The sequence below is a fragment of the Rattus rattus genome, chromosome 6 (genome assembly GCF_011064425.1).
Source record: "Rattus rattus isolate New Zealand chromosome 6, Rrattus_CSIRO_v1, whole genome shotgun sequence".
NCBI lineage: Eukaryota > Metazoa > Chordata > Mammalia > Rodentia > Muridae > Rattus > Rattus rattus.
Genome location: NC_046159.1, coordinates 86,629,700 through 87,105,087, shown reverse-complemented (window position 1 = coordinate 87,105,087; position 475,388 = coordinate 86,629,700). Strand labels below are relative to the sequence as shown.

The 475,388-nt window shown below is 45.3% G+C and overlaps 2 protein-coding genes and 2 pseudogenes across 2 annotated transcripts; all 4 read left to right on the top strand.

The window, feature by feature from the left end:
- The first annotated feature begins 32,542 nt into the window (after positions 1-32,542).
- LOC116904371 lies at positions 32,543-33,032 on the top strand (annotated as a pseudogene).
- A 25,518-nt stretch (positions 33,033-58,550) lies between these two features.
- Chn2 (chimerin 2) lies at positions 58,551-319,130 on the top strand. Its single transcript, XM_032906467.1, has 13 exons — positions 58,551-59,253; positions 196,668-196,706; positions 213,740-213,795; positions 236,025-236,056; positions 239,040-239,153; positions 240,892-241,177; positions 289,875-289,952; positions 304,403-304,487; positions 308,201-308,374; positions 311,136-311,213; positions 313,776-313,913; positions 315,577-315,682; positions 317,420-319,130. The coding sequence occupies exons 1-13, from the start codon at positions 59,205-59,207 to the stop codon at positions 317,589-317,591; spliced, it is 1,407 nt and encodes a 468-aa protein (XP_032762358.1). The 5' UTR covers positions 58,551-59,204; the 3' UTR covers positions 317,592-319,130.
- A 23,604-nt stretch (positions 319,131-342,734) lies between these two features.
- Prr15 (proline rich 15) lies at positions 342,735-345,939 on the top strand. The gene is made up of 2 exons (XM_032906465.1): positions 342,735-343,206; positions 344,833-345,939. Exon 2 carries the CDS (start codon positions 344,981-344,983, stop codon positions 345,359-345,361), a length of 381 nt encoding a protein of 126 aa, XP_032762356.1. The 5' UTR covers positions 342,735-343,206; positions 344,833-344,980; the 3' UTR covers positions 345,362-345,939.
- Positions 345,940-359,636: 13,697 nt separating this feature from the next.
- On the top strand, positions 359,637-360,300 carry LOC116904370 (annotated as a pseudogene).
- Positions 360,301-475,388: the final 115,088 nt, after the last annotated feature.

Genomic DNA, 475,388 nt, shown 5'->3' with positions numbered 1-475,388 from the left:
TATCTTGTGTTCACAGGCTTCGGTTCTGGCACAAGACACTGCAACTGATCTCTCTGATGAATTTAGCTACCACTATCTCTGCCACCATACCCTTGTACTTGCAAGACTGGGACACAGACTAGAATGGTGTGTCGGGTAAAGAATGGGCAGGGTCAGGGGAAGGAGACAGCAGCACAATCACGGCAAACCGCAGAGCTTCACCTTGGGCTCTCGGGGAAATGAGGGAGGCAGGGAAGACTGGGAAATAAAGTCAGCATGCCTCCAGCGTCTCTGAGCGCTTTGAAATAGACATCGTTCATGATCAAAGGCGCCATCACGCCCTGAGAGCAGTGACGGCGCCAACTGATAACCACCGTTCATGTACAAACGTCGCTAATTGTTTTATCCTTTGTTTCTAACCCTCATCAGGTGGGATCATTCTATTTTGTAGCAGAGCAACTGACTCTTGGAGAATTCCTTGCCTGGATTCACACAAACCATACGTAACTGAGCAAAGAATCCAGGGGTCAGAGCTGGGAACATGACACCCCCAAATATGACAGCCAGGCATGCAGTGCAAGCTGGCCCTTCCACCATCCCCTCCAAAGACCTGGGCTTGAAAGCATAACCTGTTTTTCCTTCTCTGAATGTGGCTGTAAGACTGGCTTTCCAGAGGGTGCTGGCCTTTCCCAGGAGGAAGAAGTGAAGAACCTGAGGCCCTGCTGAACCATTTGCTACCGTAGACTAGTATTCCATTCTTCCTATTGGTGTGTCCAAAATTCAGTTTCCCCTTCGCCTTTGCTTTCCTGGGTCACTTAAAACTTAAATTAAATAAAAGTATTACGCTTTTCATTTGTTAATTCTTTTTCCCCTTTGCTTTAAGAGTCTCAGCTGTAACTTTGGCAATGGGTAAGAGAATATTTTCTTCCCTTCAAAGGCCAGTCCTAACTAGGTTACAAAGCACATCCCATGCCCCTGTACTAGCTCTTCCCTACGTGTCTATTTCTTGTTCAGTTAAGACCAAAAATACCACATAACCCATCTCCTAGAATTGAATGACTATGTGTCTGAGAAATTCTGCTTAAATATATAATTTAAGCCCATAAGTTAGCAATATTTGAACAAGGGAATCCTATCTTGTACGACAGGTATGAATAACCCCGTGGAGCATACTTTGTGATTTTATTCCTCCAACGAACCTTTCTAAGAAACATCTGTGTCCTCCCTGGGCCTTGCCCTCTGAACCCTGAGGAAGGAAAGCATTTGGCTAATTGCAGCCAGGAAGGAGATTTCTGTGGAAATGACCAAGCAATGAGAAGTCACCAGCCCCGAGCGAAGTACGAGGGCCCTGAAGGGCAAACAAGCTTGGCGATTGGTAAGAACAGAGGGAACAAACTTGATAGCACAGAAAGAAGTGGGAGAGAGGGGTGGAGCCTCTTGGAGGCACATGGGTTAACGGTGAGAAACTGCTATGGGGCTTCAAGCCAGAGAGCAACAGGGTGAAGCGCGGTGTGAAATGATCACTCCAGCTGTTCTCTAGCGGTGGACTATAGCGTAATAAGAACAGAATCGGTACACTGATTAGAGGAGGCTACAGTGGCTCGGAAGTGATGAAAGAGGGTGTTCCAGGGAGTTGCGGCCGAGCTATTAAGGAACGGCCAGCTGTATTTTGAAGGCGCATCCACCTGTGTCTGCCAATAGGCCTGGCGGCCTCAAGAAAGAAAAACATGGAGGACAGCTGTTTCAGTCCATTCTCAGTTGCTACAGCAAAGCACCCAGGGCTGAGGAACCTGCAAAGAATAGAAATTGATTTGATGGCTCCTCTCGAGAGTCCAGGAGCGTGGTGGCAACATCTGCTTGGCATCTGGCAGGCCTGCTGCATCATCACTCTGTGGAAGCCATCTTGAGAGGCAGAGCAAGCAGACCAGCAGGGGTCTCTCTTCTTGTAAAGCGACCACTGCTATCATGACCTCAGTCAATACCAACTCCCTCCCAGACGTCACACTTCCAAAAACCATTCTCACGAATTTCAGGATTACGTTTCTAACACAGGAACTTCTGAGAGACACGCTCAAGCCACAGGACCTTCACCCAGAGTGACTGCTTCAATTTTTAAAGACTAAGTTGTCTCTTATGCACGCTTACCCACGTAGACACACAGGTTGAAGCTCTAACTCCCACAATGTTGACCCAGGACCTTATTTGGGAAAAAGTGGCTTTGCAGATATAATTGGTTACATTAGGGCGTGGGTTGGGGCAGAATTTGTAACACAAAATGTGTATATTTAGAAGGAAGAAGAGGAAATACACGAAGGAGAGTGACCTGCAGGGAAAGAGAGACTCAGAATACAGCCACCTAAGAAATGGGGACAGGAGCAGTGCAGCCAGAAGCCAGAGGATCATCTGGTCTGGCCAGAATAGGCAAGTAGGGTCTCTTCCCTAGAGATTTCAGATGGGACCCCCAGAGCTGCCTCTGTGCTGCAGCCTCCAGAGGTCAGTAAGAAGGCCCACCAGATGCTCCTAGCAAGAAAGTGTTGATAGCAAGTCCCTATTGTCTCCAGTGAATGTGTGTGCGAGGGGGGGAGGGGCTGGGAGGGGGATCCTACCCCAGTCCTAGGAAGTTAGTACACAGGTAGTGGAAACTCTACTGGAGGCGTGGCTAGAGAAAGTAAGAAAGTACAACCACCCCCCCCCCAAATTCTTTAACTCACCTTGAGGCATATACAGGAAAACTCTAAGTGGTCAGCAAGAAATGAAAAGAGGGAATAAGAGATTAACTTCTTAAGTAAGGTCTGATGAGCATGGGAAGCAATATCTAAGTCTGAGCCAAAAAAAAGGGGGGGGGCTTCACAAAGTTGGCCTCACTGAGAGCTTTAAGGCTGAAGAGTCTGAGTGGTATTCAAGGTGAAGACTAGGAGAAAGCTCACAGACTGGCTTGTCCGGTTCTCAAACCCTTGAATCACCCTCAGTATTGCCCTGTCAGCGGTTTCTGAAAGCAAACACTGTTTTCACTCTTACTCTGCGTTCTGACTTCTGTCCACACTATCTTGCTAAAATCACCAATGAACTCATTTCCAAATTAAAAAGAAAAAAATCATTCTTCCCAGCCAACTTTGCCGTGTTCACACCGCCTTGCCTATAGCTTTACTAGCCTTTGCCTCATTATTGAGTCTGAGCTTTTATGGCTCCCCTCCATCCCCCCACCGTCACAGCTTCCTCCACCCCTGGGGTTCCCAGGAGCCCACCCTTTTGCTCACATGATTATCTCACTCCACGCACCCTCTCCTGGCTAGTCATCGTTTGAACTAGCACTTTCTGTTGATGGACTTCTCTGACACCTCTGACTCACCTCTCCGGCTGCCTGCTGAATTTCTCACCTGAAGTCCCCACAGTGTTTTAAACTCCACGTATCAAAATGGAAGCCAGTCCTGTTAAACCACAGCGAGCAGAGTCCATCTGTTTGTGTTCCTCCAAGATCCTCCCTGGAGGGAGAGTAAAGACTTCTTCAGAAAGGCACACATTCTCTGGCACTGGAAAACGAGAGACAGCAGGAAAGGAGGTAGCTCAAGCCTGTGGGACGGAGCGTAACAGTCTGCCAAGGAAGAGAACGAAGTGTCCATGAGAAACACACTACCTCAGACTACAGAGCTGCACCAAGGCTCAAAGCGCTCAAGAGCGTGGGCACTGAAGCAGGCGTAGGTGCCAACAAAAGCAGGGAGAGTCTGTCCAAAAGTTCCTCTTGAGAACAGTTAGCAGACATACTAGATACTAAACAGTGTGGAAGGGGCACCTGCCCAGAGCTAAGAGAAAGTCTGCACACTGGTATTCTCCATAGCCCTGGAGAATTCAGCATTGTGGGACTTGGTAGGCATCTAGGTCACATCTACCTTCTCCCCACACAGGAAGCTGAAGGATTCCTTTCCACAGAGCTAGGTCTTCTTGTAGAAAGAACTTGTGTGCAGTCTCAAAGGGGACACCGGTCACATGTCTGGGACTCCTCCTGTCAACTTAGTAAATGCAGATCTCCTAGTGCTCAGAGCTTCTAAGTAATAAAGTAGTTGTTATACTTAGAGACTTCAAAGAACCACAGGAAAGAATCAAAACAGAAGAAAATCCAAAAGGTGAAACAAATTATCTAACTAAACCTTCATAAGAAACAATGCATGGAGTGGAATAATGCTATATAAATATTACGTAATGTTTATTATATATTTACTGTATTACCATATGTAAATACTCTTAGAGAGATAAGACACTACATTCAGGAAACAACAATGCTAAACTACATTTGGAACAATGGAAAGAGGCCATTTTGAACTAAGCAAATTACATGAAACTTACAAGACAGGGACTGTAACTGTACGTTACCCTTGGCCACGAGCCATGGTCATGCAATAGAGTAAATGCTGGATATTGACTTAGGAAAAAGAAATTAGTAACCATCTTCATGGGGCTCAGAATAAGACACCCAGGAGATACAATGTGCAACGTGCTAACTGCTCACTTTGTGGACTAAGAAAAGCAGAAAGCAGCCAACCTGGGGAAGAAGGAGGCTGATGGCTCAGTGACCAGAGACCAGAGAGGGTGTTGAGAGGGTGAATAGGAGCACAGCACAACCATATACATGCATGAAAGTATCAGATGCAACCCATTATTTGTAAGTTGCCTAAGGAAAAGTCATAAAAAAAAAATCACAACTTTAAAGCAAAAGGGCCCTTAGGCAACAAAGAGATGAAATGGGACAGAACAAGAAAAGAGGGAAGAGGAGGCCTCCGAGTTAGGGGAAAGAAGGGGAGCATGAGAAGGCCACTAAGACTTTTTTAAAGAAAATATTACGGGCTTTCGCCCACACATAGGCATATGATGGTGACAAACATTACTGGTAATTAGGAATTCCTGTTCCTAATACTGCATCATCCTCGTCCTTCCACTTCTCCTTCCTTTATTTTCAGCCATGGTTGGAAACGCACTGTGCTGTCTGTCAAGTTCCCATACTAGAAACTCCGCTTTCATTCCCACGACTTCCCTGTGCCTCCTGCTCCTCCTATGTGGGGTTCCATGGTGCCCTTTCCACTTTACTATGTGTCACATAACAAGAGAGAGCAGAGGCAAGAGAGTGGGGAAAGAGCAAGGCAGAATGCATGGAAGCCAGTGGAAGGCTTGTGTGGAGTCCCGAAATACCGGAAGGACTCAGACTTTGCCTCTAAGTGCTGCGGGGCTTGGTGCTTTGAAGATTGGGGCAGACCACAGTGACAGGATGGACTTGAATTTTGAAGTTAATAAACCGACTTCAGCAGAATGAGGATGATGGGGACTTAGGCCAGGGCAGGGAAGCAGTCATGGGCGGTAACAGGGCGACTGGAAACCGTGGGAAGACAAAGCTGGCAGAACCTTTCCAGTGCTGTACAGATCACAGCTACAGAAGGGGAGGGGCCGCTGAGGAGACGCCTACTCTCTGACTTAGCAGGGGATTGGCTGATCTCTGAACAACTGAACATTCGGTTCTCTCTGGACTTTTGGCTGCTCCGTTGGTAAATTTCAATGGTTGGATGAATTGTATGGGTCCCAGAATCCCAGATCGAAATTTCAGGGTTCTGGCCACCACGCATGAGGCTAGAACTGCAGGTTCTGAGCCTCAGGGGTGGCTCACTCCAGCCACATTGATAAGAGGAAAACTCGAATCACCATTCTTCCCTGTGTATCAGTGAGAGACTGGTTACTCAGGAAACGCTATTTTGTAGTACGGTTTTGAGTGTGGATTAACATAACAACAAAACCCCATCTACAAATTCCCAACCAGTGCCTTCCAGCTAATTGTTGGTTCAGCTGAGTTTAGATGTAGCTGCCCAGAGGGCCACTCTCCTCCAAGGCAAGTTAATTCTGTGAACGCCTCAATACGCAGAAAGGGAGAGAAGACAAAACACGTCATTTTCAGTGGTATCTGCTGCCTGATGATAATATTATTTGTCAAGAAACCCAGGCAGGGATGTTTCTCATTTTCAGGATTAGCTAGAGCTTCCACCTGCCCTTGCCGGGCTGAAACCCGTATCACAGGGTCCAGGCGGCTTCAAAGGCAGTTTCGTCTTCATTAACTTCCTACACTTCTTGCCCCTTAGCTTAGAAGCTTGGGGGCTGTTCTACTAGCTTCAACTGTCCCTGTAACATAGCTACTCTCCCTCAGCACAAAGCAGTCACCTGTCCCTTCAAGCCCCACCACACTTTTCCATGCAAATACCTTAGAAGAGCATTCCGATTTTTAGCAATGCTATGTATAGCCTTAGACTATGGAGTCAGACACTGTCAAAGCTTAAAAGTAGCACGAGAAAGACACAGCCCTTGTCCTCAAAGAGCACACATACTAGATTGGGGAAGTATGTGCAGGGAAGTCCGTGACTCCAGATGGTCTGTAAGTGAACTCCTTAGTGAGGTTCAAGGGCTGTGCTCTGTGACCATGAAAAGAAATACTTCCCTCATTAAGTTCTCAATGGAGCGTAACCCATTTACAATGTAAATCTTGCTGCTCAGTGTACAAGAAGGTACCTGTAACTTCAGCAAAGGTAGGGTTATGGCTACCTGGCTACCAAATGACTAGGGGTGATTTTGCTATGGGCACATATCCTACTTTATTCTCTCCCTCTCTCCCCCCTCCCCTTCTCCCCTTCTCCCCCTCTCTCCCTCTCTCCCTCTCCCCTTCTCCCCCTCTCCCTCTCTTCCTCTCTCCCCTCTCCCCTCTCTCCTTCTCCTCCCTCTCCTTTTTCCCTCCTTCTCCCCTCTCTCCTTCTCCCCTACCTTTCCCTCTCCCTCTCTCCCTCTACCCCTCCTTCTCCCTCTCTCCCTCCCCTTCCCCCTTCCCCTGTCCCTCCCCTTCCCCCGCTCCCCCTCTCTCTCTGAACTTACTACAGAGGAAAAGAAGAACAGATACAATGTAAACACTGCCCTTGGATACAGCAGAGAGGGCAGAGAAGGCCAAACCTTAGCAATGGAAACAGCAGAAAGGTTGTTCCCCATTTCACGCTTATGAGAAACCAGCAGGTTGACAGTGTGATCTCATGGAGAATTAAGGAAACAACTGCCAAGCTAAAGGAAGTGGGAAGCTTCGAGACCACACCACTTCCAGAGACTGGCACTTAGAAGAGGAATGGCCTCTGCCCAGGGTTCAGACCGATTAGTAAAACAAGAACATACAAAAGGAGGAGCACCTGCTTAAGAGCTGTGTAACTCCTCAGCCTCCCAAGATGGAGCAGCCTCAGCTCCCACCAGCAAGAGTTGAGCTCCCATGCCCAGCTGCCCTGGGTAATGGGATTCAGTGCACGTCCTTCAAATTTTACGTCTGTCGTTTTAAAACCGTGCACTTGCAGACACAGTGCTCACATCCTGTGGAGGCTCGCTCTGCCTTTCATTACAGTAGGGGATGAAGACTACATAGAGAAGTCTGTAAAGTACTAAAGAGAGTAACAAGACAGTACCTGCCCTCCTCTTCTACTAGACAATTTGGAACAACAGGCCCTTGGCCAAGACAAACAAAACAGAAACAAACAAACAAAAATGGGGCTGAAGCATAAGGCAGGTTCAAGGAGCTGAGTATTTACCCAGCAAACAGGGAATGTACTCACGTATTAAAGCGGGGCAGAGGAGGGGACTTCGGTTGCCAAATATGTAGATAAAGAGTTGGTGTCCATACATCTGATTGAGTGTCACAGCAGAGTTTGAGTTTGGAAAACAGTCACCATCTTTAGGTTGCCATGGTTCCAGAGAGAACAGGCATAGCTTTGTGACTGGACACACAAGCTCCGTCTGGAGCCTCACCCACTGCCCTAGCACGGAGGAGTCCAGAAAGCATCAGCTGTAAGTTCTTGAAGGAATTGAGCTGCAACTCTGACAGAACAGTCTCTGGATTGGCCTGAATGAACTCTGTGCTTTGATCTAAGAAGTCGATGCATTTCCCCCAAGGCCTTGTCCTTCCTTCTCTCCCTCTGTGCATTCACTCTCAAGCGTCCCTTCAACGCTGTCGCTAGATCACATTTGTGCAGTCTTACCACTGCTGTGGAAATCTCAGGATACCAACTCTGTTCCCAACCCTCACTCACCAAACAGTTCCTGACAACCATAGACCCAAGGACTCAATGACACTGTGCTATGACTGCAGATCCCAGGCTCCAATGCCAAGAATCTTCATGGTAAATCAGTCACCAAATCCTACCCTCCTTCTTCCTCGCTGTATAATCCAGACTGTGCACAGTACCATACAACACTTACTTGTCCAGGACATTTGAGAAGCCTCTAACCCCATCTCTCTGGCTTCAGCTCCTCTCTACCCCAGTGTAGCCCACACTGATATTGGAGTGAACTACGAAAAACACAAGGCATTTTCTTTCCAAAATCTTCATCAAGAACTCATGACTGCAAGCGGTTATATGGCACAAACATTTCAGGCATGAAATTCAGTGTCCTTCAAATATGACTCCAAGATAACTTTCCTGACCGAAGTCACCTGACCCCTTCACAAACCTTTTTGCTCTAGGCTAAATCAAAAGCTTTTCCCCTTCCCTGACTTACCCTGTGTTTTGTTATTTTGCTTCATTTCATTTTCGTTTCTATACCTTTGGAGAGCACAGCTTGATGCGAATAGTGGGGGAATCCCCAGAGCAGGCTGAGGGCCAACAGAATGAGAGCTTTCACACTTAAACGTTTTATCAATATTTGAACATTTTTATACTCAGACATTAGAAAATTAAATATTAAACGTTACTTGATTTAATGGATAAATGAGCAAATTAACCCTGGGGGATTGGGGTAACCATTTGGGTTATGACAAGAGCGCTTTTGAAAGATGGATGAATGGTGGAACATGAAGCTTCAGTAAAGGAGGAGGTAGCCCCAAAAGTTCTAATCCAATATCCATAGCAGCAACCAAGCCTGAGCCATGTAAAGACGGCTTATAGCTAAAATCAGGCCACGGGTTGAGGGGAGAGTACCAACCTAATTCAAAAGACAAATTGCTAAGTGTTGGGATTTTGGAACTAATATATCTGATGACTTGGTTGCTTCTCTCCCATTGCTAACACCTCATCTTGTTCTGAGTCAGGGCAATGAAAGAGAAATGTGTTTTCCTGTTTAATATGTACTGCAGTGTCTCCCGGGGAGAGCAATATCAGTGCCTGTTTTTCTCCAGCCATGTTTAGGAGTCCCGGTTTCATCCAAAGAGTTGCTGATCACGGATGGCCCTTTGAATCTGAGTCACTCCTACCTAAATCTTTGACCTTGAAAGCAGAGCATAAAGGGTTAAACTCTGTCCCTGGTTTTAACATCAAAAGATATGGTTCTTAGCTCCCTGACCAGTTTAAGCATCCACCCAAATCAACATCGATCTGAGGGGCCAGTGCTGGGGTCAAGCCCAGAGGCACGGGCGTGCTGTGCAAGTGTCTGACTACTAACATCCCAAGCCCTGCTTTTAGTGTGAATGCTAACGAGTTCTTGTACTAGAAACATCTTTCTGTATATGAAAAATGTGCCCTTGGAACTTATTTCAAACATTCACAGTTCAGTGCATGAAACGCCACATAAAAAAACTGTTAGGCATGTTGACCTCAATAGTCAGGTTTACTTTGTGTTAGGCTTTAGAGATGTACTATTCGGAAAAGGCTCACATGTTGAAGATTTGGTCCCGAGCTGCTGGGTCCAATCAGGAAGAGGTGAGTGGATCATAGAAACTCTCTTATTTAATCAGTGGATAGATTCATTGATGGACTATTTATTTATTTATTTTTTATTTATTCGTTTATTTATTTACATCTGAAATGCTGCCCTCCTCCTGGTTCCCCTTCGCAGAAGTTCTTCCCCCCATTCACCTAGGAGAGGGCAGCTCCCCCTCCCTGGTATCCCCTACCCTGGTGCATCGAGTCTCTGCAGGATTATGTGAATCCTCTTCCACGGCCAGACAAGGCAGCTAGCTCTTTGCTACATCTGTGCCAGGAAGCCTTGGACCAGACCGTGTGTGCTCTTTGGTTGGTGGCTCAGTCTCTGGGAACTCCCAGGGGTCAAGATTAGTTGACACTGTTGGCCTTGCTGTGGGGTTGCCATCTCCTTGAGGGCCTTCAATTTGTCCCCTAACCATTCCATAGGGGTTACCGACCTCCATCCAATGTTTGCCTATGGGTATCTGCATCTGTCTCAGTCAGCTGCTGGATAGAGCCTCTCCAGAGGGCTGCCATGCTGGGCTAATGTCTGCAAACGCAACATAGCATCATTAATAGTGTGAGGGATTGGTGCCTGCCCATGGGGTGGGCCTGAAAATGGACCAGTCACTGGTTGGCCGTTCCTTCAGTCTCTGCTCCATCTTTGTCCCTGCATCCCTTTTAGACAGGACCAATTTGGGGTCAAAAGTTTTGTGGGTGGGTTGGTGTCATATCTCTCCACTGGGGGTCCTGTCTCATGGATGGATTGTTAATAAACATTGTTTGGAGGTGACAAACCTTTTACAGGCAAGGTCTAGTTGAAGGGAAGGTGTGCTATTAGGGGATATTTCTTTTTATATGTCCCAATCTTTCTGTGCTCTCTCCTCTGTCCTTTCTCTTCCTTCCCTCATTCCTCCCTCTCTCTCCCCTGTCTGCTTACTCTCTTCTCCTGCCCATCATAAGATGAGCAGTTCCACTATGTTCTTATCATCACCGTGAATGAAAGCCTGTCTCGTCTCGTGTCAGCCTCCTGTGGACTCAAGCCACGGAAACTGTGAGACAAAGTGATAACGCTGTAAGGGAGGCTAGACTCACTGTCGTGGCAACATTGCCAGCTGACTTACCAGTCACCTCCTTTAAATGAGCCAGGCTTTCCTTGAAGAATCATTAGCTACTTCTGCTTACCCTGAGTACTTGATGCTAATAAGAGGTGGTAATCTTACGCTGTTGGGCAAGAGTAATGGCTTTTCTCACTGTCTTGCTCTGTGAATTTCAGGGTGGTTTTTCCTCTAGAGTGCTTATGCTTCCCCAAAGACAAATTTGTTTAAAAATATCTGGTCATGCTATTTGCTGCTTGTTTAGATTTTTTGCTGGAGAATGAACTGGTAGAAAGTCAGCAAGCGCTCCTGCACTCTCTCGAGTCATTCGAATCTCATTTATATCTTAGGCTGTGGAATGAGACTGCTAGAATCCCTCTATACATTAGTCTATAAACGGATTTATTTTATTATGCCGCACATGTAAGGAGAAATGGATGGATAAACTTCCTGCTAAGAATGCTGACATCACATTAGACAGGGTCCCACTGTGCCCATGCTGGCCTAGAGTACACACAGACGAGATCCAGTCTACTAAAATGTCTTTGCAACTGCAGACTTCATACGTCAACAAAAGTCAGCACAGTGCATTTTCCCAAAGGTGTTCCAATATGCATTTTGAACAATTCTCTTAAAAGATATTTTTTAATTAATAAAATTTCTTCTTGTGGGAATTCTCTGTTCTCATTTATCTCACACCAGAACAAACAAAGAAAGCTACATATTTACACAGAAGGGAGAAGACCTTACTGCTTTCAAAGAACAGTGTCCTTTCTAATGTGACCAGTGGTGGGTTCTAGAAGAGTAGAGCTCAGGGACTTTCCCCAGACCCCTGGTAGCTTCGGGGGGAGGAGAAGGCCGGAGCCAGCATGCACACAGGGGACCTCAATCAACACAGACAGAATTGGATGCATTGTTGACTCTGTCCCACCACTCACTTCAACATCAATCATTTATAAGTCATAAGGAAAATTACCTCTCACTGAAAGCCACACTCTGGGCTTGGTCAGCGTGTCCTAGAGTTATTTCCATTCCTGTATTTAAAAGAAAGCATGCCCATTACCACCACCGTTCAGACGGGAGAAAGAACTTCAACAATTTACCCAAAGTCACAGGCTAAGAGCAGAGGCCAGGCCTAGGATTGAAATCCACACATAAGACTCCCCCTCCCGCCACATAGCCTACCCAGAGCTCAGTGACACCAAGGGACCAATAAGAAATCACTGGTCAGGCAGCAGTTTCCACCTGCCCTGGTTCCCTCCTGAACCCACATTTCACAGACATGAACAGCCACTCAGGTGTGTTTGCTTTCCCTTCCCTAAGGAAAATGTCCAAGGCACTTTTTGTCTCCCTTGTTCTCCAGCACCCACAAAACCAACACAGTCCTTCAGAGACGCAGATGGAGAAGGGAGGACACTGTGCTTGATTTCCTTGGCTCAGAGAGGACCCAGGACTCCAGGCTCCTGGCCTAGACTCAGATGCCTTCTAGTTTGGAAGAGACTCCAGCTGTGTCAGGGACCCTCTGGAGCTGCTGCTGATTTGACATCCCCACTCCAGCTTGAAAACCTGGGCCTCCCTCCCAGAACCCCTAGGGCTTTGTCTCCGGAGCGATTCCAGGAACCGTCACACCTGCAGGAAAGACGCAGACACACAGCATTGCCTGTTCATTGTGCACAGACCCAAGCTGGCTTGACCCAGTGGGGAATCACAAGTCTGGCAGGAGTAAAACTGCCGGTCCAGAACACGTTGTCAAAAGCCACCTCTTAAGTGCTTCTCAGATCTGACTGACCCAGACCTGTGGGACAAAGATATGTCCCCACCGAGGTCCTGAAACCTGCGGAAGCACTGGAGCACTCTCCGTGGGGAGAATAAGGACCAGAGAGCCCCACGATGGAATCTTAACAACTAATAGGGAAACTTCGGGGCAGAAACCGGAGCAGAGACTGGGCTGGCCCCTGCCCCAGGATGACATGAACCCTGAAGTTTCCATGAGAGAGGAGGCTCCTGGCGACTTTTGCTCCTTGTTTGTTTTGTTTTCTCTTCCCCTTTCCCAGAGCTGCTGTCCTAGAATTCCAACCCCGCATTTTGAAACTACTTCCCTGCTCCAATCCCTGCAAGCTCAGGGGTCACCTGAGAAAACCCAACAGCAGTTCACTCCCTCTGCCTGACAAGCAACACACATTCCTTGATCCTACAGGGCAATCGTTTTTATGATTGCTCTTTAAAACATAAAATATGATCCTATCATTTTCCCTTCCTCTCTCTGATCCCTCCCCTCTATTTCCCACTCAAATGCATGGCATCTTATTTTTTAATTGTTGTTCCATTTATATATGTGTTCTCTCGATAGAGATAGATAGATAGATATAGATATAGAGATAGATAGGAAGATAGAGATAGATAGATAGATAGATAGATAGATAGATAGATAGATAGATAGATATAGAGATAGTAGATAGGAAGATAGAGATAGATAGATAGATAGATAGATAGATAGATAGATAGATAGATAGATAGATAGATAGATAGATGAATAGATATATAGATGATAGGGACACACACACACACACACACACACACACACACACACACAGACAATTGGTTACCCAATAACAAGTGGTCAGTCCTGAGATCATATGCATAGAGGCAACACCATGTGGATTAAGCAATCATTTTAATAGCAATCAAGTACCAACCTGGAGCCAAAGACTCTTGCATTGCTACTGTAAATGCCTCACTCTGTCACTGGGGAATTAGACTTAGGTTAAGTAACCATTCAAGGTTACGTTGCATGCAAGTGAGCTGAGCGTATATGATTAAAAGACATCAGATGGTGGGCTGTGAGCCAAAGGACAGGAGGAAGAGGCTAGGTTTAAACTGTCAAGGATGCACAGTAGTAGGCAGCAAACGGTCTTGGGGGAGATCTTCACTCTCAGCCCTAGCAACACCAATCTGAACACAAATGAGAAGCACTGGGAACCTTCCCTCCCAGTCCTGTCTCCCGCTGGCCTCTGCTGCCCACCCAGTCAGACGACTGGCAGAGCTGCAGCCCAGCTCAACCCTCCAGACAAGGAAAAAAAATCAATCCTTGCTATTTTAAGTCACTTTCAATTTAAGGCAGTTTATTGTGCAACTAAAACTAACTGAAGCTCTAGTTTTGTGGCCTGGAACAAATTGTTTCATGTCACTGAGTCTTAGTTTTTCCAGAGAGCCTCCCTGTTGTGTCATCGCGGGGAGTAGGAGAAAACCCCGGTACAGATTGTGGAGGCTCCAGACTGCAGACTTCGTTTCCTGTCACCTCATGGAGGTTTTTCCTACCCACTCAACTCTTCACAGAGAAAAATTTATTAGTGGGGGTGGGGGGAGTGATTCTTTAAAACCATATTCAGTGCCTTGAATGTTTATGGCACCCATGGTGAGCCTAAATACAAGCCTATAATCAGATGCCCAGATGCACAGACATTGCCAAGTTATGAAGCCACTAGATGCCGTAGATTCTGCCTTCCCACCTTGACGTTCTCATTAGGATGTATCATTAGGATGTATCATTATACAAAAGGCGGGCTTGAAATCCAGGTCCTGCTTTTCAATGTGGCAATCTAGAAAGGTGCTTTCCTTTCCCTGCTCCAAAGCTACTACCTTTCCTCAGGAAAACCTCTAGACCTTAGGTTGAGACTCAGACTAGCAACACTGAAACAGCTGCCAATAGACACCTCTTGGGTTTAGGAACATCATGGCAAGAACCAACATTGTCTACCCTTGGGGATTACTCACCTAGATACAGAGTGGCTGTTTGCATGTGGACCCTAGATAGACCCTTGCTGCGTTTGTAGAAAGAATTTACAATCCTGGATTGAGCAACAGTGGGCTTAAGAGCATGGTGTTCCATCGTGCATTCCCATGGACTCCTACCTGCACTGGAGGGAGTACCAGAGTCCAGTGCCAACGTGGAGAGGGTTCTACCATGCAGCCTTGAGCAAGGACCTCTTGGGTTTAAATGCAAAAAAAGCTGCTAGCCAAAATATACCTTTGACCAAAATGAAGCCAATCAAATGAAAGCCAAACTGTATTTTGCAGTAAACACAGACTGGACCACACCTAAGCATTCATATTTACAAGCATGCTGCACCAAAAACCCTACTACAGTTCTCAGAGAGATAAGTATTGCAACATTTGAAAGTTTAAAGGCAATTTCACAATCGTTTCTTTTTTCTTTTTTTTTTTATGTTGAGTAAAACATTGTTTCTATTGAAAAATTCCTGTTTCTGAAAAGAAGATTTTATTCCCTTGATATAATTGTCCTCTAGGGGTCCTACTGCTGCATAGGCTCACCCTTTCAATTTTCTTCTGAACTCTGTCTTGTTCAACTCAGCTGTTCTGGCACAAACGTCTTTCCAAGCTGACTGATTCAATCTGACTTTTCTCAGCTTCCTACTGAATTGCTCTTCTTGGCCTCGAATTAACTCTGGCAGTCTGTTCTAATCTTCTGGTTCCTTCTCACTCTCTGGCCTGTCTGTCTCCATCTGTGTCTAACTTGTTCTTTCTGCAACCTGTCTCTGTAAAACTGTCTCTATAAAAACTGCCTCTGAACTGCCGGGAACTGAACTGCCACAGACTTCAGTCCACTGCAGTGCCTCTGACACAACCAAACTGACTGACAAGAACCCAGAAATCTGCATTATCTGTCTCCTGAGTTCTGGGATTAAAGGTGTGTATCACATTGCCTGGACTTAAGCTTTTCTTTACCTGAAACTTGTTCTATACCATGCTGTCCTTGAACTCAGACATCTGCTTGTCTCTGTGTCCTCGGATTAAGGCGTGTCTGCATTCCAGCCAGAGTAGTCATGTTGTTGGATTAAAATTCTTCTACATGTTCCTCTGTGTTAACGTACATTTGCTAAAAGAAAACAAAGTGACAATAATACTTATTAAGATATGATCATATAGTATAATGGTGTTTCATCCAACAATCTCATAAAATCCTTATGTAGCTAAAAATGCATATCCCCCAGTAACAATCCTACTGCACTGCCAGTAAGAAGTATAGTGCCTGTAATTATGTGCAATTCACAGTACCTCGTACTGATGTTACTGCTTTATGGTATTGGCTTATGGTTTAAATATATCACACAATGTAATTATTTCAGAGTGTACTCATTCTGCTAGGGAAAATTTTGATTCTTGAATAGTATGCATGCTTTGCTGGTGTCGACCTTACACATGCAGGGCTCTCTGCAACCCTTGATTGCATCATTTCCCCTCCCGTCTGATTTTATTTTATGTTTTAGTCACTGTAGCTTCCCTGATAATGTTGCCAGAAAAGGGCTCATTTAGCCTAAAAATAAAATGTAAAGTAATCAAGAAGTACAAAACTGAAATAACAGGGCTAGTCATTGATTGCCGTTAGCTGTGTTCTATCCTTCTACTGCTGCAGGCCCAAAGGATAAAGTAAGAGACATTGTTAAAGGATTCATGTTATTGGGTATAAAATGATTGAAAAAAGGGGTTGGGAGTCAGGGGTCAGTGCTGAGCAAGCACAAGGGCCTGAGTTTGATCCTTGGCACCCAAGTAAAAAGCTGGGCACAACAGCGTGCACCTATAATCACAGTGCTGGTGTTGGGGTGATTCCTGGTGAGCTAATGTGCCCAAACCAAATTAGTGAACTTCAGGTTCAATGAGATAACCTGTCTCAAAAATAGGGTGAAGAATGATTGAGGGGAGATACCTACCATAAAGCTCTGGTCTGCGTACACTCATACACACACACACACACACACACACACACACACACACGTGCACACACTGACAAATGCTCATAGAAGGTATAATGACATGGGTTGGAGATCTGGTGCAAGGACAGGATCCCTCTAAACACCAAGACAATTATGCTCAAAGCAAAAACATTTTTTTGTAAAATTAAAAGAACAGTGGATCCATCAGTGATTTATCTATGTGGTTTAAATAACTCAAGACATGTTTCATTTCATAATGTGAAAACGAGTGGTGAGTCCTTTGAGAATTTGGGGCGGTCTTGGTCATAAACGAAGTCAATTTCCATAGCAGGTCTTCCATAGAATAAAAATTCTCTAATCTGGAAATATATGTCTGAAAGAACTTTCATTCATAAAGTGGGTAACTCAGGGCCAGGGTCCAAGGCTCTCATAGACAGGAACACTATCTAACTTGGGCCAGTGATAAGGTTTGGGCACAGTAGAGATACCTGAGCCTCTGAGCCCTTGAGAAGTCCATGAGAACTGAGTGTGGCAGCATCCATCTTTATGCCTAGTGTTCTGGAGTCAGAGAGATTCTCCTCTGTGAGTTCAAGGCCATCCTGGTCTGAATATCAAGTTCTAGGCCAGGCATGGATCCATAGTAAGACCCTGTCTCAAAAAGGAAGAAGGAGGAAGTTGGGGGGAGGAAGGGAAACAGCAGATGAAACAGAAGCAACAGAAGATGACAAATGACAATTGTGATGACATGGCCTGTAGCATACAGGAGGAAGAGAAGGCCCAGAGGACATAGCTCCTAATGTTGGGCGTCCTGCTCAACTCTCCTGCTGATAAGACAGAGCCACACTGTTTGGAAAATAGACTACTTTTTCCAGATATGCACAGTTAATACAATTTCTCTCAATTTCACCGTTCAGTGGGCTAAGAGCCATAGAGAAGCCAGAAGAAGGCAGCATGCTATGTGTCTACACCTCTTTTCTTCCTGAGTGTGTATGCGACTGTTGCCATCATCAGCTGCCATCAGAACCTAGTAATGACTTTCCAGGGAGATTCTAGGCCTATTCCTCCGGGTGCACTGTCTAGATTCTTTTACTGGGTAACTATGATGTTCTCTGCCTCTGTAGCAAGCAAGATGGCCAGGTTAGACTAATAACAACTCTCTCTCTCTCTCTCTCTCTCTCTCTCTCTCTCTCTCTCTCTCTCTCTGTGATATGGTGTGGGTGGTGTGTGTATGTGTGTCTGTGCATGCGTGCATGCGTATATAGACTGAATTTCTTATATCCCAGGCAGGCTGGCCTTGAACTTGCTATACATCTGAGGAGAGCCTTGAACTTCTGATGCTGATGCTTCTCCCTACTGAGCACTGATATTACTGAGGTGGTGTAGCAACATGCCCAGTTTTATGTGGTGCTGGGAATCAGACTCAGGCTTTGTGCCTGCCAGGCAAACATTCTACCACTTAGCTGAGCTATGTCCCTAGCCAATGTGTCCGGGTTTTTATTATAAGTAACTTGAGAAGAAAAAAATTACAAAAAGCTTATAAAATAATGTTGCCCAAAGGAAATATTTTTCATAGCTGCAAATGTGCATTTTATACAATACTTTAAAAAGTTTTTGTAAAAGTTTAAATTTTATAAATAGTTATATTCAGTTAATACTATAATGTAAGAGACTATAATCACACCATGATTATAAGGTGGTGCTGTGTGCAGAAATGACTCAGGTCTTCCTCTGCACCCTACTCCCAACTCATAGGTTCACCCAGAGCAGCTCTGTTCATGGTAAACAATTACATAGACATAGCATCTTTTATTTTTATATGCTATGTTTACTGTATATTTTCAGTATTTGGATGCGTTTAATGCCCCATATGTTTAGCATAGCAGAATTGCCCACAGTATTCCATATAACAGTGTTCTATATAGTTTTTAGCTCAGGAGCCACAAATTATAGCCTAGGCTGTATCATAAGCCTGCTTATGCAGTAGGCTGGACCACCTAACTTTATGCAAATATATTCTGTGTCATTTGTATGGTGGCAAAATAGCTTGATGACAGTTCTCAGAATGTGCTGACGGGATTAAGTGATGCATAACTGTAATTAAAACTCAGTGACTGTCTGAGTTAGAGTTTCTATTGCTGTGAAAAGACACCATGACCATGTGACTCATACATAGGAAAACATTTAATTGAGGTTAGCTTACAGGTCAAGGGTTTACTTCCGTCATCACTGCAGGAAGCAAGGTGCTGTGGAAGCAGGCATAGTGCTAGAGCTGGAGCTGAGAGTTCTACATCCTCATCTATAAGCAGCAGAAATGGAAAGTTACACTGGGCCTGGCAGAGCATCTGAAACCTCAAAGCTCACCCCAGTGACACACTTCCTCCAACAAGGCCATGCCTTCTCTGAGGCCACACCTCCTAATAATGCCACTCCCTAGAGCCTATGAAGGCCATTTTTTTTTTATCTTTATTAACTTGAGTATTTCTTATTTACATTTCGATTGTTGTTCCCCTTCCCGGTTTCCGGGTCAACATCCCCTAACCCCTTCCCCTCCCCTTCTATTTCGACTTCCCCTCCCCATCCCCCCCCCATTTCCACCCTCCCCCCAACAATCACGGTTACTGGGGGTTCAGTCTTGGCAGGACCCAGGGCTTCCCCCTCCACCGGGGCCCCTTCTAGGGTATTCCTTGCTACCTATGAGGTTGGAGCCCAGGTCAGTCCATGTATAGTCTTTGGGTAGTGGCTTAGTCCCTGGAAGCTCTGGTTGCTTGGCATTGTTGTTCATATGGGGTCCTGAGCCCTTCAAGCTCTTCCAGTTCTTTCTCTGATTCCTTCAGTGGGGGTCCTGTTCTCAGTTCAGTGCTTTGCTGCTGGCATTCGCCTCTGTATTTGCTGTATTCTGGCTGTGTCTCTCAGGAGAGATGTACATCCGGCTCCTGTCGGCCTGCACTTTTTTGCTTCATCCATCTTGTCTAATTGGGTGGCTGTATATGTATGGGCCACATGTGGGGCAGGCTCTGAATGGGTATTCCTTCTGCCTCTGTTCTAAACTTTGCCTCCCTATTCCCCCCCAAGGGTATTCTTGTTCCCCTTTTAAAGAAGGAGTAAAGCATTCGCATTTTGGTCATCCTTCTTGAGTTTCATGTGTTCTGTGCATCTAAGGTAATTCAAGCATTTGGGCTAATACCCACTTATCAGTGAGTGCATACCATGTGTGTTTTTCTGTGATTGGGTTACCTCACTCAGGATGATATTTTCCAATTCCATCCATTTGCCTATGAATTTCATAAAGGCATTGTTTTTGATAGCTGAGTAATATTCCATTGTGTAGATGTACCACATTATCTGAGGAATATGGATATTCTTCTGTTGAAGGGCATCTGGGTTGTTTCCAGCTTCTGGATATTATAAATAAGGCTGCTATGAACATAATGGAGCATGTGTCTTTGTTATGTGTTGGGGCATCTTTTGGGTATATGCCCAGGAGAGGTATAGCTGGATCCTCAGGCAGTTCAATGTTCAATTTTCTGAGGAACCTCCAGACTGATTTCAGAATGGTTGTACCAGTCTGCAATCCCACCAACAATGGAGGAGGTTCCCTATGAGGGCCTTTTAATTCAAACCATTACAAAAATGTAAAGTGGCAAAAAAGAAAGAAAATTTCCAATGATAGTTGAAGTGGAAACTTCTGGTTTCCTTGGAAATTCAGTTAGGTCATATGATGTTTTGCTGAAGCAGACACAGGTGAGAGGATGTTTTACTGACACAGACACAGGTGAGAGGATGTTTTACTGCTGCAGACACATGAGGGGATGTGTGATGTTTAGAGAGAATAAATAAAACCCTACAGACAGCGTGAAGACGCATCAGTTCGCCTTGCCCTGCTTTGCTAGCCTTTGCTGACTAGGCTCTGGCATCAGTTGGCCTTGTACTGTGTCTTTGATTGTCATGACTTCATAGGAAGAAAATAAACCAAAGATCTCATTCCTGTGGTTTCTTGCTGCTTCCATGGACTGGTGTCTGCCAATTGAGCTGCCTCTGTTGATTCAGCTGTGGTGTTTGTCCCATAGACGGGACTGCTGCTGCTGCTGATTCTCCTTTGGTGGTTTGCTAGTGGACTGGACTGCTGATATCCTGAAAACAAAGATCAGAATTGCCCCCAAAGAACTATTTTCAAACAGGTCCACATCCCCCTTTTCCCTATTAACCTTTCCCCCACTAACTCTGGTGGGTGGTGGGTGGGGTGGGGTGGTGGGTGGTGGGGTGGGTGGTGGGTGGTGGGTGGTGGGGTGGGTGGTGGGTGTGGTGGGTGGTGGGTGGTGGGTGGTGGGTGGTGGGTGGTGGGTGGTGGGGTGGGTGGTGGGTAGAGGTTTAATAAGTATTAAAGAACCCTTATTAAAATAGATTTTTGTTTTGTTTTTAAAGAAAAAAATCTAAGCCTCCAGACAGCTTTGTCAGCTTGAAGGGTTCAGACTTCTAAGTTTAATGCTAAAACCTCTACTTAAAACTGTGCTTGAGACATGCTCTATTTGATTATATTTTAGTTTGTTGTATGTCAGGTTCTATGCTAAACACTTTCTAAAAGTGAGGAAAGAAATGGTTTTCCCCAACAGTCTCTAAGGAATTTGCAATTTAGTTAAGGGTAAGGGTGAAGGAAACACAAAAATTGCACTTTCGATGAGACATGATATGATTTGTTCTCTAATTGGGATTAATGAAGATGCGCTGTTACCAGAATGCAGAGAGTTAGGGCCTTTCTGAAGAAAAGGAATGTCATCAGAGGTGGCACGAAGCTAGGCAGTGGGACATGAGGAGCATTGGGAGGAGGAGATGGCAGCAAAGAAATGACTTGTCATCAGTAATTGTGTCAGGGTTTGCTACCCGCCCATGGGATGGATCCCAAATTGGACCGATCACTGGATGACCTTTCCTTCAGTTTCTGCTCCGTTTTTGTACCTGCATTTCTCTATTAAAAGATCAGCAAAGTCCTGTTCTCTCGGATACCAGTCGGTAAAGGACCTCCTTTGCTATTTCCAGTTTCCAGTGGCCCCGGCTTATGGAGACCTTACTCAGATATCGCTCATCTTTGCGGGAACTTCTGCCGGTATCTTCACAGCATCCTCTCTGTGTGTATCTGCCTCTGCATCTTGGTCTTCCCTTCTTAGAAAGGCTCCAGTCATAACATGAGCCCATTTTCACTTGCTTGATTCTGCAAAACTCTTGTCGACTGCTCTTTCTGAGGTACTGAAGACCAGACCAGCACATACTTCTCGTGGGACACAATTCAGCCCACAGTGAAAGGAAAGAAACACCAGTGTAAATCATGTCTTAAGGACTTTGTGTGCAAGTGTTGCTGTTTTTACTGGTTTGGGCAGCAGCTACAAATTGCAAAGTTAGTGTCTCCAAATGACACAGATATATTCTTTTACAATGCTGAGGTCAGAAATCAGAATGGCTTGGTTGTTAGAATCGCTGTGGTACTTCTAGGGGCTCCATGAAGAATCTGCCTCAGCCTCTTCTGTCTTCTAGAAGCTGCCCAAGCTATCCTGTTCTTCACGATGCCCATACGAATGCTCTAGTATAACAGTGGCATCTCTTTCATTTAATCTCATCTTCAAATTGGCAAGAAAGGTAGAGCATTTATAGATTCCAGGGCTCTGGATCTAGACAATTCCAGGGGACAATTGAGTCACAGTGCAAAGTAGCCTAGAAGCTGCAGTATTGAAGGACTCCTGAATATCTGAGTAAGATAAATTTGGCTTGCTATGAGCACAGCCTAATTATTTATAAGAATGTGGACATATATAAAAAGATAAGCATTCACACTATAACTTCTCTGAGATAGTCTAAATTATGAAATCTTGAATAAGTCAGAATCATATGACATAGTGTTGTTTGTTCTGTCTTATTATGCAACGATTCTCTCCACAAGTTGCTAGTTCAAAAACATAATTTTAACAGCTGCATGATGTTCAGTCGTGTGGATGTATGATGATGTATTCAGCCGTTTTCCAGCATTTGGTCACTGTGATGTTTCCAGGTGGTTCAGTCATTAAGAAATGTTTTCACATAAAAACCTGGAAAGCAGAACTTCCAAGACACAGAGCAGTGAGAGGCTCGTCCATGTTTGGAGAGGACAACTCTGTTGACAGAGACGGGCCAGGGAAGTGCCATGGGAGAGCTGGATCAGGACACTGCTACAAAAATAAGTGTGGGCATTGATGCTCTGCAGATACCATAAGAAATGCCACAAGCCAGGCAGCTGGAAACAGTGGTAACACACCCAGTTCCCTGTGGGAGTGTCTGAAGGAGAAGCCTTCTGCTTTCCACTGCCTTTACAAAGCCTAGACACTCTTTGCCTGGCCTCTGTCCCTGGGCAGGAATCTTCCTTCTGTAGTTGCCTGGCCTCTCTCCTGGGCAAGGAATCTCTGCTTTTGTAGTTGCCTCTCTTTGCATGTCTTTGCACATCCTCTCCTGTTCATATTAAGACACAGGCCATAGCATCCAGGTCTTATACCATTCCAGCACAACTTCATCTTTACTCCTTTAAGCTACAAACACCTTATTTGCATATAAGGTCTCATTTGGGGGTTCTGGATAGATATGAATTTTGGAAGCTCTCTTTAGCTCACCAAAGCCACTTGGGAAAAGAAAATACAGCTTATAGATTCAGACGCATTGAAGAGATCCAGGGAGGGCTACCAGTGTTACAGACAGAAAGAACTGAGTCTGTAGTCCTTTGAATACTGCCCTGTCTCTCAGCATTCATTCCCCAGCGGACTGCTGTTTCCAGAGAGACACACCTGCTGGATCTCCTGAGTAATTGTGTCTGGAAACTAGACTTCGGTGCAGAAGGTCACCTTTGGGTGGGCTCCAGCCAGCTGGGTAGAGACAGTTGGCAAAACTGTGGAGACGGAAGATTTTAATGTTGGCTTCTCCACAGAGACAAATGGATTCCTCCTCCACACTACTCAGCATCTTCTTGTATCACTGGAAAATCTTCCTAAAGCCTTCCGTAGTAATAGTTCCAAAACATTTGTCCCCAAGTGTCCATAACAATAGCAAGCTTAGTCGTTAAAGAATCAAGTATGTGACATCAGGGGAGGAACCCACCGATGCATGTGATGCCTTAGCTGGTCCATTGGTGCTTGTACTTGAAAGAAGGCAGAGGTACAGGCTCACGGGGTATCCTATTCGTCTCTGACTGGAATTTCTGAGGACAAAGATGAAATGTTTGGGGTGACTGGTTGATCATCACTTTCCTGGTCTCTTGTGTTCTCTGAACCCAAGTTTTCATTGGTGGACCAGAGCATGGATCAGGCCAGGGTTCAGATCTAGAACCTGCTATTTGGTGCCTCAGTCAAACAACTTAATCTTAGCTTCCTCATCCATAGATGCTACCTTGCACGGGTTTAAAGAGAATGAGACGATCGTCATATATGATCATATAAGCAGTAGTTATTCAACCCTGAGGATCAGGAAGTCTGTAAGATACTGGTTACATGATTGCGAGTTTTTCTTCTCTCTCCATACATCATAATGGTGTCCGGACTCCCCTAAAAGGCTTGCCCCTCACTGCCTCTGAGCTGGTGCTCCTCAGTGCCCTATATACTCCTGTCAAGGAGGTGCATAGAGCAGCTTGTTTATACACATCTGGAGCAGGTAAACACAATTCCAACGTCCAGGCTTCCAGGCTGGCTTTCACACTTGTAGCTGCCACCGGCAAGATGAGTGTTAAGGTAGAACGAGCACAAGAGGACCTCCTTTGCAGCAAAGTTTATGGTTCATGCAACATCCTCAGTGTTCACAAAAGGCACTGCCATCAAGATAAATATCTCCAGTGTACACAAAAGCCACTGCCACCGAGATAAATGTGGAGCTAGGATCAACAGGAGCTGATGAACCCATGGACAATCACACCCCTCTGGGCCTGTCTGGGCCTCTCCTCAGACTTGTCAAGACTGCTCACTTTGCTCCTTTAAGTCTTATCTCCAATCTTTGATGGGCCATCTCGCAACTTGACAGTCTAGAGAGGAGCACAGAAAAGAAACATCACACCCTGCACAACCACATAGGCCTGGTTTTGCTTGATAAATCAGAAGCCAGATGGCGTGGTGCATGAAAGAATAAAGATTTTAAACTATCCCCCACTGACCCTGCTGTGAGGACAAGTGCACCTCACAGCAAAGAATAACATAACATGTTTTGGGGCTGTAGCCTGGCTATAGCCACCACAAACCATCTGGCCTCGATAAGGCCTGACTCAACAGTCCTGAGAAAAACGAGAATTAGGGTCAGCTTGCCCCAGAAGCAGGGTGGCCTAGAGTTGAACTGAGCCCAAGTTACAAACCAGTGAAATTGCTTTGTGTGACTGTTGCCAACTGCCTATGTAATTTTCCCTATAAATACCTCCCCCTAATTGGGCTTGGGGTTGACTCCTCTGTCTCCTGTGGGAGATACATGTCGTCCCCAGAGCTCTGGTTCCTCAAATACACCTCTTGTTCATTACACCAAGACCAGTTTCTCGTGAGTTCTTGGGGGGTTGCGTTGTCTCGAGATTTGAGTGGGGGTCTTCCCCGCCCCGGTGGTCTTTCAGTGCAACTTGTGATCCCAGGACTTGGGACGGAAGGCAAGAGACTCACGGCTGCAAGGCCAGTCTGAGACCTAGGAAGACCATGGGTGAGAAATCCATGAACCCCAAACAAAGAAAAAAGATCTACTTAGGTACATCAAACCTTCTACATGCAACAAAATGAAATTTAATTATTAAGTGTGCTATTTTTAAAAGGAGGCGAGTGGGGAGGTGCAATGGAAATCCCCTGGCCCAGATGTCCTGTACCTAAACCATAACCATTGAAGACTTTGGTACACGAGAGACAGGCACAGGAGCCACGAGACACCGGCAGACGCCTGATCACTTGCTGAAGTGCTTCAGTCTCCTAATACTTTCTAAGGACCGGGCACTTTCTGAGACGAGCCTCAGGCTGCACACTGCAAGGATGTTGTGGATAATTACATGGTAATAATTGGTAGTAAGTGCCTTTCCCCGCAGCATGATTCCCTTTTCCCCGGGTTGCCTGCCTCCTTGTGCCTGGTTTATGCAGGAAAACGGTGTCCAAATAAATCCCTGCCTTTTAGAATGGAGTCTGCACTTCTCTGATCGCCCGGATGGTTTAGTGCCCTTCGCCAGCAGATGGTAAGGCTTTTTCACCAAAGGCACGTTTTCAGCTTCCCTCTGGCTATGGAGAAAGCTGGGAGACAAGATGCTGGAGGTTTAGGGATGAATTATAGGATGAATATAGATCTGGCCACTGAGGAGAATAGAACTAGCCCTGGGTAAAACCAAGGAAAAATAACCACAGCAATGGTGTTCAGGTGGGCTTATGGCTCCTGCCACGTCCTCATAGAGTCATCTCTGCATTTTTATGTCACCTCTGCAAGGTACACACTGTATCACCGTGAGCGTGCTCAGATGCGCAGGTCAGTGTCTGATGAAGGACACGGTCCTAGGACTAGGCTAATAAGGATTTGAGTCCCAATGAAGCCACCTGTCAGCCGCATGGCCTCTGCTGTGTTAGTTCACTTCTCTAGGCTTTAGGCTTCTCCTGTATGCCAGACTTCCTTTCCCATTCTTGTCCCAAGGCTCAAGAAAGAAAACAATCTTTTCCCAATGTGTGATGCCAACAGTGTCTATGTCCTGTTTGTTATTTTGTAGTGACCTAGGCTATTCTGACTATTACACTCGGGGAGGAGTCTGGAGGGCTTTTTCGAATACATACTACTGGACATTACAGTGACAACGCGGGTATCAGGAAAGGAAGTCCAGCAGCCTCAGAGAACGCTCATGCTGTGGGTGGTAAGGATACTCACTCAGTGTACAGCAAGGACTACACAGGCGATTTCTGCATTCTTCCTAGAGGGTTCTAAAAGATGAACAACACCGAGGCCTGTGAATCCTGAAGAGCAGGCCCTTCTCCATTTGTGTGTTTGACGTAAATGGAGAAGGGCTACCCATCCCTCTGCTCTCTCGTGAACTTAATGGATTTCGGAACTTGTTACCAAACTAACAAGGCCATTTTCCTACCCCCAAGGATTTATAGCTAACCTTTGCTAAGGGACTGGGAGTCACTCACAAGGCCCCATCCCTGCCCAATGATATATAGACAGTTAATGGTTGCATGGGAAAGGGAAGCATTTTCTTCAGTGGGTCAGCCACCCATGCTCCCCTATACATGATCCTAGGTAAACTTATCGGGCCACTAAGCTAGGTTTGTATGGGATCTATTCTTTGTTTCTGCCACTGATGTCTTTTATAAGGCGAGTGTGTGCTAGATTGTTCCTGCTAACACAGGCCTATAGTAAACCTACAGGGAAGGTGTTCCTGTGGAGCCCACCACACCCTTGCTCAGTGATCGTTGGTTTTAAAAAGCCCTCACGTTTGCCATCAGTCTTTATGCCCTCACACAGCCGAGCTCTAAGGACACCAATGACTAGGACAACAAAGCATGAGTGGACAGAGAGGTATGGCCACTGTGTGCAAGGCAGAGCTCAGAGAGGCAGTCTGCAGGCCGTACATCTGCTGTTTTCACATCAAGGCTCTCTCTCCCTATCCACATAGCCCTTCACCTCCCCATTTAAAAGTCCTCCTGTGGCATGTGGTCTTCCTTGCAAATCTCTCACAAAGCAATCGTATCTCAGGGCCGGGCTCCATGCTCTAAAACTGTCCAAACGCATCGTCGTGATGAAGTGTTGTGGCGTGAGCTTGCTGCCTGCACTTCCAGGACCAGCCTGAAGGCCACAGTCTGGTTACAAATTGTAAATCTGATACACTGCACCACCCAGCCATCTCCAAAATCTAGAGTGTCCATGAAGTCCAACTTTGAGAGGAAAAAAAGAGGAATTGATCTAAAGATGGAGAGCTTGCTAAGGAACTGACCACACCTCGTTTGGGTTGAATTTCTCCCTGCAGCATCTGAAGATCTTCCATCTAGTCACCTCTAATCAAGGTCATCCACGGGGCAACTCTGGATTTTTTTTTTCTTTCCTGAAATTTATCTTACTTGATTTATTTTCAAGTTTTTTATAATAAGGTTTATCTTTAAAGTCTATAAACTAAATGTACCATTATTTGATTACCTTGTGTGTATTGTATGTATGTCTGTACTCATTCCTATGTGGAAGCCAGAAGACAGATCCTGTACCGTTCCTCAGCTTCTCAGGAGCTGTCTACCTTAGTTTTCTGAGATGGGGTCCCTCACTGGCCAAGTGGGCTAACCAGACCAACCAATGGGCCTCAGAGACGGCCATCTCTGCCTCCTCGGGCCTGGAATTAGAAAGGCTCGACACCACAGAGAGCTGTTAGCTTTGGTCTGTGAATGCTCAATTCAGTTCTTCGTGCATCCACACCAAGAACCTACCAACCAAGTTATCCCATGACCCTATGTTGCAGTTTTGAACATGAGTGTGAGAGGGACTACTGCTGCTTCCCACCGTGTATGTAGGCATTCGTGGCAAATGACCAGATATTCTTACTCTGCACAGACAATGACAACACCCAAGAAGTCAGAATTCTTTATTAAAACTGTCCATCGTTCTAACCTGGAAATCTAGCCTGTGATCTGTCCAGGGAATGATCTGCATGTAATCCCTACAGCTGCTGGGCAGGCTTACCAAGAGGTCTCATTTTAGCTAAACACCAGAACTCTAGCCGTTTGAGATCTTCATTTTCACACGTTGGTCCTCTCTGTCCCCTCCCGTAAAGCCAGCAGGATATAATCTCATCTGTAAAAAGAAGGCCAGCATCCCGGCTGGGCTGCCAAACTGCAGGGAGTGAAAGGTTTTCCAGCTACTGCATGCTATCCTTCTTTACTTCCAAAAGAATAATGAAGAACTTTCCTTTTCTCCCATACCATATCCTAAGCACACACTTAGCTTATGTGACAGGTCCACACATCTCTGTGAGGGAAGGAAAGAGAATAAACAAGGTGTGCCCCTGTGTAACCCTGCCACGCCCACCGACCTCTGTGTGTGCTGTGTCCTTAGTCAGCTTCCCAATTGTCCATGCCCTGCCCCTGCTGTGTTGAGGAGCTAACTATACGTGTGTAACAGACAGCCCATTGTTTCTCTGGATTCAAAGCATCTCTGGAGAAAGATGGCGTTTTCTTAGTCACTAAGCTGAAGCTGCTTCAAGTTGGCTTTTCACGGTTGTTTGCTCCGTCTGTTTCCTGGGCTCTTCATTCATTTTGCTTTAAAAAAAAATAATAATCATATGGATGCACGACTGCGGAAATGTGAAGTGTTGCAATGGTCCCTTCTAGAAAATTGACTGGGATTTGCATTTTGCAAATGCCACAGACAACAAGATGATTTTCCCCCTCCTCCCATAATGTTTCATTGTCGGTAAATATCCACTTCCTCTGCCAGTGAAAAGCCACTCGGTGACCTGAATAGGACCTGGTGAGAGAAAACATATTTTCAGTAACAGTGAGTTCATTTTTCTGCCAGAACCAATTAGTCCGTAGCCGTCTCATGTCACTGAGATCTTGAAGAGGCACTTAGGAGGTGTTAAAAAGAGCCTTCTACATAGATGATTAGAAATGGCCTGTACTAATGTAAAGGCAATCTTTCTGCTTTACTCTTTCTTACTAAAATCATGTTTTTATTTGCAATTCCGCTCCTAAAGAGGCATCTTTTGAAAATGGTTTCAATAAGAACCAGAAATGGGGACTTTATAATTTAACCTAGAGATGAAGGCAGCATAGGACCAAGGAGATGAGACCATGACACAAATCCCTTTCTGTTCCTATTTGTACCAGAAACTGCTGTGAGAAGGGCTGGGGGGGGGGGCAAGCAGGAAGCTCCTTAGAGTGGAGTACTCTAAACAGAATGAGCTCCAGAGTAGTAGATGGCCTGAGCTCCATACCTGGCTTTCTCCCCTGGCATTTGGAGGAAAAAAAGAGTTTTACAGCACCACATAATTCTTGAGCCCCTGCTCCCATTGCTGTATTGCAGAGAAAACAACCCCTACGTTTCAGGGCTACCGAGAGGATTAACTAAGACGCTGTGTGCAGACCATCTGCTGTACAGGTAAAACCAGCTACGGTAGGCTGAAGCTGCGACGTATGCACCTGGAGTTCAGGGAGCCGGATGCTCAAAATTCAGGTAAAAATATTTAGGTCACGTGGCCTGGTTCTTACTAATGTTTACCAGGGCCTCTTCAGCATAGTCCACACGATCTACTTCACACGAGTAGTGCGCTGCTTTCTTGGAGACAAGAAGTTGGTGAGAGAGATGGATTCGAACTTGCTCCATAACTGGAAGTGGCCTTGAGGTCCTGATCCTTCTACCCCTGCTTCCAGGGGGCTAGGATTACAACCCAGTGCCACCACACATTCGATATTAACCACGTGCTTCAGTGGGAAATCTGTGTGTCGCCTATCAAACCTGTGTCTTGTACATGCTAGGTAAATGCTCTGCCACTTAGCCCCATCCCCAGGTCTTTACCTCGTTTCTTTAAAGTTTGGGCCGTTAGACATGACCACACTGTTAACAGTTTAATATAAAAGTGCTGCCATTTAGTATTATTTGATTTCCACCCCTTTTAAATATTTACAGATGCTTAACTCTTAGATACCTTTGACATTCCAACAGATTTAAGCTCTCTATAAACATTCCTTCGGGGGCTTTTTCTTTTATTCTGATAGTAAAACCTAGTAGGGGAATGTGAATTAAACCTGATTCCCAAATAAGATATCCTGCGGCAATTGAAATATCCTGTGTGCTTATTATCCCCTGTAAAGCACACTTCACCCCAGGGGATCTGCCGGATGAGAAAATTAAAACCCAGCTGCTGGTTTTAAAGCCCATTAAGTCATCACGAGGTTCTTCAGAATCCCTAGCCTGGTTTTCCTGGTGGGCAGCAGAGCACAGCTCTCCCGTCCAGCCTAAAGGAAAAGCATTGCACAGAGAGTCTTCGAGTTAGTCCTGAGAGTTCAGAACCAAGGCTAACTCTAGGCATCACCCAGTTCCTTCCATTTGAGCAGAGAAGAGAAATGAATGCAGAAAAGGTCGGATGGTGTTTGCAAGACCCACCACTCGTTAGAAGCAGAGCGCAGGTTGAAGGCCCATCAACGCTGAATTCTGAACACGGTCCTGATGATGGCTGCTCATGGTTCCCATGTGTGTCTAGGATGGTGGGACTAGAAAAAGCTGTCTGGGTTGGTAGCTGCGTGTAGAAGTAGAATGCAAGGAGTCATCTAGGCACGCTCTTCCTGTGACTGGAGTTGTTCAGGTCAGAGTGCAGGCCCCGGTGACCCTTACAAGCCGGGTTTGAGCACTGTCCTCAATAGAGAGAAGAAACAGTGAAAAGCAGAGAAAGGAGATTAAGTCTGTGAGGCCACATCGAGAAGAACAGAGTTCTAGTGACTTCCCCAAGTCTATCTTAAGAGTGCTTATCTGAGGTTGAAGTTTAAATGCAGGGCATGAAGTATACATTACTGAGCAATCCGAGTTTCATCCCATCCATCATGGTCTGGGCTCCAGTCTCTCTGAAAGGTGGTCCAACAAGATGTCAACACTGTGTGGTCCCGCTCTTCTTAGGAGACGAGTTCTTCCTCTGGCTGCCTGAGACTCCGAAGGAAATTGCAATTCCTATGGGACCATTGTGTCACTAGTCTGACCCCAGCAGGCTAGACACGAGTATCTCCCTTTTCTCCTTCTAGGTTCCTTACATTCACATATGTGGCTACCTCGGCCTCCATCAGCCGGAATGCTCAGCCAGCACCATTATTATGTCACCTTGCAGGAGGAGAAGCATGTGCCTGTAGACCAGCAGTTCTCAGCCTGTGGGTCTCAGACCCGTTGGCAAACCTGTCCCCAAAACTATTTACATTACAATTCATAGCAATAACAAAATTACAGTTCTAAAGCAGCAGCAAAAATAATTCCCTGGTTGGGTGGGTCCCCACAACATAAGAAACTATTAAAGGGTCACTCACTGCATTAGGAAAGTTGAGAACCACCACTGTAGTCGGTCTGACAAGGCCAGCCATTAAATTCAACAGGTTTTGTTCTACGCAGGGTATCCTGGGCTGGCCTTGAACTTGCCAAGTAGCTGAAGATGAACTTCTGATCTTCCAGCTTCCACTTTTCAAGTGCTGGGATAGCACCAAGGTACCGCTGTGTCCTGTTTGATCTGTGGTTGAGATTGAACCCAGGGCCTTGCTAGGAGCCCAGTGCTCTGTAGGCTCCCTATTAACTAAGCCAAATCTTCGGCCCATCAGCATGGTTCTGAGCGTTTAGATATTATTCATTTGGCTACCATCTATCATGTGTTATCCAGAAATCTCTATGGAGCGCCAGCAGTGCGTGAAGTGCCACACATTCAGTGGTGACAGGCACAGCTGGGCTGTATATTTTGAAAATATGGAGACTGCCAAGTTATTTTACTTGCCCCATAATCTTTCTGTGGAGTCTTTGGCTAATCTGAATGACAGACAAGGTCACTAGCATATTTCTCGTCCTTGTTCTTTCAATTTGGTATCTCGTGCTAGTTGGGCAACTAGCAAGTCTAGGAGTTGACCCATGAACCTAGTTAGTGAGGGTCAGCCTATTTCCCCTTTGGCTATCATTGTTCTAGAAGAGAACAATCTAGAAGAGAGTCAGATACAATGAGGATCCGAATGGGGTACTTAGGAAAGCTACCTTTTCATCCTGAAAAGGTACGGAGATAGAACAGTCCTGACATCCTCTAACATCCAGATTCCTACTTTGGACGTATCATGGGATGCCTGCTGTTGTGGTAGCCATCTGGTAGCCAGCAGGAGGAACAGCTCATAGATAGGAGGATAGCACACATGGAAACAGAGTTCTTAAAGAGAATTTTTAAAGCTAGCAAATCCACTCTGAAACCACTCTGCCATCTGACTTCATCACATTCAAATGATGGTGTCACTTAGTTGATCAATAGCCTCGACTGAAGAACTGGAATAGTGTTTATAAATATGGATATAAGGTATTTTCCCAAGATTCTTTCTTTCTCTTAGCCATCTTTACCCCCGGCAGGCCGACATCTGTCACCATGACAGTCGAGCCATGCAGTTTAAGCAGGTACAAGATCTACCCGGGACACGGGCAGGACTACCCCAGGACCTACGAGAAGGTTTTTCACTTTCTTAATGCAAAATGTGAGTCCGCGTTCATCTCCAAAAGGAATCCTCGGCAGATAAACCGGACTGTCCGGTACAGAAGAAAACACTGGAAAAGGAAGTCGGAAGAAATTCAAAAGAAAAGAGCCCGCCATGGCCCTGCACTCGAATTCCAGCGAGCCGTCACAGGTGCGTCTCTAGCTAATGGTCAAGAGGACTCAGAAACCAGGAGTCAGGAAAGCTCAGCGAGAGCAGGGTAGCAGGGCTGCCAAGGAAGCAAAAGGGGCTAAGCAGGCATTGAAGAAGACAGCAATGGCGGCTGCCAAGGCCCCCACAAAGGCAGCCCCTAAACAAAGGATCATGAAGCCTGTGAGGGTCTCTGCTCCAAGAGTTGGTGGGAAACTCTAATTTGGTAGACCAGAGTTTAAAATAAAGATCTGTCTTTAACTCTAAAACAAACAAACAAGTCCATCTTGATATAACACCAGGAAAGGCTTCATTTCCTTAAACTTTCCTCTGTCCTTGAGTTTTTCTTACTTTTTAGAATCCTGTCATCCTCCTCCCATCTCTGTGAACTTATTTTCCTATAGTATGCTTCGGCTGACTGTCTTGTGAGATGTTATCTGAAGCTGCCTGTGGCCTTATCTCCAGTTTCCTGCCTAAACTATCGTTCTGCCTAGGATCACTGAGCTAGGAGAGGCTGTTTGCAGTTAGGGGGAAAAGCTGAAATGTTTTCAACACAGTAACGGGCTTTTCCTCCCCCTCCGTGACGTGGATATAAGCTAGATTAGATCAGATTAAAAGTAGATAAAGGCAGATTTATTAGACACTTTGTTCTTTTAATTTAAGTTGCCATTATATTGACAAAAGTTGTTTATACTTCCTTGTACTTTGAAAAGCCCATGTACAAATCCCATAGCAATTCTATAGTTGGTCACTTATGTCCGCACTGCCCCACCTCCATTTTTAAGGGTCTTGATCTTTACTAACAAGATTTTCATCTCAATGGCATTGTTTGATTTTGGTCTTCTTCTGTTCCTCTACTTTATTAAAGTATATTTATAATAGTTTTTATAAAACTCTTAACAGCTAATTCTGTGGTCAGTGTCATGTTTTGTTCTCTTTCTTTGGGTTGTTTTTTCATTAGGATATGAGTATTACCCTTCCATCTCTTCATTTTGCATATGTAAGTTCTCTCTTTCTCTCTCTGACACACACACACACACACACACACACACACACACACACACACTCCTGCACAACCCATTGAGTCAAGTTTAATGTTATTTATGTACTTGTGTTTATGGCTGACCAATTGAGATTAGACAACCTACCCGGAAGCTCATGGAGGATAAAGACTGATTCCTCTTCTCTCAGTAGCCATTAACCACCTAGGGGTAGGGTCTGGTGAAATCTCCCCTGTTCACATTGCTGTGTGACTGATGTCGTCATTGTATGGATCTTGTTTAGGCAATCACATTGTTGAGATGTCATCAGTATGGCTTTCTTGCCATGTCCAGAAGACTCTATTTTGCACCAGGCACCCTGGTCCTCTAAATTTACAACCTTTCCAACCACTCTGTTGCAATGTTCCTGAGCCTTTGTGGGGGTAGACGTAGCTATTGAGGCCGGACACCCCACGGTTACTTGGTCTCTTTACTTTGACCAGCTGCGGATCTCTCTCGCTCCTTCCATATGGTGCACAAAGAAGCACCTTTGAAGAGAAGAAAGACCTACCTGTTTTTTAAAAGTAACCAGTTGGGAGCGATTTGTGCTGCCCATATATTCCTTAGTGTCAGGCCATCCACAGGGGCATTGTCATCCTGGGACCATACCCTTAAAGAAAACTGACTGTGCCTCTCCGTGAGCTGTCCATGGCTCCTCTGTTAGAGGTGGGACTCATGAGCTCCTCCCCACGCCATTGACTGGCTTGATCTTGTGCAGCTTTTGTATGGATGACCATAGCTGCTGTGAGTGAAGTGCAGTGGTTCTGTCATGTCCAGAGACACTGCTTCACTGGTTCCCCAGACCTCTAGCTCTTATCATCCTTCTGTCTTCTCTTCTCTTCCTTGGTGGTCATAAGTTATATGTCTCTTGTCTTGAAGACTTTAGGAACCTTTACTGGGTCATGTTAGCTTGTTTTCTAAAACACTGTATACATCTCCTCTCCAGCCAGCAGTGCACAAGTGCTTTTGTTTCTACTTCTTTACTCATAACGGCTTCCAGACTATAGAATTTTGCCAATTTGGTAGACATTTTCCTATCTGTGGAAACTGTTAGTTTTTCTACATGTCCATTGTTCCCACGCCCTCCACCCACCACATATGGAAAGAAGAACTGCACTCTCTGGTCCCTCGTGGGTTTATGTGATTTGTCTTGGCCAATGACTGTGGCCACTACCAACTTAGAGCAATTGCTTAATACTGTGAATATGCCCATGGCTCTTTTCCCTCTGTCGAGGAGACCTTCTACATTCTGATGAATGACCTGAGAATATGAAAAGCTTAGTGATCAGAACCATATAGGTGACCTAGCGTGGGGATTTGGTGGGAGGTGAGATTTTGTTGGTTGGGATCTTCCTGGGTGTATCACCCTGTGCTGAATACCTCATTTCTATATGTAAATGAAGCTTGGCATGTTTTGACATTTTCAGGCCTTTGTTTGTTTTGTCTTAAATGCCCATTTGTTACTTACCCGGTTTTAAAAATTGAAAAATAATTCCTTTGGCTTTCTCTAAAACAGGAGACATATTAGATTCTCTGCTTCTGTTGATTACTTTGTTTTGAATTTCTTTATGCAATGCGTGGTTTTCCTTAGACTTCTGGTTCTTAAACTACACTTTCTTATTGCATACGCCAGAGGCTATTGGTTGTGTTTTACTAGATGGAGATGTTGTCAGACTGCCTTCTAAATATCTGTGCTTATAACCAAGGGTCAGCGCTGCTCTCAGCCTGTATCGGAGACGCCTCCTGTTGTTGTGGGAATGGGCTAATGCAGAGACTCACAACTGGTTAAAGTGCAGAGAACAGGTGGGGAGCTTGGGGCTAGATGGGACATCTGTATCGTCCGCCCAGGAGGGATCACTGAAGAGGGGCCAGGAGAATAGAGATGTGTGCCACACAAAGGCATCTTCCGTATGTCTGGACTCATCACAGTTGTGTTTACCGCCACAGGACCTGCACAAGCTTGGCAAAGCAGCACTTCATAATGGATGGGGGAGTGGTCCATAAGCCCCCCTTTTTCCTAAAGAGCTATTTGGAGGTAATTGTTGCTGGGGAAGGGAGTGCTTTTTTCTTCATTGGAGTGGCCACTGAAAAATTTTCCTGTCCATTCTCCAGTCAATGACCTCCTGCCTATGCTCATGCAAACACGGTAGCGAAACTCACATACAGGAAAGGTCACATACACAAAAATGGCTTGTTAGAAAAGGGGGTTCCAAAGGGAAAAGAAGTGGGTAAGAGGGGATAACAGAGGTAAAATTATTAGAATTCATTATAGGAATGTGTGAGGCTGTCAAAGAATAAAAATAAATTTAAAAACAATTTTAAAAGAACACTTTAAACACATGTCTTAGTTGGTGTTCTATTGCAGTGAGGAAACACTATGGCCATGGTAGCTCTTACAAAAGAAAGCATTTAATTGGAGCTGGCTTATAGGTTTAGTTCATTATCATCATGGCCAGAAGCACGGTGGTACACAGACTGACATACATGGAGCTTTAGAAAGAGCTGAGAGTTCTATATCCAGATACATAGGCACCAGAAAGGGAGAGACACTGGGGTTGGAATGTGCTTTTTTAAAACCGCAAAGCCCACCCTAGTGGCACCCTCTCTCTAAGTAAGGTGTATCTCCTAATCCTTCCAAATAACGCCAGTCCCTGGTAACCCAGCATTTCATCTGTGAGCTTACAGGGCCACTCTCATTCAAGCCACCACAACATGCAAAAGTAGACAAGGATCTCTGATCATGTCAGAAATACACTGCTGGGTGTATCTTAGGGTGCCTCCAGGGATGGGTGGCGCCATCCTATCAGCTGTGGCCCTGAACTGAATAAAGCTATAAAAGGAGAGAGCCTAGGAACTGATGTTCACGTCTCCATTTCCTGCCTGCAGATGCCTTGTGGTCAGCTACCTCATCTCCTGCTGCCGTGCCTTCCCACCTTAGACTCTGAGCTAAAATAAACCTCCCCTCCCTTCAGTTGCTCCTTGTCAGGCATTTAGTGAACAGCACTGAGAAAAGCAACTTGTGCAATAATGCAACATCGAACATAATCTACTATAACCTAAATAACCTTTGACTCATGACCGACCTCAATTCACCTGGAATCCCGTCTACCCCTCCCCATCCCCGGGGCATTTTGAAGCTGTGTGAGGTGGGCATATAGCTCCACGTCTACATCGCAAAGCATCAGGACTGTCCGTCGTGTCTGTACAAGTGTCTACCCACTTCCTAGTCAGTACAGAGTGCTAGGTCTCAGGTGGTACTTATAGCCAGGCATGAGCTCGAGCCGAAGTCTAGAGAGATGTCTGGCAGATATTCTTTAGGAACTTGTGGAATGGGCTTTCAGCCCACCAAAAGGAGTCCATTTTCTTGCCTCTTGCAAAAGGGACATGGAACCCTCTATCACATATGTCTGTGGCATCTATCAGCATAAAAGCCCGTGCTAGCATCCAGGCTCCCACAGTCCCTATTTACAAGTACCCGTCACTATTTCAAAGCCCCCACACTAGTATCTTGACCCTTCTCTTCTCCCCCTAAACTCCCAGGCGGGCTCCAGGTCCAGGCTCTCCTCCCCCAGATACTATCCTCCTCTTAACTGATCTTTTATTGATTTTCCACCCCACCTCACCCTTGCGAGGTCACTTCTCTCACAGATAAGCTACCTATGTCTAGTGGGTTTCATTTTTTTCTCTGCTCTGGACTCTTCCGGATGCCTATGGACATTTTCTCTCTTACCCATAATCCTCTCTCTTACCTTCACCCTTAATGGGACAGCCACCCCGGCAGGTTTTTCTTTTTTACCATTTCTCCTAGCATACAAAGACTAAAAGGTCTTCCCTTCAGTCTGAACTATTGGCTTCCAGGGAGAGCCTGTGTCTCTGTAAAGCTGGTGACAGGTGACACTTAAAGGCAATCTGTCTTCTCTATTTTATGTTTAAAATGATGGAAATAACTTAGTTTAACGTATACTCATGTTTCTAAGATATTTACTGATAAATGTGTTCTATACTTACGTGTGTGTTTACATATGTGCACCAAAGGTGAATGTGAGCTTTAAGCTTCTAAAGGGTTTGAACTGTTTCCCTGTGCCTTGTCTGAAGTAAGGGCAGCCCTAGTGATGGTCAGGACAGCGTGAGGGAAGGGCTCATGGCTTGTTTTTATAGGACGCTCTGATGGTTGTCAGAACAAACGTGTCTCATACAGAATACAATTTGGGATGTTTTGCTGTTTGACAAATTTCAGCTGTCTTCCTCTCTAGACTTTTTAGTTAATGTATTGTGGATCCAGCGCCGTCCCTTGAAAAGCATATAACTCAGGGTGTGTAGTGCCTTGTGGGTAAATGCTCTACCGTGTCCTCAGCATTGTAAAAGAACGGAGGACGAGCACTCTGCCTTCAGAGTTCTTGAATGAATCACCCGAATGAGTTGTTTTTTCATGTGTAAAGTATTTTGTCTTCCAGAATGTAACCTTGGCATTTTCATCTCTCTCTCTCTCTAACATGATGTTTTCATTGTTAGCTTAAACAATGTGTGTCATACGATGATCGACGTCCTATATTATAAAACAAAAAGTATGTATAAGGATACATACAATGTTCTGTTAATTAAATAAGGCAACTACCTTATTGTTCCGTTATCTTTCATCTATGCAGAATGGGAGATTAAGGAGGGGACACGGCACCTTGGGCTGGTCGTGGCTCTCGGTGTCCTATCACCCTGTGCAGCTGGCTTTGTCCTCAAGGCTTACTTGACACATTTGACCCAGGAAAGGTCCTCGCTTCCTTCTGACCACATTGCCCCTTTGCTATGTCTGAAACTCTTCCTGCCCCCATGCTGGGGCTGTCCGGAGAGACCAAGAGTCGTGAGTCCTTTTGATCTTTGTGTCTGACCTTGAAAAATCCACACAAGCCCATTTTCTAGAGTGGAATTCAAGGAATCCCGAGGGGTGGGGAGGCTTCTCTGCATTCCTGACCCTGGCTCCGGTGAGTTCCCTGTCCACGTCACACTCAACAATACACTGCGGGTGACACTCGCCTCACTTTTTCTCGGCTTCTATCTGGCATGTTTCTCCCTGGCCTTAGTGACCAGAACAACCCTGGTGATAAGTAGGTATGCTCCTTTATCATTTCTTTTATAATTACCATGAATAAAGATTGTTCTACTTGATGTTGAAGCTCTTCCCTTATTAACTCTGAATGCTGTGCATGTTGGTTTATCTCTGCGTCTTTCACATTTTCTCAGCTGCTCACGGGGAGACTGAAGTGTACCTGTCTTCACATTAATATGATTTTGTTCACTGAATGCGTATTTGAAGAAAAGCCAAGCATCACGATTGTATACTGACTGTTTTGAAGGAAAGCCAACAGTTATATGACAGATGCATATCTTCTTGTAATTTCATTTCTCAACTCTATGGAATAGTTCTGAGTGACTTTCTGGGATATCTAATCTCAGTGAAGGGGGACTGGTCTATGACTCCACTGATCCATTTTTCTGACAAATGCAACCAGGCTTTCTCTTACTGGCTGTTCATGAGGTGTGTCAATCAAGATTAAAAGTGCTGTGGCAGGAAACAGCTGGTCTTGCATCTAGTCCTTAGCTGCATGGTCCCCACTACTGCTTCCAGATGTCTCACTTCTTCCAGGCTATAGCAACAGCTGGTTGGTTTCCTAAGACAGGCTTCCAAATGTACTCCCAGAAAACTAAAAGCCCTTCGGCAGCCCAGAGCAGTTTACAGGACTGCAGAGGAACACGGTAAACAGGGCGGGGCTCTCTGCGACAAGGCAGTGAACATCATGGATGTGCTGTGCGTGACAGAGTTAGCCACCATCACAGTGATCCTGTCAGAGAACAGGTTGTCACTCTCCAAATAAACTAAGGGGGTAGCAATCCCAGTGGGGAACTGTTCTATCCAGAATCTTCCTCAATTCAACCCTAATCTACAAAAACAAAACAAAATAAACAAAAGTAACAACACCAAAACAAACAAAAAACCCAACTCACCAAGGATCTTCTGTGTACAGAAGTGAGTGCCAGACATTTCTTACATAGCTGAACCAAGAAGATAAACTCTAAAGCCTTACAGGATACAATGTAATCCAACCCTATAAACTAAATATCTACCAGGAGATAAATTAGCTTGACATTTATTTTAGGCTTAGCCCAGATGTGTGACGTAATTAAGGAACTCCCAATGTGTATCTAAATAATGCAATGTCATTTTGTCAATAATAACTTCCTATCTATCTAATCTATGTGACTTTATCCAATCTTATCACTTTCAAAGGTATGGAGGGTTGAAACAGAAGTCTTCCAACATACCTTCCACACGTAGTCCCTACAAATGGAGTAGCTTCCAATTCCTAGGTCTCTGGCCTCGAACTCAGAGATCTGCTAGCCTCTGCCTCCTATGATTAAAGGTGTGTAACACCTTCTGGGCCTAAGCTTTTCATGGCCACTAATGCCTCAAGAACTGGATCAAAAGCCTGTGTCTTCCAGTCTCAAGATCTGGATCACAGGTGGCCCTCCATTTCTGGATTGTAGTTCATTCCAGATATAGTCAAATTGACAACTGGAACTAGCCATTATAGCGTTAGTGTCTGAAGTTTGCCTTAGTGTGCTCTCACAATGACATTATTGTCTCTCCTGTCATTGTGCAGCCATCCAATTATCACTGGCCTTTTTTTTTTTTTTACTAAGCCCCACCCCCAAGCTATCGAATTCAGGAAATCACTAGAATCAGTTTCTTTTTCCTTGCAGTTGGAAAATGAGTTTTAAATTATTCATATTAACACCCTTCAGATAAATTGAACTTCTAGACTCTGTTCAAGAGTTTTTAAATAAAGCTTAGTTTAAGAAAAATCAATCTTTTACATTAATGGAGGCCATTTTTAACTATTAATTTTATATTAACCATTGGTTTTGACTTACAGAACTATCTCCTCAAGAATTTCAAGAACCATTAATATTAATAAGGAAAGAAGTAAAACATCACAATTTCAACCTTACAAAACACTGTCAACTTCTATTTCTGGCCATTTAACTAGCTCCCTAGCTGGCAGAGCCTTTCCCCACCCTACACATCACCTAGACTTGCTGACGGTGGCAGTATTCAAAACACTTCCTGCTACGTGCATGTCTGGACTTAGTTGAAAGTACAGGTGGTTCTAAGACCAGAAAGCTAAGCAGGACCCAGAGTAAAAGCCCTCACCAGCGTCCTCGCCCGGGGGCTGCTGCCTGGTCATGTGTCCTGAGCTCAGGCTCATCCTCATGGTAGCTCTCCTGGTCTTGCATCCCTGGTCTGATCACAACCAGCCTGGGAGGAGGAAAGAGTTTGTTTGGCTTACAGATTAAAGTCCATCACTGAGGGAAGTCAGGGCAGGAACTGAAGCTGAGACAATAGGATAATTACTCACTGCCTTGCTTCCCGTGCCTTACTCAACCTAATTTAGTTTTTAACTCAGGGCTCTCTGTCCAGGGGAAGCCTTGCCCAAAGGGGCTGGGCCCTCCCATGTCATTCATTAACTAAGAAAATGCCTCCACAGCCCTGCTTATAGGCCAGTCTGAGGGAGGCAAGTCCTCTGCTGAGGTTCCCTCCCCAGATGACACTGGTGACACAAGTGACACAACAGCTAACCAGTGCAGTAGATAAAGCCTTTATCTCCAGAGACGCTGCTTATGAAGCAAAGGGTGGTACTTCCATAGAGAGAGCGCCATCAGAACGTTCTGATACATGCGGCAATGTTCCCACAGATTATCATGAAAGGGAACAATTCCTGTGACCCGATAACATGGCAGCCACCATGATGTCATGCTGTAACTCATACTTTCATGCCTTGAAATAACCATGTAAAATCCTGGAGATGAAAATATAGTATATTTTATTTAACCGATAGGCAGATTATATTGGTGGGAGCCATCAGGAAAATGGTGAGTGTGGTTAAGAGTGAGGTGTCCACCACAGTGGGCAGGAACCTTCACACCCCCAGTCATTACTTAGTGGTCTCCTGAGGACCCGGTTTTTCTACTGTGTTAAAATAAGAGTCTTTGAATTGTGTGCTGTGTACTTAGAGGATCCATGTCTTAGACAGCAATACTTGTTTTCCTTTTGCCAGACAAGTGCAGGAATCTCAGCTGTGTTAGGTGGCATTGCCATCTGAGAGGACTCTTCAGGAAGGTTCTAGGCCTTCAGAGAGTTCTATAATCACCATCCTGACTAACCACCACTGCTACCCCCAGTTCTTAAGGAAGTGTGTTCTCTTTACTCTTTTCCTTCTCACCCAGTGCCAGCCCCACCCCAACCTCACAACTGAGTCAAAAATGGATTTTCCAGGAAGCACAGCCCAAAACTCTGAGTTTTAGGGAACAAGAACAACGTACCACCATTGCGTGCTGAAGAACTAATGAACTAACCTCAACACAGAATGTTCACAGATTGGAAGCAAAATGTCGTATACTTCCTCTAAGCCTTTTATTCTGGTGGTGGTGACAAGACGACACCTGCACTGCCAGTGTGTGAATATTGGGAGTAGGTCTGCAGGATTGAAAGAGAACACGTACACGGATCACCCGTTTTCAGAGAGTGCCACCAGGGCTTTACTGAGGTCGCCTAATATACCCATGGCAAAAGCCATGGAAAAACAACAAAGCAGGTGAAAATCTCCAACCAGAAAAAAACAGGAGAACAGGAAAAATCTGTGTTGTGGAAAGTTGCCAGCCCAATCAGGGTAAACAATTTCTTAATAACAACAAGCTGAAAGGCTGGGTGAGGGAGAAGGTTGCCATGGAAAATCCCGGGCCCAAATCAGGGCTGAGAGCAGCTGCCAAGGGTGTAAACAACTTCTTTCTATAGCAGGCTAAAAGGCTCAGCGAGGGGGAAGGGAAACACCCCAAGGTGGGGTCCAACAGTGGCAGTTTTTGTTGTTTAGCAGTAGCAACAGGACAGACATTGTAGCTTATCCTTCCTTCTTCGAAGTTATTTGTTATGAAATTTAAGTTTTCTGGTGAATAAAGAAGTACTCTCCTGGATAGGGACCTATCTACAACAACCACATATTCATTTCTCCAGTTCTGAAATCATTGGAGGCTGCTCTGTGTCCTGAAAACACAGAGCACTGTTAGGAAATAGCGTTGGTGCTGGGAAGATGGCTCAATGGGTGGAGGCACTTGCTGGTCTGAAGACCTGCGTCCAGTTTCTAGGTCCCACAAGGTGGTCTGAGAGAAGTAGGAGATGGGAGAGAAGCGACCCCTGAGAGGTTTCCTTTGCCTCTCCCACCAGGTGGGAAATTAACTTAGGTATTACAAAATTGATCTAATACCTATCTTATCTTGAAAGCATTAAAATAATTCGCAGTGTTGATTATGTGATGGGTCTTCCATTATTTACATTATTCTCTCCACTCTCTGACGTCTGATGATGTAACCTACCTTCACTTTCTGACAGTCTGATGATGTAACCTACCTTCACAGAGCCATATAGGCTCTTCTCGGCTTCCATTCTTACTGCTCTCAAGGTAGTCTGCTTCCCAAGGTTTTCTTTTCATCAAAAGATAAGATATTTCATGGTGAACTTTTAAAAATATCATGAATGGAATTTGAAATCTTTTAAAGGGACTAACGGCATGGCTGTAAAAGGAATTCAAGTAAACTGATGGAAGAAAGACTTACATTTCTAAAGCAAATAATGAGTCAAAAAAGATATCTTTGCTAAAAATGTAGACTCTTCAGTATATAGAGTTGTTGTAAACCAATAAGAACTTTGACAAACCAATCAAGGGGCCCGATTGTGAGTGATTAGGAGCTCAGACCTTAGATGTAGTTCTGGGCTCAAATCTAGGCCCTAATGTTTGGTGTTCTTTACAAGGAATGATCTATAACTTCCACGTACTTCTTAGACTTTATTTAAAACAATAGGTCATACCAAGAATGAAAAGGATCACCTTGAATCCCAGCACTCAGGAGGCAGGAGGAACTCTCTGAGTTTGAGGCCAGCTTGATTTAATGGCAAGTTCCAGGCTAGACAGTGCTATATGACACACTGCCTCAAAATAAAGTAAAATATAATAGCAATGTCATTAAGAAGAATAAGGTCCCTCATGAACAATTCCTGCTGCCGTTATGCTGACTCTAATTATTTTGACTAAACATACAAATAATTGAAACAAATTTTTGTATCATGAGTAATCAAGCATCCAAATGAATATACCAGCTAGAGAGCATTGTGCCTAATGAATCTGAATTTAAAGATTGTTAATTTTGATACATACATAGTAAGCTTCAGACTGAATGGATTGGAGACAGTTTTCCAGAAGGCAATTTAGACATTTCATCAAGGACAGCAAACATCTTTGTAGCCTTGGTTCTGGGTTGTCTCTGCTGTCCGCAGGGCAGCGGTTTGAGTGTGGTCTCCTGGGAGCATCTTTTTGAAGAAAACACTACACTTGGGACCCTGTAGACTTGTGCAGCTGGGACCTGACCTTGACTTGCTCAGTTCTCAGCAATCGAGCTTACCGATAGGAGCCACACACAGATTTAATAGGTTTATGTGTGAGGCTATTAATAGCAATTAACAGCATATTTCTTAAGAGCAAAATTTGTTAACATTGTATATTCCATTCACCAGAGGAATGATAAATGATAGGTTCATACGATATAGCGATAAAAACCATATTCAGAGATGAATAAGACAGGGGGATACACAAGTCTACTCTGAAGCAAAAGTGGCTTCCTCATCACCCCCAACTTAAAAGAATAAAACCTTAATCAATAGAAAAATCACATAATTTGGAAATATTAAATAAATAATCAGATACTAATAATTATTAACACCGTGATGAGGTCCCAACACAGTTTTATCCCTGTGAATGTTCCAACAAAATGTCAACTTCAGAAACCCTAGTGCTGAGCTTCAGATCCCCACAGTGGGGAGAACGACGCCACTGGCCAATAGTAATGAGAATATGACTGATATTTTTAGAAAGATATCGATGTCTAAACTCCAAAATGCACATAGGAAACTCGAATTACTTCATAAAAAGAATAATATAAAGATAATCATAAATGCCCTTTTTTTACTCATGCCTGTTTATTTCAATGCTTTGAGTATAGATATTAGAAAAATGGCAATATTCCTTTTGCAAAACGAACACCATTCATTAATCTCTTGGTCTTCTCCCTGTCAATGAAAACATGCACATACATATGCAAATGAGCTGAGCTTCTGTTATGAGACGGTGAGGAGATGCTTCGCCTTGGAGAAGGTGATGGCAGAGCTTGAAAAACGGGACAGCAGAGGACCATTTAGAGCAGCATTTGATTTCCAATCTGAATGCAAGAAATAGCCATGCTAACATGGTGGGATACTGTCAATCAATAATAAAATAAGATCCAAAAGGACATGAAGAGATGAAGAGAGGCCACAGTGACTTAAAAGGATGTAGTGAAAGGGAAATGTAGAGCCAGAGTTGAAAATGAAGATGTATAAAGTTGTAACATTCTTCATTCTTTTTCATAAACCTTGCCATATTATTGTGTTCAAGTAGTTGATGAATATAGTCAACATTACCTATTTCTAACCCCAGGGTATTTTTGTCCAATATCACAATCATGATCAAAATGAAAAAGATGGATTTAGCATTCAGACATTTTGTCTACACAATTGCATATATTCATATGTCTAGAAATACAAATTGAGTAAACTCGGTGTCCCTCAAGATTGATAACGTTCAGCAGACAGAGCTTTAATGTCGCAAGAGGGTCTGAAGCATTCTGGTTCCTGACTATAACTCCCAAGGAGAATTACATTTAGGCTTAGAGAAAATTAAATTCACTGGGCAGGGCAGAAGAGACTATCAGACAGCATCCCATTGTGTTAATCCTGCTTCTGCCCTACCGTGTGGAAAATCAGGGCAGCCTGCTGCCTTTAAATGGCTTGGAAAACCAGAACGAAGATAAACAGTTGCATCTTATAAACATTACTGACATCCTATTATAGGAAAGGTTCCCGGAATAACGGAGAGAGACGCTAAAGCCGTGACATGCCATCACTGCCCCGCAGGCGCTTTCAGCTGACTGAGAGAGCCAGGTAGGAAGACAATGGCAAAGCATTGCAGGGTTTATTAAAACACTGAACTGATGGTGACTGTGCAGAGAGGTCAAGTGACAGCTCCCGAGTAAGGGACTTCAATCACTGTTCTGGCAATCCTAGGTGTCCTGGCTCACAGCAAGGCTTGGGGACTTGCAGCCAGAGCATCACCCACCAGCTTGTGAAGAATGCAGGCCCTTACCTACACTAGGAAGCCCTGAATCAGCAGCTGTGGGGAGGGGAGCCTAGAAATCAATAGTAACAGCTCCTCGGGTCTTTGTTTATAGAGAGGAAGCCATGAAAAACAAGCCAGTAACCAGCATTCCTCCACGGTTTCTGCTTTAGTTCCTGCCTCTACATTCCTGCCTGAGTTCCATCGCTCAGAGATGTTGAAGTATAAACCAAATACTACCCCCTGAAATTGCTTCTGGTCATGGTGTTTTACCATAGCCACAGAAACCAAACTAAGACAAAAGTTGGTACCAGGATGATGGACTATTGCTGTTACAGCCTGTGCATATAATTTGTGGGATCTTAGAGCTTTGGACTGGAAAAGCCCCTGAGTGCTCAGCGATTAATGAGCTGCTGTGAGAACTTGGAGTGTAAAGCTGAGAGCCGTGCAGACAATGGATATCTGCTCTGTAAAGTTTCAGAGGGAAGCAAAAAACTCTATGGTGGCTGCTTATTCGAGAGTATAAATTAAGAATACTTAGTTAAGAAAACCTTTGCATTATTAAGAGACTCAATACTGGTTTCCTAGAGATGAAAAATGAGCTTTGATTGACAAGGGACCAGCATCATTGAGGTGAGATCTTCTGTGAAGTATTTCCTCAGTGTCAGCACATGAAGACTTTGTTCCAGAGTGGGCCAAGGCTGTATCTCAAGCTGGAAGTTGAACTTGGTAATGTGAAAGAGTCTCACTTATGGTGCTGGTTTTGGTGTCTTTAAAGCTGCAGTGTTAAAGGGAAAAGAGAAAGGGAATCCCATATTCAGTTCCAGTAGAGGTCAGCCTCAGTTGAAGTGGATACTACTGAAAATTGGAGGTGCCAGGAATATGTGACAAAGACACCAGGAAGTGTAGAATCGAGATGAGCTGAGCCTAAAAGACCAGATGTACTACAGATGTCAGAGACAGAAAACGGCACTGCTTTTTGGAGTCCAGAAGATTTTGAATGAGTCACAAGCATTGGTCACTGAGTTATTTCCAGTTTTGGGACTTCGGTTTTACTCTTAGTTTGGGTTTTATTGCTGTGAAGTGACAACATGACCTTAGCAACTCTTATAAAGGACAACATTTAATTGGGGCTGGCTTACAGTTTCAGAGGCTTAGTCCATGATCATCATAGTGGGAAGCATGGCAACATCCAGGTAGCTATGGTGCTGGAGAAGTAGCTAAGAGTTCTCTATCTTGATCTGAAGGCAACAAGGAGGGGACTGGATTCCATACTGGATGAAGCCTGAGCATAGGAGACCTGAAAACCACCTCTACAACTGCGGACTTCCTCTAATAAGGTCACACCTACTCTAAAAACCCCACACTCCCTTCAAACACATGAATCTATGGGTGCTAAACGAATTCTAACCACCACACTCTGTTCTGATTATCGATAGTGTATTGGTTCTTTTCTCTTGGAGTAAGAAAATATTCAACCTAGTTTTTGTTTGTTTGTTATATTTTCACTTTACAAGTGCCCGTAGTTAAAAGACTTTGGACTTTTAAAGGCTTTTAAAGTGTTGGAATATTTAAATACTATGGGACCTCAAAGTTATAGTACAGTCTACCATTGTCCCAACAGCTGAGCTTGGTGGAAAATGAGGGACTCGCTTTACCCTCAGGGCTTCTCCTTCTCTGATCTTTTTTTTTTTAAGATTTATTTATTTCATGTATGTAAGTACACTGTCCCTGACTTCAAACACACCAGAAGAGGGCATCAGATCCCATTACAGATGGTTCTGAGTCACCATGTGGTTGCTGGGAATTGAACTCAGGACCTCTGGAAGAGCAGCCAGTGCTCTTGACCGCTAAGCCATCTCTCCAGTCCTCCTGCTCTGATCTTGTCTGAAGCCTGAAACTCTCACCCTCTGCCTGTGCGATGCCAGGTAGCCTGGGTGAGATTATAGGGTCAGCCTGCATTCTCCTGAGAAGAACCTGTCCAGCAAGCACCTGGAATTCCCAGAATACTTCTCTGTTCAAATAAGTACCTCAACTGTAACCAATCATACATACCCATCCTAGAAATCCCTATCCATTTCCCCCCAAACTGTATTGCCCTTGGTTCACCCCAGTGAGGTTGAGCTGCCTCTCTGAAGCTGACCCCTGTAGTCATTGCTGTTGTACTTACGGGCGGACCAAACGCTGTTCTTTGACTCTGCTCCCTTTTGTCCTCGTGGGCTGGTGGCTAACAGCCCTGGAGGAGAAGGGAGGAGCACATAGTATGTCTCATATTGTGCTATTGCTCTTAGCATGATCCCTTGGGCATAAAGAAAAAGAAAAGATCATGGTTTTGCGTGCCAAGTTGACAAGAGGTTAATTGTGTTGGTTAGTTTGTTTTTTGTTTTTTGTTTTTTTTATCAGCTTGACACAAATTCTGGTCGTCTGGGTAAAGGAATCCTTAGGTAGTAAAATGCCTCCTACTTGTGGACAAGTCTGTGGGGCTTTGTTTTTCTTAATGATGGATGTGAGAATACACGGTCCAGTTCCATGAGTCAGTGCCATTTCTGGGCAGATGGTCTGAGGTTGTATAAGGAAGCAGACTGAGTGAGCGAGAGAGCAGTGGGCCTCCTCCTTCTCTGCTTTACTTCCTGATTCCAGGCTTCCCTTAGTGATAGTCTATAATGTGCTTTCCCTCCACAAATTGGATTTGGTCATGCTGTTTCTGTCTCAGCAACAGAAACCAAACAGGGCCATGCATGTAGATAGGAATATGTATGTATGTATGTATGTATGTATGCATGCATATATGATATATGTACCATGTGTGTACTAGGTGGAGAAATTTATTCTAAGTTATTGGAGATTATGGGTTAAGAAAGTCTGTTGGAGATCCAGGTAAGATGAATGTTTGGCTCCAAGCTGAAGGTCAGCAAACTTTGGCTTCCGGAAGCATTAAGTCTTTCTGTTCAGATCTGCAGGCAGAAGAGAACTTGATGACAACCAGCTGAAGGTGGTAGGAAGAATTTTCTCCCACTCCCAAAGGGAGGACAGCATTTTTCTTCTGTTCAACCTGACTATAAGGGACTCACCACGTTAGAGAGGGGCATCTGCCTAACCCAGTCTGTTGACTTAAATGTTAGTCTCATCTGGAAACTGTCCCAGTGAAACACAGAGAATTATACTTAACCAAGGCTGTGCTTACCCAGGGCCCTGTCCAGTTGACATAAATTAACTATAGGGTGTGAGTGTTGTGTAACAAAATGCTTCCTGGGGAGGCACAGCACATGCATCTATTCACCCCAGATACAAAAGAGGGAACATACAAAGTTCAACTCAGTGAGCCAATGAATTTATTGGTGTTCCTTACAGGAGTATAGGTGAGACATTACTTACAGCTGCAGAAATGACTGAAAAAAAAATAGCTGTGTTACCAGGGTCTGCTTCAGCATGGGTCAGAGCTCTCAAAAGATGGGAAAACTGGAGTACATTACTCAACCTACAGGCAGCTCAGTTGGAGAGTGTCCTTTCCAAGTGACTGCTCTAAAACTTCCAGGCAACTTGGCTTTTCTCTGCTTTGCTGTTTGGATTAGTGGAATCTTCTTTGTAGCTTGACTTTTCTGACTGAGTCTTCTTTGCATCTTAGCTCAGTTAACTAAGAGGAACTTAGCTTTTATTGTTTACTCTGGCAGGGAGGAGCCCAGTGGATCTGGTCAGTTTCAGGAACTTCCTGAAGCTGTTTTGAGTTGTTTACTTTCCTACTTCAACAGCTTCCCAGGCAGGGTAGAATGTTCCAATCTTGAAGGAAACTGCTATACAACATGGAGTTACCTACTATAAACATTCTGGTTTGCATAACTTTCACCCTTTCCATTTTATTCCCGGGAATTGCAGTTCACACAGAGGCAGCTAAAATCTTACAAGTCATAAGTCAGCAAACATACTTTTCATCAAAGCTTCCTCTGCACAACTGGATGTCTGGGGTGGGCTGGCTCAGCTGTGATACCATCTCTTTCCATTCAAAGTTTTCATTTTCATATATTCAGAACACATCAGACGTTGAAGGTGTTTTTCCCCAAAGCAATTTTTCTAGCTGTGGTGTGAAGTATTCCTCTGGAATAAACATTACCCTTCAACCCCATCTGAGTTGAAAATCCCATTTCTAATCTTCTTTCTGATTGAAAAATGATAGAGTGGATTTTTCTGGGAACATCTGCCTGGATGACAGCTGCCTGCCCCGAGGGAGTGGCCCTAAAGTAAGTGCATATTGTCTATGCTTATTACCCAGACATACATTTTAAAAATCACAGCATCGACTAAAGCCCGGGGAAGAATTGCCACTCCGTTGATTGGAAAATTTGTGTTCTAATATTGCATTCTATTTTTCTACTCCATGTCTGTGAGTACAGTCATACAAAAAGCATTGACAAGAATGCGACACCTTGTCTTTTCTTTCAGATCAGAGGTAGATAGACGTGGCCAAATTGCCATTTGCAGCCAGTTCCTTTCCAAATATAATTTGTTTCCTAAGTCCTCCAGTCCTGCCAGCAGTCCTTACAGCCATAGCAGTGAGCTGGGAGCTCTAGCTTTGCTTTTTAATGTTCATCTGTGTGGCTCTCCTGTAGCTCCTGCCTTGGTTATTCCCAGATGTGGTCTCATAAGGCATTGGATGATTCTGATAAATCCTCAGCAGTGCAAACCATAAGCTGACGACCCTAACAAGATGGTAATCACCCGATACCCTTGGATCTTCTTAGAAACGCAGGGTGGGACCTGCCCAGACTTGCTGGATGGAAGTCTGTTCAAAACCCTTAACTCTTCAGGAAGGCAAAGGCTTACATGACCCTCTCCTATGTGTTGATCCTCTACCCAGAATTAAATTCAGCTGTGTGAATGGGAAGTGGGGATGTTTAAGTAAAAATATCTCATTTTTCCAATGCCTGAGTCCTGCTCATACCAAGCAACTAAATCATACCAAGGGCCCATGGTACTTTGCAGACTAGGAAGGAAAGCTCCAGTAATGGGGTTCGGGTGCCCACAAGGTGGGTGGCAGGGCTCCTGACTAGCGAGCACCCCTTGGATCTTTGAAATGCCTTCATTTTTGTAAGTAGCGTCTTTATTTCCCTGATGTCATGTCTGTCCCGACTGAGCCCTGTAGTGTAGAGCATACATTTTTAGCTCTCAGGAATCCTTGCCTGCCCCTAAGGCTAGCATTTTAGACAACACAAAATAAAAGTATTGTCCTAGGTTCAGATAAAAAAGGAATAAATATTTAAAGTACATCACTGTGTTCACCCCAGTAAAGGCTCAAACAGGAAAATATTTACTCAAGAGCAGAAACTTCAAACAAACTGGAAGGTAAGTTTCCTCTGTGTGTTCTGCAGAGGCAGCCAACGCTGTCTTAAATTGGATAAATGTGACCTTCAGAAATTATTTATATTGTCTCCCCTTTCTATGTTTTTTTGACCAAGACAAAAAGGGAAGGTGTTATACTCCTATGGTTGGAGTGGTTGTGCATTTTGATTAAGACATTATGAGCATTCTGGCCTCAGCTTTCCTATTGGAAAATGTAGACAGTAAGTCTTAATTTAGGATCGTCACAAGTGTGTGATAATGTGCTGGCATTCTGAGCAGGCCCCTGATGTACAGTGAAGAATGAGTGGGGTTTTGTATTACTGGTGTTTAGGAACTAAGATATTCCTAGTGGAGGATCGGTGGGTAAGCACCCTAGTTGTTTAGTGGGGTGCTAGGGAGTCTGGGGAGAGAACCTGTGCTTTCAGTTTTCTTCTCATCACTCTTGGAGATTCTTATTCACTGTCCTTCCCAGCAGCTCCTGTTCTCTGCCCAGGAGCCGCAGTCACAGAGCACCTGCTGCACCAGTGCCATTGAGTACTGAGATGCGTGTCAGTCATGGGCCCATTTGCATAAAGATGAGGCAGATTGCCGTCTCCCGTTGACAATAAGGAGACTGCGAATTGGAAAGGTTAAGTCCCTGTCCAAGGTTATCAGACGACACATAGCTCAATTAGGATCTGAACTCCGCTTTATCTCCAAATCCCAGGCCTGGATTATAGGTTTTACTACTCCCCTGCATGGGTGACACAGTTAACGTGGATGAAAATTACTTTTGCCACAAACCACAATCCTCCCACGCTCTTCTGAGAGAGTGAGTGAAGGCCCAGCACACTTGCCTTAAGGCACAAGCAAGGCCAGAACTCCCCAGCAGGCCTCTGTGCATCAGATAGAGAGCTCTTGTTTTGTTCAGCCACCATGTTCTCTGTAAACTAGGATTCAGAGCCAATCGTTTGGTTTTGAAGATCAGGAAACCGAACCTAAGGAAGTTGCTCAAATGACAAACTAACACAGGTCTGTGGGACTCCCGGGATATGTATCAAGCCTCTCTAGAATCACTTGCTCATGCATCGTTTTCAAATGGCTGAGATGTGTTCTTGGCATCGGTAGATGGGCTCAGGTCCTGGCTGCTGGCTCGTCTCCAGTGTGTATTCACTTCCCTAGAAAACGATTGTTCCTTTGTTGAATCTATTGCTATCATGGGAAAAGAAATGAAAATATTGATTCTGATTTTCTGTGGGTGAGGGCCAGGAGCGCTCATAGGACAGTCATCACTTATTGATGAGACGCGTCCTGAGGACTGCGCCACTGTGGCTGAGGGAACATCACGGCTTGTGCTCTTGTACTTGCTCAAACCAGGTGGGGAGGTCAGTCCCTGCCAGTGTCTCTTCCTTACATCAAGAGACCTGAGGATCCCGAGGCTGCTGGCTGAATACAGGAGCACATCATTTAACATTAAACTTTCTGTTTTAATGCAATACTCCTGAAGCCATGTTAAAACTTGCAATACAGCAAATGCACTCTGGTCAGTATCAGGAGCACTGGGCATAATTGCATGTGCTGTATCTCTATCTCTCTGGTGGACTTTCCCCAGTAACATCATTGCGAAAGGCATCCGGTTGTATTGATTTCTCATGACAATGGCCATCATGATAGTGTGTGGGATGGCCCCATTATAGTCCCTATGAAATCTCTACATGTATGTAGCCTGTTACCAATAGAAAGATCACTATGGGACACATGTGTGTATCAGCATACTATTTAATTACTTGATTCCCTAGGCCAATAAGCTCAAACTGTGGCTGAGAAAATGTCCATTACCTAGAAATGACACTTGATGTTAGAGGTTTTGTCAAACAATAAAATAGCCAACTTGTCAGCCGAAAAGACATTTGTCACTGACATGGATAACACCTGTGATTTCCAATAGAGCAGTTCACTCTGTAGTTTAAACAGGTTCCGGTTGATGGATGAGGATTCCAGAGAGTAGTGGCTGGTCTTGTACTGTGGGGTCCCAAGGCAAGGATATGGTTTTCCTCATGTCTTTATTCCACGGGTCTGGTGCACACTGCTACACACAGTGAGTGCTTGATACACTTTGTGAAAGGATTACAGAATGCATGAAGAGATGAGCAGGTAGCAGAGAAGAGACGCCATCCTAAGACACAAAAAACCAAACTCAGTCTGCCGCAGGCTTGGAGTTTTCTTTATTTGTTTGTATCTTAGATTTCTCTGAGGACAATGAGGGCAGAAAGAGTTTTGTAACGTTAAATGCTAGGAAACAAAGCTGCGATGTGCCACGTGCCAATGAAGTCCGCCCCTCGTTAGAGTGTAGCTAATGAATACATGTGTGTTCATGCGTGTGGTGTGTGTGTGTGTGTGTGTGTGTGTGTGTGTGTGTCTGTGTGTGTGTGTGTGTGTTACTCTCTGCCCTGCAAAGCGGCCATACAGGATGCTGGAGGCACCCCACAGCTCAGCGCCAAGTTCCGGGAACGTGTACCTGCAGCCCGAGGATCTCCACTAGGGGTCTCCAGCAGCTGGCGATTTACAGTGGCAGTCGGGCTTGCAGGCGGCCTCTCTTTGTCTGCGCCCCAGGTGTGGACTCCCCTTTGTTCCCTGGTTGGGCAGCTACCTTCTCTGGAAGCCAGCTGGGTGCTCGCTGTGTCTTTTAAGGCCACCGCGGGCTATCAGCATCTGCCTCTAGTTTACCTCGTGCTATCAGAGAAGAGCCGGTGCTTTCCAGCAGGGTTAGGCATCTTGTATAGGAAACAGGGCTTGAACTACAAAGGGAACTAGGACTCCCAGCAATGATATTGATGATGAGGAATTGACAGCAAAGGGGCCACTTTTCAGGCCAGAGTAATTTGCCATAAAATATTTAAAGCTGCTTGACAAACAGCCCCACCACTCTCCCGTGAACACAGACCACTGGATTAATCTTGCAAGTCAGGAATATTTCATTCTGTGTTTAGCACAGAGAAAGGAAATGACCTTCTCAGAGAAATGCCCCAAAGGAGTGCTGAGGGCAGCCCTGCACACCCACTACATCCACTCTGTGGTGTGTTCTGCCTGCCTTCAAGCTTCAAAGGAACGCTAAAATAAAACAACAGATTATATTAATGTAAGGGTACCCTGAAAGCAGTAAATATTAGGAGTTACAAGAGTCCCGGCTGATGGAGAGGCAGGGCACTGACTGTAAACATGTTGCTCTTTTGCTTTTGCCGTTTCAGTTAATCTTGTTCAAGGCTAGAGTGTTCTCACACACCTGTCCACTGACTGCCCTTTGTGCCCCAGAGGTGTTGTTCATCACTCGGTGATCACAGCCCCTGGAGAGAAAAGCCATTCAATTCTTTGCTCATGTATTCAGAAGAGATCTCTTGATGACCTACTGTGTGCAAGGCATGTTAAATTACACAAAGGCTTGACAAATAACATTGGCCCATTCTCCGCCCATTCTCCGCCCATTCCCCGCCTTTTCCCCGCCCATTCCCCTCCCCCTCCGAGAAACTTTTAGTGATGAAGGTGAGAAAACTGTCACCACACCCAGCAATGCCATTAAGACAAGACCGAACTGAGATCTGTTGGTAGAGAGTGAAAGCATTCCATGGTAGAGCTGGCAGGGAAATGAGGAGATTCTCTGGACAAAGTGCCTTCTGGTGGACTTTGGCCACAGCTCACTGGTCAACGGGAAGGACCTGGACAGAAACTGGTGTTGACAGCTCCTAGGTACACAGGGCACAAAGGGAAAAGATCACAGCTGAGGAGGAGTCAGCAGGAAGTACAGTTAGAAAGGGGAATCGCAGAAAGGAAGGTTTTGAAGGTAGAGAGCCCTGTTCAGTTGCTCAGGTTTGACATCTCCAGTGACCTAGGCTGCAGGGCAACTTGCTTCATGAATTTCTGATTTGGTGATGAAATCGATGTTAATTATTGCTAGGGGCTGGTAAGATGGCTCAGTGAGTAAGGATATTTGTCCTTAAGTCTGAGGACTTGGGTCTGAGTTCAATTTCTGAATCCATAGAGTAGAAGGAGGATACTTGACTCCTGTAAGTTGTCCTCATGTGCAAGCATGGGTGTGGATACACAGGCAAACACACACACATACATGCACACACACACACATGCACAAACACATGCACAAACACATGGCACACACAGACACACATACATGCATACACACACATGTATACACATATAAACATATAAACAATATGCCCTTACATACAAACACGTAGACATATATGGTGCAAACACATAAACATGTGTAAATGCACATACATGAATACACACCAAATAAATGTGAAAATAGAAAAGAAAGTAGATGAATGCTAAGTTAAAGCAAAATGGCAACTTTAAATTCTATGTCAGAGCACATTATTGATAAACTCTCCTTTTTCCCTCGATCCTTTATCATTTGGAGGAAGCTGGACGCAGTATTTAAGAAAATTGTACTGGATCATGTTAGACTCCTACCAATAGCACCTATACAGAATTGTGTGGTGCCGTTGAGAAGTGAATTAAATGCACAAATGAAGGTTTTATCATTTCACTTGGGGAAGCATGTCGGGAGGCCTGCCACCAGGGGCTCCTGCACCTACTGACAAAGAGACTTAGCACTTCACCTCAGGTCCTGCTTGTTAATTTACAGTCTGAAATATCTGATCGGGAGACCCAAGCCCCTCGGTCTTTGAACCCGAGAAAGTGGATCTGGACTACGAGTGGCTATGTTTTCCCTGACGATTAACGTTCAGCTGTCCCAATGAGACATCAGCTTTCCGATATCAGTCCAGAAACTGGTGTTTTAGGTTTGTTCTTCAAAACGACAGACTCCGGGCCTCCATCTACCTCTGATCACAAGCTGGGCCTCACGGAAGCTCTCTCTTCTACTTTCAGATTGCATTGTTTTTACCTGGTGGTGGTGTCTTCACAGTGAGAACCTGTCCATCCCTTCATCTATCTGGAGTAATGAAGATTATTACTGGGCCATACTTTGTTTTTAAAAATATTTATTATTTTACCTATATGTTTTGCCTGCATGTTTGCATGTTGTTTTAGCTTGGGTTACACTGCTGTGAAAAGACACCAGAATCAAGGCAACTCTTATAAAGGAAAACATTTAATTGGGGCTGGTGTATAGTTTCAGAGGTTTAATCCACCGTTTTTGTCATGGTAGGAAACATGCTGGCATACAGGCAGACATGGTGCTGGAGGAGTTGAGAGCTCTCCACCTTGATCTGCAGGCAGCAAGAAGGGGACTGGCTTCCACACTCAATGGAGTTTGAGCATGGCACACCTCAAAGCCCACCTCCACAGTGACACACTTCCTCTAACAAGGTCACATCTCCTCCAATAAGACCACACCTCCTAATAGTGTTACTCCTTATGGCCAAGCATTCAAGCCACGAGTCTATACGGGTCATTCCTATTCAAACTACCACATATGCATACCACTTGGGTTCTTGGGGAAAGAAAACATTGTTCGAACGGTTGGTTCTACTTTTCATCTAAACAATTTACAACCTCTTGGAATACAGTCTTTAGGAATAGCACGATATGGCGTCACAACTAGTATTTTTCTCAAGCTTAACAATACTCCATATTATCAATAGTAGAAGTGGAGAAACAGGACTATAAAGTGTTTGCTGACATCCTTGTTTGAACTGAGATGCTGGTTTTCTTCAATGCCCACGTAGTAATGATTTTGTTCAGCGACAGCCTTGCCCACCATCTAGAGATCCAGAGGGCTTTGTAAATTACTAGTCAGACAACTGAATGTCATGTCGTGCCTTGAACTCTGGGTGTCCAAGAAGTTCCACTATCATAGAGTGGTCAAGAGCATGCTGGGTGAGTGTATGTCCCCATAGGGCTCCAGATGAGGTCACCTCAAGCTTGCACTGCCCTCCAAAAGTGCATGGGATGGGGAGACTTAGCAGTACCTGAGTCTAGCTGACCTAGGCAGATCTGTCTTAAGAGCCCTATAAATGGAGTCCATGATGATACAGCTCAGTGGAGCTGAAGTGGCTCACGGGAGTTCAACAAGAGGTTCCCCCCCCCAAACTAATCAACAAATAAATGTGGGTGGGGGCACTTGTTGGGCAGTCACACTGGGATGGCATCCTAGGGGGAAATTTTAAAATATACTTAAATCAAGTAGAAAATGTGACATGAGTGCATATCGTGATCATTTAACACTTATTATTCACTGTACACGAGGTCCTCCGCAGAAGTGGAGGCCCCCAGGACGTGGCCGCTGTTCCGAGTCACTCCTGATAATTTTCAAATGGACTATGCCCTTCTTAGCCATGTTTTTCAAAATCGTGCTGCTCCCAATGCGAACACTTCCCGTTTTGCTCTATAATGAGAGTACTTTCATTCCTTTAATGTTTGCTTTTTTCCTTTGATCTAACAATTTCTGTTCAAATTTCACAGTTTTCTGTAGCTTTAGGAATGAAAGAACCGATTACTCTGCTGGGAGCGTGAAACGTATTTTAAAATATATATCTGCATGACATTTCCTTCCAGTGAAATTAATTTAGGTTTAAATACAGGAGAATGGCACAGACCAGCCCCAGTCCCTTTCTCTCATACACCTAGGCAATTCCTTATCCTTAAAGGCTTCAGTTGCACCTGCTGCAGTCTTAGTCTTTTGTGAGGACCCGAACAAGGGGCAGAGGGCCACTTTCTTTGTGTAAGACCGATGCCACCTTTGGGATGTCTCTATTTTTATTTTTTTTAACACCAGTCTCAGAAGCGTAGTGGACTTTTGGGGCACGGTCCCTGCCAGTGACTGGAGTACTTAAGTGTAGCCAGATCGGCTCCCCGAGTGGTTTAGGAGACCTACACCAGGGCAGGGACCTTCGGTTCCTGACCAACAAAGGACAAATTGTAGGGTGGTGGAAAGGGCGCTTCCCAGCCTCGGTGACATCCTGGCCTGCTGCCCCGCACCTAATCCTCAGAGACCTCGCCTTTGCCTTCTGGACCCCCCCCGCACCCCCTCCCCACACTGTGTTGGTTGCTCCAGAGCCTAGAGCTTGCTGCCACCTTCCTCCTACAACCCCTCCATCCCCTTCTCTAACTCGGGAAGCAGCGCTGTACACTGCTGCTCGGTCCGCCGCGCGTCCCTGGCGGTTTGCCCAACACCTCGGGGCAGGCTCCGAGTCCTGATGGTCCCCACCCCTTGGTCCTCAGCCTCCCCCAGCAGCCAGGGGTGCTGGAGCTGTCAAGCGGGCAGAGTGGATTCTGCCCGGAGCGCCGGCGTTCCTCTCCTCCTTCCTTTGTGTGCGCGCGCGAGCTGAGTTGGGGAGGAGGGAGAAGGGGGAGGTCGCTGTCTATCTGTCTCCCCCGCCTTTGCCCGGGCCGCTCGAAGTGCGGCGGCGGAGGCTGAATTCCCTAGAGCTGGTGCTGGGAGCCCAGGGGTGCCCAGGTTCCAGTCGCGCGCAGGGAGCTGGCTCGCAGCCGGGACAGCGGGGTCGCTGAGAGCGGTGGTCCCATCCTCCTGGCCGGCCGCCTCGGCCTCGCTGCGCCCCTGCCACCCCGACGCCCGTAGCCGAGCGCGCCCAGGCGCCGAGAGGGACAGCGAGCACGAATAAATAGCGGCGGCGGCAGCGCGTCATCTGGCGGAGCAGGAAGTGCAGGCAGAGTCCGGAGGCCGGTGCTTCCCGCGCGTCCCCAGGACTTTGCCATGGGCTGGGGGCCGCGCGGGCTGCGAGCGGCCGGCCGAGGGCAGCGGCGACGCCGCCCGCACCGGGACTGAGCAAGCAGCGACGCGCGGCGCGGAGATGGCAGCGTCCAGCAACTCTAGTCTGTCCGGCTCCTCCGTGTCCTCTGGTGAGTTTCAGCGCGCGGTCGCCTGTGCGGGGATGGAGAGTCTACCTGTGGCCGTCCCGCTCGCACTAGGAGAGCGTGGCGCGGGGCACCAGCGTCCCCGGGACACTTGTTAAGGTGGTCAGCACCTCCTCGTCTGACCTGTGACAGCGTAGAGGTGGGACTCGGTAGTGTCCTAGGCTTGAGGACCAGGAGTCTGGGGCTCCTGGCGAGCAGTAGCTGCCAGCAGCCTTGCACTTTCTGCACAGCTGGAACGGGAGCAGAAGGCGCAGGGAAGGTGAGGGCACAGCTGGGCTCCGGACCTGTGTATCTTGGCGCCTGCTACCCTGGATACCCAGAGCCAAAGAAGGGTGCAAACCCTAGCTCCTTGCAGACTCGGATTTCTTTGTTTGTTTCAGAAATTAGCTCCTTGGAGACACTCGCTTGGGGCATGGGTTTGAGAGAGCAGCCAGGAGGAAAATGTGTCTTGCTCGTCCTACTGAAGTGGGATAGTGGAATGGAGGTCGAGCCCAGCCTCTCTGACTCCTGGCATGTTTACCCTGTGAGCTGTGTGTGTGTGTGTGTGTGTGTGTGTGTGTGTGTGTGTGTGTGTGTGTGTGTGTAGACAGAGACAGAGAAACAGAGAGAGAGACAGAGAGAGACAGAGAGACTGTTTGACAGACACAGAGAGCATGTGTGTGTGTGTACAGGAAGGGGCGAGGGGGGCTCTAGACACGTTCTTATCCTACGCTGTAATTTTACTTTCAAGGCTTCCATTTTTTTTTTTTTCTGTGTTAAATGTGGCTGGGTGAGAAAAAGGGCTTTCAGCTTTTCTATGGTTGATCAGCAGGTCTAATTGAACAGAAAAAAAATGATAATGAATGCAAAGGCGTAAGAATCAATGGAGGCAGCCCCTCTGGTTTCTGAACATGACAGGTTTCTAATCAGAATGATGCATTAGGTACAGTTCCCCTACCCCTTTGGTCACTGAAAACTTTAATAAGAAACCCTGAAGGGATGGCTGGTAAGACACACAGTTCTGTTTGACATACAGAACTCAAGGGTCAAAGAAAAGTCTTAAAGTCCTAGTGGGAATGCTCGGTGTATTAATATTGTATGGTGTCCCATTGAATTCTTTTTCTTTATTCTCCAAAAATTAAATTCAGTGTGGAGAAGAGATGCAGCATTGGGCAGGAAGGCAGGCATGAAAGGAACCACAGCTGTGGATGTGTAACCAAATCGTAGACACAAGGTGACTGTGACCAGAGAGTAGTTGTTCTCTTGAATGCTTGCTACATGCTATCTTTTCTTGGTCAGGTTTAGTCCCATGGAAATGTCACTTCCTTTAATGAGTGCTGTCAACTAATAAAAACAGCATTGTTAGGTGCCGGGTAGTTTGAGCTGCTGGCAGTAGGGACTGGTGGGCAGAGCAGTCAGCTCTTATTAAGAACAGCAACAAGTTGACCGCCTGTGGTTTTAATTCTGAGAACTCAGCAAATGCTAGGGCTTATTTTTAGTACCCTCAAACCACTGCTGCTGCGTTTCAATTCATTTTGGTTGACTAACATTGAATTTAAAATGCAGAGATGCTGCCTTCCTATTAGCACATGTTTCTCCCTCTCCAAAGCCTGCCCACTCCATGAACTGAGGGGATAAAGGTAGCAAGAGGAGGACTGAGGAAGGATGAGGAGGAGGAGGAACAGGAGACAGCATCATCTTAGGATTCCCTGGAGGCGTGGGGTACCGATGTTGTGCCGTCCGAAATTCTGGATCTTGATACAGCTTAAGAAGCCTAGGTCAGCCCTGGGAAGACTTTGCTGCTCATAGCAGCCAGGATAAGCTTTGGAGGGCGGTGACTGCAGAGAGGACAGCAGGCTTACAATGGCTTTCTCCCCTGTTTTATGGACCCGTTTCTTAATCCTGATGGAGACTGTGGGAAATTGCATGAAATCTGAAAGGCAAAAGAGTGGACATTGAATCTATTTACCATTGCATGTAAATCAACCTGACCTGTGGGTTTATATGGCCTAGTGCACCAATTCATCAGACACTTTGTCTTGCAAAAATATGGAATCATAGTTCTTTTTAAGCACACTTACCATTGTGTGGCTAATGAATAATTCAGAGGACACAAGCAATTCACACCTGTGAGAGGTGTTGAGCAGAGAAGAATAGAGTCTGTTTCACAGAGCAGCTGGGTTCTTGCAGGCAAAGGCCAGAGTCTGAGAAAGTAGGGCACTCTGTGAACCCATTAGTCACCAGGCGGAAGGGCCAACTGTGGGCCAGGCTTGGGCTTCAAGGCTTAGCAAGGGAGATAATTCTAGCTTTCTTTGTAGCTTCAAACTTCTGAGATCATTGTATTTGAATTCTGGCTCCCCTGCTGACCAGTGAGGCCTCTTGAGGTGGGTTACTTAAGTTTTTCCTAGCTTCAATTTTCGCATTAAATCAGTATGCTGAGTTTCGGGCCCAGGGTCTAATGCGTAAGAGAGCTTGATGCAGAGGAGAGACGATGGCTCAGTGGTTAAGAGAGATTGCTGTTCTTCCCGGAGGACCTGAGTTCAGGCCCAAGTACCCTTGATACATTGAAAGGCTCCCAACAACCTGTAACTCCAGCTCCAGGGCATGCAAGCCCTCTTCTGGCCTCAATAGGCATGCCTACACATGCATACATACATACATACATACATACATACATACATACATACACACATACATATATACATACATTCATACATATGTACACACACACCTTTAAAACATCTTGCAAACAAATTCACAGTCTTCTTTGAGGGATGAAGGTGTTCAGTGGCTTCAACCTTAGATGATGAAATAAACTCAGCACCCAGTGCACATGAAATCCCTTTCTTCCCTCATACTCTATCTTAGGGTCTATATTGCTGCAAAGAAACACTGTGGCAAAAAAGCAAGTTAGGGAGGAAAGAATTATTTGGTTTATACTTACAGATTGCTATTCATCACTAAAGGAGTCAGAACAGAAAACTCAAACAGGGCAGGAACCTGGAGACAGGAGCTGATGTGATACAAAGACCTCAGAGGAGTGTCGCTTGCTGCTTCGTTCCCTGTGGCTTGCTCAGCGTGCTTTCTTCTACAACCCAGGACTACCAGCCCAGGGATGGCACCACTCACAATGGGCCAGGCCTTCCCCCATTGATTGCCAATTGAGAAAACGCCTTACAGCTAGATCTCATGGCGGCATTTCCTCCACTGAGGTTCCTTCCTCTCTGAGGACTCTAGCTTGTGTCAAGTTGACACGATACCAGCCAGTGCATATGCTGAATTTAATCTTGAGTTTTAGCTCCATTAAAGAAACATTTTAGTGAGTGAGCACATTGCAGGTTTCAGATATAGCTCTGAGTGCTTGCATTGAAAAGATTACTCAAGAGTCTCTGAGAAGCAGCAGGAGAGGTAGGCAGCATCTCATAGCCCGTGCCCTACAGTGATACAGCATGTATGTATGTATGTATGTATGTATGTATGTATGTATGTATGTATGTAGAGGGGTGTGCAGGGTAAGGAAGTGATGGCTTCAGTCTTGAGTAGCCAGTGGAGTTGACACAAGTGTCAGACATTGATGGATAGTTAGAAACTTTCTAGAATGCAGGCAAAGAAAGGCATTTCAGGATGACTAAGAACTTAGACCTGGGCTAAGTCTGTAACTTTCCCTTGCTTTTCTTGGGTCCTTGATCCTTTCTCCTGGTGGGTGGGAAACTTCCTGGAGGCTTTGATGACATGATCCTGAAATCAAGGATGAACTTGGACATTGGGGCACTAGTAAAGGAACAGCCAGCTTCTCCAGGGTCCCAGTATGCTCTCAGTCGGTCTCTGAGGAACGGCTGAGAGAATGAAGTTTCCTGGTGCCTGCATGGAGGGAAAGTGGTGATTCGCTCAGCAGAAGCTCAAGGTTCTCTGACTTGAATAATCTTCCCTGCTTTTGTTTAACCACATCACCCAAGTGTGTCCTTAGCCTGTTACCAACTGTCACCTAGCAAAGTCGTCAGGTTAACATTAACTTAAAAATACATTTTTCTGAGAACTCTTTAGAATTTTCCTATGGAGGGTTCAATTATGTGTAAAAGGAATGGGCGAGCCTCTGTTTTAATGATGACCACTGATAATTAAATTCCACAGTCTCCTGGATTGGCAAGAAGGCTTGGTTCCTTCTATTATTTTTAAACCACCCACCAACACACAGAAATTGGTATCTTTAAGATTCTAATATTGCCAGGTGTACTTGATTATATCCAGAAATAAACTGGCTGATTTGAAAAAGCTTTCTTAATAATCAAGGGTCACATTTGCTTTTATAATTAAAATAAAATTTTTTTTTGCATATCAGTAATGTGATTGCCAAATGGATAATTTCACAGTCAATTAAAAAAAAAAAACCCAAACACACAGCTCATACAACGTGATAAACAAATGAGATCTTTCCTAGTAACTGACAAATTAGAATCTTAAATATTAAAGGGACCTGTATAAGAATTTAACATTTTGAAAACATAAGCATGCGAGAATATTAAAGCAAAGTTGGCCATTTTTACAACAGGAAATAGGTAAAGCTCAGCCTGGTGTACAGCATCTTAACCTTAATTGAAATACTGTTCTTGAATGAATTGAGGTATTTACTTTTTTGTGGATTCTGCAGAGCAGTGCTGAAGGCAGGGATGCAGACTGCTGTTGACCCTAGAAGCAGGAATGTTTCTCACTTGTTATTGGGAGGGTGGGTCCAGTGACATATACAGAAAGCCTTACATTACTAGGTGCAGAGGGGACACCTGGACTTTGGCAATTCTGGGAACCACCAACAAGTATGTAATTGGGAGCTGCATGGATCTAGATTCTACCAGGGAGCCATGACAGAGCAAACCTGAACAGTGAGAAACCTTTTGGATCTTGGGCCCCAACCTTTTCTTCTGTAATATTCAGTTACATGGAGAAGACGTTGCTTTGCTTTTGAATGATAGCTTCTGGTCGTAGAGAGGATATCTGGTGTGTTGTATCGATCCATCACCTGTCAATGAAAAGACCTATAGCCTATAGGAAAGGCTGGAATAGAAGGTGGGACATCAAGGAGGCAGAGAGAACTCTGGGATAGAGTGAGGTATGGGGGAGTCACCCAGGAAGATGTGACGATATGGTCACATGGTGCCTGAGCACAGGTAACCAGTCACGTGACAGAATGTAGATTAGAATAAGTGAGTTTTTTGTTATGATCTAGTCAGAAAAAAAAAAAGGCTTAGCAGTTGGGGATTTAGCTCAGTGGTAGAGCGCTTGCCTAGCAAGCGCAAGACCCTGGGTTCGGTCCCCGGCTCCGAAAAAAAAAAAAGAAAGAAAGAAAGAAAAAAGGCTTAGCTATGTGGTCAAGGAATTTGTAAATATATATATTGAATCTGAGTCTTATTTCTGGGAGCACGGAGCTGGGAGAACCAGACCTAACTTTTATAGTTGGAAACTAAACATCACAGTTTTCAGTGTTAGCAGGAAGTTATCTGTTTTATTTATGCCCATGTGCACAAAAATATGGAATTAAAAATCACTGTTAAAAATTGCAAAAGCTAAGATTAATGCTGAGGGAGAAAGTGCTCTCTCCCATGAAGTCTGTCTGCTTTCCTGGAGGCCTCGTCACATCTGAATGAACTTAATTAGCACCGCTGCCCACTTGTAGTCACTCGACCGAGCCCAGTAGCACCATCTTCTTACACGAGTATATCTGCTATGGACTTCATCTTAAGACCCAAGGGCACAGGTTGATGGACTGGTCACCAGCCCTGACAATGCTAGGAGATGGTGGGACTTCTTGGGAGACAGAGCCTACCCTACTGAGTTGAGGGCTGTCTCGTTCCCTTCAGCCCACCAAGAGGTGAACAGTTCTCCTCAACCGCCTATTTCCTGCCATGAGGTTCTGCTCCACAGCAGACCCAAAACCTGACCACAGGTTGAAGCCTTGGAGACCATCTTGCCACTCTCAAGGATCCTGAGAGTATTTTGTCACGGCAGCAGAAGACAGTCCGAGGAGGCAGCTTTCTAGTATTTAACAGGGGCCACACCGGCTTGTGTGTTTTGCCCAGGCACCTCTTGCCCCCACTTAGCTCCCTGAATTGGGTTGGTGACTCTGTCCTTTGTTTGACTTTTGAGGGATAGAAACATCAAGTGTTTCCCAAGACCAGCCTGAGTGTGGTCTAACTGGACAATGTGGACTCCTAACGGCTATCCCAGGCCTGGCCTCAGTGTTAGCCTCTACTGAGGACCATCTGCTGCTCAGCAGGGACTCCTGTTGTTCCTACACCGTGGTAACAACAACCGGACATTCAGTTGGAAAAGATGCACAGTGTTGTACCGGAATGTTTGGGGAAAGAATTTCCTGCCGAAAGATCAGCATTCCTGCCAAGATGCGTACAAAGAAAGAAAGAGCAGTCCCAGAATCAGGTTGGCAAGTGACTGATAACATTCACCCATCGTTTTAGGAGTGTGTTTGCATTTCCTAGCTTCTAACACGGCTTCCCATATGCATTCTGCTTCTTACCTTCCTTCTCTGCCTGCCTGCCTGTCTTGTATTCCTTCCTTCCTTCCTTCCTTCTTCCTTCCTTTTCTCTTTTCCCACATGTTTGTCATGTTTGTTTGGACATATTGTCACAAATCCCACCTTTGGTTAACCTTGCCTTCAACGTTGTCTAAATTCCCTGGTATCTTCTACCTTTCCTTCCACACGGGCCATGGAGACGAGAAAGCTGGCTTTATCTTTCACACGGATTTGCACCAGAGTGAACGCTTGTGCCTCAGTGCATGTTGGTGGGTGGCACAGAACAGGACTGTGTGCCTCAGGTGACTTGCAGGAGTTTATTCAACTTGGCCATGGCAAGAGGGAGCCAGCCTCTGTTAGGACTGTGCTAGCCTCACAGGCAGTTAGCAATGCCAGGGACTCCTGTTACTGTCCCCAGGTGTGGGGGAAGGGTTGGGAAGATTGGGGTGTGGTGGGGTCTGAGGCGGATGGCCCAGCATGTGACCCTTGACATATCAGAGTACTTCTCGCTAGGGCTTCAGTGAGAGCTCACCAGCTCCTTATACAAATAGCCAGCTTTCGTCCTCACATGCAGTCACCCTGCACAGTGGGTGCTGTTCTATGAATTCAGTCACCTGGTATGATTTAGTTGCAACACTGCCTTGTTTCAACAGGTAGCCTGTCAGTCAACCAGCCTCACCCCTGTTGCAATATGGTATCACGGACATAAATTATTAATTTAAAGCAACCAGTGTTTCTAATCCTCCTTTGTCTGCTTATAAATGTGAGCTGAGCAGGCTGGAGTACAGAGGAACTTGGGGTTTGTTTAGCAGATCCTGACCTGCACCTGTGACGATCAAGGTCCAGAGAACTCGGGACGATCTGTCCGGTGCGAATCAGTGAGGTCACAATGGGGATGACTGCTCTCCAGAGTTCTAATTCCCACACACCAACTCTCTGTTCTTCCTGGCTCAAGCCGACGAGTAGTATCAACTGTAGAGAATTTATTGAAGACTTTTTTCCTACCTGGCTTCATGGATGAGGTTCTGCTCAGTTATGATGTGGTACTTCAGAGAGGAAGATATGCAGTCCTTTGTGTTTCAAATGGGCTTCGAATGCCGGGGAGACACCAAGACTCGAGTGAGCCCAGCCTGCTACAGCTCTGTAGAGAGCTACCTTAACTGGAGTGGCCATTAGCCACAGACGGCTACGTCTATTTACGCTTGAACAAATGTAGTTCCTCAGTTCCGCTGGAACATCTGAGTGCTCGAAAGCACTCTCCTCCAGTGGCTACTAAGTCGGACTGCGCATTGTGGGGAAAATCCTTTTGGATGACATGGGTGTACATAGTCCTCAGACAGAGGGCTAAGGAGGAAAGAGGAACCAGCCAAGGACAGAGAATTCCATCATATGCCATCCCCTGATGGTTTAGGTTTTGCTGGTTAACTTTGCAAACTGACTTTTAAAAGAGCAGTTTCTTCATAACTGAGGGACCCTGTGGAGCGATGGCTGAGGGGATGATGAAGGAGAGAATAATTAAAATGTCTGTGATCTCGTCTCCTTTTAATCTTGAAGTTTGATTCAAGTTTCTTACCAACCAGAGTCTGTTGTTTCCTAACTGGTAACTTGATTTCTTTTTGAAAAAGGTTCCACGGTGATCTTTAATTTCAGCCTCCAAGAAAACAAATGCCTATGTCTAGAAATGCCTGGGTCTCTCAGTTGTATCTCTTCTAAAGCACCATCAAGAAAGTAGGAAAGTTCTGACTCTGTGGACTGAGGTTACCAACTACATATCCGAGCCGTTATCTGAAAGCCTTTTGAGCAGCCTGCCCATTGGCAAACTCTTTGCCTAGAACCGTTCTCCTCCTGCATCAGGCCCACATGCAAATGAATTGGGAATGTTAAAAAAAAAGATCAGTTTAGCTTTTGGAATGTTAAGTTCACATACTTTGGAGGAAGTGCCTACAGAGAAGATACAGGAACATGAGAGTTCCTCAGTAAGGGAAGGTTTACTCCTTGAAGGTCTGTTACCACCTTCAGGTACAACAGAAGTGGAGAGGTGGACAGTGTCCTGTCAACAGCTGTCAGAAAGACCAGTGGATTCTGAAAGTAATAACCTGAAGGACTGTGATGTTCACAGCCTGTTCTTTACCCCCATGAGTTCAGACCCTGGCTGTAGGCTCTGTGATTCACAAGCTCACTGGGGAGGTGACCTTACGCAATTCTCTTCTTGTTGGAGGCCCGGTTCCTTGGTTTTGTGCTGCCCGTAATTGGCCTTTATAGTTTCCCTGTACTGTTTCAAGGGAATGAAACCCAGAGCTTCCTTATTGTTTCAGACAGTGCCATGCTAGCAATGTAAAGTGCTTTTCCTTGAGGTGCTCCTGTTCGGATAAGAAGTGAGAAGGACATGGCTTCAGGGGTCAGTCTCTTGCTGTGTCTTACCTTCAAGAGTCTCCTTCTCAGTCTGTTCCATATGGAAACACATGTGGCTGGGGCTCATTAAATCATGGCCAGTCCCTGAATTATTGATGATTAAAAGCATCCTGGAGGGGGGGGGTAAAAGGTTTATTTCATTTTACAACTTTCAGGTCACAATGAGTGAAGTAGAGAATGGAAGATGAGAGCCTGGGGGTAGGGACTGATGCAGAAGCCGTGGAGGAATGCTGCTTTCTTACATTAGCTTGTTCCTTACAGCTTGCCCAGCCTGCTTCCTCATACAGTCCGGCTCACCTGCCCAGGGTTGGTTCCACCAATGTGAGCTGGGCCCTCTCAAGAAAATCCCTCGCAAGCTTGCTTTATAAGCCAGTCTTTATATTTTTTAAATTGAAAACAGATTCTTTCGTACGATATATTTTGATCATTTCCCCTCCCCCATCCCAACTCCTCCCAAATGAAAACCAAAAATAAAACAAAACAAAAAGACCCAAGAAACAGAAACAACGGAACAAACTTACAAAATGGAAAATCAAAAAAAACAAAAGATCAATTAAGGTGAAATGTGCCAAAACAAAGCAAAATGAAACAAAAGAGTTCACAAAACCATCGAGCTCATTTTGTGTTGGCCAACTACTACTAGCTTTGGGCCTGCCCGGCAGGGTGGTTGATACTCCCAGTGACACTCCATTGGAGAAAAATGATTTTCCCTTTTCTAGTAAGTGCCGGTTGCAGATAGCGTCTTAGTTGGGAGTGGGATCTCGCGTCTACTTCCTACAGTCAATGCTGGAACCCCATCAGGCTTGAACCTGTGCAGGTCTTGTGCACGCTGCCACGGTCTCTGTAAGTTCATAAGTGCCTCAGTCCTGTTGTGTCTTAAAGCCTTCTATAGAATCTAGTCTTAAAGAGGCATTTTCTCAACTGAGAATTCCTCTTCCCAAATGGCTCTAGCCTGTGTCAAGTTAACATAAAACTAGCCAATATGTGTTTAAAGACAGTATAACAGAAACAAATGAAAATGACCTTATTAACCTTTAAAAATACTAACTATATGCTGAAATTATGATAGCTAGATAATAAAATATACTTTAAAATTAACTTCACTTGATTTTAAATGTTGGTGTGACTCCTAGGGCATTTAATATTGCATCCGTGGCTCACAGAGTATCTACAGCAGACAGAACTGGTCTGGGTGGCTCCAATGAGCAAGCCTGCTCTAGCCTTTGCCACACAGACTGCCAAGCACAACCTGCTGATGCACACCCAGTGTCTCCTGCTGTGTGCTTTCCAGAACTGTCCGTGAAGATAACTGAGCTCATATTCTGAGGTCCTGATTTTAGACTTGAAGGCGTCATTAGTTATTCTTGAATCTGTACATAGGGTTTGAACTGAAGTGCCACGCAGAGAGCAGGTTGGGGCCCTCTTGCATAGAAGGGTTTTTGCCTTTTCTATTGTTTTGTTTGAGTCACTGAAATTCCAGATTTTACACGGCTATGTGTTAGTTTTGGGTAACCCTTTCAAAGAAAGTCTACAGTGTTCCGAAGTTGTAGGAGACACTGGAGAGCCAAGGGGCCTGTCTTAGTCAGGGTTTCTATTCCTGCACAAAATAGCATGACCAAGAAGCAAATTGGGGAGGAAAGGGTTTATTCAGCTTACACTTCCATGTTGCTGTTCATCACCAAAGGAAGTCAGGACTGGAACTCAAGCAGGAAGCAGGAGCTGATGCAGAGGCCATGGAGGGATGTTACTTACTGGCTTGCTTCCCCTGGCTTGCTCAGCTTGCTCTCTTATAGAACCCAAGACCACCAGCCCAGGGCCAGCACCACCCACAATGAACTGGTTCCCCCCACCCCCTGCCCTTGATCATAAATTGAGAAAATACCTTACAGCTGGGTCTCACGGAGGCATTTCCTCAATTGAGGCTCCTTTCTCTGTGATAACTCCAGCTTGTGTCAAGTTGACACACAGAACCAGCCAGTATAGGGCCTCTCTCTGCCTGTGTACAAAACACTCCTCTGATACGCTGAACTGAGGCATCTTTCTGTCAATCTGTGTGTGTGTGTGTGTGTGTGTGTGTGTGTGTGTGTGTATGTGTGTGTGTGTGTCTGTGTATCTGTGTGTCTGTCTATGTCTACACAGAGAGTGGAAGTAGATAAGCTTTCAAACAAAAGTTATTTCTAACCAAATTTATATTGCATATAAGTTAATACCAAAGGAAATGAAAAGTCAAGCCTAGCATTACTTTTCGTAATGAAAAAATTCACTTGGGATTATGCTAATGATATGTAGATATTAATACACATAATACCACCGCCTAACATTGATTTAAGTTGTTCATTCAAATTCACTTTATTATAGAAAAATTAGCCATTTTGCTTTATAGTGCTGGCCCCACAGATAGCCTTGGAAACATTAAAAGTGTGTTTATTATTTGCTGGTTTGCCTGCGCAGAGGGCGATGTTAGTGGCTCCCACAAGCATGTGCCCTTTGACTTACGAGCTTCTGGTTGGGGCCCTCCTTGGCTTATATCCCTTCCCCTTTATGCCTCCCCCCTCATGATCAGTGTCTAGGGTTGAAGCTACTCAGCAACCAAGGAAGCTCATTTTCTACGAACGACATTACTGTGCCCTAGGGCTGAACTTTGGCCATACAAGGGCCCCCAGTGCTGGTTTGCCACAGCCAAACTAAACTACATGCCTTGCTTCTCCGCAAATGTAAATTCTTCCTCTGGTGGGGGGAATGAAATCAATGGACAGGGACTTTGCAAAGTCTGCTGAAATAATTACTATCAGATTATGGCCGGGAACCACCCCAGCAAGTGCTCAACAAGCACACATGTGAGACACGAGGACGTTTGAACGCCACTTGCCTTAAGAAACTTGCCGACGACCAATCGTGTTTAGCTTTGCCTTGTACTGCACTGGCAGAGTGTTCTGTAACAGTGCACAGCAGCCTTTCTGGGAGGAGATGCCCGGCAGCATCTCCCTTTCATGAAGAGCAGAGTGTAAATCTGTCAGTCAGAGGCTCCTGCAGATGTGTCTGACTCCAGCTGGAGTTTAAGCTACATTTCCTCACAGTAACGAAGCCCGTCCGCTTGTTACCCATGCAGCACACAGCTCTTCTGTGCTTTGCAGTGAACTCTCTGAACCTTGTTCCTAACGCCCAGTTCTTGGGGTTTGTAAGCAAAGGTGGGTGTGTTCGAGCCTCACAAAGTTGATAAGGTTTCAATAGTAGCACTGGGCTCTGTGATCCTGGACTGCCGCAGTTTGCAGTGTATTGTCTGTACAATGGGCTGCCAAGATTGGGAGAACCAAATCTGTGTCTCTGAAAGAGATTTGAAAGTTTATAGGAAAAAAATTTCAAATCTTTGCTCTCAAGATCTGCACATTCTAGAAAGAGGCCCTGCAGGCTCTCTTCCTGGGTGAGGAGGAATCACTCAGCCCAGGATCTGCTTGCTGTCTGCGCACACTGTTCCTTAATACACAAACCAGCTCTTCTTCAAGAGGCTTTCACGTTTTTGGCATGTAACGGGACCAAGTCAGCCAGTGTGCACCCAACATTGCCAGTGCCATTTTAAATTAGCTTAGATGGTCATAAGGGAGTTCTAAGGGCTGCCACTGTTTACCCTTTCCTACCCACAGACTTGGCTCCTTTAAAAGAAAAAAAATGAAACTTCTATGTCATGTGCAGTGCAGATTCTCCTCAATTTAAAATGAGTTGCATCCAAGTAAGCGCATTGCGAGTGTAAAATATTGTAAATTCTCGAAAGCATGAAGTCTTAGTTAGGACTTCTATTGCTGTGAAGAGACACCATGACCAAAGCATCCCTCATAAAGGAAAGCATTTAATTGGGGCTGACTTATAGTTCCGAGGTTCAGTCCATTGTCATCATGGCAGGAAGCATGACACCAGGCAGGCAGACATGGTGCTGGAGAAGAGGCCCAGGAGCCCAGAGTACTACATCTGGATCAGCAGGCAGCAGGAAAAGGAATGACACTGGGCCTTGTTTGAGCTCCTGAAACTTCAAAGCCCACCTCCAAGGACACTTCCTCCAACAAACCACACCTTTTAATAGTGCCAGCCCTAAGAGCCTCTGAGGGCAGTTGTCTTTACCACACATGAGATACATGTAACCTACCCGAGCGTCAGAGCTTAGCAACACAGCATACTGTAGTTCTGGTTTCTGCAGGACTCCGTCCTGTGACCACATGGCTGAGATGCTGCCTGTCTCCTTGGCTGATTAGGGCTTGTTGCTTGGTGCCCAACATTGATGGAGACTTTCTTCCTCACAGGAAAAATATCAAAGTTTGAAGTATATATCGTCTACTGAATATGCATCACTTTCATAGCGTCATAAAGTCAAACAGTTGCCCCTAGAGAACTGTCTGCGTGCGAAGGAATTTTTCCAGTCGAAACTACATGCTGAGAAGTTTATAATACAATGGCCCCGAAGTCACCACACAACTTAGGAGCACTATCTCTCCTCAATCTTCCCAGGATTCTCCCTCCTTTCTCTGTCTTCTTCTGGTCCCTCCTGATAAAGTTCACAACTCTGAATTTTTGCTTGTTTCTTGAGCACGAACGCTGAAGTTTTGAGTAGTGTCTGCCTTACGGGAACTCGGTATCTATGTGTGAGGAGCATGGGTATTTATGTGTCAGGCAGCCTGTCACAGTGTCACGGGGCTGCCCGGGTGCCAGTTGTATAAGAACTAGCTACCTTTTCCCATTGGCTCATGCTTCAGTGGTTTTCAGAAAAACTAGTTTCCTTTAAATTCATAATACACAAATGTAACTAGCAAAGTACGAAGTCGTACTTTGTATCCATAGACTCCCAAGAAAATCAAAGCGCCTTTTCTGGACCAGGACTTCAGAACTTGATTTGCAGTTCACACGCCCCTTGTAGCAGTGAATAGTGGGCACTTAGGAAATGTAAGTACAGAGTTCAGGAAGTGCAAATACAGAGATGCAATTCACATGCTGCAAGATGAGCCTGAGAAACGTTCGCTGAGGGAAGCCATTCACAAAGCGCTGCACGCTGTTTGATGCCACTGCTATAGGACATTCAGGAGAGAAATGTCATAGACTCAGAAGTGGATTCCTTGTTGCTGAACTTTGGGAAGGAAAGTGAACCACTGCTCATAGCTAGGAGTTGGCCTTTCGGGACACTGAAGGTATTTAAATTTGACTGTGGTAATGGTTGCCGAATACTTGGTGACCATCAATGTTGGGCACCAAGCCACAACCCCTTATCAGCCAAGGAGCCAGGCAGCATCTCAGCCATGTGATCACAAAATGGAGGCAGGACATCATTTCAGCCAGGTGGTCAAGGAGTCCTGCATTCTTTAGCAAATGAACTGTGTAGTATCTGTTCATTGTATCCCATTAAAGCCATCACTTTTTAAATGCCAAAAATTAGTGAAATGAAAGTGAGGGCCAGCATGGTGCTGCATTCTTTTAATCCCAGCACTTGGAAGGCACAGCCTGGTGCATCTTTGTGAGTTCAAGATCAGCCTGGTCTACAAAGGAGATCCTATGTCAAAAAAAAACAACAGTAACAAAGCCCGAATCAAAACAACAACAAAACAAGAAGCAAAAAGGTTCACGAGGTAAACTTATAGAAAAAAATATCCACAGGACAGATCTGTTCTGGACAGGATGCTAGTAACCACAGGAGGCATTCGCTCCCACACCATTGATTACTTACAGGTCTCAAAGTGACGCTCCTTCCTTCCTTCCTTCCTTCTTCCTTCCTTCTTTCTTCCTTCCTTCCTTCCTTCATTCCTTCCTTCCTTCCTTTTCTTCCTTCCTTCTCCCCTTTCCCCTTCCTTTTTTTCCTCCTTCTCTCCTTCTCCCCTCCTTCTCTTCCTTGTGGTACTGAGGTCCAGCTTGGGTCCCCTGCATCTTAGGCAATTACTCTACCTCTGAGCTTTTATTTTTTTAACTTTTACTTCGAGATTATGTCTTACCAAGTGGTCCAGACTGACCATGAGCTTACAATACTGTCTTACTCTCCAGAGTAGCTCAGATTTCAACTTGCAGGCCAGTCTGTGGCCTTATATCCCATTTATTTCCACATCCGTTTTCACTCTCTAGCCGGTTGCTCATCTCCTGAGACTAGGCCATGGAGCCTGGTTACTGAGCCTCCACTGGACAAATGCCTCCCGCCTCTTCTGGTGTCCCCTAATGACAAGGGCATTCTCTCACAGAAGAATGAGGAGAACAGCAGGTATTTTCCCACTGTTGGACAAGCAATTAACATGTCTTTTCGCGACTAGTTAATTAGATTTTCCAAGCTTTCCAAACCCTGGACACCAGAGCCGCGTGTCCCCCGGTGCCATTGATAGCCTGGTTACTAATACGGCTGTGCACCTGCCGCTCCTGCTCTCACAAGAAGGCTGTCTGGAAAGTCACCCCTAAGCATACCTTCTTGTCTCTGCAGATGTTCCTAAGGAGATCCTCAGCTGCCTTTTTTGTTATTTCTCATCAAAGGGCCGGTACCCTTTGATCATGTAAGATCACAGTATCACACAGTAAATATTTTCTTAGAAAGACTAAAATGTTACACAGGAATAGCTTTCTTGGATGTGCTGATAGTGTTGGCTTTCATCCTGAACAAGCCAAGAAAAATGTGTTTGATCCGGTCACACCTAAAATATGTATCAGCACAAACAGGGGCCTTTGTGGAGTCACTCAATTTAGAGTGCTGGCTCCAGTGAACGGGCATCTTTCAGGCACCTGCTGCTTTCCAGTAGCGGCTCGCAGAGAAGCTCTCCTCTTACCTCTGCTGTGGACACGGTCAGTTGGTCAGAGCGAGGGCTGTGCTCTGGAGCTGATGGAGGTTAGGCCTCCTTCTCTGACATTGATAGGTGTCCATGTCAGCTCCTAGAGCTAGACTTGAACATCTTTGTCGGTCCTTTGCTGAAGGTCTCATGGGAGTGTGTTCCTGGCATCCAGAAAGGGAAGTGAGAATGGGACAGAGTGGAACTGTTCTGTGTTCTCCTCAGGGTGGATTCTGGCTGCCATCTCTGAATCCCCTAGGACAACAGCAGCATACCTGTGACAAAGGACAGTGTTCTGTGTGGGCCTCTGCAGCTGCCCTGACACCCGACCCTGTAGGTCCTCCTCCTTCCTTAGCCACATGTTGAGCTCTCTCTTACCAAAGAATTCCTGGACCTGCTGCTCACTCACGGCCCAAGTTCATTTCAGGAGAACAACAGCGTGTGCCAAGCACGCACGGCCCTTCTTGACCAGAGTCTACCATATGGGATAGAACACCGCACCTCCAATATCATGCAGTTCTGTGCACTGTGACCTCCCATTGTATCAGCTTCTCTCTAATTCATCCCTTCCTCTTCCTCACGGGAGAGCTTTTTTTTTTTAGACTTACTCGGTGTCAAGATGGTATCAGTCTTGAAATCATATCTAGACACACACCCCCAGCTCTATGAAAAATAAGAAAACTCCACAAGCATTGGTACCTACAACAGGTCTTCCTTCTCCTCATTAACTACAGTGTTGTCACATGCTCGGCTCTAAGCCCATCATAGACAAGGAAGCAGGCTTTCCAGGATGCTCTTCATCCTGTCAAAACCTCTTTCTGAGGTAAGAATGGGCCAGCGTCTTCAGAGGGGTCAGGCAGAAGAGGGTTCTGTTAAGAAAATGGGAACCAAGAAGTCTTTGACAGGCATCTCAGAGAGAGCTTTACATCCCATAGCTGAGGAGGAAGAGTTCCAGGCATGCACTCGGTGTTAATGCCACTGCCTGAGAAACTGCTTTGTACTGTCCAGATCTATACCTTCCACAGAACCACTTTTTCTTGTTAATGCTGGGTGGTACATCCCTTTGCCCATGGCTCTGCAAAACATAGACTCATTGATGGGGAATGTGGTCAGACCCTTTTACTTCTAATGAAAAAATGGGACTGTGAGGGTTAAAAGTTTTGATTCTTGACAGACCAGCACCCTAGGCTTGATATACACTGGGACTGTATTATTAGTATGTCACGGGATAATAGTAGATGAGTCAACCTCTCCTGGTTGCTATGGCAAAGTTTTTTTTTTTTTAGGCTTTCATTTATGAAAAACGGTGATCATTAGCAGCTCTTTGTTTTTAAAATAGAGATTCCTACAAAACGGCTGGGGCTCTCCTGGAAGAGGTGATTGGCACCTAACTGCACAAAGGCTTTCAGGTGACTTTATAAAGCAAAGAGGACAGGCAGAAGGCTTGCGGGAGCCTTCCCTCATTTTTAGGGCAGTCCCGGCTAGGTGAAGAGTCAGTCACATGACTCAAGTCTCCACTAGTTTTAGCTCGGCATTTACTTTTTGTGTACCCCTGGGCACACAACTGACAGCACCACTTTGTAACTTGGATGCTCTGTTGGTGAAGTGATTAGGTCAGGCCAGGTAGTCTGAGCAGGTCTTGAAATTTTTATGATTTTCTGACTGCATATTTCCTCTTGCCAACTTGTGATGCTGTGGTAGCTGCTCAAGGGAGCAATACTGTTTCCACTTCCAGCAACCCCACACCCCATTCTTCAGACAGCAGTTTTCATAGGCAGCACCCAGTCGCCTATGTGAGGGCCCTTGGGTGTGTATGCTGCACGCACTTTTGACCCTTCATGTCGAGCACCTCAGAGCCACCTCAAGCGTGCTCCAAGACAATGTCATACAAGCCCATGTGACCTATAAATGTATTTTACATGACAGTCTACTGAACATTCACTGGCACAAATACATGTGTGTTCTAGGTATTGGAGATTATACTTCTGAGCATCAAACAGGAAAATGTTCTGGACCTCTCGGAGATTTAAAGGCAGTGAGTAAACAGAGGCAGCAGCATAGGATACGTATATATGCACTCTATATAATTATACCACATATAAAATATATAATTAGACGGTGGTAACTTCCAAGAAAAGGTGGGAATAAATCAGAGAGGTAAATAAGGAAGGCAAGAGGTGGCGGCTCTGAATTTTGAGTCACGTGGTCAAGCAAGTCTTTTCTGAGGAGGTAAACGAGGGAACCATAGGGCATATTGTGGAGGAAGAGCTATACCGGGCTTGGAGCAGCTGACGCTGATGCTCGTGGGAGAGTGCCCCTGGAGTGTTGCAGGTACAGAAACCATGCCAGTGGCCTGGAGTGCAGGTAATGGGACTGAGCAGGATAGAGACAAGTCATAGCTGGTCTCATCGAGTCTCATAGGACTTTGGTTCCTGTGACAAGTATGACAGTTCTAGAGGAGAGTACCATGAGCTGCCTTAGGCTTTCACGGCATAGCACATCATGCATGTGTACACATGCATACACGTGTGTGTGTCCACACCCATGAAAACACATTTATAAAACAGAATGTTCTGCTATTGCTTTTCCTATTGTATTAGTATCCAGTCATTTAAAAACTAGTTGTTAGCTGGGAAAGGGAGGATCAGCTTTCTCTAAGAGTGTAGCCCCTGGAAAGGCAAGCACCATGCAGTGGAAGGCCACACATCCAAGACCATCTAGACAGCGCAAATTGACCTTGATGAGGAATAAAAGACAAAAACTCATGGAAGTAAGTGGGGGTTAGATCTGGGAAAAGTTGGGGTGGAGGATGGTGAATATGATCAAAGCCCATTGTTCAGCATTCCCAAAGAACTAAAAAAAATTAGTTCATGGTTCCCAGTTTGATGTCATAATCCACTTCAGGGTGATAGCTGGCATTCTAGAAACATCATGACTTGGCTGTGAACCCCAGCAGCATGCAGATGTAGTTTGCTTGCTTACGGCCTGGATGGGGTACACATGGCATCATATAATCCTAATTTTCAAAGCACTTCTGTTTTAAACTCTAAATTTATCACACTAAATAACATTATTTTATTGGGTTGTCATTTAAAGTTTTCATTTTTTCATATTTATTTAGTGGGCTTTTGTTACCAGTTCGTATTTTAAGTAACTTTTCTTTTGTGGAGCATTTTTACCTATTCTAACGTAAAGACACTTAGCTTTAGTGTTGGAGGGAGGAAAAAAAGGGAGGGAGAAGAGAGAGGAGAAGGCATAATTAGTATTGTTATTGTAACCTGTGTGCACACACAACAAGAAGTCTGACCAGTAGGGTCTTTATTCATTTGTCTGTCATGAGAAACAGGTGACCTTTGTGGCGAGAAGCTGTGGTTGTGTTTTCTTCCCCCAGTTCAGGGGGTAGTGTTTCTCCATGCTTCCTTGAAAGATAAATGCTTTCTCTCCTCACCCCTAAATACATCAGTTCACTCCTGCCCGCCTTTGTGCTTTCAATCACGCTCAGCTGCAGCTTCCTGTCCTGTAGCTCTTGAGCAGTCGGGAAGCCACTGGTCTTATTCACCTTTATAGTGCCCAGTGACTTAGCATGTTTCCTGGCACCCAGATGTCCTCAGATTTTGTTAATGCTTTGCTTCCTGTCCTGTGTGGACATTGGAGGAACCTCTCCCTTGGCCTCCTGGCCTACCACTTCCTTTTGGCCAGATGCTGCAACATTAGCCGGCGTTTCTAGGAAACCTCATCTCTCCTAGGATGGGGAGACTTTCTCAGTTGGCATTGCCTATGACAGGAGCTTCCAAGTCCATTCCAGCTCTTACAGAATTCTTTTCTATTCCATGATCCTACATGTCCATCAGGCAGGAGTACTTATCTTATATCTCTCCCATTCACCACAAACAAAGGCTTGGGCAGAGACCAGTTTGATAGGGTTACATTGCTAAAAGCGTGCTCGCATCTATGTATAGTTAGTAGTTATAATTTCAGAGAGAAATAAATGAATCTCCCTACAGTTAAGTGTATGCTACATAATAATTTACCATCTCATATTAATTTCTCAAATATTTTATCTATAAAATTATCAGGAAGGTGGCAAGGAATCTTTCTCTCCCCAACTTTTCTTTTGTATTCCTTTTCAGTTTCTCTCTTTCTTACACATTGAGAAAGCAGTTGGTACCAGCCTTGCTTGACTCTAGGGACAAAAGAAATCCGCAGCAGCTCACGTGTAACTCCTTAGTCAGAGTAGTTCCAGTTGACTGTCTCTCTGTGAAGGAAGGGACCCTGGGGTCACAACTACTAGAAGAAAGACTACTACATCATGAGCTCTTAAAAAAATGTTTCTAAGTAAGAGAAAAAATGAATGCATGAAGACTTTAACTTCACTGAAGAAGTTCATGACCCAAAGCATGGGAGTGATAGTGGACTTTGCCCCATGACACAGATCTCGGGAGATTTACCAACAGTCGCTATCCATTGATGGTTCCGAGTTTTGCCCCAGTTTCTGTGGCTTCTGTGACTTCCACATCCCCTCAAAGATGCCAGCAGAAGTTTTACCTGGAAACTCGTACACAGGGTGAAGGCACAGGTGTGGTCTCGGGTTTCAGGACACACAGGCTACAAGGAGAAGCCGGCCGGCTCCTCTACTTTCCCTGGCAGAGGGTACTTGTTCTAGTTAGATGGGATACTCACACTTGTTCATTGTCTGGACTTCTGTAAATGTCACAGTTTGGAGACACATCCTAGATGTCTGAATTAAAGGTCTCTTTTAGCTTGGACCCATGCCTGAAGTCCCCAGCCATAAAGAGTGCTTTGTTAAAATCAGTGTGTACCTCTAAGTCTGTCTCCCAAGGATTTTCCTCCCTCCCAGTTCCAATCCAGTGTTTACATTGTGCCTTGAGACATTTACTTATGATTAAAAATCCTTACTGCTGAGCTGCACGGCTGGCTCAGAGGTTAAGTGCACTTGTTGCTCTTGGGGAGGACCCAGGCTCAATTCCCACCACCCACTTGGTGTCTCATAACTGTTGGTAACTCCAGTTCCAGGGAATCTGACACACTTTTCTGACCTTGGAGGGCACCAGGAACACGTGTGGGCATCTATGCATGTGGGCAAAATTTTCACACACACATGGGATAATAAAAAAAGCACGTTTTAAAACACTTGTTGCCGTGTACTTCCAGAGCAATTTGCTTGGGTGCAAAGCTATGTGTTTTGTGTGTACATCCGCCCGTCTTTGTGGCATCCAGCAGAGGATTCCACCTCCAAAGGAAATAAGACTTCAAATAAATGTAGTCTATGGGAAAGGTTTTAGGTACTATCTTTAGCTCTTAAATAATGGATAACTCTCCTTTAAATGATTTTCTTTGAATACGAGGTAGTTGAGAGTGGAAATGGAATCGCTAGGCATTTGAATAGTTAGTTATATACAATCTTATTATGTAAACCGCTTCTTCCTAAATCCTCGGGTGAGGGTTATAACTAAGTCTAATCATTCTCTACGTGTAATAACTGACAAGGTCCAGTCAGACAACTCAGAGAGGGGCAGAGTATTCTTCTCCCCGTCTCTAATATACATTTCGGCTGCTATAGGAGTCCTTATAGATTCCCTTAAAAATTTTTTTTTAAAAAGCCAGATGAAGAGGAAATTACAATTAATAACCCTAAAATTCCAATTAATCTCTCAAATAGTGATTCATTTCCAGAGACACAGAGACTCCGCAGTATATCTGAGAGAAAGGAAAAGACAATTAGGATTGGGGAAATTGGTGGCGCACACAGGGGTGGGTGGAAATCCCACCAGGAATGAGATAATTGATGAGCTTGGAAGCCTGCCAAGGGGCCTCTCCCCATCTCCCCACCTCCGACGCACATCCATTTTTAACCCCACTGACCATGTCTCCTAAAACCATCTCTTGTCTCACTGTGGAATTCTTTAGATCCGTTATGGAATCACATTTGTTCTGTTTGCTTGCCTTCTCTTCATTGGTCTCTGGGTTTGTCAGAATCTGTGCTTCCAGTGTATTTGGGCTCTCCTCTTCCCTAGCAGGAAACGTCTCAGTAAGCCAGGGTTAAGTATGTGTTGGCTCAGGATAGGTGATGCTTCCCATTCCTGAGACTTAAGATAGACGAGCACTCACAAAGGCTGACGGACGGACCAGGTTTCCTTCTACAAAGGAAAATTAACACCTTTAGAAAATACACAGGATTAAGAATTGGTTAAACCGGAGAGAGGGGAAATCACTGTGTTCTCTGGAGCTGGTTATACCCATGAAAACAATGCATTCTGCTGATTGCATCGTGATAGACTGGATCCTGAGCCGTTCAGTATCAGGTTGTGTGTGAAGCCTGAAGTTTTAATTAGATGGTAATGAAGTTGGTGTTCAAATTCTGCAGTAGCACGCCTCTGATGTCCTCTAACGTAACTGTCCTTATTAGGAGTAAAGTTCTCCAGAGAATGAGGACTAAATATCCTGTCTAAAATTATGTGAAAGTACATAGAAGAAATACAAGCAAACTAACCATTCATGGTCAGCTATAAACCTTAACTTCCAGAGGATTTGTCCAGCTATACTGACCTAGAAACTGAATAAGCAGTTTGGAAAATCTGGTTTGTGCATATAATTATTTTTATATCATCTCTGGCTGGGCCTTGCAAAGAGCAAACCACAGTAGTTATCTGACCTAGTGCTCGGCCTTTCCCCCAGCACAGTAATTGCAGAGGACTCAGCATATTTTTAACTAGCAGTGTGTGCACAGGGCATTACTTCCCAGAGAGCCCTGTCTATCTGGAAACTACTCGTGTGCTCTTTATTAGTCCTCCATAGACACAGAAAATGAACCTTAAATTGTGACCTCCGTTAATTCCCGTAGACTGGGAAGGACAAGGGAATACACACCCTTGGCTCTGGTGATGACTGAAACAGCCTTGAAATTTGTGATATATCAGATCTTTAATTTAAAGTAGAAGCTTGATCCTCCAGATGAAAGGGTCCCAACAATGCTTTTTATTTGAGTATAAATATTTAGTTGGGAGGTAGGTTACAGGATGTGTTTAAGGTCCCAAAGTCCTTTGGGGTCACTGTTTTTAATTCTGGCTCATCCTTGAGTTGCTGGGAGCAAATAAGTAATTTCCTTTTGAATGTGTGCCTGCTTCAGAGGGTGCCTAAATACAAGATATGAGTGTGATGACCTGTCTTCTCAGCGCCATCCCCGGGCATCAGGCTGGAAGGTTGGATTTAGTGGAGTGGGAAGGAAGGCCTCTGAGCAGGGAGGTGGCAGTCTCTTCCTAGAGACAGGAAAGCAGTTTAATGGCCTATCCTACTGCCGGGTTGGCTGTGTAATGAGAAGCTGTTAACTTTGTTTAAAAGATGGAATTGCCCCACAGAGTTCAGATATTAACAAAAGTGGAGTTAGCTAGACTTGTAAATCTTTCATCTTGCATTCAAAAGGCAGCTCAAGGAAAATTATTCATTGCAATTAATTGTAAATTCTGAAGGACCCCGGCAGATGTTTTTTTTTGTTTCATTTGAGATTGTAGCATTTCCTCCCCTCACTCCCAGCCCTCACCCTGTGGCTGCTCAGTAGCTTAGGCATAACTGTTAGGAGACTGGGAAACACTGCAGCCAAAACAGTGAGCTTCAAACTCATGGAGAGACCCTGCCTCAAAAACAAAGGTAGAGAATCACAGAGGAGGAATGCAATGTTCTCTACATGGGTATACATAGTCACACATGTGGGCACATGCATCCAACACACACACGCACACACACAGCCCTCAACAAAAAAAGAAGCGTGAATAAAAAATTGAAACATGTTTAACTGACTGACAGAATTGAGAAGTATAGAGTAATACACCCAGCCACTGAGTCTTTTTAAAGTGTGTGAGTCATTTTAAGTGCTTATGGAACATTTAACAAAATTGAATATATTTTGGCCAGAAAGTATGCCTGGGTAAATATCAAAGGATTGTAATCATTATGTATGCTCTGACCAGCATAAAATTGAATTAAGGCTAAGTAGTAGAAATATCACTAAGAAATTTCCAAATACTTAAAAATTAAGCATGCTGCATAAAAATGGAAAGGTTCCCATTCAAAAGAAAAGTGTTTTGAGATGAGCTAATGAAGACGCAGCACGTGCAAATGCTGGCCTGGGTCTACACTCCGGGGACAGTCCACACTTTAAATGTATGTAGTAGCAAACACGTTGGAATTTTCATTGGAATTCCAACTCAGGAAACCAGAAAATAATCAGTAAATTAAGCCCTGACTCCTGGCTTGTGAAAGCACAATAGCTGTGGCCACATTCCAGATCTGACAAATCTTAGACTCTCCTAAGTCCGAGGCTAGTGCTGCCAGAGTGCAGCCCAGGTCACGAGGCAGCTGCAGACCAGGGAGCAGAGCTGCAAGACTCTGAGCAGAGATCAAGGGAGGAAAGATATGCAGAATTAAAATTTGATGGAATCCAGTGTGGCTTCTGGAAAATGTTGCTATGGTTGATGAAGACGTAGTACTCCAGTCAAGGAACATATGAGAGAAAAACATACACTAGGGACACCAGGGAGAATCAGGGAGTCACTACTACAGATCACATAGATGCTGAGACAGTGCTAAGCTGTTGCTAAAGTTTCATGTCCACAAACTGGACAACCTAGAGAAAGCGACTCATTTCTCTAAAAACATCACTTACAAAACTATGCCTGGGGAAAGTACAGATCATAACAAGCTTTTATCTAATATTTAATAAGAAAAACAAGTAAATAACTTCTCCAAAACTAAAATCCCAAACCTATTCTGCTTTAGTAATAAATTATCTCAGAATCTTTAAGGAAGAAACTTCATTGTAGTCTTAACCCACACATTTCTAGAGAACGGAGAAAATGGAACATTCCCTAACTCACTATGTGAATTAACCATTTCTTAACTCCTTACATGAATTAACTGAAGTTTTTCCTAAGTAAAATTACCACCAAATATATCCTCTGAACCTAAAAGCAAATGTGAAAGCAAGTCCAGTGATATCAAACAGTCATTATTACCAAAAGAATTGTGAAAATGATGGTTTCCCCCAGTGTGACTTATAGCTTCAATGGCAGTTTCAACTTAAGTGAGTTTATTTTCTTGTAAATTATAAAATTTCTCCAAAATATAAATGGAAATGAAAAGAGCTATGGATAGTGAAGCATTATTAAGAATTTGAAGAGAATGTATATTCTGGCTACCGTGACTTACTAAAGAGTCCCAGTCATTAGGATAGTATGCTGTTGGCTAAGGGTTCATGAATGGGTCAAAGAAATGAGTCTAGAAGTAATTGGTACAGATGTGTATCAGAAAAAGTGCCTTGTACCTAGACTATATAGATTCTATAAAAACACTAGGTAAAATACACTCAGTCCATTTAAAATTGGGCTGAGATGCAGAAGAATTCCTGAACAGCCCTTCAGAGAAGAGAATGTCTTGATTACTGAATAACAGAGAGGTGGTTGAGCTCTCCAGGAAATAATACCAATATATGCTACCTCCCACCAGACAGCTGGAATAAGACAGACTGACAGGATCAAGCTCTTAATCATATTGCTGATGCTGGGTGGAGAATCCACTCTTCTGCTCTCTTCTTTTGGTTGGAATTCTCTGTGGTCAGAGTCCTTCACCTCCCATTGCTTCAGTCTTACCTTCTGCTCATACCCATCCCAGGTGGCTCCTGCCAATCTACCTGGGCTCTCCAATGAAACTGTTATCTGATGACTAGTTCCTCCCACCCCACTCCACCTCCATTAATCACAATTCAGACTCTATGCTACTTCAGTTTATTGAGCTGCAGAATTTTACATACATGAAAACAAGTGATAAATCCTTAAGAACACTTTTGTCACTAGATTCTCTCATGCCATGTTGTTTTTAAGTCTCATTCATACATTGTGCCTACCCAAGGTTCCTTGCTGTAGGATATTCTAATTTCTACACATTTATCTCTATTTACCTCTTAAGTTTCTAGACTCTTGGGTTGTTTGCAATTTGAGATTATCATTCAAAATATACTGCTAATATTATTCTTGTATGGAATTGCTAGACCAGGGTGTGTACACATTCAGTTTTAGAGAATACTGCCAGAGTTTGCTAAAGTGGTCTTATTTAGATGGCCCATCCATTCAGCAATATATGAAGGTTTGTCTTGTGACATACCTACCCCATGTACATGACCTATTTCTTAATATCTTAAAAGTATGAAAATCATTATGTCTTGGCTGTCTTTAACCATGTTGGCAGTAAGATTCAAGTCTTTTTTATTTCAATGACTTGGCCTGCTGGTACAGACCTGTTACCTTAGCTATCCAAGAGGCTGAAAAGGGAGACTGAAAGTGTAGGGTAGCCTGAATTGGTTACCTGGAAGTTCAAGATTACCCTAAGTGCCTTAGCGACACCAAGACACAAAAGAAGGAGGAAGAAGGCTTGTGAGTTGTATAAACAGTTCAGTGGTAAATAGGCTTCATGCATTGGGCTCTGGGTTCTGTCCCCAGTAACACACACAGGCACAGACACACACACACACACACACACACACACACACACACACACACACACACATGCACACACGAGTGTATACACACCCATACCCTCATGTGTGAACATGCACACGCACACATACACACATGCACACATACACACATGCACACATACACACATGCACACACACACAGACACAAATATGCACAAGTGTATATACACTCCCTCATGCGTGAACATATACATGCACACATGCACACATACACACATGCACACATACATACTTACACACATGTACACATGCACACATACACACATGCACACATGCAAGAAAGAAAGAAAGGGAGAGGGAGGGAAAGATGGGGAGAGAGAGGGAGGAAGGGAGAAAGAAGAGAGAACAGGAAGCTTTTCATCAGAGAAAAAGCAATTACTTTTGACTAAACTTAAGAACAGAACAGCATGGCATGACACACAGGCTCAAAAGCTGTTTCATGGTCTGCCCATCTGAAGGCCACTTACCAAAGAGAAACAATTAGGTCAGATTGATGCCTATTAATGTAATTTTCCCAATTATAAAAATTATGAAACAATTTATGATTCATTGACATTACAGTGAATACAGCAAATATAACTGAGATGTTTGCCTGTGGTCAGATACTACTAAAATTTAACTGAAGCTATAAGTTATGATATGAAGAAATTAGGCCAAGAATGGAGCTCAGCGATAGCATAAATGCATAGAACGTGAAAGGCTCTGAGTTTCCTCCCAGCATCTAAAACATGCAGGCATAAAACCCTCACATTACAAATAATTTCTACTTTTTGTTGAATGCACAAATGGCTTATTTCTAGGGCCCTACATTGTTTAAAAAGAAATCATAGAGTGCAAAATATATCTAAGCGCTCACAGGTCGTTTCTCTATTGCTAACTGCATGACTCTAGTCACGGGCTTTTGTCTCAGTGTATCTGCACAAATATGGAAATTATTCCGTCTCTGTCTATTAAAAACGGTATTGTAAAGAACAGTTGAAGTGCCCTGGAACAGGTACTCATGTAGGAATCAGAGTTAATAAAGCGTGTTTGGTTGACAATGAGAATGGTCTTAGAGGTGGTGTAGTGCTATTCGAATGTTCTCACAGGAGAAAGCACAGGGGTGATCTTCTGGTCAGATGCTGTGCTGTGAGCAGAGCCAGCGAGGCAGCTTCTGAGTACACTTCTCCTCTTGGCTTCAGTAGAAAGGGATGGAGAGAATGAATCATAATGAGCAAAACATGTATCCCCTCCTGGAGATCCAAAACAGGGATAAGGGCAGACTTCCATTCGGGAGAATTTATTTGGGTTTTGGAAATGATTTAAGATACTGATCGCCTGTGTTGGCCATTTGTAGCCTGCTCCAGTTGGCACCTCCATTTTCAGTCATGGCAAGATTTGTGGGGGAATTGCAAAATCCAGGAACCCCAGTTGTTTTTCAAATGCCTTATAGACTAACAACAGACTTCTTTCCTGAGTGCCATCACAGGTGTCACAGAAATTTGTGTAAATCAAGATGACCTGGGGACAGGTGCTGTGAGTGTATATATATATTTCCAGCTCTGGGGGGATGACCCTGTACCCTGGACTGCCTTGGCAAAGCAGTTGGGCTCTCTGCAACTTCCGGGTGCTTCAATGCCTTCATTTCCTAACCTCCTGGTTTCCTATGATGTGTGACGTCTTGTCTAGTAGCAGAGCAAGGCTGTTCAACCCTGTCACACATCCGAAGTACAGAAGACAGGTGTTGGTGTCTCTTGTGACCTCTCCCTAAGTAAGGAGGGTCTACCACTTATCCCCACCCCCCTCAAGATGACTTACTGCGTCACAGGACAGGGTGGAGCGGTTCTGGTCCTTGATAGGGTGTCACATTCACTGAACTTTCCTGCGGTGAAAATGTTATTCTGAGCCACGTCCTACACGCTGTGGGATTAGGTCTTTATTAATAAAATTCCCTAAATGATGTTTGCCGTGTGCCATTCCACTTGAAAAGATAAATAGGATAGAATTAAATGAACAAGGAAGATTACTTATCTTATAATTAACATTGTATGAGGATGAATTTTAAATTTATAGCAGTATCCTGGGCTAGAGAGAAGCTGTATTAAATCATTTTTTCTTTTAAAAAAAAATCTTTGGAGACATAAATTCTCTGGGGGGGGGCATGGAACAATGTCTTTTCTTGATCAAATGCTGGTATCATTCCAAAGCTTTGAAAATGAAAGGAAATTTAGCATTTTACAAATATCTCTTGAAAATCCCCTATTATGAATGGGGGAGAAATGAACTGAAGTATCTGGAAGGTTTGGAAACGTCGATGATGCCAGTATGCGGGGTGAGTCTGGGGATGGGCAGGCCCCTCAGGGTTAGTGTTATGAAACTGATGAGGAGTCTTTGATTGTTTTAGTCACCTGAGAGGCAGCTCATTGAACGTGACTTTAAAACTAAAAATAGTGTTTCCTGGGAGGAACGAGGTTTCTGAGATTCTCTCTTGAACCTTACATAGCTTCGTCTTTTTTCCTTACAGAATGCAGTAGCTTGTAGCAGGACCTCTAGTCTGAGTATTTCAAGAACCTCGTTTTACATCCTTTGTTTCCTTTTCTTTCCTTTTCTTCCTTCCTTCCTGGACCTTCCCTCCCTCCCTCCCTCCCTCCCTCCCTCCCTCTCTTCTCCTTCCTTCCTTCCTTCCTTCCTTCCTTTTTTTTTTGGAGGCCATGTGACTCAGATTGGGCACAGGCTCACTCTGTAGCCCAACTCAAATTATTCATTCTCCAGTTTCCTATCTTTCTGACTAGGAATTGCCTTCCTAACTCAGTAACCTCCTTTCTGCTGTGAGTCACACGCACTTTTATCCTTCATTCCACAGAGGCGTGTGTGCCTGACGGCTCCGGCCCCCTGTTCCCCATTGCTTCTCCTCAGAGGAAGTCAGTCTTGACTTATGGGGCCTGCTTCTCCTTTCCTCGGGCAGCCTGGGTTTGCAGCTTTTAGAAGTGACTTGTGGCAGGAGCTGTAGGGACTGGACCTGAAAGGAGGCAGCTTGCAATCATTCATCCGCCCCTGAGGTAGGCTCGGCCCCATGGAAGCAGCTCACCCAGGAAACTGAGTTCTGATTCTTGACTGATCCTGAAGCTGGAAGTCACTTTAGCTTTACTCAGGGTCATTTGGCTACAACAGTTTTTCTTTTTCCCCTTTCATCAAAAATAGAACCAGGGCTTCTGACCTGGGTCACCGGCACCAGAAATAACTGTAGGTAACGTGAAGACCATGTCCTCATTTAATACCAGGTATTCCATTACTAAATGCAGGTTGCGAAGCTTTCCAGTACTCGTACCCATCAAACATACTGCAGTACAGAAGAGTCCCAGTTAGACAGAAGCCTTCTGCTTTACGTTACTAAAGAGTATGGTATCTGAGAGTTATTGTTCCGGATGCATAGAAAGAGTACCTTAAAACACACACCACACACATGCACACTCCATGAATACCTGTGCACCCCTTGTCTCCATGCACCAGCAGAATCAACTAACCGTAGGTTTTTAAATATTCCGAAAAAAATTTGCATCTGTTTTTAATGTATGCATAGACCGTTCCTCATTTTTATTTCCTACGAAACACAGCATAAGAACTATTTGCATAGCATTTATATTGCACCTGATATCATAAGTAAATAAGATGATTTGAAGTATCCAAGACAATACGCACAAGTTTATGAAAATAGTATGCCCATTTGTATAAGGATCTTGAGCACACAGAGACTTTAGTATCCACAGAACCTCTCATGGATCCTGCAGAATGATTGTATATGCACATGTACACTGGAATATTTATATGTGTGTGAGTTAATACATGTATTTGTGAGTATGTTACATGTTGAAATGAATCAGGTCAATGGTATTTGTGGGTTTTACTCATTTGTATTTAAGAAACCAACAGCCTTTTTTTTTTTTTTCTTTTTTTTTAAACTGGGAAATGTCTGACGTGATCAAAGTCCAAGAGGATTTGGCTTCGGGCACAGTGATAAAGGGGGGTTGTTTCTGCTCTGACCCAGGTTTCAAGGAGGCCAGTCCACCCACCAGCCCCAGGGCAGGGCGCCAACAATACGCCTCTGGTTGGCACTGCAGCCAACCTCCTTCCGGAGCTCACTTTCACCTCCCACTCTTCCTCCTGCCCCCACTCTCCTCCAGTTTGGCCTCCTTTCCCAGCACAGTGGCTTGCACTCCCCTTTTGGCCCATGAACTCCAGGATGGAGTCAATTTCCGGCTTTAACCCCCAGCACTCCCTGGGTGGTGGTTTGCCTGGCTCTGTCCCCCTCACCTAGTGTGACCATCTGCTGTCCCCTCCTTACCTCCCTGGCCCCGTGTGCTGGCTCAGTCTTCTTTGCAGGAGTGGAGCAAGATGAAGATGGTTGAGGTAAAAGAGTGGTGGCTGGAGAAAGGACAGAGACACTGTCACCCCACACGTCCTCACCTTATCTAAAAAACTTCCTAGTGGAGGCAAGATGAGGAGGAGCAGCATATGGCCTACGCTGCCAAACGCACCAGATTGTAATATTATACACTTGAATTACAAAGTCTGGATATGACAGCCATAAACATATGCAAACATTTTCTGTTTTGCTAAGAAGAAGAAAGAAAAATACCAGTGGTGTATTATCCAGATGAATTACCATGATCATTAACTATGTTCCCAAACTCTAGATTGACAGAGCGCCCTCCAACCACTGACGTATCCCTCAGGCAGGGTAGGCTATGGTGGTACTTTTCAATCGGTTGGGTTGCTAGTAGGTGCTACTGTTGTAGATTCTGACTGTAGGGCTGGAAGAACACTTAGATGAGGATTGGGAAAACTCCGGCACACAGGCCAAGCCCAACCTGCCATCTACTGTAAATACAGAGCTCTCAGATCCCAGCCAGGCCCATGCGTGTGAGCACAGCTGCTCTCTAACAACACTAGCAGAGTTGAGCACAAGAACAGTCGCATACACCCCAAAGCCTGAAGCAGTTGCCCGACTCTGCAGAAAACATTCGCCAGCTCTGCTTGTCGGATCCAGCCGTTCGCCCGTTTTCCAGAGCGCTTATATTTCTGTTGCCTCAGAAAAAGTGTTTTCTCTATTTAAAAGATATTTCTAGGATTGAATATTTTATTACCTCTCCCTCTCTAGTTCTGTAATAGGGTATAAAGCCGATCTCTCTTCCTTTTAAATTTCAGTTCATTCATTATCACAGCTGCTCAATGAAAATTCTCTTTACATTCAAAACCTACCAAGAGTCCCCGTGGGTGTCCCTTTTCCCCACGCAGGAAGTATCTGTCCTTGTTAACATTTCCAAATCCTGAATTAAAAAAATGATCACGTTTTATTTTTAGACTTGTTTTTATTATTTACAATGTATGTGCACATGTCTGGGGGCGGTACGTGCACTTGAGTGCAGGTATTCTCAGGGACGGTCCGTAAGATAGTTCTCTGCTCCCCTGGAGCTAGAGGTACAGGCAGTTTTGAGCTGCCTGACACGTGCGCCAGGTCTTCTGCAAGAGCAGTCTGTACTCCAAAGCCTTCTCATTGCCAATAATGGCATTTATTTATTCACGCTTAGCACTGGCCAGTGCAGGTTGTTAATACTGACCTGTGTAAAATGAACACGGTGGACACTCATCAGTCCGCATCTCAGAACATCCAGCTTGTGGTGCGAGGCCTGTAACTGTCTTTACTATACTCATTCTGCAGATGAGAGCTAGTGTTTTCATTAGGCCCACTTTGCAGACAGGGGACAGGAAAGTTTGGTTTACGTTCGAAACCAGGAACAGGTAATCTTTTTACTCCAGCACCGCTCACTGCCAAGTGCACAGTGATGGGCCTGGCAGGAGGAGGACTATAAAGGACTGTGTAAGCTCCATTGCATGAGTCAGGCCTGGACTGGGCTTCTCTGGGGAAAATGTTCTTCTCTCCATTGTGTATCTGCTGCTTGACTTCAGTTCAAAGTTGACCACACACACATACACACCCTGTATACCCCACCACCACACATCATACACATCTCACACACATACCACAGGCACACACCCCAAACACACACATACATACATGCATACATGCACACACACACACACACACACACACACACACCACATATATACATACAGACCACACAAACACACACACAGATACACACACACACTACATATACACATATAGATCACACACACGCATATATATATATCACATATACACACCATACCACACACACGCGCACGTGCGCGCGCGCACACACACACACACACACTCATATATATCACACACGCACATATATATATCACATATACGCACCATACCCCACACACGCACACACACACACACACATACACACACACACACACACACACACACACACACACACACACACACACCACTCAGAGGACAATGAGACTTTGGTACTTGATATACTTCTTAACCATTGTCACAGGGCTCTACAGATACAACAGACAAGTGATGGGTTAGCAAAAGCAGCGAAAGGCAGTACAGTTAAATCAAGACCCACCCCCAGTAAAGGTGCGTGGGTCTGGAGGGGCGAGCGCTCAAGGATATCTTCTCTACATCTGTACATCTCTTTGGTCTGCACTGTCTCATTGGTTGCTTCTGAGTTTGGGAATTTAGTTGGCCAAACTTCACCATGATTTTGGAGTCTACACCTCAAGATCCATCTCTTCTTGATTCTTTCTCTCATCACCATTCCTGTTAAAGTGATTTTTTTCAGCCACTAATGAAAATGTTAAGTAAAAGGGACAAAGGAACATATGTAAGTAACCACTTCTACTCTCAGCAGAGAACAAGGATGGCGCAGCAGAGACAGCATGAAAATAAGAGACAAGGGTGCTCTCCGTCTCGGGGGGCGAATGCTCTCACGTTTGGTGGCCTTTAGCTGCCTCCTTTGGGATGAAGTCATATTTCCAGTCCCATTGCTAGCCAGCATGTTGGTTTGGGGCTGGCACATGTATGGATGGCATCCAAAGGTTTCCCTTGAGTAAAATAAAACATACTTTGCTTCTGCTCACCCTCATCATCAGACATAATCACCGTCCTTCATGGACAGGCCATTCCATTGCTGTCTTCAGGTTACTGCACCTTAAATCTATATTTATTACTATAGTGCTGGAAAAGCATCAATCACATGAAGCCTAAACTACTGGAAACCTGGCATGGACGGTAACACCCGCTGTCCTGGTGCCACCCCAACCTCTGAAGCCTGGGATCCTGCTAATCAGCAGATTGTATGAGGAACAGAAAGGGCACCTGGACGCTGAGAGCCCTGGCTGCAGTTGAGAGAGGCCAGAGACCCCTGGCTACAGTTGAGAGAGACCAGAGACCTTTGGCTGCAGTTGAGAGAGGCCAGTGAGGAAATTCATCATCTGATCTGTAAACCTGGACATTCTGCAAGGACATCACTAGGAGACAATAGGTTCAGGAACTGGCTGTCATTTCTATAGCCTGGATTTCAGTGAAAAGGGACTTTAAAACAGGAATTTCACGTTTCTTACCAGTCTTCCTGTCAATTCTACTGAAGGAAAAAAAATCGTTTTTATTTCCCTAACCTTTTCTCTAGTTTCATGGCCAGCACGGACTCTTGTCTGTCAAATATCAGATTTCTTTTCATCCTTTTCTTCCCAATAGCTGAGGAGTCCAACTCCCAGAACCATTGCCCCTCTGTCTTTAAGAAAAGGATTCTCTCCCTCCCTCCTCCTTCCCTCTGTCCCTCCTTCTCCCTTTCTTTCTCCCACGGAACTACTAACAGATATAATTACCATGTTTAGGAAGCAGTCGTTCTTACATTTCTCAAGGTTCATTACATTCTGCAGCTATGGAGCTGAAGCTGCTGTTTATCTCCACCTCAGAACAGAGCATCTCTTTTTGCAGTGGCAGGGTCTGCGGAGGCCACCCTTCCCATCTGAGTCGTTGGCATCTCCGCTCTGTGTGCATTCACATATCTTAGAGCTGTTGAATGCTCACAGAATGCAGGATGCCATTAAATTTTGCAGGCTTTTCTCTGCACTATTATTTATACTTCCCATGAAAACTTCAGTTATTTTTATGGCAGACATTACTTTAAAGGAGCAGTGGTGACAGTGACTTTTCATGGATTATTTCCGCCGGATTGTTTTCGTGTGTCTATCACACAGCCCCAGTTTTCTCAACAGTTAATATTAATTTTCTTCAGCCTTTCTTTTAGCTTGAAAGTATACCTTGTTTCTATGATTTCTTTTTACTAGTAAGCATTTCTGGGGCTTTAATGTTAAAGAAAAAATTCACATAGGTTCGGTGCCATTTTCCAGGGTTTGAGTCCCCATGTTTAACCCTATTATTCTGCCAGCAAAGTCGTCACATGACCTACACAGGGATTAGTCTCTTTGTACTGTTTTCCTTTCTAGGAAATGCCAATAAAATTTACCTAATTCCTAAGGTGAGCATATAGTTAAATGGGTTAAACCACAGGATTTGCTTTGACTTGAGTCCAGAGTGTAGAAATTGCTCAACAACGACAGCTATTATCATTGCCTGCATTGTCGTGTTTTGAGGAATAAGAATTCTGTCAAAACAGCTTACCTTAATGTCCCTATAAAAGCTCACAGTAGAAGTAGGCACTTAAGGAATTCGTTAAGTATTTATAGTAGTCAGTATAGTGTTCCCCAGTGCTGGCATGTAATCTCTGGAACCTTCAAACATATGGCTGAGTGGCAATGGGGAGAAGAGTTGGCAGACAGAATGGAGACTGCTGTCGGCTGACTATGACACGGGGAGATGGCCCTGCATCTCCCAGGTGGACTCGAGGTCTTCACAAAAAGTCCTTGAAATGTGGGTGAAGACGATGGAAAGTCTGGGTCAGAGCAATGAAAGGGAATGGGTTCTTCATGGCTGACCTTTTCATGGATTATTTCCAGAACCCCTACTTAAGGAGTCTGACAACCCTAGAGTCTAGGAAGCAGAAGGAAAGGAAAGTTTTCTTTCTCATAATTTCTACAAGGAGTGAAGTCCTGCCAGTACCGTGGGCTCAGCCCATGAAGCTCCATTTCAAGCTCTGCCCTACAGGATGGCCAGGTAATAAACGTGACTAATATAAAACGACCACACATGTGGTAATTAGTTAGGGCAACAATAGGAAATTAATAGTGACTAGATGACTGAATTAAAAGATTGATTGTTTGAGGTCGTGATACCATAGAATGATAGCTTCCATTATGTTAACAACTCATGAGGAATTACTTCTTAAAGCAGTGAGGCCTGCTTCTTTCAGATTCACTCCTTTATACAGCTCACCCTCACAGTCATAACCTTTTTCCTAGTGTTAGTGAGGCCCACACACCTCTTTGAAGCCCCCATTGGCCTCAGGTTTTAACTTTAGACTTGAGTGGGCCTTGTCAAAATTCAGAAACATTTTCCTTGTGAGTGTAGGGAGCAAGCCTGACTGTCTGAGTAATTGGTGCCTTGAAATCTAAGCAGTCAAAGACTCTGTGGATGTTCATCAATGCTACAAGATAATTTAGAGATTTGAACCCTGTTCAGTCTACACGAAACTCTTAAACCTTATTTCCTATGACTTGGTCTTCTGTGGCAGTGCCAAGTCCCGAGTCATGTGACTCTTCTGTCCCTATGTTGTCAGTTGCACGGAGAGTGGAGAAGACTCCTTGTAAGGTTGTTGATTTGAAATCTAATGTGATATTAGTGGGACGATCACCTTTTCTGTACCTTGTTTGCAATAAGGCACCTAGAGTTTCATCAAAACAGGGAATGCTAACATTTAATGTAGGAGGAAGTGGGTTGTTTAGAGGTCTGAAAAGTTCTGGTCCATGGTCAATACCAGGCCTGGAATGGTAGGGATAAGAGGTGCTAACGATGAAGACCTTGAGTTTCTTCTTGCCTTGTGAGCCTCCCCCTGGTCTTGGTTGAAAAGCAGGTGCCTTATGGAGACACACATGTTGCTAACATTTCTACTGCACAGGTTTATCTGATTTGCCTGAGGGATGAGCTTTTGCTGGAGGAGAAAAGCAGCTCAGAATCTCAACAAGAGCCCACAGGGGATGGAGGGGGAGGAAGGATTTCTGTGAGAATATAAGAAAGGATGCTGAGTGTCACAAGACTTGATGACCAATGCCAGCTGTCATCTTGGCCTTTTCTTTCACTAGATTCAGATTCTACCTTTCAAGCTCCCTAAGGACATATAGGGGACATGGTTACATGTGATTAGTGCAGACCTGGTTAGAAACCCATTTTTAAAACTTAATACGTACACCAATGCTGTGACTAAGCTGGAGTTTCTTATGGCCCCTTCAATGGAGCTCACCATGGTTGATTGTGGGTTTACATCTTCGCTGTTCACACAGTTTTACTGACTTCCCATTTAGGCTCAACCTTACATAGAATTGGCTGGGTTTAAATGTGAGCTGAGAGCTATGTGTTGCTTGGTAACAAATCATTAAAATGTAATAGCTGAACTTGTCCCAAATGGACTCTTCTGTAGTTCTGGAAGGTTTGAGTTCTAAAGTGAATCATCAGGGCTGCAATCCTTTTGGAGGCACTAGGGGCGAATCTGTTTCCTCACACTGTCCAGCTTCTGGAATCCTCCCGTGTTACTTGGCATCACTATGACCCATGCTTCCCTTTTCTCATCTCCTCTTTTGGACTCTCTTGCATTCTGCCTGTAAGGCAGTGCTTCTCAACCTTCCTAAAGCTGTGACCCTTTAACACAGTTCCCCATGTTGAGGTGACCCCAACCATAAAATTATTCTTTTCTGCCTCTTCATAACTGTAATTTTGCTACTGATATGAATCGTTATGTATTTTCCAGTGGTCTTAGGTGACCCCCGTGAAAGGGTTGTTCAACTGTCAAAGAGATCATGACCTACAGGTTGGGAACCACTTGTGTAAGTTCTTTAAATTACCTCAGACCTGTTCAGACAATTCAGGATAACACCACATCTCAAGTTCCTTAGTCATGCCTGCATATTCCCCATGCCAACTGAGGTGACATATTCAATAATTTCCAAGATCAGGATGTGGTTCTCCTTGGAGCCATTATTCTATTAGAAGGTGACAAACCAACATACACTAAGTAGCTGCTCTCAGAAAAAGTCCTAAGCCAAGACCTCAGTCTCACCCTGTTCTGGAGGAGATAAGCCTCCATCAGGCCAAGATGGCCCATTTTCGATTATGGTGCATATAATAGAAAATGCTCAATGTAAATAGAATTTCCAATACCTTATCTCACCCTTGGCTCCATGGGGAAGGGTGCCGGGGAAACAGATTTCTCATCTCTGGGCCTTGCCTTTGCAGGTCTGTAAATTCCTCATCAGATTCCTGATGGTTTCAGTAACTCATGCTCTCATTGCCTTTTAAAGTGAACCTCACACTGCGTTTCCAGACAAACATGAGATGCTTTTTAGCATGCATCTGTCTAAAATGGCTCTGAATATCTCAGCTTTCTGTTTTCATAGTTCAGAGTTATCATGAAACCTGTTCCACTCAGATAGCTTCAAAGGACTGGTTAAAAAGATAAACTGGGGAGGAAGAGTCTCAGATACTTTCTTGGACTTCTTCGCATCCTACATCTCCTCCCCAGGCCAATGCCAAGAGGAACTCATGATACAAGGGTGAGCCCGGAGGCAGGAGAAATGCCGTGAGCCAGAAGTTGAGCAATGGAGCCGGAGACATCCAGGGCCAGCCAAGCAGAGCTTCTCAAGCCAGAGAGGTGAAAGACGCAAAGAGAAGATGAGCTAGGGGGACTAAATTCCCAAGTGGCGAAATTCTAGTTAACAGTCTAGGTCCAGTGTGCTTTGTACATGTGTCTAAGGGGCCAGGGCAAAATCCAACAGATGCCAGCCCGATGGTTCCTGCTGCACACATCCTGTTACATGGTCCTTGAAGAGCCTGTGCCTCTACTCTCTGACTGTCTGCCACTCACCCACACTTGAAGATCTACCTCTTTCAAAGTTGAAGTTTAAATCTAATATATCTGTCATCTTCTGCGGTCACATACTCAGGAAAGATACTTGATTGTCCTTCTCATGGCAATGATTATAGGAAAGTGTGATCTTAATATATGGGAGATACAGAAGAATTGCATCCATCCAGATATTTATTAATCGTCAGTGATGTGCTCAGCGTTCTACCAGGCACTGAGAAGATGGTAGCCAGTGGAGCACAGAAGGTACCATGTCTGAGAAGCCTGCCCTCTGGCTCGGAGCAACAGACAGTAAATAAAAGCCGATAAAGTTTAGGGAAACGAACAGGAAAGAGGGATTGGAGAGATGGTTACTAGCACTTGTCGAATTCAGGATCAGTTCTCAGGACCCACACGGTGCTCACAACCATCTGTAATTCCGGATCCAGGGGATCCAGATCCCCTTTTGACTGCCACAGGCACCACCCATACCAGTTCACTTGCATAAATGCAGGCAAACACTTACATACACAACATAAGTAAATCTCAAGAAATAAAATAAGTGAATTAGAATCTTTAAACTAGGATAAAGATATATTATGATTAGAATGTAAAATGTCTTTCATAGGCTTATCTGATGGTAGCTTATCTCCTCCAGAACAGGGTGAGACTGAGGTACTAATTTAAATGACTGCAGAACCCTTTGAAAATAGGGCCTGCCTGTGAGACCTAGGACACTGGAAGTGTGTCTTTGAGGGTCTTACTCTTCTTCTAGGCTCAATCTGTGCATTCGGAGGCAGTTGGCTGCCAGCCTCTGTTTCCATACCTTCTAGGCCATGATGGAATGAAAATTCTCTGAACCGGTGAGCTAAGATAAACCTTTCGTCCATTCAGGCGTACACTGTCACATCAGTGAGCAAATTAATGACTAAAAACAGGGATCTAAGATATTAGGATGCATTGCGTTTCAGGATGATGGGGGAGGGCATTCCTGAAATGGAAACTTCTTTATAAAGCCTAAAGGATATGCTGGAATTAGTGTGTGCGTGTACACACACAACCACACACACACACACACACAACCACACACACACACACACACACACACACACACACACACACACACACACACACACACGTACATATATGGGGGAAAGAAGAGCCCAGCTCAGTGGAACAATACCAAGGCATTGAAGTGGAAGCATGTTCTGCATGCTTGAAGAAGATGGCCGGTGTGGCTGAGTATTGCTGCAACAGTAGATGAAGCCGGCGTGCGTGAACACAGAGTAATTCTTAAGTTAGGGGAGATCTTCAACGCACCCTTAATGGGTTTGTTAGGGGAGATCTTAAAGGCACTAAGCAATAGGAGCTCACTGGGATGTGCTAAGCTAATGATGTGACCTGACCTATTTTTACAGAATAATCCTGGGCTGGGTGTTGAGAAGAGAGGACCTGGCAGAATTAGGGACATCTGCTGGGAGGCTGTGCCAGCAACCCAGGAGATAAGCATTGGCTCTGCCCAGAGACATGGCAGACTGGCGGCTGAGGAGAGGTTGGGCTCTGAGACTTTTGAAAGCAGAGCTGCAGCTGGGCTCCTTAGAGATGAGCGTAAAACAATTTAGAGTTGAGGAGGCTTCAGAGTTTCTGGAGGATGATCGGAAACACTGTTAATTGAGTTGGAAATCAGGGCAGGGGGAGCAGATTTGGAGGGCCCCGCAGACACCGCAATTGAAACATTCAGTTTGATATACTCGATAGGCACGCTAAGCAGAGTCCTGCATACATGGTTCTACAAGTTAGAAGAAAGGGAATCTAAATTTACACGCACGCACGCACGCACATACCAAAAAAGCTATCCGCCACTGTAAGGCTTCCTCAAAGCACCACTTCTAGACTTTACTTGGCACTGCCCTTTGTAGCACATCCCATCCTTGGTTTCGGTAGCAAAGAACTCACAAAGGCCCATTGTTTGTCTTCGAGTGTAGCCCAATGGTAGATCTTAGAGTAGCGTGTGTGGATTGCCCCTGGTTCAGTCCTAGGGCAGCGAAAGGGCTGAGACTGGTTTTGACCTCTAATCCAGGGCTTCTTTCCTCATTCTGGCCTGGGTCCTTCTGCTCCCATCTCCTTAGACCACAGCTTTGCTTCTCTTGCCAGTCCTTGGCTGGAGCTCGCCAACCCAACAGCCAAGTCCCAGGGAGGCTCTGTAATTGAGGGAAGTGGAGCACGCAGTGGGCAGCAGAACGCATATTCTGTTCCCTCCAAGCACCTTGTCCGCAAGGGCGCCCCTCGTCTTCTCGGTCTTCTCAAAGTTAACACAGAAAGATTTTTAGTGCCGAATCTCTTCATCCTTAACCATTGGTAGCTAATCCAAACTTTTTTATTTTTTTTAAGATCATGCGGGCCAAACAAAATATAGCCATGGCCCGTATCCCTTCCACAGGCAGCCGGCCTTTGACCACTGATTATCTCGTTGGCGTGGCAAGCTCGTTGCACTTGCGGTTTGGCCGCTGGACAGCACCATTTTCCATCTAGGTTTTACTCCAGTGAAGATTGAGGGCATGAACAACTTCCCAGTGGAGAGGTTCCTCAAGGATGCTGCCCTGTGGGTGCGGCTCCCCAGGTCCCTTTCTCTGAAGAGATGAGGCGCTTACCTCAGGCCCCTCGAAGAGTGGTTTTCTAGGCTCCTCCATCTCGTCTTCCCATCACATCCCACTGCACAGGCAGAATGAGTATTGACCTCATCTGTTAGGTGAGACAGGTAGGGGCAATTGAATCAGCACCTCTTTCATAAATCCCCGATGGTGAGAGAGATTGCACAACAGTAGCCGGGCACCCATTTGAGTGTAAAAGTAAGTCTCAGGGCAGGTCTGAAAAAGTTTCCTCATTTATTTTCCTTCAATTATGTATCGAGCATCTGCTAGGTGCCACTTATTTTACTACGTGCTTTATATATAGAAAGAGATGAAATGCAGTCTACTCTTCAGAGATACACAGCCTTAAAGAGGAGACTGACGTGACAGGAACAAATTCAAGTGTGAAAGGACTTCAGGGGAGGGGAGGGGAGGATGGAGAGAGAGGAGAAGAGGGAAGGGGTGTGTGTGTGTCTGTCTGTCTTTGAGTGAGTGTGTGTGTGTGTGTGTGTGTGTGTGTGTGTGTGTGTTGAGAGAGAGAGAGAGAGAGAGAGAGAGAGAGAGAGAGAGAGAGAAGGAGAGGGGGGAGGGGAGAGCATGCTTTTGATGAACTGGATTTAGCTCAGTGGTAGAGAGCGTCTTTTGGATGCACAGGCCCTGGATGGATCTCCAGCCAACAAAAAGAGCAAAGCCTTTTGGAGTGGCGACAGCTGAGACAAGGTTTTAGAGTGAAGGGGCATCTCCTATGAGGAAGAGCATGCTGAGGACATGGAGGAGCTGAGGACCTCTGTAGTTAGCTACTTCAGAAACTTCCAGTGTGAGGAAAGCATGAACCAGGAGGAATGGGATATAGGGAGGGGACTGCCCCGGGGGAGCTTGTCCTGAGAAAGGAAAGAGGCCCAATGTCTTCCTGTCTGTTACCTGAACTCAAGTGCAAACTGGAAGACCAGAGTTCAAGGCCAGCCTCTGACTGCTGGCCTTGACAGCAGGTCCCAGGGGAACGTGAGTGATAAGAAAATAAACAAACAGACAGACAGATGGACAGGACAAATTTACCAGCCCTCCAGGCTGTGCAGGAAACAGAATCCAAAATTCCCACGCTCGGTGCTAATGTTCTTGCCAGTATATCCTTTCAGTCTCAAATTACATAATTTAAATAAGCCTGAAGTTAATTGCAGTTCATCGCGATTGCTGAGCTATTTATAACACCGAAGTGCTAGGAGTCAAGCTAGGACCAGTCAGGATCCAACCGATCTGAACACTGAGTGCCTGCCTCTCTTTTTTAAAAGAAATTGCCTTGTGAAACCCTACCCTGGATTGTTCTATTTTTAACATGGAGGAGGGAACTTCCTGCTTTTTTTTTTCCCTTCAAAATTTTTTTAGTGGTTTCTACGCTGAAGAGGAAACACTAAGTGGGGCTTAATTTTAAGTCTATTGGCGGCAACACTGTTTTCTTCCCCCCCACACCCACGGTCCCCCTTCCCCGACTTCTTCATAAGTGATGTGTTTACTTATTTACGCTCTGTTCCACCACCCACTCTCACTCCCCTGTGTGGGACTTCCCCTTCTCCTTTCTCTTGCAATTTCGACACAGAGCAGAAAGTGTTGGGAAGAGAAACTGGCAGAGAAAGCCAAGGTGCTGTGGCGAACCACCCTGACTTTCTGGGGACAGAAGCTAGGACATCATGAGGGACACAGCTTGTCTCTCACACAGAGCCACGGAGTGAGGCACTATCAAATGATTCTTGGAGTGGCTGGATCTCTGTGTTGCTGTCTCGTGCTGTGAGAATCTCTAAGAAGCTTTTCTGTATTAAGACTCTGAGGTGAAGGTGCTAGTGCCCTCTGACCTCCAGGAGCAGAGACTCCTGTTAGCAGAGGCTGCTAAGGCTGGGCTGCCCACTGTTCATGAGAACTGAATCTTTGTCTAGGCCTCTAAGTCTCTCTCAGTCTGATTCTATGCTACTCTGCAGGCCAGATTCCTACACACTGGCCAGGCCATGTTACCCACAGGTTCTAGAACATGCTCCCCAGTGTTGCACCTCATCTAAATAATCTGGGCATGCAGTGACTTCTGCCTTCTCTTTTTTTGCTTATTAATAGCCTTCATTCTTTTAGACACAGAGTATCATAGAACTTTTTTAATAGGACCTGTATGACTTTAGACTTACTACCTTTGTTATATGGTCCTATGTTAGTTTATAAATTCATGGTGGTAGGACCTATGCTTCATGCCCCTACTGTGACATTTCAATGTATCACTCAGCTAACAAAAAGGGGCTAACAATTTCTTTGAAGAGGAAACAAACTCGCCAGAACACTGAGAGAAATACAAGAGACTTATTTAGGTAAGTGCGTACTTTGTACCCATTGGTTTGGGGCAAAATACACTGTTGGATGCTTAGTGGGGATTAGCAGTAGGAAACTACCTTCCAGGAGCTAACAGCCGGTCAATAATATCAACGACAATTGCTAAAAAGTTGCATTAATTTTATGAATATCCTTTATCATATTTTCCCATATCCAATTCATTCTTAGAACAGTTCTTGGAGGCATCATCTCTGTTTACTGGTGATACAACTTACCGTTGAGAGGTTAAGGAACTTGCCTATGGCCACGCAGCTGGCGTGGTGATTCTGAGGGACACTCAGGAGCGCCAGGCCCTTTCTGGTAGAGCACAAGGCAAGGATGGGCAGCTCACTGTGCTTCCTTCTGCTTTTTCCTGTCCACTCATTTGCTCACTCTTCAGGCTGCGTGGAGCGCTCTCCCTGCCTCTATGTCAGCTTCTGGAAATGCTTCACCCATGAAGGTGTCTCTCTGAAGACCTCCTTCAAAGCTTGAAGTTGTTGTTCCCAACTGGGCACCTGATAGTGTGGGCCCATGTACACATGTATACACAACATTGCTATTTTAATGCTAAGGTCAATTCTCCCACTGGGCTCCTTCTAGGGAGAAGTAAAAACACACAATAAAACGTGACCAGAGCATCCACCTCTGTATTTGTCAGACTCTGGCAGAGCCTCCCAGGAGACAGCTATATTGCTCACAGCCAGCCATTGGACTGAGCACGGAGACTGCAATGGAGGAGTTAGAGAAAGGACTGAAGGAGCTGAAGGGGTTTGCAACCCCATTGGAAGAACAACAATATCAACCAACTAGACCCCCCAGAGCTCCCAGGGACTAAATCCCAACCAAAGATTACATATGGAGGGACCCATGCCTCTAGCAGCATATGCCTTGTCAGACATCAATGGGAGGAGAGGCCCTTGGTCCTGGGAAGGCTTGATGCCCCAGGATAGGGAAATGCCAGGGTGGGGAGGCAGGAGTGGGTGGGTTAGTGGGGGAACACCCTCATAGAAGCAGGAGGAGGGGGGATGGGATAGGGGTTCCAGAGGGAAACTGGGAAAGGGAAAGGGGATAATATTTGAAATGTAAATAAATAAAATATCCAATAAAAACAAAAAATGTCAAGGAAAATAAAAGTGACCAGAAAATTCTGTTCCATTCAACAGGTGTTCTTCAAGAGCCTGGTTATAGAGAGAGAGCCCAGTGTAGGACAACTTCTTCCTGTTTTATAGGAGAGCTGTGGTGACGCCCACGATGAGGTCATTGTCTGGGTTTCTGTTGTAGAGAATGGCTTCTTGTCTAAAGCAAGAGATTCCTAGAGGGCTTTGTTTTCTTCTTTCTCTGTGCTGTAGCTGGTCCTTATTTGCACAACTTTAGGGGAAGGGGGAGGGGGCCAGGCAATAGCGTTGAGTGGACAACTCCCAGAGGAAGCCTACTTGCTAGAGGAGCCAAAATGGACCTCTGTAGGGGGTTACAACTTTGTGCCTCTGTGTTTCTAGAGTGGAGAGTCACGGGCAGGCACTGACTGGCATAGCTCCGACTCAGTGCTTCAGTCAATAGGTTGTTGACTCTGGTGCGTGCCATGGTCATGGCAGTTGCTGTAGTTTCAATGATAAGTAAGGCCCAGATGGGCGTGAATAGTGGTCCCAAGAACTGAAGAGCATCATGGTCCATTCCAGATTCTGTTCAATAGCCTAACCTAGACAGCCTCTGAACACCAGACATTAGGTCAAGGCCCTGGCAGATTTTGTGTCTGGTCACAACTTGTCTTCTCACTCTAACCTCATATGGTAAAAGGGATGAAGGATTTCTCTGTGGTCCTTTAATAGAGGCGTTCATTTCATTCTTGAGGGCTCCACCCTGTGACCTAATTGTTTCCTGGTACTATCACTCTGGGGGCAGCAACATAGGACTCTAGCAGGGATACAAGTGCTCAGTGGACAACAGTAGAGTGTCCCGTGTCATGTGTGGGTCATGATGAAGTTATGTGCAAAGTTTAGAGACTAGAGGAAGATAAACTCTGGCATGTCAGGAGTGTCCCAGAACATTCTGTGGTGATGTCCTGGCTGAACATGGTCTTCTGACAGATGACTGGTCTTCTGGAAAGCCGAGGAAATGGGCATTCTTGGGGAGATCAGTAGGCTTGGAGGTCTGAGTAGACAATGATGTCACCATTGGCAAAACAGGAGTGGGAGGAGTGCCGACAAATGGGTCTGTTAGAACCATACATTTGAGACTTTTCTTTTAAAATAATGCTGATACTACTCAGTACCACAGCTAGCAAAAGAAGACAGGACAGGCCTTTCCTCTCTTCTGCAAGTTCCACGTGCACAGCGGTGGATTCCCCTTCCCTCCTCGTCATTTATGAATGCTGCTTCCCAACCTCCTCTACCAAACCAGGGACCACATGTTTTGCCAGCCTTCTACCTATGTCAGATTCCAGAATATTCAAGACTGCTGTAGCTCAAAGCTGCAAAACCACCCTACACAGAGAGAACCCTGTCACCCTAGCATTATCCAGCTCTGTGCCTGGGCCCAGAGGAACAGGGGCCTGTGTGGTTTTCCTTCCTACAAGATTACCAGCCCCTGGGTTATAGAAAAGAAGAGAAGACAGATGAAAAGGTTTAGCATTCCCAGTGATGCTGCCAAAGTCCCGACTTTCTCTCATCTAGATTTCACTTCCACAGTATCACAGTCTGAGCCATGGGGACAGGAGCGTGGACAGGCTTCTATTGTTACCTGGCCAGCCTCCCCTCCACGTGGCTTTGCTTTTCCAACTAAAAACAGAGCAAAACAAAAAATGTGAAACAAGCCAAACATTCTCTATGTTCCTCAGCCTCAGCTGGTCAAGGGTTAGAGTTCTCTGTTTTCTTGGAGAGCCTTTGTTTTCATAGCAAAGGCATTGTTATGTGGGAGCCCTGTGCTCCCTGCCTTGGTTAGGTACAGATTGGAGAGCAGATACAGAGACTGGCAACTAACAGTGAGGTGAATTGGCAGCCAGGGTGGGGGTGGGAATGGGAGTGAGGGTGGGGGTGGGGATGGGAGTGGGTGTCCTTGGGCTAGAGAGAGACCCTACCCATAGCTGGGAAAAGCTGGCTTCCATCTGACTCTGTTGGAGGTGATGGAGGTCTGCCAGGCTGTTAAAGGGGCAAGATCAGGGAATCTGGAGAGGAAGTAACAGACAATGGTCCCAGTCCCTAAAGGTTCTGTGTTGTAGGGGGATGGGGGAGTTGTTGGTTACCAGACCATGAGATCTGAGCCCTAATCTGGCTGCCTAGGACTCTGGACCTCACCGTGAGACCTGCATTCATCCTGCTTCCCTACTGACTCAGGTCTTTACATTTGCCTCAGTTCACCAGCCAGGGTCTCTACCAGTGTTAGCGGCCAGGCCTTCATTTCTTCTGACGCTGACACCTTGGTGTAGGCCCGGCATCTCATGCTGACTGTCTTCACAGTCTACACGAAGTCTCCTGTCTACAGTCCCTCCCACTAGGCTTGCCTTTGGACCACTATCAGATAGCCTTTCCTGAAAGATGGTTTCTCTGCCACATTCCTGGTTCTTACATAAGGCCTCCAACCTAGACTCTCCAGTGTTCTGATTCTTTCCTATAGGTTCCCTCCAGCGGTGGATCCCCATAGAATCAGTAGATCCCCCCAGAAGACTATACTGGGGAGCTTGTTAAACTTGTTAAGCATACACTCCTCAGTTCCACTGTGGGTGAGCCATTATAGTAAGTTAGGAGCCAGACCTTTAATACGCTGACTTGTAAACTCATTTGACAGCATGGTAGCATATAGGACAGGCCCAGATTCCAGGGCCTTTGCCGTGCTATTTCAGGCCCTGCTAAATCTTCTCTCATTCAGTCTTTCTTCTGTCCAGATCAGGTATGGTTACCTCCTTGAGGGAAGATAAGAGTCCAAGAATCAATTGTCTTTTCTCTAGCTCTGTGCTAGAGGACCTACCTAGCATGCTGATGCCCCGAGTTCAATCTCTAGTACTGAAAAAAAAATATTTCTCCTTCTGCCCCCAGGATACAGAATGGTCCCTTGATACTACTCTGTCTCTCATTCCCCTACTTCCTGTAAGTTCCTTGAGTGTAGACAGTCCATTCTACTCACTCGTTTCTACACTGTAGCTCCCAGGAAGTCAGCGATGTTAACAGCCACATCAGTATGGGTGGTGTTCTTCAGATAGTGCAATAAAAATGTTCTGATGTCACCTTTACCTTTGTGATGTTTTAAAGCAATCTGGAGAAAAGACACCCTAACAAGATATGAATATAGACTCCAACTTCTTAAAAAAATTAGAAATGCAAAGTTAAACAAGCATCCTTTTTAGCTATAAAGTAATTAACCACAATGATTTTTATAGTCTTGCCCATGAGGAACGTATATGGCTTGTGAATACATCTGCAGTCCCAACACCTTCCTGACTGAACTTCAAGTTAGGGTCAGGGTTTTTTATCCATTCCTCTACCATGTGTAGCTGTTTTTCCCAGCACCAGAGGTCCAGCTGGCTCAACCTGCTGTCAGCGGTTCTCGTGCTGAGTCAGTCTCAGGGAAGGCTTCATACAGGAGTTAAGCCATTTAAAACACCTTTGCTGCTCCATTCCCATCTTAAATATCCTCTTATCTGCATTGCTGAAATGAAATTATGTATCCATTACCAAAATGAGATAGGAGGTTTACTGGATCAGAGCTGCTTCCTTCCTAATCCTTAAACGATCGCAGGTTCCTCTTCGGTGAGTCTGTAAGAGAATTAACGTTCCCTTTTAATCCTGAAATGTTGAGATAGGAGATTAATCTGCTTAGGTTTTATCAATGTGTGACGTGTGCCCATCTCAAGCAGGGAATGCCAGCAGAGAGTACAGAAATGTACAGAGGCAGGAGTCCCTGAACTCCTTCACAGTTTATACCCTTGGGTTTATGAACTACAGGGAAGGTCATCAAAATGGAATAAAAAAAATACTAAAATCCCTTAGGTATTGGTTATGCATTTACTATGCAGAATGCTTTATAAGCATTGAGATTTAAAATAAAATACCTTCTATTATAATACTACCTATATACTTTCATATACCTTCTAAAAAGAAGTAGAGGTGTTATAAACATGTAGCACCTAGCACACCAAATACCGAATAAATACTGAGTTGTATTTTTAGGGAAAGCTGCTTTAAGGAACATATGCACACAACTTTAGAGAAAATAAGTTAAGGCGCTCTACACCTACTGATGATGTCTGGATAAACAGATTTCATGCTCCCCAGCACCGTGTTCTAAGATTCAAATGAAGGGGTTGGCCTTGGCTTCTGTTAGCTGTGAATGTTTATTTGCAAGGGTGAAAGCGAAGCCAAAATTGCAACTAGTTAGATATTCACCATAGAAACGGAATCTGATTCCACACCACTCGAGACATTGTAAGACTTGATACATGGTGCTTATTTTAAGTACTCAAACAATTAAAACCCGGATGAATTATTCAGTCAAACAATGAGAAGCTATGGGTTTTTGAATGTGCTTTTTAAATTTATATCGATCTTTTTATATCTGTCTTTGTCCTGCGTATTATTACCATGGAAGCAGATCAGACACATCGTCCATAAACTCTGAGCAGTTACACAAGGTTGGTGAAGGCAGACAATGGGATGAAGTAAAGGCTTTGCCAGCGCTGAAGTGGGAAACAGAAGCACGGGGAGGCTCGTGCACATCCAGAATCTCAGAATGTGATCTCGGTTGGGAAAAAAATGTCTTAGAAAATGTAATTAGATGTAATTAGTGGATACGATATGGTGCTGAATTAGGGTGGGGCCCAAGTCAGTCTGATTAGTGCCATTCTAAGAGGAAACACACACACACACACACACACACACACACACACACACACACACCCCAAAAGGCTCTGTAGAGATGGAGGCAAAACTGGGGTGCTAAGAGTTGGCAACTAATAGAAGCAGGGTATGACAAGGATAAAAGGGCTCTCTAGAGGCTTCAGAGGGACCGTGGCTCACATAACACATAACAAGTCCCTGATGGTGGACGTGCAGCTTCCAGAACTTCATGAGAATAAAATTTGCTTCTGTTAAGGCCACCAATTTGTGGTTGCTAGCATGGAAGCCCAGAAAAACCATTGCAGCTACCTGTCAGAGATGAACTTTTATGCACTGAAGCACCATTCCTCACTTTATAGCGGGCATGATCAACCTACCACACAGAGTGCACTGGACTACCTGAGACATGGCCGGAAAAGTTACTCACACACAGAGAGGGTGTATGTAGGTACTAAAGGGCCATCCAATCATGGAAATGCCATCGTATGAGGATGCAGTCTTCTGTGATGGAGAAGAAATAACACAGGCAGGGAGTGACAGAAGCCAAGCCAGGGTAGCTTCATCAAATAAGCATTTCCTAGACTCCCACATAATCTGCCTGAGGTGTGCCTCCAGGGCTGGTGGGCACCAGGATCCTTCTCTCTTTCTGTTCTTACCTGATGCCTTCATGCTGGCTAACTGGAAGTGGCCGGCTTACCTCTAGCCTCCCCATATGTTCTTCCAGTAAAGAAAAAAGGGGGTGCCACCGAGGCCAACACTAAGAAAGCAAAAACTTTCCGAGAACTCCTCAGCATAAACTCTATGATTGTCACTGGAAAGATCTGGATCACATGCCCAGTGGATCCGGGCTGAGGAAATGTAGCTTTGAGGTGTGTTTAGGGGTCCTATGGACAGACAACTCATGGGTTTTACAAGCTTCTACTGGAGTCAGGTTTATAGACCCAGCTATGTGGATTTGAATTCCCATTCTAAGCCTTCCAGATGTTTGCAATTCTGATAATAAACAAGTTACTCATCCTTTCTCTCTCAGTTGCTTCAGCGATAAAAGAGGGGTGATATTACCCATTACTTTGAAAATCGCCTGAATTAACTAACTAGCTCGGGTGTTAACTATAGTCACCTCAGCGTTTACGAGGAGTTTATTTCAAGAAGACACCCTTTCCCCAAATCTGGGTGCTCAAATCCAAAGTTGCATGGTATCTACATATAGCCAACACACTCTTCCATGTACTCTAAATTGCCTCCAGATGATTCATAAGACCTAAGGCAAGCGAATAATTGTCATACCAAACGATTTAAGGAAAAATGCCAAGGACAAAATGTACATCCTTAGTAAAAATGCAAATGTTTTTCCAAGAAATGTTTCCCCTCCCCCCCATATGTGATTGGTTGAGTCCATGGACACAGAGCCCAGACAGAGGGCTGAGTAGCGCTTGGCTCTAGTCAGTGCTTGAAGGATGAAGCTATGTGTTTTCTCCTTGATGGAGGTTATATGAGGGCAAGAAGTGTGTGACACACTTGTGTGGCAGATCAGAGCCCTTGACAGAGCCTAGTTCAGAGAGTGACATCATGAGATCGATAGAATAGTGCCTGAGGGGCCTACGATCTGTTCAAAATAATAGAGAGTTTCCGCTTCTCAAGTGAGATCTTGTGTATGCAGCGGAAGCATGTGTAAAGTTGGGGGCAGAGGCCCTTTATCCTGGCCTTTCAAGCCTCAGGCCATCTGGTTTGCCTCTCCTGAAAGTTTCTCTCATCTATAAGGTACATTCAGAGGGAATGGGCAAAGGGTGGATGACAAGAGTCATGGCTGATCAGTGTTGCCACCCCAGGCGGTTAGAAGTCTAAGCAGAAAAGCCTTAGCATGAGGAGCCTTGAAGACTCAGAACTGTTCCGTAGTGGCTGCCTTGATTCTGCACTCATGTTCCTCATTGGTTTTATTGGGGAGTGACCACCAGGAACTCCTGTCATGGCTGTGCCAGGCAAATCATGCATTCCATCTCTGTAAGAGACAGCCCTCTCCTGAAATCGACTGATGTGTCCTCTTTTCAATGCTTACATGAGCAAGTCTGCTTTCTCAGAACTTGGTTTGCTTTTAGACTTATCTGTGCAAAGGAACCTGGGATATGTAGTTTTAGCTTTCCAATTCCTGCCATACGGGTAGATTTGCCTAAAGGACAATCATGAGGGTGCTTAGCCAATGAATGTAGCCAGCACAGAAGCTATTTTGAACCTCTGTGCAAAGTTATTCCAGAAAGCCAGCTTGGAAATTGCAGTGAGGGGAGTCGCTGGGAGGAGGGACAGGAGGAAGCCGGTAACAATAGCAAGAGCCTTCAGAGAAGACACTAAGGGATGGACAGTGGATGAGACAAGGACTGAGGAATAGAGAATGAAGAGGGTTAGAAGAAGGGATCCTAGCTGTGCACAGGTAGTTGGTGTGCACAGACTATCTGCTTCTGTGCTCCCTTTTTGCTTGGTAGGGGCTCAGTTTCAGACAGAAGCATGGCTCAGGTAGGGTCTCAGAGCTCAGCTCAGCCTCATCTTGGGAAAGAAAAGTTGTCAGAAGAGGGGCCGGCACGGCAGTTGCATTTGCAGTGTGCTACATGTGGTCTCTCCTGGCTGTCCCCCATCCCACCCAAAGGCTTCAGAAATGGGAAGAAATAATCAGAAGCACAGGAAAGAGATGCCCGTCACAGCGAGGATCCTTTGTGCAAACCTCCCAGGCACAAGACCTAGTAATCTTCAGAGAAAGAAAAGCTTGCATCCCGTTTTCCTTCCTCATTGCTTCCCTTTTCTTTGTTTTCAGGTTAAGTTGGTGTTTTATAGACTGAGTGAGGTAGGACCAATGAACGACGAATTGGAGCAGATCGTGCAGACATCTAAGATGTCAGGCTCAGGGTATTCATGTTCTGAGGGCTCTTCACACAATAGACCAGGCAGCCAGGATTTCTCCCAGCCCCGCCTTTCATGCCTTCTTTTTCTGTAAGCCACTGTGGAGAGTTTGACGGCTTTATTGACATTAGTTCTTTTTTTTCAGCCTGTGCTCATCTTAGCCCTTTGCTCTGGTATACCTTGGGTATGAACAAAATCTCAAATGCAATCCCAGGCATGCAAAAGCCATTTTCTAGAAACAGACACAGTTTAATACCATTAAATGCAATCACAAGTTATCAAGCCGCTTACAGGAACTTGCTTCCAAATGTAATCTAATCCAATTTACCCTTCCTTTGGTATTTAGGTTCCCGATAGCCAGAGCAAAAACAGACCTAGATGTTTCTCAGACAGAGCGGTTTGACTGCCCGCAGGTGCCTGCTCCCTTCTTGAGCTTCCTCTCTTGGCATCTCTGTGTGATGATGCAGTTGGCTATGACCTCTGGGTAAAATTGGTACTACCCATGAGGTGCTGTCACACTATAGCCTCAGATTAAAGTGATTCCAAGGGTGTGTCTCATGTCTGGAGTGAGGAGTCAGACTAGCCCTGCCCTCCAGCCCTGAGGGCTTCTGGGAGTCACCAGGTACAGTGATAGGGTGAGCCTGTTTCATCGTTAATGGGACAGCAGCTTAATAAGACTCATTCCCGTTTGCTTTTTGCTTAATTATTTTTGACTGAAAATGTTTTTTTTAAAAAAAGAGGAACTACACATGACTGTTCAAAAGCAAGAGGGAAAACCTTTTCAGTCCTTTCCATTTGATACCAAAGGCAGTGTTTTACTTTGTCTTTATGGTTTTGAGTACCCAGAGCCTAGAACACTCATAGACGGCCCACCAAAGTTAGGATTTTATCACACACAAAAATGGTGGGAGATGGAGAGGAAACGATTTCATTTCTGTACTCTTCTAGAAGCTCAAGGGATTGTTTTGAACTGATTTTTTATTGTTGATGTCTGTTGACATATATTCGTTTACATGGCACTGGGTTCAGAAGGACATTTGCATCCAAATCTATAGTATGTTGAGCATCTTACCTCAAGCCCTTCTACCGATGGCCATGCATTGGTCCCTTCTATTTCTTGTACAGGTTTCCTTTCTCACCACACACACACACACACACACACACACACACACACACACACAATTTCTTGTACCTGTATAAAATCTAGGATCCACAAATGAGAGAAAATATATGCTGTTTATTTGGAGATTGACATAACCTGTTTGATATGCTCATATCCAGTTGCACCTACTTTCCTGCCCTTGTCAGAGCTGCCGTCCCCTTTATTCCTTCAGCCCACTGTCTATTCAGTAGCGTCAGGCTACTCTGACACGGGTGACTTCTTGGTGACTATTGAGAGCTGACCACTTGAGCTCCAGGGTTGGAGAACTTGAGCTCTCCAAGGTCCCAGTCCCAAGGTCTATGAGAAAGAAGATTCTGGAATCCCTTCAGGTCTCCGGAGAGGGCTCTCCAGTAGCCACAGAGCCCCCAATAGGAGGGGATTTCAGTTTCCAAGGCCTTTGCCACTAGAAAAACAAAAATGAGTCAGAAAGCATGCTACTTTCTTGAAGTCTAACCCAACCTCACAAGCATGGGTCTTCCTTGTGCACCCAGGAGAAAACATGGCTTTCCTTCAGAGCCTTTGCCAATAAGGACAGGAGCTGTCAGCTGATCCTGCCATCAAACGCCTCCCTTGCTTTCCCAGGGTGCTCGGCTGAAACTGGGACCTCCGAGCTTTGTTTACTTTGTGCTCATCTTCTCTGACTTGGCTACCACGAGTAACCTTATCGAAGACAAGTGCCAGAAGCCACTAAAAGTAGTCCATCCCATACCTACTTCCCTTTGGCTTGGTCACACATTGGTGTGATGTGGTAATCACCACGTTGCAGCTTCTTGTGTGTTCTCTAGTGTGGCACCTGTAGGGCGAAGCTACAGAAGAGTTCAGGTCCAGTCCAGTGGTCTGCACTTGTTTGTATTTTGGAGGCAACCATTCTGCCCTCTGTACCTCGCACATCTGTCCTAACTGTTCTCTACCTTCTCCATCACTTCATTACTTGCTTTTCTCTTTTTCCATGGACTTATACCAGGAGAGTAGCAATAAACTTTAGGACCTGGACAACTCTGAATCCAACCAGGACATCTTATATGTATGTGCGTTTGTACACATACACACCCACACACACACACACACAGAGAGAGAGAGAGAGAGAGAGAGAGAGAGAGAGAGAGAGAGAGAGAGAGAGAGGCACAGAGTCAAGCCTATGTCCTTTCCCTTGTGTTCTTGTTACCTGCCTTATGGTGTCCTGGTCCCTTATTTCTATCCCTCAACTCTTCTGTACACTTAAAAACTCAAATGTGTTTGCAACTCTTCTACCATCTCTCTCTCCTCTTCATTCACGGATGGTGGCTCTACTGTGTAGGATGACTGACTGTACAATTGATTGTCCATAGTGCGTCTCTTGGCAATGAAGGAAATGCTAAGGTGACAGGAAAAACGATGACTGCCTGGGCAAGCCATGGAGTATGTACACACTTGTAGCTAAGTCCTGAAGAGCAGGCCTTGTCCCACGGAGTTTAAGGGTTCCTACCACTGGGCTACATGCATTTTTTTAAGCTCTGTGTTCAAGAATTAACACAGGATTTTGCTCCAACTTGCTCATTCTTCTTGGCATGAGTCCCTGCCTGGGAACCTAGCAGCCTTTCTTGCTTACCTAGTTGTTTGGCTTCCCCTCAGGGCCTGGTTAAAGCCTGTTTCTTTCATAAAATCTTCTAAGTCAGTTTCATCACCCTAGATTTGTATAGTTGTTTCAAAAGTACCCACTTGCTTTTTTTATGACTAATTTGACACAAATGGTAAATGAGGTGTTTTTAATAGTCGTGAGAACAGTCACACATTACCTTGAACAAAGCTTCCAGAATGGAATCCAGAAATCTATCTTACTGAGGAGCGTGAGGCCGTACACAATCACTGAAAAGGGTAACTTGAATTTATGTAGCAGAGCGCAAAAACAGTATCACTTCAGTCTTTCCGTCCACATTCAGGAGAAAAAATATATTAGGAGGGTATTTCTGAAGCAGTACTGTCATTTCAAAAGATTGGGGACAACAGGCCTCCAGCTCTGGGGAATTCATTGGATGGACAGACTCTGACATAGCACAATGGAGTCCTATGCAGCTATTTAAAAAAATCCATGTATAAATAGGAAATATATAGGACAGAGAGAAAGCAGAAGGTCAGGACCATGGTGTTGTGTGTTACACTGTGTAAAAAAGGCTACCAAAGACGGGTGTTCGTCACGTGTTTCCTGCATATTCCTACAAAAACACCCAAAGGCAGACAAAGCATATGCATGGGTGCCTGACACCTCTGCACCATTTTCAGAAGGAAACACTGTTGGCTGGCAGGTGGAACTTCCAAGGCTGGGGGTAGTGTTCCGTGCCTTTCTTCACAGAGCTTCGGAAGAGAGGGCAGGAGGACCAAACGCTCCAGGTCTTTTTTAACGACACAGCCAGTTCCAGGCTAGCTGGGATTCCTGAGACTGTCTTTAAAAAAAAAAGGAAAAAAAAAAAGAGGCAAAACTTCTTCTTCCTATATGTATTAGTTGGGGTTCTATAGAGAATAAGAGGTGTGTGTGTGTGTGTGTGTGTGTGTGTGTGTGTGTGTGTGTGTGTGTGTATTATATATAACAATATGTACATGATAAAGGGGACTTTACAGAATATGGTCCATGTTGTCCAACCATGGCTGTCTACCAATGGAAGGTCTAAGAATCCAGGAGTTGTTCTGTCCATGAGGCTGAGTTGTCTGTCCTGGAATCCTGAAGACATAGGCTCCAATGACAGTGTAGGAATAGACTTGCTAGTGAGAGAGCAAACAGGTAAAGAGAGCAAGTTTCTGTCTTCCGTGTCTTTTATCCAGGCTACCTCTGAGTATAGCCCAGGTTAAAGGTGGACCTGCCTGCCTCAGAAGATGCAGGTTAAAAGTGGGTCTTCCAAGTTCAAATAATTTAATTAAGAAAAACAATCTCTCACAGGGATACCCAGATGCTTGGATTTTAATTAATTCCAGATGTAGTCACCTTAACAACCAAGAACAGCCACCACATGTCCATCCCTTGTCAACTTCAGGCACAATCATATCTCCTGTTTTACTTAATTTCCAAGGAAAAACAATAACTAGGTCATAATTATGTCTAACATGATATATAAATATCCCTTATACAACTGCAAATACATTATACATTTTAGAGTACATGGCTCTGTCTCTTGTGGGACATTCCTTTAGTTTCTCAAACTTAAATATGATAACCACGTATACACACACATTCTTGACAAAATCTAACAGAAGTACTCCTTTGCTTATAATAATGGAGTGTAGCTGGTCACCTGGCTTCAGCTGGTATTGGGAACTACCTCCCTTTACTACCCATTCTGCATTTTCTTCAGCCTCAGCATGCATTCAGCAGGTCTTAGCTCTTTTCCTGGAGGAGTGACCCATACCTTCCTTCCTGCTGGGTCTGTGCCCTTTGTTATCCTGCCTGAGTTAGACTGCTATAGTTTCCCAGTGACTTTAATCACAGGACATGGTAGCACTGAGAGATGCCCTAAAGGAGCTCCTGCACTCCAGGCATAATCCTTCTTACCTCCATTGTGGAGAAGCAGTCAGTTTCCTTTGGTATCTGGATCAATCACCCCTCCTAACACTGTTAGTGCTTTCTTAGCCTGTTGGCTTAAGGGCATCAGAAGCTCAAAGAGGCCAGGGGAAAGGCAGAGATTCCACTTCAATGGAATGTTTGTTGTGGCTCCTGGCAGGAGCACCTTCTCCTCTGGAACCAAAACTTCTAGGCCAGGAGAACTTAGGGTCTTAGGAACAAGAAGCAAGACTTTTCCTAGTGTTTTCTAGGGGTGTTAATGAGTGGAACTATTTCCTCTTCTACCCCTTGATTCCTAGACCTGTGGGTCCTGGCTACAGGAGAAAATGTATCATTATATATTAGATATTAATTTAAAGCATATACTGCCTTCTAGAGAGCCATGAATTCTGAAGACTTACACACAGCATGGCGACTCTACTTAATGATCCTGTGTCGTGCACTTGGGATTTGGGGACAGTAGATCTAAGTGGCCTCACTACCTGCCCCTATGCAAATGGTAACTGGTGATGGGTGTGACAGTATTATCTACTGGGCAGTCACTTCACAGTGTATGTGTGATTCAGGTCACTATGCTGTGCACCTGGAAGGCACGCACACATTTTAAATTGTAAATTCCATCTCAGGAAAGCTGGGTGAAAAACAGACACGACTGAAATATAGGTGGAAACTAACGAAAAATGACTATTTGCAGGAGGCAGGAATAGAAAGAAGACTCTTCTACGTATGTTCTATTTCTGTTTAGTTTTGGACGTGAGTCACACAAATGTATTGTCTATGGGAAAAATGAAATACGTATAGTTGAGAAGTGTAGAGCATGCTCTCATCTGTGGAATAGAATGTGGTGTGTTCGGCTTTGTGTTCCCTCCTTGAAAGTGTTTTCACAGTTTGTAGACCCGAGTTCCTGCATGCAGAAGGACATCAGAGAGCTGTGCTCTGGGATGGTCTTTGGATCAGTGAGGGAAAGGAGGTTGGATCTGGGGGCAACAGCCTGGAGAGTGGGGACCTGGAGTGAGTGGAGGAAGCATCAGTTCCCCACCTTGCAACCATGGATGCCACTCTGCCAAGTAGCACTCCTTTCTGGGGCTGGTACCAGAGGAAGCTAGCTTCCTGGCTTGGGCTTCCTCCAACTGCCTTGCAAATCTAAGAGTTTGGCATTTGATTTTCAAGTTACTTTCCAGTCTGTTTATTCTGGGTATCATTTTTGCTTTCCTTGGTCACTATATGGTGGTTTCTCCTAACTGAACAGTGGCTCTCAACCTTCCTTATGCTGCGACCCTTTAATACAAGTTACTTATGTAGTGGTGAACCCCCAACCATACAGTTATTTTCGTAACTACTTCATAACTGTAATTTTGCTTCTGCTATGAATTGTAATGTGAACCTCTGTCTTTTTCTGAAGGCCTTAGACAACCCCTGTGAAAGGTGAAAGGGTCTTTTGACCTGTGAAGGGGTCATGACCCACAGGTTGAGTTAATCATAGAACAAAAGATCCTTTGTTCACCCTGTTACATTGTTTCACTCTGACAAATATAATTTATAGTCAATGTTATCTACAAATAGTCTCCACTTAAAACACTACTTTGCAATTGAGTTCTACTCTCCTCCTAACACACCTTGACTTCTTGTTTTTATTGGTTTTCTTTGTCAAGCACCCACCCCCACCCCACCCCCAATGGCCTATGGGTTGAGGGTGTGGCATTACCATCGTCGTGGATTAATCCACTGATTAGATCATGCAGAATGAGCCACTATGACTTAGCCTTCTAATTAGAGGGAGATTATTGGTAGTGTCTAATTGAAGGGCCGGTCTTGTCCTAGCTCCTCCTCCTCCTCTACTTTCTCCTGTGTTCTCTCTCTGTCTCTCTCTGTCTCTGTCTCTGTCTCTGTCTCTCTCTGTCTCTGTCTCTCTCTCTCTCTCTCTCTCTCTCTCTTTCTCTCTCTGTGTGTGTCTCTGTTTCTCTGTGTGTGTCTGTGTCTCTCTCTGTTCCTCTGTGTGGGTCTGTGTCTCTCTCTGTTCCTGTGTGTGTGTCTGTGTCTCTCTCTCTGTTTCTCTGTGTGTCTGTGTCTATCTGTCTCTCTGTGTATGTGTCTGTCTGTCTCTCTGTGTGTCTGTCTCTGTCTCTCTCTGTGTGTGTGTGTCTATCTGTGTCTCTGTTTCTCTCTGTGTCTCTCTGTTTCTCTGTGTGTGTCTGTCTGTCTGTCTGTCTCTGTCGTGTCTGTCTGTCTGTGTGTCTCTGTCTCTCTCTCTGTCTCCCCCACCCCTCTCTCCTGTGTACCCCCTCCCTCTCTTCCTCTTGATTGGCCTAAGGTGAAGCAGCTCAGCTCTGTTCTGTCCTCCCAACCCTGACACTTCTGCCTTACCACAGTCCCACAACAACAGGGGCCAAGCAAACATGAACTTCTTTAGTCATGGTCCAAATCAATCTTTCTTCCTTTAATCCTGTATCTCAAATCTTTGCCATGACGACCTCACAGAATCATTCGGTCCAGGTGGTATTCTGTAGATGTCGAGGACTCCCTGCCTTAACCCTCACAGCCATCCTTTTGTCAATCACAGTGGGAATCCTTCATCCAGAGCTTTCCAGAACTCTGCATCCTGCTGGCTGACTCATTACATTCCCTTTGATTTGTATGCTGCCTTCAGTCTTTTACAGGATGGGGAGGAAAACTGAGGCTAAAGACTGTGGGAGGTGCTAAATGACTGACAGGCTTAGGATTCCGCATTGGCAGGGTCTCTGTTTCTCATTGGAAGATGTTTTGATTTTTCACTTTCTCTTCTGGAAAGTCATGATTTCCTCGCATTCAGGCTCTGCTTCTTACAAACATCCTGTTTACCACCTGGAGCTCAGTCTCCTGAGAAGGGGCAGCCTCGTTCTTCCAGTTCATACACTGTGTGCCTGTGCAACATTGTTTCGTTTTGAAACACCAATTCCTCAGCACCCGGGACTTACTCTTGGCTTTGCATCCCGGTGAAGTCTTTTGTCTTGAGCAGAAATACAGTTCACTTACTTACCTTTGAGCCACAGAAATGTTTAGCAGGAAACATGGTTACAGTTGGCCCAAATAAACGGCACCTTTGGCTATACACACGGGTCAACTCGTGGAAGACCTTTCTAGGGGAAACTGATTTGCAGGTTTTCATGATTCATCAGGACGTCGCCCTCCCTCCCGGAAGTGCTTGTTAGGAATCACATGCACCTCCTTTTGAGATGAGATCCTGTGAGAGTGGAATGAAGGGCGTGATGGTGACTGACGTGGTGCAGTTTATGAATACATTTCTATGGGAAATCAAATAACACTGGCCAGGTTAGTGTTCTCAGTGCACAGTGTGGCCTGGACAGCATCATATGCAAGCTCCACAGTGCTTACCTTGGCTAGAATGTAAAGATGCTATGCTCCAGAGCCTATCAGTGTGCTCTACTGGTGGCCGTGGGCTAGGACGGTAGTTGTAACATATGCCAGGAGCCTAAGAAAGTTGTTCATAAAGTATGGTATGACAGGGGCAATACTGTGAAACATGCCATCTTATAGGACAGTGATTGCAATTGTGGATCCTTCCTTTTAGGCCTAAAAGGTTCCTGCTTAAAGTTTTTATCGCATTGAGAAAACGATACTTGCTTTGCTTTTAGTAATAATCTCCAGTTAAAACACTACTTTACAATTGTATTCTGCTCCCTTTCTAGCATGCCTTGACCATTGCTGGCTATTACGGTTTTCCATGTGAAGTATCCCCCTAAATGCTCATGTGTTAAAAGTGTTGCAGGGAGGCCACCAGAGATAACCACTCAGACACACTTCATGCCAATTGAAAGTCTTTATTGCAGCTGGCTGAGGCTACATTCAGCTATTCTGGACCCAAGTGTAGTCCCAAGCATTTAAAGCAAGAGACTTTTAAAGGTAAAAAAAATCACATCCTGGTAATCTCACTTTGTACGTAGTCGGGGGAGGTTTTGTGCAAGAAAGCAGCTTAACAGAAGCTAAGTTAGCTGGACTGTAAGAATAATCTCTCATGCACTGTGAAGACACGTCACCTGTCAATAAAAAGCTGATTGGCCATGAGCTGAGGCGGGATTAGAAGGTGGGACATCCACAAGAGAGACTGGAATTCTAGGAGAATCAGACACAGGATGAGATTCTCCCTGAAATCTGAAGAAGTGACATGAAACTGAGGAGAGGTCACCAACCATCTGTCGAAACTTCGAATAGATGAGATGGTTCTGTTACAAGCCAGTGGGACTGAGCCAAAGCTTTTGGCCTAGGAGATAGTAATTCAGTCATAGTAATTCAGCCTGGGAGTTATTTTGTGAACTTGAGTGCAGGTGGAAAGGCATGTGTTTTCACTGGGACATCTTGACCTCAGTTTCCTTGGGTAGTTTGCCACAGAATTCTCCACCAAGGAGATCGGAGTCTATTTCAACCTGAGGTAGCTTCGGCGGGAATATAAGAGGGAAAAGCCTCTGCACGGTCTCGCCCTGACGCAAAGGCGAGACTCCCAGCTGGTGGCTCCAGTCACTGAGAAGACTTTATCTGCCCCACTTTTAGAGAATCAGATGTAAGCCCTGCTGCCCTCAGGGTACTGACCGACCAGCAGAGAATGGCCGCTATTGCTATAAACAAATTGCAAATTCAATACGTGAAATGAAACAACTTTTGGGGGGTTCTTGCTTTGTATCAGCAAAAATTCAAAGAGAGCGGGGGAGACAGGTCTGTTTTGCCTGTGATGTCCACGTCTTAGCTGGAATCATCTGGTAATGTCTACACACAGATATTGGCTTCCTCATAGAATGGTGGCCTTACATAGTCTTCTCCCGGGAGGAGCATAGTATTTACATTATAGAAGAACGTTGAGAATCGGAAATATTATCGTGGTCACTTTTAGAAAATGTAATCGCCCCCCAAGAACTTTAGCAGGCCCCCATGTCATGAAAAAAAAGACAGAAAATCAGAAAAGGAAAATGGCCACAGTGTAAGTGCTCCAAAGCCAAGCAATGCTATTGGTGGGTCTGCTAAGAAATCATGAGCAAGGGGAGAGGTCAAGAGGTCATTTAAAAGAGAGCGGGATGATGGGAGGTCGAAGTAGAACCAGGTACTTGGTGTGTGGTTAGGGAGAGATGGCGCTCTGTTTACAAGTCTGGAAGTCAGTGAAGACTTTGTAACTTGAGCAAAAGGAAACAAAAATCCAGGGAACAGAACAAAATTGACATGAGCAAGAGGGGAGAGTGAGACCCAGGCCTGGGTCATATCCATCCTCAATATCAAGGCCTAGACCCACCACTCAGTGCACAGCCTCTCACCCACCATGCTCCTGCATCTTCTCTTGTCCTTGTCTCTGTGTGTTCTGTACCCAGTAAATGAAGGTGGGCTTCTGGGAGGCCCGAGGCCATATGAAGTGATTTGTGTTTCTGGTTCTGTGCGGATTGACAAGGATGTCTGGGAGGCTTCATTATAGTCTCGGGGGTCACTGAATTAAGGAAAGGTCATCATCTCCTGCCCTCTCTATAGCACTCCACAGTTCCAAGCTGTGTTTATGCCTTCACACTCACTGAATACACATGAAGACCTTCAGGAAGTCTAAGAAATACCAATGCCCCGGGACTGGCCCCAGGCCAACAGCCTCCAGCCCTGACTATAGTGTCTAATACCTACCTCATTTGTTAAAAGTTTTGTAAGTTATGAGAACAAAAACCCAGGGCTAAGGATCTGTCATCTTTTATACTAGTCTGATAATATTCTCGGGTGAAAAGAATTTGGAATTAGTAATATGTGGAATATTTTATATGCCAAGCACATAGGGTCTTTTTAAAAGTACATTTCAAAGAATGCATTAAGTCTGCTCTATGCTAATCATTATATAACCGATATGTGGCTCATACTTCAAACTACTGTCTGGATTACAACTATTCAGTGGACTAGAATCAGTTATACTACCTTAGAGAGAGTTAAGTGTTATCAGAATTTGCTTGACAATTTATATATTTATTTACAGTTTCTGTTTATAGCCATGTTCTTACTGTCTTTGCTGTCTCAAGGCCCTATAAGATATGACTCGACTTTCTTCATCAAGTAACTATGCTGTCAGTGCAGGAGACAAGCACTGTTTATGTAAGTCAGTGGAGATAACCGGTCACGAGACTGTTTTCTTTATGCCGACGTCATTCTCCTCAGAGCCCCTTTCTTCTTTACCTAGCTGTTTCTTCTACTTTATTTCTGCAGGGAAACTTCCCTACTCAAAAAGACACTGGGTTTTAGTTTTGCAGTGTAAAAATGACAGTGGAGATGTGTGGTGGGGGGGGGTGGCAGGTGGCGATGGTGGCACACTAATGCAACCCTGCTTCATGTCACTGAACCGTAAACTGAAGATTGGCCAAGACAATAACATATATGTTAGATGTATTTTACCATAATTTAAAACTACTAATAAAAGTTAAAAATAAAAGTATAATTATTTAAAGCTGCAAAAACAGCTAAATTTGGTGCCAGTGACATGGCTTAGTAAGGTGCTTGCTGCCAAGTCTGATGACCGGAGTTCAGTCTCCAGGACCCACATGGCAGAGGAGAGAACCAACTCCTGAAGACTGTCCTCTAACCTCCACATGTACACCGTGGCATGTGTGACCCCCAAATACATGCAAACATATACATACATATGCATTCATACACATGCACAGTTTAAAGCAATTGTATTTAAAAGTAGTAAGAGTCAATAACTGGCCTTCCAAAAGAGACTTGTTATTTCTCAGGAAAGCAATCTACTTGCTGGAGCATTATACCAGAACTAGTCACATGTGTCAGACTGCAGTCAAGTTAGGAGGATCAGAAGTTGCTGGTGTGGAGACTTTGGACAAAGTGAGCCCAAGTCAGTGATGACAATGCATTTGGAGTCAGGGGAATATGTCAGGAGCACATGGCAGACTGCCTTCCCCCCCTGGTCCTTATTACTTCAGCTGCACGGTTCATGCCACGGCTCCAATTCCCTTCTCCGAAAGCACTCTTCAAGCGTCCACGTTGCCTCCCGACTATGCACGGTCTCTTGATGCTCTCCCTAAGTCTCTGGTTGTTCATATGATTTTGGACTTGCTGCCCTATAAGAGTGCCAGAGGTTTACTTGCTGTCCTAGATCTGAACTGGCCAGTGTCATGGAAAATGTTGGTGTTTTGCTCACTTCTGTGCTCACATCTTCCTTAAGAGCCTCTAGCAGTAAGGGCAAGGCCTCCCTGGAGCCAGCCAGTGAACAAAGGAAGGGAGCTTTGAAAACTGCTTAGCAGGCATGAATGGCAAAAGAGAATCCTCCAGCAAAGGCATGGGATCTCAGTAGGAATCCCAGAGAGGCTAGGAATCAGATACTAAGTAGCAAAGAATAGAGAAGACTTTTTGCTTTGGCAGAAGAGAATACAAAAAAACAAATAGGCTTAGTTTCAGTCTGCTCAGGAAGACCGTCTTAAATGACAAAAAGTAACGACTTACTCCTGAGGATCCATCTCAAGAAGACCCAATTAGAATCTTCATGCTGCATGACGTATTGTCCAAATGACTGTCAAAATGTGTGTCCTATAAAGAGTACAGTAGCTATACACTGAGTGGCTTCACTAGAATTTCCCCGAGACACTGCTGGGCCTTACAAAGCGTTCACTAGATGTCTTGGTCCAGAGAGGGGAAGAATCACTATTTTCTTCCTTTATAACTTCTGCTCCCTTCATTTTATTACTCCATCCCCACTCCACAGCGGGTCTGAAGGATGTGTATCCATTAGCTGCTATTCATTAGAAGGCGTTCCCACCTTCCAGCAGGAACAAGGCAAGTGATAAACCACAGACCAACCACACGGCTTATCTATCACAACAGAACAAGATTTTTTGAGATTACATTGTCTGGGAAAGCTCAAGCTCTTTTCTCTTGCTGACTCTCATTTCAATGGGCAGAAGATGGTGTGGACGCAATTGATGGGATCTAGCATTTATTGACCATTGTATGCCAAATGCTGAATATCAATGGTGACTTTTCTAATGCTTGGGAACCCCCTTACCATGGCAGACATTACCCCATTTTATGCATGAGGGAATGGAACCTTACAAGAGCTTATCTAGGTTATCTAGGTAGGGGAGTAAGTTCATCTTGTGTTTCAAGACCACTGTCCTTTAAAGGAAGGCCCAGTGGGGGTCAGATCTTATCTTTCCTCTTGATACTTTCTTTCCTTGCTTCAGCCCTCTGTTTCAGGGTCACTCCAGACCTCCCTCTTTCTTTACCATCAATGAAGTGCCTGATGACTTCCTAATGTCTTCCAATTAGACATGTCATTGGGCACACCGCCCTAAATCTATCAACCAAATAGTAACCAAGACTATCTCTGTTTAGCTTCTGAGATAGAGCTCGTTATAATGTCTCTATATAACTATAAACAGATTGCCCTGTAGCTCCCTAGGACCCCCTCCCACCCAGCAACTTCTGCAGTTGGTTGCCATGAGCAAATAAATGTCCCAATAGTTTAGCAAAGGACACAAAGAGACAATGATGTTCCCGTGGGGGCAGAAGATGTGCGTCTTGAGAGGCATGGGGCAGAGGAGGCTTGTACGTCCCCTGCTGTCATACGCTGGGCCGTCGGGGTGTCTCTGTCCTGAGACTCTGGCTGTTTGTGGTAAGTAGATGAGTAGTTTGAGCAGAATCAAGGACATTCTTTATGCCTCAGAGTATTCCATAGTGCTGGACGAGAACAGGCTCCATGCCTGTGCCAGGCTCACCGGAGCCATGTTTTGGCTGGTACCTGATTTGGATGACTCTGCATAAAACAGGACATCCAAATTCACTTTTTGCTGATAACGGTAATCAGATTTTGTAGTCCCCACTTAGATTCCCCCCACCATGGGGAAAAATACTTTTTCTACAAAAGAAGGTTATTTTGCATTGAGTTCTTACCTTCCCTGTATCCATTGCACGTTTTCTATGCGTGTTACATAAATCCATTTGAACGTCCTTATTTTCTTTGCCTAGATCATACTCTCACACAAGGATTTTAAGTAATGGAGGGAGAAAATAGATCGTTGATAGGATATTTGCCATTTTCAGGTTTTTCTTTAACACTTATGCTCCCATGTCTTTGTGCTTGAGAGATAATATTGTCTAATATTAATAGAAGCTATTAATAGAGGTGAGAATGCAGAGATGCTTCTGAACCGAGTCCTGGGAAGGCTTTTCCAGATGTGGAGTGCCACAGGCAGTGGATCTGCCTTGGATAGTGGACAGCTGACAGCCTGTAATCTTCACTGCTAAACGGGGGCTTGGGCCACAGAAGGCGACAACAGCTGGACTTTTGGGAGCCAAGTCCTTGCACATGGCACATAGTTCCTTACAGCTATTGGCAGGGCCTCAGCCCCTGAAGCAGCACACACTGCTATAGGACAGGAGGAGAGCCTGGATTGGTACCTGCGCTCTCCAGGAAACACCATGATGCTCTCGGATGTGGACCACAGCTGTTAGTTGGGGATGCACTTCTTATTCCGTCCTTTAAATAATTCTATTCTTCAATTCTTTCAAAGACCAGTTCCTAAGATGAGGCAGGAATATGCATATAGAAGGACCAAGCATGTCAACTGTCCTTCCCAGGGACTGAGACTGACACATTCTGGCTGAGTTCCGTTTCCTCCCTGATGGCCATTAGCCCCATGCCGGTCCATCTTACGAGCTTCCTCATCTCCCTCCTCCTTTCATAGATGGGGTAGTACCACCGTTCTCACCTACACCATAGGCTTCTCCTGAGAATCAGAGAAATCATTCTAAGTACTTTGTCCCCTGTAAGACCAACTTAAGTAGAAGACAGGGAGGGGATCAAGAAAAAGTCCTTGTGGTCCATGGCTTCTACTTCTCTTCCTATTCTGAACCATGCGTGGTTCCTGATAACACAATTGGCTGCTGTTGGCTGAATTCGTGTCCTGAGCCAGATGGAGCTGATTGTGTTTCTGCAAATAATCTGCAAGAGCGCCGTGCTGGCTGGGCTGTGCGACCGCGGCTTCCGTTCACGTAGGTAGAGATCAGACTCTGAAGCTAGTGTACCCTTCCAGAAAGATCCACGCGCTTTCCCACAAACTGCCTCCTGAAGGAAGGGGCACGCCCTGGAGTGACGCACACCTGCCGCTGCTGAGTTGATTGAGGAAGGGATCTGAATGAGACAAGACCAGAACAGAGCTGTCGGGCAGAGGCAGCAGGATTGTGGCTGCAAGAAAAGTTATCAGTTGTACCCAACAGAAATGATTTGCGATATGCACGCGTATATAATAAACCTCATCTAATATTTTAAATGCAGAGAACCCTTAAAAGCGCCCAACTAATTAGTTAATGGGATTTTTGAGTTCCCGGTGCATATATTTGGAACTAATGATCTTGACAGTCTGTGTAAAAGTTAGGTGAAGCATAAAATGAGAGAATTGCCAGGATTTCAAAACTTTGTCTAACAGAACAGAAATGGTCTCCCTTGAGGTGGTGACGGCGGAGGCTGGAGGCATGGACCGTGGAGCTGTGGGTGTGTAGAATGCCTTCAGGAGATGCTCCCCACGCAGCTTCCCAGCTCGCCTTCTTCCCTGTCTCTGTGTCCAGCGTATCTTCATCCTGGTTATAGGGATGTCCGCCTGACTCCCACAGCAAGTAGACAGGTTGCAGACACTGTCAGCATCTAGCAGCACCCTCGGCCCTGGTTTTGGGAAACAATCAGCTGGTGGCTCCCTGAGTTCTCAGGGCAGCTTTTTAACTCAGAGCCCTGTGGAGGCTCTAAAGACAAGGAGGCACGCTGCCATTCAGAAATCCCAGAGCCTTTCCATCTCTCCGAAGCTCTGGGGTTGGGGATGTCTTTGCCATCATCTCCTATGGGCCTCTGTGGGCGAACCCTGCCTGGGAACACACACATAGCCAGGTGGATGTGGGGCTTCTCCGTCTGGCAGGGAAGCGGGCTCTTTCTCTAAGGCCACCGTTAAATCGGAGGTTAAGCGATCACGTTCGTAAAGAAGGAACAGAGTGATGGCTTTTATAGAGTCGATCCTTCCATCTCAGAGGTCACGCATTAGGCAGGATTCCGTTTCTCTGCTTCCTTCAGTTCATTTTCCTCTGTCACCTTCTTCTCGTTGCCTCCAACAAAGTAGCAAAGCAGGGAGAGAAGTTAAAGCTGAAGTCTGCGTCTTGCTGCTGAGGGCTTCCTGGAGGGTAGGGAGGCGCCATTCCACATGCCTTCACATTTCTCCGGGCAGCCTTTCCCACAGACGTCTAGAAGGTGCTTCATGCAGGTGCTTGGGTGCAGGTAGCTATTTCACTGTGGGACCAGGGACAGATAGGCGTGGAGAGTCTAGCTTTGTTTTGCTACAAGTGGTGCTGAAATCCCATAGAACCTGGGGCTTTGCTCTTGCTCCGTGTCAAGTGTGGTATTTTTCACACACAGAAGGGGACACTTAATCTGTAACCTGACATCCACTGAGTGATGGTCTGGCAGCTCAAGTCCTGCTTCAGTGATTTCCATGGGGCTCTTCAGTCTCAGGAGCCCAGGCCTACGACTGCCTCCAACTCCCTGGTCCTCCTCCTTCTGGTTATCAACTCACAGAAGCCTTCGTTTGATTGATGGGCCAGCTGGGCTACTCATATGCATCTGGATGGTGGGTGATTGACAGCTGAGGGGCTGAGGAATGGCATCTTCTGCCTTGCCAGGAAAAATAAACAACTGTGACCCTCCAAGATCAAAGTAGCCAGCAGAATAAAGACAATTCAATAAGAGGGATCTGTGGCAAAGTTGGCCATCAGGCTGTAGAGAGGAGACCCTGCACCCAGCCTAAGGCAGTGGGGACCCAGGAGCAGATGGATATCACTCTGTGGGTGGCTAGAGAAGGAAGGATGTTTCTTGTTGGTGACAGGAAAAATCCCAGATTCTTCCAGGTCAGTATTTACTACACTGTAGGGGCTCTGGTCCTCTTCACTCTTTTAACAACAATTATAGGTCATATTGTTTAACACTTAACGTATTAGAACTCCAACCTGAGACGTATGAACAAACTAATGGTTCACTTTTAAACAAATGGTGACTATTCGTTAACATGAATTACTTTTATTATAAAAATATACTATAAAATCATAAATGAAAGATGTCCAGTTTTATTTCCCTTTGAGTCTCCCTGGAGTCTGCTTCAGTGGGAGATAGTTGGATCTCATGTCTGCATCTGTATCTAATGTGCTGCCAAACTCCACGCTGTCTGCCTGCAGAGAGGGAAGGAGAATGAGCAAGTCAAACAGTGTTCCAGTATTAGGAAAATGTAGTCGTGATTTCTCACACCTCCTGTGATGACTGCAGGGAGTCCCAGTTCCCCAGGCTATGCTGAGAATCACTTCCCTTCCCAGGGTGGCACCTCCTCCCCTCCACCTCGTCGCCTGTCTCTGGTTGTAACATGTGGCCCTCTTAAAAACGATGACATTTCTGCACTAGCCAAAAGTGGGTATGGTGAGCTGAGCACAGAATGTTACGGCTCTTGGCATTTGCATAGTGTGGCTGACTTCCCAATACACCCCAGACACTGTGTAGAAAGTAGATGTCAAAAGCCCTGTTGGGCAGTTGGGCTAAGCCCTTGTGCATGGACCAGAAAACAAGATAATCCGGGCTGTGAGACAGTCTCCTTTCCACAATTTCAACATGAGACCTCAACACGTAAGCGATCCATTTAGCCAAGACAGCACATGCATTTTCCCCTTCCCAATTACATGGTGCTTTATAATAGAGAAATGGCTGCTGCAAGCTCTCTGTGGGTTCTCTGCTTGTGGGGCTCAAGAGCAGCGGAGGCGTGGGCTATCTGGCCAACCAGCACAGCTCTTCACCAGCTCAGCTGCTGGTTTCCGGTGCGGAACCACCTCAGTGCACTGGGACCCCTCCCCCAAGCCCCTCACTGACCAAGACAGTGGCTGAGCTGAGACAGCATGGCCATGAATGGAGAGCAAATGGACTCTGCTTGGCATCTGGCTTTGCCTACTAGAGAGAAAGACAGCGGGTACAGCCAGTCAGTCTGCGGCTAATAGGCAGATCAAAGAAAAGTGGTTCGCAAAGCAAAATGCAGAACAAACCATGTTTGGGTGTTCTAGTGCAGGAACATGGCTTTTAATGTGGCTCAGAAGAAACTCAGCTTCATTGTCTGTCCCTTTGGAAAATGACACGCATGGTAGCTCTGTCCCCTCCAGAATTGGAACAGGCAGGGAATGATGACTCTGGGTTCATTTCTAGCCGTGGAATTTTACAGAGGGCAGAGTGGGACGATTAGCAACGTGGAGTAGTGAGGCAGTGGGGGAAGGGGCATAAAGCCACCATGTGCCAGCAGGCAGATCCCAGGATGTATGGTCACATCTTGGAGATGTGCACCTTTGGATGGACTGCACCTTTGGGTGCAAGTGAAAAGAACAATTTAGTGCTATGTCTGTAACAGCTCATGACTGACTGTGTTGGGTTAGAAGTGGGGGTAGTATTTTTATTTTCCTTTATTTGTTGTTGGGTTTTGGTGACGGGATCTGGCTTCCGACTCATCTTTCAGACTCAGCATCCCAAGTATTTGGGATTACAAATATGGGCCACCATGCTTGGCTTGATTTGAAAAACCAATGAAAATATATAAAGTAAAACAGAACAGCCTCACATCCACAGAGAAGTCAAGAAGTTCTAAGTAATAGTGTATCTTGACCGGCACTGAACTGTCTAATTGGTTGAGTCTACTGTCTCCCTTCCCAACATAGCCTTCTGAAGGAGGCTATGCTTGTCATACTTGGTTTGCACAGCAGGAGTGCGGCTATCGCTCAGCATCAGGTGGCTCATGACCACCACAGGCAGTACTGACCCTGTCCGTCATCATTGTGGTAACTCTGCCAGCAGTGTGCAGAGAGGGCTGAAGGGGGCGCATTGCTTTGACTGCAGATGACAGAATCAGAAGTTTTTCTTTGTAGACAAGCAAAAGATACAATGTCTTATCATCAGGATTTGGGGAGACTAAGTGGCTGCCGCTTTGATGAATAAAGCCATTACCATTGATCTGAAAAAAATTATTCAGCCAAGAATAGATGCTCACAGTAGGGAGATAAAGGATAAGCCTTTCGGAGTTTCTTCTGGCACCTCTGAAAAGGACATAATAGGAGGGGACAGATATCCAGAGTTGCTGAAGGGTATAGAAAATAGATACATAGGAAGTAATTCGTGAGGAGAGACGTCAGGTGGACTAGAACCTTCTCAAGTTCACTAGAGATGCGCTTGCTGGGTGTGGAGGGTAGGTTCTCTGTCAGCATCCAAGAGCAGGTAATGAGCAGATGGGTTAGCTCTTTCTGAGGGGCTGAACTTCTCAGTATAGGAACACAAAGTGGGAAACGATGGGAAGTGTAGTGAGCCCTGAGTTCAAATCTCAGTTTTGCTGCTTACAAAGCATGGTGACCTGGGATGGCTCCCATGAAGGGGGTCAAACTGTTTTGAGAAGGATTGGAAGGATTAGGAGATGTGGCCTTGTTGGAGGCAGTATGTAGCTAGGGGGTGGGCTTTGGGGTTTCAAAGGCTCACAAGCTCACAGCCATTGGCTCTCTTACCTCAGCCTACTGCCTGCAGATCAAGATGTGAAACTCAGCTGCTGCTCTAGCCCCATGCCTATCTAGATGTGATGATCATGGACTAACCCTACAAAACTGTAAAAACCCCAATTAAATACTTTCTTTTAGAAGAGTTGCCTTGTTCATGGTGTCTCTTCACAGCAGTGGAACAGTAACCAAGACACATGGCATGCAGTTGTGCTAGTGTCCCAACCTCCAAGTTGTCACTGGATGGTGGTAAGATTAGATAAGAAATGGCATGTAAATTGTCATCCCATCTCTGTAAGCCTCCAATGAATGCAAGCCATTGTAGTCATCATGCTAACTAGAGTTGCAATGGTGGCATAGTTGTCACCACTGTGTGAATGCTATTCCCATTGTGTCTTGGCCTTTTAGCTATTTCTGATCACTATGATGATAGCTGTGAGGTGGCAGTGGAGTTGGTATGGTGTCAACTTTCCTTCCATACACGTAGGGTGGCATTGACTAGGCTTCTCAGCTTGAGCCTTCTAGAATAAGCCTGACATCTTTGTGTACTCGAGTGCCCAGCTGTGTGCAGAGCCACGCTTGTAGCTCAGCGGAAGAAGGTTGGGGACTTTTTCATTTCCTGGTCCCTTGGGTCCCTAGACCCTTCCAGACCTCCAGACCGCATAAGAACTGTACCCATTTTTCTAAGCGTCCTCTCATCTCTTCACTAGACAGAAAAGGTTACCGAGTAAGACCTGGCTAGGCCTGTGGCTATATGAGGCAGGGACTGTCCTCCCCACCCAGTTGAGCGCTGAGGAGGAGCCCCATGGATTTTGCAGCACAGTCTTCACTGGTTAATTGACTGATGCTGCTGTTGCCAAAGCATCTCTGAGCATTGAGTGGTTTTCCCATGGGAGATGCCAGGCAGGAGGACCACGTGCCCATCCTTGTGTTGCAAGAGTACACACAGCCTGATGTCAGATTCACAGTGGCACAGAGGAAGAGCCAGAGGAGCAAGAAGTCGAAGTCTGTAGGACAAGATCAGCTGCTGCCAGATGTGCCCATGTGCCTCAGGGTATGACCAAAAGCAACAAGATTCAGTGCATGGTGCACATGCGTCCCATGAGTACTCACCAGACACTTCCAGAATTGCCAGCAGAATCTAAGCTAGGGTCCAAATTCAAGAATGCTAGCCCATGCCTGGAGAAGTAGGCAGGACTCAGCCATGAGTGTTGCTCAAACTCGCTTGAACCAGGAGCCTTTCAACCCAGGTTGACTGTTTAGACGACCATACTTCCCAGAACTTTGCCAGCAGCCTATGGAAGGGATGCTCAGCCCCCTACACCAGTCTCTGGTCAGATGGCTCATGTGGAGTCTTTGGGAATTTTTCCTATGCCCCTGGGCAGCCCTTCCCCCACCTCCTCCATCCTGATTCTCCTATTAGATTTTAAGGGTTGTTGTGCTGGGATTATTTAGATTGTCACTCACTCACCATAGATCTTGACCTCTAATTTTCTTAACAACCCTAGGGGGTGGATGCTTTTATTCCCATTTGCAGGCTGAGAAACTGAGACAGAGCAGGCTTACATTGATTACTGGCATGTAGCTAGTGTAGCAGAATGGGATTGTTGGCCCGGCAAGCCTTTTCCCGAAGCTGGCACCGCACTGTGCTGTCTGAGTCATGGTCAGTGGAAAGGGAAACTTAGGGGTGACTTGTTCAGCAGTTCTGAGTTACAGCATCGAGCTGGAGCAGGGATTGGTACCCTGGGCTGCACACTGAAATCTCCTGTCCTAGGCAGCTTTACTAGAGTCAGGGTCCTGCCATGGCACCTGCTTGTCATTGGTCTGAAGTGCAGCCTGGGCATTTGCAAAGGCAGGGTTGGCCAAGTCCCATGTAAAAGACAGATAACACAAATAATACAGGAGGAAAGAAACTCAGATGAAAGGACTCAGCTCTGCCTTGGTAGAGAAAAGGCTGGTTGTGTTCCAGCGAAACTTTTATAAAACAACGTGTCTAGCAAACCTTGATCTGAGCCAGAGTTTGAAGGACAGGTAAAATCAGATGCCATTTGGTGTTTGGACCCCATCATCAATCGATGAGAACCTACCTTGCTGAAATCTGATGTCTCTGATGTGCTAGGGGAACTCTGGGTACTGCAAGCCCATGTCCCCCTGCTGCTGCAAGGTTGGCCAGTCCCTATGGTTAAGCTTCTAGGATGGCATTTTCTTATTTTTCTTTTTCCTGGTTGAGAACCATGGCTCCCTGCTGGGTTAGAAATCCTGCCTGAGCTGCCACCTGGTTGGCAGGTGTCCTTTCTGTCCTGCCAGCACCATAATGAGTTAACACTGCCCCTCACCCAGCCTTGGCTGCCAGCCAAGTCCTCTGTAATTAGAAGGATTAGCTGGACCACAAGGCTGCCACCTGTTTGATAAGGAGGACTGACGGCCCCTTCAGGAGCAATCTCCCCCCTCCCTTTCCCACCCCCTTCCCCCCTCCCCCTCCCCCTCCCCCTCCCCTCAGTTCAGGCTGGCCTTCCTGCCTGGACCTTTCTGGAGTCAGTCTCCCTGGGAGGCCCTGCCCTGCTCAAGGCTGCTCCCTTGTTTTTTCAGCTGAACTTCCCTGCTTGCCCCAGGCTTGGATCTTGAGCGATAACAACAGTTTCACCCAGGGGATTCCGCATATCCATTTTCTTCTGTGGAATATTAATGCAGTGCTTCTGAAACTGTAGGTTGTAATTATTTACAAAGTCAAAGGGACACCCAGAAATTAACCATGCTGACTATCTCACGGTGACTGAAATTAGGCTTCAGCCCCCTAAAATATAGAAAGTAAAACATTTTCTGTAATTATCTTCTCTTATATGTCAGCTTTCTTTCATGGTGGGACATAGGGACATCACAAAAAAAAAAAAAATTACCACGGCGAAAGAAATCTAGGACTATGGGTGGCACTTAGGGTGGCCGTCCCCATGCATGACACCATCCTTTTTTTAAAGATACACTTCATTTTTTAATGACTTTAACTTTATTTTATGTGCATTGGTGTTTTGCCTGCATTGCATGTCTGGGTGAAGGTGTCAGGTCCTCTGGAACTAGAGTTACAGACAGCTACGAGCTGCCATGTGGGTGCTGGGAATTGAACCTGGTCTCTGTATGAGCAGTCACTGTAACCACTGAGCCATCTTGCCAGCCCTGCATGGCAGTCTTGGTGGGTTATTCTTGAGATATTGGAATGAATGGGGTCAACAAATGTTTGCTGAGACTCTCATTTGCTTTGCGCGTCCGTGCTGCAGGCTCAGTTCTGATTCACCGGAGAGGGACAATGTACAGACAAACATCTACAAAATGGAGCCAGCAATGCTGGATCAGAGGCAGGGATGGACTGAGGTTTCAGGGAGACTTCCTAGAGCAAGACAGGTGAACCTGATTGACTGGTGCTCCCAGCCTGAATATAGGGGGAAAGGTTCGGAAGGAACAGCCGGCAGGAATGTGTGGCTTCAGTGTAGAGGGGTGGAGTCTAGAGAGACACTGTGCAAGCTGCAGGACCGTGTGGTGTTCCCTTGTTTCTGAGCGGCCGAGAGCTGTGAGGAGGGGGTGAGGGGGTGGCTCCTGAGGAGGAAAGGAAGGCACGCTCCTCTGTGCAGCTGGAAGGTGATCTGTTGGCAGTGGGGGTCTCTGAATTGGGCTGTAGTAGTGGAGGAGGCAAGGAGAGCTCCTTACTGGGAGTGTGATTCATAAGGAGGCCCCATCTAAGGAAGCAGAAGCTAGGGTGGAGGGAAAGGGGGTGTATGATTATACCCAGGAGAAGACAGAATTTGTGGAGTGAGGAAGGTAAGGAGGAGTTTTTTAGGATTAACAACACACAGGATGGTTAGTGGGGAAATACATTGCCTTTTCGGAGTAGCTGAGTTTAGGAGTCTGAGGGCTGTGCAGATGGAGTTAAGCTTTAGGCTGAGGGTAGCATGGAGCAGGACACCGGGAGAGCTGGCCGGAGATAAAGGGACGTGCAGGGGGACAGTTCAGTTATGGAAGAGAATGGGTTACACGGAGGAATGGGGGTGGGGATGGGCCGTTGTGCTTCAGAACTCAGAGCATCCTAGGGAGCTGGGTGGTAGGAAGGCCCAGGACTCTGTCAGCCTCCTCCATAAACACTGCAGAGGTGGCAGATGCTGACAAGGCAGTGGCATGACACAGCAGGTCAGGATGGGAATGGTGACCTCACTAGCAGCGAAGATCTAATTGATAATGCGGGCCGGCCTAGTTGTCTGCACAAGCAGTCGGTCTCCCTGGACTTGGTGTGCATGTGCCTGCTTTGAAAACTCTTTCTCCCTGGACTTTAGAATCAGTTTCAGAAACAAAAGCTTAGTAAATGGACCCACAGCATCTCTGTTGTTGTTGTTGTTGTTATTATTATTATTGTTATTATTATTATTATTATTATTATTATTATTATTATTACCAACAGCCTGCTACAGAGACCCCTCAAGTCAATTCAGAAAATGTCCACTACTATAAGCAGGGGGAAGTACTGAAATGCATGGCATTTTGAAACACTGTGAAGGTCTGCCACTGTGTTGGCCAATTTCATTGACGTTGGCAAGCCGGAATTGGTTTGCTTTTGCTTCTGCTGGCTGGCCATCCATTCTATTCCACATCTGAACCCTGCAACCCGGGGGTGAATCACTTTGCAGGATAGAAGGAGCCTTATAAACCGTGTTTAATAACAGACCATTGTCAAATGAGTAATGTTTTGATTATTGTGTGGGGGGATTTCCCTGCAAAAGGGACGTTAGACTGTGTAGAAGAGTAAAATATTATTTTCTGATTCCTCTGCATGGTAAAGAATCTTTACCTTATGGGGGAAATAGGTCAAAATTTGACAATGTTAGGAATCTCAAACAGTCTCACACATGGCCTTAAGAAATATTTTTTGAGAACCCAGACACAGTGGGTTCTAATAGGAAAAAACCCACGTTGTGAGGATCAGGACTGGATGTCTGAGGGTTGAAGGAATGGTGTGGGCTCAGCTTGCTGATGGTGGCTAATACTGCCAACTCTCTCAGAGTAAAACAAACAAACAAATAAACAAATAAATTTGAGAATCCTAAGAGGAGCCACAGAGAAAGACAGGAAAATGACCCCACAGAGCAGGGAAGGATGACATGGGTGGCAGACCCCTGAAGTGGCAGAGGAGATTAAAACCAAGTGCGGAAGTGGCCACAGAGAGGACTGCTGGTCAGCAGAGAGGAAACAGAAGCCACCTCTCCCCAGAGGCCTCGCCCACTTTCCCTGCTCATATCTAAAACATGTTGGTCTGTAGATGAGCAAACACCATTGAATTCAACCATTTTTTTTTCTGATGCCATAAGTGCCTGATAACAGGGCCTGGCAGCCTACAAGGGCCTGCTACCATTGCAAGTGCTTTGTGAACAATCTCATATAAATCAATAGTAATCTGTCTTATTTAGTCAGGGTTTCTCTTCCTGCACAAGGCATCATGACCAAGAAGCAGGTTGGGGATGAAAGGGTTTATTCAGCTTACACTTCCACGGTGCTATTCATTGTCAGAGGAAGGCAGGACTGGAACTCACACAGGGCAGGAACTTGGAAGCAGGAGCTGATGCAGAGGCCATGGAGGGGTGCTCCTTACTGGCTTGCTTCCTCTGTCTTGTTCAGCTTGCTTTCTTTTAGAACCCAGGACCACCAGCCCAGGGATGGCACCACCCACAATAGGCTGGGCCCTTCCCCCTTGATCACTAATTGAGAAAATGCCTTACAGCTGGATCTCAAGGAGGCATTTCCTCAAGGGAGGCTCCTTTCTCCTTTCTCTGTGATAACTCCGGCTTGTGTCACGTTGACACACAAAACCAGCCAGTATACCACTCCTTGGGGAGTCATCATCTTTAGGTTACTGAGTTTCAGAATGGCTGGCCAAAGGCAAAAGCCTTGAGAGGAAAAGGGAGGTATAAGTGGAAATCTATGATACTCTTACTATTTCAGCCCCCTGTGTACATACCTTAGAGAATCCCCTCTCAGTGTGGAAATGACTGCAAGTCAGATTGGTATTCACTATCCTGGCTATGTTACATGTTACAGCGAAGAAGTTTTTTTCTTTAACAATTATAAGTATCCATTGACTTTCCAGTCAAAGGGAGACTGTCATGGTGGGAACTGACCAAAACAGGTGTGTCCTTAAAAGGGGGTGTAGGTCTCCCCTAAAACAGAAAGGTAATGTGGAATGTTTTTATGTTTCTCTTCTTTGGAACAACAACAACAACCACCATGTTTTGATCACCTGTGAGCGAGGGACATGTGTCAAGGACTTGAGAGTGGCCTTTTAGAGCTAAGAGCGGATCCTGGTTAATAGCTAGCAAGGAAATACGGACTTTGGTCATCAGGCCAAATGGTGGGAAATGAACTCTGCCAACAGCCAGCTGACCTTTGGAAAAGGCATCATTAGCTCCACCGAGAACCACAATGCAGTTACAGCTTGATTTCAGCCTCTGAGACCAGGGTAGGTACCCAGCTCAACTCTTGGTCAACAGACACTGGAAATGGAAAGCGAGTGCTGATTTAAGCCACCATATTTGCATTAATTTAGTATGTGGCAACAGGGAATGAATGTGCCCAGAGCAAAGCCCCCTGGGATTCTGGCTGCAAGATAGCCCACCTCACCCCAGAGGTCATCTCAACATCACTAAATCCTGGAACCTCAGAGTCAAATGGGGACCATCCAGTGGCTGCATGCAACCTTTCCTTTGTGGGAGAAGTTCTTTGTGGGGACAGATTGGGGACGCGCTCTACTTGCAGTCGGAAGCAGAGAGGTGCAAGTGGGTGAGTCCATCTCTCCCCCTCCTGGCCAGAGAGCACACACTATCTCCCCCTCACAACTGTTCTGTGGCATTTTCCCCAGGGTGAGCACCACGTGTGCTCTATGGTGTCCTCCTCCGAGTTGACCAACATTTATTCCCATTTTCTACCGGCAGCAACTCCTTGACCCTTCTCCTCAGGGTACCCCAGAGGAATACAACTTTCAGACTACTGATCGGACCCAACGCCTCTGGTCTCTGCTTGTCTCTCTACAGCATGCTGGGCCCTGTTTGAATAGCTTCCTGCATTCTTTTCTCCCATCCACAGGCCATTTCTCTAGATGTCCTTTCCTTTCATTAAAATCTGCTCACCTATAATGTCTGCTGTTGGACTAGGTTTAGCCCTAGGTGATTCATAGAACAAGCAGATAATTTCTCATGTCAATAAATATGGCCTCTTGTTCCACAGAGGCTATCTATCTTCCAAATTAAGTATCTCCAGGCCCTTACAGAACTTTCTAGTCCTTTTTCTCCTACCGTCCTTCAGTTTTCCTGTGTGTCTCTTAGAGCAAGGTCAGGAACTTAGGGTAAACCTCTGGTGTGGTCTGCTTCACATGAGGCACAAACCCAGAATGAGCCACTGTCTAAATATTGCATTCCATTAACGTTGCCTGACACCACAGTCATTTTTTTAGCAACCACAATGCAACTGCTGACTCACACCACTCTCAGAGGCAAGCAGAACTCCTTTCTCACCTATGTATCTCCACCATCATGTGCTCTGTGTGTGTTTTAACCTGAATGAAGGTTCAATACCCATCACTGTATGTCTCATCAGGGAGCAGGGTCCTACCGTGTATGAGATTGTTGATATCACCCAACAAGAGTGCTCTTCTTCCCAGCATCTCAGCTCTCCATTTTCTAAGTATGGTACAGCTAGCCTCATAGGACACAGTCACCTTTCGGTCTCATTGAGAAGACTTTGAGTTTGGACAGGGCGGAGGTCAGAGACCTCTTGCACTGTAATGATGACCAAGTGTCAGTGTTTGATCCTTTGGTTACATATCTTCTAGTGGAAGTAGAAAGATACCATCGAGCTGTCACAATCTATTTCCTGGTGTCCAGGTAAAGGTTGGTGAGTCTGGTTCTTGTCCTGACAGGAAGTACATTGGTTGCTTTATAAGCATATTGTAGTATGTTCCCCAGGAGGACACCCCAATATGCTTTATGGTTCCTCTCCTTAGGGAACCAATATGTGTTCCTATTTCTTTTTCTTTTTGACATTCAGACTCACTCCCACAGGAAAACATAGAGACTACGGAACCTAATAATGTATATTGATAAGAGTATTGTATATTGTAAGACTATTACATATTGAAAAGAATACAATATATTGATAAGAATGAGACACATAAAAGATAAGGAAGAGCTTGTTTTTATTCTAGAGGGAAGTTTGTTTTAGATGGCTCATGAGGTAGAGTCAGACGCTAGTATAACAATTAAGACAAGACCCAGGAGGGAGTACAGAGGTCCCAAAGATTAGATGTGCATATGTGGGGGGAGGGGAAGGGAGAGGGCGGAGATACAGGAGAAGTGTGACCCTCTGGCAGCATCCATGTGCTTGTTCTCTGTCTAGTCTTCTATCAGCAGGACCCATGATTAGCAGAGGGACCAAGAAGTAAAACCTCCTATGGAAAGTGGAAGAATCACCAGTGACCACTCCAACCTCTGTTCACAGGGGACCTAGAGCCAATAGAGTTCCCAATCCATTCCAAGGTAGAGATTCTGCGATTCCACAATGTATGGAGAGATAGCAGAGGATACAATAGTGTGCTTGAGGACAGCCCATGATAGAAGCTAAATCTAACTGTCCTGATTACTTCATTTTCTCATACCCCGCTCCTGATTCGTATTCAGTACATAGAAGTGAAAACCACCACTGGGCTTTTAGGACACTTATAATATTGCATTAGCTACTTCCCCATGGCTTTGATAAAACACAATGACCAAGGCAACTTACAGAAGAGAAAGTCCATTTCGGCTTTCAGTCCCAGTGTGGTAGAGTCCATAATGGATGAGACAGCAAGGCCGGAGGCTTAGCTGTAGAAGCAGGAAGCTGAGTGCCTACACCACAAACCACTCGTTGATATATGTCCTTCAGCAAGTCTGCACTTCCTAGACCTACACCCAAGCAATGCCACTAACCGGGGACTAAAGGTTCCAATGACCAGGATACGGGATACATTTCTAACCATTACAATTACCTGAAGATTAGGCTTCTATCAAATAATTTCAAAGGAATCCCTTTAAGTGCTGTACAACTTAACCTCGAGGTGCAGCGGCCACCTGATGTACTGAGTACCAGGTCTCAGTCTCTGACAACTGTCACCTTCCATTAGGACAGGCTGCCTTGTTCTTCTGGACGTTGAGATCATTTGCTCCTGCTGGAGCTCTCCTGCCTGAGCCCCCTCTTTGATCTACTCTGAGGTATGTGGTTTGGGTCTATGACAATAAAAGAAACTTTTGAGGTCGAGGAGTAACTTGTGGAGAAGTGAGCTTGGTTTCAACTTGGGAGCCGGACAGATTGGGTTTGGAATCTGCCGTGGTTTGAAGGATCCCTCTTAGACAAGTGTGTCTCAGGGCCCCAGGTTTCTCACCTGGAAGACGGGACTCATGGTCTACCTATTCATGGAATTGTAGAGTGGGTCATGGGAAATGCAGACATCAGGATGTAACGTTGGGTGTATGCCGCGCAAGTGCTGGTCTTCATTAGGATCATGTGTCAAGCCATTCCATCTACCTCCTTTTTCCCCCAATCCAGAAAGCAGTAAACTCTCTTTAGTTTTGGGTAGTATAGGTTGTGAATTTTTGTCATTTAACCTAAAGATTTCCATTGTCCTAGTTTACTTTCTGTTGTTGTGATAAAACTCAGTTTGAGGGAGGAAAGGGTTTATTTCATCATACAGGGTTTATGTAGCCCATTGTCCAAGGGAAGTCAGGGCAGGATCAAGGTAGGAATGTGGAGGTTCAGACTCTGAAGCACAGGCCGCAGGGGAGTGCTACCAGCTCTGGTCTATAGGACTTTTCCAGCAATGTGCAGCTTCCTGTTTCCCTGGTCTCAAGACCAGGAAGGATGACATCTGAGTTTCCTTCTTAATTAGGTTTGAGGTGTTAAAAGCTTTCTTGAGCACATTACATGTCAAGTCAGATAAGTAAATCTGGCTTCACTACTGGTCAAGGCTCAGAAGGCCAGACTTGCAGTGAACGGTGTGAAGATGCAGAGAGAACCAACCATCTGGGTTTTCAAGACAAAAGAAAATGTTGGGATAGAGGGGGAAAAAATCACATAAGCAAACAGGAAAACTAGTACAGAATTCAGGTCCAAGGCCTGGGCAAAGGCTCCTGAAAGACTGACAGGACCTCTGGCAAAGGCACTGCATTGTGGGTAACCTGACCCAGGGCCTTTGTTTTTTTTTTTAATTCTGATGTGTGCATGTGTTTGTCTCTCTCTCTCTCTCTCTCTCTCTCTCTCTCTCTCTCTCTCTCTCTCTCTCTCTTTCTGTTCCACAGTAAGCACTCATTTCATGCCTTGCTATTTGGCTTTTAGGTTGGACTTAATTAAAAAAGCTGTGGCATCTTTGAGTCCAATTTCCTCTTTTCACATAGCATCTGTCCCTGACAGCTTGTGTGAGGCTGCGGCCACTTGTTGAGGCCCAGGCTAGAGGAGGAAATGACAGGGGAGAGGCAAGGTGGACATAAGCCTCTTGTTGGAAGTGATGCTCTCCAATTCTGCATGGACCAGTCACATGCTCAGAGGCTTCTCTGTTTAAGCAAGGCAACAGATGTCTCAGAGAGGGCTGGCAGAGTCGCAGAGGCCAGCGGGGCTGCGGGCTGGCGGGAGTGTGCCAGCAGGGGGGAGCTCACTGAAGCTTTAGCCCTCTGCTCAGCGTGGAGAATGGGCCAAAACTAAATAAGGGCAAATTCTAGAAAGGAACAGAGGGTGAAGGCAGAGAGAGAAAACGCTTGGAACGTTGGAGTCTGACAAACAGGCCCTTGCTTTCTTTATGCAAATGGCACAAAGGATAAAAGCCAGTCCACGCTGGGCCTGGGCTGTAGATTCAGCTGTGTTTTGCTTTGCAAAACTCAGTATGCTCTTACCTGGTGGCTTGGTTCAGAGTGTTAGCAGGACCGGAAACTAAGTGGGGTGGGATTTCCCACCTCGGTTGTTATTCACTGTCAAGGCTATTAGCAAATTCAGCCAGCTTGTACCTCACTGCAGTGTTAGTCATTGAATTTGTGGTAAGAGAGCTTTCAGGTGGGGCGCCCACTTAATTTACCTCTCATTAATCTTTTTTTTTTTTTTTTTGTCATACTTTTCAAGTACCTTGTTTGAAGTTCACGGTATTGGAAGTTAGTTCCTTGGGGATTTTGTACATGAAAGGAATCTTTGTAGTATACTTTGGCCTTCTGTTGGGCCTGGACCCTGCAATTGCGTGGTAATTCCTTGAGTTATTTTATTCAGAAAGCATATATTTGACCAAATATATGCTGGATTTGGATTCTTTTTCTGGAGCTCTCAACTAACCACCTTGAGGTCTCTCTCCCTCAGTCCCCATAGATGTTCTGGCTACTTCTGGATGAGACGCTCCCACTGATTTTGTACATAGGAAATCAGCCTCAGGGTACAGCCTAGCAGAGGCTTCTGTTCTCTGGGGTTCGAGTCCCTGCTGCCCCTCCATTCCTTTCCACTTGCTGTCTGAGATGAGAGAGAGCTTGGCTGCTGAGAAGATTGTCACAGATCCTTGGAAGAAGGCCATCACTGGGCACATTATGGCTTAGACTCAAGTACAACCACATGTCTAGAAAGCCCGCAAGGTCAAATGCAGTAGGGGTGCCTTTGGCCAGACAGTCTTATTGGAGACTTGTTTGCCCCCATGAACCATGTTTAGCAAACTTCACTGACAGATTTCCACATTAACAGAGTGTAAAGATGGTATTTCTGGACACGCTAAAACAAATGATGAGGAGAAAGGACCAGAAAAAAAATCCTTCTCATAGACCTATATATAAGGATATGCTTCCTTTTATTAAAAGATGGTTAGGTTGTTCATATTAATTTGATTTCAGAGTTCTATTATAAGTATACCTCTACATCTCTATTTGACAAATTTTTAATTTAAAATTTTGATTTATTTTTTAAATTAAATTATAATTACATCATTTCCCCCTCTCTTTTCCTCCTTCCAACCCCTCCCATCTGTCCCAACCACTTCTCCTCAAATTCTTGACCTCATTTTCTTTATTATTCCATACATTTTCAGAATATATACATGCAAATCGCTTAGTTAACTTAATGTTGCTTGTATGTTTATGATTTCAGGGCTAACCACTTGACATTGGATAGTCAGTTAAAGATTCATCCCTGGGAAAGACTATTTCTCCTGCTCTCAGCAGTCCCTAGTTGTCTGTAGTTCTTTATTTAGGAGTGGGTCCATGACTTCCCCCTTCCGTGCTAGCCTGTCTGTGGATGTTATACACGGTCCAGGCTTCATTTAGGCAGCCATGTTGCTGAGGTTGCGTGGGTAAAGCTTCCCTGGCATTTCTAGAAGACACCATATCACAGTGGATGTCCTAGTCCTCTGGCTCTTAAAATCCTTCCATACCCTCTTCCTAGATGTTCTCTGAGCCTTAGATCAAGAGATTGTGTTGTGGATAAATACATTAGGACTGAGTCCCCCTACTGTGATCAGGTTGTTCTCTGCATTTTGACCAGTTGTGGTTTGCTGGGATGGCTTCTGTCTGCTGCAGAGGGAAGCTCCTTTGATGAGCCTTTAGAACTACACTTATCGGTGAGATTAACAATAAGTACTTAGAGTGCAATAAAAACAAACAGACGAATAGACAAACAATACCAGGCATGAGGAAGCACCCCTTTGAGCTGCCTCCTAGAGGCTGAAGGTAATTCCCTAATGCTGAAGACACAATAACTTCAGACACAAGACTCGAGATCCAAGCTGGACTTGACCTGAGGGCCTGCATCCTGAGGATAGGCGTTCACAGTACTTGCCATGCAAGCTTCTAAGGGAAGGGATCAACCAGTAGTCCTACCCAACTGGGATGCCTGTGAGCCACAGCGATGTACCTCAGGATGGAATAGCACTCATATGTTGGCAGTAGTGAACAGCTGTCCAATTACTTATATCCAGGTCTACTGGAGGGAAATAATACCGAGTACTGGAAACCCAGCAAAGTGCCTCGGGGATAATGTGTCACGGATCTTAGAGGAGAACCTATTACAGACATTTTCACAGTTTTTGATAATTTCATAAATGAGAGCTCTTTATACCATCTCCGCCCCTTTCCCCTTCCAATTCCTCTTGTGCCCCATAGCTCCTCAATTCCATGATCTTTTGTCTTTAATTACTGTTACAAATATACATGTATACACACTCACACACACACACACACACACACACACACACACATAGACACACATATCTCCTGATGAGTGCAGATCACTTGGGTTTGGATAATACAATCAGGGACTTATTCCTGAAGAAAATGGATTCTTCCTCTTGTTCCCACACTGGGCTTAGCTTGGGCTTAATATGTGAGACCTCAAAGCCAGCTCCCATAGTGACAAACTTCCTTCAACAAATCCACACCTACTCCAATAATAATGCTTCCTAACAGTGCCACCCCCTATGGGACTAGCATTCAAACGGATGACTCTATGGAGATCATACCTCTTCAAACCACCAGCAATGCCCCCAATACCCTAAGTCCAGCAGAGAAGACATTGAGGCAGCAAAAGCTCTCAGGTGATGGTTTTCAAACAACCTAAGATAGGGCAAGAGGAGAAGCAGATTTCTGTCTTCCGCTCTTTTGGAAGTTTTGTGGGTATCACTGACAGCTATGAATCTGAATTCAAGCACTGGACTTCTGATGTATTTTGTTGGTACTGTGATAACATATTAGGTATTTAAAGGGTTCTTAAGAATCTACATAGGATGGTTGGAGAGATGACTCAGTGGATAAAGCTTTTGATACAAAATCATGAGGACCTGAGTTCAAATCCCCAGGGCCGCCACAAAAAGCTGGACGGAGTTGGATATGTCAGGACCCCAGCTTCTCTGGCGAACTGAGGTAGAGACAGCAGAGTTCCTGGAAGTCCTCAGGTCGGCTAGCCTAGCATAGGCAGCAGCTAAGAGAACCTGTCTAAAATAAGGGGGATAGTGAAGGCCAACAGAGGCGGTTTCCCTGGCATACAAATAGATATTTGTACTTCCCCTATGAGAGCATCCACACACAGAGTGTTGGGTGGAAGTTGGAGAGAGACCAGCAACACCTTGATTCATCTCTGGACTGCAAATGATCAGAGTATTGCATGGTTTTGACAATGAGAGAAGGAGTTACTGTAGGATTCAGTCTAAGAGTATCACACTGGAGAACAACAACAGCCAAATACCTAGAGAGCCCAGAGTGGAGACCCTTGGATTTTCATCCTTTTCCGTGTGTGTATGTGTGTGTGTGTGTGTGTGTGTGTGTGTGTGTGTGTGTGTGTTTCTATTCCTTTATTAAATTCTACTTTCATGTCCTGATTGTCTTCATTACTTTATTGGACTGTTTTGTGTTTCATGGTCTTCATTCATTTACATTCTAGTTAAGGGTATTTGAGCACACACATAATTGCTGTTTTGAAGTCCTTGTCTTGTGCTTCAGGTGAGTTATTTTCCTTGGGAACTAATAATACAGGGTTAGGGTTGCTGGTTCTGGAGGAGGCATGGTGTCATGTCTGTGGCTTTGCAGTGGGAACTACACTGCTGGAATTACATTTCTTGGAATGGATGTCTGATCTCATCTCTGTCTGTTGGGAATAACCTTCTTTCCTTGCTGTTGCCAGCCAAGGGTAGTGCCTGCAGGCTCCCTGGAAGAGAGCTGTTTTGTAGATCTTCAGGGAGTCACAAAGGGATAGGGATGGGCAAGGAGAAAGGGCCGGGAGGAGCAGTTTGGAAGAACTAGGGATCCCCTGGGTCTGCGTCAGGAGGCTGAGTCCCAGAGGGAGGAGGTGGCCTAGGACGAGGAGCTCCAGAGGGCAGGCTGCATGCAGTAGGACTAAGGTTAGTCCTGGAGACTGCACTGAACAGGGGGAGGGTGAAGGTTCCCTCCTGGTCTCTGTCAGAGGGAGATTCTGCAGGTGGAGGGAGTCACAAAGAATAGGAGATGGGCTAGAATGGAAGGCCGAAAGGAAACATCAGGAAGAACTCCATCTATTTATCAGAAGAGCTAATAATGACAGTCTCGTTTCAAGGGAGGGCAAACACTAATAAATATTGAGAAAAGAGAGCTAAAAAGATATCAAGTTAATATTTTACTATCCCTTCTTTGATCTTGGAAGGCTCAAAGTATTTTTCCACACTCATTTTGTGATGTATTGATTCCTTCCTGCCAATTGGCTGATTGGAACAGACTCAGACACCTTGTTTTTAACTACAGCTCCCATTCCGACATCGCCTCACAAAGCCAGCAGAGTTTTATGTATTCTCTGGCATCGCTTATCGATACTGCATCATTCTGGAATAATCTTCCCTAGTTAAAAACCGGATCATCATCAGTAAAAGCAACTAAAATGTTATTGATTTGGTATTCAAGGCTGGAATAATGTCTTTTGGTTTGGTTGTATTGGCTTTAGAGAAAAAGAAAATAATAGTCCATATATCTCAGCGATGATTCCACACTTGTATTTAAAGTATATTTAGAATCTGATCATTTCCCCGTTACTATTGCTGCCATGCTACTCTCAAAAGAAGAGGCCACATCTGTCCTAGATGGCCGTGGCCTCTTTGCCAGATGTCATTGCCATGCTTTGCATCCCTGTGATCTGTTCTGAACCCACAAACAAGAGCCAGCTGGATCATGTCACCCTGCTTGCTCTCTCTGGGTGACCTCTGGGTGACTGCCATGTCCCTTATTCCACTTGTGCTCATCTTTGGAGAAGATGGGGCTGTCAGAAGACGGTCTCTAAGTTTCCAGCAATCTGCAGTTCCTGATCTCAGGGGTGGATGCTTCACCCTACCTGCCTTTACCTACCTGAAGAGGTTGACTATCCTTGTGGACCCCTACTGAACCCCAATGCCTGTCCACTCTGTCCCGTTCCCTGTGCCAGCTGTCCCTCCTCTCTCACATCCCTGATTTTACAGCACACAGCACACTGTTGTTTCTCTCATTTGGAAAAAATGTTTTGTTTTGTTTAGAGAAAACACAAACAAACCAGACAGCCTCACTGGACAGTATTCCTTCTTCCAGTGGCCACTGCATCTTTCTGCTGCCTTTGCAGAAAGTTCTGCCTGTCACCCTTCCCCCCAGTTCTTCCTTGTATTCATTCTGGTTAGCCAGGCCACCTCATCTACACCTCCCACGAGCCACGCCCCTCCTCTGCATTGCCACACCCCCTCTGCATTGCCACACCCCCTCCTCTGCATCACCACACCCCTCCTCTGCATTGTCACGCCCCCTCCTCTGCATTGTTGAGGAATCATGCTCCATCCTCACCTTGCACATCCTCATTTGTTAGTCACGACCACACCTCCCTCTTGTTCTTCCACAATCACACTGTACTTCCAGTCCTCCTGCCTCTGACCTTTGGCCTCTGCTGCACCTTTGTCTTCCATCTTCTTCCTCGTTCCTTCATTCATTGTGTTTCAGACATCCCGGGTGACCATTATTAGCCATTGGCCAATCATGCCAGGAACATTCCAGGGCCTTTGCACTTGCTGTTTGTGCTGTCTCGAATCTTCTCCTTCTCACTATTGGCCTGGCTGTCCATCCCTGTCACCTACAAAATCGTCGTTCAGAAGTCACAGTTACAGTCTTCAGCCTTCCCTTGTGCTGGTTTCCCACAGCTGACCTCCCACCATATTCTACTGCAACACAGAGCTTCGTGGGAATCTCAGCTTTCCTGCAACGCTAGTCCGGGAATCTGTGTGGTTGTGTTTCTGTCAGGCCAGTTCTTAGCTGTAGATCTCAGTAGTCAAGAAAGACAGCTAAAGCCTGAGCCAGGGCAGGAGTGTTGCTCAGTGGATGGCTCTTTATATATGTGAAGCCCTAGGTTTCATCTCCAGAACCAGAGCAAAGAAAAGCTGGGAGCCAATGCATTTATGGCACTTAAAGATTTTTCTACCAACATTTCTACCTAGTAAAATATCCGTAGCTCAGCGGTGTTTGGCTGTTGAATCTATTTACTCGCATTTATTAGTAAGACCAAGAATGCTTTTTCAGAGGCTCCAAGAAGCAAGACTCTGTAAGCAAATTGCTTGCTAATGCAGCCCTGGCCTTGGTAGCATAGCATCTCCTGCCAGCAGAAGGGATTAGGTAAACTGGCACACAGCCTGGAGTCAGCAGGGTCCTGAGGGGGGCTCACTCACATCTGAGACTTTGGGCCCCGGGTCCCAAAGAGAGAACATTGGCATGATCATGGCAGCTGAGTGGGCCATGAGCACAACAGACTGGAACTACTCCAGGCCGGAGCTGAGAAACCTAAGACGAGATGAATCCAAACAGGGCAAGGTCTGCTCCTGGGTATTTCCGCCTGCTCATGGGTACCTCCGCCTTCTCAGGTATGTGCTATTAAACACACACTAAAATGTTAGATTTCTAGGGCTCCCAAGAAACCCGAGGAAAAGACTTGTATTTTATGAATGCTATAGAGTTAAAAAAACCACAGAGATATGGACAGGCCAGAGGAGCAGAAAGGGGTCTCTAGGTGAGCATTTGCCTAACAGCCTCTGCTGACTGAAGACCAGCAGAAACACACGGGGCTGGGTTTCTTTGTCCTAGCTTCTTTCTTTTAAGACCATTTCTGCTTAATAGCTTGTATGTATACCATTAAGAAGTAAGGACAATAGAGAGAAGTTGATTCCAACGCATTTAGCAGTCCCAGGAGGCTTGACTCCGGCAGGTTGGTTAATGTGCTTCCGGTGGGGCGGGATCCTTGAAGGGTTCAGTGACTTTCCATTGGCAGGTACTCTCTAAGACTCTGCCAGCCCGAGTCTGCGCACACCTGCTTCTCACACAGAGGTAGAAAGTGCCCCGTTGGTGGTCCCCTGGATCAAGGATCTGTGTCTATCCCAGAGAGCACTACAGGCACACGTGACCCGAGGTGGTCTCTGTCCTACTGCACGTGTCCTGCTTTGTTTCTCCCGGAATCTGCTTAGCAAGGTCATTGGAGCCACAGAGCAGGACGCCCCTGCTTTCACAGGCACAGCTGTCAGGAAGCAGGAGCTAAGGCATGAGCTGGGTGGAAACCCGGACGGTTCTGTTTTTCCAGCACTTTCAGGTTTCTGCTCACCTGACACCGCAGCTTCTTGTCGGCTCGGTGCTCGGTTGTGCTAGACAGCTGTCTAACAACAGCCCTTGTGTTTTAATTGTAGCTAGGGTGCTTCAGAGAGGCGAGAGATGAGGAGGAGGCTCGAGGATGGAGGAGAGATGGGCTCTGATCTTCTGTGAAGCAGTAGAACAAAGATGTCTGCGATGAGAGGTAGAGAGAGCCCAGGGTCGTGTCAGTGAGGGTTTAGGGTCTCCTGGTCCTTTTCACAGTGTCATCATCTTAGGATATTTTGATATCCTTAGCCAAATTCCAAATAATGCTATTTTCTTCTTTAATTTTTGCTCAAAATAGCCAACTATTAGCAAAATACTGGAAGCCGGAGATGGTGTAAGGGATCTAAACTGGAGAAACTTATGAAAAGTGAGTTCATTTCTTCACACTTTAAGTGTTTAAGTCACCAAAGCTTTGATCTTTCAATTAGTGAAGTAGGTAAATTAGGGGGCTATTTGAATAATAAAGGGGAGTAAATAATAAATAATTTATTTTTTATTTAATTTAACTAACTAACTAAATAAATAAATCTATCTTTGCCCAAAGTTTCTGTAGCCATTCTTTAACCAGTGGACTATTCCTAGGCCTCATGAGTTAAAACATGATTTATTTGTAGATGTTTTATAAATCATAGGATAAATTATCTCATAAGGCATAACATTCCTCTGAGATATATATCGCCACAATCAGAATTTACTGATGTGTACAGAAGCTATAACATAAAAATCCTAAGAGTGAATTAACGTTCATTTGTCTCCTCTTATTCGGAGTTGAGAAATTAAGTTGTAATTGCTATGAAACATTTTAGTGGCAAGTTTAAAGTCTGACAAGTGCTTTTGTGTAGTCCTTAAACCCAGGGAGTCCAGAGAGCCACTTGTCACTGTTTTTACAAAGCTTGTGACAGGGAAAGCCCTCCCACCCACAGTCCTGACACCCCCAGCACCGGCCTCCTTTATGCGTCCTTGAACTGGGTGGATTTAGTTGTTTTATGATTCCAGTCATTTTACAGCTTTCTTCTCTAGAATACTTTTTTCAAAATGACTCTCTGCTCCCTCAAAGCATTAAAAAGGGCATTTGGAATGGGTACACGAATGCTCCTACCAACATTCTCTGTGATATCCAAGACTGAAAGCAACCTCACGGACAGATGAATGACTGAGCAGATTGTCAAGTACCCGCAGGTCTGTCTTGGAGGAATCATTTGGTGTCTAAGTGCATCACCAACTAAAAGGGATGCCAGAGAAAATGTCCCAGGTCTGGCCTTTGTGGTGTGCCCTAAACCCTAGATGATCCAAGCCCCCCCCACACACACACACACACACACACACACACACACACACACACACACACACACACACACACACGACTATTGTTCAGTACCCTGGTTCCTACTCACTATCTGCCCAGGTGTCAAGGACCTCTGTCAATAACTTGAGCTGTCTGTTTTTTGCTGTCATGTCATAGAAACTGTCACCTATCTGTCTCACAGCCCCAAGACATCCATTTAAGTGTTTATTTCCCCAAGTCACTGTCATGTTCGCCTATGGTCACCACAGCCAGATAGTTCAAAGCCTGGCTCTCTCTGAATCATTGTCGTGATGTACCTGATGGAAACGTGCCATTGCTACTTGAGGCTGATCCCCATTTCTGTGCCTCCCTTGTCCTCTGGTACCTTTCCACCATGATGTCCTGGTTTTGCAGATTCCCCAGCCTGTAGGACGCTCAGGGCCTTTGTCTACTTAACAGCCATCCTTCTAAATCTTTAGTCTGTGCCAGGGCCTAGGGTTTTGAGACAGAGAGAGCCAAAGCCTTTGTTCCCAGCCACTGTGCTGTGGCCCTTGTGCTCTCTAAACTGATGATTGCAGTGCTCCTAGCTCATGGAGCAGGCCAGGATCGCTGGGTTCAGAGACAGAATACAAAAGCAATTCTTAAAATGCCACGGAGTCAGTGCTTCAGAATAGTTCCCTAACTCTACTGGGACAAGTCCATGGTTTGGTACAAATTCAGGAAGAGAATAGAAGAGCTAAATTAGAGTGGGAACAGAGTCAGCCTAATCTGCATATGACTAATTTTGATCCTCCAGCACCTCCAGGAGATTTATAAGATATGAGACAGGAGAGCTTAGAATCCAAAAATAATGGCTGAGGGAACCCCTAAGCCACACAGAAGGAGGCGTAGCTTGGTATAGGGTCAGCTTGCCACATAGCAACACAGACAGTGTAAAGCGATGAAGTGATGAGGACTCACTTGACTCTGCCTTGGAAGTTAGTGTTTCCCATTTTTCAATATGGCCGAGTGTTCTTCTCCCCTCCTCGTTAAGTAGAACTGTTTTGGGCGGAGGGTTGTAACTCAGTAGCAGAATATTTGCCTAATGTGTATAGGGCTCTAGATTTGATCTCCTGTCTGTCCGTCCATCCGTCCATCTGTCTTGTCTGTATTTTCTCTCTCTCAAGTAAAATAAAGTGGAACTACTTATCTTCAATTTGGAGTGAATAGCCAAAGCTTTCACTGTGCATTTTTACGTGATGGATGAGAGGATGAAGCAGGGTTGCAGACAGACAGACATGTGCGCAGACTGGTCTGGGGCTCAACCGCACCCCTAGGATTTTAGAGACAGGTGCCTGCTATGCTCTAATTCTCACCCTATCTAGAAAGGGAAGCATGGAGCATGCCTGCTTTGCCCTTAAATAAAAGGGGATGAGCTGGGTTCCTTGGAGGGTTTCGATAAGTATTCTCCGCATTTGGGGGACACGGAGAACGTGGGCCTGGCTCACTGTAGAAAACCTAAGAAACAAGCTGCTCCCGGAGTGCTGATCCTGGGACAGACTAGGTAGATGAGTGTGCTAGGACAGGAAATGACCGTTACTGGTGGAGCACAGATGACAGAGGTACTGGGGACAGTGCGCTGAGTCACCCTGGATTCTGTCAGGAGCTTCTTGGAGGCACCCAACCACAAAGGGAAGGTGAATCTCCACATCGCAGCAGCTGAGGAAGAGGCTTTGCAGCCAGTGGTCAGCCATGCTGGGCTCCCACAGGCAGAAGGGCCTGGGGACCTACAGGCTTTGGCTTCTCTGGAAGCCCTTCTCACCCAGATGCTTCGTCCTAGCACCACACTCATCCCTGAGACCCAGAAGAGACAGAGACTGTGGCTGGCAGGCCAGGAGAGACTGTGGAAGAGCAAAGGAGAGAGAATCCCCCACCCCTAACAGGCGGGGCTCAGAGCTGAGAGAAGTCAGCTTTAAAGCAGTGACATCACAGCAGAGTGCCATTGCTGCCCAGCTTCTTCCTCTCTGAAAGTCATGAAAGGGCTGCCGGGTAGCTCACTGCTGTGGCACACGGTTAGCACGTGAAGGGCCCTGGCTTCTACCCCCAGAACAAAGTAAGCAAACGAGTAAAACAAAGATTTTGCCCTAATATCTTTCAGGGAAAAATTAACCGGAAACAAATTGCAAGAGATAGTGAAAGATAAGGGAAAAAAGTTTCTTTCAGTCCAAGATTTTTTGCTTATTCAGAAACCATCATGCATATGTTAAAAGATTCCAAAAGCCTCAGGATACTCATAGCCAGCAAATATTTTTGAAATCCTCTGTGCAGGCAACCCTTATCAGGTGTGAGGGATAAAGAATGTCTCTCCTGGCTCTCCGCCAGCTCTGTCCCTCAACCTTAGAGGTATTTAGCACCTTGGAGTCCTTGGACCTACTGTAGCAAAGATAAACTTCACTTTTAAAGCTTTGCTGCCTGTCCCGATTGCTCACAAAGCTCGTGATTTGTGAGAACAATATTACATTTATTAAATCTTGCCGTTGTGATGAAATAGAAAGGTAAGCCAGCAGCTGGGTGGTTTTTAGAGGCTAAGTAACCACGGCCATTGCAGAGTTCAGTATTTGGTTTGCTTGGCACCAAATAAAATCGGATCAAGCTGACTATGGAAACCACATTCTCTGTCAGCAAAGAATTCCCCGGCTCCAAGTTTAGTCTTCTGAATGAGAAAGCACCTTGTATCTCGGTCTCTCTTCCCTTTCCTCTCCTGCTCCCTTTGCTTTCTTCTCGTCTTCCTCCCCATTCTCCTTTCCTCTCTTTTCTCCTCAATCCAAAGACCTTTAAAACACACACTTGAACCATTTTCGACTATGGCTCTTCTGTAGTTCCTATCTACTGTACTTACCGCTAGATGGACAAAATGGAGAGTTAGTGTCAGACAGACCCTGCAAACGTTACTGTGCGGAAGTTATCTCTCTGTCCCTTCAGGACATGCTAGGGAGCTACTGTGTGAGTCCTTACAGATTTAACCAACATTTAGTCAATTTAGTCAACATGCTATCACCCAATAAACCATTAGTCCCTGGGCTGGCCTGTGTCTTAAGAAACAGGCATTAAAGCTTCATATTGCTTTGTTTGTTTATTTATTTATTGGTGGGGGAGGGTTGCTTCGAACTTAAAATCCATGGGCAGGGAAAGTGTCTTCTGAGAAGATAGTAATTGCCAGCTCTTAATGAAAGTATGGACATCACGTAAAGGGCTGGAAGGGTATTTGATTAAGTAACTTGTCTAATAAATGACAAAGGTGCTCCCTAACATAACAACACAGGAGAGCTACTGATACAAAGGCAAACTCTCAGAGATGCGAGCCTCTGAGAGGAGTGGGAAGGACAGGGAGGGAAACCCACAACTCCAAAGATGTGTGAGGGTGAAGCTGAACGAGCTGTTACACTGGTGGCCAGTCACAGAGGCGTCCTCCAATAGCCAGCCTCCAGAGGACAGGGGCCCGAGCTGTTTGGTTTAATTTCCTGTCTCTTCCTTTCCCGTCCCCTTCTCTTTCATTTCCTTTGCTTTTTTCCCTTTTGTTATTTTATTCTGTATTATTTTTGGGTCTTCGAGAATCATTCATTTCTTGTCTTTTTTTTCTGAAACAGTTTGCCTATGTAGCCCAAGCTGGCTTCAAACCTGGTAATCCTCCTTTCTTAATCTCCAGAGGGCTGTGATTGCCAGCATGGACCATGAAGCCAGCCCCAGTGTTTTGTTTATCGTGTTAATGTGTGTTTGATCACTGAATCCAGTACGATAGGTGCGTGGGGGTCCCTGTCACAGTAGCAATGCTAGTCCTTCAGAGATGGCACTGGGATGCACTTGGTTAGCTTAGATGGCGATAATCTGGGTGATGGCCTGTTTTCAAGAGAGTTGCTCACTTCCTGTCACCTTGTCATAAGCAATTCCCTCAGTCAAATCCTTTTGCTTCTATTTGTGACTGGTAATGTCCAAGCCTCCTTAGTCTTAAGGATATTGTTCTCTTGTAAACATTTTCAAAGGGTCAGTCACAACAACCTGTTTGGAAAATAGCATGAGGAGATAAAAGCTAGAGCTAAATGTTCTGTTCCACAACTCCAGACTTCAGAGGGTTAAGACAGTTGGTCTTATGTACCCTTCAGGACACAGTGCGGTGTGAATATGGTGAATATGTGCGTTAGATACAAGGATCAGCCATGTCCTGTGTGGCCACTTCAGTGACCTCTCTCTATCTCCTTGTCCCTTCTCAGAGTTCTCATCAGGGTCATTTGCATTTACCTGGCGAGATACCAAACGTGTGGATTGTCTAGGCCAGGCTCAGGAGAGGGAAGAGCCACGTGTGCCCACGATCCGTGTGTCCACACGTAGATGCAGAGCAGTGAGCAGATGGTCTTCCAATGGTCCAGGGAAATTAAACATCTGTATGAGCAACATCAGGGCTCTCCCTGTGGCCGGTGCCTTCTGTATCGCCCTTGCAGTGCCTGGTAGGCTTCTGCCATGGTTCCTCATTTATTTCCTCCCCAGCACTTTGCAATCAGTAATTCGCCTCTATTGACTCACTTCGTTTTATTGACCCCGTTGGGAGAGGGATACATCTGTTTCACTCACCGCTGTGTGGACCAACCTGGCAACACTGTGTCTCGCATAGAGCAGATGACTCCCCAGTAATAACCGATGTGTGATGATGAACTAAAGATTGACTGATCCAAAAGCTGACGAGTAAAAGATGCACCCCGGAGCTAGAGGGTAGCCACCATCCAGCACCGCTGAGAACACCGTGGTGGGCTTTGACAGTCACAAGGTTTAGTAAGTAACTAACAGCCTGCTCCGTTGGTTGGTTCGCTTTTATTTTGAGTTAGAGACATGACAGCTGGGCTTGAGGCTCAAGTATTTGCATTGTTCTCTGCCTTTTTACTTTTCTTTGACTGCTGTCTTTGGCGTGAGCACCCTGGTTGAGTTGAGCCGGTCTCTTTTTCTATAGGAGTGAGATACAGACCTTCCCCATCCTGCTTTCCCGTTCTGTGGCGTCCGTTACCTCCTCCATTAGTGTATTCATGATGTTGAAAGTGGCAGTGGGCCTTGGCAGATGATGGCATTTTCTTATCTCTTTTGCGTCGTTGTCCTTTTGGTTGAGCATGCACCAGTGGTGTGTGGCAATCTAGGACACAGCAGAAGAGAACCACGGCGGTAGCACTTTGGAAGAGCTGGTTGCTTTGTGTGTATTTTTATCCATCAGTTCATTAAGATAAAGTCTCTGCTGGGAGGTGCTCTGCCCACCTCTCCTTCTGCTCCCTGGGTGGGGTTACAAGGAGGGTCCTTGGCTACCTCCATCTCATGCAGGTGGAGATAGGACTCCTACCCGGGCACTTGCTCCTGGGTGCTTACCAACTGTGTTAAGACGGCTCAGGCATCTGCTCCTTGGACTGCCCACCTAGGCAGGATTTTCCCACCTCACATAGGTGTCTCCCACCCTGCTCCTTCTCATGGGGCAGACACATAGCACGTTGTGGGAAGGGGCCCAGGGGCTGTGCATGGGGTGATCTTGCAGAGTGCCTTTACTGAGCCTTTCTGTCCCTCACTCTGATGCCACGCGTATGAGGCACATTAAAAAAGAAAGCTAGAATCAAGGATGTATGCAGAGCTTAATCAATAGGAATGTTCAGCAGCAGAAAACAAAGGAAACAAATGCTCGCATAAAGGAGTAGATAAAAATAAATTATGACACGTTCACGGAGTTGAGCGCTTCCCATTAAAATTGATCATGTGGAAGAACATTAAACCGCATGTAGTTGTGTTCACTTTTAATTTTATAAGCTCAAGCTATAAAACAGTGGATACCACACGATCTCACTTCTGAAATGAAAATGCACAGTCGATATACTTATATAAATAATGGAAAGATAAATACTAAAATGGGGACGATTGTTGTGGCCAATAGGGTTTTGAGTAACTTTCATTTTTATGGCCCAGTAATAGTTTTTAGCTTTTCTATAATGATTTCATATTTCTTTTGAAAGGGGACATAAAAAGCTAAAATGTTATTTTATTAATTAGATGAGATTCTTAGTTGGTTTCGGCTGTTTTAACAAAACATCACAGTCTTAGGTGGCTTACAAACAACAGAAATGTATTCTGTTTGTAGTGTGGGAGGGTAGGAGATTTGGAGTGTAGGATATCTAAGACCAAGGAGCTGACAGATTGAGAGTCTAGTAGGGCTCATTTCCTGGTCCATAGAAGATTCCTTCTTGTTTCAAGTGCCCTGCCCCTTCCTCCTAGACCAGCAGTTCTCAACCCGTGGGCCAGGACCCCTTTGGAGGTTGAATGATCCTTTAACAGGGGTCACATATCAGCTATCTTGCATATCAAATATTTGCATTATAATTCATAATGGTTGCAAAATTATAGTTATGAAGTAGCATTGAAAATAGTTTTATGGTTGGGGTCGCCCCAGCATGAGGAACTGTGGTAAGGGGCCGCAGCACAGGAAGGTGGAGAAGCGCTAGGCTAGACCATTTGCTTCTGCTTTCATGTCAGATACACATATACAACATCATGAAGTTAGGACCCACGAATGATGTCTGTCTTTCTGAGACTGATTTAATTTACTCAGTGTGATCGTTTCCAGTCACATGCATTTCCTGTAAATAATATAACCTTGTAACATACATGATTTATATATTTAAATGAAACTAAATCTGCACCTCTCATTTTGCATTAAATTTAACTCATAATAATAATAATAACAATAATAACAATAATAATAATAATAACAACAACCCTTTAAGACTTGAAATTTTACAAATGGATAGAGAAAAAGATAGAGAATTGACAGGCACTTTCTGATTAGAACTCTGGTCGCACAGGAAATACCGTCAGCAGGTAACATGTCATGAAAGCAGAAGGTGTCTGCATGAGGGAATAAAATCTACTTGAGAATAAAAGTGGAAACTTCATGGGACACTTTACAGCTTCTGTTCCAAGTGTCTACTCTAACCAGACAGAACTTTGTTGAGTGAACTTTGGGTCGGGTTAACTTTGATATGTGATGTTTTTATTTATTTGCAAAGCTTTTTTTTAAGTAATAAAGTTTATAAAATTTGAAAAGCCTACGCTTGGCAAAGCAAACAGTCAAGTGAAGACACAGCCTATGTAATAGGAGAAAACTCTTTGCTAGAATGCATGTAACAGAAGCTTAAAATGCAGACTCTACAAAGAACTCAAAACTTAAGCAACAAGGTATCAAATGACCCAACCAAGGAGTGGCTTAGTAAAATGAGCAGACAGCTCTCAAAGTACAAGGTACAAATGGCCAGTAAACAAGGAAAAGGTGTTCGATATCACTAGCCATCAGAGAATACAAGAGACGCCACCTCACTCCATTCAGAATGGCATTTAGATGTGGTGTCTCCAAGGTGCCTAACCTGATCCAGAACTCACTCTTGAGCCCAGCCAAGCCTTCGTCCCATCATTCCCCGACCTTAGCCTCCTTAGTAACTGAGATTCATGGCCAGAGGCACCATGCCAAGCTCGCTCTTTATCTTAGATGTTCTCATAGGAACTTTATGTCTCTTCTCCACTGGTTGGCATTGGCTTTGCGATGTGTACTTCATGACCCCTGCATGTGAACTCACAGTCTCCGTGACAGCCCTGTGCTATAGTGAAGCACGGAGAGAAGTTATTAACTTGTCGGAGCACGGCAGACAGGAACTGGCAGAGTCAGCCTCAAACCCAGGCACTGCTTTCATTTAAGCACTTGCTATTCCTCACCATGGTGTGCTCTCTAATCCTTAACTTTTCTCAACGACATCGCCAGTGTAAGACAAAACAGAGCAGCCCTGGGGACAGTGGGTTCGTTTGTGCTCACAGTTGGGGGGACACAGTCTATCATATTGAGGAAGGTACAACACGGACAGCTCCACGGCAGCGGGGGCGTGGCTCTTGCTCCGTCTCAGCAGATCACGAGGTGAGAAGGAGGAATGGCGGGCACTCATCTTGCTTTCTCCTTCTTCCTTTTTGTTCAAGTTGGGTCAAATCTCAGGTGATGGTGCCATCCATATTCTGGCTGGGCCTTTCCCCCTCAAGTAGAACCCTGAAAGTGCTCCCAGAGCCACACCCAGACACTGTCTTCACAGTGATGCTGTTTCCAATCTAGTTGCCGAAGAAGATCGACTATCATAACCCTTCCACGTGTCTCTCCCCCAGCACATTCTAGATAAGGGGCCATATCTTCCATTTGTCTGTGTTTCTTTGGTTGCAAGCCCTGAGACTTGCATATAGAAAATTTCTGTAAACTTATTGATCAAAAGCCTATGTAGCGTGCATTTATTGAGCGCTTGTCATGTGCTAGGCATTGTTTTACCATGTGAAATGCTAAGTACAAGACAGAGCAAGATTCCTGCCTGCAGTGTTGAGAAGCTGACCCAGGGTCTAGAGAACACGTCAAGGGAAGTTGGGTGGATGGCTCTGGGATCATTTTACTGTCTTTGTATCCATGCTTCCCCAGGTTCCAGGGAGCTTCTCTTACTTTAAATTTCAGGTCAAATTTGAGGCAACTACAGTCCTGAATACAGACAACCCCCCACCTTTGTCCCATCAGAACTTGATGACTGATTGTATTTAAATGATCTACATTTACATGATTACATGGTGTGTGTGTGTGTGTGTGTGTGTGTGTGTGTGTGTGTGTGTGTGTGTGTGGTTGCTGTTGTTGATTTGTTTGTTTAATTTTAGAATAATTCTTTTAATTTTGTTTTTTATGTAGCTCTAGCTGACCAAGATCAGGCTGGCCTCAAACTCAGAGAGATCTATCTACCTCTGCCTCGTGAGTGCTAGATGTGTACGCCACCATATCTAGCTTGCTTGTTGCTTCTTGATGCTTTGAGATGCAATCCTGTCTAGAACACAGCCTTTTGCTCATTGCGTTCTATTTTTGTTCTTGCATATTTTTTCACTTTTTCTTCCTCCATTCTCCTGTGAGATTCTGTCTGCCTCCTTCCTCCTCCGGTCTCCACCTCCTTTTCTCCTGACTCTCCCTTTCAGTACACATTTCCAGAGTATTTTTGAACAATTTCTCAAACCCACAAAGCCCCGAGTAATTTTGTCTTTCATCCTGTAGGTAAAATGGCGAGGAGTTAGTCTGAGCAAAATTGTTTCACCAAGGGCTGTGCATTTAATTTGGGGTCAGACAAAAAAGGAAAAGTAGAGGTTGGAGCAGTGTTGCAGTGCAGGCATTAGCCTGTTTTATTAACAACAAGCAGAGATTCTGAAAATTGAATTATCTAAGGTCACATAGAAATGCATAGACTTCGACAACATGCGGCTTTCCCACTCCAGCATGGAACAAGATGAAACTCGTTTCTTCTGTTTGAGAAATGCATTTTCTTAGGTTTTCATTTGTTAAAATGAAATTGAGGTATTAGGACACTCAGATTATTCACAAATAATGGGATTATTTGAAAACAAATGGACTCTCTCAGGGACAGAAATAACCACTTATACTTGCAAAATACTAGCTTATAAATATACCATGGGCATAGTTCTTCATTTTTACCTCCCTACTTTCCAGGCTTCATGAATTGAAGCCACAGTTCCTTAAATCTTACATTACATTCTGATGGCCACAGCATGGCTACAGGAAGCCGCTGCATTCGTGAGCAGTTCCTCCCATGTTGGGCAATCACTCTCCCCAGGCCCCCAGACATTGTCTTTTAAAGATATTCTTTCTGTCTAATTCTGTTCTGCAACAGAGTCAGCTCTGTCTTCTCAGTTCTTCAGTCATTTGCAGTCAGACATTCTGAATCACTGAAGAGGCCCATAGGCCCGCTCACTGCCAAGCCATTGGTCTCCATTCACTTTAGCCTTCCTGAGGTACATACTCATGTTGGACGGACGTTCAGGTCCTTCTCCAGGAACAAGCTCCCACACAGGGTGACAGAGTGGAGTAACTAGTATCGAGAGATGGTGTCCTCTAGATTCCATTTCTAGACTGAGAAGTTAAAACTAAGCTTCCTAGGACCCAATGCCTTCGCTTCCTACACTGCTTCTCTAGGCAAAGACCCTCTAAGAACCTCCTCATGACATCCAGGACCTCTCTCTCTCTCTTTTCTTTTCTTGCTCTCTATTTCATAACCTTTATTACTTTTTACTATTTGATGGATCTAATGCAGTTCAGGGGACCTAATTCACCATGAATTATGTTTATCTTTAGAAACTGTCCTCAGTGCAAAAGCCTCTCAGAGTCACAGACTCAGTGTCTGTCCAAAGTCTGCCATTCCTATTGGATTATAAAGTCCTTCTGCCTAAGGTGTTCTTCTGATCCTAAACAAACAAACAAAGAAAAACAACCTCCAAATTTCTGTCATTAGGACCCAACAGTATCCATGTTAGTACGGTACGGGGACTGTGTGGTCCAGCAGTTCCACCTGTGGGCTTCTAACCTGACCTGAGGCTTGGAAGACAAGTTCTCACGGAGCCAGTTGTGAGCTCATCCTCATAGCACTGTTCTTCAGGGTGCCCAGAGCTGAACCGCTCCATGTTACCACTGGAACACTCGTGGGTGGGAGAAAAAAGTGGGCGGTACAAACAAGGATATTCTGGCCTCAAAAGGAAAGAGATGCTAGCACATTCTACAACATACATGAACGTTGAGGGCAGCGTGCTAAAGAAAAGGAACCAGTCAAAGAGGACAACACTGTAGGACTCTGCACATGCGTATTGAGGCAAAGAGCAGAGATCATGGTTTTCAGCGATTGGCGACCTAGGTGATGGCCAGAGTGCTAGAGATTGTTCAACAACTCGTCTTTCTTAAGAAACAAAGAATGGGCGTCCCTAAAACTGTAGACTCCACACCTAAAGGTGGTTATAACGGTGAGATTTAGGTTACAAGCCTTTACTCACTCTTATAAATACGATTTGAAATAGTTGACATTGGAAGACGTATGTCACAGTCAACAACAAAAGTGTCAAAGAATTCAACAAAAAAAACCCCTCCTGGTTAACATATTTCTCAGTACTACATATGATCGATACATCTGTGCCAAGGACCGAGAAGGCTAATAAAGACGGTTTAAGTCCCAGTAGGGATGTTGGGATGATCTGGATGATAAGGTATGCGTAAAAGAGCAATTCAGCGGAAATTTCAAGCAGTGGAATTTTTCCCAGTCGGGAGGGAGTGTTCATGACACTCTCCACTTCTGGTGAGCCAAGGAGGGCGAGGGGGATCTGAAGTGAGCTAGAAGTAATTGTTTTAATTACTTCTCCTTCCATTGATGGGTGGGTAATTAATACTTCACCGTCCTTTAGGTTTCTGGTGTCTCATAAACTGTTCAAGCTTCCCTCCAATTAAGTATCACCTGATTAAATCAACTTTGTGCCCTCATGTGGGAAAAGAAGTGCCAAGTGCCACCACATTCTTCGAACAAATTAATGTGAGAGTGCAGCCCGCTCAACACAGAAGCATTGAGCTCACTGTAATCTAGTATTCCATTGTGCAAATACTGTTTGGGCTCCCGGATTCCTGTGAGGTTATGATTCTTACCAGATTTGGGGAGAGATAAAGCTGTATATTCCAGCATGTTACTTGGATTTCTTAAGAAACAGAGACGGTGCCTTCCAGCATGTGTGCCTCAGGTACGGGGACCCTGTCTGGATGGTGAATACAGTGCTTTATGATGATTATAGCCAGGAGAGAGAATGTCAAAATGGCTTGTTCAGGCTGCCGATTTTGATCGGCTTTTTCAGCTCTGGGAGGCAGGTGCAAAGATGGCGATTCTCCCTGTGTGATCCTAGAAAGCAGATTGCTGAATCATAAGAGTTTTGACCCAGGGTTGAAGGGGAAGCTCATTCCCGCAGGGAGTGACGTGCAGGTACAGGCTGCAGAATTAAGCTGATAAGAGATGACATTGCGTTAAGAGGTTACAGTAATGGGATCACCTTACATTAAGTTCACTGAATGAATAAAATCAATGTATTATTCTGAGGTTCACCTCAGCCTTGTAAATGCCTGGCGCACCAGAGGTTCTGGGGAAATGTCAAATGGAGGATATGGAGGGGAGGAATCTGACACAACTTCGGATACATCTGAGGATTACCACACGCGATGCTCTGTCTTTCGTTCCACAAACGTTTCTTGACGATTGACTTTTTGCTCAACACTGGTTTTGCTGATACAGAGGGAAAAAGTCTTTCCTTGGGAGTCTTACTGGGTCTGACGAGCTGTGAGAACTCTGGTCAGCAGAGCAGCAAGGGGCTCTGAAGTACACTGGCCTGCTAAGATGTGGCCCCACGCAAAGTTTAGAGCAGAGACTGAAGGAACAGCCATTCAGAGCCTGCCCCACAGGTGGCCCATACATATACAGCCACCAAACTAGATAAGATGGATGAAGCTAAGAAGTGCATGCTGACAGGAACCTGCGGATATAGACCTCTCCTGAGAGACACAGCCAGAGCATGTCAAATACAGAGGCAAATGCTAGCAGCAAACCACTGAACTGAGAACAGGGTCCCCGGTGGAGGAATTAGAGAAAGAATTGAAAGAGCTGAAGGGGCTTTCAACCCCATAAGAACAACAATGTCAACCAACCAGAACTTCCAGGGACTAAACCATTACCCAAAGACTATACATGGACTGACCCTGGGCTCCAACTGCATAGGTAGCAAAGGATGGCCTTGCTGGGCACCAGTGGAAGGAGAAGCCCTTGGTCCTGCCAAGGTTGGACCCCCAGTGTAGGGGATTGTCTTGGTGGGGGGGTTAAGGGGGTGTGGATGGGGAGGGGAACACCCATATAGAAGGGGAGAGGGAGGGTTTAGGGGGCTGACGGACAGAAAACTGGGAAAGGAAATAACATTTGAAATGTAAATAAGGAATACCCAATTTAAAAAAGAGTGGAAAAAAAAAAAAGAAATGTAAAGAAAAAAAAAAGATGCTGGTCCACATGTGAAATGAGAAATTTCTAAGAATTGGAAAACACAGGTGGTGGTGGTGGTGTTAAATGCCATTTAGCCCATAGATAAAGGCCATTTGTGGGGGCAAGAGGCACATTGGGTTCCAGGCTTCACTTTGCCACCAATCTATTGGTCTTCAAAAGTATTCCCTCCTCTGGGTTCAACTCTCAGCTGTCGGTAATGCAGATAGGACCGTATCTTGGGACCTCGAAGTCCTCCAGAGTTGCCAGCATGAAGCCAGTTACAACTGGTTATCTATATCCTTGGGTGCCACATTTGTGGGTTCACCCAAGGCCTAACTGTGTTTTAAATTGTGTCTGTACTGAATGGGCAGTGGCATTTTCACCTGTCCTTAGTCCCTAAACACTGGAGTCTGAGCACCATTTACACGCCATCTACATGTGTCTCCTGTTATAAGGCATCTGGAGCTGATTGATTTAAAGGACGCATGAGAGACTATGTGTAGATTATATGCAGGTTATGCTGTTTAATGTAAGTGACTTGAGCAGCCGAGGACTTTTGTGTCTATGCAAGATGCTACAGCTAGTGTCTTGTGGACATGGAAGAATGTCTGGTAAATGCATTTTTCCGAGGCTTCTGGACATTGAGATTCGAGATATTCCCGACACATAGGAATTTTTCCATACACACATGTGCATAATGAGGGGAGATCTAAGTTGTCTGCCAGTTGTAAAAGCGGCCTCCATCCTAACTGGAGTTTTGGTTGTCCCCCAAACCGCCCCCGCCCCTGTAATTTCAGGTAGAACAATTTGATTCTCCTCAGCGCAGCTAAGTACAGGGAGGGTGATTTCTATGAGTTGATTACACCACATTTTCCTACAATTTCCTAGTGAAAAAGCCCAGTTAGAATCACATGTTCACCGTGACACCTATTTCCTGACACAATCCAGTATCATGCGGATTCTTTAGAAATCGTCAGAGACACGTAATTATCCAAAATGCTGAAATTCTGTGTGCAGAATTAGCTTGCCTGCTGCAGACCCCTGGCATCTCCGTACTAATAGCCCATTTCTGGGCAGAACGAGTACAGCCGGAGCGGCTCGAGGTGATAACTGCACCACAGAATGCATGCACAGAAATACAATTCTTTTTTTTTTTTTTGAAACAAAACATCAGAGTCACATTTTTAACTTGCCAAAGCATGTAGTTCTGCTTTTGTGGGCGATGCCTCCTTCCAGATAACCGGCATAGTCTTCTCTTTGCAGAGGGCAGAGTCCCTGGAACCCTGAAAGCAATTATTTATTCTACTGATAAAAAGGGGTTTTGTTGCTCTAAAGGAGGTGTGAGGTAGCCAGAAACAAGGTCTCTATTTGGTCATTGTGCTAGAGTTCTGGGAAAATGGGCTGTTCTTTTGAATTTCTGAACAATCATGATTTGTTCAAGACTGTTTGTACACTCAAGATAAGTAACACATCGTGATAAGAAAGGCTCGCCCTGGCCGAGCATCCACAGGATGCTGCACAGATGGTAAACAGTTACGTTAAATTGAATTAAGTGGGGCCAAGAGACAGAAGCCAACAGGGACAGAGATCATTTAGGATGTGTACAGACTCAGCAAATCTAACTCATTTGGTGCTGTTTTATTAATTTTGTTTGGAGTTTTGACTGGGTGGAAGGAAATGTAATGAAATGACTGTAGGGAGGAAAATAGCAGACACAACACATGCAGTTGGGAAAGAAATCTGTGCATCTGTGGAGGTATGAGCACCAGTATGTGAGGCCAGTGTGCTCCTCGGGTTCTCACTACCCCAGGATACGCTGTGGGCCAGCAGCAGGACTGAGATTCATTGTAAACCTGCAGAATCAGGACTTGTGATTTAAAGTATCCAGGTCTCTCTACCTCTCATCTCTCTGTCTCTGTGACACACACACACACACACACACACACACACACACACACACACACACACACAGTTGAAGTTGATTTTCCTGCTGTAGGGTGATTATTTCTCTCTCTCTCTCTCTCTCTCTCTCTCTCTCTCTCTCTCTCTCATTCTTTCATTCTTTCCTTAACTCATTCATTCTGTTCACATTTCTAGAACTCCGTCCATTCACTAATAGCAGACTGGACCACAGGATAAAGAGCTGGCTATAATAAATAAATGTTCATACCAGGAGCAGACTATAAGCAATTCCCTGAGAGCTGGACTTGGGAGGCTATGTGGTTGAGCATGGAGTGCTAACGAGGGGACACGGGTGAGGCTGCAGCAGTCATTCTGGGTGTGTGAGGACTGGTTCTGTGTTGATAGATGTCTAGAGGTTAAAAAAAAGTCTGACCTTATAGCATTGAGCTTCAAGGCAGTTCAGTGTTTGCTAATGTCTACTAGGCAGTTAGCTCTAAAAGGGAGAGTCAGCAAGCTATGATTGACTGCAGAAATCTTACCCTCGATTTATTGTGTAAACAAAGCTTCATTAGAATACATCAAATCACTAATTTACATATCATGTCTGAGTTTTTTCACACTGTAAAGAGAGAGCCAGGGTGGGTGTAACAGGGACTGTGTGGCCTTCAAAACTCAAGATCTTTTCTCTCCAGCCTTTCAGCAGAGGTTTGCTGGCTCCTCTCCCAGGACCCTGTGGTGAGGTCCTAGAAGGAGACAGCAAATGGGAACCATAGCAGGCCAGCAGGTAGCGGGGACAGAGCCTGAAATACGGGATACTTCTGGGGCCTTTTCTGTGCTTCAGGATGCAACTTTGCACATCCAAACTCATCTTTTAAAAAGAATGAATTTGTGGCATTTATTTGATTTGACACTTGCAAATTCATTTAGCCAAGAAGCTTGCACTATCTGACAAACCATCCCATGCGTAATGCTCACAACACTGTGGCTCTACGGAAACAAACAACGTGTACTGCAAATGAAAGCCACAAGTAACATCGGGCCTCATAACAGAGAAGTCTCATCTTCCTATGAAGTAGGAAATACTTTCCATGCAGATGTGTTTGCCAGAACTCTGTCTGCTTGCTGCTCAGGCTGTGGGCAGGCGCTTATGCCTCCTGAACCCTGTCCTTTTAGTATAGCCTCAGGGAAATGCCAGCCATGAGCCAATCTTTGCCTGGGTTTTTCCCTCATGAGAGATGTTGGATCCCTCACTCGCTTGACAGATGCATGGATAGTGGGTGATGCAGGGGGAAGATGCCACACAGGTGATGCTCTGTGTGAGCTTTTTTGTGTAACCTTCCTCTATCACATGACCGGTCCTCTTCATGACTCTCCAAGAGGAGGCCCCGGATGACACTGAGTATTTAGATTTGATCCCTGCTTAGCCTTTGCACAGGCCAGTCCTGCGTCCACCCAGCCTCCTCAATAGAATTAAACAGGCCACCACAGAGTTCTATAGAAGGTGTATAATTCACACAACATGTCAGAGCCAGAAAGTGACAGAACTGGATTTGGCCAATATGGAGCTCTTAGCTATCAAACTAATCAACATCATGAATTTCAGACAGTGAAAGCATGTCCCAAAGCCACCAAATTGTGGTTTCTGCTGTCTTCAGACTCTGTCTCAAGGGAGGAGACCAACCTGCCACTCCTTGGGGATTCTGACAGCACTAACCGGCAGTGGCCGATCCTGCAATTCTGAACAAAGTCATAGATGCAAAGGTAGCTTTGGTTGGAAACCTCACACATTTGCAATCGTTCATGTTGGTAGGCTTTATCATTTAAAGATTCTCTTTCTGGAAAGAAAGTGAAGTAAATATTAAACACACAAACTCACAGAACACTTCCAGGGCAGGGTGTTTCCACCATCAGACTATGCTGGACTGAGACCCAAGCTGGAATTGTGGTTTGTGTATCCCGTAAGTCACCTTCCTGCACACTTCCTTTCTGTGTCTCCTGGTGATGCTCTTTACGGCTTCTGACTTGGCCTTCCTCTGGCCAGTGGCATCTTTTGGCAGCTCCACCTTTTCCTGAGCCTTTCTCTGTTCTTCACATCCCAGAGCACGGTTGTTTACACAGACACCACACTGTCTTTCCTCATCTTCCAAGACCACAGCCTAAACTGCTGGGATACCCTTATGGGACATTTGAACAAACGTTTTTATGTTCATGTATTCATTCTGTGAGGATACGGTCCAGGCAGGGGAGGTCAGAGGACAATTTGTTTAGTCAGTTCTTTCCTTCCACCAGGCGGGGTCCTGAGAATCAATCCTGGTTATCAGGTTTGACAGCAGACATCTTCACCGCCTCAGCCATGACACTAGACCACCCCCCCATGGCTTCCCTTGAACTTCCTTTAGAAGGTGAGATATAAATCCTCACCATATTTGATAAAACTCTTGGGAAGAGATATTTATGGATTGTTAGCAGTTCCAGAGTTAAAGGGTCATTGGGAGAAATGGTTAATTTTTCTTTTTCTTTTTTTTAAAGAAAGTAAATTTTGTCTTTCTGTGTATTCTACCAATGAGTGATCTCTGACTTTCAACAATCAGGTCTTTCAGCAAGTGAATGGCAAAGAATTAAATCAATTTCAGCCAGTGAGCATGGGCCTGCTTTCCACAGACAGCTCAGTGACAGTGGGAGTGAAGGGGAAGCACACGCGGACACACACACACACACACACACACACACACAGAGGGGTTGTAGGGGGCAAGGGCCAGGCACTCCAGCATGAACTTATTTATTCCCCACAGCTACCCTCTGAGGGAGGGCATACTCATGATTTCTGTTATAGATAGGGAAAACAGGCAGAGAGTAGTTGACCAACTCATCCAAGGTCACACAGCTCATCGGAGGTTCAGCTGGGATTTGAACTTTAGACATCTAAATTTAGAAAGTGCTTGTATCCTCTTTCTTAAGCCTCTTGGCATACAGACAAGGAAGGCTTAATACTTCCTTTATAGATCATATGCATTAGTCAGAGACTTTTATCAATCTAATTTAAGGCATACCTGAGGACTCATAAACCCTGAGTATTTTTTTCAAGTGATCTTAAAAGCCATTTTGGATCTGTTTTCTATCCCAAGGAACCATTAGTCACTCACATCATTGGAGAAACTGAGGCAAGGTGAGGTAAAGGTCTAGAAGCTATCTTTCACTGGTCTACCATCAACAGCAAGACTCCCCCACCCCCTGTTGTTTTAGAGAGCTCTGCTCGATCCCCTAAGTGGGTTCTGCCTGCTCCAGAATTGCACATCCAAACCAGTCCTTGGTTTGTGTTCTTACGCTCTGTACCCAGGATAACATCCTTCAGAAAGACAGAGCATGACAACATGACAGCAAACTAGTAGATAACTAGGTTACCAATCCCATACCTCATGACAGCAAACTAGTAGATAACTAGGTTACCAATCCCATACCTCGGGATGGAAGAACTTCTGCCCAGTCTTCTCAAGTTACAACATGGGCGAAATGAAACTTGCCCCCCTCCTCACCTAGTGGGAGTATTTCGAAGATTAAAAGCAATAATTGGTGAGAAAACGCCCAGGCTCTGAAGATGAAAGGTCCCCATGACCCTGCATCTCATTAGCTGGATTTATTGAGATCTCTGCGTGGTTTAATGGCTAGGAGGAGTTCTCTGGCTGGCAGCTCCAAGTCCTGGGTCTCTGCTTCGGAAGCAAAGGATCATTTGCTGCACATTTAGTCAAATTAACAGCACCTCAGTCTGGGACAGCAAGGGGATGGCTGGACCCCACCTTGGGAAGCACTGTCTCATCATCTTGAGAGGCCCCTGTGTGGAGAACTTTCTATCTTCTGTAGCCTCTGGAAGCTTTTGGCAAGGAGTTCCCCATGGGAGCCCTGCTTCTGTTCTTTGGACCGTTCAGTATGCTTTCTCTGGTCGTTCTGTTTCTTGAACGTATAGACCATGCTCCACCACAGATATTGCTCATCTAATTGCCTCACCTCTGTCTTACTAGAATCTTTACCTTCTCCCCTTCCCATGCCCCACTCATTTCCTATGGCTTTACCATGCGTGTGGCCTAGACCTCACACTAGTCTGACTGAAGCCAGTATCACCCCATTGCTCGCACAGCCTAGGCTTCCATTTTCACCTGTGTGTTTAGTCACCCTTTAATGCTATTGAATTTGCCTGGATTTTAATTTCTGTAACTGTATTGCATGTTCCTCCACTAGGTTGGGTTTCTACAATAATAAAAAACAAACAAACAAACAACAACAACGAAACCCTTCTTTCTGAAATGTTATGTTTTCATTGCCGCGAGACTAAAATTGCATGGCCTTCTGTGTCAAGCTACTCAGCTCTTTTGAAATCCACAGCTTGCCATCTACTGTAGTATTTACCCCACCCAGCTGGTAATCCCAGCTTCCAAGTTGCCTGTTTCAGAAATGGCAGACAGCTTACTTCCTGCAAATAGAGTGATATTTTCTTCGATCAGTGGTGCAGGGACAGGGTTTTTGTTGTTGTTGTTGTTTTAATGATTTATTTATCCTTACTTTTCATTTTATATGCATTGGTGTTTTGCTTACACATATGTCTGTAAGAGGGTGTCCAATCCCCTGGAACTGGAGTTTTGAGCGGTCATGTAGATACTGGGAATTGAACCCATGGTTTCTGGAAGAACAGGCTCTTAACTGCTGAGACATCTCTCCAGTCCCCCAGGATAGTTTTGATAAGAATACTTCTGCCATTGGTCAAAGATTGTCTGAGATAAGACCAAGAAATAATGTTTTCTTCCAACTAATACATGATGTCTGTGACTGCCAGTCAGCCTGTTGGTTACCTCCCCATTGGTACTGGTTTTTGCCTTATGGTCATAATAATCACGTCAAATTCTTCGCTGAGGTCTCTCTTGCCTACTTTGCTTTTACTCCACTCCATACACCATCCCCCCCCAAACACACACTGTGTGGCTTTTCCCTGGAAAGAAGTGACAGTTATTTATCTGGATTTTTCCTTTTTATGGATGTGAGGCTAGCATCTAGGCATCACCAGGCTCATTCCCTTATAATCTGTCTCATTGATCATCTCTGGAATCAGCTTGTAGCTCTTAGATTCTTCCCCCTCCCCAACCCACAGTGCCTCGCTTCTAGCCAAACTCTTATGAATCACATTTTCTTCAAAGGCTCTACAGCAAGGTGGCCGTTCTGCAGGGAAGTGTCCTCTGAACTGGGTGCAACTTGTCTGGGATTTGAGGTTCAAACTCATTTAGGCCAGTTAGGTGTCCTTATCCATCCAATTCTTCTCACCTTGGGTGCTGTTTCCTTTTTGGTCATCGTTGCTTTCCAAACGTTGTTAGCTGGGAAGCCTGGAAACAAGGCTAGAACTGTGTCCTCCTCTGAAGGTCCCTCAGCATCCTACCAAGGATGCCAGCTGAATGGAGACTTCTGATACTTGGCCCCAAGCACAGCAAGCCACCCAAGGCCTCTTCTACTTTTCCTGTGATCCTTGCTAAAATGCTAATAGCTGTCAGAGAGAGGCAGAGACAAAGGAAGCCCTGTGTGTGGTTTAGTGGCTGGATTGAAATACTGCACCTCTCCAGGATGCTGTCCTTTGTTGTACCAAGTAGAGAGACACATGTACGTGCCTCATTCTGAGGGGAATGAGTGTTCTATCCCAGAGTCCTGTTTGCAAGGAAGATGTGAGAAAAGACCTGAGAGGAAGAAACTTGGGTTAGAAGTTAGACTGCCAGACTTGTCATTGGTACCCACTGATAAATAGTCTCAGATCGCTGTGTCCTTTTCTGTAAATCTAGCCTGTCCAGTCAACTAAAGGGAAACTGGCAGGCCCTTCCCACCACCGATTCTGTCCTGGCCCAGCTGGTACTCTCCCTGCAGGTGGCCTCATTTGCAAATAATGTCACCTCTGTGGACCATACTTTGTTCTACTTCAGGGAAGGAGGGATGGCCTGTTCTGTAGGTTTCTAAGTGAACAACGACTCTACAGAAGTAGAAGAAGTGAGACCTGGGAGTACATCCATCCTCACTCTGCCATTAAACCCGAGCAGATGGACAAGTAGCTGTGAATCTTTCCGTCAGCTTTCACTGGAGACAGGTTTTATTGCTGCCTGGTTGATCACTAACGGACGGCATCTTTGTAAACGTTCACGTGGTCCAACATCACAGATGACTGTAATGCCCTCATCTAGTACAAACACAGATGTGAAACTGCTTGGGGATAGGGTGGGGACTCGTCGTCCTATCCTGATCTCCTTTACAGAGCTCTAGAATGTGTTCGATGGATGTAGGACAAACACGTAGTAATAACAATAATTACTAATGAGCTTGTACTCCCTGCAGGCATTCGGCGCCTCAGCAGGTGACCTCAACTAACCCTTAATTAATACGTAGCGCGCCAGTCCATTTTGTAGATGCAAGGACAGAAGGACCTCAACTTGAGTTGAGGGGAGACATCTTGATAGATGCCAGTTGCACCCCGATGGCCTCATTTTCTATCTGTGGGACAGGCTGTGACTGAGGGCAGGGATGTGACGGCTAGAAAGTGAGGAAAAGGATTAAAAGTCTACAGATGCAGCCTAGAGAGGGAGGAGGCAGAGTGCGGGGTGCCTGAGGAAGGCTGGTGTGAAGTGGGAGGCCTTCACAGTTGAGTGCCACAGACCTCCATCCTCACCTGGGAACTTTCCAGAAATACAGTCTGGCGCTCTGCAGACTGTCGGAGGAGTTGCAGGAGTTGGAGGTGAGGCCAGGAGACTGTTGTAATAAGCTCCTAACTTTAAGGGACCGGACACAGTCCACCATTCCAGAACCACTGGTGTGAACAACCGGGGAGATGGATTCTGACGATTCCGCCCCAGTGTTTAACCCCCTTGTATGTTAAACCCAAGGCAGTGTCCGATGTCTGTGTGGTCAGAGCTTCTAAGCACAGTCACTTCTTCCTACCTTCCTTAGTCTGTAACCTGAGCCCTGTCACTCAACTCCTATTTTCTGCCTGTGTACTGTGGTTAATGACACCAAACTCCCATATTGGGACAGCCAGACAGCTGTGTAATTAGTGGTTGTGATGCATCTGGAGCCTAGAGTGCTACATAAATACTGCAGGGTAATAACCGTTTTATGGCCTTAAATGCCGCCTGCAACTTGCACTTCTTTCCTGAATGGCAAAGTTTAAAGTTAACTGAACAGTTTGATGTTTGTCCTTATTTTTGACACATCCTGTAGCCTGATTGATTTTCTTTTTCATGCTTCCTTTAACTCCTAGAGAATGCAGGGAACGGGGAGGTTTGAAAAATCAGTGTCTTCTGAGGAAGCAGCCTTGGAAATCATCACATCACTGTCAGGCACAGCATCTGCAGAGGCTTGGAACGGAAAAGTGAATGGTGCCCTGTGGGCTCAGAGCCCATTAGGGCCTGTGGTGCCGCTGAAGTGCTTAGAATTCTAATGGTGCAAACTGTGAACCAGTTTTGTTTGCGTTTGCTTGTTCGGTTTTTTTTTTTTGTTTTGGATGAGAGCTCGCCACATAGCCCTTGGATAGCCTCATAATCATTGTAGTTTGGGCTGGTCTCAGAGTTATGGCGACCCTCTTGTTTCATCCTCCTGAAAGTATTGGCGTCATAGCTGGGGTTCTGCTTCAAGCTGCGGATCTTTAAAACAAGCCCATGGTGGGCTGCCTTGTTTCTGTATGGCTTTGTGGTAGTGGCCCTCCCCGTCCTCTTCAGAATGCAACAGTTTAAGTCATATTTTCTGCATGACCATTCTCTGTCCAACTTCAGCAAACACTTCCTTTTTAAGGCAAGACTCCTTGCTCTCTTGCACGTTCGCTCTCTTGAGGGTAGGAATGGAAGAGTGCATTATGGGTCTTTTTCTCTCTGTGTGAAGTCTGAATGGCCAGAAATCACTCAGATAGAGAAACCCTGCAAAAAGTATTTTCTTTGAGAGTGTGACCAGGGTTGTGTTTCTGTGGAGAATACAAATATGGATTGATAGTCAAAGATAACTGCATCAAAGAGGCCACTGTACCAGCAGCGTGGTATGAAGGAGAAACTTAAATGCTAAGTAACCATGGTTTCTATTTCATATTACACGACTTTAATATTGGAGCATAATTACTGGGCAGGAAAAAAAATCCACCCTTTTATTATCATTTCCTGGAATTTCAAATTATACACCACTATTGCTGAATGAAAAAAGAGAAAAGAACAGAAAAGTTGAGATTGCCCAGGCTCAAATCAGCAAACTGATGTATATACTAAATCTCCAGGAGAAGGCTTGCTTCTCTCCAGTCTTCTGCTGTGGGGAGAGAGGACCGCATGCTCACAATCACCTAAATAACAAGTTAAGACTTGTTTTCATCCTGGGCGGGAAAACAAGTTCTACCACTTGTTAATAAACTTACAATTTGCCATAAAGGTAACGGCTGCTGTCATTTCTGAAGTAACAACCCGAAATTCTGAAGTCTTGGTGCTCAGGGCGACCAAAGTTACCCGTGAGCCACTGGGTGAATGACAGAGTACCTGGGAAGTTGCAGTGAACCGAGGAAAGCTTTCTTGTAGTTGGTCCAACTTTACAACTGTCTGGAGTTGCTCATTGCAGTCAGAGAAGTGTTTCTTTCCAAGTCCAAATAAGTCGAAATGAGCTGGACAGTAGACTGTAAAAGCAAACGGAGGGGGAGGAGAGATGTGGTTCCATCTCTGCGTAGTCCAAGTCTCTGCGTAGTCCAAATCTGCTTGCACAGAGAGAGCTTGCTGAACTGAGATAGCTGTGTTCCTGCTAAGTTGCAAGGCCTGACAGCTAGCAGAAGGGAAGGGGGTAACTCCTCCTCATCTTCCTTACCAGCATTAAGCCTTCAGATAAGGCAAGAAAAATGGCCAGCCATTCAGACAGTGTGCCCTTCATAGTAGAACATGGTCCAGCTAGAGACATTTTCTCATTTTTTTTATTACCCATCTTCCTTGAACTCCTTTTTAAAAAAAAATCCGGTGTAAATTATTGGTTTGCAACTTTTCTGAAATTGCTCTAAGAAGATCAATAGAAAGTGGCGAGGAAAGAGGGCATAATTTCTCCACCTTCATTTCTCTGAAAGCAGCTACTCTCGACTTGTGTTCACTTCCTGCCACGTTGGTAATAATTAATGCAGAGTGCACACTTCATCTGCAGGAGCTTATCAAAGAATAAGTGCATTCAATCATTGTTTGCGTACCCATAAAGCATTGTACTATTAGACCGTTTGGTCGGTGAGCCTCTGCAATAAAGAAAATGGGTTGATTGAAATAGATAATACGGCATTCTCTTGTTACATCTTAAAACAGAGACTGTTGCTGCTCAGAAAATGAGTATTTTTTTTCTCAAAGTCTCCACTGACAGTTTCTGTGGTTTCTCTTTTTGGAATTCCCCTAGTCACCACTGTTCGCACCAAACACACCTCACCTTCAGTGTCTACTTTCATACGAGGTTAGGTTTTTATTTATTTATTTTTTAACGCTGTAATCAGACCAGACCTTAACACCTCGAAAGCAAACATATCCTAAATTTCTTTTTGTCCTAAACCAGTAGCTTATGAAGTTGCCACAAGAGCCAGCATAGGGTTGTATCACATGCCCTAACGCGTTTCCTGTGAAAACGGAGACTTCTGACTCCGCCTGTTTTAACACCACAAAGCACACCAAGATGTATTATGTTAGACTGTCTCTTTTTAAAGGTGAGCCAGCCCTCACGGCCCAGTGCCATGTAGTGACACTTCAGTCTTGGCTTATGTGCTACAGTCCACGTGTCGTACATACCCAACAGGTCCCTTTGAGCCAGTGTTACTGAGCTGAAAGAGTTCGTGCCAGCACTGAAGTCAGACTGGGCAATTTCTGTGTGGGGCTCCTGGAAACCAACCATTAATCTGAGATACTCCCACAGCTGGAGTTTCTCAGCCTCTGGGGCAGTCTCTCCTGGAATAGGTAATATTTATTTCATTTAATAAGAGTTTGTTCCTGAAGGTGGTCTTTCTGAACCTGGGTTTTAGAACTCAATCTTAGTAAGCAGTTGACCTCGAGGAGACCAATTGTGTTCTTAGACACTGTGTGTGTTTGCGAATGCTTAAGAAAAACCCAGAAACCATTTAATATAGTTTACATTCTTGGAAATCTCACAAACCCAATTCTGTGAATACATGAAGAAAAGAAAATTGACCCCGTAAAACCGAGTCCTTGCCTCAGCTCAGAACCCAGCATGGCAGAGGGTGGACTCAAACATTCGATGATGGCATCTAGAATGAGCAGAGGTGCAGGCCAAGGTCTCCCCATGTACTTGGAATCAGGATAAACACTTATTACATCCTGCAGTTACTCAGGATAAATGTTTATCATCGTCTCAGTTTAACCCCCCCCCCTCATTTAATAGTGACGGTTGGGAGTCAACTTGCTGTTGTGGCTGGTGGGCTGCAGCTTTCCCCTCAATACCGAGGGGAACAGAATCAAAACTGTGAATAAATGCAGAATATCAATGACCCTTCTCCTCCATCTGTGTAGCATGTTCGACTAGTTTATAAAAAGTAAGTAGAAATTTACTGCAAAAGTAGGTGTGCAGTGACGCAGGTTCAGGTGTGGCTAGAGTGTTTTCTATGATCCAAGTGGTGACAGAAGACAGCTGCCAGGGTCCCACAGGGCACAGGAGACACACTCAAGTGCAGGGTTGAAGAGAGGTTGATGAAGGGATGACAGGTGTAGGCAGGTTTAGAGAATTTGAAGCATCCAGCTGTGCTGAACAGTGAGAGGCCTGTGAGGATGAATAGGCAGCAGGAGGGAACTGTGTTTGGGAGCCTGGGGATGCCTAGAGGAGCCCCTGGAGAATGGCTAAAGCTAGCATCATGGAAGCCCACATCTGCTGCCTACATTGTAGCACACTGCCATGAGAAAGAACACTGCAACAAACACAGGCATCTCTCCTTGCCTTGCTACCACTAAGAGAAGGTATCTGGAAGCTAGAGAAGACGGGGCCAAGCAGTGCACATATGAGGTCAGTGCAGTGCAGCTAGTGAGGCCAACATAGTGCAACTAATCAGGTCAGTGCAGTACAACTAGTGAGGCCAATGCAGTACAGTCAGTGAAGTTAGTGTAGTGCAGCCAGTGAGGTTGATGCAGTGCAGCCAGTGAGGTTGATGCAGTGCAGCCAGTGAGGTTGATGCAGTGCAGCCAGTGAGGTTGATGCAGTGCAGTCAGTGAGGTTGATGCAGTGCAGCCAGTGAAGTTAGTGCAGTGCAGCCAGCGAGGCCAATGCAATGCAGCTAGTGAGGTCAATGCGGTGCAGCTAGTAAGGTCAGTACAGTGCAGCCAGTGAGGTCAGTGCAGTGCAGCCAGTGAAGTCAGTGTGGTGCAGCTAGTGAGGTTAATGCTGCCACTAAGAAGGCTTCTTGGAGGGAAGGGATCCACTGTGAGAAACTTGCTCATCTCTTTCAATCTGGGATTCCAACTCATTGATTTCTTACAGGGTTGGCTGGAAGATGATGGATAGGTGGGCCACAAACAGAAGGGATGTGGCCCCCCACAGTATCCCCCCAAATCAGAATTTCAGTGGTTTGACTTTTACAATCTGAAAGTAAAGGCTAACATTATATTATGGTTCTATTCTATCCTAATCGTGGGGAGTGTCAGTTAGCAGCACTTGCTGCTAAGTGTGATGGTTAAGCGGAATGGTTGGAGTCCTACTGAGTCAGCCCTTGTAGCTGCATGCCTGAGGCCATTCATCTTCAAAGCTCTGCTACTCGGTTTTATAATAGGGGTCACTAGATCAAGCCCTTCTGTGAGATTCTTGGAAAACAAAATGGAAGGATCACTGTGACATGCTCGGCCTAGGCCACAGTCAGCACTCAGTCAATAGAACTTCTCACTACTGACTCAAACTGCAAAGAGTGGCCAGCCTCAGCTGTGGCCCTGTCCAAAGAGTTCCTTTCTCTGCACAGGGAGTTGGAAAGATGAGGTGATTGGCTTGTGGTGCTTCTGGGGGACTTGTTGTTATTGTTGATAGTTAGTTAGTTAGTTAGTTAGTTAGTTAGTTAGTTAGTTAGTTAGTGGTAATATAAGCTCAGTAAGCTGAAAAGCACCCTACATCTTTGCTCTGTTGCTAAAACACAGCGGGTCTCAATCTTCCTAATGCCTTGATGATCCCTGACCACTAAATTATTTTCGTTGCTGCTGCATAACTGTTAGTTTGCTACTGTTATGAATTGTAGTGTAAATATCTGATATGTAGGACATCTGATATGTGATCCCCAAAAAGGGTCATTCAACCACCAAAGGGGTCCTGACGCCAAGGTTGAGAACTGCTATTATGGAAGGCCTGAACCTAGGTAACTTGTGAGGAAAAGCGGCTTCTTTGGCTCCTGGATCTGGAGGGCAAAATGTCCAAGCTATGTCTTTGCTATGTTCTGGGCCTTAAGTGGCACCGCAGCAGTACCATGAAGAACAGGCGGAAACCGAAGTCTCACTTTGTAACAACCACTCGCCAGGGCCTTTGCCAGAATGTTTTGGAGACAGTTATCTCATTCAACCAGGCTTGGCTTCCAGGACTCAGTACTTCCTAGCTGCCAACACTTGGAGCACATAAGAAACCAAATCAAACCACTGTCAGTCACACTGTAACAAGTGTCCCCCTACAGTTGGGGCAAGGAAGACTTGCTTATCTCCCTGATGCTGGGAGCCTTCAGGACAAGCAGGAGGCCAGAGTCAAAGGAAATGAAGTATGAGGGTGTGAAGTTGGGGTCCTATAACCTGGGCGTGGGTGTTCAGAGCGATGTGGGATCCAGTCCCAGAGGTACATCTTAGTGTGGGACCCATATTCTTCTTGGCTGTCCCATACTGCATACCAGAAACACTGTGATCCCAGGTTTCATCCACCTGCCTTGGCCTCCCTACCTTCATACTTAGGCTGCATTGAAAGATTTCTCAATGCCCTGTTCAGAATCTTATTCTCAGGAAATAATCACTGGTTGGAGGGATGGCCCAGTAAACAGGAAAACCTCATGCAGAAGAGATGGGGGGGGGATTAAAGCCGTTGAGATAGAGCCAGTCAAAGAACTACCACAGATACTAATACAGCCTGTCTCATTTGCATAGTCTCAGAAATAAAGACTGGAAGAGGTTGGAGGAGCATGAGGGGAGCTGCAGACTTGAAGGCCAGTGGCTCTGAGCCCAAGAATGGTGTTACTCTTGAGTCTCAATCATGCCCCATATTGCTAGCGTTTTCCTCAATAACTTCTTTCCTGGCCTTAAACTTCTTATTGAGTCTCCAAGTAATGCCTGACCCCACCCCAACCCACGCACGCACGCACCAGAGCACACTGTACTCTGGGGATCTGGCCTGCCTGTATTCATGTCAGCTCTGGGGATCAGATCTCCAGTCCTCATACTTGTTTGGCAACTGCAATAACCATGAGCCATTTCTTAACCCTCTAAGCATTTTAAAAATGACCTGACCTTGGGAACGCAGCTGACTTGACCACCTTGTTGTAGAGAATGGATTAAAATATATATGAAAGCAAAGTAGTCAATAAATTTGATTTTACAGCAACTATTTTACTGTGTAGGTTGTGTTAATAAAAGGATAAAGGAGAGGGGATATGTTCTATGGGGGGTCTGGGGGAAGGGAGCGCCTTAGCAGGCCCATGCTGAGACATCCCTTCCCCCTGAGGGACCAGCCACACAGGGTATAGTATAGAATAGAGTTTATTCAGGGCATGGGAGGGGAGTTAGGAGGGTAGTAAGGGCAAAGAAAGAGAAAGAGAGAAGTAGAGAAATAGAAGAGTAGAGGAGGAGAGTAGAGGCCGGCCATGAGCATGTGGAGAGAAGTGGGGAAGGGAATGGGGAGAAAGAGGACAAAAGGGAAGAGCAGGAGAGAAAAAGAGGGGGCAGGAGAGTGAGGAGGGCTAGAAGCCCTTTTTATAGTGTCAGGCACACCCGGTTGTTGCCAGGTAATTGTGGGGGTGGAGCTTAGACAGAATGCTAACAACATAAAGTGAAAGTGGACATGTCTGGCAGATGGGCCATGGCAGTCACCAAACTGTGACAGCCAGTATTAGAAACATTCTTCTTGTGGTCCTGTTCAGAGAGAAATGGCGCTAGAAAATAACCATTAGAGTCTATACCTAATGGACTCAGTTTCATCTGAGTCATCTTATTGTGAGGAGTGGAGTCAAAGGGTCAGAGCAGAGGAGAAAGTCAATGTACACATGTCCTCATGTGGACAGGAGGCTGCTTATTATTGGATATATACACTTGTATGGTTTCTGTTGGTGTCATTGACATCTGAAGTGACTCAAGAATACCACAGACAAGTTCCCTAAAGCAATGGATACCTGCAGAATAATCTGAGTTTAATCACTTGGGAATGATAACCCGAACTTAATAACCTATTAGAGACACATAATACACTCAGGAAGGTGTCTAAAAATCTATAGTAAACATCTCAGAGGTAGTCAAGAACCGAGTGTATCTTCTTTCCATAACCACCTATTTAATGGAGTGGCATTCACAGGGGTGGAACAGTGTCAAGTCACTCTTCCATTCTCTGTCATGGGGGCCCCAAAGCAAAGCCTATTCCATTAGAATAGATGCTTCTAAAACCAGGCAGTTCCGGAAGACTCAAAAGTTGCCTGGGGAAGACCCAGGACAGCTCTTGATAAAGATGCTTGCCTGACCTCACTCTTGTTCCTGCATGGTGTCAGTGGTGTTAATACCCGAGGGGAATCCTTGCTTCCTACAGCACTAGCACGAGATGCTTCCAGCCTCCTCAGTCAACCCAGACCTAGAGCTAGAAGACCTGTCCCGTGCTACTTAGGAGACCATAGCCTGGTTACTCTAGTGATGGCATCGTGCATTCCCTTTTCAGTTGTTAAGGTTTGAAAGTCTGACCCTAGCTAGCCTTGCAAGACACTGCTGTTAGACCTGTGGGTGCCAGAGAAGGGCCTTTGAGAGCCCGTGGGAGGAGGAGACCTCCTCAGCTGCTCTACCGGCGCCAGCATCCTTTAAGGACATCGGGTTGGGTTTCATCTTCCTCTCACTTGGAAAGTGGCCGTTCAGTGTGTTCAGCAAACAAACCCATACTGAGCATCTGATGTGTATTTAGCATCTGCCTCTCTGCTTTAGGTGGTGCTAACAACAACTGAGCTAGGGAGGGGGACTGAGGTTTGGTGATAAGCCAGCAGCCCTGCTAGGATAACTTCCCTTGGAATTCAATCCCCATCAGCCTTGGGCTTCTGCCTTGAACGCATTAGCACTCTGCCTGCCTGCAGAGGCCAGCCTGTAGGTCTCTCCATCCCTACCCCCCAGGACCTCCGTTTTGCCCATCTCCTCACTCTTCAGCAGTCGACACAGTCCTCTTGCAAGATGGCTCAGTCTGTTTGCCTTTGGACCTAGTCAAGGAAAGCCAGTTCCCATCAAGCCATAGACTCTCGGCAGAAATGATTATGCAGCCTTGGGAGGGGAGGAATAATGATTTAGAAATGCTGAGCAGATCTATCAAAGTCTCCTCTCTTCCGGTACCACTCAGAAGGGAAAACAGCCATGTATTCTGACCTCAGTCATACCCCCATGACCCGCAGCATATAGCCTGGCAAACTCCTGCTTAACCTTACTGCCCAGTCCCACTGTTGCCTCTGAACGAATTGCCCTCATCACCTTCCTACCCAGCCTTGCTCCTGGGCTTCTGTATGTTGGCACCCTCAACATTTCTGCACGTCTCCTATTCTTGTACCCCCTTCCTCCTCATACAAGAGCTGCTGGAAAGAGAGTGTCGTCTTCGCATAACCAGTGTCCAGGTTGGGTCTAGGAGCAGCGATGGATAATTGTTCGATGAGCACCTGCAAACGGCTATGGATCATTTATCCACGTGTAGTGTGCAAATCTGTCATTGCTCCTTTGGCTAAGGCCACTGGGAGTGGAAGAAATTTGCCAGTACAAATAGCCTCAGACAAGAGCTGACTGTAAAGGAAAGGTTTACTTCAAGATTTGGTTTCTTCTTGTAGTGGGAGCATGTTGAATATTCGCATGCAGCAATTAGGAAGACAAATGTCCCACTGTGCAAACAGCAAGAAGATATGGCTGCTGCCCCAAGAGGGACTGCTGTCCCAAACCCTAGGAAGACATACACCATCAAGATAACAGCAGGGAACAGGAAGAGGTCCATTCTTCTTGTCGGTTATGCAGTACAAATACTTTCTCCTTTAAAAATCATTGGAGCTACTTGCTGACTGTCTTCTTAACCCTTTAATTACAGACATGCGGAAGCTGTTTCCCTACCCCTGCCAGGACCTATAAGAAGGCCTCCTTCCTCCCCGCAGGCTTTTGCTCAAGCATTTTGCATCAGGTGACAAATGCTTGCTGTGCAGAGTGCAGTGGAGTCTGGCCTCTTGCAGAGCCGCAATGCTCCACTAACGAGTCCAGACTGGTTTCTTTTTCCTGTACACCACAGAACACTTCCTGTGCTTGCTGGGTTTTTTGCTCTGTGGTTTGCCTGGCCAGGCATCTGAAGTGTTACTTTTCCATGTGTTTGTTGTCTTAGAAATATTTCCTTTGTGAGAAGTTATTTTTAAAACGACTGATCAACTACAGAGATCGAAACCTAGGAGCCAGGCTAAAACTGTAGTCTCAGGAGGTTTTGTGTCTCAGAACCTACCACCCTCCTAGACAGCCCATTAGGCTCCTCTGCCCCTCTACCTTTATTTGTCTTACTATAGGGAGGCATCAGGATTAGTTGGTGTAATTCTGTAAGCAGTATTCTCCAGAAGATCAAAACTGAGAGAATATACACAAGCATATACATACATACGTACATATATACATACATACACACACACACACGCGTACACACGTGCGGGCATGGACACTCATACACACAAATTATCTTCCCACACAGTGGGACTAGGTTGTCCAACAATGGTTGCTTACATCCCAGAGAGGCAGAGAATATGGGAGATTTTTCAGACCAAGGAGCTAAACAGCTCAGTCTCAGTTCAAAGCGTCAGGCTTGGAGGCTGAGGAAATAGAGTTTCCTGGTAGCAGTCATCCGTAGGCATACCCCAAAGGGAAGAAGAAGGCTTGCACATGTGTGTGGATGCTGCCTACCTCCAAGTTCTTTCCATTTGCACAACCGTCTATTGAACAGTGCCACCTATGTTCAGGTGGATCCCCAACCCTCTAGTCACTCTCTCACCCGTCAATCCTCTTTGGAAATGCGCCCACAGACACGCGGGTGTGTTCTTGTACCAGTCCTAGATAGATAGCTCTTAATCCTGACAACCTGTCATAAGGTCAACTCATCATAGTTGCTACAGATGAACAGCTACTTGAAAACTTGCAGGAAAAAAAAAATCCAGTAACAGGCTTAATACTATAAAGAAAATGTACTCAATTCTCATGATAAAATATGATAAGTCAGCCTTCCTAAGATGACCATTTGGTGACATAGGATTGGCTGCAATTATTCAGATGGATGCAAATGAGCTAGCCAACTTTGGGCAAGGTACATTCCCCTTGGACCTCGGGTTCTATGCTAAAGAGTAATAGTACAGTGCTGCCTACCTCATAATGCTCAGGAGAGCTTGTGTGGGAGGGTTGTGAAGGGCCCAGTACGAGGATTTTAGAAGGGAGAAGTCATGGTTTCTGACTCGGAGAGAGCTTGGTGTTAGTACTCAGCTCCACAGCTTACCAAGTACACCTCACCACTTTCAGCCCACTTGCCTACCGAGTAGGATCGTATACCCACGTACAAGCTTGTATCCATCCAGGTATTGCGTATGGAAAACGCCACTATGTAATGACCGCTGTCAGTAGACAGTAAAGTGTCCAGAGCAGCATCGTATTTGCCCAGTGTTATAGATCATTCCAGAAAGATGACCTTGTCTTACAGTTTATTTTCTACACCGTTTTCTTGGGTTGGAATGGAGTTCTAAGGTAAGAGTGCTTGCTTAGTATGTACAAGGTCCTGGGTTCCAACCCCAGTGCACACACCTGTGTGTGTACATACACACACACAGGTCTTCTTAACCATTAGATTACTCATTTACTTTGTTCTGAGCCCAATTATGTTCTACAAAATAACCAATACACTTGAAGTTATCTTAATTGATGATAGCTTTACTCCCCTGCAGGGGCCACTTAATAAATATATTTAATGGAAGCCAATAAATACCACGTAGGTGTAGCCACAATTGCAAGAGTAGAGTGTAATTGTAAGCGACCTTTGTAAGGTTCCCTCCTCTCTACCTCCCCCTTTCCATCGTTTTATTCGTTCATCTTTTCTTTCTCCATCTCCTTTTAATTCAAACGAAATTACAGAGTATATCATAAAGACCAAGTCTCGCCGCCTCCCCTGACCTCAGCTACCCACATCTTCTTTGTAGGCAGACGTAGTCTTAGGTTTCCAGAATCTCCTCCATAACTGTTTTGTTTATTGCAAATTCTGGGCCACAAATCTCCAGGGAAGTTGCCACGTGTGACTACCATAGTTGAGTTTATAAAAAAAAAAACAAAACCCTTTTTTAAGAATAGGGTAAGAAGTAAAGCATGCCGCCTGGACGCTACTTCAGGGCAGATGAGGGGAATGAAGCCTATGTGGGTGAGGGCTGAAGGAATATGAGTATCCCCCAATATACCGTGAGAGGAGCAGGGGCACGACACCCACTGCTGTCTTGCAACATCCCGTCAGTTTAGGAACAAGAGCTCTGGACCCCAGCTAGGATCCATATATAGAGGATGACTCAGTCCTCAAGCTGGCAAATTCCTCAGTTCTGTTTCCAGCCTGTGAGATGAACTGTGATGTGGCGAGCTTGGGTCAGAGTGAGTGAGCGGCTGCTGATGGGTGCGTGTTCTTGGTATGAATTACTGCAATTATATTAACTACACCAATTTACATGAGTGGTCCATTGTGAGGAATGACTGTGAAAACTCAGTCACCTGCTGCCAGTACAGTGGTGAGCTGACAAGCTGGCCTAGCACAGGTTGAGCGCGCCTTGATGATGAGGCCTGGGAAAGCCATACAGGGTACTTGGTACCACACAGGGACACAGAAGGCCCTTGAGAAAAAACTGGAGAGGTACGGGGGTGGGGTGAGATGAGGGTATATGAGAGAGGAAGAAGGAGAGAAAAAGGAAGATTGGGAGGGAAAGAGACCACTTCAGTGAGATTCCACATTTAGTTCTAAATGATGGCAGAAAACTGAATAATGTCAGGAATTTATCTGCTTCTGTGCTATTTTCCATGATATTCAAGCCATGTTGTGTGACTGCAGCAGACTAGAAGGAGTTGCACATCTTAAGGCTCATGGCTGAGCCTTCTGGGAGACTGAGGCCATAGTGTCCCCAGTCAATAGGCTCGAGAGCAAAGCAGATTTGGTTTTAAATTCCACATCCCACCTCCCAAATGGCCATGGGAAAGTGGCTTCACCTCTTTGAAGTTCATTTTGCTCTTCTCTGGGACATAAAAGTATTTACCACTGGGAGCTGCCTGGCTCTACCCTTGCACTGTCGCAGCCACGGGCCGACACAGCCACCCGCAGCTTCATGTGATGTAAACTAGGGAGTCTCTAAAGGGCATTGGCTGGCTCCGTCTTTGGATGGGCAGGTGGATATGGCTGTATGAGCGGGTGGAGAGAAAACTTGGGACAATTATAAATATGTAAGGTAATACATGCGTGGAGCCTGTACCAGAGTCTGGAACATGCCATTCTACTGTTGGTGGGAGAACTTTAATTTTCCTATCTTCATCCTTCAGGATCTTTTTACTCTGAATGTGGGGGGAAAAAAAACAAAAACAAAACAAAACAAAACAAAAAACCCATCTTCCCTTGCCTCCCAGTAGCTACAGTACCAGGGCTGTGACTTAAGAACTGACTTTATGAGAATTCAGTATGTCATGGCCAGGAGCTAACCTCTTGAGGAAATGAACAAACCAACCAACCAATGAAACAAACAAAGCAAGCAGCCAAACAAACAAAACAGACACAAACAAAAACAAATACCAAGGAACAAACCGGCTAAAAGAGTTTCTCTTCTTCATTCCTACAACATCATGTCTGTCCTGTCATATCCTATCTCATGTTATGATGATAGGTACAGGTGGCCAGAGGCTGGTTTAGCAAACAGATGCAATGCTTATTGAGGGAACAGATAGATGGATGGATGGATGGATGGATGGATGGATGGATGGATAGATGGATGGATGGATGGACGGACGAATTGGACACATAGCTGATTCCTGTGTCTGCATTCTGCATCTTGCCTTGCTCTCTGCACCCATGTCTACTGTAATGTTTTGTGCCAAGTAGACCATTATGCTCTAGGTAAATATTTGTTAAATGAATAAATGAATGCCCAGAAGGGATTTGGAAGAAAGCCAGGAAGACATTCCTCTGGTGAAAGGGATTTGTAAAGAGGCAGGCAGCTTCTGGGGGGAAGCGGTGAAGGAGAGAGTTCTCCAGGCTAGAGGCCTAAAGGCTGGGAGGCTGACTGTCTTTGAAGAAGTAGCAGGAAAGAAAGTCTGTCATGGCAGAGGGAAGTCCTACCAGGAATGTAGCTGCACAGGGCTGGGGAAAGTCTACATTTTCCCAGGAGCCACTAAGGGGGAAGAGGCTCCTGGGAGCAGGAGAGAACGGGGTGGTTTGGCAAAGGTAATGAAGGTGGCAGCTGAGTTGGTGCTCCTGGACCTCAAGCCCTCGCCCCCCTTATTAGTAGGGTTTGTCTCTGTGTCTGCCACAGCTCCCACACATGTGTTCTGTTTTTTCCATTTCCCCTTCATCTCACCACACTGTGGCTTCTATCTACCCCAAGATCATCAACCCTCACCCTCCCACAGCCTCTTGCTACAGTAGCACTGCTTCCCTGCCTGGCCTATCTCACCGGAGCAGGCTCTGTCCCTCTTACCACTTCCCCTTCTGAGTGGCTTTGCCTTGTCGTGTCTTCTCTCCTCTCTGGTTGCTCTCTGATCATTTTCTTCTCACACCCTCCATTGGCTTTGTTCTTGCCGGGCTCTTCAGAGGCTGGTCATGCTCTGAGCATTGACCCTCTGTCATCCCTGCGCCTCATTGTCTGCAGCTGCCTCTGCTTGTGGGCTTCCCTTCAGAGATACCCAGGCCCAGGCTCTTGTCTGGACTGCAAGCCTCTCAGACTCGTTCACTCAGCCATCCTGTCATGCTTCTTTCTGACAGGGGAAAAGTGAGGGCCACTGCCATCTGCCATGACTGTTTCTCCCATGATTTTCCCAGCTATAGGAAAGAAGTCACCTCCTTCCCACTGCCAAGGCCATAGAGCATTATCCCTCCTCTGCCAGGCCAGTACCATGCCCCTTTTCTCTGCTTAGAACCAGTTTATCCCAAGCTCTACTCATTTGCTGTGTCAATGTCTGTCAAAATTACTTCCTCCATTTCCACTGATATGGCCGTAGCTCAGACTATTCACACGATAGATAGATAGATAGATGATAGATAGATAGATAGATAGATAGATAGATAGATAGATAGATAGATAGCAGACAGACAGATGATTGATTGATTAATTGGTTGGTTGATCTCACTGCCACTCACCTTCCTTCACTCCCCTCCTCTCTCTCTAACCCTTCCTCACACCCACACTGGAATAATCTTTGTGGCTAACACACTGGGTGCATCTTTCCTGTTTACTTCTTTTCCTCCCTTCAGTGCAGAGTATTTAGCTTCTTCTAACTCTTGGTTTTCTGAGTCCTATTTACTATTCTCTAAGTTCATCTCTAGTCACCCTGGGGCCCCATCTTCCATATCAGCATCTGCCTTAGCCAGCACACTAGGCCATTTCAGCTCTTGTGGCTTGTCTGGCTTAGGCTATATCTCGGTTTGTGTGTCATGCTTCAGCAGCCTGTTTGTCCAAAAGGTAGTCCTCGTTACTGTAGTGTTTTGTGTCTAGGTGGTTGAGTGACCCTTCAAGCAGGTGCAGTATGCTATGGTATCACAAGTTGGCCTTACTCATCCTTCTCTCTAGGACCCTCATCCTTGTGTTTAAATTATACTCCTCTGTGACTGCTATTGCAGGGTCCTGGGCAGTGCTACTCAAGGTCAGAGGTGACTGGTCCAAGCCTGAGATGGGATAGAATGACCAGGCTAGACCCACCCTCCAAAGTCTGGGGAATAGCATTCTGACCATCCTTCTCACACAGAATGTATGATATGAGTTTCTGTCCTTCATTAAGACAGCACTTGACTGAGTGCCTGCTGTGTCCTAGCATACAGTAGTCAGGAAATTTCAAATTGTACCATTTGTACCCAAGTCAGCGTGGCACCTCTTAGCATGGCTACAAATCTATATCTGAGGTCCACTCCCCTAGGAGGAGTTTCTTCCCATTGTCCAACTGTAGGCTCTGTCCAACAACCAGCCTACCTGAGTAGGGCATCTTTGCCTAAACTCACAAAAGAGACCCAGTAGGCTAAAAGTAACATAGGAGCATAGAACGAGGTAAAAAGAGCCCTTGCTTTCACTGTGGTGGTCACGGATATACAGAGATAACTAAACAGAGACATTCACATGCACACAGTCAGACATCCTCAAGAGAGCAAAAGCCTGGGAGGAATTAGAAAGAGTCTCCCAGACTCTAGAAAGCTGGTCATGTGGCAGTCGGAAGGCAGACACCACATGCATTAACTTGATGCATCCAAGGACCAAGAGGAAAGCCAATGTGGCTGAGCTATAAGAGAAAAGAAGGCAGGCAGATGAGACGAGAAGGAAGGACCACAGCCTCTTGCTGTGCCCTCTCTCCTATGTGCTGGTGCAACCAAACCTGGGCTCCTGGTGTTTATTCAGTAAGCCCTTGCTGGATGGAAGGCTCTCAGTAATCCCAGTGCAGCATCAGTGGCCCGAGTCAGGAGCTCCATGTGGCCCCAGTGCCCTCTAGTGACCAGAGACTCCAGCTCAGGGCTGTTTGTGACCTTACTATCTCTGTGTAGTTCATCTTCAGGCCTAGCCTGAGGACCTAGAAAATTCTGGCAAGTTACAGGGGTTTGTCTTCATTAACTCTTCCCTGAATGTGGAGCTCATTCCAGTAAAGCCCCGAGACAGACAGAGACCATTACAGAAAACTACAACCAGTCGAAAGCGTTGTAGAGCTTAGTCCCAACTGATAGGTACATCTACACAATAACTCCCAAGCCTGAGGCTCGGGGATCACTGTGAAAGAGGAGGTGCAGAGATGATAGGAGCCAGAGGATTGGGGAATCTGCTGTGAGTTTTCTAGGAACGGCCAAAGCTACACCCATAAAGTCTTACCAACAGGACGCTTAAAACCTGAGGGGAGCAAGGACAACAATAGACATGCTAAGGTGGTTGATGGGGAAAGCCCACGAGGCCTCACGCCCACACAAAGACCTGTGGGCCACTAAGGAACGCTGAGAGCAATGGTCTTCCTGGGGGAAGAGCACACCAGTAGTTATCCAACACCACATGGCCAGCCCAGAAAACATACACCAAAGTGACATCACACACAGACAGAGCAGGCTACATTTAGGAATATATATGTACGTGTACACTTACATATATATGTACACATACATGTACATGGATGTAATAACAATTAATAAAAGAAGCCGTGAATTTGAAAGAGAGCAAGAGTATGTGGAAGGATTTGAGGGAGGAAGGGGAAAGGGGAAATAACGTAATTGGTTTATAATCTCAAAATGAATTGAAAAACAAACAGAAAAACACCTGTTGTGCTCCACAGCAGATGCATGCCCAAACCTGTTCTTACTCTAGTTTTCTTTCCCCCCCAAACCATTTCCAAAGAGAAAGCACAGAAGTTCCCATTTCTAAGGGCAATGCAGAGAACCGGTGCAAGTGAGAAGTGTTAGCGAGAAATCTCTGGACAGTTTCTCGTCTAATGTTTTGCAGCAGTTTATTGGGCCTGGCACCATTTGGCTGCTGTGACAAGACCACTGCTCGGCTGCACAGTGGCTGGACAGGCACCTCAGACCTCGCGAAGGCCAGGAGTCACAGATGCACTGCAGTGCGTACAGAGGCAGCATCCCACTCCTGCTCTTTGCCTTTGCTTTGGATCCCAACGCATTCTGGGCCCATGACTAGCCACACTACAAACCCTGCAATGCCTTCTCATCGTGTGGCTGCCCCAGGACTGACTGAAGAACCTGTTTTCACCCAGCTTCCCTGGAAGAAGCCCCACTGCCTCCCATTTGCAAATGTGTGCATCAGTAAATCAAAACTGGCAGTGGAGGGCTGGCATTCGTGAGAGGGGAATGGGGAGGTGGGACCCACCCAACCCTCCTATTTCCCAGACAAATCCCCTGATGCAAATACACAGCTTTATCTGAGACAGTCTCAGGGGGAGGTAGGGCTCCTCCAGCTTCCTTGTTAGATCATTCTCTGGACCAATGCGCCCTCGGCTCCTCATTTCCAAAGCCTGGCATGAGTGTTTCCACCCCTCTTGTCACTCTCCACTGAGCCCAGGGATGGAAGGTGGCTCTCCTGGGTGTTTACAGGGTTCCTCTTCGGCTGTCACTTACCCAGGTAGAACACATGCCCTCTCTCATTTGTCTTCATTAGTCAGCTCCCACATTCCTTACACTTGCTCCTCTGGTGATTCCACCATAATGGCTTCTCCCATCTTGAGATGCGCAGCCTTCCCGCTGCAGCTGACAAAACACCTGGAACTCCTGGATTTTCAGGTCAGGTCATGGCCATGTTTCCAATAGAGCTTCCTGTGTCTCCATGTCTTATCTGTTCAGTCTTAGAGGCACCACAGAATAAGATCAGGATTGACACCAGCCTGTGGGGGTGTGGGGAGCTCAGACACCAGCCTGTGGGGGTGTAGGGAGCTCAGACACCAGCCTGTGGGGTGTGGGGAACTCAGACATCAGTCTGTGGGGGTGTGGGGAGCTCAGACAGAGCTCAGACACCAGCCTGTGGGGGTGTAGGGAGCTCAGCTTTCTTGTACACATTTCTGAGATTTCTAGTTAACACACCTTTTCTATAAACCTTTCTGTAAACAAAAGCTTTTTGAAATAAAAACACATAGACCTTTCACTCATCTGAGTTCCGCTCCTTGAGCAACGCAGGTTTAGTTAAAACATTGTTTCTGTCAGCAAAAGTTTGAAAAGAGCCAGAATATCTATTATTGGGAAATTGTACAGAAAACGATGATTTGCACCTTAGGAAACTCATACACTGAGACCAAGATTTAGTTATATGAACAAAAAGAAAGATATGTGCATGTGTGTACACCTATACATGCCTGCGCGCGCGCGCACACACACACACACACACACACACACACACACACACACACACACAGACACCTACCTATGAAACGGTGCCCTGAGCTACTGGGAACCATGTAACTGTTGACCCAGCACATAGGAAGCTGAGGTAGGAGGAGTGATTGTTATGAGACATTGCCTTGAAATAAAACAAGAAAAACAGAAAAATAACATTAAAATTCAAATAGCAAACTGTGGAATCATACATTACTATGTAGTTATATATTATATCTCTCTCTATAATATACAATAATTTAAAAGTCTGTAGACTTTTATTATAACCACTCACAGAGCAAAAGTTATAAAAAAAATCACAAATAAATCTATGAATAGCACATTTTCGCAGAGGTAGGAGAGTTTTAAAATGACACATTTTTATATTATTGCATTTCTCGTCTTGGGCAGTAAGTGCGTATTACTTCTAAGTTTAGTGAGCTCTCAGTACAAGTGTTAGTCTTGCTGTTTACTTCATCTAGAAGTCTGGTGTCTTCTCACACATGCTAAGAGCCTTACGTCCCCCAGGCTGCTTTACATACTGAAGAGCGTCCTCTGGGCTCATCCCAGAATTTGATTTCCCCAAATACCATGATGGTGGTGCCACCTTCAATGTCCAGGTCCTCAGCAGGTATGCCTTCCTCAAGGCCACTTTCAAGTTTTACTTGTATCCTTTGTCCCATTAACCCATTTCCTTCTGTCCTCCCGTTCCCTCCTCTCCCCTTCCCTCCCCTTCCCTCCCCTCCCAAGTCTCCATTTTCCTCTCCTCTCCTCTCCTCTCATCACCCCTCTCTTCTCCTTTCCCCTCTCCTGTCTTCCCCTCCCCTTCTCCCTCCCCTCCCCTTCTATTCCCCATCCATATTCAGAATATTATTCACACTCTTTACAGATGATTTTATTTGGCCCTGTAACCTATTTTTTAAGGCTTGGATCATTTTCTAAGCATCCATATACTTTTCCCACTTTATCCCATTTAACTGAGAGGAGCTAGCTGCTGCCCAGTCTGTCTAGGATGATTGATTCATGCTTCTGTCACACGGTTTTTACAAGCTGGGCCAGGGTAGCATGCATGGCTCTGCGCTCTCCTTCTGTTGCCCCTCCTTCCTCATCAGCACCAATGCTGTCTGTGTTAAGTAAGAACTGGTTCTGTTTGTTTTGTTATAGCAGCTCCTTCCTGAGGCGATGCCTTATTTAGGCAGTGCATTAAAAGCAAAACAAACAAACAAACAACAACACAAACAAAAAACCCAGCAACAAAAAGCCTAGCACACCTACAAATTTATTTCCCATTCCTTTTTATTTTTATACAAGCAATATGAACAGACAATTACAAGATGCGGGTAAGCAGTCAGAGGAAGAGTAGGATTGCCCATTCAGTACCAGGTGTAATGGTGTTTCTGGGAATAGGGATTTGTTTGTTTGTTTATTCCTGGGGTGGTGGCCCAGTCAACAAGCAAAAGGATCTGAGCTCAATTCCTAGAACTCAAATCTTTAGAAAGCCAGGCATCGTAACCCACACTTACCGCCCCAGCTCTGGGGAAGCAGAGACAAGAAGGTCCCTGGAGCTGTCTGTCCAGCCAGCCTTACCTACTTGGTTAGCTTCAAACCAGTGAGAAATGGTCTCAAACCCAAGGTAGATAATCACCAAAGGAACAGCACTCAAAGGTGACCCCATTTTCCACAGTACATGCATACATATACACCCACGCACATGTCCACTCACATGAACGTGCATGTACTATGTACATGCATACACACACATTCACACAGAGACGCAAACTCATACACACTGGAATACTAGACCAAGAGGTGGTAAATCATGTCTATAATCTCAGTAGCTGGAATCTAAAGCAGAAAAATTGCTATGAGTTCTGATAGTCAGTCTACAGACTAGAATGGTATCTCAAAAGGAGAGCGAGATCCTCTCCGTGATAAGAAATTGATTGCTTTAACTTTATTAGTCACAGTGTGGCAGGCTGTTTTCCTGGTTTAAAGGGAATGGTAGCTTTAAGCGTAGAGTTTACAAAGCATAGAGTTTACTTTGTAGTCAAGAAAAGCATTTCATTTTAGTTATTCTCATACTTTGTCCCACATTCATTCTTTACTTTCTGGTTTTCAGGATCTTTGTCCGTTCTAGCGTGTGCTTGATGTGTGTTTTGTTGGGGGCAGAGAGCATGCTTGTGCCATGAACATCAGAGGACAACCTTTGTCGGTCCTCACTTTCTACCTTGTTTGATATGAAATCTCGTGTCCAACCTTTCATAACCCAGGCTGCTTGGCCCCGAGCATCTGGGGATTCTCCTGGCTCCTGGCTCCTGGCTCCTGTCTTGTTACCACATCCAGCTTCATGTGGGTTCTAGAATTCTGAACTCTAAGCCTCGAACCCCTTTATCCACTGAGCCTTCTCCTTGGCCCCTTTACTTTTTTTTTCTACTCTTTCTTTGCTTGTCTTGGTCGCTTCTCTGGCTGTACTGACCGGGAGCAGGGTTCTTTTCTCTTTACAGACTAATATTTTAATACACATGAAAATATCCCCGTACACATTGCCACGGTGCTTTATGCTGGGGTGCATTCTCACTGACTTTTGGTAGGTTGAAGAACTGAGTCCCAGAAAGATCAGATAACCTGCCCAAGGTCTCCCAGTGAAGGGCAGAGGTGGGCTGAATCTAGGCAGCCTCACCCAGAGGCTTTGCCTGGACCTCCAGCATGGGGAGTACACACAGAACCAGGACTGTCCCGCCATGACCCAGTGGACAGTTTTGTACTTTTTTTTTCCAAGCTTCACAAAAATCAAAATATAAATCCGTAACATGAAAATATCATTTCCTTCATTTCAATATATGTAGGTTCAAAGGGCCTGCCTGGGAAGAAAGACAGATAAATGAATCTAGGTCCTGAAAATCAGCGCTCACTCTGCCCCTCACCTGCTTTAACCTTGAGGAAGCCATTGCACACCTCTGTGTCTCTTTTCACCCATTTGCCAAGTAATGAGGGAAAACTAAATGACCTTGGGGGCCTACTCCAAACTTTAAAGGGAAAGTGGGACTCAGGATGTAGCTACGTTGGTAAAATGCATATTATCTAGCAATATAGGAAGCACAGGTTTGATCCCCAACCCCACATGATCCTAGTGAGGTAGTAAAAAATCAGTAATCCCAGCAGTAGCAGGAAGATTCAAAGTTCCAGGTCATGCTCGACTACATAACAGCTTCACGAGATTCCTGAGAACCTGTCTGGGAAAGGAAGAAAGAGACAAGAGTGGAAAGTGTCAGCTGATTTAAGAGTGAACGCCATCATCGAGGAGTGAAGTAAACCGAGGAAGCGTATTGGGTACAGCTGGTGCAAATAGCTCTCTTGTTAGTGAGGTGGTGTTGGAAGCAACTAAAGATTTGTTATGACATATTAAAATTATTATGTGCGCTGTCCCTCGACTGGAGACTCTGAGCAGTGTACCGCCGTGGCTTGTGGAATGTGTCTCAAAGGCCAGGTAATTACTGAGGCGTGACAAATGGCCTCTCAATTTGAAGCCTTCTATGGGAAAGAAGAAACTTCCATGACAACAGCCCTGGAACTTAATTACAGGCCCCAGGACTGAGAAAATGGAGACAGTCAATGGCTGCTGTGGAGAGAGCGAAGACAATAGCTGTGAGCCACCTGGTAAGAATCCGGACATGGTGACATCACAGTGACACGTAATAGCAGCCCACTGCCATCAGGGGCCTTGATGCCGAGCACGGTTCTCCCTTGGGAGCATCATCTAGTCACTTTTTAAGTTAATCCCCTTCAAACACGAGGACTTGGTGTAAGAGGCAAGACTGCTTCATGCCACTCAGAAGTGCTTGTCCAGAGACGGCTTTGCACCCTGAGAGATCATTTATAATTTTTCGTTTTTGAGATAGTGCCTCACTGTATAGCTCTGGCTGGCCTGGAGTTCACTCTACAGATCAAGCCAGCCTGGAACACACAGATACTCTCAGCTGCCTCTACCTCCTGATGATAGGCTTATATCACCTCTCCTGGTCTCACAAATGTATTTATCCATTTATTTAAGACATTTTTGATTTGGGTTTGGGGGTGGCCACTGAGCTCGCCCGTGTTTCTCTGGCATGTTTCTGAAGGCCTGGAATAAGCCAGGTACCTTTCTAAGGCCTGCTGATGCCAAGTGAGACAATGTTCCTGCTTTAATGGAGTTTGACAAACAGTGGGGCGAGACCCAGTCATAAAAAAAGCAATCAATAAACAATCTCTATGGTAATAGAAGCTATGTAGAAAATCAAACTGTGTGATATGAGAGGGACTGGGTTAAGGGCAAGTCCCACAGGAGGTGACATTTGGGCTGAGCCCTACATGATGGGGCAAATGAGCCATGCCAAGGCCTATTAGTGAGCGTTTTATGACGATCGTCCACAGAGAAAAGGCAGGGACTCGGAAAGGCATTCCTTGTTCTAAGAACACAGAGGCTGGTGTCACCGGGTGAGATGTGGGAAGTGCATGCAGTGGACTCCGAGAAGGCAGGTTCCATACAGAGCAGGCGGCAGTGAAGTCTACACACGGGAAGATGTTAGCGGGTTCCGGCCAGGGGCTGTTGAGATCCTTAGTTTCTTTGGGAAGCCTTCTTTATCTCTGAGCTGTTTTGACATCAGGAAGCAAGTGCAAAGGAGAAATGTTTACTGAGGAAGTCAGGCAGCCAGAGTGAAAGTTAATGGGGAGGCTGTGCCTGGTGAAACGCCATACTGAGTTGTTCTCAGGACAGGCCTGTCATGGATAGTGTGGTTGTCTAATAGAAACTGACGTGAGAACATCGTAGCAAACCGAAGCCACGCCCAGGGAGCTACTTCCCCTGCCTCTGAACCTCCCTCAATCTACAGAAAGTAGTGCTTGGGTACTGAATAATCTTAACCACACCTAGCCTGGGGGTGTACTGACTTCATAGAATAATCCCTCTTGAAATGGTAAGATGTTGCTGGTACACAGTTTTCTCCCTACCTATAATGTCTGCGGTAGTGTCTAGGGATTTAATTTCTGTATAATGTATGTGTCTGTATGTGTTTCTATGTATGTGTGAATGCTCAAACATGTGTACACCCTTGCCTGTACTGTTTTTTACTTATCTTTGAAAAGTATTTTTGGAGGTGATTTCCACATTTGAGTATATATAGGGCCTGACTTTTCTGGTGAAGAGGTGTGGGATGGGTGGTTTAAGAATTTTATTGAAAAGTCAGCAAGTTGGTTTATTTGATTTAAAAAGTATTTTATAAACATTCATGCTGATATTTAACATTGACTTATGGTACAAATGGGGTGAAATGAACTAGCTACTTAGGTTAATAGCTTACTATTATGAGACACTGTTCTCTTACTTGGTATTAAAGGTTAATGCCAGCAGACTGTGGGGACAGCCCAGAGGTTTAGGGCAGTGGTTACTCCTGCAGAGGCCTTGGGTTCAATTCCCAGCATCGTATGGCGGCTCACAGTCATCCATAACTGGGGCTTAGACACCCTCTTCTGACCTCTGTAGGCACCGGACACATAGGTGATGCACATGCCTACATGCAGGCAACAGTCGCACGCATAAAATAAATAAATATGGAACAAACTTCTAAAGAGTCAATACCAGTGTTTGCTCACAAGACAAACTGTACTCTCCCGTACCCCATTTCTAAAGGGTACACAATGACCTTTGAGCCCCGAGAGGTGACCGGCCAAAGGAAAAAGATATTGTAAAATTAAATTGATTTAAGTTAAACAAGCATAAGTGACTAGGATTTGGAGGGAAGTTTATCACTTTGGAGTCAGTGTAGATCAATAGCACATTTTTTCTCAGGGTGAAAAACTTTCTCAGATGGTGATTTCCTTCCAAAACTAGGAAAATCCTAACAGGGCAGAAGCCTAAGGACGAGGAAGGGACAGGGCAGCTATGGTTGGGCATGAGGAGCGCCCAACAGAGCTTGTTTACCTAAAGGCGCTGAATTAGAGAACTCAAGCTTCCTTCAGAGCCACAAGTAACCTGGGACAAAGTCTCCTCCCGCAGCTGTTTAGGCTGGCATGGGTTTTCTTAAGCTCAGAGTTGTGAGCTTAAAGGCTGCTAACCGTGGGGGAGAGCAGGCTCAGCCATCCACCACAGGCCGAGCTGTAGGAGCCGTTGCTTCCCCATGCCCACTTCTGAGGGCGAAGAGGAACAACTTCACCCTCTCCTGTGACTCCTTCACCTGACACTGGCAATCGCCGGGCAGTCTGGAAATGGTCTTAAGTCGCATGCTGGGGTTAATTCAAGGAACCAATGAGATCTCAATAGCGCCATCAGTGTCTCCACTGTCAGGCCCAGGGCCTTAGGGGTTTAGTGGCTTTGGCGGCACGACTTTCCACATCTAATATTGTGTGCTTGCCACTTTGTATCCTGCCCTCGAGTCTTAATAAATGAACTCAAGTTCTGGCTGGAAGCTGTGAGATAAATTATGTGTTTCTTATGCCAAGTTGAGTAAATACATTTGAAAGGATCACTAGAGAGTACAATTGAGTTAATTACTTAATTCACTTTTTTTATTTGTCTCTGAAAACTGTTAAAACGGTTTACGCTGTCATAGAAGTTATCCAAAGAGACTGTTGATGGGTCCACAAGTGGTCCGTGCACGTTCCGCCTCTATGCCTGGGACTATTCTTTTCCTGAGTGGACAGACCCCTGGGGCTGGATGTGAGTCCAGTTGACAGGCTGTCCCTCCTCCAGGGAAGACATGGGCTGGCAGGTTGACATGCAGTCTGATGTGATCTCTCTCTCTCTCTTCATTCCAGATGCTGAGGAATACCAGCCTCCAATATGGAAATCATACTGTGAGTACCAACGCTGCAAAAAACTGCTGCGAGTCTTTAATGGCCTGCCTCCTTGTAGTGCACACGAGCCGTCTCATAAGCAGCACTCCTGCCCAATTGCAAGACTTCTCTTCATTGAGGAGAGGGTTATCTCTGTCAGGCTCTGTCAGGCTCTGTCAGAGAGGGATTAACTCTGCACTTGTCCCCCGACCAAAATCTGCAGCAACCACTGACCCTTGTGTGCCATTTTAGGAATGTTCCAGAAGAGGGGGGGGCCTTCTGACGTTCGGTCTGGGGGCATATTCTCATTTTTGTGCGTTGGGCAGCGAGGGCGAATGTATTGACTTCTGTGAATTATGCTCTTTGCTCGTCACCCCAGGGCTGTAATAGCATTTGACATGAACTGCTGAAAAATGAACATACAGTATTCAGTTGGGGTGACTTTTGAGACACATAGATCATGTGTGAGCTTGGGCCACCCAGCAGTTCCTGTCAGGAAGGCGGTAATGGCTATTACCTCCAACCCTCTTTCTCTCTCCCTGGCATCGGGCGTCTGGCCCAGTATTCTCTGTTAGAAGAAAGAGCAGCATGGAGCGCACCATGGCCGGGGCGGGCACTCCTCCAGGCTCACTGCTAGGAAGCAATCTTAAGTGTTGATGCTGTCTTGCTGCTGCTGCCCACTGAGGACCCGCCCTGGCCTTGCAATGCTCAGGTTCTAACCACGCCCCTGACAAACAGGCACCACTGCTGTCTTTCCCTCCTCTCTAAGGGATCCACAGTTTAACAAGGCTTTTCCAAAAGGGCTGGGTGGCATGTAGACGTAAGATCCCGGTGTCCAGAGGCACGCCAGTACTTAGCCCGCAGGCGAGCACTCAAGACTCCTTTTCTACATGTTTAAAAAAGGTAAACTGAGCACGGTGGCATATATCTGTCATCCCCGCACCTTGGACGTAGAGGCAGGTAGGCTTCTTTGAGTTTAAGGCCAGTCTTGTTTACACAGTGAGTTCTAGAACAGCCAGGTCTGCATGATTGGACCCTGTTTCGAAAATTACAGGTTTTCCATGTACGTGTCTGTCTGCTTATCACTGTAGTCATTTGTCACATAATGGCACCTCCACCAAAGATGGACCTATGACATCATGTACCATCAGCGTGGACCTGTAGCACATGTGTCTGCTAGACTGTACCATCTGGGTTTATAGAAGTATATCCTGATGTTTGCACGAGCACACATGGCCTAACAAATGTTTCTCAGCATGTATTTCTATCGTAAATCGGTAAGAGTGTATTGCATTATACGTACACACGTATGTACATATTTGCTATAATAATATAGAACATCCGTGGGTCTGAGGAAATGCCTCAGACAGCATACTGCTTGCTTCACAGGCATACGAACTTGAATTCAGAACCCAGTACCTATGTAAAATACTATTGTGCATGGCTCTAATCCTAGCACCAGGGTGGAGACAGGAGGATTCTTAGGGCCTGTTGGGCAGCCAGTCTAGCCTAATCAGTGGGCTCTAAGTGCACTTAAACTCTGACTCAAAAAAAAAAAAAAAGTAAGTTGATATTGACCTCTGACCTCTATACACATGCATCCACATTACACACACATACCATACACATAAACCATATGTTAATCTGAGAGTATGAATTTCCCATAATACACAAACTAGCCCCTACCTCATAGCACAGTCCACCTCCCCTTCCTGACGTGTGCTTTCTGTCAGTATGTAAGACATATATCTATGCCTCTCATGTTTAAAAATTTAAAAACCGTGTCGGCTACCGAGGCCTTTTTCACTTTGTTTTGTCTAACGGATTTGATTGCCCTTGGCGCTCTCCAGCTTAGTTCTCCTCACAGATATACAGCCCTCATCTCTCTGTGCAGGCACGTGCGGGGCCACCTCATTCTTTATTCGTGAGTCTGCTCTCCCAGCTGTGAAGTTAGGGGCTGTGTGCGTCTCTAAGGACCCTTTCCAATCTAGGGATCTACTTTCCCATCTTCGATTTTAAAAGACAGTGCTAATGACTTAGTAATTGGATGTGTTTGTTTGTTTGTTTCCTAATGGAGTGTGAAGTACTCTGACAGTAAATCAACAAAATATCCCTAGGAAGAAATGCTGGCCGCTCCCTGCCTTCCTGGGCATTGCACATGGCCATGCGTACATTAACCACCCAATAAATATTGTCGAGCAAATGCCACTACTGGGAGTGAACTGAAATACAAGCCATCAGCTCAAATTCCTCTCCTCTTTTTCTAAGTGACCTTGGGCCACCTAATTTATTTCTTAAAAGCACTTTTATGTCCTAAGGAAGCTAGAGAGCATCGCAAACTACATATCCACAATATCAATTTTACCATAGTCTATTAGGTTGAAATTTTACTTTTAGATCTAAAATCGTAAAACCTTATTTGCAGGAGATAGTTTGAGCTATTTAATACAAACTTTAATGGTGAACACAAAGTGATGGGTTTATAAAAAAGATATAGAGAAGGGGGATATGTTTTATGGATTTGTGGTGAAGTGTGGGGAAGGGGTGCCTCGGCGGGCCCATGCTGAGGCATCCCTTCCCTCTGAGGGAACAGCCACATGACGGTATAGTATAGAATAGTTTATTCAGGGCATGGGGAGGGGAGTTGAGAAGGTAGTAGAGACAGAGAAGGTCAGAGAAAGAGACCGGGGAGGGAAGGAGGGAGAGGGGAGGGAGGGAGGGGAGGGAGGGGAGGGAGGGAGGGAGGAGAGAGGGAGAGGAGAGGGAGGGGAGGAGAGGGAGGGAGGAGGAGAGGAGAGGAGGAGGAGAGGAGAGGAGAGAAGAGAAGTAGAGACAGGCCATAAGCACATGGAGAGAGATGGGGGAAGGGAATGGGGAGAGAGGAGGAGCAGGAAGGTAAGAGCAAGAGAGAGGAGGAGGTAAGTAGCCCCTGTTATAGTGAGTCAGGCATACCTGGCTGTTGCCAGGTAACTGTGGGGCGGAGCTTAGACAAAATGCTAACACAAAGTTCTTTATTACATCAGACAATTAGGCATTTGTTATCAAGAGCCCCCAAGTTAATGAATTTATAAAAATGAAGGACATATCACAGACAGGATACCAAAGCCACATTGATCAAAGCCTTGCAGAACATCTCTAAAAAGAGATGGGTGGGCACTGTGGATCCGGGCATTCTTTGTAGGTGTTGGTCCCCTTGTGAACCACCTCCTGTTATGTGGTTGTCAGGCCCGCGCTGCACCATCAGACTCTTGGTATTACCATCACTGAAGCAGCCAGCATCGTCTGGTGCTTCTCGTGGTAAATACTAAAAATCAACAATGAAGGTAACGTGGCCCACATCCACCTGCAACTTACAGACAGGCTGGTGAGAGACAAGACACAAAGCCACAGTCTGGAAACAATGAAAGCTTGGCCTTGGTTTTCAGTGGCCCTGATTTGCCACTGCTTTCACCTGTCTGATGCAGCTGAGAAGCATCGAACTCAGTTTTGATGTCGTTCCTCACAAAAGCTTCGCCTAGGCCTGAAGACCGACTTTAAAAACCTAGTCTTTGTTTTATCGCTGATTATAACTGTAAAGCCCAACCAACTCCATTTCTGAAGAAACTCCATTTCTGAAGAAACTCCATTTTGCGCAAGACCAGGGGCTAAACTCCAATTCCAGGAAGGAATTCAGAGAGCCCTCCTGAGCAAACATCCTATGGCAACCCGTCACCCTTAGCAACAGTCAGGCTTCGATAGCAGGGTCAAGGTTCATATAGATAACCTAAGACATCCTGCAGAGAATAGATAGCTTAGCCATCCTGTTCGTCAGGTGGTTTTGTCCCCATGTTTGATTCCTGCAGAGTACCAAACCAGTACAGTACAGGACCAGAGTACTGTAGAAATGCAGTTTTTAAAATATTTACTTGTTAACCCATATGGAAACCCCCGAGTTTGCTATAACCACAATAGAAACCCTGAACCCCTAGACTCAGGGTTTCACTCAACACCACTGCGACAGTGAGAGCGTGCGAGACCTTGCTGGTGAGCTCGTAATAAAGAGCCTTATGTGGTCTACGTTGAACTGGCTCCTCAGTGGTCTTAGGGTACCTGCAGCTTGGCCATAACATAATGTTCTTGGTTGCAAGTCAATAGAATATTCCAGTCAGTCACATAGAATAGTCACATAAGAATACCAGAGGCTCCGGCTTTGGGCGTGTTCCGTTATGACCCTCTCCATTCCCCTGTTGTTGTTATGTTATTATTATTATTATTATTATTATTATTATTATTACTATTTTCTACTTTTCTATGGCTGGATTTTAATATGTTCTTCCCATGTCATTTCCAGACAGACCCAGTACCACCAAGGGTATTGGCACTGCTTTCAGAAACATCAGGCAAAGAGACCGCCCGTTTATTAGCGCTTCATGACAGAACATCAGAATTAAACTTCAGCCCTCATTGACCTCATTTCCCTATTCCTGACTTCATCTCTGTGGGCAAGGTGTTGGTAACTGCTAACTTTCCAAAACCGATCAGCATCAACTTCTGAATCAATCCTGTAGAAAACATGACCAGAAAATGTAGAGAAACACCGAAAGGGGGAAGAAGCACACAGGCGCTGTAGAGATAGCCATGAATAGCAGGTGTGCACACTTGCAGTAAGGATCTTTAGAAATTTTCTTTTCCAGTTGTGTAAGGATGGCTTTCCTTCATTCAGTCGTTCATGCACTCAGTGCACATTAAGGCCCTGCCTGAAGTCAGTGTCCTAGGAGCTGAGGAGCCACAAGGATACATACGACCAGGACTTGACTGGAGAAAGCCCGATGTCACATGATGGCCCCAAATTTCTGCTCTTTCCACTGCCCTGTGGGATTAGAAGATCTTGCTATCCTCTTAGAGACTATCCTCTTAGAGACAAACACTGTCATCATTTGCTTAGCTATGTCCTTGGAATGATCTTATCCCTAAACACCATACATCTGGAGCTCAACTTCTAAGACCAACCCCCCAAACCACAGGCAAAGTCACTGAGGAAGTGTTGGAGTTAATGGCCTAAAAGAATTGTCACTTTTGAATTCACTTAAAAATAACAAGGAAGCCACATTTGAATATTAAGTCAGGAGTGTGTGAGATGTGAGACCGGAGCTGACAGGTTCAGAAGCCAACCGTTATGGAACTATTCTGAGACTTTCTTTAGTGAGAGGCCAAAAGCAGCCATGCAGTTGATGCTGGAATGACAGCTCTCCCAGGAGCCCTCCTCCAGTGGGAGGTCAGGTACTCAGAGCCTGTGCCACTTTTTCTAAATAGGAGCTGGGAACCTCCCACCCTTGATCTGTAGAACCGCCACAGTCAAATCACGTGACAGGAATATGAGAGTAGTTGTTCTTTGATCCTATCCCAATCTGGAAGTCATAAAAGTAGCATGTCCACAATTTGTCAAACCCCATAGACCTTTCTTATGTTCACAGATACCTGCCTGCCTGCTTTGGGGGCCCCACAAGCCTTGTCTTTGCGTTACCATGGTGCCATTGGCCAGGCAGTGAATTTTAAGATAATATCGTATTAGCAAGGCAAAGCCTTCACATAGTAGCTAGAGGGGAGGTTGGAACCAGAAAGTCATCAACTGTACCAGTAACCTGCTGCTCACAGCTGGGGAAGACAAAAGCAGTAGCCAGGGTGGAATGCTTATTCATTATCCACTGGCTGGATGCAGAGCCCAATCGGAGGGCTAGGATCCATCCATCTCAGTCCTAGGAACTGAAGGGTTTGAGTGGGTTCAGCACTGTGCATGCATGCGCTTTCCCATGTTGCCCACAGGAACCTGTTGACTTATCCCTATGTTGATTGACAAGATGAGTCAACTTTTGTTAAGAAAGAATACAATGTTAGCTTTCTCAGTCCTTAGATTTCAAGGGGAGTGAGGTATCCTCTTCACTATCTCCACACTCCTTAGCGACCTCCACCCCTGCCAAACAGGTTGGCAAAGTGGGAGAATTTTCTCCTGTGCTGGAGAAGGTCTCTGGCTAGGGAGGGCCTCCAGTATACATGAGACATCGCTGTAGAAGCAAATGCTACCATGTCACCTTTCTGCTTGTAGAATCACCTTAAAAGTGGCATTCATTCTTGCATTTTGCTTAGGGAGTATGTTTGTTGAGTTAAATCAGAAAGCGACATTTTCAGATGTTGTGACATATTTCATACCTTAAATGTGCCTCGGAGAAATACACACACACACACACACACACACACACACACACACACACACACACACACATTTGATTAGCTAGCCCTTCAAAGACCCTACTGGAAGCTAAGGTAGGAAATTGCCTGGCTTTTGTTTGGCTCTCATGTCAGCATCAGGAGAGATAGACACAAGACCCAAGTGGTACATTGGCTTCCCTTCCATTTTGGCAAACTCCACTGCTCAGAGAGCATAGACCAAGCCTTAGGAGTCTGAAGACCTTCTGGCTGAGAAAAGTTAATGGTGTCTGTTATTAGGGGCCAGAAGGGGAGGTGGCTGCCTGACTTATTGTGCGTCAGGAGCCTTTCCCACCTCCTCTTCCAAACTATCCCTGGAGCATCTGTTCCCAGGTGTGGGCTGTCGAGCCTGCATTTCTCTATGGTTAAGTGATCCAGAGGGTGAGTTTATGGAAGCTGAGCTGCTGACATGAAGCACACTGTCCAGAGTGGACCATGCCTATGCCCTTCAGCTCCACCAACAGCGCCCCTTCTCATTCAGGGTCCTCCTCCCCTCATTCCACCATCTCGCACACTTTCACAACCTCTGCTGCATGTGAATAAACCACTATCTTCCCACCTCCCTACTTCCCAGTGGCCCCTGCCTGGTCTCCCCTTTGGTGAGGTGAAGATAATACCTCCACCCTGGATGTGCTCTAGAATCTTCTGGGAAGGTCTAGGAAAAAAGATTTTGAAGGCTCCTTCCGGATTCATGGAGTGGATTGTGCCAGGAATAGAGACTAGGAATCTATATTTTTATGACAGCTTCCAGTAAATTCTAATGGGATCAGATCCATATGGGACTTTTCCAGCAACTGTGCTAGAAAGCGATTGACTTTGGGCCTGGATATCCAGATTTGAGACTTGGTTTAGTCCGACTGTCTGTGGGACTTTCAATGTCTTCAAAATGAGCCATAGCTTCATTAGCACAAGTAAGTCCTGGAGGAATTTTTTCAGAAGAGTCAGTGAGAACATGCCACTTACATGTTACAACAAGTTCCTAGCCATGACAGTGCCCTCGTTTGCTTTCTGTTGCTGTGATAAACACCATGACCAAAAGCGATTTGGGGAGGAAAGGGTTTATTTAACTTCTAGTCACATTCCATCACTAAGGAAGTTGGGGTTGGAACTCAAGGAAGGAATCTAGAGGCAGGAACTAAAGCAGAGACCATGGAAGAATGCTGCTTACTAGTTTGCTCTCCATGGATCCCTGACCTGCTTTCTTCTATACCCCAAGACCACTTGCCCAAGGGTAGTACCAGTGGGCTGGATCCTCCCATATCAATCATTAATCAACGATGACTAAGAAATATCTCAAAAGATGTTCTTCATCCCTAGCAATTAGGTAAATGCAAATTAAAACAACTTTGAGATTTTGTTTTACTCCAGGAAGAATGGCAAGATCAACAAGGCAGTGGACAACAGATGAGGGGAAGAAGACCCTTCACTCATTGTTGGTGGGATGGTACACTTGTCCAGTCACCCTGGAAATCAGTGTGGCAAAGTCTCAGAAAGCCAAAATTAAATGTATCACATGACCCGGGTATACCAGTCCTTGGCATATGCCAAGAGGACTGGATGACCTATACCACAGATGTCGGCTCAGCCATGTTCATGGTTGTTACATTCGCAGTAGCAAATTGGAGCAACCTGAACACTCTATAACCAGTGCAACTGATGGATAGAAAAGGAAAACGTGGTATGTGAACGCTATGGAATATGATCCAGCCATAAAAGTGAACTTCTGAACTTTGCAAGTAAACTAGAATAGATCATGTTGAAATAGAATAGAATAGAATAGAATAGAATAGAACAGAACAGAACAGAACAGAACAGAACAGAACAGAACAGAACAGAACAGAACAGAACAGAACAGAACAGAACAGAACAGAAACTGGAATAGATCATACTGAGTGATTTTACACCCAGAAAGATAAGGCTCTCTCTCATCTGAGGGTCCTAGTTAAATCTTCAGATGTGAGTATGTAGTTTGTAGTAACTGCAGAAACCAGGAAAATAAAAAGGGACCATTACAGGGTTGGAGCTGAGGGAATAATAGAAAGGGGAATAACAGGGTAAAAGTGATGTGATCAGGAAAACGGGAAAATGGGAGGCTGTAATTAGGGAGAAGGAGCGGGATAGATACAGAAGGAATTGATAAAATAGGCATGTCTAAAAAAAGCATAAGGAATCATGCTATTAACTATCTACTTAAAATGTATTTATGATACATGTAGCCCTCTGTATAAATAGACATTTACTGTTTAAATTAAATGTTCCCATCTGGACTGAATGCTCCCCCTAAGGTCCATAGAGTAGCAACAGCAGCAAAAATAATACCAGGCATGAGAAGCTCTCTTTTGGGTTGTTAAGGGTTGTCCAAAAGACATTAAAATATTATGCAAGATTGCTATTGTACTTGGTTGCCCTTCAGAGGCGGAAGTAAGTCCGGATTGCTGAAGATGCCATCCACCTTGGACACAGAGCACAGAGACTCTGGAGATGGAGCTGACCCAAAAGCACTAGAAGACAAGGTGTCATACAAGTTTCAGAGGGAAATAACCAATAATCCTACCCCATTATGACATCTATAGACCACAGCAATGGCCAGCATGACACAGTCGTAACCCTAAGAGTCAGCAGTGGCATGCATAACTTGGTGGTGGCCAATAGCTTTCTAATTGGACTTAAGATCACTCAACAAGTGGGAAGTCGTGTATGGTACCGGAAACTTAGCCAACTACCCAGGGCAGTCATGGATCTTGGAGGAGAACCTTCAACTGTCACTTTACTAAATTGGCGTAATCCTTAGCTTCCTTCTAAATGTCTGTCCTTATAGAGTCCTTACCTCTCATCAAACAAACCTTTCTTTGCAACAGAAGGAGACAGTTGCAGAAAACTATAACCAGTCTAAATGCAGACTTGTGAAGCCCAGTCCCAACTGATATAATTACGACTTTATACCTAAGGCTCAGGGATCATTGTAGAAGGGGTGGAAAGATCCGACGACACAGAGGAGCAGGGAATTCTCCATGAGCTCCTGTCTCATAGGATGTCAGAGATATGTCTGTAAAGTTTGACCAGCATGACTGCCTAAACACAAGCTGAAGGAAAACGATAGAGATGCAGGTGGGGGACAGCTCAAGAGGCCTTAGCCCCACACAAAGAGCTACAGGCAGCTAAGGAATGTTGAGAGTAGGAGAAGGAGTCTTCCCCAGTGAGAGCTCATCAACTGATTATCCAATCCCAAATGATCAGCCCTGAAAGCATATATACAAGTATACAAGTAACATTATACAGTGTATGTGCATATGCATATATATATGCATATATATATGATAGACATATATGAGAGAGAGAGAGAGAGAGAGAGAGAGAGAGAGAGCATACATGCTGACATGCTGTGAATTTGAAAGAGAGCAAGGGAGGAGTATATATGGGAGGGTTTGGAGAGAGGAAAAGGAAGGGAGAAATTATGTAATTATATTGCAATCTCAAAAATTAAAGAAATGATTGTCAAAAGAGAAGAAAATCCCCAGTCTTGCCCATGGGCCAATCTGGCACAGACATTTTCTCAAATGAGACTCCCTTTTCCTTCCACCCTTTTATCTATACCAACAGCTACCCCCACCTCAGTCCCTCAAAGAGAGACCCATGTCCCTTTACCTGGATGACCCAGGGAAGCCAAATGGCTTCCCCTTGTGCCAGTCTTGGAAGTTCTTGTCCCCTGTGGATGTGTGTCTGTATTGTGACTCCCTCAGATTCACCCTGAAGGCACAGCCTTTCCCTCATCAGGTTCTCTCTGTTCTTAGTGCTGGCATCAATGCAGCACACAGAGCCAAGTGGCTGGCCTTGTGACCCCACATTAGTCAAGACAGATAGTATACCAGAAATAAACACTTGTTTTTATCTATTAATGGTGTTCATGCTAGTGAGGGCTGGGAGGACACCAAACAGCAGGAAGGAGCAGAGTGGGATTGCTGTGCATGGGCACAGATACCAAGGCTTCCCTGAGACACCAAGACTGAAGTGGAGACCTGAATGGATGCCCTGAGTTATCGCCTGGATGGCTCAGGAAAGATCAGCACAGAGAAAGTGAATGTAAATGGCCTGAGGTTGGGAACAAGTAAACCAGGACTTTGAAATCAAAAGACCACAGTTCAGCTAAGTGTTCTCACACTGATAACTGACTTCCCTGTGCTGCCTTTCCACATCTGTAACACAGGTATGTTAGCAATACCAAGTTGGGCTTTCTGGGCTTTGTGAAGACACAGAAGCGTTGTCCAGAGTCACTGGCAGGCTAAGCTTAGTAAGCCCTTCCTTTCTCTGTGCCTGCACCCCATTCACCCTCTCAGCCTCTGCATAATGCTGACAGTGGTGCCTGGCGCTCATACATTTGCTTATATGACTTGCAAAGGAGCATTTAGCTCAGACTTCTCTAGTCTTGTGACAGGAGCCCCTCCCTAGACTCCTCCAACACAGAAGGTATTCACAGAGCTGTCCCCACGAGTCTCCGGAGAACGGTTGGCTTCAGGGAGCACTGACAATGGGAAGAGAGGTGAGAGGGGAATTTTTCTGCGATTCCAGATTCCACTTGAATGTAAACCTATGTGAATTTTACAGAGGCTTTGCAGGGAACAGCCTTTGTAGTTTACACTACACTGTTTCACAGCCTCATCCTGCAATGAGCCAGCCAAGGAGTAAGTGTCCTGCTGGTACAAGATGAACAGAGAGACTTTCTGTGCAGCCTCCCTGGGGTCTTGAGGATGGCAAGAATCCTTGTTTCTCTGTCACTGGCCAGCTTGTCCTCCCATCCCCCTTCTGCAAGCCTTCTTACCAACTCTGTCTCTCAGAGCCTTTCTCTTCTTTTTGAGTAAGGGATACATATCTATGTGTGGATCTCAAATCAGGACACCAGGAAGATATTCATGTGGAGCTCGATCTTGCCGCTGTCCTCCCTCTCTCTCTTCATTTTTCAAAGGCAATTGCTCCCGTTACTTCCTTGCTCCTACCAGAGCTTATTTATAAGGACATAAGCAAGAATGAATATAAACAGACTATTTCTTTGATCCTTCTCTTACAATGAATTTGTATGTCTTTTGTGTGTGTCTCTGTGTGTGTGTGTGTCCGTGTGTGTCTTGTGTTTATACAATAGTCCTCTGCTCTCTGTGGGACATTGGTTCCAGGCCTCCTGCAGATACGGAAGCTGAAGAAGCTGCAGTTGTTACTATAATATCATGTAGTATTTGCACGTGAAAAACACACGGGCTCCTATGGATGCAAGATTACTCTAGATGATTTTCAGTGCCAAATGCAATGTGAAATACAATGTAAACAGTAGTTCCCCAAGTGTTTGGGGGAACGCTGATGAGAAAGAGCAATACATGCTCAGTATGGGCACAGTTTGTTTCTGTGTCTTCAGTGAGTATTTAATTGAATCTGCAGGTGAGAAAGACCTGCATATAGGGGTCTGGCTGTGTACTGCATTCCCTTCGCCCTTTTTTGAACCATAATATATAAGACCTGTAAGGTTAAAGCCCAAACAAAAGATTATAAGACACACACACACACACACATACACACACACACACACACACACACCACACAAACACACACACACACACACACACATACACACACATATCTTCAATACCACTGAGTTCATTTTGTGTTAGTCATCTACTGCACAGCACAATGTCACCCCTTAAATGGGGTTTGTATATCCAGTGAGACTCCATTGCAGAAAACTGATCTTTCTTTGGCCAGTGGCTTTCAATTGCAGATGGCTTTAGGGTTAGGGATGGGGTACTGAGATCCCATCTGCTTGAGACCTGTGCATGCAGCCTCAGTATCTGTGAGTTATATGTGTGTCAGTCCTATTGTGTCCAGATGGCCTTTATTCTATCTCTACCAGTTCTTATGTATGTCCTACCTCCTCTTCCACAGAGATCCCTGAATCCCAAGAGCACAGGTCTAATGGAGTCTGAATAATCCAATGTCACTCTGTGCACTGTCCACTGTCCACTTGTGGGCCTCTGTATTGGTTCCCATCTACTGCAGGGGGAAGCTTCTCTGATGGCGGCTGAACAAGCCCTGATCTATGAGTATAGCAGGATGTTATTGGGAGTCCTTCTATTGCTACTCTCCATAAGCACAACAGTAGTATTTGGTTTTCCCCTAGGTCCCTGACCTATCAAGCCTCAGCCTCAGCTTCCTCGGCACCAAAACAGTGCTGGGTATGCAGTGGACTTAACTCCAATCAGAGAGTGGTTGGTTACTCCCACAAGTTTTGTGCCTCTATTGCACCAGCATGTGACGTAGACAGGTCACCGTTGTAGATCCAAGCGTTTGTACGTGGGTTGCTGTCTACCTTTCTTTGGTTGCTGAAGCGTACCTTCTAGTACCATCAACGCTAGTTAGTAGGGGTGAAGGCTCCAGGTAGTCACTGGCCTAAGTTATTTGTGCTCGGTGAGTTACATAGGGGTTATCTTCAGCAATAGGACCCTATGATCAGTTTGTAAAGAACAACCAAGAAATAACTTTGGCAACAGTCTAAGTTGTTTGGGGGTTTCCATGGGGACCCTTTGTTGAAAAACTCAATTAGATGTCAACTATTCCACTGGAGGGTTCATTTGTAGAAAGAGATGTCTAATTAGAGCTTTGTCTCCCTGATAATTAGTGATTCCATTTGGATTTCTTTCATATATGTGTATATTTTTAAGAAGCATCTACTGGAGTAGGTTTCCATAAGACCCCTCGAATGGCCCTTACTTTTGGCTGTTCTCTCTATTCCATCCCCTCCTTCTCCCCTCGCTCTTTGACCCTCTAATCCAGTCTCCCCAACGCTTATCCTATCTATTCTATCTCACCATCCTAAGGAGCTCCTTCCCTTCCCTCCTAGATCCTTACTAGATCCAAACCACTGTATTTATACAGACTGTAGACTGCCTTTCAAAGACTCAACAGCTAACCTCTACATGTAAGAGAATATATACTATTTTATCTTTGGAGTCTGGGTTATCTTGTTGAAGATGATTTTTTTTTCCTAGCTCCATTCCTTTACCTTCAAATTTCATTAGATTTTTTTTAATAGCTGAGTAATATTTTATTGTGTAAATACACCGCATTTTCTTTATCCATCCATCTATTGATGGATACCTAGGCTGTTTTCAGGTTCTGGCTGTTATAAACAGAGCAAGAAACATGGTTGATCGGTGTCTGTTTAGTAGGATGAAGCATTCTCTGGGGTTATGCTCAAGAGTCGTGTATCTGAATCTTGAGGTAGATCTATTTTTGGTTTCCTGAGGAACTGCCTCACTCATCTCCATAGCGACTGTACATTCCCACCAGCAATAGATCAGTGTTCCCCCGCCTCAGATCTTCACCAGCATAAGTTATCAGGTTTGTTTGTTTTTTTTTTTTTCTTTTTAAATTGATTAGGGCCATTTTAACTGGTATAAGATAAAATCTCAATGTAGTGTTGATTTGCATTTTCCTGATGACTAGGGATATTGAACATGTCTTTAATGTATGATCTCCACCCCATTTTTACTTGTGTTGTTTCTCTGATGTTCATTGTTTATATATTTTGAATTCTTTATATATTTTGGATATTAGCCTGTTGTGTGTAGTTTTACGCTCTACCTGCCTTTGCTCCGGGATTGTCCGCACTACCAGCCCCCTCCAGGCTTCCCTTGAATCCTCGGATAAAAGACACACTCAATTTTTCAGTTTTAACTTGCCTCCTTGGCACAGTTGCTGGGCGCTGCTATCTCCCACCTGGAAAAGCACGCCCTTATTGATTTCTTATCTCCATCTCTCCGCCTGGCCTAAACTTCAGTTGCTAAACTCCCCTGACCACCCACCTGCAGGAGCAGTCTTGGGTGGCCACTGCGTTTTGAGATCTCACATGGTTGCTCAGTTGTCTCTCTCCAAAGCAAAGCAAACTCTGTTCTCCCTTGCTTCCCCTCAACCGCCTCCAGAAATCCGGAAGTCCCGCCTTACCTTCCGCCCAGCAATTGGCCAAGGCTTTCTTTACTGATAGATGAAGAACCAATCGGAGAACCTTAGCATCAGACCCGCTTCCTACATTAGCCCTCTATCGAAAGTGTAGATGGTGAAAAGAAAAACAAGCAAAAAAGCCTTTTACCGTTTTATAGCTGCCACTTTGTCTGAATAATTTTGCCCTTTGACACACAGAATCTTTTCAGTTTCATGAGGTCTCTTCTATTAATTGTAGTTCTTAGTGCCTGTGCTATTGGTGTCCTGTTCAGAAAGTTTCCCGCGCCAGTTCTAGTCCATTGATCAACATGACTGCTTTTATGGCAATCACCTGCTGTTTTTATCACTACAGCTGAGTCACATGGTAGTATAATTTGAGGCTGCGGGGTTGGTTGTGGTACCTTCAGCAGTTCCTTTACCACTCAAGATCGTTTTAGCTGTCCTGGGGATTTTGTGTTTCCATATGAAGCTGGAAGTTGTCTTTTCAAGTCATGTGAAGAATCACGTTGGTACTTTGATGAGGATTGCACTAAATTTGTAGATTACTTTTGGTAGCATGTCGATTTTCACTATATAAATCTTTTTTTAATAATTTTACCCATTCATCTGACATCCTGACTGTCACGAGATAAATCTCACTAATCCACAAACATGGGAAATTTTCCATCTGCTGATAACTTCTTCCATTTCTTTCTTCCATGTCTTAAATTCTTATCATACGAGCCTTTTGCTTGCTTGGTTAGAGTTACCCCAAGTTATATTTTTTGAACCTATTGTGAAAGGTGGGCAACTCACACTTGGAACACGGGGCAGCAGTACCTGGTGTGCTCTATGCCGGTGCTGTGGAGTCCATACTTAATTGGGTAAGAGGGCATCCATGTTGAGCCGAAAGCATGTGGGAGCTGTAATTATAGATGAAGTCCCATGGTTCCCATGTCCATATCCACACTGTGTGCCTCTTCCTTAAGAGTCTCCCATTTGGTTTTCCAGACGGAGATTAAATCAGAAATTTGTACGTGTATTATTGTGTTTTCTTAAAATACCTTATAAAATGTAAACTTTACCTTTTTATAAACTTACTCTGTCTAAAATTAGTCTTTCTTCTTCGTCAAGATTCTACATATAAGATTAACCTCTTTCTTCATGGCAGTGGAGTCTGAGGTGTTGGCATAGGGTAGCAGTTAGCTTGAAGAGGGACACGTGAGGTTCAGCTCAGAGGTAGAGTGCCTGCTCACATAGACAAGGAGCGCTGCATTGAATCCTGGCACTGCAGAAAAGAGAGACAAAGGAAAAACAGGGATTAAAGGAGGAGGGGAGGAATTCAGACTAGCCCAGCAGAAGAAAAATCCCTCATTATAGTCTGAAAAATCCTATTAACTGTCTGGTGAGTTGAGCTGAATGCAGTCACCTGTCTTGTGCACGCCTTGTGCATGCTGTGAGCAAAATAGCATGCAAACCCAGGAAAGTGGCTTGAGAGGAAAGTGCTGCTTTGGACTCAGGCCCTGATCACAGTCTGTTTATTATGTGGGAGCCTGGAGGCAGGAACTGAGGCAGAAGCCACGGAGGGGTGCTGCTTACCTTGCTATCCATGGCTTGCTCAGTCTGTTTTCTTATACTCTGCAGCACCAACAGCCTAAGGGTGGATCCACCCACAGTGGACACAGCCTTCCCCTATCAGTCACTAATTAAGAAAATAGCCCCACAGACTTGTTCCTAAGCCAATCTTATGGTGGCATTTTCTCAACTATGGTTTCTCTTTCCAGGTGATCCTGGTTTGTGCTGAGTTGACAAAAACTAATAAAACAGAACAAAACAACAACCAAACCAAAACAACAAAATCTATTCAGGGCACAAGCCTGTCATTTAAATAGGTTCCGGAACTTATTCCTTAAGATTCGAGAGCGCCCAGGAAAGAGCCAAAGAGAAATGACAGTAGTTGGGACAATGATCAGATGAATGAGAAGCCACAGTGAGAGGTGTGTGTGTGTGTGCGTGTGTGTGCGTGTGTGTGCGTGTGTGTGCGTGTGTGTGTGTGAGAGAGAGAGAGACAGAGACAGAGAGAGAGAGACAGAGAGTGAGAGAGAGAGTGAGAGAGAGACAGACAGAGAGAGAGACACAGAGAGAAACAGAGACAGACAGACAGCAACAAAGGCAGAGACACAGAGAGACAGAGACAGAAAGACAGAGACAGACAGAGACAGAAGCAGAGAGACAGAGACAGAGACAGAGAGCAGCAAAAGCAGAGACACAGAGACAGAGAAAGAAGTCAGAGAGCCAGACAGAGACAGAAGCAGAGAAACAGAGACAGAGAAAGAAGTCAGAGAGCCAGGGACTCAGAGGCTTGGTATTTTCTTCACTCACAGAATCCAGTGTCTTTTACATAACTGTACATTTCATAAATGGCAGTCTCTGATGCCGGGTCTTTTCTCACTGTGTCAGGAGCCATCAGCATTTAAATTGAGGGATCCTGTTATATCATCTTACATGCAGGTACTCACAAGCAGGAATTCATCTCTAAAATAATCAAAAGCATTTTACCTGTATCTAGTCTCCCAAGAAAGCCATAGAATGAACATCGCCAGCAACAATTATGAAGCTAAATTGGCTTTATAAGAGAGGGGGAAAAAATCAATTTTGCTGGTTTGCATTCAGTGACTAATTTCCATATAAATGAGCTGACTTCTGACTTCGCCCAGTCTGAAGAATGTGTCTGTGCTCTGTGGGTTTTTTTATCTTCGGTCCTGAGGCTGAACCCGGCTGAGAACATGTGAAGCTGTGTTGCTTAGGCAGTGCGGCTTCCTAATTATAATCATCATCTTTTCTTTTGGCAGTGTATCAGCTCCAGCAAGAGGCACCTCGTCCCAAGAGGATCATTTGTCCCCGGGAGGTCGGTACTCAGCTCTCTGCAGTACACCTTGTTAAGTGTGATGTATTGGCAGCTCAGTGGGATGATGCTGGAGGGGCTTCGGGTTTCCTGGGGGGCGATTTATATTAACGTTTGGCACAGTGTCACCAAATTGAATGTCTTCATAACTATATAGATTGAGACTACATGTTATCTCAGTACCTGGTTTTACGATCAGATGTCTCACATCTTTAACAAATACAGAGATAAACAAAACTCTTTGTAAATGCCACAAAACATGTAATGCCCTTGTTTTGTGTCACAGGGGCTCTGACTCTTTTCAGGATTCTTTATTAGCTTATGCTAATTAAATACAATTACGGGTTTCATTGTGGCGTTTTATACATGTTTATATCATATTCGCCCCCATATCTAGGCGTGTCCCCATCCCACTAATCTTCTTATTTGTAACTAGCCCACCCCGTGTGTGCATGTGTCCCAAGAAGTTTCATTCCGGTTGGTAATAGCAGCATGGGCGCCTTACAGAATACTACAGTGCACTACTAAACAAGATGGCTCTAGCTCTCCTAGCATCCATTAGCTACCCATGAATCCTCAGAGGTGGGTGGGGCCTCCTGGGCACCGTCTCCCTCTGTGACAGAAGATTGGCAAGGCTGATGTTGTGCAGATCTTGAGGCCTTGTGCAGGCAATCAGAGATGCTGTGTGGCCAAGAGTCCTGCTCTCTCATTGTCCCCACCCTCCCTTCAGCCAGCAATGTCACCTGAGCTTTGGAGGGACTGATAGGGGTGTCCCATCTATGACTTGGCATTCATCCAATCACTTCCGTTTAACAATCTGACAAATTAGGAGCCCCTGTAGTTAATGTTCCCCCATTTAAAAAAAAAAAAAAAAGGCTTCTCTGGCCAAAGATGGCCGCAGCAGTTATTCTTGGGCACACGCAGTTATTTAGAAGGCAATTTGGTGGCCATGTTTTAGCAAAGCAAAAGCTAGGCCTTCCTGCTAGGCCTTCTGACCTCGCCATCTGTGACATGTGACCAGGTGTAAACCATTATGCTTTAGTTCTTTTTATCATGCTCCGTTATGAAATGTTTCCAGAAAACACACCAAACTGCTAAATTCTTGGGTATAAATCTAGTAGTTCTATCATGTTTACTTGACATTTTAAAAATAATAAAGCTGTATGTTCAAAGTAACTATGTTCTGATCCTGGAAATAGCATTCAGAATGCATTTGCTCATAAAAACTCCAACAAGCTCGCAGAAGCTTCCATTGCTCTCCCCAACCCCTTAATAAGTGGGTTTGCTCATCGCAAGCTTTAAAGAGCAAGATCAAAGTGCTGTTTCCTGTTTTTATCCCGATCTGTTTGTAAATAGCCCACCTAATACCCTTCGAGCCAAAGGCCCGTGGGTCTGAGCTGCTTTCGGTATTGTTTGAGTTAAGTACAGAGCAGCAGCTTCTAACGCTCTCTGTTGGCCCACGCCAAGTGAGGAGCCTCCCGTGCCAGCACTCGTGAGACTCATTAGGGAACATCAGTGATTTGGGTGGTTTTGAACCTATTTCAAAGACTCAAATACGTGCGTCCCTGTAACCACAGCTACCTTATCTCTCTCTCTCTCTCACATGTTAGCCAGTTTCCCACTTACAATTTTACTTCTGTGGAAAGGGAGTGAAATTCATCAGATAATCTTGATTTTAATAGAGAGTATAGACTTCCTCATCTCAGGAATGTCGCTAGAGAGGGAGAAAGATCTGACTATGAAAACAGCCCAAGATGAGTTCTACTTTCCTGGGCAGTCTGATGGTCTTATCTGCTCCTCTGCGTCATCCTGTGGATAGTCGGTAACATGTACACAAGAGAAAAGTTAATTTGCTTTAAGTGAAATCAGAGTTGTGAAAGTGGCTACTGAAATTCACCCGCTGCTTCTTTGCATGTAGTGTTTCTTCGGCAAGGGTTTATATGTAGGGTGCAGCTTTGAGACGAGGGGAGATGAGGAGAAGAATATAATTAGAACGGACTTGGCGATGGCTCAGTTGGTAGCGTCTGCCTTGTAAGTGTGCAGACCTGAGTTCAGTCCTCAGAACACACCTAAAAGAAGCCAGGTGTGGAGACATGTGCTTATTCTCCCGGCACTGGGGAGACAGAAATAGGCAAATCCCCGGTGCTTCCTAACCAGCCAGCCAACCTAGCCTATTCAACAAGTTCCAGGCCATTGAGAGGCCCTGTCTCAAACATAGGCAGATGGATCTTGAATAACAGCACTGAAATTGCCCTCTGGACTATACACGTCTACATATGTGCACATACGCATGTACCCATATTCAAGAACACATGTTTATGCACATGCTTGTGTACATGAACAAATCAAAATAAAATTTGGAACGCAACTAAGAATTTAAATATAAGAACTGCTTTGGAGGCAATAACAGAAGCTGAACACCAGCACAGTTGCAGGAAACCATAGGGGATGGGATGGTAAAGCAACGTCAGCAGTGTGCATGGAGCGCTTATGGTCCAGGCGCGTGAACCATGGCAAAGAACTTACCTATTGGCATTTACAATATTTTAATAAATGGGAAAAATGATGGCATAAATATGTGAGTGTTCAAGACTATTGAGTGTGTGTGTGTGTGTGTGTGGGGGGGGGGGGGGGAAGGAGGGAGAGACAGAGACAGAGACAGAATGAATGTGTCTCAAAATCCTGGCAACCATGACAACTCTCCTTTGAGTAAAGGCAATAGGTAGATGCTAGCATCACAGAACCTCCTCCTGGATCACAGGTGATGCTCTGCAGACATCCAGGGTGTTGAGGACCCGCCATACAATCCTCGCCATCAGCTGCATCCCAGCACATAGTGCATGTGTGCTTTTAAGGCCTCCCCGTGTTTTAAACCATGTTTTTCACCTCTCTACCTTGACTAATTTGGCTCAAATGGATGACTGCTAGCTGACGTTTGAGCCACAGGTAGCTGGTCTCCTGAGGTTTCATACTCCATGCCAGCAGGAGACCTGGGGTAGAGTGACTGCCCGTTAGCTCCAGTTCCTCAGCAGGCCACCTGTGGCCAACCAGTAAGGCAGGCATCAGGTGATAAAGGGGCAACTTAGCTGGGAGGCAAAGGTAACAGTGGGCCCAGCTTTGGTTCACTTTGTCTTCCAATGTTATGATAACTGTGACTGTTTCCTGTCCAAATTGCTGGGCCTCTCAGCTCCGGGCCTCTTGGGAGTGGAGGCCACACTTCTTTTGAGATGTTCCTGCTATAAGACATTGTTTAGTTAAACAGCATTTTGCCTAGTGATACACCTGTCTCCTTGGAGAAGCCTACTCAACGAAGACAGAATGTCTTCTCGGTGGAGCATATGGACAGAGTGGTGTTCTTGGAACGTGTTTACTAGCTTATGAGGGTTTTTTTTTTTTGTCTGAACAATGAATACTGACTTCTGATGTATTTTTATTTTCTGCTTCAACTCTATACACAGCTCTGCTCTCCCCTTCATCGTCAGCCCATCTCCTCTTACCCCTCTGCCCTGGTCTCTGTCTGGATGGCTCTATGTCTCTATAGTCTCTGTTCTCTCTCTAATTGCTTGCCCCTTCTCAGGCGATGCATCTCTCAGAATAGGAGCCCCAGGCTCACGAGATCAACACACATCCATATGAATCCAAAGTGACAGAGATAGGAGACCTGTGACTCCAGGATAAGTCTCAGTTCAGCCTGACTTGTAAACCATTTGTAAGCCACCATTTGTACCACTTGTCTTATGAGTTTCACTGAGCAGCTAGGTGAGGGGAGATGCAGGGTGACTCTGCAGGCAAGATCTCGAGAGCTAGCCAAGCCAGGAATGGGAGAGCTGAGCTGCAGTCATGTGGAGTTCTGACTTCATGCTCTGTCGGTCTCTAGCCATCTGTCTCAGAGCCAAGCCCTCAGTCTTCTGGAATGACAAAAGCCAAAGCCAAGGGTGGAGATCCACTTGGCAGGGTTGCTACAAATGTGACAAGCAGGGGTGCCTGATGCATAACAGGTACTCGGTAGTGTGCGAGAGCCAAGGCCGGTTCACCTATGGAGCAGGCTGGGAGACTGTCACTGGGGACAGTCAGGGTAAGGACAGCAGTCCCTGACTGGGTGAGAAAAGCGGTAGTGATAAGGAACAGAGCAAGATGCCCAGGTCAGCAATCAGACACCAGAATGACGATCCTGAGGATGAGAAACAGAGGGTCCCAGCAGTGCAACAATGATGCCAGCTATGTCAGGAAGTCGCCCATGGAAATAATGGTCCATTGCTTTCTCAAGATCCATCCTTGTAAATTAATCCTTAGTGAGCTCCCACAGCACCTGGCATTCTACCGGCACTTCCGGAACACTCCTTGCCACGAGATTCAAAACTTCTTCCACAAAACAAAAGGCCTACTTGCCCCCTCCGTGAATTATCACTCAGTCACTTCCTAAGCGTTTATTAATTACCAAATGTAAGCTTGGGTGGTCTGCCAGGAACTGTGCAGAAATTTTTCTCCAAAACCGCTCTCTTACTGAGACGTCTCCCCTGGGCTCTCAGCGCCTCTATCCACCTGTCTGCTTGGCTTCTGCAGGTGGATGGCACCGAGGCCAGTGCAAGGCTCGCTTTCAGGAAAGACCAGGCCTGCTTCACTCAGTGTGCATAGGTCTAGAAATCCCGGCTTGCCACGCCCCACCTCACCCCTTACTCTTCCATTCTTAGCAGATGCCACCCCTGCTTCCAGATAACTCTCGAATGGGTCCCCGCACCTCTGCCTATCTGAGTTTCACATCCAGCGTCACTGAGTCCCAGGCCCTTCCTGAACCCAGTGAGCATAAGCACCCCACCCCCAGCTATCAGATAGCCCCTGTCCTGTCACCCTGTTTGTTCTGTCTCTGCTACAGTGACCTCTTCTTGTCCACGAAAAGTACACTTCTAGACATCTGGTAGATTCCCAAAAGGGTGATGTGTGCTGAGCCTGACATATAATCTATTTACCTATGATAAGGTTTAGCTTATAAATTAGGCAGAGTAAAAGAGTAAAAGCTCACAATAAAATAGGATTCACAATTTAAAAAAGATATACTGTAATACAAGTTATTTTAAACTTCTGAATTCTTTACTTCCGGATTTTTCCATTTAACGTTTTCAGACCATGATTGACTAAAGCCCACAGGAAAAAAAAGAACAGATAAGAGGGGACTGATCTGTTTAATATGTCCCCTAATGTGCTGTCTTAACTTATTTAGTTGTCACTTACGGGTCTTTCTCCAGAAGAACGGAATCCCCAGAGACTCCAGCATTTAAGTCCATCCAAGGCACTGAGTGCAGCCAAGCAACAGTGGGTAATCAGCAAACATGGAGCAAAGGGGACAGAGATGGGCGATGGAAGGAATTCAGAATTGTCAGAGGCTCGCAAGGACGCATCGGGTTTACACAGCACTGTTATCAGGGCGGTGAGTTGGGCTTTTGGCAATTGAGGTGCTTACTTAAACAGGACTGATACTGTATCCTGGAATGGTCCGAGTTTCTTTTTGGCCTTTTCCCAAAGGCCAAAGTGTTAAGATTTTTTTTGCATGACTAATTTAAAGTCAAATTCCACTGGCATCCCCTAAAGGACAGACTGCCTTTGTGACGCAAATGACTCGGTCTCCTTCGTCCATTTGAGGCTTCCTGGAGAATGAGGATTACAAAAGACAATTCCAACAGGGAAATAAAATGACAGGCTGTCATTTCAAACCATTCTCCATTCTATACAGCTTCACTTCCTGCTCCCTCGAAGTCTAACCGTCTATTCGGAAGACTATTCTTTAAATGGAAAACTCTATTAAAGAGCTGCAGCTCCCTGTGCTTGAGACCGGAGCCAGCCTTTGTTTTGATGTCAGAGGTTGGAAGGGACACAGGGACTTCTTCCATTGCTGTCACACCTCGCTGCCCTGTTTCACCTGCCAGGGAATCAGATGCTTTTAAACATCACTCCATGTCCTTTCCATCTTGGGGGCATTTCCTCTGGGTTCTGGTGTTTCTGGATAGCCTGTTTCATTGTTTCTGCTTTTATGTGTAAAGCTGTCCTTTGACGCCTACTGAAGCATTTGTTCTTCACCAAGCATTTTAAGGTTTTACCAGTTGCTTCTCAACTTCTCAGCCATGGGTCGTAGGCCTTGATCTTGTCTCAAGCTTGCCTGGGACATGTAAACAAGTCATCAGGATTGACCACATCTTTCACCATGAACTCAATCCATTTAACACCACAGATTTCCGTAACTCAAGGTGGCTTTCTGTTATCCCACCATTCTACTGCTTCCTCTATTAATCATTGCAAAAAAAAAAAATGTTTTAAAACCAAGTGCCTTCTGGGAGCTTGCACCACTCTTCAGATGCAAGATACCCAGAGCTGGGGCAGCTCTAAATCATGTGATTGATTCTACAAGCCAGGAACAAAAATCAATCTTGATGCTCTTTAATTGACGCGTGTATAGTGATCAGAAGGCAATCGCTTCCCCGGCAGCAGCATTTCCATCCCTTTCATCCCGGCTTTCTGAGCTGGTCTCTTTCTTCCCCCTTACTATTGACACAACCAAGAATAAAGGGCTTTTCCCATCAGTTTTTCTCCCCGTCTTTCATCTTACTCACCAACACAGCCAGCCTTCTTTCTTCACATTATCTTGCCCTTACTTAGACTTCCTTTGGTCTTAGACCAACTATCGTATGGTGGAAGAATTGACATATGAGCTTCTTTTCTACTTAAAGATAGAAAATTTTACATGTGTTCCCCGTCCTTTTCCTTTCCTTTGCTTTTGTGACACTTTGTTCCTGCTAGACCTCACCATGCAGCTGAGGATAACTTGAACATACAGTATCTGTTCTTCATCCTCCTCCTGAATTATGGGATTATATACATATGCCACCATGCTCAGTGTATGTATTGTTGGGCATCAAACTGATGGGCTCCGTGCATGCTAGGCAGGAACTCTACTGACCGGCCGGACATGGCTATACATACTTTTAAATCCTAGTACTTGGAGGGGTAGAGGCAGGAAGATCTCTGTGGGTTCTAGGACAGGGAGACCCTCCCTGACCTGTTTATAAAAGATAAAGAGAGAGGGAATATGTTCTACAGAGGTGTGGGGGAAGGGGTTGCCTCTGTGCGCCCATGCTGAGACATCCCTTCCCCCTGAGGGACCAGCCACAGGACGGCATAGTATAGAATAGAGTTTATTCAGGGTATCAGGGCATGGGGAGGGGAGTTAAAAGGGTAGTAGGGGCAGAGAAAGGTAGAGAGAGAGAGAGAGAGAGAGAGAGAGAGAGAGAGAGAGAGAGGTAGAGGCCAGGATGAGCACATGAAGAGAAGGGGGAAAGGGAATGGGGAGAGAAAGGGAAAGGGGAGAGCAAGAGAGTGAGGAGGGGGCAAGCAGCTCCTTTTATAGTGTCAGGTATATGTGGATGTTATCAGGTAACTGTGGGGATGGAGCTTAGACAGAATGTTAATACTCCCTACCTCCAGAGATGGAGAGAGTGAGGGAGGGAGAGGAAGACAAGAGGAGAGAGAGAGAGACAGATAGACAGACAGACAGACAGACAGACAGACAGAGAATACTTTGACCTCTCCTCTCTAAGCAAGGATTTACTATCTTTGGAATACTTTGAACTTCTTCTAAGGTAATACAGACCCACAGCTGCATCTGGAGATACACATACACAGTCATTCTGAGGTAAACTATCAAAGGGTAGGCCTGAGTTTTAGAAACCCAACTGCTGTATAGTCTTGAAGCTCAGAGCCAAGGGACAGAGAGGAAGCAGGGTGATAGGGAGCCAGGAGAGAGCAGAACTGCAGTACATCCGCACTTGGGTGGAGGTGAAAGTAGGCTGAGGAAAATGTAGGGTCACTCGCAGGGCAAGTGATAATAGGCCAAGTTTCTAGAAGTTTCTTTAACCTCACATGTGGTTTCTGTTTTTTAATATCTAATTGGGATGTGTGTATCCTGCTTTTATACAATCACACTAGTGTGAGCATTCCACTATTCTAGAAAAAAGAATCACCGCTCCCATCATATACCTCAGCATGTGTCCTGCCACCCTTCCCTAGCCTGGGACAGCATGATCCATTTCTACCGCCTGCCTATGAGGCAAGGCATGAGTAATACACTAAGACACAATGCGAAATCTCTGCTCTTCGGAAGGCCAGCTTTAGGCTACTTCTGTGGTTTGAGTTCCCCACCCCCAACTACAACAGTGCTGAGAAGTGGGGTCATTGAGCAGAAACTGAGATGACCCAGCCTGGTGAATGGATGAATGCCTTTAGCAAGGTGTAGTTTAGGTACCACGTGCACACACACACACACACACACACACAGAGAGAGAGAGAGAGAGAGAGAGAGAGAGAGAGAGAGAGGCAGAGGCAGAGGCAGAGGCAGAGGCAGAGGCAGAGGCGCAGAGACAGAGAGGCAGAGAGGCAGAGGCAGAAAGAGCAGCAGAGCAGAGGCAGAGAGGCAGAGAGGCAGAGGCAGAGAGGCAGAGGCAGAGAGAGGCAGAGGAGAGGCAGAGAGGCAGAGAGGCAGAGGGGAGAGGGGAAGGGAGGGGAGGAGGGAGGAGGAGGGGGGAGAGGGAGGAGAGGCGAGAGCAGCTTTACTTTAGCCCACCCATGCTGTGGCTCGGAGATTGGAGAGGGCTCTTGGGAAGTGGCAAGAGCAATATGAACAAGAACCTCTGGGGTTTAAAGACATGATTCCAGATTTTTGCTCCCCTTGTTAAAGTGTATCAGAGAAATAATTCTGACTAAGACACATTGCACCTTGCCCCTGAAGAGCCATGTCTCCCAGGGGAATGTGTCCTAGCTAACCAAATGTCTTAATGCTCGAAGACCATTTTCAAATCCTGACTCACTTTTCCCGCAGAAAAATGTTGATGGTGCTATTTTAGTCAGTCCCAACTTTAATGTCACCTAAATCTTTAGGGTCACCTATCTTTGGTTTATGGTCAGTCTTCTAGTGCTGTGGAAAGGTACTTCCTGTGTCCTGAGCCTTGGCCGAACAGCTCCTTTATCCTGCTCCTTGCAGCACTCCCATGGGGACAGACAGCACAGGAGAGGTGAGACCACATTCCCTCCTAGACAATCCACGTGCAGGACAGGGCTTCTAACACAGTGCTCCTCAAGGTGTGATTCCTGGGCGGGAAGGGCATCACATGGGTACCTTCCAGAAATGCATGCTGTCTGTCCCAGCCTGGACCTGCTGAATAAGAAGCTGAAGATGGAGGCGAGCCATCGCCTCAAGTGTGAGGACCAGTGCTCTCGGGACTGCTCTTGCTCTGTTCTGCGTCCCATTGCACCTGCTCCCTATATCCTGAGGACACAGGAATCAAGACCTTTGGATGGACCAATGGACCATCTCTGCACTGTATTTCCAATGGATTTGAAAGTAAACATCCAGGCCTTCTCTGGCACTCTGCTTCTGCTCTACCCTTCCTCCTAGATGTTACTTCCGTCCATTACAAGCATCTTGCCTTTCTTCTTCGCTAGCTTCTTTCCCATACTTTCTTATGGTCCAGAGATCAAATAGGAATCCTTGTATAAATATCGTCTGTGGACAGTGCCTGACTCAGCCGTCTCCTGCCCCCACCCGTTCTGTTCTAACCTTATACTTGCTGACGCTGTTTTGTATTACAGGTGAGGAGAATATTCAAGTTCACGTCTAACGAGTCAAACTCCTGTTTATTCATACTTCAAGTATTCTGTTATGAACCCCACCCCTTTTGGGATAGTTCGCATATTTCCTTTATCAGTGACTATGTATTAAACATCCTTGCTAGATTTCTTTCTGCTTAGAAAAAAAAATCGCTGCCTTAATAATAATAATCTCACTATGACTGTGCCAGGAAGACTGTACTAACATTTTCACCCCTGAGATCCAAGCTCCTTCACTTAGTGCTTAACAATCGTCTCCTAATGTGGGATTTACACAACTGTTTGGCTGATGAAAGCCAGTCCGTTACTCCCGCTCCCAGATCTGCACCCTCGCCTTGGTTCCTGCTTCTCTGTTGTCTCCAGGACAATGTTGGCTGAGCCGTGGGTAAGCAGTAATCTCTGGCTGTGCCTTCTCACAATCACAGCCTTGCTTGCCCTCAACTCTAAAGGCACCGTGTCTCCAGGTCTTGTTTTTGGACAGGACAGCAAGTTTCACTGTAGTGATGGTATCTCTTCCTTCCTTCTTATTCACACGGCCAATGTCATCTCCCTATCTCCTGTGGAAGGAAATTAAATAACCCAGGAGAAGCCTGACAAAGGCGTATTGGTTTGCATCCAGCACCTTGTGATCCGTTAGGTAATTACACATCGATCGCGTGATGGATTGTTCCAGTGTCTCCCTGGCTATTTCTACCAGGTATTTAACTACACTCCTGAATATCCGTTTGCTCAGTTGTGGCCCCCGAGGTTCCGAGGCTTCTGGAGAACAGGCTGGATATCTCCATTACTTCCCTAAGGACACATGTGCGACTCGTTCGTGTCCCTGTAATCTCTGTTACACACATGTGTAATCGAGTCCTTCCTGCCTTAGTTAATAGAGCTTTAGGCTGACTCGGCATATCTTGCTTAAAAATTAAAGCTGTGGGGGGCTGGAGAGATGGCTCAGGGGTTAAGAGCACTGACTGCTCTTCCAGAGGTCCTGAGTTCAAATCCCAGCAACCACATGGTGGCTCAAAACCATCTGTAATGGGATCTGATGTCCTCTTCTGGTGTGAACTAAGACAGCTACAGTGTACTTATATATAATAAATAAGTCTTTAAAAAAAAATTAAAGCTGTCTTCCACTCAATGCAGCAAATGGAGAGGCCCGCACACAAATAAAACTTGGCCCACCGTGAGTTAGAGGCTTGGGAAGGATGAAAGGTTTTACTTCTTGGGCTGAGTGTAAGATGTTTGTTAATGGGACACCCACCTTTGTTAGCCTAGCTGAGGGATTGGCGCATAATAATCCACTGAATGGTTGTGTAATAAGTTTCATCAGAATAAAGAAATGGTCAATCGTTTCCGGGTGAACTGAGTCCTTGAGACAGAGACTATGTGTTCCTCAAAGCCTAAACTCTATCCAGTCCAATCCTTTCAGGAGAACTTTGCTGGCCGCTAAGTGTGCACCAACAGTAACTTTAAAGTGAATTGATAGATATTAAGTGGGTAGATTAGAGGCAGGCCTGGCAGTCACACAGGGAAAGTACTGGCATTCATTCTTGCCCTCTCCCAGACACTTCGAAGGGAGAAGGAAACCGGGGCCGGGAGCTGAGGAAGGAAGCCACTCCCAGCCATTTGAAGGGACAGCCAGCCCTTCATACTTAGCACATGCACACTGGCAAGAAAGGCCAAGACAGCAGCAAGAAGCAGGCATTCAGGGCCCTTCCCCCTCACCGGTAGATGGCATCCTGCTAGTAAAAGTGACCAGTGCTGCTTAGTGCTGACCGAAAGGCTGGGTGGAGTTGCCATTTCTAACACCTCCTGGACATGTAAACTATACTGGTTTTAATTTCAGGAGGAAAGCTTGTGTCACCTCCTATCAAAAGTCTAATAGCCATTGATGCTGACTAACGATTTGCATTTAAATGTTTGGAAAGAAGCACGCTAAGCCCTCTGCTTTGAAATACATAGTTTTAAAAGTTGGATGGGCGGGCGATGAAGGATGAACAAATCGATCTACTGTAAAACGCTGTGGAATGTCAGCAGGGTGTGGGCATACCTGCTGTGAATACCTTCCAGCCTTTCATGTATCCAGCCAGATCTGTGGAGATTTCCGCACAAAAGCATCAAGAAAGCCAAGATTATTTGTGCAGGCAGAGAAGGCTGAGAAGCAAAGCCGTTCTCTAGGATACTGGGCCCTGACAGGCGGGGGTCAGGCTCCCCGTCTGGTGGCAGTGGAAGCCCACAGGCCATGCTCAGGAATCCGAAGTGTGCAGTTCAGAATGATCAGAAGGATAAGCATTCATAAAGAACTCTCACTATCTTATTTCTCTGATGTGGAGCTCTTGGGGGAGTGCTTACTCTGGAAGCAGAGCATTAGGCACTTTTTAAAAATAATGTACAAGCGTCTAGATTTTATAGAAATCATTGTGATGGAGAGAAATGAGAGTCAGACCTGAAGTCAGGGCTGGGCTTCAGCCTTAGCTCTACTGAACTGTGAGAGCCAACTGGGAACCACTCTGAGCTGTAGCCTCCTGCACTATGAGAGAGATGCAGAGGCACCCAGCCCTGGAAGAACATATGTAAAGCATGCTGCAGGCCTGAAGAAGAAACGGGACCATGATGCTCAGACAGCAACATTATCCCCAAGGAAAAGACTTGATCTTCACACACAGGACACACACATGCACACACGCACACACGCAGAGAGAGAGAGAGAGAGAAAAAGAGAGAGAGACAGAGACAGAGACAGAGACAGAGAGACAGAGAGAGACAGACAAAAAGGGAGAGACAGACAGAAAGGGAGAGATAGACAGAGAAAGAGCTGGTTTTAAATATAAATCACAAATGTGCATATAGAACATAGTAGAAACACATTGAGTTTATCTTCAGAATTAAAATGTCACTGGGTAGGGGTTGCAGGGACCTCTCTAAATGTCCTCTACAACAGACTGTGCGAAAGAGACTAAGTCCAGACAAATCTTCCATTTCCACTGCTTCCTAAGCTCCCCTCCTGCCTTCTCCTCCTTTGGGTATGGATTAAGCTCTGAAGGAAGGAAGTCACTACGTGCAGAGGTCTTAAGTGTTTGCCCCCTAAGTGCCCCCTCCGAGTTAGCAGCAGCATGGTCCTCCCGTTGATTCAGTTCTATTAGGTAGCTCAAACTCCTTGGGCTCAGGGGGAATATGGAGAATTTAAACCCAGTCAGAGGAGAAGGAAGATGAGCTAAGGACTAGAGGTGGAGCCTCCTTAAAAAGGTGAAAAGAACAAGGATTCTTTGGTTTGAGGAAGGACATGCAATCAAGGGGACAAGACAGCTTTTAATGAACAATCCATATTCTCCACAGAGGAGTCTGAGTTCTTGTTTGCACTGAAGGCCAAACGAGCAAAGAAGCATAATTTGCCAGGAAGAAAAGAAGAAAGAAAAAAGAAAAGAAAAAAATTTAGGGTCAGATTATAAGATAAAGTTTCCATCCATGAGTAAATCCTGGACTTTGTTCCCTTTACAAGGTTTTTTATTTTAAAATATGATACCTGCCTATAGAAAGTACCAGAAAGAGGGAAACGCAGGCAGGGTAACTCCATTAAAACACAGAGAGAGAGAGTTGGGGGGGGAGAGGGAAAGAGGGAGACACACACACACACACACACACACACACACGCACAACCACACACACATGCACACACATATACATACACTGTATTTTTGTATTTTTAAGGAAGCTTATAAAATAGTATTTTCCTATGACTTTTTCAAACAGCCTTAGTGTTACTCATCTTTCCTCAGCCTCTCACCCTATACTACCCCCCCTCCATCAGACACCCCTATTTTCTCCTTTCACAGCACCTACTATGCTCATCCCTAGAGCTTCTCCCGCTCCCTGCCCTGATCTGCTCTTACCTTTTGGCTTCTGCAGTTGTTCCAGGTTAGATACTGGAATTTAAAGATTCAGAGCTAGGAGACACAGATGAGAAAGAACAGAGCCTTTTTCTCTTTGTGGATGGAGGTTGCCCCACGTAGTACAGTGTTTGCAGGGTAGGGGAGAAAACGCTGTTCCTCAGTGGAGAGGTCCAAGAAGATCCCACTAAGTCCTGTGAGGTCCCCACCCCCAGCAGGGAGGAAACTGAGAGGGGTTTGGAGCATTCAGCCATGGGATGAGGCCTGTCTTTTCTGTTCAGTATAAAACAGATCTGGGGATGAGGAAAGTTCAGACAGGATCAGTGAAAATACTATTTTTGTGGACCCAGAGACTATATTCATGATGGTAGATATAGGAAGAAAGAGGGGAGGGGCACATGGGAATGACAGTGCCCAGGAGCCTTGGGTAAAGTTATGTGCAGAGGTGCTGAGACACCAGGTGTGGCGAGATTTTCTTTTTTTTTTCATTAATTCATTAATGTATTTATTGATTCACTTTATATCCTGGTTACAGACCCCAACCCCAGTCCTACCCTCTCAAGTCCCTCCCCCCCTCACCCCTCCTATTCTCCTCAGGTGTCCTGCCCTGGGACAGCAGGGCTAGGCACATCCTCTCCCACTGAGGCCAGACCAGGCAGTCCAGCCAGGGGAAGGGGATCCGATGGCAGGCAATAGAGTCAGAGACAACCCCCACTCCAATTGTTAGGGGACCCTCATGAAGACCAAGCTGCACATCTGCTACAAATGTGGAGGAGGCCTAGGTCCCCACCCTGCATGCTCTAAAGAGTGGATAAAGAAAATACGGTACATCTACACAATGGATTACTACTTAGCTATTAAAAACGAAAACATGAAATTTGCAGGCAAATGGATGGAACTAAAGAATATCATCCCAGACCCAGAAAGACACCCAGGGTATATATTCACTTATAAGTGGACATTAGTCATAAAGTACAGGATAACCGTGCTACAATCCACAGACCCAAAGAAGCTAAGTAACAAGGAGGGCCCAAGGGAATCTCACTCAGAAAAGGAAATAAAGTAGACATCAGAGGTGGATGGAGGGAGAGAATTGGATGGGAGTGGGGGTGGGGAGAGGAATGGGAATCAGGTATGGGGAATGGGCTCAGGGGTGCTGGTAAAGAGAACAGAAATCAGTGAGGGCATCTCTGGGGCTAGCCAGAGATCTGGGAGGCTCTGGGGAATCTATAGGGATGACCTTAGCAGCAGGGGATGTGGAGACTGAAGTGGCTACCTCCTGTAGCCAAGAGGGACTTCCTGTGGAGGAAGGGGGACATCAACCCATCCACAAAAGCCTTTGGCCCAAAAATTTGTCCTGTGAGCAGATTTGCTATGCCATTCACTCTAACAGCGTGCTAGAATGGATAGTATTTGAGATTTTTCATGAGATGTGAATCCAATGGATTCCAGGAGAGCCAATGTTTTCTGTGGTTGTATTTTCTTCTGTGCTCTGGGAATTCCCCTTCCTCCCTGTGTAGATTATCAGCAACCACCAGATGCTGGTCTGTGTGTCAACCTCATGCTTTTCCATGGCCTTCAGGGAATATAACCTCACAAGTCTTCCTCTGCTCACATGCAGTAGGATGATAGCCTCTGCTGGCTACTTGTTGGCTAAGTAAGGCACCTGCACAGAAGGAACCTGTGCAGTATGTCTCCTCCTCTGCTTCTCCTGGCCCTGCCCACAGGGACACTCTGGGTCAGGGTCAGTAGCCCTAAAAGAAGATCAGAACCAGAAGCACAGGGAGGATCCAGTGGATGTGCATGTCAGGGTGTAACTGTTCTTCCGTTGCTTTTCAGATGTGCACATAAGAAATCCGGGCATCACGTATTCCCCCTTACCGTGATGTGTGTTTTATGGTTGCATATCTAAAGGGTTCTAGTAATATTGACATCCATCCCAGACAAATATTTAAACAATGCTTCAGGCTCTTACCCCAGGATGTCTTCTGTGCTTGGACACTGTCTGCTGGAGGCTATTCTACCATACCATCCAGGGCAGAATTGCAAAGGAGCCAGTCCCACAACAGCTGGGAGCTTCTGCAGTGGTTTATGTATGCACACAGTTTGTCTAACCATAGTGTGTCTAGTCCACGCCCCAATTCCTTAAAGTTTTCGTCTAGTGTGTTTGCTCATTTTGTTTTCTACTCTTGACAGCACTTATATTTCTTCCAATCAGGTAGTAGGCTCTCTTATTAACTTTATTAACATTTTAGTCTGATCTAGTTCATGTTCCTCTGTGCTACTTGGATCTGTTGGTGGCATTTCGTAAATATAGTCTTATTCTTAAACATACTTTTAGACCAGTATTATCAGAAATAAATATTCCTGTTTTCCTCTTTAAATTCCACACTACTTCAGGCATTCACAGCATTTGTTGCTTATTAGCATCTTTTGTTTATTAGTAACTTTCTTGAAAATAGTCAAAGGTGCAAAGCTCTTTTATTCCCAAGCAGACTTTTCCACTACTAGCCTCTTAGAGAGGACATGTTGCAGCCTGTTTAGCGACATCCCAGACTACAGACCCAAAGCCATCGCCCACCCCCACCCACAGAGTCAGAATAGCCAACACCATCTGTACCTTGGTTGAGTATGCCTGGGGAGTCATGGGGTGGAAAGAGTCATCTCTTCACAGTTGGGAACTGCTGGTCTAGGAAAACGTCTTTTAATTTTTGTATAAGTGTCACTGGTTTTTAAGTCAGATTCCTAGGGAAATCTAAGAAGAGACATTACAGGCAGAAAGCAAACCAAACAAATGGAGCTGCTTTTGGCCACCTGTGTGTCTGTTCACAACAGATGTTTTCACCCAGTTCTCACCCTTCCCTACTGTGCGCTCACAGAGCGAGTGAACAAAGTCACAATGACTGCTCAAAGTTGACCACAGCAGGTCTGGATAGATTTTTATTCCTGTTCTTATTTCATGTGTATGAGTGACTTGCCTCTGTGTGTGTGTGTGTGTGTGTGTGTGTGTGTGTGTGTGTGTGTGTGTGTGTGTGTGTATGTGCAGTACCCATGGAGGCCAGAGGGGGCGTCAGATCCCCTGGAACCAGAGCTGTGATCCACAATGTAGGAGAAATAAACCCAGGTCCTCAGCAAGAGCAACAACTGCCCTTAGCCACTGTGCATTTCTTCGGCCTGCGGACAGTGCACTGTCATAATACACTCTGATCAAGAAAGGAGGGGGTCATCTCTCGGGGTTCACTCACAGGTTCAGACCAGCTTAGAGTTACGCCCTGGGGAAAATAAGGCTTTGGGTTTTAGAAAGACGTGAGGGATTTGGATGTGCTGTTGTTTCCCCTCTATACCATGTACTTTGAATTAAAAGAATGAAAATTCCTGGGCTTTTATTTGATTTTCTTTTCAGTAGAGATCTTTGGTTTCTAATTAGAAAGGAATTAACCATCCTTAATTTTTTTGGGTGAAATCACCCCCAGTATGATCAGCCCAAATCTCCCATCAAAGGCCTTCCTTCCTTCCCACATTTGATCCATATCTCAGAGGACTCAGCAGTCTGGTGGCCTCACGCAAAAGGCTCCTAAATTAGGTTTTTAAAATTATTTCTGTTAAATATAAACTTAACATATACCATCTGCTGAGGGATTATACAAGCTTTGTTTTTTCCCAATAATTGGAAACCTTGTTTACAGAAGACTCAATGATGTTCTTTAAATGTCTTTGTATTGAATATAAAAGAATGTGTGTTTATCTAAGCAACAATAATCTGACTATAAAGAAACTCATTTAAGGATTATACCTCCTGTCTCTCACAGTGCAGCTGTCACCAGAATATTCTTCCAGGCTTTACAAACTACTGAAAAGTCTTCCCTAAAATTAGCAAAATAAAGCTAAAATAAAATAAAGAAGTTTGGGGAGAAATGTAATTCTAAATCACAAGAAAAGAATTCAAGACTCAGAATATCAGGACAATGGGGCAAATTTATCGGCATTGGCTAACTCTCTGATAGAACTGAAATCACTGGGAAGAGGTTGGAAGGTGTTCATCACATCAGGGAGAAACCCAAAGGCCTCCAGATAAGCAAATTAGCTAAAGTAAGGAATTTTGAGAGTCAACCAAAGTCTTAAGATTGTTCAGTCTTTACTGGAACAGCAGAGAAGCCCTGGGACCAAGGGTGTCATGCCCAATGTGGTACTTGCCCTGAGTCTCACTTACCCTCCTTGTGTTATAGAGATCTTTTTTTAAAGACTATATATACATATATGGTTGTGAACTGCCATGTGGCTTGCTGGGATTTGAACTCAGGACCTCTGGAAGAGCAGTCAGCGCTCCTAACCACTGAGCCATCTCTAATGAGATAATGCACACAGAACATAGTATAGTTGTAGTACTCAGCAATGTAAGACCAGTGTTGGTCTCTTCCAAGTCTCACGGTTTTTAATAGGCAATGCCTCATCTCATCTCTGAAGCCGTCATATTAAAATAGCATGCTTGATAGCACCCATATTATTAAAGATTGGAGAAAACGAGAAGCAGAGAAGTTTAATACCCTTCCCAGAGATGTGCTGGAGGTGGGTCCCCAGTGAGTTAAGGCCTATATCCATAGTCCTCACCTTGCCGCACACTTCTGCCGAGCAGAGAGCCCTGGCTCTCTGAATACTGACTGTCTGCTACAGTGGCTTACTAGCCATTTAGCCATCGTCTTTCCTCAGCTAACAGCCTACTGTGCCAAGCACTCAGATGCCTGGCCCCTTCTAAAACTCTAATACTCTTGTGACTCCTCTTTGAGGTACAAATTCACACTCCAAGGCTCCTGTCCTGATGACCTGGTGACACCCTGTCCCTATCCCGTGATACTCTGAGTAGGAGGGTGCTGGGCTGTGGAAGGAGGCTTCTTCCCATCTCAGTGTTGCCCTCACTGGCCTGAGTCTAAACATAGAATACAATCCCCTTCTTCTCCCTAAGGAATTGTGGTTGGTGGTTGTTAAGCTTGGGCACACCCGAGGCTACCGCCAAGTCTGTTCCAGTTAGTGGGTAGCATCCATATCTTTGCCAAGAGTATTCCACTATTATTTTTATTATGGTATGCACTCAGTTGAGAAGGGTAATGACATCCCAAGTCTGTTCGCTGCATACCGCACAGAGGCATATAAATACATTACTCTATTGAGTGTTAAACATTTAGAAAATTAATCCTATACTGTTTTGCATTACACAGATATTCTTGTTACAGCGTTCAATGGTTATTGAGGAGGATTTTAACATCATTTAGAAATTTGATCTTTTAGGATGCTTTAAGCAAGAAATCGATCCTTTTTGCCATGTGACTGGAGTAGGCTCTCAATACCTAGTTCATTTTGTAGGGTTGTAGGAGGCTCAGATGCGTGTGTCTCTACCCTGTGCCAGGCATGGAGAGGTTCTGAGAATAAAACCAGAGGGAGGGAAGATGTGACCGCCAGGGAAGGATTCCCTCCCAAGGAAAAACAAAATAAAACAAAACCCTCCAGATCCAGTGAGAGTCTCACTCTCAAAGAATGAGGAAGAGAATGATAGAGGAAGACACCCGGTGTCCTCCCCTCGCCCTGGTCTCTGTGTGCATCCGTGGGCATGCACACGTGTCATGCACATATGTTATAAACATATGGAGAGAGAGAGAGAGACAGAGACAGACAGACAGACAGAGACAGACAGACAGACAGACAGAGACAGACAGTCTGAATCTCATGACTAGTGGAGTTGTGCCTGGGGATAGAGCATGTTGGGTTCTACTAGCCCACAGTCTAGAGGATGGACCGTCACCCGACAGTACCCTATCCCTCTAAGCCTTGATACGAAGCTGATGCTTTGTCTACATCCAAGGATATATTCTCATCCAGCCTGAAGAAATGTTGAGGCTCTGAGGCTTTCCCAGAGTCCTATAACTAACTAGCTGGGCTGCTAGAGTGTAGGTTCTAGCTGAGACTTCTGCCAACAAACAAATTTAGAAAAATGAAAAAAGGCTGGGTTTTAACCCTTTAACACCAGCGGTTTTCTCTCTTTATCATGAAAATTATAAATAGGTATTTCGTAAGAGCTACCAAGAGGATAAAGGGAAAACCTTGGATCTGATTGTTATCCGAACAGCTTTGCTCAGTGAGAGCTTGGCCGTGGGGCCCAGTGCATCCCTGTCTTCCTCTCTCTTGCGTCCATCTTTCCTGTCCTCCTCTGTAACGCTCCCAAATGAAGCAGACATGGAGGAAACCGGGGTGCCTACCTAAATTTGAATTCAGACTAATAATTTCACCATACTTCCCCGGAGACATTTGGGTCTCTTCTCTGGTGACATTCCATGTACACAGTGTCCTTTGTGACTTGGTGTTCCTGGGATATGTTCTAGTGGTTTCACACATAAGGGTTTTGTCCCTTACTTGGAATGAAATCTCCTCTGGGCAAGATCTTATGAGGGAGACTTTAAGGCACTGTATTGATTTCCCTATTTGGCAGTCGACATTCGATTTCTCCTTGTGTTCCCCACATGTTGTGAGCACAGAAACCCAGGATCTCTTTGTAGCTGTGTCCTGTCTGTATTTGCTTGGCCATCACTGTCTGAACAATGACAGGGCTAAGCACAGAGCCCTGAAGCTAACACGTATGATGTGTGCTTTCATAAGTGATGAGCGAACAATTGTATTATTAAGAATCAATTAAATCCCATACTGGTTAACCTCTTACCTACATTGCAGTGGTCAGGAGTCAGCTTTACCTGCCATGCTGTCCACATGAGAAGATTGATTAGTTCCTCATCTCCTGTGGGAGAAGCGAGGTTAGGGGAATGGAACAGGGTGAAAAGCTGCACTCGGATTTTGCTCCTTGTGTTATAGATTAGCCAAAAAGATGGAAGTGAAGACTTTTCTAAAGAATGAACCACTTCTAACTCTGGACTATTAGATCTCCAAGAACGGGAAGATACTTCACCGCTATGCATTGCTTTTGCAGAATCTCATAGCTTTTCTTTTTTTTTTTTTTTTCCGGATCTGGGGACCAAACCCAGGGCCTTTTGCTTGCTAGGCAAGCACTCTACCACTGAGCTAAATCCCCAACCCGATCTCATAGCTTTTCAAGATGTCTCTGAGACCCACCGGTGTGGCAAGTGAGCGGCAGTGGTATCATGTGAATAAGGACTGCAAAAGCCAGTAGGATGGTGTCTGTGACAATTTCCAGCTCACATTTAAAAAGTTACTGTTGGGTAAAGAAAGTGACACTAGAACATGGCACTTATAGAAAAGACGCCTGCTAAGAAGGGACCCCTTCACACACTCTGTGCGCTAGCCGATGACATCGTTTAAATACGTATTTTCACAAAAAAATATGCAGTAGCCTTCGCACCTCCAAGATCAAAAGTTATGAGCAGTCTTTCGATTGAGCACGTTTCAGGTCTAAAGTGCACAGGAGAGAGAACACGTGTTTAGAAGTGTCTAGAATCAATTACACTCCACAGTTGTTAACCTCCTAGCTACATTGCGGGAGTCAGGAGTCAGCTTTGACTGCCATGCTGTCCTCATTATTTGGGTGTGAGCTAGATTTGTCCGAGATAGTTGATGGAGTGGTCTTCAGAGCCCTGGGTCTCCTTTCTGAGCCTTCCTCGTGGTCTATAATATCCTATGGCCTATCTATCCTTTGGGATAGAGGGGAGAGGGCAATTCACCAGGTACCCGCCTGGCACCTGGAAATCCCACCACTGTGATGCTTGTCTGTGAGCCTTATTAGGAGAACAGTCTATTTGGCTGTAAACAGAGCTGACTACGAACCAAACACCTGCCAGGCTCCTCTCCTACACCAGGGAACAGACGCAAATGTGTTTCCAGATGTGCAGCCATCAGTAAGACTTCCAACTTCACATGGCTCAGCTGTGTTCGGACTGTCCCAAGAATTAAAGCAGGATGAGAGCCACATGTGAAAATCCACGCCCGTATCTGATCAAGCCAATTCTGCAAACGATCAGAGATCAACGTTCTTCTGCGATAGAAGACAAGTGTGATCCGATGTAGGCACCTCAGTCTTGCCCGCTCTGTTGGGCCTCAGGGTCCCATCACTAGGCATCTGTTTGAAAAATAAAGGACAATGCTAAAATACCAACTTTATTTGAGAAGAAACCATATGGCGTTTACTTTTTTTTTTTTTTATCCAGGTGCAAACCCTTGTTTATTTATAAGTGCAAAACAAAACAATTAAGTGAAGATTGAAATAAAGGCCTATGTTTTATTCATGTTAGAAGTAGTTTCTTTATCTCTTAGAATGAAGTTAAAATGTTCTTGTAAATTCCTCACTGTTAAATAAGCAACACAGGGGTTGGGGATTTAGCTCAGTGGTAGAGCGCTTGCCTAGGAAGCCCAAGGCCCTGGGTTCGACCCCCAGCTACAAAAAAAAAAAAAAAAAAAAAAGCAACACATTGTTTCCTTTGGGGGGAAAAAGGTATGAAAATTCTTTATCGGGTTGATTTGGTTTAGATTGGAAATGAGCCTAATGAATGTAGAAATATAATGATTCTAGATCGTTTCTATCCATTAGGATGTGTTGATTAATTTCAAAGCTTCGTGGATCTCTGATTTGCTGAATGAGTCTATAGTAAAATTACAACCAGAACACTAGCTGTTTATCTGAATCACGTTTTTATCCAGCTGATTTGAATTCAAATGCATTATTAACATTTTTCTTCTTTTTTAATATAGGTGGAAAACAGACCAAAATATTATGGAAGAGAGTATGTATTATACCATTCTTTGTTTTAACAATTTAATAAGTAGTTGTTTCATATGTCATTCAAATTTAACTATTAACTATTCCCTAACATTTTCTTCGTCACGTCTGCTGTGTAAGATTTAGTAAGAAGAATAAATGCAATCAGACACATTTGTACTGAGCTTTCCTTCCCACACTCAGGTACCTGGTTCCCACCAAGGTGGGGCAGGGGGAGAGACCTGTGTAGTACTTCTCTCTCAGATCCAGCTTCCGGGTGCCTGGCCAGTTTTTGGAAAGGAAGGCTCTCTGCCAGCATTTCATTTACTGTCTACCCTGATGCAATACAAACATGTAGGTGTCAAAGACGTTACACTTCAGTTGAATTCCTGACCATCGTGAATCTCATAACACAGTGCTCAGGAAAAGCATCCCTTTCTCCTGCAGTGTCGGAAAACCAAAAGGATCATTCTGTAGGCTTGGATGTATCAGCCAGCTTTTTATCTAGCTTAGCCCATTGCTAAGCCCATCTTTATTCTCTTTCTATCCCGGCCACTTTGTCCTTTTAACTCCTCCTCTAGCTCTATTTGTTTACCTTTGTACTCTAGCAGCAGGCAAACACCACAACTAGCAAAGTCATTTGTAGTCTGAGACTCTCTTTAAAGAGAGAGGACTATGGAATGGTCCAAGGGAGGGAAGGTACAAAAGTCACTTTCTAAGGTCAGCCTAGAGGCATGATGAGGCAAAAGCTCTTTCAAGGTCACTTCCTGTACTCTCTTAGCCAATGAGACCCTCCCTCTCATCTTCATACCCAGAAGAACCTTGGCTTCATGGTTAGTGGACTGTCCAGTCATCCTAGCCTACTGCTCCTTCCCAGTGGGCACAGCTGCACTCTGGAGCCTCCTCTAAGAATATCAGACTTTGAGCCTCCAGCCAGCCAGCGCCCACCCGGGAGTATAGGTTCCCCTCTCACCCACCCTCTGATAGCTGGCCTGTGTAGCCACTTGGCTTTGATTCTCTATCTAACTTCAAAGTTATTTGCAGATTGAACAATTTTTTTAAAAGAGAGGGCAAACAGGAAAACACTACCACATACACTTTTGTACCTGAATTGACCACTACAGAGAGCTCTCCCTGCCAGTGCTCATGCTACACAGGAGGCTTCTCCGCAATGTCTCAAGAGTCCAGTGGCCTCACTCACAAAACCCTAAACCCCTCTGCTCCTTGGCGGTCAATTTCATATACAGTGTACATGAACCACTTAGACCCAATGGTCTTGGCCAAGCCAGACTCCTCTGTCTCGTTCTTCTTCATGGAAATCTTGGTCTCTGACTGTGCAAGAGGGCTGCTGCTCTTACAGCTCAGCATTCACCCCAGTGTTCCCCAACAGTGTTACTCTAAGCCCCAGTTACCGAGATTTAAAACCAGAACTTAGCAGAGCATAAGCCCTCATCCCCAAGCTGTCATCACCTTGACCTACAGGCTGAGATTTTCATATAAAACCATTGATGCTTCTGGCTTATTTGCTCCTCTAGGACCACAATGTCAGCTAGAAGAGCCACTATTGAAAAGAAGAATATTAGAATAACACAACAAAACAGACACTAACACACACACACACACACACACACACACACGCAAAACATACACCACACACACACATACACCACATACACACACACATACACACACACATACATAGACATACCACACACACACACACACGCACACACACACACACACAGCACACATACACACCACACATACACACCCCTTTATCATATTTGTCTTCCAGCTTAATTTTTATATTCGTGGCCAGACAGGAGGCAGTAAATGTTATTTTCTTTTTTATGCTCAGAAAATTCTTTGCACGATTACTCCCCCAAAGCTTTCTACCACTAGGTAATTCTAGAAAGGGGTATTTACCCCTCTTCCAGGAGTTTAGAGTCACTGGGCACTGGTCTCTTCACGTGCTCAAGGCCATGCATCTTAGAGACACAAAAGATAGAACTGATAGTGATGACAGAAAGAACAAAGAAAAATCATAAAAGCTGGGCATGGGTGCACACTCAGGAGACAGACAAGTGGATCTCAGTGTGTTCAAGGCCAGTCTGGTCTACATAAAGAGTTCCGGGATGGGCAAGGCTGCATAATAAAGACACTGTCTCAAAACAAACAGAACAAAAAATTGTTAGTGATGGCTGTGAGCCTTCATCTTTACTTAAAGGTAGAAGGACAAATAGATCCACTCAGTCACCTGCCTTCACCCACACCAGTCACTATCCACATTCTAGGTCTCAGACAACTACCTTCAGAAGGCCATGCAGTCTTTGATTAGCCAGAGGTTCCACTCAGTGTGCCATACTGTATCTCTCTCTCTCTCTCTCTCTCTCTCTCTCTCTCTCTCTCTCTCTCTCTCTCTCTCTCTCTCTCTGTGTGTGTGTGTGTGTGTTCGTTTTGTAACAGAGAAATCAAAGACAAACATTATCATTAGAAATGGAAATGTAGATTCTTTTCCCAAACACCCACCTAAACAATTAATCTCTAATGTAAAACACTGGAAGAACGTGGCTTCTAGCCAGCCCTTCTTTCCAGAGAATGAGCCTCTAAAATTAACGATGCCCAGTACCAGAAGCAAGCAGGTTGCTAATCAATAAGTGTTCATTTGCAATCAGGATAATCCACGGTTCTCTGTGTTTGAGCTGAAAGCTAAATTGGTAATTGCTCTTTTGTTATTCCCCATGGCTTGAGAGGAGCCATAACCTAGCTTTCATTTAGATCTTCATTTTCAACCTGAGAGCAAAGACAGGAGCAGAAAGCCAGGTGGAGTGTGCATCTTCCTGTTGGGAATACAGGGAGGTAATACAAGAGGGTCTTCAAGATGAGCGGTAATCACCTCTCATTCCAATGGAGACACTAGGGGACCTAGTAACCACAGTTTTCAGCCTAGTCCTCATAGTATCTGCTTTGTACAGTCTGCTAGTGCAGTGACTGCCTTGTCCCTCCAGGTTTCATGGGATCATCTCCCGGGAGCAGGCTGATGAGCTTCTAGGCGGAGTAGAGGGTGCCTACATCCTTCGAGAGAGCCAACGGCAGCCGGGATGCTACACGCTGGCACTGAGGTGAGCTGTGTTTCACTCATGGCTCTTGAAAGTGGCTTTTATGATTTTCCAATTTTTAAAAAGTATGGCATTCTCCAGGGAGAGACCTGACTAGGGTGGCGAAACAATGAAGAGAGAACAGAAAGGCCGAGATCAGATGGCCCGAATTCTCTGGTGGAGAAACGGCGGCATCTCAGAAGTACAACATCTTTATAATATAGTGTTGACTAGGGACATGGGGCTATTGCATACAGCTGAACAAGGAGGCAGAGTCTAAGAATCTCAGTGGGAGCTGTCTCTGTAGGGGAGCAGTCTTTAGGCTGTAACCTTCCTGGGAGAGAGAGGCTATGGTGGACATTTTCTGGGCACAATGTCAATATTCATGCTTGCTAAGTGTCCTTTGAGGCTCCCTGGGATTATGGGGTAGGATTTTGCCATTTTCCCAATGAGTCTGGGGCTATGGGGTCTTTGACATGGATGATGTTGACTACACACATCCACTCAGGACATCACACGCTCAGGGCTTCCTCAATTCCCTAGTACAGTAAAATGCACATAATCTGAAATTCACCATCTCTATCAGCCTAAGTGTGCAGTACAGAGGCATCGGGCACACCAGCTCTGCTTTGCAGACACCTTTGCTGGCCCCTTCCAGAACCTGCCCCGCATCCCAGATGCTAGCTCTGCTCAATCGCTCCCGCTCAGATTACCTTGCAGTTCACTGTTTAAGCACCAGCTGCAGACCAGAGGTCGAGCGTCTGTTTGCCTGGCTGAAGACTTGCAGATTGTCGGTGTGAATGCTTCACAGACATGCAGCCCACCATTCTTGACTTCTCGGGGACCACCTTGACCCCAAACTTGCCATGTGGGTCAGCAAGTCAACAGGGCAGGTTCCTCCCAAGATTGGTCACCATAAGTGCTGAGGCACTGCTGGGTCACTTGTATATACCAGGCCATTAGCTCCCCACAGAGCCTTCCTGTGTGCTCCTGGAAATTGATTAGAGCTCTCTCCATAGAAAGAATGGATACAAGAAAAGCCTTCCCAGGACAGCTCACGAAGGGCATGTATTCAACCGTCTCCCCAGAGTGACCTCACAAAGATGCTTTCTGAGTTGCAACTGGAGATGCCCAGAGCATGTCTTATGTGGCTCAGTGATGAGGGATTCGGTCAAAAGCTGTTAAGAACTCTGGGTAGGCAGAGCATGTTCCTATCTCCTGGCACCCCAGAGTAGGCACAGGAAGTCATGCAGGTGAGACTGGGGGATGCCAGGATTGATGGTACATTTAGCACCTAGCTGATGCTTCTCTACTGCTTTATTAACCGGGATGGTAGAGATGGGGTTGCAGTCAAAGACTGGTAAGATAATAAAGGGTATCAGAGGTCTTTGGTGTTAGTATCCCTTGCAGAGGTAATGCTCACCTCCCATTAAGGAAGTTTATAAATGACGTGTTTGTACAAATGAGAATGGAATGATCCAGTGTCCTGAGTGACTCATAGGATTGTTCCCAAATGCATACCCGAAGTTAGATCCCGTCTGCTTCCTTCCAGGCATGTGGGTTCCAACAGGGAGCGGCAGCTCTTTGTGACTCTGTTGCCTCTCCTGTTAATTAGAGATAATCACAGTACCCATCTCACAGGATCTCTGAGATGAGAGATCCAACCACCCGCTCCAGGCCCAACAAATGGAATGTTCTGGAAGCTACCTCACTTTCCCCACGTTATCTCACCGGTTGTAATCCTTGGCTTTCTGGTGAGCAGGTTTGGAAACCAGACCTTAAACTACCGGCTCTTCCACGATGGGAAGCATTTTGTGGGTGAGAAGAGGTTTGAATCCATTCACGACCTGGTGACAGATGGCTTGATCACGCTCTACATAGAGACCAAGGCTGCTGAGTACATCGCAAAAATGACCACAAATCCCATCTACGAGCACATTGGATACGCCACTCTCCTCAGAGAAAAAGTGTCCAGAAGGCTGAGCAGGTCTAAAAATGAGTCAAGGAAGGCTGGTGTCACCCACGAGGAACACACACCAGTGGAGAAGGTAAGCGGCCCAGGGCACGGTCATGGGCTATCTAGCTTCAGCTTGTGCTGACAGAGAATGCATAAGGATAGATGCAGTTTGTCAGAGTGTTGGGGAGAATCCTCCCAAGTTTAGAACTGGAGTGCCAAAAGGTCCTTAGACTCTTCCAAGTTAACCCCCTCTTGGGCTTCAGGAGAGAAACTCACGGCCCACAAATGTTCCATGATTTGCTTTATGGTCAGAGGCAGAACTTAGACAGATAGTCATCTGTGGGTTTATTTGTAGTTTGAAAGAAAACATTCCATTATTGTTGGATGCCAAACAGTGGGTGAAAAATGTCTTAAATCTCCCCTTGGGGCCTGCTGACTGTCTCTGGCTCCAAAATGGGCCAAGTGCATGGTATCTGTCTTTGTCCGTCCTAGGGATGTGTGAGCATCCATGGGCAGGAAGTCATGCAGGTGAGACTGGGGGATGCCAGGATTGATGGTACATTTAGCACCTAGCTGATGCTTCTCTACTGCTTTATTAACTGGGATGGTAGAGATGGGGTTGCAGTCAAAGACTGGTAAGATAATAAAGGGCATCAGAGGTCTTTGGTGTTAGTATCCCTTGCAGAGGTAATGCTCACCTCCCATTAAGGAAGTTTATAAATGACGTGTTTGTACAAATGAGAATGGAATGAGGTGAGCTAACCAACATGAAGAGTTACTGACAGACTTAAAGCCTTCACCATAATGGCTGCTGTCTCAGGATGGCTTAGTCGAGCTGATTTTCCCCCCAGCAAAGCAAGCTGCATTTCACTGCTATCAGAAACCCCTTGACTTGGGTGAATGTGTGAGCTGGGCGTGTTGTAGCAGTGGAAGGATATAGTGAAGGGGACGCCATTTCTGTCTCCAGTATCCTGCAGCATATTTGAAAGACACCAACACCGTTGGCAGGGAGACTTCAGGGATGTGTCCCGTTGGGGACCATCTGCTTTGCCTTGTCATATCCATTTCCCTCTGGGAGTGACAGCTCACCATACCATCAGCACCCCACTGTGGCTGAGCCAAGCCCAGCTTCTAGAGTGGGCTAGGACTGAGCAAAGAGCGATACGCGGAGGGCAAGATGGCAACGCCACTCCTTTGGGAGCTGCTAACCCTTAACTGCAAGTGGCCCCCTGATGCCAGGACTGCCAGTGAAGGCTTAGGCTGAAGGTAAGGACTAGGCATCCAAGATGGGAGACTCACCGGGTACTGGGGTGGCTGGAGACAGCAGCCAGTCTGTTGGCAGCAAGGGCGTGATAGTAATTGACTTGCTGATTGAGTCTCAGAGCAAAGGAGGGCCTTCTCCAGCATCACATCAGATGAGCAGCTGGCCCATGAAAACATAATTTGCCATTTTCTTTTTATAACTCTAATATCACCCCAACACCTGTGTATTCTTTCAGAAATAATTGATTTGGGATATTTTGGGACTGCTGACTGTTTACATTTAATAGAAAGCTGTGTGCTTTGAAAGCCTGTGGCTGCTGTGTGTGTGGTGTGTGTGTGTGTGTGTGAGAGAGAGAGAGAGAGAGAGAGAGAGAGAGAGACAGAGACAGAGACAGAGACAGAGAGAGAGAGAGAGAGAGAGACAGAGAGAGACACACAGAGAGAAACAGAGAGAGACAGAGAGAGACAGAGAGAGACAGACAAAGAGAGAGCCATATTTAGAGTTTGTTCTGGTCCAGATGAAAGCTAGTCCTTAGTGTTTGTAAATCTGTTCAAAAGCGATTTAGAATAGGAAATCTGGAAGCTGACCTCCTCAGCCATGATAAATCAGGAGATGAATTGTAAAATAAGTCTCTGAAGTGGTGTTTGTATTTCTGAATCAGAGAGCATTGCCATTTGGAAACACCGTCTGTTACAGAAAGCAGGCCCCACAATGGAAACCAGCAAGGACGTTCCATCTGTGGAAGCTGGGCGTTATTTCTGGGCGTTATTCTCAGCAGGAAACTGACATGACATGATGTGCCCTCTGTCTCAGTTAGGGTTTATGTTGCTGTGATAAAACACCATGACCCAAATGCATGGGTTTACCGGCTTACCCTTCCGCATCACTGTTCATCATCAAAGGAACGCAAACAGGACAGGAACCTGGAGGTGGGAACTGACATGGAAGTGATGCAGGGGCGCCACGTACTGGCTTGCTTCCCATGGCGTGCTCAGCTTGCTTTCTTACAGAACCGAGGATCACCAGACCAGGGATGGCCCCCATGCAATGGGCTGGGCCCTCTTTCATGGATCACTAATTGAGAAAATTGCTCCACATGCTGGCCCACATCCTGATCCTATGTGGGCATTTTCTCAATGGAGGTTTCCTCCTCTCCGATGACTATAGTTTGTATCAAGTTGTCATAAATCTAGCCAGCACACCTTCCCCCTAGAACAGTGCTTCTCAACCTTCCTAACCCTGTGACCCTTTAATACAGTTCCTCCCCTTGTGGTGACCCCCAACCATAACGGTATTTTCATTGCCACTTTGTAACTAAATTTGCTACTGTTATGAGTCATAATGTAAATATCTGTTTTCTGAATGTCTTAGGTGACCCCTGTGAAAGGGTCGTTCAACCCCAAAAGGGTTTGAGACGGACAGGTTGAGACCCGCTGTCCTAGAGAACCTGATTAATAACCACATCGAGTGAGCCAGCCTGCACCCGTTTACTGGGGAGGAGGGTGGGGAGGAAGAGAGGAGATGCTGAAGGAAGAAGTCCGTAGTCAGCAGGAAGTTTGATGGACAGTTGTCAAGGGTATGGATTTGCTTGGACACTAATGATGTCCTTGGCTTTCGTGAGGAATATTCTGGACAGTCTGGTCTGGTCACTGCCTGCCGGGGCACTTATTTTGTTAGTAGCTTATGAACTAACTTGATAAGAATCCATCCATTTCTCCATGACCTGTATTGACAAGCATGATTAGGAAAAGCCTCAGTCTGGCCAGAGATCCTGTTACTCTTCAGGGCAAGGCAGGGGCCTGTTGCCATGGAGGCAGGGACTGGAGAAGAGTTGTTGGGAACCTGAGTAGATTGACGGAGAGGAGCCTGAGGTCCCTGTCTGCTTCAGTAATGGCCTTGAGTCTTGAAGGTTTAATAGTGGAACGAGTTGGCTTCCCAGTGGTGCTCAAATCCGGCAGGTCCATTCCACAGCTCTCAAACGTTGCTCACCCATTTGTTTTATTGATCATTTCCAAGTAAACCTAGGAAAGAATGTGCTATTACAAATCCAAGAACAATAACAGTGCTAATTGAAAAAAAAAGATAAATTACCTCCCCCGTCAGACTTGAGTGGTGTCCAGATTTACTTCCTGCCCAGGTTGCTAGCAATGGACCTGACTTTAGTGACTGTAGATGCGGTGGGGAGGTGGGGAGCCTGCAGACGGAGTGAAGCTGTAAAGGTTCTGCCCCTACCAATAGGCAAACGTCACGATTCTTTATTGAATTAATTGGCTTTCAAAACGTGGTGTGTTTGGGTCACCCATTCGGTGCACTTAATTAAAATGGTCAGTCTAAGTACAATACATGAAACATACTTTAGAATTTATGGCGCACATAGATTCTCTACTGGTCTTCAGGAAAGAAAAATCATGGTATGGTCGGCAGTCTATGAATAACACTCAGAGTCTAAACTCAGATTGCACAGACGTGGAACTGTGTCCCATTTTAGACTCAAGGCAACTGTGACAGATTCGCATGCAGGATTCCCCATGTGTGCCTTAGTCGTGCTTCACACGGGCAGAGAGGAGAGTGAGCCCAGGCTGCCCACCACACGTCAGAGCATCTTAACTCTGTGGAGCAGCCGGACCTCACTGTGCAGTCATTGCCTTTATGGCTCTAAGTAACAACTTGGACTTGGCCACTGTCCTATCAATGGTCATTAAAAAAGTCACTCAGTCTTCACATGGCCTGATTTTGAAAATGCATTACTGTTTCTAGCTATAAGAACCGACCTTTCTCACCAAATGCATCCCGCCGAGTCAAATAAATAATATGCAAGTGCATCTGTATTAACTGGGTATAGTCTGATGCAGTAAATTGCACCCATATTTGATGTGAAAATAATGTGTACCTGTGAGGCGGTAAAAGCACTTTTAATAATACGCAAGTTGAATATCCTCTGTCTAAGATGTTGGGGAACCAGGGATTTTCCAGATCAACTATTTATCCTTAATCCAAAAACCTGAAAGGAAAATACTCTCAGATCCTTTGAAGTCTTAGATACAGGGGTGTATCAGCTATATCATATTCATTCGTTCCCTGTTTTAGGGGTGCCTAGCCCCAAGTTCATTTCCCTGTTTTCTCCTTGGCATTCAGCGCCGGTTACAGCCTCCTCGGTCTCTTCCCTGCTTTTGGAGGATGGTCAGCCCCAGTTCTGTCTTGTTCATTCATTTCACTGTTTCTCGTGGTAGTAAATGTCAGACAACGACCTCTGTGAGTTCCACAGCAGCTCCTCCTTGTACGGCATGGCGGGCAGCCCCGGGACAAGATGGGGGCTGGGAGGGGGGCAATGCACAAAAGGAAAGTGCAACTGTATCTTTATGTTTCATCTATGCAAACCAGGAAAACACAGGTTTTACATGTTTAATTCCTGGCAAGTCATCAAGCTAACAGAATAGCCATTGTTGATGGTTGGGAGGGGAAGCAAGGGTCTGAAAGGGCGAGTGTGGAAGAGACTTGTCCTCTCTTTGCTACTGTTTGAAGATCTTTCAGCTTTGAACCGTGACATATGTAGTATCCATTCAAAGACTGAAACAAGAATAAAACGCCTGTGGCGTCTCACATACACACATCACATTAAAGCCAAGGAGAGTGCTTTCTGCCCTGGCTGTTGTACGTGCAGAGCAGAGAGGATCCAGTTCCCTGCCTCTCACCCCACCCTCTTCGTCATGCTCACAGTCCCCCTCCTCTTCCACCCCACCCCTCCAGATTGTTCACATGGGATCTGCGTTCTCAGGACTTAGTGGAGGTTTGGAACTGGAAGGTCGTAGCATGAGGCAGAAATGGCTGCAGTGTGGGAATGACTCCTTGAGATGGGGATAGATTGATCTTGGCATTTCTGGTCCTCCCATCTCTTCCCCAGAAGCGTCCCAGTCAGCTGCCTTCTTCCATCCATTTCCCTGCTTTCCTGTGGCTGCTACAGGACCAGTGCCCCAGTCACTTTTACATCCTGCCACAGGCACCGAAGCCTCTTAGGTTTCCATTCTCCTACCATAAAGCCCTCACCAGCAACCCTTTCTTCCGCCTCCTTAGGAAACCCTCCTTCACTGAGGACCCCCTTTGGAGAGCACCGCTCTGTCCCCTCCCACACGCACAGGTGACCCCTTCACTTGTAGTTTCCTGGGCCCCAGCTGCCCATCTTGGTAGCTTTGTCTGCTTTGCCCCTGGCCTGAAGGCAGTTACCATGCCAAGGAGAAAGGCTTGCTCAGCCCTAAAGACCAGCAGAAGCCTCTGGAACAGATGGGGGTCACCCTGGGTGTTTTCTCTCAATCCTCTCAAACTCTCCCAAGAGTGGGGCCACCCCATATCACTGCGCTTCTCACAGCCCCCAATATGTGACCTTCTGCCAGGACTTCCCATTGGCCAAACCCAGCCAAAGTCCTGGGGAACAGTGCAGGGAGCAGGGTGCAGTGTCCAGGGGCCAGACAGGAGAGACATAAATGGGAAGGAGGAGTGTGGTAGAGAGAAGAGGGTGGGAGATAAGCCAGCCGAAGCACACAGCAGTTTTCACGCCCGTAGTTTGTATGGTTCTCATGGTGCTCTGTACAAAGCTAACTGGCTTCAGAAGCCCAACATGTGACTATGTCACAGTCCCTTCCTCAGATGACCTCACAACTGCGTGCTGTGCTTGGGAGCTTGTTTTGGGGATGTTGAGCTTCTCTGTGTTCATTAGACTTGATCAGTGCCCTTAGCCAAGCTGAGGAGCTGCATTCATTTACACACACACATACACACACACACACACACACACATAAGCACACATGCACACACTTATACATGCTTATACATAAGCACATGAGCACACTCACATGTACATATGTGCCCACACACAGGCATGCACACCCAGTACACAGGTGCACATGTACAAACACACAACACACATGCACAGAGTTATACATACTTATACATATGCACATTAGCACATGTACATATGCGCCCACACACAGGCATGCACACACACACACACACACACACACACACACACACACACAGAGGCAGGTATTGGGGTGGGACCTGGACCATTGATATAAAGGAGGTAGAAAATAAAGCTGCTTGGATTACAGGGTGCAGAAAAACTGCCAATTCTCTCCTCAGGAGGTTCTCTGGAAATACCACGTAACTGACATAACCAGGCTTCTCTCAGGAGTCAAGGATAAATGAAGATGAGTGGAGCTTGGCTAGTGAAAATGACAGGTACAGTAATGACTGTGGTCATCCATCTTCCTGCCTTGCATGCACAGCCATAAAAACAGAACGGGAACACCGTGCGAATGGATTTGAACTAGCTTGATGCTCGCAGGAAGCCAGGATTTACCGGCTGTTATTTCAAGTCAGAATCTGACCGCGTGGATTTATCAGAGGGCTGAGCTGACTTGGCTGTGGGGAGGAGCGATGAGAGAAGGGGGCTCTCACTCTATGCAGATGAGAGTTCTGGACAGAAAACCAAACAACAGCAACAGTAAACGTGTTCAGTCCTCTTGACCAATGGAATCAAAGGCTGCTGAGGTTCCGGTATCTACTGCTACTCGGGCTGACACCCTGGGTCATGAGACAGGAGGTAAATCCAAAATACAAGATGCACATTCTACCTCAGCTTTTCTATTTCAGAGACTCTCGTGTCCTCGCTGACTCTGGCCTTCCTTCCCAGCCCTTCATGGGTGAGCCCTGTCTTACCAGGAAGCACACTGAGGACCGAGGCCCCCGGGTGTGTGGGAACTGTTTAAGTTAATTTGGCGCGCCCCACTTAGGGCTAACTGGTGGTAACAAAATGTATAATGCTTTGGCCCTCACCCTTGGCTGCACACTGGAATCTACTGAGGAATTTAAAAAACAATCAGAAACCATGCTTGACCTCACCCTTGGAAATCCACATTTAGGAGAGCCAGGAGTACCTTGGTAGAGGTATGGGAGATCATAAGCAAGGTTTGGTTTCCAGCACCAGCTGAAATAAAAGAAAGAGCAGAAAGGCTAAGAAATTTATATTTAACTGCTTGGTGTAAGTCCCAGGCATATGATTTTAGAAGTTCCAATTGTTACTAATGTGTGGTTGAAGCTAGGAGTCCCTCCTATAGGGAAATATTGAGTTTGTATTAGGTTATCACCCCCACACCCCCACACCCCCACACCCCAGTTCTTAGGTTTAGAGCTCTGCAGGATACAGGTGTGTGTGCTTGTGTGTGTGTGTGTGTGTGTGTGTGTGTGTGTGTGATTTGTGTGCTCGCTCACGTGCGTGCTCAGAGAGTGGGGGGGGGCGTAGTGAACACGCACGTTTACAAACTCTCCTTTATATCCTGTTTTAAAAACAAAAAAACCTCTCTTGGTCCAAGCATTGACTATTTTCTGTGCAACACTGCCATCTTGTGGTGGATGGGGAAACATGCCATACTTATTCTGGATAACCTCAAAAGATGAAACCTAGCAGATGTGGGAGTAATGAGCATGAAGAAATTTTCAGCAGTGAACTCGTTGAAGCACCCTCGTTTCTTTGGGTTTTATAGCTCATGCTTGGCTGTCAAATAGTTGGGGGTGTTTTTCCTGGTGCACTCACTTGCTCAGAAGCTGTTCTGCTAGCCTGGGTTGCCCGAGAGATCCGACTGGCTGATGTGGGGACCAGGAGTGTTCCAACACCTTGGCACCAGGGCGCTCTAGGACTCTTTAAACTTACAGAACATTCCAAAGAGTATTTGACCATATCTTCTTGCTATCTGCTGCATTAGGTATTAAATTTCAAATGCTTAAATACGCATCCATTTAGACAAAACAGTAGGAGCATGTGGTTGTCAGTATACAGGGCGCATTTTATGAAGCGTAGCCCGGCTTTCAAAAATAAGAAAGGAGCCTGAATTTTGGCATTGCTTTGGCATATGTGTAAATCTCAGCATCTGCCTGCGTGGGAGGCAGCTGGAGTCACACGTCGGATCCTGCCTCCCATCTGTGAAGATGAACTGTTCAAATATGGGAGGAAACCTTGGGCTCAGAGAGTCTTTGCAAAGAGGGGATGTTTATAGAGATTCCACAGGCAAATTTTTATTCAAAAATATATAGAGATGTGAGCAAAATTTGACAAGCGGCAGTTTCTTAAAGATTGGCTACAAAAGCAACCACTTAGAAGAAGGTTGGTTTGGCATCATGGACGCTCTGTATTGACCTTGGGGCCCTCCCAACACCGATGGACCCACCAAAACCTGCTGCTCAGAACAGACACCGACGAACCAAGAACCTGGTTTCAGGAAGGTGTGCGCATGTGGGTCTCCAGGGTGGTTTCAGGGGTCCCTGCACCACAGCCAATACCTTTGGAGGTAAATGTTGCTGCTCCCTAACCTAAGCCTGTACAGTGAGGACGGATAATGTCCCACGGGACTCAAATGCTTGGCCCTCTGTGAGTGCAGATCCCTTCCAGTGGGTCTTAACAGGGGTCAGCCACATAGAACTGAGCCCTGGTAATTCTGCCTTATGCAGATGCCCCTTTCTCTCCATGTACTGGCTCCAGGAGATGCTCGTGTCTCTGGTGTTGTGTGGGTAGTGTTTGCATGTGAGCCACACCTCTTCCTGAGAGCCTCGAAGCATCTCTCCGATACTTAGGACGGTGAACACATGCAGAGTGTACGCATCTCACAACTATAATGTATCACTCAGGAAACTATGACAAAGCTGATATATGTTTGAATACACGTTTCCCATGTATTTCCAGCCCTTGGTTGGTTGACTTCGTGGATGGAGAAACTGTGGACGGAGGTATGATTGCATAGCCAATAAAGATCCACCAACCTGACCTCTCTCTCCTCCCTACACAGATGCAAAACTGAGGCTCAAAGCTTTAGCCCGGGAATGATGTCTTGTGTGTCTGTCCCAGCATAGGTGTGGCCTTCTTCTGTTCTCGTGTGGTGTCTGTCTGCACACCTGGTCCTCCACCTGACTCCCACCGTGAATAGCTGTCATTTTGTTGCTCAGAGCCTACTCAACCCTTACTGGAAATGGTACCCAGATGTACTTCCCTCCCACTCTCAGTTTATAGACGTTGTCTTTGAAGGGGATCATGGCTCAAGACTGATGGGAGAATCACATTTTCCTGGCTATTGATTGGTTGAAGGGTGGGCATGTGATCAGGGCTGGTAAAACACCATAATTTCAGGAAGACTTTTCACCCCTCCCTCTGCCTTGCTGGCCTAGGTGGGAAACAGGCTCCCTGTAGAGCCCTGAGGGAACCCAGAGAAAGAAGTAGAGTCTTGAGGAGGGTTCGGAGCCTGTGGCAGATTTGTATGCAGCCTGCTGCACTCTCCAGGGTGTAATTTGTCTGTTAATTCCTGGTTCCGCCCTGGAGCAGAGTCTTGGAACGTTTGTATTTAAACTACGCTGTCCTTGTTTTCAAAACTGGAGCTGTGATTCAAACATTCGCCAGCTGTTCCTTCTGTCCCAGCATCCCTGACTTGCTTTAAAGCCGACTTTCAGAAGAAAGAAAGCTAAGGTACTGAGATCCGGATTCATTGTTATTTTGATCAAGTAGCCTACACTATCCTTATAGTGGTGATTTTGGTGGGAACTGGGGACCAAGGATGTCTAGCATTCACTGCAGAGGGTAGGAACACAATATGGGTTACAGACGGACTTGTCTACTGCCAGTGAACATCCTCCCAACCTTGCCTTAATGAAGTATGATTGCAAACCTCTTGTTAATTAAATGCATCCCATAAAATCAAGGTAATATATTAAGAGACTTGGCAACCTTTAGTGAGCTAGGTGTTCATGATATTTCCAAAAGGGGGGGGTATAACAAATGGAAAAAAATGACCCCCTCTAGCAGATGCCTATGACAGATATGAGCCCTCTTCCTGACCCTGTCTTCCTGTGGTTTCCATGAACTCATTGTTTGACCCATATAAATTTGTGGGATCAAGTCTTGGGAAAGGGGGAGACTTTTGTCTTCTAGCAGTACAAAGGAGACAGACCTAACTACGTTTTAGGGTGACTGTGAGGCTGACTCTGTAGCAGGCTGCAGGATGGCCACACTTCTCAGTGGCGACAATCTGGCGGGGTTTCTCTGATGATGGCTTCCTAATGTCCTCCTTGCTTGTGTGCCTCCTTATCTTAACTGGCTTTGAAGTTTCCAGAGAGTTAATGTTTCACCACGCTCCGGGTCCCCATTTCTGAACCTTATGAAGTCCAGTGGCATAAGAATCAGTGAAGCCTTACACACCCAACCTTTATTACTCGTCTATGGCTTTGTGACTGCAGGAACTGTCATATGTCGTGTTCAGCAAACATTAATTAATGCTCAAATTGAGAGACAGAATTAGTAGCCATATGTGGTCAGCATACCCATCCTGTATCAGGATGAAGGCAATAATATTTTTGATGTCATATATAGACCATATGTTGAATAATCCACGCTATAAGAGATTTCTGTTGTGTTCTATCTAGAACGACCTGAGGGCTTACAACTGTCCGCCTCCTACCTTCTTCTCCAAGTTTGCCTTGGCTTACAACCCATTATCAACCGCAGTATCTCACTTAAGCCCCTAACTTCATCAACTGCAGTATCATCTCATTCAGATGAACAGCCTTCATAATTGTGTCTCCTCCTCTCGGGCAGAGGGTAGGAAAGAGTGTGTGTGGAGGCAGAGTTATTTGCTCAGAGCCAGCTAGATAGTGATCTACAAGCCAAGTTCCTAACAATGGGCGCTGAGCTTACCAACTTCAAATCAGCTCGCTCTTCCCTTGCAGGACACAAAGGTGACAGATTTTTACTGTGCTTGGTATTAAGGCTTCTAAGAAAATGCTACATTGGGGATTATGTGACTCCTCAAACATCAGTATGCATTGTCTTGGTGGCATTATTCTAACCTTCCTCTTGTGACTCATTTGTTCCCAGGAAGAAGTAGACATGGCTAAGAGGATCCCTTGAAGAGACACGTATTCGATGAATGAGGCTCCCTGAGTGCATTTTCTGCTCTGTGTTTTGTTGCTAAGCTCTGATCCCTTCACTCAGTCCCAAGTGACAAGAATGGGATCCATGTCCGGCCCCAGTGAGCATCTCGCTTCTTCAGTTAGGATGAGATTCACTGAAGTGAGAGGAAGTTGGACATTAGGCAGTAATGTGCAGCCCAGTTCTCTCTGGTGTAGCTTACAATCACCTTCTGAGTTCCCAACTTGTTACAGAAGACCATTAAGTATTCATATCACTGGATCTCTCTCTAGTAATCAACTAGATCCCAAGAAAGAGAAGGAAACACTAGTATTTCTTGGTGTATGTGTGCCAGGCCCTATAGAGGTTGTTAGTTGTCATTCAGTCAATAGTGGGGAGCCACTGGGGTAGCTGTAGTGAGCAATCAACTGGCAGGTATGCGGAGACCCAGTCACTGTTTATCTGGTCTCAGCCTGTACAGTCCCCTCCCCCATCCATCCATAACTATCCTGGTTCTCCTTCCTAGGGAGATCTATCCCTCTCCTGTAGTCCCTTACTCTCTCCGTAACCTCTGTGACTATACGGATTGCAGCTTGCTTAGCAGTGGTTTGACTGAGAACATTCACATACAAGTGATATATTTGTCTTTCAGGGTCTAGGTTACTTCACATAGGATGGTCTTTTCTAGCTCCTTCCGTTTACCTAAGAATATCATGCTTTCTTTTTTTAATGGCTGAGTAATATTTCATTGTGTAAATGTACCACGTTTTCTTTATCTACTCATCCACTGACAGACATCTAGGTCATTTCTAATTTCTGACTATTATGACTGGAAGAGCAGTGACTGTGGTTGATCATTCATAATGGAATGAAGAAGCATCCTTGGGTATATGCCCAAGAGTGGTGCAGCTGGATAGTGAGGTAGATAACCCCAGCTTTCTGAGGACCTGCCACATTGATTTCCATGGTGACCCTCCATGTTTGAATTCCCACCAGCAACGGATGAGTTGTTCCCCTTTCTCCACAGCCCCACCAGTATAAGCTATCATATATTTTATTAATTTTGTCCACTTTGACTGGCACAAGATAAGAATATCAAAGCAGTTTTGATTTGCATTTCCCTGATGACTAAGGATGTTAACCATTTCTTTGAATGGTTTTTAGTCATTTGAGTTTCCTCTTCTGAGAATTCTCTGTTTAGACCTGCCCCCTATTTTTAATCAGGTTATTTGTTTTCTTAATGTCCAGATTTGCATATATACATATAGGTGTATAGATATGCATTTATATATTTACATATACACATACACATGCATATGCACATACACATGCATATGCATATATATACATATATATATGATGGTAGCATTCATCATAAATAAAAAATCCTTTCCCGCTCCTTAGGCTGCTTCTTCGTCCAGTTGACAGCGTCTTTAGCCACACGGAATCTTTTCAGCTTCACGAGGCCCCTCTATTAATTGCTGTTCTTACTGCCTGTGCTACCACTGCTCTGTTCAGAAAGTTGTTTCCTTTGTTTGCCAACGGGTTCAGCACTGCTCCCACTTTCTCTTCTGTCCGATTCAGTGTATCTGGCCTTATGCTGAGATCTTGGATTTGGAATTGAGTTTCTTGCAGGGTGGTAAATACAGTTCTGCTTGTTTCTTCTGCGTGCATCCCAGCCACCCAGTTTGACAAGCACCATTTAATGAATACTTGCCTTTTTCTTAGCATGTATTTTTAGCTTCTTTAAAGAGGTATGTGGACCCATTTCTGGGTCTTCGGTTTTACGCCACTAGTTGATATGGCTGCTTCTGTGCCAATACCATGCTGGTTTTATTACCACAGCTCAGTAGTACAATTTGAGATTGGGAGTAGTAATACCTTCATCGCTTTTTTTATTATTCAGGAGTGCTTTAGCTCTGTTTTTTCTGTTGTTGTTTTTTGTTGTTGTTTTGTTATTACCGCTGCTGTTGTCATTATAGTTCTACATGATCCTGAAGATTGTCCTTTCCAGTCCTGTGAAAAATCGTGTTGGAATTTTGATGGGGATTAAATTGAATCTGTAGATTATTTTTGGTGGGATGGTCATTTTTACATCATTAATTTATGGATTCATGAGCGTGGGAGATCTTTCCAATTTCTGAAATATTTAATTTCTTTCTTCAATGTCTTGACATCTTTATTATACAAGTCTTTCACTAGAGCGATTCTGTGATACTTTATAATATCTGAGGCTATTGTGCAGGGTGCCGTTCCCCTGATTTCTTTCTCAGTCCATTTGACATTTGTATATAAGAAGGTTACTGGTTTTCGTGTTAGTTTTGTATCCTGCTACCATTTTGAAAGCGTTTTTCAGCTCTAGGAGTGCCCTGTAGAATTCTGGGGGTTAGTTATGAACATATCATCATGTCGCCTGCACAGACTGTTCTGCATCACTGCTGTTTCTGAGAGGAATTTTCACTGAGGAAAAACAAAATCAAACTTGTGAACTGCTTGCTTTACATGCACAAACCCTTTTTAAGATTTCACTTAGAGTTATCGTCAATGGTCCACTGAAGTTACATCTCACAAGCACAGTAGGTTTCTCCTGAAGGGATTCCTGATAGGCTCCTGGAAGTCATCATCTCTGAAGGGGCTTGTGTGACGGACTCCCATGTTATTTGCCCGTGGAGTCCTTTCAATGTCAACCTGAGTTCCAAAGAAGTGGGACCAAAACAAGTCAAACCAGAGGACAGCTTTCCATGCCGAGCGTCCATTTCACAGCCTGGAATGCTGAGGGCCCTTCTCTGCATTTACCTTGCTAATTCCCCTTCCTGGTTTGAGCTGCTCTGAGCCATGTTCATGACTTTGGCCTGTCTGCACAGTGCCTAGACTGTCCACCTAGGATATGAGATGCTTTAGTGATAGACTCACTTTCCTGGTCCTTGAGTTCTCAGAGTCACAGAGCTCTAGTTGCCAGTAGGGGAGAAGCAAGTGGCATTGGCATCTGCTTCATGTTCAAGGCACACTGACACTATGATGGTCATGCTCTGTAAAGTGAACCCACGTGATAATCATCCGTGTTGTAATGTGCCACTCAGCAGTTGCTGTGTGCAAAGTCCATGAATCACATGGGTGTGGAAGCTCAATTCCTTTACCCCAGTTTGCCGTACCTTTGAAGACAAGTCCGCTCGGCACCGGGCTAGAAGCCTTTGATGAACGGCATCACCTATAACCCAATTTTGCTTCCAGGTCTTCTGCCAGCCTGACTCTGTGTCCCAAAGGACCTACCTGTAAAAGTTCCACAGTGACTGAAATCCCAGATAAAAGCTGGCAAACAGCCTCTCTGTGCTTTTTCTGTTGAAGTCGGCTTCCTTCCAAAGTTGTCAGTGTCTGTTTGTCAGTGGGTTCATTTGGGCATCCCCTCCACTTCCTTCCTCATGGAGTTCTAGCTCCTTTGCTTGGGACCTGGGGCTTGTCTTAGCCGCATCAGCATCCTGTCCACTCGCGTCCCGTCCACTCGCTGTGCCGTACCCTCGCCCATCTGCACTACATCCTAGGTTCACTACCAGGTCTCCCCTAGCCAACCTCCTCTCAGTGACACCTCCCTGTCACTCACAGCTACGGAAAGCCACTCTGCTGCCTCCCACCAGCGCAGGTCTGCGTGGGGACAATGTAAGGCCGCTCAAGTTTCCACCACTAAAACAGTCTGAGCAAAAAGACCATCTTAGTTCTATAGTCCTTGTGATTAGCACTGAAGATCCTGCTCAAAGCAGCGACCTGATGCTGTGCAGAAGGCCTCAGAGGAAAAAAACAATCTCATTTTCTGGTGTCCCTGGGTGGGAAAAAAATCCCTCAGATATGCTCTCCTTCTGCAGAAGCCCGTTTGGGGTAACTCCATGCAGATAACCGTGCTTTAGCATGTGTTGGTGGAGAACCTCCCCTTGCCAGGGCTTGTGGTTCACAGAGCAAAGCTTGGATGTCAGGGAACTTAGAACCACCATCTCCAGAATGGTCTTGGGAGGAGTTGAATCACTTTTGAACACGAAGACCTTCAGCAGTGAATGACGTCACTCTTGAGCGCCTCCGGGAAGGCCCCCTGGTATTACGGGACACATCTTCAATTATTCTTCTCTTCAGGAGGTTGTCACAATTGTGACTCTGTGCAGTTAGCCAATGGACTTGTTGGGGTCCATATTTATCTTGGACTGAAAGGTATGTTTTGACTAGTTTGCTCATTGCCTTTAGAAGTATTTTTAATTGTGGAAGTTTTACAAAGTTTTCTTTCTAGTTTCTGGTATCTGGAAGGTCATGTGCCATACAGCATCAAGTCACAAAAGTATCCACTGCTCCACCACCACAAAACACACCTTCTTTTGCCTCCCGGTGGGCGAGAACCTTGCAGCCCCACCCACCTCTGCCCTCAGATGGGCTGGTGCCCTGAAGCCCCGGTTTCCTTAGCTACTCTCCTCCCTCATCCACTTCCCCCTCATCCCATGTCCTCACAAGCCATTGCTGGAAGATTTTATTCTTCTTTTTAACTCTGTAGGGGATTGTAATTCAGTTTGTTTTTCACTAACCACTGGAGTGGGGGCATAGGATTTTTGCTTAGACAAGTATCATAGAACCACGTCTCTGGGTTGCCTCTCCCTTCTGGTTTATACTGCTGGAAAATGTATTATTAAAATTTAGCTGATAAAAGACTCCATCCTCTTCCCACGAGGCCCCTCCACCTTCCAGTTGATTGAAGAAGCAGCAGCTTTTTAAAGATTCTGCTCCCAACCAGAGAAAACCTGCTTGGAAAGGGCTGTGATTGCCCACCTGGATAATCTCCCCATAGTCCTTTAATGGCATCTAGAAAACCTTTGATCGTGTAATGTGACTATATAGCAGGATATCATATATACCATAATCAAGGGAGTAAGGGAATAGCTCAGGGCAGAGGTTATGTTAAGAGTCCAGAATTCTGCTGCCCTGACCTGTGGCCATGCTGCCACCTCTCTCACACAGCCCTTGGTTGCATCTTCTCGAGTGTACCTTCCTTGCCAGCTCCTGTCTTTTCTGTATGATGCGTCCATTTGAAGAAATCAGGGTTCCATTCAGGCCTTGCGTCACTGTCAGCACAGGAGCTGACTCTTAGCAAGGTTGCTGGCCCATGCCCTACATGTATCACAAGTATCTTGTCCAGAGCTTTCCAAGACCAATCATGTTGAGCCACACACATTCAGAAACTTTTCACACTGGAGCAGGAGCCCTCTCTTTGTCCAAGGGATCTAGAAGTTGGTCAGGACCTCTAGGAGGCAGCTACTCAGTTGAAGGAAGGAGCAGGGGAAGAGCTGCTTGTCTTTCCAGAGACCATGACAAGTGGTACAAGAAATGATCTACGGGCTGATCTGATGGGGAAGCAGCAGTAAGGCGTAGGCGGGGGGAGCCACCAGGCCTTTCTGTAGAGTTTGGCTCTCTGTTTGCTGTTTGGATTGGATTTTGCCTTGATATCTTATACAACCACATAAAATCTATTTTATATGACAGAGACATTGATGACTTTTGGCAAGCCTACCTCACTGGACAGTCGCCTTACACTTTGGGGACACACACACAGATATTCACACATACACATGCATACACCTGTAGACATACAGACCCAAAGAGACACATGCACACACATACACATGCATGTATGCATGCACCAGCATACAGTCACACATATAAACACACACAAAGTCACATGCACACAACACATGCATGCATACACACATCACAAAGGCACACAGATTCAGAATTCAGGGGTGTATAAGCGTTTAGTTTTTTTGTTTGTTTGGGTTTTGGTTGGTTGGTTGGTTGGTTTTGGTCACTTAGACTTTCGGAGCAGCACTTAAGGGAAGCCTCCTTACACTTAGAATTATAAGGTGCAAGTGTGATTTTTAAATTCGTTATGGCTAGGTGTTTGTGCACTGTGCATTTGTAAATTTACACCTGCCACTGTGCTCTGTTTTCCTGCCATACATGAGAGAACTTGTGCCACTGGCATGTACTGGAATCTTTGTGGCTGTGTCTATGCATTCAGTGTGGTTTGCATTGCAACTGACTGAATGTTAGTACATCAGGGGTCTCAGCTTTAATTTCATTTCAGTTGTGCTTAGAAAGTGATAGGCTTAATGTAGAATGTGTGAATTAATAGTGTCTTGCTGTTTAAAGACAGAAATGCTCTATGAAGGGTTTAAACTGCGAGGATACTTAGGGTCTCTTGAATAGAAAGGTCATATTGGAATGGAGAGGAGGTTAGGGACAGAGGCTTGATCATGGACCACAGATCTTCTCATCACCCAGCCTTCCTCCTTGACTTAGTCCACAAGGGTCCATAAAGATCACTGCCCTGCTGTTGGTATCATGTGATTTCCATAGCTTAAAGCAAAGATGGTGATAACCAGAAGAGCTTTCTCCATCTGTGCCTTCTCAAGCAAAACTCTCAACACCAGCCTCTGCTTCCCCACTCACCGGCCAGCACTACGCCCTATGCCTGCCTGCAGAACAGTCATTGGCAAATGGGAATAAGGAGGAAGAAAATTAGTCTTGCAACAGTGTGTATCTGGACACATTGATTGCAGCCAAGGCCTGGGCAAGGCCAAGCCAGGCCCTGCTTGGGAAGTAAGAAGGGGAAATGGCTGTAGGTGGCGTCCAGAGCAGGAGGGGGAAGTGCACCTGTTGTGTGGATCAGAACAGCTCCCAAGTACAGCTCAGTGCAGCTGCTCATTCAAGCTTTACCAATGGGGGAAGTCGTCCATGCGGGCAGGGTAGAACCTGTGTTGTGCCCTGACTTTTCAGCTGCTTGTAGATAATCACCCATCATGCAAAGTCTCAAACACAGCCTCAGTCTTGTCATTGCAGTCCCCATCTCTGAATGATACCAGGAAATGTGACCTCGGCACATAGAGAAACCTGTCCTTCCACAGCCTTTGCCACGGGATCCATCTTTGTCCCTCCTGTGCCCAGACCTCAGCACCCACAGTTAGGAGTATAGAGAGCTGGGTGAGAGCTAACATGGCTGGGAGGTTACGCTCACAATAGACACTGTAGGTGCTTGGGAGGCTACCCCACAGCACCTCCTAAGTGCAGTTTATCACCACAGCAATGGGAGAATAAGTGGGGTGGCCAGGGGATTGCCCATTCTACTCCTGTAGAATTTAAGGGGTTTGGAGAACTGGCCAGATAAAACACCTAATGCAAAAATCTACACTTCTCTGAAGTCAGGGGTACACTACACCTCATTCCTCAGAGATGGCTGCCTCCCGCTTTTGCCTTTGTACTATGGAAAGGTGAAGTTGTTTGAAGTTTAACCAGCAAAGAACTGAGGCATAATTATGGTCCAATGCTCTCCCTGAAATGCAAAAAGGTTAGCAAGAATTTCCCTAAGCTCCCAGTAGGGAGCTAAACACTGCTCAATTCTTCCTGCTTCTTAACTGAAGAGCCTCCCTGAGGGAGTAGGAGGCAAGGCAGTGCGAATACATGGAATGAATGCTTGCTGGAAGGAACCAAGGTTACTAGTAAATATATACACACACGGTAAAACGGTAGCTTTAACTGTACCTGTCAGTCATCCAGCCTAATATTTATTATTTTTAAAATGGAAGAGCGGAAGATAACAGACATGAAACCATTGATCATTGGTGAAACAGTCAGGGCTTGCTTTGCATTATGGGTAATCCCACTGTATCTCTTGTTGTTTAGCTCATAGTTAAGAGCATTTTGAGCGGCTCGCCCTGGCCTTTCAGATAGAAGGGTGGTTTTCTTTTGAGCTATATTTTGGTTGCAGACAAACAGAAGGAAAAGGTCAGCATGGGACCAGAGTTGACAAATGGGAGGCAGTGATGCTGACAGCCCTCTGTTGGCCAGCAGTTCTGCCACTCCTGGAATATAAAAAAAAAAAAAAATCCAGGCCATGTCTGCAGGAAGAAGTGCAGCTCTTGCAGTGGCTGCCTTTTAATTACAGGAAGCAATTCCCACTTTGTGGGGAGGAGGGTTCCGTGGGGATATTCCTTCTCTTCGCTGTTTAAGTCAGCAGATATTATTATGTACCTGCACTGACTGTTGTGGATGGAGGTTTTGTTGTTTGTTTGTTTGAACTACACTTCGGCAAAAAGCAGTGTCTACACAGGTCAAATGGAGGGTTATAACTGTTCTCTGTTAGATAAGATCTGGAAAGCCCAGGCAGGACATATGGAGTGCCAAGGAAAGTCTTGTGACCAGGTGACATTGGGAAGCTGTGGGGCACTGGGCTGGAGACAGTGGAAGGGAGAGTGGGGAAGTTTGACGTTGCTGATCTATTCTTCATCCTGACCATAACCAATCCTTTGAGTGAAAACGCTTACTATATGCAGGCTTCGTAAAGTGAGGAAGCATCCTGGACAAACTCTATTGAGTCCTGTCTAACCTCAAGGAGACTTTGCAGTGCCCTGTGGACCACAACTCACAGAGATAAGCGGGGCGTGGCCCCGCGTGCATCACAGCCTTCCCTCATTAACAACAGCCCGCTCGCTCTCTTTCCTGCCTTCGGCCTTACAATTTTACCTTCTTCCCCTGGCAAAACTGGAAGGCAGATGATGTGGCTGAGCTCTGCAGAGGACAGGAAGGCCTACACAGCTCATGCTTTCTCACTCTTCCTCACCCTCTGCCAAGTGCCGGTCCCTGACTGCTTAAGGAAAAGTATCTCCCCCTCTCCAGGCAGCTAACAACTTCTGCCACAATCTCCAATGCTAAGGGTGGGACTTCATGTCCAGCTCCCTGTCCGTGTTGCAATTTGGTGTTGCTTGGAGTTTTACACGTCTTGCGTGTGCTGTCACAACTGTTGTGAGTTCATGCACGCAGCTGCCCTGCCACGCCAAGGAAACGCTTCTTCCTTGTAGTCTTCTACTATCTTTGGCTCCTACACTCTTTACTCCCCTTCTTCTTCAGTGATGCCCGGACTTTAGGAAAGGGGTGCAGTACACATCTTCCATTTAGGGCTCTGGGTTTTTCAGTCTCTTATTCCAGTTGTGGGTCTCTGTGTTAGTCACCAGCTCCTGCAAAAAAAAGCTTCTCAGATGACAGTTGAAAGATGCACTAATCTATGAGTGTAACGATACGTCAGTAGGAATTGGTATGCAATTAGCATGTTGCCATTTACCAATGTAAACATAGTTGATCCTCTCTGCGGCCTATGACCTGTCTAGCTATAGGTTCTTAGTATGAAAATGGTGTCGGGCAAAGATTTCATTTAGGCAAAGCTTAAATCCTATCAGAAAGTAGTTGGTTACACCATAGTGTTTGCATGTGCCACTATCACACCAGTGGACCTGTCTTGCCACATCAGTCATTGTCATTCACAAAGTTCACAACTGGGTAAGGAAGACTGATGGTTCCTTTTCTCCTGTAGTACCTAAGATATACATTACGATTAAGTTCAATGATTACGTAAACGGTAAGATTTAAATGAAAACATGAAGAGACGGTTTACTTGCATTTCTTGGCTTATATAAATCCCCTTTGCGGTTTATGAGGTGCACCGTTCACGTTTACAGATGTGAGAGGAGTGTGGACAGAGCACCATTCCCTCAAAGATAATGTGCATGAGTCAGCGCGGTTCATTAGCTTCCCAGAAAGGAGCCTGGCTCTCAGTCTTCACAGCGCTTTCAAATCCGTCATTTATGCCAGTATTCTCCACTCTCAGCTGCTGAGAAATACAGAATGGATCCCAGGGGGAGGGACCTCTCTGTTCACATGTTCTCCCTATTTTCTACCTTCTCTGAGTTGGTGGTGTCTGGGCTTGTTTTCCAGGGTCGTGCCTGGTAACACATTCTGCTCCAAACAATCGTAACTCATTTTGTATTTTAATTTAATTTTGAACCCAGATGCTTGCTTCTTATAAAAACCAAATAAAAATGACAAGGTTTACCCTTTAATCTTATTGTTGCAAAATAGAGATGCTGGCTGAACATTAAGTGAGTAGTTCAGAAAATCAAGGATGATGATAAAGGCTTTTGTAGCCCACCACAGAGACACATGTCCTTCCTGTAGCCACGTATGTACAAATCTGTTTGGTGTGTGTTTATCATTTGAATTAAGATTTTACGTTTTCTCATTGTCTTCTATTCCTACAAAGTAATCTGAATACTATGTCCTCATTGCATGCTAATTAGAAAATGTAGATTTGAGGAAGACTTGATAGCCAGCGCTAATCTGGCATTTCAGGAATAGTGGATATATCCAGAAATGAACAGCATTGAAAATCCGTAAACAACCACAGTGGCTTTCTCTGGCTAAGGCATTCAGTATGATTTCTTTCCTAGGTGGGTTAAGGAAAAAAACAAAACAAAACAACCACTTTTGAATATTTCAGCAATGAAAATGAAAGCCCTTGAGATCTAGTCTAAAAACGAGGTAAAATAAAAAGATACCGTATTCTGAAGATAAATATGCACCTGTATTGCATGCACTCAAGTGCACGGGCACACACACACACACACACACACACACACACACACACACACACACACACACACGGCGGCGGAGGGTGAGTCTGGAGCAGACAGAAAAGTGTAAGAAGTCAAGTCAAAAGTCAGCAACCATGCTGAGATGTAGAACCCAGGTGTCTGGCCTTCTGCTGTGGATTGATAGCTGAGGGAAGGAGCCGGGCTTCAGTGAAGCTGTCTTTTCCCTCTCTTCTCACCTTATCCCTTCATCTTCAGGGAAGCATGTGTATGTCCCTAGACTTTACAGTAGACAGGCTCAGCTCATGGTGACTAGAGAGACAGCTAAAATGGATAATGAAGATCACAGCAGGCAGAAAAGCAACAGCCAGAGGGCAAATTCCACAAAAGCAGGGACTGAGGTCCTCAGTAAACATGGCTGCAGCCAGGGTAGTTGGTGAACGCAGTCCACAGCAGGGGACCTCAGTTAACACACCCCACAGCAGCCCCTAGAACCCAGAAGCCGCTGGAGAGCCATTTGCATTTCTTACAGAAATCAATACCGTAGAGATTCATGACATTCATTCTGTTTTACTAGAATCTTAAAATGAGATTTAAACAGTCATCCAGCATTGGGAAAGGGAGTTTGGAACACAGAGTTTTATTTATTATCTGACAGCTTGAAGACTGTCTTCTCTCTTAGTTATTTCTTAGAACCATTTTTCTAAATGCAATCATGTTCATGAAACCATTTTTGATGGCTGTTGAGTAATCCACTGGATGAATGCACCTAGTTGATTTAACTCCCCATTTCAGATGGAACCAGTTTGAAATCCTTCATTCCATATGTTTAAAGACATTCATTCTTCCATATTACAAACAACTCCTCAGGAAGCATCCTTCAGGCAGGTCTTTGAAAGTTTATTTAACAAGTTCCCTAGGCTAAGTTGTAGGTATCTAGTTTAGATTTCTGCAGTATAGTAAGAAGGAAAGCTAATATGAGGAGACCTTCCTTGTTGTGTTTTAAAGCCTTTCCCCCCATTCAAGTCATGTGTTTTGGTCCAGTTTTGCTTTGCTTTTGTAGAAAATATTCTTCCATATATCACAACTCTGCAGGTAGCCATTTTAATTGGCCACCGCTAGTTGGTAAAACAGCATTCGTTAGGAGGAATATTAGAAAAAGCCGTTTGCCCAGTGTGGAAACAATGGCTTAAACTATCAAAAATATCAAAGTATCCCACCAACTGGAGCCCTAACATGTAGGGGAGGGGCCCACGCCATTGCATTCACCAATGGGCTGTCACCAGAGATGTCATCCGTGCGGCCCTTGCTTCACTCATCTGTTTCTGGTCACTTAAAACACAACCCCTTGAGAGACTGCTATGTACCCACCCTATAATGAATTTCATTGGCCCCAGAGGAGATCTTCCTATGGGAAACCAGAAACCAACCAACAAAAGAACCTTGACTATGAAATTGTCATTCTGACGACACATACGTATGTACTGCTGGAATGGCGCGAAAGCACATGGAGTATTAAGGCGTGAAACAGTTGGGGACAGCCACAAGGCAAACATAATTGCAGGGACTTGATACTTTTCATCTTGGTATTTGCAGATGGGATGGAATATTTGCATGGTATATATATGTTTGTATGTGTGTGTATACATATACACATACATATACATATATATATATTCGAAATGTTGAAATGAGTTTGACTGGCATCTTTCTTTTCCTCGACTTGACCACACTGTTAGGGAATTGTATTGTCTATCTTTGATACATATAAGGTGTACACATCTACATTGTGCTATCTGGTCCTTAGATCACTGGGGATGAGATTTGAGGGTGAGGTCTGTTGTTGTCACTTCTTTACCTATGAGAAGATTAATGCCGTGGTGGATTAATTAGATTTTTTCTAGCTCTGCCTAGGAAAGGAAGAGCCTGGGGCTCAGAAGCCAGCTTGAAGTCTGACTTTAAGCCTTGTGCAGACAATAAAATCCCACCTTGTTTGGGTCATATTTTGAAGAAAGCAAGATTCTTAATATGGTTGGAGATATGTCTATAAACCTGAACACAGTTCTAACCCTGAGCTGTTACTCTGAATGAATTGTAACATGTGCTAGAGGCCCATTCTGCTCATCAGTTACTCTGTGGAAGGCGGCGCTCTCTGCACGGGAAACACCAACACTGTGCTTGAAGACAAAGGTCAGATAATGCAAGAGTTTAAACAACTGGGCCCGAGTGGATGATGACAGTGGAAGTAAAGGAAATCAATGAAAATAATATATTTTAGAGGATTTAGGTCGGCCCAGGGTTGTCACAGCTGTGCACAGCAGGATGCTAAGAGAGGATCTGAGAGGAGCAGGTGTGCACTAAGACGAGGTCAATTACTCTGGCTGTGCAGGACATTCCTCCAGCCCCAGCACTGACAGGGAGCCCACACATCTAGGGCCACCATTACAGTACTGAGAGCATTTAATGGGAACCAAAGAGTCTCTTCAGCAAGTGGTGCCGGGACAACCGGCTGTTCCACACAGAGAAATAAGGCTAAACTACTGTGAATTGTGTATAGAAATTAATGCAAAATGGACCAGTGACTTAAATATAAAGATTAAAGTCTTAAAGGGAAATGTGGGAGAAATACACATAAATGTTCATTCTCTCATCTCTGGCAGGGGATTCTTAAAGATGACACTGAAATATGAACAATTCAAAACTAGATAAACCATGCCTCTTCAGATCCTAACGTGTTGTGCGTCAGCCAGAAAAGAGGCAGGCTGAAATGGAATATAACGCTTGCAAGTCATATTTATGCTAAAGGTCTTAATATCCAGAAGGTAAAAAAAATTCCTAACACTAAAAAACCAAAAAGACAGACAATCCCATTTTTAAAATGTGAAGGATCCTGAAGAGATAAGTTTTTTGAAAGAAAATATACAAATAGCTAATAGGCACATGAAACAATGACCATTGCCGTTAGTCATAAAGAAAATAGAGCCAGAGCCATGACTAATATCGCCTCACATCCAACAGGATCGCTACTGCCATGGCAAGTTTGAACTGGCAATGTGACAGAGCGTAGAGTCACTAAGGAAATATTGCAATTGAGGAATTATCTGGACCAGGTTAGCCTGAGGACACATCCATGAGCGTTGTCTTGATTGTCGATTGACTCTGGAAGACCCAGGACAATGGGTGGCGCCATTCCCTAAGCAGAGGGGCCTAAATAATGAAGACAAGAGAAAGTTAGAGAGGAAAGCAAGCAAACAGGGACCATGTGTTTATTCTCTCTACTCTGGACTGGGGGTGTGATGCCTTAAAATCCCTGCCTTGATGTCCCCAAACAACGGACGGTAACCTGAAATTGTCAGCTCAGTAAGTCCTTTCTTCCCTAAGCTGCTTTTGATCAGGGAATCAGTCACAGCAACAGAAACCAAACTAGAAAAGATATAATACTTTAAACATAACAGTAAGTTTTAGGGAGGCTGTGGACTTTGGCGTCCTCATATGCTGCTGGTGGAAACTGAAGTGGGACGGTCTCTGTGGAAAGCAGCCTAGCGGCTCCCTGAGAAATCAAACCAATTACCCCATGACCTAGCAACTCTGTGAATAGGTGCACACCCCAAAGATTAAAGACTGGTGCGCATGCCATCACTCCCCACGGATGTTCAGAACGTTCCCATTCACAATAGTCCAGAGGAGGAAGCAACTAAACTGTCCACCAACAGACGAATGATTAAGCAAGCATCAGTGTACACGTGCATGGGATACCGCTTGCTCCTGAAAACAGAGTGCTATTTAAATAGACACTACAACATGCATGAACCTTGGAGGGTTGTACAGTTTACCACTGCTAACTTCGTGTCCTATGAATTTTGTCTCAAGTCAAAAAAGGAAAGAAAGACTTCCGAAGCCGAAGCAGGCATATAACTTTCCATCCTGGCAAATAAATCCTCAGGAGTCAAAAGAGCACAGCTCAGGTTACAGCCACCTATGAAGTTATATTGGTATGTGTGGGAGGGAGGGCGGGGATGAGCCATCCAAATAGGATTATAGGTTGTGCAGGGCCAACTGCAACCCGATCGGTGCACTCTGGGCCCAGGATGTTCATCACAAAGGTGGCTTGGCTGTCTGTCATAGCTGCCCTCACTTACCAGTGTTTCGAAGCTCATTTATTTTAGTCCCATGCGGTATAGTTAATAACAATACTTTTTCAGTACTGAACTTATCCCTCTCTGGGGTTGCAGATAATTTCTCCCTGGTAGCTTTTACCCACAGCCAGCGTTCAGTGGGTTTCTGTTGCAGAACTGGTCTCTGGACCCAGACTGCACGAGTGTATGTTGTACCCAAGCTCACCTGAAAGATTTCACAGGTCATGTTAAAACGGTAATCCAGGAGATGGAGAGATGGCTGGGCAGTTAAGGGCACTTGCTGCCCTTACAGAGGCCTGGGCTCTGATTTCCGGCACCTACATGATGGTTCATAACCATCTAAACTTCAGTGTCAGAATCCAAACAACCTTTTCTGGCCTCTGTGGACACCATGCATGTACATGGTGCACAGACATACATGCAACATGCATACATGTTTTATTCATATGCATAAAACAAAAGTTAAAGTCCTTTAAGACAGAAATATAAACTTTCATTTCTCTCTGTGCCACCTAAGATTTTCCCTGATGATTCTCTCCCATTAAGCCCCAGTGTGCTGTTTTCATTGAATTCCTAGAAAAATCATCCAAAAGGTGTCAAGCCTCGGCTCTGAGAACATTTCCATTCCCATCTCATTGTGCAAAACAGGTCATGTGACCGAGCTTAACAGATAACCAGCCTAGAAGGCCCTCCCTTGTAGAGAGGCAGGAATCATCACTTCAGGATACAGCTCCTCTCACCTTATTTCTAAGATAGTCACTAACCATGTACACCTGCCTAGCAAACTTCCAGGCTTCCAGTACTTCAGAACTACAGAGAAAACCATCACTGTGAACACATTTTATTTATTCTCTTGGGAAAAGTAACATATTTATTAAAACATGATTCCTTGCAAGCCCTGTTTTTGGTTCCTCAGTATTTCATCTGGGCACTTCCTGGGGGCATGGGCCAATGGTTTAAGAACTCCAGAGTGTATATTTTCCTTCTACTTAAGGACTATTTTGAAGGCAAACAGGAGGGTTCCTGTCATCTGTAGGACACACATTTGTTTGCCTGTGAGCATGAGTTAATAAAGTTGTCCACGGCAACATGAAACCTGAGCTGGGAGAGAGCGCAGCTCAGCAGGAAGTGGGTGTGGTGAGAGCTCTTAGAACATTGTGGAATAAAAAACAATGCTCTCCCAGGATGTCAGACACTAATCCTGGGACCTAGAAGTGTGAGTTCCATTGGAAAAGGGGCCTTGTAAATGTAAGCAAACTAAGGATTCAATTCTTAATTCATTTTAATGATTTTTAAATCACGCGTGTGTGTCTGTGCACGTGAATGCAGGTGCCCAAGGAGGCCAGGTATATCACATTCCCCTGAGCTAGAGTTACCATAGTTGTGAGTCACCTAACATGGGTGCCGGGAACCAAACTTAGTCCTTGGAAGAACAATACGTGCTTTTAACAGCTGAGCTGTCTCTCCAGTCCCCACATTGAAGGTTTTGAGAGGAAGAGATTGTCCTGGATTATCTGGCCATCAAATACCACCATAAAGATCTTCCTAAGAGCAACACAAGTGACAAGCCCAGAAGAGAAGGTAACCTGAAGAAAAAGATTTGAAAGTATCAGAGGGATGCAAACAGAAGCCAAGGACAGCAGGCAACTGGGAAAAGTTTTGTGCCTGGAACCTGTAGAACAATGGTTCTCAACCCGTGGGTTTCGAGCTCTTTGGGGCTGAATGACCCTTTCACAGGGGTCATCTGAGACCATCAGGAACCACAGATATTTATAGTTTGATTCATAACAGTAGCAAAATTACAGTTATGAGGTAGCAACAAAAATAATTTAATGGTTGAGAGGGTCCTAGCATTAGGAAGGTCATAATTTAATTAAAGGGTCCTAGCATTAGGAAGGTCGTAATTTAATTAAAGGGTCATAGCATTAGGAAGTTTGATCACTGATCTAGACATAGTACAGCCCTTGTTTTCCACAAGAGAAATTGATCTCTGATTTCTGCTCTTCATAACTATAGAGGACAAATGCTCTTTGAAGCCCCCAAAGTTGTTGTTTGTTGTAGTAAATGAATAGAGTTTGTTGTCTGTCAGATGAATAGTGTGGGCATTATTTGTTACTTTTAGCACCAGGAGAAGCAACAGTGACTTCCTCAAACTTTTCGTTCATTCATTCATATGGCCAGAGGCATTTAGGAAACAGTGCAGATTAACTGAGCCTAAGGAAGGGAGACCCCCACAATGGGATGATAAGGGCCCCGAGAAGAATGGTGTCCTGGAAGCCTTAGCCAGCTAGGTGGGGGCACACAGACACTCCACTCCCCTCCCTGTTGGCTGATCAGAGTTGACAGTGAGACCAGGTCTATCCAGACTGCATCTGTACACCAGGGGGTTCCAATTTAAAATCCACTTGGTTCCTACATTTAGACTAAAGTGCAATCTCATCGCTTCCTCTAACCAGTTTGGAGTTACTTTCTCATTGGTGTTGCCACCTTGTATGTCCCCAAATCCTGCCTGTCCTCACACCCTTTGCCCAATATGCCTCCCAACTCCAACAGGCCTTGAAATCTCCTTCATAAAGTGCCTCAGTCAGGAGGGGTTCCGTGTGTGGGGATACGATAGGGCTGACAGAAGTACCCAGATAACCGCTCTACATAAAAGGTTCAAAACATGCTCTGGAGACTTAGTGGCAAAGCAGTTAACGTCTTATCAGCGATGAGATGTTCGGGGATAGTTCAAAGGGGAGGTGACATTTGACCTGCATTATTGAGGAAAGGGAAGTTGCTTTGAGGCAAAATAAAGCCAAGAGATGCCAGGCAGAGAGCCAGGAGCAGAAACGAGGGACTTCAGATGGGGCCGTTGGAGTGAGGCGGGAGGAACAGCGTGCACTGGGTGAGGTAAATGTTCACAGTGCTAGCTGCCATCTCACAGCCACGGAACTTCTGACGCCAACCAAGAACAGCTAGCAGACCAGGAAGTCCGGAGATGAAATGCACGCGTGGCTTGAGATCGTGAGGTGTTGAGTAAAAAATGGGGGTGGGGGGTTGTTGTAGAGTGTAGTGAAGGAGTTTCCTACCATGTTCTAGCCAGTGAACCCTTGGTCATCAGTACCTCAGTCAGGATGGGCTAGGCCAGGTCACATTAAAGAAATCCCAATGGTAGCTGGGTTCTTAAAGCACCAGTCAGTTATTTCTTACCCATGTCCCATGCCCGTCATGGGATGACAGTTGGGCTTTGCCTGGTATTGCGTTCTTTCTGTGACCTGTCCTCAAAGTGACACCACAGTCTGTGACGTGCTGCCGGACACAACTGAGACGCTTCCCCTGTGGGCAGCCAGAGGGAGACCTGGGGTGCAGCTTTCACCTGTACCCATGATGAAGATACCCCACCCGAGTGCACACCACCACTGTGATGTCGCTAAACTCTCAGTTCCAGAAAGCCGCCGAGAGCGCTGTCAGGAGCGATGGCTCAGCAGGTCAAGGCAGCTGCCACCAAGTCTGACGGCCAGGATCCTCATAGAGGGAGAGAAGAGTTGACCTCTCACCTCCACATGTGCACCCCTGCATGCCACCGCATGGTTTTGGAGATCAGAGAACAACTCGTAGCAGTCTCTCTTTCTACCACGTGGATTACGGGTTCAAACTAGATTGTCAGGCTTGGTGGCAAGCACCTTGACCCCACTGAGCCATCTTACCACCCTCCCCACCCCCCAATTGTTTTTTTTAATTTCCTGGGAGTTTAATGGGAAAACAATTCATTTTACAAAATAAATGTTCACCTACCAAAGTTTAATGTGTGATTAGGAGTTAATAAACACAATACAAACATTACTATAGTGCTAATGCTACAGCTTTAAAAAAATCATCCTATAAAATTATGGATTCTGGGCTGCAGAGATGGCTCAGCAGTTTAGAGCACTGGCTGTCCTTGCAGAGGGAACAGGTTCAGTCCCAGCACCTTCCGGGTCAGTCACAATTGGCTGTAACTCCAGTTCCGGGGTCTCTGAGGCCCTCTTCTGGCCACCATGGGCACTGCATGTGCCAGGTACCCACATACACCCCATACACATAAGATATAATTGAGTTGTTTAAATTAGAGGAGGTTTTCATAGTCTTAGAAGCTACTTAGTCATATATCACGGTTGTGGACACTCAGAAAGGTAGACATTGTTCCCAAGCCACACCCGTCTGTTCTCCAGATAGCCAGATGGGCACCTGAAGCCTGTTCTGACCTATCTGCTGTCTGTGTAGTTTTCCCCGACACTGAGAAAGTATAGGGTTCCAGTTTTCTGGCTGGGGGACAATGGTTCCTGGTCCATTTTTAGATGTCTGTTCTTTAACGTGGTTTTTCAAAGGTCAGACATCCAGGTGGGTAGAAAGGCATGAGGAGGAGCCAGGGGTACGGAACAGAGGAGGGAGGAGTCAACACAATGCATTCTGCTTGAAAGTACAGACGAAACCTAATACTGTGTTTGCTGCTTTAAAAAAAAAAACTTTAAAAATACCCAGCTGAGTCATGCCTGAAGCCAGCAAGTGACAAGCTGGGGTTGGGGAGAGGTGTCCGATGCTATATTGGCAGTTCTGGGATCCAAACAATGTGTTTTGCTCTGGAGAGAATGGAGGACAAGAACACCACACCTTGCCTGAGGATAGGGGTTCAGCCGAAGCCCGCATGAGCCTGCTCTCCTGGTTCTAGTGTACTGTCCCAGTTCAGCCTCCATTCCACGGAACAACGCACCTGCACATCAGAGCCCAGCTACTAAGCTTCAAATTACAACCAAACTTTGAGGTGTCTGAGAGGAGTGTTTGGGAGAAGGAGCCCAGTCTGCAGGTCTGAGGGTAGACTCGAAGCCGAAAGGGTTGGGATGTATCTCAGTGGTACAGCACGTTCCTAGCTCACAGGCCCCTGGTTCAGTCCCTGATACTGTAAACCGCAATAACAAATCTAACAGTATCTGTCTCGAGGACAACTCCATCTTCTCCCCGAGCACATCCCGAGTTTGTGTGGTTGTCCACTTAAAATGCTCGCCTTTTTCTCTGTCTAGCACGTGCTTGCTCCACCCAAGGCCTGTCAAATCTTTTTGAATATTTCTTCTGGCCTTGACTTTATCGAGTTCCTCCCCCATCTGCCTCCCTGAATTTATTGTGTCTTCTACCTTGTTCCCAGAACACTTTGAACCCACCTCTCCCAAGTCTGGGAGCAGGAATTGCTACATGATTACTTACTTGGCCCACTATCTTCACTCCTGCAAATATTTGCTCCTTGAAGTGAAGGCCTGAATGTTCATCATCCTTAGTTTCCTGTGCCCGCCATAGTGCCTGGTTCAAGGGGAGAGAATGTGGTTGCCAAATGACATACAGGTACCCAGGTAACAAACTATGGCCTATTTGACCTGCAAGTGTCTGTCTCTCCTCCCCCACCCTCCTTTCAGATTTCTAGGTCAGCTGCAGGCCCTACAAATCTGTTCTCACAAGCCCTCCAGGTGCTACTCCAACTGTACATGTTTGTCCAGTGGTTAGGAATGCCTCTGGCTGGAGAGCCCACGGGGAAGTATGACTGAAGCCCGGTGCTGCTCTGAAAGCAGGCTGTACAGGGTGCTCTGTGGCCTACTTCTCCCCTGGGAGTCAGAAGTTCCCAGAAGCATCACCCGATCTCCCCTACCCCCATTCCAGGCCTGCTTCTGCTTCATTCCGGCCACAGCGTACAGAAGCACGCTGGCAACTCTCTGGTGGCAGGATATTTTCCAGGATGTTTGAGACTCGCTAGCAGGTTACCCTAGTGTTCTGGGCTGCGGAGTAGCCACATAGAGCATAGAGCCCTGGCTGCAGCACTAGCAGTGGTCATCGTTTTGGGAGTGCAAGGACCCCCTCTACACTGTCGTGAATCAAGTCATACAACCATCCCCACTCCAGCCCTCCAGAAGCTAGCACAGCAGAGAGTTTCAGGTGTCTTCCAGGCAACACAAGCGTCCTAACTTCCTTGGAAGGGTCTCTTTTCTCCCTGTCACTCTCCCCACCACAACCTTCTCTGCAAGCCTCATCTCACGCATGGAAGTCAGATTGCTTCCCAGAAGAGGCTCATTCCCTGTCTCTGTAATTATACACACATGGGCCTAATTGGTTTTAATTGCACTCTGAGGTTGCTCTGGGTTATAGCAGTGTCTCTATCCTCGGAGAACTCTCTCCCTTTATTTACTGCTTAAATGTGTCAATGGGGGATCAGGAGAAGTGATCGTGAGGAAACTCTTCGTTCTGAAAGAGCAGCTTTCGAAGTGCTTGGCCAGCCTCACCCTGCAGTGCTGGGTTCAAATTCAGTGCAAGGAGAGTGAGTCAAGCCGCTGAGAAGCTGTGCAGCTCTGGAGAAGTCAAGCCAGCACTCAGGCTGCGCTGCGGCTGTGTGATGCTTAACTGTGAGGTCCTAGCCTCTGTTCTCCGCTGCACACACTGATCTACCCGAAATCTGTAAGTAAACCATAGCAACAGCATGATGTCAGTCACTCCCTTCACCAAAGGCGATTTAAGCATGTTACTATTTTGGATCTGTTAACTTTTTAAAGTCCATGCCTCTGGTGTTAAATGTTGCCAAGTCTGCAGTAATGATTCGCATTTCTCCTCGTGCCGCACTCCCCCCAGTCATAGGCTAAGACCATGTGTACTGTACAGTTAAAGCATCGTGGGTCTCTGACCGTTTTCAGGTGGTAAGGACTCTAGAACTTACTGACGCTATCTGAATGTCTAAACCGTGAGGCAAGTGGAATGACTAGATAATCGTCTCTAAGGGAATGCCACAGTGGCTCTTAGACACATGGCACCCATCGGACGATTGTCGTGTTAGCAGCCTACCTCTGTCCCCTGGAGCTCCAGTGTCCTTCCGCCACCCTGACTCTTTCCGAGGGCATCCTGTATTCCCAGTGCAGTAGTTAGCCCTTGCCAGACACCAGACATAAAGAGTTGTAGCTAAACCCTCATTTTAGAAGTTGAGAATAAAATAGGAACCAAAAACAGTCAGATGGCGGAGATCACAGCAGTGAGGATGGGAGCACGTGGAAAAGGCCGAAGGTGGCAATCGTGAGATCAAAGTGTCTATCAAATGCCCCCTCGCTGGCTTCTCAGTGTCGTACAGTCACTGCACTGTGTAGAAGATTATGCTTCTGGAGCGGAGGAGGCCCTGGGCTGGGATAAGACCAGAGGCCCTGGCTCCCTTTGCCTATCTCTTTGGCAAAGCTCTGTTTGCATTGATCCAATGACGAATATCAGGATTCCGAGGACAGATGCAATGCCCAGGGGATGAAATTCAACCAGTGCCGGCCACTGGAGCTTTGAACTTGACAGAGATTGCTTCACAAAGACGTCTCTGCTACTTCTGAATTGGATTACACTGGGCCGGGTGGAGCTGGTCTCCAGTGCCCTTTCATAATGGTTCAGGCATCCTCAGGAATCCAGTGGTACCACACATCCCTGTGCCTTGCCAGGCGCCCCAAGAGACTGGAGTTAGCCTCTTCTGGGCTTACAGGTCCCTACAGATTTATCTGTCTATTGGCTGCCTGACTGATGCTCTAATCGTTAGAGCCTAATGTCCTTCTCGAGGTGTAGACATTTATCTCACTCCATTCCTGTGTGCCACTGATACTCTTTCGTTCCCCTGTCTTCTCCACTGGTTCCCTGTGTCGTTTGGAGGTTTCATTTCCCACAGAAAGGTGAGTATAGCTGCAAGGAAATCAGAGCAAGGTCACGCCCCCTAGCCCTTTGAGGTTTCCGCAGCTCGCTTTCCCAGCGCGTGAGACCTCTGGAAGACAGACAGAGGCACCAATTGTCTCCAGACACAGCACATCTGGCAGATGGTGTCATGGGGAAGAGAACTAAAGCTACCAGTGTGCAGTCAGTCAGCTCCACAGCACAGACCCCCCCGGGATTGCTACTGAGACAGGAGTATACAACCAGACCTGTGGGACATTAGCTTTCAGCCCGTGTCTCATTAATTCCCCTACCTGTGTGCTTTGCTCAGATATCTACACAAGCAAGAGGGAATCTGCTACAAACCCACAAGTGATGGAGAAGCCTCTAGAAACATCCATGTCCTATCATTAGAAACCTGGGACTAAAGAGGCATCAAAAAGAATAGGCTGAGGAGGACAGAGAAGAGGAACAGGAAACAGGAAGGGGAGCCCGAAACCCTGTAGAATACCGTCAGCATGCCACAGGTAGACTCCTGTCTTCCTGGCCCTCCTCTGTCAATAAAGCATGTCACTCACAGTTGTTCTCATCCCAGACCAGTGACCCCAGTCTGGGTTCCATGGGAGCAAGTTTCCCTTAGCAAACGTATACTGGCATCATCTGAGAATTCTTAAGCAGTATGGATGCATGTTGGCATATGATCATCATTATATAGCGATGGGTTTCATAAAGGCATTCGTCCAAGTACATCATGTACTCCAACTAGATTCACCCCTCCCCCCACGTCAAGTGTTCTAAAGCTTCCTGAGTAATTCTGATGAATGTCTGGGAACCACTGCATTATTAGCTAAGTAAATCCCCACCTACACGCAAAAGAGATCTTGGCAACAGGTCTGGCTTCCTCCGGAGTGAGGAATGCATCAGACTTGATAAAATTAGAAATATGGGTACAAGCTCAGGACCAGGCAGGAGTCCCGAGCACACACAGTATGGTGTCCCTGTGCCTATGCCTTCCTGTGTCGTATCCAGCTGGACCCGACAGATGTTCCTCACTTCCCTTCCATTGGCAAAGCACCTTGTGGGTTCTGTGCGCAGCTTCCAGTCTTCATGCTCGGACTTTCTGTCTCCCAGACACCATACAGGTGGGGATGTTTCCCAGATGCAGAGGGGGGAAATGATCTTAAAAGTTAAGGGCTTTTGCAAGCACAGTGCTGGAGGCTGTAAGGACTCAGGCAGTGGTGGTGGTTGTGGGGATGCCCTTTTCCTGTAAAGCAAAATGCATGCACACTTGGGACTGCATTATTAACTGTACACGAATCGCGTAAAAGCTACAGGTATGGGCTCATGGGCCAGCCCACTTCAATCCCCATTGAGCAGGTTTCCCTCCTTAGCTCCAGCTTTCTCTTCTCCCATGTCTACGGGCTGGATGGTGAACAAACTGAGGTGGTCTGTTGAAGGAGTGTGTCGTTGAAAGGTATGAAGCCCTGGATTAAGGTTTCAAGGCTCTGTGCGTACAGATGAGTGCTCCGCCATTGCTGAGCCATTACTCTCCCACCACAGACGTGGTCCACTGGGATCGTCTGTCACCGGAGTACCGCTTAGGGATGGACTTGGAAAATGTTTCTCAGCTTGACCTCCTGACCAGCTTTATCCTCTCACACCTTAGAGATGTACGTGTTGGCCTAATTAACTGGAGGGATCACATTAGGCAGGATGTTTATTTTCAACATGAATAGAAATTATCATCCTGGCTTTGGCCCTGCCAGGCTGTGCCGAGTTGGGGCCTGAGTTGTGTGTCTTCTGGGGCAGCACGGCGAAGGCCAGCTTGAGGTTTCTCAAAGCTGTCAAGTGTGTGAGAAGTTGTTGCTGGCCTCGCTTTCTCCGGGGATATGGGTCATAACGGGGAGCTGGAGGAGAACCTGTAATCCAAATGTTACTGTGTGTTTCTCTCTTCAAGGTCAGTAAGGATTTTCTCAAAAGTCATCTTGGCCTCAGAACTTGTTGTTAAGCAACAGCATTTCTTCGGCGTGTCTTCTTCGGGCAAAACCAATCCCTTACCATTAAAGGAAGCCAAAGGCTGACAAAGGCACGGGGCAGGGCCATGTGCTTGATGAAGCAGAAAGATACTGGGCTGGGGTTCTAGAAGTCCTGATCGGTGGCACTACTTTGCTCCTGACTTGCTTGAAAACCTCGGGCATTCCACTCCACCTTCTATCTGTAAGACGAAAGGATAGCATATATAGCCACTTGCCAGGAACAGGGGTCAGGCTTACCCCATTGTGTTAGCGCATGTTATGGGTTAACTTCTTCCCTTTGTGCTAATGAATCAATGAGGATGGTTTGGTCCTGTTTTCCTGTCCTTAACCAGAGCCATTTTCATCCCTTGCTGTTCCTGACTAGTCATAACTTGCCGGGATAGAAACATTTAAACTCTCTGTCAATGGTATGTTTCTGAAGAATCAGCTCTTAGTTTACTAAGTCCTTCGCCCAGAAGTCTTTCTTGGCTCTGATGCATGCAGGCAAGTTAAACATATGGGATATGATAAATACATTAGGAATATGATAAAGAACACGACAGCCTCGTGGGGCTCAGCCTCAAGTGAAGCCAAGTGAAAGTCACGTGCACCCAGAAGGGCTTGTGCTGAAAGGGACATGGACGGGAAGGCTTCTTGAAGGGTATGGTGGGAAGTCAGGAGAGGGTAAAGGTGACTAGGGACAGACAAGGTCAAAGTGCAATATGAGACAAGATAGTAGTGTACTCTGAGAATTTCAAGGTTACAGTTGTGGTCCCTTCTTACTAGGGCTTCATGTGTATACACATATAGACCCAAATTTTAAGCTATACTGAGGTGAATTATTTATTTTCTGGATATATATCAGCTGTGAAGATTAGCCAAAAACTAAGAAATAAGTCCTAAAAAGAAGAACCTCCATGTTTGGAGCATCCTAGTGATGAATAGTAATGCCCTGTGCATATTAAAACGCCTAGGCTCCAGACATTTTTGCTAGTCTATGAGCTATCATTAGTGAGGGCAAGGGCTGGATATAATGGCTGTCCAGAGACCAGTACAGAGCCTCACATGTTGGTTGATTTGTCTGTAGACTTATCTGTTGGCTAGCTAAGTGGGTGGGTAGATGCATGGATGGGAGAGACTAGGTGGCTACAAAGCGTCTATAGAAGTATCTAGTCTATACCTATAATAGACTTTATAATATATAATAATGGAATATATATATATATATTCCTGTTGTCCTAGAGCATAAAAATAATTTATATAATCTGAAATATCAGAGCCTCCAGTCAGTTAAACTATTTTCATACTGTATGTAGAACAGTATTTTTCTCATAATAGAATAAAGCTAAACCATTGTGTATGCTTCATCTACACAGAAAAAAATAAAATAAAACTACATTCTACATAAAGTTTCTACTGTCAGTAACATGATACACATTAACCCTGTTTTTAAAAAAGCCATTCATTTGGCATATATCACATAAACAGGAGGGCTCATCCTCAAGGACACTAGCTTTTAATATTGAAGTAGAAAGGATTCACAACAGAACCTACCTCAAATATCATTGCTAAACAACAAACCATAGTATAAAAGAAAAATACCCATTGTTACATGTTCTGTGTAACCTAGACTACACAGAACCCCTCCTACCAATGACCCCAAGTTCTGGGAATACAAGTACACCCACCACACCCATACACACACTTTGTTAATCCCATCTGAATTCATCATCCTTTGGGTACCACTCAGTATATACTACTATTTTGCCTTGTGTGAGAAATGTGTTCTTTTTCCTCCCTTCATGCCTATAGCACGCTGCCATCAGAACTGTAAGAAGACTCTCCTTTGCTGAGCGGGGGCTCATCTTGAATCATGCTGATCCTGAGAGGGGAGCCTAGGCATCAGCTGGGCCAGTAGGGGGATCTTCCAGATGAGATAACAGAACCCAAGTTGGGAGACCAGGCAAAGCAGTAGAGTTTGGCATAACAGACAGCAACCAGGTATTTGTGTCCCAAACAGCAGCAGGCACCAAGCTCCCACCACCTACAACTCCCCTCTGAGTCTTGGTCTTTGGACACAGGACTTTGGACTCAGGACATTGGTTTTCTGGACAGACTCAGAGCTAGGGAAGAAAGGACAGTGGCTTCAGATCTTTAAGATGTAGCTTTCGGAGATAAAGACTTCTATGAGAGACTATTTCTTAGCCCTGTCAAGGGGAGGGATGTGAAAATGAGGTGTGTGGGTGCCAGGCCCTTGAGGCAGTGCCCAGAGATCTTGGGGCTTTAGACTCACTGGCACCAGGACACTGACAAGGTCACAATCTGGAATGTTGTATTCAGATGACACCCTGGGCTTTGTCCAACAAGACAACATGGCAAGTCAGCAGGGCCCACGAGATCCAGAAGGAGCCTGACTTAGCAACCTGCCCATTACTGTGATAAAACACCATGACCAAAGCAGCTTGTGGAGGAGAGGGTATATTTCAGCTTCACTTCCATCTCACACTCCGTCACTGAGGGAAGACAGTTCAGGAACTCAAATAGGGCAGGAATCAGGAGGCAGAAACTGAACAGAGGCCATGGAGGAGTGCTGCTTACTGGCTTGCACTCGACGGCTTGCTCAACCTGCTCTCTTATAGACTCTAGGACCACCTGCCCAGGGCTGTCACCACCCACAATGGGCCATGCCCTCCTCCATCAATCACTAAGAGATACTCCCAAAGTGCCCCCAACAGGATTTTCTTGCAGGTCAAATCTGGCAGGACTGGTTTCTCAATTAAAGGCCTTTCTTCCCAAATGACTCATCTTATGACAAATTGACAGAAAACTAGCTAGCACAGTGCCCAAGTTCTTCTGGAGCACAACCTGGCATGGACTAGCACTGGTGATACACCCTGCCTGGGACTAACAGGACTGGAGGGCTGTGATCTATGGCGATAATTCTGTCAGGGACCTACTTTGGTGGTGTACATGGAACCTTGAGAAAATGAGGCACAAAGAGATGAGACACTTGGTACAATTTCTCCACCAGGGGAGTAAAAGCTGAGGCTGAAATCACGATCCGGTCAGCCTAGCTTCAGTCTCTGCTGCTAACAAGAAAATCTTAGCAAAGGAGCCCTTCACTAGTTCAGAGTTTACAACATCTCAGTCACAACTGCTTCTACTCTGCATGTGTGTGTGTGTGCATGTGGGTGCGTATATGTGAGTATGTGTGTGGTGTGTGTGTGTGTGATGTGTGTGTGCACGTGTGTGTATGTGAGTGTGTGAGCATGTTCATGTGCGTGCAAGTGCATGTGTGTGTGTGTGTGTGTGTAGGTCAAAGGACAACCTTGGGTGTCAGCCCTGGCTTTCTACTCTCAGACAGGCCTCTTTTTTGATGCTCACCACTGTATAGTCCAGGCTAGCTGACCTTCAAGCTTTTATGAATTCTCCCCTCTCTGCCTCTTATTCCATGAGAGCACTGAGATTACAGGTGTGTGCTGCACACCTGATTGTATGTGGGTTCTTTGGACTCACACTAGTATCCTCCACTTTGCACTGTAGGCTGTTACCAAGCAGCTACTGAGCATCTCCTAGCCCGTAAGACCTTGGTTTCTCCGTAGTGCTAGTGGCTAACACATCACCTGCTGTCTTTACCCTCTGTTCACTGACAACCCTCTCCCTTGTTCACTTGCCTAACTCTGTGCTTGATAAACTACTTTCTAAAGTGGCTACTTTAGAAAGATTGGCCGAAGAAGAGAAGGGACAAGATATGTTTTTGCAGTTTATCCAAGAATAGTTTTCTTGCCTTAAAAAAAGGGCCAAGGTCAAAATAACGTGTAGTCCTTTCAGAATGAGCTGTCTTGCCCTGGAAGCATCGGCCTTGTATGTTGGTGTGACACGTGCTCTTCCCAGAGCAGCCACGGCAGTGGCTATGCAACATTACCACATTCTGACTCCCCTGGGGGAAAAGACGGGACAAGCAAGGCCACAGACCTGGTGTTATGCTGCTTTTACCAAATAGTAGAGTCTGAAAATCCCAGTCTCCACCCACTACAGAGGCCAGAGTGAGCTGAAATTCTACATGGAATGCACAAGTCTCTGTGTGCAGCTCAGAATACTGAGTCCTCTGTAGTGGGTGAGGCTGGGCTGTGCAGCTGGGAGTGGCATCAAAGGCTGTTTTGTTTGGGTGATTGTTCACTGTACAAAGCACAGTGGGGATCGGAGATGCTTTTATTTGTGACAAAATGAAAAACTATTTAACAAGCATCTCTGTCATTCGAATCTGGGACAGTACACACACACACACAGAAACCAGTGGGTTACCTTCCATGTTTTTCCCCTGTAGACAAAGACAGACAGACTCCACCTGCAGAGCAAAGAGCATGTTCTGTTGAACACCCAGAGCTCTGTCAGACACATCTGTAGTGGTGCTCTGAAAATTGCAGTTCCTTAGCCACCAAAAAAAAAAAAAAAAAAAAAAAAAAAAAAAAGAAAAGAAAAGAAAGAAAAGAAAAAAATGCAATTTGGTAATTGTATAGCTTACCAGAAGAAATTTATCTGGCTCAACTAAGTCACAGTGACAGGGAGGGAGCAAGAATCAGAGGACACCTGGGTTCTACTTTGTAATAAAACCCAAAAGGCAATCAGTCTTTTGGCCAGCAGTGAGGAGTCATGTGACAACACAAACCTACAAAGCGGAGGAGACAAATATGTAACATGAGGAGGACAGAGAACAAGGGGACAACAGCAGCTGGGCCTGCTTGGCAGCTGCTCCCCCTCGGACTACACATGGTTGGCTTGTAGTTTAGCTTTTGCATCATCGTCCCTAACGGTTTGTGACACGCCTTTGAGGAGCTTCAGTGGCAGTATTCCATTTCCCTAAGACAACCTGCCGTACTTCAGTAGGCTCGGTGCTGGAGACATTTGGCTAAGATGATTAAAGATCTCCTTCAAGGATAGGCGCTGATATAAAGGGCATTGCTTTCCACCCAACTGCTCCCCAAGTCAACTGTCCACTGAAATGTGTGAGCTGTTGAGTGTACTCTTGTGCTTTGTCCGCAGTGTGGAGTATCCTTGTTCCCTCATCAAAATGTCTAGGTAACATCAATTGTTAGCCAACATCTCTGACACTGGTCATAGCTGGACAGCTCATGTAGAAGAGACATCAACTGCAGCGTTGTATCAGCCATCCAACCGCTATCCGCGGCTGTGAGGTTCTCTGGCCTGTGAGAAGTCTGCATGGCCCTGCCTGGTGATGAATGCTGTGCTCAGTAAAGTGAAGCAACTTCTAGGAGGGGGTTGAAACCCTTCCTTGGGTGCTTGTGTTTCCAAATTGATCCTAGAGGACAATCAGGGTAGCACCTGGGCCTTTGCTCTCAGAGCCAAGGTCTCACTGCCTGGGACCACAAGCCACAGGGCTGGAGACCAGCAGCAGCTCCAGGTCTGAGCTGAGTCAGGTATGAAACCAGACGCTTTGATGCTCGCATCAGAATCGGTATCGTTGAGCTTCAGCTAGGGCACAGGTGAGAAGGGTGCAGGTGCCTACCTCAGCCTCTTGTTCTTCCACAGTTGTGGGATCAATGTGGGATCAATCTAGCGACTTGGTTGACTTTGATGTCTCCCTCCTCTTTCAGACATAAAATCCACAAGTGAGGAAGCAAGTTGAACAGCCCAGGCAGCTCTTGGGAAGAACAAGAAGGGTTTCCTTCACAGTAGGAGAGAGAGCGCTCAGGGTCCATAGGATCAAGCAATCGGGATTAGTAGTGTTGAGGAAAGAAAAAGCACACTTTGATTCTTGCTCAACAATTTAGGCTGATTTCATTCAGGATCTCTGCTTTTTCACTTGCCCACAGGAACTGGAACTTAACCTTAAAACTCCACATCCAAAATCATCACAGAAATCCCCGAATCTGAAGTCCCTCAACATATAGAAGTCCCCATAGCTTCCGGATAATACCTGTATTGTATATAGAAATCACCTCTAGTAAGGGTACATTGTTATATTCTCTTTATAGCCATGAAAGGTGTAAAAGATTGCTCCACAGAGAGTGAAAACCAACCAAACACACCTCAGGGGCTTCGGCCTGGGCATTTCCTCTGGGGATGAATGATGGCAGCACATTGCTAAGTGTTCTGGGACCTAGGCAAGCAAGAGATAGCTCTTGGTTGCTGTGACAAAGTACTTAAGATGAAAAGATCATTTATGCTCAGTTGCTGAGACCTTGGTCTCTGGTTACATTGTTTCCAGACCAGTCCTGTGGCAGAGCAAAGCTGCTCACGTGGGAGTCAGGATGCAAAGAGAGAGGGAAGAAGCCAGGTCCTAATGTCCCCTTCAGGGACACAACCCCAGAAACCCAACTCTCTCCCCCTGACCATAGGCCTTCAGCACACTCAGTTACAGCAATGAGATTCATGGGTTAGAGCTTTGAGGGCGTGGGCTGCCTTGTGTTCCATGTGAAGCAACAGTGTACAGGGTACAGAGCGTGCTGCCTCTTTATAGAGTCAGAAGTCATCTTGATACAAGGTGGTGAACTGAAACCACTGCTGAAAAGTGAGTGTATTCAGTTTTCACAAAATACAGCCTTCTTGGGGGCCACGCCAGGGCCCGCAGCCTGCTGGAGTAGAGTCCATAGATGGACCACGGGTTGTTTTCACGTTACATTTCTAAGTATTAGGGAAAGAGCTCTCGGGAAAGGAGAGGAGAAATTAGTCCTGGTGTCAGTAGATTGCTCATCTGTAACACTAGGAATGCAGGGATTTCCATGGGAAAGGTCATCAAGGTTCATGAGCCTCACTCCAAGGACATACAGACCTCACAGCAGAGGCCAGGTCTTTCTGGCCTACAAAGTGAGGATAACGACATCAGTTCTATCTTGATAAGAAGAAAGACATCAAAATTAGATGGATGATAAGTAGATGAGAGAAAGAGAGAGAGAGAGAGAGAGAGAGAGAGAATAAATAGATCTATATTTAGTACTTCCAAGATACAGAATGACATTACTCAAGCCCCAAACCTACTTAGTCTTATTCCTTAGACCTCCTGACTCTGGGCCTGACCTACACAAGGTCCCCACCCCCATTTCCAGTGCTTCCTTTTTACAATGACAGTAATTAGACACAACAATCCAGAAGAAACCCCAAAGATCCCAGATCCTGGATTTTATATCGGTGTTTGAAAGTGACGGTCATAAGCCTCCATGCAGTCTCCTCACCTTCAGAGAGTTTGTCTGTGAACATCGGTATGAGTAAGATGCAGTGGGGCACTGGGTAAGTTGCAGCGAGGACCTTCTTGGTGGCCGGTGACCTGACATGGCCTTTAATTGTGATGGAGAGTATGCGGAGAGGCTGAGCTCACAAAGCCAGCCGGCTTGGGGGGTGCTCATGATTTATAACTTCAAAACCACACTGCTAGGTGTATGGTTGGTTATCAGTCCTCCAGGTAACATCAGGGAAGTGGTGAGAGGAAAGGCTGGGCAGGTGGCAGGGGCCAGACCACCCCTGTAAGAAACTATGGTATGGATTTTTGCTTTTTCTCTTAAGGGTCCATAGAGGTTTCCAGGAAGGGGATGAGATGGAGGGACACACGTAGAAACATGATATTTAAAAAATGTTGACTCCTTTGGAGAGGAACCATTTCTTCAATAGCAATGTTTTTATCCTTTCGTGTTTTCTAATAGTCGGCATAAGCTGAAGCACTAGAGACACATGTGAGTGAGGGCTCGCAATTCTAGAAGCGCATTGTTCTCCCTGGGAGATGCCTAAGGCACTGGGCTCTCTCTTCAGAAAGCAGGGTATGATCATTCTGAGGGGGAGCCTTGAGAAGGTGTCGGGGGGCTATGTTTACCTGTCCTCCATGTGGTTCTTATTAGATAAGCCCACACGCTGAGTGAAAAGCATAAGTCAGGGGTCCCAGAGCCGGCCACACCAGCATGGTCTGGGGGAGCTAGGGATGCAGATTCCCAGGCCTGGCATTCTTAAAAGTGAACCAGAAAGTGTACCAAGGTATCAGAGTGTGTGACTAACTCTCCCAGGGAACTCTATAGCTGTGAGGAGCACTGTGAGTTTCAGACAGGAGAATTAGGACTTGGATCTCTTTCTGGATCTTGTTCAATAGCTCTGTGGTAAGGGACCACATTCATTTCTTCTCCCTCTCCGCAAAAGAAAGTTTTAGAATGAACGTCAAGTGTAGTTCAGATACAAAGGGCTTACCATGTATTCACATGACTAACAGACATACAATATAGTAAAAATATTGTTATTTAATAGAACTAAACTGTAATTATAGAAAATGCTAAAATATAGAAGAAACTAGAGGCCTGGGACAATTCTTCACTGAGAGATACTGTTGCTTATCCATTTTTTTTTGGGGGGGGGTCCCTTTCATTTACTAAAATGAGAAACATGCCTGCCTCTGGTTCAGCAGACTGTGTCTCCCCTAATAATCTTTGAGGGTGGATCCTCTCTCCTGAGGTGACTCTGACCTCTTTGGTTAGTGTGTTTGTCATAACACATTACATGGGTAGATCCCCTCACCTGAGGTGACTCTGACCTCTGTGGTTAGTGTGTAATAACACATTACCTGTTATATAATGTTGCTTTTACCATTGTTTATTTACCTTTTCACTATATTGAATGTTTTAGCATATTTTCTTTTTTCAATATTGCTTTGGTTAATCTCTCTCTATTTGTCTCTGTTTCTCTCCCTTTTTCTCTCTCTTTCTGTGCCTCTGCGCGCACACACACACACACACACACACACACATACACATGCACACATACACATCATACACATGCATACATACACATGCACACATACGCATGCACACATACACACATACACATGTACACATACATACACAACACACACACACACACGCACACACACACACACACACACATGTCTATTTAAATCTTTGTCTTTAGAACTGCCTAAGAGAATTCTGGAAATAGAATCACTGGTTCCATTCAAACCTTTAATAAGGTCATCCACCATTTTCCCCCAGACATACTCTAATTACCACAAACACCAGTAAGATACTACGGACCTCACCTTGTGTTTCCTGGCCAGCATGTGTAATCTGGAGCTTCATTTCCAGCACTGCTCAGAGGCAGCAAGAGCAGTAGAGTCAGACTAGTGATTGTGGACAGATGTAGCTTGGGTTGTAAAGGAGTCTCGGACACTAGCAAAGAAGTGTAAAGGGCCCAGGAGTACACCCGTTGGGGCTGGAGACAAGGGACCAATGGGCGCTCTTCATCAGGCCTCTTTAAAATGCATCACCAGGACACAGTTGGGGTCTGTAGGAAAATAATAAGCCAATGGTAATCAGAAATCTTCAGGTAAGGCAGAAAGAAGCTCATGGCTGCTGGAGACTGAGAGGTGGGTTAGTCAGAAGTAAGTGGGGAAGCAGCCAGTGATCTCATAAACTTCTAAGGTCCTCACTTTCTCTGCAAAGCTGAGCACCCCAAATGACTGGTCCCCACATTGTTTTAGCTGCTTACCCATCCTCTCTTCTTCATCTGACAACATCCCTTTGCTTCCTTGTTACTGGACACCTGCCTAGATGCAAGATCCTGAACATGGAGAAAAAGAACAGAATCTAAACATGGGATTCCAGCCCTCATTATAGGTGTGTGTGTGTGTGTGTGTGTGTGTGTGTGTGTGTGTGTGTGTGTGTATGTATGTATGTATGTATCGAGCATATTTGTCACGTATTTATAGCTGCACTTCATTGCCTAAGATAGAAGTTTCTTCTAAGAGGGCATGGGGAGGGCAAAAGCCCCTCCATACCATATGCCAGTCTGCTTATGCTAAAGCGGTCAAATGGTAAATCTTTGTTATATGTATTTAATACAATAAAAAGTAAAATTTCCGTCTTTGGTGGAAGGGGAAGCCTAGATTTCCTTAGGTATAACAGACTGCCCACCTGCCAGATGTGAGACCTTGGGATTTAAGCTCATTGTTTCCGTGTCTGTAGACTGGAAGGAACAGTGCTGCACTGTAGGCTCATAAATCTGTAGTGAATTCAAACATGAAATGTATCTAGCACAGGACCTGGCATTTAACTGTTTATGGTATTAACTATTAATGTAAGCCAGGCAAGCCCCACAGGAGGCAGGCCGGGCAGTATTCAGCAAAGTCCTTCAGGGAACAGAACACAGTGGGGGTTTCTTCAGGCATCCAGTAGAGAACACAGCTTATGCCACACAGCACAGCCCCTCAGGACAAAGACTGAGCTGGCCCAAATGTCAGCATTCCAGGGAGAAACCCAGGTTTGAGTAGAGCATACCGAGAAAGCGCCTGGTCTCTGTGTGGGCAAGAGTACATGGGGAGATTTGTGTCAGCATCCAGTGTGTGTTGAGGACAGTGCCTTGGAGGATGTAAAGGCTGAGGAGCTTCCTGTGATGTGCAGAGAAAGAGCCCTGTGGGGTTTTGGGGGTGGGGGATGCCAGGAGGGTTCAAGGAGATTCTTGTAAGCATTTGTCTGTAGTAAGAGGGTGACTGGGTTGTCTCTGAAGCCGCCATTCTCCTGGGAAGCTGCTGCTCCCTGAAAAGAGGGCTCACAGAAGGACTGTGTGTGGTGCCTGTCTGCGGCTGAAGGCATCCTGTGTTTGGGTAAAGGCTCTGGAAACTGTCTGAAGAAGAAGAAGTCACTGTCATGAATAGAAATAAAAAAATGCTGGTTACAAGTAATGACACCCACACAAGAGAACAAATTAAGTCTTATATTCAAGCAGCAGTACACCACAGGGAGGAGGAGATGCTCTTCTGCCCACTTACCATATAAAGGGTTATTTAATCTGATCCTCACGTGGTTTAATCAGACACACTTTGCCTGTCCCACACTGAAGAACTAGCTCTTGCACCCAAAGGTCTCGGTTCATTTCCTAGCAATGGAGGTTTGAGAAAAGATCTTTGTCTTTAGCCTCCAAGTGTTTCCCTTGCCTGGAAACACTTGTAAGGTATACCAAAGCTACATTCAGCTCCTTTGGGGACAAGTGAACTTTAGGACCAGATCAAGGAAAGGAGCCATTAGGAGAGAACAGTCTTGGGTGGTCCTGGCCCTCAGTAGCTGGGTAGATGGGCAGTGACTGTCTTAAAATGAATGTGAGATCATGCGGGACATGGTGTCCCCCCTTTCTCTAGACTCCGGCTTCCTCCATGCCCCATGGCTTTATTTGTCTCTGGCTGCTGTAACAAGGAATTCCATTAGAGACTTGCAGGGAGAGCCAAAGGTGACCAGGGCACAGGGGCATTTCCTGAGTTCTTGGTCTAATGGAGGTCAGAGCGGTCACTGATCCCTCTAATACAAGGCAGTGATAAATACAGTGCAGAATGGGACCTCGGAAAGCAGATGGCTCCTCCAGTGGGAGGTCCAGGAGTTAGAGGCTTTGAGTTAGAATTGAACGTTGGCGTGTTTAAGTATGGTAAGACTCTCAAGGAGAGCACAAGCTACCACACGGAGAAGCTGAATATGCCGGAGAAGAGATTTTTCTAGGACCTGTGGGGGAAGAGGAGATGAGCTGTAAAAGCTCACAATGCCAGCACATGCTTCAGCGTGGAGAAGCCCGGCTTTTTCTGAACACAGGGAAGGGAAGGCAGGGAGTGTCGAGCAGCTGTGCTGATCACAGTAACTGGGAGAATGATAGGAAGAGGCAGAGTTAGCATCTGAGGTAGAGTATTTGGGGATGTGGATACAAGACAAGGCAGAGTACCATATCCCAGAGCTCAGGGGCTGCAAGCTTTCCACTCTCACCTTGATTCTGCTACTGACGTGAGATGTGTGTCCTTCAGCAAATTGTTACCTCTCGGCGCCTCAGTATTTTTGTCCAGAAAATGGGCATATATACCTCAGCCCTCATATCCATATGCTGGAGATTAAATGAGTAAATGAACCTAAAGTTCCTGTGTGTGACAAAAACATCGGCTGCTGTTTCAGTTACAAGGCAGCCAGGTGAAATGGGAGAATGGACTCCTGAACCAAGCTGAAATGATGGGGCGCAGAAGCAGAGACTCACACAGGGAAAGGACTGGTCTCATGAATCGCCACAGGGCAGCTCGGAGGGGCCCTGCTGTGACCCCAGGCCAGGTCTCATGCTACACAGGATAAAATTCTAGAATCATCCATTGTTCTTCTCCTCTAGCTATCCACATTCTCCTGGCTTTCTAGCTCCTAAAGTATTGATTCTACTGTCTGTCTGGCATTATCTGCATTACAGAATTCCCATGACATCACAATCCCTCACTTCTACTGATGGAGAGACCTGGTACTAAAACTGGGATTCCAAAGGAGGCCATCAAAAGCTTTTAAAAGCAAAAAGGGTGTTAAGGTGACCTGGGGCGCTAACAAAATGCTCACCTGAGATGCTTTGTCTTAAAGAAAAACAAGTGATGTTTGTGTTTTAGTAGAGGGCATTTAGTAACGTTGTGGTGTTTCTGCAGAAGAATCCTGCAGCGTGGCAGCCTGCTTCTCACCTTCTCACCTCGGAGTTGGCTGAACCCAGAACCAAATGCTTTGCACGTCTCCCGTCAACTGCTTGGACTCAGTCTGTTGCACTTCGATAAATGTATAAGACTAAAGATAAGGTTTTCTAGTACCAGACAGCTTTTATAAAATAGATGTGACTTGATCACTTTAAGATTAAAAAATCACCTGGGTTTAAAGGTATAGTCTGCTGGAAGTCAGCTCAGAATGAGGTTCATAAGCCCGGAATAAATGGACACAGCTTTCACTTTGAACATCGACCGTGTGTGTGTGTGTGTGTGTGTGTGTGTGTGTGTGTGTGTGTGTGTGTGTGTGCGTGCCTGTGTGTCTGTCTGTGTCTGTGTATCTGTGCATGCTGCACACATTGCTGCCTCTCTGGATCCCCTGCCTCCCTGGATCCCCTGTGCTGACTGGATATTCTGGGAGTTGCTATATATGAATGTGTGCTATTGTTCCAGGCACATGCCAGCCTTAAGAAACAGCACAAAGCAGGCCCATCCCTCTTCAGCCAGAGCCCCCTCCATCACTCAAACAGTCCCTTCCAGGTCACATGCCTCTCAGACCTCTACAGACAGAGCACAGCTGCCTCAAGTCTGCTGCCCAACATTAGCGGCAGTCCCAAAACTCCGCTGGCTGAGGAGAGCTTGCTTCCACAGGAGACACCCAGAAGAGCTGAGATCCAAGTGCTATGTTCTCTCAGGAATTGTGGCTGGAAAATGAGAGAAAATGCACTGTGGTTCGGAAGTCCAAGCCCAGCAGGAAGCGCCAAGAGCTGTTGGCCATTGCATTTGGGGTGAAGGTGGGACTCAAAGGTGGCTTTCTCTGGTCTCCTCTCAAGCTCTTTGCCTGTTCACAGATCTCTTCACTGGTCCGAAGAGCTGCCCTCACACACAATGACAACCACTTCAACTATGAGAAGACACACAACTTCAAGGTAAGAGTCTGCTGCGGTGAGAAGCGGGTGGCAGTGGGAAAGGATCCTTGATGACTTCCATCTGGTCATAAAGGCAGGAGGCAGCAAATTCCTTGGTTTTCCACATAACCCTGCTGCCTTGTGTCAAAGTGAAGGCTGGAGCAGCTGGCTCTGCGCTGCTGCCCTTAATACCTGCATGGGCATTGGCTTGGTTCTGGGACCCAGGCCCACTTCCTCTTTGGTCTTCCATGCCCAGTGAGAAGGAAGCAGAGGATGCCTAGTCGGTGGCTCTTAGAAGTGCTCTGCACAAAACCTAGTAGTACTTTTCCACCCCAGAGTAGGGTCACTGCAGTCCACGGAACAGTGCAAACAGTTGTCCGGCTCATGGTTGCTGTTCTGCCTTTTGTTCTCAGTGGTTCTAAGGAGCTTGTTTCTGTGTAGACAGCTGCAGATGTCGTGAGGAGAGAGTCCATTCAGTAGTTTGTGTGTGTGCTTTGAGGTCAGGGGCACCTCGCAGCCTGGATAAGCTTGACCCAGCCCTCCAGACTAAACAAAAAGATAGGGTGACCCGGTGGGAGTTTGTGGGTTTTCCCATGTACTGTCTTCATTTTAGACCAGCTCTGGATGTGAGTGATCTGCCACTAGAAAGTTAAGGCCTGTGCCTGTTGTCCTGCTATGTTGTCCAAGAAGTGTCCGTAGGGGGAAGCCAATGACAAATTAGGAGAATGGGAAGCTGCTGTGGGGAGGAAGGGCAGGACCACGTTAGAGGTTTGCCTCAGCAAATGGGTGATGATATACGAAGCTGGGGGTTTTCGGATGCAGAATTCAGGAAGAAAAGAGGCGGAGAATCAAACTGGGCCTGCCCTTCTCTGTTGATGTCTGCTTTCCTTCTGAGCCCACTGGCTGTGAGAATGAGGCTGAAAGGGAAGCATTTCTGCTGCTGCTTGGGAAGGGCCAGCTTTTCCTGGGGATACATGTACATCTATTCATTTCCATTCTGGTCTGTCTCTCTGCTTCTGGGTTTGGGGAGCAGGAAGCTCAGGTCTTCCTTTGCCTGCTGTCTTTGAAGGAAGGAAGACTTCAACCCTATGGATTTAGCCATAGGGTGGAGGGCTGTGTTCTTGGGGTATCTTCCACCTTAATATTTCTCCCATTACTGGATAGCAATGGTCTGATTTGAAGCATGAAATGTCCGTATTTGTTTCCTCCTTATGATTTTCTATTTTAACCTCTGTGATCTTTTCTTTCCTTAAGACGGTGTTTTTTTCTGACTTTTGGCAGAAACCTCTGCTTTGGGTATCCTGTGGATGCACTCCCAGGCATGACAGGATGGGTCCTGCTGGACTTGCAAATCCCTTTCCTTCCTCTCCAAAATTCTAATGACTTTGCTCTGAAGATGCAGTTTGAGTATCTTAGTATGAAATAGCTTCCTGGTGGATACATCCCATGACCTTAAAACACGTGTACATAGGTGATTGGCACTTTCAAAACCAATGCCAGCCTCTTCTGACTTAGATCTCCAAATGGGAAATTACTTTTAAGATACTTTTAAGAAAGGATGATTGAACTTTCTTCCCTAACTTTGCACCCAAGATATATTGGTAGACGAACAAAGCACTCAGTGTGCCATGGCGAGTTGGGGGGAACGACTCAAACAGAATTTATTGTGTTGACCAGGGAAGATCCATGGGACAGACAGAAACATGCCTCTCTAAGGTTCCTGCCTCACTTCTTCAGAGTGAGCGGCTGGGGCTGGGGGAGGTATTTACTGTGTTGTTACTCATTCCTTCCACCCTAGGTCCCTTACCCTCTTCCTTCCCTCAGCTGACTACAAGACTGTTGGGAAAACATTCTAAAAACAAGTCCATGCTGTAAATCCAGCTGTGGGTCTGTTAGGAGTGAGTCACTAGCTGAGGAAAGCAGGCTTCTTCCAAGGGTCCCACTAACTACTTACAATTTGGCTTTTTACCTTAATTTTACATCCGTTTTTTATTTATGTTGACTTCGAATGGATTGTAATCTGGATCTTTCTTGATTTATTATTGGAAGACAATTATGTACATGTATCATTGGGTTATTGCTAAATAACAAGAGTGCACACTTAGGTTTTTTTAATTATCAGCAAATAGCTTTGGCTTGCACCATCTGAATTCTTACCTGAGACAGGAATCTGTCAGCAGAGCCTGCCACCTCACCTCCCAACAACCCTCCTTTCCCAGTCATGTCCTTTCCTGGGGTGCAGGGGACCCTTCTTTATGGGGAATGAACAGAAACTCTCAATGCTGACCAACACTGGGAAAGTGCCCTTCTTGGATGCCCCAGAGAACATAGCATAGCTGCTACCTGCTTTTCAAACAACAATGAGTAGAAATAAAATCCAGCCAATGCAAAAGCTTCTTAGACCATACCTCACTTCATGCAGTACTTAAGTACTTTCCAAACTGCTCGCTGATGCTATATTGGTCACCCAGAGCTGGGGTTTCCTGGAGCCCCTTGCACCTAGCACACTCAAAGACAACAGCAAAATGAAGACTCCAAAATGAATGAAAATTGTCTATGGAGGAATAGAAAGTTTCCACTCTGTTCTCTGGCTGGCAGGCGAACACTCTTCTGTAGATAGAATAGTCTCTCCAGTGTACCTGTGGCGAGTCTCAAAAACACGCTTCAGGTGAGCAACCCCCCAAGCCCCAGCAACCTGAATCCATGTTCTTCACTGACATCAGTACACAGCAAGGCTGCTGAAGATAAGTACTCATGACCACTCCATGATTTCTTCAGTTGAATTTAACCATGTACCTGAATGTCCCTCATTTGTTTAAAAAGTATATGAAGAATTAACTTGTTAGGCCTGGATTCCATTGTGTATTCTCCACAGTTTTCAGAAAGCTTGTCATATATATGAAGACTTCAGTAAGCTCCTGCCTGTGCCATAACAATGACCCCAAACTTGGTAACTTAAAACAACAGTTATGTTATGTTCCCATGGTTTTAGATGCCAAAGTCTACAGCCCAGTGCTGTGTGTTTAATGCCCTACAGTCACATTGGCTCCTTCTGGAGGTGCTCCGTGCCCTCACCTACCTATCCATGCAGCTGGCAATCCTTGGCGTCCCATCGACTCATAGTCCTGTCTCCATCTCTTCATGTCACCATCTTTGTCCTTGTACGTCTTCTTTAAGGTAGGACTATGTTAGGCCAGCACAACCTCCGTCTAATTATATCTCCCCAGACTTGATTTCCTAGAGGCCACATGTTCAGTGACCAAAGGTTGGGATGCAATCATACTTCAAGACATAGTGCAGCCCCTTCCAAGGACTTCATTGATAATTTTTAGGAGCCTCAAGGGGAAAGGGCCTCTTCATCATCCTGAGAGAACATGAGTTTAAGCCTGCCATTTTAGTAGAGCTGTCAGGTCCCAGAATGAGATCTTTAGATGGTCACTAATGTCTACCATGAGCAGGCACCACCACTAATGGCCCAAGATTAATCATTTAACATCTGTAAGGTTTTCGCCGATTTCTTTTTTTCCTATTGATGCTTCATTGGTCTGACAGAAAGTGGAGAAATTTTATGGTCTCTTTATTAAGCATGTCTTCATGAATAAGAGACACAGTAAGAACACTGAGAATCTTAGTGCAGCTGGATGACCTTCCATCTGGAGTATTGCATCGGAAGTGTCTATTTTCTGTAGTTTGTTCCTATGGAGAATGTATACACTACCATTAAGGATCTGGAATGGCTATTAGCTCACATTAAAACATGTAGTAGAAAGACCTCGCTGTATAATAGGTGTGGCCCTATGCAAAACAAACATGTGAGGCACCATGTTAAAATAGCAATAGGAATGTCAACACAGGGCAGTAGAGCCATTGGCCAAGATGGTCTATGACCACTGTGTCATTTCAGAGCTAGGAATGCCCCTTAGCATGTTCACAAAGAAGTGTGCTTCATCCTGAGCACACCCGTACCCACTGTTCCTCATTTCATTGTTCCTGTCTGTTTCGTAATTCCATTTCAGGCCTCCTGAGACCTGTCATCACTAATCAATAGACCCTGGTTCCTCCTCCACTCCAGTCTTCCAGGGATTCTTTCTGCTGCTAGGACATGCTATATTTTGTTCGTAAATCATCTAGTTTCTGAGAAACCTATATAGGAAGTTACTCAAAGGTCCTATCTTAGGTCTCTATGATTAACTACTATTGCTATCTATATAGGACCCCTATTGATCAGCTTTCATCACTATGACAAAACACCTGAAATAAATCCACTTAAAAGGGGGAAAGCTTAGGTTTTGGCTCATGGCTTCAGAGATTTTGGTGCATGGTCTCTTGCTTCTGTCATTTCTGGAGCCTGTGGTAAGACAGACATCATGGACCGTGGTGCATATTAGAGCAAAGATATTCACCTCATGGCAGCCAGGGAGCAAACAGGAAAGGGCTGAGTCCCAGTATCCCCTCAAGGATACATGCCCAATGATCTAACTCCCTCCAACAAGGAAAACGTCTTCTACCCTTTAAAGTCTCTACCACCTCCCAGTAGCCCCATCACTGGGGCCCAAACCTCTAATACAAGAGTTTCAGCAGTAACATTTAAGGTCTGAACTGTGCTTAGCATAAAAGGAGGAGTTTGTTTGTCTCAGTGGTGACTTAATTAATCCAGTTGTCCTATTTTATTTTTTTCATTAATTAATTTAGTTACTTTACATACTGTTTGGAGTGGAGCTTCCCCTCCCACCTGCCCTCCCAGTCCCTCCCTCTCACCTTCTCTTCCCTTTGCCTCTCTCCCTTTCTCCTCAGAGGAAGGGGAGACCTCCCATGTAAACAAACCCACCTTGGCATATCACGTTGTAGTAGGACTGGGCACATCTTCTATTGAGGCTTGACAAGGCCATCTAGTTAAGGAAAATGGATCCAATGCCAGGCAACAGCGTCAGAGCAGCCCTTGCTCCTGCTGTTAGAGGTCCCACATGAGGACCAAGCTGGGCATCTGTTGGAACTTAGTCTCATGACACCTTCATCTAAAGCAGTGGGTCTCAACCTAGGTGTTGATCCCTTTGGGAATTGAATGACCCTTTTATGGGAGGGTCACCTAATCAGAAAACACATATATTGACACTGTGATTCCTATCTATAGCAAGGTTACAGTTATGAAGTAGCAACAGAAGAAATTGTGTGGTTGAGGATGACCACTATATGAAGAACTATATTAAAGGGTTCCAGCATTAGGAAGATTGAGAACCACTGGTCTAAAGGAACTGTGTTCACAGGAGGAATTTCAATCAAGTGTACACACGGGTTTTAGAGAAGGGCCTCATGAGGGCAAGTGTCTGACTTAGAGCTTGTCTCCCACCTAGCTGGTCTGTATGTGCATTTTAGGACGCCATTGTCGCTATCACCGCAAACCCTTCACAGACCAGCAGAGCCCAGGAGAGAAGAGCCCTGATGCAAATCCTACCAGGGCACCCATATTAGGCCACACCAGGACATGGCTCAGCCACACAGCTTCACGGTGTCAGTTACCAGCACAGAGCTTGACCCTAGCAAGTCCTTAACTGATTTTAATTTTGTATGGATTTTGTCTGCATCCAAAAGAGCACAAAATCCAAAAGGACTATTGCAAGTGACTAAATGCCCTATTCTGGCGCTTTCTACCCAGAAAAATAAATCCTTTGTGTATTGTTTGGGACAGGAGAGTGAGCTCCAGTGGTCACGATTCATACTAGGGGACTCCTTTTGAAACTTTCCAGAGAAGAGAGCTCTTCAACTGTTTATGCCTTTACTCCACCAATACAGAATACAGGCTGTCTGTATGCCAGGTGCCAGGAAGTGTTGAGGGAGACATGAGTCCACTCTTCCCAAAGGCTTCACAGCCAAGGCGCTTTTCACCACAGAGGGACATTTGGCAATATCTGGAGATGGAAATGTGGTTTTCATCATACAAAGTGTCCCAATAACATACAGCGAGGCCAGGGATGTGGCCAGGACAGCGCCCGCAGCAGAGTTATTCATCTCTCTGTCTACATCATGGAGGAGGGGAGACCACGCTCCAGGGAATAGGGAAGGCACGTGTTCTTATACCGAAGCAATCACCAGGTCTGACCTTGCTTAACTTCTGAGAATCCAGCAATTTCAGGATGGTGTGGCTGTAGACCTTAGCAGGAAGTAATTGTTAACCAAAGGGAAAAAAAATAGCACGAGACTATCTCAGCTCAGGAAGATCTGTAGACGGCTTCACTCCTAGTGACTTTTTTAGGAGCACAACCCCCTCTTTTCTAAAACATAGTTCTACTCCCAAACCCCCTTCCCTATGCTTTAGTTCTGCATCCAGATGTGCAGCTGCTGGGCACATGCTCTTGTGTCTTGACCAGCTACTGGGGCATCATCCCGTCTCTGTCCCTGCTTTGGAATTTCTGGTATAAATTACTTAAGTTTCTCCTTGAAAGCTTTGCTAAGGAGGGTCCGAGGGATTCCCTCAGCCAGGGAACCCCAAATCTTCAGTCTCTCAAAGGCTAGGGTGGTGATCATGAAGCTGAGTCCTTGCTTGCAGTTCAACATAAGCAGTATTGCCAACAAGGCCAGGTCTCTGAGAATTACCTCAGGACCACATCTTTAATCCTATTTTAAATGCCCAGGCAGCTACAGATGACCCATTAGAGCCCATCTTAGCCCAGGGCTCCCTCACAGCATCTGTGCAGCGAGCCTCGGGGAGCAAGCAGAAGGTGTCTCTGTTACAGAGGGCATAGCTCCCTTCTGCTATCTCCTTACATCTGAGAAGGTTCACTCCAAGGTCAGAATTTCATCTGCTCCGGTAGGAAGGGAAAACATGAGTTCGTTGTCACACGGTTGTGGGAAACACAGTAAATTGGGGGAACAATCCTCCACAGAAACCTGGACACCTTGACTGTGCTATTAGCTTTCTGGATGACTGAGACTAATTTGCTCCTACAATGAACCATGGACCTCCAAAATCTAGACACTTGAGCCTAAAAGGATCTTTTGCCAACTCCAAATCACTCTTGTATGCACACTAAACAGCCTAGAGAGAGGTTTTAGCCCTGTAGACCTTTTCCAAGTAAAAGGAAAGAGTCAGGTTCCTGTTTTTAATATGCATAATAGAGGCAAAATGGTTTTGTTCTGTATCAGTGATCTCAAGCTTCTATTGCCCCCCACCAGGAACCACTTGTCAATGTCTGCAGACATTTATGGCCCATCCCTTAAGGGGTACTGTATAAGCCTCTGGTATGTAGACAGCCAGAGATGCTGGGGGAAAAAATAAATCCCTATAGTGGCCAAGACAGCTGCCTCCACACCCATGAATTTTTTAGGCCAAAAATGTTTCCAAGGAGAAGGTTGAGTGACTCTGATATGAACTGATAAGAAAAAGTAAGACCTCCCCTCCACAGCACATCATAAATAGCGTTTGCTTACAGCGGGAGTCTGGGCAAGTTGATTGTATGTTTGGGCAGTGTCTACGCTGGCCCAACAAAACATTTGCTCCAAAAAACCACTGGAGAGATCTGCCTTCCAGATTCAGCAACTGTGAGACAACAACATCCTGCTCATCTTGAAAGAGCCAAGTGGGGATGCCTGCTGTCTGCCCGCGACTTTCTTGACAACTTTTCTTCCTCCTGTTTTTATTACGTGCCCATTCCTGAACCATTTGTCAAACATGCCTTATCTCTGGTAATACCATCTCGTTTGGTGTGGTTTTTCCATTCCAGGCAGACTGTGCCCAGTATAATAGTCTTGGACAAACATTCTTCCTGTCTGGAGTATTTTCTTCCTGTCTGAGGTATTTTAGTTACTGCCCTCAAGTTTGCAAAAACGTTCTTTCTCTTTAAAAGATATTTTTGAAAAACAATCAATAAATTTCAGAGAATGGAGAGGGTTGCTTGGTGACCTTTTAAGGTGTGGGGTCTTCCGCTGAGATGGCAGATGTTGGACATCATCCCCCAAACAGCATGAGCCGCTGGAGCCTGTTCTCTCCTCGGGTTCCAAAAGAAAACAGAATAACACACCAGCCACGAAAGTCAACAGTGGCCCATCCTCAAAAGGAAATTGGGCAGTGGGCCTAAAATAATGTTTGTCTAACTCACCATTCCCCTCGTTCAGATTTTATTATACTTGTGTGGGCTAAGGAAAGACAGAAAGTGACTCGTTCCTTGTGGAGTCTCCCTGCTTGTTTGGTCTTAGAATTTGTGTTAGGGAAAGATATGGGTTAAATAAGGTAGGGCTGATAAACGCGTAGACAATTGGTGTGCTAGATGACTTGGTATACTGCTGGCAGAAGTGAAGCTTAGAACCCTGTGATGAGCAGACCCTCATTCTAGAAACGCTTGTAGTTTGGCCCCATCTGTGTGTTGTAAACACTGAAACTGCTTTCCTCGACACTGAACCTTGCATTTTGATTTTTGCCCCAACGAGATTCCTGAGTCACTGGATGGACCAAGGTAGCTTTGTATCATTACTTTACATCCTTCACAAGAAATGAATGTGTTTCAACACCTAAGCTCACCTCCAAAGGCCCTAGCTCACCTCCAAAGGCCCTCCACTATGCTGTCACACCTTGAAATATTGTCCCCAGTTATCAGCCCCATGTGTTCCCCAGTCAACAGCAGTGTTCCCTCCCATTCACTGTTCCCAGTACCTCTATATGTCAAAGCCCCACACAATCACTTTCCTCTTCTTTCTTGTAAGATTTGGTTATTCTCTCCATTGTCCTGACATGGAATGTCTCACATGTTCAAGTACATTGCCTGACATGTGATCTTTTCGTCCTCTATTGATCCTTATAGATGACAAGATTCTTGAATGCAGGGTATGCTTGCTTCTCTGATGTCTTTCAACTTTGTATGTACAAGGATAGAGCAAGGTTCCAAGCAGCAATCTGCATGTGAGCCAGAGAAGCACAGGAAACATAAGGTGGTGGGAAGGTCGCAGGTGAATGTGATAGGAGCCTTTCATCCCTCCGCCGTCCTCCCACATGAAGTGAGCAGCACACCATTCTGAGGGTCACCGGTCACTGCTGGGTACCAAGTACATTCTTCACAGTACACTGCAGGTGGTGGTATTTCTTTCTGATTTGTTCATATTATAGTTAGCAGCCAGCTTTTGCAAATGCTCTGTGTGCTTTTGGAAAAACATATGTTCTTTGAATTACTGGGTACAAAGTCCCGTTCCTTTAATGGCATCTATTCATCGGTTTTTGTAAATACATGTTTAACTCAATATGACGGTGGAATTGTCGACTTTCCCTTATAAATTTTCCCGTGGTCACTTTAGATTTTTGAAATTGTGTTGTCCTATTCGTGTAAGCACAAAGTGGTTATGTCTTTCTGGTAAAATGTATTGATTGTTAGGCCGTTTTCATTGCTTAACATGCAAATAGGTGTATCTGACTGGGTTTGCTTGGCTAACTAGCATTTGTGAGGTGCATCTTTTTGGTCCTGGTATTTCTCTTGGTATTGTGTTTTGAGTGTGTTTCTTGTAAATATTTATTAACTAGCATCTATAAGTCTGTTTTTCCTGAGTGTGGTCATTAGAGAACTATAAATATTTTACAGACGCTCACCAGTTTTGTTGCTTTTCCTCTTTTCTTACTTTTTATTGCTGTGATCAAATCTGTGTGTCATTTGTCCCCTGTGTGTATTTTTCTAATTTATAGATTCTATGCCTTTATTCTATGAGCTCAAAAAACCCCACTATGTGTGTAATTACTTTAAGCATCCTTCAGAAAATAAAAAGCTCTTCATACAGCTCCCAAACTGTAGGACTTGTGGAGCGCCTTGGCTTTCTCCCACGTTCAATCCTTTTCACTTCCCACCCTGTTCTGGAACTACTAACATGATTCCTGTTCATGCCGACGTCTTACGCAGATAGCACTGTGGGGCTAGTCCATTTTCTTCTTCTCACCGCTGCATCCTGGCTAGGACTCCTTTCACTGGCTCCTGCCACGCATAGGAGCATCTCCTTTATTTCTATGCATGAGGCTTGAAGATCCTCACCGTGTATCAGAAAGTACCAGTTTGCCCTTCTATAATCAAGTGGGGATAAAGGTGAGGCTCGCGATTAGGTGGAGTCATATTATGGTTTTTGCTGAAGAAAGAGTGTGTCTTCGCCCTAGTTACTACCCTTTCCCATGTAAGTGGTTTGGCTCTTGCTTTGTCTTCAGGTCTCAGGTTTGAGCAGCGTTGGGACTCATCTCACTTTTCCTAATAGGATGTTTCTGGGCCTTTCCCCGATCCTGGAAAGTCTTAAATACTCTTCCCTTCCAGTACTGCATCCCGTCCATTCCCTACCCCCACCTTCTCTCAGCTTCTAGGCACTCTCATGTCTCTGTGCATTGCCCTCTTCTGCATCTGCAGTGACTTTTATCACTGTTGGCAGTTGCCCCAGTGACTTCTACCTTTTAAAAACATTGTCTCTCGAGCCCACAACTCCCTAGCACTGTCCTCTTTCCTTGAGTGACGCCATAGCCAAGCCTCTTTCTGTAGTACTGTGGACCAAAACAAAGACCTCACGCACACTAAGCTGCCACTGAGCTACATCCCGAGGCTTCTCTCACCCTTTACATTTTAGTTCTTGCTGTGCTTTTGTTTTTATATTATAATTTTCTTTATTGAGAAATTGCATGCATAAAATGGAATGTGATCATATAGACCCTTCCTGGGGAGTCATTGGCAGGTGATAACTATGGAAGTGGAAAAATCTCTCTCTTTTGAGGTTGTGGTCACTGGTAGATTTCCCATACTCCAGCGATGGCCCCATACCCATGCACATGTGGGCAGAACTACCTGGATGAAGTGGCTTGTCTTTTGTTTGAAGAGATGGTCTTGCTGTTGCCCAGATGAGCTTTTGTTGTTATAAAAATATAAAAATAAAAAAGTAATGGTCTTTTACCCACTCTAAGTCTGGTACTTCAGTGTCCCAAGATATCTGCTAGGTATCTTGGCGGAAACACATCCCAACCGCACACTTTCCTACACTCAAACCCTCACATAAAAGAACACACAACACAATAATCTTAGATCCAATTGATAAGATATAATTGCCCACTTAAACATACAAAGCCCAGTACCATCCATCCCTTAGGAACATTAATAACAACCTGTAAATACACAGAGCAGAATCTTAACATCACCTGCCTTGGCTTCTCACCCTCTCCTCCTCCTGTCTCTTCCTTTCTCCCCTAGTTCCTTCTCTTCCTTCAAACTTCTCTCCTGCCCATCCTTCCTTCTCCTCCAATGACAGGCCTCCTTCTATCATGTACCTGCCCTTCACCTGTACTTTACAAATTCAATGGGGAGGTGGTTCTCATAAAGTCACCCAAGTTCTGAGTAAGTTACTAGGCAGCTGTCCTTGGGGCAGTGGAATTAACATCAAAATATAGATAACTCCAGGGCAAACTACAACAAGCTTTGACCTTTCAGTTCTTCTTCTTTAGCCCCCATGGGCGACCAGGCCTGGCTGGGCAAGCTCTGTCAGGCCCGAATAGCCAAACTCCTTTACAGATTTTCCTGTATTTTTTCTCTAGTTCCTAGTTTCTAGTTTCCCACTTGTTCTTCAGCTCAGACTGAACCCTTAAATCTAGGTTCAATCTCCAAAGAGACTATTCCTGACAAGGTTTCCAGTGACTTCTCTGTACCTGAGTCAGCACCTTGTACCTCCTTAATAGGGCATCTTACCAGCATTCAACATGGTAGCCCACATCTTCCCTAAAACAGTCTCCATGGGCTGGCCTCTGAAATGCCTGTTCTCTTGGTCATCTTTAAGTAGTTGAAAATGGAGGCTCTCTTTTTGCTTTCTGTCTTCTGCTCTCTGTCCCTAATTCTTTTTAATCCATTTATTTGTCCAACTTAAAACACCACCTATTTTTTTCAGACATGATCACATGCATCTCTACAGTCCCTACTCCTCCTCCATGCAACCAGCTTCATGTGACTTCCTGCTTGAACAAACACCTTGGCATCAGAGCACTATCTTTAGCCAAAGCCAATTCCTACTTCTCCCCACAAGAGTGTCTGCCCCACCTCATCAAATGGTATCACCATCCACCTGACTCCTAAGGGGGAAACCAGGGCTTGCCCCTCCCCCTCGAGACCCACATGCATTCTACTTCCCTGTACCTAAAGCAGCATCCAGTATCGTAGGGTTGTACAAATCCTATCTTTAAAACAGACCTAATGTGGACCCTCACCATCTCTCCTGCCAGCACTCTGCTTTGAGCCTCTCTCATTCCTCAACTAGACTACTAAGTAGCTCGCAAGTCTGTCCCACTAGAGACAGACATCTTCTCACCCATGCTCAATACAGGTTCAGAATAACCTTTGAAAGTATCACTTCTCTACCTCTACTCCTCTGGGAGTGCCTTGTTGAGACTACTCCAAATCCACATCACAAAGGAAGTGTGAGATGTCCCTGTGGCTTTCCTTTTCCTGTCTCCCCTGTATCTCCTGGTCCTCTCCTCCTCCTCTCTATTCTAGTCACATCAGTTTTGGGTTGCCTCACGCAGTATCTCCACAGTGTCTTCTGCCCCAATGCCCCTTATCCTTTCTCTGCAAAGCCCTGCTTCTTTAACCTTCCAGGAGCATCCAGGAAAGTGCCACTCCTCCATTCTCACTATAGGAGCGGCCCAACCTTTTTTCTGGAGCCCCCTTCATACTATTTCTCTTGGATCTTATACATTAATTTTGCCTTATGGTGCAACTTCAACAGTATACTAATAATCAATTTTACTGCCAAAATTGACCGGCTCCTTTAGCACGTGTCTAGTAAAACATTAATGGCTGCTGAATTCAGAACGTGTTCAGCAGTCCGTGGCTCATTTTCCTCCACAGTTCCTGAAGTCCGCAGTTCTGTGTCAGGGGGTCTAGAAATGAATCATGGCAATCGGCTTCTGAAAATGCAAGTGCCTCATGGATCCTCTGTATCCTACAAGGAATGCTTTGTCATGGGTTAGAGTCATACCTCAACAGAATACTTCTCCATTCAGCTTCCAAGAGCAGATGAGGTCGGGCACATGCAGGGTGGTACGGCCATAGACACACTTCTCCATTTTAGTGAAAGCATTTTTGAGTCCAGTGTCACCATTTTTTTCCAAACAGAAACAACGTACTGGGAAACTCTAAGCTAACATACCTGAAAGGCAATCATAACTTAGTTTTACTGCGTAGCTTCGTGGCCATAAGTCACTCCTTGCTGTCCTTTTTTCACTCTTGTCATTCAGCCTTGTGTCCCATTGGAAGGACGATTGGGCTTGCCACTCTGTAAACATGGCTGCTGGCCTATAAAGATGAACAAAGACATTGATGGGCGACTCCCTTGGGAGTCTCGGGTCGGCAGCTCCTTCTCAGGGAGCTCCCACCTTCCCAAACTGTGACCGTGTTTGCTATATTGGTTTGTTTTTGTTTGTTAACTAAAAAGTAATAGTATGTTGGCCTTCTAGCTTGTTAAAAATATTGTCTGTCTTATCTTACCCATTGATTAGAATTTAAAGAAGGTTTGAAAGGCCTTTTTAAAATAATCTAGAACCTTCTCATATAGATTCGTGTCCTCCTCAGTACATTGTGGGTTTTGGCGCCTCTTGGCCAGGTTCCATAGCAAGGACTCCCCTACTTCTGCTTTCGTATTTCATCAGTGCTGGAGAACAGTTTTGCTTTCTGTTGTGCTGTACTGTTCCATGCTATGTTGTCCAGTTCTGTGCTGTGTTGTGCTGTTCTGTGCTGTGTTGTGCTGTGCTGCTCTGAGCTGTGCTGTACCATGTTGACTTGTGGATTAATGCATGATCACACACCTGAGTAATCTAAGCTAAGACCACTCATGGCATTTGGAATATTTAACAGCTTGGCTGAGACACTGGTCTGCCTGGAGAACCTTCCAACTTGCTCACCTAAAAGCCATGGCCAGGCTGGCTAACTATAGCTCCTGTCCCCAGGGAAAGCTACTCCATGGGCCCATAAGCTTGAGTTTTTACCCAACTCTTTTACTTCTTTAAATGACTTTTCCTGGAAGTGGCCCAAAGGCTTGAAACCTTTTCATTATCCCCTAACCATGGCTTATTTATATCTTGCTGGAAATTCTACACCTAGATGGAGCAACTCCAATAAGAATAGACAGTAATTGAGTTCTTCTGCCCAAAACGATGTGCTGAGCTAAATGCAGGATGGGGCGACCTAGCAGCCAGCTTGGGCTATCTTGTGTGGAGCCTCCTTGGGGGTGAGCCTCATGGCTGAGGGTGTCTGTAACCTCATTGTTCAGCTACATTGTAACCTACATTCAGCTCTGGCCAGAGGAAGGCGATCCATGGAGAATTTCAAAGATCAAAGCCTGACTCTACGTCTTCCAGACCAGTTTGCAATTCTGCCTCACTAGATGGAAGAGTCTAGTGAGAGAGCATTGCTGCTGGGTCTCCTGTCTGTTTCATGTTTGATGCATCCAAGTGACTGAACCTTCCATATTCTCTGTTTGACTCACAGGTGCACACATTTCGGGGCCCACACTGGTGTGAATACTGTGCCAATTTTATGTGGGGGCTCATCGCCCAGGGAGTCCGGTGTTCAGGTAAACACTAAACTTCGTCCTCTTCTGGTTAGAGCAAGTGCCACCTTGTTGAGTGGTAAGCATCCTTCAGAGATAGGGACTGTACTCAGACGAGCTTAAAAATCCAGTTTTCTTAAGGGCTCAGTGCCTCGCTGGGCTTGTTGGGGACAGCATTCCAAGTGTCTGCAAGACTGAAACAGATCTTATGTTCACACAAGGATGAAAAAAAAAAAAAGACCCAAAGAAATACACTTCTTTAAAATAGACATGCCTCTCCAAATGGGCCATAGCCCTTAAGAGGAAAGGGTTTAAATAGATCCTCATGGAATTGCGTAGACTTCTAAATCTGCTGCTTTCCCAGCCCACTTTACTACAGCAGACGAGACACAAGGCAGAACGTGGGTGAGTGCAGTGATTATGTGCCACAAACATGAGGCACTTCTCTTCAGCATCACCCAAAGGACCAGAGGGAGCTATGGTTGTCTCCTACTAAGTGAACAGGAGACAGAGCCTTAGAGGTGAGAGCTCATTGCCAGATGGTAAATGCTGAGTTGCTAATGTCAAAGCAGCCAGAGTCAGGAATGTGTCAGTCCTCACATTCAGGACTTTGCCGTTAGATCAAAAGTGAAATCACCTCCCTTCCCTTTTAAAGTCATGTTCTTCTTCATTCTTTGAGACTGGCATCAATATATTTTGATCACACTCATTCGGTTTCATATACTTCAACGTAGCTTGAACCCCTGTGTGTTTTCCATATTGAGTTGGATGCTACCCCAACTGCAAATATCACGGAGCTCATCTTCTTTAAGGCATGCTAGACAAAATGCAAGGTGTTGCCGAAGCAGCTGAGCTCCCTCGCTCGCTCACACTGGTGCTGAGAGCAAGAACAGCTGCCGCTGGTGTGGACATGAGATGCCACAGACTCTGTGGCTGCTTGCCCTTCCAGGCCGTGGCAAACAGACCCAGCTGAGAATCCCACTGAAGGGTTCCTCTTTCCTTTGTTGCTCATGGGATCACATACTCTCTGGGTTCTTTTCTGCATGGAAGGTGCTTTCTTAGCTCCCGTTCCATAAGCACAGCAACACCCATTCAGTGCCAACTGGTGAGGCGTAAGTTTAGTTTTCCATCCTGGGTCCCAAGGCAAGCCCAGCACAGAAACAGCCTCTTCAGGATGTTCTAATACTCTGCCGAACACAGAACAAACCTGCCAGGCTTCACAAAGGTTCAACCCCTGAGTGTGCTGGTCAGCCTCCTGCATTACTCTGTGGTTGTTAGTTTGGTCTCTCTGGATTATACCTACCAAAAATATCCCTTGTCACTGATGTTATCCAGTTTCAGCAGGAAATCAGTCCAAAGTCAATATTATGGAAACAGAACTCTGAGCTCCAGTTAGCTGTAATCAGCAACTTTCTCTAGGATGGAAGGGCTTTGAGACTTTTGTTTGTTTCTGTTTCTATTTTTTTTAATGAACTATACTGTAAGGTTGTATAGTAAGTTTTATTCAGTGACTACTTTTTTATTTAGTATCTCCCCCGGAGAGCAGGAAGACTAGAAACTGGCCATTGATAATCAAGGGCACCACAGTCTTCAGTTCTGCCTGATGTAGACAGATATATTTTAGTGGTCCAGATTTTATTTGGGCGCATAGAGTTCTATTAGTTTATAAATTTTCACATTTTATATTTGCTACGAAACATCCTAATTTCAATAGGACCAGTGTTCTATGCAGATACGCTGACGGTCTTTAAGTCTGTAAGAAATTTAAACATAGAACTGCAATGTCTGCCGCAGACACTTGCTGGCCCGGGCTTAGAGCAGTGTTATTCCCCAGGGTGGAGAAGTAGATAGAACTCGGCCCACTGACGGACAAACAGGTACTGTGGTACAGGCTCACACTGGAATATTCGTTACGTATTGTGAAAGGCAAGGGGTCCAAGCAAAGTGCAAAGGATACATCTATTAGAATCCAGGTAGAACCCACTGGCTCTCGCTGCTGAAGAGTGAGTCCAGGGTGTGTGTGTGTGTGTGTGTGTGTGTGTGTGTGTGTGTGTGTGTGTGTGTGTGTGAATCCTAATATATGCCGCAACATGGATGAGCTTGAATGACAAGATGATCAATACTAGTTCATTCACCGAACTACAAATCTGGCATGAATCTGCCCGTGTGAAGTACCTAAAACCATCAAGTTCACAGGCGGAGAGGACAGGGCCCTGGGTGGGGGTGGAGGTGGCTAGGGCTTGCTATGTAGTGGACATCAAGTTGTATTTTTGCAGGAACACACAAGCTTTCGAGGCAGAGGGTGGCTGTGGCTACACAATGTTTTTAATCCCACCACACTCTTTACTTTAAAATGCTGAAGCAGTTAGATCTCTTGATAGAAGCCAGCCTGACCTATGTAGCAGGCTCTGGGCCAGCCATGGATACAATGAGACTCCGGTTCCAACAAATAAAAAAAATACATAAATAAAAAAGTAATGGTACAAATGGTAAATATACCTGCTACAATTTAACAACAACAACAAAACCCTATAAGTTTATAAGGTGAAGGAGCATCCGGGTAGGCCTCTTTGTCTCCTCTCCCTTTGCCTGCTGTCTTTGACTCAGCGATGGCACAATGCGGGATCGGAGACCCTGTATATCTATTTGACCTGCAGGCTCACCTGGTGCTGCTGTGGCTTCCACTTTACAGACCAGGATCCCAGCAAGAAAACCAGAGTCTGGTGAACTCGGTCCAAATTTACATTTGCTAAGTAGTTCTGTCAAAATGAAACTGAATTGTACTTGGATTTAGTTGAATTTCATATGCGGATTAAGCTAAGAATGTTAGAAATTTCCCTTTGAAAGAAAGAGGAAGGGATTGAACCAGGAAACACTACCTGGGACTCCCCACTGGTGGCTGTATAGAAGTCTGCCCCATCAGACCTTTGAAACGATTAACCACAGTTTTCTCTTTGTGCATATATCATAGACACATGGAAATATTATTTTTATACTAGGGAAACAGTTTTGGAAGACACTTTATGTGCACAGCATTGTGGCATTAAACTTCATTTTCTGGAGTGCAAACTGTGTCTCCTCATTGTGAATGCCAACTGCTAACAAGGCTTTTAATTTGTGCATTGAACTTAAAAGCACCTTTTCAGCTTTGGCCCTGGATATAAGCTTTATAAATAATTACTGTAATCATCACATTACAAGGCATTGTTGTCAAATATCAGCTCTCCCATTCTCCCGCTACATCAACCACATAGCAAGTACAAGAGGAATGAGCCCCTCCTCCACCTGGTCAGCAGTAGAAACCACAGGCTGCTGGAAAGGCAGACTTAATACAAGTCAGGAACTCTTCAAATCAAAGACCAGACGTTCCTGCAAACAGAGTAACTCCGCATCTCATAAAAGTATCAGAGACTTAAGGGCACAGCCTAGAATAAGCCATGACTAACTCCCAGAACCCCAGTGTGGAAAGTCTGCTAGCAAAACTGATTGGTGACCTCGCTATCTCAGGAAGGTATTCAGTTCTTCTTGTCTGGAAAATTGTCAAGAGGGCAATGCAGTCGGAGTCAAGATGAGTCTGATGCTCATCTAGAGGAAAGTACCAGCTCTTGATGGGGTGGACATTCTGGGGAAGTCCATCAAACCCTTGGGTACTGTCGTATGGATTCTGGCAGCACATACTTTGTCTTAGGATTTGGTGAAGGGACCCATCGAGGCTAATGTGGCTTCTTTGTTCACAGATTGTGGGTTAAACGTACACAAACAATGTTCCAAGCACGTCCCCAACGACTGCCAGCCCGATCTCAAGAGGATCAAGAAAGTATACTGTTGTGATCTCACCACACTTGTAAAAGCTCACAACACTCAGAGACCCATGGTGGTGGACATATGTATTCGGGAAATTGAAGCAAGAGGTTTGGAAAATACTCTCTACTGTCGTTATCTATATTATGTTAATTATATTTACTATATTGTACTGATTTAGCTTTTTATTTTTTTATTGAGGAAACTGACTCATTTTACTATCCCTGTTAGGACAATGGGTTGCACACACACAAAAGGCACATCCAGATAAATATACTTCAGCCAACCAATCACATCAAGTTCCGTATCAATTTCCATTCCTGTATTAGCCACGCATGTCCACATTCTGCAAATGCTTACTGAGCATTTACTACAGGCTAGATATTAATGAGATGAAAGTCTCCATTCTCAACCTCAAGAATCCATACCGTAGATTGGGGAATCAGGGGAACAAATAAAGACATGGCTATACCTACAGCACCACAGAGAAAGGGGTCTTTGTCTTGTTTGAGGACCTTCAACAAGGGACAAGGGACTTGTCCCCCTTTGAATATGCTTCCTCCTCTGAAAAGTGAGTTAAATCAGTTGGCCCCAGAAGCTGGTGCTGAGATCAGGACCAGTCCATGCATATGAAGGACCTGGTGCATGCCCAGTGCACAGGGAGCACCTTGTGCTGGTACTGAGATCAGAACAAGTCCATGCATATGAAGGACCTAGTGCATGCCCAGTGCACAGGGAGCACCTTGTGCTGGTACTGAGATCAGGACCAGTCCATGCATATGAAGGACCTAGTGCATGCCCAGTGCACAGGGAGCACCTTGTGCTGGTTCTTTCCTAGTTCTTTCCCCTTTATTTGCATGGCCAACAATATTAGCTACTGCTTTAGAAAATATTTACTCTCACACTGGGGGGGTTCCAGCCTGCCTTTGCAGTTCCCAGATAAAAGACACACAACTTTTATATTTATAATAAGCCATATGCACTAGAGCTGGGCAGATATCGACCCTCTGTTATTGGTATCTACCTCCCTACCAATAACCCTGAGTTATAACTGGCTACATTCTGCACAGGCTGCTCTTGTTTTTCATAGCTCACCTACCCCATGATGACTTCTTTCTCTAGTTTCTTCTCCCTCCCTCCTCGTGGTCCTCCTCTGACCCAAATCCTGGGAATCCCAACCGGGCTTCGGCCTTCTGCCCAGCTATAGGCATCTTTCTTCACCAGTCAGAGATAACTTGGGGGACAAGATTACATAACATCACTGTGCACACACAGATTCCATCATCTCTGGGGGGGGCAACTAGGCTTTGGGGGGCTAATATTTAACATTACATAGCAAAAGACCCCAAACCTCTACAAGTCATTTTTGCTGTTGCTGTACCAAAACACCAGACAACAGCAACTGGAGGGAGGAAGCATTTCTTTTGGCTAATACTTTGAGAGTTTAGTTCATCATAAGAAAGCACGGCAGAAGAAATGTGGCATGGCTGGTCACCCTGTGTCTACAGTAAACGAAACAAGCAACCGCCACAGAGAGGTGAACGCTACTACTGTGGATACTGTTCTCAAACCAAATGTTCATTAGGGTAGAGAGATAGCAATACTGTTCATGGAGGATGGCTGGCAGCCTCTGCTGCTCTACAAATTCCAGCCCATCATTTGGGGCAGCCTCTAGATCTCCTTTTCCCCCTATAAAGGAGCCACATGCCTACCAGTGAGTATTCCTGTAAATTGCTATGACTTCCCTCTCTGGCAATGCACATCCCATTCCTACAGAGATCAGCTTGCATGACCACCTGGAACAGAGTGGCACACAGGTTTTATTTCCTGTGTCACTTCCAGTTGAGCAGGAGTGGCTACCATCTAGGCATGCCTATCTGAGAGGAGAGAGGAACTAAGCATGTCCGTCAGGAGACAGTAGAGCCTTGTCAGGTTGAGCATGCCAGCCATGGTCCCAGGGAAGAGCAGAGACACCACACCCATCCCTTAGATTCAGTACAGACCCTGGTTACAGGCAGATACTGGTTACCAGAAGAGTCAAAATTTAAAGTTGACAAAGTGTGCTAGTTATTGAGAGTTTGACAGAATATGCTGTTTACTGGTTTTTGCTGTAGATCAGTTGTGACACCAGTTCAGTTTTGACATTGGAATCTGAAACCTGATCCTCTAGTCCTGCTGCTGTCATCTTCTATGACACCCGCTGGGAAAGGAGAGCAAGCTAGGTTTCAGCATGTGTCCGGCACATCAGTATAGTCTAGCAGGCAGAAGCATACCCTCTTTCTTACCGTGATTACGTTTGAATTGAACTTCGCTGCATCTGTTTATATGATTAGCTATCTAAAGGCAGAATAAATCAGGCACACTTAGAATGTTAGCATATTGTCTTATCTATGACTTAACGCAAAATATTCTAAAATTTGTATTTTTTTCCAATGAAGTCAGGATGACCTGTGTCCCATACACTCGAGGGTGGCTATGTCCAATACACCAAATAGCTGAACAAGTTGCCAGGGAGGAAACAGAGCTCTGGCTGCATCAGTAAAGTAGCTGTGCAGAAGTGATGAACAGAGGAAGTTAGGGAAAACCTTAAATCCTAGCTCACTTTGTAGCCAGCCAGGAGGAAGAGCTGGTCTCCACTGAGATGCCCATCTCCAACAAGCAGATGGAGACGGGCTCCCGCGGAGATTGGTAGGAAAATTCCAGGGTCTTGGGCAGCCGGGCGGGAGGCATCAATCATATCAGTAACCAAATCACAGCACTCGATGCAGCTCTAACATTAGAGTGACTTTCTTAGATCCCATGGGAAAGCAAACTTGAAGTCTCTTCCTCTTTCGTCCCCACCCCACCCCCGTCCCTGCCCCCGACCTGCAGGATTAAAATCAGAAGGGCTTTACAGAGTCTCTGGGTTCACAGAACACATTGAAGATGTCAAGATGGCGTTCGACAGAGGTGAGTGGGAACTGTCTTCAATGCTACCTTATCCCAGTACCCTCTGTGCTAGAACAGAAGCTCACTTAGAGTGGGAAGTGGGGTCTGGGAATTACTGAGAGTCATTCTTCAGAAAGTGGAGGAATCATTCTTTAAAATTCTCTGGAAGAAGTGTTTCCTTAGACCGTGGAGAGGCCAACTCATGAGGAAGAGAGTGTGAAAGATGATTTGAATGGGCAGCCTGTCCACACGCCACACACATCAGAGAATGCATCCTCAATTCAGGATCTCGCTTACCAAACTTTCCTCTCAAAGCTCCAGAGAAGGGAGCTGGGATGACTGCATAGGGGTCAGGAGTTAAGTCCTTTAGGAACATACATGTCCAGGAGCCTTGTCTCTTAACATCATACCATTCAGTCGGCTGCCATATCTGCTATGCATTTGCTGTCTTGATTTGCTGTTTCGTAGCTTCTTTAAAGACATGGAACCAAATTTGCTAAGGCATTTATGCTTTAAATACTCCATGTGAAATGGGTTAATAATCCCCAAATGATTAAACAATACTTACCTGAAAAAAAAAAATCTCAGGACCTGTTTGTGAAGTGAAATGGGTTGATACTAATAGTAAAGGGGGTTGAAGATCACAGGAGAACACAGCCCACAGAATCAACTAAGCAGAGCTCCTAGGGGCTCACAGAGACAAACACGGAGCCTGCATGGGCTTGCGGTAGGTCCTCTGTGTATATGCTATGGTTGTTAGCTTGTGTCTTTATGGGACTCCGAACAGTGGGATTAGGGGTGTCTCTGACTCTTTCACCTCTCTTAGGACCCTTTCCTCCTATAGGGTTGCCTTGTCCACCCTTGATACGAGAGTTTGTACCTGATCTTATTGTGTTTTGCTGTGTCATATTTGGTTGCTATCCCTGGGAGGCCTGTACTTTGCTGATAGGAAACAGAGACGGAGTGGATCTGGGGTAGAGGAGAGGTGGGGAGGAACTGGGAGAAGGGGTGGGAAGGGAAACTGTGATCAGGGCATATAACATGAAGGAAGAATGAGTAATGTTTTTAAAGGGAAAAAAGAAAAATAAAGAAAAACATGATTTAAGGTCTGGCAAGATGTCTCTGAGTGAGCTCTTGCCACCAAGCCTTACAACCAGTGTTCAGCCCTTGGGCACATGATGTGAAGATAACCAAGTCCTACATGTTGTCCCGACTGTCATTCATGTGCCACAGCACAGATAGGCCCCTTACAAAGAAATATAATTTTAAAAAAATATAAAGTACTTCAAAGTGCTGTAAAGATAGCTCAGCAAATAAGAGTAGTTGGTGCACAAACATGAGGATCTGAGTTCAAATCCCCAGCACCCATGTAAAAATCTGTGTGTGGTCTCATATGTAAACAAATTATATATTTTAGTTATCCCATATAAAAGACACATAATCCTGGTATTTATTTACAAGCTGTTAGCCCAGATTGGGCAGGTTGTAAACTGGTCTAACTTGCATCCCGGCCATGTGTCCCTCATGATTTGCTATATGAATTTAATCCAGGTTATTCCTGTTCCATCTGCCTATCCTCAGGGTCCACTTCTCCTGGCCACATGCTCAGGGTCCATTTCCTCTCCTAGCATCACTGTCCTCTCCGTCACCTTTCTCCTTGTCTCTTGATCTCTCCTGAGACCCCTCATTCAATCATCAAGTCAACTTTTCTCTCTCTACTGCCCAGTCCCAGGCTCTAGTCTTTTATTAATAAATTAACTTTAATTTGGGGAGCAAGGTTTACATAGCATCACTTGGTGTACATGGGGATATATTTGTCAGTGTAACCAGATCTCAAGGGCTAATATTTAGCATTTGAATACATAGCAGCATGAGGCCAACCCCCAACACTCCAGTGTGCCTGTGCCTGTGACCTCAACACTGTGTGATTAAAGATAGGAAGAGAGCTAGGGCTTGGGGAGCACATACATGTACATACACTGTACACACACACACACACACACACACACACACACACACACACACCACTACACCACACAAAATGCTTTGAGAAGAAACCTAACAATTGGCAAGGAATACAATTGTACCCATGCTAAGAGTCAGGGTAGGAAGGGTTAAATTCAAAGAAACTTCAGTGAGCCTGAAAAAGACCTTGGAAACCAAAGGTTGCTGTATATGATCTTCCAGTCCAAGGCCAAAGAACACTGGCAAGGAAGACAAAAATCATGTGTTTCGTTATGACCTTTTCATACATGTGTATGATCAGATGTCATTTCATACTAGGCTGTTGCTCTATGTGAAGCCGCCTATCTGAAATAGCGATTGTAATTACTATGATAGATTTCTGTTGGGTGATTAGTGGAGACTGGGAATCACAGAAGAGCTGCTAATCTACCCTGCTGCACTCACATCCATACTCTCTTCACAGCTCCTTTCTGTTACCCCAAGACCCTAACATTACCAGGAGCTGAGAGGGTGACACAGAGACCCTGAAGCTTGCCAGGACATCGTCTGTGCTGTATCTCTTTTTTCTGTGCCTTCTTCAACTTGGTGAAATAAGATCTAAGTGAGACTGTTTTTCAGATGGTGAAAAGGCGGATATCTCTGCTAACATCTACCCAGACATAAACATCATCACCGGAGCCCTGAAACTGTACTTCAGAGACTTACCCATCCCCATCATCACATATGACACCTATTCCAAGTTTATAGAGGCAGCAAGTAAGTACAGAGAACTATAGGCCTCGGGGAAATTAAAGCTCAGAACTCTTCCAAGATTTTCATGATTGTTGACTTTGTCAAGTGGGGGGACACAGAAATCCAGCAAATAGAAGCCCAGCCAGCACTCACCAGGTGCCCCAAATTCATACTCACCCAACTCTAGAGGCAGAAACTGAGAGCCAGGCAGCTCTGTTCTTCATGCTTTCTCCCTATTTCCGGGACACTAACAGGCAGAACATTTCTATAATTAAAAAAGAGAAAAAAATCAGCATTCTCTAAAGGACTTGTACACTATTTCTACCCATTGTGCAGACTAAAACCACACCCAGGTTTTGCCTGTTTATGCTGTTCAAGGTTAGTAGAAATAGTCAGGTGTAGAGCTTCATTCTCCTCACACTCAAGGAGGTGCAGTCAGGAAGATCTGGAGATCAAGGCCAGCCTGGGTTATATAGTCAGACCTTGTGTTAAAAATATAGACTTGTATTAAAATGATAAATAGCCAAGAGCATACAATATTTACTGTGTCAAATACTATACAAATATCTTCTAGTTAATTTTCTTAACCCATCCCATGAAGTAAAGATGATCTTAGAGGGAGGGCAGCTAGCATGGAGAACTGTCCTGACGTGTCCATGAGGGAACCATCAGTATTTATCTTCCATCAGCCAACAATTGACCTCAGCCTTATCCATTGCTGACCAATTGAACCCACTGCTCCCGGGAGAGGAGAAGTAAAGGGTATGTCAAGAGAAAGGACCACACTTTGCCTGGAATCAGGTAGTGGCGATGCAGGAAGAGCTCAGATGCTGAGACGAATGGGAGAGAAGCTAAGCCTTCTCTAAGGAACTTCTTTTGGCTTTGTGGAACAGCGTGTATCTTTGAAGGCATCAGTATATTTGTATAAGTTGCCTGACGGGAAAGCAAGGGCCTGTTCAGATCCATGCACAATGTATTTTCTAGATGAGCTGTGGTCCTCCCCCCTAGAAAGACCATTCCTTCCTGGGTTCTGGTGGTCCTAGGTAAAGAATGTTCTAGCAGCTGGATACAACTGTCCCAGGAGGGATGTTGGGAGGGCTTTCCTTGAGTGCCTGCCAATATCTGTCAATGGCCCAAAGTCCACACACTCTTCCTGCCATTGTTAATGTACCTAGTATCTGCTTCTTAACAAGGGTTGTGTATGAGGTTAACCCTTGCAACACCTTTGTGGAAATGCCTTTAGTTATGGCATTGTTGGTTGGCCCCTCTGCCAACTGAAAAATAAAGATATTTGACGGAGGACTGGGAAGGAAAGAGTCATTAGACAACTTCAAGGACACACTACCACATGAGACACTGGAAAGTAGAGCATTGATAGGTTCAACAGATCAAGACCTCAGGAGAGCAACACAAACTGTGCCTATATCACTGGAGTCAAGAGTTCTATAGGAGCCATGTTTCTCTAGAGTACAACAGTCACCTGCTTCACCGATGTTCATTTAACCGAGTTCCCAACCTCAGCTCCTTCTGGAAGGAGATGGGATAGAAGGAAACTGAGGGAAAGAGTATTTGAGACTATATGAGTTTGTAAGATGCCCCATTTGGAACAAAAAACAAAGAAATCGGACTTCTTAACCCCCATCTGGACTGTTGGCGTCCAGTGTTGTTGATTGTACACTCTCTGTAGAAATCTCCAATGCGGATGAGAGGCTGGAAGCTGTCCATGAGGTCCTGATGCTGCTGCCTCCTGCCCACTATGAAACCCTGCGCTACCTGATGATCCATCTCAAAAAGTAAGCCAAAGCCTCTGCCCCTGACCATCCCTGATCTACCCAAGAAGGCATTAAGAAGCCCCATGGAGAGTACATAGAGTGGCTGTCAATGTGGGATGTAGCCTGGGCTCCCCCAGACCACAGCTTCTGTAGGCTGACTCTGGGGAAATATGCCCAGAAGACAGCTCAATGATACTGGTTTCCTATTCACACCTGACTCTTCATCTCCCACTGATCAGCATCAATTGTCCCAAAACAAAGTTCTCACTTCAGTGGGTCTGGTCCTTTATGAATCACAGCGGGTTCTTCAGCCCCAGCTGACCAGAACCACAGTTCAAACTATTGTATGGACAGCTCCGAGACAGCCTTTGCTTCCTTCTGAAACCTCACAGGCCAGGCCTCCATCATCTTCACTGTTCTCAGAATTCTTAACTTCCATGATCACACAGAGTACACCCCAGTAAGCTTTGAGCCTTAATGGGCTTTTCTAGCCCAAAGTTCCAAACACCTCATGGGGTCTGTTATAACTACAGTTCACTTCAGGTACTCATTTCTGTCCTAGTTCAGTTTCTATGGCTGTGATAAAGGCCATGACCAAAAGCAGCTAGGGGAGGAAAGGTTTTATTTGGCTTACGTTTCCATTCCATAGTCCATGATTGAGGGAAGTCAGGGCAGGAACTCAACCTGGAGGCAGGAACTGAAGCTGAGGCCATAGAGGAACTCTGCTTACAAGTTTGATCTACATGGCTTCCTCGGGATACGTATACAACCCAGGACAGCTCAGGGATGGTACCGTCCACAGAGAGATGGGGCACGTCAGTCATTTTCTCACTGAGGTTCCTCTTCCCAGAATGAAGAACGACCTCTTTCCTGTTTGTCTTTTAGCTGTGCAGCATGAAAATTATTCAAACTGAGTTTACTAAAACTAACATGAAGTGGCTGATTTGAATCTGCTCCAAGGGGACTAGAGAGCGAGGGATTGTCTCTGTTCAAAATCTAAGTACATTTTCAGGCGTGCTCCTTTCTGTCAGCGATGGGCATTCTAAAAGACACAATTCCTGAAGTCAGGAACCTAGGGAATCATTATTCATCTCATAAGGACACCAGTAAAGCAACTCTAGGGCTTATTAGATTTCCTCCTTAAAGCCTCTTTGCTTCTTCTCTTGATGCTGGTCCAACAATAACGATTGCTCTGTACCTCATCCTTTGGGAACCAGGCTTGATAAACAATGGGCCTCCAGTCTGGCCACATTCCAGCCATTCTCCTGCCCCGTGACAGTAGCCAGGGTCTTCCTAAGCACATAGCAGCCTGTTCTACAAACAGTCTTTCTCCTGTGGTACAGAGTCTGCCTGTTCTCAGTCCCTCTCCAGCATCAGACCACTAGGAAATGGTGACACAAAACAGACTTCCATATGAGGCCCATGAAGGTAGCATGGGTCAGCTGGTGACCTTCTGCCCCTTCAGACTGATATTATCCAACTGAGAGTTGCATATTTCTTCAGGAAGGACAGAGTCCCAATCCTTACTGTTCACAGCTGATTCTAGTCATTTCATTCTACTGGCTGAAGACAGTAGCAATAACTTAAAAAGGGAAACAAAGCAGAAAATTACCTGTTGGCAAATGTCTTCCTGCTATTCTTATTCTCCGCTTGTTTTTGCACACCCCTGACCCCGGAGATGATCTCAGGCCTGCTGTACATAGCTAGTGTGTCAGTCTTTCTGAAAATCTGCCTAAGGTCTCTGTGCTTGCCTTACAGGGTTACCATGAATGAAAAGGACAATTTAATGAACGCAGAAAATCTGGGGATCGTGTTTGGGCCCACCCTGATGAGACCCCCTGAAGACAGCACCCTCACCACCCTCCATGACATGCGGTACCAAAAGCTGATCGTACAGATTTTAATAGAAAACGAAGATGTTCTGTTTTAGTCCATCAGGGAAGTGAGCTGATAGAGCTAGGGGAATAAAAACGTTTCTCACACTTGGTTTGTCTTTTCAAACAAGTGGCAGAATTTCCTGGACCACAGTGGGTTGCAGAGTTGGGGACTGTGTCTCCCGCCTCCACATGAGAGCAAGGGTGAGGGGAGGAAACCCCTTACCTTGGGTCTTTTGCCGTGCCTCGTATGTATGTCTGTTTCGCTGGAAGAGTGATTAATAAATCTTTCTTTAACTTATTAAAAAAATGTAGACTTTTAAGCTTCAGTCTTACCAGTAATAAAAGGGAACTTAATTGATAAAGGTACTTGGTAAAGTATGCATTTTCCACCTTCAAAAAAACATAAAAAGAAGACAATTCTATATGTTAAATGTTAAATGAAACCTATATTGTAAGATGTATTTTATTTTAGCTGCAAGAATGTTATTTTATTTTAGCAAATAGAACCCAATGCAGTGCATTGGTTATCACCCTGTACCTTGTCCCTCTTCCTGCTGTGATGCCTGGTAAACGTTGACCGTGAATGCAGTATCACCTTGACATACCTCTGTCCTGATGAGTTCTTCCATGAAAGTTCACCCCTCCCCCTATCCCTGCTTCTCAGTTTCCGCTCCTCAGCACTGGCTTTCTGCCGTGAGACAGTGTATGTGCATAGCGTCTCTCGGATGGTCTGAAGCATTTACCAGTCTCCTTTCTGTAAGCATTTGGATGTTATAGAATTAGTCATGGCCTCTCCATATCTCCCGTGCACATCCTAGAACATGCCGAGTATGCTCTGCTACAAAATGACTTGAGGACACTGGATGCCACTGGACCGTGTCACAGAATTAGCACTTTTCCTCTTCTCAGCCAGGACCTGCAGACGGATGTCAATGGCAAGTTGAAACTCTTTGCCACATTTCCATATGGATGAATCATGAACCTTTAGGATCATTGTTGAATCTTGTTCCTTACTTTCATTTTATAAACCTACTATTAAGTTATGAATAAATAAGGTTGTTTTTTTAATCAAATGTTTTCCCTTCATAAAGGTTGCTCTGAAGATAATTTAACATGATTTTATTACTAGAGACACATCCTGTTGGTTATATTTATCTTAGCATGAGATTTCCACACCAAGATCTCTATATTTTGTAACATAGGTGAAATATTTAAAACAGCAAAAACTGTACATTTAGATTTTTAAAGCCAGTCACAGTGTCTTTCCTTTGATTGTCTAAGACAACCTACGCACTGACAAGACTTGCTTAGAGTGCCCAGAAGAGAACTGCCCTGTTAGGGTGGGAGAGACTGCAGCCTCCCCAGGCCCTGCAGGAAGAATCGTGGCATCCGGGACTCAGTTTGGCTTGCTCTCTGCTGTCACCGTCCCTCACGACTGTACAGATGTGTTTGTTGTGGCTTCTGTACTTCTTGATACTGTCAGTAATAATCTGGAAATGGTTTTATTTTGTGAAGTGAGCAATACTTTGTAATTTATGACAGTGTAATGGAAGGAAAACCATTCCGTGTATTAAATACTCTGTCTATCATTTTGGAGTGTGTCGAGGGAGTTGTATTTGGGGGGAGAAGATGAGACTTTTCAAAACCTTGTTTCCATGTATATTCGACACTGGGTTATATCTTACCAATCGACAAGATGGAGGAGGACCTTAAGAGTCCCCACCTCACCTCACTGGAGTCACCCTAAAGAGCTCACAGCTCACCTGAGTGACCCCCCAAAGCATTCCTATGTCACCTGGCAGCCTGTTCCTCCTGGGCAGCCCACTGGGAAGTAAAGACTCTTCGATTCTGAAAGACACGTGCACCTAGGCCCTATCCCCCACCCCTTACAGTAGAGTCTTGAGAAAATGTTGCTAGGCCTTGAACAAGGATTGTGGAGTCCGAAAGCCCCAAGTTGATTCTAGACTGACGAGCCTGTTACCAGATCTGACTGGTAGGACCAGGAGGTGGGATGTAGAGGAAGGAGGCTGGGGATGAGTTTGTGCCTCTGGAAATGTGTCAATAACATCCAGACTCCAACATTGTAAAGGACTACGTGACCTAAAGGAACCATGGATTTTTCTCATTGTTTCAAGAGCAGCTTGAATGGGAGGCGGGATCATCGCATGGAACTGGGGAAGACAGAGTCATGAGAAGAAAAGAATCTGACCTGGGTTAAGCTGAGGTCCCATCAATATTCAGGGATGTTGGGACATGGTGGCTCAATAGCATCCTGTGTGGGGATTAACTTGACTCTTTTTCTCAAAGGTGATCCTAGCACCTGATCCGCTCAACCTTGCTTTAATCTGCAGCCTACTCACCACATACGTCACCCAAACCATCTGGGAGCCTCCTGACCTGGCTCCTCTGCCTGGCTCCACATTCCTTCCAGTGGGATAACACCAAGTATGAAGGATGAACAGTTCTGAAGATTTCTCCATGTAATTCCTAGGAGGTGGGAGGGGCGGGGTGAGTGGGAGAGGGCATTGGAAGGTGGGAGTGGCACTGTTTTCCCCCCCATCAGTGTAAATGGATTTTCAGAAGCTCTGGTCCTCACTGGGGTTGGGTCTGGTGCATGACTTAAGAATGGCAGCAGAGGACAGCCAAGCAGAGGGACAATGAAGCTGGGGCATGGGTGGAGAGAGCATCAGGAGGAAAAGCATCAGCCAAAGACCATTTGGGCTGCCCTGAACCTGAAACCCAGTGTGAGTGGCCTGTACATTCCCAATGTCTAGCAACACACAATTTATAGATATTTGGTTTTTTAAATATAACATTTACTGGCTTCCAATGAACATGTGTCAAACTTGGGTTACTCTGAAAACCTATAGGCAAGGGAAAGGCTTATCTCATGGAAAGGATTAAATAAAACCCTTAGTCTAGCTGGAAGAAAGACCTGGTCATGCTAAGGGTTTCTGCCTATGTAAGAGATTGGGGGATAGGGGGGACTAATGTTTTCAAGGAAACTTATGTATTTGTCCTATATCTACAGAAAAATGGCCAAGATGCAAGAGAGTTTTTACTTGGCTATGAGCCAGTTTCCCATAATGCTACTGTACTATGAAACCAAGGCACACTCAGTAAAACCAAAAATCGACCGAAGCATAACATTCATTGAACTTCAGACTCTCAACTTCCATGGGTGTTTCCATGAACTTCTTTCCTATTGTTGTATCCCAGGATACAGGCCGTTCATTCAGCACTAGTAAGTGCTCTTTGGGGGCCTATGATATTACACCACATACAAAGGCCCCTGCCACACATGTCTGGCAACTTGAGTTCTAGCTAAAGGGGAGAATTGACTCAGCAAAATTGTTCTATCTCCCCGCCCCTCTCTCACGTGTGTGTGTGTGTGTGTGTGTGTGTGTGTGTGTGTGTGTGTGTGTGTGTGTGCTGGTGATACCAGTTTGGGAGGAACTCACTGGAGATAATGGCTGGGAGCACAGAGGGGCCACCCAGGGAAACCAGACAAATAGCTCCAGAATACTAACATTCAGAAGAGAAGAAAAGACCATGGGGATGGGGAGATGAGGCCTATTGCAATATAATAAAATACTGAGGATTTCACAAGCACTTCAGAAAGTATCTTGCCTTGTGGGGATGGAGAGATGGCTCAGTGGGTAAGAGTGCTGGCTGCTCTTACAAAGGACCAGACTTCAGTTCCCAGCACTCATGTCAGGTGGCTCACAACTACCTCTAACTTTAGCTGCCAGAGATCCAGTGTCCTCTTCTGGTCTCCACAGGCACACATGTTTACATACATGTAACATGTATGTACGTATCACATATTGTGCTTAGCATGTCCTAGTACTTTTTGCTGTTCTTTTGCTTGCTAGGCTTCAGGATTCTAACATAGCTAACATAAGAAAGGGTTGCTTTTAATTGGATGCTTTGTAAATACAAATACGCCATACTGTGGTCTTACTGTTGCTGTCCACCTCTCCCAAGTCCGTCTGCTGAAATCCCAGTGGGATTAGAGGCAGAGCGTTCCAGAAGTGAGTAGGTCATGAGGGTGGGGCCCTACTACTGGAATTAAAGTCCTCATCAAAGAGAACTCAGAGAACTATCCTGTCCTCTCCACTGCGTGCACTTCTTCCAGGAAGAAGACTGTCACCAGACAAAAAACCTCCCAGCATTTTGCTCTTGACTGCCCAACCCCCAAGCGTATGTTGTTGGCAAACCACCCCATGTACAGCATTTTGTTACAGCAACATTGTGTTAGTTAGAGTTACTGTTGCTATGATGAAACACTATGACCATAGCAACTTGGGGGGGGGGGGCCTGGCAGGGGTGAGGTGGGGAGGAGAGGTATTTGGCTTACACTTCCACATCACCATTCATTATCATGGAAGTCAGGACAGGAACTCAAATGAGGCAGGAACCTGGAAGCAGGAGCTGATGCAGAGGCCTTGGAGGAGTGATGCTTACTGGCTACCTCCATGTGACTTCCTCAGCCTGCTTTCTTACAGAACCCAAGACCACCAGTCCAGAGCCCCACCCACCATGGACTGAGACCTCCCCTACCAGTCATGAATTAAGAAAATGCCTTACAAGGTTGCCTGTGCCCTGATCTTTTGGGGGCATTTTTCTCAACTGAGACTCCTCCTCGCTGATGAGTCTAGCTTGTGTCAATTGGACCTAAAATTCACCAGCACAAGCACGAACAGACTAAATAGCTAAAAGTGTTATGTTTTCCTAATTTCAGTTGAAATGATTTTTACCACACTCAGGATTCCACTTTCTTGCCTTCCTTCTGATAGCTTGTTTTTATGTTTCTAAGACAAGTATCATGGCTACCATTTGCATGAGTAGCAAATGGCACATTTCCACCTAGCCTCTGACATCTTCCCTGACTTCCCAAAGCAGGGAATGCAGGAAGTGCCAGCCATGGCGGGGGAGAGAGCATATGGGTGGTTTGAAAAACTGATGTGGGAGCAAAGAGGAAGGGGATGAGAGCAAATATGAGAGATGAGGGCCCTGCAGTGCCAAGTCAAAGGATGCAAGTTCAAGGATAAAAGATCCTCAAGTAACAAGACAAAACAGGAAGTGGAAGACCAGAGGCTCTGAGCCAATCAGGATGCTGTTTTGCCCAACAGCAATCCAGCTTGGTTCACAGCTTGAGGGAGGAGAGAGGTCCAGGTGTGAGTTCCTCAGGAGACAGCCAGGACCAACTGGCCAAGTACCACGTTCAAAGGAAAGCATCTCATGTGGAAACCACAACTTCTGGTTTCATCACAAAGTAGTTCTTTAAGAAAATAAGAAAATCCAAAAGAAAAGTGGAGTTCGCAAGGAGATGTTAAGGGGTTAGTCTGTGTTAGCATCAGTGGTTCACCATGGTGTAAATGCCTGGTTGTCGTTGGTGCTCACAAAGGAGGAAGGATGAGCTGATAGACAGGGCTCAGACAGGGAACGTGGACAACTGGCATGGAGAGAACCAAGAAGAGAACCAGGTAAGAACAAAATCTAAAGAGTAACAAACTCAGAGAGCCTGGATGAAGAACAGCAATGACCATAGGAGGCAGAGCCAGGATAAAAGACAAAAACCAGGGCCAACAGCAGTTTTGGAAAAGGCCATGCTGTGCACCTGACACTCAGATCCCTAGTTAGTGATATCAGCAAGGAACGTTTTGGTGGGGACAAGAAAGGCAGATTAGTGATGGGGGTGAACTCAACTCGGTGAAGAAAGAAAATACAACCTATAGTCAAACTCATTAAGAAATCAGCTCACGTTTCATAGGCTTATCCATCTCCTGTACACAGCAAATGGCACCCAACAGAAAATCTTTCCTACTTGCCAAATGTATAACTTCACATACTCTCTCCAACAGCTCCACACTTCAAAATCTTCAGCGTTAATAAAGTATTACTGAGACACTTTTGGCCATTCCAGTCACCAAGCATCCAGTCACCAAGCATCCTTATGTTTTCCTACCCCTCAATCGCTAAACTGAATATAGTCTCCGTCCATAGGAGTTGTGTATCTGAAAATGGATACCATAACAGAATAAGCCACCCTACTGGCATCCTAGACACTTTCTGAAAGGTCAGTTGAATTCCTGGTTCTGAATACTCCAAGCTCGATGTAAATTGTACAGCAATGCACACATTAGTTATGTGCCCAGGCTCATCCTTCTAAAACCAATACCCTGCTGATGGGGCGAGCCAAGTGTAATTCAGACTGGCAGTTTGGGAGGCTAGGAAACTTCAGGACTAGACAAGAGTATCCTATCAAGGATACTAGGAGATTAAAAAGTATCAGAGGAATAGACTTGAAAGAGCTCACCCCGGTAAGAACATCCAACTTTCGAGGCCGAGTTGAAAGAGAAAGAGCCCGTGTGGGCTACGGATTTATCTCTGTGGGAGAGCATTTGCACAAGATGGACAAATCCTAGGTTCAATAACCAGAACCAAAAAGAAAATCAACAGCAATATATATATATACATATATATATATATATATATATTAAATTTTCTGCATCCACATGATAGTTCAGCAGGTAAAAGGACTTGCTGTCAAGCCGGTGTTCTGAGTTCAATCCCAGGAGCCCACAGGGAGGATAGCAAGAACTGACTCCCACAAGATGTCTCCAACCTCCAAAAGTATGCTGTGGCAAGCACTCACCCACAGGCACCTACACACACACACACACACACACACACACACACACACACACACACACACACACACACAGACCGATGATGATGATGATGAAGATGAAGATGATGATAATGCAGAAATAAAATAAAGGATTTTTTAAAAGGAACTCCATCAAGGCAAAAATAGTTCTCCTTACGCCAAAGATTCAGTGCCATGACCAAGTCAGCAATATATGTACATATATATCACATACATGGTATGTATACAAACTGTGCATAATTCTAGGAGAGTGATATGAGATTCTCTTTCAGGGGGTCATAGTAACACCCACGATATCCTTTCTAATCCATTAATCTCCTGGACGGATCCCAGTGACTTCTCCCTGCCTCATGAGCTGGTCTAATGCTGGCATGGTCAGCTTGGTACAATGCCCATAAAGACGACTTCTTGAGTGTGAGTAAAGGGACAGATATCAATCTGTAGGGAGCATTATCAGTAGAGCTACCCATCAGGAGACATTTTTTATTATTTAAAATTGTATGTGTGTAACGGGGTGTGTACACCATGACGTGCAGTTGTCCTCAGAGGCAAGAAGGGAGTGTCAGATGCCCTGGAGCTGAGTTAAAGAAGTTGTGAGATGCCCAATGTGGATGCTGGAAATGGAACTAGAGTTTTCTTCATGAGAAGTACTCATGGTTAGCCACTGAATCATCTCTCCAACCTCAGGCAGGAAATTTTTGTGGCACGTAATAAAATAAAAACCTTGGTTAAAATGGACTTAAACGATAAGACAGCTACAAGGTTCAGATAGGAGCCGTCAAGCCTGAGTCTGTCTTCCTACTAGGGGTTTGACTAAGGTGTTTGCATGGTAGCTTTGTCCCAGTTAACTACAAAGAACCTTTTCTAGGAGTCCTCATCAGATGTCCAATCACACTGGCCAGGATGGTTTTGTATGAGCATGGCTAAGCCAGTTGCTGATGAAGGCAATGAGACCAACAGAAATGCTCACACACAATGGTTCCCAAAGAAAAATTGCCTAGACATTAAGGCCTAGGACTTGTTAACAAGGTATGGTACTGAGCATAGCTCATGTTTGGGGGCTATACAAATAACTTTTTTCCTTTCTATTTTTTTCCATTTCTCTGTCACTTTCTCTGTCTCTGTCTCTGTCTGTCTATCTGTATGTCTCTCTTTCTATGTTGTTTTGTTGTTGAAGTAGATTATTCTTCCATACAATACATACTGACCAGATTTTTCCCTCCCACCATCCCCTCAGCTCCCCAGCCACCCCCACACACACTTCCCCTCTCCCTTGGACCTATCACCCATTTTCCTACCCATCCCTTCAGAAAAGAGCAGGCCTCTAAGAGACAACCAAACACAACAAAACGAAATAACTCTAAGATAAGGCAAAAGCCCTCATAAATGAACAAGGCAACCCAACAGGATGGAGAGTCCCAAGAGCGGACAAATGAGTCAGAGACTTACCCACTCCCACTGTTGAGAATCCCACAAGCAAATAGCCACAACATATATTTGGAGGCCCTAGGTCAGACCCTGCAGGCCCTGTGCATGCTGCTTCAGTCTCTGTGAGCCTACGTGAGCCCTGTGTAGTTAATTCAGTGGCCCATGTTCTCTGGTGTCTTCCATTTCCTCTGACTCCTACGCTCTTTCCCCCACCCTTTGCCATGGGATTCCCCACACTCTGAGGGGAGGGACCAGATGGAGACCTCCAGTGTAGACTTTCTCTTTAAATAATGTTCAAGTGTGGATCTCTGTAACTGCTCCCATATGCTACCTGAGGACACTTCTCTGATGATGACTGGACAAGGCACCAAACTATGAGTGCAGTAAAATATCATTAGGAATCATTTAGTTCAGTTTTTTTTTTTTTAATTTTAGACCTGGTGTGTTTGGTTCTACCCTAGGTCTGTGGCCTATCCAGTTTCCCACTCAGGGTCATCTAAGCACTGCTAGACGTGAACTCACATGGAGTGGGCCTCAAGTTAAATCAGATACTGGTAGACCATCATTTTCCCAGCTTGTCTTGCTGGCAGAATGTAGGTAAAGGTTTTATGGCTGCATTGGTGTCCATGTCTCTCTTTCAGTAACCTACAGGGTACCTTCCTACACCAAAGATTCTAGAATGGAGATGTGATGGCTCCATGTAGGTACCAACTTGACCTCTCCATGTTCAATGAGCTGTGCGGATGTCCTTGATAATAGGGCCCCGCTGAAATTTTGAGAAGAGCAACCCTCTGTCTCAGTATCAGCTTGGGCTATTTGGGGATCACCAGAGGACCTCTTTGGCCCACTACTCAATTGAATGCAATGCAGTCCTGCAATGGGAGCCTTGCCTGGCTATAAGAAATGGTCAGTTCAGACTCTGTATCCCCCACTACTAGGAGTACCCACTAGGGTCACCCTCATAGATTCCAGGAAGTTTCTACTGCATTAGGTTTCCACACCACTCCCCCAAATGCTTCCCCGATTCCCAGCTGCCTCCACCCGCACTCTCCTTCCATCTTCCCCAGCACCTGATTCCTCCCTTCCCCATCCCCACCTGCCCCCAGTCTACCCACAAAACCAATCCTATTTCTGTACCTGAGCAAGTGTCCTTGTGGTAGGGTAGAGTGTCCTTTGGGTATCTATCCAAGAGTGGTATGGCTGGGTCTTGATACCTAGGACTTGTTAATAAGTCAGGGTACTAGGCATGGCTCAGGATTGAGGTTTTGCAAACTCAATTTTTAAATTAGTCTTTCAGGCACTTTCATTACAGTATAAAGTTTGACGAGCTGAGATTATGAATAAGCAGAATTTATACTTGAGCCAGAGATGGGTCTGTTTTACCTAAGGTGTCTTGATATTAGAGGGAAAATAGATTTGCCTGAGAAGAGAACAGTGACCATACAGTGTTACATAGAGGGTAACACCCTTAGAAAATGGATAAAATCATCAGTCTCCTTGAGTCACTCAGTACTACAAACATCTCAACTCATAACTCTACTGAGGACTGTGCACTGCTGACTCCGGTGCACTGCTGTCTGAACTCTCGGCTTCGTGAGGGCAGGAATCTTAGCCCTGATCATACTTGGCATGGTACTTTTTATACAGTAGGAACCTCGGGCTTACTGACATTTATTCCTCTCACAAATACAATTTCCATTTGGGTGTAAAAGAGGAAGGGTCGGTGGACGGAAGACTCTGCAGATGTGCATCTGTCCTGTGCAGAGAAATAGATCATCTTTCTATTGAATAGCCATCTGGTATCCCTACAGAAGCACTGGATTTAGAGCCATGCGACCTGTCTTGGCCCAGGGTCAAAGCTTTTTAACATTGCTGAGTTTCGGGTTTCTCTCTTTTGAAACAGGAAAATTAATGCCTGTCTGGCTGCCTGCCTGTTCAACCCACCTACTTCATGGAATTGTGTGTGAAGACAGAGGACATGGGAACAGGTGTGGAGCGCTGCCACGCACCCTCACACACCCCTGTACCCCATTCCCACCTAAGGCTCCTCGGTCCATCCTCCTCTTACACACATGTATCCCTCAAAAACCACCGAGTTCTGCACTTCTGCCCAGGCAGTCACACTCACTCTGCCTTTGAATGCTATCTGCCAACAATTCTAAATCAGCCTCAAAATGCAGCAAGGTACCTGATGTCCTGCAATAAATCCCTTCGGCCTAAACTAGCCCGACTGGGCAGCCTTGCAGCCGTGACTCGTGATGAACATCCTTTGAGCTGCAGCTCAGCTCTCTAGATACATTTCATACCCACTCCATTTATATCTCATTAAGAGGTGTTTAACTTCTCTCCTGAGAGACACAGCCAGAATACAGCAACTACATAGGCAAATGCCAGCAGCAAACCACTGAACTGAGATCGGGACTCCCATTGAAGGAATCAGAGAAAGGACTGAAAGAGCTTGAAGGGGCTTGAGACCCCATAGGAACAACAATGCCAACCAACCAGAGCTTCCAGGGACTAAGCCACTACCCAAAGACTATACATGGACTGACCCTGGGCTACAACTGCACAGGTAGCAATGAATAGCCTAGTAAGAGCACCAGTGGAAGGGGAAGCCCTTGGTCCTGCCAAGACTGAACCCCCAGTGAACGTGATTGTTGGGGGAAGGAAGGGTGGTAATGGGGGAGGACGGGGAGGGGAACACCCATAGAGAAGGGGAGGGGAATGCCCATATAGAGGGGGAGGGGGAGGGGTTAGGGGGATGTTGGCCCAGAAACCGGGAAAGGGAATGACAATCGAAATGTAAATAAGAAATACTCAAGTTAATAAAGATAAAAAAACAAATAAATACAAAATCTTAAAAAATGAAAAAAAAAGAGGTATTTAACTTCTAAGTAAATTAAAGGGGTTGGCCCATTTCCCCGGCCTCTACCATTCTTTGACACATTTTATACCTTACTTCACATGATCAATAGTTGCAAGGTTTATACAAGTAGCATTGGGCTGATGTTAGTCTATACCCTATTTTCTCTCCTCCACATTTTTTTTTTCGGAGCTGAGGACCGAACCCAGGGCCTTGAGCTTGCTAGGCAAGCGCTCTACCACTGAGCTATATCCCCAACCCCAACATTTTTTTTGAAATATACCTACACTGACACATAGATCTAGTCCATTTGCGTTAACTATTACAAACTGCCATATTAAATAGCTTAACATTTCTAATGCCAGAGATAGATACTCGATCATTTCCCTTCTTCCATTAATGCCTGACATCTCCAGATGCGTTTCCATTCAGTTCTGTACCTGCTTCAAGTGGACAGCTAAATCATGAAGAGAGACTACGGTCAATCTAACTAGCATGTTTCCCAATGGTGACACCCATGTTCTACCCAGCCGTGCTTGGGAAGGCCCACATTTCAGGTCCTTGTCAACGCTTGGCATTATCATAGGTAAATATTTTTTAATCTGTTGAAATAAAATAAACATGATTTTGTTTTCCTCGATTCCCACTACAATTGAGCTTTTTGTTGTTGTTTAATGACCATTTGTTTGTCTCCTCTGTGAAACTGGTCATTCTTAAGTTTTACCATATCTCTTAAATTGGTCTCACATCTCCTGATTTGTTTTGAGTTATTTATGAATTCCACACTATCTCTTTTTCAGTCACATGTGCTCTGTGGGCAGCCACAGCAATCTTGAATAAGAGGAAAATACTGTGGGAGCATTAGTATGCTATGCTAGGAAGCCATAGCAATAAGACAGCATGGCGTTGGCACAAAAATAGATCAATGAAGCAGATAGGAGGATCCAGATAAAAACTCGAACAGTGTCAGCTAAAGATATTGGTTTTGGCAAGGCCAAACCACACTGGAGAAATGTCAGAATCTTCAACAAATGATGCTGAGAAAACTGGAACTCAACATACACTAGACTGAAATAGATCCTGCACAAATTCTGCTCCAAATGGCTCACGGAGCTCAACACAAGGACAAAAAAAAAAAAAAAAAAAAAAAAGAAAAAAAAAAAAAAAAAGCAGGAGGAAGAATAGGAAGTGTGCTACAGGAAGTATGCAACAGGAAGTCTACTACAGGAAGTGTGCTACAGGAAGTGCACTACAGGAAGTGTGCTACAGGAAGTATGCAATAGGAAGTATACTATAGGAAGTATGTAACAGGAAGTACATAATAGGAAGTATGGAACAGAAAATGGACTACAGGAAGTGTGCTATAGGAAGTATGCAACAGGAAGTATGCTATAGAAAGTGTGCTACAGGAAGTTTACTACAAGTAAAGTGCTATGGGACAGAGGCACCGGTTTTCTAAAGAGGACCCTGGTCACTAAGGAAGTAGGGCAAACAACTGGCAAATGAGACCTCATGAAGTTAAAAAGTTACTGGATGAAGAGACAGCCTTCAGAACAGAAAAGAAATCTTTGCCAGCTATGTGTTTGACAGAGAATTAATATCTCAAATATACAAAAAACTCAAAATCCTAAACTTCAAAAGAACAAACCACCTGATCAAAAAATGGGGGGTGGGATGGAACTATAGTCATAAAGGGGGAGCTTCCTTTATTTCCAATTGTCACCCCACCTCTCATCATTGACTCACAATAGTTTCTGAGACAGGTTCTCATTCTATAGCCTTGACGTCACAGCAGACCCCTGCTTCATGCTCCCACGTGCTAAGATTATAGGTATGAAGCACCAAATCTTGCTAATAGATTATCAGGTGTTATTAATGATATTGAGTATGTATGAAGTCTAATAATCTGCTGGATAGTCTTGTGGATTTTCATACTTTTGTCTAAATATTATGTAGATTTCTGCATCATTAAATGGAGTACACATTTAGGCAACTTTGTTTCTTTCTTCCCAGTTCTCATTCTTTCTGCCTCCTCCTCCTCCTCCTCTTCCCGCTCCTCCTCCTCCTCCCGCTCCTCCTCCTCCTCCTCCCCCTCCTCCATCTTTCCCACTTCTCAAAAGGCATGGACCTCTAGTGAAGACAGCAGTCTCATTTTCCTTCTGACGAGAACATGTAGAAAATGTCTATATTTAATGTGTTAGATGTTGTAATTTTTACACAATTAATTTTATATCAACCCAAATTTGATGTATGTTGGAGTCACCTAAAAATTAAAACCGTGACTGCCAGGTGTGCTGGGAAAGGAACAGACTGTTCCACTGTGTTTTCTGCATGTTCCTCTGGGGATTCTGCTCCTCAAACAAAGATACTGTTCCTGTCCATGAACGTTCTATCACAAAATCTCCCTTCTCGACCCCATGAGAGCACTTCTTAAAACTCGAGCTTCAGTGGTGCTTCATTAAATGCCCTTTTCTTCCATCTCTCGAGCTTCCATTTGCTCCCTCAGCTGTTTACCTAGTAATATTGTGAATAGATTTCCAAACACTAAGCCACTCTCACTGCCCTAGGAAATGTTCTACCCCTAATACGCAATATATTTTTAGAATGGTGATTTAGAGAATTATGTATCCAGCTCTTTACTTATTTTATTTTAAACAGGAGCTGAGGGTACAGTTCACTAAGAGAACATTTACCTAACATGCAGGAGGCCATGACTTTATTTCTCAGGACAAGAGGGAAATGCGATCAAGCTCTATCTTTGGAGCTGACCCATAGAGGTTTGTGACTTTCTGGGTTTCTCCTTCCCTATTACGAGTGGCAGAAAACTCATGTTTCAATAGACTGGATGAGACAGCAACAAGCTCTGAAGAAATCCTGAGTGGATGCTGTGGATATGGTGAGCAACTGCACTTGGTGGGGGCCAGGGTCCTCCATGTGGAGTCCACTGGAGATCTGCTGCCTGCAGCTCCCTTACCCAGTGCAGCTTCCTCTTGCAGGAGAATAGCCAGTAGCAAGCATGGAGGGCAAGCAGTGGTGCTACTGGAGTCATGTCAGCATGGAACTGACACTGAAGCCAGCCTTGCTGCCTTGACTCATGATGTACCGCTCCATCTGCTGATGTGCTCCCCCAAAGCAAAAGCGTACCCCAAGAAAGAGGGAAGTTCCGATCCAGGAAATACAGCTCAAGGCATCCCAGGGCAGTGTGTGCGGGCAGCCAGGAAAAAGTCAGCCTAGGGTGAAGAGAACATGGAGGTTCCCGAGCAGGGCTTTCCGAGGAGCCCCAAGGGACACACAGTGTTGCTAGGATTAGGCCAATAAGGAGCCACACGGTGTTGGTCACGTTTCTCACCACTGGGATACAAACAACTTAAGTGGAGTGAGGAGGGACTTTCGCTCACGGTTTACTGGGGACAGTCAGTTGTGGGAAGGGAAGGTGGATGGAACAGCTAAGCACAGGGCTGCAGCGGCCTGAGGCTACATCATCTCAAAGGCCCAGCCCCAGCCCCCAGCCCCACCTACCACAAACTTCCACCACAGCAACACTGGCTGAGGAGCAGCCATTTGAACACACGAGCCTGAGGCAGTCAGACTCAAACCACAACCAGCAGAGAAGTTACTGGAAGAGCGGAAAGAGACGTGGCAAGCAAACGGAATGTGTTTTCTTCTCTCTTTCTTTCTTTCTTTCTTTTTTCTTTCTTTCTTTCTTTCTCTCCTCCTCTCTTTCTTTCTTTCTTTCTTTCTTTTTTCTTTCTTTTTTATCATCAGAAATTTCATGAAAAGAAACTAGGATAGTAAATCTTTATCTACAGATTTAAATGCTTAAACAATATATGTACTGGCTCAGTATCAACATGGAATAGACAATTAAAACGAACCTGCGATATAACTTCTGGAAGGAACATGAGGGAAGAGAAAGAGCGTCACAGAGGCATAAATGAGCTACGTTCTCAGTTATCCTGCCAGGGCAGTGTAATGTTTGGTAAAGCACAATACCACAGCGCTGCTTAGAGGTGTGGAGAGCTGTGCATAGCAGAATAAAGTCAAAAGTATTAGAGGCAGCAGGGACATAGTTACAGGAAGGACTAGGGTAAGATACGGTGTGATTTTCTTTTTTTAAAGATTTTTTAAATTATTCTTTTACTTATTTGTATGTTTGAATGTCTATATATATGGGTATATGCTCACTATAGGTAGCTGTGAGCCACCCAGGTTAGGGGCTGAGAATTGAACTTGGTTCCTCTTCAAGAACAGTGCATGTTCTTAAGCACTGAGCTATCTCTCTAGCCCTAAGGAACAGGAACCCCTGTGATTTTCTACAAACATCATAGCAGCATTTAGCTCTTAAATGCATACACTGTTGTGATAGAATCAAGGCTTGAGTCCAGACAGACCACACCAGGCCAATTTGGTCCCACGTGGGAAAGGTTTATTGAGGATGATGGAGACAAAGTGGGGGAAGAGAGAAGAGAGAAAAAAGAAGAGGAAGGGGGCAGAAAGGGTCTGCCTTTTATTTGAACTGTGACGTGACTGCTCCCAGGTGAAGGTGGGAGGTGAACAAAATGTATGCTTGGAATGAATGGCCATGGCCATGGCAACGGATGTGCAGGTCCCTGCTCCCTGCAAGTGATGTCACTGCTGGAGGCAGTTCCTGACTCCAACGTATACTATTTTAATAAAATAAAATCAAAAGAGGGCCACGATGACTGAGCTATCAAAGCCTGCACTCTACAGGGCCCTTCTTCTCCAGCACGACTCTGTGGTGCAGGTTGTTGGTTGAGATCCTGGAACCACAGCCTGGCAGTGACCTTCCTCCTGAGCCTCTCTACTTGCCATTTGTTATTCCTTTTATGTATGGTTGCTCTCAGGCTTACCCCAGCACACTTCCTCCTTTAACTATGTAATGCGATTTTGGTGCTCAGAGATAAAGAGCCTTCCTGAACCACATACAGAAAACTTCTGCCTGATTGGATTTGGTCGTTGAGGCCACTCCTGAAAGCAGCAGGATTCAGAGTGAATTCTCGTAAATTACATATTCCACAGTAAATGATGCTGTTGGGGGCAGGAACTGGCCTGTCAATAATATTGACAGTACTTTGGAGGACACGGGTACTACTTTCAAAAGTCCTTTGGAACTGATTGATGGGTTGGTTGTTTCTTTGGATGCTTGGTTAGTTGGTTGACTAATTTCTACCAATAGAAGAAAGTGGTCACAGAAAAAGTCAAGCATTCACTGGGTCTCTACAGAGAACTGATAAGTATACGGTCTACTTTGATCCCGGCTACTGCACCACAAAGTGAACAGAATTGTCCCCACTTTACATAGAAAGAGAGCAGAGCCTGGAAATGTTTTTGGCATTTACCCAAAGCCACCCAGTGAGTATCTAACCCAACCACCAAGTTTTTCTTGTTTTGTGGAAAAAGCTCGTAATATTACAATTCCCGGAGCTAGTCTGTACTCTGGTTTGAGGTCTCTGTGATCCTCGAGGGCATTGCCACTGAAGCAACCACTTGTGGTTTAGCCTGTCTGAAAAGGAAAGTTAGAAGATAGCAAACTAATCAGAATTTTTGAAGTACGACTGGATTCTTCTGGTAGAATAGCCTTGATAACAACAAAGGTTTATTGATCTAATGATTAACTAAATGCACCTTAAGACTTGAGTAGGCATACGGAGAAAAACACTGTCCTAGGCTCAAACTAATTGGCGCTTACTCAAAATCACTCCACCTCTAAGTCAGGTGACCTTGAGGAAATTGCTCCAGCTTTCAAGATGAACCAGTGTGACCAAGGCTGCCCATCTCTCAGAGAGGTTCTGGCCACTAAAAGTGAGACTCCCGTAGTGAGATTTGGTTTGTTGTTATTACAAAGGCCATACAGCTGCCACTAAGGCACTTCCTCTTGATATGTAAATGAAATGGCCAAGGTAAGCACACAAGCTCGAATGCTCACTGAGAGTACGGAGGAGATGCCTCTGTGTTAGCCCTGAGGACACATGAATACCCTAACTGTCACTAACCACTCCCAACCCCATCCACGTCCCCGGACAGCCTGAAGGAAGGAAAGCAGAGATTCCTTGTGGATTGCTGTTCCAAACATTTGACAGCGGCCTTGATGGAGGGGAGGACACTAAGAGGTCACCATGCATCAGGTTACCCTTTCATCAGATAACCACCTCTGCTGTGCCCATGTGACGCACGGTGCCTACAAACCAACCAACCACAAAAGAGAAAACACAGGCCGGAGCATAACGGAACTGACACTTCGCAGAGGGACGTGACCAACAGTAGAGAACAGGTGACCTTTACAAGGAGCTCGGCGCCAGCCCTGAGCTGGAATCAAGTAACCAGCAGGAGAACCTCGCCTTAAATGACGGCACATGACTTCCACCCACATCAATGGCTTTCTGGCAAAGAAAGGTGAATTCTTTGTGTTTCTCGAACAAGTTCAGACATCTTATTGTGAGCCTTACTGGGGAATGTCCTGCTCTGAATTCCTTAACAGTTTCTAACAAAGCTTCAACTACAACCCTCTAATGTATCGCCCCTGTATTTTATCACCTAAACCATTTCTCTCTGGTGTTATTTCAACATGATGGTTTTCTTCCGATGTGTTAGCAACAGAAACAAACAAAAGCTAGATCTGTCCTACCGATCACATTCAGAATTTAAGCCTGTTGTCACGCAGAATGACGAATTCAAAGGTGGATTTCATTGCTGCTGTATTGCTTTTCTTTCTCCCACATCAATCATTTTTATAATCAGAGAATCCATATCTGTGTGGTCCGTGATTACTCATTCAGCAGTATTGAGGGTATTTCTGCGTGGGCCCATGCCCGGTACAAAGGCTCATCAGTGACACGGAGCAGAGTAGTGAACTGTGTCCCTGCACTCTGAAGGGGAGGGAGGGGTCACATGCCAGCTCTGATTCCAACCAGCTTTGTGATCTCTACCAAGCAGTAAGTACTTCATCCCTCAGTTTTATGATTTGTAACAAGACAATGTCTGTGCTATGGGGCTCTTAGGAAAATGAGTATTTATAGTAAGTATCCTAAGGGTTGATTCTAGAACTACACTTGATACAAAGCAGGTGTCGTGTAAATGAAGGTTGCATAAAATGGGGCTGTTAAGTAGCGAAGGAATCATGCGATTAAACAAATAAATGAACAAGAAAGTCCAGGCGATGAAGACGAACACCAAGGCAGACGTGTCATATATTTAAAGCAAGCGTACTCACTTCCCTCAGTGGGAGTAGGTTGCTGGATGGATTCTCCACTGAAGGAGTTGAGCGCAGAAACAACTTCTGCCTTGGTAGGTTCTGGAAGCAAAAGGGCCATGTTCAAAAACCAGGGATTTACCCAAGGTAAAGATTAACAGAAGACGCTGTCCTCATTAACTCGAAGTCCCCAGAGGCCTGATGACTTCGCTGGGGACATGACATAGCAAAAGATCCCTCTGCTCATCTTCCCACAGGTCTGCATGCTTGGTTAAGTTACAAAAGAACAGAAAAGACTGGCAGGGATGGGGGTGAAGAGCGAAAGCATTAATGGACCCATGCCCAGAGAATGTGAATGCAGACGCCTGCTCACATGAATCTCATGAACCTGTTTCCTTAAAACAACCCTGAGCGGTGAACTTCTGGGTCTCCTGTACGGTGAACTTCTGGGGCTCCCCTGGGCTCTCGAAAACCCTGTTAAAGTAAGTCAGATTTTTTTTGTACCTTAAATAGTCAATAACCAAGGAAATCAAAGAACAACAAAGTATAATGTTCAGGAAATAAGACTGTGCATGAGAACTGTCAGGAAAAAAGACCTACACCAGCTTCAGATTAACTTCTGAATAGTTAGCGCTTACAAAACAACCACAGCTTGTGTATGTATCAATTTGAGGGGATGCAGAACCACCATGGGACCTAATGTCTGGGCACATCTGCGAGGGATTCTATCCAGATTAGGTTAATCAAGGATGAGTCACCCTGGATATGAGCGCCTCCACTCCACGGGACTCAGCTGAATGGAAAGGAAAAAGTAAACCTCAGCATCCCTCACTCTCTGCTTCCTGCCTGCGAGCACGATGCGACCAGCTAGCCCCTGTGCCAGCCGCCATGCCTTCCCTGATGTCCTAGTTAGTTTGTTGGTCAACTTGACACAAGTTAGAACCGTTTAAGAAGACCCATGGCTGAGAAAAGGTCCCCACAAGATTGGACCGTGGACAAGCCTATGGGCAGTTCCTTGATTGATGAGTGATTTGGGTAAGTCCACCCCCCATCCCCACCCCGCCAAGGGCTGGAGGGTACTGTCCTTGAACATGTATGTCGTCCTGAGTTGTATAGACCACAGGCTCAGCAAGTCACGGAGACCAAGCCATAAACGATGCTCCACCAGTCTCTGCTTTAGTTCCTGCCTTCAGGTTTCTGCCCTAAGTTCCTTCCCGACCTTCCTTTAATGCTGGACTGTGACCTAGGGTGTATAAGCTGAATGAACGCTTTCCTCCCCAAGTTGCTTTTGGTGATGGTGCTTTATCACAGCAATAGAAACCCCAACTAAGACGCTTGCCAGGATGAACTGGAACTATGCAGTAAGTTGTTTCACTGGGTATTTTGTGTGGCAGCAAGACAGTTGGGTAATATAGATCTATCTTGGAGAAACCTGTTCTAAGGGAGAGTTTATGAGATGTAAGGACTTCAGAGCAAAAGAGGCTCAACAGACACTACTGAGAAGCTGAAGATAACTCGAGCAACTTTGATTCGGTAATTTTTCTATGCAACATGGCTTGGTAGTGGCAAGCAAGATTTGACTGGAGTGACAGAGGTCAGTGTGACTAAAGGGCAGAGACTTTGGGGAAGAGCAGAATGAAGTGGCCGAAGACTGGTGTCATGTGACCATGTTGTGTCATGTAGGGCCTGTGGGTCCTAACAGTTCTTTATCCATAGTACAAGGGGGCGCTGTTGAGGGGTTGTAAGCACAGAGATTGTTAAGTGACCACCCTGGATACCATGTGGATGTAGGGTGGACCAGGGACAGAATAGGAAAGGTCGTGCAGATAGGTTGGGTCCAGCTAATTCATGGGACTCTGGTAGGTGAAGGTAAATATGGGAGAGGCCAGAGAAGGCCTGTGTCAGCAGCTGCTGCCCCTGCTGGTGGGGGTCTGTCAAATGGTCTTATATCTAATATCATATATAATGATGGCTTAGAATTATGAGAGCAACAGAAGTGAGCCATGGCAGGGGAGTAAACAGGCACTTAGGACAATGCTGACAGGCTTTGGTCCACTCTGGATCAGAAAGCAAGCAGAGGAAGGAGGCGAAGACATAGCTTTAGACTGAACATTTATGTCCTACACAACAAGCAATGCTTTGTACAACTGGGGTCTTTTTTCATAGACAGAATTAACGATATTATAAAGGACCCTAGGCAGCTCCCGAAAACCCATTTGTGAGACAGAAAGATGGCCAGATACTGGTCCTGTTGGCACCTTGACCTTGAATTCCTTAGTCTTCAGAACTGTGAGAAATAAATTTCCAGCATTTATGAACTTCTAGTTATGTTAGCTATTATTCTCAGTGACATTAGTTACTATTTGTTGTGAAAAATGCACAAGGAAATCAACTTAAAGAAAGACGGGACGATCTTGGCTTAGAATTTGTGTGATGAGAACTTCGGTTTCTTTAAGAACCCAGTGATGTTATATGAATATGTTTTTGTTTTAATCTTGGGTGTGGGATATGAGGCTGCTTCAGATTGTCCACAGCCACTAATTATGATTTGTCTCGTGCTCTAGGAGGGGCATAAATTTTGCCTGCTGCAGATGGTTTAATTCAGGGGACTCTGAAGAGAGTATAAATGGGAGAGCCCAGAGAGGGCCTGTGGCGGTGGCTGCTCCCCCTGCTGCTGCTGGCTGCTGTTGAGGCGGTCTGTCAAGTGGTCTTGATCAAAGAGAAGAAGAAATTGGATATACTGACCATGAAGATTGGACTTGCCTCAAGGATCTCAATGCCCCTAATCAGCAGGGGTAGTCTAAAGAGATCTACGCCCCATTTCTCCCCTAATCTTCTTTCTCTCCTACCCAGTGTTAGGGAGTTGGAAGGGATTAGAGTGGAGAGGTATGGTAGATACAAAAACTCAGTAAAGTAACAAAAAGCACAGTGACAATTTTGAAAACAGCCCAGCATAGTGGGGAAGTCCCGTGGCTTAAGTTAGGTTTCAATTGCTGTGGTAAAGACCAGGACCAAAGGCAACCAGGGGAGAAAAGGGTTTATGTTATCTTATAGCACATTATGAACAGAAGTCGGCAGGAACCTGGTGTTGGGCACTGAAGCAGAAGCAAATTCCTTTTCCTGGTGCCCCAAAGCTTGCTCAGTTTGCTTTCTTATACCAACCAGGAACAGCACTGTTTATAGGCTTAGATGTTTTTTTAAAAAGTGATCTGGGCTCTTCCACATCAAGTTAGAAAGTATCCAACAGACTTGCTTAAAGACAATCTAATGGAGGCATTTTCTCAACTGAAGTTCCTCTTTCCAGATAACTCTAGCTTGGAGCAAGTTGACAACAACAACAACAACAAACAAACAAACAAACTAGCCATACATCATGGTGGGTGGCAAGAATGTAAAACGTCGCATCACAGTCAGGAAGCTGAGAGATGGAAATGTTGGTGTTCTGTTCACTTCCTCCTTCCCTACTTTTTATTCAGGTTTTAAATCACTCTCCATGAGCTGGTACCATCTATGTCAGTGTATCTTTTAGGTAATACTAAATCCAGTCATGTTGATAACAAAGTAACCATCATGCTAGTCTTCGGCACGTGGTCATAGCAGCCCAAATGGACTAAGACCTTGTACTCAGGCTTGCACTAGCACACACAGCCATTTGGACAGGAGATTTTTGGAATAAGAGCAGATAATGGATATGAGAGATGATGCTGAGAGATCCTGCTTTGTTTATTTAAATCAGTGTGTGTGTGTGTGTGTGTGTGTGTGTGTGTGTGTGTGTGTGTGTGTGTTGGTTACCCTTTTATTGCTGTGATGAAACATCATGACCAAAGCTTAGAGAAGAAAGATTTTATTTGGCTCTACAGTTCCATGATGATGAGAATCCATTATGGACAAAGGCAGCGTGCAAGGCAGCAGGAACAGGAGCTAAGAGTTCACCGCTTGAGCTACAGCATTGAGCAAAGAGAACAAACTGTCGAAAGGGTGACGATTTAAGCTCTCAAAGCCCATTCCCAATCACATATTTCCTCCAGCAAGGATTTACCACCTATCCTCATCCTACCTCATCCTACATCCTGGCTCTACCACCACAAGTGCTCTACCCTTGTTGTTAGCATTGAAAGAAAGAACATATAGACAGCACCTGGCATGATACTGATCTCATCGGGACAGCAATAAATGATGAATGAATGAATGAATGAATGAATGAATGAAGAGAAGAGAAGAGAAGAGAAGAGAAGAGAAGAGAAGAGAAGAGAAAAGTAGCATTTGCCTAGCATGCTCAAGCTCCAGGGTTCTATCTTCAGCAACATGAAAAGAAATTCAAGAAGGTGGGCCAAGGAGATCTGTTGCCAGAAGAAAGATCCAGCACAGAACCCACCACTCCTACACTGCAGAAGAGCAGGATGAATGAAGCCCTAGCCAGTTCCTATCAACAGCATTCTGCATGAAATTGCTTCGTGAAAAGGGGAGACTAGAGCAACTATGACTTTCAAACCTGTGACCTGGTGGCAAGATGCATGGGGGAAAGAGAGAGCAGTGGTCCTGTTCAAAGGCTTGACTATGGGACTGATTTGAAGGGAGAGCAGACTCTAGACAAAATCTGGCCTTCCTTAGATCAACTATTTGGAAAAAGCTTAAGAAAGGAACATCTACAGATACTCCAGAAACATGACAGGGAGATGAGATGCTGCAGAGTTTCATGCCTGGTTGCAATGCTCACTCTAAAAGGTTATATGACTCCAACACTGATGTGAACCCTCAGAGAGAGCACAACAGAGCATTCAAAGTGACAGAGTTGAGGGCTAGGAAGGAAAAGGCATGCCTAGCTGTCAAGGGGCAGGGGTGGCCATAGAGATGAAGAAGAAAAGGAGAAAGGCACAGAGCTAAAGAAAGAAGGGAAGATAAGGACAGGAGATGTGAACGTGGGATCAGCAAGAGTAAAAAGAACAAAGCCAAGGCATAACACAGTTCTCTGGGATGAGAGCAGGGTACATTGGTTCCTCTCATATGACCAGCTGTATTCCTAAAGCCTTTGTTCAGATTCCTCCCCAAGCCCATCCCTCCTGTAGAGATGTGAAGATATGATCGGTTTCCCAGGCCCTCCCAGCCCTTCCCAGGTTTGCTGAGCAAAAAAAACGTCAACTCTAAACTCCAAGATTCTGATCTTAGTCCCTTGAACCCAGTTCTAGAACCTCATTCCTTAAGCCTTGAAAGCAACTGTTAAGATTCTGCACTAGGCCACATTCACAGCTGCCATTGGACTTCTGTGTTGTACTCAGCCACCCAGTGTCACCTCCCACTTCACCCCAGCCACTCACTCTCTGTGCTAACATCACCCACCAGCTTTTTGAACCTTGAGAAGCCCAGCATCCTTCACACTCTGAGGCTCCTTTACCCACCGTTTACTCTGGAATGCTCTCTGTCTCCCATGACCTGGTTCATTGCCCACCCACCCCAGCCCCTCACTTTACCTTTCCATGTATGTATTCACCCCGCGCAGTGGTGTTTCATTTAATAAGGTGCTTCCACTCAACCCAGGAGACATAACAGAGACATTTGACATTGCTGGATGTAAATAAGGAGCTATCTTATTGAGAAGTGAAGGATCTGTTTGTTGAGGAAACGCTGCGGCTTTGTGATGAAAAGCCATTCAGTAAGCTAGGGTCCTTTGCCTGGTGTCTTCCTCCTTTCCACAATGTGCTCCACAACACTTAAGTCCCAGCTCCATAAATGGTGGCGACTCCCTCCCCAGACAAACTTTTGTCATCATATGACATCTGCCTCTGGAAAGAGTACTCCCTTTAAGGCTGGCAGCTAGTGTTTATCAAGCACTAGTGTTACGATCGATGTCCCCACTTTCCAACTAACCCCAAGTGTCGGTTTGGGTGGTATGTCAAAGTTTGAGACCCGTCTTCGTTACATAGTGAAATTCCACCAATAAAGAAAGGAAGGAGGGAGGGAGGCAGCGGAGGAGAAAAGGGGGAAGAAGAGAGGAAGGGGCGGAGGAGGTAGGGGGAGGTGTGTGGCAGAGGGGTGTTGTCTAATCTCTGTTAAGAAACAAATCACTTCCAAATACACAGCGTGTGTTCATCTTTTATTTTTTAATTAAACCCAAAGGCATTAACCGAGTCCCTGTATTTTCCTCTTCCCTACTGTATTGAAAGACTCTATAAATTTCCTGCCTGCTTATCACGTCGGTATGGCAAGAGATTAGAGTTGGGCAGTCTGTCTCTCGCCGGGCTTGTTCTGCAGAAAGTGCTCTGAGCAGAAGCTGTCAGAACTGCGTTTTTCAGAGGCAAGGAGTCCTGCTTGTATGTCTGTGAGCTTGGAGATGCCAAGAATCTCTCTTTCAGGTTGTAGCTTCACCTTCATTAGAAAAAAATGTCTCCTCTAATATCGTTTTGTCAAGTAACCACCTAGCTTAAAGCACCTTGCACGGTGCTGCGGCCCCCTGGCTCACCCTCTCAGTGGCTCTGGGCTCTGCTTGGGTGGGTGTCGGTTCGTGTTCGCCCAGAAGGAATGATGGACTTAGTTATGTTAAGAACCCAAGACTAACAGACTGATAAACTGGAATCAAACTTCCAACCCTGCTACTTCAAGACTGCCCTTCAGGGGGCAATCTCGCACAACTGTTTAACCTTTGCAATGCCAAGGTTTCTTTGCGGGCCTGGCGAGTGTCACTGTGCCCAGTCCTGGGGCGTTCTGGGGAGCCAGTGAGTTAACCCAACTTATAGTACTTGAATAGTGCCCGATGACAGCAACGACATGGTTCTCAACTCTCAGTCTTTTAGCTAAGAACGCTTGAAACTCCCCAACAAGACCGAGTTTGAATCGGCTTTCCAATTTAGAAAACTTGAAAGCCTTGGGACTCAAACCTCAGCGCAAGAACGGAACACGAACTGGGCGGCGGCTCAGTACAGCTTTTTCTCCAATCAGAGTCCGCAGGGCTGGAGCCACGTTTGCGACCTCGTCCAATCTGGTCCCCAGAAGGGCAGGGACGCCTACCTGCACCTGTAGCTAGCTAGGCGGCCGCCTCCTGTCCCACCCCGACCCTCCCCTCCTCTCAGCTCCCTTGTCTTCGGGCCTTTGGCCAGCTACCAGCAGGTGGGCAGATGTCTCAGCGCGTTCCTGCGGACGCTCAGGAGGGCGAGTGCGCCAGAGTCAGCAGCCTAGGTCCTGTCTAGCTGCGGCCAGAGAGCAGCGCGAGCGGGAAGAAAGGACGCGCCCTAGAATGTGAGACTTCCACCGTGAAAGGCTAACTGGGTTCGCTCTGGGGCGGCGGACCTGACAGCCTCTGCCACCTCTGCAGACCCTGCTGCCAGCCCCAGGTTGTTCCTGTAGTGAGAGTCAGAGGTGTTGGGCGAGATCAGCAACGATTCCTGCATCTCTCCTAGTCAACGACAAGGGACACTGCGACTAAGCTTCAGGCACCCTTGAGACGCCCCTCCGTGCTCTAGACAGCCCGCGCCGCAGTGGCTCTGGAAGCCCCTGCAGGTGAGTGAAGAGATTCCCTCTGTGTCTATCAAGGCCGACCCTGGCGCTGCTAAGTCCCTCGGGAACGCTAGCTAGCGCTTCGCAGTGCCCCTCCTCCTGCTGCAGGAGGAGAGGCCCCCAGAAGGGTGATCTGCCTACTTTTGCATTATTTGTCGTCTTTTCTTTGCACAATTCTCACAAGGCCTTTCCGTACACACCAAGTTGATCACTGTGGAGAAGAAAGTGTTGGTGGCTGACTGCCTACCACCATTAATAAATGCCTTGGAGTATGGGGTTGTTTTTCCGATCTGCAAAATAGGAGGGAACGAAGCGTTTGCAGACCCCACCGTTGATGGTGCCTAGGGGTATGGGTGCCTTTCGTAGGGAAAGAACTTTGAGTTGATTCTGCTTTTACGGTTTTCAAGTCCCAGCCCGAGTGTGTCCTCAGGGCATCCCGGGGAGGAGATAGTGCTAGTGGCCGCTGCGCCGCCTCTCCGTAGGCGCAGAGACTTCCTCTATCAGGCAGTTCCGGGAGAACCTGCACCAACAAACACCACACAAGTTTCCCTCCTGCGCACTGGCGAATCCCAGGAGCGCCGCGGTGCGTGGGCTGCGAGGTGGCGGAGCTGAAACCTAGAAATGGGAGGTGCGTGCGAGCCCTGCCCACTTGCGGTGGCCGTGTCCAGTAGCACGCGCACGGGAAGTGTGCCAAGAGTCTGGCTTGCAGTATCAGGAGCGTTTGGGCTCCGTTATTCAAAGCTTGGGGAAGAATGGTTTTCTGGAGTTCCTGGTTGAGCTCTTTCCTTTGGAGAATGGAAGCGCAATGCGCAAGGGAAAGCACCAGAAGCCTTTGGTTTACAATAAGCAAAATCCTTAAGAGTTGGAGAACTATGAAAGAAGGACTGGGACCCGTGGCCTTCTAACAATATGGAGATTGGCCCTGGGGAGTAAAAGAGTGGGATGGCGGTTTCCAAGGGAAGTTAAGTCTAGACAGCCTCTGAAAGTCACAAGGCAGAAGTGGTTTGAAGCAGTTTGAAGTAAGCACAGGATGAGTTTATGTGCCCCGCTTGGATACACTCCCAGGCCTCACCACTCAACATCCTAGAAAGGGCTTTACAGAAATTTGAGTCATGCTTACTGGCTAGCTCCTTATGGCTTGCTCAGCCTGCTTTCTTATAGAACCCAAGACTGCCAGCCCAGAAATAGTCTCACCCACAATGGGCTGGGGGAACTTCCTCTTCAATCACTCATTTTTAAAAAATGCCTAATCTTCATTCATCTGTAGTGGGCAGGACAAGCTAGGTTCCCGGAACACCTACCCAACTCTCCTTCTGGTGATCCTCTGAAGGAAGGCGGTTCTAGGGGTTCTTATCCAGTCAGGCTGTGCGGCAGGCCAGGCCAAAATCCCTCTGGAGCCAGGGTGATCTTGATGACCAGGGCCTTAATGACCAGGGCTAGCTACTGCACTTGCTTGGGAACTGAGGCAAAGGTTGAGGCCAGGAGTTCAAGCAGACCAAGCTTGTAGATCAGGCTTTGTCGTGCTGGTGGTCAGTGCTCTCAGAGCTGAGTGAGCCCCAGCTCTGAGGAGAGTAGAATGGGGAGCCTGTTACTTTGACCAACCCAAGTTCTGGTTTTCTCTCTGTGCAGGGTGCCCCCTCAACTCCGGTTCAGCAGCCTGCGTGGGAGAAGCCTGGAAGGGCGGAGTGAACAGTCTGAGACCACGGAAGAGAGAGGGGACGTCCTGGCCCAGGCCCTTCCCCACGCGGGGTGCCCGGGGTCGCCGGGCCTAGGGGCTATGGCAGACAGTAGCAGCTCCACCAGTAGCTCCAGTCCCTGGTGGAAATCACTGACCAGGAAGAAAAGCAAGGAAGTCACGGTGGGGGTGCAGCCTCAGGTTCGCCCAGAGATTGGCCAGGATCCCTCACCGTCTTACTCAGATCGGACTAGCAGCTCGCAAGAAAACCAGCACTCCAATGTCCTTGAGGACACTGGAGAGCCCCTCAGATCAGATAAGTTGTGTGAGGAGAAATCAGGCAACAGCCGGCGCAATTTGAAGATCTCACGCTCTGGCAGATTTAAGGAGAGGAGGAAAATGCGTGCCACACTGCTCCCTGAAGGAGACAGGTCCCCCGAGGAGGCTGACTTTCCAGATGACCCCCAGGAGGACAAGCAGTAGCCCGAGCAAGCTTCCAGGATTCTCTCTCTCTGCAGAGAAACACTTTACCCCTAGACCTAGTACTTGGTGCCTCACCCAAGTTCAGAATATGCAGTTGACCAAGGCCTTGGAGATTTAATATTTTCTAGAAAGTGAAGTGTCAGCTGAGTCCTCAATGCTCCAGGACTCAGAGACGGAGTAAGTATTTTTTGTGTGTGTGGGAAGGATAGTTGTTTACTGTTGAGGAAGTCGGCTTTTACAAAAGTTATTCTGAGGTGTTGCTGTCGTTTCTGTCACCTGTGGGAGTGACGAGGCTGGATGGGTATTTCAGAGGCAGTCAGTAGGTGACCCCTCCTCTCCAGCTTCTCAAAGGAGGAAGCCATGCTCTTACTGAGGACTCTGGAGAGCAAATGGAAGCACTGTTTTTAATGTCTGAGAAATGCACTTTAGGGTACTACCCTAGACTTATTCCTACATGAAGGGACGAGAGGACCCTCCCAGGTAGAAGCATTGAGAAGTAATATTGCTTTAAGTGAGGACTCCCGAGCTGTATACCTGTTTAGTGTGCACTATTAAAATTGTTGAACTGTAAGACTTAAGGTGACTTTGTATACTTTTTTCCTCTTCTGTTCTAAGTTTTAAAACTCATCATACTTAAAGGCAGGCATGCAAGGTCTTCAGTGACAAGGTTAATTATTTACCAAGCAGCTCCTGTTGGAAAGCTGCTGGGCAAAGAGCTTTTCTAGAAGCACCCAGCTGGAACCAGTTTGCCAGATATTCCAATTTGCCAACCAAATTCAATGGAAGGGAGTGGTACCAATTCATGCTACCCTACATTCTCTTGTTCCTTCGGTGCATTTCCACAGAGTAACTCACAAAGCCGATAATGCGTCCTTTTTAGCATCCATTGTGAACACCTCACAAGAATTGCCCAAAAACATGTTAATGCATGGATGGAGCCCATTCAGTTTGTGCAAAGCTGCTTTCCCCACCTGTTGCCTCGAAGCCAATGTCATTTAGTCTGGGTCCACGTTTATCTCATTTCAAAGCCTTTGATCTATCAAGCTGAAGATTCTTACCAACAACAACAGCAAAAAAAAATCTACCCATTTGCTTTTCTTAGGAGCTTCAAGAAAAAGAGTAAATGAATACCACCTGCTTTTCAGCAGATTACAAGAGAGTATTGTACCCTAGAGGGATGCTGAGACCTTGTCCGGGCACACTCTGCTCCCTTTACAAACAAATGAGAAGCAAGGAAATCACCCTCACTGAGATGCTGAGTCTTCCGTAGTCCAGAACAAGAAAACACTTGGTGCTCCTTAGTTATATGAACTGAGTGTTCATACAAGGAGGCTGGGCTTCCTGTTGTCATCCTTATCAAATTTACTAGTTATGAAATAGTAAAACATGTCAGCTATCTACAGAAACCTCACAGTTTATTTGGTGGGGGTAACGGTAGCTGTGATGCATTGACATTAATGACTTGAGCTTGGGTACCACAGAACAGTAAAGAGCTAATGGTCTCATTTCTACATAGCCAAGACCTTACTCTAACAGAAATGGCTGGAGATTATTTACATGACAATTACCAATAACTCACAGGAAAAGAGAAAGTTGCATTTTCCCCTTGATTGGTGTTTTATATTCTTTGTAAGCATGAGAAGACTTTTAAAGTGTATTTAGAAGTAGAAAGTGTGGACAGTGTCTCGGAGGTTGGCCTCTTGGATAAGAAGGACTTCCCATGGTTTTTAGTGGACTTCCTGTGTCTAGATTCAAATGAAGGAGAGCTAGGGATTCAGAATGGACAAAAGCCTGTAGATGGGTGAGGAGTGCAGGCAGGAGTGAGCAGTGCGGACGGACATTGAGAAGTGATGTCTGGAGAACCTTTACAGGATATTTCAATTTGTAGAAAATAATAAACCCAGAAAAGGCACCTATGCAAAATGTCTTTTACCCACAGGAGGAGCATAAGTCAGGACTGTTTTCATCTATAAAATCAGGTCTGTACCTGAATAATTTAAAATCTCACATTTGCTCTTTTCCTCTACTATTTTTATCTCATCATCATCATCATCATCACCACCATCATCACCACCACCATCATCATCACCACCATCATCAAAACCCTTCTAAATCCACAATAGCATTGGCATTTTCCCAGCTTCCGTGTGTGGTGCTGGATCCCATCCAGCTCTGTAATTGCATGGATATCCAATAGCAGGCCCCAGGCTATAAGGTAGGAACGTGACACACTCACCCCACCATTCTGAAAGGAAGCCATGCTCCGGGCAGTTCTGACAGTGAGTGCAATTCACAATCTGCCAGCTGAGGTTTGTAATTACATCATTTTCCAGGGCTCCTGAATTATGCATCAGGAAGAACACACTGATTTAATCCCAAGTCGGGGAAATCTGAAACCACACAAAATTGGTAGGATAATGAGATCGTGAGTAAGATAAGATAATTTGACAAAGTGTCTTTCTGGGATTTGTATTCTTTACAGACAATTAATTACATTCTGAGAATCTGTACAGACTTTTGATACTTCTTAAACCTTGAAATCTTACAGTAAATAAAGGGAAATTGCTACAGAATGAATTTGGAGTTTATTAAATTAGATTTTTTTTTCATTTGCTTGAAATGTCTTTATAAGTAAAACTTCACTCCCAAATTTGGAAGCCAGTCCAGAAAATGTAACACTGTGCCTTCCAAGGGATGTAAAAGGAGACACAAAGGCCCAGGGGTGTGCTCCCTAAACAGTCTTGTAACCATGACGATTACACATGGATAGCTTTGCCCCAGTGAGTCTCCTTGCAAACCTAGTGGCTGAGCACTAACTCACATTTCAGGTCCCCTGACCAACCCTTTATGTTTGTCCTTCTGTCGCTATTCCCGCTCTGGTGTTCACTTCAAAAGCCCTGGGCCCCAGTTCTACATGTACATGGATGTTCAGGTGCAGCATCAGCTCGTGGGCAGTTTTTGAAGACTTTGTCATGCGACGTTAGCACCTCCGGTGCACCCAGTCTTTCTTTAGAAGGCAAATGTAAACACCCACAGTGGGCAGGAGTGTTGGCCAAGGCCTCATCGGGAATATTTTCTTGAGAGGTGCAGAAGAACATTTTGATGCTTTAAAGTAAGTCAGACAACAAACGGAAAGAAAGTCAAGTAAAAGGTGAACAGGGAAGCGATGTGTGAATGGGCGTGAGCATCAGGGACCAGGAGCCTGCTATAGGGGGAAAAAACAATATCCTTTGTCCTAAGCGGGGCATCTGAGCCACACTAAACACCAGCACACAAAAAGCTAGTGTGGTAGCTATACTAATCTGATTTTTAAATACATTTTATAAAGTCTTATATTCTTACAATGTCCTTGGGGGAAAAAAATCCCACACACCAAAATCAACCAGACCCAAGGTTTTCACAACTCAATGAACTTTTCATTCAGTAAGGATAGGCATTGGGAACAGAACCCAAGAGATATTTTGTAATAGTTACGTTAAATTGTAAACGTTTTTCTTAGGGCAAATTTATCTCAAAAGCAAATAAAAAGTGGGAGCATTTGGATGTCAACTTACAAGTACACTTTTCTAGAAACAACAGTGGAACTCTGTGAACTTGTGGTGAGTCCGCTGTCCGGTGGCAGCACTGTCCTGGTCGCCTGGCCTTAGCCCTTCCGGGCTCCCTTCTCACCTTCACACCGGCCATGCCTTCCCTAGAGGCTCACAGTGTAGGAAGGGAGTCCCAAGAGGCCCTGTGAGAGCTTTCCTGGTCTGGACCTCGGATTGCATAGCACAGGCAGCCACCAGTTGTCGCTGAAAGACGAAGGTGAGGGAACTGGAGGGTCCTGAGGGTCCTGAGCATAGCAGAGTCAGCTGGGCATTGTGCAGGAAGGGAGAGGGCAGAGGCCACGGTAAGTAACAGTGAAGGCCAACGACAAGTAATCCCGACTGGCACCAAGCAAGGGCTTTAACTGGATTGGGCTGCAGGTGAAAGAGTCGCATGTAGTCATCGTGCCAAGAGTTTTTGGCTTAACCCCATGAAATAATAGGATACCGGGAAAGTGTAACTTTACCCCTGGGATAGGGAACATGACTTTTAATCCTGACGTTAAACCTTTCTGGCTCCTAACTGGTAACTTTCACATTAAGGAAGGCAAAAATAAAAATCCTCACCCCTGTCTGACTGGCTAAGGGATTAAGAACCAACTGCTGCTCTGTGCTTTTTTTTTTTCCTCCCAGAGGGATGTAGCCTCCTGTTACAAACACCCTGCGTTAAACACTTCTCCTGGTAGTCAGTGAGTAAGTGTGAGGTTGGCTCACATCTCCTCAGGGGATGCCCAGCGGAAGCCTTCTGTGCTTTCCAGGGCACCAGCGCCTTCTCTGACTTCCCTTCTACAAGTCTTAGGTAACCTGGGCATTTATTTACTCTGCCATAAAGTGAGGGGTGGAGTTTACGTTATAGCTTTAAAACCCTCTTTCCTGTGCTGCTATTTTAAGCAACTGGTAGTAAAATTATATGGCGTTCCGTGTTTGCCTTAAAACGGGAGGAACTAGCTGCTTGGTGGTTAGATGCTCCCAGCACCTTGTCATTTGACCCAGAAATTGACTGCTCTCCTGCTACCTGGGAACACCGAGTCGCTTTATCCTGGGGAAAATGCACTTGCAGAGATCGTTGTAAATAAGACTTGAAGGGTATACTATAGGGACTGGGAACATGGCTCTAAGTTGGGAAATGCTTTGGGTAGGAGCATGCGAACTCACATAAAAGGCAGGGCATGGTGGCATGGTGGCATGGTGGCATGGTAGCATGGGCTTGTCATTTTAGTTCTGGAGACAGACAAATCGCTGTGCTTTGCTGACATTCTTAGACGGATTGGCATGCTCCAGGCCAATGAGAGTCACTACCTTAAAAACAAGGTGATGGCTCATGAAGAATGACACCAAAGGATGACCTCTGGTTTCTACACACACCACACACCAAACACACACACACACACACACACTGTGATTTAGGGCTGAGGACAGAGGATACGAGAGTGTCGGCTCACCCATCACTAGTGCTGTAAAGAAAAACAAGGTGTGTTTTTATATCTGTAATGTCATTTGTCCCTCATAGTTGGCTCTTGAGTATGCAAAATGCTATTAATAAAGCTGATGGCCTATTGAAATATTTCCCCATTCGCCATGTGATGCTGTTTTAGGTCAGAAACTCACACATGAGCGTGTGTACATGTGCATGTGCTCTCTCTCTCTCTCTCTCTCTCTCTCTCTCTCTCTCTCTCACACACACACACACACACACACACACACACACAAGCAAGGAGACAGTCACTCTCAATTCTTTATCCTTTTCTGAACCCCTTCAGGGCTACCATCACTCTCCATCTTTCCATAGAACTAATTTAATGGTTCCGTGGGTACGCCTCGCACCGTGCAGATTTCTGTCCATCTTGGTGTCTCTGTCAGAGGTCACACTCTGGCCACACTCTGCCCTGCAAGCGCTCATGAGACTGGTAGATGTCTCTCCATTTGCTAGCATCTCTGACCCAAGTGTCTCCCAGGTTCGCGCACTGGGGGCTCATTCCCCAGCCTGGGAGAAAGAGGTTGAACCTTTGGGATGCAGAGTCTAATAAAAGTCACCGGGAAGTGAGGCATAGTGGTGCACACCTCTATTCCGGGTGCTTGGGAGGCGGAGGCAGGAGGATCAGGAGTTCAAGATCATCCTTGGCTACATAGCAGAATTGGAGGCCAACCTGGGCTGCATGCGGCCCTGTCTCAAAACAACGACAAACATCTACAAGGTCTTCAGTGGCGCCTTCCAGATGGGATGCTGGGACCACAGCCATTACTGTTTCTTTCTCTTTTGCTTCCCAGGTGCCATGAGGTGAGTAACCTATTCCTTCTTGTGTTGCCTGTCATGATGCTCTGGGTCACCATGGGCCCCAAAGTCACTGGGTCTAGTGACCATGGAATAAAACTTCTGCGTCTGTTAGCCAGAAGCAAACTTTTCTTCCTTATAACTAGATTATTTCCCACACTTCATCACAGTGACAAAGTGAAATAGCACACCATTCCATGCTCACCGCCTCTTTCTGTCAGCACTGCTGACCACTTTCCTGAGTCTCGTCTTTGTGCATTCCAGCCTGAGCTGCCCAACCATGATAGTGGTATCTCATGGACATGATCGTTGGTTTCCTGACCCTTGGAGCTGGGGAACTCAGGGAGATTCAAAGGGACAATGCAGCTCCCTATGTGCCTTCAAAACTCCCAGGGTACCATGCAAGGAACAGAAATGTCAATATTCTTAGCAGGGTCTTGGTCTTTCTTTTCTGTCCCAGGAAGCAGGCTGCTTTGGCTGGCAGAGGATTTTCTGAAGACTGTGAAAAGGCAGAGTCCTTTAGAAGAGAGAAACCCCACAGTAACATGAAAACTGGGCATTTCATGCAAAGAAATATTCCCCACAACAGGTGCTTGAAATGTCAGGATTTAAGATTTAAGTTAGCGTGTCCTGTGAATGAGAAGCCGGTAGCCTCCAGGCTGCCACGGAAGGGCAGATCTCTCCAACCCTCTAAATTCTATGACAGTCATGACTTCAATTGATAGAGAAGTCATCCTGATGCTCCCCAGGACAAGTTCCCGGAATTCCATCCCCTAGCAATGGCCACTGCATGCCAGTGGGCACTAAAGCACTCTTTAGTGAGCTGCAAATGTCACGGAGGGCCCTATCATATGAAATGTCACAGTGTGGTTACAGCACAGGGAGAAAAATTGCATTCCTGCAAACTTTCCCACCTCAGACTCATAGCATCTCCTTCTGCTTAACACTCATTAGATAGCGCCCCCCCCCAGACAGTATGAAGGCATCAGAATGCATTAAGGACTCTTCTCTCTGTCCACTCCGGCCAAAGCAAGCTCCTTCCAGCTCACTGCCTATTATTGTCTTCTACCTCCAGATCTTGAAACACATTCTAACTCCCACTGAGAACTCCTCTGGAGAGCAGGCCCTGGGAGGTACCTGGGAGCTTGGATAGCTCTCAAGATAGACTTCTCTTGCTAGACTTAAGTGATGTTAAGGGTACTTCTGCACCCGGTCAACCATATGGAAACAGCTTGCATGGATTTACCTCAGCCTTCTGGCTTCAGTTCCCCCTCGCTAGCCAAGCAAAGTTGATTAACAGCTCATGAAACAAGCACGTATACAGGGGCTCTCTCTCTCTCTCTCTCTCTCTCTCTCTCTCTCTCTCTCTCTCTCTCTCTCTCTCTTCTCTCTGCATAAAAAGCTGCATAGCCTCACAGAAGTCTTCAGTGACACCTGCCCTCTCACACATTCTCCATTCCTATGTTGCAGTGGGAGTGCTCTGAACTCTTTCAACACAATCTGAAACTTAAAAGTTGGAAATCCCAAAGCATTTGTTATTCAGACTCCTGTGCTCATATCTTTGATCCAGAAATTAAAAGACAGTTGGTTCTGGAAGAGTCTATGGAGAAAGAAGAATAGGTTGCAGCCATGGATGATAGAGTGGAATTCATGCTATTATGTCCGTGATTACACCTTGAGTTCAGTACGATGTGGTAAATTCACTTGGTACTGTAGATCCCCTAAGGGAGGGGCAAAATAGGGAAATTAAGAGGTAATTAACAATGCCAAGTTCCAAGAATGGTTACACCCCGTGTACAGTTTATTTTGCAACTTGAAATAAATGACCTGCTTCAGAGGAGGGGATCTCAGTTGAGGAACGGCTTCCATCAGATTAACCTGTGGGGGTTATTTTCTTGATTAATGATCAGTGTAGGAGTCCAGCTCACCAAGGTTGTGGTACCACCCCTGGGGTGCATTAAGAAAGCAAGCCCATCGTGCCAATGGGAGCGAGATAGTAAACATTGTTCTCCACCGTCTCTGCTTTAGTTTCTGCCTCCAGTTCCTGCTCGGCTTCTCTCCATGAAGAATTGCAGCCTGTAAGCTGAAATAAATCATTTTCTCCTCAGGTTGGTTCTGGTCAGTGTTTTTATCATAACAGAAAAGGCAAATTGGACACCTGGCTTAGAATACTTATGGTTGTACTGTACTTAGAATACTTTATTTCTTCAAATATATAATATAATGTTGCTGTTATATTATTAGGTTATAGTCATGTTATTTATTATAAATTATGTATTAATCTAATGCCCTGGAAATAAGGATTCTGCATGAATTCTTGATTTTAGAGACAGTAGAAAAAGGAAAAAATATTCTCATTCTCACAGTTCCACAAGAGTTATCCACCTCTGCCCAGGGCATAGCAATTTTGTATGAGACATCTGTGCAAATGAATCAGGAATGGAATCTAAACTTCAGGTAACTTCTTGACCACTCCCTAGAGGATGTCAAAGCCAGAAGCCTTGCAAGCTACATGCAGCAGAAAATTTGGTGCTTGGCTGAAGGCAGCGCCTCACATCCTCTCCCTGGGGTGTAATCTACAAGTGTTTCTTTCCCACTGAGGTCCACTCTCAGGGCTCACATAGAGAGATTGGAGTAGGAGAGCTAGGTGTCACAGAGTAGCAGATGCGTCTTAGTGACGGTCTCCAGAGGCAGAAACATTTCAGAAGATGTCTTTGCACCCAGCCCTTCTCCAGCTGGACAAAATCAAAGAGGGATTCGTGAGCAGGGCAAACTCTTTAGAACCAACACTATCAGCTCCAGAGAGCATTCAGAGGGGGGAAAAGTCCCTTGTCACCCCTTTTTAGTCACAGAGGCACAGGAACGAGGCTTCCTGTGAAGGGAGGGTAGATTTCACCCACCGCACCTCTGGCCGTGGGAACACGGATGCTTTTAGTTGTGCAGTGTGCTTCATGTATTGTACTTGGTTTCTGGGATTTACAACCTCAGTGCAATTCAACACGCCCATTGTGTATGGCACACAAAAGCTCCTAAGAGAAAGCAGTGGAAAGACCTAAGTCATTCATGCATTACTCATTTCATAGGTTCAAGCCCTGGCGATGCTATTCATGTGTTCAGATGAGTATTTACTCATCAAATATTTACTGGGCTTATCTGCTCTCCTGGGTAGTCAATGTACTCATTAGGTACTAGGCAGTGGATTAAACTTCAGGTACAGAAAGAAAATAGGACCTGAAAGTCGGCCTGTAACACGTAATGGAAGTAAGGCCAAAAACCATTCAGGATGTGTTAATTTATTCACACTCCAGACTGTGCTGTTCCCTGAAGGTGTGCAAGGCCAGTGACTAAGATCTTTGCCTCTGGACCAGCACACCTGAGCCAATTCATAGGTGAGATAGCTAGAAGATGTGACATTCTGCCTTAGCTCCAGATCCGTGGAGCATCAGACCGGTCGCAGAGACTGCAACAGCTATGGGAGGCCTGGGGCTTTCACTATCTTCCTAACATCTTAACAAAACTGAGAACTGAGTTTGTTCTTCAACAAGCAGGTTCTTAGGCTCTCAGCTTCTCCTCTTCCTCAATCCGTCAGGCTGTGGTGGGAGGACGGCTGCTGTGCTCCGACACACCTTTGTTAAGTGTCGAACGGTTTCCATGGCAACAGAGTTCCCTGCTGGAGCCCAGCTCGCTGTCTCCCTTGGTTGGTCCAGGAAGTAGTGAACGCAGACTAAACAGAACTGATTTCACAACCCGGTCTCAGTCCTTCCTGTGTCTATTCAGCTGCCCATCGGGTCCCTGTTCTTTAAGACACTGATCAGAAGACTCCATATACTTCAGGCTTTCCTACATGCCACCCAAACCTCACTGCCTCTCTGGTAAATCACGCTACTGGGATTCATCCATTAGATGACAGCATTCACGAGCCCCTGGGCAACCTGCCATTTAGATCCACCTACCCAGTGCACCTTGCCTGGCTCCTAAGAGTCACGACTGCTGCTAAACAGGCCAGATGGCTGACCACACTCCATGTCATGTCCAACTCGTCCATCTGGGAAGCACTTCATATTATTGGATTTGGACAAAAACCGTATGCTGCTAGAGTGTTAGCTCCTCGTTTCTGGCTCCTCCTCCTCCTCCTACAAGACTTTGAAGGTCTTCCTGTCAAGGTGCGGCACCTGTTCCCTACCCCTTTCTGGCTTACCTCACAGCTTGCTCTAGCCAAAAGGCGTGGTCGACAGATAATACTCTAATTCTCGCATGGTCATGCTCCACAGCTGCTGTGACAAATTACTACAGGCTGGAGGGCTTAAAAGATAGAAACTTAATTTGCCAACGTTATAGGGACAAAAAAATTCAAGATCAAAGTGTCAAGGCAGGTTTCTAGGTAAGGTTCCCTTCCTGGATTGCAGCTGACTTCCTTCTCAGAGTGTTCCCTTAGGGACTTTCCTATTTACATGTGTAAAACTTGCTCTCTGAGATCTATCTTTATGTTTGTCTCTGTCTCTCTGTCTGTTTGCCTCTCTCTCTCTCTCACACACACACATACACACACACACACACACACACACACACACACACACACACACACACACACACACACACACACCACTTACTATCTTTGAGGACACCTATCCTGCTGGATCTAAATGCCAGCCCAAGGCTTTATCCATCATTAATTAACTCCTTATAGCTCTGTTATCAAATCAACTTTAGGACAATTTGATATAGTCCTGGCATAAAATCCAGTCCTTGAGAGCCCTGTCAGCTTCTACTCTTTCTGAATCCGACCTCCAACTTGAGGCAGTTTGATCTGTTCTGCTGCTGGGGGAGAAGGAAGACTATAGTAACAGAAATTGTCTGCTCTCTTAAGATTTCCTGAGAACAGCAGGCTAGTGTGTATATGTGTATGTGCATGCTTGTATGCATGAGTGTATGCATATGTGTGTATCAGATATGTGTGTATATATAACAGATATATTTATAGATGGATACATGTGTATGTATGTGTATCTGTATATACATAATAGGTGTGTATATAACATATATGGGTGTGTCTATCATGTATGTGTGTATGTATAATATATATACACATATATGTATTATGTATATGTATATGTTTTATATACAACAGGTATATGTATAACAGTTTTATATATATATATGTATACATATATATGTGTGTGTGTGTGTGTGTGTGTATGTGTGTGTGTGTGTTTGTGTTTAACCAGATAACAGGGCTGTGTGTATATGTGTGTGTGTGTGTGTGTGTGTGTGTGTGTGTGTGTTTGAGTATATGCATGTACATGTCAAAGTGGCTTCTGTTGAATTTCTCTTACTACAAATGAGTTTCAATATCTCTTAAAGGTTGCATTTCTTTGTGAGCATGTGTGTAGGTGCATGTTCATGTGGGTGCATGGGCATGTCCAGGTGCAGGGGCACATGTGTCTGCCTTTGTATGAAAATTGGAGGTTAACTTTAGCCTTCATTCCTCGGGAGCCATCCACCTTCCTGTATGTGACAGGGCCTCTCACTAGGCTGGACCTTCCCGGTTAGGTTAGACCAACTAGCTAGTAAGTGCCAAGGACCTGTCACCACTCCCCAGCACTGACGTTCATGCACACAGTATCACACTGGCCTCTTTACAAGTGCTCTGAGGACTGAACTCTGACCATGATGCCTGTGTGGCAAGGAAAGTTTCTGCATCTCCCTGTGCGGGGGCTGACTTTTCCTTATTCTACTCATAGCTGTTGTCTGTGTTCCTGTTATAATCAGCTCCATTGTTCCTGTTCCTTAGTCGTGAGGCATTTGCTCCTCTTGTTCCTTCATCTAGACTCTTTCAGCCTCATTTACATCCTGACAGGATTGATCCTTAACGTGCTCGCCTTTGTGTTATGGTGGTTTTGCATTTGCTTGCTTCTTCCTAGGTTGTTTTCTACTTTCATTTTTTCCCCATTCATTCATTCATTCATTCACTTCACACCATTCACCAGCACACACACACATCCCAGTCCCCACCTCACACCGCCCCTCCCTCTCCCCCTCTCCTTCACCTCTGAGAAGGGGGAGGTCCCTCCCCAGGAACTAACCCACCCTAGAACCTCAAGTCGCTGCAGAACTCAGTACATCCTCTCCCACTGAGGCCAGGCAAGACAGCGAAGTCAGGGAGACAGAATCCACAGGCAGGTCACAGAGTCAGGCTCAGCAGGTGTTAGGGACCCCACATAAAGACCAAGCTGCACATCTGCTACAGATGTGCACGGCGGTGGGGGAGCTGTTAGGTCAAGCCCGTGTATGCTCTTTGGCTGGTGGTTCTGTCTCTGGGAGCTCCCAAGGGTCCAGGCTACTTGACTGTGTTGGTCCTGTGGAGTCCCCAACCCTCCTGGTTCCTCAGCTCTCTCCAACTCTTCCACAAGACTTCTGTGGGTCTCTGCATCTGTTGTGGTCAGGTGCTGGGTGGAGCCTCTCAGAGGACTACTTTTCCTTTATTTATTTATTTATTTATTTATTTATTTATTTATTTATTTATTTATGTTTTGATTGTGTATGGTGGCTATCCGAGAGGATATGCACTACCAAGGAACTGGGCTCACTCCTTTTATTTTCTTCCAGGCTTAGGCCAAGTGATCACTCTCCGCCATAGTCATATATCTTATTATTGAGAAAAAAGCAAAACAAACAAATGAAACCCTGGACGCTCTCTGGAGGTGAGAGACTTGTCTATAGGGAACTGAATGGTGACCTTCCCCCTCAAAGCACATTCTAGTTCTCCCAACGTATGATTAGGATAGGACCTAAAAGAGATTTTACAGTTACCATTAAAGAAAGCTTTTAAAGCAACACACCCTGGATTCCCCCCCAATGAAATCTGCATAATTATTCACAGCTGCCTAAGGACAGCCACTGTGGAGAGGCACCTCAGGAGAGGAGCTGGCCTTGCTGGTGGGAAGCCAAGGCCAGAGTCAGGAAGCCACAGTGTAAGCAATGATTGAACCACTACCTGCGGGTGGCAAGGACAATTCTCTCCTGGAACCTGAGAGGAGGGGCAGCCTTGTTCATAACTCAGTTTCAGACTTTTGACCACCAGACTGTGAGAGCCGATTAGTGTTGTTTTAAGCCACCGGAATTTTGGTCATTTATTATGGAAGGTAGAAGATCTACCGCCCCACCTACACATGCAGAGATCTACTGCCGAACATTAGATGGAGCTCAGGAAGTCTTGTGAAAAGCTTGGGAGACCGATTGAGGAGTCAGGACTCCACAGACCCAACTTAGTGCCTTCTCTGTCACTTTAAGCATGTACATTTTATCCGTTGATGAATTATGAGAAGACAGAGAGAGAGAGAGAGAGAGAGAGAGAGAGAGAGAGAGAGAGAGAGAGAGAGAGAGGGTTCTGCAAAGTCCAAGAGAAAAGGGGGGAATAGAGGCTGGAGGTGGGCGGAGAATGCTAAGTCAGGGCAAAGGACAAAAGAGGGAAGGAAGAAAGTAAACAGAGGGGATGGCAAAGGGAGAGAAATAAGGTACGGAAGTAGTGGCATCCGCTTGGATATTTAGCCCTTTCCTTTGCCTCCCTCACTCTATCTCTGGCTCTCTCTGCACTGTCCTGATCTCCGGCCCCTCTGTGCACTGTCCTGATCTCCGTCTGCTTAGACTCTCTGCTACAAGTTCCTTCATTTGCGCTCTTCAAACTTTCGAACGCTCCTGGTCTCTAACATGCAGGCGGAAGTCCAAAGCTCACACAGGAGCTCCCCTTTCATATGCTATCAGGTAGCCTGAAAAGTGGCAGAGACCGCTTATTGCCCGAGTCAGGGTCTCCTCAGCAAGCTAAGACTGCCACAAGCACCCACTGTGAATGCTTCTGCGGTCACCTCGCCCCACTCTCTTTGCCGCCCACAACACAAGTGAGCTCAACAATGCAAGTAGCCCACACGTGCACAAAATTCCAAAGGCTGGGAAAGCGCTGTGGTTGTTTATTCTGTTTGTGGTCTATCTAGGTTTGGCTAGAGGACCTCTCTGCTGCCCCTAATGGTCGCTGGACGTGAAGCTCCCGCTAAGGGGTCCCAGGAGTAAGGGGACTTGAGGTCTGTGAACAGAGTTTGCAAGTGCCATCTTCTGCCCAGCATCCTTATCCTTCTCTGCAAATTCTCACCCAATTTTTGAAAATGTCTCTGGATTTCTATTTAGGCATTTTTCATCATTTTTTTTTAGAGAGAGGATTTTTCGGATTTTTTAAAGTCAATTTTATATTGTGTTCGAAAAGTATTTTAAACTTTGCATATAATAAAACATATCCATTTGGTATACAGCTCCGTGAGTTGGGGGGGCTTTTTGGAGTGGCATAACCATTGCTCCATCATGGTATAAGACAATTCACTTTTTTCCCTCAGTGCTGGCAGCCGTCCAGTTCCCAGATGTAGCAAACGCCATGGGTTTTGGAGACCTGAAAAGCCCCACTGGTCTCTAGGTACTCAAGCATTAGCTGACAAGAGCTACAAGGAGGAATAGGTGCCATTATAGGCCCTGTGGCGGTATTTGAAGCAGGCTCTGGCCCACTGGCTTGTGTCAAGCCCTCCTTTAGTATAACTATAACAATCCTAGCCTGCCGGGAGTGAAGAAACCTTTGGCAAGTGTGGCCCTGCCAATGCCAAAGCCATAACAGGAAGTGGAGTTATGGATGCTAAGAAGATGATGACATTGATCTCTTTGGATCTGAGGAAGAAAGTGAAGAAGCGAAGAGACGCCGAGAAGAGTGCCTTGCATGGTATGAATCCAAGAAAGCCAAAAAGCCTGCACTGTCTCCAAGTCTCCATCTTACTAGATGTGAAACCTTGGGATGGTGAGACAGACGAGACGAAATTAGAGGCCTGTGGTGGAGGTATCCAATGGCCGATGGTTTGGTGGGAGGCCTTGACTCCTGTGGGTTACAGAATTTAAGAGCTTTAAACATAGCGTGTAGCTGAAGATGAGAAAGTTGGAACAGATGTTTGCAAGAACAGGTTGCTTTTGAGGACTGAGTGCAGTCCATGAATGTGGCTGCTTTTAACAAAATCTCAACTCTATCCTCACCTCAAGTCAGCACACTTAAGTAGAAGCTCGAAAGGTTTTAAAGAACAAAGCTATAAGACATTTTCCTCTTGGTTCAAAAAGATTACAAAGATTGCATCTTGGTAATCGAATCCTCCTACTTTCTTCAGGTTTCTTCCCTGTGGCGTCATTCCTCCCAGAATCTTATATAAATGGGTCTAGCTGCTTTGACCCTTGGTTTCTTCAGTAATGCACGGATTCGCTTACTGCATCTACGCTGAGAATCGTGTACGTCACTCCTGTTTATGGCTGACCACTTAAGGTCACTAAACACCACTGTCGATTTGTCCATCTGCATCCGTCTGCCCAGTGGGGGATGTTTGGGGATTTCCAGTGGGGAATTTGTTTGTTTGCTTGTTTTTTGTTTGTCCATTTTTTCCATTCATACGTGGTGCTGTATCTCCAACCGGCTCTTGGGTGAAACTATGTCTATGATACTTAGGTAAAACGTTTAGATACTTTATTTAGAAGGTTGTGTGTGTGTGTGTGTGTGTGTGTGTGTGTGTGTGTGTGTGTGTTCATGTGTGCACTTGTGTGCAAGCATGTAATTAATATAACTTGCTTAGTCTGTTCAGTGCCAATTGTATGTTTATAATTTCCATATTTCTTCCGCCCCCAGTGCTCTTTAGTGGCTGTAGTTCTTTGTTTAGGGATGAGGTCCTGTGAGGTCTTCCCCAGCCACATGAGCGTGTCTGTTAGTGTTGTATCTAGTCAGTCTTCTTTAGACAGCTAAACAAGGGATTGTCGAGGTATCAGGGGTGAGACTTTCCAGTGCCTTCTAGGGGTCACAATCTTACAGCATATTTCCTGCTTTTCTGACTTTCCTCCACTTTTTCCTTCATGTTCCCTGAGCCTACATACACGGTTTGTATTACAGATGTATCTTATCTGTCCAGGCTGGACACTTTGGAATCAGGTGTTCTCTGTATTTTGACCTGTAGTAGATTTCTGTAATGGTCTCTGTCTGCTGCAAAGAGACACTTCTTTGACAAGGGTGGGAGCTAAACTTATCAGTGAGCATGAGGATAAATATTTAGAATGCAGTTAGGAGTCATGTTGGTTTAGAAAAGTGGGGGCATAAGATCTTCCTCTAAGATTCATAACCTCGTTAGTCCCAGGAAGTTGGGAAGGAATCCAGTACCAGCCATGGTTTCCCTCCTGCTGATCAGGCCATGAGCCCAATTAGACAGCCATTGGTTACCACCAAGATGTGAGCCCCATTGTGTGGCCTTCGGTGTATTTTGCTGTGCTGGTCATTGTTGTGGTTGACAGGCATCACAGCTGTGTACAGCTGTTCATTGCTTCCTGCCCTCGGAAGTTTACACAGCACCTTCCAACACTACGGAAGTTAGTCCTCGGGAAACGGGCTTCAGGTCAGATCTAGCTTAGATCCTCCGGGCCCTGTGTCTGAATCGTGAGGGGCCAGCAATCATAGAGACTTCCCTTCAACCTCTGGGAAGAAACTAAACTTTATCCCACTCTTAAAGGGAGGTTTTCTTTTCTTGACTTTTAAATGTTTCTTTCAATTTAACTTTTTTTGAGAATTTCATGAGCACTATATTTATATCATTTCCACGCCCATATCTCCCCACTCCAACTCCTCCTCTGTATCCCCACCCTCTCTCAAATCCACGACCTCTTCTTTAATCAGTGTTACACGAGTATGTACGTGCCTATGCGTGTGCAAATACATCCTGCTGGGTTAATTTAGTGTTGCCTATATTTGTACTTGTTTAGAGTTGACCACTTGGGATGGGATAGCCTATCAGAGGGCTCATCCTGGAGAACACTGATTCTCTCTCTCTCTCTCTCTCTCTCTCTCTCTCTCTCTCTCTCTCTCTCTCAGCAGTCATTGATTACCTATAGCTCTTCATCTAGGTGTAGGCCTTTGAGAGACCCACCATTCACACATCATCTGGTGTTTCCCTGCTGCCACTGTCGTTTCCGTTACCCTAAGGTCTCATGGGTGCAGCTTCCCCTTCTTATCCAAAAGACACAATCTCGTGGCAGACTCCCCCGTGCTAACTCTTAGGATTTCTATTGCCCCTCTTCCTTGGTGTCCCCTGAGTCTTATGTGCAGGTTTGTGTTGTGGATATATCCACTGGGGCTGGCCACTCACAATCAGTTGTGCTGTGTGCTTTGAAAGGGCCTCCATTTGCTACAAAAAGAAGCCTCTTTGACAAGGAATGAAAGCTACACTCACCTGTGGGTATAAGGGTAATAATGACAATAATAATAATAATAATAATAATAATAATAATAATAATAAATGTTAAATGCAGTTAGAGACTACACTGGTTCAGGAAAGTGGCAACAGTAAATTGCATCTAGGGTCCACAATGTCACCAGCCATGGTAGTTCACAGTTTCAGGCAAGCATTCCTTCCTGAGTGGACCTTAAGTTCAATTAGATAGCTGCTGGTTATCCCCAAGATAAAAGCTCCCTTGTTGCATTGTCGGGCCTATCTTGCTCTGCTGGCCATTGCTGTGATTCATAGCTTTACAGCTGGGTAGGACTTTTAACTGCCTCCCCATCCTCCAGTAGCTTGCACCACACCCTTAGTCAGATGAAAGCTAGTTCGTTCTCAGAGAGCAGGCTTCCAGAGTAGTTGCATCTTGATTCCTCCAAGTCCCGTGTTTAAAGTGTGTGGTGTCTTCAGTAATAGGGTCTTAACTTCAAGTCCCCAGAGGCGACCAAGGGCAATGATGATAGCCTGTACTATTGAGAGTCTCTCTAATTCCCCTGACCAACAACTCAAAGGAAGGTTTTTCCATGTCTGGCATTGAGGTTTTTGTTACATAGTCTGAGTGTCATCACTTCAAATGCTATAACTTCATCTAAAATGTGTGTATAAACACATTTATATATGTTAGATATGTATTTTATGTAGACATATTGTTTTCCCTATGGCCTTTTCAAACATCTTGAATGTTATTTGCCTTTCTGCCTCTCCCCCTTCCTCTCCCTCTCCCCCTCCCTGTCTCCCCTCCCTCCTTCTCTCTCTGCCCCCTTCCCAGTTAAACGCTCTCTTCCATGTACTATTCCCCTCTTTATAGCACCTGCCTTCTACTCTCCCCCTCTCTAGAACTCCTCCACCCTGCCTCCACTGTCCCTCTCTACTTTCCTGGCTTCTACCGTTACTTCAGGCTACATGCTAAAATATAAGGATTCAGAGCTTAGATCTAAAAATGAGAGACTAATGGTTTGCCAGGGATCAAACATTTGGTAAAATGACTGAGTTGGAATGCTGGGTCCTGACATTGTCAAACAGGGTCAAGTATAGAGAGGTTCGGGACTGGACATATAGCTCAGCAATAAGGGTTCTTGTCTAGCATGTGCAGCACCACAGGCTCAAATCCCAGCCACACGGACAGGTGAGGGGAGAAAGATGGATCTTCAAGATCCGTATCTTCAGAGAAGTGTCTGTCCAAAGATCTGAGAAGCAGGATGATATGGTGGTTGATAATGGGAAATATGAAACAGGTCACATGTCTCAATTTTTTTACATGTGACTTTTAGGTCTACTTGAAAATCTAGTGAACACCTAAAACTGAACACATCAAAACCAAATGCACCATTTTCTCCTGAGTATCAAACGTCCTCTTTCTGAACCCCGGGTCCCAAGAATCCAGGCTACCCACTTGATAAACCACTGTCCCCCAACCCCTGTCCCCCTCAGCAACCTTTGATCTACATCAGAAAAATTCAAGTCAAAATTTCCACCACCTCCCCCAACCATGTCAAGCTGTGGTTATCTATCATGCTATCATGGAACAAGCATGTGGTCTACACTGAAGTCCGGTTAGGAACCATGCAAGGAACCAATGTTAACAGCAGTTTCACCACTTAACAGCTTTCCTGTTTTTCTGAACAGACATGAATCAAAATAACTGATAATAAGCAAGAATCTACAATACTTGTCATCTACATTTGTGGTCTACATGGACTGCCTATTGACATTCTCTCCCCCATATTCTCTGACATTGTTGAAAAGAAGCAAAGTAAAATCCTAGACATGATTCTTGTACCCTGTTGACTCAATATAGCAAAGATCAAATATTACTCTTTGTAGGAGTGAATCATTCAACCACCACACCTTAACAATCACAGGAACAAATGCCGCCTTGGTTGATAAAGAGTTTATAAAAGAGATTCTTATCTTTCCTAATTCTATGCTACTTTGAACATAATATTAAATGGCAAAGGTCTCTTCAGGAATGGCCATTACTTCTATTGGGTTTTGGATAGAAAGTTAATTTTTATTAAACTTAAGATAATACAAGGATATGCTAAGTGACTCAATTTAAAATCTCAGATCTCCAAAGCAGAAAAAAAAAGCTAAATTGTTTAACAAAATCTTATTTCTTTTAGAATAATTGTGACACGCACTTACACAAATTCCTTTTGGGAGAGTCCAAACTTGAAAGAAATGCTCATTTTTTTCCCTTTAGGTAAATCTGAAGAGCACTGATTTTGGATTTATGATGAATTTATCATGCCCTGTTCTCAATTATCTAAAGAAAATATGATCAGTAATATCCGTAGAAAGCTCAACTCTTTCATAAGAAAAGCATAACTTGTTGAATGTAGTGTGGTCTTTTTCTTATTAGTTTGACTCTGGGGTGATAGGGCATGGGATCTTGTTCTGCCATACCCTGTGTTCTACATGATATAACGTATTTCTATTGTGAAGTTGCAGGTACACAAGGAAACACTGCTTATCTAAGTCATATATTTATAGAACTTTCTTATCTTAATAATCTATAAGTTAAGAAAAATGACATAGAACATATGATGAGGACAGCGATTAATTTGGATGGCCAAAATTGTTTAATGAAAACAAGGTTCATTCAAAATGTTCATGTAGTATTTGTAGAAGCTCAGACTATATACAAGGAAACCCCAAAATGAAGATAATGAAGCCCAAGGTAAAGATATCCGTGTGTGTGTGTGTGTGTGTGTGTGTGTGTGTGTGTGTGCGCGCGTGTGTGCGCGCGCATGTGTGTGTGTGTGTGTGCACCCGTGTGTGCATGTGTGCGTGCGCGTGTGTCTATGATGGCACATCTGTTCTCACCTTCCTCCTTTGGAGTCAGGGTCTCTCTTTCACTGTTGCTTTGTATGCCAGGCTAGCTGGCCCGTGGGTTTCTGGGTTTTCCCTGTCTCTACCTCCCATCTTGGCAGAGGAACACTGAGAGCACACTGTCACATTTGGCTTTTACATGTATGAGATGGGGACTTGAACTCAGGTCCTCATATTAGTCCAAGTGCTTTGCCCACCAAGTCATCAACCTAACTTAACCCACAAAGGAAGTATATAATTCCACATGCAGACAATCATTCGCTTGAGAAATTCATCTCCTCCCACCAAAGTTCCAACTCTCACAAAAAGTAGTGTAGAATTTATTTTAAATCTTCATAAGCTCACAGTAAGACATTTAACAAGTGCTTTCTGACTCTGCTTGTTAACTGATTATTGAAAAATGAAACGTCCAGGCCGGACTTTTGGGGGTGGTGGGTGTGGTGGTTTGCATGAAAAATGCCCCACGCAGATCAGATATCCACACACATGCTCTCCATGTGGGGGCGCTGTTTGGGGAGGTGGTGCAGCCTTGCTGGAGGAAGGCTTTGAGAGTTCATAGCCTCGCCCCACTCTAGGTCCTGTTTTTCTGCCTTGTGTGTATGGTTGAAGATGCATTCTCTCAGCTTGCTATTCCAGCATGCCTCCCCCACCATAACTAACTCCTCTGGAACTGTGAACCCAAATAAACTCTTTCTTCCATCAGTTGCTTTCGGTTATGTTGTTTTATCCCAGCAACAGAAAGTTAACCAATACTCAGGGTTAGCAGTAGCCACTTAGAGGCAGTTATTAAAAATACGAGGCCAGTCAACTCAAGTCGCCACACACAGTTCCCTGAGTCATTAGTAAAACATAAATGAATTCTTTTCCTTTTAGCTATATAGGAAAACATTTTTTCTGGTGCTGACTCATTGTCTAAGATTAGTAGCATATTTCTTTGTTTAAGTTTTTATTGATTCTTCATGAATTTCACAGCATGCACCCCAGTCTCACTCATCTCCCCGTCCCCTTGTCTCTGCCTTCCCCCCTTGCAACTTCCCTAAAAGAAAACTAATTTAAAAAAAAAAAAAAGCTGTAGTGGAAGCTATAGTGTGTTGCTACAGTAAATGTGTCTCTCAGTAAACCCTTTTCTCTATACATCTTTACTTGCAAATTTTTGTTGTAATGAGTCATGGATCTGGCTCGAGGCCTCTGGCTTCTGCCACTATAATACTGGATCCTCACAGGGACTCCTCTTGGATAGCCTCTAGTTGCCCTGTGTCATGGAGATCCTGTAGCTTTGGTTCTGCAGGACCTGTCCCTTCACACACTCCAACAGTTCATAGATGGGTTAGATGTTGGGGTGGCTCAACTCAAAGCCCTGGATCTGGACCCGGGTAGTAGCTGAGTTGGTCATCCTGCCAGCTCTCCTGCACCCACATCTAAACAACCAGGGTGAGCTCTCTAGAACTGTCCTAGCTAGCTCACCCAGTGCTGCAGCTTGTAAGGAGGAGGGCTAGTTCTCCTGCTCTCATGCCCTTGGGCCAGCTCAACGTCAAGATGACTTGGAAGACCTCAAGATCAGCCCATTACCCAGCTAAGAGGGATGCCAAAGAGAAATCTGTGCGTCTTCAGCCTTCGCAGATGAGAACACTCAGGCCCACTCGAGGTATTTGCATATTGGAGCTAGCTCACTAGTCTCACGCATTAGAACAACACCCCACTGCTGTCTGGGGCTCCACATGCTGCTGCTTATAGGAGATTAACTGGGAAGTCGACGAAGCAAGAAATGACAAATCTGCCCTTTCGCTTCAATTTAAATTTCTTCTTTTAAATTATGAATGCCTCACGGTACGTGTGTGGATGGATGTGTCTGTAAGCACCTGTGTGTGTGTGGTGGAGACCAGAGGTAAACATTGTATGTATTCTTCAATCACCCCCTGCCTTCTATTATATATCAGGGTTTCTCACTGAACCCAGTGCTACTATGGGCACCTGCCTTCATGCCTGACTCTTATGTGGGTGCTAAGGATTGAAGCTCAGGTCTCCAAGCTGGTACAGCAAACACTTTACCAACTGAACCATCAACCCACCCTGTGTCTATTTTTTTTTAAGGTCAATGCTTGGTTGATATCTCTCCCTGACTCTAGGTCTACTGAAACTGTGCATCCAGACAAACAGTGCAAACTGAAGCAGCTGGGAAGCCCCCGGCAGGTGGTTGCTACAGCAAGATAAGGAAACTGCCCTCACATGGAAGTAGGGAAAAAACTGGTCCTGGATAGGTGGGTGGTGTTAGTCTGAGGAGGGTCTGACTCAGCGGGAGTTGGCATTTACAGGTGTTGTTAAGTTCTTTAAAGATACATGGTCCAAGGATATTTAAACGAAATATTATGTCCAAATGTCCATTTATTAACCAGATAACCAACTCTTGGACAGGAGTCTGGAATGGAAATGTTGCTCGGAATGCAGCGCGATACCAAGGAAATGTTTTGCAGTAACATTTGCAAACCTTTAGAGCCAGCATCCCACGCTCCTACACAGTAGTCAAGTACATTCTCATGTTGGTACCACAAAATCAGTGCTGACTGAAAGGACCGCTAGTTCAACACAAAGCCAACCCCAAGACCGCTCATCCCTAATTATGATAAATATACTTTACCGAAAGATGACCGTTTTCTCCAAGTATTACTAATGAATAATACAGATTTGCTTTTCCAAGACTTCAGTGAATTAGGATAGGACAGTCACAAATATGTGCATGCCCACACGCACTGCACACGTGAACATACGATGGGTTCTTCATTCTCAGAATATCTATGTCTGATAGTCTCCATTTTGTAGAATCAGTAATTCACCAAGTTAGTAGCAAATCATTGCATCCAGGGGAAACATGAGGTTGGTTCCCATGTTCCTCCTCTCACAGAAGTTTTTTCTGTTCATCAAATACACATGAAGTATCTGTTTGAAGAAATCTTGTTTAATATGTGTCGTTGACTTGTTAGCTTTGAACAGAACCTTCAGCACTAGCTGAATGAAACACATGGATGTATGTTCTCTATCAGGAATGTCTTCCATTTTAAATGGTGAAATTGCCAACAAAAGGCACAAAAATGTACCAGGGAAGGGCACTGGATTGTAGTGTGAGGGTGATGGCCAGAAGGCAGGACACACCCTAGTTCCACTGTCTCGGGAATGTAAACACATTCGTGACACTTTTCTAGTGCTCTATGTGTGTCTATGAATGATTACATAAATGTCACAAGAACAGACCTTAGGGCTGTGACCAAATGTCAACAAGTAAGAAAATCGAAGTGTGGAAACTGACTACTGACTGACTGACTGACTGTGATCCATGCAGTCCTCCAACAAAAAAAGTTTGGCCCAGAGCTGCTGAGATCCCTTATAGCCACGCTGTCATTTCAAAACCCACCAGGAGCACACTTGCATATATATTTACTGTTGACTTCAGGGGTGAGTATGTTTCTGTAGAGTGTCAGGTTTTTTTTTTTTTCTTAAGCTTGAAAATTCTTAGAACTGTGTGTTCCTTTGAGCTCTTTATAAAGCCCACCCTATGTCTCTCTGGCATGCTTGAAATGGGAAAATGCAAAGGTTCCTATTCTTGAAAGTAGCAGGAAATCTGAAACTCCAGAGCCTCTCTGTCATCCCAGAGTCAGGAAGTCAAAGCCACAGCCTTCCCCTGGCCAGGGCTGAGCATGGCACTTTGTGTCACTTGGCATGAATCCATGGGAGAGGGTGGGTCACACAGGGCCTGGCACTTGGTTCTTCCTGGGTGATCTTTGGCTGTAAAGGGAGGATAATAACATTTATCTCATGGTGTTGTGGAAAAGCAAAAATCATTTTGCGTTTGTTCTTATCACAAATAGAAACAATAATCATCGAACTTATAGGAAGCACAGACAATGAATTCAAAGGAACCTAAGGTCATGCTAATAAAATAAACATTTTTCAAGGACACTACATTTGGGTTAGTGATAGGAAAAAGTATAGCTTAGTTGTGGGTTCTCTGTAGAGACTTTATGAAGCATTCTAGCCTGTGACGAGCACATCAGGATACCCATACCCTGGTCACTCGGGACTTCCCTTGCCATCAGCTGTCCCAGCAATGTTCTTGCCCTGCTCTCTGCAGAACACTGGAGGCCAATGGCCATGCCAAGGAGTCCCCAGAGGAGCTGACCGTAGTATGGGCAGCTCCATGTTCATGAGGTTCCCTGTGTCCCTCCCTCAGCTCTTCATGGGTTTGTGCTCCCTTTTATGGCTAGACTGTACCTCTCATATGGCAGTGGGGATTTATAAAAAATTAAACACTTTTATTTACTTTTAATCACATGTGTATGTGCATCTGTGCAAACACACACATGTGCATGCGTGTGTATACATCATGTGTGTGTGAGTCTGGCTTGAGTTTTATCTGAAGCATACAGAGTAGAAAAGCATCAGTCTAAGGGGCTGTGATAGGAAGAGAAATCTGCCTGAAAAAGGCAAATACCAGAACAGAACGTTGTGTATCTAGCAGATACTTCTACGTGGAGATGTGGAGAGACAAACACCCACAAACACATGCACACGGGTATAAAGACTGAGATAGATGTTTGTAGTAGAGATCTATCAGAAAATAGCAGGTTATACTTACCCAAAGTTGTTTCGTCCCACAGCCTTATATGATCACAATTTCCTGTCACGTGAGTTCCCTCTCAAAGGGCAGGACAGGCAACCTTTACAGACTGTGCAGCTGTGGGTGCTGGCTCAGTGCCTTCCTGAATCACCCACTATCAAGAAGCACCTTTGGCATAGCTGTCATAAACCAAAGTTCAAATTCCAGCCAAAAGAAATATGTAATTCAATAGTGAAAGCATCAATTAAAAATTACATCACCGTGGCCAAGTGTGGTAGCACACGCCTTTAGTCCCAGCACTTGGGAGGCAGAAGCAAGTGGATCTCCATGAGTCAGAGGTCAGTTTAGTCTTCAATGAGAGTTTTAGGACAGCCAGGGCTACGCTGAGTTCTACCACAGGGTTCCGTCTCCCCCTCCCCCAAAGAAACAAGACAAAAACAAACAAAACAAGAAGAAAAGGTGTCATCATTTTATGACAGTGTGATGCTTAAAGTCGGGTCTCCCAGACTGTGGAATCTGGCCTCTGTGCACCCACAGTTATGGTTAGAATATTTCAGTGCAAGCATTACGTGAAGTTAGCTTTTCCACAGACCTGAGGGGCCCTGCAGCTGACAAGGGTAGGAGGAAGATCTCTCACTGGCCTGAGGATTGTCTGCTGTTTCTTCTCCTTGTACTAAGGGAGAAACTGCAGGATTCTTTTGTTATCATTGTTTTTGTTTTTTCAAGATAGGGCAGACTTCTGTGTGTAGCCCTGGTTGTCCTAGAACTTACTCTGCAGACCCGGCTGGCCTCTGGAAAGCACTAGAGAGAAAACGCAGTTCAAGTTTGGCCTCTTTGCTGTGGGATTGGCCCTGGATCACGACTAGCAGATCCTGAGAGGGGAAGCAAGGTAGCTGTGAGCCCGAGCGTGCTGAGGACAGACTCTCCAGGCTTTCCAGGGCTTTCCAGGCCCAGGGTGATGGAGATGCCTCATTTGCATAAGGAGGAATTCTAGGTGCTGCTGAACATGACCTTATAAGGGGAGAGGAGGCATAACTTGGCTACCAGGCTACGTGATCTACAGAGGAGAATAAATGTGGGAGCACAGGGCTACATGGGCCAGGCACGAAGACCAGGGCATCAGGAGTGGGGTGGGGGAGTGGCAATCCTACTCCTGAGGATCTTAGAACTAGATTCTAGGATTTGGAAATGCTTCGACTCTATCCTTGCCCTGGGCCTCCTCCCCACTGCTCCCTGGCTCCACAGAAAGGCCATCATGATAGTAAATTGGCCAAAAGGAATGGTTAATGAGTAAATCAGAGTAGCCAAGCAAAGGAGCAGAAGCACCCGGAGAAATCTGCAGTGAGGACACGGTTGTTCAGCTTTGATCTCCCAGGGACAAGAGAGTTGCTTACCCAACTGATGCCATGCGATCTTACCACCCAAGCTTTCCCTGGTCACTGAGTGAAGGTGTCTACAGCCAACAGCTGGGCAGAAGGATAGGCAGGGTCTTGGGTTCCTGGGCTTGGGGTTTGGAGGAAACCAGAAGTGGGAAGAGAAAGCTGGAGAGGAAGAAGCCCCCATGGGTTAGGTGAGTCATAGCATGTCCATCAGGGCTGGCCAATTGAAGTTCAGAGCAGCCCAGACAGAACATGGCGTGTTATAGTTTGAAGCTGTTGATAGGAAAATAGGTTCTAACAGCGTAGAGGGTAGATATCTCCCCAGCTTTAGTGCTGATAAAGGCTTGTTATATATATAAAGGCCATGTGTGTCTTTTATCTGGGAACCAAATAATTAAGGGCGGAGTAAAAGTCCCCGGTTGAGATTAAATATTTTCAACAACACCGAGGCGTTGTATACATTGTATAGAAAAGCCTAGAAAGTATAGGAGGCTTGTGTTACTCTAGAGACCGTCTATTTTATTTGTAAATAGCAAACTATAACAAATCAGCTTATAACTAATGTCTCCCACCAAAACAAAGTCCCTGAAAGGCACGTCAACCAGTCTCTGGCAACCTCAAAGCCCATGCCGCAGAGCGTGCTTACCCGTGACCAGCCCTCTGACCTATCACCTCCAGGCAGAAGAGAGGCCCGAAAGGGCAGAGGTCAGCCACAGCTTCAGAATGGCTCTCCTGTAATTATGCTTTGTCAGGGCTTTGAGAAACATTAACTGAAGGAGAAACTGAAAGGTACCTATAGCTTTATCACCTGTGAACATTTTTTTTTTTTGCATTTTATTTCAGGCTTTTAAAAAAAATGTGTTTTAAAACTACTCAGACCGATCGGATATAGTGAATGTTCCCATCCTTAAAACACCTTTTGGAAGCAACAGACTCGAAAGTTAAGGAAATTATTAAATACATAGGCTTCTCCCAACCACTGTTATACCCATTAGAAAAATTCACAGATGGATGAGCCATGGACTCAGAGAGAAGGAGTTATAAATGTCCTATGGCTATAAAACACACATAATTATAAATATCAAAGAATTAAAAATGAAGCAAAACAAGTCACTAGGCTTAAAACTTTTTGATGGTCCCTCTGTTGTTGTAAAAATTAATTGGGGGTTTCTACCCAACCTTGGGTCCTTCAGTTCCCAGATAAAAGACACAATAGCTCTACACTCGTAACAGCTTTAAAGTAGACTCTATTCTGTCTACTTCCTGTTAATAGCCCAGGACTATAACTTGTCATGTTCCGCCTGGGCAGCTCTTCCTCCAATTGGCCAGCCCTCATGGCTATGTTCTCCTGATTCACCTACCTCATGGCACCTTCCTCTCTCTTCATCTCCTTCTCCTTGTGGTCTCTGCCTAAAGACCCCAAGTCTGGGAACTGAAGCCCGCCTACCTCTATTCTGCCCAGCTATAGGCTGTGGGCATCTTTATTCAACCAATAGTTTTACATTAAGGAGTAGGGCTACATAACATCAGGTGGTACACATGAGATCTCCTCATCCCTAGGGGCAACTGGACCTGGGGGGACAATATTTAGCACTACAATACAGAGCAGCAGGCCAAACATCAACATCTTCAATGCTGTTGAAGAAATGAAAAAATAAAGTTGCAGAAACCAGGTAAATGAGAAATCAACACTATACCTTGAAAGGACAACAGCAACTACAGTATTCTTGTGGTATAAAAAAGGGAAACAGTCAAGGTACCTATCAATCAACAGAGAAAAATTATGGTAAGTTAATACAAAAGAACACTGGAATCTTTAGGAAGAGAAAGATAGGATGTATGTATGTATATATATATATATATATATATATATATATATATATATATGAATGAAAGTTCTCTGGAACTTATTGATGCACCATAAAGTTTAAAACAAGAGAACGATAATTTCAGTATTGTGTACTCTACACACAGGCCGTTAGTTGGGGGACAGGTTAGCTGAGATAGAAAAGCCCCAGGTGAATCAAGAGGTTGCACTTGTTGTACAGGACCATCAAGCAGGGCGTGCTTCTTAGGTTCTGGGGTGGCTATTTCTTCTCCTCTTGACTTATATGCCATGAAACAACCGCACAATCCCAGCTGCAGCGTCTTAATTGTAGCTGGTCCTCCCAGGCTGGTGGGCAGTTTATGCAGTCAGTCCTTCATGAGAACATCATACATCCACATCACCCGATGCCTGGTCAGCTCCATCCTGTCCTCTTTGCCAGCTCCTTTGAGCACCTTGGACTCTCTGTCCCTGTGCCCACACCTAGGCTCTCAGCATGACTTTCTTCTGCTTCTGTGGATGGAACGTGCTTCCAGTTGCAAGCCCTTTGCTAGTCAACGGAGTCTCAGACTTTTTCCCAAATTAAAATCAAACAGCGGAAAGAGAAAAATAACATGTATTGCAACAGTTCCGATAGACGTGGAGAGCTTCCAGTAACAAGCACAAGTTCTCGCTGGCGAGGAGCGCTCAGCTGAATCCGTTAAGCTAGCTCTTCTTCTTGACCGAGTGTGAAATCATATCCTGCTGAGCACTGTCGTGGAGTGGTGTAATGGGGTTGCTATGCTATTCCAAAGACAAATAGTGTTATTTCTCATCATAATTAAAGGTAGATTAAGTGAAATGTTCCTATGATCCCATTTTGAAAAAAGATTATTCTCAGTGTTAACATTCAAAAGTGCCACTTATGGAAAGTTAGATCCATCAGTTGTTATATCTGGAATATGGAACCTGGGAACAGCTCAGGAGTGTTTTTCTCCTTAGCACCCCCCTCCCAGACCTCTTAGTACGCCGTTTACACCTTTCTCATAGGGATAATCCCTTTCTTGGGATTTCTCTAGTTGATTGTGGATCATTCTTGAAGCCAAACTGGTTCACAGATTGCCAGACACCACCTGCCCTCCCTCACACTGAGTGTGTTTTCACAGCTCCACCCCCCACACCATGATCTAGGATTCTGAGAAGTGATTTATTTAGGTCAGATGTAAAATTAACTTGGGTTCTGCTCCATGTCCCGTGATGTCTGGGTGGTGTTCACTGCACCTGCTGGGTTTCCCACACCTTGTACACACTCACCTTGGGTGGCTCAAGTGAACTCCAGGCCACCTAGCCCTGCCCTGGCACTAGCTGTTCAATTCATGAAGTGTAATTTGGGCAACACTGACTTTCCGGATTGGAGGGTGAAGATCGGGGCCACAACAACATGTTCCCTGGCTTCATTTCAGGCCTTTGGAGTTTCTGAGTCTCCCCACTCAGTTCCATGCTCCTAAGCTCCATCCATTCCAGCAGTCCGATTTGGGGGATGTTTGGGATGTTTTCTATGTCTTAATGAGCAACCAAGTAAGGCTGCACAAGGGACTTGCAGGCACTCAAAGCCAGCACCTTGTTTCCTTTGGGAGAGGACTGTCCTCTGCTTGCAGATGTCCTGGGTGTCCTGTGGCTTGAGAGCCTGGTGGGACACGAACTCAGTAGCCTGTCTGTATGGCACAAAGTGCAGTTGTCTCTTGCTAGGCTGGTGGGTGAAAGCAGCTCTCCGGCATGTGTCCCTCTGTGACCTTAATGCCCGTGCTTGGCATGAAAAGCCAGCATTTTGGCTGAACTGACTTCTTAAATTTTTTAATTGTATTCATGTACAAGGTGAGGGTTGAGGCTGCCATTAAGTAAGAGAGAGAATTTTAATAATAGTTGAAACAATCTATATTCTAAAAAAAAACACACTGTGTATGTCCTAGTTTCTTCTTCTTCTTCTTCTTCTTCTTCTTCTTCTTCTTCTTCTTCTTCTTCTTCTTCTTCTTCTTCTTCTTCTTCTTCTTCTCTTCCCTTCTTCCTCTTCTTCTTCCTTCCTCTTCCTCTTCCTCTTCCTTCTTCCCTTCCTCCCCTTCCTCCTCCTCCTCTTCCTCCTCCTCCTCTTCCTCCTCCTCTCCCTCCTCTTCCTCCTCCTCCTCCTCCTCCTCCTCCTCCTCCTCCTCCTGCATTCTGTTGCTATGAATAACATGATGACCAAAAACAATTTGAGGAGGAAAAGTTTTATTTGGCCTATATGTCCCGGTCACCTTCCATCACTGAAGGAAGTCAGGATGGTGGTGACTCAAGTAGGAGCAGAGGCAGGAACGTGGAGGAACACTGGTGACTGGCTTGCTTCCAGGGTCATGCTCAGCCACTGCTTTTACACAGTCCTACCTAGGGATGATGCTGCCCATGGTGGTCTGGGCCCTCCTCCATCAGTCTAAGACAGAGAAAGTGTCCCGCGAGCATGCATGCCCACAGGCCAGTATGACAGAAACAGTTCCTCAGTTGAGCTCTCTCCTCCCAGGCGTGTAAAGCTGACAAGTAAGATTAGCCATCACGAAACATACAAAACACACCCAGGGAAGAAGACCACAAGTATGTCTGCCTTCACACGTGTAAATTTCAGAATTAAAGAAATGCTATTTTCGAAGGTGCTCGGGGAAACTCTACGTGACGACAGTACCATGTTGTGTAGATAAAACAAAGTCTTGATGATTTAGTTTGAGTGGAGGTTACAAGAGCCGAAAATAACTAGATTCAGTTGCATGAGTAAGAAACAGAGACTGAAGAAAATATCTAAAATTACCAGTTTTTACCTCTAACTTAATCTCCCATTACTGAGCTCTTACTTGGTGCAAAGTCAGGGTCAAAAATATCTTACATATATGTCACATTTCCTATCTTTTAATTCTCATAATAAATTGGTCAGATGTGTATTTTTGTCTCTGGTTACATATAAAACAAAACGTAAGTTTCAAAAAGTTAAGTATCATTTCCTGGGCATGCCGTCTCATGCCAAGCCTTGTGAAGCTATATTCCCACATGTGTTTTTAAAACTGCGTAGTGGGGCTCTATGTTAAATACTCTGATTCTGTGCTAAAATATTTGACAAGAAGCAACTGAAAAGAGGAAGGATATATTTTAGCTGGTGATTTGAGGTTTGATGGGTTATAGTCCACCACAGCAGGAAAAGCATGGTGGGGTTCATGGCAGTGGGGGTAGGGAGCTGGGACCACTCATATGTCAGAGATCCAGAAAGCAGAGAGAATAAGTCCAGCAGAAGTGGCGAGCATCTATAAAGCCTAAGACCCTCCTTCCCCACAGCAACTCACATGAGGCCCCACCTCCTAAATATCCTAAATCTTCCCAAAGATAAGCGTGGCCAGAATGGCCCCAAGTGTTCAGGCACATGACCTGTGGGGGAATCTTTCACACACAAACCACAGCGGGCTTTATTTTATCTCTGGTCAACCAGGAGTGGAATGTGGTGCTTTTGAAGAACAAGGGTCTGCTAAGGCTCGGCTTTGCCTCAGACCCACAAAACCAGCAAGCCAACCAAAATAAGCTTTGTTCCTTTAGCATCCGGTGTTATCCACACAGCAAAGCCTTTCAGGTCACCTCACTCACTTGAGAACTCCCCAGTATTTGCTCTTAAGGCAAATGTTTAAAATAACACAAGAGGGAGTAAGGTCAGGGGGTGAGAAATACAAGGACAGCAATGTCAAGGGGCAGGTCTAAGGCACATGTGAAGGTGTCTGTTTGGGAGGAAGTGAAAGGTCTCCACTAGATGTCACGTCTCCTGGCCCTCAAACAGGACTTACCTCTCAATATTCCTCACTCAGCAAACAGCCTTTGACACTTGATAACCTCAGTAAGCCAAATCCACAAATGTTCATTCCTCTTTGCTTTTAAAAACAACAGTCCCTGAGGGCTTCTTTTCAATGACACGAAAAAGCACGTATAGTAACTTAACACCTGTGGTTCCAGCACTCGAGGGACTAAAGCAGGAGGATTGCTAGTGAGTCCAGATCTAGCCTGTGATACATTGCAAGTTCCCGGCCAGCCTGGGATACAGAGTGAGCCTCTGTTTAAAACAAACAATTAAAAAAAGAGTATAGGTTAAAATCAACCCAATGCTCTATACAAATTAAGATGTTTGCTGAAGAAACAGAAATTTATTTTACCGTGGTGCTCTGAGAATCAGGACACGCCTATGGCACCAGGGCTGAGTCAGAGGGTGTGGTGAGAGCAGAAACAGAAAACTGATAATCTCCCTCAGCAAGCCAAACAAAGCAAAATTCCGCTGAGGAAACTCCATCCTTCTTGAGGTCAGGCCACTTTAATGCTGGCACTTGCTGCCTGCAGGGAAAAGTGCCCGAGCAGAGCAAGGTTCACTATGCTGTGAACGCTGCATCTGTCTCTGCACTGGCCAGCCCTCACCTCCATTCTGTCCTGTCCGCTTGGATTAGACCTGGGCTGTACTGCAGGAACCTCGAACAGGGCCTCCCTGCCATGTCACTGTCGGCAGCTTGTGATTTGTCACATTGATGGTGACTTGTAGGGTCACGCAAGGCAGCAGTACTTCTCTGTATCTACAGGCAAAGTCCAAGCTCTTCAGCTGCACCCAAGATCAGTGGCCATCCTGCCCTCAGCCTGCCTGGGTGCTATCTCTTTGTCCCAGCCAGGAGCGCTCACTCTATGGGTTGCTGTCCTTGGGGTGGGTCAGATACGCATTATGCATCCCCGCTCTTGCTCAACCTGAACCGCCAGCCCCTCTTCCCTGGTTGAATCTCTGCCTTCCAATGCTTCCTTCTGGAAAACTCTGAATGTTCGTCTTTCAGGAAGGTGTCCCTGAGTGTCCTGGCTTAAAACAATGGTGCTAGTGCCACTTGCAGACATTAGGGACTCGAGTGGCAACCTAGCTTGGCATTGGCCCAAGTCACTCCTACAATGTCTCTTTAAATCTGTACCACAATGGAGGACGGACAGGGACTTGGAAGGAGTTGTAGGTCACAATATCTTGCTCCCAATTAAAAATGAACTAACATGTAAAAAGTTTCTGTTTCATAAATGAAATTCTGGGGAATTTAAAGGTCTGTGGCTTTAAAGGTCTACCAGGAATGATCTCTATTGGCCTGGTTTCTTTCTCCTGCTCAGACGGTGACTTGTAACAACCAAGCCAGAAAGATTTAGTCCCAGACTTCTAGATCTCCTTTGCCGCCATGGCTCTGGTTATCCTTGAGATACACTACCTGCCTTTCGTCAACCTAGAACCATCATGGCTACAGGGTGGCAGCTGTTCTACAAACAATGCTTTTTTTCAAGTAACCCTCAGGAGAGATGAAAGAGAACATTCACATAATGTTTATTACAACATATTGCTATGATCACTCTATTTTATTATTGTCGTTAACCTCCTACTGTGCCTAAATTAGAGACTAACTAGTCACAGAGTGGATGAGCTGTAGGTTACTGAGGCCTAGTGGGTGGGTATACACGGGAGCTCATTACTGCCCACTGTTTCCAGCATCCCCTGAGTCTCAGGTGCACCCCCTTGTCAGGTAAGAAAGGACTTAGCGCATGCGTGTGGACTAAATCCGAGTTCTAGCTCAGGACATACTCTTGTGTAGAGTCCAGGGTCTGTGCAGAGGGAGTGACAGAGCAAATCTGCACGCCATGTGCCTTGTTGGGGACTGTTACCATGAGCTGGCAGTTCTTCTTTACCATTAACCCCTGGTTAACTCAGCACTTTAAATTGCTTAACCAGTTGGGTGAGCTTTGTTTGGTTTGGAAGGGGTTGGTTTTGGTGTTTGGTTTGTTTGTTTGGTGTTTTATTTTTGCTTTTTGGTGTTGTTTAGGTTGGTTTGGTTGGGGTTTTGTGGTTTTGTTTGGTTGGGTTTTATTTTTTTATTTTTTTGTCTGTTTTTGTTTTTTGTTGAGTTTTCGGAGTTTTGTTGTTGTTGTTTGTTTGGTTTGGTTTTTCTTACGTGTGTGGGTGTTTTACCTGCATGTATGTCTCTGTACCACATGGGTGCCTAGTCCTTATGGAAGTCAAAAGAGTGCAGTGGATCCCCTGGAACTGGAGCTACAGACGGCTCCGAGCCTCCATGTGGCTGCTGAGAATTGAAGCCAGCCCCTCGGAAGAGCAGCCAGCTCCTTCAGTTGGTTTTTTATTATGCTGTTAAAATTCTCGTCTTTTACAAATTGTTCTTCAAAAACGAAAGTAAGTTGACCTGTAAAACAAACACACATCAGCCGCAGAATTACTTTCAATGTTCGTGGTCACAGAGGTTGACGGTGTGGTGAATCGGAGCCCATCTCTCCGTCACGGTTATGACGACGTCTCTGTGCCAGAGCTGCACTAAGCCCTGTCTGCTATCTTGCTTATACTTTCTGAGCCACATTCATAACTGGGCTCCACCTAACGGATGAAAAACCTCAGATCTGGAGAGATTCACTCAGTCCCCAGCTCCATAGACAGCATAATAGAAAATTGCTATTGATGTTCTGCAGACTCTCATGACAAATGAACTTGCACTGAAGTGACGCTGGCCGTCCTTAGGTGAAGCAGAGAGGCACTCTGTTCACACAGCAGCCCAGAGCATGGCCTCCAGCCCTCGCGGACTGCTACTCTATTCTCTTAGCTGAGGTAAGGGCATTCTCCACATGGCGAACTCCAGTTCCATCATTGTCCTCTGTTTCCCACGCCATAGATGCTAAACCCCACTTCTCTTCCCTAACCCCAGGCCTAGGGAAAGAACTCTGTGGATAGAAAAGGCAGAAATGAATGTGCACGGCTTAAATTCGGGTCAAGAGTAGAGGCCCAGAAGCATGTTCCAGTTCATCCTTTCTTCCCTCAATGGTTTGAGAAGCAGCCCCAGGAAGAACCCTGGTGTTTGGGAGAGCTTGCCCAATGCAGGGTGCCTCCTTTAGCCTCCCAACAGGACACTGCAATCCTGGCTTGCATCCCTCCAGACACAGCCCTGTGTCTTGAATTAACCTCAAGCCTTATAGTTTTCTACACTCTGGAAGTGTGGAGATTTCATGGACAAGTGAAAGAGAACCGACTCCATATGGCTGTCCTCTATGTTTTGTGACATGTACACACACACACACAAACACACACACACACATACCCAACACCAACCATGATGATTAATGATAATGTTGATGGTGATAGTGGTAAAGTATTTTTAAGTTCCCATGTTTCATGAGTGGTTTCTCACACTGAATGATTAGAGTGAAAATTGGCACAGCTCTACACCCTGTCCTGCTCAAGAGACCTGCCAGTGTCCCGAAGCAGCCACTCACTTAGCTTACCTCTGCTTACCTCTGCAATGCAGGGGAGTGAGGGTACCTTAGACAGGAAAAAGAGGTTATGGGTCATGCTCTTCACCCTGATCTCAGAGATCTTCAGCCTTCACAGGCTAAGCAAACGGCTCCCACTAGTCTCTCGTGCTACCGTGCACAAGGCTCCTGGTTTGAAAGAGAAAGTTTGCTTTTCTTTCGGCTTCAAAACTAAAATCCTCCCTTCCAGTAGACTGTGAACTCTCTTCCTGTCTCCCAGGGTCACTCTTCTGCCCTCTCTGTCTCTTTCCCAGAGGCCCTTTCTTGCCTTTCTCTTGCCCTCCGTGTCTCCTTCCTCGTTGCAGCTTTCTTTCTGTACTCCTAGTTGTGCAGGTCTGGATAGAATGTATGCCTTGGCAGTAGAGCAATGAGTGTCCCCATCACCCACCCCACAATACTGGGCTTAACTTACTACCAGGGACACTCACAGAGGCAGCGGTGATCATCGATGCCAGAAAGCTTAGCAGACGGTGAACTCACTGAACAAACGCCACCTAGTGGCAAGCTGGAGTAAGAGCGCCAGGGCAGGGGGGTGGGACACCTCATTTTTCCCCAGAGCACAGCAGGAACTGTGTGCCCTGAGAGGCGCTTTCTTATTGTATTATTTAATCAGCACTTGTATAAATCTCTCCGAGTGGGAGCTGAAGGATGGGTTACAGCTGAGAACATAGATCCTCTGGCTTGCACAGCACACATCATGGGAGCCAAGGACGGCGGGGCGGTTTATCTGATTAGGAAGCCAGAATTCAGCACAAATAGTAGCTACTCTCAAAGATTTTGAGTAAACACCAGAGTGCCCAGAACAATAGACGATTATTCCACATTTTTACATTTGGACACATTTTAATAGATAGGTGGCTCCCCGTTCCCATAAACAGAACCTATACTCTCCAGCCCGATACATAGCAAGGACAGTACCGCTCCACTCCTCTGTTTCTACAAGAGGGGACAGTGTGGATATTTCTGAACCCAAGAACCATTTTAAGCTTTGTTTTTTAGTCAATAATGAAAGAAATATTCACCCGCAGGACACAAGCGCCCATGTGTTCTGAGACGATTCAATTCAATCAAATGTCAGTGTTTACCATGAAATAACTAGTCAAAACAAGGTCCACTGCTTTTGACGATGTGCTGTTGAAATCTGCCAAACTGAAACAGCGGACCTGCCTCACATAAACCTACGCCAGCAGCGCTGGAGAGCCTCTCAGAAGCCCTTCATACACAGTCTTGTGGTGCCTGGAGCAAATACCAACCCAGTGGGCCAGGAGACCGGCCTGGGTGTGGGAAGCCGTGAAGAATGCTTCCTAAATTTCTCGAGTCACCATCAGGCATCTGGGAGCCTGCTGCTGGTGACTGAGTACAGAAGTCTTCCAGGCCCATGAGTTGGGGACGCCTGCCTAGTCCTGGAAGAAGGAGCAGCGGCAGAAGTGTCTCTTCCACTCTGCCCAGCAGCCCTACCAGGACCCCAGGCCATATCACACACCTCCCCTCCTGTCCTGCAGTGAGAGGCATTTGCTGGGTTAGCCCTCTGTTGAACTGGCATGGTGAGAGAGGCCTATGTCGTCCCTCGACTTAAAGGAAAGTCACCACTGGCCACAGGAAATGGTCTGTGTAGGTGGACTCATTGGGGTTCTAGTTGTTGGGGACTCCCTCCTTGAATGAAGAGGAGGGCCACCTTACTCTACAATATTGAAAACTCAGACATTGCTAGCTGCGCTCCTTTTCCTAAACTCCTGAGGAAATGAGTCTTGATTTACTGATGGGCACATAATGCCACCCTTCATCCTTTAGGGTATGAGAGAGGGAGAAACACAGGGGGGGGGGGTTGAGGGAGGGAGGAGGAGAAAGAGACAGTCATACACACACACACACACACACACACACACACACACACACACAGAGAGAGAGAGAGAGAGAGAGAATGAGAGAGAGAGAGAGAGAGAATGAGAGAGAGAGAGAATGAGAGAGAGAGAGAATGAGAGAGAGACAGAGACAGAGATACAGAGACAGAGAGACAGAACAAAAGATCAAAACTGTAGTTGCCTTTGGTACCCCTTTGTCCCCCTGGGCCCGTGTGCCAACACTGATTGGGAAGCTGTCAAGCAACTCTTTGGTGAGACTCCAAATGAGGGCGTGGAAAGAGAGAACAGAAGAGGGAATCCAGAGAGACAGGACGGATGGCAGAGAGAGGTAAGGCAGTGGAGGAAGAACAGAAGGGGAAGGCAGCAGAGGGCAAGGAGAGGAGGGTGAGCAGGGAAGGGGGTGGGGAGAAGCAAAGATGCTGCTAAGAAGGAAGACAGACGAAACAGCTGAGTGAGACCTGAGAAGCCCAGGTATCCAAGGGCCAGCACTTGCCCTGGGCCATGAAATTGCAGCAGCTGGGAGCACTGCCATTGCCACCCAGCATCTAGGAGGCTGGGCTTTGATGTCACAGCTTGGCTGGCCATGGTAGCTAGGCTGGGTGGGAAGAAGGGAGGGAGGGAGGAGGGAGGGAGGAGGGAGGAGGGAGGGAGGGAGGGAGGGAGGACTGGACTGAGTTGCAGAGAGCCTGTGTTAGGCTTCCTTTATTCTGCCTGCAGACACACACCCCTTGGCTACAACATGCATAAGCCCTGAGAAGACAGTGAGGAAACCCCTAGGAGCAAGACTTGGGTTTCCAGCTTCACTGTACCCTGAGAACCTCCGTGGGAGTGTCGGGTGTCCTGCCCATGGGAGGACAGCAACACAATGGCAGGCTAACCAAAGAGAAACTTCTGGGCTTTGCCGACTCCATTTTCTTATAAGTAACAAGAGCCATCCCCTCTTTTATTTACTTGGTCTAAATCGAGGGCAAATGAAGCTCATGGTGAGTCGTGCAGAATCACTGGACTTCCTTTCCAAGCTTTGCCCCCACTAACTTACAGGAAAGGTTGACAGAAGCCTTTACAATGTTTATTAGAAGCCAAAAATTAACCAAGAATCTAAGAATACAAAAGAAGAGGAGTTTAAAAAGAAGGTGAGTGGAAACCGTGTGTTGAAGGGTCAGGAGACAAAGGGCTTTTGTATTTCAGGGGCAGCGTCAGCCTCTAGAAAGTTAGGAAAGCAAAGAGCAAGTCTTTCTCCATTTCAGCTTTCTGATGGTTAAACCTCACACGAGTGCCCAGTCACATCTTAGCACTTAGCACATCCAAGATAGAAAGAAACTGAGATCATCTAAAAACTTTAAGCCTTTCATTTTCAGGACAAAAACTTAACAAAACAGGAAAAACAAAACAACAAAAACAAGGCCAGTAAATTTTGTCCCAGGCAAGCAGCTTCCAGTGACGTTGGCATTGAGTTGCAGGAACCCAGAGAGCTGAGCATGTACCTGTGATTATGACAATGCGATTGCATCCCTGAGGGGAGCCCTTTCTGCATCTTGAAGCCAGTAAGGGAAGAAGGCAGAATATGGTCAGTTCATATAGGCTCATTTACTCAGCAGCTAAGCATCACGGGAATTAGCCTGCATGTCCTTAGTTTAGCCGTACTGCTTACAATGTGCCTGCCACTTAACTACTCTGCTAATGTAAGAAAACAGAGAGGGTATCTCTGGTCGCTTGTAGATCCTTTTATGGCCGAAGAGACAGAAGACACAGGAACCTCTTTTTTCCACTTGGATCTTAGAGATGTTACCTGACATTTCTGATTGTTTCCCCACCTGTAAAATGAGGTCACTGGAATTACTATTTGGACAATGCTGATGCTCCTTAACCAATGATGGGGATATATCCTGGTGAGCTCACTGAAGGTTGACAATACCTCCCAGTCTAACCCTCTAAGCATCATAGCTGAGTCACACAGCACAGAATAGGGTGAAGCCAGTGGCACTGCCCAGCTTCTCTGCAGAGTACCACACTGCAGATTGTTACACAAGGAAAACATCACAATTCACCTGAAATTCTAACACTTGGTGATTGAGGCAGGACAATCACAAGCCTGAGTCAAATAGCTAGCTGCCGTCTCAAAACACACGAGATCAAATCTCAAAATATACTTTCTACTGGGTGGGCATTGCTTCCGTGCCATTGTAAGACTAAAGAACTAACTACACTGAACTGTCATAAACAGGGGACGCTGTGCTTCTTTAATTTGACACAGATCTAGGATGCAGTGTTACAAATGTTACATAAATAAAAACGTTTTACGACTGTGGGTTCACTGACTCTCGACTCTCACTTCCAGTGTTGTTACCAGGCCCATGTCTCCTCTGACCCTTGTCCCTTCTGTGAACAGAAAATGGCTGCTGACTGAAAAAAGGAAAGACAAACAAACAAACAAAAACCCCCCCAAAAAAAAACAAAAAACAAAACAAAAAAACCCAAAAACAAAAACTGCCGAATTTCAAATTTTCAAAGGCACGTCACTCCCAGTTCTAGCCCAGTGTTTGCTGCTGGTGAGATTAAATATAAGTAGACTTGTGGTTCTAGTACTTCCCCACAGAGCTGGGAATGCCTCTCTGCTCTGAGCACTCTGTGACTAGATTGCACCCTCCAAATAATCCAGGAGGCCGATTCTTACCCAAGCCCAGCAGCCCTCACTCTGCCTGCACACCCAGCTTCCCTTCTCCACAAAATGGAAGGACTGCGGAGGGGTTTTGTATGATCAAAGACGTCAGCAACACAGTGTGCTTCCAGGGCTGAATAGATTCTTTCTGATGTGCTGTCTCTTTGCCTGGAAAACCACACATAGAAATGAGCTATTCATGAATGTTAGGCACCACAGATGAGTCTCGAGTGTATATTGTGCTGCATGAAAGAAGCCAGACTCATTGACTACACAAAATTAGATTCCTACTCTAGGTTCAGATAAGAGTAGTGGTTACAAATATGTCAGTGGTTCACCATTGCATGAGTTCCTTAGAAATAAAGTGACCTTGTATGCAAATTAAACATAAACCTAACTTTTAAATGAAGGGCACTTGGGGAAGAAAGGGAGTTCGAGTTGAAAGGTCATTTGGGTTGGGATCTATGGAAAGAGACCTACTGAGCTATTTCTCCCTTGTGTAGTAGGAGGTCAAGGTGCCCAGACTGAATTGGGATGTTCAGGGATCACCTCCTTCACTGAAGAGAAGGGTAAACATCACAGTCGTGAGCCAGGGAGTAAACGCCTTTAGCCCCAGCAGAGGCAGGCAGATCTCTGAGAGTTTGAGGTCAGCCTAATTGACAAAGTGAGTTCCAAGACAGCTAGGGTTGTTACACAGAAAAACCCCGCCTAGAAAAAATTTTTTAAAGTCATATTTGTGACTGCGTGAGTAAAAATTCCTTCCCCTAGTTTTTGGTGGACAAATCAGCCTGATGTGACTTGGTGCAGTGCATGGCTGGAAGTAAAGGTCCCAGTGAGGCCACTAATTTTCCAACCTCTCGTTGCAACTAGCCAGACTCTTCCCCACCTCAGGGTCAAACACATGTGAAAGGGATGCGCACTCAACGCATGCTCTGAAACGTGCCTGCGGCTCATCGCTGTTGGCTTGACCAACAAATGCTTGCTCTCTACCAGGCTCTGTGCGATGGGTAGGGAGATTCAGCATAAGTGCCATCCATCCCTAACCTGGATTCTCTTCCAAGAACGCTCTTAACTCTTAAAAATGGACAAAGCATTGGCTTTTGTCTACTGTAAAACGGTTCCTTTAATACCCACTTGGCTCACAGTAGTCATAGGATTAGTTTATAAAGTCCAATGAAATCTTGCATTTGCAGTGGTAGCTTTCATCGATAGTTCAGTAGCATTTCCTGCACCAGTGTTTGTGATGCTGGTTATGGAGCCACTGTAGGGTGTCTCCATGAGGCAACACACACCACTCTATGCTTCCTTTCACCCCGCTATTTGAACAGAGTTGATAGTGGTGGTGGGTGGGTGCAATAAAAACAAACAAAACAAACTCTGATGTTGTGGAAGTCGACTATGAGTCTCCTGTCTGTACCTAACAGCCTGCTGCTGACAGTTCTTTCCTTTGGTTGGCTTTTCCTTTCCTAAATGCTAGCATTCTTCTGGCGAGAGCATTATTGTGATGTGAATGAAAATGGCTCCTGTAGGCTCATGTGTGAATACTTGGTTCTCAGTGGAACTGTGTGGGAAGGATTAGAAGATGTTGGTTCCTTGTGTCTACGAGAAGGCTTTGAAGTTTCAAAAGCCTATGCCAGGCCTAGTTGTGTGCTCTCTCTCTCTCTCTCTCTCTCTCTCTGTCCTGCAAGTTAGGAGGTAAAGTTTTTTGCTATTGCTCCAGCGCCTGCCATGCCTGTCTGCTTTCTGCCATTATGATCGTGGACTAACCGAAACTGTAAGCAATCCCCCAATTAAATTATTTTTATTATATTATATTTTATTATTTAAAACAGTTCTTAAGGTTGGGGATTTAGCTCAGGGGTAGGGCGCTTGCCTAGGAAGCGCAAAGCCCTGGGTTCAGTCCCCAGCTCCGAAAAAAAAAAAAAAAAAAGAACTAAAACAGTTCTTAAATTTAAATATATTTTAACCATATTTTTCCTGATCTCAAATCCTACTAGATCTTCTCCCCTTCCCTACCCACTCAACTTTAATTACTTTCTCAAAAACAAACAAAAACCCAGTACCACAAAACACCGCCACAAACCAAGAAAACAAAATAGAACCACGCCTCCAAACAAACAAACAGACAGACAAAAAACCTACCAAACTGTAACAAATAAAAGCAACAACAAAAAAGAATAGGAAAAAGAGGAGGAGGAGGAGGGGGGAGGAAAAGACAGAAAATGAAGACAAAGATGGGGAGGAAGAGGAGGGGAAGAAAAAGACAAGGAAAATAAAGAATAAGATGAGGAAGAAGAGAAGGAGGAGGAAGAGGAGGATGAGGAGGAGGAGAAGAAGAGGAGGAGGAGGAAGGGGAAGGGGGAGAAGGAGGAGAAGGGGAAGGGGAAGGGGAAGGAGAAGGAAGAGAAGGAGGAGAAGGAGGAGAAGGAAGAGGAGAAGGAGAAGAGGAGGAAGAAGAAATAATCTCATGGATTCTGCTATATGTTGGTCAAATTTTCCTGATCATGAGGCACTTGATAAAAGTCCTAGAGAGATTAGGGATACAAGGGACACACCTCAACATAATAAAGGCAGTTGACAGCAAGCCCATAGCCAACATCAACTTAAATAGAAAGAAACTCAAAACAATTCAATTAAAATGAAACAAGATTGTCCATTCTCTTCATACCTACTCAATATAGTACTTGCTGGAGCAATAAGACAACCAAAGGGATTCAAATTGGAAAGGAAAAAGTCAATGTACCTTTATTTACAGATGATATGACAGTAGACAAAAGCGACCTTAAAATTTTCACTGAGAAACTTCTATAAATGCTTTCTTTTATAAGAGTTTCCTTGGACCCAGCTATACCACTCCTGGGCATATACCCAAAAGATGTCTGCTAAACTCAGGGACACTTGCTCAACTATGTTCATAGATACTTTATTTGTAATAACCAGGAACTGGGAACAACCTAGATGTCCCTCTAAACTGAAGAATGGGCACAGAAAATGTGGTACATCTACACAATGGAATGCTATTCAGCAATTAAAGACGAAGACATCATGAATTTGCAGGCAAATGGATGGAACTTGAGAATATCATCTTGGTGAGGTAACCCAGAGCCTGACTCTTCCCCCAACCTGGGCTGCATGGTTAGGCATCAGTGGGAGAGGATGCACCAGTACTGCTGGGACTAGATGTCCTGTGAGGTTACACAAGGGAGAACTCCCCTTCTCTGAGGAGAAGAAAGGGTAATGAGGAAGAAGGATTTGTGTGTGTGTGTGCAGGGGCAGGGCGGGGGGAGTTGAAGGAGGGAGGGCTGAGATAGGGAGGTAAATTGAATTAAAAAATACATTTAAAAAAAGAGTTGCCTTGGTTGTGATGTCTCTTCACAGCAATAGAATAGTAACTAAGACAATCATCATAAAGTTTCCAATACTTACTCAACCTAGGGAACTGGATTCTGCAGTTGCAATGATACGTTGTGAATTGCAGTAGGAGAGCAGGACCAGAGAAGAAACAGCACCTGGAAAGTTACATGAAGTGACCTCACCCTTCATCCACCACCACCACTGCTACCACAGCTTTGGCTAATCTCACTATCTTTTCCTGCTGGTCAACCAAAGTTATTTATCAATGGCCTGGGGAATAGCTTAGTAAAGCAGCTGCTATGCAGTCACGAGGGCCTGAGTTTGATCCCCAGATTTTATCCCCAAGCAGTAAGGCACTGTGGTACTTGGATGGCATTCCAGTGAGTAGCAGAGATAGATGGATCACTAGACAGACAACCCGGTCTATTAGGTAAGAGCCAGGCTAATAGGAAACCCTTTGTCAGAAACAGGCAAATAATACCAGAGGACTGACAGTGAGGACTGTCCTTTAACACACACACAACACCACACACATCACACACAGACACACACACACACACACACACACACACACACTTATCCCTTAGCTCCTGGCTAGGGTCTGTGCTGTCAGGGAGGACGGATAGACATCTATGTTGATCTCAATGAATATTTTGTTGTCTTAATGCCATCAATAACAAACAACACCAAATACCACCCAGAACACATTGCTCTGCTGTCAGAAATGAGTGAATAATTTTTTCTACTAATTTCGTATTTCCCTTGCAACTTTGTATTCAAGAGAATCTCAGCTCATACAGTTCATTTACCCAAACAGGCAAGACCTTGGATAATACACAGTGGACCCCTCGCTGTCTTACATTTCTGTTTAATTATGTTTCCTTGTGCATTAGTCACCCTTTCATAGTCAAAATGTCTGAGAAGGATAGAAGGCCTTCTTTTGGTTAATGAAGTATCCCCTCCATCCCTGTCCACTTTCATCACTGCAACTTTATCCAGTCAATCAAATATATCTAGTTGCGGGCTGGAGAATAGCTTAGGCAGTAAAGCAGGTTCAGTCTACAACCCCCTGGACCCAACATTTCTGTGCTACAGCAGGACACAGCACTGTGGTGAAAACATGGAGGAACAGAGAGCTCATCTGAAAGAGACAAAAGTCAGAGAGGGGTGACAGAGAAGAAGGGTCTGCGGATAAGAGACACCCTTTGAGGACACTCCGCTGGTTACCTATGTCCTCTGACCTGGCTCTGCCTCCAAACGTTTCTCTTTGGCCTTCCAACAGGAACCTGGGTGCAGATATTACATCTGTAATCTGAGCTTCCTCAGGCTGAACCAGCATAACAGACAATGGACAGGAAGGACATGACTCAAGCTTAAATGGGCACATCCTGTCTCTGGTTGCCCAGGACAGAACCAGTAGCTCCTCCAGCACCACAGTCTGTAGCCCTTTGGCACCAGTTCTGTGAGTTTCAGGGACAGAGTGTTGCTCACTGGCTACTGATGAAGGCTTCCTTTCTGATGCCAATGGTTTGCCATCCACTGTCACAGTCTGGTGACTAAGGAGACCATACATTGATACATTGACACCAGCAGCTACACCTGAGTGTTCTTCATCAGTTCAGAGTTCAGCACACTGTGGTAAGGACTACACGGCACACTGAAACAAATCGCTGTGACAGTGTGAGAGAAGAGAGAGCTGCTGGTCTGCAGATTCTCCTGGAAAAATGGGTAGAGGCCACTGTGCCATTGAATGAGCCCTAGGCAAAGGGGCAGATAGAACCTGTAAGTAGGAATAGATACAGAGGCCATGGAGGAGTGTTTCTTATGGCTTTCTCTTCATAGCTTTCTCCTCATGGCTTACTCACCTTGCTTTCTTATACCATCCAGGACCATCAGACCTGGGGTAGCACCACCTACTATGAGCTGAGCCCTCCCATATCAATCATTTTTTTAAATTTTTATTATATATTTCTTTATTTACATTTCAAAGGTTATTCCCCTTCCCGGTTTCCTGTCCCTAAGCCTCCATTCTCTCCCCTCCCCCTCCCCCATACAGGTATTCCCTCTATACATCCCCTTTATTGCCTTCCCCTATATTCCCCTACACTGGGGGTCCAACCTTGGCAAGACCAAGGGCTTTCCCTTGTTGGTGCCCCAACAAGGCTATTCTCTGCTACATATGCAGTTGGAGCCCTGGGTCGGTCCATGTATTGTCTTCCGATAGTGGTTTAGTCCCTGGAAGCTCTGGTTGTTGGCATTGTTGTTTTTATGGGGTTGCAAGCCCCTTCAGCTCTTTCAATCCTTTCTCTAATTCCGCCCCAATGGGGTCCCGTTCTCAGTTCAGTGATTTGCTGCTAGCATTGACCTCTGTATTGGACATGTTCTGGATGTATCTCTCAGGAGCGATCTATATCCGGTCCCTTTCAGCATGCATTTTTTAGCTTCATCAATCTTATCTAGTTTTGGTGGCTGTATATATATGGGCCACTTGTGTGTCAGGCTCTGAATGGCCATTCCTTGAGTCGCTGCTCTAAACTTTGCTTCCATATCCCCTCCTATGAATATTTCCCCCCTTTTAAGAAGGAGTGCGAGCATCTGCATTTTGGTCATCCTTCTTCTTGAGCTTCCTGTGGTCTGTAGATTGCATCTTGGGTAATTTGAGCTTTTTGGCATACCAAGTGTGTTTTTCTGCTAACATCAAACTAAATGGAGAGAAACTTGAAGCAATCCCACTAAAATCAGGGACTAGACAAGGCTGCCCACCCTCCCTACTTATTCAATATAACACTCGAAGTCCTAGCCAGAGCAATCAGACAGTGAAAGATCAAAGGGATACAAATTGGAAGGGAAGAAATCAAAATGTCACTATTTGCAGATGATATGATAGTGTACTTAAGCGACCCCAAAAGTTCCACCAGAGAACTACTTAGTCTGATAAACAACTTTAGCAAAGTGTCGGGGTATAAAATTAACTCAAACAAATCAGTAGCCTTCCTCTACTCAAAGGATAAACAGGCTGAGAAAGAAATTAAGGAAATAACACCCTTCACAATAGTCCCAAATAACAAAATATCTTGGTGTGACTTTAATCAAGCAAGTGAAAGATCTGTATGACAAGAATTTCAAATCTCCAAAGAAAGAAATTGAGGAAGATCTCAGAAGATGGAAAGATTGTCCATGCTCATGGATTGGCAAGATTAATATAGTAAAGATGACCATTTTGCCAAAAGCAATCTACAGATTTGATACAATCCTCATCAAAATTCCTATTCAATTCTTTATAGAGATAGAAAGAGCAATTTGCAAATTCATTTGGAATAACAAAAAACCCAGGATAGCAAAAACTATACTCAACAATAAAAGAACTTCTGGGGGAATCACCATCCCTGACTTCAAGCAGTGTTACAGAGCAATAGTCATAAAAACTGTATGGTATTGGTACAGAGACAGACAGATAGATCAGTGGAATAGAATTGAAGACCCAGAAACGAACCCACACACCTATGGTCACTTGATCTTTGACAAAGGAGCTAAAACCATCCAATAGAAGAAAGAGCATTTTCAGCAAATGGTGCTGGTTCAACTGGAGGTCAGCATGTGGAAGAATACAGATTGATCCATGCTTATCACCCTGTACAAAGCTTAAGTCCAAGTGGACCAAGGACCTCCACATCAAACCAGATACACTCAAACTAATAGAAGAAAAAGTGGGGAAGAGTCTTGAACACATGGGCACTGGGGAAAATTTCCTGAACGAAACATCAATGGCTTATGCTCTAAGATCAAGAATTGACAAATGGGACCTCATAAAACTGCAAAGCTTTTGTAAAGCAAAAGACACTGTCATTAGGACAAAAATCACTGATCAATAAAATACCCAACACCCATGCTCATATGCCAATCTGTAAAGGAAGTTCCTCAGTTGAGGCTCCCTTTTTTCAAGTGACTGTCATTTGTGTCAGTTTGATAAAACTTACCAGTACATTATGCAAAAGGGGGAAAAGCCTGGCTGACATGGGGTCATTTATAACCTTGGCACTCAGAAGGCAGAGACAGGAGATCCAAATGAAGACTGGTTAGAGATGCTGGAATTTGTAAGGTCCAGGTCAGTATGGAATCATTCCTCTGAAATTAATACAAAGTGGAGACAATCAGGTAAGGTATCTAGCACCAGCTTCCAGCCTCCCTCAACACACATGCTGTTTTGTATGCTCTTGAGAAATGACACACATCAGTTATACCTTTGGTTTTGAATGAATAAGGTTTTTAAGTATACAGCAAGCCAAAGTTAAAGAATAAATAGCAACTAGATGGTGAGATAGATAGGTAGATAGATAGATAGATAGGATAGATAGATAGATAGATAGATAGATAGATAGATGGATGGATGGATGGATGGATGGATGGATGGATGGATGGATGGGTGGGTGGGTGGGTGGATGGATGGATAGATAGATAGATAGATAGATAGATAGATAGATAGATAGATAGATGGGTGGGTGGATGGATAGATAGATAGATGATAGATAAGTAGGTAGGAAGGTAGACAGATGGATGGATAGATAAAGAAATGATAGCAGAACAGCATCAAGCCCGATGCTCAAACATCCATCAGTGGTCCACTAAGGAAGCCCTTTAAAGGCAACCACTTAGAGTTCCCAATAGAGAGAGTCCCAGGCAGAGCAGAGTGTAGCTTTGGTTGCAAATAAAAGTAAAAGGAACAAATAACATCAGTAAGGTGATATCACAAAATCAATGGTCTTATAAACATCTAGCATAATGAAAAGAAGGAAGTTGAGGCACTCAGCTGGAGTTCTTCCTGCTATGATCTTCCCATCACGGATCTTCCAGGCCATCTTTTCCATCACAGACTCTGTGTCCTGGGATAGATAACGGGAACATCTGTTAGAAATGGCTCGCCTTCCAGCTGTTAACATGGACGCAGTGCTTTGACTCTGGCTTTTTTTTTTTTTTTTTTCTTTTTTTCTCTCCTTGTCACACAAGGGGTCTTCAGGAACGTTTGGAATAAATGTACTTGAGTCTGAAGAGGAGAGCAACTCTTTTCTTCTTCTAGATCCAGTTTCGTGATGAGCTCTAACAGCTCATGACAATTTACTAATGTGATGTGCCGCACACAGGCCTGCACACATGTGAATATAACCGGCTCTCTTTCTCCCTCTCTTTTATCCCTTCCCCCTCTTCCTTTTTATATCTTTATCCTCTTCTCTGTCTCTCCCTCTCTGCATATCCCCTATCTTCCCCGCTCTCTCCTGCTTCTCAGAGCAGACTGCAATTTAAAGCTTGTAAAATGTTTCTAGAATTTTCCATTTCTTATTTTTACACTGTGGTTGACCATAGGTAGCTGAAAACACAAAATGTGAAGCCTGGGATACTGTTGTGTCCACAGTGGAAGGCATTGTTTTAATGAAGGGAGGAGACCACAAAGACTCTGACAACAACCTGAAAGAACGCCCAATGGCCGATGACAACCATTTGAAGAACAAAATAAATAAGGATCATACTGTATGATAGCTCAAGGCATAAACTAAACGTCTGTGAGTACACACTGATATACAGTTGAATAAATAAATGTATGGGGTAGAAGGGGAAAATCTTACAGAAAGAATTCAAATGTCAGCCTTGGGACACCAAACTACTAACTACTGTAGATGAGATTCCCAGATGAATGCTACAATGAGTGGGCAAAACAAGATGTTATCACAGCATCTCGCTCAAAATATTATTTAGTTATCATAGTGCTTTTAATACATCACTGTTTTTCCTTTTTCATTTATTTATCACTTGGTTAAGCTTATCTCTGCTTGGGAGCTTCACAATATATGGACACATGTGCATGATAAATTAAAAGTGCCATCGCACACTAGAGGAAACTGGGGACACACCCTGACCAAGTGGGCCTCACCAGTGATGAGCCCTGTGGTCATCAGAACAGAAGGAGCAAGAAGAAGAAAAAAGGTCCAGAGCTGCAAAGATATTTTCCCCCAAGTCCACAGCCCAGATGAATGATGGGATACCTACCAAACAAACGCAAGTCCTCCATACAAGCGCCAAGCACCTGGACAATGGGAAGGGTGGATTTTCTCAGATGGGAGAAGTCTGAGGCACATTAAATAAAGACAACATGGCACTTGGGGTTGGATGTGAAATCATAGGATGCTGATGAGACGGGGACGTGTAAATGAAGTATGAAGATCGTTAAGAGTGGGCTGGCTCCTGGGTCCTGTGGGTGGGGCGACTGGCCATGTCCCTCACCAGCTGCAACACTTTGGAGGGTGGGCCTGCACCTTTTCTGGGCAGCAGGGTGGGGCTGATCCTGATTTCATTCAAGGCAGGAGTAGGGGTTGTCAGTGAGCCAGCCTAGGGCATGAGAGCAGGAGGACAGAGTGCTGACCCGCTCAGATACCTCTCAGGCCCAGAACCAGGGATTTGAATGGGTCCACCCCAAGATCTATCCCATAATAAACAGGAAGGGGTCCACTCCTAAAGATCTAAAACTACAGGATCTCCATGAAAAAGGCAACAACAGGATATCCAAGAGGAGTCCCAATGAGGTTTCACTCCTGACAGAGTAGCAGAAGCCAGGGGCCTCCTACCAAACCATGGAGTGAGTCACTGTGATGAACATTTGCAAGCAAAGAAAAGAGTATACCGTGGGGCACACTGTGCCATACTATAGCTTCCACAATATGTTTTTTCAATGTTCCAGGGTAGGGGGAGGTTGCCAGGATGGAAGGCAGATAAGAGAGAAGGGGGAGATGAGTGGGATTTGGGGTGCATGATGTGAAATTCACAAAGAAGCAGTAGAAAGTTTTTAAAACATTAAAAACAAAATGCCTCGAGTCAATTTCTTAGTTTCAATAAGTGAATCGCATGCAGAAACTCTAAACTATCTCTACCCCTTCTCTGTAAACCTAAAACCATTTTTTAATGTATAGATTAAAACACAGAAAGAAAAACACTTCTAAATATCCACCAATGATTCCTACGAGTCACCAGGTAGAGATAAGAGCAGTTCTAGGTAAAAGAAGATTAATCTGGGCTGTGAATTGAAAAAAAAAAAAAAAAAAAAACCACTATCAGTTCTTGGAGGAATGAAAGGACGTTGCTGTGTTAACTGTTTTCTATTACGAATATAGCAAAGGATGCTGGGAAATAAAGGAAGATGGGCAGCTAGGCCAGGTTATAAATACTGTCTATAAATTTGCCTCTTAAAGAAATGTTTATATGACTTCATGTATCTAGGTATATAAAAGATATACAAGTCAAACATTTACTGGTAAGTTATTTTAACTTTTTAAAGCAATTCTCTGTATATCATTCTGTCATTTATTTAAAACAAAAGCAAATTAGATGGGTGTGATTTATTTATTTTACATATATAATTAAATTCCAATGAAATACTTGGTATACAAAACATCTTCAACATCTTCCAGAGTTGGTGAAAAATTTTAAATGTTAAGAATGCCATTTCATACAAATAGGTGGTACAAAATGCCATAGGCATTTTTAAAGCCATTTCCAAAATTGTTGAAAATTCCATTCTACTCTTGAGCCAAAATTCATTGGATGAGTTTTGTATGTGTGTGAATTTTAGACCGATAACTCAAACAGCAGAGAAGTTTGACATAGTGTATTCCGTTAGAGTGTCTGAATTTCAATATTTCATTCCTGAGAGACTTACTGCTGTGATCTAACATAACACAAGCTAAGGGTTAGGTAATTTTTAGGGTCAGAAATGTTTACATATAAGGATTGTGGAAAATAAAACATCACTTTACTTTAAAAGAATAAAACAGCCCAACACATACAATCTAAGATATACCTAGTTGATATTTATACGCTGAGGAATGAGCATAGAAGATATTAAATATACCACTGTTTCCACAAGGGCAGAACGCCTTGTATGCACAGTAAAAACACTGCAAGTCATAACTTGCAACAGTCCCAGATCTGAGGCTGGGTGCCCAGGCAGCCCTTGTTGGTGCTGTGTAGAGGGATGGCATTCATGACCTAAAGCAGACACGCTGTGCTCAGAACCGCACTCATGACTTCGTCACATAAAAAACATCGAAGAACACTGCAAGACTCCAGTGATCGCCCTGAAGTCACACACACACGAATCACTAATTATTTACCTATGTAAGCAAGAAGAATTACTAAAGAGGCCATGGATTTGAGAGGGAGGTTGCGGGGAGGGGAGTTGGAGGGAGGAGAGAGAAGGAAGAGGTGGTATAAGTATATTTTAATTTAATTTCTAAAATGATGGTTCTAAGAGAATACTACAAGATACTAAAGATGTCTAATTTGGGCTTGAAAAAGATTTCTGTAAATATTTTGAATGAAAGGAAACAAATTCATACAGGTATCTGCTGCTGGTTCATGAACATTCGTGCACAGGAATATGTGCCTGCAGGCATGTGTGGCGGACTAGAGAAGAATGCTCACTATTTTCCTAACTTCTATGTCTGGGAGGCTGTGTTTGGATTGTTTTCTCCTTTCTGTGGGCTTTTTGTATCTTTTAAAAATTTTTAATTTTTAAAATTTCCAAATTTATTTTGTAATCAAAAAACTTTTTGTTTTGATGTAAAGTTTATTATTACTCAATAAAACCTCATTGTACTCTAGACATTTCTCATTTTTCTAATACTAGTGCTATTACCACTTTAAAATAATATAATAACAACAAAAAATAGTTAAGATAGCTTTATGTGGTTCTATATTAATTTTTATAAGGTTATTCTAGATTGGGAATTTGTACCATATCGAATTTTTTGTGTGACCCACAAATCTTTCTATTTCTGAATAGTTCATTAAAATAAAGAAGAAATCACTGAAAAGAAATTTTACAAATATAGAAAATTGTCTACCTAGAGGTTAGGTGATTTTTATTTTGTTATATTTATGTATTATCTTTTTAAAAAAATCTTGCCACTTGGTGAACAAAAAGAAAGAACTGGTTTTCACTTGGGCTCTCAGTTCTCGGGAGGCTGTTGAACGTACTAATTGCACAGTGCTCACAGTATTAAGCTTATGGCTTGCCCATTTGTGGCTGTTATTGGTTGTCACCTAAACTGAAGGAGGAAAACTGCGGTTACGTTTTATGAACATTTTTTCTATCAAAAGGCTGTGATCTCACTTCTATAATAATTTTACAAACATACAATTTTATACTTTTATTTAATGAGGCTCTTAAATAAATTCAAAAGGAATACAGAGCTACATGGAGAAATCAATTATAAACTTCTCTTCCCCCATACTTCTCAGAAGCTACAGTGACTCAATCAAATCTTTTAGTTCTTAGAATTTAACACAGAGGACGATGATGAACTAAACTATTTTTTTCTAAGTGGTTATCCACCTTTTCAGCTCCTAAGTCATTCCATCCGTCCTAAGTTCAGCTGTCAGACCCGATCCTCCTTACATGGTTCTCACAAAATAACTTGGAGTGGTTTACAGTTCATTGCTTGACTGCAAGCAGATTACACAAAAGTTAAAACTGTCAGGGTCCTTTGACCCCCATGAGCTGCCTTTGAACCTGTGCTGTCTTGCTGACCTGGGCAGCAGGGAGCTAGTGATGGGTCCTTCCCTAGGGGGATTTCAGGATTTTGAGTTGCAGACCTGGAAGAGAAATACAGACAGTGCTGCCCTGGGGAGAGAGAGAAAGACCTGCCCCAGGGCTGTCCCTGTGCCATAGAGGGGTCACCATGGGAGCCTCAGTATGCCTGGCGACCCTTGGCCCCACCAATACCAGGGCCTCTTAAATATGTTAATACAATCTCTGCCATGGGATGGATAGATGGTCCCGTGTGCAATCCCTGGGCAGTTATAATTTGCAACTGATCCCAGAATAGGTAGCTCTAAAGTTCTAAAGTGGAAAAGGTTAACAGGCTCTCTCTCTCTCTCTCTCTCTCTCTCTCTCTCTCTCTCTCTCTCTCTCTCTCTCTCTCTCTCTCTCTCTCTGTTGCTTAGGTGAGGGCAGGTGAAATATAAGGCTAGAGTCTGTGGTTAGGCAATGAAAAAGGAAGGTGGGGCTGAGAGTTTCAGGTGTGGGGATGACAGACAGGAGTAAGGACAGGGAAAGAGGTGGAAGAGGATGAACAGGATCCACATGGCTTGAAATAGTCACAGGTAGCTATGAATATCATAGAAGATCAATAGAGTAATGTAGGGTAATTTGTCCAATCTCGGGGTGCAGGTTGTATCAATATCAATTGAGTTTTGAGTTCTTCAAGTGGGCGTTTTGTGAGTTGAGAATTTACTGGTATAAATCTGACTGATAAATTACAAACCTCTGGAGTTTTGATTTTATTGGGTTAAGGGGATTTGTGATAGCTGCCACAGGGGGTAGATGGCTGGGAAGATACACGAGTGATTCAAAGGCGGGTGAACCAAGGGGAAACAGGGAAGACCATGGCCTGCAGCTGCCAACGGGGGAGGGGAAACGGCATTACCGGAGCGTAGCCAAGCCGGCATTAGCGTGGTTTGTTTTAATAATTTCACAAACCTCTCCCCTCCCTCTCCCTCTCCTCTCCCTCTCCCTCCCTCCCTCTCCCTCCCCTCTCCCTCTCCCCTCCCCTCCCCTCCCTCCCTCCCTCCCACCTCCCCCCCTCTCCCCTCTCCTCTCCCTCCCACCTCTCCCTCCCCTCCTCTGCCTTTCACAATGAAATAATCCATTTCATTTGAATCAGTCTTCCAGAGAGCCCCTTGCATTGGTGACCTACACTGCATCTGTGATGTATGTAAAGTTCCCCCAGGCTCCTGCAGGCCCTTGCTCCACTGTTCATGTACTTGGTTATTTTTACACCAAGCACATTTTAATTCCTTTGACCATTTTTAGTGCTAATTCTGTCAAAGAGGGGAAAGGGGGAAAGTGCTTATAACTTCAAACTGTGGTGTTCTTCATTTCTTATCTTTATTATCTTATATGGCATTCCCTTATCCAAAAATCACTATTCACTGTAAACTTCTTCCAAATTTATTTATTTATTTATTTTGGTGGGGAAAACAAGGTGTGCTCTGTCCTAATGGAACTTTTATTCTTCACGTGTCTTTAGCAGCTGTAGCCCATCCCAGACTAAATGGTCAGAAATAGTTCGCAAAGGTGTGTTCTTGGCAGACCTACGTATTATAGTATCCTTTGCTCTGAGGAGGATGTAACTGCTCCCACATTGGAGTATTTAGTTTTCTGGGGGATTAGTATGCCTTGTTTTTACATTACTTAGTAGATGACACAGAAATGTTGTAATTTATTTAAAAGCTGCCAGCACTGAGCTGGGCAGGTTCTGAGCTATACTAATCCCTCCACCAGTTAAAACCCACCCAGTGCCAGTCACTGGATTCTGATAGCTCCCGGGCTACTTTTGCTCCATCAGCCTGTCCTCAGGATGGCTTCTCTTGATCACATGTTGCTGTTCCATCGAGTCTGATGACGACCTCCTCCTCTCTCTGTCTTCTCTCTCCTTCTCCTCACTGTCTCTCCCGAGACCCACTTCCTGACACACACACTATTCTAAGGCCTGTCTTCCTCTCCTTCTGCCCAGCCATTTATTGACCAATCAGGAATTAAACTGGGGAGCAAGGTAGACACAACAAAGGCCAGTGTCCATGAGAATTCACTAGTCTGGACGGCTACCAGATCTTGGGGTTCAGAATTTAGCATTTATAGGAGTAGCATCAGACCAGCCCCCAACACTCCTCGATGAATTCATCCTTTTTAATGGAATTTCCTCTGCACTTCTTTGCAAAGAATCTCCACTCAGCTCTCACCCCCTCAGCCAGTGATTGGACATAAGCTTCGAAATGCTTCTAAATCAGTCTGTTGTGTTTTCCAATCACAGATGAGCAGTCAAGCCCCACCACTCCCCACCCCTGGGTTGTCGTGTGGATTTTACAGACTTTAAACTGTGTGTGCCCTTTGAGTCAAATAAGCTATCCTCCATGGATCCTAACTAGCACCTACTGCACTTCGGTCTATTTCTGTGGCCCCATCCATCTCTAGCCTATATATACATCACTGTTTCTCTTCCCAAACCTACTTATGTGCCCGTCAATCACAGGCAACTGTATCCAAGCAAAATGGTATTTGTGGTATTTTGTGGCAATTTCCTTCATGGAAATTGTGGCATTCCATCTGTTAAGTTCAGAAGGTAAACAATTCAAGAGCCTCAGGAAATCCCTGAAACTGACTAGATTCATTAGGTGCCCCCCACCCCAAGCATACAAAAGTTACAAAGATTACTGGGAGACCAGACCAGCTCATACCAGCTGCAATCTAGAAGAAACCAGCCAACTTGGAAGAAGCAGAGACCGGTTGAGCTCAGGATCAATCAAACCAGCTGATTTGCTTAGATGATACACTTTCTAGCTTGTTGAGCTGCCTACAGGCTGTGCAGTGAGCTTCAGGTTTCCAGCTTTCATGAGCTACCATCCACGCTGGAATGGGCTTCGGTGGCCTTAATGACCAAGTCATTTCTGTTCTGTACTAACCACTATAAAACTCAATGGTTAGCTAAGATGGACTTTGGTGGTGTCTGTACTTTGACCTGTCATTGGTTCCTTATCTGGGGCTAATAGATGCGGACATGTCAGAGTGAGGTCTGAAGTTACTGATGAGTAATAAAAGTTATAAGAGGTTTGTGTTTTTGTTGTTGTTTTATATTATCTTATGGGAGTAAAGAGCCTAAAAATGTTTCTTGTATTTTTTAAATGCCCAATGTTGTCATTAAAACAAATTCCATTAACGGCCACAGAGTTAAAGTTGTATAATTTTCTTAATCTAGAGGAAGCTTTGCATCAGAATCAGTTATTCTGGTTACCCCTGACCAGAAGGGTTTCTCTATGATATATGGGACTGTTCCTGATATGACCTTTATACTGGTGCTGGTCCAGTCAAGGCAGTCACAGGATTAAAAGATGTTATCAAATGTCATCAGGAACATTAGAAAGTGAAGCTCTCACTTGAACAGTACTGGTGGCATGACCACTTTGCAAAATAGCATTACCTAAAAGCACCCAAAAGTTAAAACATCCTGACTTTCAATGAACTGGCTAATGGAAACAAATTATGATATATCCTTATTATGGGATATTATATAGGAAAGTGAGTGAAATAATGTATACAGCCACATAGATGAATAGCAAAGACCTCAATTTAGATGAATGATAAAACGCAGACTATATGAATGATCAGTGATTCCATCTAGTGGAAGTTCATCTAGTGGTAACATGGCATTGATCGGAAGCAGCTGGTAGCTATCTGGAGCTAGGGGACAGTGTAGAGGACACATGGGAAATGCTCAAACCCTTTAGGAGAGTGGCAGTCTTCTACATACAGCTTGACAGTGATAGAAGTTAAATATCTGCATACGGTCATCAAAATTTATCAGGCATTGTACCTCACACGGGTAAGTTTGATTGTATGCACCGTAGATCTCGATGAAGCTAGAAGGGAGAAAGGAAAGAAGGGATGGGGAGATGGAGGAGGGGAAGGAGGGAAGGCAAGCAGGCAAGTAGGTGGCACACAGCTCTAGAAAGGCTGAGTCAGGAGGATTTCTGGGAATTCGAAGCCAGCAAGACCTTGTTTCAAAGGAAGGAAGGAAGGAAGGAAGGAAGGAAGGAAGCATGTACCAAGAATAACAATACTTTTGAAAGCAAAGGAAATTACTTAAAGAAAAGTAATAAAGTCTCATTGGGCCTCAACAAAAAAAAAAAAAAAAGAAAGAGAAAAACTAGAGCAGACTTCGCTTACTTGATGTTAATCACAGGTTATTTTTTACTGGATATTTTCTTTCCCCTTTCCGGGTTTCCCCTCTGGAAACCCCCTATCCAATCCCCCCTCCCTGCTTCTGAGGGTGCTCCCCCACCCACCCACTCCCTCCCTGCCTAGCATTCCCCTACACTGGGGCATTGAGCTTTTACAGGACCAAGGGCCTCTCCTCCCATTGATGCCTGATAAGGCTGTCCTCTGCTATTAACTCAAACAAATCAGTAGCCTTCCTCTATTCAAAGGATACACAGACTGAGAAAGAAATTAGGGAAACAACACCCTTCACAATAGTCACAAATGATATAAAATACCTTGGTGTGAGTCTAACCAAGCAAGTGAAAGATCTGTATGACAAGAACGTCAAGTCTCTGAAGAAAGAAATCACAGATTCTTTTGTATTCCTCAGTAACACAGTGCAGGCAGGGAAGACCAGCGAGCATTTTAGATTTCCCCACATGGTGTCAGACACCAAGTGTTAAAGCCATGGCTAGCCCTTGCTGCCCCAGGCCTTGGCAAGAGTGGGTAGATACCTTTGGAGCAGGCCTTCAAAGGATGGTGTCTGTGCTCTCTGAAAACAAACTGCCATCTTCACTATGGCATTTACCTTACTTTTTTTATGGATATGTGGATGAATTGAGCCTGTTTCCAATGGCAACATCTCCAGTTCTCAGGAACAGCAGTTTTACATCAATCTACTATTAATAGAAAACAGCAAGCACGCAGAGCAAGCGACTTCGTGCCTACTGTGTAGCAGGTTGGGAAGCAGTGGGGAAGCACGCCATTTGCAAGGATGCTGCTGTTGGGACGGTGAGGCTGTTTAGCACCAAGCCCTCTGATGAGTATCGCACACAATGGCTTTGTAGGAACAGAGTCCTTGAGCTACAATCAGCCTTGGAAGATAGCCGGAACCCATTATTTCAGAGAGAAAGAAACTCAGTCCAAGAGAGGGAAGGATTTAGTGGAGGCCATTTGACTGGGAGGGGTAGAGCCATGGCCAGAGCCAGGTCATAGACTTAGCGACTTAGCCTGACATCTCCTACAACATAGTATTTCTGCCTTCCAACTGTCAGTTCTAGTGTGTGTGTGTGTGTGTGTGTGTGTGTGTACATATATAGAATATATCTATATGCATATATATATGTATATATATATATATATATATATGTTGTATATATATATATATATTAGATGAGGCCACCAATTGATGTGAAACAGGGCTCTTCTCCATCACTGAGAATGAGAAGCCATGTGGTAAGCCTGCAACTGCCAGGTCAATACAGAAGCAAACCACACCTAGGGGTTGTATGTGAAATGAGACTTAATACAGAGAAACTGGCTGGAAGACTGAGACCGTGTGGTGGATTCCCAGGAATGACTCCCAGAATGCTGCAGATCTGAACCATCTGGAACCCTCTCACACCTATCCTACCTAGAAAGGTACAAAACCAAGAGATCAAGGTAGGTGCTTCCCCTGAAAGTGCTGAGTCTAAGAAGAAAAAAGATCCACCCAGCTGAGGTGCAGGATCAAACAGGAGTCAGTGGACCAGGAGCCTTGGGCCTGCATTCCACTCACATTCTGGACCACTTCCAGGGTGGGAAGGACACAAACTCAACTTACGCCCATGCCTGACCTGGGATCAAAAAGGCAACTAAAAGATGTCCCTGCTTAGCTTCTAGCACCAGTGTCCAAGGCCTGCATCCTGTTTGTGGGGTCTAATCCACACCGACAATGTAACAGGCGGTAAGGCATGGAAACATAGGGATTCGTTTGCTTGTGTTTTCAGCTTCTGGACTTCTGCTGCACAGAAAGGTGCAGTAAGTTTAGGAAGGAGGAACAGGGGAAAGGCTTAGGAGGGGAAAGGATGGTCTTGCTGGCCTAATAACCTAAGTCATCACATAAATATCCAGATGCAGGGGCTCAAGCCTGTGCTCCCAGCGTGAGCACAGTGAGGGGGGAGGCAGGGGTAGGAGAATTGGCTGGCAGCTCAAAAATCCCAGAAAGCTTTGAGTAACAGAACGCCTGGAGGGACAGAGGCAGAGTCCGAGAATTGCCTAGCCCCACTGCAAAGGGGGCTCAGCCAGCCACAGAGCAATGGCAGAATGAATTACAAGTTTTAGGCCTGTGGCCTATGGCTGGGAGAGTCTGTCTTTTTCTAATGCAGAGAAACGGCTGCACATCCAGCAGAGATGCCAGTTTTCAGATTGCTTACAAAACACACACACACACACACACACACACACACACACACACACACACACACACACACACACACACACACACACACACACACACACACACACACACACACACACACACACACACACACACACACACACACACACACACATGACACACACACACACACACACACACACACACACACACACACACACACACACACACACACACACACACACACACACACACACACACACACACACACACACACACACACACACACACACACACACACACACACACACACACACACACACACACACACACACACACACACACACACACACACACACACACACACACACACACACACACACACACACACACACACACACACACACACACACACACACACACACACACAGAGAGAGAGAGAGAGAGAGAGAGAGAGAGAGAGAGAGAGAGAGAGAGAGAGAGAGGAACGTTAGGAGAATCAGAGTACTGCTGCTAAAATAAAGGTGGAAAAACCTTCCCCAGGGAGTTCAAGGAAGCCTTCAAATGGAGAAATGCACAGTCCCTGAAGGACCTTCAGGGACACCTGGTTCAGTGAAACAACGCGATTTTACAATGTACAGTGTGGTGATGTTCACTAAAGGAAAGAACACCTTCGAAGCAGGAAAGGTTTTATGGGCTACAGGTCAGCCACTAGGAAGGACCAACCTGGGGAATTCCGCAGTGGTCAGCACCCCTTCCAAGGCTCTTAGACTCACAAACATATTAAGCATGTGAAAGGCCAGGGTGGGGAGAAGAGTTCTAAAATATCACTGGCAGAAATTTCCGGAGACAGGGGCATGCCTGATATCTGCTGTTGGAGCAACAGCATGGCCTTGACCTGCTGCAGGCTCTCTAATAAATGTGAGGGTAGAGCTAATGACAAGCTAATTCACAACCAGGAGCTTTGAGTGAAAAAAAAACAAAACAATAAAACAAACAAAAAAAAGAGCAAGTAATTTCTTTATGGATGAGTCAGGAGCCCTCCTGCACTGAGATGAGCCCGTTAACCCTCCCAGAGTGGATGTGGTAGAGGAGGACAGGATTTCCTTTGACCAGAAGAACCACATGGAAGATAAGCCTTTGAAGTCGTAGCCAAGAGGACCTACCTGCAATGAATGATCTGGTTGTAGCCAGGAACCTGGGAGTGGAACCCACTGTCTGAAGGCAGCCGCAACACCAGCACTGAGGGCGTGTGAGCTAGCGTGTGTCTGTCTGTTACGGCCTCTATCACAGAGGACCCCAAACTGTGTGGTGAAAAACAGGACATTTGTTTCACACATGTGGGAGCTAGAAGGTGCAAATCAGCGTGTCAGGAAGGCCTGCCCGCTCCTGAGTCACTGTGAGGAACTTCCCCCACCACCATTTTCAAATGTCTGCCAGCTGCCCACAAACCCAGGCATCCACTCACTTGTAACTAATGACTCTGCCTCCACGTTCATGTGGCTTTCCACTCCTGGCGATCTCCTCTGCTTACAAATTTGTTTTCTTAAGAATATCACTCACTGGATATAGCACCCATCCTAATCCTGAATGACTTCCCTTTTAATTTAATTACATCTGCAAAGATTTTGTTTCCAAATAATGTCACATTCTAAGGTACTGGCCTCTAGAGCTCTCACCGGTCTTTGGGGAAAGAGAATTGAACCCACAACACAGGGAGAACGAGGACACCCAGGAGAAGAGCCATCTGTAACCAGAGTGAGAGTACAAGGTCACCATGGTGACCACTGTAGGCTCTTCATCTCGCTTCCTTCCTCTTGCCTTGGGCTTGGGAAGCCAAGTCAGCATGGGGAGCAAGTTGGGTAGAGAGGGAGCAGGGCAATAGGCACACAGTAGATCCTGAAGCAGAGAGCTAGCAGGCTGTAGATGGAATATCAGGCTGATGAGACAAGGAGGAGAAGGAGAGGAGGTGGAAGGAGGAGGAGGAGGAGGAGGACAAGGATGATGAGGAGAAGGAGAAGGAGAAGGAGAAGAAGAAAGTAGTTGATCCCTTAGTACTCTGGACTTCATATGCACACAATTGTGAAGGTACACACATGTGTAAATGTATACACACACACAAACACAGGCGTACATAAAGAATAGAATGATGAAGTTATGTGTGTGCCTGTCACCCAGCTTCAACGGTTAACATTTCATGGCCCATCCTATTTTTATTTATAAGCACAACGACCTAAATTCAATCCCCTAAAATCACATGCAAAAGTCAGATGTGATGGCGCACACGTGTGAAATCCAGTGCTAGGGAGATGGAGCAGTGGCTCGCTATGCTCCCTGGCCGGCCAGCCGGAGTAATTGGTGAACTCCAGGCTAATGGGGAACACTGCTTCAAAAAGAAAGAGGGGGAAGAAGGGAGAGAGAGGGGGAGGAAAGGAAAAGGGAAAGGGAAAAATGGATAGTGCTGAAGAATGACACCCAAGGTTGTCCTCTAGCCTCCACACACACCAGCATGCATGCACTCGTGTGAGCGCACACGCACACGCACACACAAACACACACAGACACAGATACACACAGACACACACAGAGATACACGCACATACACAGAGAAACACACACACATACATATACACACATGCACATATAGACACACACCCACGGGGAGAGAGAGACAGACAGACAGACACACAAACACACACAGAGACAGACACACAGAGACAGTCACACACAGACAGATACACACACAGAGAGACAGATACACACACACAGAGACACACACAGAGAGACAGACAGACACACCAGAGACAGACAGACACACACAGACAGACAAACAGGGAAAGAGTGTTCTTTTAAGTACTGTATTGAATAATGGCCCAGAGGCAATAATGCACCTCAGAAGAGGGAGAGCTAATATCAAAAACCCAAAAATAGAGCCAGATTCTGAAGATGTATAGAAAGCAGAGATGAATGGATGAAATAAATGGAAGTTTCTAGACTAACACAAGGACAGTGCTATCATTCATGTCTCTAGTTAGCCCTTTTTATTTTTGAGATCTCAAGCTGCCTTCAAACTGCCTTTGATAAGAAGAATAACCGTGAACTTCTGGTTTTTCCAACTCCTGGGTGTTGGCATTACAAGCCTGTGTCACGTGCCCAGTTTGTGCAATGCCAAGGTTCAAACTCAGAACTTTGTTCGTGCTGAGCAAACACTCTACCTCCTGAACTATATCCCAGCCTTCAGGTTGGTCAGTTTGCCCAGATGGGTCACAGGAAGGGTGGGAGGAGCCAGGACCTGAGGCCCAGCTATTTAATGTCCAGAGAATGTGTCCTTATTGCTGTGAGTGGTGGCTGGAATTAAATTGCCATTGAACACATGAAGCGCCTCTGGGTCTCCCACGAAAAACCAGCGCAGAAGACCAAGACACGTAATGGTCGGTTGTTTCACCTGGGTGCTCTGCACTCCTTAAGAACCATCTCCTCTTGCCCTGCTTGCTGAGGTATTTGGTGGAGTAACCTTGGTGGCAACCTCTGAACTGGATTCATGCTCCTAGCAAAGGATTTGTTCAACAACATGTTCCCAGAAATAAGACTGAGACTCAAAAGATATTTGCAAATACCTTGAACATATCACTAGGCTCTTCTTTGGCTAGCTAGGATCATAACCTAAGATAACCCATTTAGTTTAACCTACATCTGTCACATGGCTGGCTACCATGTGTCTGTCTCCTCACAGATTCCCAGGAAATCTCCCCTCACCTGGCTCTAACTCAGAATCCGTTCTCCTCACGGATGTCCCACCTTCTATTTCCTATCTAAACCATAAGCCATAGGCTTTCTAGTTGACAGATGAGGCGTCCATACAATACACAAGACGTTCCCTCTCCAGCCCTCATCTCTCTTACGTCTGCACGGTAGCTGCCACTCAATGAATGAAACCAATTGGAAGGACTTGATTTAAGTACAGAAATATGGATTCCGATACAGGAAAACTCTTGGGAATATTTGCAAGGACACATGTGCTGTTTGTTCTCATAGATTTTAAAATTATTATTGCCATTTAAAGTGTTTTCCTTACTGTAACCAGACAAATCTATTCCACACGAGTGGCAGCAGAGGGCGCCCGTCTCACAGGTTAGGTTGGTTTTCATGTGCGCTCTGGAAAACACTTGGCTAAAGGGCTTGTGGAAAGCTGATGACTTCAGGATTAGACAATGGGAAAGGAAATAAATGATGATGGGTGATAGATGATACATAGATTATAGACAGACAGATGATAGTATAGATAGATACATAGATAGGAACATAGATACATAGACACACAGATAGATACATAGATAGGTACATAGATACATAGACATAGATACATAGATAAATATATAGACACATAGATACATAGATAAATATATAGACACATAGATACATAGACAGATAGATACATAGATACATAGATAAATAGAAAGACAGATATTATTCCCTTGAATAATTTTCACTCCCTCCCACCCCCCAGCACACTAATTTCTCATTTCATTATAGAAAAGCTCCATTTTTAACTGAGAAGGCTCAATCCGACCCCCAATCCCTCCAGTGCACATACTTTCTCCTGGGATCCCTTCTGGAGGCTGCAGCCATTTTTGGAGCACGGAGCGTGCCCCTTGAAGGAGGCAGCTCTTCCTAAAATACCTTTAGCTCTCCCTGCGAACAGGGATGCAAGCACCCTGTTTTAGTTAGTGTCTCTGTTGCTATGTTGAAACAAGATGTCCGAAAACAACTTGAAGAGGAAAGTGTTTATTTGCCTTATGCCCACATCACTCTTCATCATTGAGGAAGGCAAGGACAGAACTCAAGCAGGGCAGGAATCTGGAGACAGGAGCTGGTGTAGAGGGCCTCTCACAGAACCAGGCTTCAGCTGCTCTCCATGCCACCTTCATGCCTTCAAACCCAATACTCTCTGGGTGGCTCTGACAGTACCTAGTTCAGGCTGCCAGTGTCGGGGACAGCCTTGGTCACCTCTGGAACACAGCTTCTGTATGTTGACTCTCAGGAAAGACTTCCCAGAAGATTTTACCTCAGTGATGCTGCTCCTTTCTCCCTGTCCCTGTCCCTGTCCGCCATTCCCCTCCCTTTCCCTCTCCCCCAACCTCCCTCTCTTTCTCCTCCTATAATTTTTTTTCACTTTACATCCCAATCTTTGTCATCACTACTGATTTCTTAGCCCCAGCTATCCAGCATCAGTTGTCCTAGTAATGCAAAAGTTTAACCAGAGTGGTGCTGGTCTCTTATTATTCACAACTGACCCTTCAGTCCCAGCTGACTAAAACCATAGAATGCAAATATGTTTTGGCCCTGATAGTCTTGAAGTACCTCTCAAACTTCCCTCTAGAATGTCACAGGCCAGGCCTCTGCATTTCTCTCTACACCATTTCCTTCCAAGCTCTCAAAGAACAGCTCACCAAGCTTTGAACACTAAATGAATTCTCTCTCCCAAAGTTCCAAGGTCCTCCCCATCCTCTCCAAACCGACATGATCAGGTCTGTCACAGCAATTCCCTACTCCTGCATGGCTATGCCAACCTTGGGGCGAGCCATTCTCAAAGCAATGGAGCCTGTAGATGATGGGGACAGCTCAACATCTTCTCCATGACTGCACAAAAATTCCTGAGCCAGGAGCACCCAGAAAAACTTCTTTTCAATCCCTGACCTATTGGAGTGGAGAGGTAACAAATGTCTATCCTTTGAAGCACTGGGTGTGCGGTACTGACCACTCGGTCCTGACTGTGGGGCAATAGAAACTAGTTCTCTTTTCACGGTTCCTGACAGCACAGTGGACACATCTGTCTGTGGTGTCACACGCCCGTTATGATAGCTTTCCAATCAATTTTAGCATAAATCTCAAGTCCTTTCCCAAGTAGTCAGCCTTGCAAACACAGTGTACCTTCCCCATAGGCCCTGAAACACACTGTTCCCACCCAGTGTGCAAGGACATGTTTGCCAGACAAAATACAGCCTAGCTGGGGAAACCTGACTCTCTCCAAAGTAACAAATAATCCATAGCGTTGTGCAGTATGTGGGACATACCTACACTAAAAATATGTCTTGGCACATACAGATTCTGTTGTTTATCTGAAGTTCATATTTAACAGGGCCATCGTGTGCTTTTCGTTACTAAGTCTGGCAACCCTGCAGATGTGAGCTGCTCTCTCTCAGCTCCCACACATTCCCAGCTGGATTGTTGAAACTCCCTCGGTTAGCTCCCTGCCCTACAACTCTGAAATCAGCCCTCCTAGAAAGTCTGTGCCGACTCCCGGGAGGCCGCTTAGGATGGAGCAGATTGCCTGCTGCATGCCTCTCCCCAGATCTGTGACCCCTATCCAACAACATGCTGTAATTCCTTATCATGGCACACATTCCAAGATGCTGCAAGTGCCTGCAACTAAATGCTCTCTACACACCATGCTTTTCCTATATCCGTATGACTCGATAAAGGTGAACATATGAATCAGGAGGCATTTAACATCAACAAGCAGTAAACTAGAACAAGAATATGGTAATAAAAATTTATATGAATGTCCCCTCTGCATGGTGGTTAGTTAGAAGACTAACTCCTTCTGGTTGTAGATCACTGTAGGTAGATGAGACCACAGTAGGCAAACCTGAGAATGAGACTATTGTATTGATTTGTTATCCTCTCTCCTAGATCCAGAAGTTACGCCCCAGACAGCCTCCAATCCCAAGCCGTTTCATTCTGATTTATGATTACTGGACAGTCGCGGAAAGCTACTTTTTGCTGGCCTAAGATGTGTCCTACATCTAACTCACAGGCCTTCATATATGCTAGAAGGAAGGTCCATCAGTGTGCTACAAATGGTGGCTCCCTTCTTCAGTCTTACATCCCACCACCCATTCGGCCCACAGCAGCCCTGACCTGGGGTGTCCTTCAATATCACAAATCCATAAAAGACAACACAAGTAGGTCAGAATAAGGGCTTGCAACAATGTCCAATGTCCAACAGTAATCAAAAGTCTATCCTTCTAGAACATTTACATTTCAAGGTTGAGTAAGCTATGGGGAGCAAGTCAGTCAACAAGACTCCTCCTAGCCTGAGGTCTCTGCCTCAGACTATGTCCCCAGGTTCCTGCCTGAGTTACTGTCCCGACTTTGATTCACCATGACCTACAAGATGAAATAAACTCTTTACTCGCCAGGTCATTTTTGGCCATAGCGCTTAACATAGAAACAGAAATCTAACTAGCACAAGTATTTGCTCTAATATCATGCCATTTTTGCAAGGGCACCATCCCGTGAGGGGGGGATACAGGGCCTCTGCATTCCAGATTAAGCTACATCCTGAACACGGATCCCTTCGTGTCATGACTAGTGCTTTAGTAATTTGTCAACATCTGCATATATGTGGTTTGCTTCCTTACCAAGAATGTGAGTTTGCTCATTAGAGCCCTGTATCTGACTTTCCAACTTCCCATGAAGAAGGAGAGTAAGACAGTCAGGCAAAGGAAGCCACCACGCTTAGCTTCAGCCTGTCACCACCATCTGTCACCCTGGAAGGAAGGGCAGCACAGTAGTTAACCAGTAGTTCCAGGGTTAGGGGCCAGCCTTTGCCATAAAGTAAGTAGCAAGCACCCGACGTCCCAATCTACTTCCATACTTGGCTAGACAGAGTGCCTGAGTTTACATGTGTGTGTGTGTGTATATATACATACATGTGTGTGTGTATACACATGTATGTATAGAATAAAATGTGATCCTATCTCCCCCATGTCCTCCTCTAGCCTCCTATATCTCCCCAAAGGACCTACCTCACATCATGGTCTTCTTTTCTGAGGGCAGGGGAGGTAGCCACTAATTCTAGAAAGTGCTGTCCATAATGTAAGAAGGTGAACTTTATCATCCTCCACAGAAGAAAGCCGAGAGACAGAGAGAGAGAGAGAGAGAGAGAGAGAGAGAGAGAGAGAGCGAGCTTGTTTTCTTTAAAGGTGTGATCCCAAGTAGGTGGACCATGTTCCAAGGCAAGTCTCATATCCAAGCATCACAAATTGGACTTGGCAGATTTAACAATAAAAGATAGAAAATAAAGTTGCGTGGAGATGGGGGTGATAGGGATGTATGTGGGAGGTGTTGGGGAGGAATATGATCAAAATATAGTATGTGAAATGCTCAATAAATTAATAACAGTATTTTTTTAAACAATGGAAATTCAAGGAAACCCCAGCAGGCCATCACTGGCCTCTTGCCTCTGGCCAAGAGGAAGCAGGAAGTAGACCTAGGAAAGTTCAGCGGGAACAATGAGTAAGTGCTAAGCAGGCAGCCAGAAGATAGGACAGATACTGCTGAGGTTCTTGAAAAGGCTGCTGCTAAGCAAAAGCCTGTGAGAGCCTCCGCTCCTCTGACTGCCGGGACATGCTAAATTGGTAGATCCGATTTTAAAGTAAAGATCAGCCGAGGTGTGGTGGGGGCTGCTGCAGCTATGTATGTAGAAGCACATGCCAATATATGTGCAAAGTCTTGATTCAGTCTGCAGGACCAGGAGACAGAAAGAAAGAAATTGAAGCCAAGCTCTGACTCGAGTACCTGGGTTCATGTCCTGGCTCTTCTGCTTTTCAGCTCTGACTTGGGGGCTGTTTAGCCTCTCTGTACTTTAGGGTGGCTGCCTGGAAGGTGTAGTTGGCCAAACTATACCCACCGCAGAGGAAAGTTGTAAAATAGTGTGTGTGCGTGTGTGTGTGTGTGTGTGTGTGTGTGTGTGTGTGTGTGTGTGTGTGTGTGTGTGTGTGGTGTTGGTTCATCTAAGAGAGAGAGAAAACAGAGCCTCTCAGATCAAGTTTGTTCTCTTATAACCTTCTACTTCGATGAGAAATAATTCACTCTAGGATACTAATATTTGTTCTTTCCTGAGACACCTTTGCTAGTGTCCTACTTACCTTTCACTAGGCCCTACCCAATTTTTGATAACTATACACTAGAGATCAAGCAGACAGCATATAACCCTACGGGGGTCACACTGAAGCCGTATCCCGACCATGAAAGCACACTGATAAGTGATATTATTGGAATCCATTATGGTTTCAGAGTTCTTAGATACAGGAAACCACACCCAGTAGCCAGTCCCACTTAGAAAGTTTGGGTCTGCTTCAGAACACTCCTGTTGCCTGGGTCTGACTCAAGTCCTGTGGGAGTAGATACAGACCTGCAGAGCTGTGCCCTCCTCCTTATTTCCTGGTCACATCTTTGACTTCTCTGTTGCCTTCCTGCCATAATCATACAGCAGAACATCCCTAAGACTGATGCCATGTGGTAGTTCATAGCAAATGCAGCGAATCTGGGAAGGTTAAAGGTCAGGCAAGAGCCTGCTAATATGACCAGCCCCTTCTATTTGACTGGATTCATGGCTTAAAGGTGGTCCAAGTATATGAGTCACCATCTCCTTCTGACGCTCCACCATTCTCATCCCACATTCTTCCCTACCTCTTCATCCACCTGGGGTTGCCATAGTTACTGAGTGAAAATACAGGGACACCAGTTCAGTTCAAATTTCTGGCAAATAGTGATTAAGTTTTATGAATATGATAGTTTAAATAGGTATCTCCCCCTCCCCCTCCCCCTCCCCCGGCTCCCAGACTCCTATGTTTGAATGCTTAGCCACAGGGAGTGGCACTATTAAGAGGTATGGCCTTGTTAGAGTAGGTGTGGCCTGTGGACAAGTGTGTCACTATGGGGGTGGGCTTTGAGCTCTCCTATGCTCAAGTTCCACCCAGTGTGGCTCACAGTATCCTTCTGCTGCCTGTGGATCAAGATGAAGAAGTCTCAGCTCCTTCTCCATCCCCGTGTGTGCTGTGTGCTGCCATGATTTCTACCACGGTGATAATGGACTAAACCTCTGAAACTGTAAGCCAGTCCCCCAGTTACATGTTTTCTTTTATAAGAGTTGCCAAGGTCATGGTGTCTCTTCACAACAATAAAACCCTAACTAAGCAATGGGTTATCTGAAATTCAAGTTTATCTGGTACTGCTACACTAACCCCTCATGAATAAAAGAGCCACCAGATTTCCCAACACAGGAGGGTAACAATAACTCTATCTCACCCGTTCAAGAATCCAGGAGGCCAAGGGGCTTGCTTACCTTGAAATCATATCTTCCAAGTCAAATTCAAAGTACATTTCCTGGCAAATAACCCCACAGAATGCTTGCAAATTAGAGATATGTTCTCAGATAGATGAGAAGTCGTATTATCTTTAACTCCGATCACTTCCATCCGGGTTTACAGAGTATTAATATCTGATTGGTTCTATTACCATCTGTATAATATTATCACAACACACACATTTATATTTTATATAAAATATAAATCTTATATTTATATTTATTTTATATTCAGTAATTTAAATGTCTAAAATTGCTAGGATAAAAATATTGATGTTAAGGCTAGAGAGACGGCTCAGCAGTTAAGAGCACTGACTGCTCTTCCAGAGGTCCTGAGTTCAATTCTTAGCAACCACATGGTGACTCATGACTATCTGTAATGGAATCCGGTGCCCTCTTCTGGTGTGTCTGAAGATAGCTAGAGCATACTCATCATATGTGTGTGTGTGTGTGTGTGTGTGTGTGTGTGTGTATGTATATATATCTTAAAAATGTTGATGTTAATCATGTCTGCACACTTGCGATAGTTTGTTTTCTTAAGTGTTTTGTAATTGGGGGTTTGCCCCCCTACTCAATAGCTAGTTGTTATTATTGTTGTCATTTGAACAAGCAATCAGTCAATGTTCATCTCAGCAGTTGAGAAAACAACATGGAAGGCAAATGCAGCCTACAGAATCCAAGTAGGACCCAGCCAAGCTGTGACAGCCAATTGTTGAATTGGTTATGTGTATGCAAGCACTGGAAAGATTTTGTGAGGAGTTTATTTGTCCAGAAGGAACTGTTGGGTGTTTGCTTCAGATATCCTACAGCTGCACAGTCTGAAAGTGTGACATTTAATCCCTTGCCGTATAGTTTGTTAGATGATAAAGGTGGTCTGTGATTATGCGTGTGGTGGACTTCTCCATGCATCTGTAATATATAAATGGAAATAAAAAACATTTTCTTTCATCTCCTTTTTCTGTGAATGAATTTTTTCTAGTCACCTCTTTTACCTGGTAGAGCAGCCATTGGAGGATCCAGGTTTAATACAGGTCACAGCCTCAAATATGTCCTTCAAATGTCTGCTAACACTCAAAGTGCTGGGTCTCTGTGATTGGAAATGCTTTTAGTTCAGTACAATGTCATCAGTAACGGATTGTACTATTCCTTGTCTCCGTTCCCCAAAACGATTTCCATAATTTTTGCAAACTGTGCATATTAAATGATGTATTCAGCGAAGATTTCTCGGTGTTTTATAAAGAGGAGACATTCAGAATGCCTGCTTACAGTGTCACTGGAAGCCAGCGCTCCAAACTGCATTCTGTAATCACTCACTCTCAGAGGGGCTGACCAGCAGCCCACTGAGAGGGCCTGACATCAACAACGCAGTGCGTTCTTAAGTCTTTGATTGTTGAACTTTTTCATGACCTCTGCATCCTTCTGCTCAAGTAATAACCTAAAAGCTGGCAATTTTCTGGAATGCTCTTTAGAAAACACTGGTTTAAATAATAATAGTGGGAGTCTGGCTGCTAATGGGCAGGAGTCCTTCTCGACATACCTGGAGATGTGCCAAGGAAAGCTTTGCAAACTAATTGTCTTTTGTCTGGTTTGGATCCCAGGCGAACCCAGAAGCGCTGTGAACATTCTCCCCCATCCTGGCCAGAGCACGGAGCTCATGTTATCTCTCTTCACAGAAGGGAGAAGAGGAAACATTTTCCATTCTAGCTCTTGTTTTTGTACCCAAAAGTTTCCATGATTTTATTATGCGTGAAAAACTTTCCAAACCCGGTGACATGTGATCAACTTGGTGGAACAGTTGTGTAAAATCTGTCCTGCCATTTTTGAATAAGGAAACTTATTATATTTATTTTTAGACCATAGCATGTCTTCTCTCTGACAGCTCAGGAACAGACAGCTCTGACGCAGAACCTCCCAGAGATCGACTTCTGACTGAAGGATAGAAGTTAAGCTACATTTCCCAAAGCTGAAGAAGTTTAAATGAGCTGCCTAAACAGAACACAGTCCCACGCAGAGCCATGTGTCACGACCTGCGAATCCGGCTTTACTGGCAAAGCTTGCGCACTAGGTAAAGCACAGGGATTCCAGGCACTGCAGCAGGCGTGTTCCAAATTGTGGCACTGCGTCGTTAGGGAAAGCCACTGTGCCAACATTTTTACAAACCACATGAATATAATGTTGCTGTAGAATTTATAATAGTTCAATGTTAAAACTAAAATATATACAGGAAGTAAATAGGAAATCCCAGATTTTGCTAGTAAATGTTGTTGTTGTTGTTGTGTTGTTGTTGTTTGGCTAGAGTAAAAGTATACCTGAAGGTTGGGACCTGAGCTGGCGGTCTATCAACCTCTGAATTCTGCCTTCGAAAATCCCCTTTTGTAGTTGGGTTGCAGATTCGCCTTATTTAGCTTTAAGGGGAAAGAAAAGTATACACCAAAGAGCAACCAGGGAAAAGCCAATCAACAGACCCCTGAAAGTGTACTGAGAACCTCCTCCATGTAAGGGATTTAGAGAAGCAGGGTTTTCTTCCCAGGAGATGTTTCCAAAACTTGTCTGAGACGTATGTGTGCATATGTGTGAAAATGCAGAAACAGGACATCTCCACCGTCTCTAGTACTGGTGTGATGCCCGCTAACAAGGCCTCTGTTGACCCCTGGCTGAATTGTCTCTGCAGGTGTAGACAAAGTCGAATTCGTGGTACAAGTAAAAAGGAAAAGTTTCTAGATATGATTCCCGAATCACTGAAGGTAACAGGGATGATGCATCTCGACATGAGCCTCTTTGTCTCCCTGAAATTCATGTGTGAAGCAGTGACCCAGCTGTGTGAACAATGTCCCTCCTATGTTAGAAAAACTAGAGGTACAGGAATGGGGACAATAGGGTTTGTCCCTTGGGTTTGTGTATTGGGTTTGATGAGAGGATCACACTCCTACCCGGATTCTTGGTCTTTAAAACGCCCTTTTACATTGCAGCTCCACATACACAAACATCAGTGGAAGTGCTTCATAAGGAAACAGGACATCCTTGGAAGCTTTCATGAGTTGTGAGGCAGCCAGAGGGACTCCTGACCGCACTTACTGACTTCCGTCTTTGTGTGTTTCCTCGGTGTCTCCTGAGGAGAGAAAAGCATATGTATACAGCTCAGCTGGATTCTGGGTTTCAGCAGGGAATATCAGAAGGTGGATAAAAGAAAATGAGGTGTTTGGTAAAGTCATGAGAAGGGCATAGCAAGTGAATGAAGGCAGAAACGGCCCTCTGTGCTCCACGTTCAGATTCAATTAAACACGGGTTCAAAATGGTGTGTAGGGCGTTAGTATGCAATGGTAGCAAACTTTTCCTATACAGAGTAAGTCTCTAAACAACTGTTTACATCACCTTTCTGTTGTATTTAGTATAACTAGAGGTGATTTAAGATATAAAAGGGAAGGTTCTAGTTTATACACAACACTACACATGTTTTACATAAAGGACTGGAGCATCCACAGATCTGAATACCAAAAGAATTCCTGGGACCAGTCCTTCCACAAATACCAAAGAACAGATCCTGTGAGCCAGGGGGCAGGCTTGCTTTGGCTAAGTTGACATGATCAGCAAGGAAAAGCATCGAGTCCCCATCCCACTCCCTGATCCCTCCATCCATGAAGAAAGACTATGCTTCCGAGCACACTGCACATTCATAGCTAGAGAGGAGCCTGGGCTGGACCTCCTTAGGCTTCCACTTTTTACAGTGTGACTGTGAGGACGGCTTCCCAGATATGGAGTGACTGTTGCAGTGTAGGTAGGTGTCAAGTGATTTAGAATTTACTAAAACACACAGGTATTCAGCATTCGACAACCTATGTGATGCTGGAACCAGGATACCCAATCCCAAGGGAAAGTGAGTTAGCCAAGTCAGAGATGTTTCACTATCAGTCTTCATGAACCTTGAAGGTCATGATCCCAGCTTGCCTCTCTGCTGAGCCATACAAAGCTGGACACATCTACATGGGATTTGCAGCATTTCTTGATCCTGTGAAAGGAAGCACCAACTTCATATACAGGTTTTTTTTTTTCATGTGGTGCCATGACCCTTTATGGTGGTTTTATAACTGGCCATATTGATTTAAACACAGATTCAACAGGCCACTATGAATATGAGAACTGCTTAGGTCTGGTGGACTTTTTCTGTGTGTGAGTATTTTATTTAGGATGTGGTCTTGTCTCATGAACATATGCACAGATCATGGTTGTAGCTGAGTCATATTTGTTGTGATTGGGACACCTCAGATGCTGTGTCCTTAATAGTTTGGCTCTGAGTCATATGGTGGCTCAGTCATGCAGCAGGGATTCTAAGAAAACCTCACGAACCTAGACAGAAGTCTACCTGGTCAATACATGGACAAAGATCTATGCCCATGTACAAGTGTGTGGGAGACAGGCCTTCGCGACTGGTGGTGAGGTTTTCGTGGGTTTAGTAACGTTGTTACCACAGCAATGGATTCACAAGTGGAAAACTCATCTCCCCGTCTCCCACCCTCTCACTCTCCACTAGTGATGAGCAAGAAGGCTCTCGTCAGATGCTGGGCACCTCAGCCTTGGGCTTCCCAGCTCTGCAGTATTGAGTCATTAAACATATCACATAAACTCATGACATGACCATTCCAGGGTATGGTTGAGTGGAAGGTTTTAATTGTAGGTATGAGAGAGAAAGAGAGAGACAGAGACAGAGACAGAGAGGTGCACAGAGTAGAGCACAGGAGAGTAGGGCAGTGGGGCTGAGGTAGACAAAGAAAGAGAGGAAGACAAAGAGGGCACAGGCAAAATTGAGAGCACAGCCAACATAGCAGGGTTATAAGGAGAATGAGTAACTGCGGGGGGGGAGCCCATGAGCTGCAGGAGTTTAGGTAGCGGAAGAGCCAGGCCCCCAGCATAGGCACTGATGTGTGTAACAGGCACTTGTGATACTGAGGGAGCCTGGAGGCCACTGTGCACTTTGGGATGCTAACGGGCACCACAGATAGCCATTTGTCCCCTCTGCAGGTAATAAGGGAAATGGCTCCTTTTAGTTCAGGGTAATGGGCTTCAAAAGCGCCTGAGAATGCTAGCTTTTGTCTAACCACCAGAGTGTGGGGAAATGGAGTTTTCTTCAGACCTGACATATATTTTATAAACATATGTTGTTCATTTTTTAAAAAGCCCAGACACGGGTAATTTGTTCTAGCAGCAAAGCTGAGGGAAAGGGGTTGGCTAAGGCAGTCAACAATGGATCTTAGCAACTTCCAAAAGTTTGAAAGGACAGAGCCTTAAAAGCAGAGATTATCCATGGGTCATTAGAGTCCCTCATAATGGAGCTTTTCTAAGAATTGAGTCTGAAAAGCCTCAGATGAAATTCACCTTGATGGGAAAGCACTCAGGAACTGACCAGGGCCTACCAACAAAAGAAGATCCTGAATTCTGCCAGAGAGGGTCATTTGCCATATCTTATGCCTTGAAATCTTTCTAAGGAGTCTAGAAATCAGTATATAGCCCTGTTCTTCTTTAAGTTTTAATGAGGCAAATCCATCTGGAGTCATTCCATGACTTGTTTTATCCTCAGAAGGCAGCAACGAAGGCTGGGCCAACCATCCTGTGATAATACATTTTATGCATCAGTTTGACAGGGTTCAAAGTGCTTGCAGAACATATGCAGGGGTCTCTGTGCACAGCCTTCTAGAGGAAAAAGCGGTTGAGTGTGCATCTGGAGTAAAGAAGCTGAGCTTGGCCTCACTAGTGAAGCTTGGCACCACCTGACCCATGGGGACCGGCAATGGACAAAAAGATGATGTTCTCTGCCTACGCAAAGAACAGACATCCCCTACTGCTGGTGTCATTTTTCTGGTCATCAGTCCTTCAGACCAAGATGTGCACTGTTCACTGCCCTGTTTCAATGGCCTTGGAGAGATTTGGGAGGCTTTTCACCTCCATGGTCTTGCAAGACAATTCTTCATAATCTCTTTCTTTACATGGTCTTCTGTATCAATGGCTTCTACATTGTGTACTCAATTATGAATCAAACATATTTGGGGGAAAAAGGTATGCCTCTACGGAACATTTTCTTGTGACGTCTGAACAGTATAGTTTGTATCCCCTTCAAGAAACCAGTTGAATTGCATGTTTCCACACATAAGCTGCAGTCTCAGAACCAAGTCAGGCCTGGGGCCTGACCAGTCACCTGAGTCTTCTCATCCTGTCCCATCTGAGGTACACATGCTCCTTGAGACCATACTTTCAAGGGTCATTTTTATAGCTCACCTCATGTTTCCTGAACCACAATTTGCATCCAACCAATCAGAAGGACGTTCTTGACTTTGGATGTAAAACAGTGACAGCGTTTGTCCTCCCAGAACGTGGTAACCATGGTTAAGTTGTTGCTCTCTTGAAGCACTACACCAGAAGTACATCAGAAACATCTTTTTCATAAAAAAAGTTACACAGAACTTTTCATAGCCGAGTAACCATAATTGGAGACTTAATTTATTTTTGCTCATGTATATGTGTGGTGATGCAATATTCTGGATTCTCACAATATTCTAAAATATCTCAGAGACTGGGACTTTTGGATGGACCTCAGCCAAAGTTAAGAATACATTTTGAGGTCACTTCAGAGTTAAGGCTGCTATCCTACTGTGTGCTCGAACTGTTTGTTTAACCTGCCTTTGTGGTGGGTTGCCCTGGTGCTGTTTGTCTTCTGATGTTAATTCTGCTTCCTGGAGAGGGGCTGCCCCTGGGAGGAGTAGATCACTACTGTGACTTCATGTGAACCTTCTCCCCATTTTAGCTGGTCACATAAAGGTTAGAGACTGTGATTGGGCAGTGGAAGGGAAAGGTGGGGCTGTGGGTCGTAGAGAGCAGGGGAAGAGTGGGGAACAGGAGAGGGAGAAGGATGGAGGGAGAGGGGGAAGGAGCAGAACCACATGGCCCGAAGAAGCTGCAAGAGGCAGAGGTCTCACAGCTGGGGATAGATTAGTACAAGATCTGCCCAATCTTGGCATATAGCTTATAAATATAATAACTGACTTTTTTATTTTTTAATATGGGCTTATTGGGGTAAGAAACTATCGCAACCTGCCTTTAATAGAACAACCCAACAGTCATCCTTCCTTAAATATTTCTGTAAAGTATCACATTCCTTCCCCATGGATGCTTTCTATGCTGTTCAAAAAACAGAGTGAAGCCCTTTGTTAGGGACAAACACACGCATACAATCAATAGACAGAGACACATGCAGTCATACCACTCATGGACAGATGACACCACAGATACACACACACACACACACACACACACACACACACACACAGACACATTTTAGACAGAGAATGATATTCACACAACAGACGGCAGGGGACAGAAGACATGGGGAACATTAAGTAGATAATCCAAATCTAGACTTGCTCCTGGTTTAAAGGACTTCAAGAGGAAGTGCTTTATTGCCTCTTCATAATGCGACACCAATGCATGATTGGTGACTCAATCACGACCGTGTTGTAATCCACACTTTTATGTGCTCTGTGTGTGTGTGTGTGAGTGTGTGTGTGTGTGTGTGAGCACATATGCACGCGCACGCACATGTCCACAGAGGCCAGCACAGGGCTTCACATCCCCCTGGGGCTCTGAGTTACAGGGAGTTGGGAACCACCTGATGTGGGTACTGGGAACAGAACTTGGGTCCTCTGCCAAGAGCAGCAAGCACTCTTAGCTACTGAGCACCTCTCCAGCCTCTGGCTGAGCAATTTAAGTAATAATATTTTGCTTCTTTAAAATGTTTTAAGACTGACTCTGAGAAGTTCCTTTATTTGGGAAAATTTAATAAACTGAGCAAGAATAGATATTACCTACACCTCTCTTTATTATTCTTCTCTCTCTCTTTTCCTCTCTCTCCCCTTACATCTCTCTCTCCTCCCTCTGTGTGTGTATGTGTATTCATGTGTATACATGCGTATGTGCATACGTTTGTGGGTATATGTGCCCATGAGGCCTGCAGTCAATAACAGTGTCTTCTTCATCCGCTTTCCGCTTTATTTTTGAGACAGGATTTTTCACCAAATTTAGAGTTTATTGATTCAGCTAGGCTTCTTGCAAGCAAACTCCAGGAATCCTTCTGCAGCACTGGGATCACAGGCACACAGAGCTATGCCTGGCTTTTACAAGTGCTAGCCTTAGACTTGAGTACTCGTGTTTGCACAGCTGGGCCATCTCCCCAGCTTCTTTACGTGCATAGCTCCTCGTCTCTGTAAACATTCCCAGGTTAACTGAACCCTAAAATGCATACAGTATGATAATGCAGCCTTGGACACACAGGAGTAAACGAAAAAAGCAACAAAAAAATATATCAAAATACCTAGAGAACTTATCTCTGCATATTCTCTATGTTTACCGTGGTGCATTAAATATAATAATGGTGAAATTGGAAAATGGAAGAGACATATTACGGCCTCTTATCTCCAGTTCTACTTTAAAGTGGGGCGTGAGTTGACTAAAATATACTATTATACCCTTCAAGTACTCCCATGTCAAAGAAATAAAGACAAGGGCATCGCACGGTTGAAGGATGAGGGAGCTCCTAAACGGAGAACACCTGCCCTTCTAGTAAATCTGTCAAACCCAGGCTAAACTTCCCATTTCAGAATCATCTCAGCTGCCTATCCAACCACCCATGCTCAGGCGTCCCCCTTTCTCCAAACTGCCTCTGGATCTCCTGTGAACCCAGACTTTATTCCCACCAGGAACGACCTTCATTCCCATGGGCCAGTTGCTCCCCCCTGAGAGCAGTGCAAAGCCATCTGTTTCCGTGGAGGTCGATTCCAGCTTTCCTTGTTGGTTTTTCACGTCGACTCCATCACTCCCAATCTAACTACAATGATAGCAGAAGATTGGATTCTCTTCTTCCTATTGTTTTGTATTTTTGAATGCGCATTTCATGAAATCACTAAAAAGAAATGTTAGCTTTACAAACGTCAATACACATAATTTATATGTGTCCATAACAACTAAATAATAAAGAAATGTCTGAGTAGAATGACTGGAAGAGGCAGCATCCCAGGTTGGAAGTCTCTGCATGTTTTAACTTCTGCCCTCTGGCTTTTCATGTTTCCTGTAAATAGCAACACACATTAATTTGTAATGTAAAGAAAACACTCTTTTTTTCTTAAATAAATGGCAATTGATTACTAAAGGGAATAGATGTTTAAAAAAAAGAAAAGAAAAGAAAATTCAAAAGCAAACACAGTTACTCCTGAGAAACGGGATTATTCAATCACCTGTGGAGAGGGGTCTATTGCTGGGCTCAGGGGTAGAGCTGCGGAAAGAGGAAGGGGCGGGACATCCTGGGTAGGAAATGTCTGCTTACAAAGTGGGGGCAGCTCTCTGATTGGAGCTGAGAGCTCATTCGGAGCCCTGTAGGCTTGAAGGAAAATGAGCGTGAACTGGCTTCTACTCGCCTGGTGTGGGCTGTGCACCTTCGGTGAAGTACCTTGAGTTTATTCTGCAAGGAAACGCTGTCTGTTTATCCCCTCAGTGCCCAAAGCAGCTTCAGGTTGCAGCCCGGTACTTAGCTGTTGCCTCCACCCACTGGCCCAGTTCAGCCCAACAAGACTGTGCCCTACCTCCTGCCCGCTTTAGGATTCAGGCTCTCTGCGCAAAGCTCCTGACTTCCTGGCTCCATTCAGAGTTGCTGCTCCCTGAAATCAGCTCCCTCTTCTAGGAAACGATCCTGCATTCTTTCCCTAATCACCGCCATTTAAGAGCTATTCTTCCTAATGTTATTGCTAACATGAAATTAGACGACCTATTGCTGGAAAGACTGTCAGTCCCTTTGGATTCTTCCTGATTCACGTCTGAGAGCAACAGAGCAGGATTCACTGACCCTCCACATCCAGGCCTGAAAGGGCAGCTCCTGGCACATGATCCTCTCCTCTGATTACACAGCTGGCCAAGGCTGGCAAGTGCTAGTTCGACAAAGTCCCAGGGTCTCAGGCAGTATCAGGAGGCGCTTTGACTCCTAGAGCCAGGGCAAAGCCTTCCTGCTGAACCTCCCACCCACCTGTTCAGAGTGCACTGATCCTGACCCCACACCCACTGCAGAGATGGGAGAACAAGAATGGGACACATGCATGGGACAGTGCTGTATGAATGATCTAGAGGGAGGTGACATGTGGGACAGATGCAGGGACTGGCTATTATTAGTGTCCTGAGTAAACAGGAGAGCCGCTTACACGGGATGAAACCAGCTGTCTCTCACAGGGCAAGTTCCAAGGATGGCTGCCACTCCCAACAGTTCGCTCCAGTCTCAGAAACTGGGAATGGCTTTCCTTATCTCGACTGTCTGCAGTTTCAATTTCTCTTCTCCAGCCAGACAAAGGGCAACCATAATAATTGATAATAATACAATGGCGATTGTGGGGGTCCACTACTCCAGAACACAGTTTTTCTTAACAAACAGGCACTGGTGTTTGAGTGGCTGCCCCTGTCCTACAGATGAAAACCCTGAAGCCCAAGGAACCCGTTGCCTTACAGAAGACCAGTCAGCTGAGAGTCAGGCTCGGGATCTGAGCCAATACAATATTCCTAACTGCTCTGCTGCAGCCTTTTGCTCATTCAACTTTGCTCTCGCCAAGTGTTTAAGGAACCGATGCTGGGTAAGCCACACAGAGTCCACACTCCACAGTCTGGGAACAAGGGACAGAGCCATTCAAGAGCCCTGAACTTGCACATAAGCAATGAATATCTTTGCACACTTGGCCCTCCGTACCTAGCGACTCTCCTCCAGTTGTGGTAAGACCCACCCACCTTCCCCATCCCATCTCCTGTGTATGTGGAAGAACGTTTTGAGTAAGACGACAGGCCTGCACGAGAGCGTCACTTCTTAACCATTTCCCTACCATGTTTTGTCTCTGTTCATGGCACGCCATATTTAGAAGCGCTTATTGGCTCCACAGGCGTGTTTGGATATCCATTCTGCGAGTTCAATTGGCAAAACACAAAGATCTATTTTAATATGAAACAACAGGGTCCTTCTAAAGCATGATGCTTTAAGATTCTCTGAACAGATCAATAAAATCTTCCATTTGGCTGAGCCATCCCTATCCCCACAAAAACAAAACAAAATTAAAAAGCCTCTGGCCAAGCATTTTGGCCCCGCCATGTCTTACTGTAACCCTCAGCCTGCCCCCTTCCTCCTGCTGATTTGGTTTGCTGATTCTTTGCCACAGACAAGCATAAGGTTATTTGGGAATTCTGATTAAGGCAGTCTGAGTAGGGCCTGAAAGTCTGACTTCCTACCTGGCTGTCACAATGCTAAGCCTGCTGGTCAACAGACCAAACTTTGAGCAAACGCAACATAACTCTGATCTGTCATGGAGATGCTAGCTCTGTTTCCTCTCGGCCAGGTGGTACACAGGCCGGCTGTAGAAGTTCACCCTGACACACTGTACAAACCCTCTCGTTCGCAACATTCCTGCAACCCCATCTTCTACTTCCTGTTTTCTCCTTCGGCCGTGTCCTCCATCCTCCACCCCTGTCCTTAGCTGGGGTTTGTCTTTCTCAGGTTCCCATTGCCCACATCTGATGTGGCCTGGAAAGAAATAAGCATGCTGAAATCCCTCCTGACCAGCCTGTCCTCGGTACGTGCAACTCTCTTATTGGCCATCTCGCTCATCAAATGGTGTGCTAGGGTATTGCTGTCCCAGTGTTTGTGTTCAGATAAAGCTTATTGATGTCATGATGTGCCCCATTGTGTGCAAGGAGTGATGTGAGGGCTTAATCATGCCAAAAAGCTGCACAGCTCCTTAAATGAAAAGGCGGGCCTTTAGTAATGATAAATATAAGTAACATATGTGTATGTATAGATTTGAAGGTATAGGGCTCAGTGCTTGTCACAGCTTTGGGAGGTCGTTGCCTCTGAGAACAGCCCTGCCTCAGACAGGAGCATGTCTCACATAAGACTGACTCCCATATCCTCTCTGCTCCATCTGCCTTGGAGCCATAACAACTGCAGTTGAAAATCCTCACCACCGTTTCTGTCTGTGGGGCTCCACCCTGCACAAATGCAGCATGCGTTTCACGCTACCTAAACATCCTATGATTATAAAAAAACAACAAAGTCCACACACATCTAACCAATCTGAAGGCTGCTCACTGCTGTGGGACGCATGTACCAGCCAGAGAAGAAATGTGGGAAGAAAAAAACATCAAAGAACATCCTGTTTCGTGTCCTATTCACAAGGGGCCTCGATTATTTATTGTGAGCTTCATTATTCTCCCCTGTAATCACAAAGGAGGAGAAAACATTTCCAAGTTGAGGGAGGTTGGATCCAGGGGCTCGAAAACCCCGGGAACGGGGCTGTCACGCTGATGAAGACTGAGCTGAGGGCTGTGGAATGTTCCCTCCACACTAAGCCTGCCACCACCTGCCCACGCCTCACAGCCAGCAGGGCCACCTCAGGGCTTGTCTTTTATCACCACCCAGTGCTGTAACTCTGGAATATTTTTGATGAGTTCTTTGTTCATGGGATTTTTTGATTATTCAGATTGGAAGGAACACAGGGCCTCTGTGGGTGTCTTCTCAAAAGTTGAGAGGGGTCTCAGGGTGTCCAAGTACATGAAAAGAAGACTCTGGGTTTAAAAACTATCGGGCGAATCAAAGTCTGAAAGAGTAATCTTCAAGAAGTTGTCTGGATTTGTCTAGAGAAACAGAATGTGTTAGGGCAGTGTTTCTCAAATTGTGGGCTACATATCAGATATCCTGCGTATCAGATTTTGATATTATAATTCATAGCAGTAACTAAATTACAGTTATGAAGGAGTGACGAAAATAACTTTATGGTTGGGGGTCACCACAACATGAGGAGCTGCATTAAAGGATCGAAGCATCAGGAAGGTGGGGAACCACTGGTTTAGGGCAAAGGACAGCACTGTGAACTTTGTCATGTAGGTACGTATTTAGGTACCTTGCTTAACTTGTAGGCCGTGATACCATGAGCTTGTATCAAAGATATGCAGGCCCCAGCCAAGGTGTAGACAAAACTTTGGCAGCAGAAGAACATGCTGGTCTGCTCCAGAATAAGGAAGAGACTTCTGAAAGCCATTGCTTCTCATCAGCACAAGAGTGAGCTTTTTGGCTGTATCCAAGTAAGAGCATCTTTGTCCTCCAGACCTTTCCACGGCTCCTGCCTAGCTGAGGGCCCTGCTTGACCGGACCTTGTTGTCCTGCTGCAGAGTAACCCACCTTTCTCAATGCCCAGGAAAGTGGGGCTCTGGAGACCTGAGAACTTGTTGGCCAAGGAGATGGGGAGGTCTTCTTACAAGAAAGAATGTGAAGTCCTAGTGAGAAAACAATCTAGAGAAAATTGTATTTCTACCCTGAAGAGCTCTTAAAACCACTTTCAACTGGAAGGCTGAGACTTTAAAGAGCATAATGACGGGCTGTTTATCTCTGTTTCCTTCTGCCTCTGGTACTTCTGTGAACAAGAAATGACCCCGGCAGTGGGTGGAAAAGCAGAAAGGATGCTGCCTGGGCGTTAGTGCGCTCCTGGTTACCAGCCAAGAGTGCCTGAGACATTGCCAAAAGGAAAGAAGCAGCCGCTAGCTTCCCTCTGGAGCTCCACTTGAAAACTCTACTACAAATCCTTGAGTTACAAGGTTGCATAATGTTTTAGATCATTTGACAGATTTTTGCTAGAAAGAGAAGTTGCGGTGAGTCATGGAATAATCTATTTGAGACATATCATGGACTTACATGTGAAAACAAATCAGCTTCTAGAAGGAAATTGGAGGGGCTATCTTGAGTAGAGCTGTAACAGAACGCCACAGACAAAGTTATAAAGAATGGTTCTAGAGATGGGAAGCCTAAGAACAAGACACCAGCACACTCAGAGTCTCACAAAAGAGAACCCTGCTCTGAAGGTGGTGCCTGCTGTTGGCTCTGAAGGGGACACTGTTACGGTTATTAGAAGTTGAGGTAAAGCACTAGATAATTTGGCAGATGCCTTTATTAGACATAAATGGAATGTCTTGTCTCTATAGTATGTGGGCATATACTCTGAAGATGGCCCTTCTAAATCAGGAATAAGGTCATCTGGTGACACTGAATCTTCCAGCACATTGGTCTCAGACTTTCAGTCTTTATAATTACAAGAAATAGGTGTTTATTGTTTAAACTACATACTCTATAATTTTTATTATAGTAGTCCAAAGCAAGACAGTAGGATTTCCATCTATCTATGTATCTATGTATCTATGTATCTATCTATGTATCTATGTACCCATCATGTATCTATGTATCTATCTATGTATCTATCTACGTATGTATGTATGTATGTATGTATGTATGTATCTATCTATCTATCTATCTATCTATCTATCTATCTATCTATCTATCTATCTATCTATCTTATGTATGAGTGTTTTGTCTGCATGTATGCACTGTGTATATGCAGTCCTTGTTGGGGACCAGAAGAGAGCACATCAGATCTCCAAGGAGAGCTCCCCACACGAGTGCTGGGAATTGAACTGGGGTCCTCTGGAAGAGCAGCCAGTGCTCTTAACCAATGAGCCATCTCCAGCCCAATTTTTTTTTGAACCAGTTTGGCAGTTGGATTTCAAATCTCCCTTAAACTTGAAGACCATTCAAGGCCATGCTAAACTAAACATTTGGTGTGCTTGGAGACTCCAGCTCAGCTTCATACTCCTTTCTCTCCTTGTTACACCTTTCTCTTCCCCTTAATTTTACTCACTTGGGTCCGTGTCCACCTACAGGTCCAACAACCCTTCCTCTGGTGTCCTAGCACATTTCAGTACTTTGGGAGTTTGAACAAAGTTATAGTCAATCTGGAAAACAGAGCTGTTTCCTACTGCTGCAAAGTGCATGCCTGCACAATACTTTCTCATGTTGATTTGGATTTTTGTCAAGAGAGACACTGGATCTGCAGTCTTTCACTGTAATTATGCTTTCTGGAGTAAGAACACTCATCGTCTTATTAGTAAATCATCCTTGATTGTTCCTCTCAGACATCGTTTGCTTATTTTATTCTGCTCTGCATGGTGGTCCTTCCTCCTATTCCTGACCCCCACCTTTACCTCCTACGGATGCTCACAGTGAGCTGAACCCCTCATTCAGCTAATGGCATCATGGGGACAATTTGGGGGTGCTGGACAGCAGCCCACTTTCCCAGTTTATGGGCATTGTCTTAGTCAGGGTTACAATTGCTGTGGTGAAACACCATGAGCAAAGCTACTTGGAGAGAAAAGGGCTTGTTTGGCTTACACTTCCACATCACAGTTCATCACCAAGGGAAGTCAGGACAGGAATTCAATCAGGACAGGAACCTGGAGGCAGGAGCTGATGCAGAGGCCATAGAGGAGTGCTGCTTCCTGGCTTGCTCCCCATGGTTTGCTCATCTTTCTTATAGAACTCAGGACCATCAACCATGGACGGTACCACCCACAATGGAATGGGCTTCCCCCATCATTCACAAGTAAATAAAAGTCCTACAGGCTCGTCTATAGCCCCATCTTACAGAGGCATGATCTTAATTGAGGCTCCTTCCTGTCTCGTGACTCCAGCTTGTGTCACATTGACATAGAACTAACCAGTTCAGGTACATTCTATGCCTACCATGTACAGATGCAGTTTTATTAAGGAATGCTGTAAATATAAACTAAACTATTTCTTTAGTTTAGTTCACAGTTCATTAACGTTCACATCAATTGTTTTCCTGAATAGAGTCTGATGTTTGGTTGCTCAAAGCTCCCACTCAATATAAGAAAAAGAGGCTGCTTCCAGGACATCTATCAGTGACTCTTTGTGTCCTGTCTATTGTATCTGCCTCCATCAATGTGTGGAACTTGCAGTACAAAGCAGAAATTTCTTCTATTCCTTGCTTCTATCAGATACTCCATTTTGTCTATAGGTGTCCTTTTTTTCTCTGTGACCACTCCATCTCCAGCAGAGGAGGAGCGGTGGTGGTCTAGTGAGCTTTCTGGAGATGGCCACCATTTTGCAGAGCCATGATGGATGTACCTTGGAGAGGCACAGCCCCAGGGAGTTCACCTCTGGATTGCTTCTTGCTGCTGCTGTGCCTTCTCATGTTTGTCCTTGCTGTATCTAGTGTGGCATGGATGGGCATGGGGGAATCTCACTGCCTGTAGTCTGGTGTGATGGCTTCCAAGGAGTCAGCCCACTCTATGGGACAATTTTCCTGCAGATCAATATAAAGATAAACTTTCATAGAATAATATTCCTTAGATGAATTAATGATTTTGTAAAATTTTTGATTTGGTTTGCATAACTTTAGGAAGTTAGGATAGTTGGTAAAGAAGGTTAAGGGGAAGGTTTAGGTTGTTTTTTCCTGGAAGATATAACAAAGACATAACTAAGAGTAGAATCGCCCCTCTTCACAGAGTAGTGAGGGCTTCATAGGCAAGAAAGGGAGCACAGTGGGCTGCCATGCATCACGGGCACATAGTTGTACTTATGGAGAGGGGAGCAGGCTTGAGACGAGTTAGTGATCAAAAACGCATTCTAGGTTGGGTTTGACCTTGTGATCTAAGAATGCGGTCACAGGTTTCGATGCACATGAAAAGGCAGGGCTATGAACAAAAAGTAAATGATCCTACTGTGCCATCTCCCAGGTGACACCCACTTGCTCTTCAGTCACTCTTTGCATGAGTTCTTAGCATCCCGCATTGCAGAGCACAATGCTTGGTTCAAACAGATGAAGGAGAATGAGGATCTGGGATGAAACCAAGGCCTGTAGGGTGCTAGCATCCAATGCTGCTACCCCAGCGGGCTTTTGGGGAGATCACTTTAGAAGTGCGCTCTATTTAGGATAGAAATTGAGCTTTGGGTAGTTTAGAAAAGGGAGATGCATGGTTTTTCTTTTTCCAAAAATGATTAAAAATATTTTGAAATTCTTTAAAAATTGCAGATAATGGCCAGGGAATGAATGACTCAAGTGGCATGTGAACAGTTTATCTGTCCCACTCTTCCTGAGTCATGAGTCACCCCTTGGTCCAGCATCCAGTAAAAATTGGGCAGATGCCGAGGACTGTGATGGTGTCTGTGGCCAATGCTGCAGCAGAGGGCTGTGTTGATGTCTGTGGTCTGTACTGCCACCAGAGACCATACTGAGGTCCTTAGCACGAGTTGATGCTGGGGACTATATGGATGTCCGTGGTCCATGCTATCACCAGAACCCATGCCCACGAGCCATGCTCCTGCTGACTGTAAAAGGCAGGGAAGCCACTTTTGCCATAGCATCAATGACTGCAGACTGTTGAGAAAGAAGGACATGAAAGCTTTGGTGACAATTCTGATCCCCACCCAACACCCATCCCCACGCCCCCAGTCCCCTAAACAGTAACAGCCTAGACAGGAAGCCATCAACGAGAAGTCTTAAAAATTGTGGTAAGGCTCATGGGACAGACCTTTGACTGTCGCTCACGGGTCTTTCCCCATCCTGACAGGACACAGGCTGGTGAGATTGGAGAGATGGAGGATGTAGTCCCTGAGGGAGCACAGCTCCACATTCATCGGAACATCAGAGCCCAACTTACTCTCTGCAGGGGACCTGCTTGCCCATGACCTGCCCCTGTCCACGACCTACCCCTGTCCATGACCTGCCCCTGTCCATGACCTACCCCTGCTATTGGAGAAGCTGAAGATAAAGAAAATCAGCAAGTGACCAATGGTCCAAACCAGCAGTCTGCCCGCCATGGATTCCTATAGACATAGTGTCTCTCACACACACACACACACACACACACACACACACACACACACACAGTCCCTCAATGCTGTTTCACAAGATGGCAGAGACCAAGGCAGGTGAAACACGAATTGAGAATCCCTGCACCAGCCACCAAGCAGAGCAGTGCTGAGTGACCCTGGCTCCAAGGCACCTTCGCCGCCAGCAGAGTGACCTTGAGGATTAATGACCATTCAAAAACAAGACAGAAAAGCACACCCACACCCTTACCAACACCAAAGAAACATCTAAGCAGTAAAACAGAAGACTAACGAAGATTTGGACATTAGAATGTTCACTGCTATTCTCTACGAAACTCACAACTGCAAAGGGGAGGAGCCAGCACCTGTCCATCAAGCTGCATCCCGGGAACCTGCACGGGCAGGAGAGCAGCCTCCCCGTTTCAGCAACATAGAGCTTTATCACTTTTTCCTGGTTTTCCCTGTTTTGGTAATATGAATTAAAAGAAGATATGTTAATACCACATGGGTATTGCCTCAGCCAAAGAAATCTGAAATATATAGCAAATGTTCTTTTCCTTCGTTGTTTATTTTGGATGCTGGTGCTAAACCTCCAAGTGTCGTGATTTAAGATGAGATTTTATGCCCTTATTTATTTCCTAGGATGAGGAAATAAATTTTCATTTTCTTACATAGCTCTCTCTGAAATGTGCAGTAACAAGTTCCTCAAAAATAAAATTTTTACCTTCAAAGGAAAAAAAAATTGCGGTAAGGATCCTGAGGTGTAGCTCTCCACAATCAAGGGCTTCTGGGGAGAGAAGGAGGGGGTGAAGGTGGGGAAAGACTCTAAGGAGCTGACCACTGGGAGTGGGACCAGTGGATTTATAAACAACACAAATCAGGAAGAAAAAACCTACAGTAGAGATCCGAAAGCAGGGCTCCACACAGAAGGAGAGTGTGAGAACAGACCCGTGAGCTGGGTACAAAGAGCAGGAGGTAGAAGATGGTGTCGTTGGGGAAGCTGGAAGGTGACGTTAGATAGGTACAGGTGTGCCCAATCTTTTGGTGTTCACACTCGATAACTATGCGATTGAGTTCCAAATATATCACATAAAAACCTCAGAATGTTTAAAGCCAGTTCATAGTTTTTTAATTAAAACTTTTTACACAACATATTGTGATTGTTTTTCCTACTCCTCCAAGCCTTCCCAGCTCTTAGGTGGCATTTATAGACGCCCTTTCTCACAGTGACCCATGGCCTCCCAGCGGCGTGGCGTGTTGGGCAGGCCAAGTGGGCTGTGTAGGCCTTGAGGGAGAAGTTGGAAGGTACTGGAGGGCTTTGTGCAGGGTGACTGCATCTCTCTGACCTTTCACCAGGGTTACTTTGCAGCTGTAGTGGGAACAGACCATACAGAAGCCAAGAGAGGAGCCGGGAGGAGCAGCTGGAGGCTAAGAGTGGGCCCGACACAGTGACAAACCATGAATGGGGGCCTGGCGGGGTCAGAGTAAAGCTGAAGGCCAAACCAACAGGTGTCTGTGCAGATTAAAGAAGAGTCAGAGATAAACCTGCCACCAGGGCCCAGGGAGCAGGACACAGGGACACACGGGAAGGAAGAACAAAGCCAGGCTTTCAGTGTTCAAGGTTATTTCCACGGAGTTGCATGATGAAGACTTTGTGACCTTTCCGGATCTCAGGATGGTCACATCCCACTGACAGTGTACAGAGGAACAAGGAGCAGCTTTCAGGGGAGCACCCCACAGGGTTGGCCTGGATCTGAGTCCCCTTTAGGATTCAGTGTGTTTCTGCTGACATTCTCTAAATGTCAAAGGGACAGGTCAATAATCAATCAATCAGCAGAGACAGTCTGCATGGGTGTCGCCGTTAGCCTTAGAAAATAAATAGGTGCTGTGACTGTCCTCTATTCCAGTAATCAGACACCGAAAAAGAGAATTAGCCCAAGACCCCACAGCAGGCCATCTAATCAGGGCTTAAAGTTCCAAGGTGCTTAGCGCTCCACACAACCAGAGGCTCCCACACAGCCAGAGACTCCCACACAGCCAGAGGCTCTGAGGAGAGAGCTCTCAGACCCCTTCCTGAGACTGCAGCACAGTCCACAGTCTATTCCTCTGTGCCGGGCTTCCTGAGGCCTGGCCACTAAGCTGCTTAGGTCTGCCCTCATTCCTTGGATAACTCTAACTACCTCCTAGGACAGAGCAAAGAAAGAGAGATTGGTTTTCTTTTCCTTTTTTTTAATGAGTTAGTAAGATTTTCACTTTCTAAGTTTATTCAATCTAATGAGCTTTCAATTTTAGAACAGATTCTTTCCCACTACAGCTCTGTAACAAGTTGACAGTATCTGGCCATGAAGAAACATTGTCTCACATGCCCTTCTGCAGACAGAGGAATGGGGGGCTCCTTTCTTAGACTAGGTTAAAAGCAGCTGCCGGAAGGCTCCTGCCTGAGGTTATCTAACCTTAATTCCCTTAAAAGCACTGTGAGGTTGACCCTATGTGGGGACAGTGGTGAATCCTGTGATCCCCACTCTGAGTGTGAACCATGATTCCATCCTTCGAGGGCAGCTGAGCAGCAGTAGTAGACAATAAAGATGGATGTCGGAGCCGGAACCCTGCCTGGGTCTTCAGAGTAAACAGAGACTAGTATCCAGGACACACAGAGAGGTTGGGCTGTCTCTCTTTTTATTTACTTACAGGGCATGGGACCAGTAATGTTCTATGGATGTGTAGGGGAATAAAAGGATTCTCTGATACAGTTCAATCCAGACAGGACAGAGGTTCCTGGAAGGAAAATGGACACAGAACTCGGTAACCCTTAAAGCTCAGCTTCCAAGGAATGCCTTGTCCCAATTGCTGTGGGACTTGATGTGAATTTCCATGCCATCTTTTTTTTGTTCTTGTTTTTGTTTTTCCTTTCCCCATAATTTCAATGAAGGAATCGAGCCTGCTTCCCCAGCAGAGCCCTGTCTTTTCCCTCACATTGATCAGTGGCTCCCCTTCACCTCACACCTCACACCTCACAGGACCCGGTGTTGTCTACATGGCTCCCTCTCTCCCTGTGAGTCCTCTCACTTCTTTATTGTGACATTTCAGGAGCTAGCTTTCTCACAATGCCCCAAGGGAGTATAGCAGGGTAGCAGAGAGAGGCTGCAAGCTCTCAGAGATCAAACTGTACGCACCAACGTTAATTAAATTTTACATGGGGACTTTTTTTTGTTAATATGGAATAAACAAGACAAGATCTTGAGCTTTTGTTAAATTCTAAACTGACAAGTTGTAAAGCCTCTTTTGAAAGGGTTAAGTTCCTAGCATGTTGATTAGTCTCATTTATTAACAGGCAGAGCCCTCTGGGTACTTGTCTTTCAATTATTAAATTTATAAGAACTAAGAAGGGATATGGTGAGGTTTATTCTACCCAGAGATCAGCCCAGTTGTCTGCACTTATTAATGACTTATGAGTAATAATGAACTTATGTGTAGTTATTTTAAAAATACAATTAAGAGAAAACTGTACTCTACTTTCAAAATATATAATTATTAACTTGTAGAAGGATAATAATGTAGAAAATATACACCAAAATTTTGATACCTTGCTCAACAAGATTAAAAAGAAAGCACAAATGCAAACAAACAAACACACAAAACAACCCACAGTACAGCATCCTTGTACCGTTGAGTGCATGTGGAGACTTATTTCCAGATCCCAAGTCCTCATTGTTTGAGAGTAACTGGGGCAAAGTTACCCTCATGACCCCTTTGTATCTTGTGTCCCCTCACTGGACAAAGGCAATAGTTCCCATAATGTTTGTTTTGTGGAACTGTTGTCACTAGATAATAAAATAATGTCTATAAAGTACTAACACACCCTGTTTAGCCAATGCTACTATTCTCATAGCCATTTATCCCAGGCCACATGTCTATGAGCATGAGCGTCTCTGCAGGAAACAGCAGTTACAATAGTAAACTAATTGCAATGCGTACGAGACAGCATTCGCCATATGAAACCAGACTTTGCCTTCTCCATCCTTCTCTCTTCCCGCACAAAAGAGGCAAGTGAAGACTAAAAGAGGCAACAAGAAAAACAGTCATATGGTAGAAGTCATCTGACTCAATTTCATTTTTTTTATAATCAAAAAAGTCACTCAGAGGTACTCTCACCATAGAACTGAAAACAGGAAAGGATGGACACGACTGTGTAAGATGGTCCAGGCTAGACACAACTGTGTAAGATAGCCTAGGCTAGACACAACTGTATAAGATGGCCTAGGCTAGACACAACTGTGTAAGATGGCCTAGGCTAGACACAACTGTGTAAGATGGTCCAGGCTAGACTAGGCTAGACACAACTGTATAAGATGGCCTAGGCTAGACACAACTGTATAAGATGGTCCAAGCTATAAGATGGTCCAGGCTAGACACAACTGTATAAGATGGTCCAAGCTAGACACAACTGTGTAAGATGGTCCAGGCTAGACACAACTGTATAAGATGGCCTAGGCTAGACACAACTGTATAAGATGGCCTAGGCTAGACACAACTGTGTAAGATGGTCCAGGCTAGACACAACTGTATAAGATGGCCTTTCCTGCCCAGTTCTCCAACATCCCATGGGGAGGTAGAGCCTTCTCTGAACAAAACTTCACACCTAAAAAGAGAAGTGTTTTTCAAGGGCTACCACTATGCTGTAAGCAGCTATACCCTTTCTGGCCCTGGTAGAGCATCCTTGCCCATCATCAAATCTCATACACAGACACAGAATTATCAACCAGCACACAAAGTCCTTCAGTAGGACGAGACAAAAAAGGTCACCTGAATGAGATGTCCCCCATAAGTCTCAGGCATTTGGCTACTTTGTCCTCAACTGGTGGCTCTTTAGGGAACAGTTGTGACTTTGCTGGAGGAAGTTTGTCACTAAGAATAGACTTTGAAGTTTCCAAGGAGCTCGGAGAACAGTAATTCTAAAGCAATGAGGACTATGGACGCACAGAACAAGAGGCTTCAGAGAGAAGCAATGTTAACAACTGGGCCAGAGACCATTTTTGTGATATTTTGACAAAGACTGTGGCTGTCTTCTGCCACTAAGATTGGGCTAAGATTTTTCTGAAGCTAAACCAAAAAGTATTGAATCATTTTCCTTGGCAGAGGAGATTTCAAGACAGCCTAATACTGACTCTATGGTTCAGTTACTAGTCAATGCCCGACTACAACAAACAAGAGTAAGTGATGCAAACAAACAAACAAAGAGACCAGGGAATGGAATGTTGGAGACAAGGCTTGTGCTGAAAGAGCTACAGAGATTATAGAGAGGCCTGATATGCATTAGAATAAGGGGAGAGATATCCTCAGGACAAGACTTTACCCACTTAATCTTCTAACTTGTAAGAGGAAAAAGCCTGCTCAATTTTCTGCTTCTCAGATGCAGCAGCAAATCAAAGGTGGTTTGAATGTGATTCGTGGGAGCCAAGGTCTTGGAAATGTACTTTCTTAACTGGATATTTGATGACAATCATCCAAGAAGAAGAGTTTTCCTTCTGTGAAAGGTGGAAAGATGTCAATATTTGAGTAGCCAGTTAACTTTTGACTGCTGGGATGTTTTCAAGAAGTAAGCACAGTAAATGGATAGGAGGAATCTATTCATAAGTACTAAGAGTAGCAAGAAAAATTTCTCTCCCAACAGAGAGACTGCTAGGTACCAAGCATAATATTATTAAACAAGAAAGGATCCCAGTGCTGCGTGCCAGGATTCCAGGTTGGTAGGACAAGGAGAACCAAGGGTAGTTCAAGCAAAGGGCGAGAGTTGAGAATGGTCATGAACTTCTCAACAACACTGAGGTGAGAAGACCCAGGGCAGCTCTGACAAAGATACAGAACTGTCGTCCAAGAGTTTCCTATCTGAAGATGCATCATTACCCAATGTGAGTGAAGTTCAGCTGTGGGAGGTGCTGAGGAAGTAGCCAAGAAAGAAGAGAGAACACAGAGATGGGAGAGCCGCACTGAGGAAGAGAGGGAGTCCCCGGAGTGCAGCTTCTCCCTTCCCTAGAGTCTGGGGGACAAAATGGATAGAGTGTTGAAAGCAGATCTGAAAAAGTACCAGAGGATAAAAACAATGTAGCCACAGAGCCAAAGCATATTAAGTAAATATAGGAAACAGCAACCTCAGGTGCCAAGTTCTTCTCACCATGATGAAAAAGGGGTGAAAATTTAATTAACAAGAAACCAGGCTTATGCATATTTTTGAAATATGAAAAAAATACGAATACAGATGAAAGATTAAAAACCTAAGAGTTAAAAGTAGCTGAAAGTGCAGAAGAGGAGCTCTGTGCAGTATCTGTTGTTCTGATTTTAGAAATAACTCTCTCCCCTTGATAACAACCGTGTGATTGTTCTCTTAGCTTACCCACTCTGCTCTAATGCCACCCCACCCTCCTCTGGGGCTGGAAGAATGAGATAGTAAATGAAAAACACCAACAGGTACACCTGAGTTAAGCTTACCTATCAACACACCTGTGACATTATCCTATAGATTCTAGGAATTTTAATCTTAGCACCCATTTTAATTCTTTTATTATCTTTGAAAAGTAGATTTCTCTCCTGTCTGCCTCTCTCTCTCTCTCTCTCTCTCTCTCTCTCTCTCTCTCTCTCTCACACACACACACACACACACACACAGAGAGAGAGAGAGAGAGAGAGTCAGAGACAGAGACAGACAGACAGACAGACAGACAGACAGACAGAGACAGACAGAGACAGACAAACAGAGAGGCAGAGAGAGGGACGGAGACAGAAACACAGACAGAGAACACTTACATGCACACCACACCCAGATGACATTTCTGACTAGTTTGATTCAGTTTGAAGGCTTTAGAATCTGAGATACACTGGAATGGCTTATTAAACACAGACTGCTAAATTCCTAGTCCTTGGAAACCCAGTTTTAACTGGAGATGAGAGGGGAGGAAAGCCCAGTTGCCCTCATAAGTTAAGTGTAGAGGGAAAGAATCTGTCAGTCTGAATGAGGGGAGGAGACGACTGAGGTAACGTCTTGCCTGAGATGAGCAGTTTTTGGAAACTCACCATTCAAGGTTGTCACTGGGAACCAAGCTTCTTCAAAGAAGTCTGTTTCTTGGCTGACAAAAGACAAGAGCACCTGGGTCTGTTCTTTCGCACTTGTCCAAGAACCATGGGATTTCCTTCTGTGCCAGCTGTCTCCTGAAGAGCAGTCGATGGGGGAATTGTAGGAAGCTTTTCTCTCCTTTCAAGCAATTGAAGAGGCACTGGGCCTTGTAAGTGTGTAAAACTGAGCATTCTAAGAGCCCTTCTCCCCTACTTTACAAGCTAAGCTGGGGTCCTGTGCTGGCCTCAATCAGGAGAAAAAACAGAGAGAGTTCATTCTGCAATTATAATTGAGCCCCACAACCTTTCTGTTTTGCTAGCTTGCAACTTGACAGGTAGAGCTATTACCTAATTGAAAGGGTCAAAGCTGGGGCCCTGGCAGGCCTAATGAGTTAGGTCCAACACCTGTCCTAAATGAACCAATTAGACAGATGCATAATAGTGAAAAGCAAAGAAAGTCCATTTCGTCAATGTGAGCACATTGAGAAGGGGGTAGGGGAAAAGCCTAGTCACTCAGCCTCCACATCCATCTTCTGGAATCCTGACACAAGATTTAGGCTTGAAACAGATATGAGTAGACCAGTGAGATGGCTTATCAGGTAAAGACACTTGCCACCAGGCCTAAGGTGGCACTCCCCAGGACCCACATGAAGAACTGATTCTTCAGGTTGTCCTATGACCTTCATATGTACATGCATGATATGATGTGTGTGCGCACACACACACACACACACACACACACACACACACACCATTCTGGAGGAACAGAGAGTAAGAGAAATGCCTAGCACTAGGCAGTTCTGGTCAAGGTGTGGCCCTGTCCAGTGCTGTGTGAGAAGTTTCTCATCAGGAGAAGTTCCTCCTCTGGCTGGCAGCAGGCTTTAGCCTTTCCCTTCCTCTAGCATCAGCCCCCTGGGGAGATTCCAATTCCTTGGGTATCATTGATTAATATAGCCAAAGGGAGGGGCACAGTCCTCCCTTTCAGAGCATCGTCATCACTGCCAGGAGGGCTACCATGCCACACCATGTTATTTCCCTAGAGTACACTGTTTTTTTTCCTTTCTTTTTTCAGAGCTGGGGATCGAACCCAGGGCCTTGCGCTTCCTAGGCAAGCACTCTACCACTGAGCTAAATCCCCAACCCCTACCATTTTATTTCCTGAACACAGACTTTTCATTTACTAGTGAGTGCGAGCCCCCAGCTTTACCCAAAATCAACACTGGAGTTTACAATAAAGTATCCTCAACAGCAATGTCACTTCTAGGAGTGGACTGCAAAAAAACTCTAGATTCCTGAGTCCCATATTCCTACCACTGACTAATGACACAGAAATCTGCCTAAAATGTAGTGTGGGATGACAAGTGCAGAGCATGTGTGTATATGTATGTTATATAGATAGAGGTGTACATGTGTGAACACATATGTGATATAGGTGGAGGTGTGCACGTGTGTACATATATGTTATACAGATGGAGATGTGTACACTTCTATAGATGGAGGTATGCATGTATATACATGTATGTGATGTAGATGGAAGTGTGCATGTGTGTACATGTATGTTATATAGATGGAGGAGTCCATGTGGGTACAGGTATGTTATATAAATGAGGTGTGCATGTGGGTACATGCATGTTATACAGATGGAGATGTGAATGCTTATATAATATAGATGCAGGTATGCATGTATATACATGTATGTGATATAGATGGAAGTGTGTGTACATGTATGTTATACAGATTGAGGTGTGCATGTGTGTATATGTATGTTATATAAATAGAGGAGTTCATGTTATATAGATGGAGGTGTGCTTATATACAATATAACTATGGATAATTTGTAATTTTCTTTATTTTCCATTTTTTTTTGTCTAAAGGAGCCAAGGCACATATACTGTTTCATCACTGAAAACAAAGCATACCTTAAGTGCAATTTTTTCTATTTGAAGCAAAGGGAGCTATGATGTCCACCTTCCTGGGGAGAACGAAGAGGAATAGGAAAAGGACTTGGTGATGGAGTCACCAAAAGGTTATTAGTTCTCTTTGTGTTAGTGTAATGGAGCTCCTGATGCTGGGTAATGTACAAGTAAAGTGAGCTCATTTGACTCATGATCCTGGTGTCTGGGGAGTCTACACAGCATGGTCAGCACGGCCCATGCGCTGTGTCACAACATGGTGGATGTTCTGAAACAGATACATACCAGGAGATCACATGTTGAGAGCGCTGTGTCTCTTGCTCTTTAACAACAGCCCACTCTGTGAAAGTAAATTCATTCTGTGAAGCTAACTGATTCCTTCACCTGGGTGGTCATGCTCCAAGCTCTTTCCACCAAGTCCCACCTTTTAAAGAGCCTGCTGCCCTTTAAACCTCATCACACTGGGAACCAAGCATTCGTGCCAGGAAACGTTAGGGACAATGAGCATCCAAGCACAGCAGAAGTGTTTGCTGCTCATTTTCAGAAGATGCTCAGGACATGGTGGTGAGGAACCACAGCTGGCCGGGAAGGTAAGACCTACCTGATCACTCTTTGCCTTCACCATCATTGTCATCGTGGAGGACTTTGTCCACCCAGCTCCTCTCCTCTTCAAGACAATGGGCACTTCTCTACTTCCCCATATGCATCAACATTATCCTGCAGACGCTGAGTTATTGTCATCACTTTCAGGACATCTTGCCTCGCTGTGGAACACTGGTGGGGTTCTCCACTGGACTGGCGCTTTGTGTGTCCGTCAGTAACTCTCTTCATACAACCATGTCTACAACATGGACCAGCACTGTGAGAAAAACACAGGGCTCATCTTATATTTGCATTTTCCACCTGTGAGAAGTGTGAAGAGGAGACCAAGGCCCTCTCTTGAAGAGCTGACTAACCGAGATCTGGGCGTGGCACCTAATGGACCAATATTTCTGAGAAAGGAGCTGTCCCTCTCCACTGACGCCGATAAGTGGCACTTTAATGCAACATTATGAGGTACCATTGTTATCTGCTATGCAGGGCTTCTGAGAACAGTCAATTCTCAGAGATGCCACAAGCAGCTTGTCTGTTTTAGGGAGTATGAGTACAGGGAGTCCTAAGACTGAACAATCTACAGTGTGCTTGTGTAACCTTGGACTACTGCTTTATCATAACATTTGTTTTCTGTGCTGATGTTGTTTGTAGATTTTCTCCAGTATAAAGAAAAATGTTACACAGGAGAGATTTGACTCAAGGCTACAGAAGGGAGAGTCCATGAGTTATCAACTTGCTATGGTTTCATAGCATTCCTGTGTAATTGGAGCCGTCTCAGAGAGAGAGAGAGAGAGAGAGAGAGAGAGAGAGAGAGAGAGAGAGGAGAGAGAGAGAGAAGGGGGAGGGGAGGGGAGGGGGAGGAGGAGGGAGGGAGAGAAGGGGAGGGAAGGGAGAGAGAGCATCTACATTAGCTGGCTTGACACCTCCAAGATTATACAGAATTTTCTCTGGATGTGTTAGTAAAGGCACAAAGTTTTTTTGTTAGCTTACTAATTCAAGAATTGAGTGTTGGCTTATTCTGTGGTTTTTGACATGCGAGGTACTAGTGGCCCTCAGTGGCATTTCTGCCTTCAAGAATACAGATCAGTAAATCTACCAAACCATGCTCTAGGTGTGGAAATAGGACAGAGGAAGGGGATCTTATATACTAAAGGCCTGATCTACCATGAGGGCCCCAAAGGCTTTCTCAAAAAAAGGTGTATCATAGGAAGAAGATGTTCTTGAGAAAGTAAGGAACAGGGAGATATGACAAAAAAAATGGTCTTGGTGGAGGTGGTCAGAGAGCATATGGTAAATCCAAGGGCTTAGCTGAGATAGTGTATAGTTTTAGGAGTACGAGGCAGAAGATGAGATGGGGCTGGCCCTGGAGCTTACGCTATAGATAGTACCGAGTTCTTTGGGCTTTGTCCCAAGAGTAGAAGGGAATGACTAATGCTTGCGAAGAAGACAAGTTAGAAGATGCAAGTTGCACTTGAGAAGGCTTGGTGTGATTTCAGGGAAAGGAGCCCTGGAGCCCTGGAGCCCTGGAGCCCTGGAGCCCTGGAGCCCTGGAGCCCTGGAGCCCTGGAGCCCCGGAGCCCTGTAAGCCTAGGTTGAAGATGGTGACAAGAGGCCAGACATGAACCCCAACAACAGCCCCAGAAGTTGGCAAGGAGCAGAAGGTGTGTGGGAGGCAGAATGTGACAGATCAGATGGCAGGGGTAAAATCAGTGAGACGATAGGGCAGGCTCTCCTAGGGGTTCCGACTCTACTCACAGTTCAGGAGGAACAAGTACAAGACTTCTGTTTGTGTTCCTGAATTCACCTCTTCTTATAGGACCCGGAGAAGAATTTCTTTGCTATATGGTTACTCTTGTTAACACTGAGGGGAACAGACAAACTGTCTTAGTTTGCTTTCTGTTGCTGTGATAAACACCATGACCAAAGCAACTTGGGAAGGAAAGGGTTCATTTAGCTTACATATTAAAGTCCATCATGTAAAACGACAGGTCAAGAACCTCAAGGCAGAGGCCATGGGGAAATGTTGCTTGCTGGCTTGCTTCCATAGCTTATAAAACTCAGAGCCACATTCCCAGGAATGGCACTGCTTAGAGTGGGCAGGGCCCTCCCACCTCACTCATCAGTCAAGAAAATGCTCCACGGACAGGCCAATCTGCTGGAGTCATTGTCTCCATTGAGATTCCTCTTCCCAAGTGTCAGGTCGAAACATAACTAACCAGCACATGAACGATCGGAGAGCCTGGGCCACTGCATATTCTTCTGAGCAATGGATGAAGATTGCAAGTTGCCGACATCTTTGACAATACTTGCCATGTTTCATTAAATCTCTCTTTGTGGGTGTGACTTAGTGTCTCATGATGGTCCTCAGGTCATTTTTATTGTACATGCTACTGACTTATAAAATTAAAACTGATCATTCACAAAAAGACTGTGACATATTCAGAGCACTTTAGTTTGTACCGTTCCCAAACTGGAAACAACCCAAGTGTCCACTAACAAGCACTGGTCTCTCCATACAATGAAACACTAATTGGCAGCAAAAACAAAACAAACAAACAAAAAACAAAACAAGCCATGCAGAACATATGATCAAGTCATAAGTTATCATATATGGTTAGAGCATATAAAATTCTAGAAAAGACAAAACTGGCTGCTAGATCTGTGGCTTTCCTGGGCTAGGTAATGACCTGTGACAGAGTTACACATGAGAATCTGCCTGGCTGACAGAAACAGTTCTTCTGTTGACCAAGATTGTGGGCACCTCAGCATGTACATTAAACCCAAAATGAGTGGAATTTGTTTATATAAAGACTTTTTTCCATAAGGTTCTTGAGTTTCGTCTTAGACATGTGGAATTCCTTTCAGACTCTCTTCTCTGAACGCCTCCTCCCCAGACCCCAGCATTAGTGATGTCTGTGCATCCACGAAGGCCCAACTTGGTGTCAGCGCCTCCCTCCTCCACCAGGCTGCCCCCTGCAGGCTCTTCACTTCCCGTTCTGTACCAGCTCTCCAACCAGGATGTGCTTACCCTTCACACAATCCTCCTCTCACCCTCCTGTCAGCTAAGCTGCTACTTCCCAGAGGACAGAGCTGCTGCGACTCTGTCTTCGTTCTCTAAGCACCAGAGCGCTTTTGCCGTGTAGTCGTGGTTTGTAAATATTTGACAAGGTGACGTGAACACATGCTGCGAACCGCCTGGGTTTCCTGGGTACTTTCCTCCTAAAGACCCCAAGGAGCTGCAGGACTGACATAAACATACACCTGCAAGCGAGTTACTGCAGGTGTTTGGTGAGCAAAGGGAGATGGGAAGGTTTGTTCTTCTCGAGTTACATTTTCTCATTAGAAATATATGTAAGTGTAAGATTGGACCTCTAAACATTGTTTTTTTCCAAATAAGACTTTCCTATTTAGAAAGAAATGGGTAGTAAATAAATGCAAGTAGTGTTCTTGAAGGGTCAAAAGGGAAAGAAAGAAAGAAAGAAAGAAAGAAAGAAAGAAAGAAAGAAAGAAAGAAAGAAAGAAAGAGAAAGAAAGGAAGGAAAGAAAACAAACCCTATATCAGTGGTTTATTCAAACAGCATTTCTTTCATCTAACAGTCCAGAGTTGGACAGTTGCTTGGCTTTGTCTCAGGTGCCTAGCAACACCACACTGTCTCCATCTTCTACTCTATCTATTGGAGACAGTGGTGGTGGCACATTAGTTGTTTCCTGATTAAAATATAGTTGTAGCATCACTGGATACAGAAGCATAAAGAAAACAGGGAATGGAAGGGCAGAGACAGACAGACAGACACACACACACACACACACATACACACACACAGATACACACAACTCCCACTTTCAGTTCATCAGGCCAACTGAGGTCACCAGGTAGCTAGTGCCTTTACTAGCCAAGCCATCTCATCTATCCCTACTATATCAATTTTGATAAGGTTTGTTGTTGTTGTTGTTGTTGTTGTTGTTGTTGTTGTTGTTTGAGGGGTTTTGCTTTGTTTTATCTTGGTAGTATGGGGAATTGAACTCAGCTAGGCAAGTATGCTAAAGTCTAGGTGGTCAGGTAAGGTACTGGTACCTTAGTCTTCAACTGGACTCAATTCTGTATTCTGTCCATAGAGAGAATGGGGAGAGCAGCTTAGCTATTTGGAACATGGCTCCCAGGGACTTAATCCTTTGGCAATGTCCAGAGGAAAAGACACAAGGAGTACCACATGTGTCATGAGACATTGAGTTCTTGAACACAAAAACTCCATGATGCTTTCAGCCCCAAATAGCCCCACTCTACCAACACCACTATTTTGAATCAAGCATTTAGAAAGCTGAACTAGGATATCCTTCAGGTATAGTCCAGCCTGCAAGATAAATGACTATGTCCGTTCAACTAGTTTGTGCTTTGGGGCTCCATAGAAGACCTGGTGGGACTATGGAGTAACGAGAGTGAGGATTAACAACCCAAGACTGTCTTTGGCAATTGCTCATACAGAATGGCTAGTGACTTTTAGTTGAAGTATACTTTTCATGTCTCATGTCTGGGATCATGTACTATCGTTCTACACATAACCCCTTCTTCACCTAAATCAAGAGAAAGTTGAATATTTGTCAGTACAAAAGTGAAAGACATAACTGAGTGTATTTTTTTAAGGTTTGTTTATTTATTTTATGTGTGTACACTGTCACTATCCTCAGACACACAAGAAGAGGGCATCTGATCCCATTACAGATGGTTGTGAGCTACCATGTGGTTGCTGGGAATTGAACTCAGGACCTCGGGAAGAGCAGTCGGTGCTCTTAACCTCTGAGCCATCTCTGCGGCCCTCCTGAGTATAATCCTTGCTATAGCCATAAGCTTGTCAGGCTATAAACATAAGTAATTAGCAAAGTCGCCGAGGTCTACTGGGGATATAAACTTGGACCACGTGAATGGAGAGATAGGCTGCAATCCTGTGTGGTAGACAGCTGCTGGCACTGACTCCCTCAAGTGATCTTCCAGTACTGGAGCCAGGGCTTTGACAGTAGAGAGCTTGACTCCTTAGCTAGTGCACTGTAGGACCTCGCAGAGCAACAAGCTCACAAAAGAACCTCAAGCACTGAAGGACCAGTCAAGAGTTCTCCAGGACGTCCTTATCTGGCAGGAATGCCTAAGATGTGAGAAACAGGAAATGCCAGCCTAAAGCAGCACCTGGAGCAGCACAGTGTCCACAGTAGCTTCCGACACAAATCTGCATCCTCCAAGCTCTGGACAGTGGGACAGTGAAGTGACACAGGGACTTGCTCGCCACCCAACTTCACTGGGAAGGCTTACTCTAGATTTCAAACCGCCTTCTTTCCCCTTTAGCCCCACCCGAAGCCCCACCTGCGTACCTCCCTGTGTTACCAGGATATTTTGAGCTCACCTTTCTCTGGGCGCAAGCTTTTCTGCCCATCCTACCCCCGCCCCCAGCTCTCTCCACCCACACACCCACCCCCGCCTTTCAAGCCCAGGTCTAAATTGGGTGTACAGGGATGTCCTCTTGGCTCTGTATTATATGTACCTGCTCATGCTCATCGGGACAACAGGCTGTCCCGTTCTCCCTTTGTCCCTTTGCTTATAGCGCTGTAGCAGGCTTAGCGAGGGCTCCGAAATGTTTGTAATATATAGATGAGGTGGCGTGCAGGGGAACTCCAGCCCTTGGCTCCATTGTCCCCTTGGCTCACACTCGGGACTCTGTACCTGGGAGCTGCGCTGCGCAGCCAGGACCGCCTCCTGGGTGCCAGAGCCACCCCGCCCTCTGGGTCTAGTCCCCGCGAGCCGGGCGGCGAGGCTCCAGGGCGGCCGCCAGGAGCAGGTGGGGGCGGCGGCTCCGCCTCCGCGTCCCGGCAGCGCCTAAGCCCAGCCGGGAGAGCTTGGAGCGCAGAGCCCAGCTCAGCCAGGCGCTCAGAAGCAACGCCAGGCACTGCCGGCAGATCAACTGGGATCCTCGAGGCGGCAAGAGGACAGGGACAGCAGGGACCGCGACTCCAGTAAAAGTCCAGTCGGCCCGGTTACGGCCAGCTGCAGGTAGCTGCACCGCTCGCGTCCGGGCCCCGAGTGGAGTGGCGGGCTCGGGTTGTCGTGGGGGTAGTGGGGACAGTCCTGAGGTGTAGTAGCCTTTGGCGGTGTTAGGGACGCTGGGCGCGAGTCTTCAGGACCCCCTCCAGACTGCAGTCCCCAGCCAGGACTACATCTTGGCGGTGCTCCGAGCAGCCCTAGCGGCAGCCACTCGCTCCCCGCCCGCCACGGGCCCAAAAGGGACCGTGGCCACACGAGGTCACTTCAGGGCTGTCTGGTGACCTCCCAGGACAGCACTCTTCCTTAAGCAGCTTCTGGCACGGAGGCCTCTTAGGCCTGATGCCCCAAGGGGGCTCTGCTTCCCTTCCTCAAGTCACCCCTGAGAACAAAAGGGTGGGTCTCCCTGGTGTGAGGGGTGTTCCTAGAAGGGGTGCTGGCGATTAGGAGAGATCTGGGAACCTGCACAATCAGACAAGGATTGAGGACACTGGACCATCCCCCAGGAAGAAAACCAGTTCTGGAGGGAGAAGTGACTTATCCAAGGTCACACAGTCCCTGGTGACAGAGCTTGGCCAGGAGCTGGTGTGCTGACTCCCCGGAGGCTTATCTGCAAGCCTGCTGAGGTCAGGAACCAGAGAGTGTGTGTGTCTGTCCATTATCTCTAGCCACTCATTTACATCTGGCCACAAATGGCCTTTAAAGTCCTTTGGAGGTGTGCAGGACTGGGTAAGTGCAGCCATTCCCCCTGAATACCCATTCTCCTGTGGGAACAAATGCCTTCTTCTGCATACTTTGAGTGTGAGAAGCTCAGTCGGATAGATAATCTGCGCAGAAATCCAGGAAGCCTGTCTAATGGCCCCAGGACAAACCGGAAGCATCTCTGACACACAATCTGGGGACACTGTGAGGAAAGTTTCCAGTGGGACATTGGCATTCCTCCTCTGTGCCTGGGGTCCTTGGATGTAGATGAAGGCATTTGTTGGGCAGACTTGTGTGACTTTTAAAGCTTGTGCACGTCCATCTCCTTGCTAGAAGCCCCGTAACCTCAGAGAGGTTCAGGAGAGGGTCTCTTGTCACTAGTTAGTATGGCAATCCTCAGACACTCCAGCCTTGTTCTTAAGGTTCACTCCTTTTACTTTCTGTGTGAGTCTTCTGAGGTGCAGGACCGTGTGCCTGGTGCCCCTAGAGGTTGGAAGAGGGCATTGGATCCCCTGGACTAGGGTTATGGATGTATTGCTCTTGAGCCACTGAGTAGGTATTGGAAATGAATCCTGCTCTGTCTACAAGACCAGGGGTTTCACCGATAAACTCTCTGTTCAGCCCCAGCCTTCTTCTAAAACCATCCTCTCTAAACTATAAAGTAGTAGTAAAGGTCAGAAGTGGCTGCCTTTGGGCTTCCTACTGGCCTGGACAGGTCTTCAAGCTGCTCTGGGTCTGGACTCACTCCCCATACATCGAAACGAAGGAAGTTATGTGCTTTAGACTTGTGCACATCACTTGTGGCTTTTTTTTTACTTCAATAGCAACTTAAGTAGATATTTGATGCTGAAGGGCGTCCACCATGGTAGAGCTCAGACTGCTGCAGACTCCCAGCTAATGTACTTTAGAGATGCATTTCAAACACAGAAAAACCAAATCAGGAAAACAGGGAGTAGGACAGGGGAGGAAAGAAAAAAAACAGTGCAGAAGTAGCAGGAAATGGCTGGGCACTGTAGACGCCTCCATATGCATTAACTTAAGAGTCCTGTGGTTTCTGTAATCAGTGTGCCTTTCCACAGATGAGAAATACAGAGAGACAGGGGTTAACTGAGCGTGCCGAGGATAAGGGTCTGTCACTTCAAACTGCAAATGCACCACCCATATGCAATTTTTGGTGCCCTAATCTGGGCAGAGGTGTCAGGCTGCTGAAGGGCTGCTGTCCACCCCTTTTCAGTCCTTCCAGGAGCCTCGGTTCCAGGCACTTGTGAGTGTGACACGGTGCTACACTAAGTCAGCCAGCAGCAGAAGGGCGGAGGAGAGCGCGTGTGTCTAAGAACATTCAGTTTCAGGAATGGGAGACAGCCAGCTGGCCCAGCCTGGCAACGCTCGTTTTAGGCGATTGTTGTTCAGCAACCATAGAGTACAGGTTGAGATTTCGCAGTCATTCCAACACACACAAAAAAAGGAATATCAGAGCCAGGGAGAGAGCTGCAACACCAGATATTAACACAGAACAGAGAGGGTTTCATCAGGGATCCTCAACTTTTCCTGCCTTCTGCGCTTGACAGATATAATAGATCAGGGCTAATGTCTGAAAATCTACGAAGAGGCAGGCAAGATGGCTCAGTGGGTCAAGGAGCTTGTGCCAAGCCTGACAACCTTAATTCAACTCCCAGAATCTATGTGGTAGAAGGAGAGAATTGACCCTGCAAATTGTTCTCTGATCTCCACAAGTTCAATGTCACACACACACACACACACACACACACACACACACACACACACAAATAATAACTGAAACAGGAACAAAACAAACAAACAAAAAAACCACCCAAAGCAAAGATTAAAAAACGTAAAATCAACTTTCAAAAAATAACTTAATAGAATGAATAAATTTTTTTCTATACATGAGGTAAATTTTTAGGACACAGTCACATTATAAAAAGATTGATGTCCTGAGAAATTTACTCTGTTACATGATCTAGTGACCTTATATGTCTGAGTCCCGAACTTAGAAACTATGTTTAACCACAAGCTTCTGACTGAGCATTGAACAGTTTGTCTTCTTGGGACTGTTTATGGGTAGAGACCACTGAGCAGTCCTACCAAGATGTCTGTGCGTGGGTAACCCCAACAATGAGCCTGTCACACAGTTATCTCCTGGCGAGTTCTGCCTTCTCGTGGCGGAACTCCTGCCTCTGGCTGCTGAAATATTTAGAAAGGAATTGTAATAGTTGACTAACTTGGCTCATAGCATAAGACAAAACAGACTCAAAGAGGAAACTAGTAATTCCGAGTTCAGCTGGGTGAGAAAAGGATTCATTAGTTCCTTGGCCACTGTTGCCGTGGAGCCGAGGGGCGATTCCGCTCCCCCTGATGCTCTGTAGACACCACATGCTTCTCCTTGGCTGCAGCCAGTAATGCAGTTGAAACCTCCCCTTGCTATTTGATCAGGTTCTTTCCTTTCTGTGGGGGGCACTCCAGGGGGCTTTCCCCAGACCAGGTATACAGACGGACATTGCATCATGAACAACCGCGTTCACACATTAAGGGGCATGCACTGAAACAGTACAATGTGGTAAAGATAAAAAACAAACAAACAAACAAACAAAAAACCGCCATGTGGGCGCCCGGTGAGCCAGACACCGGTGGGAAACTTTCAGGAACATTTCCTCTGTAGATGGTGGATTCTGGTGACAGGATGAATCTCAGATGGAGACACCCAGAAGAGACAGTCAGACTTATCTTTGGACCGGAAGTTAGTTCAGCTCCAGGGTTAGCTGGGAAGAGGCACAGGTGGTTTCAGATCAGTACAGGCAAGCTGTCAGAGGAAGGAACCCGAGCCGCTATCTACAGTTCCTAACAGCTAATGGCTAACTCCTGCTAGGCCTCAGCTAAGAGTCTAAGAGATACAAAACCATCCCAAGAGCCCTCGCAGGCATGAAGATTTATAGATTCAACCTGCGAAGTCCTGCTTCCACCTCATGCAGATAGAAACTAAGTGCTAGCTGTGTGGTGTATCCTTCAGAACTCATTGGCCTGGGCTTTTCGTTGATACGCTGTATGGTATTTGGCAAATCCCCTAAGTTCTGAGTGACTCGATTTCTTTCTATAAAATGGGAATAATGGAAAGGCCTTACAACTGGGTAAATAGGATGGTGTTATATTCACGGTGATCCCCGATATATTAGAGATACTTTTATTATAATGGTAGCCTGGGTTTTTCTTTCTTTCTTTCTTTCTTTTTTTTTTTTTTTTACAAACTATGGGCTTTACATGGCCCCCATTCCATAAAATAGTTGGGTTTGCCAGAAGTAGGTGGAAAGCAACTGAAAATTCATAATAAACGGAGTTGAAAGGAAGACACAGAGCAGAACTGGAGATGACCCCTAAAGCTCACAGTCCCAAGACATCAGAGCTAATATCAGACAATCTACAGAGCAGGAATGTATTGTAAGGTGAATGCAGTTTCCAGAGGGGAACCAAAGGCTGCTCAGAGCTTCCCGGCAGCCAAAGCAAAAAGGGAAACACAAATCGCTACCCAATCTACAGCAGCAAGGAGATAAACACAGATCAGTTACCGGCTCTTCCTGGTCCTGAAGCCTTGGATAACTCTCCCTGGCAGGCCTTTAAAACCAGCACTGTTGCCATGGAGACCCAAGTCTTCAGCATGGTTCTTGACTACAGACAATGGGAGTTTTGTGGCAGAGGACAGTCCATGTTTCCTGGAACTTTATTGACTGTGGTTCTGGAGAGGCCATGCCAGAGCTCAGCTAAGGAGAGCACCTGTGTAAAAAGCCAGGACACTTAGGGCCAGTGACTTGCTGTCTTCTTAGTTGTGTGCCTGAGGGAGAGGAAAATTCCTCCTTCCAGAGACTGTAATCCTTAGGAGAGTCAGGTGGACAGGCTTGGCTAAAGCTGTTTACATGAACTACGTCAATCAACCAGAAAAGACCAGAGGTTGTCTGGGAGTGCAGCCCCTTCAACTGGTGACTGTTTGCGGATTCTTCATACTAGCAGCCAAGACAGTGCCTGAAAATTATTTTCCATGTTTTATGTGGGTGTATGTGCATGCATGTTTGTATGTTTGTGGACACAGGTGTATGGATGTGCACAAATATGGATAAACGTGCATGTGGAGACTCAAGGCTGGCAGGAATCCTTCTTGGTTGCCTTTGCGTCTTATCAACAGAGGCAGAGTCTCTCAACCGAGCTCAGAGCTCACCAGCACGGTTTGCCGGCTTGCTCTGGGGATCCCCATCTCTGCCTCCAAGTAAGCTGAATGACAGATTTGACATCCCACCTGATGTTTACTTAGGTTCTGGGGATCTGAACTCTGGTCCTCAAGTTTGTATGGCAAATGCTTTGACCACTGAACCCCCCACCCCACCACCCGGTACTGGTAACATTTTAGTTTCCAATTTAGAATGGAGAGAAAGGAGACAGACTCCGTGGAAAAAGTAAACAATGTAGGGGTGTGTTTTAAACATTCTCAAAATACTGATAGTCACATTGTTTCTCTCTCTCTCCCCCTTCCTCCCCCTCCTCCCATCCTACGTGTGTGTGCCTGCATACCGGTGCCCAGTCCGTCTGTCCATCTGTCTGTCTGTCTGTCTGTGTCTGCCAGATGACTTGATTCAACTAGGATTGTATTTAGCAGCCAAAATAAACAGAAAGAGTGTATACATCCATCTGGATCTACCTTAAATAGAGGCAAGTTATTTGTTGTGTAAAGGCAAACTTCCCAGTAAAGGCCATCTGGGGCTGCTGCAAGGAACGCTCACCAACGAGACCAGCTCCTTCTCATCTTTGTTTCTCCCCTCCTACTTTGTAATACTTCACCCTAAATCTCTTTGCCTCATGGTCACAAGGTGGCTGCTGTATCTCTGGGTTTACATGGCTAGTCTAGAGGAAAGGAAAACAAAATAGCTAAAGACTGACACCGCACTTATTAGAGAGGTTTGGGCTTTTTATTCGAGAAGGGATGCTCCCCTCCCATCTCTCATCTCATTGGGCTGAATGATGTCAGAAGATTGCTTAAGTGTTAGAGGCTGAGAAAGCAAATCTTTTCAGCTGGGTAACCTGTCCCCCACTAGAGGGGGGTGCTTAGTGGGTAGAGATCAGCATTGCCATTAGTCATGGCCTGACTTAGTTAGAAATTACAAAGGTGACTCAGTCATTTTAAATGTCACACTTTCCAGATCTTCTGCAGCAGAGTGCTGGAAAAGGAAGCAAGGTCTACAGGAAGATTCCTAGACCTCTCCGCTAGCCCCGCCCCTTTTGGGATCTCAGCACTCTGTCTCCTCATGGAGTGCTTCAAAGTCATTTCTGTCGCCCAATGTCCCGCCAGCAAGAACGACGCCGGCAACAGGATTCTTCTGCGAACAAGCCTTTACTGTGTTACAGCTCTTCTTAGTGTTACAGCTCTTCTTAGTGTTACAGCTCTTCTTAGTGTTACAGCTCTTCTGAACAGGGGACCCCGAGCAGCAAAAAATCGCCTTTATATATAGACAACAGTATGCTAATTATCTCTCAGGGAGTGGTGGGGCTTGGATCACCCCACTACTTGTCCTCCAGTGAAAGGCGGAGAATGAATCACCTCATTAGCATATTAACGGTCAACTGACACCTGGTGCATAAACCGCACATGTGCAGTACCGCTGTTCACCACTAGAGGGAGCCCTAGCAATGGAACAAGCCTGCACATGCGCAGTAAGTCGTTTATATCCAGGCAAAGCTGGATGTCGGCGCCATCTTTGTTTCGCCGCGCCGCTCTCTACATCTCCCCCTTTTTTGTTTAATAAAATGACTGGTCTAGATCTGGGTGTCACGTCAATCTTGTCATTGCTCCTGTCTTAGGTCGTTCTCATCCAAACTCGGCCTTACCCGTCATAGAGTTACCCTATCGCCACCGGGCCTCGTGTCTTAGGTTGGTCCGAGTTCGAGGAAAGTTGCCTGTCCCTGGATACAATGACTCCACATGACTGTGACAAAAATGATCTAGGGCGAACTCTTGATCTTTCAAAGAGGCCAGCCATATGTTGGGAGAAGCACCCTTTTTAAGGGTGGTCATAGCCTGGTAAACAACCACTTTGTGTCTGGCATGTTCTCTTATTAAACAGCCAATAAGCCAGAGACATACTCCGCATCCCAGGAGGACAATAGCTCCCCGGGACAAACATGCCCGCCCACTCCTTAAAAAAGGAGAAAGCATTGGTAACCCATGAGGTAAAGTCTTCAACTGTGATGGGGTCCAGCCTAGTGCTGTTGAGGACAGCAATCTGCATCAGCAATTGTCTTGATAGTTGCTCTGCTTTCATGGACCAGTTTCCTTTCCGATAATTCGAGATTTCTTTGCTATGTTGACAATTCTGCGAAATGTTAGCTCGCAAAGGAATAATGCACAAACCTCTAAGGGAGGAAACACAAGACAGCTGTGTCATATGATACAGTGCTTCAATTTGTTCTTGAACTAAATCTATCCTTTGATTGGCTAATAGAAGGCCAGATGACAAATGGGTATTAAATTCTTCTTGTATCTCTAGCGCCACTGCAGTTCTTTATACAATCTGATTGACAGTCTCAGCCGTCTGTATTTGATTGGTCATAGCAATTGCAGCTGTGGTAGCTGCGGCAGCAGACAGCACAATGGCTGAAATTATGGCTGCCGTAATTCCAAAATCTCTTTTGGCTCTCAGCAAAATAGGAAAACTATCTGGGTTTGCCTCCACTGGGATTGGCACAAAGGAGGGAATCTTAACCATCACTGCGGTGTCATTGGTGCCATCCCAGCATTCAGCTAAATAGCAGACTAGATCAGAGCTATTACAATTTAAAGTACCACTGCTTACATTAGTGCTTATCAGAAGAAAGGTGATCTAGCACATACTGAAGTACTAGTGGCAGTATTATTTGCCAAGAGGTTATTATATTGAATATTGATCAACCTGGTATCATTTTTTCTTGTAGCTGAAACATTATACAGCACGAAGTTCTCACCCATCAACCTAGCAAAGGGGGTCAGGGATGTATATGACCCTTGCTCATTGGACAACACCCATTGAAACCAAGGCCAGAGATTATGCTTGCCAGTCTTATTCTCAAAACAGTAGAATTGCTATGAACTGGCATGGGTACTGGCCAGGATCTGGCAATAGCCCACAGGGTGAGCGAATTAACCTGTATTACCATTCCCAGTAGTAATAGTAGGGTTCGTAGTCTCATCTTCAGGAAGAGCAGAAGGCAATTTTCGAGTCAAACGCTCAGGTACCCAAATTGGATTTTCTTGATTCTATGAAAACACAAATCGCTCCCTAGATCTGAAATCACGGGATCTGGGCCCGCATTCATCAGTTAGACATCCTTCCACTTTACTTCTGTATTAGTTATAGGTGTAGTAGTAGCATGGCGATCCGCAGCAGAACGGCCATGTGCATCCAGAATTAAGAAATTTAGAGTAAAAAGAGCTAAAGAAAGTTGTTCTTTTGGTGTTCGGCTGCTGGCAATTCCCCCTTTTTGTTTTTGTATAAGCTCTTTTAAGGTACGATGTACTCTTTCCACAATTCCTTGACCTTGGGAATTGTATGGTAAGCCTGTAGTATGACCGACCTGTATTGTCTGGCAAAATGCCTGAAAGGACTTTGCAGTGTAGGCAGGCCCGTTGTCTGTCTTGAGACTATCAGGCTTTCCCCAGGCTGTCCATGCCTCTAAGCAGTGGCTAATGGCATTACAAGCCTTTTCACCAGTCATCAGAGTAGCGTGTATAATACCGGAACAGGTATCAACAGAAACATGAGCATATTTTAAATTTCCAAATTAAGATATGTGTGTGACATCCATCTGCCAAAGTTTTAGCGGGATCAGACCACGAGGGTTAATCCCCACATGAGGAGGGTGGTGAAATTGAACACAATTTTGGCAACGTAACACCACATCACGAGCTACAGCTCTAGAGATTTTAAATTTTTGTTGAAGAGTAAAGGCAGGTACATGAAACTTTTGATGAAATTCTCTAGCGAGATCAACCAGAGCAGTATGAAAAATAAACTCTCTATGAGTACTAGCATCCACCAGGGCATTATTACTGGTCGTGGGACCAGGCAAATTAGTATGGGCTCGAATATGTTGTATAAAAAAATTTATTTTTCTGACCCAAAATCAAATTTTGTAATTCTAAAAGAATTTGACATACTAGTACTAATGACCGAATTGGCCATGCAATTTCAAGTGTGCACCACATTAACTACATAAGCAGAGTCAGAAATTAAATTAAAAGAATCATGAAATCTTTTAAAAACTTCCAATACAATTTTACATTCTGTAATTTGGGGGGTGCCTGAACTGTATTGAATTAATACTGGTTCTCGAGAATCAACCATATAGGCACCTACACCTGTTTTGGAGCCATCTGTATAAATATCTAACGCTCCAGACAAAGGCTCTGAGGCAGTGATCTTGAAAGATCACTGGATGTTCAATAAAAAAATTAGGATAATGATTGTCAAACTCTCCATCAAAACTACATAATGCATGGCCCAATCATCTATCAAGGCACACAATGTTTCTATTTGAGCTGTTGTATATGGTATAATAATTTTTGGGTAAAAATACCAAAATGCTGAATACAAGATTTAAGCCTAACACAGCAAGCTGTGCAGAAGGATAATATTCAAGGGTCTTATTTGGAGAAATATGGGGATAAATCCAAAGAAGTGGACCTTGTTGCTATAGCACTCCTGTAGGAAATAAAGGTTCTTAGTATACACAAAAGGAGATCTTCCTTTTTTCCTTGTACCTTCTTAGCATTGCCTTTTTCTAATCTTTCTTCACTTTCCTCAAGGATAATCGTGCTTCCTTGGTTAAAACATGGGGTGAAGTAAGCTGAGAATCCCTTTCAGGATCTCATAAAGTGGTTGTAAATCTATATTGGGCATTTTAATATCGGAATTGAATCAATTTATGCTTCTAGTAATTTTTGAAAATCATTTAATGTTTTTAAATGATCTTTTTGTAATTCAATTTTTTGAGGGAAATACTATGAGGAGTGATTTTGGTTCTAAATATTCTCCCATTTGGCCCATTTGAACCTTTTCAGGTGCTATGAACAATTGATTGTTTTCAAGCATCTTAACCACTTTCGCATAGGCTGCTTCTAGGTTGCCACAATCTTCATATCTCTCCCTCTCACACTGAGCAGCCTCTTCCTCGAGATCAGCCTCATCATCCCAAAATCCAGTCTCCAAAACACCGAGTCTATCCTTCATTTACAAGGTTTGACTGCCAATTCCTACATATGAACACATGATGGTGCAGTCTCCAATACCTCAACAAAGAGACATTGCCTTAAAATCTTATAGAAGCCTGGTTTCTAGGATCATCCAATTTAGACCTGTTTCCTAGATTGGCTCATGCCACATGTTGTCTAGAATGACTCCATCCAAATTTACCAGTTTTATGTCAACTTTCTGTTACCAATGTTACATTTTTTAAACCATATCCAATAACTTAAAAGCCAATAGTCCATAACAAGGCATGTAGAGAATATTCACATTTAAAACCAATCAAAGTAATGCATGTCTTTAATATTTAAATCAATCACCATTTTACTTTTTCTAGCTGTAGTTTTAAGAGAAACACCTTGTCACCTGTTGAGTCCAATAATCACAGTCAAAAGATTTTTCTAAGAGAGACAGCCATCAGTTCCTTTACCTTAGAAGCTGGTGTCTTTAGGATCGGCTAGTGTAAACATTTAGCCAGCCCCTGGGGAGCTTGCCCAGCCTATTTAGGCTTCTAGCTACAGATGCAGGCTCAAAAGCCAATTGAAACATTTTATTTATTTGTTCCTTTCTTGAAAAAAGGAGTTAAAAGCTACATCAATGGGTGAATCAACCAGCATTTAAAATTTTAACCTTTTCTTTTAAACATGAAACACAAAACATTCAAGCAAAGAGAAGCAAAACCCAGACATAAATTGACATACATGGACAGCTTGGTGCACCAAGGACAGACAATAGACACAGAGGAAAAGAACTAGATGGTGTTCCACCAAAGTGACCCAGACATCCTGCCTAAAGAACCCAGAACCAGAGATAAGCATTTCTCCAATAGGAGCCAGCAAGGAGGCAAGATGTCTCCCACCTCCTTCTGTTCCCAGGAGAGCTCCAAAAAGTTTAAGCTCATTTCCTTCTTTTGCCAAAGCATCTGTGGAGAGTTCGGGAGGACTGTTTTCTCAACCCCATTCTTTCTCTTGTCCAGGGTGTAAACTGTCTCTAGTCAGGGTCCAAAGACTAAAAGTATCTATGAGAATCGACTTTGCTTCTCTAGATTTTAACATAACTCTAAAAGAACACATACACAACAAAATTTTACCATTATTACCTTGACCACTACCACTACCCCAAATCTTTATCTTTGCACATGCTTTCACTTTCTGTGATCCTTCTGAATTCTGCTTACTGGGGCCTTTAAAATCTGTATCCACCACCTGAGTTCCCATTCGAGGGGTCAATATGAGTCTGGTGGTGGAACTGAGGTCGAGTCCTGCGCTTCCCTTTGTTGCTCTGCGGGAGGCCCGGGACCCGATGGTTCTACCTTTACTTTCACTTTCTCTAAGCTGTCAGTGATGCTTTCTAGATTGTCTGACATTTCTAAGGTCAAGGCTTTTAAAGAAGAATATATCTTATTTGTTTCCTGGTTCTGATTATCCTCTTTTTTTATCTCTGCCTTCTCTCTGTTCCTTTTATCTCCTTTTCTTTTCTTTTTTTCTTTCGAGACCTTTTCTCCCTCTGACATACTTTCTTGTTGCTCTGCAAGGACCCTCTGACCTGTCCTAACGGCTCTAACGGCTTCCTCACATCCTTTATCCTCCAAGCAGGCTGGGACCATTCCCCAAAGAGGTTTTGGTCCGGGCTTAAGCTTGCCCTCTGTGACTTCTCTATCCCACACAAAGAAAAAAAGAAACAAAATTACCAGCCTTGCCCACAAAGGATCCATAACTTTAGGTTTCTTCACAGTGGCTCTCCACCTAGGCCCATATCTTTCTTCCTCATACATGGCTGCCTCTTCCTCTAATTCCTCCTCCTCGGGAGACAACTCTTGCTCAGAGTCACTGCCAGCTCAGTTCTAAAGGCTTCTAATTTTTTTTAATGGATACAAGTATCCTCTCCGGATGACTTACTTCGTCCTCCGGGGTACGCCTATTTTTCCTCCAGCGGTGTTTCTTCTTCCTTTTGTATCTCTTTCACTTTTGTTTTAGTAACCTTTTTTTTTTTTCTTTTTCTGGCGCTCCTAACTCCGTTTCTGACATGCTCTCTTAAATCCAAAAAGGGCATGCCTCTGGGCCCTAATTTCTCCTCCTCTCCGTTTCTGACATACTCTCTTCCAAAAGGGCAGGCTTACCTTTAATTTACCTTCTCGCAGTTCTGAAGCACACTGAAAGGGTCCCCTCGGACCGGGATGTGGTTCGGGTTTGGCTTCAGGCCCAATGTCCAGCAAAACAGCGGCAACAAGATTCTTCTCGAACAAGCCTTTACTGTGTTAAGCTCTTCTTAGTGTTACAGCTCTTCTTAGTGTTCAGCTCTTCTTAGTGTTACAGCTCTTCTGAACAGGGACCCCGAGCAGCAAAATCGCTTTCCTTATAGTAGACAACAGTATGCTAATTATCTCTCAGTGATTGGTGGGGCTTGATCACCCCACTACTTGTCCTCCAGTGAAAGGCGGAGAATGAATCACCTCATTAGTATATTAACGGTCCCAACTGACACCTGGTGCATAAAACCACATGTGCAGTACCGCTGTTCACCACTAGAGGGACCCTAGCAATGGAACAACCTGCACATGCAGTAAGTCGTTTATATCCAGGCAAAGCTGGATGTCGGCGCCATCTTTGTTTCACCGCGCCGCTCTCTACAATTTCAAATTAAACTCAACTTTTCTCTGTCCGTGCTCCCCTCCCCCACTCTCCTCTTTAGCTCCAGGTCATCTGTCCCGCAAGGTGTCCTGCTCCCCATGGCAGACACCCAGCATTGCCCACTGCTGTCAATCACCATCACATCAACAGTCTCCCTTGCTAGTGTTGATTCCTGAATGATGGTTGCTGCTTTCTCTCTACAGACTTTATTCCATTTACAGCCCTCAGGACTGAAACCACAAAGGCCTACCCATGTCTTAATACCTCCTTACCTTCCTTAATTTTTTCTCCCTTATTATTAACATACCATTGTACAAATTAGCAAAAGTCACTGGGCTGTTGCCACATGCATTTGGTCTAAAACCTTACAAAATGAAGCCCATAGCCAGATCCCACAGAAGCCTGTCCACTTGGGCAGCATGCCACACCCTGTACCGGGCACAGCTGGCTCCAGCTCAGCACTTGTTTGCTGAGGGAGGCCCACCCCTAGTTCCTTCTCACATTTTGTGTTTGCCTGAGACCTGTGGAAGTGGTTCCTTCCTTGGCTTCTCATTCATGTTTCCAGAGTGCTTTCATTTCTCTTGATCCTCTATGCCCTGCATTCTGCCTTGCCTGCTGGGACTAAAGCCGGTCTTTTTTAGTTACAGCTCCACTGAGAAATTTAAACATCTTTAAAAAATCAACTTTTTTAGTATTTAAGTGATTACTAGAGTCACACAGCATCATCCCCAAAAGAAACCCAGCTCCTCGCAGCTCTGACCACCATTAGTCAATCTTTCATGCTGCATTTACCTATCCTGGCTTTTTCCCAGTGGATACATACAGGAACTGTTGTTGTTGCTGTTGCTGTTGTTGTTGTTGTTGTTTTTATTTGGTGTGTGTGTGTGTGTGTGTGTGTGTGTGTGCTTTTCCTTATACAATAGCATTCAAGGTGAATCCACAGTATAGAGTGACTCAGCCTCCATGGCTTGTTATTGTCCATTAGTATTGCATTCATGACTTGATGGCCATGAGACATGTTTCTGCCTATGGTTGACTATAAGTGCTGCTGGTCTAGAGAGGTAGCCCGATAGTAGATTGAACACTTGCCTAGAATGCACAAGGCCTGGCTTTGATCCATTATTACAGTGAAGGAGCAGGAGGATCAGGAAGGGGAGGAGCAGAGAGGAGGAGCAGAGAGGAGGAAGAACAGTGCCAACCATGCAGAAACTTGGTAAGCATGATCAAGCATGCTCAGTGCATCGAATTTTCCGTGTCCCATAAGTGTGCTCAGTTATCATATGTCGGTGGTCAGCAGTGCGTGTGTGCCGTCCTTTGCAGACTCAGGGGACAGAGATGAACTTGGCAATGGCTGGATGCAGAGGAGCTCGGGCCCAGTATCACACTGGCTTAGGTGCCCTGTGGTTTGCAATACTGTAGCTGTTGCTTCTCAGGGTGATTACTTCCATGTCTGAACCTCCTCTCCGCATCTTGGAAATGGGACTAGTATTATATGTCATGCAGAGTTAGGTCACTCTTGGGGGCGAGGAGGGGGAAAGCGAATTGTATAGGTAACAAGTAGATTGCTACTTAGGATCAGAACATGTGAACTGCTGTTTTGTTAATAAACTACTTAGTGAAGTGTTCTTATAGGCTTGCCTTTCAGTATTGTTTTGGGCACACTGGGGACCAAACCCAGGGAATTTGCCTATGCTAAGCACATGTTCTGCTGTTGAGCCCATCCTAGACTGAGCTCCACCAAGTATGGACCAACCCTGACTATCAGGGGATGAAGTTACAATGAAAAATGAATGTGCTTCGTTAGAGTGGGTGATGTTCACACACACATACACACACACACACACACACACACACACAGAGAGAGAGAGAGAGAGAGAGAGAGAGAGAGAGAGAATATGGGAGGGCAATAAGGGGGATGTATAGGGGGAATACCCATATGGGGGAGGAGGAGGGGAGGGAATGGGTGCTTATGGACAGGAAACAGGGAAGGGGAATAACCTTTGAAATGTAAGTAAAGAAATAGATCTAATAAAAAATTTAAAAAAAAAAGGAAACCCACTAGTGGAGTCCTAGACAGAACATCAAAAGTATAGTGTGCTGTGGCCTGGTGTGTGCCTTTCTGGTGTTTATAGAGGCACAGTGGGTTCACGGTGATAGCACTCACCCTGTCACGTTCACATTATCCATGTAAATTGCGTGTAGGCAGATGTTCAAGTACTGAAGACCAATCAGAACATGTCTATGGAGACTGAGGTCCACATTTTCTGGTAAAGGAAGAAGGCCACCAGTTGTTAGTACCTGTTGGTTCCAAGGTGTGTGTCTTATGGCCAGCACCCCACGGTGTTCCACATTTAATGGAAGGCAAGGGCTGAGTCACAGCTGGAGTCAACTCACAAATGACTCACCCGCAGTAGAGGATAACTCCCTAAACGGTGGGGTCATGTGTCAGAATGTGGCCTTCTCAGAAATGAGCGAACAGGAATTCAAAGATGGGTATCCGACGTGAAGTGCTGTCACTTGGGTCACATCACATGACTTCCCTGCAGCTGTGGCCATGGCCATGTCTGTGTCATTCCAGGTGCCACTCCACCACACAACACCAAAGCAAATACCTGAAACCCCTCAGCTCAGAGCCCAGAGCCCTGCTAAGTCACAAACTGCAGTGTTTTTCTGTGCCTGCAGTTTTCAACTCCCGTGGGAGCACGAGGGTTTACTTACTCCCTGGCATGTATCCAATTAGATTGACTATTTGGGTTTCAAAACTGCTGTTTGCGTTTCATTCACCTAATGATCCATTAGTCTGAAGCTAGCCTGGTCTACATATTGAGTTCCAGGACACCCAGGGCTTACATACACAGTAAGACCCTGTCTATAAAACAAAATAAATTAATTTAATTAACTTTAGGATTAAGATGGGATTTGTGAGATGGCCTGGTGCTCATTAGTTTTTTATTTGTTTTTGTTAGTTTGGTTTAACACAAGCTAGGGTTATCTGGGAAGAGAGACCATGAATTCAGAAGATGCCTATATGAGGTTGATCTATAGGCAAGGCTTTGGGGTGTTGTCTTGATTAGTGGCTGATGTAGGCAGGTCCAGACCACTGCTACAGGTGGTCCTGGGTGTATAAAGAAAAAAATCTTGGGAGCAAGTCCAGAAGCAGCCTTCCTCCAAGGCCTTTGTTTCAATTCCAGTCTGTTGGTCCCTGCCCTGACTTCCCTTCCTGAAGGACCGTCAGCTGTGACATGAAATAAATCCTTTCTGCCACAAGTTGCTTTTAGCCGGTGACTTACCAGAGCAACAGAAACCAAACTAGGATAGGCTCTAGTGTACACGATGGAGCAAAACCAGCCTTTATTATAAAATCAAATTATCAAGCAATTCTGAAAAATATTGAAAATGGGCTATATCCTATGGTATCAAAACCCAGTCAAGGTCCAGGTCTTTATGGAAAAATTAAAAAGCACATTTGCTTTCATTCTTAACGAATGGCAACATTGCATGATTAGCAAAGAATTGAGGAGTTTTTGTTGTTTGTATACGGTTGCTATTAATTCTTTGAGAACGTCATACAATGGACCTTGGTCTTGAATGTTTAGTTTTTATACCCATTTTACATATCGGTATGCCAAGGCAATGTGAAAGCAACTTGGGTGAAAAAAAAAATCAAAATGGGAAAAAAGTTTAGGAAGACCGCAGTAAAAAAGTGAGCTCACCGTGTGTTTGTAGAAGTTCACTGTGAGCAGTGGTGGGGGACAGGAGTTAGCTGTGAGCAGGGTAGGGGAGCGATTTATTCCACCTCTGACTGTTTTCCTAATACACTCAGCCAGTCCCCCCCCATCCCCACCACCACCCCTGACCCTGTGGATGGCAGGGGCTGTGTTGGGGACCCTCACAGGAGCAAATTGAGAGGCTCAATGGCAGCTCTTGGCGCGGGGTCAATACTGCTTTGATTTCTTTTCGTTCATCTATATCTCCTGTTTAGGCACAGAGGTCTCCTTTGAGTAGCAGGAGCTTAAAAAGTAAAACTTCACAGTTCCAAATAAGGAACCCAGAACTAGCCAGGCACAGATCCAATAACGGTTATTGGATCTGTTCATCCGTGGTCTTAACTTGGGAACAGGTAACACTACACAGATGCTTCGACAGTGGAAAGGGGTGTGCAGTACGGACCGCTCTCAGGCTGCCGAGCTACTCCATGTTCCAGACGCTCTCCACATATCTAAGCATAAACACGGATATAAATACACAGCATAAACGGAAGCCTACGCAGACTGTGTGCATTTGCTGTTGACTGCTTTTTTTACTTACTGTAACCTAGAGACCGTGCCAGTTGTCACACCTAAGTCTACTATATTCTTTATAAACAGCTATCTCGGTACCCATTACAGGGTGTGAATTAACTTAGTTCCTAAATGATAGTAGGTCAGACGCTTTATTTCTGGTCTTTAGCGATTAAAAAGAATACTGTTTCTCATAAGTACAGGCGTGTCACAAAGATTAAGCCTTAAAATAGGAAAGAACGTGTAAAAGTTGATACATTTGACCCCACACTCTCTCCAGGGCAGGACAGTGAGTGAGCCCCCCATTCTCTCCAGGGCAGGGCAGTGAGAGCCCCCCACTCTCTCCAGTGCATGCTTATCCACCTTGTGATCCTGGATGACTGGGTGAATGCATCGTGGTTCATCACTGTGTGGGTTTGACTCACCATTTTCTCATGAATAAAGTGGGGCACCTTTGAATGTGTTTCAATGTCCTTTACACTCTTCCTTTTAAGGCTCTGAGCTGTTTAAGCCCTAGTGTGCATACATATTGCCTTATTGCTCTTCACTATGAATTTACAAGAGTCTTTGTATGAAAAATAAAAAAAGCCATTTTACTGTCATTTTAATTCGATGTAGTTTCTCCCTAATCTGTAGTTTTCTTGTTTCAGTATGATTTTTATCCAATCTGTAGTGATGTATGCCTTTAATATTGTGTTTTATGTCCTTACCAACTTATTAACTTAACTGCAGAAACATTTTCTCTTATAGCTTTTAAGAAAGACCTTTCTTACCTTGAAAGTTTGTGTGTGTGTGTGTGTGTGTGTGTAGGATGTAGGGTGTGCATGTGATGCATCTATGACTGACTTGTGCCTAGGAGTATACGAGTACATGCACCTGTGTGTGTGTATGTATGCATGTGTGTGTATGTGTGTGTATATGTATGCATGTGTGTGTGTATGTGTGTGTGTATATGTGTGTGTTTGTCTGTGTGTGGTATGTGTGTGTGGTGAATGTGGTGTGTGTGGTGTGGTATGGTGTGTGTGTGTGTGTGTGTGTGTGTGTGGTGTGTGTGTGTGGTATGGTGTGTGGGGGTTGTGGGATGTGTGTGTGGTGTATGTGTGTGTATGTGTGTGAGGTGTGTGTGGGGGGTGGTGTGTGTGTGGTGTGTGTGGTGTGGTATGGTGTGTGTGTGTGTTGTGTGTGTGGTGTGTGTGTGTGTGTGTGTGTGTGTGTGTGTGTGTGCATACAGAGCCCAGAGGATAATATTGGGGGTCTTACTCTGTTGCTTTCAGCCTTATTCCCTTGAGGTAGGAACTCCCAGTGACCCCAAACCCACTTCATTAGCTAGGCTGGCCAGTGCCATCCCAGACTCCTCCTTCTGTCCCCACCTCCAATGCTGGGACTTTGCCAGTTTCTTTCATGTGGGAGCTGAGAATTCAGACTTGGGTCTCTGTTGCTCCATTACTTGCTGGAGATCTTACCCACCGAGCAGTCCCCCCACACCGCCTTGTCTTGAGGGCTTTTAAAGATCTTTTCTATTTTTCGTACCATAATAGTTTCCTTTTCTTAGACTTTAAAATTTTAGTACTTTGGGCTTCATTTTAAGGCACAGCATGGAGTCCTTACATTGACATCTATGTTTCTAGTTTGCTCCTCAATTTTCTCAATAATTTTTATTGAATAATATGTCTTTCTTTCATTTGTTTGGGGCTCTGACATTCATTACCCAAGTAACTCTCTATTCTTAATGGTACTGCTTTAGCGTTTTTACTACCCAAGGACTTGAGTTTCGGTGTGAACTTCAGAGCGTCTTGCCCCATTGTGAAAATCAGCAAGTCTGAGCAAGTCTGTATTTCCACCGTAGTCCCAGCATGGACCAAGTTAACGTCTGTCTGGCGCTGGTCTTTTCTGCTGGGAAGTAAAGTGTGTTTTCTCTGTGCCTTCTCAGCCATGTCGTACAGGTTCTTCTCATCTCTGCACACTCGGTTCCCCATTTTCAGGCTGAATTGCAGGCGCCCCAGGGTGACAGTATTTCTCAAGCAGCCGTTTTCTATTCCCGGAAGGGGTGCTGAGATTTTGCGTATGGGTTCTGGAGAGTCACCTTTAGAACTCTCCTCATGATCAAGTTCTCTTCCTACTGATTCTCTGAGGTTTTCCATGTCCATCGTCATATTACTGAAAAGGGAACAAATGGGCTCCCTTCCAACTAATATGTAAATGTCTGCTTTATTTTCTTTACAATTGAGTTGCGTGACTCCACCTCTGCAGTGATGACATCAGGGAGTGACAGTGTCTTCATCCCTGACTCGTTCCTGGCTTTAACTGGAATGTATGGCGTCTTCCCTCATTTACTATGACGTGTTTTGTGTTATAATCGAGAGACAATGATGTGTTTTGCATTAAAATCGAGAGACAGCTATGGAAATCATTCTATTTGTGATCATTGTGTGTGGGGGAGTATGAGCTGTGTGGAGTTTGTGTGGCACAGCGCTCATGTGGAGGTCAGAGGACAACGCCGTGGAGTCGGTTCTCTCATTCTGCCCTTGCGTGGGTTCTAGGGATCAAGCTCAACTCTGCAGGCTGGTGCAGCCAGCACCGTCAGCCTCAGAGCCCGTATTGCTGGCGCTGACTTCCTTTTTCAGTGCTCCTACTATGTGAAATTAGATCAGTAGGTCGCTTTTGCCTTGAAGTGTCCCTGCCTTTTGAGACAAAGTCTTACTATGTAACTGTGGCTCTCCTGGAACCCACTCTCTGGGCTCCAACTCCCAGAGCTCTGCCTGCTCCGCCTCCCAGGAGCTGGCATCAAAGGTGCGTCCCACCACACCCGGCTGAAATGCCCTTGTCTTTGAACTGGCCTTGGTTGATGGGTGTTAATTTAAATATTTCAGATTTCTGCTTATTTATGTTTCTCAGATCTTGCTCATAAGTCAGATTGGTCAGTGCTGTGGGAGTTGGGGATCTGTCTGTCTCGGCTTTGGGTCTGTCTGCTACCTGTAGTTAACATCTTCCCAGAGCAGCTGGGTGAAATCTGTCTGTTGATAGCGCCTTTCTGCTTACTGTCAGCAGACCTTTGACATTTTCAGTATGTCCCATCCTTTCTTGCCTTGGTCACTTTACTAATCCATATTTTTATACAAAGCCGTCCACTTTAACCCGTGCTTCAGATTAGAACAGACATGTTTAGCATCTTCCTGACTGTCATGGGCCCCCTTCCTTCCCTGTCCTTCGTATTTTCTGACTTTTTGGAAGACTTGTTTTGATGTCTGATTTTTCAGAGCAGCGTTGTGCCTTTATAAGTTGTAACATTTATCATTTTCCTAATTTCTAAATATCTGTTTTAAACTCACAGATGAAAGTGGGTTCCTTTCTCTCTGCTCCCTTTACTAGCCGTTGTCGTTAGTCAGTCCTCGGGAGCTGTCCTCCTTTCGGTCGAACTGTCCTCCTGTCTGTCCCTGTCATTGTCATCGCTGACAGCTGATATGCAATGCTCTGTCTGTCACAACATTTTCACAAAATCATTCAGTTGTTTATTTAGTGCCCCAGCATTTTCTGGGCTGGCATTTGAAGGTGTTCTCTGAGTCTTCCTGTATTGGATTCTAAAGAGAGTTTCATCTGCTGTGTTCCTGCCTTTTGGTTAAGGCGATCTCCCCACCCCCACCCCCGCACAGTAACAGTGAATGCACAATGCTTCTGTGCCTATATTAAGAACTACTTAAAGAATGAATCTTTTATGCTCAGGGCATACGAGTCATTTTTTTTTCTTCCTTCCATTTATGTAAGCCTTTTTGTTTGTATATCTGGTGTATGTATTGTTCCTGCGGGTGTCCGCACAGGTGTGAGCACACATGGAGGTCAGAGGTCAGCTCCAGGTGCCTTGCTCGTTTGCTCTCTATCTCCTATTTTGAGGCAGGGCCTCTCACTGAACCTAGAGTTCCTCAGTTCAGCTAGGCTAGCTGGCCAGTGAGCTCCAGGGATCTGCCTATCCCCTCCACTGCTGGCCAGCGATGGGGCTGGAGATGTGAGCCCAACTTTTATGCAGGCCCTGGGGATCTGGACTCAGGTCCTCATGCCTTTGTGGCAGGCACTTCAGTTCCGAGCTTTAGCATTATGCTAAAAGTGTTGCTAATAGGTCTGATGTGGGCGGACAGTTCCACAATGAAAACGCCAATTCTGTCCAGTCTTCCTTGGGTGGCCTAGAATGGTCTTGCTTGCTTGCTTGCCTGAGAGGCTCACTGTAGCGCTCAGGCTGACCTCAAACATGTACCTTTCCTACCTCCACTTCCTGGGCGCTGGTGTTGCAGAAATGATCTACCACAGACTCCTTGCAGTTTTGCATTATTGCTTTGGTCAATGCTAATTGGCAGTCGATATTCCTGATGCATCTTCGTTGGCATTGTAAAGAATTTGTCTTATTTATGGTTTTGGACTGAGTTCAACTTTTCCTGATTCCCTGTGCACGATTTTGACAGCACACAGGTGGTCTTCAGTTCTATTTGAAAACACCCTCAGTAGCTTGCAAGTTTAGCTTATTTTCATGAATTGATGGTCAGATATGTTTGCTTTTATTTTCATTTTGTTCTGCTTATGTTTTACTGCTAAATTTCCCTTTTTGTGTGTCACCTGATGAACCATTTTAATTTGTTTTGTTTCCATATTCTACCTGAAAGTAGATTGTTTTTATTTTTCCCAAATGCCTCTGTAGCTAACTCTAACCTCTGAATTCCTCTGGGCCATGGTTTTGCTTGTATATGTTTTAATGTAGTGAATGTCTACTGCTTTTTCCATAATCACTGCCAAATACACACACACACAAACACACACACACACACACACACACACACACACACACCTGTTCCTCTTGAAATCTCTTTTCTGCCATTCAGTTTTGGCCGATAGGATCGCTTTCCTTAATTTTTCTAGTATATACATTTACATCTTTTAATATAGTTTTATTCTTGATGTATGTGGTCACGTCAAAAGTATTTCGACTCTCTCCATAATAGCTAAAAAATCAATATGCATGTATTCTCCACTTTGTGTCCCTTTTTCCCTGATGATTCTTGCTGGTTACATCTCTCTTGGTTGATAGTTTGTAAATCAGGATGGCAGTTTGGATATTAATTGTATTTCTTTCTTTTTAATATCTTTAAAGTTAGAATGCTTTGTTTTTACTCACCCTCACCATCCTTTCCTACCCTCTCGCTATTCTCCTACTTCCTCCAAATGGCACTCCCTGCTGCCCCCGTCTCACCCTGAAGATCCTCCCCTCTCCATCATGATCCTGTTTCTATTCCCATCATACACATATGCACACGCACACACACATGCACACACACATACACATATGTATTACACACATGTACATGCACACACATATACACATGCACACACACATACATACTTACATCAAGATTCCACATACAAGAGAAGACATGCAATGTATATAGGGAAAACCGAGAGCTAAGTGGGAGCTGGGAAGAGAAAGTAGGCCCAAATAAATGGCAGCCATACTTGCTAACTGTAGAACCAGGCTTTTCCTATGTACATCAGTGCACATCCAGGAACTTGAATGTGGCATATTTAAAACATGTACACTTGCCTTTTTGCTGCGATGGCAGTTTAGCTGGGTATAAACTTTTGGGTCTTACATTATCTCTCCGGAATCCTGTGACGTGGATAATGTCTCTAAAACTGTATCATTCTTCCTTAGCTATCACAAAAACCGGCATTGCTTTTCTCCACAGTAATAAGGCATGCTGGGAAAGATGGCTCAGTGGTTAACAACACTTACCACTCTTTAGGACCCACCCACGTGGGGCAGCTCACCATCTGTAATTCCAGGAAGCTTCACCTCATGTAATAGCTATGCTTCTTTAAAAATGCACATCTTCTTTTGAGAATCAGAGTTCACCTTATCCATTAGGCATCCGAGGCCCAGGAGGCCTTAGCTGGCCTGTGCATCCCTTACTGGGAGGACACTGCCAAGGATGCTGAGCCTATGTCTGGCAGGTAACTCATCGCCATCTCTAGTCCACAGGATGTTACCCCAAAGGACAGCATTTCCGCATAATTCCTAGTTCCCAGAGAAGAGGTACCACCCAGCTGTTAGGTTAAAAACACCCTCCTGGTTAAATCTTACGGCACAAATTAAAGAGGTAGCCTTCATTTTATAAAGCGATTTGTTATATTATAATGGGTAATGATCTGATTGCGTTCATGGATAAGGTGGACTCTGTTTTTCAAAAGCAGAGATGTGCTTTTTTAGAAATGTAACTATTACATAAAGTCATGCTCCCTTACAGGTGTGTGATGAATATAATTTTAATGATCCCAGTTCTCCTTTTAGTCATCCCAGTGGTAGAAAAAAAGAAAAGACAGAGTGGTTATTATGTGTTTGAGTCATGATGAATATTATCAATATCTCCAACTTTCCCTTCACCAAGTGCTGTTCGAACATTATAAGGAATTCAGTGAATGAGCTGGTAACCGATTTGCATTTCAGCAAGAGTCTAATAAAAGGAAACTGACTTATGAGCTCATTCCAGGTGTGACACTGAGTTTCGTACTGATGGTGGCTAAGGAGTGAATCCTTTTAGACTCCACATAGATGAGCCTAACTACTTACTTGTTCAGGTAACAACTTACTGGGACGTCTGTGCAGGACAGAGCTACAGAGCTGATGTTGGACTGACACTTCTCAGGTGCGGCAGTCCTTCCCGGGGCGTCTCTGAAATGTGACAGGCATCCTTACCCTGCCTTAGTCATTTCCATCCCTAAGTACAGCCTGCCATTTGCATGGGCTCGGCCTTCCGAAAGTCATTGAATCTGTGCAAAACTCAGTTTTCTCAAGGAGGACACAGCTTGTGGCTGTGAGCCAGTGTTTAGCATCTTAGACTCAGGAGGCCCTAGCTGGCTTGTGCATCCCTTACTGGGAGATACTGCCATGTATGCTGAGCCTGTGTCTGGCAGATGCTACCTTTCTCATGAGCTTCTACAAGAGTCTCTCAGAATGTGATCCCCAGGGGCCAGTGCTGTGGTCCCCAGGGATCAGGGTTGTGGTCCCCAGGGCAGCAGTGTTGTGGTCCCCAGGGATCAATGTTGTGGTCCCCAGGGCAGCAGTGTTGTGGTCCCCAGGGATTAGTGTTGTGGTCCCCAGGGATCAGTGTTGTGGTCCCCAGGGTTCAGTGTTGTGGTCCCTAAGGACCAGTGCTGTGGTCCCCAGGGATCAGTGTTGTGGTCCCCAGGGATCAGTGTTGGCCTGTCCTAGGGGAGTGGGGAGGAGACCTTGTGTTCAGCTTCTCTGAAAAATGCATTACCTTTACCATAGGCCTTTGCTCCCAAGAATTGGGCTTAGATTCCCCTGAGAGGTTGGAGATGTTTTGAGGGCACGTGGATAAACATCGTCGGTTTGATGATGATCGCGCTTATTATAACTTCCCTTAATGGTAGGTGCTCTTACCTTACCATTCACAGTCAAAATTTAAAGTTTCCTTTTCAAAGTAAATACATTTATCTAAAAACATGAGTCGATTTATAGGAAATGCTAAACACATAAGTTCAGGTGGTATGTGGGTATTCTAAAAGCAATAAAAGCCACCTGCAGACAAACGACTGAGATCAACTTAGTGTGGAGAATGCTGGGCCCTGGGTCGGGACAGCAGCCCCTCCAGCGCTCTGCATGAGTTTCCTAAAGCAACCTAAGTATCTTATGTGAGAAAGTATGTATCCTAGGAAAGTCACTGCTGTGAGCCGTGGCTGGGTTCCCTGCGCTTGTCATAATACAGTCCAAGGGCTCCCTAAGTGTTCACACAGGATATGTTCTATGCTAAGCATACTCCCCCTAATTCCTGCTACTCCCGTGTCCTCCCACCTCCCTCGCCATTAGTCCCCTCTACCCCCCAGACAGTTTTACTCTGAATGCCATATATGCATACCTGATTTTCTGTAGCTATATGAAATCCAGGAATTACAAGAGAGAAAACGAGATATTTTATTTTTCCCGAGGTTGGCTTCATTCTATCAACAAATAGGAATTACCTTCATCTGTTGTTCTGCGAGTCATATGACTTTGTTCTTTATGGCTGAAATTTTATCTAAAATTTATAGAAAATGCTAGAAATGTAAGTTCAAGTTGGGTACGTGTATGTGCGTTGTGTGAGTTAGTGTGGTATGTGTGTGTATGTGTGTGTGTGTGGTGTGTATGTGTGTGTGCATGTGTGTGAGTTAGTGTGTGTGTGGTGTGTATGTGTGTGCATGTGTGTGAGTTAGTGGTGTGTGTGTGTATACATGGTATATGTATGTGTGTGTGTGGTGTGTGTGTGAGTTAGTGTATTGTGTGTAGGTGGTGATGTGTGTGTATGTGTGTGAGTTTGTGTGTAGGCAGTTGTGTGTGTGCATGTGTGTAAGTTACTGTGGTGTGTGTGTGCATGTACGTGAGTTAGTGTGTGTGTGGTATGTGTGTGCATATGTGTGAGTTAGTGTGGTGTGTGTGTGTGTGTGTGTGTGTGCATGTGTGTGTGGGGATTTTTTTCTTTTTTTTTAATCCTGTGCTGTGTTTGTTTCCCCTCCCCTGTCCCCTTTTACTCAGGTCAATGTGCCCTTCCTCTAAGTTCTCTCCTCAAAAGGCGAATATTTCCAGCAATCTTGTATCATGTATACTGTGCCAGCAGGAAGTCAGACTTATGGGAGAGAGTGGGCTGGACAGGACATCCTGGACAGGTTGCTCAGAGAATCTTCTAGATAGCAGGTATCAACAGGACGTGACTATAGGTCACCTGCAGACCATCTCCAAGCCATAAACTCCTTGGTTATTGTGTATTTACAGGTGTGCAAATTTTCCATACATATTTTGAATACCCTTAATTCTCACTGTGTCTGCCCAGAGTCAGAAGTTACCCTGTCCTGGCTGCGGGACTCTTGTAATAAATAGGCTGGAGTGAGTGGACCTTAGATGGGACAGGTGCTCTGTAGTGTGAGTATGGGTTACCTCCTGGGGTTCCTTCAGCCCTGTTCGGTCAGTCAGAGGAAGCGCATCCCTATTCTGCCATTTGGGCTCAGGGGCCAACCAACAGAAGAAGCTCTATTAGAAGTGTTAAGACGAAAGGGGACATAGAAAACCTTATGCTCAAATTCTCCCTCCGAGTGGACACATGGCTGGCCATGCAAAGAAAGAAGGAGACCCAGGGGCTACAGATAAGTGTATCACCTGTATCAGGGAGCCCCACACATACACACAAGCAGAGCTCTCTGGAAAGAGTTTGTAGTCCGGCAGTTTGTGAGAGATGTGTGACACACAGGTTCTGTTGGCCCTGGGGCACACAGATGCTTTTAGAAATGCGGACATCCTCCACATCCATGCATTCTGCATCTGCTGATTAAACCACCTGCAGACTGAGAACACTTGAGAACACTGCGTCTGTGCTGAGCACACGTATGCTCACATGCACGCACACACACCTGTACATCCCTATCTGTCTGTCCGTCTGTACCTTTTCCTCCCGTTGCTGTTATTCCCTGAAGGATGCAGTGCAGTGACTGTTTGCACAGAGCTTACATTGGATTAGGTATTTTGGATAGTCTATAGGAGGCCTAGAACAGTCCAAGGCTGCGTGTCGGTGCATGCTAATAACTACATATGTCACATAACAAATACAAGCATTTGAATGTCTAAGTATTTGGTATCCGTGGAAGTTCCTGGAACTGACCCTCGTAGATACTGAAGGAAAACCATAAATTAGCCACATTTCAAAACTGAATTAAAATAAAAGCTGGACACGTGGCTTTGCTTGCAGAGAGAGGAGGAAGTCCCACCCAGTACTGGGCTTGCATTCCTGTGCGGTACCAGGTATTGAGGGCTGAATGTGGGCCTCCATGCACCTAGGCCTCACCTCTCTAGCCCTCTTTGTTGTCCTATTCGAATCTGTGACCACAGCCCGCTCTCCTCTTACAAGGGGAGCTGGGGAAGGGGTCCTGGACTCTGGCTGGCTCACATCACAGGGGATTCCTTGTATTTTCTAGAAAATGTGTTTAAAGAGAGAGTGAGGGCACAAGACAAACACCCACCTCATCCAAGGTCAGAGACATCTGCAGAGCAGTTGAGCACCACACAAGCTCCTGCGCGTCCCGAGCCCTCTACTCGTCTCTCCACATGAGCAGACACTTCTGTCCCCGTTTTCATGCCATTTCTGCTAAGGACAGAGCCTCCTGCTTGCCTTTTATAATCTCAGTAATTTCCACCAAAGGTTCATTTATTATGCCCCCACTCCAGACTGGGATGCTGTTGCCCTCCTTGCTGCTCCAGCTTCCATGGGGCATCGTTTATCCTCTTCCTTTCATGATGGTTACTCTAGTTATTCATGGTGATGCTGAGCACAGCCGCTGTGTCCTGGGACCTGTGTGGTATTCTTTGTATAGAGGATCTGTCATATGGACCCTGTTTGAGATAAGCATGGTGTCTTAGAGCCCCCCCTTTTTTTTCCAGATAAAATGTACCTGGGGAAGAAGTCAAGCAGACCTGAGTCCCAGTCTGTTTAAATTCTCCCTCCTGCTTAAATAGCTAATGTGTGTGCAAATGCTACTGTTTTGAATATTTCACAGGTTGGAAGAGAA

What these genes read in the sequence shown, in the direction of transcription:
- Chn2 (XM_032906467.1), top strand. Translation starts at nt 59,205, where the DNA reads ATGGCAGCGTCCAGCAACTCTAGTCTGTCCGGCTCCTCCGTGTCCTCT. An exon ending in AACACACACCAGTGGAGAAG is followed by an intron (nt 241,178 to 289,874) that starts GTAAGCGGCCCA and finishes GCCTGTTCACAG; the next exon opens with ATCTCTTCACTGGTCCGAAG. An exon ending in CAAGTTTATAGAGGCAGCAA is followed by an intron (nt 313,914 to 315,576) that starts GTAAGTACAGAG and finishes CACTCTCTGTAG; the next exon opens with AAATCTCCAATGCGGATGAG.
- Prr15 (XM_032906465.1), top strand. Translation starts at nt 344,981, where the DNA reads ATGGCAGACAGTAGCAGCTCCACCAGTAGCTCCAGTCCCTGGTGGAAA.